Raw genomic sequence first — 551,568 nt, 5'->3', positions numbered from 1 at the left:
TGTTTGTTTGTTGGGGGAGTGCTTGGTTCATTTTGTTTAGATTTTTGGTTTGGTTTGTTTGGGGTTTTTATGAAAGGTTCTGGGGTGAAGGGAATTATTAACGGTTTTATGTAGGTTGGAGGCTGGGGAGTTTTTTTAAACCATTTCTCACCAGTGTCTCCAGCCAGACTTCAATCGGCCCCTCCTCTGTAAACATGCTACCTGGCAGGACAGACCAACCCCCCTGGCTCCAAGCTCCTTTCAGGCAGTTCAGAGATCAGAAGGTCTCCCCTCAGCTCCTGTTCTCCAGCTGAACCCCCCAGGTCCCTCAGCCGCTCCCGTCACACTTATGCTCCAGCCCCTCACCAGCTCCGTTCCCTTCTCTCCGCTCGCTCCAGCACCTCAAGGCCTTTCTTGGTGAGAGGGGCCCAGAACTGCCCCAGGATTCGAGGTTTGGCCTCCCCAGTGCCCAGCACAGGGACGGTCGCTGCCCTGGGCCTGCTGGCCACACCAGTGCTGGGACCAGCCGGGATGCTGGTGGCCTCTTGGCCACCTGGGCACAGTGGGGTGATAGCACATGGAACTCAAAGTGCTCTTGCTTGACATCCAACGTAGAAATTTTTCAAAAACCCCAGTAGTTTCCTGCTAAAGATGATCTTTTTTCTGCCTGTTAATTTCTACGTTTTATTCGTAGATGCCGATCGCTTGGTCGCTGGTTCCTCTGGAAATAATATTAGAATCTCTCACATACGCTCACATACGCCAGTTGAAAAGCTACATTATCTTACTTGTCTACTAATGCTATTTAATAGAAAGATTTAAATCAGCACAGAGAATGCCACATTGTACGTCTAGTGTTGCAAACATCATCACTGAGCATATATTATTCTGATATGATAATAAAGACAGGTGGATTCCTCTTGGAAACTTTTGTTTCTTCCTAGAATGTTTTCCCTTTTCTATTTCTTCCCTTGTCTGGAATGCTCTTCCTATCCCTGTTTCCATTTTTCCCATCCTAGGAGGTGTGAATGCAACTTCTACCATCAGCTCTTTGGGACAGAGACGGAACTCCAGGTGTTTACTTGTTTCTAGCTGGGGGTGAGCAAATCCAGTGGTTTTGGCTTTCGCCGGGATTCAGAGCAGCACGTGGAGGGAGACAGATGTGTCGGGGATGGCTTTTAATGCAATACTTGCAGAATCAAGAGAAAAAAATAATACAAACAAAAGAAAACCACCTTCTCTGGGAGATGAGGAAGCTGTAATGACGGGTTTCTAAAGGGAACATCTTTCAGAGTTTTCCAGTAGCCTACAATTTTTGACTTCAGGGGAGTTTGCTCCTAACACGCATCTTCTACATGGACCTTTGCAAGTGAAAAATGTGGTTCTATCCTGGATAAAACTGGATATCAGAAACACTCCTACGGGAACTGCACTGACGGAAGCTCTGTTTGCCTGGGAGAGTCCAGGAAGCTTCCTTCCAGCTTTAGCCATGAGGTTGAACATCTGCTTACTCCATCAGCTTCTGAAGCCATTTCTACCAAAGAAGAAGTTGCTGGGAGTTTTATGTATATTTACTAGTAGTACAGTAGTATTTTGTTATTTTATTAATCTGTGTTTCTCTCACTCCAAATTTCTCCCTTCACTTTTGATTCTCTCCCCTGTTGGGCGGGGAGGGGCTGAGTGAGCGGCTGCCGTGGTTGTATTGCCAGCTCGGGTTAAACCACGGCACTGGTGAAGGTACAGAGGAGCATCTGTCATGGTGGGGTTAGGGGCACATGAGCTTTGTGGAGCAGCTGAGTCAACTGGGCCTCTTTAGTCTGCTGGGGGGAGGCACAGGGTACTGGAAAAGCAGGCGACACCAGGCGGGTGGTGCTGACCTGCAGCAGGACACCCGGGGACTCTCGGTGATCTCCACCTTTGGAGGTTTTCTGTTGGGACATGGCTAATAGAGAAGGGGCATGGCTCTATTGATCCGTTGTATCAGGAGAATTTTGTTCTAAGTTAGCATGAGTAGGCCTCAGTTAGCATGAGTCTGGTGCAGTATAAGTGGAAAAGTACTGAGCGGTCGCTCTCTGGTTCACCTGAGCGTTTAGATAAACAAGTTGGGGAATTATCTCTAGCAGGGTGAGGAGGTTGCATTCCAGAGAAACCACAAGAAGGTTGAGCTCATTATGTATACTATCCAATCAATAGAAGACGAGTAGGCATAATTATTGTATACTATCCAATTAATAGATGACGAGTATGCATAATTATTGTAAGTCTTATATAAACCAGCTTAGTGCATCAATAAAGTGGAGGTATGCTTATCACTCATATTGGGTCGACCGCATTCCTTCCTCCGTCCGCTCGGGTCTGGAACTCTGATGGAATTTTTCTCTCGGCAATTGGCGCCCGAACCGGCGATCTGAAGCGGCGGATAGAAGCAAAAGGCACCGGGAGAGCAGCGACCGGCGGGCAAGAGCGACCGAACACTTTGCTGCGGTGTGTCGTCTCCGAAGCCTGAACCGACTGAAGTTCGCCAGTGCTGGGCTACAGGAAACAAGGGCTGCAAGAGGTCTCTTAATTTAGCAAGAGGTACCGTACTATAATGATGAATAATGGGGAAATAGATTAAAAATGATGAATAACGGAGAGATAGATAACAGAGAAACGGATTAAAAGTGATAGATAACAGAGAAACGGGTTAAAAGTGATAACAGAGAAACGGGTTAAAAGTGATAAATAACAGAGAAACGGATTAAAAGTGATGAATAACGGAGAAACGGGTTAAAATGATGAATAACAGAGAAATGGATTTAGAAGTAGCCCTAGATTTATTACAAAGCTTTTTAGAAAAGCGAGGTGTTGATCATAGTTACGTTAAACAGCTAGCTGGTCTAGTAACATTGGGAAAAACTAAAGGCTGTTTTCAGGATCCTGATTTATTGTTTGATGAAGGAGAATGGAGGAATTTGGGGGATGTGTTGTGGGATATGATCATAGACGAGGATAAAACAGCTAAGAAACTGATGAAACCGTGGAGGGAAGTAATTAATAATATTAAGCGTCATAAACTGGAGAAGAATTTAGCCGCGGTAGCTTCACAGAAACTCGGCAAAATGGAGCCTTCCGCTCCGCCGATGGAAACAGGCATATCTGCGTTTTCAGGGGGGCCAACGCTGCCACCCTCAGGACAAGACGATTTGTTATTTAGTACATGTAAGGCTCCTGTTTCTCCGTGCTGGCAATCGGTGCGTGTAAAAAAGAAAGCAGAGTTGAGTTCTAGTTGGAATGTAGATCAAGTACAGCAGTCGCAGCAGCAGAAACAAAGTTGTGAGGAGTATAACGATCGGAAAGCTATAAGTGAGTCAGAGATGGAGAAAGTTGTAAAGGATACATCTAAGAGACCAGTCAGGTGTCCAGCACTAGTTAATTGGAAAAAGGTAATGGAGGATGCTGCAGACAATGGAGATTTTGGGCCAGATTCACCTTTTGCGTTCCCCGCACTATTTGAGCGAGATAGATATGGAGATATGCACGGGCACTATAATCCGATTAGTTGGAAATTATTGTCGCAGTTGAGAGCTACAGTTTCGGAATCAGGGTTGCATGGAGAGCCGACTAAACAGCTTTTAAATTATTTGTTTGGGAGTACGTTATTGTGTCCAGAAGATATTAAGGTAATAATGAGAATGATAATGACACAGTCACAGTTGTTATTGTGGCAAGCACATTGGCAGAGATTTTGTGAGGCTTCTGTACAGCAAGCGAGAAATCCTAATGATCCTTTAAGTGATGTAACGGTAGAACAGTTAATGGGGTTAGGACCATTCCTTCAAGTTCGAGCTCAATTAGAAATGGGCCCCGAAAAATGTGCTGAGGCTATGAGAACAGCTCGAGAAGCCATTGAGCATGTTAAAACATCACAGCCATCTCCGTCGTACATGAGTATTAAGCAAGAAAGGGATGAATCATTTGCACAATTTATAGACAGGATTACTTCAGCAATAGAACAATCAGATGTACCAGGCTGGATGAGGGCAGCTTTGTTAAGACAGTGTGCATTGCAGAATGCAAATTCAGTAACTAGAGGTATCTTAGTGACGTTACCTGCAGACGCTACCATAGAAGCTATGTTAGACAGAATGAGCAGAGTTCCGGTAGGGCCACAAGCCATGATGGTAGAGGCTATGGAGAAGCTAGGGAGAGACCTCCTGCAAGCCCAGCAACAGGCATTTGCTGCATTAGCCCCGCTACGTGCTACTGCTGTGGAAGTAGAAAGACGACCACGCCCGAATGAGGGAAGACAGAGTAATAAATGCTTCAGATGTGGAAAAGAAGGTCACTTTCGCCGTGACTGCCGGGTGCCTCGAGTTTGGTGTGAGAACTGTAAATCTAGCGGTCATAATACTGAAGCATGTTTCTTGGGAAACGGGAGAATGAGCGCGCCGAGCCGCCGCGCTCCGACAAAAGTGGCAGCTCCAGCAATCGAAACGTCAGAGGATCTACAGAGAGAGCACCACATGACAGTGACAGCTGCTCCACTGGTACGCTCCAACCTGCAACAGCCGGGAGCCTCGGATTGGACTTGGCAACCTCAGTAGATATCAGTTTGATCGATCAGCGGCCACAAAAGATACCATCCACCTTTAAAGGACATTTAATAATTAATGGACAATCACAAGGGGCATTGTTAATTGGTCGTTCGTCGAGTGGTATGAAAGGCCTTACGATTATCCTGGGACTTATTGATGCCGATTACAAAGGGATTGTACAAATTATGGTTCAGACACTGTTTCCTCCGATTTTCATTCCGAAGGGTAGTCAAATAGCACAATTGATACCACTTCCGCAATTAACAAAGGACATGACGCCAGCATTATCTTCAGAAAGAGGAGGTGGTGGATTTGGATCGACAGGACCTGCTGTGATGCTAACTATGTCAATGAGCCGGCGACCAACTGCGTCAGTTTGAATGGAATCTAGAGGACAATCTATTTTACTTACAATGTTACTGGACACTGGGGCTGATTTGACCATCGTAGATGAGGGCACCTGGCCTCAGGATTGGCCAACAAAACCTATGGACGGGGGCGTTGAAGGAGTAGGAGGTCATTCATCAGTACGTCAAAGTATTGAACGTATTCTGTTCATCATAGACGGGCGAAAAGCCAATTCATTTGTTACAGTGATGACTCTTCCTGCAGGTGTAAATGGACTAATAGGCCGAGATATATTGGATCAGCTAGGAGTCATTTTGACAACTGAAAGGGCTTTTCACTGACGGTCACTGCAAAATGGGCTTTCCCGATCCCTCTTAAATGGACTTCAGATGACCCTGTATGGATCGAGCAGTGGCCGTTGAAAATGGAAAGTCTTGCAGCGGCACATCAGTTGGTACAAGAACAATTTGATCAAGGACATTTGCAACTGTCAACAAGTCCATGGAATATGCCTATTTTTGTGATTAAGAAAAAATCAGGGAAGTTTCGACTGCTTCATGATTTGAGAGCTGTAAATGCACAAATGCAACCGATGGGAGCATTACAACCTGGTCTTCCGAATCCGGCAATGCTTCCTGAACACTGGAAGTTGTTAATTGTGGATTTGAAGGATTGCTTTTTTACTATTTCTTTGCACCACCTCGATACACAGCGATTTGCCTTCACTTTGCCAGCAATAAATAGGGAAGCTCCTGCTCAGCGGTTTGAGTGGACTGTGTTACCGCAAGGAATGAAAAATAGTCCGACATTGTGTCAATTGTTTGTGGACAATGCGTTGCATCCTATTCGTGATGCCTGGCCTACAGCGATGGTGTATCACTACATGGATGATATTCTTATTGCACAAGAACAAGACTTTACTGAGCAACAATTGCAATTTTTACATTGTCAGTTGTATAAGGAGGGTTTAGTAATTGCTAAGGAAAAAATTCAGCGACAAGAACCGTGGTTGTACTTAGGGTGGAAAATTACTGACTCCCAAATTCGACCGCAAAAAACGCATATTACCACAGATATTAGGACACTTCATGATGTTCAGAAACTCATGGGGGATTTACAATGGTTAAGGCCTGTCGTGGGTATTACCAATACGCAGTTAGAGGTGTTACGACCATTGCTGCGTGGAACCTCCACTCCGGTGGATCTCTCTATGGAGCAAAAACAAATGATCCAGAATTTAGCTCACTTAATCACATTGGGTTTTACAAGGAGACGTGACCCTGCAATACCTGTAGATTTTTCTGTTTTTCAAACAGATGGTCATTTAATTGGGGCTCTTACACAGCACAAAGAAAAAAAAGGGGAGCGAGAGGAACTTGGGATACTTGAATGGGTATTTCCAAAGCTACAGCCAAGAAAGTCAATACAGCAAAAGGTCAAAACCTTAGCAGATTTAATAAGGAAGGGTAGGAAGCGTGTAATTCAGATCACAGGGCAAGAGTTGCAGACAATATATGTTCCGATGAAAAAAGAAGCAATAGAGTGGTACCTTCAGAATAGCGAGGAGTTGTGTGAGTGTTTATTCTCATCAGCTACAACTATATCCTTGTCTCCTGTAAAGGCGGCAATAGTGCAGTTTATTGGTCACAATGAATGGATGCAGAAACCTCTCCGCAGTAAATCACCCCTAGAAGATGCCCAGACAGTGTTTACGGATGCAGGAAAAAGGTCCAGAAGAGCTGCAGTTACCTGGATCGCTTGTGGTGAGTGGCACCACCACTTGCTGGAAGCTGTTCCGGGAGATTCCTTGCAGACATTGGAGCTTGCTGCTGTTGTATGGGCCATGGGGAAGTGGAGAGAGGAAACAATTAATATTGTGACCGATTCGCTGTATGTCGCGGGTGTGTTACACAGGATAGAAGATTCTCAGATTAAGGATGTTAAGCAACTGCGCTTGGGAGAACTGTTTAGACAGTTGCGTACATTAATTCAAGGAAGAACAAAACCATATGCAGTGATTCACATCCGTAGTCATATGTGGGATTGTGGCCTTGGGGAAGGGAATGCTAGAGCAGATAGGTTGGTAGCATGTTCTGCCCCTGTTAGTGATTTTGCCAAGGCTAGAGAATCACATAGTGTGTTCCATCAGAACGCGAAAGGATTACATTCACAGTTTAAGATCACCGTAGAGGAAGCTAAAGGAATTGTACGGACTTGCCCTCAGTGTAGTCATCATGGTTCTGGTCTAGGCGTAGGGGTTAATCCTAGGGGGTTGGGTCCTAATGAGATATGGCAAATGGATGTCACGCATGTGCCTTCAATGGGTAGGCTCAAATATGTACATATTACAGTTGATACATATAGTCATTTTGTATGGGCAACGCCACAGGCAGGAGAAAAAGCTAGTCATGTGATTCGTCACTTGACGGCGTGTTTTGCTGTAATGGGGGTACCAGCACAGATTAAAACGGATAATGGGCCAGCTTATTGTAGTGAGAAGATGCGTAAATTCTGTCAATTATGGGGGGTACAACATGTTACAGGGATTCCACATTCTCCAACGGGACAAGCAATTGTAGAGAGAATGAATCAAACGCTGAAGCAATATTTGCAGAAATTTCAAGATATCACGGACAGTCAAGAAAGGGTTATGAAAACATTGTTTGTTTTAAATTACCTCTGTATATTTGGATCAGATGAGGAGCCACCAGTAAAAGTGCATTCAGGTCTCTCAAAGAAAGTAACTGTTCAAATGAAGGTGTTTTATCGAGACCCAGAAACTGGACAGTGGAAAGGGCCTGCGGAAGTTCAATACATTGGCAGAGGATACATGTGTGTACTTACTCCTACAGGGCCAAGATGGGTACCTGCAAAATGGACTAGGCCAACATTAAAGGACTGATGGTGTTTATCTTGACTGTCATTGGTGCAACGGCTGTTCCGCATTTGTTGATGAAGCAACAGAACATTTGGTTAACTTGGGCCAATAAGACGCACAATCCTAATTTCTGTCTGAGTCTCGCTTCAGCTCAAGAGCCATTCAAGACGTGTCTAATTGGAATACCTTTATCAGTCAATGAATCTATTGAGATGCTTACAGGACTGTATAATGTGTCTGTTTGGAACAACTGTAATTGTACGGGGGAACCTGATGCTTGTTTAGCTCATTTACCCTTTAATAATGCATCTTGTCGATTAGCTTTCCAATCGCTAGGTGGTGGGCCTCGCTAGGTTTTCCTTCATGGCTGTTGTCATTCTTTAAACCAGTATTGGTAGGAATTGCTTTTATTTTGCTTATATTGCTTATTGGTATGTGTTGTCTTTCATGTATTAGGCAATTATGCTTAAAGATAATTGATGCTACTTTTCGCAAGGAAGTGTTATTAGCCCAAAGAGAAAAAGGGGGAATTGTTGGGACATGGCTAATAGAGAAGGGGCATGGCTCTATTGATCCGTTGTATCAGGAGAATTTTGTTCTAAGTTAGCATGAGTAGGCCTCAGTTAGCATGAGTCTGGTGCAGTATAAGTGGAAAAGTACTGAGCGGTTGCTCTCTGGTTCAGCTGAGCGTTTAGATAAACAAGTTGGGGAATTATCTCTAGCAGGGTGAGGAGGTTGCATTCCAGAGAAACCACAAGAAGGTTGAGCTCATTATGTATACTATCCAATCAATAGAAGACGAGTAGGCATAATTATTGTATACTATCCAATTAATAGATGACGAGTATGCATAATTATTGTAAGTCTTATATAAACCAGCTTAGTGCATCAATAAAGTGGAGGTATGCTTATCACTCATATTGGGTCGACTGCATTCCTTCCTCCGTCCGCTCGGGTCTGGAACTCTGATGGAATTTTTCTCTCGGCAGTTTTCAGCTCAGCAAAATGTCACCCAGCCTCACCCTGGGGTTGGTGATACCCTACCAGAGAGTGCCCCATCGGTCCCTTTCCCAAAACCCCTTCCCTGCCCCTGTGCCGCAGGAGACAGCTGTAGCTGAGGGTCTCTGCAGCAGAGGCCCATGGGACAAGTCAGGGTGACGTTGTCCTGTGCTTAGGAGGTCTCCAGTCCCACCGTGATTCATCTTGATGTTTCCTGACCAGTGTCATTACCCACGTGGTGCTTTAGGCTGTGAAGAGAATCAAAACGAGGTGACTTTCATTTTCCGTGCTGGAATGCAGGGTAGGAGATCAGAGCTGCCAGGATCTCTGCTGCACAGTTCAGACCTCAGAGATTCTGTCAGGGCACACCAGGGCTCAGGAGCAGCGGGTACCAGTCACAGCACCACGTTCTAAGTTTGCCTTCCTTTGTGCCTTTTCAGAAATCTGGTATCTGTACCTTCTTTGGCTAAAAGAGAAACAACCACCATATTCCACCTCTCAGCCTCTTACCAAAACCAGGGAGAAAATATATTGATCAGGCATCATAAAAAGGCAATTCTGTCTAAGAGGTGTAACCTTTAAATACCCCTGAGATATCATTAAAACAAAGGGATAGCCCTGAGAGCAAAACCGCTGCTCGAAGAACTTGATGCCAGAGGCAAACTACTGAAAAATTACACCTGCTTTGACAAGTGAAAAGAACTGCTGGGAAGGATGTGAAAAGCTTTGGTTTTTCTCCTGAAGAACAGGGAGTTCCCTTACAGCACGGTCCTCTTTCTCCTGTTAGTGACAGTGGCGCTAACTCCAAAACACGCTTGAGAGCTGCTTTATTTTCCCTTCTGTCCAAAGTTCATCCCGCTCAGCCCTGGGAAGGACTCCTGCCAGTCTCTGCAAACCCCATCTCTCCCACCTTCTGTCATCCACAGGTTTCTGTTCGCCCCAGGACACTTCTCCCCGTCCCTTCAGCACACTGACAGCTCTCTGCTTTTCAGCTGCATGAAGTCAGGCTGCTCCCTTCAAAGTCTTCCCTACAAAAGTCTTCTCTCCGTGCTGATTTCAGCTATATGGCCTCATATTATGTGCGGCTCCATGTGGAAACTGATGACTGGATGTTGTTCTGAAGCAATAAACTGCCCCTTATCTGCTGCACAGCAGCCTTAATGTAACTCACTGCAGGCTCGACCTGTCTTCTTTATTTGTTGTGATGGTGCGATTTAAAAATTGTGTTCATGTTTTCATCCTTTACTGATTCACTGTCTGCTTTTGTTTTCGTACCTAATGGCTGGGCAAATGAGGAGCCCTGCTCTCTGGGTCTTTAAATGAAATAAAGAACTTTCCAAGACAATTTTTTTCCCTGAGATCCTTTCTCAACGGCCTTTGTGGAGCTGCAGGGACAGTTCGTGTGCGTGGGTAGAGGGGAACACAGTCGGGGAACGGCAGCAGTGCCAGGGAGCACCAGCGCTTGCTCTTCCAGAGCTGTTCTCGTTCCACTGCCGCACTCTCCTTCTGATCCCTTGTGTTGGTGCCAGGCCTGAGTTGCTCTGGCAGGGCTGGCTGTTCCCTGACACAGGCACCGAGTCCCGCGGGAGGAGGGAGATGGACAGAGAGCAAACCTGACCCAGCACCTGGCGTGCAGTGCCGGAAATGGCGACGGGAGAGACAAATGTCCTGGGCACCCTCCCAGTCTGTCCGTGCACCAAGGGCACAGAGCGGCCTCCTCCCTCCTGCCTTTGCCTGTCCTGGCTCTGCAGTTCACCCCGCTGGAGCGCGTCCTCCCCCTGTATGGTCACGCAGCTCAGCCAGCTGTGTCCTCTGAGTGTCCTCTCCCAGCACTTTCCAGCTCAGCCCAGCCCCTGCCCAGCTCTCCCACAGCCCCGGCTTTCTCTCCAGCCCAGCCCATCAGAGCAGCCCAGGCTGGGCTGGCCCCACAGCTGTGCCCAGCGCAGGGGCTGCAGAGCTCTGGGCACTCAGCCCACAGCCCCAGCCCCTCTGAAGGGCACAGCAGCTGCTGGAGGCACAGACGGGTCTCAGCCTCCCCCACAGCACCAGGGCTGGACCTGGACATGGCACAAGGACATGGAGACCACTGGAAATCCAGGACTGCTGGTGTCAGCTCCAGGAGATGCCCAGCACAGACGGCCTGTGCCCCTCAGTGCCAGCCCCTCTCCCCAGGCCAGAACGAGAGTGCTGGTCCAGCAGCAGAGCAGCCAGCCCCAAATGAGCGTCTGCGGAAACAGGTTTCTCTTTCTCCGGCATTCCAGCCTTCAGACACAGAAACGCTCCCTTGCTCTTCTCCAGGGACATCCCTTTCCCCAGGTGAGGGTGTCCAGGCTGCTCTGGCTGGTCCTGGTTCCCTCCCCGTGCTCCCCGCAGGGCCCTGATCTGGTGATGCTGCTCTGCAGAGCGAGGGGCTGTCGTGCCCTGGGGTCGTGGGGTGACTCTGCACTGGCCACGCTGGTTGGGGTGGGAAGCAGACCCAGCTGGATGAGCATCACCGCTGCTGAGCCCTTTGCGTCTTCCCAGCTGGCTCAGTAGCCAAGGACAGGACCGTGGGGCGTCTCTAATGGCACAAAGGGCAGGACAGGGCTGCACTAGATCCAGCCAGGGCCTTTCCCAGAGGGTGTCCTGAAACACTCTCCAGTCTTATGTTCCTTTGCCTGCTGGCTCCTCACAGCCTCTCTTCTCATTAGCCCATGACCTCCTGAGGTTCACCTTTTTGTCTGGGAGGCTCCTCCTTGGCTGGTCACTCATTTTATGAGATGCCAGTCACTGCCAGTTGGGACTCATATGCTGTCCCTGGAAATCTCCTGACATCACCTGGCAGCTTCTGGTTCTTCTCCAGGATAGCATTTGCCATAAGACCCAAGGCAGGTGCTGTCTGCATGGACATGTGTCACCACAAAGAGAAGCATTTTCCCATCCTTTGGTTCCTAACACATCACCCTGGCACTCTGAGCTTGTTGCTGTGACTCCATTAGGCATCCCAAGAGAGCAAAAGTCCCTCTGAGGGAGCAGCTTCTCGGGTGTATTCCTGACACCAGCTTTGGAAGGGTACCCAGCCTTCTGGCCCTGCCCTGAGGAGCCCCTGTGCTCACGCTGGTGCCAGCAGTGAGGCCAGATCTCACACAGTGCTTCCCATGGCCTGCTCCTGTCCACAGCCACAGGGATGCCACTGTAGCGACAACAGGACTGTCACAAGGTACACAAGACCTTAGCCGCAGCACAAATGCAGGAGCACAAGAGGACAGTGGAAGTGAGGAGAGACCAGCACTGAAGAGGCCATGTCCTGCATGTCCGTGGCTCCAGGGAAGCAGCAGCTCTGATGACAATCAGGCGGCAGAGAGGCAGCACCTGCTTGAGTCAGCAGGATGCAGCCTCTGGGTCCCACGGCAGCTCCTCCATGTGGCAGCTGGGATTTTGGCTCCTTAACCCTTTCTTCCTGATGGGGCTTCCTTATCCCCAGCTCCAGAGAAGATTGGAAGAGATGGGAGCTCAGACAAATTATTTAATTCTGGGTTCTTTATTTATGCACGAAGACTGGTTCTGTACGTACGTGTGCCGGTTTCATCTGCGATAGAGTTAAACTTCTTCATGCTTGTATGATGCTACGGATTGCCCTTGGGATGAGAACAGTGTTAGTAACACACGGATGTTTTAGTCACTGTTGAGCAGAGCTTACAGAGCGCCAAGGCCGTTTCTTTTCCCCACACACCACAGCAGCAAGTGTGCGGGCAGCGGCAGAGGCCAGGAGTGACACTGCTCGGCCCGCTCAGGATGGTCCCCGTGGGAGGGGCACCGTGGGACTGGGCTTTGTCTTCCAGCTTTAGTGAAACAAAAGATATTCAACTATGGCCATTTTGGAGAGAGAATTTATTCTCTTCGGCTCCCACAGATCCAGCAGCCCAGCCACCACCTGCTCCGTTCTGGTCTTCGAAACTCTGTTAGCAGGTTGTAGAGCGTCTGAGTTGCCAAGCACTTGACGCAGGGATCAGGGTCTTCTGTCAAGGGCTGGAGGTCTGCAAGAGAGGGACGCAGAGCAGAGATGAACCCCCACTGCCTGCAGAGACCCCCCAGGAGTCCCCTCCAGACTATGCCAGCCCCACGCGTCTCTTCCCCTGGCCAGGAGGAGCAGATGAGACCAACAGACCAGCTGGAAGCTGCTGCTCCGGGACGCGCCAGGTGCCCCTGACATGTCCTCTGCCCCTGAAGCGTTTTCCTGGAGGAGGACCAGGCATGGCAGCGCCCTGCCCAGGCCCTGTCCCCTGCCCAGCAGCACAGCATGGCCCCCACTCACATCTCCTGATGTCGTCCAGCTTCCGCTCCCTATAGCTGTTGTTCCTCAGGTACCGTGCGCCAAGCCCTGTGCACAGAGCTCCTGTCAGGCCTCTGCTCCCCAGCACGCTCCCGGCAGCACGGCCCCGGCCCTGCCGGCTCGGCTGCACACCCTGCACCCCTGGGCAGGGCTGGCCCAGGGCAGGACGGGACCCGAGGCCGCTGGGGCTGAGCAAGGCTCCCAGCGAACGAGCCCCCTGCGTGCCGGGCCCTCCTGGAGGCAGCCGGGGCTCTGGCAGCCCCAGGGCCCCGGCCCCTTCTGCCCGTGCAGTGGTGGGGACGTGGGCCAGGCTGCCAGCAGAGGGTCCCCGGGGGCTGTGTCTCACCGATGAACCGGACGGCCTCCAGTCGCACGGTGGCCTGAGCGTCCTTCACGTACAGCAGGCTCTGACACAGCTGTAGTTCCGGCCCGTCCCTGTCCTGCTGGAGCTGGCGAGAGCACAAGGGCATGGGTCTGATCCAGACACTGCCCAGCCACCGGGACCAGTCCTTCCTACCAGTGGCCTCTTCCCTCCCAGACTGGAGCCCCGTGGGGCTGAGGTTCAGAGAGAGCAGAGGGCACGGGGGGCCTGGCAGTGCTGAGACCCCTCTGTCCCACTGCCAGGGCCAACATGTGCCAGGGTCTTGTTTAGCACCTGGGGGCAGGGAGGGGAGAGGGGCCTGGAGAAGAGCCCTTGGCGGGTCTGTGCTTCAAGGCAGGGAAGGAGGATGTGGCTGCAGGCTGTGGGCTCCGGGCTGGAACAGGGCAGCTGAGGCTCAGCTGCACAGCCCTCCCCACAGGCACCTGGGGCAGCCCTCGTCCAGCCCGGCGCTGGGGCCGGGGGGGTGTTCTCACCAAACACTCTCCAATGCGATGTGTCTGATGCGTCTGGACCAGGGTGCTGAGCTTCCTCCAGCCCAGGAACTCTGCACAGGCCAGCAGGGTGTCCCTAGAGGCCTGCAGAGAAGCAGAGGCTGGGAGATGGCACCACAGCCCAGGGGAGGACACCTGGCACCCTCCCTCCTCTTGACCCTTCCCAACAACTCTGGTCACTGCACCTTGGCCACGCTCTTGCTCTGGTCCTGCATACGGAGGAACAGCGGGAGCAGGACCAGCTTCACTGTCCTCCTCATCATCTTCTTGTTTCTCCCCACCACAGTCTCCAGCACATCTCTGAAGAGGCTGATGGAGAGCTCCCGCACCAGGCTGGACTCCTGGTAGGGAGGAGGATGGGGAACTTCAGCAACAGCCACTCCCAGCCCACGGTGAGCAAGGGCGTCAGCGTGGCTGATGTGAGGGGTCGGATCCCCACCACAGGAGCCGTGGGCCAGAGCCGCAGCTGAGGCTGAATGGCCCCAGAGCCCTGAAAGGCCACGCAAGAGGAGCACGAGGGGAGCCCTGCCCGAGGGCTGCCCACAGGGCTGGGCTGAGGGGCAGCTGTCTTTGCCGAGTGCCCATCTGTAGGGCTGGGGCAGGGGCTCCCACGGCAGCCTTACATCATCAAAGAGGCGCAGGAGGCTCTCCGCCAGCTGCAGAGTGATGGGGCTCGCCTCCTCCCTGCCCAGGTGACCTGTCATGTTCCTGCAGACTACCAGGGCCTTCCTCTTGACATCAGTGCTGGCATACTGCACGGTGTCCATGATGTCTGGCAGCAGGACCAGTATTTTCCTGGCCTGTAAGAAACACACTTTCCTCATTGTGAAGCGCTGAAAGACCACCCTGCAAAAAAGGCTCTGGCCACTGAGGCCCAGCCTCCCGTCCGGCTTCCCAGCAGCTGGCACAGGAGTCGCTGCAGCAGCCTCCTGACAGGCAGCGGCCACTGATGGGGATGTGGGGAGAGCATGGAGCAGGGAAGGGGGTGCAGGAGAGCAGTGTCCCCTGCTCAGCCCCGTCCTTGCCTGACAAGCCTGAAGGGGCAGAGGGATGGGAAACCCTCGGTGCCTGGAGGGCTCCCCAGGCACCCACCAGCCCCCTCCATAGCACGGAGGGGGACTGGAGCCATTATTCCACATGGGGACTCCCACCAAGGCCAAGCCAACGCATTGCCCGCTGCTCCAGCCCCCAGTTGACAACGTGGCTCCAGCTGATTGTGCCTCACTCACCATCCCAGGTGCCTCTGAAAGCGTGATGAGGCTCTCGAGCACCAGCGAGAGCATCGCCAGCATCGGATGGCTCAGGACACTCTGGCCTTTGTACAGGGCAGCAAACTTCTCTCTTGCAAAGTCCGTGCGCAGCAGCAGCTAAAGTGAAGGCAGCAGTGAGAGACCAGCAGAGCCGGCGGGGCTCCCTCCACTGCGTTGGCACGAAGGAGGCACGACACGGGCAGTGGCAAGTGTCTCCTCTCCCCAGAGCTGAAGGCCCTCAGCCCGTGCAGAGACCATTCCTCTGACCCAGGCCCAGCAACCGGCCTGTCTCTGGCTTCTGCTCCTTTCTCTGGCCCTGGCCCAGGTTTCCAGGGGGCACAGCCGGGCAGGGCAATGCAGGCGGGGGTGAGCACAGCGCTGCCTGGGCAGGGGCAGACTTGCTGTGTTTTCACCAGGGCTGAAACCACACGGGGCAGCCCCAAGCGTCTGGCACAGGGTCTGGTGGTGCTCGGCAGGACCCTGCTGACCCTGAGAGGCCGTGTCCATATGTCCGGGGGGAGCTGGCCACTCGGAGGCCCACAGACGGGGAGGGGGCTGTGCCTCGTTCCTCACGGAGGCAGGCACAGCCCTGAAGATGAGCTGGACACTCACAGCCAAGAGACAGATGCAGGCGTCCTCCGTGGCACAGCTGAACACCTTGCTCAGACGCAGGTCCTGGAGCACGCTGTGCAGCTCCGTCAAGACGCTCCACAAAGTCCCAGGCATGGAGATCATCACCTCCCACATGGCCAGGGCAGCGCTGCAGACCCAGAGCGCCCGTCAGCGGGGCTGCCTCGGCCACGGCAGCATGTCCAAGCCAGGTCCTCCAGAGCCAGGCGGTGCTGCAGCCCTGGCCCTGCACACCATTTTTGCTCGGTGTGTCCGGGGGCCCTCCCCGGGCAGGCAGGAGGGAGCCTGAGGTGGTGTTCCCCTTCGGGAAGGGAGGATCATGGCGGCTTTGGGCTCCAGGTTGGCGGGTTTTGGCTGCTGCGAGCCTGGCTGACCCACTGGGGCTGGGACGCGCGGTGGCATGGAGGCCCTGCTCCTCGGGGATGTCCTGCACTTTTCCATGGGTCTGGCAGCCAGAGAATCCCTGCGCCCTCCTCCCCACAGGGAACAAGCCCCCAAGGCTGTCAGGGCCAGTACCTGTCACATGTTGGAGAGATCTCCAACAGGCTCCTCACCACTTCCCTGGGGCACCGCTCGGTCAGCAGGAGGAGGAGTGAGGCCAGGCTGTGCCGGGCTGGCTCCGTGGACACGCACTCCATGTTTTTGTGGATGTACCTCATGAGCTTTGGCACCTGGATGTGACACGGGTGAGGATGCTGCAGCCCCTGGTGCTGCTGCAGCCATTCCCCAAGCTGCCACTGAAACTGCTGCCCTCCCCATCCTTCTCCGCTGCCTTGAAATGGCTTCAGGTGCCCGAGAGAGCTGCTTTAGGGAAGGAGGGAAGGACAAGGCCTGACAGGGCTCACGGGCAGGACAATCCAGCCACCGGGCACTTACATCCGTCAGCCAGGAGGCCGGGTCTCCCATGGCCCTGTCCAGGACCCTGCTGCCCATCTGCCTGTCACAGATGTCCTGTGCTGTCAAGGCCTCAATGGCCACCATGAGGATGTCTGTCATCTGAGCAGGCTGGTGGTTTTCTGCAAACACCTACAGGAGGAAGCAAGGGAGGGAAGACACGTCGTGCTGGTGCTGCTTGGCTGAGCAGCACGAGCAGCTCTGGCCAGAGATGCCCGGCAGTGCTGTCAGCAGTGCCTGCAGGGAAGCTGGAAACGGGGTGTGCCGTCACTGCAGGGGGCAGGACTAGAGCAGAGGCTCCCCAGGTGGAGGGAGGAGGCTTGGGAGCAGGGGCATCATGTGTTTGCCCTGCAGGGAACCAGGGCTCCCTGGTGTCCAGGACGGCTGGAGCGGCTGCTGGGACACTGCAGTGCCACCCTCGCGCACTCCCTACTTGGGGAGAGCAGGAACCCCCTCACCAGGGACGGTGAGGCCACGCCAGCCACACTGATTCTGGGTCCCTTTGCTCGCACACGTCTCCTGACCATGACAGACAAGAGTCCCTAAAGGGCGGGAGCTCGTTACCCTGGCCATGTTGCTGCTGTCCAGTGAAGAAATCGACCAGGTGCTGGCAGCGTCCCATTCGGGTTGGAGCTCTGGTTTCTCCTCTGGCAGTGTCTCATCTACACAGAGGGGAAACACAGAAGAGTCAGTCGGACACGGCACCTTTGCCAACAAGCTTCCCCAAGCATGAAAAGAGCTTGAAGCTCAGCACGGCTGAGGAGGGCGGCGGTGCTGGGGCCGGCTCCCAGCTGCTCTGGGCAGCCCTGGTGTTCAAGCAGCGCCGTGTCCCCCACCTGCAGGGCTGCGCTGTGCCAAGGAAACGTGATCCCGGCATCGAGCTGGTCGCGCTCACTGGCCCGGACCCTTGCCCAGCCCCGAGGCGGTCCCGCACTCACCGGTCTGCATCGGCTGGACCATGGTGGCCTCGCAGGGATCCAGCAGAGAGCTGCTGTCCTGGGAAGCCTCCACCTCTTCCCAGGCCACCCTGGGGGTGTTGGGGGGGGTCCTCTCTGCCATTGTGTGAAACTGGAAATGGAGGGAAGTGGGGGGGAAGGACGGGAACTCAAGGGAAAGGCCTCTGTGCTGTGGGGCAAGGGGGAACTTCAGGGAAAGGCCTCTGTGCTTTGAAGTGCCGGGGCTGGCAGCGAAAGTCGTGGGCTGTGCTCGGGGTCTCCTCGCCAGCTCCGCGCTCCTGTCCTGTCCCGTCGCTGTCTTGTCAGACAGTGCAGGGCCGCGGCCACGCCGGCTGTATATGGCACCGTGTGGTGTCACAGAGCGGGTCACAAAGGGCCTCCTGTGACCCACCACCCAGGCCGGGAGGGGCAGGGCGTCCACTTGCCTCTTTTATGTGGTATTTAAAATGTCAACCCTCGGCCATCTAAGTGTCAATTAAAAATAAAGCCAGGGGAGCTGGGGGAAGTCTGGCCCGTGACTCTTCAAGTCTCTCCTGGACATCTGCTGGTGGCTCGAGAACCAGACAAACTCTCACAAACAGGGGTCTGAACACGCAAATTTAGGTGCACAAAGCTCGTGCCCATTTGATTGCTGCATGGAGATGAGAATGTATCTGAACCACAACTGCGAGGACAGGAAGGGCAACACCGCACCTGCTGTGACAGAGACAGTCGGTCCAAACCAGAAGGAACGACAGCTCAGCTGCTCCCTGGCCTGGCCCAACACGTACAACCCCCCTCTGCCCTCGCAGCTCCACGGCAGCCGCACAAGGAACATTGAACAGTCACCAACAGACGCTTTACACGTGCAATGTGAATCCACTTCTCCACAATCTTGTCTCTTTGCTGTGTTTCGAGCTCTTTGCTCTCCAGGATGGTGCTGACCACGCGGTTGGTGATGGCGTTGAACGGCAAGATGGTGGCTCTGATGCTCCCTGCCAGGTGCTTGTTCTCCTGCCTGTCCCTTCGGGACCAGACGCAGCCCAGACAGTGGTGGGGCACAACTTCCCTGAAGAGCGTCTAGAGGGAAACAGGTGTCCAAATCAGCCTGGATCTCTGTTGCCCACAGGAAGAAACGCTTGTTTACAGTACAACTTGGATCTAAATCTAATATGGTATTTAAAGGGAAAGATTTGGTTTCTCTTACTTTAAAATACACACTATGGCGTAATTCTTTAGGCTTGATGCCCTACAAGAACTCTCAGCTAAACAGTCCTGGCAACATAAGAGACACCTCTGTATCTCTTGCGTAACCAAGGGGAAAAATTTTTATGTCATGGTATTTTTGAAGGAGATCGATACAAACAACCCAAAAATACTCAAAATACTCAAATACTCAAAACACTTTCAAATGTTTTTCCTGGTAAAAACAGGAGGCAGAGGTGGGAAATGTGCTTCTCAAAGTCTTTAAAATACCAGCCTGGCCACTACACCAAAGCAAGTTCTTATGTTATTGCCTTTGATCCCAAAGAAAGTGTAGAAACATCCTAACACAACGTGGAAGTTCTAAACACCTCCTGCAGAACTGGCTCACACTGCCACAGCTGCACTGATTGCAGCGAAGTCAGGACATTTGAATCAGCTGGGGACTTGGCCTGGCAAAGGTGCCTGTGCATTTCAGCTCTTTCACTGACCACTCAAGCCTTCGTGCTTGGAAATACCTTTGGAAAACAGAACAGAGCTGTAATTGTTGCAGAAATGCAGCCAATTAATTTCTCATTGGGCTGAGAAAGCAAGACGAAAATAAGACCCAAACCTCTGTTCACTGAAGTTTTGTACAAGTTTCTGCTGACATTTCAGAGACCTTTGGTAGTCAAAACACCACAACTACTTGTTTGGGAGACCTGAGGCAGGTTCCTAACAGCAGGAATGAGCCACAGCCCAGTCTGAAATAATTGTCCAATGTTCAGCTTCTCAGGCCATAAGCTAAACCCTTATTTCTGCACTAATTACCATCTGACCCACGGCCGCTACTGGTCAAACCTTTTTTACACATCGAGAAAAGAAGAGGAGTCAATACAAGGAGAGATTATTGCAGATGATCCAGCCACACAACTGTGGTGGTTGGTTGGTTGGTTGATTTTTCTAAACAGGGAGAGCGGTCAGTGATAAAAGTTCACGTGCAAAAGATCCGTGTGGAATTCAGCTCCCTGGAACAGGCTTCCGAGTCCATGAGCAGCCACCCGAAATGCCACCGCGCCAGCTTCACTGACCCCGAGCCGTCTTGCTCCTTTGGTGGCAGCTGTGCATTTAGTTTGTCTGTACAAAGCTGAAGTGATCCAGAACATGCTGGCCCAGATACAGGCTTTAATAACCTGACTAAAATGTGTTGTCATCTTTTTTTCTTCTCTTCATTGGGTTAAAAGGGAAAGAATTGCAGTGATGCAAGAATTCAGCTTATCTACGTGTCTCTTGGTTTTCTTTAACGCTACATTCATTCTATCTGATTTCAACATTTCCATTACTAACAAAAACGTTTCAATGATTTACAGCCTGCAAGTGATGCGTATCACTAGTGATCTATCAATACTCGCTCTCGGTGGGATTCACCTTCATACTTGGCCCCCCCTCCTCCCCATTGCTCACTCTACCCATCTTCGTGTATTTTCCTTTCATTACATTCTTTGAGACAGACTTCTGCCCGTTTGCAAAACTACCAGGACAAGACAATAGAAACCCTGGCTGTGACCTTTGGGCACTATTACAATGCACAAACAGACTGTGCAAGAGAATCATAGGATCATTTTGGTTGAAAAACACCTTTAAGATGATGGAGTCCAACCGTTCCCCACCCCGGCACTGCCCCGTGTCCTGAGACCCTCATCTCAGGTCTGCTCAGCCCTGCAGGGATGGTGACTCCACCACTGCCCTGGGCAGCCTGTTCCAGTGCCCCACAGCCCTTTCCGTGAGGAAATGTTTCCAAGATCCAAGCTGAACCTCCCCGTGTAACGTGAGGCCGTTTCCTCTCCTCCTGTCCCTTGTTCCTCAGGAGAAGTCCCGGGGCAGCCGTTCTCTCGGCACTCTGAGGCGCGACCCCCCGCCCCGTGTCCCCGCAGGCCCGGGGGAGGGCGGGGGCCCAGCCTGGCTCATCCCGTGTGCAGCCAGGCCCGCAGCTGGGCCCGCACACGGCGCTGTCTCCGGGCCGCGGGCAGAGTGTTCAGCTCCTGGGGAGCAGCCGGAGCTGCCGAGTGCTCAGAGTGTTCAATAAAATACATGAAATTAACTGCACAGGCACAGAACTTGTGAAGGGAAGGAGGTGGGGAGGAACTTCAGACTGTTATTACTCGATTCTGTCACAGAAATACGTTTGCGAAATAGCGTGTGCACGTGCACACATGGAGCGCCTAAAAGCAACCAGCTTCTGCAATTTCTGGGATTTTTTTGTTTTTCAAGAGAGAGTGTTTTTGTGTCTGTGTGGTTTTGTTTGTTTGTTTGTTGGGGGAGTGCTTGGTTCATTTTGTTTAGATTTTTGGTTTGGTTTGTTTGGGGTTTTTATGAAAGGTTCTGGGGTGAAGGGAATTATTAACGGTTTTATGTAGGTTGGAGGCTGGGGAGTTTTTTTAAACAATTTCTCACCAGTGTCTCCAGCCAGACTTCAATCGGCCCCTCCTCTGTAAACATGCTACCTGGCAGGACAGACCAACCCCCTGGCTCCAAGCTCCTTTCAGGCAGTTCAGAGATCAGAAGGTCTCCCCTCAGCTCCTCTTCTCCAGCTGAACCCCCCAGGTCCCTCAGCCGCTCCATCACACTTGTGCTCCAGCCCCTCACCAGCTCCGTTCCCTTCTCTCCGCTCGCTCCAGCACCTCAAGGCCTTTCTTGGTGAGAGGGGCCCAGAACTGCCCCAGGATTCGAGGTCTGGCCTCCCCAGTGCCCAGCACAGGGACGGTCGCTGCCCTGGGCCTGCTGGCCACACCAGTGCTGGGACCAGCCGGGATGCTGGTGGCCTCTTGGCCACCTGGGCACAGTGGGGTGATAGCACATGGAACTCAAAGTGCTCTTGCTTGACATCCAACATAGAAATTTTTCAAAAACCCCAGTAGTTTCCTGCTAAACATGACCTTTTTTCTGCCTGTTAATTTCTACGTTTTAATCATAGATGCCGATCGCTTGGTCGCTGGTTCCTCTGGAAACAATCTTAGAATCTCTCACATACGCTCACATACGCCAGTTGAAAAGCTACATTATCTTACTTGTCTACTAATGCTATTTAATAGAGAGATTTAAATCAGCACAGAGAATGCCACATTGTACGTCTAGTGTTGCAAACATCATCACTGAGCATATATTATTCTGATATGATAATAAAGACAGGTGGATTCCTCTTGGAAACTTTTTTTTCTCCTAGAGTGTTTTTCCTTTTCTAATTCTTCCCTTGTCTGGAATGCTCTTCCTATTTCTCTTTCCATTTTTCCCATCCTAGGAGGTGTGAATGCAACTTCTACCATCAGCTCTTTGGGACAGAGACGGAACTCCAGGTGTTTACTTGTTTCTAGCTGGGAGTGAGCAAATCCAGTGGTTTTGGCTTTTGCCGGGATTCAGAGCAGCACGTGGAGGGAGACAGATGTGTCGGGGATGGCTTTTAATGCAATACTTGCAGAATCAAGAGAAAAAAATAATACAAACAAAAGAAAACCACCTTCTCTGGGAGATGAGGAAGCTGTAATAACGGTTTCTGAAGGGAACATCTTTCAGAGTTTTCCAGTAGCCTACAATTTTTCACTTCAGGGGAGTTTGCTCCTAACACGCATCTTCTACATGGACCTTTGCAAGTGAAAAATGTGGTTCTATCCTGGATAAAACTGGATATCAGAAACACTCCTACGGGAACTGCACTGACGGAAGCTCTGTTTGCCTGGGAGAGTCCAGGAAGCTTCCTTCCAGCTTTAGCCGTGAGGTTGAACATCTACTCACTCCATCAGCTTCTGAAGCCATTTCTACCAAAGAAGAAGTTGCTGGGAGTTTCATGTATATTTACTAGTAGTCCAGTAGTATTTTGTTATTTTATTAATCTGTGTTTCTCTCACTCCAAATTTCTCCCTTCACTTTTGATTCTCTCCCCTGTTGGGCGGGGAGGGGGTGAGTGAGCGGCTGCCGTGGTTGTATTGCCAGCTCGGGTTAAACCACGGCACTGGTGAAGGTACAGAGGAACATCTGTCATGGTGGGGTTAGGGGCACATGAGCTCTGTGGAGCAGCTGAGCCAACTGGGCCTCTTTAGTCTGCTGAGGGGAGGCACAGGGTACTGGAAAAGCAGGTGACACCAGGCGGGTGGTGCTGACCTGCAGCAGGACACCCGGGGACTCTCGGTGATCTCCACCTTTGGAGGTTTTCAGCTCAGCAAAATGTCACCCAGCCTCACCCTGGGGTTGGTGATACCCTACCAGAGAGTGCCCCATCGGTCCCTTTCCCAAAACCCCTTCCCTGCCCCTGTGCCGCAGGAGACAGCTGTAGCTGAGGGTCTCTGCAGCAGAGGCCCATGGGACAAGTCAGGGTGACGTTGTCCTGTGCTTAGGAGGTCTCCAGTCCCACCGTGATTCATCTTGATGTTTCCTGACCAGTGTCATTACCCACGTGGTGCTTTAGGCTGTGAAGAGAATCAAAACGAGGTGACTTTCATTTTCCGTGCTGGAATGCAGGGTAGGAGATCAGAGCTGCCAGGATCTCTGCTGCACAGTTCAGACCTCAGAGATTCTGTCAGGGCACACCAGGGCTTAGGAGCAGCGGGTACCAGTCACAGCACCACGTTCTAATTTTGCCTTCCTTTGTGCCTTTTCAGAAATCTGGTATCTGTACCTTCTTTGGCTAAAAGAGAAACAACCACCATATTCCACCTCTCAGCCTCTTACCAAAACCAGGGAGAAAATATATTGATCAGGCATCATAAAAAGGCAATTCTGTCTAAGAGGTGTAACCTTTAAATACCCCTGAGATATCATTAAAACAAAGGGATAGCCCTGAGAGCAAAACCGCTGCTCAAAGAACTTCATGCCAGAGGCAAACTACTGAAAAATTACACCTGCTTTGACAAGTGAAAAGAACTGCTGGGAAGGATGTGAAAAGCTTTGGTTTTTCTCCTGAAGAACAGGGAGTTCCCTTACAGCACGGTCCTCTTTCTCCTGTTAGTGACAGTGGCGCTAACTCCAAAACACGCTTGAGAGCTGCTTTATTTTCCCTTCTGTCCAAAGCTCATCCCGCTCAGCCCTGGGAAGGACTCCTGCCAGTCTCTGCAAACCCCATCTCTCCCACCTTCTGTCATCCACAGGTTTCTGTTCGCCCCAGGACACTTCTCCCCGTCCCTTCAGCACACTGACAGCTCTCTGCTTTTCAGCTGCATGAAGTCAGGCTGCTCCCTTCAAAGTCTTCCCTACAAAAGTCTTCTCTCCGTGCTGATTTCAGCTATATGGCCTCATATTATGTGCGGCTCCATGTGGAAACTGATGACTGGATGTTGTTCTGAAGCAATAAATTGTCCCTTATGTGCTGCACAGCAGTCTTAATGTAACTCACTGCAGGCTCGACCTGTCTTCTTTATTTGTTGTGATGGTGCGATTTTAAAATTGTGTTCATGTTTTCATCCTTTACTGATTCACTGTCTGCTTTTCTTTTCATACCTAATGGCTGGGCAAATGAGGAGCCCTGCTCTCTGGGTCTTTAAATGAAATAAAGGACTTTCCAAGACAATTTTTTTCCCTGAGATCCTTTCTCAAAGGCCTTTGTGGAGCTGCAGGGACAGTTCGTGTGCGTGGGTAGAGGGGAACACAGTCGGGGAACGGCAGCAGTGCCAGGGAGCACCAGCGCTTGCTCTTCCAGAGCTGTTCTCGTTCCACTGCTGCACTCTCCTTCTGATCCCTTGTGTTGGTGCCAGGCCTGAGTTGCTCTGGCAGGGCTGGCTGTTCCCTGACACAGGCACCGAGTCCCGCGGGAGGAGGGAGATGGACAGAGAGCAAACCTGACCCAGCACCTGGCGTGCAGTGCCGGAAATGGCGACGGGAGAGACAAATGTCCTGGGCACCTTCCCAGTCTGCCCGTGCACCAAGGGCACAGAGCGGCCTCCTCCCTCCTGCCTTTGCCTGTCCTGGCTCTGCAGTTCACCCCGCTGGAGCGCGTCCTCCCCCTGTATGGTCACGCAGCTCAGCCAGCTGTGTCCTCTGAGTGTCCTCTCCCAGCACTTTCCAGCTCAGCCCAGCCCCTGCCCAGCTCTCCCACAGCCCCGGCTTTCTCTCCAGCCCAGCCCAGCAGAGCAGCCCAGGCTGGGCTGGCCCCACGGCTGTGCCCAGCGCAGGGGCTGCAGAGCTCTGGGCACTCAGCCCACAGCCCCAGCCCCTCTGAAGGGCACAGCAGCTGCTGGAGGCACAGACGGGTCTCAGCCTCCCCCACAGCACCAGGGCTGGACCTGGACATGGCACAAGGACATGGAGACCACTGGAAATCCAGGACTGTTGGTGTCAGCTCCAGGAGATGCCCAGCACAGACGGCCTGTGCCCCTCAGTGCCAGCCCCTCTCCCCAGGCCAGAACGAGAGTGCTGGTCCAGCAGCAGAGCAGCCAGCCCCAAATGAGCGTCTGCGGAAACAGGTTTCTCTTTCTCCGGCATTCCAGCCTTCAGACACAGAAACGCTCCCTTGCTCTTCTCCAGGGACATCCCTTTCCCCAGGTGAGGGTGTCCAGGCTGCTCTGGCTGGTCCTGGTTCCCTCCCCGTGCTCCCCGCAGGGCCCTGATCTGGCGATGCTGCTCTGCAGAGCGAGGGGCTGTCGTGCCCTGGGGTCGTGGGGTGACTCTGCACTGGCCACGCTGGTTGGGGTGGGAAGCAGACCCAGCTGGATGAGCATCACCGCTGCTGAGCCCTTTGCGTCTTCCCAGCTGGCTCAGTAGCCAAGGACAGGACCGTGGGGCGTCTCTAATGGCACAAAGGGCAGGACAGGGCTGCACTAGATCCAGCCAGGGCCTTTCCCAGAGGGTGTCCTGAAACACTCTCCAGTCTTATGTTCCTTTGCCTGCTGGCTCCTCACAGCCTCTCTTCTCATTAGCCCATGACCTCCTGAGGTTCACCTTTTTGTCTGGGAGGCTCCTCCTTGGCTGGTCACTCATTTTATGAGATGCCAGTCACTGCCAGTTGGGACTCATATGCTGTCCCTGGAAATCTCCTGACATCACCTGGCAGCTTCTGGTTCTTCTCCAGGATAGCATTTGCCATAAGACCCAAGGCAGGTGCTGTCTGCATGGACATGTGTCACCACAAAGAGAAGCATTTTCCCATCCTTTGGTTCCTAACACATCACCCTGGCACTCTGAGCTTGTTGCTGTGACTCCATTAGGCATCCCAAGAGAGCAAAAGTCCCTCTGAGGGAGCAGCTTCTCGGGTGTATTCCTGACACCAGCTTTGGAAGGGTACCCAGCCTTCTGGCCCTGCCCTGAGGAGCCCCTGTGCTCACGCTGGTGCCAGCAGTGAGGCCAGATCTCACACAGTGCTTCCCATGGCCTGCTCCTGTCCACAGCCACAGGGATGCCACTGTAGCGACAACAGGACTGTCACAAGGTACACAAGACCTTAGCCGCAGCACAAATGCAGGAGCACAAGAGGACAGTGGAAGTGAGGAGAGACCAGCACTGAAGAGGCCATGTCCTGCATGTCCGTGGCTCCAGGGAAGCAGCAGCTCTGATGACAGTCAGGCGGCAGAGAGGCAGCACCTGCTTGAGTCAGCAGGATGCAGCCTCTGGGTCCCACGGCAGCTCCTCCACGTGGCAGCTGGGATTTTGGCTCCTTAACCCTTTCTTCCTGATGGGGCTGTATCCCCAGCTCCAGAGAAGATTGGAAGAGATGGGAGCTCAGACAAATTATTTAATTCTGGGTTCTTTATTTATGCACGAAGACTGGTTCTGTACGTACGTGTGCCGGTTTCATCTGCGATAGAGTTAAACTTCTTCATGCTTGTATGATGCTACGGATTGCCCTTGGGATGAGAACAGTGTTAGTAACACACGGATGTTTTAGTCACTGTTGAGCTGAGCTTACAGAGCGCCAAGGCCGTTTCTTTTCCCCACACACCACAGCAGCAAGTGTGCGGGCAGCGGCAGAGGCCAGGAGTGACACTGCTCGGCCCGCTCAGGATGGTCCCCGTGGGAGGGGCACCGTGGGACTGGGCTTTGTCTTCCAGCTTTAGTGAAACAAAAGATATTCAACTATGGCCATTTTGGAGAGAGAATTTATTCTCTTCGGCTCCCACAGATCCAGCAGCCCAGCCACCACCTGCTCCGTTCTGGTCTTCGAAACTCTGTTAGCAGGTTGTAGAGCGTCTGAGTTGCCAAGCACTTGACGCAGGGATCAGGGTCTTCTGTCAAGGGCTGGAGGTCTGCAAGAGAGGGACGCAGAGCAGAGATGAACCCCCACTGCCTGCAGAGACCCCCCAGGAGTCCCCTCCAGACTATGCCAGCCCCACGCGTCTCTTCCCCTGGCCAGGAGGAGCAGATGAGACCAACAGACCAGCTGGAAGCTGCTGCTCCGGGACACGCCAGGTGCCCCTGACATGTCCTCTGCCCCTGAAGCGTTTTCCTGGAGGAGGACCAGGCATGGCAGCGCCCTGCCCAGGCCCTGTCCCCTGCCCAGCAGCACAGCATGGCCCCCACTCACATCTCCTGATGTCGTCCAGCTTCCGCTCCCTATAGCTGTTGTTCCTCAGGTACCGTGCGCCAAGCCCTGTGCACAGAGCTCCTGTCAGGCCTCTGCTCCCCAGCACGCTCCCGGCAGCACGGCCCCGGCCCTGCCGGCTCGGCTGCACACCCTGCACCCCTGGGCAGGGCTGGCCCAGGGCAGGACGGGACCCGAGGCCGCTGGGGCTGAGCAAGGCTCCCAGCGAACGAGCCCCCTGCGTGCCGGGCCCTCCTGGAGGCAGCCGGGGCTCTGGCAGCCCCAGGGCCCCGGCCCCTTCTGCCCGTGCAGTGGTGGGGACGCGGGCCAGGCTGCCAGCAGAGGGTCCCCGGGGGCTGTGTCTCACCGATGAACCTGACGGCCTCCAGTCGCACGGTGGCCTGAGCGTCCTTCACGTACAGCACGCTCTGACACAGCTGTAGTTCCGGCCCGTCCCTGTCCTGCTGGAGCTGGCGAGAGCACAAGGGCATGGGTCTGATCCAGACACTGCCCAGCCACCGGGACCAGTCCTTCCTACCAGTGGCCTCTTCCCTCCCAGACTGGAGCCCCGTGGGGCTGAGGTTCAGAGAGAGCAGAGGGCACGGGGGGCCTGGCAGTGCTGAGACCCCTCTGTCCCACTGCCAGGGCCAACATGTGCCAGGGTCTTGTTTAGCACCTGGGGGCAGGGAGGGGAGAGGGGCCTGGAGAAGAGCCCTTGGCGGGTCTGTGCTTCAAGGCAGGGAAGGAGGATGTGGCTGCAGGCTGTGGGCTCCGGGCTGGAACAGGGCAGCTGAGGCTCAGCTGCACAGCCCTCCCCACAGGCACCTGGGGCAGCCCTCGTCCAGCCTGGCGCTGGGCCCGGGGGGGTGTTCTCACCAAACACTCTCCAATGCGATGTGTCTGATGCGTCTGGACCAGGGTGCTGAGCTTCCTCCAGCCCAGGAACTCTGCACAGGCCAGCAGGGTGTCCCTAGAGGCCTGCAGAGAAGCAGAGGCTGGGAGATGGCACCACAGCCCAGGGGAGGACACCTGGCACCCTCCCTCCTCTTGACCCTTCCCAACAACTCTGGTCACTGCACCTTGGCCACGCTCTTGCTCTGGTCCTGCATACGGAGGAACAGCGGGAGCAGGACCAGCTTCACTGTCCTCCTCATCATCTTCTTGTTTCTCCCCACCACAGTCTCCAGCACATCTCTGAAGAGGCTGATGGAGAGCTCCCGCACCAGGCTGGACTCCTGGTAGGGAGGAGGATGGGGAACTTCAGCAACAGCCACTCCCAGCCCACGGTGAGCAAGGGCGTCAGCGTGGCTGATGTGAGGGGTCGGATCCCCACCACAGGAGCCGTGGGCCAGAGCCGCAGCTGAGGCTGAATGGCCCCAGAGCCCTGAAAGGCCACGCAAGAGGAGCACGAGGGGAGCCCTGCCCGAGGGCTGCCCACAGGGCTGGGCTGAGGGGCAGCTGTCTTTGCCGAGTGCCCATCTGTAGGGCTGGGGCAGGGGCTCCCACGGCAGCCTTACATCATCAAAGAGGCGCAGGAGGCTCTCCGCCAGCTGCAGAGTGATGGGGCTCGCCTCCTCCCTGCCCAGGTGACCCGTCATGTTCCTGCAGACTACCAGGGCCTTCCTCTTGACATCAGTGCTGGCATACTGCACGGTGTCCATGATGTCTGGCAGCAGGACCAGTATTTTCCTGGCCTGTAAGAAACACACTTTCCTCATTGTGAAGCGCTGAAAGACCACCCTGCAAAAAAGGCTCTGGCCACTGAGGCCCAGCCTCCCGTCCGGCTTCCCAGCAGCTGGCACAGGAGTCGCTGCAGCAGCCTCCTGACAGGCAGCGGCCACTGATGGGGATGTGGGGAGAGCATGGAGCAGGGAAGGGGGTGCAGGAGAGCAGTGTCCCCTGCTCAGCCCCGTCCTTGCCTGACAAGCCTGAAGGGGCAGAGGGATGGGAAACCCTCGGTGCCTGGAGGGCTCCCCAGGCACCCACCAGCCCCCTCCATAGCACGGAGGGGGACTGGAGCCATTATTCCACATGGGGACTCCCACCAAGGCCAAGCCAACGCATTGCCCGCTGCTCCAGCCCCCAGTTGACAACGTGGGTCCAGCTGATTGTGCCTCACTCACCATCCCAGGTGCCTCTGAAAGCGTGATGAGGCTCTCGAGCACCAGCGAGAGCATCGCCAGCATCGGATGGCTCAGGACACTCTGGCCTTTGTACAGGGCAGCAAACTTCTCTCTTGCAAAGTCCGTGCGCAGCAGCAGCTAAAGTGAAGGCAGCAGTGAGAGACCAGCAGAGCCGGCGGGGCTCCCTCCACTGCGTTGGCACGAAGGAGGCACGACACGGGCAGTGGCAAGTGTCTCCTCTCCCCAGAGCTGAAGGCCCTCAGCCCGTGCAGAGACCATTCCTCTGACCCAGGCCCAGCAACCGGCCTGTCTCTGGCTTCTGCTCCTTTCTCTGCCCCTGGCCCAGGTTTCCAGGGGGCACAGCCGGGCAGGGCAATGCAGGCGGGGGTGAGCACAGCGCTGCCTGGGCAGGGGCAGACTTGCTGTGTTTTCACCAGGGCTGAAACCACACGGGGCAGCCCCAAGCATCTGGCACAGGGTCTGGTGGTGCTGGGCAGGACCCTGCTGACCCTGAGAGGCCGTGTCCATATGGCCTGGGGGAGCTGGCCACTCGGAGGCCCACAGACGGGGAGGGGGCTGTGCCTGGTTCCCCGCGGAGGCAGGCACAGCCCTGAAGATGAGCTGGACACTCACAGCCAAGAGACAGATGCAGGAGTCCTCCGTGGCACAGCTGAACACCTTGCTCAGACGCAGGTCCTGGAGCACGCTGTGCAGCTCCGTCAAGACGCTCCACAAAGTCCCAGGCATGGAGATCATCACCTCCCACATGGCCAGGGCAGCGCTGCAGACCCAGAGCGCCCGTCAGCGGGGCTGCCTCGGCCACGGCAGCATGTCCAAGCCAGGTCCTCCAGAGCCAGGCGGTGCTGCAGCCCTGGCCCTGCACACCATTTTTGCTCGGTGTGTCCCGGGGCCCTCCCCGGGCAGGCAGGAGGGAGCCTGAGGTGGTGTTCCCCTTCGGGAAGGGAGGATCATGGCGGCTTTGGGCTCCAGGTTGGTGGGTTTTGGCTGCTGCGAGCCTGGCTGACCCACTGGGGCTGGGACGCGCGGTGGCATGGAGGCCCTGCTCCTCGGGGATGTCCTGCACTTTTCCATGGGTCTGGCAGCCAGAGAATCCCTGCGCCCTCCTCCCCACAGGGAACAAGCCCCCAAGGCTGTCAGGGCCAGTACCTGTCACATGTTGGAGAGATCTCCAACAGGCTCCTCACCACTTCCCTGGGGCACCGCTCGGTCAGCAGGAGGAGGAGTGAGGCCAGGCTGTGCCGGGCTGGCTCCGTGGACACGCACTCCATGTTTTTGTGGATGTACCTCATGAGCTTTGGCACCTGGATGTGACACGGGTGAGGATGCTGCAGCCCCTGGTGCTGCTGCAGCCATTCCCCAAGCTGCCACTGAAACTGCTGCCCTCCCCATCCTTCTCCGCTGCCTTGAAATGGCTTCAGGTGCCCGAGAGAGCTGCTTTAGGGAAGGAGGGAAGGACAAGGCCTGACAGGGCTCACGGGCAGGACAATCCAGCCACCGGGCACTTACATCCGTCAGCCAGGAGGCCGGGTCTCCCATGGCCCTGTCCAGGACCCTGCTGCCCATCTGCCTGTCACAGATGTCCTGTGCTGTCAAGGCCTCAATGGCCACCATGAGGATGTCTGTCATCTGAGCAGGCTGGTGGTTTTCTGCAAACACCTACAGGAGGAAGCAAGGGAGGGAAGACACGTCGTGCTGGTGCTGCTTGGCTGAGCAGCACGAGCAGCTCTGGCCAGAGATGCCCGGCAGTGCTGTCAGCAGTGCCTGCAGGGAAGCTGGAAACGGGGTGTGCCGTCACTGCAGGGGGCAGGACTAGAGCAGAGGCTCCCCAGGTGGAGGGAGGAGGGTTGGGAGCAGGGGCATCATGTGTTTGCCCTGCAGGGAACCAGGGCTCCCTGGTGTCCAGGACGGCTGGAGCGGCTGCTGGGACACTGCAGTGCCACCCTCGCGCACTCCCTACTTGGGGAGAGCAGGAACCCCCTCACCAGGGACGGTGAGGCCACGCCAGCCACACTGATTCTGGGTCCCTTTGCTCGCACACGTCTCCTGACCATGACAGACAAGAGTCCCTAAAGGGCGGGAGCTCGTTACCCTGGCCATGTTGCTGCTGTCCAGTGAAGAAATCGACCAGGTGCTGGCAGCGTCCCATTCGGGTTGGAGCTCTGGTTTCTCCTCTGGCAGTGTCTCATCTACACAGAGGGGAAACACAGAAGAGTCAGTCGGACACGGCACCTTTGCCAACAAGCTTCCCCAAGCATGAAAAGAGCTTGAAGCTCAGCACAGCTGAGGAGGGCGGCGGTGCTGGGGCCGGCTCCCAGCTGCTCTGGGCAGCCCTGGTGTTCAAGCAGCGCCGTGTCCCCCACCTGCAGGGCTGCGCTGTGCCAAGGAAACGTGATCCCGGCATCGAGCTGGTCGCGCTCACTGGCCCGGACCCTTGCCCAGCCCCGAGGCGGCCCCGCACTCACCGGTCTGCATCGGCTGGACCATGGTGGCCTCGCAGGGATCCAGCAGAGAGCTGCTTTCCTGGGAAGCCTCCACCTCTTCCCAGGCCACCCTGGGGGTGTTGGGGGGGGTCCTCTCTGCCATTGTGTGAAACTGGAAATGGAGGGAAGTGGGGGGGAAGGACGGGAACTCAAGGGAAAGGCCTCTGTGCTGTGGGGCAAGGGGGAACTTCAGGGAAAGGCCTCTGTGCTTTGAAGTGCCGGGGCTGGCAGCGAAAGTCGTGGGCTGTGCTCGGGGTCTCCTCGCCAGCTCCGCGCTCCTGTCCTGTCCCGTCGCTGTCTTGTCAGACAGTGCAGGGCCGCGGCCACGCCGGCTGTATATGGCACCGTGTGGTGTCACAGAGCGGGTCACAAAGGGCCTCCTGTGACCCACCACCCAGGCCGGGAGGGGCAGGGCGTCCACTTGCCTCTTTTATGTGGTATTTAAAATGTCAACCCTCGGCCATCTAAGTGTCAATTAAAAATAAAGCCAGGGGAGCTGGGGGAAGTCTGGCCCGTGACTCTTCAAGTCTCTCCTGGACATCTGCTGGTGGCTCGAGAACCAGACAAACTCTTACAAACAGGGGTCTGAACACGCAAATTTAGGTGCACAAAGCTCGTGCCCATTTGATTGCTGCATGGAGATGAGAATGTATCTGAACCACAACTGCGAGGACAGGAAGGGCAACACCGCACCTGCTGTGACAGAGACAGTCGGTCCAAACCAGAAGGAACGACAGCTCAGCTGCTCCCTGGCCTGGCCCAACACGTACAACCCGCCTCTGCCCTCGCAGCTCCACGGCAGCCGCACAAGGAACATTGAACAGTCGCCAACAGACGCTTTACACGTGCAATGTGAATCCACTTCTCCACAATCTTGTCTCTTTGCTGTGTTTCGAGCTCTTTGCTCTCCAGGATGGTGCTGACCACGCGGTTGGTGATGGCGTTGAACGGCAAGATGGTGGCTCTGATGCTCCCTGCCAGGTGCTTGTTCTCCTGCCTGTCCCTTCGGGACCAGACGCAGCCCAGACAGTGGTGGGGCACAACTTCCCTGAAGAGCGTCTAGAGGGAAACAGGTGTCCAAATCAGCCTGGATCTCTGTTGCCCACAGGAAGAAACGCTTGTTTACAGTACAACTTGGATCTAAATCTAATATGGTATTTAAAGGGAAAGATTTGGTTTCTCTTACTTTAAAATACACACTATGGCGTAATTCTTTAGGCTTAATGCCCTACAAGAACTCTCAGCTAAACAGTCCTGGCAACATAAGAGACACCTCTGTATCTCTTGCGTAACCAAGGGGAAAAATTTTTATGTCATGGTATTTTTGAAGGAGATCGATACAAACAACCCAAAAATACTCAAAATACTCAAATACTCAAAACACTTTCAAATGTTTTTCCTGGTAAAAACAGGAGGCAGAGGTGGGAAATGTGCTTCTCAAAGTCTTTAAAATACCAGCCTGGCCACTACACCAAAGCAAGTTCTTATGTTATTGCCTTTGATCCCAAAGAAAGTGTAGAAACATCCTAACACAACGTGGAAGTTCTAAACACCTCCTGCAGAACTGGCTCACACTGCCACAGCTGCACTGATTGCAGCGAAGTCAGGACATTTGAATCAGCTGGGGACTTGGCCTGGCAAAGGTGCCTGTGCATTTCAGCTCATTTCACTGACCACTCAAGCCTTCGTGCTTGGAAATACCTTTGGAAAACAGAACAGAGCTGTAATTGTTGCAGAAATGCAGCCAATTAATTTCTCATTGGGCTGAGAAAGCAAGACGAAAATAAAACCCAAACCTCTGTTCACTGAAGTTTTGTACAAGTTTCTGCTGACTTTTCAGAGACCTTTGGTAGTCAAAACACCACAACTACTTGTTTGGGAGACCTGAGGCAGGTTCCTAACAGCAGGAATGAGCCACAGCCCAGTCTGAAATAATTGTCCGATGTTCAGCTTCTCAGGCCATAAGCTAAACCCTTATTTCTGCACTAATTACCATCTGACCCACGGCCGCTACTGGTCAAACCTTTTTTACACATCGAGAAAAGAAGAGGAGTCAATACAAGGAGAGATTATTGCAGATGATCCAGCCACACAACTGTGGTGGTTGGTTGGTTGGTTGATTTTTCTAAACAGGGAGAGCGGTCAGTGATAAAAGTTCACGTGCAAAAGATCCGTGTGGAATTCAGCTCCCTGGAACAGGCTTCCGAGTCCATGAGCAGCCGCCCGAAATGCCACCGCGCCAGCTTCACTGACCCCGAGCCGTCTTGCTCCTTTGGTGGCAGCTGTGCATTTAGTTTGTCTGTACAAAGCTGAAGTGATCCAGAACATGCTGGCCCAGATACAGGCTTTAATAACCTGACTAAAATGTGTTGTCATCTTTTTTTCTTCTCTTCATTGGGTTAAAAGGGAAAGAATTGCAGTGATGCAAGAATTCAGCTTATCTACGTGTCTCTTGGTTTTCTTTAACGCTACATTCATTCTATCTGATTTCAACATTTCCATTACTAACAAAAACGTTTCAATGTTTTACAGCCTGCAAGTGATGCGTATCACTAGTGATCTATCAATACTCGCTCTCGGTGGGATTCACCTTCATACTTGGCCCCCCCTCCTCCCCATTGCTCACTCTACCCATCTTCGTGTATTTTCCTTTCATTACATTCTTTGAGACAGACTTCTGCCCGTTTGCAAAACTACCAGGACAAGACAATAAAAACCCTGGCTGTGACCTTTGGGCACTATTACAATGCACAAACAGACTGTGCAAGAGAATCATAGGATCATTTTGGTTGAAAAACACCTTTAAGATGATGGAGTCCAACCGTTCCCCACCCCGGCACTGCCCCGTGTCCTGAGACCCTCATCTCAGGTCTGCTCAGCCCTGCAGGGATGGTGACTCCACCACTGCCCTGGGCAGCCTGTTCCAGTGCCCCACAGCCCTTTCCGTGAGGAAATGTTTCCAAGATCCAAGCTGAACCTCCCCGTGTAACGTGAGGCCGTTTCCTCTCCTCCTGTCCCTTGTTCCTCAGGAGAAGTCCCGGGGCAGCCGTTCTCTCGGCACTCTGAGGCGCGACCCCCCGCCCCGTGTCCCCGCAGGCCCGGGGGAGGGCGGGGGCCCAGCCTGGCTCATCCCGTGTGCAGCCAGGCCCGCAGCTGGGCCCGCACACGGCGCTGTCTCCGGGCCGCGGGCAGAGTGTTCAGCTCCTGGGGAGCAGCCGGAGCTGCCGAGTGCTCAGAGTGTTCAATAAAATACGTGAAATTAACTGCACAGGCACAGAACTTGTGAAGGGAAGGAGGTGGGGAGGAACTTCAGACTGTTATTACTCGATTCTGTCACAGAAATACGTTCGCGAAATAGCGTGTGCACGTGCACACATGGAGCGCCTAAAAGCAACCAGCTTCTGCAATTTCTGGGATTTTTTTGTTTTTCAAGAGAGAGTGTTTTTGTGTCTGTGTGGTTTTGTTTGTTTGTTTGTTGGGGGAGTGCTTGGTTCATTTTGTTTAGATTTTTGGTTTGGTTTGTTTGGGGTTTTTATGAAAGGTTCTGGGGTGAAGGGAATTATTAAAGGTTTTATGTAGGCTGGAGGCTGGGGAGTTTTTTTAAACCATTTCTCACCAGTGTCTCCAGCCAGACTTCAATCGGCCCCTCCTCTGTAAACATGCTACCTGGCAGGACAGACCAACCCCCTGGCTCCAAGCTCCTTTCAGGCAGTTCAGAGATCAGAAGGTCTCCCCTCAGCTCCTCTTCTCCAGCTGAACCCCCCAGGTCCCTCAGCCGCTCCATCACACTTGTGCTCCAGCCCCTCACCAGCTCCGTTCCCTTCTCTCCGCTCGCTCCAGCACCTCAAGGCCTTTCTTGGTGAGAGGGGCCCAGAACTGCCCCAGGATTCGAGGTTTGGCCTCCCCAGTGCCCAGCACAGGGACGGTCGCTGCCCTGGGCCTGCTGGCCACACCAGTGCTGGGACCAGCCGGGATGCTGGTGGCCTCTTGGCCACCTGGGCACAGTGGGGTGATAGCACATGGAACTCAAAGTGCTCTTGCTTGACATCCAACGTAGAAATTTTTCAAAAACCCCAGTAGTTTCCTGCTAAACATGACCTTTTTTCTGCCTGTTAATTTCTACGTTTTATTCGTAGAAGCCGATCGCTTGGTCGCTGGTTCCTCTGGAAATAATATTAGAATCTCTCACATATGCTCACATACGCCAGTTGAAAAGCTACATTATCTTACTTGTCTACTAATGCTATTTAATAGAGAGATTTAAATCAGCACAGAGAATGCCACATTGTACATCTAGTGTTGCAAACATCATCACTGAGCATATATTATTCTGATATGATAATAAAGACAGGTGGATTCCTCTTGGAAACTTTTGTTTCTTCCTAGAATGTTTTCCCTTTTCTATTTCTTCCATTGTCTGGAATGCTCTTCCTATTTCTCTTTCCATTTTTCCCATCCTAGGAGGTGTGAATGCAACTTCTACCATCAGCTCTTTGGGACAGAGACGGAACTCCAGGTGTTTACTTGTTTCTAGCTGGGAGTGAGCAAATCCAGTGGTTTTGGCTTTTGCCGGGATTCAGAGCAGCACGTGGAGGGAGACAGATGTGTCGGGGATGGCTTTTAATGCAATACTTGCAGAATCAAGAGAAAAAAATAATACAAACAAAAGAAAACCACCTTCTCTGGGAGATGAGGAAGCTGTAATAACGGTTTCTGAAGGGAACATCTTTCAGAGTTTTCCAGTAGCCTACAATTTTTGACTTCAGGGGAGTTTGCTCCTAACACGCATCTTCTACATGGACCTTTGCAAGTGAAAAATGTGGTTCTATCCTGGATAAAACTGGATATCAGAAACACTCCTACGGGAACTGCACTGACGGAAGCTCTGTTTGCCTGGGAGAGTCCAGGAAGCTTCCTTCCAGCTTTAGCCGTGAGGTTGAACATCTACTTACTCCATCAGCTTCTGAAGCCATTTCTACCAAAGAAGAAGTTGCTGGGAGTTTTATGTATATTTACTAGTAGTCCAGTAGTATTTTGTTATTTTATTAATCTGTGTTTCTCTCACTCCAAATTTCTCCCTTCACTTTTGATTCTCTCCCCTGTTGGGCGGGGAGGGGCTGAGTGAGCAGCTGCCGTGGTTGTATTGCCAGCTCGGGTTAAACCACGGCACTGGTGAAGGTACAGAGGAAGATCTGTCATGGTGGGGTTAGGGGCACATGAGCTCTGTGGAGCAGCTGAGCCAACTGGGCCTCTTTAGTCTGCTGGGGGGAGGCACAGGGTACTGGAAAAGCAGGCGACACCAGGCGGGTGGTGCTGACCTGCAGCAGGACACCCAAGGACTCTCAGTGATCTCCACCTTTGGAGGTTTTCAGCTCAGCAAAATGTCACCCAGCCTCACCCTGGGGTTGGTGATACCCTACCAGAGAGTGCCCCATCGGTCCCTTTCCCAAAACCCCTTCCCTGCCCCTGTGCCGCAGGAGACAGCTGTAGCTGAGGGTCTCTGCAGCAGAGGCCCATGGGACAAGTCAGGGTGACGTTGTCCTGTGCTTAGGAGGTCTCCAGTCCCACCGTGATTCATCTTGATGTTTCCTGACCAGTGTCATTACCCACGTGGTGCTTTAGGCTGTGAAGAGAATCAAAACGAGGTGACTTTCATTTTCCGTGCTGGAATGCAGGGTAGGAGATCAGAGCTGCCAGGATCTCTGCTGCACAGTTCAGACCTCAGAGATTCTGTCAGGGCACACCAGGGCTCAGGAGCAGCGGGTACCAGTCACAGCACCACGTTCTAATTTTGCCTTCCTTTGTGCCTTTTCAGAAATCTGGTATCTGTACCTTCTTTGGCTAAAAGAGAAACAACCACCATATTCCACCTCTCAGCCTCTTACCAAAACCAGGGAGAAAATATATTGATCAGGCATCATAAAAAGGCAATTCTGTCTAAGAGGTGTAACCTTTAAATACCCCTGAGATATCATTAAAACAAAGGGATAGCCCTGAGAGCAAAACCGCTGCTCAAAGAACTTCATGCCAGAGGCAAACTACTGAAAAATTACACCTGCTTTGACAAGTGAAAAGAACTGCTGGGAAGGATGTGAAAAGCTTTGGTTTTTCTCCTGAAGAACAGGGAGTTCCCTTACAGCACGGTCCTCTTTCTCTTGTTAGTGACAGTGGCGCTAACTCCAAAACACGCTTGAGAGCTGCTTTATTTTCCCTTCTGTCCAAAGCTCATCCCGCTCAGCCCTGGGAAGGACTCCTGCCAGTCTCTGCAAACCCCATCTCTCCCACCTTCTGTCATCCACAGGTTTCTGTTCGCCCCAGGACACTTCTCCCCGTCCCTTCAGCACACTGACAGCTCTCTGCTTTTCAGCTGCATGAAGTCAGGCTGCTCCCTTCAAAGTCTTCCCTATAAAAGTCTTCTCTCCGTGCTGATTTCAGCTATATGGCCTCATATTATGTGCGGCTCCATGTGGAAACTGATGACTGGATGTTGTTCTGAAGCAATAAACTGCCCCTTATCTGCTGCACAGCAGTCTTAATGTAAATCACTGCAGGCTCGACCTGTCTTCTTTATTTGTTGTGATGGTGCGATTTTAAAATTGTGTTCATGTTTTCATCCTTTACTGATTCACTGTCTGCTTTTCTTTTCGTACCTAATGGCTGGGCAAATGAGGAGCCCTGCTCTCTGGGTCTTTAAATGAAATAAAGGACTTTCCAAGACAATTTTTTTCCCTGAGATCCTTTCTCAAAGGCCTTTGTGGAGCTGCAGGGACAGTTCGTGTGCGTGGGTAGAGGGGAACACAGTCGGGGAACGGCAGCAGTGCCAGGGAGCACCAGCGCTTGCTCTTCCAGAGCTGTTCTCGTTCCACTGCCGCACTCTCCTTCTGATCCCTTGTGTTGGTGCCAGGCCTGAGTTGCTCTGGCAGGGCTGGCTGTTCCCTGACACAGGCACCGAGTCCCGCGGGAGGAGGGAGATGGACAGAGAGCAAACCTGACCCAGCACCTGGCGTGCAGTGCCGGAAATGGCGACGGGAGAGACAAATGTCCTGGGCACCTTCCCAGTCTGCCCGTGCACCAAGGGCACAGAGCGGCCTCCTCCCTCCTGCCTTTGCCTGTCCTGGCTCTGCAGTTCACCCCGCTGGAGCGCGTCCTCCCCCTGTATGGTCACGCAGCTCAGCCAGCTGTGTCCTCTGAGTGTCCTCTCCCAGCACTTTCCAGCTCAGCCCAGCCCCTGCCCAGCTCTCCCACAGCCCCGGCTTTCTCTCCAGCCCAGCCCAGCAGAGCAGCCCAGGCTGGGCTGGCCCCACGGCTGTGCCCAGCGCAGGGGCTGCAGAGCTCTGGGCACTCAGCCCACAGCCCCAGCCCCTCTGAAGGGCACAGCAGCTGCTGGAGGCACAGACGGGTCTCAGCCTCCCCCACAGCACCAGGGCTGGACCTGGACATGGCACAAGGACATGGAGACCACTGGAAATCCAGGACTGTTGGTGTCAGCTCCAGGAGATGCCCAGCACAGACGGCCTGTGCCCCTCAGTGCCAGCCCCTCTCCCCAGGCCAGAACGAGAGTGCTGGTCCAGCAGCAGAGCAGCCAGCCCCAAATGAGCGTCTGCGGAAACAGGTTTCTCTTTCTCCGGCATTCCAGCCTTCAGACACAGAAACGCTCCCTTGCTCTTCTCCAGGGACATCCCTTTCCCCAGGTGAGGGTGTCCAGGCTGCTCTGGCTGGTCCTGGTTCCCTCCCCGTGCTCCCCGCAGGGCCCTGATCTGGCGATGCTGCTCTGCAGAGCGAGGGGCTGTGGTCCCCTGGGGTCGTGGGGTGACTCTGCACTGGCCACGCTGGTTGGGGTGGGAAGCAGACCCAGCTGGATGAGCATCACCGCTGCTGAGCCCTTTGCGTCTTCCCAGCTGGCTCAGTAGCCAAGGACAGGACCGTGGGGCGTCTCTAATGGCACAAAGGGCAGGACAGGGCTGCACTAGATCCAGCCAGGGCCTTTCCCAGAGGGTGTCCTGAAACACTCTCCAGTCTTATGTTCCTTTGCCTGCTGGCTCCTCACAGCCTCTCTTCTCATTAGCCCATGACCTCCTGAGGTTCACCTTTTTGTCTGGGAGGCTCCTCCTTGGCTGGTCACTCATTTTATGAGATGCCAGTCACTGCCAGTTGGGACTCATATGCTGTCCCTGGAAATCTCCTGACATCACCTGGCAGCTTCTGGTTCTTCTCCAGGATAGCATTTGCCATAAGACCCAAGGCAGGTGCTGTCTGCATGGACATGTGTCACCACAAAGAGAAGCATTTTCCCATCCTTTGGTTCCTAACACATCACCCTGGCACTCTGAGCTTGTTGCTGTGACTCCATTAGGCATCCCAAGAGAGCAAAAGTCCCTCTGAGGGAGCAGCTTCTCGGGTGTATTCCTGACACCAGCTTTGGAAGGGTACCCAGCCTTCTGGCCCTGCCCTGAGGAGCCCCTGTGCTCACGCTGGTGCCAGCAGTGAGGCCAGATCTCACACAGTGCTTCCCATGGCCTGCTCCTGTCCACAGCCACAGGGATGCCACTGTAGCGACAACAGGACTGTCACAAGGTACACAAGACCTTAGCCGCAGCACAAATGCAGGAGCACAAGAGGACAGTGGAAGTGAGGAGAGACCAGCACTGAAGAGGCCATGTCCTGCATGTCCGTGGCTCCAGGGAAGCAGCAGCTCTGATGACAATCAGGCGGCAGAGAGGCAGCACCTGCTTGAGTCAGCAGGATGCAGCCTCTGGGTCCCACGGCAGCTCCTCCACGTGGCAGCTGGGATTTTGGCTCCTTAACCCTTTCTTCCTGATGGGGCTGTATCCCCAGCTCCAGAGAAGATTGGAAGAGATGGGAGCTCAGACAAATTATTTAATTCTGGGTTCTTTATTTATGCACGAAGACTGGTTCTGTACGTACGTGTGCCGGTTTCATCTGCGATAGAGTTAAACTTCTTCATGCTTGTATGATGCTACGGATTGCCCTTGGGATGAGAACAGTGTTAGTAACACACGGATGTTTTAGTCACTGTTGAGCAGAGCTTACAGAGCGCCAAGGCCGTTTCTTTTCCCCACACACCACAGCAGCAAGTGTGCGGGCAGCGGCAGAGGCCAGGAGTGACACTGCTCGGCCCGCTCAGGATGGTCCCCGTGGGAGGGGCACCGTGGGACTGGGCTTTGTCTTCCAGCTTTAGTGAAACAAAAGATATTCAACTATGGCCATTTTGGAGAGAGAATTTATTCTCTTCGGCTCCCACAGATCCAGCAGCCCAGCCACCACCTGCTCCGTTCTGGTCTTCGAAACTCTGTTAGCAGGTTGTAGAGCGTCTGAGTTGCCAAGCACTTGACGCAGGGATCAGGGTCTTCTGTCAAGGGCTGGAGGTCTGCAAGAGAGGGACGCAGAGCAGAGATGAACCCCCACTGCCTGCAGAGACCCCCCAGGAGTCCCCTCCAGACTATGCCAGCCCCACGCGTCTCTTCCCCTGGCCAGGAGGAGCAGATGAGACCAACAGACCAGCTGGAAGCTGCTGCTCCGGGACACGCCAGGTGCCCCTGACATGTCCTCTGCCCCTGAAGCGTTTTCCTGGAGGAGGACCAGGCATGGCAGCGCCCTGCCCAGGCCCTGTCCCCTGCCCAGCAGCACAGCATGGCCCCCACTCACATCTCCTGATGTCGTCCAGCTTCCGCTCCCTATAGCTGTTGTTCCTCAGGTACCGTGCGCCAAGCCCTGTGCACAGAGCTCCTGTCAGGCCTCTGCTCCCCAGCACGCTCCCGGCAGCACGGCCCCGGCCCTGCCGGCTCGGCTGCACACCCTGCACCCCTGGGCAGGGCTGGCCCAGGGCAGGACGGGACCCGAGGCCGCTGGGGCTGAGCAAGGCTCCCAGCGAACGAGCCCCCTGCGTGCCGGGCCCTCCTGGAGGCAGCCGGGGCTCTGGCAGCCCCAGGGCCCCGGCCCCTTCTGCCCGTGCAGTGGTGGGGACGTGGGCCAGGCTGCCAGCAGAGGGTCCCCGGGGGCTGTGTCTCACCGATGAACCGGACGGCCTCCAGTCGCACGGTGGCCTGAGCGTCCTTCACGTACAGCAGGCTCTGACACAGCTGTAGTTCCGGCCCGTCCCTGTCCTGCTGGAGCTGGCGAGAGCACAAGGGCATGGGTCTGATCCAGACACTGCCCAGCCACCGGGACCAGTCCTTCCTACCAGTGGCCTCTTCCCTCCCAGACTGGAGCCCCGTGGGGCTGAGGTTCAGAGAGAGCAGAGGGCACGGGGGGCCTGGCAGTGCTGAGACCCCTCTGTCCCACTGCCAGGGCCAACATGTGCCAGGGTCTTGTTTAGCACCTGGGGGCAGGGAGGGGAGAGGGGCCTGGAGAAGAGCCCTTGGCGGGTCTGTGCTTCAAGGCAGGGAAGGAGGATGTGGCTGCAGGCTGTGGGCTCCGGGCTGGAACAGGGCAGCTGAGGCTCAGCTGCACAGCCCTCCCCACAGGCACCTGGGGCAGCCCTCGTCCAGCCCGGCGCTGGGGCCGGGGGGGTGTTCTCACCAAACACTCTCCAATGCGATGTGTCTGATGCGTCTGGACCAGGGTGCTGAGCTTCCTCCAGCCCAGGAACTCTGCACAGGCCAGCAGGGTGTCCCTAGAGGCCTGCAGAGAAGCAGAGGCTGGGAGATGGCACCACAGCCCAGGGGAGGACACCTGGCACCCTCCCTCCTCTTGACCCTTCCCAACAACTCTGGTCACTGCACCTTGGCCACGCTCTTGCTCTGGTCCTGCATACGGAGGAACAGCGGGAGCAGGACCAGCTTCACTGTCCTCCTCATCATCTTCTTGTTTCTCCCCACCACAGTCTCCAGCACATCTCTGAAGAGGCTGATGGAGAGCTCCCGCACCAGGCTGGACTCCTGGTAGGGAGGAGGATGGGGAACTTCAGCAACAGCCACTCCCAGCCCACGGTGAGCAAGGGCGTCAGCGTGGCTGATGTGAGGGGTCGGATCCCCACCACAGGAGCCGTGGGCCAGAGCCGCAGCTGAGGCTGAATGGCCCCAGAGCCCTGAAAGGCCACGCAGGAGGAGCACGAGGGGAGCCCTGCCCGAGGGCTGCCCACAGGGCTGGGCTGAGGGGCAGCTGTCTTTGCCGAGTGCCCATCTGTAGGGCTGGGGCAGGGGCTCCCACGGCAGCCTTACATCATCAAAGAGGCGCAGGAGGCTCTCCGCCAGCTGCAGAGTGATGGGGCTCGCCTCCTCCCTGCCCAGGTGACCCGTCATGTTCCTGCAGACTACCAGGGCCTTCCTCTTGACATCAGTGCTGGCATACTGCACGGTGTCCATGATGTCTGGCAGCAGGACCAGTATTTTCCTGGCCTGTAAGAAACACACTTTCCTCATTGTGAAGCGCTGAAAGACCACCCTGCAAAAAAGGCTCTGGCCACTGAGGCCCAGCCTCCCGTCCGGCTTCCCAGCAGCTGGCACAGGAGTCGCTGCAGCAGCCTCCTGACAGGCAGCGGCCACTGATGGGGATGTGGGGAGAGCATGGAGCAGGGAAGGGGGTGCAGGAGAGCAGTGTCCCCTGCTCAGCCCCGTCCTTGCCTGACAAGCCTGAAGGGGCAGAGGGATGGGAAACCCTCGGTGCCTGGAGGGCTCCCCAGGCACCCACCAGCCCCCTCCATAGCACGGAGGGGGACTGGAGCCATTATTCCACATGGGGACTCCCACCAAGGCCAAGCCAACGCATTGCCCGCTGCTCCAGCCCCCAGTTGACAACGTGGCTCCAGCTGATTGTGCCTCACTCACCATCCCAGGTGCCTCTGAAAGCGTGATGAGGCTCTCGAGCACCAGCGAGAGCATCGCCAGCATCGGATGGCTCAGGACACTCTGGCCTTTGTACAGGGCAGCAAACTTCTCTCTTGCAAAGTCCGTGCGCAGCAGCAGCTAAAGTGAAGGCAGCAGTGAGAGACCAGCAGAGCCGGCGGGGCTCCCTCCACTGCGTTGGCACGAAGGAGGCACGACACGGGCAGTGGCAAGTGTCTCCTCTCCCCAGAGCTGAAGGCCCTCAGCCCGTGCAGAGACCATTCCTCTGCCCCAGGCCCAGCAACCGGCCTGTCTCTGGCTTCTGCTCCTTTCTCTGCCCCTGGCCCAGGTTTCCAGGGGGCACAGCCGGGCAGGGCAATGCAGGCGGGGGTGAGCACAGCGCTGCCTGGGCAGGGGCAGACTTGCTGTGTTTTCACCAGGGCTGAAACCACACGGGGCAGCCCCAAGCATCTGGCACAGGGTCTGGTGGTGCTGGGCAGGACCCTGCTGACCCTGAGAGGCCGTGTCCATATGGCCTGGGGGAGCTGGCCACTCGGAGGCCCACAGACGGGGAGGGGGCTGTGCCTGGTTCCCCGCGGAGGCAGGCACAGCCCTGAAGATGAGCTGGACACTCACAGCCAAGAGACAGATGCAGGAGTCCTCCGTGGCACAGCTGAACACCTTGCTCAGACGCAGGTCCTGGAGCACGCTGTGCAGCTCCGTCAAGACGCTCCACAAAGTCCCAGGCATGGAGATCATCACCTCCCACATGGCCAGGGCAGCGCTGCAGACCCAGAGCGCCCGTCAGCGGGGCTGCCTCGGCCACGGCAGCATGTCCAAGCCAGGTCCTCCAGAGCCAGGCGGTGCTGCAGCCCTGGCCCTGCACACCATTTTTGCTCGGTGTGTCCCGGGGCCCTCCCCGGGCAGGCAGGAGGGAGCCTGAGGTGGTGTTCCCCTTCGGGAAGGGAGGATCATGGCGGCTTTGGGCTCCAGGTTGGTGGGTTTTGGCTGCTGCGAGCCTGGCTGGCCCACTGGGGCTGGGACGCGCGGTGGCATGGAGGCCCTGCTCCTCGGGGATGTCCTGCACTTTTCCATGGGTCTGGCAGCCAGAGAATCCCTGCGCCCTCCTCCCCACAGGGAACAAGCCCCCAAGGCTGTCAGGGCCAGTACCTGTCACATGTTGGAGAGATCTCCAACAGGCTCCTCACCACTTCCCTGGGGCACCGCTCGGTCAGCAGGAGGAGGAGTGAGGCCAGGCTGTGCCGGGCTGGCTCCGTGGACACGCACTCCATGTTTTTGTGGATGTACCTCATGAGCTTTGGCACCTGGATGTGACACGGGTGAGGATGCTGCAGCCCCTGGTGCTGCTGCAGCCATTCCCCAAGCTGCCACTGAAACTGCTGCCCTCCCCATCCTTCTCCGCTGCCTTGAAATGGCTTCAGGTGCCCGAGAGAGCTGCTTTAGGGAAGGAGGGAAGGACAAGGCCTGACAGGGCTCACGGGCAGGACAATCCAGCCACCGGGCACTTACATCCGTCAGCCAGGAGGCCGGGTCTCCCATGGCCCTGTCCAGGACCCTGCTGCCCATCTGCCTGTCACAGATGTCCTGTGCTGTCAAGGCCTCAATGGCCACCATGAGGATGTCTGTCATCTGAGCAGGCTGGTGGTTTTCTGCAAACACCTACAGGAGGAAGCAAGGGAGGGAAGACACGTCGTGCTGGTGCTGCTTGGCTGAGCAGCACGAGCAGCTCTGGCCAGAGATGCCCGGCAGTGCTGTCAGCAGTGCCTGCAGGGAAGCTGGAAACGGGGTGTGCCGTCACTGCAGGGGGCAGGACTAGAGCAGAGGCTCCCCAGGTGGAGGGAGGAGGCTTGGGAGCAGGGGCATCATGTGTTTGCCCTGCAGGGAACCAGGGCTCCCTGGTGTCCAGGACGGCTGGAGCGGCTGCTGGGACACTGCAGTGCCACCCTCGCGCACTCCCTACTTGGGGAGAGCAGGAACCCCCTCACCAGGGACGGTGAGGCCACGCCAGCCACACTGATTCTGGGTCCCTTTGCTCGCACACGTCTCCTGACCATGACAGACAAGAGTCCCTAAAGGGCGGGAGCTCGTTACCCTGGCCATGTTGCTGCTGTCCAGTGAAGAAATCGACCAGGTGCTGGCAGCGTCCCATTCGGGTTGGAGCTCTGGTTTCTCCTCTGGCAGAGTCTCATCTACACAGAGGGGAAACACAGAAGAGTCAGTCGGACACGGCACCTTTGCCAACAAGCTTCCCCAAGCATGAAAAGAGCTTGAAGCTCAGCACGGCTGAGGAGGACGGCGGTGCTGGGGCCGGCTCCCAGCTGCTCTGGGCAGCCCTGGTGTTCAAGCAGCGCCGTGTCCCCCACCTGCAGGGCTGCGCTGTGCCAAGGAAACGTGATCCCGGCATCGAGCTGGTCGCGCTCACTGGCCCGGACCCTTGCCCAGCCCCGAGGCGGCCCCGCACTCACCGGTCTGCATCGGCTGGACCATGGTGGCCTCGCAGGGATCCAGCAGAGAGCTGCTCTCCTGGGAAGCCTCCACCTCTTCCCAGGCCACCCTGGGGGTGTTGGGGGGGGTCCTCTCTGCCATTGTGTGAAACTGGAAATGGAGGGAAGTGGGGGGGAAGGACGGGAACTCAAGGGAAAGGCCGCTGTGCTGTGGGGCAAGGGGGAACTTCAGGGAAAGGCCTCTGTGCTTTGAAGTGCCGGGGCTGGCAGCGAAAGTCGTGGGCTGTGCTCGGGGTCTCCTCGCCAGCTCCGCGCTCCTGTCCTGTCCCGTCGCTGTCTTGTCAGACAGTGCAGGGCCGCGGCCACGCCGGCTGTATATGGCACCGTGTGGTGTCACAGAGCGGGTCACAAAGGGCCTCCTGTGACCCACCACCCAGGCCGGGAGGGGCAGGGCGTCCACTTGCCTCTTTGATATGGTATTTAAAATGTCAACCCTCGGCCATCTAAGTGTCAATTAAAAATTGGACTCTGAAAGTGACTATTTAGGCTCAAAATTGAGGCTCTGGGACCCTTAAATAGGGTTTTGTGCCTTTAAGAATACACAGGTAAAATACGCTAGCTGCACCACAAAAAATCTGTTTACTACAGAAGTAAAATACGGTAAATGCACTGCTAAAAATGTGGTGAATATACAGGTAAAATATGGGACGTGCACCACTAAAAATGTGGTGAATATACAGGTAAAATACGGTACATGCACTGCTAAAAATGTGGTGAATATACAGGTGAAAATGGGACGTGCACTCTAAAAATGTGCCGAACATACAGGTAAAATACGGTACGTGCAATGCAAAAATTTAGAGGACAATAAAAATTGAGTAGTGTTGTGCCCTAAACATGACGGTTGTGACTCAAAAACGAGGATCTGGCTGTTCAGAATTCTGCTGGGTCACCCGAGAGGGTTCATTTCCACAAGCACCTTGGGGTGACGCAGCCGCAACAGCAGCCCCAGAACTAGCCGAGGGCCGTTCGGTACCTGAGTGGGTCGTGGGTCGTGCCGGTGCTGGGGCTGCCCGGGGGGGCTCTCTCGGAGCAGGGGAGTCCGGACGCTCTCGCTCCTCTCTGGCCCGTGTGGTTTGGTGCTGGTTCCAGCACAGGCCGCAGGCAGGAATCCACCTGCAGCTCTGGAGGAGGCAGCGGCAGGATCGCCACGTGGGGAGAGCAAAACGAAGAAATAGACTGAACAGCAGAGTCAGTTACACTGTGAAGCAGCGTTCTTTATTTTGTCAGCGCTGGGGATCATCCTCCATCAGTGCTCCAGCGACTGGATGCTCTTGTATTGCTTATATTCACATAATTATTACATATGCATTACAATTTTTGAAAAATTTGACATACATCTATACTAAGAAATAATTGATGATGTTAGTTATAGTTGTTTTTTCTTAAAATACGTCTATTAATTATTAGTTAAATACAAACTAAGCACTCTGCTTCTAAACAATGAGTCACTTAATCTTCTGTCTCCCTCTTGTCTTGCAGAAGGATCTAAAACTTGAAAAATATCCCCTCGTTTTGCAGGTGGTCAGAAAGCATTGATCTCGTATCAATTGGTTAATGATGGGTACGTTTTTTAATCATAGTATACATGAATTTGGCAGCTTCTCTTCAAGAGGTTGTGCTGTATATCCATTGCTTTGTCTATTCTTTCATCATTGTTGTTGTTACTGTGGTGGGGTTTTTTGTTTGGTGGGTTTGGTTTGGTTTGCTTTGTTTCTTTTTCCGCTGTTCCATTGAACTGTTCTTACCTCAGCCCAGGTTGCCTTTAGTTTCCCGATCCTGCCCCGTCCCGCTGGGGGAGCGTGTGGCTTTTGCTGTGGGCGGGGGTTCCACGGGGTGTAACAGTCGCGCTGGTTTCTCAAGACGAGCTACCCCTGGTGTCCTCTCAGCACGTTGCTGACAGGTGGGCCCCATTCCGCTCGCTCTGTTCACCTGGAGGACTCTCAACCGCATCAATCTACACCTTTGCTTACCAGGCCAGTCCACCACTTTCTCACGTGAATGTGGGCCATCATTTCCCTCCTATTATTCTTAGTCTCCTCAAGCTGGCCAGCTGGTGACTTTGTCAGATGGATTCCACCCCTCCCCACCGGTCCTTGACCCCCTGTGTGGTCCTGCGGTTTTAAAGTCAAACCATGGTCAGTGACACAGCTGCACAACAAGGTGCTGAACTTCAAGACCCAGCCACTCCTCCTTAAGCCTTTCCACTTGGATCAAGGAGAAAACCATCTGGGCCCCCTTGACCTTGACTCTCACCCCCAGAGCCACATGGTCACATTTTATATGCTCGGAGACTTTCCTGGCAGGATTGTCAGTGCCCATGTGGGCTAAATCAAGGGGTAACAGTCTAAGGGTTGAACAGTCCTCAGCAAACTCTCCCCAGGATCCCAGATCTGAGCCCCCCATGAAGCAAAATAACTCCCTAGAGAGCAAGTCCAGTTGCCAAACAGGCCCTGTGTTTCCCACAGGAGGGAATAGTCGTAATGAAGTTTAATAATGGGCAATATTGCTTTTTAAAACATATATGTAGCATTATACAATTAAAATCAATCTGAGGTTCACTGTACTTCTAATTGAAGACATTTACTTAAATACGTAACACACACTACTTTTTGATGGCATTATCATCCTCGAGCCACATGGTATCTTAGGGAGATGCTTTGGGTTTAGTTTCTCAAAACACATCAGATCACTTAACTTCAGCAGAAGTGGAGTACAACACACAAAGTGCAGCGGTATTAAAACCTGTCCTCACAACAGCAGGAGCAACATGAAACAAGTCAGTTGTTCTTCCTGTGCCGCTCTCTTCCTCCAGTCCCAGCTTTACTCTTTGTTCCACCTCTTCTGTCCTCTTTTCCTTCTCTTCCCTTTTCCCCCTTTTTGCCAGTGACATTCTTTTTCAATCCTGCCCTGCTCGCTTCCGGAGCTGCTTGACTTGTACGCTGCTCTGGAAAACAAAATAAAATAAAAGGAACAACAAACATGCCCATATTTCTGTGGGTGACCTTTGCTTTCTCTGGAATAATGAACTGGAAGCCAGTACAAGACTTGAGAAAGTTCCCATTTTGACACAGTTTATCAAATACAGCCTCACCAGACACGACTCTCAGGTAGTTATGGCTCAACTATGAACCTCCTAACGAACAATGACCACACACGGGAGTGCAAATGACACTTGTTTCTTCTAGTAAACATGTCTGAGAATTTATTAATCCCACCAGGGCTCAAACATGGAGAGTTTTGCTCATAAGCTACGAAATAAATGTTAATTGCATTTCCATAGAGTGAAAAGCACAGGAATGAGGAAACAGGGCAGAGGGCACCAGAGGCTCCCAGAGCAACAGACCGAGTTGCTCCAGCTGGTCTGAGTCAGGGGTTTTCGGGTCCTTTTAAATTAACAATAAACATGGCAGAGAAAAGACAAAACGAACCAACCAAGCTACAACAAAAACCACCAAAGCACCTTTCTACCTCAAAACTAACTGGAAAAGAAGACACTACTTAAAAAGAAATGTCTTCATTGCTGAGAAAAAATGTATCTACAGAAAGACATTCACACTTGTTCTGAATTTAATTCACTGAATCTGAATTGAATGAAATTTGGCGTTTGCCATACAGGAAAGGAATTGCTACCAAAATAAGCAGTGACTTAAGTAATTACTAATTAGTACCCTAGTATAACCCACCTGCATCCCTACCCTGTCTTTTTAAAGACAAGATAGTAAAATGCTGCATTCTGAATGAATGTAATTTTTGCATGTTTAAGTCTTCCAGTGTACAGCTGCCATATTACCAACCATTTGTCCTTGTAGTTTTATTTCTAGTACTATTGTATTGTATTGTATTGTATTGTATTGTATTGTATTGTATTGTATTCTATTCTATTCTATTCTATTCTATTCTATTCTAAGTAGCGTGATTCTATTCAGAGCCCCTACCGGTCAGCACGTATGCTTGATATAACTTGTCTCCAGTGGGAGAGACCTCACTGTCCCCAACACACAAGGTTTTACATGTATTCCAATTTAAAAGCTCCAGGCAGCCTGTGCTTTTCAGCAGTTCTGCACCCCTCTCCACATGGGACAGATTTCTCATTCAATCTGTTATAGAATTAAAACTGTATAATTTCTACCACACTAGTCTTCTGCTATGTAGTGTGTTGTGTGTGTAATGTGGCTTCATTTTTAGCAGCACAAGTGTGGTTTCCAAGAATCACAGTAGTGTGTTATCAACAATTTAATGCATAAAAGTCAGAAATCTCATTGATTTATCTTCTAATATACACACAGAGGTGATTAAGGAGTTTGTACAGAAAACTCCACTCTGCCTAGCTTCTGCGATCTCTTGTGATCCTTCGCCCTGCAATGTCATCTATTGATGTCGATGGTAACTAGGCGTGTTTCCTTTGACCTGTATTCACCCCAGAGATTCTTCTCCCTTGAAACTGAGAGTAACGACACAGTAGCATCTCTCCTAAAGCTGGTGGGTTTACAAAAAACACAGCTATTCGAGTGAATGAAATCAACCTTTTCATTTATATTCCTCCATAAAACACCTTTTACTGGTCTGTTACACGGAAGACACATCAGGTCAGTGCACAGACACGAACCACTGCACCCACACAGGAACCACACGGGACTTACCCAGCGACCCCGAGCACTCCTGCCTGTGCCGCTGGCTCCAGGCGTTCCTTCTGCAGGTCTCACTGCAGGTGAAGACTTCGTGACAACGCGTGCACGGCAACAGCTGAACACCGACCGAGCGGCCACACTGGTAGCAGTACTTGAAGAATGGTAGTCTAGAGCAAAGGTGGTTGTAAAATGAAAGCACATTACTGTTTGTTTAGGGTTTTCCTCAAGCATGTTTGCAGATCACGGTAAAACTAAATCAAAATGGTTACAATATATAAATAATATTCAACAATAAAGAAACAGGATGCTGTAGTTTAGCACAGGAGTCCGTGAGGAACGGGCTGCACACCCGCTGCTAAACCAGCCCCAGAAACAGCCCCGGAAAAGCCAAGTGTCCTAGTGAGGAACACAGCCAAACCAACAGCCCCGCGCTGACACCGAGCAGCGACGCTCGCCGTGCTTCAGTGCGCTCCTGACGCTGGGTCTGGACGTGGCCCTTTCAAACTGAGAGGCAGACCAGACTACATACGGCCAGAGACAACAAAGCCATGCTGGTGAACCTAAAAAAGCCCCCACAGAACCCCCTGGAATCCTGCAGAGACAAACAGGGACACCCACAGACCACTGCACTGCAACAGTTATTCCAAAGCTGGAACGTCAAACCCAGTGCTTGGGCTGACGTGTCCAGCAGGTCTGGGAAACTCAATGTCAGAGTGAAGTGCAAGCTGGGCTGTGCATTTACAGCCTTTTAAAAAGCATTTACAAATCCTTTCCCAATAGCTGTCAAGTTTCACCAAGGTTTCATCAGTCTCTCTGCATCATCCCTGAGTTCTATTTGTAAAATCTTTGTGCGTGACTTTAACCATCCAGGTTTTATTTTAGTTCACTTTCTGTTCTTCTGGCTATTTCTGCATCTTATGCTATTATTGATCCATCTCAATTCAGCAAAAATGCTACCTCAAAATTACCGTCTTCAAACGTGCCCCAGTTCCCGACACCTGTGTTAGTTCCTCTGCAGTCGAACACTGAGACCAAGTTCAGAAGCCTGTGAGCATCCCGCAGGACGAGAAACTGATACAGAGCTCAGTATCCTTGAGACAAGTATTCCGTTATTATTGGAACTTTTGTTAATACACAGTTCCAAGAATAACACCCAAATTGTACAAGTTGTTCCTGCAGTTTCTGGAGAATTGTAAGCCACAAAATTTGTGTGGGTCTATTTCTCATCATTTGCACGCTACTCAAAGCTACTGATGTCATTAATTGGTTTAAAGCACAAGGACACACTGCGTCCCACAGGAAGACTGAATATTGTGCAGGCTCTCACGGCAAAGTGCGGAGCTGGAAAGGAGCGATGTGATCAGAGCAGAGAAAGAAGCAAACTGCAGCTGGTGAGTCTGCATAGATGAGAGAGGAAAATGAGAAAGGAGACAAAGGCACAGTGACAATAGTTACAATGAGGAAAAAGAAAAAAACAAAAAAACAACAGGGCATAGTATTTTTGACTAAGAACAGACAATGCATGGTGCAGTATCTTTGCCCTACCTCACTTCTTCCACACAAAGGCTGCCTCCTTTCTTCTTTGAAACACGTGTGTGAACAGCTGAATCCACTACACCAGCACGAGAGGGCAGAGGGAAAACAAAAATCAGTATTCTCCTCCTTCATTAAAAGTCTGCTTGGCTCTGTCCACCGTGTAACATTTGAATCTACAGAATAAAATGCGTCTTCCACCAACAAGCTTCAGAAGCCAAGGAAAAAGGAGACAAGTTGCTACATCACAGCCAAGAGAAAGGAATTATACAGACAATTTACTTCCTGCTCCTGCCAAGCCGCAGAGTCACTGGTGATGTCGAACTGCAAGGGTAACGATCTTATATTCAGGGTTCACTTCCCAAGTGAAACACCTTCTGCCCCAAAGTGTGGTATTCGGGCGCTTGGATGCTGAGCCTGATTCCATCACAGATTTGAACGCCACTGAGAATGTAACTCAAATCATCTTAATTTGTGTATTCATTGTTGCTACTCTAATAGCAGAAGAGCATTGATATTATACAATGGGAGTAAGTTGCCATAAGGAATTAAAATACACTAGATGGCCACAGTCCTGATAGATGTCCTGCTACCCACACCCAACACAAAGATGTAAAGAAAGAGGAGCGAGCTCCTCAATCGCTGTTTAACACATGGTAATGGATCTTGCGCAAGGATTTACCAGGAAGCAGCTGACAGGCACTGATCTCAGATTTTCTTCACAATGTCTTGTTAATGTCTGCAGAACCTCTGCATCCCCTACCACATATGTAGGAGCCAATTTTATCAGGAGTAACCTTTTCAGACAGTAACACTGGAATGACAACAATAAATGCCCCTTCACAGCAGGTGATGGTACACTTAATCTCGAGCTATTCTGAAACTTGAACTCACATTTCTTGGATCTTCTCAACTTTTCTTGATCCCACTCTTTCTCTTTCAGGATGACACACTCACGGAGCTTCACTGTAATGTGTTCCAGCAGCGATCGGCGTGTTTGAAGAACCTCCTGCTCAGATGCTGACAGTACGTGGTACGGTGTGTGAGCAATTCTCGTATCCTGCAACATGCCAGGAGTTAATCCCCCGGTGCATGGGGGCACTAACACACAAGTACTTCCGAGTTAAAGCCAAGCTGTTCTAAAAGCACAGCATCATCCCTGCTGGGTCCTGGCGTGGAGCTCAGTCAGTGACACTGGGCACAGGACGTGTCCACGTCCGACATTCAAGTTGTTCCATTTATCAGTTTGTTGAGCGGTCAACAACTAAACAATTTTCAAGTGTTTGTTCAAGGGGGACCCATAGAACATTTTGGGTTGGAAGAGACCTTTAAAGGTCATCTAGTCCAACCCCTGCAATGGGCAGGGACATCTCAACTAGATCGGGTTGCTCAGAGCCCCGCCCAGCCTGGCCTTGAAAGTCTCCTGGGGATGCTGCCCTCGTTGTGCAGAGCTCCTCCCCAGCACCTCAGGAAGCACCACAGAATTTATTGGAATGAGCAGCCAGAGGGCATGGATTGTGCAGGCTCTGGCCCTCAATGCCCAAACCACTACCCTGTAGCAAGTGCCAGGAAGGAGAGCACAAGCAAGAGTCCGGAGCAAGGCAGGAAGGTAAGTATGGTGGTCAAGTCTGAGCTGTGATTACAGCTATAAATAGCTTAATTTAATTCTTTTCCTGTTTGACGATCAGCTGTGGTTGCAAGCAAAGAAATTGCAATTTAATGTCTACGCAGAAGATCGGTGTGAGATGCAAACCCCCCTCAGCTCTCGCCAGGCCGCTCCATGAACAGGGTGCACCGCTACTTTTGTCCTTTTCAGAACAACTGTTCGTACTCCAGAGGTAAGCGATCTGCTTACCATGTAAGCCTTCTTGTTAATAAGCCAGCTATTAAAAACGACCTTATGTTAGTTCTGATTAGAAGTGTCACACAATCCCAGGCCTTTAAAACGTTTTTTAAACTAACATATCCAGAAAAAAAAATAGAAATTTATTAGTTATACTTCATAGTAAGATTCTTTTTCTAAGGCATTAACAAGTGATTAAGGACGACTTTAGTAAGTCCATTTATTTATTTAGTAAATATATATATATTAGTTATTTTATGTACAATGTATAGCATATATTATATAATTAATATTTTTATACATGTTTACTTAAATATATATTTTATTTAGAAAATCCATTATTTTCAAGTTTGATCAATAGTGTCCTGTCATCGCTTACAACATACCACACAAGCCATAATAACTTCACCTGATTTGATTACAGCCTCACAGAAACACACGTGACTTTTGGCTTTAATGCCTGGGTTTGAGATTACGGTTAACTCTTTCCAATCCAATGATGGATGGAATCTTTCTATAATGTGAGACAGGAAGGATTGTCTTCACAGGCAAAACTGCTAGAGGTGTTCAGACTTAAGTGATTAACGCTGCTCCTGGTGCTGAACCAAGTCTCACAACAAATGAAGGGAAAAAGCAAATTTCCATGAAAGCCTCTGCAGAAGGCTTTAGACAATTAATCAGGACACAACAGGCCATGTATTTGAATGGATGCGAATGCACAGTACTTGCTGAAGTCATACCTGATAATATTTAAAATAGGCATAGTCAACAGCTGTTCCCACAGCTTTGGTCTGTCCTTCCCGAAGAGGAACCGGTGCAAGGATATTGGCGCCAGCTTCAAGCAGTTTATCAACCTGCAGAAAGCAAATCATTGTACATCCAAGTAAAAAGAAAACCTTCCCAAAAAAACTGTGATCACACCAGAGCTAAAGAGACAGGACCGGGCATCAGAGCCTCATCTCTATTTGTGAGACTGTTCTGCGCACTGAACCACACGTTTCTTTGTCCCTTTACGGCTGTTGACAAATTGTCATATCTCTTTTTTAGGTAAAACCTTCTTGCAGGCAGTTGTTTTTTGTTTCGAGACATCTCCCAATCCTGCAGTGACAAATGAAGCCGCGACAACTAGTGAGGAAGGGGGAGAACAGAACCCAGCGGGGGAACCGGCTCCACGCCAGAGCCTCAGCTGCAGCGTCCTGACCCCCGAGATCAGCCCGGGCTGAGGACAGAAACCGGATTGCACGGGCCAAACACGGCCACTGGCCTCACCAGAGAGGAGAAAGTGCATTGTCATCGACCACTCCACAGCAACAACCAAACACAGAGTGTTTCTCTTCACGTGGATGCTGATTGAGTTTTTAAACAAAGCAACAGTCAGATTTGACGGGGTTGTGGGCACTACAAACATTCCATCTGACTTTAATGTAGTTTTTCTTCTTCTAGACACGGAGGTTATCATCCTCTTTACTCAAACATTAAAATGAATTTCCATATGAAACCTCTGCTCCTCAGGACAGAAACAAACAGCATTAGGAACAGACACAAATTCATTGTTCTAGGAAAAAAAACGGCTTACTCATTAAAGAGAACTGGGATTCAGTGCACTGACAAAAATCACTGTTTTCCTGAAGCTTAAAAAACCCCATCAAGCCCCAGAAGTAGTCTCACCAAGGCGATCCTCTGCGCTGCTGTTCTCTGCTGTTCGTACGCTGTGCTCACGGCCGCACACAGGGCACTTCCCACCGCTCTGCTCAACGGCAGGTTGGGGTCAGCCCCGTGTTCGAGGAGCTCGACCACCGCCTGCAAATGTGCACACGCAATGTGACTCATTTCTGACTGGAGAAGCCGCTATTGACAGTTCTACAGCGTGAAAGTGAGATCCTGTTCCAGATCAGCCAAGAACCAAAAGCTTCACGGTTTTCGCACAGCACACATGGGGTATCTGCTGGTGTTTGTCATCATTCAGCAGCACACAAAAGCTTAAACCACCAGACAGCAGCTTTCACTTCGTTTGGTGTGAGCAGCATCAAAGACGTGAGAGAGAAGTATGAAAATCACCTCCTCTGGTTCATAAAGTGTATTTTAAAAAATGCTCTTGCATAAAGATAATTATTAGATAGGTTGATCACTTAGAGTTTATTAGATCATTACTTCATCAGACATGAGCCTCTGAGAAAGTGGGAGAAGCAGGAGAAGTTGTTGGATGTGGGACTTTTGATTTCATTCAAAAACATGACATTGAAACCCTTTGCCCGGAAAAATACCAAAACTGTCTTAAAAATTATGAAGACAGTGTAAGGAAAAAGGTTCGGGTTCAAACACTTGATACAGAATCTATTTTATGTTGTATACAGCTGTAGCCATCTCTACCCTTTTTCCCTGAAAATGAGACCTACACCGAAAAGAAGCCCTGGTCTGATTTTTTGAGATTGTTGAGGATGTTCGAAACACAAGCCCTACTCAAAAAATAAGCCCTGGTTACATTTCATAAAAAAAGTCAATTTAAATAGTGTCCAGGTAGCTACACATGTAAAAAAGTAAAATTAATTGGCAATAGAATGCAGCAGGACAGACAGACCTTCACCAAGAAAAACAGACACCCCCAAAAGAATCGCACTCAGAAGATGCCACAAGAACCAAAACAATACAGGCTGGCGAGCGCCAACACACCCAGATTGGCAAAGGCTTTGGCTGTGTGCAGGGCTGACGCGCAAGAATTTGTCTTTGCAATGGCGCCACAGTTAGAAATATCCCCATAAGAACTCAAAGCATCGCAGCACTGGCCGGACGGTCCCTCCAGCAATGGGAACTGTCTCTAAGCCGATCAGCAACACTGTCTAAGCTGGAAGATGCTGAAGTTACTAAACGTGCACTTGCATTCAAGTTCGTTGTTGATGGCATCGGCTTTTCTAAATACCAACCTTCCACCAGGATTGCTGGGGATGCAACTGCAGAGTTTATGGGCCAAGGATCTCGCACGACAGTCGGCCAGCCGGGTGCCTCCTCAGTCTACATTCCCTCCCCTGGTTATGAAAGTGCACGTGTTACTTGTATTTTGGCAATTCATCTGGACGGAAATAAAGCCCCACCTCTCATCATTACTGAGAGCAAGAAGGACAAGTTGAAAGTGTTTCAGGCATTTATATTCTTGAAACTGAAAAAGGTGCACACAAGCAGTTATAAGGAACCGGGTTGATTTAATGCTGCTGCTTGTTTTGCAAGGTGGCCGAAGAGCTCTGCTAGTCTGGAATCCAGCCAGCACGGACAGCTGAGGACACAAATAACTTCTTCAAAAGAGAAAAACAGCCAAATAAAGGTTCCCGCGGGAATGACTGCCCATCTTCAGTCTCCTGATATTGCAATAAACAAGCTCTTCAAGGACCATGGAAATTATTGACTACATTGAAAATAGAATGGAGGGAAATCAGCGTGGAAACTCTGTGAAGCCGGACTGCGAGAGGTGGTGACCAGGGTGAAGCTCATGGGATAAAATCACGACAGTTGCGCTGTCAATGCGCTATGAGCAGGGTGGTTAGGGAAACCACTATTGATAGACGTGAGAGATTTGGGCCAATGGTTCTAAACGAAACAGAGTCACAAGAAATTCATTATGGAATTCAGGGTTTGGAGAGTTCCAGAATGTGATGATATGACTATATTTGAATAAATGTTGATTATTTGTTCAAGAATAAATGTAGATTGTTGTTCATGGAAAAGAAGACATCCCCTGAAAATAAGCCCTAATGCATCTCTTGGAGCAAAAATCAATACAAGACCCTGTCTTATTTTTTGACAAATAGGGGTATTATAACCCCTTCCATAGTCCCCACTCTAGCTTCATATTATATTGCATCCAGTTTTATTTTTACAGGTATTTCATACCCTTCCAGTGAAAGGAATATAATTAAAAGAATCACAACCACATCATATATATTTTCTGTTTTGTCCTTCCACTTATCCTATGCAAAGTATAAATTTTGTAGTGGTAGATCAAAAGGTAGAACGTTGATTTCATCAAAAATACCGAAAAAGGTTTCACCCTAGCCTTGCTCATGGCTGTGTTTCCAGCAGAATGCTTCTCTGGATTATTTGTGTGCTTTTGTGCCAGAGAAAAGTCAACAGGGAAGCAGAAATCACACCCTACCCTGACCCTTTCAGCTGAACTACAGCCGGTCCCGCTTGCCCCCTTACAGGTGTTTTTGCCGTGGCCCTGAGCGCTGGCTGCACAAGAGCTGAGCCCCGCGGGAGCCAGGGGCCACTCCCAACATCATTCTGTTGCTTTGCTCTCCACAAAGAAGGTGAGAGGAGCCGGGACACACGGAGCTCTGTGCAGAGCACACGTGTGCCTCAGCACCCGCTTTGGCTGCGTACTTGCTCCTGCCCCACGCTGGCTGCTGTGGACCTGCCCGTATGGGCCCAGTGTGGGCAGGAGGGCGTCCTGTCCTTTCCCTGCTCGGGGAGACAGACGCCAGCTTCACCCACCGAATTCTACTGCGTGAACTGCATCTGTGGAGGGCTGAACCTCATTACAGCCAAATGCTTCCTAAGACTGGTCATTAAGCTTTTCATAGAGCAACATACTTACCATCAATGGCTACACTTTTGTCTGACACCCAGAAGCAAGTGTTCTAGTGTTTGGTTGGTTAGCTCTGGGCAGGGAGGCAGCCTGTAAGAATATTCTTGTGATTCATAAAATGAACACAGTTCTCCAAGTGCTAGTCCCTCCTGAGTTCTAACCACATATTTCTGGTTACTTCATACTATAGTCCTTTAGGATTCCTCTAGTCCAGCTCATGAAACATCCATAGGTTTGAAAGAGAATAACTTTATTATTTTTACTGAAAACGTAAGATTGCAAGCACTACTCATTATGCAGTTTGGCTGTCATCAGAGGAGCAGACCTGAGCGGACAAGTACACCCGAAAACATGAAAGTGCTTAAAGATGCTCACCAAGTCATTCCCACTGGCAATTGCTAAGGAAAGTGGTGAATGGCCACTCCATAAGGTGTTTGGATTTGCCTGATGCATTAAAAGGAGGTGGATGACATCTCTGGCATGCTTTGTAGGGAAGTGTGATGGAAAAAGTTGGAATTAGATAATAATAAAGTCAAGTTTTTAATATTAAATATAATTATAATATTTTAATCAATACAATGAGAAGCATAAACCACATTCAAACCTTTCACCCAAACTATGACGTTAGAGTAAAAATATACAACCACTTTCTCATGACTGAGAATGCCAAGCACAGTGGTGTTACACACTAAACCTCTTCGCAACCAGGTCATCAAATCTCACTAATCCTGCCACCAGAGGGAACGGGTAGGTCTGTTCTTTCAAATACGTTTCTCCAACTGTATTCATCCCGAATCTAGAAGAGTCTTACTATAGTACAAAATCAAATGCACAGAGGTCAGTGCATTCTGAGACTGAGACTGTACAACTTCAAATTTGCCTTGTGAATGATTAAGGGCCAATTAACCAATGGAAACTTGACTAAAGGAGTTTCTCTTATCAAGCAGAACTCCAAGGATTCATTTTTCCTCAAGTTCTAATAGCTCATTAAGCAGTACAATGCTAATAATTCAGTAGAAAATAATTCTATTTCTGGTATTCAACCAACTCCATACACAGCGATGAAATGTCTTCACTGCCAAATTATGTCATTTGAGATTAGCTTAGAACTCCTGTCTATGAGCAAAGCCTCAGGTGCTGTGATTTTACCTCACTGTTGTCCTCTCTTTCACAAGCAATGTGCAATGCACTCCTTCCACCTTCTTCAGGGACAGGACCACTATAGGAGGAAAAGTACTCCCGTGGTGGTCCTGCTTCATTTTTCAGTTGCAAAGTGACACCACCTGTCAAGTTGGCTTCTCTGGCTTGAGGCTGAGGAATCAAAGTGAAATGATGTGCGCATTACAACATGGCTTAATGACAAGTTAAGAGAAAACAAACCTGCCTGGTCATGCATTGGTCTGGATCTCAATCACGAACAAGACTTGTTCAGCCCCACAAAAAAATGCAGCCACCCTTTTTCTACTTTGTTCTCTACATTCAGGTCTCATCTGCTAGACTGCTTTTGCAATGCACAGTTTAGTAAAACCACTAAAACCACTGGAGAAGTCTAGGGAAGACAAATTTGAGAGACAGATGTTAATAACTTTTACTGGGCCAAATCACACAGTGTAGGGAGTAGCAGAGAAGCAGCAGCTTTCAGGTACAAAGGGGCTGCCTTGAGTCAAGCTCATTCACGTCATTCGCTTAAGGTCTACGAACATAGGGCCACCAGATCAATACATAAACCAAAAGTGATATTTGGGAAAGTAAATCTTGCCTACACTGTGACCGGGCATTCTGTAATTAAGTAGTGTTGATAAACAGCTATTAAGTTATCCTGTTTACTACTTAAGGAGAAAGTACTAAAACACAAACTGACAAAACCATCTCAATCCCCATCATGCAAACGTTCACCTCCCTCCTTGTCATAACAAATTTTATCAGTCTAGTCACATAAGCCAACTCCTTTTTTAAGTGACTGGGACCTGTTGGGATGACAAGGAGCTGCCAATGCCAGTGCAGGCCACTCTGGTTACCTCTGAATGGTCATGGCAAGCAGGGGAGGTATCTGAAGAACTTTGCATTTCTGGCAAAACAGAAGGAAGAACCAGGGAAGAACAAGCTCAGCCTATGGGAAACTGATGGAAAAATCTCTAAGAAGCCACCTTCAACCACACTACAGTAAGAAGGTGACTGGAAGCAGTCAGTGTGTATTTGCAAAGGAGAACTCATGCAGGGATGGCCGGGCCCAAAGAGTTGTGGTGAATGGAGTCCAGTCCAGTTGGGGGCCAGTCACACGTTTTGTTCCCCAGGCCTCAGTACTGGGGCCAGTTTTAGTCTCTTTATCAATGATCTGGATGAGGGGATCGAGTGCACCCTCAGTAAGTTTGGAGAGGGCACCAAGTTGGGTGGGTGTGTTGATCTGCTGGAGGGTGGGAAGGCCATACAGAGGGGTCTGGACCAGCTGGATCGCTGGGCTGAGGCCAGTTGTCTGAGGTTCCACAAGGCCAAGTGCCGGGTACCGCACCTGGGTCACAACAACCCCATGAACACTGCAGGCTGGGGAAGAGCAGCTGGAAAGTGCCCGGTGGAAAAGGACCTGGGGGTGTTGGTGGCAGTGGCTGAACATGAGCAAGCGTGTGCCCAGGTGGCCAAGAAGGCTGAGAGCATCCTGGCTGGTACCAGGAACACTGTGGCCAGCAGGACTAGGGAAGTGATCATCCCCTTTTACTCGGTGCTGGTGAGGCCTCACCTTGAATACTGTGTTAAGTTTTGGGCCCCTCGCTATAGGAAAGACATTGAGGTACGGAGAGAGTTCAGAGAAGGGAACAGAGCTGGTGAGGGGTCTGGAGCACAAGTGTGATGGAGCGGCTGAGGGACCTGGGGGGTTCAGCTGGAGAACAGGAGCTGAGGGGAGACCTTCTGATCTCTGAACTGCCTGAAAGGAGCTTGGAGCATGGAGGGTGTTGGTCTCTCCTCCCAAGTAGCAAGTGATGGGATGAGAGGAAATGGCCTCCAGTTGCACCAGGGAAGGTTCAGATTGTATTATATATGAGGAAAATTTTCTTCACGGAAAGGGTTGTTCGGCATTGGAACAGGCTGCCCAGGGCAGTGGTGGAGTCACCATCCCTGGAGGTGTCTAAAAGATGTACAGACGAGGCTCTTAGGAACCTGGTTTAGTGCCAGAGTCAGGTTATGGTTGGACTCAATGATCTTAAATGTCTCTTCCAACCAAAATGATTCTATGATTCCATGCCTGACAAGCATGAAAGCCTTCTAAAATAAGATGACCAGCTTAGTGAAAGATGGAAAAGCAGTGACTGTTTTTTTACCTTGACTTTAGCAAGGCTTTCAACACTGTCTCCCATAATATCCTCATGGACAAGCTGAAGAAGTATGGACTAGACAACTGGGCAGTGAGGTGGATGATCAGCAGCACACAATCCAGCTGTGCTGTACCTCAGGGCAGATACAGGCGCCAATACTATTTATCATGGTGTTTACTGACCTCAGTGCTAGGACAGAGTGCACCCTCAGCAAGTACACAGATGATACAAAACTGGTAAGAGGGGTTTAATGCACCATACAGTTGTGTTGCTTTTCAGAGGGACCTGGGCAGGCTGAAGAACAGGGCAGAGAGGATTCTTATTAAATTCAACAAAAGGAAATTGTTGTATTACTCCACTGCACCTAGGGAGGAATAACTCCAGGCACCAGTACCTGTTGGTGGCCAACCAGATGGAAAAAACCTTCTAGAGGAAGTCCTGGTGGACAAGTTGAGCATAAAGCACCTGTGCAACTTCGCAGCAAAGAAGGCCAGCATGGGCTGCATTAGGAGAAGCGTTGCCACTGGAACACATTGTCCAGAGAAGTTGTGGGGTCTCTACCCTTGGAGTTACTCAACACTCAAGTGGACTAGATCCTGAGCAACCTGCTAGAATTGATCCTGCTCTGGGCAGGGCCATTGTACTGCACAACCTTCAGATGTCCCTTCCAATCTTTCAGCTGTTCTGTGACTACATGATCTTGCTAATGCAACTTAATTTCTTAGGTAACAAATGCCAGAAAAAGTAGGTATTGCTGGTATAGCTCCATCATCAGTAGAGAATTATCATTAAAAAATGGTAACTCTAATTCAAAGGTGATACACGAACAAAAGATCTAGAGCTTGTCCTTCTGCAACCTGGAGGCACAGCAAGTGCTGCAGGAACCTGGCCGAGAAAGCCTGGGTTCAGAGAAAAGAGAAATAAGGAAAAAAAAAAAAAAGAAATATTAGGCCAGCTCCACAGAGATGAAACAAGCAAATCCCGTCACAGACAGACCTGTTCCTGCAGTCGTATCTTCAGGCATTTGCACCGGACTACACACAAGAGACTTCTAAACTCTGCCATATAAAAAGCATTATAGCAAAACGCTCTGGAGCATCAGAACATATGTTTACTACAAGCCAATACTATAGACCTCAAGTGGCTTTTTCTTTTTTATTTTTTTTTTTTAAGTTCTTTTGGTGCGATACAGAGATTTCGCTGTGCAATCAAGCAGGCAGGAATCTCAGCTCCCTGCTTGGGTCCTGTGCAATCTGAATTTCAATAGCTGAAGGAAGATGAGCTCAAAAACCAACATACCTTGTCTGGGCCGTATATCTCATTTCCATCTTCTGCCCTCGCATTAGGATCCGGGGCAGAATGCAGGAGGTGCTGTGTTATCTGGACCCCTTCCTGCCCAGGAATTGAGGCGGCTATGTGGAGAGGAGTTAACCCCCCTAACTGAAAACACAAACACTGCATTAAGACTCCTGCTTATCACAAGTGGCACTTAAACAGTGTGACATATTTTTTCAACGAATAGTCCAAGCTCACTCTTCCTGCATGCTGTGTCCCACAAACAGCCACCATAAACACAGAGCCTAGAGTTACAGGACTGTAGGACACTAAAGGTCCCAGACACTACAACAGCTAGTACCAATCTGAGGAGCAGCTTCACAACTATTCCCCAGCCACTCACAAGCCTGGCAGCTATGAAACATAATGAGAAACAAATACTTGGAGAGTAAGGAGCTTTGACTCCTTTCTATTAAAAAAAAAAAATATCTTTGAACTGGATAATTGCTTTAAACAGCTTTCTGGCCATTCTAAAGCTGATTCTGACAAGCAGTATATTTTACAGTAGGGCACTGAAGCTGCAGTACACATCTAGAATCCCATGTTATGAATTATAATCGAGTAAAACCTTGGATGGCAGCCGCACATCACTCCTGGCTCCCCTTTCCAAGAGGAGTTTCACTGCTTCTGCATCTGCAGCTTTAACAGCAAAGAACAGAAGGTGTGGTGGGACCCAGGACGCGTTGGGATCTGCACCTCGGCGAAGCAGCAGTTGGATTGTTTCCCATCTCTTCTGTCATCTAGAATGACATGGAAAATACCAGAGTAACTTATTAGCACCTTCCAAGAACACTCTAACAGCTTGTGGACTGAAATGACCCCCCAGGTTATAGACATGAAAACTGTAACTTAGCAGACGGAAGACACAGCAGCCTCAGGACACATCACTACTGCCCTACAGTCCCCAGGCAACAACGGGATGACCCGGAGAGGGGACAGAACAGCCGCGTATCCCAGCAGTGTATCAGCAGGCCCTGTGGTCATGAAAAGCCCTTGTGCGGAAACAGACAAAGCCAGGCGAGGTTCTCTGCGCCTCCACGAGTCACTCACGTATAAAAATCTAGTCTTAGACTTGCTCAATGAAAGAAACTGACTCCTCCTTCCTTCAAAGACTCCTTGAAGGTTCTTTCCTCAATCATACCTCCTGCATCCATCTCAAGAAAACAAAGGTACCACGTTTCCTTTAAACAAGCGCTGGAACAGGAGCTATGCCAGACTAGAACAGTATCATCTGCATTTCCATGGAGGCAAACTATCCACACAGATCCCAAAAACAGTCTGACACACACAAAACAACACACTCCCCCCCAAAACAACAACAACAAACAACAAAAACAGATGAGCAAAAAAACCAAAACCACCAAAACCCCCACCAAACACAAACAAAAACAAACACAAGAGGCAAAGAGCACTTGGAAATCACCCAAAAACTATCGCAATGTGTTCTCAGCCTAGACTCATCTTTTCAGGCTGTGTACACATATGCAGGCACGTTGCAAGAAGAGCCAGAGGCCACGAATGCATTGCAAAGAGCCAATTTTATTTTAGTTCCCTCTCTACTGGGGGATCTCCGAAGCTGCACCTGAGCTCCCAGGCAGAGGTGACAGCAGTGGGGACGCAGGCGCTGGTCTCCCAGCCTTGCTGGAAGGTCACTGGGCCTGCTGAGCTCGCCTGTATTTCACGGCTTCAGGCAGGCACAGCCTCCCGCTCTTTCTCACAACAAAGCAGGAATCTCAGACATAGTGATAAGGTGCCTAGGGTTTCTCACAGGACTATGTTATCTAACACAGGTTCTACTCATCAAGCACACAAGGCCAGTAAAACAATTAGTGTGATATATGTGCTTTTTCTACAGACAGGTGCAAGTCACTTGAGCGTATTTACATTTAACTAACCTCCTCGCCAAATCTTCCGCTATATCCCCATACACAGGCATTGTGTTAACTCAGCTTTACCTACAAACCCTATTTTAATGGATCTTTACACTCCAATGAACAGCACGCAATACCACAACATTTCAGACAACAGGAGGTGGGAGGTTGTGTCACCGAAGTGAAATGTAATGGTTTAAGGGCAGAAGGCCAACCAGAATTTTCCAGTTTAGGAGTTTTAAGATATAGAAATGACCCGCACTCCATAAAACCGAACACAGAAATTCTGACATCTTTGCTGACTGGTCTGTAAACAAAGCAAAAAGCAAAACTTTCTTTCCAAAGATCCATGAAGGCAAACCAGCTGGACTACATTTCAGTTGGCACTGAACGGACAGCGGCAGAAAACAATGAGCAAGTTCATATGAGTCAAGACTTCAAGAAATAAAGCTAAAGTGTTCCCCTTCCTCACGTCTACACTACGCTGCAGTGTCCATTGCACACCGAGCAGCGTTTCACACTCCGCTAACAAGAATCTTGTCTTGTTCAAGCATCGCGTCCTTTGCTTGAAATACATTTTTCAGCTGCAATCTCTGCCACCGCTGCCATGAATGACGTTTGAGTGTATAAACAGTGAGCGGCTTCTACTGACATGAAAACAAGATTTGCCCAGTTAAACAAACAGATGAATCTTTCCCTGCAGTGGATGCACATTTCTGTGAAATACTGTTACTTTCTGTGTTCAAAAAGGTTTCTGAGAGTTGGTCTCCCATTTGTAGTGCATGAACTTACTCTGAGATCGTGCCTTCAGCCACACTGACTGTTTCAGAGGATTCTGATTGTTCCTTCCGCTTAAAGATTTGAAAAAAAAGAAAGAGGTTACAAAAACTTTTTAAAAATCTTTTTCCAAAGCACAACTCAGCATATTAATACATCAGAACAGTAAAACAGTACAGCTCATAATGATGATGGAATTTTGTTAACAACTGGTAGGGAAATCATTTAGAAATAAATTGTAACTAAGTTCTCGTAACTTAGTTATTCTTGTAACTTAGTAATTGTAACTAAGGTTGGTTTTTGTTTGTTTGTTTGTTTAAAAAACCCTCTTAAAATAATGGAATATTTTTCTTCTTCAGTTTCCATGGTGTCTAAAACGCGTTTAGAACAGTTAAAAGATTCTTCCAGTATACTGAATGCTGAAATGCTGAAATAAAACAAGACAGATTTTCAACCTGCATTAGTTTGCACAAGAATCTGGAACTAGGATTACGAAGCAGATGTTTCCAAATCCAGATGCGTATTCAAAGTGAAAGTGACGTACGTTTACCTTGTGGAATTTCAGAGACTGTGACGGACACAAACCAATGCAGGAAGATCCTCTCTCTACTCCCAGTTACCTCATATTACCAACAACGTGAGAGGCAATAGCTCCACATTGATTTTCGGTGTACTTTGGAGCACCTCCATCTCCCTTTCACATAAAAGCCTCGCAACTTTAGCAATGGGTGACCAACTGAACACGCTCCTGGAACTCAAACAGCAACTTCAGAGCAATCAAGGATGATTTGGTACTTAATTTCCAACAAGTTTCTTCAAGGCATGGGCCACAATCTGTCCAGCCTCATGTGACAGTCTCAGCAGTTCCGTTCCATTTCTAGACTCCACCAAAACATTTCAGAGACCACACAGTTCCTGCCCAGACCCATTTTTTATCAGTGTTCACATGCTGCTTGATGATTTCTGATACTCTTGCTTTAATTTTCTTTCCCATTCCCAGGTCTGTACTACAAAATGTTTATCTTGCTCCTGTACAGGAAATTCAGAGCCTGGTCCTTTGAGCTGGAAGTCAGCAGGGAGAGTACAGATTATTCTGCATCCTCAGAGTGCAACATATACAAAAATTCTGACTTTTACTAGGGAGTATACACAGTAAATTTAAAAAGCAAGTTTACGGTTTACAGGAAACAATATATTATGATTCTGTCATTTTAGATTATAAGTAAATGAACCTTGTAGCTGTGCAAGTTCCTCTCAGCGATATTACCCTTAAAAGACTCTTCTGGATAAAAAAGAATAAAGCACATGGAGAGAGCAGATAATCCTTCATCACTGCACTTATTCACATCAGCTCCACTATCAAGAAGAAGATTGACAATGTCATTGTGGCAGTGAACCTGCAGAGGGGAAAAACATATTGCGCATATAAGCAGACATTTCCAGCTTTTGACATGGAAAGAGTTGACAACACAGTTTTAAAGTGGTGATGCTCTACGCTGGTTAGCTAATTCCAATTTATATTTCCCACAAAATAGAAACACAATACTGAACCATGTCTTACAGGGCTCAAAACATGCATTTTTCAGCTGGATTTCACAGGAATTCAGTGCAGATTCATGCACAAAAAGAGACCAATGTGACTGAGATGGCTACAGAAGGTATTTTCTTTTGGATAGCTTTTCTTATCAAAGAATCTGTTAATGTTAAGCTTTTACTCAGCTTCAATCAGTATCCTCGTGTGTGAGAAGAGGCAGCTCAATCTTTTTTAACCCTTATGCACTCTGGATTTTTGTGTCGCTATGATTAACCCAGCACCCTCGCTCTGCTGGTTCTCTTTGCTATGGAGCAGTAATCTGACAGAATTTGTTCACCAAAGCCCCCTACGTACAAGCAGTTTCAAGGGCCAAATGGAGTCTGAATAGTAAACCTACATCGGAGCCTTAAGGCAAACTCTGGAGTTACAGACTTTGTTGGGGTTTGTGCTGATTTTACACTCTTACATTAAATGTTGTGTAACCGTGTAATTGAAGCAAACAGGCAAACAGACTGAGATGGCTACAGGAGAAAATCAGTGCTCTAAACTAGCATCTAGGTTTTGCTGGCCAGCTACAATGAATGCTGAGTACTGAGGCAGCAGAAAAGGGTGTGAAGGAAAAGGGGAGTTGGGCAGAAATGGAATCCATGCACGCAGTTTCTGGCCACTGCCACTTTCCAGCAAAACCAAAACAATTCTGTCTGACTCTGATGTCGACTAGAAGAAAACAATAATAAAGGCCCAGTCACATCTGAGAACACAGGTCTAGTCCGCTGCATAATCATAACCTGAAATTAAACCTGACACTTGAAATAATCTCTAATATTTACTGAACAGTTTCTTTTAGGTTATTTATTTACTTCGAGGTTTGGCAGGATACCAGTCATTACAGATACTACTCATGCCACATCGCTTTTCTGGTTTTCCTGTTTACTGAACAATGCTTTCATACTATATAATGAAAGGACAAAAATTTAACCCAGCCTACCATACCAGGAGTTTTCTCATAGTGTGGTAAAGAGTCAAGAGTCTTACAGCAGCAGCAGCAAGTGCTGTGTATCCGTGTTTGTCAGCGATGTCTGGGTGAACAAGCCCGTTCCTCAGAATCGCACAGACCCCTTCATAGTCTCCTCTTGCCGCCTTCTTAATTAGTTGCTCTGAGGCGAGTTCCTTGGGGCCTGGAGGCCCGTAAGTACCGCGGACCCCACTGAGAATGAGGTTGACATTTGAAGTGAACTCCACTTGACAGCACCTCGAAAGGAGAAAAACATATGGCACGTTTAAGCAGCCAGGTACTCTCAGACCACTACAGAAGCTAAAGAAAAAACAGATCAAGAATAAAATATGTCGGTTAGCAAGATGGGAAAATAAAGCCAGCTATAATTTTAAGAACTATTTCAGACAGTGTAAGTTGCTTACATCAATGGCAGAAAGGCAAACCAGTGTCTGGGAGGCTGGAAGCAGCACAGAGGTGTTGGCTACACAGCAATTAACGCATTGCCCGGCCATCAGACACCTACTAAAATGACAAAATTTAACTACCACGTGTTTCTATGAACCAATTTATCATGCACGCTCATGACATCTGTTTATGATCTAGTTTACATCATCTGCTTTAAATATGACTATAAAATATGTCTATGTAGCTTGTGTTCCTATCAAAAAAGCGAACGAGGAAATACTCTGTGGGCCCAAAGAGCAGCTCCACATACAAGGACTAAGCTACACAAAAACTGCCGTGCAGCTGGCACTTCTACAGGCTGTAGATTTGCTGCAGTCTGTTTTGCATGGCCTTGAAGGAGAACAAGAGTCAAGACAACCAAAAAAGGTATCATTGGCCATATTTTCAGAGCTTTTGACAATCTGGTACTATGTTTCTCCATATTTCTACCTCTACGCAAGACACTCCACCCTCAGAATAGGGAAGGTCAGAAAGGCCCCTCCAGCCCTCACCTCCCAACTCCTCTCAAAACTGGACTTCCAAAAACTCTGACATGCTAATGAGTAATGAGACTATTTTTATAGGTATAACCAGGATAAAGCTGATGTTTAACTTAAAGGCATAACATTGGTGAACTGAGAGATTAATATGTTGCTTTTTACTTTTTAAAAAAATCCTTATTGGCAACTTGTAAATGTAAAACCATAAAAAACAATCTGGAGTGCAGCTTTTATCCTGCAACGTAAATTTAAAAATAATGAACATCCATAGACAAAAATTTCTAAAAACCCATACATAATAAAAAAATCATCAATAGTTACCTGTGCTTATAAACATGCACTTGCATCCTAACCAGTAGAGGGGTCACATTTGCAACAGGCCAAGGGTCTTCCTCAGGCAGCTTTGGGGTGTTCCGAAAATATCGAGCATCACACTCTTCCAAGAAGGAGTGAGTCAAAGTGAGATGATCTGTGTTACGAGAATATGCAAAGACTCCTTCAGGAAAAATATCCTTATCATCAAAAGGGAGATGTTTATAGCTACGGAGAAACAGGTCTTCCTCAACTGAAATATGCTTCTTTTCAGAATTGTCATCAATGTATCTGTGGTGTGCTGGATAATCCAAGAGAGAAAAATGACCAGGTACTTCAGTACATAGTTTAATTAAATGATCCCTGAGCCACAAGCCAACGTCCTGACAGCCATCGGGATAGCTCTCAATCCCCGGTCCAAATCGCTCATCGGATTTGTACAGCCCCTTAAGAAACAAGTACACTCATTAGTATCAATCAGAGATCAAACAGTTTGTGCAGTTAAAGCCTGGTTTCTATTTAATCTGGCTGGTTCTGGCCTTACTGGTCCAATTCCTACTGAGAGCACCAACAGCTGAAGCCAAACTGAACAGCAAACCCTTCACATTCACTTTGGTCCATTTAATAGCAAACAAGAACAGTGGAAGGCCCTGAACTTAACTGCAGTGGGATGTAATGCTTAGATGAAACTTCCTGATGGTTTCAGGGCACAAGGAAGATTTTATTTTATTATTGGACCAGTTTTAGATTTGTGCTGGGTCAGATGGGATAGAGTTAATCTTCACAGGAAGCTGGAGGGGGCACAGCCAGGACACTGGACCCAAAGTAGCCAAAGGGCTATTCAACACCACAGGACATCGTGCTCAGTGCGGAGCGGGGGAGCTGGCAGGGAGCTCATTGCTCGGCCACTGTTCTGGGCTGGGGCAGTTTTTGTGCTCCAGGATGGGCAGTGCAGCACAACTGTGTTCGGTCTGAGGCTGGTGACAAATCTCTGTTGTTCTGGGACAGGGTCGGGTTCAGCAAATGCGCGTTCAAGCACAAGCTGCAGTCAGTTCATGATCGCTGCCAGAGGGATCACTACTCGGAGACAGACTGTGCACCAGTGCTGCCATGTGGTAAGCAACTACATTGTGTATCCCTCCTTTTGTATATTCTTTCATTGTTGTGATTGTTATTGTTTATCTTTTCCCTTTTGCTTTCTGTTAAACTGGTTTTATGCCAACCCACAAGTTTTGCCTCTGTTTCCCGATTCTCTTCCCCATCCCCTGGGGCAGGGGGAGGGATGAGCCACCAGCACATGGTTTTAGTTGCTGGCTGGGCTAAACCATGGCAGATCATTGAGCCATGCTGCGGCCAGGGCAGATTTTTAGTTAGATTTTCTTGCCTAACAAAACAAACACGTCTGACAAACAACTGCACAAACACAGATTCTGGAAATGATAGTTATTTCTTTTCTTACAATGGTAACAATATTTAGGGTATCTATAGTGTTGCAAACATGACATGCCAACAGAAGAGTCTCAGTATCAAATAAAGCTCTATAGGACAGGAGATTGGGTCTTCCTACAAGGGTATCTAGTTCGGTAGGTAAGGCATGAGCATTACCAAATCTAAGCTGGCTCATGCATATCTGGATCACACATTTGATTCAATACAGGTCCACAAGGAGCTATCACAACCTCAAACCAGCTATTTGAAGCAAAAATTAGCAACTTCACATTGAGCTGTTTAGCTACAAAGGAGAAGGAGAAAAGCACAACCACTGGCAAGAATAAAATTCTGAGCATGATTATGATCTGGACCTTCTCTATTTTTCCCCTAGCTTTAGATTATACATCATATACTCAAATTAAAGCTCTCCTAAATCCATAATTAGTGCCACGTTATCAGCGTTCAGCAAGAATGTTACGTTCTTGTAGATCACCTCCTCAATGCAAAGACTCTTACGTTGTTTCTTTGTATACTCTCTGAATTGCAGAGGTACCCAGGGATCGGTAGGAAGGGGTGGGCAGTGTGCCCCTGTGCTTGGGACTTTTCAAATATACCTTCTAAGGAAACAAAGAAGGACTGCAAGCTCTTAGAAAATAACATTTCTGGCTTCTACAAGCAACATCAGGTCTCAACATGACATAAAACAGACAACTAGCTACCCAGACACTTCAGATTTCTGTCTATCTCCACAGTTTCTTTAATAAATTAAATATTCTTCCAGTTTCATATTGCTGGCATCCTAACATGACTCTTGAGAGTACTGTCTAACTAATAAGCTCTTCATCAAAGATGAAGAATAAATACTTGAATCTTATACATCCGATACCAGGAGAAACTTTTCCAGGCATCATATTTTTCGTTCTGGACAGATGGTGTCACAGCATAGAGCTGGAAGGAGGATCCAGGGCATTCCAGGCCTGTTGGTCTGAGCTCGGTGCTGGGGAAGGTCGTGGAACAGATCATCTCGAGTCCCATCCCGAGGCACACACAGCACAACCCAGCGATCAGGCCCAGCCAGCATGGGTTTGTGAAAGGCAGGTCCTGCTTGACTAACACGATCTCCTTCCATGGTAAGATGACTTCCCTAGTGGATGAAGGAAAGGCTGTGGATGTTGTCTACCTAGATTTTAGTGAAGATTTTACACCATTTCCTTGCTGCTCATGGCTTGGATGCACGCAGTGTTTGCTGGGTAAAAACCTGTCTGGATTACCGGGCCCAAAGGGTTGTGGTAAATGGAGTCTAATCCAGTTGGCACACGGTTACAAGCGGTGTCCCCAAGACTCAGTATCGGGGCCACTTCTGTTTAATACCTGAGGTGAGATGTTATCACTCTCTACATCGACCTTAAAAGAGGTTGTAACGAGGTGGGTGTCAGTCTCTTTTCTCTAGAAACGAACGACGGAACAAGAGGAAACAGCCCAAGCTGCGCCAGGGGAGGTTGAGGTTGGATGTGGGGAACAATTTCTTCCCCAAAGGGCTGTGGGGCCTTGGAACAGGCTGCCCAGGGCAGTGCTGGAGTCACCAGCCCTGGAGGGCTTCAAAAGGTGTGTAGATGTGGTTCTCAGGGACATGGTTTAGTGGTGGCAATGTCAAGTTTACAGTTGGACTTGATGATCTTAGGGGCTTTTTCTAACCTAAATGATTCTATAATACTATGATAATCTCCTGCCATATTTCCCCATGCAAAAGTTGAGTACAGCAGAAACTAAGCCTTTGTGAATAGCACCCTAACTCACTGGAAATTAAAGTACAAGAGTTTTACTCTAAAGAACCAAAACACCATGGGAGCTGCTTGAAAAACACCCACACTCACATTCTCCTGTACCTACGCTGACTTTGAAAGGCAAGGAAATCACAGTATTAGCACAGCATTTTTCCAGTTACCTGAAATTTTCTGCCATCGTTCCATTCCAGGGTCCCATAGCCTTCTACATGGCCAAGATAAAGACCTCCTGTGAATTTTGAACCATCTGGCCAGTAGCAACTTCCCTTCCCATGGCGGTGACCCATAAACAGCTGTCCCACGTATCTCTGTAATCCACAAAAGAACATGATGGTGGTAACAGCAACAGAGGGCGGCACCGGAGCGGGAGGGACGAGGCTCAGCCCCCGGAGCAGCGTTACCTCGCGGGGCTCCGGCCCCCGAGACAGGCCCTGCCCGGGGTAGGGGCCGCAGCCGCCCGCCCTCGCCGCCTCTCCGCCCTCAGCCGCCGGCTGGCTGGACACTCTGCCGGCGCCCACCGCCATGGCAGCCCCGCGGGCGCTGCTCGGGGCCCGGCCGGCGGGACGCGAGGCCCCGTTGCCATGGGCAGCCCGGCGCCCCGCCCGCAGCGGGGCGGGGAGTGCGGCCCCGGGGAGGGCACAGGCTGCCCCGCCGGCCCGCCCCGCACTGCCCCGTTGAACCGCGTCCAGCCCGCTGCTCCCGGGCGCTCCGGTTCCCAGCGCCGCGGGCGGCGGAGGCCGCTCCCACGAGCGGGACCCCCGGGCGGGCGGCGGCTGCACCCGTGCGGCCGGGACAGCGAGGCGGCTCCCGAGCCCGGGCCCGCCCCGCCGCTCCGCCGCTGCTCGTGACGCGCGGAAACAACTTGGCAACCTTTACATTCATGAAACTTGAAACTTTACAACCGGCAAGCTTATGAAGCAACTGTGTTTATTTCCACCATTCATGCGCACCTTCTAACAATAAGAGGTGCGTTTAAAGACAGTACGGTGGTACATATTCATAGTAACCCCAGGAACGCCTATACATATTCATAACCTTTCCCCGAGAAGGTGGTTTCATTAAAATCATTTCCATAGTCTCCTCCCTGGCCCTCTGCTGCGCCTGCCCGGTGCCACCTGGGGCTCCTGAGAAGGGTCTTTGGGGTCTTTGGATGAAGCTCCTTCAGCTTCGTCACAATGAACTTTTTACCTTTGGCTCATTATGCTGAATTAGCTGGAACCCAAACTGCCAAGTCAGTTGAAACCAGATTGGTGTCCCCCCTTTTGCTGAAAATCTTCGTTATCTCGTCTCCTCAAGGATACAGCTGGGTTCTGCAAGACTTCTTATCTTTGCATTCAACGAGGCTCTGTTTTTTCTTATCATAATTGGTTACATAAAGCTCTAAACTAGGCACTCATTATGTGGTTAACCCTTAAAGTATTAGTTCGTTAGTTCCCTCTATCCCTCGCACCCGCTGCCAGCTCCTGTGGCAGGTGCTCAGCCGGCGCTTGTCCCTCTGCTCTGCCCTTCCTGCAGTGCTCCTGGCCACCCTGCTCAACCTCATCCATCGTACCAAACCCAACAACTTTTCTAACTGATTGATGAACCACAAGCCTCCAGCGTTGTGGGAATACGCGGAGTCAATGTCGGCCTGAGTCCCCGGGCAGCCGGCCCAGCATTCTCCTCCACGCTGGGGCTCAGCCCCGGCCCACCATTGGGTGTCATGGGTTGTCTTTGTAAAAAAACCCTCCAAAGTGCCAAATTTTCCACCATTAGGAAAACAACTAGTGAGTTTAAGCCTCCCTTTTCTATGAAAGCACAGTCAATCTAAAGTCAATTCATGGTAAAACAAATGGGAGCTTTTCCCTTTAATCTCCACTGCTTTTTTTTTTTTTTTAATTGTTTATGAGAAACCTACAGTCCCTGGTTTAACTTCCATAATCCCACAATGTCAGAATTAGATGGAAATCTGAAAGCAACAGACCGCACGTGTGGCACCACAGGGTGTGGAAGATGCCGAAGAGCAACTGCTTGGTTCTGATGTTTACAGGTGGAAACGCACTCGCTCCTCACCTGCTATTGAGCATATCCTATGGTGTGAATTTTACATCCGGCAGTGCTCGAACATTCCTTCAAGAAACACAGACTAGTTTCAGTTGTAAGTTGTACTGGAAGGTACATTATTATTAGAATGAAATTAGGGATCATTTATTGTTGAAAGAAAAGGAAGACTGGAAGAGACCTGCTGGAATTTCATCTTCTTTCTTTTTTTACTACATTGTGAAAGCAGTTAGATCTTCTGCACTATTATTCCTTTTAAAAAAGCAATATTCTCACTCTTTAGAGAGAACTACAAGCAGCTTTCATATCCATTTCCTCTTGTGTTAACATCTCTTCCCATCTTGCCTGGTGAAGCTACTACACACTGTTCTGGGTGAGGTCCTCTTCTAGTGCTGAAACTAGAAGTGAACAGTCCCACACTTGATCCTCAAGGGAGTTCACTAATCACCTGTGGCTGGCTACACAGAACCCCTTTGAACACTGGTATTCGTTAATTTGATTTACTCAGTTCCTCACCCCTCCCCGTATCCATCACTTATAGCATTTGTAAAAATGTCCACTTTAAACAGAAGAAATAGTTTTTTCTGTTGCCCTGCACCAAATCTTTGATGAGTTCCAGAGAGATGAGAGACATTGCACCTTGCTTTTCCAGGCAACTATTTACCCTGTCAAAAACAGATACTGGCTTGGCACAAACTCCCGTGATAAATCAAAGTCATATTTGTCACATTTTCAAAATACTCCTCATACACAGAGAAGATCAGGACCCTTACAAAATGCAGCCAGTGCCTGTCCTGTTGGAATCAGACCAGTGGACGGAGCAGTGACGGCTGAATGTGAGGGACAGAAGGATCCCACGAGGAAAACCAAGAATCTGCCTGTCAAGGGTCCCCTTTGCCAGGGCGGCAGCAAGTGCAACCAGTGGAAGTAACCTGATAGTTTCAGAGGGGGGAGACCGAGACCAAACCCTGTCCTTCTAAGGTAAGCTTTAAAACTTACTCCTGGTACTTCTAGGATCAACACACCGTACAAATATGACAATTCATTGCTGTAGTAACCTTTTTTTTTTTACAAATTCTGTTACATAAAATGTGTAAAAGAGTTGACACTTTCATCACAAAATACCTGAGGGATTTCAAAGTGATGTGTCAAACCACATTAATAGTTTGCATTTTTATTTATATCACCATTCTAGAAAACCTCCTGGGCGCCCAAATTATTCAGCCAACAGCCTGAATTACATGATTGGTTTACTTTAATTGTTTTGTAACACACTTGTGTTCAGTTTTGGGCCCCTCGCTATAGGAAAGACATTGAGGTGTGGAGGGAGTTCAGTGAAGGGAACGGAGCTGGTGAGGGGCTGGAGCACAAGTGTGATGGGAGCGGCTGAGGGACCTGGGGGGTTCAGCTGGAGAACAGGAGCTGAGGGGAGACCTTCTGATCTCTGAACTGCCTGAAAGGAGCTTGGAGCCAGGGGGGGTCGGGCTCGGCTCCCAAGTAGTAAGTGATGGGATGAAAGAAAACGGCCTCAAGTTGCACCACGGAAGGTTCAGATTGTGTTATATATGAGGAAAAATTTCTTCCTGGAAAGGGCTGTGGGGCATTGGAACAGGCTGCCCAGGGCAGTGCTGGAGTCACCATCCCTGGAGGTGTTTAAAAGGCATTTAGATGAGGTTTGCATGGATATGGTTTCATGCTAGATGTAGGTTATGATTTGACTCGATGATCTTAAGGATCTCTTCCAACCAAAATTATTCTATGATTCTATGATCTGGGGAAGATGGGCAGAGGGCTTTAAAGAAGACTTTTACCTCACTTGCTGAGCCCATTTGCCAGTCTCATCAGAAAAAGTGCAAGGAAATTTCCCCGTCTCCCCACTATTTTGTTAATAAAGTGGTACCTGGCCAGCAAGATCTCATGCCCTTCCCTCCCCTCATCATCTCTATGAAGTGCCTCATCTCCCAGTCTAGATGGCTTCTGTCTGCCAGTCACAAGCTGGACTTTTGAGCCTGGAGCGAATGAAAGCTAAATCTTACTGATACTCCCAAACTCCGACAAAAGATGCTTCACTGTCATTCCTGTTCTGAGCTGCAGCTCCTACAGAGCACCTATCTTTTCCAGTGAGAGGTCTTGTACCATGTTATTAAGGATGCTGCCTTACACTTTTCAAGACTACCTAGAGTGATTAATTTATCTTTTGGTTTTTGGTTTGTTTTGGGTTTTTTTTGTGGTTTTGTTGTTGTTTTGTTACTCTTGCTGCTGTAGACCACCTCTTTTGGTCATTTCTGAGCATTGTAGTAGAACCAGAGAGTTGGAGAATGTCTGGTTAAGTTTATGTTTCTCCCACCAGCCCCCAGGGTGAGGAATTCAGTAGGGCTGTTGCTAAACAACAGCAGCTTCCATAATAAAAAGTAGAAGGAAAACAAACCATTCCAAAACATACTGCATGCAATAAAAGCTGTCCTCAGAGTACTTCTTTACAATCTGGGGAGGAAATATGTCTTGCAGTTACCCTGAAAGTGAATACTTTGGGAATTTACGTCAGTATAAACCAATAAAATTCGTGATAGTGAGCAGTTCTGGAAATAATTTGGTCTTCTTCTTATTCCTGCAAGGGTGAGCATCTCTTTCTACAGAGCAATAGTGAGCCATGTTGTAATATAAATTAGTTTCTTCTTTCCTGGAAGATGGACACATTTGAACACTATGTGACATTTTCTACACTCTCTGGTAGTTATTTTGGAATAACAATAACTGAATTGCATAGAAAGCTCCAGCAATGAGCTCAGAACATTCTTGTAGTGGATGAGGCCTGCGTGGGAAGAGCAGAAGGCCCTTTTAGAGGCTATCCTGAGCATGCATTACATTAAGAATATTATCTGAACAAGTTTCTTCTTAAGAAATGTTCACAGCTATTACTAATAATGACCTCTTTCCTGCTGAATGAAACTACGATTGTATTGGCTATCAGAACAGCCCATATGCTAAGGAAGGCGACTGCTGTCCTTACCTCTGATCCCTGAAAATGCTGAGGGGTGCAGGTCGCACCCTTCTGGGAAGTTTCAAACAGAAGCAGCTTGTTCCTGAGGAGCCCTTCTTGATGTCCTAGTTGTTCAAGGGCTTCTTCAGGTACATCAGCAGCAAAAGGAAGATTAGGGAAAATGTAGGTCCGCTGCTGAATGAGGTGGGTGCCCTGGTGGTGGAAGATACAGAGATGGTGAAGTTACCACATGCTTTCTTTGCTTCTCTCTTTAGTGCTAAGACCAACCCTCCGGAATCCCAGACCTGGAGTTGAGAGAGGAAGTCTGGAGAAAGGGAGACTTGCCCTTGGTTGAGGAGAATCTGTTCAGAGGTCATTTAGGCAAACTGGGTATCCACAAATCCATGGACCCTGATGGGATGCAGCCACAAGTGCTGAGAGATCTGGCAGATGTGATTGCTGAGCCGCTCTCCATCATCTTTGAAAGGTCATGGAGAACAGGAGAGTTGTTAAGCAGCATTCTTTATTGACAGAGCTGGGGAGCACTGGGGATCATCCTCCATAAGTGCTCCAGCGACTGGATGCTCTTGCATTGCTTATATCGACACAATTATTGCATATTAATTACAATTTTTTTAAAGAATTTTTAACGTACAATACACCTGTACCAGGCAATGATTGCATAAACATAAGAACAAGGTGGAGCTGGTTATTTCACAATCTTTGCTGCCATCTCACGTCCTTTTACCGGTACCACAGTCTCTTTCGGGGGCTTCTGAGGGTCTTCTCAGGTGTCCGCTGATTGACATCTCGACGTTGGCAGCTTTTCGCACAAGCACAATTAGTGCTCACTTACATAAATAACTGATTAGTTTCTTTCTTACAATGCACCTATTAATTTCTAGTTAAACATAAGCTAAGTACTCTGCTTCTAAACAATATAGCACTTAATCTTCTGTCTCTAGCTTGTCATGCAAGAGAATCTAAGACGTGGAAAATATCCGCTTGTTTGGCAGGTAGTTAGAAAGCATTCATCATATGTATTCCTTAATGACGGGTAAGTTCTTCGCAACTTAATCACAGTATACATTAATTTGGCAGTGACTCTACCACTTCCCTGGGCAGCCTGTGCCAGTGCTTGACAACCATTTCCATGGAAATATCTCATCTTTGCAACACGGATTAAGAAGCAGAACTTCTTGGACAAAAGCTTGAGGCAAATAACATTCCCAGGTCTTGCTGAGTGCTATGGAGGCACCCCAAAATGACTCCAAGCAAATATTAAGCTTAAACAAACTTTAATTGAGAATTAAAACCAAATGACAGACCAAAACCAAATAACAGAAACCAATGCAAGCAGTGGGGGGGGATCCAAAATCAGTCAGCACTCCAGCAACATTCAATAAACTTCAGGTTTGATGTACCAGTTGGGGATATTGTTACCACACAACCACACAAGAATAATGAACCTGCACACACCCACTCAGAAGAACAGACCTCTCTCACGCAAGGGTAACCAGAAGAAATAATTGCTTGGTCGCGGAGGGCAAGTGCTCACTCAGGGGTATATCCAGAAGAAATAATCAGTCACCAAGGAGAAGATGAGGGCTATCCATCCTGCAAAAGTCTCCTTAGATGGCGTCCCTGATCTAAGGGGAGGGTCTGTTCGCAGTCCCGCTGCTCCAAGACCACTCCAGGGGGGTCTGTAGCAGGGGCCCCATTTCATAGCCTGGTAAGCGCTGGCTCTGGTCACTACGAGCATGGTCCAGAGGCTTCTCTGGGCCTGGGCACCTCCTTGACTCTATTGACAGGCGGTCTGACCCATCCTGCCACCCCTGCGGGGAAGATGACAGGTGAACATGAGGAGTCACTGTGCCCCAGGGCTGTCACTGCCAGCACTGACCAAGTGTGTACTTCAGGACAGGCACAGTGCTAAAGGACCATCAACTGCCCTATTGAAAGCTCTGGATCTCATTGGGGTGTGTGCAAGATTAGAGTGCTCTGAGACAGAAGTTATGCCAGGAGGACCTCTGGGGGTTGAGACAATGTCAGAGAAACTCCCAGGAAAATGGGCAGGCTGGACACAGCTCCAGCGGGTATCAAATCAGCAAACAAAGTGTTGGACTGAGTGGCCCATGAACCAAATCATTAACACTGAATCTGCACCCTTCCTCTCCAGGCTCAGCTGAACACCATCACTGTAGATACTATGAAACCAGCCTGAAAAGACTTACAATAAAGAAAATACAATAGAGCCCAGCTCTGCAGAAGACGGGGAAGTCTGTCCCTCAGCTCTCCTGAAAATCCAGTTCTCATCCTCCACATTAAGAAGTCCAGCATGTTCTTATGGCTTGTATTGCACAATGTCTAGAGGGAGACTGAAAACCTGGACTGGGCAACTGTGCTTGACACACAGCACGGCAGAGAGCGGTGTCTGCTGAGGGAAAGCTTCCTGCTCTCAGCTTCGCAGCTGCTTAACTCTGTAAAGTCACTGGAGGAAAGTCAGGAGAGCAGGAAAAACCACCAGTGGAGAGGAAGGAAATATCGTTATGCAGCGGTCACTAAAAAATCAGACACTTGAGGCCTGAAATCGGAGTAATAGGAGAAATATATGTAAAACCTTCATCAAGAACCAAATAAGTCATGTCATGCAGGCATAACTTCCAGTTGTGTGACATTCGTCTGGTCCAAAACCAGGCAAATTGTTGGAAAAATTATTCTGCTATTTGGCTTTTGCCGTCCTTGTCTGTCTGGTGTGCACACCCTCAACAGATGTCCCTGCAGTAAGAACCTGCTTTGCCCCTTTCCTGAGCACATTCCTCATCCAACCAGTTGTGCCAGAGCAACCAGTCCCACTTACATCCCACTGCTCTGTACATGGGAAAGTTAATATCAGCAAAGAAAATGCTCTTGGGCATTGCCTTTCCTCTCTTCAGGGTTCATCTGAACAGGGAGGGTGCAGAGCAGCTTCTGCCTGTCCCACAAGTCACATCTCTGCCTGTCTTGTCTGCTCTCAGTGAGGAATAGCTGCCAGCCTCTCACAGAGCAGAAGAGCTGTTAACAGAGATTATAAAATAAGTTAGAAATTAAATGAAGCAGCAAATATCTTGTCAAAGCAGAGGCTGGTAGGGAAGAAACCACTAAAATTAAATACTTTCTGGGTGGGCTGTCTCAATATATCACCATAAAGAGAGTTAAGCAAAGGCTCCAACATCAGCTCCTAGAGGAAACCAAGCAAATGCCAAACCAAATGTTCAGCAAGAGCATGCAGCTGGTGTGCAACAACTGATAGAGACCTGTCCTGATGGCTCTTGAAATTAGCAAATCACTGTGCCAGTGTATGGAAACGTGGCAAAGGAACCACTAGATGCAGCTTCAAAGTGGGTGCTCTGTGTTCATAAATCGCTGCCCTGCCTGGCTGGCCGGTTCTAAGCCATGTGCTGCAGCCAGCACCAGCCATGGCACAGGCTGGCTTTGCTTTGACCAGCAGGAAGGGCCTGTGGGCACCAGTCAAGACCAGTGGAACAAGCAGCTTGAGCTTCTCACAGCCAGGAGTTTCCAGTGAAGCTGCCCTGTGGAGTTGCCTTGTTCAGCAGCACAGCATGAGAAACCCAAGGAATGAGCAGGAGAAAGTCTCCTCCCTCTTCTTCCCCACATTTTTCCCTCCCTGGTGAGGACAACTGTCTTTAGAAACTCTACGAGCTACCTGTGCCTTTTTGGAGCTTTGCTACTTCCTTGGAACTGGTTTTGTAGTAAGGAAATGTGAAGCAGGGCTCTTAGTGCTGAGGGGCTTGGGCACTCAAAGATGCCACATGTTCACAAAACCCATAAATAGAAAGGGAAAAACAAGGGACATCTTTTGAAAAAACTACTATCTTAGCTTGGACAAATGTGCCCAGCACAGACAGTAAGACTGGTTATGGGCTGAAGAAATTCTCCCTTAGATATTCATTTAAAAAAAAAAGAAAAAAGGTTAAAAGCTATAAATAGCACAGCCCACAAAAGGCTAAGCCAGAAGAACACCTTTCCTTGCTGATGTGGATGATAATCTACCCTTGCAGGTTGACATCAAAGTGCATGGAAGCTCTCCTTACGCACCCACACTGCTGCCGACTCCCAAGCAAGCTCCTACCTCACATCACTTAGATCTGTCAGTTTCCTTCCCAGCTCCCCAGCGCCAACTGTCTGCCCTTCTTGCAGCTTTAGGAGTTGCGTGGCAATGTCCTTATGTTGTCCCAAAACCAGGGTTCTGCCACCTGGTGTGCAAAAAAGCCAAATGGTAGCACACAGAGATGATATATTGTTTATAACAGAGTTGTGCAAGCCTGAATGTTGGAATAGAGCCAGCACTCCAGAAAGAAAATAACAGCCTTTATATACAAAATCTTATCACCACTCAGGGCAGTTCTAAAAAGCCAATTGGTTACAAACTTGCATATTGCATTACATAATCCTTTCAGCACACAGTGAGCAGCGTTCAGCTAAAGGACGCTGCATCCAACAGTCTTGAGATGTGTCAGAGCAAAACTCAACTAATTGTGCGGGCTCCAAAATGTCTAAAGCTGCAAGGTCAGTCTCTCTGATAAGGTGTTTTGCAAGTCACCCTTATCTTTGTCAGACTGACCTAAAATTGGAAGGATTTACATATCGTCAGGTTAACAATTGCAGACAGAAGCCATTTGTTTAAGTGGTAATGACAACACTTGGTTTAGTGTAGTGAATGAGGGATGGACTCTCAGTAAGGTGAAATGACAGACATTAATTACAAAGTCAGGCTTGCATTTATACTCGCTATAATGCTTGCTCAAGCATTTTCTGATTTGCTAAGTTAGTCATTACATAAGCATTGTATTTTGTGTTCTCACCAAAGTTACTGCCATAAAAGTATGTTTTGGTCTATCACAAGATACCCCCCTGTCCTTGATGTATCACGTAGCATACAGTACATGCTTTTTGTATTTTTCCACTAATGCTTGTTCTCACGCTGTCGACTCTTGCAGTTTCTCACAGGCCCGATCTTAGCGTGCTGCCACAGGTTAGCACAGATCAGAGGAATGCAATGACTGGGGAAACTGCTTGTTGTTTTAGGTACTTATGGCTTTTGCAGCTTGTCCCATCCTCCCTACAAAGCTCTAGCGTCCCGGTGGCAGCAGAGCCCCAGGACCCCACCAGAAGCCAGGATTTCGCCTACAATTTTGCGTTCTTCAGTGCTAAGTCCCCCATTGCACACAGTTATGGTGCTCCAACATGAACTTCCAGAAGCACTTCTGTCATCTGGTTGTGCCTTCTGGTATGCTAAGCTTCATTTCTTGGGGATTTTCAGATCATTTCAGTTCTGGGGACTTCACTCCGGGCATTTACGTCTCTAGGGGTGAAGTGATGGGTCACGGTGCTCAGAGGTGCTCCCCATTCACCCAGTGTGCTTAACATTCTCATTTTGTCATCCTCAGAGCTTTTAAGCCTCACAGGGGACATTTCCCAGGGCTCAAGGAAGAATCTGCAAAGAAAAAATAATTGCTGATGGTGTAAATGATTGGGCCCCTGTGATCTCCACTGGGCGCTGGGATGAGGAAAAGCAATTAAGGACATATTGATCACTGGGCCAATTTCAAAATCTGCCCCTGGGGGCCTGACCTACTTTGGACTGAGCTTATTCAGTGGCAGTTTCCTCCCTCTTCCCAAAAGCAGCTGCATCCACAGGACACTGCTGCTGTCCTCAGAGGGATCTGGGCTGACATCTCCAGGTGTTCCCCAGGCTGGATGGAGCCCACAGCGGGTAACACCCAAGGGAACGTGTCGGTGCTGGGCAGACTCATCACAGCTGTGCCCACAACGTGCGTTATCAGCTCAGCCCGGTGCTGCCCATCCCATAATGAGCATCTGGAACAGCTGGGCAAACCCATTCTTACTTGTATTTTTTTTCCTTTTTGCATATGGCAGGACAGGTCCAGCCTGGAGCCCTTCAGAGACTGTAACAATGGGGTAATCTGCAAGGCCAGTTTTGCCGCCGCTTTTTGAAGTGATTTACCAAGGGAAACAGCTGAGGACAGCAGCTTTTGTCTCCAGATAGTGGGAACAAGGTATTGCAGCCATTTCCAGGCACAGAGCACAGGGTACAAGGCACTGGTCAGGAGAAGGCTCCTCAGTGCCAGGGACAGGCTCTTTTCATCTCTGCCTGCCCCATGGGGTGAACAAAGGCCCATCCAAATGGGGACGGTGCACAAGTCCCTGGTCACCTTATACCCACCCTCACAGACCTCTCCCTCCCTATCAGCTCAGAGACACGTGGTCATCCTGCTTCTCTTTCCTTCTGAAAGGTGAAAAAAGAAGCTGCTCTCATTTCTCCCCAGGAATTGTGTGCAGAGCGCTTGCCACCAATGGGATACCTTTTCACATGTAAAGCAAAATCCAAACTTGAATGCAACCAGTCTGATCACAATCCCTCTGAATTCCCTTCACTTTTTACAGATGGGAGCAGGAAAGTAAGGTGTGCATTTCTCTGCCAGAGTTGGTTCTCAGGAACAACAATAATAATAACTTCTACTGGTTTATTATTTTATATGCATGTATATATGAATATGTATAAGAATGTGTATACGAGTGTATGTATGGGCTATTTGGGGGACACAGAATATAAATGACAACCAAATGCTTCTCTCTCCCAGGCCTTCTCCCATTGGCTTAGCATTAAAATAGATTGCCATATATCATTGGAATTTCAGATGTTAGAGGGACTTCACGATAGAAGTGAGTGTTTGAGGGAAAGCTGTGTTCTCCCTCTGCTATTCTGATAGCTGGGGAATGCTGCAAGAAATCACCGTCTGCTCTGAACTGGGATGCAACAATAAGGAGAAAGAACAATAAATTCTGCCCTCTGGTAAAACTCATAAATTTTACAGGCTCTGTGCCTGAAGATAACGTGGGGGTTCCACTTGATGAGACAGTTTGGACCTCTAATAATTCTGCCAAAAATGATCAGAGCATGGTGCACAGCAACAGCGAAGCAAAACAGAGGTGTTGCTCCCTGTTACAATGAACAGGGACCGGAGGAAAAAACAGGTGGGAAAAAAATGAAGCACGCTCCACGCCCTTAACCTTGCCTGGATACACGGAGTTTTAATTCTGTGTCAGTCATGGATCACGTACAGACTGAAACCTTTGCGTGAAGGGTTGCAAAGTGACCCTGAGCACTGGAGCATGAGCTGTGCGGCATTCCTGCCAGTGGCCTCAGCTGACCTCGGGCTTTCCATCTCCCAGTGCCTCAGTTTCCCCATCTACACAGTAAGCTCTGCTTTTTGCAAATGGCCACTGGCAAGCAGGATGAGGGGAGCTGTCTGCACTTCGCAAAAACTGAGGTTTTGATGGTTCATTTCCTCTAGAAATACAACATGGGAGGGGAAAGGCATCCAAACTTTGCAGAGTGGAGGTGAGACAGGCTGGGGCAGCTGGGCAATCGCTTTCCATCAGACTGTGGAAAGTGGCTGATCTGGGAAAGAGCTGGAGAAGCAGCCGGAGACTCAGACCTGAGGGCAGGCAGGGAGCGAGCGCAGGGGTGGAGCTGACACTGGGGTTTCTGTTGGGTATAAAAGGCGTACGCGGGTCAATGCCAACCGCAGCGCCTGGGACGTGGCCGAGGGGAGATCAGAGAGCAGAGAGCAGTGCCGGCCATGGGAGCAGCAGCCCCAGCCCTCCTGGTCCTGCTCGGCCTGACAGCAGCTGTTTGTGATGCCCAGAACACCTGCCCAGGTGAGTGCGGCGCAAATCCTGCCACCCTGAGACAGCCCGTTTCATCTCCCCCATAACACAAGGAGCCTGGGGTGGAGGGGGGAGGGAAGAATAGATTATTTTTTCCTTCTGTGCTTTTTAAAATTCAGCTGCATGTGGGAGAAGGGTAAGGGGGGGGTGAAATCTCAGCAGCCGCTTCACAGAAGTGCTGGCTCCAACCAAAGGTGTAGCATCCTCCCCCACTCATCAGTGGGATCTCTAGGAACAGGCTGTCCCAGTTAAGATTTTCCATCTTGGTTGCGGGTTTTTATTCAAGGTGCCTTGGCCCAGTTACTGAAACATGCAGAGCAATACAAAGGATGAGTCAGGTGCTTGCTGGGTGCCAGGCAGCCGACAGCTTGAGGATGCTGCACAGTACAGCTTTCTGTCTGTATTCCTCGGGAAGGCAATAGGAGAGATTTCAAATTGACCTGCTGTCCAGAAATTGGTTGGAACCTTTACTGTCCACAGATCCATCAATGTCACTTACTCTGCTGTCAATACCCCCCAGGGCACCTCTCTGCTTTTGTTTTATGAAGTACATTTGTCATGCATGTAATATCATAAATAACAGCCCTCTCTCCCACTGAACTCCCTGGAAGACACAAAGATTTAGTGACTAGCTCCTTTAGTATGGGAGACCCTCAACGTTATCTGTTAACCCACACACCACCGCCAAACTCCCACTCTCGTTCACTTTGTTTACACTGTTCCTGAACCCCAGAAGGTTTGCTTTCCTCTCCAAGACATTTCAGAGCCCTAATAATCTCCACAAAGTCTGTCTCCATTTCCCTCAGATGTGAAAATAGTGGGGCTGGGTGATGCCGACCGGCTCGCCGTTCTCCAAGGATGCCCAGGGATCCCAGGCACCTCTGGCCCTAAAGGAGAACCAGGTCTGCCGGGGACAAAAGGTGAGGCCACAAAAGCCAGGGGTGAGCACTGCAACGTGAGATGGCTTTGCTGCCTCGGGCGAGGGGAGCAGGCTGAGGAGCAGGCTGAGGCTGAGGCTGGAGCAGCGGCCGGCCCGGCTCTGGCTTCGGTGAGCAGCTGGAAAGTCACATAGGAGTGGAAAACACCCCATCTAGAGATGTGCTGGTACACATGGAGTCGCCGTTTTTTCCCTGAGTTCTGTCACAAGTCTGAAGTTGGTCTTGGGGTGTGAAGTGTCATAACTGATTTGTTTTTTTCTGCAGTAAAAATATCTAGTTATTTTCTGAGTCATTATTTAACAGTCTGGGTGGGAGGTCGTGATGCTCCTGCATGTCTGCTGGGATCAGTATGGGAACTGTGCTGGCACTCACCACAGTAAGCAAAGGAGATGAGGGCTCCTTCAGGGTTTTCATGCCAGCCCATGGAGGAGGGGACTCACATTAGCAGACAGAGCAGATCCACCACCGCAAAATCCATGGACTGGATCCAAACTGTACAAAACTCATAGGAAATCATATGTGAACTGCAAATTAAAACTTAAGACTGGCAGTACCTGTGTAGTGTAGCTTCAATAGAAGAAAAAGACTATGTTGCAAGATAGAACCTGAATAACAAAGCCAAGCATCCTTGTTCCTGTGAAAGCCAAGGCCCAACTGCCTGTGCTTCTGTATCATCTCCCCTCGGGTCAGTTTGAAATGTGTGCACACAAACTGAGTCTTTCCTTGCAGGAGAAATGGGAGCCCAGGGACTCCCTGGAAAAGCAGGACCACCTGGTATAAAAGGTAATGCATGACATATTCAGCCCCAATCCATAAATCTACCCAAGTTCAGGACATGCATTGGGAGACTGGGTCTGCAGAGATGAGCTATAGAGCTGGCCATGGTCCAAGAAACAGCCCTGAAGTAGGAAAGCAAGATTTGGGAGAATGAATCTTGCATGGGGTGAGGACTAGAAACAGTGTCCTTGAGTTGCACCACATCACAGAGAAAGAAATTACTCTTCTTCTCAAAGTGCCCGCTGGCCCTTACTAGCCCCCTAAAATCAGACCCTTCCCCATTCCCCGCTCCCTCCCTAACCTGCCTCCACCACAACAAACCTGCCCAAGTGCCCCCTCTCTGAGGAGCTTTGGTGCTCCAGCCACGATGCTGAGCACTGACACACGGACACGATGCTGAGCGCTGACACATGGACACGATGCTGAGCGCTGCCAGCAGCCCCCGGGCTGGGACTCAACCTGCAGTGGAGCCCGTTTGACCAGAAGAATGGGATCAAACCACCAGGAAACAGCTGGCAGAGGGTGAAGCATGGAGGGGATGTTTGTTTGTTTGTTTGTTTGTTTGTTTGTTTGTTTTTGCAATGGGATAAGCCCCTGAAAAGAACCAGGTGTCTGCTGAGAAATCGGCTTTCACTCCATCCAGGCTGTGCTTAAGGTCTTCAGCAGAATCTGTGTGCTGCAGACCCTGGAAAAGTGTCTCTCTAAATAAAGCAGTTCCCACCACATGGTGGCACCGAGGCACTGAGCACTGGTGCACTGACTGGCTGGGAAAACAGCCCCTTTGCATGCTGCACATACCGCTGTTTCCTGGCCAAAAGCACTTGAGACCTCAGCTGAAACCCCAGCCTGGGATGGATGAACCCACTGAAAAAGCAGCTGTTGCCCAGAATCTCGCAGGTACCTGACTGAAAACAGAAAGGCCCCACAAGATATTACTGAGACAGAGCTGTGAATCCCCCCCGCGCTCCAGCAAGCGGAGCAGTGTTGCAGTATTTCTCTCTCCCCATGTTCTGCTCTTCCTGCTGTTCCCAGAGACGCTGCCGATCCAGAGCAGCCGAGCCGGGACACCCAGCACAGCGCTGGGGCTTCGCTCCACCATCTCCTGTGCATTTGGGTCATATGGAGGCGGCCAGTTGGGGACCCACAGTAATTCATTCATATTGAGTCATCCGTGATGAGCATTTTCCTCTTTTGCAGGAGCAGCTGGAGAGCCTGGCTTCCCAGGGCTAAAAGGTAAATCATGCTGGGCTGAATTTATCATGGGAGCTGGTTTAGACTCTTCCACCCTGTGCTGTCCTGAACAACCCACCAGGTGGGAGCAGCTATGGAGAAATAAAAGTACCAGAGCTGGTACTGGCTGGGGCTGTTTGGTGGCAGTTGTGCCTCATCACAGGCTCAGCCCCAGCCGGGTGGGGTGAACAGCCCGTCTCCAAACCAGCTGCTCAGCAACGGGGCTGCCCCGGGCTGGGGCGCCTGATCTGCTGCCCAGCACCCGCAGCTACAGAAACCGCAGGGCTTCACGTGCCCCAGCCTTAGGGAACGGCCGGATTTGGGCACACCAGAGGAACGTGTCCCTCTACTAGCACCAGCAATATAGTAGGGGGAAAACAAGGTTTGTTTTTTTTTTTCCTGATGCCATCATCCTGCACATGAGGGCCACTGGCACCCGTCACTGAGCACTGCCTGCACTGCGGCTTCCCCCACTGCAGCTGGGGGCCAAGAGCCGCTATCTGGTGTCTATTTTGGCACATTTGCTCCAGCTGTCACAGCTGCTCCCGAATTACTGACTAAAACCCTCTGCCAGCAGCAACCATTTCCATCCTGGGGTTTCTGACCCCGCCTTCCCATGGGTGCATTTCCTCTTCCTTCCCTCACCCTTCTACTCCTGTGCCATGTGTGCCAGCCCAGTGGGACTGACTGGCACTAAACGGTGGTACCCAACTCCGTGGGCTGGCCAGCAGCAGGCGGCCAGGTCCAGAAGAGACACGTCTTTTGTCAGCCTTGCTGTTTGGACCTCCCAGTCAGGGGAAAATATATCATGACATGTCCAGCAGCCCAGGAGAGTCAAGGCTGGTGCTCCCTGTGCATCTCCGATGTGTCCCACTCCTCTGGCAGCCTGTGTGACCCAGAGAGCTGGCCCCAGTGACCGAGGGTGCTGGGTGTCACAGCTCTAATTACAGGAGGCTGAGACTTGAGCTCCCACCTGCACAGACAGGCTTTTGATGGGATGGTGGGTCTCATCTGTCAGGCTCGGGGATGGCCAGAGCAGAACATGTATTGAATTACCCTTTTTGCCAGGTCTCTCTGTGCCTCTGTTGTGCGTGGAGATGAGCTGAACACTCACTCTAACATCACAGCCCTCTACCAGCCAGCAGGATCTGTCTTGAAATGCGAATGATGCCAAGTGCTGGAGGAGGAGAGGGAGGGGTTTAGAAGGGTGAAGAGGAATTGATGGTGTTGTTTGTCCAACAGGAACGAAAGGAGAGCCTGGATTTCCAGAAACATGGGGTGAGTTTCATCCTTGGTCCTTCATGCCACCATTGGCTTTGCAGAGCAGATGGTGGGGTCCCTGCACCAGGAGTCGGGACAGGGCAGCAGTAAAAACAAGTGGAGGAAGGAGTAAGGAAATATCACTGTTAACCCATTTGCTTCTCACAGCCACATGTAGCTTCTGTAAGCTGGGATGTCTGATGGGGACCATTCCAGTCAATCCTTTGGCATTTGTGAATCTGAGCTTCTGTCATCAGGTGTGGGTTTGGGGAAGAAAAATAAATGTATACCTAATACATATGTATATATTCAAAAGTGTCGTCTGTCCAATCCACAGAGGATGATCTGAGCACTGTTTTCTGTACTACAGGTAGGTGTATTTCTGTGTCACCACTCCTTTGCTGCCAACCACCCACACACTGTCTGTGCCCACCACAGAGCCCGGACAAATTCCTGGATCACATATTTGTCGTCTTGCTCAGAGCAGCTCCATTAGCCAGGCCTGCAAAAGAGTCATTGCAGAGGAGTCTGAGCACCTTAGACGCTTGTAGAAGTTTCCCATCTCCCCTGTGACACCTGGATGAGGTGCAGTGGGTTTGGCTCCCAGGAGGTGTGCGCCAGGTCCTGCAGCGCAAAGCGCCGGCAGGAGGATGAACAGCTTAACTCCTCCAGCTCAGGGCGTGAGGCTGCTGCGCTCCCTGGGTGCAGTGAGCACGTTATAACTCTTCCTGCTTGATCTCTTTCCCTGCTTTGCACAGAAGCCAGGAGCTGCCAAGAGCTATCGGGTAAAGGGAAGATCCTGAGCGGCTGGTACACCATCTACCCCCAAGGCTGTAACGCCACTACTGTCTTCTGCGACATGGACACGGATGGTGGAGGATGGATTGTGAGTAGGATGAGGAGAGGGAGGTTTCTATGTCCTTGCAGTTGTTTTTATTAAGACTGCAATGGATGGCATCAGAAACAAAAAGGGAGGAAAACACACACTAAGGGGACAGCTGAGGTTCACGTCAGCAAGCCTGAGAGAATCCCTGTGGATGCAGGGAATGGAACTCTCCTGTGAGCGGTGTCTGGAAGCAGGCTGGGCACCTCGGCCCCACTCCCGGCCTCCATCTGCAAACCATCTCCTCCTCATTTCCACAGTCAGGTGGAGGAGGTCTGTGAGCAAGGGATTCCCCTGGGCTTTGGTCCCCAGAGACCCACAGGAGTGTCCTGACACAGGGGGAGCATTTGCTGTGGCGGGGCTGTGCCTCCTGGGTGCTGCAGGTGCTTTTTTGGGGGTGGGTGGTCTGGCAGGGCTGAGTGTCTCCTTTCCTCAGGTTTTCCAGAGGCGCTGGGATGGGTCAGTGAACTTCTTGCGAGACTGGGATTCATACAAACGAGGCTTCGGCAGCCAGCTGACAGAGTTCTGGCTGGGGAACGACAACATCCACTTCCTCACCTCGCTGGGTAAGGTCTGCCTCTGTCCTGGGACCCTGGGAATCCGACCCCTGTACCACACGCGGTCATTAAAGGACTTTGAACTTGTCGCATCCATCTGAGGCCCCCAACTGTTAATCCTTAATAGCATGCACTTTAAAAAAGGGAAAAACTAGAAGCCAGGGAAGAGAATGAGCTGGCTGCACAACCTGTGCTGGAGATGGACCAACACATCTTCCTACCAGGACTGACTGTGATGGAGCCACCTGTTCACACAGCCTTGCACTCACAGTTGTGTGCAGGACTCCTGGGTGTGTAGCTCTCAGTGCCCGTCAGCACCCAACATTGGATCAGAAAAGGTGCTTCACAACAAAGCTATCAAAGGTACAGGAGATTCTGCAGGAATTTCAAATAAATCATAACATCTCAAGTAGTGGAAGCTCCTCACAAGTTAGCTCAGGGCTCCTTAAACCCTGAAATCCAGGTGAGTACTCACTATCAGCCCCGCACCACCACTGTCCCCCTTCTCTTCTAGGACCCTGTGAACTCCGCATTGACCTGAGAGACTTTGAAAACAACTACTATTTTGCCAAGTATGCTTCATTCAGAGTTTTAGGAGAGTCTGAGAAATACAAACTGGTTCTAGGAGACTTCCTTGGTGGAAATGCCGGTAAGTTAGCAGCAGCTCAATGGGAAAGGCTGTTTTCTAGAGCATGTCAGAAGTGTTCAGCATTTATAGTGCAGAGCTATATCATGCAAACTCCTTGTACCATCTACATTTTTGGTCAAATTGTTAAAACTGGCCATGGTACTCCAGGTGGCAAGTGACCTCTGGGTGCAGGGAAAGACAGGGAAACTCGTCACCCACAGAAATGTGACCCAGAGCATTATCTACAAGCTCAGCCACATGATTTAGCAGCAAATGTGGAGCCTGGTCCTGAGCAGCAGCTCATCCAGGGTAACATTCTCAACAGCTCTGCAGCAGCTGGACCAAGTTCTGCTTTCGCTTACATTACAAGGAAGTACTTGCCCGTGAGGTTGGGCATTTCCAGAGCTGGGGTGCTGTTCAGTACTTGCAGCATCAGCTCTGCGTCCTCTTCATGCCTGATGCTTTGCTCTTCTTTGAAAAGCAAAAAAATCCCCTGCAAAATTCAGTACCCTTCATGCAGGAATGAGTGAAACCAACACCTGAGAGCAGAACTCTGGGTTTATCCGGCTTTGTACATAGCAACTCTGTCTAATAGTCCAGAGCTCAGTTTGTCTGCAGAGAATCTGAGTGGTGCAAGAGGAGCGACACCTGTGTAACCGCAAGGACAACTGCTCAGGGTATTCCTTTTCTCCAGGACCAAGGAAGAAACTGGGGCAGTCAAGAGAATAGCAGGATTTATAAAATCTGCCTTGCAACCAGCAAGGCCTACTGATGCCCTGCAGTGGTGCAAAGACACGTTAGGTTCCCTTTTGTACCCTCTACTGCAGTAACTGTGAACTTGTACTCTCTGCAGGAGACTCCTTATCATACCACAAGGACATGCCATTTTCAACAACAGACCAGGACAACGACATGAGCTCCTTTAACTGTGCCACAGAATACAAGGGAGCGTGGTGGTACAACGACTGCCACTACTCCAACCTGAACGGGATGTACTGGCTGGGTGCTCACGGGAGCTATGCTGATGGCATGAACTGGAAGACCGGCAAAGAATACCATTACTCCTATAAGCGAACAGAAATGAAATTCAGGCCAGTGTAACACGGCAAAAGGGTGTGTGACTAGTACCAACAGGGACCATTCGACAGCCAAGAGACAACAATGTTATTCAAGGGCAAAATTGGACCAGGAAGGATATTACAGGTTGTGCCTTCAGCCTAGAGCAGACTTTTAGAGACCAGAAGAGATAGTTGCTGGTTTGACCTCCTTTTAGCACCAGACTCACCCTGGACTATCTCCAGCAGCCCCACAGATGCTGACTGAACCCGAGCATCTTTTTCTGAAAGTGTGTTACCTTGGCTTGAAGACCAGGTGATGGGGGAGCTACTGCATCTCAGTAAAGCTCTCAGATATTGTTACCTTAAATGGTAATTACTGGTAATTTTCAGTCCAATCCAGGTATTTGAAGCCTGCAGTGTTCTTGCAGCCTCTTTTTCTCTTGGACCCAAGAGCCATCTGAAGGGCACTGAATTCCTGACCGCTGCTCTCTCCCTGCAGGCGGTGATGGAGCCAAAATGTAGACCAGCGTGGAAAGGAGTGAGCTCTCAGTACAGGGCTGTCAGCACTGCCGCCTCCTCACCTTCCCGCTGCCTCACACAACGTGTGCTCCAGGACCTCCGGTGTGACCTCAGCTCCTGGGCCCACAGCAGCACTGCCCAGCACTTCCCACCATGACTCACCTGCAGCTGGACTCAGAGCAGCTCCAGCCAGGGCACACTTCTAGACCTCAGTCTTCAGCTGCTGCAGACAAGGAGCTGGTACAAGGCAATCTGTCCGGCAGCATGTGGGAACAAGACACTACAGCAGTAACAAGTCAAGCCTTGCACAGGTGGACATCGTGTAGCATTTGAAGACAGGCTGTCTGCTGGCAGGTGGAGGCAGTTCATCCACTCTGTATGATGTTTTAGTAGAACTGGTTAAAGGATCTCTTCTTCCTGGACTCTGCTCCTGGACTCCTCCCCACAGCCGACACAGGGGAGTGGAGCCTAATGATAATTCCTCACCGCAGTGACAGACCAGAGTCGGCGGACGCAGAGTATTTATTTGTGTTGTGTTCCTAATGGTCCAGGTTTATCACACTACTTATTGCACAGGTGTGCAGCAAGGGCAGGTCCAGCCCTACAACACTGAATCCAAACCTTGGGGGTTGGAAAAGCAAAGAGGCCACTCACCCAGCACGCCATGGCAGGTCAGCAACATGCTAAGAAATAAATGTGAGGTTTTGCACCTCTCTATTCACTAGGTGCTCACTTCTCCTTTTCAGGTACCTTGAGAAAGTGCGTCTGAGCAGAGAAGTCCCGTAGTCACTCCTCCATCTGCAGGAGCTCTGTGTTGTTTTTATCCTGCTCCCAGTCAGAATGACGTGTCCTCAGCAAGAGCAGGACCAGGGTCCCACAGCATCCAGCTCTGTCTCATCCGATCAGCCGGTCATGCTGTTGTCCACAGCTTCTCAGAGAGGCCCAAGAATGCCACAGACCCACAGACACCTCTGCAGAGACACGCGAGCTGGTGGTGACATCCCCAGCTTTAACCCAGCTAAAAGTGATGAATCTCCTTTCTCTGCTCCCTGCTACCCTCTACTCTTACTACACAGAAGATTTCGACATTTAAATTTCATCTGTGAAGGACACCAATGTTAAAGGGACTCAGAGAACACCAAGAACAGCTTACCCAAGCTCATCTAGTCAACATGCCCAGACATCCACCCGACTCCATAGAGAGAATACTCAGTTATGACAAGCCAACACCAGTGCTAGGTAAGGTGTTTTGGACCTGGCTGCAGATGTAAATTCTCTTGTGTCCCCTAAGGTGGTGCAGTAAGCCACACACCGGCACTGCATCTCATCCAGCACAAATCCCACCCATCTTCTCACTAAGGGTCCCTGGAAAAAAAGCAGAATAGCCCCAGTCAATCAGTGACTGATTCTGGCCACTGCTCAAGGCTTTTCCTCTGTGTCCTGGAAAGCTCAGGGATCAGGTTTGCATTTGTGTTTGAAAACCCTCTCCTACTCATTAGCAAATCCGGAAAGGGCCAACTCTGAAGCCTAAAAATTACAATGTCCCTGGAGTTTCTCCAGACATTTTCCTTGCTGCAAATAACAGCAAGTGAGGCTGGAGGAGTCACCGGAGGAGCAGAGGGCCAGGCTATGGGGCATGGGGAGAGGACCTGGTTTCTGCCATATCAGAGAGCCAGACACATGATGAGAAACTGCCTTGTTGATTCATAGTCATCTGAAAGTAAAAGCAGGGACAAACTCGTCCTCTCTGGCCAGCCTCCTGGCCAGATCAAGGCTTCCTCTGGTGATTCTGCGCCTCTGCAGTCTGGGACATGGAAAGATCAGCAGTCCATACCACCCATGGCATTACTGCCAGCCTCCAAGGGCTGCATGAACGTTCTTTCCAGGGAGGAACACAGGACTTTGGCCACACGCAAGTGCTCAGAGAATTCACAGCCGTAAATCTGAAAGCTGACTGACTTCAAGAAACCGGACTTCAGAAGGAAAGATCTTCTTTGTATCTAACACTGATGACTGTCCTGTGAGGAGCTCAGAGAACTGAGCCTCAGTGTTGCTCTATGATTTGTGTTTGGATGCGGCAGACCCAGTGGTCCCGGCCGAGTGAATGCCTTCCTCCAGTTTCTGAGGTGTCCGTGTGACAGGGTTGCATCTGAAGAGCAACAAATGCCATGTACGAGCCAGCATAAAACAAACTGCAGCTGGGGAAGTGAAATAATTTCACTGCAGTTTGGTCCTTTTGGCTGCTAGGTTGGAAAAGACGAATCCAACACCCTTCACACTGTGCTTGTGCTGCTGCTATTTCCTTGTGCCCACCCAACCAAAGTGAAGGAATCGACTTAAGACACCAGCTGACCCTGACACAAAATGGGGCACAGGGCGGGCAATGGACTCAAAGCACCACTTTTCATAGGTAATACTCTTCTGTAAATTACTTTTGATTAGAGGTTTATTATGCCAGCTATGCTGATAGAGCACAAAGTTGTTCATTTATTGTGTTTAATGCCTATACTTGGAAACAGGGAATTTCAGCAGCACCACTCAGCAGACCCAGGATGATGAACACAGCAGCCAGGGCTGATGTGGAAAAGAACCAATAGACTTTATTTCCAAATGGCATTTATAAAAACAAACAAACAAAGATACAATGGAGGACACAAGAGTGCATGGCCTGTGTGGTGCAGCATGGCCAGGTCCATGCTGTAGGCATCTGCAGAGCAAGTGGTCTACAGAGAGAAGAGAGTCAGACAAAGCAGCTCCTGGTGAGGTCCAGCAAAGGCAAACCTGCTGCACGGCCCAGACCCTCCACCCACCGTCAGAGTTGCTTCAGTTCAGTGCCAGGACTCCAAGACATGAAATCCAACCACTGACCTCAACTTTGCATGAGACTGGTGTTGGGAAGCCCAGCACAGGGGCTCATTCCTGGAGGGCATCTCAGCAGGTTTCCCATGCTTGCCTCTCCCTCCAGCTCTTACCAGTGAAGGGAAACTCTTCACTCATGAGATGTACAAGACAAATTCCCAGACCTCTTCTGTTCTCTGCAGGCTCCCAACATTGGCTTTTCCAGTTCACATGGTGTCTTGCAGATGGTGTCATCTGCCCCTACAGCAGGAACTTCTTGCAAAGATGTGACAGCTTTCATTCTCCTGTGATCCAGCATGTGGCCTCAGCATGAAAGTGGATGGGGCACACAAGCAGCCCAGAAGAAACACAGTTCTGATCCATCACAGCTCAGACCATGCTGGCTAATGCTATTCTCTGTGCAGATGATATCCACCCCCTCTGGATCTGTTTAATCCTTAAGCAGGCTTCTTAGCCCCTGGCAGATAAACAAAACCAAAATATCTTTCTTCATACCACAGCATCACCAAAGTATACACAACTCCACACACATCCTACTGTGTCCCAGCCCCACAGTTGTTGCTCTGCTTGACCAGAGTCAGATGTCCAGCTGGGGAAGGACCAGCCCTGTCTGCAGTGGGGCACCAGCAGTACCAGCCATGCTGCTCCTGGGAACGGGGTGGCCAGGAGAGTAGCAGCCCTGCAGGGAAGTGACCTGGAACAAGACACCTTCGCCCCATACCAGGCTATTTGAGGGATCACTATGTTGAGAGGTCTTCCTTTAGTCTATTCCTGTGCAGGGGAGGCAGAAGAACAAAACCCAGCTTGGCAGACCAGGCAGCACGGGGAAGGCTGGTGAAAGGCTTTGTGAAAGCAATGCATCTAGCCAGGGACTAAGCCAAGGTGGATGGCTTCATCCATAGTGGCCTTTGGAAAAGGCTTCATATCCTTAACGCTCGGGGTGTTTGGACACACTGTTGGATTCCTCGTTCTCAAGACTATTCCTCTATGGATGAAGAGCCCAGAGGAGCCTGGGAAGCCTTGTGAGGTTGCAGTTGGCTCCTCAGGTCCATCTCCTGGGAGCCAAATATATACCCTGTGATTTTTGTCCAACACATCTCTGTGATGCTGGTGGTTGCTGCCTCTCACTGAAGACACACACATATATCAATGCCATTTGTTCAGTTCATTTCACTCCACTGGTCTGAAGTCCACCAACTGGTGCAAGGCAAAAAGTGGCCACTCTCTTTCCTCTGGGTTGAAAATCTTCCCTTATTTTCAGTCTTCTACTTCTCAAGGCGTTGCTTCCCCCATTGGCAGTATCCAGCCAGGATGAAGGTGTCTGCGGAGCAGTTTGCTGTTAAATGGGAGGTTTCTTGTGCAAATAAGTCAGTAACTCACAAATGCGCAATGGCACCTCTGGGGAATGAGGAGCTGCAGATCACAGAATCAGAGACTATGGAAGGGTTTGGGTTGGAAGAGACGTCTGGAGATCATACAGTCCAACCCATCAACCTGCCTGCTAAAGCAGGTTTACCAGAGCAGATTGCATGGGATCACATCCAGGCAGGTCTGAATGTCTCAGAGCAGGAGACTCCACACCCGCTCTGGGCAGCCTGGGCCAGGCTCTGGCACCTCCCAGCAAACAAGTTTCTGCTCATGTTCAGATGGAACCTCCTGTGTTTCAGTCTGTGCCCGTTGCCCCTCACCCTGGCGTTGGGCACCACTGAACAGAGTCTGGTCCATCCTCTGACACCCACCCTGGAGATATTCATCAGCATCAATAAGGTCCCTCAGTCTCTCTTCATCAGAAAGATGTTCCAGACCCCTCAGGATCTTTGATCCTTCCACTGGACTGTCTCCAGTGATTCCTTGTCCTTCCTAAACTGGGGAGCCCAGAACTGGACACAACTCCAGATGTGGCCTCGCCAGGGCAGAGCAGAGGGGGAGGATCAACCTCCCTGACCTGCTGCTCACACTCTTCCTCACGCGCCCCAGGTACCATTGGCCTCCTTGGCCACAAGGCCACATTGCTGACCCATGGTCACCCTCTTGTCCACCAGGACTCCCAGGTCCTTCTCTGCAGAGCTGCTTTCCAGCAGGTCCACCCCTCACCTCTGCTGCTGCCGGGGGTTGTTCCTCCCCAGGTGCAGGACCCTGCACTTGCCTTTGTTGAATCCCACCAGGTTCTTCTCTGCCCACTCCTCCAGCCTGTCCGATCACGCTGAATGGCAGCACAGCCTTCTGGTGCATCAACCATTCCTCCCAGTTTGGGATCACCCACAAACTTGCTGAGGGTGCACTCAGTCTCTTCATCCAAGTCATGGATGAACGGGTTGATCAAGACTGGACCCAGTATGGACCCCTGGGGAACAGCACTAACTACAGACCTCCGACCAGACTCTGCACCGTTGATCACAACCCTCTGAGCTCTGCCGTCCAGCCAGTTCTTGATCCACCTCACTGTCCACTCATCCAACCCACAGTTCCTGAGCTTGCTTGTGAGGATGTTGTGGGACACAGTGTCAAAAGCTTTGCTCAAGTCAAGGCAGACAACACCCACTGCTCTCCCCTCCTCTCCCCAGCCAGCCATGCCACCACAGAAGGCTGTCAGGTCGGTCAAGCATGATTTCCCCTTGGTGAATCCATGCTGACTACTCCTGATAACCATCTCTTTCTCCATGTGCTTGGAGATGACATCCAGAATGAGTTGTTCCACCACCCTTCCAGGGATGGAGGTGAGGCTGACTGGCCTGTAGCTTCCTGGGTCACCCTTCTTGCCCTTTTTGAAGACTGGAGTGACTCTGACTTTCTTCCAGTCCTCAGGCACCTCTCCTGTTCTCCATGACCTTTCAAAGATGATGGAGAGCAGCTCAGTACAGTGCTTCCTAGAGGTGTGCTGAGCTCATTACCATGTTGCCATTTATTGCATTTCATGCCAGGTACCATTTCCTCATGATCCCTGGTGAAAATTCACCATGCTCTTCCACTATGCCTGTGCCCCAGCACACCACTGACATCCCTCTGTGCAGGCACCACAGCACAAAGACGTTGGGCTATATGTGACACCAAATTACAGCTCCAAGAGCTTGAGATGGTGCCCCCAGGCAGGTCTACCCCTGTATGGGAGAAAAGCCATGGACTGAAGGCCCATTGGGCTGAACACTGCACAGATACTTTTCGTTGGACAGATGAACGATCTGTGCTCCAAGAGCTTACAGCCTACAAGAACAAAGCCACAGCCCCACCACTATACAGACATTACATCTATTTACACCCACAAACATTTTGGTCCCAGCAGAAAATGTCTTTCAGACCAATGGTTTAGCAATCAGCTGATCTGGGCGCAGGCACTTGACTCCTCATCTTTTTCTCTTAACTTGCAATGCAGAGCATTTCTAGCTATTATTCTTTCCAGCTCGCGTTTGGATCTGCAGCCCCAGCACCCTCCTCTGGCCCACAGAAGGAAACGCGGTGTCAAAACCAAGTCCTTCCCTGGCAGCCTGAGCCCTGGGGCCGGCATGGGTGTCCCACGTCACTGAGAAGGTGATGGGTGCTGGGTCAGGCAGAGAAGTGTGAGAGATGCTGAATGATGCTGGACCCAGCTCTGCCTCATGTCAGTCTCACAAGCTGCTGGCAGTGTGCTCGTCTTTGAGCCTGGTTGAGCGTGGCAGGGAGAAATCCAGACTGCCGTGATGCTGGGACGTGTGTCTGACAAAGCTTTTTGGAGAGGAAATATTAGTCAGTTAGTTTGCACCACAATAAGGCACACCGACCCATCGTCTCGGCCCGTGCAGGTTGGCACCCCTCGGTGGCCCCAGCGGGCTCTGAAATCTTGCTGGCTGCCTCTGAGCCCGGGTGCACCCAGCGCAATGCCAGGAGACCCCGCCAGAGCCCTCACAGAGCACACCTGCTCCTGAAAGGCTGCCAGACTGTGCCTTAAGGCTTTGAAATATGAGGTGACTCTGAGGCTCACCACGTGCCCCAAAGCCCGTCTCCTTCACACTGCACAGACTCCAGCCCCCCAAGAGGTGATTCCCCTAGGCCATGAGGATGGAGAAGGGAAGACCCTGGGTCTGGGGGGCATGGGGAAGCAGGAGAGCATGATGTTTCTGTCAGGAATTTGGAAAGCATCCGCAAGGGAATTCAGGTGCCTCCAGAGTCATTTGCTTTCAACAAGCAAACAGACAAAGGTTGATCAGTGTCCTAATTACATCGGTTAAAAATCTTACCTAGGAAAAAGATACCCTTGCTAAGTCCCTTTTTCATTTTAACCATGTTTTTCATCCAAGAAATCAAATACCGAGACCATGATTAAATAAACATGAGTGCATGGCTTAGCTTTTCCCTTCCCCGCTTTCCTTCTTCACTCCTGACCCCCCAGGCAGTTCATTTACAGTTTGAGTGATTCTCTGCCCAGCCTCACAGGAGGCAGGCAGCTCAGCCTGAAAGCTGATTGTCCCTCCAAGGCTCCAGGCTCTCCGCCACATCCTCCAGCTCCTCCAGGATTTCGGAGAAAGACGGTCTCTTAAATGCTTCTACCTGGAATGAGAAGGGAAAGCTGAAGAGGACACCCCAGACAGAAGGTGGGTGCTCTGCAACAGCTCTGCTGGGTCCCCAAGGCTGAACAACAATATCCATCCATCTTTATCACTGGTCTGGGTCACACGCTTGCTGGTAGAACCTTCTGCCATCACCCCTTGGTGATCCAGGCCCAGGTTGCGGCAACCGAGCAGCCAGAGGACAGGTCCCATGGTGCAGTACAGCTCAAGCACGGCCAGCGAGATGCTGAAAACAACCCTGACGTACCCAACCTGGACAGAGTGTGGGAACCGCTCATCTGAGAACCCACCCAAATGGTGCAGGGGCAGGTGCTGTGCAGGGAAGGGCTGCAGGTAGGAACCAGCAGGGAGATGTATCAATCCCTGACAGTCAGGATCTAACTGTCTTGCCTCCCTGATGCAGCTCATCCTCAGTGAACTGTGATCCCCCAGCCCTCTCATTGCCATCGGGGTGTACCCAAAATGAGGGACATGGCCCAGGGCATCACCATCCCGCAACCCCACCGTGCCCTCCCGGGGCTGCCCCCAAGGGCCGTTTCTGGCCGAAGCTCGTTATTCTATCAGCTTGCATTAGGAAGCCACCCATCAGATATACAAGACCTGAACACACATAAATGTAAGACAGCTGCTCACATGAATCATTCCTCTGACTCAGGGCAAGTTATTCAGAAATCCTCGAGACCCATGCAAGAATTTAATTCCATTTACTGCCTTGAACAATTAGATGCATTATGATCACCCACCTCCTCCACTCTCTGCCTGATTACTGCCTTTGTTTTCTCTTCCTTTCAGAGATTAACTTGGATCCTCGCTTTCTCTCTGCTTGGCCTCCCAAGGCCTTGGGCAGCATGGGGAGGCCCCCTAGTTTTCATCACTACCTTTCATGCTAAAGCAAGACAGGTTGAAGAGCTGTGCTCTGATGATACCTGTAACAGTGAGGCAGTGCCCTCCAGACAGGATCAGTGGGTGTCCCTGCCTGCACCCTGGCTTAGGGAGGGACTGGACATCACCACTAACCTGCTGCCCACTCTGGGGTTGACATGCAAGGGAACAGGCAGGACCTTGGGATGTTCCAAGCTGTAATACACAAACTAAACACTTCTCCTAGGGGCAAAACAGTTCGGTGGATGGAAGCACACCCAGGAAGTGGCAGAGCCATTCATTTGCAGCTATCATGTCCGTGTGCTTGCACCGAGAGCAGCTCTCCAGGGTTCACAAAAATTTTGGTCTCTGCCACAGAAGTGTGATGCAAATCCAACAAAACAAACAGACACACACACACACAAAACAACAAACAAAAATACAAAAACATTAGCAAGAATCTCACCCGACAGCAGCTGGCAGCGAGGTCCATCAGCCGCTTGGGGCATTCACTGATCATCCCTTGGAAGGCAGCAACATCCAAACCATAATCCTGTGAGGAAGGAGAAAAAATATGTAGGAAAGACTTCAGCTATAAATTCCTTTAAAAGCTTTTCATCCTCTTCAAGGTGTTAAGGCACAAAATGCTCAGTGTTTAAAGCTTTTAGGGTCTCCATCACAGGTGTTTTACACAGATGGTGAACCATCAGCAGAGCTGCGAGACTGCAGCACCTTCTGCTTGCTCCGTGCTCTCCCCGTGGGGCGCCACGTACCCTCCTGAAAAAGCTCAGACTAAGGCAATAAGAGACACAAAGGCAGAAACCAGTAGAGGAACCATCCCCAGGTGCTGAGGACAGGAACTGCAGGTAATCTGGTGTTCCAGCAGCAACTGAGGGTTACAGGGGCCCAGCCAGCAGTTTCCATAACTACAGCTTCATCCCTTCAGACTTCAGAGCCTCTGATATGTAATTCTCCTTCATCTTGTGAACACGCATGGAGAGTTAGCTCCTGTTCAGTCTCACGGGAAAATGGAACGACCTCTGGTCACTGCAGGTTCTTTGCATTGCTCCTTGGAAAACAGCAATTTGCTGTTTTCCTGCTGGATTTTTCATCCCTGTTCAGGATACTTTCCCTTCCCACTTTGTGGAAGGGAAATGTTGCAACTATCAAAACAAAAAAGGCCATGTGTTTAGGGAAGACCACTGTTTCCACATGAACTGTGTATTAACTGCAATGTATTTGAAAATAAGTGTTTGTGATTAAATTGTGTTTAACCCGGAACTTCAATGGAGAAGCTGAAATATCAAAGTGAAATGAAATATTTGGAACTGACGTCTTTAAACAGAAGCACTCCATCTCAAATAGTGTTGAAACTATAGATGCACTGAACTCTTGTGCACTGAAAATCTGGAGATCAGATTTTCCCATGGAAAAACCTTGAGAAACCTGAGTGAGAACATGTACATGTGTACAGGCCTGTCTGGTCCAGAGAGAAGCCACAATCTGGTACCATGGAGAAAACACCATTAGATTTGGCTGCAGGAACTGTTACCTTAGTCCTGGGAAGCACTTCAGGGTCAGCTGGGATCCTGCCCAGGGTTTCACAGAGGACAATGCCAAAGGAAAACACATCCACCTGCATAAGGGGTGGGAGAGCAGGAGGTGGGACAGGGCACACACAGAAGTAAAGCATGAGAAAGGGGAATACCAGTGACAAGGTGTTTCCATTAGTTACGCAAAAGCCCACCTAAAAAGCCCATTGGGGATGGAGGCAGCAAACTCTTAAACTCCTTCTGGGCTCTGAACCCCCTGACAAACACCGCAGCCCCACTTGGACTCCAGCCCCATCTTCAGGAAGTCTGGCCCTGTGCTCTCGTTCAGCGTGTCTGGTGCTGCTACCACAGCTCTGGCACCACCCGCCACAGCCTCACTGGGCTGTAACTCGTCAAACTTCTTCCACAGAGAGACTTCACTGTGTTTGCCCATGGCAGCAATCTATTTTCCTGAAAGTTTAACTTAACAAGGGCACAGAAGGAACTTCTAAGTGGAACACTATTAAGCAAAGTTCTGGCTAGCAGGGCAATGTTTCCTGGGGAATGAGAGAAGACCTCTTCTGCTGTTGGGACATGCCACCAGCAAGCAGAGGAGACATCTCACTCAGTCGGAAGCTCTGAGGCTGAGCAAGGAGCTGAGCAGCAGTGCCATACCTTCCGGTCATAGGGCTCTCCCCGAAGCATCTCAGGAGCCATCCAGAAAGCAGAGCCCACCAGAGACAGCTTCCTCTCCACATCCTTCACAGGCAGCTCCGTCACCTCCCTAGCCAGCCCGAAGTCCGTCACCAGCGCCTCGCGGCTCCGCGGAGTCAGGCGGATGAGGCAGTTCTGAAAGGAGTCCATGGGGCACAGCATGAGGTGCCCGGTGAGGAGGAAAGGGCCTGGACACTTCAGTGAGCAGCATCTCCCCAGCTCTCAGCCCCACCTCGCTGTTACAGCTCTCCCCTGCATCCTGGCAGCACATGGAGTGCACAGGGCACATTAGGGATGGACCAATCACATCTGAAGCCAGGAAAAGTCCTTTGAAGATGCTGTTCAATGAACATGATGATCCACATCCTTTTATCTGAAAGACACTCCAGCGGTGCCTGTCGACTTTGTTCACCCTTCAGCCAAAGGCGGCAGGATCACAGCCACAGCCCTTCTCACTGCCCGTGGCCACACATCTCTAACTTGGTTTTCTGGAGAAATACCCATAAAATTATCTTAAGGTTTCTGAAAACCCCAGCAATTCTAGCCTGTTCAGGTCCCCAGGATTTCATCCTTAGCATCTGTTCCCAGGGAAAGACTTCAAGTGAGCACATACACACTTCTCTATCTTCAGCCATCGTCACTGCAAGCTTCCTAGGTAGCAACTTCATGGCTATTAACTGAGCCAAGTAAACAGTTTGAGATTACAAAGATGAGTTGCATTCTGGTGCTGATGTCTTTCAAGACCGTAATGCTTGAGTGGCTTCCCCACTGTCAACTTTCATCAATATTTCAAGCTTCTCTTAAAAAGCTCACAAAGCACCAGCAAAAAAGGCTTGTAAGAGATACACCATCACCTATCCTGCATCAACTGCAAGGACTTGCAGGCTCCAATTCCACAGATCACCAAGCCAGCCTCCGGTGTCCTCTGATACACACGAGGTCCAGGCTGGTGGCAAACCCCTCTGCTCCCTTTCCCTGTGATATCAGGGACATGCTGCAGCTCCAGCTGAGGTTTGCATAGTTTTGCCCAAGAGAGATCAACAAAGCACAGTCTCACCACGTTCCTTCTGCCACACCAGTGGCAGAGAAAGACCCACGTCAAAGCCTGTCCCCATGGACAAACCTGAGAGTGCCAAAGCCCCAGCTGCTGTTCCTGCCCCATCAAGCAGCAAGAGCGCAGGCTGAGGAAAGCAGCCTCCCAGCCAGAGGGCCAGTACATCAGGAACATGATGTGCCTTTGGGCCTCCAGGTGCCAGTCATCACAGCTGGCACACTAGCAGGATGTGAAACACATGGAGGTGACCATTCTAAAATTGGTGACCCAGACCCTCTGGATCAAGGAGGAACATCTTCCCTGCCCTTGAGTTAGGAGACACACATCTACCGAGCTCTGCTGGTGCTCTGCAAACAGACACGGACCATCTCACACTGCAGCTGCTCCAGAGCCCATGACCAGCTCCTGGTAGCAACAACATCCTTCTTGCTGTGAGCAGGAAAGGAAGCCTCTAAATGTGGCAGAGCTTCTCCTGCAATGATAGGCAAAGAAAACCATGTGCAATACTGCACGCGTTTCCATCTGGTTTCTTTTCTGACAACAACAGCCCTTGAAGCAATAAACTTTTCTCTCTGTCTGAGTTTCCTGCTTGGCAAGTTTCCTTGACTGCACAGGGATTAACATGGAGAAGAGGATCAGTGCGAGGCCTGAGGTCTCCTGGTTACAGCTCTAAGGGGTCCTTGTACAGTCCCATGGCACAGTTGCCTTCAGCAGCATCATGGTTTAAGGTCTGGGGTGCCATCCCCTTTTCAGCTGCCTACCTTGGAGTTGAGATCTCGGTGGTAGATATTCTTGGAGTGCAGGTAGATCATTCCTCTGGTGATGTCCGAAGCTAAGTCCACTTTTTCCTTCCACATCAAAGCAATGTCTTTGCAGGCCAGGAGCTCCTCCAGGCAACCCCCATTCACATACTGTGAAGAGAGACATAAAGCAGGTGGCTGTGCAGCTGGGCACAGGGTCCCCTGCAGCTTCCTGGGTGCTGAACCTCCCTTGCCAACCCTGGAGCCCCTCTGCTGGGATGGAGGTTGGGAATGACACCTCCCACGGGGCCCCTGTGTGCGGTACAGTGCAAATACCCCTCCTGGCGCAGCATGTCACTGCTGGTCTCTGGGCTTTGCCCCGCTGAGGGACAGCGGTATAAGCCAGCGGTGGTCCTCACTCAGAGGCACTGAACTAGAGGCAGAAAGCCTGGCAGCAGCTCAGTGAATGTGTTCTGTCACCAGCAGCGTAGGAGCAAGGTGACACCTTCCCGCTACCAGCCCAGGCTTGTCCATTAGACCACACCACCATTTCAGAACCACCCTGGAGCTCCTGCCGCTCTCCATCTACTGTACTTCTGCACTGGTTTGACTGAAAATGGGTTCATTTTCTTCATGTAGTTAGAAAACTTTATTTTCCATAGTTAGCAAGCTCATTATTTGGACTTAGTTTGAGAAAAGAGATAACAGCCCAGCACAGAGTTAATGTTTTGAATTGCTCTGGTCTGAGATTGGGGATTGGGGATGGGGTCAGTGAGTGATGGTTGTATTGCCAGCTTGGGTTAAACCACAACAACTTTCTACTCCTTGCCCTCCATACCTGGCTCCTCTTCTCCCCGCCAGCTGGCACATTCTGGCACTTTTGTGGTACCAAGCCAACCCGAGACACTTTTTGGCTCTCCTGCCTGAATCTCATGGCCCTGCAGTAACTATGCCCCACTCCAGGTGTGACCAGCTGTGGCTCAGAAAGGACCAGAAGCCCCTCCAAGGCAATCTTGCTAGACGAGAGCCATTCAGTGGTGCAGGAGTCAGAGAGGCGCAGATATGCATTACAGGTTATCATCTGCCTGCAGATGATCTGTCTCCCTGCCTACAGCACACTTACAAGCAAGAAAACCTTTACCTCCAGAATGGGGTACAGCTTGTCATCTTTCACACATATCCCAAGGTACCTAAGCAGAACACATTAAAAAAAAAAAAATAAGAAGCCATCAATGTTCACCTCTATTCTCCATTGAAGAACTGCCTTAGAGACACCAACTCCAGCCCCTGCCAGCCAGTGCCCACTGCTCGTGGCTGAAGGATGTGCCCACCTGACGATGTTGGGGTGGGACAGCTTCTGCAGCAGGCTGATCTCACGCACAATCACCTCTTGGTCCACGTCGTTCTTGTAGATCTTCACCACCATCACTTTACAAGAAGCAGCCTGGGTCACCTGGAGCCAAGGTTGGAGCAGGACATCTCAGGTTCCAGAGGTCTGCCAGCCCCTCTGGACGGCAGCATCCCTTCTCAGTCACATCTGATTTTCTTGCTGCACAGGGCTTTGCACAGTCATTGCACAAGTGCAAAGTGCTGTCCCACATAAGCTCCACTCCAGTGATGCCTGCCTGGGTGGCTGGGCACAGCTAAGTCCCTCCTGTCCCAACACATCACAACACTCTCTGCAAAAATTTGTGTGTTTCTTGGGCTGGTGCAGTTTCTCAAACCACACTGGGTCATCGCAGACCTGACCTTCTCTCCTCCAATGTGTTACATTCAACGTCCCTTTCCAACCATAGCCTTCCCAACGTCTCCATCCCTCCTTCCTGTCTGGGTCTGATGTCCCTGCAAGGCTGTTGGCCTCATTCATCCCCAGTTCCTTCCGCACCCCTGCCCATGGCCAGTTTCCCTCCACCCAGACTCTGCCAGATAGATACAACAAAGAAAGTACAGAGCCAGTTTATCTGTCCCTCACATCCCAGGATGGAGGCCCTGTGTCTGCTACCCAGCTCTGTGCTAAACTGAACCTCTGCTGTGGACATTCCCCTCCTGGGGCTTCCCCTGGGCAGGGGCACCGGAAGCTGAAGAACAAAAAACAGAATTATTTTCTCCATCTTACAACAGTGAACAGACTGAGCAAGCATTTTTAGGAGGAAATTCGCCGGCCTCTGTGGAGGACCTGGGGCTGGGCAGTACAGAACGCAGGGTTCGTGTCGGCCGCAAGGATGTGCGGGGTCCCCGGGCTCTCAGCGCTGACAGGACCATCCAGGGCCCCTGCACTGCAGCTCATGTCACCTGGGTTGACAATCAAATAGCAGTTTCCAGAATACATCACAGAGAATTGTGGTACTTTAATATTTCCACCCTCAATTAATGTCTGTTTTAAGGAGACTCATGTATAAGGTGTGGCCCACACTGATGTCCTGACAGGTCTCCCAAGGCTAGCAGAAAATCCAGACGTGTTTAATTTTATCTCATTTTGAGGTTTGTTGAGTTTAGTTTGGTTTTTTTAAGGCAAAAATAGTTTAGACACGGCATGAGCTGGCTTAATAGAAGCACTGAGTCCCAAAGTCACCCATTGCTCTCTGTGGTAGCCAGTTTACAGAGAAGGTTACTAGCCATGGTGAGAACAAAGAGCTGCATGTAAGACCCAGCCAGGCTGGAAGGAGAGAAAGGTTCGTTATAATCAGAGTCACAGAACAACCTGTCTTGGGAGTAACATGAGCTGCCTTTCTGAAGGAACGCAACCTGATAGTTGATGTTGCCGCTGGAATAACTCTGCCTCTCTACTCGAGCGGGTTGGAAGGAAGCCAGGGCTCCGACACCCTCACCTGATGGGACTTCATAACTACCAGCTGTGGGTCACTCATCAGATATAACTGATTATTATCTGTAATTGCACAGATGTAAATATAAGAGATGCTATCAGTCATCATCGCCCAAAGACTGAGAGTGCCCTTGTGCCCAGGACAGAGTACAGGGTGCATTTGAAAACTGGAAGGGAAGATCTGAAAAACTTTCAGAAGAGCTAATACTGTGTTTCAGTGAGACATCTTTACCAACTCTGGTGGAGCCACTGAGCTACACTGAGCTTCCAGGTGAGGCTACATGTGAACACCAGCAGAGCTCACAAACACTGCCTGGGCCGGTGGAGTCGGTGAGAGCTGACAAGTTATTGTCCACAAAGCAGTGCAAAGTCCAGCCTAGTCTGGCAAAAAAATCACTGAAAAGCAATGACCCACACCCAAGAAATAGTACTGGGAAAGGTGGGCAAAGGCAATGGGCTCAGAAGGCCTCTTCCAAGAACACAGGCCCTCAGACTTTGCTCTGGCCGACATGGAGCAGCCCTTGGTCTGCTCTGAATCACATAAAGTGCCCAGTTTTGTCCTGGATCAGTGTGAGAACCAGGGAGGTGCAGAGGGACCTCCAAGGCATTCTCATTTCATGCTAATGGGTGATGAAGGGCAAAGAGCTTGTGTCAGCCTTAAGTGGAGAAATGTGAAAATTCGGCACTGGAAACTGCAGAAAGACACAGAGTGGGACTGTGCTTCCTAACGTGTGTGCAGCATTTTGAGGGCCAACAGAGAGAGACGTTGCTCAGAGCCTCCTTTGGGCAGTGCCTTAGACCAGCCTCAGAAAAAATGAAGTCACATTGCATTTCTCTCCTGCTTTTGAGCACCTCAGGACCCTACATATGAGACAGCTGCCCATGAAAGCAGCTTTATGCTTTCCCCAGGAGAAACTTGAATAGTTCCTTATCGCACATCAAAAAAATAAGGCAGAAAAAGAGGGAAAATACCTTGTGCCAGGGCATGCAATACAACCCACAGAGCAGAAGGCTGTGCCCAGACCTCTTGAGTCTGAGTCACCAAGTAGAACCATGCAAAACCTCCTTCTTCAGCCTACCCACATTTAACAACTCCTGAAAATGGGCTTAACAGAAGGACAAAGGATGGCAAAAGCAGGCAGCCAGCACTTCAGGGAGTTTGTGTCCTTGCTGTGGGAGTGCACTGGAAGACAGCGTCTGTTGGCAAAGAGCTTCGAAGGACCATCACCAGTGATGCTTCACAGCAGGAGTGCTGCTGTTCAGTACCAGTCCACGGGGCACTGGCTGACCCAAGAGGACCAGGAGTCATCCCAGCACCCGATTACGGTCACGCTCAATTTCTCAGACAGATGTCAAGTCCCCACAGAGGACTGTCCTTGCCCCAAGTCCTCCTCTGCTGTCTTCTTACTATTTGATCCATAGCATTTCATTCAAAGTTCATTTTGATGGCATCTCTTTTTCTGCTTCTACTTCAAGATACTATTTCATTTTCATGCAAGATCTGTGTCTCCAGCCAACTGCTGGAATTTCATTCAGTGCCAGGGCAAGAGAAAACGCCACATATGGAGGAAACAGCAACTGTTACTATGAAAAGCTGCTAGATAAAGGAAAAATAAGGCAATGGCAACAATGTGCTGCATATGCATAGAAAGCACTTACTAGAAGGAAAGCTGAGGTGGGGGGAGGTATTTGTCATATATTGCTCCAGTCTGCAAAGAGATGCCAAAGACCTTTGGCTGGGGATTCCCCCTGAACAGCTTTAGTGCACTGTCCCTGGACCTGAAGTTCACCCAAAGGCTTTATCACAGCACCAAGCCCAGATGCAGGAGAGGAGGAGACAAACTGTTGAGAATGCAATATGCGTTTATCTGTCCAACATGTATGTTTTGTGCAGTTGCATGTTCCAGGAGCAGCATTGGAGGGGAAGCAAAGAGCAGCATCCTGGATCCTGTGCTTGCTCAGAGAGGGTTAAACAAACTCCCACACCAGTGGAGCTTGGTGCAACAAGTGACTCACAACAGTGAGAAAAGCAAGTTTGCTTTGGTGACACACCATCTGCATCATGCACTGGCTCAGAGGGAGCCACAGGTCCCTGGCATTAAGGCAGCAGAGGCAGAAGTGGATGGAGCAGCAGCCTGTCCTAGCAGGACACTGCCCCAGGTCCCCTGCTCTTCTCCAGCATCACTGCAACACAGGGCAGGAGCCAGGGAGGGTGACAGCGCTGGTGTCCCCACAGGGTGTGGGTGGCAGGTATTCTGGGAGACACACGCAGTTTAGATTTACATTCTTTTTCTCTATATATTTTGCTACAGTTTTGACAACAAAACCTGCACAGAGCAGAAATATCCCCTAATCTCATCCAACATCCAGTTTAGCTCCCTGACAAGCCTGTTGTACGGCTAGATGACAGTATCAATGAACACTGGCTGATTGAGTCCTCTCATCTCCTTTTTCACTATGGAAGGGGACATGTACATCAAAGGCTCTGCGCTAGGTGCACAGAGGGGAGCATCCTGTCCCTCCCTCACCCCATCCCACCCGCCAGGGTAAGCTGGGAGGTGTGAAGATGAGGAAATAAGCTCAGGCACAAGCTCCTCAGGTGAGGCACCATCTAAACACCCTGAGTTGCTGTCACACAGGTCACGGGCTGCCTGTGTGTTGGGTTACCTTGTACACTTTGGAGAAGAAGCCGCTGCCTATTAGCTCGGCGTTGAAGTTTTCCCAGAACTCCAGCTTCCTGACAGCCGTGCGCAGCCGCTGCCAGCGGTCCACCTGGTAGTAGGTGTCGGACGACTCGCCGTAGTACTGCGTGGGGCCGGAGGGCTCCGGTGCGATCAGCCCTGTCTCGCACATCATGGGGACAGCAGCTAAAACACAGTGAACCTCATAGTGAGCCAACAGCAGCACTTGGACATCGAACAAATACCTGCACTAGAGACCAGGACTGGACAAAGCCTCAGGAACAGAGGGAGAGAAGACAACGCGACAAGATGGGTCTTATGAGGAGTGGTTGAGGGAACTGAGGCTGTTTACCCTGGAGAACAGGAGCTGAGGGGAGACCTTATCGCTCTCTGAACTGCCTGAAAGGAGCTTGGAGCATGGAGGGTGTTGGTCTCTGCTCCGAAGTAGCAAGTGACAGGACAAGAGGAAATGGCCTCAAGTTGCGCCAGGGGAGGTTTAGATTGGGTATTACGAAAAAATTCTTCCTGGAAAGGGCTGTGGGGCATTGGAACAAGCTGCCCAGGGCAGTGCTGGAGTCACCATCCCTGGAGGGATTTAAAAGGCGTTTAGATGAGGTTCTCAGGGACACGGGTTAATGCTAGAGTGAGTTTATGGTTGGACTCGGTGATCCTGAGGGTCTCTTCCGACTGAAATGATTCCATGAGTCTAAGATGAGGCACCCTGCAGCACACATTGCACTGGAAGCGCCCATGGGTGCTGTCTCCTGGATAAGTCACCCTGGACCTAGGCCTGCCTAACGGAGATTGTATTTGGACTTCTTTAGAATAGGACCTACAAATGTCAAATTAGCACATAGTCACTCCTGTGTTCTAAAGGTTTACAATAGATAGGATGTATTAACTTGAACACATCATAGTGCAGCCCAGGAAAAGCCGAGGGGACCCTGTCTTCCTTAGCCAGCTTATGCTGGGTTAAAAGCCACTGTCTAAATTGGGCTCTTAGCATAGGTCACATGCCATATCCTAATGCCACATCCACTACCCCAGACCTCCAGACAGGGCTCAGCTCCTATTGCTGAGGGTCATGGCTGGAGTGTGCGAGCAAGAAACACTCAACCTTAAAAGGGTCCTCACTTAGCAGATACCTACAGTGCATTACAAACCCCAAAGAATCACAGAACAAGGAAATGCCCCAGCAACCCTCCTCCTGTCTCTGTATCCCAAATTTGACTTCAAGCTCCCTGTATCTCGGCTAAATTGTCTTCTTTTTCCACTGCTCTGATTCTCATACTTCCCCCTCCAGTCCCCTCCCTCTGTTCCCCCCTTTATAGCATCACTTGCCTCCAGTTATTAATATTTCTAAAAATGCAGGGAAAGCAAATCCAGTGGAAAATGAGCCTCTGACACCGAGTGAGGTGAATAAGGCACCAGTTTCTGGATAACTGTACACAGCTGTTGGTACACGACAAGGCTGCCTGAGCACCTTCCTCTCACAACATGTGCTTAGATTCCTGGGGGCTGGTGAGCTGCTTTTCTAGATTGCAACCAGATGAAGTAACAAATATGAGCAAATGTAAGCTCTGTCCTCCCTGGGTTTCTGTCTTAGGTCTTTCACCAAACAAGGAGCTGTACCAGCATCCCCTGATCCCATAGATTATTTCATGGCTGCTTTTATTCTACAGGGTGAGGCAAAATCTGCACTGAGACACATAAAAAACATTTGCACTGGCCACCTCATCACCTACAGTCCAGTCAAGATCCAAAGAGAGAGCAACCAAACATGGGCAGACAGATGTGGTGCAGGGCTGAGCAGGACAGGAGGAGCCAAGGGCTGGGACGTGGGACAGGCAGACGGTGCTGAGCGGGGCAGGATCCCTGACACCAACAGCAGGCAAGCTCCAGGCTGAAACTCAGGGGGCTACAACACAGGGGAACAACAGCATGGACTTGTGAAAGCAGCCAGACCGCAAAGCTGCCACCAGAGGACAGTACCACACAGACTGCAGGAACCATAGGCCTGATTGCACCGCAGACACCTGCAGGACCAAAGCCCCAGAACTGCTCATGAACGCGGGAGCCTGTGGCCACGATCACTCACATGAAAGAGGTGACAGAGTCACAGCTTCACCCCTGCTCTAACCCAAGGACACGCAACCAAGGAACATCACATGATGGGACACAGGTGCAGGGACTTGCCTGGAGGTTTTTGCCCGGGGACAGTCACTGCTCCCAACAGCACCGTCTGAAACGGAGCTGTGCTGGGCACCCTCCCATTGAGCCTGCACCCAGGTGCTGCACACCGGCACAAGGGACAAAGAAGCTCATACAGAAGCAGGGGACAGCACCCACACCAATGACACTGCTGCTAAAGCCACCCCGCTCTGGCTGTGTCACTGGAGGTATCACCTTCCCACAGGGACAATTCATCCAGATTCTGCAAGGGTCTCTCTCTGGTGTGCAGAACGGGCCAGCTCTGGCAGGGCTTGGGGCACCGGTGCAGCAGGGCAGGGGGCAGGGGCAGCAAAGGGCTGTTACTGCCCTAGGCTGTGCTCAGCATGAAGGGCCGAGAAGCAGGAGAGCAGACACAGGAGGTGCAGCAGCTCCAGGCCAAGCAAGTGGTGCTTCACAGTCAGCGAGACACAGAGGAGCTCCTCCACACCCTGCACAACCAGCCAGGACATAAGGGGATGCTGACAGGGTCTTACAGATCCTGCTGATGCCAAGACCCCGATGAAACACGGAGGACTGGCAGGGGGTCACCTTGCGCATTGGACCCGTCTTCGAGGATGCACTCCCAGGGTTTATCTGCTCCTGCCCCCAGTCCTGGGACACAGGTGTGCCCCCTCCTGTTGTGTGGATGGCAAAACCCCAGAGTGCCATTTGCTCACTGGCAGAGCAACCACTGCTCTGGCCACCAGAGATGTGTTTACCCAGCAGGCTCTGAAAGCCGCTCCCTGCACTTCAGCACCCTTCAGTAACAAAAGAAAGAGAAAGGGGAGCCTTTCCCCTTCAGAGCAGCAGGTCTGCAGGTGCCCTGAGGACACCCGGAGCCCCTCCTGCCTGCACAGTGACCTGGGCACCGGTGTGACAGGTCAGCTCGGGCACAGCAGGCTGCCTGGGGCTGCCTCTTCCACAGGGAATGGTTTCCTTTTGAGAGGCCTCTCTGTTCAGTGCTTTTCCCATGTACCATCTCCTCCTGCCATGACCTAGTTCATCAATTGCTGCTTTGTCCAGTGAAGAATCCCTGCAGCACCCCCAGCATGCTGGAAACAGCCCCTCATGTTATGCTGCTGAGTGGGAGTTGAGTCTTTATTTTCTTCTTATAAATGTGGCTGTTTGTCCTCAGATTAATGATGACATGTAGGCTGGAGGAGAAAATGGCCTTTCAAAATGCCAAGAGTTATTTAAAGGTTTCCTAGGAGCCGGGGAGGGAGGGTGGGAGAAGGACGGGAGCGGGAAGGATGGGCTGGGGCACAGCCCACGGCCCTGGGCAGCCGGGCCGGCACATCCTCAGTCACCAGCAAGGTTTGGAGCACCCAAAGCAGCGCTTTTGTCTGACCAGCCAAAGAGCTGGGGCATCTGTCTCTGCCTTCGGTGACCCCAGCTTGAATCCAACTCATTGGTGGGTGACCAGGCTCGAGCACGGGAGGAGGCTCATCCCCTTCAAGGCAGGGAGATGGGAGGCAGAGAGGGGACCATGGTGACACTGGCTTCCACCATCCTCCGGGGAAACTTCCCATGTCCCCAAGCTTCCAGCTGCACCTGCAGTGAGCAAGGAGTTCCCTCTGTACAGAGCAGCCAACACGCACCTCCCGGCTCACCCAGGGCGGCAAGAAGCACCGAGGAAGCAGCCCACAGGCAGCCAAGTAATGTTTGGGTGCTGTGACCTGTCATTGCAGGGAACCCACTCCTTGACAGATTAAAAACATGAACTCAGCAGTCATTTTGAAAAGCAGACCTGGGGCACTGTCTTCCTCTGGGCTTTCCTTGTCTGCAGACAACAGAGGCACCTGCACACCCTCCAGACCAGCTCTACCAGACCCTTGCACAGCCAGATACAGCCCCGAGCACGTACCCAGGCCCAGGCTCTGCTGCAAGGATGCAAACCCCAGGCTTCAAACCCCTCTTCTAGACAGCAATTTTCCTCCCTTCACCCATCAGACATCTCACCTGCCTCCTCTGCCACCATTTCCAGGGCTTCCCATCATCAGGAAGGTCGACGGCTTCTCCCCAGCCTCCTCTGCTGGACCGGCCTTAGGGACCCCCCTGCACCAGGCAGCGCAGCAGGTTGTGAAAGCTCATCTGGTGCTCAGTAACACGGCAGAAAAACCTTCTGTGACTGGGACCACTCTGTAGACAAAACATCTTTGCCAGGACAGCAGGGAACCAGCACTGGGGTGCGCAAATGGGGTAACCCCCCGTTCTGATGGAGAAGGGCTGTGCACTGACTGTGTGTGTGTGTATGTGTGCAGGATTTGGCCTTGGGGGGATCAGGTACAGAAGGATGTTTACAAATCTGTAGGTGCTTATTAACATTTTGTAAGCACCTAGCACTGGCGTTTAACTGCCGTGTTGCTGATCCTGACGCTTCACTGATGGCCTGCTGTTTACACCAATAAATCAGTAAATCACTTCATTCCCCAAATGGTTTAAACCACATGAGTCGAGTGTTTTCTCTTGCAGCACATGCGTGGGGGGCACGGGGGTCCCTGCAGCCCCCCCGACCTGCCCTGCGGCTCTGGGCTCACCCGGCCGAGGGCCGAGCAGCTCCCAGGTGAGAACACAGAGCAAATCCGGATAACAACAGCGACATTAGATGAGATCATCTGTTTAAGCCAGATGAACAAAACACCTCCGTAGAGTTAATCAGCATTTATCTCTGTCAACAGAAAGGGACTTTCTTCCATTCTGGCTTTTTATAACTGACACCAGCAAACCTTCTTGTAGCACGAGGAAAATGTAGCAGGTCAAGCAAAACCAAAATAGTTCTGCTGCCCAGTACTATGTCATTGATCCCTAAAAATATATCGTCAATATTTTTGAGTTCTTGACCCACAAAGAAAAAAATAAAGGAAAAAAATCTTTCCCAAATACTCCCGGCTTGGGAAGGAGGTTGCAGACAGACCACAGCTCCTGCTGCACACCAAAAGGGACGGTTTTGCATGTAGACAGTGACATTCACCACTGCAAGGGTGTCGAAACAGCCCAGCAGCTCCCAGCAGCTCCCAGCATCAACCAGCATCCCCGGGGACCAGCTGGCTGTCCCTGGGTGCGACTGCTGCACAAGTGAGCAATCAGCTTTTTGTGGACATCCTCCCACACAAGAACATCCAGCTAGTCTAAGCTGGGCTGTTTCCCTCAAGCTAATCCAAATATATTTGATCTCTACAGCCAAACAATATCTCTTGAAAAAATAAACAAAAGCAAACCAAACAAAAAAGCCCAACAGAATCAGGAAGGAAAATTCCTCTCGCCACAGGAAGACAAATTAAAGTAAATTACAAAGCAGGGATAAAGGGATACTTGCATTTCACTTGAGCATGAATGCATATTTCATGCAACAAAATACAAACAGCCCAGAAAGTAAGACTTTAAAAGCTCAGGGCAAGCCACTGGCAGGATAAATGATTTTTACTTTGCAAATGCAAGCGCCTGTTATGCTGCTGTCAACAAGGGCACCTGTGAGGCACAGACCCGGGTGGAATCCTGCCCTCCCAGGACGGCATCGTGCTCACACAGCCGAGATCACATCATGGATTGCAGTGCCAGTCTTGACTTAGCTGCTCTGATTTCAAACCTGTCCCTTGCCAGGTAAGAAAGAAACTCCAGGAGAGATCTAAAATCTGGGAAATCTTCTTCCCCGGGAGATTTCAACACAAAGTCATGAGAGAAATTATAGCTAAAATATCCTTTTGTTGAGGGGAAAATGCCAAGTACTAGGTACAAGGGAATGGGAACTCAGATGATCCAAGAGGACAGCAGGTTCTCTGCACAGTATAGTTCTTTGTTACAACTGGCCACTGTGACAATAAATCCCTTTCAAAATCTGAAATAGTTAAACGATTCCACACATTATGCTGAGGAAGGATCTGAGCATTGGAAAATCTGATGAGGACAACAAGATGCACATTATTCAGAAAGCAACCTAGCCAAAAAGCATAAAGTTTCCAGGTGAAGATCTAGGGCTGATGCTACCTGCAACAGGGAGACAAGCTCTTCAGATCTTCTGGCCCTAAAAATCAGTACCTCCCCAAGGTTTTCAAGGAAGAGATTGTCTGTAATTTTAGCTTTAGCAATGCACATTTTTTAAGTGAAGAGGGACCGGCTCCTCCAGCATCTGATCTGCCCCCTCCCACAAGACAAGTCTCCAGGGAAATGAAGACACAGCCAGTCCCCTGCTCAGCCAAGGAGCCCTGACCTCCAGCTCCCTCCTGCCCACACCCTGGAACAGGGTCCCACTTGAAATGGCTTCCACAAAACTGATAAAGACACATCAACCAGGATGCATAAAGACATTTAGGCAGCTTAGACACAGTTTGGCCTCTAGCAGAGTTAAGGACAGTCAGGCACCCAAGTCTTCCAAGAAGAACTGGGCTGTTCTGTACTGTTTCGCACACGTTGAACCCAGCCATGTGTGCAGGTCTGTGCGGGTCCTGCCCGAGAACTCTTCCCGAGCTCAGAAAGTGCCACAGCACTGCCGGGTGGGTGTTCTGAAAGAAGGGAAACAGAACAGCACAAGTAAAGACACGCTCTCCAGGTGTGCTGGTTTGACTGAAAATGGGTTCATTTTCTTCATGCAGACAGAAACCTTGCTTTTCCATAGCGAGCATGGTCAGTATTTGGACTTAGTTTGAGAACAAGAGATAACAGCCCAGCACAGAGTTAATGTTTTGAATTGCTCTGGTCTGAGAGCCAAGGACACTCTGAGCTCTGCCCGCAGGTGTGAGGCAGCGAGGAAGGGGATGGACGGACAGAGCTGGACGGACACCGGACTGAGCAGTGACCGTGTTCCAGCCCATTGGCGTCATGCTAATTATTTAAGGAGAGTTGTGAGCTTCCGGTTTGCTCTTTCGCTTTCTCTCTTCACTCTTTTTGGTGCAGCCAGGGGAGATTTTGGTCAGGACTTTTAGCTTGGCCTTTTGCCATTTTGCAGAGGCCTCTGGGCTTTTCTGCCTTTTTCCTCTTTTCTCTCTTATATATATATGTATATATATATATATATTTACTAGAAGTGTATTAGTATTTCGTTATTTTATCAGACTGTTTATCTCAATCCAAGTTTCTCCCTTCCCTTTCAATCCTCTGCCCTGTTGGGGCTGGGAAGGGGCAGGTGAGCGGCTGTGGTGGCTGCATTGCCAGCGCGGGTTGAACTGTGACCCCAGGGCGGTCGGCAGAGGCTCCAAGTTGGCTCACCTGGCAAAGTGGATGGTGATCAACTGGGCACACAGATTCCTTTAAGATGGAAAGGAGCAGAAAAGAGTAGAAAAAAAATGGTTGTAACAACTCAGCAGTCACAAGCCCAATCCCACACATTTATTGTCTCTCCCTGCTCCCTTTGCTACACTCTTCATGCAATTTCCTGTGATTTTTATTTTAATTCTGGAAACTCATGGTACAGGAGCCCTAATTGATGTCATAAGGCGCTTATTTCACCAGCATATATAAACTTCATTTTCCGCTGATATTTAATTGACGCTATACAAATGAAAGAGCAGAACAGAGCACGTGGGTGTCTCAAAGGATGCTCAGTGTGTGGGAACTGTCAAGCGTGTGAGCTGGTGAGAACATCCCCAGCCCACCCTCTCCATCAAGAACGCATTAGGATAATAAAAGATACCGTGACCTTACTGCTGAAGCACTGAGGCATCATCTCATAGCGATTGCTATCACTTGTTCTCGTTACAGCCCAGAAATGAGGGCTGGAGGCTGTGGAAGGATCAAGGAGGGAGGTGGGGGCTGTGCTGTCAAAGAGCCCACGAAGGGCTGGGCTCTTTGCAAACCCAAATGTGCTCCACAGCAGGTGGAAGCTGAGCCCTTTGTCTTTGGGCTTTCCAACCAACACCTCCAAGATAAATCTCAACCACTCTGGTTTTTTTCCAGAAGTCAAGATTTGTAATTCAAGGATTGTTCTCAGTGCAGATGGGCAGAGCCCTAAGCTGGAAGAAAGGCTCGGGCTGCCTGCCATGACGGCCGGTGATCACCCCAAGGGGAATGAGCCTCTGTGTCCATCTCTCCTCAAATGCCAAAAGGCAGTAACAGCACTTTGCTGGTATTGCAAGACATTCTGATATCTCAGCAAAGAAAATCCCATGTGCAACAACCAGCACTGCTCCTCATCAGGGAGAACATGGTTTCCTGCCCCTTGAATTCTCTCCTGCATGTCTTGCTTGGCCTCCTGAAGCATTTGCCACCTCCTGTCCCTAGCACACCAGGCTGGAGATGGCCGTGTGCTGTGCTGTGAGTGCACCGGCAGCTCACCGCAGCATTAACCACCTGGGCATTAACAATGCTTTAGATGTTCAATAAGCTGCTGGAACTGTACATGGTCTTTGCCAGCTGTTTCTGAGCGATGCCAGAGCTCCTCTGCTGAGCTTCACGCACAAGCCATCACTACACCCGTTAAGCAGCTTTCCTCCTAAACATGGTCTCTCTCTTTTCGAGTCACCGGACACCACTTGGTTGCTGCCAGCTCTTATATCCAATGCATTAAACACCCACAAAAAAACACCGAATATAAACAGCACCAAATCCCCTGAAAGCATTTCATTTGGGAATGCTTAGAGGGCATTGACTGCGCTTTGCACTTTCGGAACCAGGTGGGGAGCAACTTGATTTTACACACAGAAAACCATCAGGAAATGGCTCAATGCCACCGAACTGTCCCAGCACCATTTTGGAGAGGACCCAGCAGACCTGAGACCCATGCTCCAGCCATATCTCCATTCCTTAAAGACATGGGGATGAGTTGGGTGAAGAAGACAGCTAATGGGGACCCAGCTCCTGCTAAACACTGTATCCACAGACCCGCAGTGAACAATGGAAGGAAGAGCCCAGTGGGTCCGTGGGGCATCCTCCAACACTGGTGCTGGCTGCTGTTGGGGACAGGGACAGCCTAGAGGGACCAGGAAACTCTGTCCTTTGAGGCTGTTCCTAGGAAAACACTAACCTGACAAACATTTTAAGGTCTCTGAAATATGTAGGTGGGCAGAGACCAGCGTCACCACTGTGACCATGCTGCTCCATGAGATTATTCATGTAACGGCACAGAAAAATCCTGCAGCAGCGGCACAGCCCAGTGAGTAAAGAGCTGACTCAGGACCCCTGGGCTGCAGCCCCAGCCAGTGTCTCCTCGGCATCACCTTTCCTCCTTCTTCCTCTTCTTGGCTTTTCTCAGCCCTTCAGGACAGGGACCAGCTCTTAACCTGCACAGAGCTGATAAAATGGGACAAGTGCTCCCACAACGCTTCCCACCATTTATCTCAGTGGGAAATCTGGCCTGGGAGCCCCTGCGCACAAGGACTCAGTCCCTGGGCTGGGCATGAAGGGACAGTAACGCCTCAGCTAACAGCACCTGCTTGGTCCCCTTCCCCTGCCACACAGAAGCTGTGCTGGCTGCCATCTCATGCCTGCTTTGATACACTGAATGCTTTCATTAGGCATCAGTTCACTGAAAAACATTTTTGCAGGGCTTGTTCTCAGGTGGATGAGTCCCTGCTGCACCTCAGCACCTCCAGCGCCGTCTCACAGGCAGGATGGACCTTCCCTTCCCTTCCCTTTGCGGCCTGGACTGGTGCTGAGCAAGCACTCGTCTGCTGCAGCGTCAGCCCGGAGCAGAGGCCACAGCTCTGCGGCTGAGGACAGGCGTGTTCCAAGGTGCTCCAGGCTGGGGCAGAGCAGCCTCCAGCACAGCCCCTCGGAGGCTGGATCAGTGCAGAGCCAGCACAGCCCGGCTGCTGGATCTGTCCAGAGCTTCATCTCACACAGAATCCCAGAATGTCAGGGTTGGAAGGGACCTGGAAAGCTCACCCAGTGCAATCCCCCCACGGAGCAGGAACACCCAGATGAGGTTACACAGGAAGGTGTCCTTGTCCTACTGTCATTTGTCACCGAGAAGAGCCTGGCTCCATCCTCCTGACACTCCCCCTTTCCATATTGATCCCCAGGAATGAGTCCCCCCTCAGTCTCCTCTTGTCCAGCTCCAGAGCCCCAGCTCCCTCAGCCTTTCCTCACACGGGAGATGCTCCACTCCCTTCAGCATCTTGGTGGCTGCGCTGGACTCTCTCCAGCAGTTCCCTGTCCTGCTGGAACTGAGGGGCCACAGCCGGACACAATATTCCAGGTGTGGTCTCCCCAGGGCAGAGCAGAGGGGCAGGAGAACCTCTCTGACCTACTGACCACCCCCTTTCTAATCCACCCTCCTCCTGATCAATGCAAAGCACCCTCAGCCAGGGCACTGCATGCTCCCTGGTGCCTGAAAATTGGCCCTTTGCTGACATTCATGCAAAGCCGTATTTGCATCAAGCTGGGGAGGAAGGAAGGGACAGCCCTGTGCGACCTGTTGCCAGACTGTTTCCACAGCAAAGCCACACTCTGCAGCGTCCTGCAGCCAAGGCGGGAGGTGGAAAGCCATGGACACAGCACAGAGCATCCGTGTCTCTGTGATTTGACCAGGGGCTTTTGCACCAGCTGCAGCCAGCCAGGGAAGGAGCATCGGCTGTGCCCCTGCTCTGACTCCAAATGGCCTTTTGGCCCCATATCCACTTACAAATCAACACTTCCCACCACCTCCAGCATGCAGCAATGCAGGAAAAGGTGATACATTTTTCAGACATCTCAGGTACTCCATCAGTTTAAGGGAGTGCAAATAAACCCCTGGCTCATCAAGCATGAAAACCACTCGTTCATCACCTGCATGTCCCATTCACCACTCTCAAGTGAGCAAAGTTTCTAAGTCCAGGGCTGCCCAAAGAGCACAACTGTCATCATGGGCGCTGCTCTCATGCCATGGCACCGAGCACCAGCACAAGGCACTGTGTGACATTTAAATGGAGCACAAATGGGAACCAGAATAAGCTCTTCAAACTGCTCCATGCCATTCTTTGGCAGGTGCATTGACAGAGCAGAGGGTTCAGGTGAAACTGGCACATAAGAAACAACTGCAGCAGCTGTCCTGAAACAGGGCACCTGAAATAAGACATGGCCCATTTGGGATCTTGGGTACTGGGGCTGCCAGGAAGCTTAAAGCTCTAAACAGAAGAGTGAGGGATGCCTGTGTGCCGGGCATTAGAGATCTGATCATTAGGCTAATTGGAGAGGGGACAAGCTGCTCTGCCCCACAGTGCTCTGGGGACGCTCCCAAGGGGCGACCGATGGTGGGAGCGCAGCTGTGTCTCCAGCTGCGGGTTGGGCTGTGCTCCCACTCAGGGACAGCGCCTGCCCACCCGCCCCTGGCACCCAAAAGGACCTGGTCAAGGCGGGATGCACCCTGCACCCTGCCAGCAGTACTGAGGACACAACAGAAAGATACCCCAGGAGGTGGGATCAGTCTTCCTTGGAAAGTGCTGCTCCTTCTCCAGTGACAGTTAAGATGACCAGGGACCCACTTGGACCAGGCCCCCCACTTTCAGAGAATTAAACCTGGTGAGAGGTGACCCTGGGCCCCAAATACCCTCGAGGATCTGAGCCTTAGTTTGCCCTTCTGCTGACAGCAGCTGAGAGAAACGTGAGGGAAACAGCTTGAGAATTAAAACGAAGCAAATCCAGTCTTTAAGGGCCATCCCCATTCTGGCAGGGGACAATCCCTCGGCTGAGGGAGCACAGCTTGGCACAGACACGCCAGCACAAAGCATCAGCATGCAGGGAAACCCAGATGCAACACAATGCTTTAACTCAGGCTCACGCCAATGAACAGCCCACTGGATCTGGTCAGAACAGAGGTGCATTGAACGGCCTCTCTGTGCGGCCCTTCCCTCATCATCATGGCTTCCCACTCTTGCCCTGACGCCCTTTCCCGTTCAGTGACGCTTGGACTCTGCTTCATTTTCCAGGCATGCGACATTTAAGGTAAAACCAAAGCACCATCCTTGTGTTAAGCAGAAATCGTTCATCCTATTCCCTTCCTAAAGAGACCACGTTTCCCCTCTGCACTTTTGCAGGTCGTGGTTCAAGGATAAAGATCAGCCAAAGAGCTGCTGAGAGGACAGAGAAAAGCTGCCCCCAGCAGACACACAGCAGGCAGCCCCCAGCTGAATCCTAAGCCTGCATAATCAGCTGTGAATTTGACTCATGCTTCCTAATCCTGTCTCCAGGGAAAGATGCATGTGCCTCCCTGGGGGGACGGCTCCAGTGTGACTTAATTAACTCTTGATCCACCATGAGAAGAAGCTTCCCCTGGGCTGAGCCATGCCAAAATATCCATATTCCCCAGCCCTTTCAGTCTGGCTGCCTTGGGAGTGAAAAGGTGATCACTCAGAACTGGGACTTCACGTGTCCCAAATTGCCCTCTGGATGTGTTTCTCTGCCTCTGTCATCCATAGGAGCATCTGGGGCACAAATCAGACAACTCACAGCCCAACACAGCATCCCCACAACCCCTCTGCACCTCATTTCCCAGCCTGCACAAGGAGAAGAGCCCAAGACCCCGCACGGCCGCAGTCCCTGCGGCGCCTGCAGATGTGGCACCTCGGACCAAGCCACCCTGAGCTGGGTGACAGGGACCAGGCAGTGGTGGGTCCCCAAGCAAGAGGCGTGTGGGCAACAGACCTGAACCCAGCAGGGGACACAGATGGGCTGGCAAACCTGGCATGAGACCTTGCTGGTTCAGATGGGTCACCCTGAGAGAAATCCTGCCCCTTGGCAGCTTGAGAAGCCCCCAGCACATGCTTGCCCTTGCACATTTTCCACTCTCCAGCCAAAGCAGGATTGTAGTAAATATGCGGCAGATAGAGCTGAAATCCATTTACAGCATCTCAGATATTATTCTTCCCAGCAGTGGAAAATTAATCACAGCAGCCCTATCGACTCCAGCTGCCCCGTCCCCAGCGCTGGAGCTCTGGTCTTCAGCAGCCAAAAAACGGATCTTTCCAGGCAGTTCAAAACAAATTAATGAAAGACAAACAACTTGGAGTAAATTTTCTCAACCTTTCACAGATAAGAGGCAGAAAACCACTTTTCTACTTCTTAGCCCTCTTCCTGCAAAAAGCTACAGCAAAATGATTTCACGGGTTTGGCACAGACTGCTGTTGCTTTGACGCTTTCTCAACACCGGGAACACACATTTTCAGGGCTGCTGTCATTGCACTGTGCGGCACGGGAACCAAGCGCTCCCTCTCCCACTACACAGAGTCGGGAGGTGATTCACCTGCTCGTTTCTCAGTCTCTGCCACCCAAACCTTCCCAGGAGCTGGTGTGACAGCCAAGGCTGTTAGGCGGGTGCAAAAGGAATCGTGGGTTTTGCATTGTTGAAATTTGCCATTTGATATTGGAATGCCTTCTTAAATAAATGGGGTTATGATATACATCACTTTAATATGCTTTTCTCACTTTATGGTTTTTTGCTACTGACTTATTACTAGCTGTTGATTTTATATTTATTTTAAACTATGGAAATTATGTTAGACAAAAAGCAAATCTGAGTGATTTTCTTATTCGAGTTCAGAATGGGTTGTAAAGCAGCGGAGACAACGCGCAACATCAACAACGCATTTGGCCCAGGAACTGCTGAACTGCAGGGGTGGGGCAAGAAGTCGCGCAAAGGAGCCGGGAGCCTTGGACACAAGGAGCATAGTGGTGGCCATCGGAAGGTGACAATGACCAACTGAGAGTGACCATCGCAGCTGATCCTCTGACAGCTACATGAGAAGTTACTGAAGAACTGAACACCGACCATTCTGCAATCATTCGGCATCTGAAGCAAACTGGAAAAGTAAAAAAGCTCAATATGTGGGTGCCTCATGAGGTGACTGAAAATCAAAAAAATCACCATTTTGAAGTGTCGTCTTATCTTATTCTATGCAACAATGAACCATTTCTCAATCAGATTGTGACATGCAATGAAAAGTGGAATTTATACAACAACTGGCGATGACTAACTCAGCAGTTGGACCAAGAAGAACCTCGAAAACATTTCCCAAAGCCAAACCTGCACCAAAAAAAAGGTCACGGTCACTGTTTGGTGGTCTGCTGCCAATCTGATCCACTACAGCTTACTGAACCCCAGCGAAATCTTCACATCTGAGGAATATGCTCAGCAAACCGATGAGATGCACCAAAACCTGCAACGCCTGCAGCCAGCATCGGTCAACAGAAAGGGCCAAATTCTTCCCCACGACAACGCCTGACCGCACATCGCACAACCAGTGCTTCAAAAGTTGAACAAATTGAGCTACGACATTCTGCCTCATCCTCCATATTCACCAGACCTCTTGCCAACCGACTGCCATTTCTTCAAGCATCTTGAGAACTTCTTGTAGGGAAAGTGCTTCCACAATGAGAAGGATGCAGAAAATGCTTTCCAAGAGTTTGTCGAATCCTGAAGCATGGATTTTTACGCTACAGGAATAAATAAGCTTATTTCTCATTGGCAAAAATATGTTGATTGCAATGGTTCCTGCTTTGATTAATAAAGATGTGTTTGAGCCTGATAATAATGATTAAAACTCCACGGTCCAAAACTGCAATTACTTCTGCACCAACCTAACACCTCTGTTCCTCTGGCTGCACCAACAGACACACAAGGAAAACACACCGGCTGCAAGACTCTGTGTTGTAAGAATTGTGACTGAGGCTCTAGGGCTCGGCTGTGGCAGAGATTTATGAACTGTAAAAATAGATATATTAATTAAGCTCTTTTTTTTTTTTTTTTCCTGCAACAGATTACTGCATGCAGAAAAAACCCACTTCAAGAAACAGCTGCTGAGGACAGGAGGCCAGCGAGGGAGCACCCCATGGGCACTGGGCCCCTCCATCCCACCTCTGCACAGGGACTAAATAACCCACCTGCCAGAAGCTGCGTGAGATCGGTAAGTCAGAAATAATTTACAAGCCCCTGCTTTGAGAAGGAGGTAACTGGACCCACCTCAGCAGGGCAGGCGAGTGCTTTCCAGGAGTTCAGCATCTCCACAGCAATTTGCACACCACAACCCGCCCTGCGCTTGGCCCTTGCGCTGGTCCCGGCAGCCGGGCTGAGAGGACACGGGAGAGATGATCCCGGCTCCAAGAGCCCCCAGGACACATCCTGCAGGACAGGAATCCTTCCCAGGCAGTGAAGGAGGGTGAACTCGAATCCTGCCATGTCAGGGCAGGGTTTGTCTGTCTGCCTCAGGGCAGTACCTCACGCTGAGTTTGCCTCAAGCACCCAGGCCTGCTCTCCTGTAACACCCTGCTCTCCTCTTGCCAGCGCCTGCTGTATCTCAGCCACCACTGGCTTATTAAAAACCCGATTTGAACATGAGACAACGGTGTGTCCTCACAGTCAAGAGTGCCCCGTGTCCCGGTGCACCCAGCACAGCACGGCCAGCCGGGCAGGGGGGGGTCGTCCCGCTCTGCTCTGCGCTGGGGCGGCCTCACCTGCAGCATTCACTGTGTGCAGGGCTGGGGACACAGGAGAAAAGGAGATAAAGCTGCTGGAGAGTGTCCAGAGGAGGGACAGCAAGTTGGGGAAGGTTTGGAGGGGAAGCCGGATGAGCAGCGGCTGCAGTCCCTGGTTTGCTCAGCTGGAGCAGAGCAGACTGAGGGCAGAGCTCATGGGCTGCAGGTTCCTCAGCAGGAGCAGGAGGGGCAGGCTGAGCTCTGCTCTGTGACAGTGACAGAGCCCAGGGAACGGCAGAAGATGTGCCAGGGAGGGTCAGTGGGACATGAGGAAAAGGTTCTTCACCCAGAGGTGCTGGACACTGAACAGGCTCCCCAGGGAGGTGTCACGGCCCAACCTGACAGTGTTCAACAAGAGACTGGACACCGTCCTCAGACACACGGGGTGACCTGTGGGGTGTCCTGTGCAGGGACAGGAGTTGGAACCGATGATCCGTGTGAGTCCTTCCAGCTCAGGACATTCTATGGTTCTATGATATGACTTATGGGAAGTTGAACTTCAGCTGGCTGACAAGATACCCAGCTCTCCTGCACACCTCCGAAAGTCAGGTTACCCCTGCTAGGGAAATCAATCAATCACTGACACCCATTACATCAGTTTCTCCATGTAATGGTATATAAACAAGCAGTATTTGCATGAGAACCTGTTATAAGAAGTTTCTCAAGACAAACAAGCTGTTTCCCAAAGCTCCGCACACATCACAGGCAGCCGATGCCAGGGACACTGAACGCAGTGCAGTCTCTCTCCAGGGAACAAGGTGTCACTCAGCGGCTCCTAAAGGGCCAAAGAAAGAGAAATAAATTTGCGCCCAAGATGAACGTTTTCTTACCAATGTAGCACAGCAGACTGAGCCCTAAGGCAATCCCAGCTCTGTACAGGGGTTCTTTCATGCCAGTCCACTATCACAAAGCAGGGCTATTGCTAACAGATGGAAAAACTAAAGCTAAAACATAAGAAAAGCCAGTTAAGTGACTTGCCCGAGGCCACATGATGAGCCAGTGTCAGGGCGGAATGTCAAGTCTGAGCTGTGAGGGGGGAGAAGGGCCTCCCTTCCCCAGAGCTCACAGACCCAGCTTTGCCCATTTGCCTTCCAGGCTCCCACTTGCAGCTCAGCACGGAGGGGACACAGTGATTTGTACTGGATAGCTCTCCGTGTGTGTTTTTGCTCTGTGAATCTGACCAGTAAAGCTTTTGGAGCTACACAAATTTTTAGAATCACAGAATCATTTCAGCTGGAATAGACCCTCAGGATCGAGTCCAACCACAACCTAACTCTAGCACTAAACCATGTCCCTAAGAACCTCATCGAAATGCCTTTTAAACCCCTCCAGGGCTGGTGACTCCAGCACTGCCCTGGGCAGCCTGTTCCAATGCCCCACAGCCCTTTGGGGAAGAAATTGTTCCCCACATCCAACCTCAACCTCCCCTGGCGCAACTTGAGGCCGTTTCCTCTGCTCCTGGCGCTTGTTCCTGGGGAGCAGAGCCCGACCCCCCTGGCTCCAAGCTCCTTTCAGGCAGTTCAGAGATCAGAAGGTCTCCCCTCAGCTCCTGTTCTCCAGCTGAACCCCCCAGGTCCCTCAGCCGCTCCATCACACTTGTGCTCCAGCCCCTCACCAGCTCTGTCACCCCAGAACACACCTCGGCCAGAAGCTGCACGGCTCGGTGGCTCGGTCTGCTGCACGGGGAGCAGGATCAGATCTGCTGAGACTGAACAACCTCTTAAATCGCAGCAACATGACACTTCATGTTCGGTGGCAAAAGCCTTAAGCGCTCATTTTGAAGATCAGATGGGGCAGGAGCCAAAGCATTTGCCATCAATGCTCAAAGTTGAAAGTTGCCTCAGAAACTGTGCTTCAAGTCAAAACCCCGTGGCCTGCTGCTTTACATAAACTTCTCATTGCAAAATGTGCCCTTTGGGGAGAAGATTGTGCAAGACCTGATTTGAACAGTAGGAATGACCCTGACGTGTTTTCTTTAAAGGCCCTGATGTTTTGAACTCTCACTGCAGGAAACCACCACGCTTCAAGTCCTCGGCAGAAGAAAACCTACCTCTGTGCTCACAAGGCAGCACAAGCAGCAGCTTCTCCATACAGCAAGAGGCCAGGAGGGGGCAGAAAAAAGATAATCATTTCTGCCATAAGTGGGCTTTCCCACTTATTCGAAGATACCAAACATACTCCCAAAAGCTTTGCCAGCTGGTGCAGAAAGGCACTTTGTTTACAAGAGGACTTCCAGCTTACACATTGCTTTGGGATCCTCTGAAGCATCACTAGAAAGCACCAAACCTGATGATCACGGGGCTAATTATTTAAAGAAAAAATAATGACAGTGTATCAACAGCAAGCATCAGCAGTGGGGACTACTGAGGGATTTGCTGGACCGTGCCTTGTGGACCGGCACAAGAGAGATGCTGGACACACGGCTGCACCTCACCCCACACAACCAAGTGCAAGTGGTGGCACTCCTGCTAAAGCGCCCATTCCCGGTGAGCAAGATTCAGGGGGACAAAGACGAGCAAAGATGTGCTGGGTACCCCGAGTGCCTCAGCCCTGACTCCTCCTGCCTGCGCAAGGACCGTGGGCCAGGTGAACCCTCCAGCGAGGTCCCCGCAGGGCTCTGGGTGCTCCCCACACCAACGGGCACCCCAGGGTGAACTGATGTCCCATCCCGGTGCATCCTCAGCCTCACTGCCCAGGCCCAGCTTCAGTTTATGTTCTGTTTCTGTTCAGGGACAGGAGCACTTTAACTCTTGCCTTACGATTTATAACCATGCACATGCAGGTAGCTCCATTTTGAACACTTCAGCTCCAGCTGGTACCTCTTTGGCCTCTTGCAGGTTCATTCCAGGCTGTGACTGACCTTGCATGATATGAGCAATTTTTTTCCCTACTCAGTGCGGGCTTTTTACCATTTGTTTACCCCACAGATTTACCTACGCTTTGCACACGGCTTTTACATAGCCTCCAACTCAGTTTTCTGTTTACCTGTTTTCTGTTTGTTTTTTGTTTGCTGTTTTGTTTCTTTAAAGAGGAACAACATACATTTGGGATTGAAGCTGAGGGCAGGATCCTGCAGCTCTAGCGTGCTCTCTCCTGGGGACTGTTTCTGCGCTGGAATTGCTGAACTCGGCTTGGAAATGGAAGCAAGAGACCCTGGAGGTGCTGAGCCACAGAGGTGGGAGAATCCTGCTCGAGCCGATCCTGCGGCAGCACCAGCTCCTCGGGCTGCTCTCGGCAGATCCATATCACCAAGCCAGGTGCACCAAGAAAGGGTGGGGGAAGAGGGACCTTCTCTGCAAAGCAGAAACTGGGCTGAAAGATATATCTTTCCCTCAGCAAACCAACCTAAGTCAGCATGGCTACAGTCTGTGCAAGCAGCATCGGAGCAGCATTGAAGGCAAACTGTTCCATAGAATCAGAGAGTCATCCTGGTTGGAAGAGACCCTCAAGTTCATCGGGTCCAACCATAACCCACCCCTGGCACTGCCCCATATCCTAAGAACCTCATCTCCATCTGTTCAACCCTCCAGGGATGGTGACTCCACCACTGCCCTGGGCAGCCTGTTCCAGTGCCCAACAACCTTTTCCGTGAAGAAATTGTTCCTAATATCCAATCTAAACCTCCCCTGGCACAACCTGAGGCCATTTCCTCTAGTCCTATCACTTGCTACCTGGGAGAAGAGACAAGCACCTTCCATGCCACAATCCCATTTCAGGCAGTTGCAGCGAGCGAGGTCTCCCCTCAGCCCCCTGTTCTCCAGGCTAAACAGTTCACACATAATTTGCTTGGACACAGGGAAAGATGACACAGAGCAACTGCCTAGAAACCCCACACCAAGCACAAATTCTATTCCACACACACTCCCACCCATGGAATCTGCCTTTTCCCTGCAGTCTTCCAAAAAACCCAGAGCCCTTCTCTGAATTAAGCCAAGGGACACTGCTAGAGACATTGGGCTCCACGCACCACTGAGCAGGTCCCAGGAGCAGCAGCTGGGAAACCACGTCTGGCTCTGCTCAGAACCAGCCCAGGCCAGGAGAACCCGGAGCCGCTCGTCCTCGCCATCACCCCAGGAGCAGCAGGTCCCATCCCCGAGCCGCTCCCGCCAGGGCAAAGCACAGAGCCGGCTCTCGGGACTAGAATCAGCTCGGTCTTCATCCACTGAAGGAGGGAGCGGGGCAGCGAGCACAGCTCCATGAACAGAACACTGTCCGCTCGCAGCTCGCTCCCGGCAGGGCCCCAGTGCCGGAGGGACCGCGGCTGCCCGCCCGGGACAGCGGGACCGCGGCTGCGGGTGGTCCCTCTGCCCGGGCCGGTTCCCCCTCCGGCGGCTCCGCTCCTGGAGAACGGAAAGAGTCCGAGGGCGCTTGGGGAGCGAGACGGAGGTCCCGTGTCCCCCGGGGTCAGACCCGCCAGCTCCGAGGCTTCCCGGCGGCGGGACACGGCGGAACACGGCGGGGGGCAGCCCGGGCCCCGGTTCAGCGCTCCCGCCCGGCCCGAGCACCGACTCACCGGCTCCGCTCGGCCCTGCTGGGCCCAGCTCCTGCAGGACGCGCTGCCCCGGCCCGACAGCGGCACGGCACGGCACGGCACGGCACCGGCACGGGCACGGCACAGCACCGGCACGGGCACGGGCACGGCTCGGCTCGGCTCGGCCCCGCCTGCCCCCGGGCGATGCGCCACCCCCCGTGCCGTGCACCTGCCCCCTCCACATCATCTCCTCAGAAACACGCCCTCCCACCCCCCCAGGGCTCTCCCCGTGCCGCAGCCCCCCCGGACAAAGCGCCGCTGCCCCCGCCCAGCACACGGCACCGGCTCCGCTCCCGTCCGGCTCCGCACCCGCTGCCCCGGGGCGTTCCCCGCCCCCAACCTCCTCCGTGGAACAACCAAAGGCGACCCACAGCTGTGCCCCCCCGTGTCCCCCTCCAGGTCAGGAATGTCCCCACGGCCGGCCCGTGGCTGGCCGGGCAGACCCCTTGCCCTGCACGCTGGCTCCTGGACGATGGCTGAGGGCTGCTCAGAGCAAAGCCCATTCGAATTCCAGAAACGCCGCACATGCCTGTCTTGCAAGGGCACCATTGTTAGACCCCAGACTACTAAACGGTGACAGATCCTGGCACTGGGACTCCCCAGTACGTGCACGAAGCCAGAAGAGCTTGTAGGACCCTGGCCTAAGGAAAAAAAGGTATTTTCTATTCCCATCTCAGAGAGCGGGCCAAGTCTCCTCACTTCTCCTGCAGCTCTGCCTCCTCTCACAGCTGCTATCCCATCCCTTTAGCCCCAGGATAAGGGGGCTCGTAGACATAGACACAGCACCCACCACCACGCGCTCCAGCTCTCCAGGGCGGGCAGGAGCAGGATGAGCCCCCTCTCATGTGTAACAGGCACTGTCACATTTCTCCATCAATACAAATGCTGCTGCAACACAAGGTGAAGGTCACAGCAACCCCGCTACGAAAGCACCCGGGACTCATTCAGGTTATTTGATTAGGACAAAACAAACAAAAATGTGGGTCATGCAGGAGGCAGCGGGGACTCGAGGAATGCAGCTGGTGACAAGCGAGGCTGGGCAGCCGCAGCAGAACAGCTGTGCCGCGGCAGTGACCGGTGTGCTCCCAGGCTCAATGGGGCTCCCAGGACTGCAACGTGGGACAAGGAATGAGCTCAGCCCTCTGTCCCCCCAGCACTCCTGTCCCCACTGAGCAGCAGGGGCGGGGAGAGGTGCAGGCAAGAAGGGGCACTCAGCCCCTCTCGCTGGGGACACCCCACGCTGCCGCTGGGGAGGCACACGGAGCCGCGTCAGCGTTGATACTGGGCAGTGACACAGGCTGGAGCAGCCCCACAGGCTCTCCTGGGTGAGGGTCTTCAAATCCCCTCTGCAGGGGGATTAACCCGCCAGGGGAGTTTCCCTCAATAAGAACAAAATCAGGCAGAGCAAAGAAGGCTGGCTGGATATGACAGGAAATCTAATTTTAGGGGTGTCACAGACCCTCTTGCCCAGAAGCACTGTGGATCCCTCCCTCAGAGCTGGTGTGTGGAGAGCAACATCAGCTGTACAGACCACAGGCTAGTTTTGCCCACATCTCCCCAAAGATCAGACATGATGTCTTGAGGCCCTCTGTACTTCTACATGACAACAACCACCAAGAGAAGCAACAAAAATGCCTTCTCTCTGAGATATCCATGGGTCATGTGAAAGGTAAGATTTTGCAGCTCACAACACAAGATGAATTTTTGGAGCCACTTTCTAGTACAGAAAGACAGCACTTAGACACAAATAGCTGTTAAAGTGCTTAATGGCTTGTAGATACCCAACTTTAAGAATATTTACTGCTATCTTGTAAGCACGGTTGCTAAGATGCAGCTGTACAATGAGAAACCATGTTCAGCAGTGTCCTTGCACTGCAGCGCAGGGTCTGGGAGCAGCTGGGGGGCAGTGACCGCCCCCGGGGCCCCGCAGCCGGGGGTGCTCACAGGTCAGGCTACAAACTCCTCCTCAAAGCGGTGACCGTGTCAGGCACATTTTCCTCATGACCAATACCACAGACACAGTGGGAGCAATCAGATTTGAACATGTGGCATGAGGAGCTCGTCAGCCAGGGCTGTGCTCTGGGTACCCATAGCTCTGTGGCTCCATTTTCTTTAGGGGAAACTGGGAAAGGGATTAACAGGGAGTAAAATCAATTCCATTCACAGGGCAGATGTGTCAGCAATCTCAGCAAATCCAACAGGTCAGCCAGGCAAGTCAATTTGCAGGGCGAAGCTTCTATGACCTAAAGCACACGTTCGGACACAAACGCATCTCCAGTCACTTTTGTGGTCAGTTCCGGGCACGTCTCGCTGCAGTGCAGCTGTGGCTGGCACGGCCTGCTGCCCCGGCAGCTCTCCTGCTGTCCCTGCCCTCCCTCCGCCCCATCCTTCTCCAACGTCCATCACAAGCGACATCCTCAGCACTAAGGTGAGGACCCCAGCTCCCTTCTCACCTTTTGCTTTCCTGAGCACAGACATCCCTTCACAGGCCGGGTACCTGTGTGATGCACCCAGCTGTGGTCACAACAGAGCACCCTGCTGCACTGTCCTGCCTCACCTGTGAGCATGGGCCATTCTCCCTGCAACAAGCAGCCCCAGAGCAGCCCTGCCTGCCCGTACAGCTGGCAGGGCAGCAAACATCAGCGGGTGTCCCAGCAGAGAGGTGCTGTGCCCGTGCTCAGCCCCAGTCCAGCTGCACAACACACACGCAGCCCCATCAACACCAGCTGGATGGCTCAGTGGCCCCAGTGTCCACATCATCAAGGTGAACGAACTCCAGACAGACAACCGACCAGGAACATGGATTTCAGGCAGACACAGTGCCAGTAACAGCCTTCGCAGACTCGATGGCTGAGAAGCACCTGCATTACTCTGCAGAAAACTACAAGACCACCCAGGTGTAAGTGCCACTTATGTTGCCTCTTGTAAGAATTTCCTTCTCTTGTCCAGGTGTTTTTCTCCTCTGGCAAGACTTAAACTATCCCATCCCTCCCAGCTCCCCCAGCCCAGCTGGCCCATGGCCCCAGGCACAGCAGGGGCTCCAGCAGCACCCCAGGCAGCAACTCTGCTCTGACAGAGGCTTGAACACCCTCCTCCAGCTCTGTTTTGAGTCACTTCAGGATTATCAGGGAGCCCGGGAGGTTGTCAAGGATGTTCTTTTCTGTGTGCCTGCTGTCACTGAAGTAATTAAGCACAGGTCAAAGGGTGTACTAAGCCTTCCATCTGAAGCCCAGCCCAGGACACCAAGTGGTTCTGGGCATTTCCAAGTCAGCCAGCAGCCAGACTGCCCCATCGGGAACTGGTGGGTGACACCTGCCTGTCCCAAACGCTGGAGGTCTCTGCAGATGGACACTGAAAGATCACTGACAGAGCCATAGGCGTGACAGCCAGAGCCAGGATTTGGTCCCAAAGCATCAGCCTGAAGAGGAATCTCTGTCACTTGCAAAAGAGCACAGCAGAAAGGGTCCAGCATATGAAAATCCCTCTGCTGAGGATGGATGGGGGCCCAGGTGCATTTCGGTGAATGCCCTGATCTTGGGAGAGCCCCTGGGTAAGGGACCTCTGGGACCCCCAGCTGGGCCTGCAGACAAGGGCAAATACAGGAACAGAAAGACACTTGAGATGGGTCTAAGAATCTCCGTTTGCAGACCCAAACTCACGGGAAGGCCACGTCCTCCAAAGCACAGCCTGATCTCACTCTGTAGGTCATTCAATGTAGTGCAAGATATTTCTTCCCTTTGTGCTCATTGCTCTAGGAAAGACTTGTGCAATCAAACTTCTTCCACCTGCTTGTCCTGCCTTGGATGATTTTGGGGCTCACTTGTCATTTCAGACACATTTGACAGAAGAGTTAAGGCCTCAGAGGTGCTTGGTTTTGTGAAAACAGCACATGGGGAAGGGAGACCCTGTTTGTGCTCAGTGCAGGAGGGGCTGCAGCCTGTAGCAGACAGCTGAGAATCCACAGCCCAGAGCAACTGCCTGAAGGTCCAGCGGTGGGAGAGGCACTGGTGGGAGCTTGCACCTTCTTAGACACCAAGAACAGCATAGCAGCTTTCCCAACTGAGAGAAACCCTTGAAGAGAGCCCATAGTCAGCACAGAGACTGCCCAGGTCTGCCAAAAAAATCTGCAGCAGCTCCTCTTGCCAACCTGGAATGACCAGGAGATTGTTGACACTGAGTAAAGCGCCACAGAATTGGATCCTGCCAGAAGGGGGAACTTTATAGCTTGAGAAATTGTGTGTAGAAACCGTTCCCATACCCCAGAGAAGGAAAAATCTGGTTGATGTGTCACCCCACAGGCACCGTGGCTCACTTTGGTCCTCTGAACAAGCCTGAGGTTGCCGCTGAGTCTCGTCCCACACCAGCACCTCCCCCGGTTTGCTGCACAGCTGTACCAGCCACACACACCCCTCAGCAGCTGCCCCAAGACCTTGTCCTTGAGCACCCTTGAGGACTGATAACGTCCCTGCCTGCCAGCCCCAAAACAGGCAGACGTGTGTCCTGGCGTGTTCCCAACCATGGGATCTGTTGCACCCTGTGCAGAAATGGGAGAGGCCTGGACTGCAGGAGGAGCAGCGAGTGCAGGGAGACCCCGGCCTCAGCTCTCCTGCCTGCAGAACGTGGCGCTCAGCAGCTGCTCTGCGTGACGAGCCGCTCGCGGCTGGGACGGCCCTTCTGTCACTGCCAGCCCAGCCACTCTGCCCACGGGCAAGTTCCCGTTCTCTGGCTTGTGAAAATCACTCTTAGCTTTTGGCATCCCTGAACCTTACTCAAGGATGGACCGTGTCCTCCTGCAAACCACAACAGCCAAGTGCCACTGGATCTGTCACACACAGCCCAACCATACCCCATTCCCAACTGGATTGGGAGGCATCGCTTGCAGAATAAGTTCAGAGCAATGAACACCGGCCAGCAGCGCACACACTGCTCTAGGTAAGAAAAGCCAATGGTGAAAGTGCAATTTCTGGTGGCAGAGCCCCTCACAGCGTTCACTGACACAGGCTACACAGCAGCTGGGGGGCCCTTCTAGTTTGTGCCCCCTCTTCCCTGCAGTGTGGAGCTGCAGGTCCCACAGCAGCCTGTCCCCAGGTGCCATTAGCAGATGTGGTTCACCCCAGAACACCAATCATGGCATCTCCTGAGGCCGTGGTGCCCAGCGCCGGGGATCCACCACCCTGCACGGTGCTGCTCTGGACAGCAGAGCCGCCCTGGCCCGGCCATGTGTGCTGCAGCGCCACAGCCGCCTCAGCAACCACCTCATGGAGGCCTTGGTGCCACCAAACCTGGCCTCCTGAAAGCCTTGTCAGAAGGCTGGTGGTGTAACACCATTTCACACAGCACACGCACATCCTGCTTTGGCAAGACTGATGTTAGCACTTGGTCACCCAGCTGTCACAAACCACACAGTGCCTCCTGGATCCGTGGCTCGGCGCCACAACTCCCAGCTCACTGCACTCCTCAGGACACGGATCCTTTATACCTCCAGGGCCGCCACACTGAGCTCTGGCTCAAGTAGCTGCTTGCACGGCCCTGGGAACATCCACCCAGTGCTTTACAGCAAAAGACAAGGCCAAACCTTTCCTCTGACCAACAGGTCAAAAAGAAGATGAGGGTAAGCACAACCACTGCAAGGAGGCCCCCCAGGCAGACACTGCAGCCCTCTGCATCACAGCTACCCCATCACTCCCCCCAAGCGCCCCTCACCAGCACACACAGCAACGGCTGTGCCGGTTCTGCAATCCAGAAGAAATCCAGCTGCCACTGACAGGCACGGCCGCCTCCTCCCCGGCGCTGGCACCAGCCTCTGTGCCATCTCGTGAGCCAGACCTGAACACCGATCCCTCAGAAAGTCAATTCAACAGAAGGAAAGTGAAACTGTTTTTCAACTGTCTCAGCTCCTGCGTCCCACTTGTCACCCAACACCTCAAACCCACACCTGGGAGGGACCGTGACAAGCACCTGATCGGGGAGGGGGTGCCCCCCTCTCTGAGCTCTGACCAAGTCGTCAGGTAACCTCGGCCTTTCTGCCATTACAGGGCCAGCTTCCCACCCACGCTGCCTCTTTGGCCTCAGAAGTACACAGACCGATGTCCAGTGCTCCCCTCTCTCAATACCTGACCATCACCTCCTGTATTTTTCTCCACTGCTCTGCACACTCAAGTGTAGGGATCTCTTCCAAAATGAACCTGCATTTTTTTTTTGTCCCAGGGATGTTCCAAGACTGTCAGCTGTGAGCAAGGGAGGACGCAGTGTCCAAATACACAAGATCCGCACTCTCAGCGAGACTGCTCCAAGTCTTGATGCTGCTCCACACTGTAAGAGAAGCACCGTGGGGAGCACAGGGAGCAGAGCGGGGCAGAGGAGCCAGGACTCTCATCTGGGCACCGCTCCGGAGCCACGGGGCGGGCGCTGATAGCGCTCGCTCTCAGCCGTGGCTCACGGCTCAGCAGGGAGCCGAGCTTCCAGCAGCTCCAGTGCTGCCCACAGCCCCCAGCCCCGCAGCACCGTCCAGCCTGTCACAGGCATTGCTTGATCCAAAGGAGCTCTGGGAATTTTTGTAAGCGAAGATACATAGATCCTGCATCCTCCAAAGAGGGGAACTGAAGTCGCACAGTTACCACGTGCACGGCTGTTTATAACCCACTATATGCTTAACCCCTCTTCCTACTATCAGTGTGTTTCCATCCTGCCCACTAGGACCATCAGACCTTTAGACCGGCTGTTCTTCAGCTGACACAGACAACAGGAACCAACCCATGGCAGCGCAGTGCCACGGGTTATTAGAACAAGACATGCTGCTCAGTTCAGACAGGACAGGTGCCTGATCTCTCTGCTTTCACAGAACAGGACCGTAGGAGCAGTTAACCCAGACAGATGGAGCAAGGATTTACATTATTTTAAATGAACAGACAAAACACAAAGGCAGTCTAGAGATACAGGATGGTGCTGTCTGGGTCCAGAGGTCACTCCAAACACCCCCTGCTCTCTCATACCACCGAGGCCAAGGATCCGACCAAGCAGGGTTGGAAGGAACATGTCCAGCTGGAGCTGCCGACAGTCAGAAAGTGCCACCAGGGAAGGACTCGCCTTCTTGGTTTAGTGTCTTTGGATGAGTTTAATATTATTGACAGGAGAGGGACAAAACCAGACTATTTCTTTCTCTTCAGATCTTGGCAAGGCTTCGGCTCTTTGTCCTATCCAGCAGCAAGTATTTTCACTTCTGAAGATACTAACAGCCTTCTAAAAGGCATTATTTTATTAGGATCGGTTAACACAAAAGGCTTTGGTGAAAAAACCTTTTCCTCAGCCCAGGACGAATGTCTTTGCCCGTATCACCTCACGGATTTCCCTAACCTCTTCGTACAGCTTGGCAATGAGTACAAATCCTTTCTTCTTCCCCTAAGCCCTGGATTACACACCTCACAGCCATTTCTAGGAGCCTAAATCTGCAAAGCTCTTTGGGACCAAATTTAGATAAGCAGTAGTCTAAAAATAAGATCTTAATCCTGGTCCATGCAGCACAACCCTGAGTCCACACAGGACCCGCTCCAAGGAGCAGTTACAGCCTTTCCTCTCCACTGCAACATCAAATAATTTCCTGTTAGTATGTTTAGTTTCCTTTGTATCAGTTCACATTTTAAACCAACACAAGTCTGCCAGCTCTCCAGTGGTTTATAAAGCGAAGAGCCTCCTGTGTCACAGCCGCCTTCTCTCTGGGGAGACGGGAAGAAAGTTGCTTGAGCCTCATTCTTTGCAGAAATAAACCTGTTCAGGAGCATCAAGCTGAAACTGTTTTTAAAACAACAGCTCTTAAAAAATCTGGGACTTCAAAGTCTTAATTATAAAGCTACTTGACTGAAAGCACAAACCTGGGAGTGCAAGAAATAGATTTTTTAAAAAATAACATAATTGAAATACTGCTCAGAAATCCTCTGAGTATAATATTTTAATTCTATTAAATTCATAAAGCATAAATCTTACACAAGTTTCAGACAAGAAATAGGCAGGATCTCTGTATCTCCTCAGGTGGGAACCCAAGTACACAAATCAGCCCTCAAGAAGCCCTGGCCAGACATTCGTGTGTCCTGGGAGTCTGGCGCTGTCCCTACATCACGTCCTGCTGCTGTCCCTTCACCATGTCCTGCTGCTGTCCCTTCACCATGTCCTGGTACTGTCCCTTCATCATGCCCTGCTGCTGTCCCTACATCATGTCCTGCTGCTGTCCCTACATCATGTCCTGCTGCTGTCCCTACATCACGTCCTGGTACTGTCCCTACATCACGTCCTGCTGCTGTCCCTACATCATGTCCTGGTACTGTCCCTACATCATGTCCTGGTATTGTCCCTACATCACGTCCTGCTGCTGTCCCTTCACCATGTCCTGGTACTGTCCTCCCATCATGTCCTGGTGCTGTCCCTACATCATGTCCTGGTGCTGTCCCTACGTCATGTCCTGGTACTGTCCCTACATCATGTCCTGGTGCTGTCCCTACATCACGTCCTGCTGCTGTCCCTACATCATGTCCTGGTGCTGTCCCTACGTCATGTCCTGGTACTGTCCCTACATCATGTCCTGCTGCTGTCCCTACATCACGTCCTGCTGCTGTCCCTACATCACGTCCTGCTGCTGTCCCTACATCATGTCCTGGTGCTGTCCCTACACCATGTCCTGACGCTGTCCTTCCATCATGTCCTGCTGCTGTCCTCCCATCATGTCAGACAGGCCAGATCTGACTTCTGCCTGGTTTTCAGTCCTGTGCCCGCCTGGCCCAGGCTGATCTCTCACGCTGCTGTTGCCTCTGTGTGGCTGCAGACGGTAACACAGATGTGAAAATGCTCCTGCGGCATCCCGCCCAGGACCAGATCCTTTAAATCCTCCCGTAACAGCTCCTTTGGCCTTCAGGGAGCTAAAACCCTTCCTTGTGAAATATAAACTTCGGGGATATTCACAGACATCTTATAAATTGTCTGCAACATTTTGAATAAGCTGACAATGTACTGACCCTTTGAGGTAAAACCAGACCCTTTTTTGCACGTTTACACAGAACTTGGCATCACAAGATCAAGCCAGATCCCAGGTCCTGCTGAGTCAGCTCAGCTGCGCTGTCAGGTCCAGCCCTGCACAGTGTGAAGTGTGACCTTCTCCATCCCGCTTTTCCTTCAGGGCCACAGGCTCTTTGGGGTAATTGCTGAGGAACCAGCAGCATCTCTGGAACCAAAAACCTAGAGAAATCACCCATTAAACAACTTCATGCTGCTCTCAGAGCAGCCTAAGATTCTCTCTCTCCCCAGTCTGCCCAACCCGAGGGCCACCAGTGCGTCACCACCAGTGCTTCACCGCCAGTGCATCACCACCAGTGCTTCACCGCCAGTGCTTCACCGCCAGTGCTTCACCGCCAGTGTGTCACCGCCAGTGCGTCACCGCCAGTGTGTCACCGCCAGTGCGTCACCGCCAGTGTGTCACCGCCAGTGCGTCACCACCAGTGCGTCACCACCAGTGCGTCACCGCCAGTGCGTCACCACCAGTGCGTCACCACCAGTGCGTCACCACCAGTGCGTCACCGCCAGTGTGTCACCGACAGTGCATCACCGCCAGTGCTTCACCGCCAGTGCTTCACCGCCAGTGTGTCACCGCCAGTGCTTCACCGCCAGTGCGTCACCACCAGTGTGTCACCACCAGTGCGTCACCGCCAGTGTGTCACCGACAGTGCTTCACCGCCAGTGTGTCACCACCAGTGTGTCACCACCAGTGCGTCACCGCCAGTGTGTCACCACCAGTGCGTCACCGCCAGTGCGTCACCGCCAGCGTGTCACCACCCGTGCTTCACCGCCATGGGGGTGGGATCTGCTCTCACCACACACTTTCTGCCCAGAGTGAGGAGCATCCCCCAGCCCTCAGCTGCTCCCCCACCCACCGCTCCTCACCAGAGGGGTGGACACACGAGCCGACAAGCCCCCGGTGGATCCCCCCGTTTCCTCCTGCGCTCCGCCGGGTGCTGAGCCCAGCAGCCGTGGCCCCGCGCTGTCTGGGCTCTCACACCTCCACAGCTCTTCCTTCTCACTCAAGAACATCACGGAGCACACCTGAGGTGCCACCACCTGTCCTTGCAAAGGTGAAATAAACAGACTGAGCAGCAGAGTCAGTTCTACTGTTAGGCGGCATTCTTTACTTTATCAGCCTGGGGAACTCTGGGGATCATCCTCCATCAGCGCCCCCAAGACTGAACGCTCTTGCATTGCTTATATTCACATAATTATTACATATGCATCACAAATTTTGAAAATGTTGACGAACATCTATACTAAAAATAATTTATTATAATTGTTTAGTTTCTTACTCACAATACACCTACTAATTATTAGTTAAATATAAACTACGCACTCCACTTCTAGACCATGTGTTCACCTTGTCTCCCTCTTGTCATGCAGAAGGATCTAGAACTTGAAAAACAGCCCCTCGTTTTGCAGGTGGTCAGAAAGCACTGATCTCGTATCGCCTGGTTCACGACGGGCACGTCTTTTGTAACCCGATCACGGAGCACACGAACCCCGCGCCTTCTCCCCAGGGGGCTGCGCCCGTTGAGCCCCGGGCGGCCGGCGCTGCAGAGGTTTGCGGAGCAGAACCGCAGCGAGAACCGGGAACACCCGGCAGCTCCGCGGGACAGCGCGGTACCCAGGGCCAGCACTGAGCCCGCGGCTGCCCCCGCAGCCCCGCTGCCGGCCGGTCCCGCACCGCGCCGCGCCGGGCCGGGCAGCGGGAGGAGCCGCGGGCACCGCCCGGCTCTGCCGCGGACACACGGACCCGCGGACACACGGACCCGCGGACACACGGCCCCAGCTCTGCCGCAGCCCCGATCCCCTGCACCGCCAGGGGCCCAGGAGGCGACGTCCGGGCCGGCCGGTGCGGAGGAGCCGCCCGTCCGCTGCCGCATTAGACGACATAGCGGTGCCTCGGTGGACATGGCGCTCACGTAGTCACGTGACGGGGAGGCAGGTCGCCACGTGATGCCGCCGCTCCGGAGATCATGTGACCAGCTGCCCGGAGTTCCCACGCGGGAGCACGGTCCGCGCGCTGGCAGTTGCCATGGGAACGCGGTGGCCGCTGCTGCTGCTCCTCCCGCCGCTGCTGCTGCCGGCGGCCGCTGCCGGTGGGTGCCCCGAACCGCCCCGGCCCTGCCACGGGACTCACGGGCCGCCCGGGGCCGAGCCCGGATGGGGACCCTCCAACCGGCCTCCCTGGGCCCCCGACGGGGCCTCGAACCGGCCTCCCTGGGCGGGAACCCCCAGCCAGCCGGGGAGCGCTGGGCGGGTGCCCCGGGCTCCCCCGGGCCCGGTTACCGGGGCTGGGCCGGGCCGGTTGCCGGTTTCCGTGTGGTGACTGTTCCGCTCCAGCTGCCGGGCCGGCGGGGCCCGGCCTGCAGGAGCAGTTCTTCCCGCAGGTGCGGGACCACTTCAGCTTCGAGCCCGACGGCAGCGAGACCTTCCCGCAGCGGTTCCTGCTCTCAGGTGGGTCCTGGGCTCGTGCTGCCCGAGCCGCCCCAGCCCCGCACGGTGTGCCGGGGCCTTGTGGCGGCCCGGGTTGAGTTTGTGTGTCAGCCGCTCCTGCACCGGGCAGAGAACCCCTCGGCTGTGTGCTCAGAGCTGCCAGGAGTCGCTGTGAGCCGAGCGCCTGTCACTCGGTGTCACCCGCGCCCTCCCGCCAGTCTGTCGCTGGGTGCGGGGCTGACCTCTCTGCAGCAAGAACACGCCAAAAGCAGCAGCTGTGTGAGGCCCCCGCCAGGGCCGGCTCTGAGCGAGTGTGTCTTCAGGTGGCCATGGCACTGACACGGAGAAACAGACTGAGCAGCAGAGTCAGTTCTACTGTTAGGCGGCATTCTTTACTTTATCAGCGCTGGGGAGCGCTGGGGATCATCCTCCATCAGTGCCCCCAAGACTGAACGTTCTTGCATTGCTTATATTCACATAATTATTACATATGCATTACAATTTTTGAAAATTTTGACATACAGTACATCTATACCAAGAAACAATTAATGATGTTAGTTGTAATTGTTTCGTTTCTTACTTACAATACGTCTATTAATTATTAGTTAAATACAAACTAAGCACTCTGCTTCCAAACAATGTATCACTTAATCTTCTGTCTCCCTCTTGTCATGCAGAAGGATCTAAAACTTGAAAAATATCCCCTCGTTTTGCAGGTGGTCAGAAAGCACTGATCTCATATCAATTGGTTCATGATGGGTACGTCTTTTGTAACTTAATCACAGCGTACATTAATTTAGCAGCTTCAATTCAGCATCTAAGTGCAGCTCAGTGCTCTTAATGCTGCAGGAAAAACAAATAGTGCTGAAATGTCACTTATTAAGTGGCCGTTTTTGAACAGAACTTCAGGATCACCTAGTTGTGCCGCATTTCACGACTTTTGTTTTCTTTTTAAAGTGTTTTGTCTGTGTGTCCTGGGCAGAGCCCAGTGATATTTCTGAGAAACAAAACATTAAGATCGCATTTCTGCTGGTTTGCAAATAATTTCTTGCTCAAAAATCCTGTGAGAAGTTCCATTCACCTCTACTGCTTCTTGTGCAATATGAGACTTTTCACGTTATCAGTGGGAACTTGAAGGAGACTGTTATTGCACAACCAGGCATCTGACTGTCTGGAGGTTAGCTGGCAGTTCCCCAGGATTTCAGTATAAAAATAGACACCTTTTTAAGCAACCCATATAGTTTGGTTTTGGCTCCTACAAATGGTTGTTTACTGCAGGAGCCACGAAGCATTTCAGACAAAAAGCCAGAGTAAAGACAGCACTTGAGTTTCCTCCCTGGTACCCGGAGCAAATGCAACACAGGCAGGATCTTTGTTAACAAAGAGCAGCAGTTTTGCTCACTAAAGGTTTCAAACCCATTTCCAAGCCAGATTCTGCTTTGGCAAGTCAGTGTTGGGAGTACCAAGAAGTAAATTCACATATCTCTGTTAATAGCAATAGCCTTGTGTGACATGTCCATAGGGCAACCACTGTTGGAGGGTCCCTGCGGATGATGTGGCAATGCGTTGAAATCAGCATTTAACTGATGGTCTGGGGTCTGTTGGTGAACAAAGCTATTTATTATCCCCCTTAATTCCTATGCAGTTTAAGATAAGCTAAAATCAAATGTTTGTTAAAGTCAGCAAGCATTAAAGCAACTATTTGTTAGATAAGCAAGTGCTCGTATCATCGGGCAGCTTGTCCTGCCAGGCACAATTTCCCTTCAGTTATAAACAAATCAGAGGGTGAAGCACATCATATGTCATCATGTATATATGTGTTATGTCATATGATAAATATATATGTGTGTGTTACATATATAACATATATCAGCAGCAGCATATCCTGGGCTGCAACCCCAGCCCTGTGAGCAGCAGGTTTGGGGGATTCTGCCCCTCTGCCCCGCTCTGTGAGACCCCCTGCAGTGCTGGTCCAGCTCTGGGTGCTCAGCACAGGACACACATGGAGCTGCTGCAGAGGGGCCAGAGGAGCCCCAGGAATGAACAGGGGCTGGAACAGCTCTGCTGGGGACAGGTGAGAGAGCTGGGGGGTTCAGTCTGGCCTTTCCGGACTTAAAGGAGAAAGATGGAGAGGTATGTTTTACCAAGGCCAGTGGTCACAGGACAAGGGGTGATGGTTTTAAACTGAGGGTGGATTTGGATTGGATGTAAAGAAGACATTTTTTATGATGAGGATGATGAGACACTGCCCAGAGAAGCTGTGGATGCCTCCTTGTGGAAGCGTTTGAAGTCAGGCTGGATGGGGAAGGTGTCCCCGTGGGAAGGGGCTTGAGCTGGATGATCTTTGAAGGCCCTTTCCAACCCAAACCATTCTGCCATCTGTGGTCTGCAGCTCGGCTCTGCGTTACACATCAGAGCAGGGGCAGCGGGGAGATGCAGGCGATTCCCTGACATCCGTTCTGTGGGAAAAGTGGTTTGGGATGAGTTGGGCTGAAAAGCGTATATAAGTAGGAAATTGTTCTTTTGGGGGGCAACTGTTTCCAAATGCCTTGCAGAACCTGAGGCAATTTTAAGGCAGAAGTGGAAGTTCCTGGCCATGTGCTGATCTCATGGAAGCTCTTATTTACCCCACTCAAATGAGAGATTTCTCTTGCCTGGCCTTTCTGACACCTTCGTGCCCTGGCTCGGGTCTTAGGGATGAGCCTGTTCACAATTAAGCTCTTGTTAAGCTCCTGCCCAACCTCACCAAAAGTAGCCTCATTCCATGATCACGTGTGGTTTTGTTTTGGTGGTGGGTTTTTTGCTTGATTGGGTTTGGGTTTAACTTTCTTCTGTCTGTTATCTCAGCAAAGTTTTGGAAGAAAGGATTTGGACCCATCTTTTTCTATACTGGCAATGAAGGTGACATCTGGAATTTTGCTCAGAACTCCGACTTCATATTTGAATTAGCAGAGGAACAGCAAGCGCTTGTGATTTTTGCTGAGCATGTGAGTATTTTAGTCATGCATACTATAGAGTCTTGTCATGTTCAGTATTACCAAATTCAGCTTTCTGTAGGTCTGGAAAAATACTAACACCTCTTGCTGAGAAGCCGAAGTACAGCTGCTGTCACGGTAGCAGCTTTGTACGTAACCGTGGCTTCTGAAGTTTTTTCCTGTGCCTGCCAGCAGTGCAGGACACAGACTGCTGTTCCAGTACAACCTACACCACCGTGTATTTCCTTTAGAACAGCGCTTTTGTTGGGAGTTTCCATAGGCCTTGAACTCCACACTGGGCTAGAAAGCTATTTTGTTTGGATAATATTTAGTCTCTCTAGCCTGCAAAGTCCCAAGGCAACTTTCCCACACCACTCTATTAAATCTGCTATTCCATAACTTATGCATGAAGAGATTACCCTGCTCCCTTTTCTAGCTGGGGGTTTCAGGAGAGAGACACATGAGGGAGACATACGCCAAGGGCCCACTTGGCACCCACTGAACTTGTCATGGAGTGTCCGTCCTCTCCAGGGTATGACTTGAAAGTCTCTGTTTATCAGACACAGGAGACAAGGCACTTCCTCAGTTGCAAACTGGAGGACACCGTGTGTTCTGTTATCGTTCCGGTCTGTGCACACTTATCCCAGTTCTGTAGTGAGAACAGAGAAGACCCAGACCTGGACAGCAGCGTTTCCGCAGCATCTCTCTTTCCTTTCAGAGGTACTATGGGAAGTCTCTTCCATTTGGACTTGAGTCAATGCAGCCGAAGAACACTGGTCTGCTCACCGTGGAACAAGCCCTCGCTGACTATGCAGTGCTAATTACTGAGCTTAAGCAGCAGTACGGTGCTGCAGACTGTCCTGTCATTGCTTTTGGAGGCAGGTAAGGGTTGTGCGCTCCTTCCCATCTCTGTTCTCATAGATCTGTTTGGCTCTCAAGCAAGTTGTAAAGGCTGAGCTTTACACTCTGGGATAGAGAGCAGATCCACCTGTGCGTGAGCTCCCCAGAGCTCATCACCAGGTCCCAGTCAGCTCTCCTGTGAAGAATTAGTGTTGGTTGTGATTGCTTTGGGGAAGCACCGCTGACTGGATGTTTCTGGGCATCTTCAGTGTGTGTCAGCCAGATCTTCAGAAAACGAGAAATTTCTCCTGCACAATAAGAACATTTTACAATGGAAATAGAGAAAACTAAAAATTGGTGGAATATTCTTTCCAGGGGCTACCCAGCTTTTTACTAAACACAGCTTCTTTAGCAACATCCACCCATTTTCCTCGCAGGCTTCTTTATAATTCTGCTCTCTAACCTGCTGCTTGGTTGCTCCTGGCTTCCCAGCAGAAATCCTTCCCTAAAGTGCTTGCTGTGCTGCAGCTCCGAGCTGCGCTGATGCCATGTCCTTGTCCCTTGAGTGGCTCCCCACACTTAGAGCAGAGCAGAGAGCAGCACTTCCCTTTAAAAGGCTTCCACTGAGTGCAGGGCTTCTACCTGGGCTGCAGTGAGCGAACAAAGCGCTGGAGCTGACACTTGTCGTTAAGCTTCCAGCTCACGGTGCTGGTGCTGGGCCTGTTGATCTCGGGGGTGTCTGTGCTGTGGCTGCTGGGCCAGCAGCGGTGTCAGCAGGGCCGGAGCTGTCCTGGGCAGGGGCTCAGACAGCCTGCGTCGTGTAAATCAGCATACAGTCCACAGCAGCCCCAAACAGCACTAAACCCACGTGAAGAACACGGCCATACAGCCGTGCCGGAGCAGCACAGCATTCCCCATGGCAGGAATAAGAGCACTCTTCTGTTGCTTATAACTTGGCCAAACTTTAACCTGAAATTACTTGTAATAGGCTTCAACTAATGCCTGTTTCCAAGACCAGGGTTAGAGAAATGCATATTTCTTTACATGTGGGTGATATGGAAATGATATTTACTGCAACCACTGGAGGTGGGGGGGAGGGAGACTTGAATACCTGGAAGCTTGAAGTCAGACTGGGTGTTACCTGTGTTTTGGGGATGTCATTTGCCACCCCCAGGAGTGACCATAGAGTAACTCCACAAACATGAGCATATCACAGAGTCACAGAATGTCAGGGGTTGGAAGGGCCCTGGAAAGCTCATGCAGTGCAATCCCCCCATGGAGCAGGAACACCCAGATGAGGTTACACAGGAAGGTGTCCAGGCGGGTTGGGATGTCTGCACAGAAGGAGACTCCACAACCCCCCTGGGCAGCCTGGGCCAGGCTCTGCCACCCTCACCAGGAACAAGTTTCTTCTCATATTTAAATGGAACCTCCTGTGTTCCAGTTTGCACCCATTGCCCCTTGTCCTATCGGTTGTCACCGAGAAGAGCCTGGCTCCATCCTCCTGACACTCACCATTTATATATTTATAAATATTAATGAGGTGTTCATATGAATGAATTTTGTCCCTTTGCCTTTTTCTAGCAACCCTTAATATACCTGCACATTGTGACACCAAGGTGTCTTTGAGGTTTTTTTGTGGTATATCTTAATGTCTTCCCTTCCCTTCACTAGTGCTGATCATCTATGCAGCTGTTATTTGGGGGATACTCTCCCCTTCGCAGCACTAGGGAGGGCTGCATGTTCTGTAGTGTTTGGGCACTCTATGCTAAGAGCCTGGCTACTCTTTATAATCCTGTCTGCAAAACGCGTCTCGTTCCCGCATTGAAGAGCTTCACTTGAGCCGCACTGGGTTCTGCGCTGGAGCTCTCAGGGCACACTCCGATGGGGCAGAGTTAGATCCTCAGGCAGGATTTGTGTTTGGCTGCAGAAGAAAACGGAGCTGCTGCGTTCCCACCGGCGCTGGGTTGAGCAAAGGCCAGTAAGAACACATTGTGTGCTGCCCGCTGCCCAGAACTGGATCTTTTCACGTGAGGATGGCATCGGCTAGCTATGCATAAACTTGTTGTTGCCTTGGGTTAGGTGAGCCTGTGAATGCTGGCCTGAACTTTCGAGTTACCATGTTATAAGGTGGCTGTTAGAGGAAATATTAATAAGTCTCTTGTCTCTCCTGTGGCAGCTACGGAGGAATGCTGAGTGCTTACATGAGGATGAAGTACCCAAACATCGTGTCGGGAGCATTAGCTGCCAGTGCCCCGCTGCTGTCTGTGGCTGGGCTTGGAGACCCCACGCAGTTCTTCAGAGATGTAACAGCAGTAAGTAGTATCTCTTTTGAGGAGCATTGTTTTTTTCCTTTAAGGAGGCTGGGTGTTGTTCCTTTTCCATGTGTTTAAACATATTTCTTCACAGCGTCAGTGCTGGGCAGAGAATGCAGCTGAATGGGAAGCTGGAAGGAGCAGCAGCAGCTGCAGCAGTGATGCTGAGCTCTGCCGTAGCTGTGGCACCGGGCCCAAAGGTGCTGGTCTGTTGAGCAGCACAACTTGGTTCCAGCATTTCAGTACCACTAAGGATTCACTTCCCCATTTCTAGTGACTTGATCGTATTACAGCCTGCAAGTTTTCCTTTGTGCCTGGCTGAACCCCCTTTGGGTAACTTATTCTTCAGATTCTCTCCCCAGATGCTGTATTTTGCACTGATGTCAATACCAGAGGAAGGTGATATTGCTTAGAACTGACTTGGTTTATAAGGAAATGTACTACCTGGTAGTACTGAAATCTTGTGATAGTATCTGTTTTGCTTCTTTTCAACACGAGTTTCTAGATTGGGCTGACATGGGTGGCTTTGCATGAACTACCTGTGTATGAAACTTGTGGTCTTTTAGCTCTTATTTACATATATTAAAACCTTATTTCAATGCAGAGACTTACAAGACAGATAGCATTACCAGTAAGTGTAAAGAAGATACTGTCGTATGAAAACAAACACAATAGCATTAGAAACTCTAACTGTATAAGAGAATAAAAGACATCTAATCTTAAAATTACATGTTTTAAAACAAAAAATGTGATAATACTTAATCGTCTAACTGGTCCTGCAGTGGGAATGCTTCCCTGGTTGAAGCAGATTCCTTCTCAGAAGCCCTTTCCAGCTGAGAGCTCTGTCTTGCTTCAGATGTGAATATACTGTGAGTCATTAACACACCCCTGAAATTAGGGCTTTGACCTTTACACGTGAAAAATACTTTGCAGTTGATTTTAAAATATGCTCTGGCTGCAGTGCTAAGCCGACCTCTGTGCTGGGAAAGCGAGCACTTTGTGTTGTTGTCAAAGTAGTTCCTTCCACATTCAGTGTGTTCACATAAATCTGAATTCAGTTGTTCCTCTTGGTGAGACAACCCCTGGGAGCTGTTAAAACTAATGAAGACACAAACCCTTCATGAGTCATTGCAGGAGCTCTCTCTTCTCTGAGTCACAGTGCGTTGTCTCAAAGCAGCTTTCTCTGTGACTTCTGCTGACCTTTTCCAGCTCACTTCATAAGCCTCCAGGTCACAGGGCAAGTGAGCAAAGGGCAGAAACCCAATATTGCATAAGGCATTTGTGTAAGACCAGGTTATATATGCCCACAGCCCTACCTGCTGCAGGCAGAAAGCCCCTGTGTGAATACAACACATAGAATCATAGAATCATTTCAGCTGGAAGAGACCCTCGGGATCATCGAGTCCAACCATAACCTAACCTGACTCTGGCACTAACCCCTGTCCCTAATAACCTCGTCTAAATGCCTTTTAAACCCCTCCAGGGATGGTGACTCCAGCACTGCCCTGGGCAGCCTGTTCCAATGCCCCACAGCCCTTTGGGGAAGAATTTTTTCCTAATATCCAACCTCAACCTCCCCTGGCGCAACTTGAGGCCGTTTCCTCTGCTCCTGGCGCTTGTTCCTGGGGAGCAGAGCCCGACCCCCCTGGCTCCAAGCTCCTTTCAGGCAGTTCAGAGATCAGAAGGTCTCCCCTCAGCTCCTGTTCTCCAGCTGAACCCCCCAGGTCCCTCAGCCGCTCCATCACACTTGTGCTCCAGCCCCTCACCAGCTCCGTTCCCTCCTCTGCACTCTCTCCAGTATTTCAATGTCTTTCTTATGATTTGGGGCCCAAACTGACCCCAGGATTCAAGGTTTGGCCTCACCAGCACCGAGTACAGTGACACAATCACTTCCCTAGTCCTGCTGGCTGTACTGTTCCTGGTACCAGCCAGGATGCTGGTGGCCTCTTGGCCACCTGGGCACACACTGGCTCATGTTCAGCCACTGTCACCAACACCCCCAGGTCCTTTTCCACCGGGCACTTTCCAGCCGCTCTTCCCCAGCCTGCAGCGTTCATGGGGTTGTTGTGACCCAGGTGCAGGACCCAGCACTTGGCCTTGTTGAACCTCAGAAGATTGGCCTCAGCCCAGCGATCCAGCTGGTGCTTCCCATAAGGCAGGAGCTGCTCAGGCCATTACCTTCAGATCAGTTCAGACATCTGGATGAGGTGGGATTCAAAAGAGTAAAGCTGGCAGTCTGGAGGGAGAACAGTTTTCCTTGGAACGGCTGTAATGCCTCCTGCCTCTGCTTCTGCAATAGCTCCACTGAACTGGTCCTGGTTCTGCAGGGGAGACTGGGGTGGGTGGTGGTTCCGCAGCAGGTGAGAACGGAACGGGTGGTGGTTCCTGGGGGGGCAGGCAGGGCAGCAGCCCAGCGCTGCCTCGTGGGGAGCTCAGCTGTTGCAGTAGCCAGGGCAGACCTGCTCCTCTGCCCCAGGCTGATCCATCTCCACACTCCAATTAGAGCCATTAGTAGATGAAGATCAGTAAGTGCATCCAGAAGGAGATATGGAACTCCCTAAATGGATGGCCAGGTAAAGAGGCTGGGTCTTTGTAAGAAAAAGGCTTAACTAGTGATTTGTCATTACTTAACCATTGCTCTAGCAATAACAAAGCATGGGTTGCCAGCAGATCTGAAGCTGACTTGTGATCTGACAGAAAAGAAACAGTTTGGGTTGCTAGACCCCTTAGTGACAGGAGCAACTTGTTCTCCAGCATAACCAGCCGTAGCTCTTCAAACACACCGTAACTGCTTTTTCAGGATCAGTGATGTTTTTCCCAAGAAAAAGGACGTGGCCTTCTTGGCCAGCTGGCAGGTCACCGGCAAGCCTAGGGAAAGCAGGTCTGGGTTCCCAAGCCGGCTCTCTACCCTCCGTGTATAAGTGACCTCTCCACAGCTCCTTCCCACAGGCAGAGTGCAGATGGAAGGACGCTGTTGTGTGTTGAAAAATAAAAAATAATAATTATAAAAATAAAAAACCAATCTTTTGGGCGTAGCAGCCTGGTGTGCTCTTCCCACGTCCCGGCTGATGTGTCTGCTTGCTGCTTCATGTTCAGTCTAATGGCTGCACCAAATGCACAGTGTTGTGCCCACCAGCTCATCCCATGGCCTGGTGACACAGCTGCTGCCGGTGTGAGCAGTGCAGACTGCTGGCGTCTGCTGGGACATGCGGGTTGTCAGCGCTGGTGTCACTGCTGGGACGTGCTGGTTGCCTGGAGGACAAGGCAGAAGCGCTGGTGTCACTGCTCCTGGAGATGCAGATGAGGTTCTGACCATGGGCAGTAACCTGTGTCACCTCCTGGCACTTCAGGCAGATCCGTTGCACGCGGATCTCTGTGCAACCCTGATCCTGTGTCTTTTCTGTCCCTTTAGGATTTCGACAAGTCCAGCCCAGGCTGCGTCCCAGCTGTCCGCAAAGCCTTCCAGCAGATCAAGGATCTGTTCCTGCGTGGAGGTGAGGAGAACCAGCCCTGAGACGGCTTCCCAAGGGCAGCCAGCGGGCAGGCCCGGCCGTCTGGAGAAACACTGGTTTGGTTTTACTTCAGCTGGGTTTTCAGTTGGTTCAGCTAAATCAATGCAAATGCCCACCTGGCTGCCTTTTTCTGCTTGCATGATTGATTTTTCATTTAGTGAGCAGTTTCAGTTAGCATTAAAATCAGTAACTGACACCAAAATGAATGCATCTCTGTGGAAGCTTGTACAGTGTTAATGAAACCACGTTTTCTGCACAAGTGCAAAAACACCTGCAGGTGCAAACTGCTGCCATTTTATGCTGGCAAAGCCTCGTGTTTCACCAGATATTTGTCCTCAACACCCACACCATTGACAACTCTTCAGGTGGGTGTGACAGCTGCATGGCTCAGCTCACTGGACATATCTGAGAAATATTTGGAAAGCAGTGTAGGTCTCAAAGCAGCCATCACGGTCTCCTTCGTCCCCACCTGTGGACAGTGAGGTGATGTCAAGGACAGGGACCGATGAAAACCTCTGTGATGTCTCCCAGGTAGGCCAGACTAGATATTGCAGCATCTCCTGGGAGCCCTGCGTGGTGTTGGGACCGTCGCGGTGGGTTCGTGGTCCGTCTCCAGGCCTGGTTTGTGCTGTGGTGCTGCGGGGCAGGGTCTGTGTGCTTGCGACAGCCGCTGTGGCTGCCTTGCTGCAGGGGCTGCTCCTGCCATTGCCCAGAGAAGCCAGGGGTCCAAAACCTCATTTAGCTTTGGGTCAAAGCAAGAAATACGTTACCGTTAAATAGCCAGCATCTTCAAGGTCTGTCTGGGGCCACACTGTCTGCAAGGGGATGGATAAGGTGGGATTATTTAAAGCTTAGGCCCTCGAGTGAGCGCAGGTCCCAGACCTTGCGTTTCCAAGTACAGACAGCCGGGCTGTGATGGGAGCTTGTAGGGTCGCACCGGGACAGACCTGAACTGCAACTCCAAAACGTGGGGTATGGAGATGGAGTGTGTTTCCCCAGCAGAAATTCAAAGGTATATGAGTGCAGCTTGAAGGAATCTCTTGTAAGATAAATTTCCTGACTCGAGCTGACCTGAAGTTTCAGGAGTTTTTTGTGACTTTGTGAGGACTGTTCTTACTTGGCAATTCTTACTGCAAATGCACCCATCTCCCAGGGAGCTCGTTTTGTTTTCCTGGCAGTTCTTCCAGCTGTTGAATCGCACTGGGACCTGTGTGCTGTACCCTGCTCTCCAGTGTAGGAGCTCGGCTGGGGACGCGGCCCTGCAGGGCGCAGCGGAGCAGGGAGGCAGCCGCGGGACACCGAGCTGCTCTTGTTGCTGTGCCAGCAGGACTGCTGCTCTCTGGGGTGCTGACTCCTCCGGGCACGCCTGGGGGTGTCGGTGGCTCTGGGAGGGGCAGCCCCTGGGCCACCGGCCACGTCAGGCCCTGAGGCTGCACCGGGAGCTGTGCCTGAATAACCACGTGTGTGCAAATTCAGATGTAACGTGTCCTTCCCACTAGAAACCTTATCTGTGTGTTACAGCATCTCCTTATGCCTGAGTGAAACAAGGTGCTGAAGCCTGGTTTTACTTTCCTCTGTTGAAGTTTGTGCCTTTTTGTTTTCCTTCCTTCTGCAGCCTATGATGAAATCAGCAGCAAAATGGCCACGTGCAATAAGATCTCTACCAAGGAGGATGTTTACCAGCTTTTTGGGTTTGCTAGAAACGCCTTCACCATGATGGCCATGATGGACTACCCGTACAAAACCGATTTCATGGGCCACCTCCCTGCCAACCCAGTGAAGGTGAGTACCAGGACACGAGCGAGTCTCCGTTTCAGATGTGCACCTCGGTGGGGGCTGCGCAGGCCGGGTACAGCCAGACACACATGGTGATGGCGACACGGGGTTAGTGGTGGATGTTCAGCACTTCCACTCTAACAGTGAATCTACACCTTTTAAACTCCTCTGTGACGGTGACTGCTGTGTTTGCAGTGCGTTCCTGTGGGGCTCGTCAGGAGGGTTTGCTGGAGCCGCTCCTGCCCTGCTCTGCCTTTACTTTAGACACAAACGCCTGTGCAAACTTGTTGACTTCAGCTTTGAAACACTAAAAACCTATAGCTTTTAAAAAAATGTAGTTTTGTTGTAGCCCACCTCAACACTATTTCATAAATGTCTTTTTCTTAGTTGGTAGGGATAGAGATCTAAAAATTAGGATGCTTTCTAAGTATTGCCTAGGAAGAATGTAATGCAGAGAAATGTCTGCTGCTGTGGGACTGGAAAACCTGTAAACTTTCAAGAAAGACGGAGATGGCAAATTGTGGGAAGGGACCTGGTTCTTCATGGTGACAAAGATTTCTCAGACAGCAGCTGCTTTTGGAGGTCCCAGCTCTGAACCCAGATCAGCAGCTGCTGTTGCAATTCTCTACCCTGGAGCGCGGTCAGGCTGGTGCTGCCGCTCACCACACCGATGGGACGCGACCTGCCTCTGGCCTTGTGGCATTTATGGTTTGAGTCCTACCCGGAGCAAAATGCATCCTGTGCAGGAGTTCGTACGGGCTGCGCTGGGAGCCAGGAGCTGCTGTCCCTGGCTCCACTGGGCATGCAGCTTAACAACCTGTAAGATGGAAATCATTATTCTACCCTCCCTTGAGGAGGGCATTGAAATGTTCTGACTGTACAAAGTAGGAACTGTTGTGTATCACTGTGGCCTCTCCACAGCTGCTTAACTTGGTAAGGGAACTGTTTGTCCTGGCCCTGTCTCCTTGTCTCTATGTATTTTGTTGCTAAAAGGGAGGAAAACAAACAGACAATCAAAAAAACCTCTTGCATTAGGCCCTTGGAAAGCTGCCGAACCACAAAATGTGTGATAATTTGAATGAATCTTCCAGCTTAGCCCTTCTGTGGCGTCGAGACTGTTAACTGTCTGCAATTTACTTGTTATGTGTCCCATCCAGGTCGGCTGTGATCAAATCCTTACCCACGCAGACCCAATCCGAGGCCTGGCTGCTCTTGTTGGTGAGTCAGTAGTATCAGTTTTGTCTTTTATCTCACGCGCTCTATCCCAGAAGCACCCGTAAGCAGAGCCATTGCCCTGTGGTGCCTTGGCTGTCCTGGGAGCTGCTGTGACTCCATCTCCCACGGGGACGTTTTGCTCTGTATTGGCTTTGTCTGCTGGGATGTCCTGAGGTGGCCCGTGGGTTCATTTTCACCTTTCCAGACTTACCCTCATCAGGTTTTTCAGCCGTTGCAGCCCCTTAGCCCGTTTATTGTCTGTGAGATGTGGGCTTCTAAGGTACCTGCTTCTCTAGAAGTTCGTCCGTACTCCGGTTCGAGCAGTGCAGGTTCAGTGCACACCCACTGCAGGAGATCTGCTCTGCTTGTTGAGGACAAGGTTGGCACCACAGTGCCCTACAGTCTTAAACCAGTGGCAAGACAGACTTAAATACATTGTGTATGTTTATTTCTGTGAGTCCTTAATTTGCCAGCCAGCAGTGTTTGTACGGAAATTATTAGAGACAGAATCCAAAGCTCTTTTGAGGACTTCCTCATAAAATCTCTCAAGTCGCTCATTAAAAGTAAGTTCTATATTGATCATTATTCAGAAAAACAGGTTCTGAATGACAAAAAATTGATTTAAGGAATTCTTAAGGGTTTAATGCAGCTTAGTAGGATGGGGAACTAATGCTTTTTTTTTGCAAATTATACATGTCACCATGACAGCACCCAGTGCAACATTCCAGCTCAAGTCACTGCTAAGGGTGTTTGGCCGGCAGCTCCGAGAGTTGTTAAAATACTAATACCTTGGTAAACGCTGTAAGATCTGCTTGACATATTCACATCCTACTGCTTTTCTGAGGCAGAGTGGGATTCTTGTTCCTTTGTGCTGAACAAGCTGAGGGCAGATTCCTTTGTCCTGCCTTCAGGGGAGCACTTGGTGCCTCTGCCCGTCTCCGCAGCCACATTCCCGTGGGACAGTTTAATCACGCAAGAGGCGTGATCCACCAGAGCCTTGGGCAGGGGACTGGCTTTCTGCCAAACCCGCCGCTCCGTGTCGTACAGGAACACGCTGTCTGCTTTCTGCATGTGCTGCAGCGACGCGCCCCCCGTGAGGTAGAGCACGGGCCCCAAGGCCGCGACGCTGAACTGGCAGCAGCTGAACGGGGACAGCGTGAGCGTTGTCCACTGGTTGCTTCCAGGGCAATAATACTCGGTCTCGTTGACTTGGATCCATTCCTCCACCTGCAAAGAACCAGAGCAGTGCTCATCCACTGTACCGCGCCCTCAGTGGGCATCACTGGCACATCAGGCTCACTTGGTTCATGAGAAAGGAAGCCAGTGTCTCAACAGCGATTTGAATACCGTGGGGCTCAAGGTGCCTGATTTTTGATCCACACCCAGCACTCAGAGCCTCAAAAGAAACTGAACAAAGTACCAGAATGGCCTTAAAGAAGCATTCTTGGTAAATCAGAGCAGTGAGCTGAGCAAGGAGCCACAGCAACCTGTGGGAACTGGAATAGCCCAAGTCCCGCCTGCTGTCCAGACTTTTAACACATGATGAAGGAAACAATCGCATTGCATTGAGTTGTGGACAGTAACTGAGTTTGTGTCACCTGGAGGAAGTTGATGTCAGCCTTGATGTGCAGTTTTTCCTTATAGATTTATATCCCTTCCTCAGCAAGCAGTTAAGTGCTGTAATGTGCCCGCCCTCCATCAAAAGAAACCCTACCTGTCGTTGTAAAATCAGGCCAGGCCTGGAGTCTTTATGCTTTCAAATGGGAATTACTGAATGATCTTTGAAAACTCGGTTCTCTTGGCTTCAGGGAATGGGATTCTCGAGTGAGTCTTTTAGTGGCTGTCAGGCCCCCTCCCAGCAGGCTGGGCACTGCGTTCCTCTTCAGAGACGGGAAATACAGCTTTGAAGAGACTGCATTTGCATTCCAGGACTTAAGCCCATCTTTCCTTTAGGAAAGAGTTTTAGTCTAAGCTCCTGTGGTCAGTGCAATTCATTCCTCTTCCCGTCTGCTGGTGTTTTGCGCCCGCTCAGCTCAAACAAAGGAAATCAGGTGCTCACTGTGTTTGGGGCAGGTACGTGACCAGTTTTACACTTGGGTTTGCCTGTGTTAGCAGGCTGGGCCTCCACCATATGTTTTCTCTGCTTAAAAAAGCACTTTGAATAGCCTTTGTGCTCTAGAAGATAGAGTGTGACAACAAGGCAGCTGCTAATGTGCGTGACTGTAATGACAGAAATGCTTATAAGCAAACTGTCCTGACTTGTGACTGTGCCAGTCCCCTGAGAGCCCAAAAACAATCGAGTTACCGGTCAACCTGTTGGAATAAACCAGTCATAGCCTAGCGATACAGAGACCCCATTTTAGATCAGATTGGGGATCACAAGAGCAAACAAACTTACTCCTTTCAGTGTCCTTCCTCCAATGCAGAAGATCCCGTCCCTGACCGCGGCCATCCCGTGGTCACAGCGGGCAAACGCCATGGGGCTGCTGCCAACCCAGCGTCGGAGCCGAGGGAGGTAGCTGTGAGTGTCTCGTAAGGTTTTGCCCCCAGAGAAGCCCCCTGGAAGGAAAGGAGGAGTCTTGACAATGTGTCCATCATCCTCTCTGACATCCAGCAAACGTTCTGCAAGCACCAGCAGAGCTGATTGGATTTTTTTCTTTAAAACAGCTAAGCAGCTCAGGTTTAAAATTTCACACATTATGCAGAGCTGACACAGTGTGAAATTTAAAACCTGAGCTGCATAGGTATTTTAAAGAGGGGAAAAAAACCCAAACCCACACAGTCCAGCTCTTTGTGTGAATAGTCTTCCACAACAGATTTTTCAGTAAAGTTCTTGGGGTATTTCGGGTGTAACCGGAACAGCTTTACTCAGGGAATCTGCTTCCAGCACCCGCAGTCACAAAATGGTGCTTTGAAAGAAAAGTGTTCAGAGCTTTTTTCAGAGCCAACCTGTGAGTGCTGTTGTTATCTACTGTGCACTCACCCCTGTATTTCAGGGGTGCAATGTGAAAAGCTCCGTGCAGAAGGAAGGTGCTGCTGTGGGAAGCGTCTCCAGCTGCCCCTTCCTGTGTGTGAACACTGTCTGCGTGGAGCTCGTGTTTAGATCTTGTACCAAAGGAATGCTCTGAACTGTTGGGTTTGCTTGGGCAGGGCTGTAGGCGGGCCAGGTCACATCTGCAGTCACCCCACTAGTGGAGAAGGAAACGCGCACTATAGGTATGTCAGATATTATACCTGAGGGGTTTAGTGTTATCCAGCCTAGATCACTATGGTATGTTTGAAGCTCTGTGAGGCAATTTTGTCCTTGCTCTCTGGTAGGAATTGAGACCAACGAGGGCTGGCACTGTGGGCCAGCTGGGTCCAAGCAGAGACTTGACCCTGAGCCTCAGCCATTCCCCATCTGGACCGTTACCTGTGGGCGCTGCCCCTGTGGGACCCATGGGGCTCACCCTGGGCAGTGTCACCCTGTGCTGCTGTCACCGAATCCCAGAATGTCAGGGGTGGAAGGGCCCTGGAAAGCTCATGCAGTGCAATCCCCCCATGGAGCAGGAACACCCAGATGAGGTTACACAGGAAGGTGTCCAGGCGGGTTGGAATGTCTGCACAGAAGGAGACTCCACAACCCCCTGGGCAGCCTGGGCCAGGCTCTGACACCCTCACCAGGAACAAGTTTCTTCTCATATTTAAGTGGAACCTCCTGTGTTCCAGTTTGAACCCATTGCCCCTTGTCCTGTCACTGGTTGTCACCCAGAAGAGCCTGGCTCCATCCTCCTGACACTCCCCCTTTATATATTTATAAACATTAGCGAGGGGCCTCAGGAGGACAGTGCAGAACTTCATTGCAACTGCGCAACTGATGTTGACCTGCACTAGACCAGTCCAGTGATCCCAGCTGGTCATGACTGGTTTATGATCGGGGAGCCCACGGCAATGGCAGCCTGGCCCAGGAAGTGCAGAGGCAACAACACAAACAGCACGGTGCTGTTCCTAGGAGAAACCAAACATTATCTCTCAAGTCCAAATTAGTAGCTACAAAAGCTAAACATCCCACAGCAATTTCCTGAAGTGTTCAAACCCATGCAGCTTGATTGTTCAACATCCTGCACCATCTACCAACGGTCACTGTAAAGACTGAGGATCCCTCGTGCAGCAGGAGCTGTGCTGGCTCAGTGGGTAAGAGCCTGCATTGCACTTCCTTTTGTACAGCACAGTAGGGCTAGTCCCACATCTCACATTCAGATTAATACCAGGGTTCAATCCCATCCCCAGCACTGTGGCAGCCTGCTTGCACTGTACCTTTTCAGACCGCCAAGCTTTGGGATTTGGCCAGGATTGCAGGGTCAAGGCGAGCAGGGGCATGTGGACGGCAAACAGGTGATGCCACCTGTAGCGTCTTGGAAAGAACTGGTGAAGACTGGGGAAGGGACTTGAACACAAGCCCTATGGGGAGAGGCTGAGGGAGCTGGGCTTGTTTAGTCTGGAGAAGAGGAGGCTTAGAGCTGAGCTCAGCACTCTCTAGAACTACCTGAAGGGCAGTTCTAGCCAGGTGGGGATTGGTCTCTTCTCCCAGGCATCAGCAATAGGACAAGGGGCCATGGGCTTCAACTCTGCCAGGGGAAATTGAGGCTGGAGATCAGAAAGCAATTCTGTGCAGAGAGAGTGGTCAGGATTGGAATGGCTGCCCAGGGAGGTGCTGGACTCACCGGCCCTGGAGGTTTTTAAACTGAGCTTGGCCATGGCACTTAGTGCCATGATCTAGTGAATGGACTGGAGTTGGACCAAGGGCTGGACTGGATGATCTCTGAGGGCTTTTCCAACCCAGCCCATTCTGTGATTCTGTGAAAACAATTCCTGACATTCAGGGCAGTGAGGCTGTGCTGACACAGCAGGAAAGGGACACTGGAGCTCTGAGAGCAGGCTTAGACTGTGACATTGAGATGTCAGAGACCTGTAGGAAAACATGCTGCTTTCTACAAGCTCTATCACCTGAAATATAGAGGATTCCCTTGTGGGTTGTGCCTGCGTGATCAGCAACAGGCGTGGGGAGAGGAGTTGCGAACTGCCACTTGTTGTCCGCGGGCTGGTACCACTCCACAGTGCGCGTGAGGGTCCCCAGCAGCGTCCCGCCGCCCACAGCGAAGATGCGATCGGACAAGACACCCGCGTGGAAGCGTGTCCGCCTCTCCAGCATGCTGGCGACCTGCAGCCAGGACGTGTTGCGGGGATCGAATCGGAAGACCTAGGGTGGCGGCAGACGGGTGATAGTTAGCAGAAGGAGGGCACCTGCTTGTGTCTCCTGTGGCTTCAAGAACTGATTGATAAGCATTTTCCCCAGGCTGAGGAAGGTTTTATATTCAGACCTGGACAGGCTGACCCAGCAGTACCTCCCAGTGGAGCTGGATGCTCAGTTACAGCCTTTCTGGAGGTCTGGAGGGTCTGGGAACAGGTGGTGCTCTCAGTTTGCAGCAAGCAGGAGGCGAAACACATTGGCTTAGTGAAATACCTGTTTCATACACCAGCTATAATAGCACATGTCAGCTGAAAACTGTTCCAGTGGGATTTCAACAAGCACGTTTTGCATCTCTGCTACTGTTTGAATGCGTAGTAAAGAGAGCAACTGAGCTTTGCCTGCTGCTCTTGCCCAGGGGAGGGCAGGAGTTGCCTCCCCCCGTTCCTGGTGGCATCAAGGCAGGGGCACAGCCCCCCTGGTCGGGCTGGGCTTCCAATTGTGTCTTGTTCAGCAGTAAATACCTCCCCAGCCTTGCTTTGTCAGCTGTGGTTAGAAAGCCCAGGTCCCCGAGCAAGGGCAGCGTGTGCAGAACCACACGCAGTGGGTGCTGAGCCCGGCGGCAGCACCGCCCGCTCCGCTGAGCGCCTCCCAGCCGCGGGCAGAGCTGCTGCGTGCGCGGACGTGGCCGCACGGGGGTGATGCTGAAACAGCCCCTGGGAGCACGGGAAAGAAAAACACAAAATCCTGCACAAGTCTTTTCAGTCTCCAGGCATAAAGGGAAGGTCCTGAGAGCTAAAGCAGATGTGCCTTTCAAGGGCAAAAGGAAGGAAGGAGCAGTTCCCAAGGGCAAGGGTAGGATTTAACCATGCCCCGCGCCCCCTGGGCAAGTACCGGGAACAGGGGTGGCACTCATGGGATTGGTTGATGGACTGACGTGGACCTGGCTGAACGGACACTGTGGAGGTGCATACAGATTAGGGTGACAATCTACAGCAGGAGCGAGGTGACACCGGAGCAGAACCTGATTGCTTCCCAGAGAGTTTGGCAGCTCTGTTCCTGAGGGCTCTGTAATGCACAGAGCGTTGGGAAATCTGTAGATGTGGGAGATCTGTGATGGGCAAGAGGAACGATTCCCTCCCTCCTCCCTTCCTCACTCAGCCATTTTTCCAAGGCTGAAGGTTTCTCACGACTCACCTCGTTTGACGGCTGCTTTCCAGTGGGATCAAATTTACACTGTCCCCCGATGATGAAGAGAAAGTCGTTGATGATGGCGACGCAGTGGTTGTACACGGGCACACAGAGCTCCCCAACCTTGTGCCAGGTGCTGCAGCTCTGGTCTGCAGCCCACATCTCCCTGCACACACCGTTGTCAGCGGTTCTGCCACCGGCAACGAGCAGCACGGTGGAAGCGCCGCGGAGGCTCGTGCTCGGGGTCTGCAGCACCGGCTGAGCGAACAGCTGGGAGTGGTAATTCAGAGCCTCCCGCAGGTACTGGTGGCAGCCTGACCCCAGCCTCATCAGAGGCACCTCCTGGACGTAGCTCTGCAGATCCTGTAAAGGAATGAGAGGGAATCTTATGCGCCTTAAAACGTCTGTCGCGTGTTGCAGCCGCGCGCAGTCGTGCTGCAGCCAGCCCATGGCGGCTCTGAGCAGCTCCAGCTCGCTGCATCCCGCCACGTCGGTCCTGTCTAAAATTTCACAGAGGGTTCCTCGGTCCAGGTCTTTCAAGCACTGGGGGTCAGCCAGGATCTGTTTGTAATGCTGCCCTACGTAGCACATTGCTTTCCGTCTCAACTCCGCTGGGCCGAGTTTCTTAGCAATGTTAAGAACATCCGTGCAGTTCTCACAGTTCAAGCAACCCTCCAGAAAGCGAAAGCACAGCTTGATCACCTCCCGAACCAGGAGGGTTTCTGCGGCTTTGAAAGTCTCCTCAATGTTCTGCAATGAGAGATCTAGTTTGTTGGAGTAAATGAAGTTGAGAACATTCCTCAGCCCAGCAGCACTGACGCCTTTCAGCCGGACGTGCCCATCCGGGCTCCCTGCTCTTGTCAAGTTTCCAACAAATAGGATCTTGCAGTAATTACTTGCTGACGCTAAAACAACCTTGTGGGCTGGAAAGCAAACCCCCTCAGCCTCCAGTGTCACGTCGCACAGCGCGTTCTGCGAGCGGAGGCTGCCGAGCCCCTCCAGCAGTTTCTCCAGGTAGGTGTCCGACACGAGCCCCGTCGCGCCGGCCGAGCTGAGCAGCATCGCTCTGGCGGGTGCGCAGCGCTGGAGCGGCCCCAGGACTCCCCGCTGTGCACTCTCAGTGCATCTCCTGGCCAGTCGCCTGCAGCCAAACCAGTGGCTTCGTGCTTTGTGGAGCTGGGGCTGCGCTGCCCCCGCCACGGAGCCTCCAAAAGGCAGCGGCTGCAGCTTCCACCCGTCTCGGTGGCAGAGCCACAGGGGCAGTTTGCAAGTGGAGCTCTTGCTGCTGGTTGTCACACAAACCCGGTGTCTGCGGGTTTTCCTGTGGGCTGTGGCGCTGGCAGCAGCAGACGCCCCGCAGAGCCACATTCCTCCTCCTCACTATCTGGTAACTACCCATCTGCACAAAAAAGCAGCTCCCCAGCTATGCTTCGCCGGGCCCACTGGTCAGGAGCTCTTTCATCTGGGCAAGCCCGCACATGCTGCCTTTCCCTTCCTGAACAACAGGCAAACAAAATCCTGTCTGTGACGTGACACCCTTGGCCCTCTGAGTAAATGCGATGGATTCAGACAACATCTCCTTTCCTTTCAGGGAGGGGGTGGGCAAGTCTCAGCAGCCGTGGCCCATTCAGTTTGGGGTGTTCATGTACTGTGCCGTGCACAGCCGGCTCCTGCGTGCACCTGGGCTTGGAAGTTCGGGCTCTCACAAGGACATTGGCGCTTGGCAGAGAGCAGCGAGCGAGCACTGGGTGGGTCCTGAGCTGTGGACACAGCACAAGTAAAGGGGATCACACAATGGGCTTGAGGCCATTGAAAAGCTTTGGCATAAAGTTGGGATGGTGAACCAGCACTGGTGCAGCCCCTGCCAGCTCTGCCCCGGCACTGCCAGGAGAAGAGGAGACTGAGGGGGGACTCATTCCTGGGGATCAATATGGAAAGGGGAGTGTCAGGAGGATGGAGCCAGGCTCTTCTGGGTGACAACCAGTGACAGGACAAGGGGCAATGGGTGCAAACTGGCACGCAGGAGGTTCCGCTTGAATTTGAGAAGAAACTTGTTCCCGGTGAGGGTGGCAGAGCCTGGCCCAGGCTGCCCAGGGGGTTGTGGAGTCTCCTTCTCTGCAGACATTCCAACCCGCCTGGACACCTTCCTGTGTAACCTCATCTGGGTGTTCCTGCTCCATGGGGGGATTGCACTGCATGAGCTTTCCAGGGCCCTTCAACCCCTGACATTCTGTGACTCTGTGACAGCTGCTCCTTGGCTCGGTCCGGGCTGTGAGGCTGGTGCGGGATCGGTGGGTGAGCAGCACTGACCGGCTTTGTGCTGTGTTCTCCCTCACAGGGGTGCTGTACAACTCCTCCAGCTCGGCGCAGTGTTACGACATATACCAGCTGTACCAGTCCTGCGCTGACCCCACGGGCTGCGGCATCGGCTCGGACGCCGAGGCCTGGGACTACCAGGTATGTGTACCAACAGCTTTCACTGCTGCCCTGGTTATCCCCACACCCCATGACAGTTCTTGTACCTCTCTTAGGTTTGCACCGAGATCAACTTAACTTTCAACAGCAACAACGTGACCGACATGTTCCCCGAGATGCCGTTCACAGAGGCCATGCGAGAGCAGTACTGCTGGAGCAGGTGGCGCGTCAGGCCCCGAGCACGCTGGCTGCACATAAACTTTTGGGGCGGAGGTGAGTTGTGCCATCTGCTCATCCCTTGGCCACCCTGTGCCCGTCCAGCCATGCCCCCTGTGCCCAGCAGAGCTCGAGGAGGACGGCCCAGCGAGCCCCGGCACAGCTCGGAGCCTTGTGCTGCAGCCAGACAGACCCTTCTGTGCCTCCTAGAGCAGAAGGGGCAAACCTAGAAACTGCCAGCACTTTGATTCATTCTCCCATGTTTTCTGTTCTTGGCCATGTTTGCTGCAGTAGCCAAATAGATTTGGGTAAATGGGCAGGAAGGGCACCTCTCAAACATCACCTTTCTGAATTTCAGACCTGAAAAGTGCAAGCAACATTATTTTTTCAAATGGAGACTTGGACCCGTGGGCTGGAGGTGGGGTAAGCACGTGCACTCCTGACACCGAGCAGCTTTTCCAGGTGACACACCGCCCCCCTCTCCCTTTCAAAGCAGCACTGGTGACTCATCTTCACCATTTTGAGTTTCTGTAAGTGGTTGTTTTCTGCTGAACCATTCAGGAGCCTCAGGACACATTTGAATGAGTCCATGAGCCAGGAACACTGACACAGCAAAGGTGGCTTTGCTAGTTCAGACACAGCAGGAGCCTCCTGAACCAGCACCCGGATCTGAAGCAGAACCTGTCGTGTTTGTGTGCAGACGTGGGCTTGGTGCCGACAGCTCCGTGCTCCTCGCAGCCTCCATGCTCCACGCTGTGAGACCAAACAGCTGCTGCAGGCAGCACCTCGAACCAGGGCGGATTTTGGTTTAGGTTCAACAAGGGGTGGCAGAGCTGTAGTCTAAAATTTAAAACCAAAAATGAACCAGAGTCGGATTTTTGAGTTAGCTGAGCTCCTGCTTGCAATGCACAAGTACCTGGTTTTAGGCTGGCTTGGCAACCCCAGCTGCAGGAGGAATGGGCTGCTTAGGGTGCACCAGCCAAAGGAGCCTGTTAACTGCAAACTGCCTGTACTGGAGTAGGCTGAGTTTTCCTCTTGGGGGAAGACGGATCATTTGGCTCGTTAGGACTGTAAGTCACACACACAATATCGGCCGTACCAAGGATCCTGAGCTTTCCCTTGCCTGCCCAGCTCATCTTCCAGTTTTAAGAACTGATGCCCAGTTCTGCCCAGCCACGTGGTGAGAGTTTGTCTTTACTCCTTCTCCTTCCAGATAAACAGCAGCCTCAGTTCTTCGCTGATTGCACTGACCATTAAAGGAGGCGCTCATCACCTAGATCTGCGGTAAGTACTGACAAAACATCCTGCCCTGGTGTTTGATCTTAGCTGGGCACAGTCCAAAGAACCAGGACATACCATACCTAGAGCCGGCTGGGTACCAGACTTGCAGCATAACCGTAGAGCAGCACATCTTCCCCCGTACAGCGCTCTTAAGCCATCACGGGAGCGGGCTCTGCAGAGCTCAGCACTAAGCTGAGAACTTTCATTACTGAGCACTTTGATTAGAACATGTTCTTGCACAGGGATTGGCACCAGTGTGTGGCAGCCTGTAGTGATCGGTCATGTCAAGTAGTCCAGCATTTCTTGGCATTAGCCAACAGCCTTCAGGCCCAGAGCAGAGAGGGCAGCAGGCACTGATGCAAGGGAGCGCTCAGGACTCTCAAGGCTGCCTCCAACCTCCTGGGGGGTGCGATGCTGTCACTTGTTTTCCAGGGGATGAATATGAAGAACTGCCCACTCCCAGCTGACATTGCTCTGCTCTCTCTAGAGGACACAATCCAGCTGACCCCCCGTCCGTCACAGAGGTGCGCAAGCTCGAAGCGAGTATCATCAATCACTGGGTGAAATCCGCACGGATGGAAAGAACATCAGAGAAACACTGGGGAGCTTTAGCAGGCGGATGGGTGTGAATACAACACATAGAATCACTTTGGTTGGAAGACACCCTCAAGACAGTCCAGTTCAACCATAACCTACTCTGGCACTACCCCATGTCCCATGTACCTCATCTCAGGTCTGTCCAACCCTCCAGGGCTGGTGACTCCAGCACTGCCCTGGGCAGCCTGTTCCAATGCCCCACAGCCCTTTCCATAAATAAATTGTTCCCCAGATCCAACCTCAACCTCCCCTGGCGCAACTTGAGGCCGTTTCCTCTGCTCCTGGCGCTTGTTCCTGGGGAGCAGAGCCCGACCCCCCCTGGCTCCAAGCTCCTTTCAGGCAGTTCAGAGATCAGAAGGTCTCCCCTCAGCTCCTGTTCTCCAGCTGAACCCCCCAGGTCCCTCAGCCGCTCCATCACACTTGTGCTCCAGCCCCTCACCAGCTCCATTCCCTCCTCTGCACTTGCTCCAGCACCTCAAGGCCTTTCTTGGCGTGAGGGGCCAAAACTGACCCCAGGATTCGAGGTTTGGCCTCCCCAGTGCCCAGCACAGGGATGGTCGCTGCCCTGGGCCTGCTGGCTGCACTATTCCTGGTACCAGCCAGGATGCTGGTGGCCTCTTGGCCACCTGGGCACACACTGGCTCATGTTCAGCCGCTGTCACCAACACCCCCAGGTCCTTTTCCACCGGGCACTTTCCAGCCGCTCTTCCCCAGCCTGCAGCGTTCATGGGGTTGTTGTGACCCAGGTGCAGTACCCGGCACTTGGCCTTGTTGAACCTCAGACAACTGGCCTCAGCCCAGCGATCCAGCTGGTCCAGACCCCTCTGTATGGCCTTCCCACCCTCCAGCAGATCAACACTCCCACCCAGTTTGGTGTATTTGCAAACTGACTGAGGGTGCACTCGATCCCCTCCTCCAGATCATTGATAAAGAGATTAAACAGAACTGGCCCCAGTACTGAGCCCTGGGGACACCACTCATGACCAGTCGCCAACTGGATTTGCCTCTGTTCACCACAACTCTTTGGGCCTGTCCCTCCACCAGTTCTTTATCCATCGCAGATACACCATCCAGGCCGTGAGCTGCAGCTTCTCCAGGAGATGCTGTGGGATGTGGTGTCAAAGGTTTTACTGAAGTCTAAGTACACAACACCCACAGCCTTTCCCTCATCTACTGCGTGGGTCACATTGTAGGAGGAGATCAGGTTGGTCAAGCAGGACCTGCCTTTCACAAACCCATGGTGACTGGGCCTGATCGCTGGGTTGTGCTGTGTGTGCCTCGGGATGGGACTTGAGATGATCTGTTCCACGACCTTCCCCAGCACCGAGCTCAGACCGACAGGCCTGCAATTCTGCAGATTCTCCTTCTAGCCCTTCCTGTAGACAGGTGCCACATTTGCCAGCTTCCTGGGACCTCCCCAGTTAGCCAGGACTGCCGATAGATAACTGAAAGTGGCTCGGTGAGCACCTCTGCCAGCTCCCTCAGCACCCTCGCGTGGATCCCATCTGGCCCCTTAGACTCGTGTGTGTCTAAATTCTGTAGCAGGTCACCAACCATTTCCCCTTGGATTATGGGGGCTTCATTCTGCTCCCTGTCCCTGGGTACCTGCAGCACCACTGGTCTCACGTTTAAAGACTCAGCCATTGCCTTGTCCTCTGTCACTCCGTTTCCCCCGCGCCCATCAGGGAATGGAGATTCTCCTTAGCCCTTCTTTTGTTGCTGATGTATTTATAGCAACATTTCTTGTTCCCTTTTACAGCCTAGCCAGGCTCAGCTCTAGTGGAGCTTTGGCCCTTCTGATTTTCTTCCTGCACAACTTCACAGCATCCTTGTATTCCTGTAGAGCACCTGCCCCGTCTTCCAGAGGTTAGAAATTCCCCTTGTATTCCCGAGTTCCAGCCCAGCTCCGTTCAGCCCGGCCGGGCTCCCCGCCTTCCCGCGCACGGGGCGTCCCGGCGCCTCCAGCGGGGCTGCGAGGCTCCCACCAGGACACACAAGTGTCCCACCTGTCCCTAAGAACACCATAAAAGCAAAAGGCCAAATCACTGACTGGAGCGCAAACGCCACCGTGTGGGTTTCACACTCGCTCAGAACGAGAAGGCATCGTAACTGGTGGAAATCAGAGCGTGCCTTAAGACCCAAGATTGATCGTTGTTCTGAAAAGCACGCGTGCCAGAGGCACCTGAAGGCTGAAGCAAAGTTATTTTTAGATAAAACGTAAATACTAGATAAGCAGCGGAGCAGCAGAGGTGTGGTCGTTACTTACCGGGCTTCCCCGGGGACTTTCCAGTGACCAGTTGTATCAGCCTCACCCAGTGCTGCGGGTTTGGGTTGGTTGGTCGTGTTTTCACCTTGTACCAGAGATGCCCAGTTGTTGGGCTGGACATTTACAGCAAGTAATCGTGCGTGCTGCTGTCACTCAAGGTCTCCATGTGGGTGACCAGTAGAGCACACTTCACTTGAGAAATCTGCAGGTCTTCTTAAAATAAATCACAAGTTTATCAAAGCGTATGATGTAATTTCTTTGCTTGGCAATATAACCAGAGAAAATAAAAAAGGATATTTCTCACCTTTCCAGGTGGGGTAAACTCATCTTTGCACATAAACAGGTGGATTCTTACCTACTGGAATTTCTATGCTCCAATAAATAGTAGCGTAATTGCAAAAATATTAAATCCTGGTAATCAATTTCATGCCTCAGGTGACCTATTTATAATGATTTTATGAGTTTGCGGAGGAGCCCCCCAGGGCTTACGGTACTTACACGGCAGTCTCAGCGTTGTTTGGTTCCCGGTCCGTTGCTCAAACACGCGGCTTTGTGCTGAGTATTTGCAGCGCGGGGTCCTCGCTGCCACGGCGGAGCAGCTGCTCCCCAGAGCCGCCGCCTCAGCCACCCGTGGTATTTCACAATAGTCAGGTGGACAAAAGGGGCTTTTTCGCATACGATCCACTCGCCTCTTCCCTGTTAAGTACAAAAGGCCAAAGCGCCTGGTCCCCAGCCCCGCTGAGGAGTGCGGGGAAGAGCAGGAACAGGTGGAGCCGCTCGTCAGATCTCTCAGGTGTGTACAAATGAAGGACAACACAGGGAAGACCCGATTAGTCAAACTCCAGCCCCCAAAGAAAAACGCTTTAAGGCTGTTAGTGGAACTACATCCTCACTAAGACCCACGTCGTCTCCGTTTGTGCTGATGAAAACCTCCACACCTCTGCTAAGAGCTCTCAACGTCCCCTTTTCTCAGACTCAAGTCCGGCTTTCTGCTGAACTGCAGCTTATCCAGCGCTGCCCCTCGCGGCCTTACAGAGACACCAGAGCCTGGTATTCACCCTCCATGCCCACAGGGACCCGGCCTTCCTGAGTTTAAACCTGCTGTACCCCAGCAATTCGTCAGGACTGGCACCGCATTAAAAAGCAGACAGCACTGGATGTGTCTGCAGACAGAGACGATTACATCTTGGTTTTATCACCTTTCTAACAGCATCCTTAGCTCCCAGCAAGCAGGCAGCCTAACTAAAGCAAGCCAGCAGTGCATTAGAGCAGACAAGTTCATTATGAGTCTTTTGGAAAGTAACCGGCAAGTCACCGCGTCTGGCCAGCGGGTTGTTTTGTGCCTTTTGACCTTCCCGAAGGATTAGAGTTCTTTAATCCTCTTATAATGCACTGTACCGATCTCTCATTTTCCTCTTGCAGATAGTACTTGCCTCAAAGGAATCCACATAGTGCAAGGGACACAAATGGTTTGATTTATATGGAAGAATGAACTAAAAGCTTTTAGATGCCATGGCAAAGGGATACATAAGATATACATCGACTTCCATGCAGATGATAGATGAGCAGCACTAAAAACGATGACAAAAACTGGCTTCAGAAACTACAGGGGATGTCTGAAGCCACTGCTACAAACATCTGTAACGTCTGGAAGCTCTGGCAAGGGAGAACGGGAGGTAAGTGGAAAGCCCTGGGCGTGCGGTGCCCTCTGGGCTGAAGGGCCCCGAGCAGCAGCCGCAGGTCCCGGCCGGAGGACGCGGAGTCCGCGACCCAGAGCACCAGCCACGGGTGGAGCCCCACGCGGGGTCAGCGCCGCACCGGGGTGGGTGCTGAGAAAAGCCTCGTCCACCCGATCGATCATCACCAGCGGGAGGAGCAGGACCGAGACAGCGCACACAACAGCGAGAAGCGTGTGTCTGGTCACACGCCTTTAGGTCAGAGCTTCACAACTGATGGTGCAACCAGCAGGTTTTCCCGGCAAGCACAAGTCATCCATTCCTGAGCAGGGGTGGGTTTTAGCGGCAGCCAAGGCCTCCAGACTTCGATGGAGACAAAAAAGCAAGCCTTTCTCCCTGAATCCAAAGTTGGGAAACTCTTAACCCTTCTGTTGAAGCACCAAGCGTGCCAGCCAGTACAGAGCTGCCCTGTTAAATACACGGAGCGTGGCACTGGAAATCGGTCCTGAAGGGCACGAGGAGGACACAAAACTGTGCAAACAAACCCTGTCATGTCTGCATCCGACACTGCAACGTCACACTGGTGTAGAGCAGGAAACAAAGTGGATTCTTTGCTACTATTAGGAGGAGTAAATACAGCTGGATCTGAGCAATGTCAGAATCCTTGTTAACGGGAAGCCCTGTGAAACTGGGCCGCTGTCGGCCAACACTACGGACCTTGAAAGCTTCCAGTTTTAAGACCTGTGGTGAGATCTCAGTTCTCAAAAAGCTCAGAGATTAGATGCTAAGTGTGCCCCTATCGCCCACAGAATTTGCTTTGAGCAAACAGGTCTAGTTTTTTCTAAGCTGTGGTTTAAAGCCCCACGTGTGAGACCCGCACGTCCTGCGCTGCGCAGCCCCCGCAGCCGTGCCCGTCGGGGACAGTGTCGGACGGGACACTGGCTGGGGCGGGGGTTTGGGCTGTGTTATTTTAATTAGGGAAGGCACTCACGCTCTCAGAGGGAAACCAAGACAGCTCTTTGTGCAAAAGCACAGAACCACCGGTAAAGAGGTGACCTTTCCGTACCAGAACAGTGGAACACAACACGGGGACAGAGCCCGCGGTCCAGGCCTCGGGTAAAGAACCAGAGTACTCGAGAAAACTCTTCACAGACGTGCGATCCTCCGTTGTGCCGGGGAGCACGTGGTGGAAGTGAGATGGGCTGTGAAGCTCAGAGACTCACCTGACGCAACGTGTTCAGTAAAAATAAACATGCAATTGAAGTGACCTTTGCAAAAGAGCAGGAAAAAGCAATCTTTTATCAGATTATTTAGGTTTGTGCCATCTCACGTGATATAGAATTTAAAGGACAAGGACAGTAAAGCCACACTTGGCAAAGAGACTCAGTTTCCCAGGAGCAATTGGGTAGAAAAGAAGTCAGCTGGACCAGCACACTCAGAATTGTGTTTGGGAAAGTGATGATTTATTCTTTCTTTCAACTCATTATGAAATGGATTATTACTCTCAACCCAATCATAAGGCAAAAAAATTACAACACAGACTCCCGCAGTCCCATTTGTAGAGTCAATTATATTAAGACTTCAACAACAGAAGATTTTTGGTGAGCGTTGGTATGTGTTCCACTGCCTAAGAAATCTACAAAAAACTCTGGGAGTTTTACAAACCATAGCAAACTCATTAATGAAATGATTAACTAATTAATCAACACGAGCTTCAATTGAGGGCAGAAGGCCCAAGCAACACAAGTCAGTAGGGCCTGGGGAGCTTCACTGATTTTGTCTTTGTTTTGTTTAACCTCGTTTTAAGCCTCCGGCTTTCAGGCAGCGCCCAGCTCCTCAGTAACACAAACCTCCACAAACAAACCCACTGCAGGTGTTTCCTCCCACGTTTCTACAGCATTTTCCTTCTTGGCTGTTATGTCAAACAAAACAAAAGCCTTACGAGCAGATCGGTTGTGCAGACAAGGCAACCGCCCCGGGGCTCCGTGGCACGTGTACGGGAGACATCAGCGTCCAGGGCTGCTGGTGGCACGTGAACCTTCTGCACAAACCTGTCATGCTTTGCAAATCCCAGAGTTCTCTGATGACACAAACCCGTGCGTTTAAAGAACCTGTGGCATTTCTCCATTTCCATAAGCCATCATTAGTACAGGGAATGATAAATACTCTTTAGAAGACTTAAATAGTGGTCCCAAGGGTAACTTCTGACTCCAGCAAACAGAATTGATCAGCATAAAACAAGGAGATGCATCTGACTTTACAAATACTATAAAATACACACACCCCCCTCAGCCACCGGCAAGTTAATCATTACAATCAGATTTAATTAGTTCCGTCTATCAGCCCCAGGTTCGGAGGGGACTGTCCACCACAAACCAGCCCCTTCCCGCCACTCCCGCTGGTGACGGGAAGGGACGTTCTGGTGAGAACCTCTGTAAGAAATACGAACAAGTACACTTCTGAGAACTCATCTGTGAATACAGGACTGTCCAAGCAGCCACAAAACCAAAAGGAAAAGCACTACAGAAAGCTGACTGCCAAATTCATGGTTTGTAACCTATTTGCACATATAAAAATGAAAGATCCCAGGGCTGACAGAAGATTCTGAAAAAACACCTGGGTCTGTTTTGTCTTCAAGCAACCGAAGAGATGTCACTAATTCTATTTGGACCAGGAATTGTAATACACTCAGACTGTCTGCTTTTCATACTAATGAAAATAGTTCTACCCAAAGTGTTTCTAAGGAGAAAAAAGAAGAAAACTTCTCCACAGTTCAAAAAACGATGAATGTCTGTGGTACAGGTGTAGGTCTGTTTGCAATGGTGGATGCGAAGGGACGAGGGAGGCGGACGACAATGACACCCAATGTGCTCACAAGCCTTCCCGGTGCCCAGCCTCAGAAAGCAGCTTTCAGTCAGAATACCTGAGTCTAACTGACGCAAATAACACAGAAAATGCATGTGTAGTTTCACTTGCGTTTCACATTATCTCCTGCATTCCTGCAGATAAGTTAAAAAACCGCAACAGCTCTACAAAATTAGACACCACTTTGAGCCAAACCAGCAGCAAATTCTCTTCCATCATTCGTTTCAGCCACGGCTTGAACTGACGGTTCAAAGTGCTCTATAAAACTAAGACACTGTTCAACGGACGCTTTGCTGCTCCCAATGTGCTGCAGCAGAGCTCGGTCACAACGACACCAGAGCGTGGGCAGCAATGCTGACAGCTCAGCGCTGCCCGGACAACGCGACGGTTCTTTAGTTTATCCCACTTACCACCTGAAACACCGGGCGCTCTTCCGGCGGAACGGCGCAGTAACCAAGTGTTTCGGTGAATCCAGAATAAACCAGGAACCTGTGGGCTTGTTCTTTCTCTCCGGGGACAGTCCTGTGCTGTCAGACAACTTGCTGCATTCCTGATATTTAATGAGCGTTTAGTAAGACTGACACATGCGAGTTCTGGTTCACCAGAGCCCCATGAACGTCGTGGTCCGCGCTACAATTATTCTCTGGACCTCATCATCAATACGAGGAAAACCAGCTCAGTATGGCACAGCTTGTCCATCCCCGAACCAGGGATTAGATTTAAGACTGACATGATTTCTCCAAACCAGAGATGCTTTCCCAAAGGTTGTTTTGTTTTAAGCCAAAAGAAAAGGTGCACTATAGCATCTCTCCTCAAACCCTGAACAGTAAAGTGACTTGAAGATAAAAACGCCACCATTGGAAGGTCAACTGACCCCCAGTCTACGCCGGCACCCAGATAGGGAGCGGATGAGCTTCTGTGTTAAATACGTATTTGTCGAGGTTGATCAAGTCTATGTCATCTGAGAACAGTAGAAACATGTATTTGAGTGTTTCCCCGAGGAAGAAGCTCTCCATCTTATCTCGTGGCTCTGGGTTGCTGGGGTTCTGGACATTGTTAATGGAGGTGTAACCGCCTGTAGGAACCTGCGCCAAAAAGAGAAAAAGAAATTGTGTATATTTTGATAATCTAAAATAGGTTCTTTTCACTTGTTAACATCCAGATGCACTTTGAGAAAGTGCCAAGAAACAAATCAGCATGTTTGTCATTTGCATATAAAACTTCAGTTAAGAAAAAAATCTCATTGCATTTTAAAAGAAACCACAAAGATAAAATGAAGCAACATGTCCATTTAGGCTTAATTTAAAGAGGTTTCACAAAGAACACGCCCTTGAAGTTTCTGGACAAATGTACAGAAAGTAACCAGTGCAATTCCTGCACCAGAGTTGCTCAAAGTACCATGTCTATCCTCTTAAGAGACCACGGATATTTCATGCCCATGGGCGTCTGGGCCACGTCTCACAGCACAGAGTGATGCCTCTGTAGTCAGCAGGAAAACAAAATCCCTCTATTAAAACATTAACACCATTTCGTGGCTATATTTTTTCTTTGCACCATGACCCGGAGGGTTCTTCCAAACCAGCCACGTCCTCCGGGCGCTGAACTCTAAAAAAGACGACAGCAGAGATTCCAGCAGCTTCCGAGAAGACGCAGAGACCCCTGCGCAGTCTGCGTTCGGCTTCTGCATCAGCGTAACACCAGCTCTTTCCATGACTGCGCTAAGTAGTGTACGTCAAACTGAACGGCACTGCGGGAACTCAATTCCTGTCTGTGTTCTTATCAATTTCCCCACAGGTATTTGATGAATCTTGAAAGAGAGCAGGTTTCCAAAGCCCTTGTTAGAGAGCAGGTGAGTGAAGTGAACACAGTCCTGACAGAACAAGGTTGTGATAAGCTGACCTTACCCGCGTGTATTTATTGAAGTTCTGCAGGATTTCCCAGCCCCAGTCTTGGTATTTCTTATCACCCGTGAAGCGGTACATATAGAAAAGGCTTTCCACAGTCTCTGGCCGCAGTAAGTTGTGCCTGTCTGCAGGCTGCGAGCGAGAAAAGGCAAGGACCGTTCAGACAAGGAACTTCCTCAAGGACACGTGCAGGGAGAAAAGCAGTGATTCCCATCTCCATCTACCGCAAAGAGTTCATTATGTATCACTCAGATTCTAAGCACACTACAGAGTTAACTAAAAGCAAATTAAATAAAAAGCCTAGAATAATAAAATTAATTAAACAATACAATTAAAAACCCACAAAGTGAGGCAGCAAAAGAACAAGCTGCCCCATAAAAGAGCACTTTGCCAATACCCAGATGGGAGTTTGGACAGCAGAACAGATACAGAAAAATCATCAAATTACAGTTCAGGCCAGTCAGCTGCTTACCTTGATTTCCACATCTTTGTGGCCCTTTTCTGCATGAAGATTGAAGTGTACGATCTCTGGACTCAGGCCCGTCTCCACCTGAGCGTACATCTGGTAACAGGTTTCTATAAGAGCTTCGGCCAGCTGCATATGATCAGCCGTCAACCCGTTGTGAGCCCCCAGCGCCAAAGTACCGGGCAAAAAGCAAACCAGGTGATCCTGCAAGACAAGACAACTCTTACCGGGAGAAAATAACACAGCAGACATGTGTGTGTGTGCACCTCTCTGTCCCCCATCTGTGTGTCTTCTGTTTGTTTGGGGTTTTTTGGGGGTTTAGTTTCACGTTTCAGGTACCAATAACTTTTTAAACAATCTGACTTAACAGGGTGTGAGGCAGGCAGGATCATTACAGAGACATCGCTCACTGGATAAATGGACGAGATGGTGTGGTTTTCTGTCAAGTTTCCGAAAGGGCTGAGGCCAGAGCAAGGGGGAGAGCGTGTCTTTCGGTTTCCCAGAAGTGGACATTCCATACCGGCCCATGAAGGGGCGTGGGCAGAATCCTCCCAAGATTTCTCAGTAGACACAACTCAAGGGACAAACTGATCACCTGAATTTGATTTTAAACCTAAAATGGAACAGAGATGGGAGCTGGCCACAGAAAACGGAGCTTTGGAAAAGGGGGAGAGGTCAGCTGAGGGAGATTTTAATAATTCTGAAATAATCACTTCAGCATCGCTATAGAAGAGGCAAGAGCTGCAGATCGTTAGATCCACTGACAGAACTGGAAAACACTGGTGAGCTTTCGAGCGCATTTCTGTCCAAAGGCTCAGCCCTTGCGGCAACGTTATTTGGGGTATAGAAGCTGTTACGGCCCAGGTCTAAAGGCACCGAAGGTGCACAAGCACCGTTTTCCTGGAGCCGGGGGTCCGGCTGGTCCACGCGCAGCCCCCGCTCTGCCGCCTGTCCTGCTCACAGCACAGACCCCTCAACAAACCGCCTCAGCTCTGTGTCTGCAGGGCCCAGGGGCAGCTGGGGCGGCGCTGCGAAGAGCGTTCCTGCCGCCTTCCCCAGGCCAAGCGGCCACAATGAAAGGGCTCTGAGGCCGTTTCTTTCTTAGCTTTCACTTGCCACAGCAAACAACTTGTTCAAAGGCCAAGAAGAGTGGTATTGCTGCAAGAACTGTGCAACATTTTTAAACAACCGAGATCATTTAGTTAGCTTTCCAACAACACATCAAAAAAAAGATTGTATGAAATGCCCAATACTCACACCCAGCAAAATTCAATTTACAATACGAGGCTGATTGTCCTCATTGAGGAGCTAATCCAGCACTGACGTTGCGAACGTAACCATTACAGATGGACATCACATGGAATTTCAAATGATTCTTACAGTTCAGAATGAAAAGCTGGGTTTCATCACCCAAAACCACAGTACAAACACTGCACAAGCACCTGGATGGACCTTTAAAAGCTTTGTCCAGTCCTAAAGGAAACGGTTGAGGGTGGGGAAGGTCAACACGGACACAGGGGATGAACATCCCTCGTTTTTCCAGTTGGTCAGGGTGCAACACCTGGGGAGCCTTTCAGCCAGTAATAAACACCAAACCCCCAGAACAGAGCCGGGTGCACTGACACATGCAGAAACCCGAGCCAGATCTGAATTGTGTCACCGCGTGGGATGGGGGTGCCCCCTCCACCCAGACCAAACCAGACTCTGCCCTCGCAGCACGTCTGGACAGACTGGGGGAAATCACCCGAAAACCAGAACTGACCATCTCAGAAACACTCCAGCAAGAAACCAGACAAGTCAAAGAACTCACTGAAGCTCACTTCAGGTATGGAAACACGACGTGCAAGGCTACACATACATGAGTAACACATAACTTAAAGAGCCACACACACATACAACACTTGTGTGAGACCTTTAACCAAAAGACCTGGCACAGATTAAGAGAAGGGGGTTAAGCTCAATCAACTTTCCCTACAGCTAACATGTGTTTTACTAGCCCTACATATAGAAAAACAACTTAATGTTATGAATGGACAGAACCCTCCAATATTATAACACTTTTCCTCTAACCCAGTAGCACAGCATTAGATCACCTGCTGCTTTTGATGCTAACTCTGAAAAGCCAAGTGTGCAAGTGTCCACATATATTTTTGAACTATGGAAAATAAAAAGATATATAAAATAGGCACTGCCTCAACAGTTTCAGATGCTGGAATTTTATGACCGAAACAGAAAAAGAAATAAGATTTGTCTCTAGCACCAAAATGTTCCATCTTATAGGAACACAACTGCATTTACTGCAGTAACTCAAGGTGAAGGCCCCTGGTTTGCACAGGTGACTGGTGTCTACAAACTACTCAGCACTGCCATCACACTGACTAGATATATAGTCCTGGCTTCTTCACGGCTTTTTTTGTTGGTTTTCTTCGGTTGTTTCGTTGTTTGTTTGTCTGTTTATTTTCATGGGAGGGGGAGGGGGGAAAGACAGCACAGCAGCTTTGCATCTGCCCGTCCATACGTTTGGGGTCCCTTTTTGGTGGCAGTTTTTCGGTTTTGTTGATTTTCTTTTTTTTAAATGCAGTTGTACTTCTTACCATCTTGGCACTGAAGTGGCCATGGGCGAGCTCTCCCACGAAAGTGAGCTGCTTGGGCTGTGACCTCTGCACAAGATGCTTTTTCACCCCTTCTATGGCTCTCATATAGTCTTCCAACAGCCTGTGGAGTGAAATCATTCCCAGTTAGCCCACATAGATGCTGTAAGAACACGTTTAATCACAGCTGACGTTCAGCACAATCCTTCTGGAGACTGCTATTTCAGTCTAAAAACCAATATTTAACCAAATGTGAAAACTGACAAAAAACCCTCAAAGTCACCATCAACAGGACATTAATTAGTTCCCCCTTGCAATGTGGCAACACAGGGTTTACTTTTCAAGTAAAACCTTTATTTAAGTATTAATCAATCACAGACTCCCAGCCTGGTTGGGTTGCAGGACCTCTGCAGATCCCCAGCCCAGCCCTGCTCACGCAGGGTCACAGAGCAGATCACACAGGTGGGTCCAGGGGGTTTGAATGTCTCAGAGCAGGAGACTCCACACCCGCTCTGGGCAGCCTGGGCCAGGCTCTGGCACCTCCCAGCAAACAAGTTTCTGCTCATGTTCACATGGAGCCTCCTGTGTTTCAGTCTGTGCCCGTTGCCCCTCACCCTGGCGTTGGGCACCACTGAACAGAGTCTGGTCCATCCTCTGACACCCACCCTGAGATACTGATCCCATTGATCAGATCCCTCTCAGCTTCTCTTCTCCAGCTCAACAGCCCCAGCTCTCTCAGTGTCTCCTCATCACAAAGGTGCTCCAGACCCTCAGCATCTTACAAACATGGCTCCAAGGGCTCTCCATTGGACTCTCTCCAATAATTCCTGGTCCTTCTTCAACTGGGGAGCCCAGAACTGGACACAACTCCAGATGTGGCCTCGCCAGGGCAGAGCAGAGGGGGAGGATCAACCTCCCTGACCTGCTGCTCACACTCTTCCTCACTCGCCCCAGGTACCATTGGCCTCCTTGGCCACAAGGCCACATTGCTGACCCATGGTCGCCCTCTTGTCCACCAGGACTCCCAGGTCCTTCTCTGCAGAGCTGCTTTCCAGCAGGTCCACCCCTCACCTCTGCTGCTGCCGGGGGTTGTTCCTCCCCAGGTGCAGGACCCTGCACTTGCCTTTGTTGAATCCCACCAGGTTCTTCTCTGCCCACTCCTCCAGCCTGTCCGATCACGCTGAATGGCAGCACAGCCTTCTGGTGCATCAACCATTCCTCCCAGTTTGGGATCATCCACAAACTTGCTGAGGGTGCACTCAGTCTCTTCATCCAAGTCATGGATGAACGGGTTGATCAAGACTGGACCCAGTATGGACCCCTGGGGAACAGCACTAACTACAGACCTCCAACCAGACTCTGCACCGTTGATCACAACCCTCTGAGCTCTGCCGTCCAGCCAGTTCTTGATCCACCTCACTGTCCACTCATCCAACCCACAGTTCCTGAGCTTGCTTGTGAGGATGTTGTGGGACACAGTGTCAAAAGCCTTGCTCAAGTCAAGGCAGACAACACCCACTGCTCTCCCCTCCTCCCCCCAGCCAGCCATGCCACCACAGAAGGCTGTCAGGTCAGTCAAGCATGATTTCCCCTTGGTGAATCCATGCTGACTACTGATAATCACCTCTTCCTGCATGTGCTTGGAGATGACATCCAAATGAGTTGTTCCACCACCTTTCCAGGGATGGAGGTGAGGCTGACCGGCCCTTTTTGAAGACTGGAGTGACATTGACTTTCTTCCAGTCCTCAGGCACCTCTCCTGTTCTCCATGACCTTTCAAAGACGATGGAGAGCAGCTCAGCAATCACATCTGCCAGCTCTCTCAGTACTCATGGCTGCCTCCCATCGGGGCCCATGGATTTGTGGATGTCCAGTTTGCCCAAATGCTCTCTGAACGAACCCTCCTCAACCAAGGGTAAGTTCCCCTTTTTCCAGACTTTCTCTTCTGTCTCTAGCATTTGAGATTCTGGAGTGCTGGTCTTCGCAGTAAAGATGGAGGCAAAGCAGTCATTCAGTAACTCTGCCTTCTCTGTATCATCCGTCACAAGGGCACCCTCCTCATTCAGCAGCAGACCTACATTTTCCCAAACCTTCTTTTTGCTGCTGATGTACTGGGAGAAGCCCTTCTTATTGTCCTTCACACACCCGGCCAGATTTAATTCCAAGTGGAGCTTGGCCTTGCTCACCACATCCCTGCACACTCCAACAGCCTCCTTGTATTCCTCCCAGGTGGTCTGTCCCCTTTTCCACATTACATAAACATCCTTCTCCCACCTGAGTTTTGAATGGAGCTCCTTACCCATCCATGCTGGCCTCTTAGTCCCTTTACTTGATTTCTTGCTCATAGGGATGCATCGGTCTGGAGCTTGGAAGAGATATTTGAATATTAGCCAGCTCTCTTGGACCTCCCTGCCTTCTAGAGCCCTATCCCATGGGATCTTTCCAAGTATGACCTTGAAGAGGCCAAAGTTCGCCCTTCTGAAATCTATGCTTCTTCCACACCAGATCTCGTGGCCGCTGCAGCCGAGGCTGCCCCCAACCCTCACATCTCCAGCCAGTCCCTCTTGGTTTGTTAGAACGAGGTCCAGCATCACCCCTCTCCGTATCGGCTCCTCCATCACCTGCGTCACGACGTTGTCACCTGTGGGAACTTCCTGGGCTGTGCGTGCTCAGCTGTGTTGTCTTCCCAGCAGATGTGACTGAAGTCTCCCGTGAGAACCAGCGCTGCTGTGAGGCTGCTCCAGCTGTCTGTAGAAAGCCTCATCAACCTCCCCATCCTGATCGGTTGGCCTGGGGTCAACACCCATGACTGTGTCACCCTTGTTAGCCTGTCCCTTAATTTTTACCCATAAAGACTCAACTTGATTTTTCGTGCCCTCCTAGACAGAGCTCGATACGATCCAGCTGCTCTCTCACATCAAGTACAACTCCTCCAGCTCGCCTTGCTGGCCGGGCCTTCCTAAAGAGTCCAGAGCCCTCCAGGACAACACTCCGCTCGGGTGAGCTGTCCCAGCACGGCTCTGTAGTTGTAATGAGATGATGTCCCTGTGACTGCACCTCTTGGAGGTCTCCACTTCAGCCCTCTGCTCTGAAGCAGATTCAGTTACATCAGGTTGCCTAAGGGCTTATCCACTCATTTTTTTAGTAATTCCATCCCAAGATGTAGTCGTATGTCCATCCAAAGATGAAAATTCAACGACATTGAGCAAACTTCTCCAATGTTTAACCACTCTTGTTGTGAAATATCGCTTTACAGTATTTAATTGGAATTTCCCTTGTTTCAAAGTACTTTTATGTGGGACAAAAACCCCGTCAAATAATTCCATTTTGAGGCTCACAAAAAGCCATCGTTCACGCTCCCAGGGACAACGGTTCTCCATTTACAGTGAAGTATGGCTTGGAAAAGGCAGTGACACCAATTTCCTTTGTAGAGACGCATCCGCTCTGATGTAAAGGACTGGCTCAGAGAGGCACACTGTCACTCTGCAGGCATTAAACCCCTCAACATGAACAAGTCCAATATAATTCGCTTATAAGCAACACAAACTGCTTAGATTTTGTGTCTTGTTTTGAAGGAAACCTTTTCCGACATCTCTAATTCCTCTGCTCTTTGCAAACATTTTCTTCCACTTGACCGGTGTAGGTAAGAGAAGCATAAGAGACCTAAACCAAAACTTACACAGACATCAACCTTCAGTCTCTTCTGTCTAAGAAAAGTTATTCCCTCTGGACCAAGCCTCCCACCTCGACCATCTTTTGGGATTCACCTTTCTCCAACAAACCCAGAGAAAACACAGACATTGCTGATGAAATAAAGTATCATAAGTATTCCAGAAGCATCTAATTATGCTCCTCACGTCTGATGCTGCTGAAGAAGCAAAGCTTTCTGAGAAGTTATTTTTGAGACTAAGCCTAACTCTCATGTTGAAGTTACCACAGGGCCACTTGCTTGCTTAGCTTCCTTTAAAATATATATATATATTTTCAGTTGACTGTTGGGCACATACATTATTTTTCTTCAAGCAGCAAACTAGGACAGAAGGTTTTACAGCTCACGCCGCTATGAGAAGTGGAAAGAACTTACTCGTTTTCCTTCTTCCCTCCCTGAATCCATTGCTTGAGCAAATACTCGTAGTAGCTGTCAGCTCTGGCTCCCAGGGTGTAGACACCCAAGTGAGTGAACTGCCCGCTGTTGGTGTTTATGAACATAGGCACTAGTCCATCATTTTTCCCTGAGAGGGTGTGAACGTGCTTCATCACCTCATCTACAGCTTTCTAGAAGAAAGAAAACAGCACACAGAAGTTACAGCTATTGATGACGTACAAAACTGTGGGTAGTAACTTCATATCGATAACAAATCTTTAACTATTCTTCCTTGAATCTGCATCAGGGACATCATGTTCAGCTCGTTCAATCTATTGAATACAGCATTTCAAACTGACTCTCAAAACATAACGTTCTGGGTACAATTCAGTACTGTGAAATAACTGTAGTTATTTCCCTCCAGTAAGGCCACTCGAACGCCAGTGCTATGGCACGGGACCATAACCTGACTTAACACACTCACAAAGTAGATGTCCAGCTAAAATAACAGCTACATGAATCATGCAATAGCTCAATCTTCAGCTGTGGATACAGTTTAAAACAATAAAACAACATCACCAAACAAAAGAAGAGTGGGAAACATTATTTCCCCTGGAATTCTTTTCATTTCAACTGACTTTATCTTATGCTGTGACCTGCTGTTGGACCCTTATCTAGGGAGTCACGGTTTAGTTCCCTGCATGGAAACACCAAGGTTTTGTTCTTTGCATTTAGATAATGGTGTTAAGGAACCACGTTACACAAGGCGCAGTCTCACACTCTGCTGTTCAGCTTCCTATTTTTTCAAAATCTGATAACCTATCGTCAAACGAGAATGTCAGTGATAAAAACAGGGAGCCTGGGGGAGGTGGTGCTTGCTTTGGTTTTGTTGTGGCTTGGGTTTCCTCTTTGCATTTTTGTTTCACTTGTTTTTAAATCAAAAACTGTTTCTGAGGGAGGAAAAAAAATATTCCCCTCTGCTTTTGAGATTTCAGAAAATAATTTAAATTACTTTTGTTTCTTTTCCTTCCCCCAGGGTTTCAGAACTCAACGTCATTTTGAGACTACAGAGACCAAGTGTGTTGATGGAGAGTCAGTGGTGGAGCTGTGGAGAGGTGAACAAAGAGAAAACCATCGACTGGTACTTCCATACCTGGAATTTCTCATCTCCAGTAAGACGAGAGAGTTCCCTGAACTCCAGCTGAATGCTGGTCACCTCGGCCACAGTGCTGTCGGACGTCCAGCGGGGCGGGTGCGCGGTGCCCCGGCCGATGTTCACATCCGAATACGGGATCTTGGACGGGGTCTTGAACGCTGGCATGAGCCTGTTCCCAATGTCTTTCTAAAGAAAACCCAAGAACACAGGACAAAACAACAAACAAAACCAAAAATGATTATACACACACATGCACATCCCTTTAGACTTCATTTCACCAAGCAGACGGAAAAAGAAAGAACAGCAGCTTAGCTTTAGACGTCGCAAGAAAGCCGAGATTTAAAAAGGGTCCTGGATTTATTGATAGCAATGAGTACAGAGTTTTAATTTGGTCCCAGCATCCCAAGCTACAGCTGAGTCTGCAATCCCCGTGCAACATGATATAATCCTGACACCAGTGACTGCACCCAGCTAATCTACAGAGGCGGCTGATGCTGTTAAAAAGCACAGAAAGGGCAACAAAACACAACTATTACTCTTTTCCTACCATTTCTTTCCTTTTTTGCTTCACAAACTTTATAACGTTCAGCTCCTCACCAACAGAAGAACAGGCATATTAGAACACCTGATAAAGCGCAGCGCGGCTCTGAGGTTACCCAGAGAGCAAACAGAACCGCAGGCTTAAAAGATTAATGGTAAATCCCTTTCCCTTCACTTTAAACATGAAGCTGTTAAAACCCAGCAACATTTAACTCGCTGGTGAATCTTCCCTCAGCTTTGCCCGGTGTGGAACACGCTCCGGCCCATCAGACAGGTCACTCACGGCTTTCTCCAAGAAGAGGCTGTCTCCAGAGAGGTGGTAGGTGCTCAGCAAGCCCCCCAGGATACGGATCGTGCTCTCAAACAGGTTCACATCCACATTTTTATCAAATACTAAATCGTTTGCTACCCATTTTCTTGCTTCTTCAAACTCTGCAAGGTATAAAAAGTAGTTCAGTTACGAACTTGTGGAATGTTCCAACAACCAGACTAAAGACATTAGTGCTCCATATACCCATGGCAGTTACTGAGAGCTGTCTACAGACATCCTAATGATAGGTGGAAATTAAAATGAATAGCACATGCTGGGAGAAGCTTGACTGCCATCAGCTTCCTTCTCATCCAGCACCCACTGCAGACGCGTACAGACAGAAACAGCCAGCAAAAAGTTTCTAATAGTCTAAAAATACAAGAAATTGGGGAATTCTTCATTAAAATAGTTCAGAAATTGAGATCTTTTAAGTCCATCTATTTGACTTGTCAGACAATTTATTACACTTGCACAAGAGCCTTCTGAAGTTCATTTTTTGCAAACCAGAGCCGTTATCTCCCAAGACACCAGGTGTCACTTTTCAGTTAACAGCCATCGGTCCAGCAGCGCGCTGCCGCCTGCTCCAGAACCTGACCCACGAAACCCCGACAGCCTGGAATTGTTTCCCCAGAAACACAACCGGTTGTTTACCGCACTACTGATGCCAAATGGAATGTAAAAAATCCATTTTAGATTCAACAGTTGGTTTATCAGCAGCATCAGCCAGTGATTGATTTGTCCAGGGTCCAACAGGAGGGAGCTCACGCGTCACCGTGCAGGACGAGAACCTCCGACCTCCAACAGAACCTTCATTTACACTGCATTTTGTATCCAGAAGGAACCCCAGGAGCTTTCCCGGCCATCAGCAAAAGAACTGCTATCAAATATGAAGCATTCACCAAGAACCCATGTGCAACACTTCTAAATTACTAATATTTATTGGAAAAGCTCCATGTAGTTCGCAATGCATTTTTTATCAAGAAAAGAAAAGCAGCACGCTGTCAACAGGATGAAAGTTCGAGACGGGCTGTTCAGCCCTAGAGCTGCAAACTCATGATACGGAGTTCTCATTCGATTTACTATTTTACACAAACTCCAAAGGCAGATGAGATAAAACCATGGAAAACATTCACTGTTTATTATCGCTTTACTAGTAGCTCTGTTCTTCCTGTCCTGACACCAAAATTGTGCATGACTGCTGAGTTTACAAAGGTGGCTCAATCTACCAAGGTCAAATAGATCCAAGTTCCAGAAATCTTTAAATACCACTAAAAAAACCCAACCAATAACACAGGCACCAATACTCTTACATACTGGTTAAGCACTTTTTTTGCAACAGAATTGCAGAATTTTTGGCTTAGTTTTCACAACGTTACAAAGTTTTCTAACATAGTCACTTCTAGAATAAATGTGAAAAAAAATCCAGGTAGCAGAGCAGCTTGGGAAGGAGGAACTGAACAGTGCCCTTCTCCATCCATTCATTCCTTACAGAAACAACCTTCCGAAATCCAGATATGAAATACTGGTGTTAGGAGGACTGGGGGATTGGACTAGATGATCTTTTGAGGTCCCTTCCAATCCCAAACGCACTGTGATACTGTGAGTGATAAAACACAGCCTGGGGATGGTCAGCTAACGACCTACGAGCAGTGGGCAGCAACTCCAGAGTGGCTGTTCAATGGCACAAAGAGAGCACTTGGGTCTCAGCACAGTGTCCTGGTTTTGTTAAGAACAAGTTTCTCTGTTAGTGAATGTGCCTGCCAGCTAAAGCTTCATATGAGCTGCATTTGCCTGGAGAACCAGATGCATGTTTTGGTGAGCACAGCAATGGAATGTGAGGTTATTGATAAGGACAGATTCACATCTCACGACAGGGGCAACGAGAAACAGGTGACCAGAAACTGACCAACGGAGTATAACATCCCATTCACGTGAACACTTCATATAACAGTGGGAGATCATGATGATCTCGTCCCTTTTCCTTATGGCGACATTAGGAGAGGACCTTGAGTCATCCTTGTGAACTGAGGCCAGTGACAGACTGAATCCAGCTCCGGTTGGCTGCAGAGTCCAGTCCAGGACTTCGGCTGCCGGCTCTGCAGTTGCCGGGACTTTCCAGATTGGTTTTGTATATTTTGTATTATTTTCTCTATTCTTATTTGTGGCATTAGTAAAACATTTTTAATGTTTCCAGCTCTCTTCTCTCTGTCCTTCTTTCCCTCCCGATCCCTGTGCTGAGTGGGAAGCGGGAGAGGGGGTTAACAATACACCTGACAGGGTTTTATTGTCACCCCGCAATATAAACCCTTGACACACAGGAACAAAAGTCAGGAGGCTTACTAATCCATTCCACACCTTCTCGGACATGCCCGTTGTTGTATGCAATGGTGGAATATTTTTTCTGGCTCAAAATTAAGTCCTTTAATATAGTTGTTTTTTTAAAAAATATTTCTTTTTATACATAAACATATATGTACGCATTTATCCTCACAGGAAAGCTAAACTTATTGGCCACAGGTAATAAGCGTTCCCCTCAAAGCATTTTGAATATGCGCTGCCTCAACAGAAAACAAGGAATTTGGAGGAAAAAAATACTACCTTCTTTTAAGCCTAAAATCCACATGGTATCCAAGGCGTCAATTAAGGTAAGGCCAAGTCCAAACCACTCGCTGTAGGACTTGGACAAAGGCTTCAGCTCATCGTGGCCCCAGGAAAACTCCTTGTATCCCTTCCAGGCGTGGCGGAACGCCTCGATCACGGCCAGCTGGCGGTCATTGATGGGCACTGCAAAGGGAAAACAGCACCTGGCTCAGGACTTCACCTTGAATTGAGTCAGGCATTTGACACAGTCCCCACAGCATCCTCACACTGAACTGAGGGAGTGCGGTCTGGATGAGCGGGGAGTGAGGTGGAGTGTGAACTGGCTGAAGGGAAGAAGCCAGAGAGTCGTGGTCAATGGGGCAGAGTCCAGTTGAGGCCTGTATCTAGTGCAGTGCCTCAGGGGGCAGTGCTGGGACCTGTATTATTCAATATATTCATCAATGACTTGGATGAGGGAATAGAGTGACTGTCAGCAAGTTTGCTGATGACACCAAGCTGGGAGGAGTGGATGACACTGGAAGCTGTGCTGCCATCAGAGACCTGGACAGGCTGGAGAGCTGGGGGGGGAAAATTGAATGAAACAGAACAAGGGTGAGTGTAGAGTCTTGAATCTGGGCAGGAACAACCCCAGGTTCCAGTGTAAGTTGGGGAATGACCTGTTGGAGAGCAGTGTAGGGGAAAGGGACCTGGGGGTCCGGGGGACAGCAGGGTGACCATGAGCCAGCACTGGGCCCGTGTGGCCAGGAAGCCAATGGTACCTGGGGTGGGTTAGAAGGGGGTGGTCAGTAGGTCAGAGAGGTTCTCCTGCCCCTCTGCTCTGCCCTGGGGAGACCACACCTGGAATATTGTGTCCAGCTGTGGCCCCTCAGTTCCAGCAGGACAGGGAACTGCTGGAGAGAGTCCAGCGCAGCCACCAAGATGCTGAAGGGAGTGGAGCATCTCCCGTGTGAGGAAAGGCTGAGGGAGCTGGGGCTCTGGAGCTGGACAAGAGGACACTGAGGGGGGACTCATTCCTGGGGATCAATATGGAAAGGGGGAGTGTCAGGAGGATGGAGCCAGGCTCTTCTGGTGACAACCAGTGACAGGACAAGGGGCAATGGGTGCAAACTGGAACACAGGAGGTTCCACTTAAATATGAGAAGAAACTTGTTGGGGGTGAGGGTGGCAGAGCCTGGCCCAGGCTGCCCAGGGGGGTTGTGGAGTCTCCTTCTGTGCAGACATTCCAACCCGCCTGGACACCTTCCTGTGTAACCTCATCTGGGTGTTCCTGCTCCATGGGGCGATTGCACTGGATGGGCTTTCCAGGGCCCTTCAACCCCTGACGTTCTGGGATTCTGTGACTTCTGCAGGGGAGTTACGCAGCTGTACCAAACACATTCTGCTGCACCCTACCCAAAATAAACCTGTTTCCAAACTAAATGATCAGTGTAATGGAAAAACCACCCTCAGATTATGCTTTTCCTCTGCAGAATCACCAGGCAGGGTTTCAGGTCAGCCATTTGCCAGGTGGAAATAGTGATCTCTCCCTGGCAAAAAAACAAGTCACTTTTGCACATAAAACATTAAAATAATCACAGGCAGTCCAGGCAGTCGTTAGATGAGTATCAGTAAAGCTCAAAGACCTGAGAGTCGGGAAATACCAGAATTCAGACTGATTAAATCAGCTGCAATTCAGCTGATGAATACATACGCTTAACAATACGATTCTAGGCTCAATTACCACATACCATTTTCTCTTCCTCTGCCCAGTCTCATTAAGTGCTTTCTTCTAAATTTAAATCCAGTTATACAAAACCATTTCTCTTGAACTTTTCATTTAACACAAAAAAGAAAGAAAATTTGCATTTTCCGTCTTGGACAAAGCTTTGTCCTTTTCCATGGTTCTACTGAAATTTTTGCTTACATTTTCTCATAAAGCTGAGCTTATGTTACACACCCAACATGAACAATTTCAAGCCCATTAGCTGCCATTTTTCAAAGCTACGAAGACTGACTTCTGGAGTCAGAAACACCAAGCAGCACAACTAACACCAGATATATGAAGCCAGCACAAGCCAAATGTATCACATTGCAATGTGCCACGTTCATTATATCAGAACTTCCTTGTGTGAACCCAGAAAGCAGAACAACAGCTTCTCCACTCCACGAGGACGGCAACTGCAGGACGACTGCTGCGGCTTCCTGGGGCCTTAAAAATAGCTCCGCTTAATTTGGGGAGGAAGGAGCTTCCCCTGTGTTTGCAGAACAAAAGTCAAAGCGCTGCTGAGAGGGAAACTGCCCCTTCCCAGCCCTCGCGCGCCAAACCGTCCTTTCCTGCAGGGAATGGGGTCTCTGCCTCCTCCCAAAGGCTGATTTCAAAGATTTGTCACGACAACTGATTTTCAAATTCTGAAAGCCAGTAAGGCTGTCACGGGCAATAAGGACACTGAAAGACTTGCATGTTCTATGTAAATAATCTGACATTTTTTGTTTAAAATGAATAAATAAATATGGTAGAGGTGTGTGGGGAAGAATTGCACAATTTCAATCATAAAAGGGAACAGAAATAAAAGGATCGTTAACTGCACTATTTACCTGGTTCCTTCTGGTCTTCGGCTTCCACTGACGAAGGTTTTTCTGGTTCCTTTATTTTACTCGAGGGAGGTTCAGTGCTTTGGTCGGTCTCTATCACTGCTCCTCTCCAGCTGCAAACACAAGGGATTGTCATTAAGACTTTATCTGATCACAGGTCAATGCAAATGAATAAGACTTATTTCTGTATTTCCCTTCGCTCATCACACTTCAATAAAACAGGAGCTGGATTTTGTGTCAAGGATCAAAATAACTATGTTGTCCACAAGACATTTCTTCTGTTCAAAGAAACTCATTTGCACCAGAGAAATTTCACTGGATTAAGAAATGTGTCTTACGGGCTCTTGGAATTTCATTAAATAACTTGGCAATGGAATTTTTAAAAGACCTTCTAAATAGAATGACAACATCTGAAAACGCTGCATTAGATTTATTATGTCTCCTATCAGTTCTCAAATGATCACAAGAGCCAATAACACTAAATAGTACCACATGATGATGATCATCAAAAATTCAGGAACGAGCACAAAGGACGGGCCATTTAAAGTACTTGCTTTACTATTAAGGGGTTCCCAAGCCTTCCCTTCCGCCACAGAGGCATAAATCAGTTTTCAGAGGGTTTTATTAAGAATCTCCTGAAGGCAAAGACTTTCAGAATGGACTTCAAGTCAAGCCAAGTTCATATTAAGATCAATCGATCTTGACCATGCTGTTTAATACACAGATATGTTGCCTTTGAGTTCATGATGTGCGTCCTGAGGGAACCAGGCTTACAGGCCTTAAAGTTTACAGTTCACAGTCAGCGTACCTTGTAACTTACATAAACCACATCATTTCATTTCCTACTTTTATTCTTCGAACTGGAAACAAGTCTCCCCTACGCTTTCATTGCTCTCCTGAGTTTGCTTGTTACCACCTGTTGAACTCTACGAGTTATAGTGGAAGTGGAAGCACACGACTAAAACACTTCCAGTCATTCTGAGGGATTTCTGGATCATACCAACAGCCGAAACGCTGATGCAGGCAGAGTTCTGCTGCCACGATCAGCTCAGCTGCCAGCGCTGAAAAGAACACGAACATTAAAATAAACCCCTAGTGTTCCAAATCTTAAGAACCTTTGCTGAACTTGTCATAGTCTGTTCCACACCCAAGTTACAGCCCTTCACGTATTCCCAAATCAAAATATTTCAGTCAATAATATCTTACGGAATAACTCCATATAAATGTAATCACAGCAGCACAGACCCTCTGTAACAGATATTACTGTATCTGCGTAAGGGGTCTTTGAATTGTATGATTTTTGTTTCATAAGGAACAAGTGTATCTTGTACAGCTCCCCGCACACGATTACATCCACACACATACTGAAAACCCTCACAATTTTCACTCCAACATCCGCTAGATTTGGGGGTCTGGCAGAGCACTGGAACGTGCTGGGGACTTTTCTACCTGATGACAGATTTCTCTGTTTTCTCATTCTGAGCAGCGTGGACCGGCTCTTGTCCAACGCTGCTGGTGTCATGGCGGGTCCTCGGCCCCGCGTCCCTCCGCGGTGGTTTGATCTGAAGGTTGGAAGGACCGCGCCGAACATGAGGCGGCTTTGGAGGCTTCTGGAAATAAAGAAAAAAATACATGCTTGGTATGTTGCAGAGATGGTAAAATTTCAAACTATAAATCACCAGCATACCAGTGTTAAACATAACTCCAGATAAATCTTATTTTGGTATCTGCCCTGAGTGGAAAATACACTAAAGACCTTGCTTTGTCACTTCCCTTTGGTAAAATTATCCAGTTCATAAGTTTATACAGAGAAATTACTTTTAAACTACCTCTAGTGCTACCAGATACTAATTTAACACAAGGCACTGCCAAAGGATTGTGAAGATACTTGGTTCCATTTTATTAATACTAGGCACAGTAAACACAAAAAGCACGCAAAAGAAAATCCCACCCAATGCCCATGTTAGATAATACCAAGAATTACTATACAGTATTACGTGTACATTTGTGCATGGTGAGGGAAAGATTTAATACAAAATTTCGTATTCATTAAATGGAAATCCCCAAATTCGTGAGGTAAATACATGAAGAGCAACCAGTATTTCCAGCATTCCTCAGCTCCACTAATCCACACCGTGCTTCTTTCCCATCGCATCCCCCCCAAACGGAACCCTTCACAACCCACTAACACTGGTTCTGTCTGCAGTCATTTTTCAAGCCCCCGGAACAGCCGTTCCCGCTCAGTGTGATGCCGACGGTTTCCCACATCTCATGCTCCATCCCGGCTCCTCGCAGCAGCCAGACTGCTGTCCAGTGCGCTCCCAGCCCAAACTAACCAATCACAGCAGGAAACTGAAGCCTCAGGAAAGAGGTGACCATGACCTATAGCCCTGGCACTGCTGGGTGCACCAGTGATCGAGAAATAATACACTGAACACTTAAATAAGAAAAGGTAGAGCCAGGAAATACCACACCAAAGGCCTTTCTGAGAGGAGAGCATTCCACCCAGAGCAGATTTTTATTGCGAGTCCCTTTTCCTCAACACCTGTTGGAAACAAGCGCGATTTGCAGCTTTCACAAACTCTTTGGCAGGTTTATAAAACTCATTTCTCCCCGTAGTACCTGTGGTGAAAGCTGCGGGTAGTCTCCACGGTTGGCTTCTGCTTTCTGTGGTGCTGGGAGAACAGCTGGATTCGCCAGCTTTAATCCGGGGATTTCTGGTTCTGTTTTCTGCTCATCCAATGGTTTGTTTGTTAGACCTGGGCACACAAACACTGCTCAGCACAAGGACCCAACAGGTCAGGCTCCGGCTGCACATGTCTAACAGTCTGCTGCACTCACACACCAGATGTACCTCCAGAAAGCGTTTCCATTCACACAACGTGGATAAACACTAATCGTTAGATAAAAAAGTGTCATTTGGTATTAACACTCTCCCCAATATACACGGAGGCTGCTAAGAGGCACAGGGGTTTTTTTAAACTACTATTATTTTAGCTTCTCAGTAGATGGTATCAAAGGTAAATGTGCCTTCACATTATAGAAAAGCATGGAATTTCTAATGTGATGGACAATCAAAACCAAGAGAGGATGACCTTATCCTACTGTTTACCAATATCTACATGCAAACATAAAGAAAAAACACTCACAGCCTCCGAATCTTTATCAATTAAAATAAAATGTTGCTCTAGTCAAGATAAACAAAAAGGCGCACGAAAAATATTTCTGATGAAGTAGAAACAAGTCATTGAAACTCGTCACATAAACTCATCTCACAACTGCACTTTAACGGATATACCCAGTCATTGCCAATAGAAATCAAAACTACTTATAAGAACTATAAATTAAAACTAATTATCATAACTACAACAATCTCTTTAATGTAACAGCAATTCCAGTAATTCGGAGCCCCATGGAACACATACTTTTCCACGGTTCCCCCATGCTTGTGTAGGAAATGACTCCACAGACAGCCAAGAAGGCAAACACAAAGAGAATGACGCTCCGCTGTAGTCGAGACAGCTGCTTCCATTTCTTTAGGAGAGAAATGAGAGTTAGAATATTTAGCATGATGGCAAGAACCTACTCAGTGCAAAAATAGATTCTTTATCAGTTCATTCAGAGTAAGAAAGAAACCAAGCAGGTTTAATTTTACCCTCTGTTTCCAACTGCAGACATCCATTGGTTATTTTCTTTGACGACAGAGAAAACAGAAACATAACCCGCTAGCACAGGGCACGGCAGGTTCCGAGAAACATCAGAGCCACCTGCTGCAAAACCTCGGAGATGGGCGAGTGCCGAGAGCCCCACAGCATCACCTGCAGTGACCGGCCTGCACAGCTGCCCAGATGTTATCTGCAAAACAAGCCCAAAGCCTCTTTCCTCCCTTCTGGCTGGGGAGGTGCTGCAGAACACACACGCAAAACAAGAAACAGAAGGTGGTAGGAAAACTCTAAACGTTACTGCAGCAAAGAAGGCTCAAAATAAGCTAAAGACTGGCCAGCAGACAAGAAAAGTCTCCAGCAAACGTGTATGGAACTGTCACACCAAACTGCCCTGCCACCCCAAATAAAATCACCGACGCGCAGCAACACAAAAATGAAGTAAGCCGGCCAGAGCAAGCCACGATATTTTCAAATTTATTCCTGGGCAAAAATGTGTTTTTAAAACTGAAGTATATACAACAAAATTATTAAAAGTCAGTCAGCAAATGCTACACTAGTCTGAGACAGACATTTCCTCCATTTAGAGAGGGAGCAGTTGGAGTTAAACATTAACTGCTAAGTTACTATTTTGTTAGATTCCTGACAGTCCTATCAAAATTCCCCAGAGCAGCATTTTGCTCCTCATCACTGGTTTTTGCATACAGAGGATGCCTTAGTGCCACTGCTACACTGGAGAACAACCTGCAGCTTCCTGCGAAGCACCTACACCCCACAGCACCCCCCGTGCTTCTCACCCTCTGAATAACAACCAGCGGCTGCAAGTGTTCCAGTGAAGCACCGTCCATGCGCCCACATTGCCCAGCCCCACAGCACACGTCCTGTTTTCCTCCCGTGTTGCTGGCAGGACACCAATCCTGCCCACTCTTCCCACGCATACAAGATGCTGATCCCAGTCCTTCACCTTTGACTCTGTCTCATCACCCCCGGCTGCAGGGGACACCTGGAACCAGCAGCCCCGTGTCTCCTCAGGGCAGGATGGGAGAAGAGGCACTGACTGCAGTGTCCTGAGACGGCACGAATGAGGCACAAGAACATACAAGGACATTCAACACCATTTGGCCTTTTTTTTTTTCGTTCTGACAAAGAATAAGGACAAAAGGGTAAAACATCCCCACATGTCCTCAGCTGCCACGCTGCCTCCCTGAAGGAGTTCCTCATATGCTTCATGTAACCACCTATGAAGCCCCTATAGGTAGCAACACCTTATCCCCTATCGCAAGGAGGGTCATCATGTCCTTTTGACTCAGAGTTTCCCACCTGCCCCCTCAGCCCAAGACTCCTGCCCCAGGCAGACAAAGTCACATCCGCACAGACCCCTCTCCCCACATTTCAGCCTTCCCACAGAAACCAGAACTGTCCCGTTTACTTTCCCAGGGCAGAGGATGGGGCTCCCCCTTCAAGCCCTAAACCAGGGGCAAAGGCACCAAGACCAAATCTCACCCCCGTCCACTCCTGCCCAGAGAGCACAATGTTGCCCCCCCAGATGTCTCCAGCAGAGAGCAGGACTCCCCAAAGCGCATCCTGTTCACAAAAAATAAAGCACGACTTGGAGCGTCAACCAGCCTGCGCTGCACAAAACCCCCAGCCGGGGAGAGCTGCCCCGAACACGCGTGAACAGAGCGCCGGCCTGGAGCCGCCTCCCCAGAGCACGGGGCGGCCCCACTGCCCGGGCGGCCCCACTGCCACTGCCCACTGCCCGGGGAGGCCCCAATGCCCGGGGAGGCCCCACTGCCCGGGCGGCCCCAGCGCAGGTCCCGCAGCTCCGGGTCCGTCCCCAGCTCGGAACGGCGGCCCCAGGGCAGGACCCAGAATACAGTCCAGCTGCACCCAAGGCCAGGGACAGTTCTCCCAGCCCCAGAGCGCTCCCTCGGTGCCCGGTGCCCCAGCACCAGCCGCGGCACCGGTCATCACCGCCCGGCTTCCCCCGCTGGGCCGGGTCCCCTCTCGGTCTGGAGCCGCCCTCACCCGCCAGCAGGAGCGCCGCCTCCAGGCCTTGCTGTTGTTATAGCCGCCGACGCCCACCGCCTCCTCCGGGCTGAGGGTGACGGAGATGAAGTCCCGTCGCGGCGGAGAGGAGGAGGCGGCGGCGGCGGCGGCAGCCGAGTACATGGCGGCGCCTCAGGGCCCGCAGCCCGCCCGCCCGGCGCCCGCCATGATGCCGCTCCCAGCACAGAGCGCGACGGAGCGCCCACTTCCGGGGGTTGCCCAAGCTGCAGAGCACTTCCGGAACTCTATGGCGCCCCTAGCAACGGCCGCTGCGCGCCCTGGCAACGGCGGGTCCGGCCTCTCCGCGGGCGGGAGGCGGCTGGCGCGGCCCGCACCGCCTCACGCCGCGCTGCTGCCGCGGGGTCGCTGCTCCCGGCCTGGGCTCGTTCCGGGCAGCTCTTTCGGGCGGAGCGGTGGTGCCATTCGAGGCTGAAGTTCTTTCCCTCCTCCCCTGGCTGGCCTCGCCTGAGCCGCCCTCACCAGAGCCAGACCCTGCCCAGCGAGGACTTCAGCTTCCCCAGGTGGGAAATGAGACCTAAAGACAGGCTGGGAGTCCTCACTTTTCCTATGTGTTGTGAGATTATAATATAGAGACCAGTCACAGAAATATTAACGTGAAAGAAATTGAAATAATGCACATGGGAGATCATCAGGAAAAACAACTGGACAACAATTAACAGAAGGGCCCACCCATGACCCGAGCTCAGGAAGGTGGGAGATCCCCCCTCTGGTGCGGCCACAGCAGCGACACTGCGCCCGGAGGCGGCTGAATGCAGACCCATTGCTCCACAAACCCACCGCTCCACAGCCCCATTGCTCCACAAACCCATTGCTCCACTAACCCACCGCTCCTGCGGACCCATCGCTCCACAGCCCCATTGCTCCACAGCCCCATTGCTCCACAGCCCCACCGCCCCACAGCCCCATCGCTCCACAGCCCCATCGCTCCACAGCCCCATCGCTCCACAGCCCCATCGCTCCACAGCCCCATTGCTCCACAAACCCATTGCTCCACAAACCCACCACTCCTGCGGACCCATCGCTCCACAGCCCCATTGCTCCGAGACCCATCGCTCCACAGCCCCATCGCTCCACAGCCCCATTGCTCCACAGCCCCATCGCTCCACAGCCCCATCGCTCCACAGCCCCATTGCTCCTCTGACTAGGAAGGCGAGCCTGGCAAAGGAAAACCCGAAACACTTGTTGGCTCCCAAAGACAGAGAAGAGCGGTCTCATGTCACTGTCACCTGCCAGAGCCAGGTCTGCCAGCCAGCGTCCCTTATCCTCTGCATCACACACACACAGTCCCGGGCAGACGATCTGGGAACACAGGCCTGAGAGCAGAGAACTGAAATCAGTGAGAGGATGTGTGAAAACAACTTAAATGGTTGCCTAAATGAACCTGTAAGATCTGGCACTGCGCTTTGGTACGTAGCAGGATCCACTTGTCCCACACAATTCCCTCCCTCACCTGTTTCTCCACAAACCCCCAGCAAATAGTGCAAATGGTTCTCTGCATCTTCACAGGGCAGAGGTGGGACATGATCGCTGTGCACAGGAACAGGGAAGGGCGCTGGTCAGTGATGTGCCTGTTCAGCCCCACACCACGACCGCTTTTCTAACAACCATTACTTCTAGATCGGGTTTGTAGTCCAACGGGAAAAAGAAGAGCATTGAAGCAGCTGCTTTAAGACTCCTGCTTCAAATACTGGCACTGAATTCCCCTTCAGCTGTGCCTGACGATGCAATTATCATGCATCATTTGAACCTTTACATTCAGAATCTACCTCACGCTAGATTTCCAGATAAAACTGATAAAATTGGGTGTTTTTCTGAGCACTTCATGATTTAAAAAAAAACTAAGCAAGCAAATAATTCTGGAAGATATAAACACTTGGAGGAACAATTTAACAGAAACCTGAAGCATTCATGCATTTTTAATATTTATTTTCCTATCATAGGAAACTACTGATTCATGTAACTTAAAACCACCTTAAAAACCCCAGCAGCCTTCACATGGGCACGAAGAGAGAAACATGGCATCATATAGGTAAGGAAAGAAGAATATGCTGGGATCAAAACTAAATGCCCAGAAGAGGACAATCTGTCATTTGTGAAAAATGACCAACTGCCCCAACTGATTGTTCTTTAAACACAGCCCTGATTAGAAATCGCCTGTCACAAGAAGCCGAGCAGAAGTTGCATTACAGTGAGTACCCGTTACCTGCACAACAGCTGTAAAAGCCTGACTCAGACCCAGCTCCTGCAAATCTTCTTTAAACAAAGGGAAAACACACACCACCCACAATCAAACTGCCCACAGTAAAGTGAGCGGAAAAGCTCGAAAGTAAAGAAAAAAGAAACACCACACAAACCCAAGGTTGCAGGCAAGAACACAGTCTGCTGGGTTGTGATGGAAAAATACATCCCACACTGCCAAACCCCGTCAGGAATGACCCCCAGTTCCATCCCCCCTGGGCCATGAGTGACACTGTCCCAGTGGGGACAGCACCCGGGACGTGTGGGGACAAAGGTCATGGACAAGAAACACAGACAGACACAGAGAAATCACAGTAACATCTTTATTAGAAAAATGCTTAGGTGTCCAAAAGTTTCTGGAGTACTACGAGACCTCCCTTTGTTTCAGGTACTTTTTAAATTTCATAATGCATACTTGAATTACTTTTTTAAAACAAAAAATCTGTCCTGTATGTAACAAAGTTCTCTCAAAATTCTATGTTCCAGTTTAAAATGTGAAGAGTCCTAGAAAAAACAAAACAAAACACAAACCCAACAGACATTCAGCATTCTAATTCAGGTTCTCCTTGAAACCAGCTTTTAAAAACCATGCCAGCAGCTCAGTGTACAGATGGTTAAAGCACAAGGGGACTGAAGTTTCAAAAGAAATATCCTTTCTCTATAGCACAGTGAAAACGAGCACGTGCCTGAATCGACAAGCAATACTCACAAAGATACAACACAATTTGTTCTCAGATGTGAAACTTGACTAACAGGAATGAAATGACCCACAAACACTGCGGAAAAAAATACAGAATTGAGTGTCAAGGAAAAATGTTTCATTTGTGCTCTAACTGCGAATGGCTGGCTGCACGTGCAAAGCGACGCGAGCAGAGCTGTTGTTACCTGGTTGCGTATGCAAAAGGCTCATTACTTACGTGCACACAGATACACTTTGCGCTTGAAAACTCTGCCACTGACATTCAGATGCTTTCTTTGGAAAACACGAGCCTACTCACAAACTGTATTTCCTCTCAAAGCCATTTTTATACCTCCTCAACGTTTTGAATACAGCTTCACATCAAGAACTACAGAAAGCCACGCAAGTTATTTATGCTTAATAAAAATAGCACCAGCAATTCCTCAGTGGAAGCGGATGCTCGGAATAACAAAATTCCAGAAGAGGCATCTTCCTGGACAGCTGATGGAGGGGACAAGCAGCAAGTGCCGTCCCGGCCGCCCCATGTCCTCACCAGTGCGACGCGACCCTGGTGTGTTCAGCGCTGGTTCAGCGGCCAAAGGCCGAGCAGGAACAGTCATTTCTGCACCATGGCCACCCCAGGATCCCTCAGCCAGGGCTGAGTTCACATGCAACATATGTTCTGGCAATTAGCGTCCTTAATTAGCTGACACTTAGCATTACATTATGGTTAGTAATATATTTAAAAGCAAGGCATCTAAAGAATTATTTCATAAGTGAAAGTGCTGGAAAACTACCTGGCCAGAAACTAGAAGCAGAGGCTGTTGGTTTATTGTCTGCACTGGTTATGCTGGGATTAAGTCTCTTGTTTTGGTTAAACAATAAATTCTACCATCAGGATTTGTTCCTCTTAGTACTTTCAGGTACTTTAAGAGAGTCCCCTTTGAGGAATACGGTATATATTAAACAGAAAAATGAACAGTAAAATAAATGGCATCAGCCAGCCTGGACAGGCAAACTAGCCGGTGGTGCTGTGGAGTCCGAACCCGGAGCGGTGCTCACACGCAGCGGGAGCCCTGCCCCCTGCCCGCGGCACTGTGGAGAGACGATGCAACTGCTGAACTCCATCTTCTAACCAGCACGGGATTAGGGAAGAAAGAGATCCAACAATTTCTTCAGCTGTGCGCACAAAATTACAAACAAAAAAAACCCCAATCCCACCAGCACAAACAAGATACCTAACAAGGCACTGAAGAGATTTAACCTTCCCGAATGCAGAGCTAATTTATTAGGCCCTAACCGGCTCTTTTATGTATTCATATGCACAGCAATTAAGAAATATAAAATCTGTTTGGTACCCAGAAGGTCCTAATCTTCATCTGCATTCAAGTCTACAAAACAGATTGAGGTAAAAGGCACAGCCCTCCAAGTGACCAGCCAGAACTGCTGAGCACACGTGTGTGTAAACACAACTGCTGCGGGGATTTGGTATCGATCTCATATTGCAAAGCAGGTTTGGTTTTTTATAACACACTTCATAGCTGACATTGGAGTAACGTCAGTTCTTAGAGAGGATCTGACAGACGGATATCTGATTTAGGGGGGAAAGGCCTCCCTCCTTTTCAAGAATTTCCTAGGATTCCCGCTTTGTTTTCATCGAGCACAAAGGGAGAAGGGAAGTCTTTGTTCTTCATGTGCACCTCCAGCCCCTGAGAACGGGTGAGAACAGCACCGTTAGGTTGAAAACGCATCAGACTGCTTCATTTTAATATTCTCAAAGAACGACTGACTACTCAAAGCTAAAAGGCTGGGGAAGGACAGACACCAGCACCAATTTCCCCAGTATCAGAGGTGGATCAGCCCCACACCTGGGGTTCAGGAAGGAGGGACCCATGAACCGTAAAACAACGGAGCTCAGAAACCACCCCCCTGAAGAGGAGCAGGCACGGGAGGCTGTCCCCTTAACTCACAACAATCCTAGCAAACAAAACTCAACTTAAACTGCCTTGTTTTCATTTTGTTCTTACAGTGCACTGATTGTGATGACTTTGCTGCCTGCACATGGAAACCTCGCATGGAAAGTCTGATGAATTCCACTTGCCCAGAGTGGCCAACAATCCACTCTCATCCCATCCGCCCAGCACAGGGAAGCTCCTCAGTACTAAATGGAAGAAGCTTTCCCAGGATCAATTCTTTTCAGGAAGACAAGCTGGAGAAATCTATTCTAAGACACGGTTTCTCCTAAGCCAATGCACATAGCACACTTGGGTGGTCACTCACGGTGGGAGATGGGCACAAACTGGCACAGAACCACACACAGTGACCTCATGGGGTTTGTAATTTGAATATTCTGCACTTTTCATTCAGAAGATCTCAAAGTACTTGTGAGTCTTAATGAAGCTGCGCAGACTCGTTGCAAATCTCATTTTACAGATGGCTACAACTGGGAGGGAACAAACTGCTGAGGAGTAACCATAGTGGAACCACAAACATAACACAGAACCCAGGTCCGAGTTCCCTGGATCTTACCATTGCTCAGCAAGCCCAGACTAAAGAAATTCCCTGTATTTGGAAGCAAATCAGACACAAACCTGCCCACTCTTAAAAATACCTCCATAGAGAGTTATTCTCACCTCTCCAAAGTAAGACACTAATGGAGAAATCTCGCACACAGCTGGAGGATCTTCAGTTCCTGAGAGACTAGAGAAGAAAACACAGGATTAACTTCTTGCTATGTTTAAAAAACCAGTGCATCTTCTTCAAAACATCATCAGAACAGGAAATCCAGAAGAATTAGGCAATCGTTATACTAACATTCAGCAGACATTACTTGAACACAAAGTGTGAAAACAGAAGGGAATTAGCAAGGTCCCAAATATTTGTCATCCGAACAAGAACACCACTACTATAGAGGTGCTTTTCAAGTCAAATTAACAGCTTGTGGGTTTATTAAACTAGGAGTTGATGCAATAGCCCCATGGAGTAAAAGCAGCTTCCCATCCACCATGATGCAGAAGGATCTGAGTTGGTAATTGCTGTAACAGCTGATCTTTAAGCCCACCTGAGAATATTGCTGAGCTTTAGCACTGGGGCCATAGTCAGAAAAACTGGTGAGGACTAGAAACTACAATTGCTTGGGCTGGCTAAATCCAGACTGATGGAAAAGGTTGCCCCTGCCTAATGAGTTCCTATATGAGGAGTCAACTCATGACCCCGAGGGCAGGAATCTCTGCCAGAGGCAAAGCCCAGAGCACTGTGAGTTACTGTCGAGAGCAAATCACAGTCAGTAACAGAGCAGGAGCCGTGACAGACATTACTCTGCATGTGCAGAAAAGACCAGCTGAACGAAAATGATGCCAAGTCACCCAGTGATCAAACTAAGCCCAGTTTTGTAGAACACGGTGCCTGCCAGCAGCCACACACAGAGGAGCTGCAGAGGTCATGGAGGTTCCTACCTGAGTTTCTCTGGTATCCTGCAACCATTTTCATCCAGAAATGTGGCCCCGGCCCTGAGAGCCCAGCGGTAATGCTGGGCCAGGAGGGCTTGCCGAGCGGTGGTAGGAGTGTCCTTGTCAGCTGTGTCTGCGTTTTTTAGTGGCGAGAACTCCTCTTCTCTCAAAACTTCAAATGCCACAAAATTCCTACCAGCAAAGGGGAGAAAACAACGATAATGATCAATAAAGCTAGTTATCAGCCCTCTTGGTGCAACAACAACTTTCATGGGGAAAGGCTCATATACATTTTAGGGAGCAGCGATATATGCAGCCTGGGAAAGCCCATCTCCCATCTGAAAAGCAAAGAATCACAGAATCACAGCCTGGTTTGGGCTCAAGGGATCTCTGGAGATCATCTTGTCCAACCCACCTGGAGTAGATTGCACAGTAATGTGTCCAGGGGGGTTTGAATGTCTCAGAGCAGGAGACTCCACACCCGCTCTGGGCAGCCTGGGCCAGGCTCTGGCACCTCCCAGCAAACAAGTTTCTGCTCATGTGCACATGGAGCCTCCTGTGTTTCAGTCTGTGCCCGCTGCCCCTCACCCTGGCGTTGGGCACCACTGAACAGAGTCTGGTCCATCCTCTGACACCCACCCTGAGATACTGATCCCATTGATCAGATCCCTCCCAGCTTCTCCAGCTGAACAGCCCCAGCTCTCTCAGTGCCTCCTCATGTGAAAGGTGCTCCAGACCCCTCAGCATCTTTGTGTCCCTCCACTGGACTCTCTCCAGTAATTCCTGGTCCTTCTTCAGCTGGGGAGCCCAGAACTGGACACAATTCCAGATGTGGCCTCGCCAGGGCAGAGCAGAGGGGGAGGAACAACCTCCCTGACCTGCTGCTCACACTCTTCCTCAGGCACCCCAGGTACCATTGGCCTCCTTGGCCACAAGGCCACATTGCTGACCCATGGTCGCCCTCTTGTCCACCAGGACTCCCAGGTCCTTCTCTGCAGAGCTGCTTTCCAGCAGGTCCACCCCTCACCTCTGCTGCTGCCGGGGGTTGTTCCTCCCCAGGTGCAGGACCCTACACTTGCCTTTGCTGAAGAAGCACCAGCGCCGTATGATGGAAAAACACCACAAGAAGGCCAGTTGCTTTGGGAACATAACGGCCTCACAACCCTCCAGAGCTGTGCACAGGTAAGAGGAAGAGCAAGAGTTCTGCAGAAACAGCTCTGCAGCCACGAGGAAACTTGTGGACAAAAAGCCTCAGCTGTGAGCGCGGCAGGACGGACAGAGCAGCAACGCCCGGAGGTCGGACACAGCGCCGAGCTGCGCGGCTCATGTCAGAGCACTGACCGCTGCGCCAAGAACTGCGCCCTGCAGGCACGGAGCAACCGAGTCCACCAGCTCCCAGGGATGAATAAGCAATATGGGAGGATTCACGGCTGAGTGGTAAGTACAGCTGTTTACCAGAAATGGGAATGCAAATTCAAAAAATCCCACAGCAGCATCTGTGCATTTCTGCATTTCACGTGTGAAGAACAGCTGCCAAGCTGGCTCTGCAAGTAGTATTAAAAAAGCACGAGGTTTCACTGCTTGCAAATGAGTCCTTTCAAAGCTCAGAACTCAGCACTGTTTCCCCCACACTGGTTTTGCCTTTGGTGAGATATTTCTGAATGCCTGTCAGGAAATGGAGACCCATTCAAACCTTGAGCTCTCTATCCTAAAGTAAATCCTCTAAAAAGAAAAATACAATCCCCAAACAACGATAATTCAGTTTGCCGAGGTCTCTTTTTTGCCATTTATTTAAGCTTAAAATGGAGACTTTACTGCTGAATTTGAAACTTTGGAAAGTAGGTTTTGTAAGAACACATGCTAAATTCCTAAATTATTAAACTCCCACATTCCCTAAATACAAAGCACTCCCGACTGTACTCACACTACGGCACAGCACTCTCAGCTCTGGTTTAGAGCTTGGCATGTCAACACTGACAGTTCCCACAGCCCCACGGTGCTTAAGCAACTTGTTTTCTGAGCACAGAGGGTGTGAGCTGAGCCCTGGCGTGACACACCAACACGTAACCAGAGCTGCAGTTGCCATGGGAGCCACAATCCTGAAAGACTCGATTTCTGTGAGTCTGAATAGTGCAACTTGGGTTTGTATTAAAAGTTGGCTTTGTGCTCCATTTCCCTTTCTAACAATACACCCCCAAACCATTCGCTCCAGGCAAGACCTGTTACAACCTACAGTCATTCAAACAAACATTGAGAAGGGAAGGAAAAAAGAAATCATATCTGCCACTAACTTAGAGAACTGGAACACATCAAACACAAACTTCTCCAGCTTTATCCCGTTTGGTTTTAGCGGTTTTACCAGATTTCCCTCCTCGTCAATGTAAGGCACCTTCTTTATGGCTACATGATGCCTCAGCTGCGGCTCATATTTCCTGCAAAAGAAGAAGAAACAAGTTCATTTAGTTCATGCCCACTCCGAAAAGCATAGCACAGTGCTGGGAAGCAGCTGGTTTATCACTGCTCCGGCTCAGCTCCCAGCTGTTCTCTCCAAATCGATCTAAGTCCCATACAGGGAACACTTCACTGCGCAGAGCGGCCCGGCCAGCAGCACCGCCGGCCCTGCTGGGACAGGATGGGGCAAAGCAAGAGGAAGGACCTCGAGTCAGGCTGAGATTGCAGGCAGAGAGAAAAAAGGTAACCTAAATTCTTATCTGACCGGGATAGCAGTGGAGCAGAGCAGATCCCTCACACACGGGTGGACTGAGCTCTTCAGGAAGGTCACAGGGCTGCTCACCCACTGCCCCATCACAGCCCCATCACCCAACACCGAGGTGCAGAGACCTCCCCCAGCTTCAGCCCCTGCCCCCAGCTCTGCTGTCCCAGGGGGCGGCACGGGTGACAGTCCCACTGGAAACGCTCAGTGCGGGGCTGCGCTGCTGCCACACCGCAGCCCACGCTGCTCACCCCTGCAGGCCCAGGAATGTCATGTCCTGGTGTGTGTCAGTCGATGCAGCTACAGCAAAGCATCCAAGCTCTTCACTGGGTAAGGCCTGAATAGCACACTGAGGCTGTCACAAAAGGGGATACAGCTGTTTTGAACTGTTTGGAGGAGAGAGGAGGTGAAGAGCAGAGCAGGAGGTACCCAAAACTGAAATTACAGCAACACCCACTCTTGGAGGCATTTCTGGGCTGCACAGCTGCCTAGCGGGTCTGCTGGAACTTACTGGGCCACCATCTCCAGGAACTCAACCGTGAAGAAGTGATTGCAGATATTGCCAGCGCTGTACACCAGTCCCCCATCGGAGCCGCGCTGCTGTGCAGTCTCCAGGCTGATCTCGCTGTATTCCACCACCTGGTAGAGCCCGTCCACACAGCACACCACCCCCACGGGCTCGGTGGGGTACGCCTTCTCCACCACCTACAGCCACAGGACAGAGGGCTGTGACGAGGAGGAAGAACATCCCAGCACTATTCCAGCTCTCGCATACACGCGATCCTACAGCTGATCATCAGGCACCTCAGCTGCACGGGCAAGGCAGTGCTGGGGGTACAGAGGAGGCTGGAGACACGTTTTGCCCAACAAGTGGGGTGGAGCGAGTTCAGAGAAGGGAACGGAGCTGGGGAAGGAGCACAAGTGTGATGGGAGTGGCTGAGGGACCTGGGGGGTTCAGCTGGAGAACAGGAGATGAGGGAAGACCTTCTGATCTCTGAACTGCCTGAAAGGAGCTTGGAGCCAGGGGGGGTCGGGCTCTGCTCCCCAGGAACAAGCGCCAGGAGCAGAGGAAACGGCCTCAAGTTGCGCCAGGGGAGGTTGAGGTTGGATCTGGGAACAATTTCTTCCCCAAAGGGCTGTGGGGCATTGGAACAGGCTGCCCAGGGCAGTGCTGGAGTCACCATCCCTGGAGGGTTGGACAGACGGCATGAGGTTCTCAGGGACACAGGTTGGTGCTGGTGCTGGGTTAACAGTTGGACTCGAGGATCTTTTCCAACCAAATTATTCTATTCCATGATTCACAAATCCAGTACTTGACTGCTTAATTGCACAGCTGCTCAGAAGACAAACTAGTTAAAAGAAACTGGCATACTGTGGGGCACTGTTCTTACCAAGGTCTGGGACCTGGCGTTAAATGAAAAACGTTTGCGCTACCAGCCTTCAGCTCCCTGTTTGCATGAACAGTGTTCATGATTAAAGCAATATATATTTCTCCTCAGTCTCCTGCTGCTTTAGGGTGACAAAACCAGGCTAGTTTGGCTTTCCTCATCTTCCACACTGGGGGATAAGGAATGCCATTAGACTTAAAGGTGCGTTTATATTAATAAAACACAACCCAGTCCAATATGGCTTCTAGATACCCATGTGCCTTCGCAGAAAGGGCACGGCATAAAGGGGAAGCAATTTACAGTTTGTAGTTTCCTGTGCAGTTACAGTCCCTGCTCTAAATGAAGCTTATTTTCCACAATATTGCAGGAGGAGGGGAGGACGACACCCGCAGGTTGGGATTCTGAAGGCAACGCAGGCAGCAAGCAGCCTCTGCTTGGAGCGAGCCACTGCCGGACCAACCGAACACCCGTTCATCTGCTCTCACCCTCGCCAGCAGCTTCCAAATGTAACCAGACCACAACTCCCTGGGCGAGAATGGCCCTGCATTAGCACCGCCTCACCTTGGCACCGCAATCTGCCCCTTTGGACACACAGAAGCCTATGAAGACCGGATCTGCCATTTTCACGAGGATATTATCCACACAGTATACATGGACGTACTGGATTCCACGCCGCTTCATGTCATCCAAGATCTTATTATCCACCAAAGCACGGTATAAGCCACCATTGCCATCTATAACACAAGAGAAAAGAGAAAGCCCTGGTTAATGAGTGATTTAGTAGGGGTTTTGTAGCTAACGGAGAAAAAGCTGAAAGTCCTGAACAAACTTTCTTCACCAGCAGAGGATGGAATGCTTCCTAGCTAAGTCAGTGCCACCAGATCTTATTTCCAGCTCTGCCGCATGGCTCAGCACAGGCCTGTTCCCCGCACAGCCCAGCACCCTCACCCGCAGAGCGGGACCACAGGGACCAGCCTCACGGGAAAGGGTTTTCAGACTTCATGGAGCCCTGTAAGATCCTCAGAGGGAAAACACTAAAGGGAAAAACGTTATCAGAGGATGGGAAAAGCCTGTTACATTTCTTCTCTTCCAGTGCAGAGCAAAAGCACATTTCAAAATCAGCTTGAAGAAAAACACTAAAATAAACTTTATTCTCTGTTCATCTTCCCCCCACAGCTTTCCAGTGCCTTTTTAAAGGTTTGAACTGCAGCCCTACAAAAGACATCTGCACATTTGTTCATCACAGATCACCCTTTCACAGTTCCTCCTTTGACACCCCGTCAGCTCAGGAAAACTCCTCTGCAGCTGCAAAACCGCATCCCTGCCCGGCCCGAGCAGGCTGCCTTCACCCAGCCTCCTAACACGCCCGGGTTAACAGAAGATAAGAACTTTACAAGGTGAGATATTGCAATCACTTTGGAAAGAGTTAATCTTCTTGCTGCTTTTTTACCCATTTCCAGCTATCAGCCTTGAATGGGAGCCCAGCTCCCAACAGCTTCACCCCGGGACCTCCCGCACAGCCCTGTGATGCACGTTGCTCCTAATCTGCAGTTGCACCACTCCTAATCCTGACAGTACTCCCCGGCTTTTATAAAACCCATGTGCTGTGGGCAAATCTCCAGCAACAACTAGACAGAGATTGCTACACTCTTGATTACCAGCCTGAAACAATTAACTGATCTCTCACACTAATCAGAAGCATTAACACTGACCTCCAACGACTGCTCTGTGCACCAAGGCTGGCTGATGGAGAGTAGCAACTACTAACACAGTTACATCACTGTACCGTGTAAGAGTGACCAGCAGGGTACCTGGAGCCATAGCAATTTTCCCCTTCTCCTCCAAGATGGCCTTCCCATCAAAGGTGACAGCGGGCAGCATCCTCTGTTCAAACATGACCACGTTGGATCGATCCAGGTTGAAGTAGTTGTGTTCTACAAAGAACTCCTCCGTTGGCCCCAGAGTGAACTCACTTGTCATGATGTACCTGGGTAGAAATGGGTGCTGAGCAATGAGTAAGAAAACCACAAGCAAAAGACAAAAGTACAAACAGAATACAAAAGGGAGGAAACCCAAGAGCATTAAATGAGAGACACTACGGCATCCTGCGGCGTGCAGGAGAGTTCTCCAGAACTCATGATGATACCTACAGGCTCAGTGCCAGCCAGGGCAGAAGAGCCCTTCCCTAAATGTGAATATCTGGATATCCAGATGAGCTGGAAAACAAGGAAAAGGACAATACAACAGCCTTATTCAGCTTAGATTCAAACTGATGTTAAGTGTCTAAAGAAGCACTGAGGAGCACAAGGTGCTGAGAATGAGCTGTGAATCCCCAGCAGCTCAGTCTGCCAGCAGAGGCCATCGGCAGCATTTTCAAATGTTGGTTGCATGATTAGTTTTTCTCTTAAGTTTCTCTATTTCCTCCTCTCCTCCCAGCTCCACTTTGCTGCTGTCTCTCCCTCCAGTATCTTCCTCCTTCCACAGTGGCCAAGAGCCATCTTCATTATCTACCTGTCAAGCACTTCAACAACTCCTGGCACAGGTATGCCGGTTCCTCTGCCAGCACACCAGGGGAATCAAGGCCTTGCACAGGACAGCCTGGACCTCACACCCCCCGATTTACATCCTTGCAGAACAGTGCACTGCAGCAGCCAACTGTAACCATCCTGCACACAACCCGTCCCGCTCCCAGCAGCACCAGGGGTGGTGCATTAGCAATTCAGGTAACGCATGCACAGCGTCACAAAGAAACACCGTATGGACTCAAATCACCTTTGATCTCCAATTTGTACAACAATGTGCTACCCTGAAGACCTCAGACACCTGCTCTTTCCCTCTTCCCAAATCCTGATTCAGACCAGTGATTTCATAAATGTATCTCCCTGCAGTCTAATGAACAACACTTAGCAGAAAACGTTTGCAGAAGTGAGCTGCAGCACCTTCCTCGCTCTCACCCACCACATCCCACAGGCAATTCACATTTTGCACCTTGCACAGATATAGTCTCTTTTGAAACCTTTTGAAGGCTCTTGAAAGCCAGGAGAGACAGCAGCCAGCTGTAAACAACGACAGCAGGAGGTGGCTGAAAATGAGACACCACGAGCACTTATTACTGCGAGGGAAGGAGGTTTTTTGCTGTGGCAGAAATTGCAGGCCAGGGGAGGCAGGGGCTCGGAAGGTGAGCTCTAGGCAATCTCCCTCTATGCAGGCACCTGAGAAAGCACAGCAGAAATGGATGAAATCTCTTGTAAAGTATCAGAAACAATCACTCAAAAGTTTTGTTTATAGTGTTGTCAGGGACTGTGCTTGAAAAGGCAGCATGGTACAGCAGTTAGGGTGGTGGCCAGTGAGTCATGGTCACTGACATCTACAGACATGGACCTGCCACTTCCCACCCCTGTGCACCCTCCTCCAGCTGCTGGCATCGCAAATCCTGCCGACAAAAAGCTCTGCCCGACGTGTCTCTGTACCGCACCCGGCAAAGTGCTTCTAGAAGACAATGCAGGCAAGCTGCAACACAAAGAGCCCCTGCACAGCAGGTCTACAGCTCCATATCACCTACCAGGGGACGGCACACTTGCAGTGGTGTCTCTGGCCAGCCAGCTGCTCCACTTTGCGGATTCTTTCTGCCTGGATCTGATACAAGGTCTTGCCGCTGGGCAGCCCCACGTTGTACATGCCCTTGGGATAACTCACGCCCAGGCGGGTTCCTTGTCCTCCAGCCAGGAGCAGCACTGCCACCTTGTTCTGCGAGATCTGATGCAAGCCTGAACAGGAGAAAGAACCCCGAGGGAACGTAAGAATCAACACCCCATGCTCTTCTCCTGAGCCTTTCTGCAGAACTCAGGCAACAACCAGAAGCTGACAGTCCAATGCCCAGGGCTGGCAGTGTAGAGACAAATACAATGCTGCGTGCACCAGGAAAATAAATCATTTCACCTCTTTGATGCAGCAGTTTCCTCACCTAAAGCAGCAGATGGTGTAACAACAGAAACAGCCATGACTTGCACCTTAAGAGGATTACATTAGGATACATTAGGACAAAAACTCTTTACTGGGAAGATGGTGCAGATGTGGAAAAGATATCCAGAGAGGTGGGGATGTCCCTTAAGGTGTTCAGGGCTTACTTTGATAAAGCCATAGCTGGCCTGACCTAGGGCTGGGTATGGTCCTGTTCCAAACAGGGGCTGGACTAGAGACTCCAGAGCACCCTTATCACCAACACTTCCACATCTCAAAGAAGCAAAGTCTCATAATCTCCAGTAAAGTACAGGCACTTCTGGTATCTGCCCTAACCAACTATCTCTGCTTGTGCTCCAGCTTCTGTTCGGCTGCTATCAGTACTAATAACAAAGCTCAGCCTGCAGAAGCGCAACTCCCACAATCTAATTAAAACCAGTATCATTTTTCCTGACAAACCAGGGAAGTCCAGAACTTGGGGAAGAACGAGACCACAGAATAAACACCCAGCTCATTGACAGTCTTTGTTCCCCGCCTCTCTGAAGCCAGCATCACAGTAACAACAACCCAGAGAAAGATTTTTCCTCAGGGCACACTGTCCACATCAGCAGCCTCAGCTCTGCCGGGCGGCAGCTCTCAGAGCCTGTGCCACCCCACGCAAGGAGCCTCCCGGACACCGCCCAGCCTGGTGCTGCTCCCCGCGGCCCCGGACAGCACGTGCTCCACCCCAGCCTTTGAAGAGAAGACAAACATGCAACTTTAACTGTAACTGGGACTAAAAAATTCCTAACTTGGACTGAAAGACACAGGGACCGAAAATATTGAATTAGAAGAAAAACAGGGTTGTTTTTATGCTCATCTTGAAATAATTGGCTGTTTAAATGAGCAACAGAGGGACAATCACAGAATCACAGACTAGTTGGGGTGGGGTTGCAGGGACCTCTGCAGATCCCCAGCCCAGCCCTGCTCACGCAGGGTCACAGAGCAGATCACACAGGTGGGTCCAGGGGGTTTGAATGTCTCAGAGCAGGAGATTCCACACCCGCTCTGGGCAGCCTGGGCCAGGCTCTGGCACCTCCCAGCAAACAAGTTTCTGCTCATGTTCAGATGGACCCTCCTGTGTTTCAGTCTGTGCCCGCTGCCCCTCACCCTGGCGTTGGGCACCATGAACAGAGTCTGGTCCATCCTCTGACACCCACCCGGAGATATTGATCCCATTGAGCAGATCCCTCTCAGCTTCTCTTCTCCAGCTCAACAGCCCCAGCTCTCTCAGTGTCTCCTCATCACAAAGATGCTCCAGACCCCTCAGCATCTTACAAACATGGCTCCAAGGGCTCTCCATTGGACTCTCCCCAATAATTCCTGGTCCTTCTTCAACTGGGGAGCCCAGAACTGGACACAACTCCAGATGTGGCCTCGCCAGGGCAGAGCAGAGGGGGAGGATCAACCTCCCTGACCTGCTGCTCACACTCTTCCTCACTCGCCCCAGGTACCATTGGCCTCCTTGGCCACAAGGCCACATTGCTGACCCATGGTCGCCCTCTTGTCCACCAGGACTCCCAGGTCCTTCTCTGCAGAGCTGCTTTCCAGCAGGTCCACCCCTCACCTCTGCTGCTGCCGGGGGTTGTTCCTCCCCAGGTGCAGGACCCTGCACTTGCCTTTGTTGAATCCCACCAGGTTCTTCTCTGCCCACTCCTCCAGCCTGTCCGATCACGCTGAATGGCAGCACAGCCTTCTGGTGCATCAACCATTCCTCCCAGTTTGGGATCACCCACAAACTTGCTGAGGGTGCACTCAGTCTCTTCATCCAAGTCATGGATGAACGGGTTGATCAAGACTGGACCCAGTATGGACCCCTGGGGAACAGCACTAACTACAGACCTCCGACCAGACTCTGCACCGTTGATCACAACCCTCTGAGCTCTGCCGTCCAGCCAGTTCTTGATCCACCTCACTGTCCACTCATCCAACCCACAGCTCCTGAGCTTGCTTGTGAGGATGTTGTGGGACACAGTGTCAAAAGCCTTGCTCAAGTCAAGGCAGACAACACCCACTGCTCTCCCCTCCTCTCCCCAGCCAGCCATGCCACCACAGAAGGCTGTCAGGTCAGTCAAGCATGATTTCCCCTTGGTGAATCCATGCTGCCTACTCCTGATAACCATCTCTTTCTCCATGTGCTTGGAGATGATGCCTGCAACTGGAAGAAGAGAGAAGGAAATAACCTGTGCTCCCGATTCCCTCACCAACCATCCCAAGGCCCTGAAGTCTCTTTTAATTGCCCTTGGACTATGGGTCACAACTTCATTGCCACCCACATAAAAAACCAGTAATGGGCAGTAGTCTGAGGGCCACGCCAGGCTGGGAAGTTTCCTGGTGTTGTCCTCATCCCTGGCCCCAGGAAGGCAGCAGACCTCCTGAAGAGGGTCCATCTGGCACACCAACTGCTGCTCTAACAACCTGGCTTCATTTTAATTCTGTTCAAAAATCTAGCTTTCAGCCATAAAACCAGACATAAGTCATCAATGACACTGGGGTACTACCATTGACCTCCCCATGCTTACAAGTGTCAGTCCCATCACAGCAGTAGCACAGTGTTTCTGCCTAAACACATCCTTTCCAAAAAGGCTGGTAATGCCGGTTCAGGCCCAGGGAGAGAAGCACCGCTGCCACTGGTTTGCTGCACGATGAGCCGTGGGTTCACAGGCCCACAGAAGTGCTGGCTGGAAGTCACCTCTGGCCATCTGTAGTCCACCCTCCTGCTCAAGAGGGGATCAGGAGATCTCTCTAGAGGGAGACCTGTGCAGAAGATGCAAGTCTCGGGATTTCAAAGCTTTGGGAGGTCCTTGGATGGAGAGGAAAGCTTGGATGGGTATAAACTTAAAATTTAAAAAGCTCAGATGATAGCACTGGGTGAGCTGTATGACAACCCAAATAAAATAAGCATAATTTTACACAACAAACCACAAGCAGTTAACAGCTCCTTTGCACCTCTACTGAATTTCCCATTGCAAAACACTTAAAGCCCAGAGCAGGGGGTCTCAGGTATGAGTGATGCTGCTGTTACCTGCTCCGGTCCCCCCCCACGGTTTGCAGGCACGTGCTCCGCAGGCCGATTGTCAGTGCACAGCACATGGCAGGAGAAGGGAAGGACCCAAGCGAAGGGCGGCAGGGGACAGGATGGCTCCAGGCCTCCCAGCACCCCGCTCAGGGGTGGCCGTCCCCTCACTGGGACCCCGCACAGAGGCAGCAAACCCACACGGGAGGGACGTGTGCAGATGAGACCTGCACTTCACACACCCGCCCAGCTCGCTGCAGCCACACAGCCCTGAGGAACACAAACCTGGGTAAAACCCGCTTCCCTGCCAGCCCACTCCCCTTTCCCTTCTCTTACTCCCCTCACGGAGGTTCAGCAAACCCAGAGCCAGCTCAGCACCAGCCTGGGGTGCTCAGCTCCCAGCTGGCCCTTGTGTGCACAGCCCTGCAGGACCAGCCCCCCCGTCACCTCTGCCTGTGACTGTCTTGGAGCAACAGTCGCGGGACGGAGCGGGGGGGAATTACAGACCAGAGGAGGGGTCAGCAGCAACGACAAAACTACCAGTGGGGAGAGGAAGGGAAAATGCTTGCAGTGAGAAACCAAAGCGAAAATCTTTGGTTCAGGTCACTGCTGTGGCAGCCACCCCCTGTCTCGGCAGAGTGCTGCCATGAGCAAGATCCTGCTCATTTGCTTCCCCTGCTCCATCCCAGAAAAAGGAACAACAACTGTCACGGTCCTGCTGAGCTCAACCAGTGCAGGGAGCTGATTAACCACTCTGCAAGGAAACGCCTCTTGCTGGGCCAATCTATCCCCGAGCAACCTTATCATAGAATCACAGGATGTTTTGGGTTGAAGGGACCTTCCCAGCTCCCCAGTGCCCCCCCTGCCATGAGCAGGGACATCTTCACCAGCTCAGGTTGCTCAGAGCCCCGTCCAGCCTGGCCTGGGATGTCTCCAGGGATGGTTCAGCCACCACCTCTCTGGCCAACCTGGGCCAGGCTCTCACCACCCTCAGGGCAACAATTTCTTCCTCATGTCCAGCCTGAATCTCCCTCCTTTAGTTTAAACCATCACCCCTTGTCCTGTCACAACAGGCCCTGCTCAAGTCTGTCTCCCCGGAGCCTTGTCTTCTGGCTGAACACCCCAGCTCTCTCAGCCTTATGCTTCACCTTGGCCTCTTCACAGTAACGATGAGCCTCTCATAAAGCAAGATAAATAGTGGTGTCTGAGCAAAGAAAAGCCCTTGCCTATGAACACTGGCGAGATTGTACTTGCCATCATTGCCATGGCCAAGAACAAAACTGGATGAGTCACCCTCCAGTGATTCCAAATTGCATTTAAAACCCACAGCAGATGGACAAGGGCCCGGAGAGCCAGCGATGTGAAGTGCTCTGAATGTCACCACACTACAGCCACCCAGGGCTGAACGAGTACCAGCCAGCAGCACGAATCCACCACAGGCAGCTGCACAGGGCTGGCAACCCGGTCAGCACATCCGACCGGGCAGAGGAGCCAAGATGGTGAGATAGACAGACAGACACGTTACCATCCAGTTGGCTCCATCTACTTGCTCCTCAGGATGCAAACAAACAGCTTGTTCACAGCTGCACCAGTTGTGCCACACCAGTGTCCCACTGCTCTAGTTAGGAGGGTCACAAGGGCAACAGCGTGAAAGGAAACACACAACCTTCTTCTGGCATCAAGAACACCAGTAGTCCACCAAGAAAGCAAATCTGCAGCTCTCTAAAGATCTGAGCAGCCTTGGGCTGAAGTTGAAGGCTGAGGCACACGGTGAGTGAAATCAAAGTACCCGCCACAACACACTCGGGACCGCTCCAGGCAGGTGGAGCGTGGAGAACAACCAGGAGAACAGCTCTGTGGAGAACAACAACCAGGAGAACAGCTCCGTGGAGAACAACAACCAGGAGAACAGCTCCGTGGAGAACAACAACCAGGAGAACAGCTCTGTGGAGAACAACAACCAGGAGAACAGCTCCGTGGAGAACAACAACCAGGAGAACAGCTCCGTGGAGAGCAACAACCAGGAGAACAGCTCCGTGGAGAGCAACAACCAGGAGAACAGCTCCGTGGAGAGCAACAACCAGGAGAACAGCTCCGTGGAGAACAACAACCAGGCAGAGTGAGGCACCAAGCCACGGTGCAGCTGCAGCACGTGTCCATTGCCCGCCCCACAGACACGGCACTCCTCTGTGCTCCAGAGCCCCGTACTCACTAGTGCTCATCCTTACTTAGGCCTTGCCTTACTGAGCTCTGAACTCATCACCTGCTGGTCTCAGGGGCTGCAGCACAGCGGGTGTTGCTTTGGGGTGCAACTGAGATTGATCCACCAGTGGACCGAGCCAGGTGTTTGCTCCACTCCACCCCCACCTCGGCACCGCTGGGCTCACACCCACATGCACACTCTGGTCCTGATGCGACAGATCACATCCCACTGATCTCAAATTAGAGGTTTATGCACAGCAACAGGCTGCAACCATGGAGCGTCACTCACATGAAGCTCTGGAGCAAATGCTGTACGGAAAAAGCCTGCGAGGTCTCACTTTGTCATGCGGCATCCAGCACAAGCAGCTACGATCCTTGGCCACGACCAGGGGTACCAGGACTGGCATCACCCCACTGAAGTGGGGATGTCCCGGAGGACACGGCAGCTCTCAGATGTTTTCCACGCAGTGATGAGATGACGGAATCTGCCCAAGGATGATTTGGCACCTCACACCCGCCTCCTGGAGGGGCCTCTCGCTGCAGGGACCGGCACCGCGACCTAAGTGGGACGAACCCAAATCCAAAGCGAAGCCAGTGATAACATCAATGGTGTTGGTCACCTTTTCTCTTCCCAAACCCAGCAGACTGACGGGGCCGTATTCCGGGGAGGTGGCAGACCAGGCACACACGAACAACCAGCAAGGGGACTGTCCTTCCCATCGATTGTGGCACTCCCAGTTTTTGGGGTGCAACCCTACAACTACAGCAGAGTTTTTCCAAGTTTCTGATCTTGGTTGCCATGAAAACCAATACCCCCAAAATTTGAATAAGTAGGTCTGCTCCGACTTCCCAACTGTAAAACTGCTAATACTCACGACTAAAATTCATAACAACTGACTCATCTCGCTGCACACTCCTGCACTAAATGAAATATTTATTCCTCTTAAAAAAAAAATCCATCTTATTTTCTGCAGCATATGAAATATGAACAGCTCAACCAAACAAAAACAGGAAGATGAGCTGCTGTTAGATACACACCAATGCTGCTCTAAGTCTTATTCTGCACAGAAAATAAAAAAGGCAAAACAGTTTTGCAGGAAGAACAGATTGATCTTGTAAGAACAGACTGGATTCTCCTGCTGGACAGGCACATCAGCCCGATTACAACAGCACTCAGCCAGAGAATAAAGCAAAACACCCCAAATCCTAAATTCTGCAGAGCAGTAAAATAACCTGAACGAATGATCAAACCTCCTGATGAAAGGGGAGCTGCACTGTGGCCCATGCCAAAGACTCAGATTTCATTAATAAAACATTCACAGAATGTAAAAGCTTGGTTTGTATCATCATCCCTGAGGCTGCCTAGAAAATGTGATCACTTCATGTTTGTGTTTAGGATCTGAAAGCAAATCTGCCCAGGCTAAGTTTTATCATCTCAAAGACAATAACAATGATATATACTTTTTTTAACTATTAAAAAGTACCTTGGGTGTTCCCAAGACTAAGTTTTGAGTGGCCTGGTTCTTTCAACCACCATTTTCTACCGCAAAAAAGGGGGAAGGGGAAAGAAGGAGACACCATTTCAGCTGTTGTCTTCACAGAGGACACACTGCAGGCGGGAGCTGCTGGGACTTGGAGCCCCCTGGGCAGATGAGCTCAGCTCAGCGCTGAGCCCGACCCAGAGCCACGGCCTGCATCAGCCCGACCCACAGCCACGGTTGTATCAGCTCCGCAGCTTCGGGGACGTGGAGCAGCAGCTCAGGACAGCTCAGGACAGCTCGGGACAGCTCGGGACAGCTCAGGATGGCTCAATCTGCTCCCGGCCAGCCCAACACCACAGCAGTGCACGGAAACAAGAGCCTTTCAGAGCCCGTGTCCCCTCAGGGACCACAACCCCTGCAAAGCCTGTGCCGTGACACTGGGCTCCACTGGGAAACGCCACGCAGGGGAACAGGACCCCACGGGGACGAGACCACGTCCACAGGGACACATGGCCCACCAAGTGCTGCATAGGTTTAGCAGCACAAAGTGTTGCTCCTGATTACCCTCCTCTGACAGCTGATTCCCATCTCCAGCATTAAACTGGATCATAAAAACAAACCAAAAGGAAACAGAAGAACCACGTCCCCCTCTCCTGGCAGAAATCACAAAAATCTGCCTGCAGGACGGATGTGGCTCGGGGACTGGACTTCAGGACTAGCTGAGTTGTGCATGATGCTGGTGGTCCCAAACACAGCAGCCGTTCTGGACCCCTTTGAGCTCTGCTCACAGCACAGTGTGCTGCCCTACCTGCTGCCGACGGCGGCACGAGGCTCCCCGCTGGCCCGGCAGGGCGAACACAAAGGACCCAGTTTGGTAAAACTGTTAATTTAACTGTGCGGCCCTGACCTAGACCCATGTGCCTCTAGAATTCATGGGTTCCCTTCCTCCTGATCGCAACACCCTCAGGTAAGAGGCAGCGACCACCACCAGAGTGGGTTCCCATCAAACCCCAGCAGTGTCTGGGTGGCCACCGTGGTGCCAGGGGTGCTGACTCCCTCCTCTGCCAGGCTGGAGATGTCACCATGGTTGGTGGAAACCGTGGCTGGATCAAGTACACGTGGCCTCGGGTCACCAGTTTCCTCCATCACCGCTCAGCCCGTCAGCCAAGTCTGACGTGACAGAACAGTCCTCTGCCCTGTGACTCTGCCACTTCTGGTTTTGTTCTTGTTTGGAAGCCTTTACTCCCCTGCCCACACATCCCAACCTCTGCTGGCAGGTTTAGGTCAAGGCTGTGCAGACACTTGCAAGTGTCTCTCTGACCACAGCTGGTTTTCCTGGCTTCCTTTTTTTATTACAGTTATTTTTAACAGTGCTGTTACATTTTATAAAGAAGGAGGGAAGACAAAGCTGAATCTTTGTAAATAAATGCAAGAGAGCACCCAGGATGTCTGTGTAAGATGTATGTCCTGTGGGGGGCACAGCACCCACATCCAGCCACTGCCTCGCCCATCGCCCCCACCCCTCACACATCCACGGGGTGACCAGGGAAAGCTGCCAGCATCTACTGGGCTACAAAAATCAGCAACGCTGGGCTTTGCTGGGCTTCTTCCACACTACCCATTCTGCTCTCATACGCCGTCTCCCCGTCCCATGCCAGCCCCTGCACCGCCACGAGATCTGCTCTGCACCCGCAGCGGCCTGGGAGACCAGCGAGTGTCCAGAGCAGCTCCCCAGGGCAGCGGCAACGCGAACCCTCCCCTCACACCCTCCTCGGGGTCTCGGGCTCCACCTGTGAGCCACGGCCCCACCCGAGTCCTGCCGACCACGCGCTCTCCAGCCTCAGCCGCTGCGGAGTGAAAATTCCACGTCTCAGCCCCAAAGTGTCCCCACAGCCCTGCCCGTGTTCACGGCCCGGAGCTACAGCCGCAACCCCAAACCTCTCCCGCTCTGCCTGCCTCGCATCCCCCATGCCTGACACCAAAACACCCTGAAAGCCCACGGTGCTGGCCCAGAGCTGCCCCCGCAGGACAAGACTCTGCCGCGGGGATCCCTTCAGGCACAGCCCCGGGCCCCGCGGGATGGACGTGCCCGCCGAGTCCCCGCACCGGGGCAGGGCCGGGCCCCGCTGTCGGTTTTAGCACAGCCCCGGCTGGTTTGCAGGACAAGCCTCAGTATTTTTGGCACCGAGTGGCGGGAGGGCCACGCTGGGGAGCCCGCCGGGAGCAGCGGCGACGCTGGGACAGACGCTCCCGTGTCCCCGTCTCAGCCCGCAGCGCCCCAGAGCCCGCCCCGAGCCGACGGGCGGCCCCGCGCCCGCTCACCTTCCGCCTCCCAGCGCTCCAGCGCGGCGGGGCCGCTGCGGCGGGCGCTGCCCAGCAGCCAGGCGGGGAGCGGCTCCATCCGGCCGTCCAGGCGCTCCGGCGGCCCCCGCTGCCGGGCCCCGGCCGCCGCCGCCAGCCGGCAGTGCTCGCCCAGGCCCGGCGGCAGCGCCGCCAGCAGCGCCCCGCGCTGAGCCGGGCCCAGCTCGGCCCAGAAGCGCAGCAGGTGGCTCTGCCCGCACCGCGCCAGCCGCGCCCGCGCCTCCTCGGGCGGCCCCATCGCCCCGCGGCCGCCGGGCCCGCACCGCGGCCACCTCTGCCCGGAGCGGGACCGCGCGGGGCGGGGAATCGGCTGGACGGGGCGGGGAAGGGCGGGATCCGCGGGTCGCTGCTCGGCCCCCGGCTCTGCGCGGTTCCCGGGACCCGCCCGGGCTCCCGGGGGTCGGGTTCTCGGGTTCGCAGGACCCTCTGGGTCTGCGCCACCGCGGGGTCTCGCAGCGTCTCCCCCTTCCCGCGCTGGGCTGTGCCAGCTGAGGCGAGGTGTGTTTGGGGGCTCAGGTGTACCTGACCAGGGTACCAAATGTACCCCCCAGGGGTTCTGGGATCTTTGTACCTGGGAAAGTCTCAGACCCTTTCTTGCACCCGCACTTGCAAACGTGTCAAAAAGCTCTTGGGGTGACTTCAGCCCCCAGCCGCGATGGCTGCTGCGGGGCCAGGCCCCCCGGCTCACGAGTCTGGCTCCTCATCAGAGACGCAGCACTGGCAGCACTGAACTGACTGGACACAAAAACCGAAAGCCCGAGGCTGTGCCAGCCATGCGGTGTCAGAAGGCACACAGCGAGGCAGCCCCCGCTGCGGCCAGCGCCAGGGTCACAGGCTGCCCAGTGCAGACAGTGCGATGTCCTGTGCTTGAACCCCCCGTATATTCACTCCACTCCTGCCACTGGGCAGCCTGGCACCAACTCCCTGTCCCAGCCACCGGCCTGTCCCCGTGGCATCCTGCCTGCAGTTGAAACTCGGCTACGCAGGAGACAAGAAGACAGACAGACAGACAGCTGCTCAGAGACACCCACCTCCCTGCATGTGACCAGAGTCAGGGGTGCTGAACCCCATCCGCATGTGACAGTCAGGTCAGGAAGAATCCCTGATAGCTGTCAGAGCTTCTGTCACACCATTTCCTATGTTATGTGACTCAACACAGCTACTGCTGGGCAGAGCCCAAACGTTTCCAAAGCTCCTCGCTCTGCTCCCGTTTACACATTCCTGCTGTGGTTGCATTTGCTGCCTTCCTGCTGTGTGAACGGGTGCAGGCCCTTCCACACACGTTCTGCCTGCATAACCATCGACCCTATTCATCAGAAAAGCCTCTGTCAGATCCAACTTGTAAATCCAGCCCTGTCTTTTCCTGCAGAACTTGCACAGCCTTTGCTGCCTCGGCTTGAAGGAACCTCAGCATGCAGCTGTGGGATCTCGTAGCCATGGGATCTCAGCTCTTCTAGAACAACCACAGCAAACCATGCTGGTGAATGTGCTTCCACCCCCACATCCAGCCATCCACCAGAACACGTTTGTCCTGCTGCCGTCTCCTGGGCTGATTCCACAACCCATAGCACCCGTGAGGGTAGAAATTTAACCTGGAAAGCAATAAAACAGTGGCAGGTTGGATCAGATATACCAGGCAGGACAACCTGAGAGAGCAGGAAGGAGGTCACTGGGGCCAAACAAAACACAAACGTGCAGGAGTAACAGGAAATTTGTCATTAAAAAAGCTCCAGCACTCTGAAAGCAGACGGAGGGCAAACACTGCTCCTCGGGGTGAGGTATCCCACCAAGAGAGAGGCAGAGCTGCTTCAGGCATTGGTATGTAAGTATCTACCAATACATTCCCCAAATAAATGTGAGTTTACAGTCGTTCCCTGAATAAGATGAAAGGCTGGGTAGTTAATGGCTGTGGCACGAATGCTATGTGCTGTCCTTAGGCACTCCCGGCTTCATTGGCAGCAGCAGAGCAGAATTCATAATATGACAGAGCAATTGCTGCATGGATTCTAGTCGCAGGCCTTGCAGCATCTATCACGCTTTCATTTAAGCCCCAGACAATGCCCTATATTTAAACTCATTGTGCTGAGACCCATCGGCTGGAGGGGTGGGGGTGAGGCTGGACACGAGTGACTGCTGTTTGCCTGCCAGCACAAAGTCTTGCCTTGCAGAGCCAGGCTTGTCGCAGGGTGAGCAAACAAACCCACCCCCCGGCAGCTCATTTTCTCTTCCCACCGGCCGCCCAGCTCCCAGCCCTCGTGACAGCCCACGGGCCTCGGGCAGCCACAGGCTTCCTGCTCCAACCCCCCCGGAAAAAACAGTCTGGAGGAAAGAAAAGTCACTTTGTGGGAAGCACCCAGCCCCTCCAAAGCAAACAGAGCACGTCCTCAAGAGGCCCCGTGAGCAGCAAGATGAAAAACACGATGACACCTCGGAGCTGGGAAGATGAAAGAAGACAGCCCTCCCCAAGGGAAAATCTGCTGCCTCTCCCCAGCTGCGCTCCCCTCGCCTTTCAGCCTCTGTCCAGAGGTTTCCTGGGGACAGATGCATTTCTGAGTTGACACTTCGGTACCCCGTTGGAAGTGATTCCCTGCACACCCTCAGCTTTGGGGCTGAAAGAAAGTGTTAACACCAATTGCGCTTAATGAATTGAACAGTGATGGGGGCACCAGAACTTGGTATCTGGACTGTTGCTTGCACAGCTCTTTCTCTGTTTTTAACCCAGCCCAAACCAACCCTTCCTGGGTATGGTCTGGTAACCTGTGCTGGCCAGGAACCAGCACGCTTTGTCTGCAGCGCTGTTTTGGCTGGCAGCGCAACCCGTGGAGGCCGTGCTGTGCTCTGTCCCTGTGCCGGGCAGCAGCACGCACTGAGCCCACAGACATGTGGCTGCTTCCCCACCGAACCTCGCTGTCCCCCAGGAGAACACAGCAGAGGCTCACAGCAACTGCTTGGACATGGTGATCTGGAGATCACCTCAAGGCTGCAGTCACCGTGTGGTCCTCTGCAGAGTCAAGAATCACATGTGAACGCCTACATGCTGCTGCAGTAGCTTACCCTACCGCCACAGCCGCCCGGCATCACCCGTGGGTGGTCAGTGTCCTGTAGGTGCCCCAGTCTCCACCAGCAGCACCCAGTTCCCCCAGCACTCTGCTGGGGTTTGGCAGCTGTGACCTCTCCTCCCATGGGAAGCAACGCTGTTTGGCGGGACACCCCGGCCTGCCACCAGCCTTCTGGGGACAACAGACGCCCCGTGTCCTCCCCAGAGAGGAGCACTGGGGTGCTGGGTGCCCCCACATGTGAGCCCGGGGTGTTCCCACCAGTGCCTGCGGGGGGGGCTGGGCCAGGTTTGAATGGCAGCTGGTGCTTCCCAGTAGCTTGGAGGAAGAACTGAATGACTACTTTGTTTATGTTAAATATATATATATATATAAAATAAAATAAAATAAAATAAAATAAAATAAAATAAAATAAAATAAAATAAAATAAAATAATATTTTAAAAAATAGTAAAGATGACTCTGTCAACCAGAAGAGGCTGGGCTGGCCCCAAGGGAAACTATTAAGTGACAGAGAAAACAAAACAAAACAAACAAACAAACAAACAAACAAACAAACAAACCAACACAAAAAGACCCAAACTAACACCACCACCAACCAAAGAAACACAATCTTCCCCAAGAATTTTCAAAATCTCCCTAACCTCATTCACAGAACCACGTCAAGGATGGAAACGCTGAGTGCCGCTTGAGGGCACTTTGGTGCGGGACGCGCGGGGAGAGCGGAGCGGCAGGGGCTGTGCGTGTGTGTCCCGGCCCTGGGAGCAGAGCAGGAAACTCCGCATGGAGGAGACAGAGTGTTTCAGCTGAACCACCAGACATAATCAACACCAGGAATTGTTTCTGGTATCTCCAGATTGCACAGACCTGCCAGACAGGGAAATTGGACAAGAGACATTATGGTCACTTTGAATTCCCCCTGTTATTCTTGTCTCTTCTGGCAAGCCCAGAGGTGTGGGGGGAACCTGGGGAAAAACTCATTTTGGTGCTGATGTAGCCTTCGCTGACGCTACCAGAGCAGAGCAGCGTCACTCACTGCCTTGTTTCTGGAGCAGGAAGGGGAGGGATGCTGCACGGGTTCCTTCTCCCTGTATCCTACCCAGCTGTGAACCTGCTCAGTCAAACATGGCTAAGCCAGCAGAGATCTCAAAACAGGTAGGACAAGTCTGGGAAAATCATGAAAATAAATGGTTTCAAGTCAAGCAGGCTGTGAGCAGTCTGGCTGAGACAGAGACCAGCCAGAGCAGGACCTTGGTAGGGAACAGTCCAGTGCGGGTCTCCAGAGCCGCTGTGATTACCTGGCAGCCTGGGCCTGGCAGGGCTGGAAAACTCCGTGGAGAAGAGGAGTGGTAAGAACAGGCTGAGAAGCCAGGAGCAGGACCAAGGTGCTGAAGGCACCCGGGGATGGAGTCCCAGCACCTGGCCTGGACAGGGAAACTGATCCGAGGGAAGCACAGCGAGGGCCGCAAGGATGTGCGGGCTTGAGGGCCAAACATCTTCCACCCCTCCGCTTTGAAGCCAACTCAGAGCTAAAGGAAATCATGCTGGCACATGGCACAGGGAGGTGTCCATGGCACATGAAGGTGTCCATGGCGCAGGCAGCATCACAACCTGACCACACAGCCAGTGGCTAATCACCCTTTCTGGCCATCACCCTCCTCTAGCATGCTTGCTCCCTGACACTCCTTCTCTCAGCATCATGAGCATCAATCCAGTATGAGGGCTCTGGAGGTGCTGTCCAGGGCCCCTCGAGCATGTCGTGGTGCACGTGACACAGGCATCGTGACACCAGGGCTCTGCAGTCTGCTTTGTTGCAACACAGAGTGAGTTTGCAGAGGAGGGTAGCACCTTTCACTAGGACTGACATGCTGTTAAGTCTAACAGATGGAGTGAATTTCAGTACAAATTAGAGAAACCCATTCTCTAAACAAAGCCAGTTCATAAGATACATGATCCAGATCCTGTTTCTCTTACATTTGCCAACATTGACAGATTTTTTCTCCATGTGCATGGCTCGTTTGGGCCCCTACCCCAGCTCCTACTGGCCAGTGGCCACTGTTGTTGCAGTCACAGCACTGGGACGCCCAGGCTCAATTCCCGCTATGAGCACTCGCTCCTCCGCAGCACCCGGCGAGTCAAGCACACAGCAGCTCTCTGTGCTGCTGCAGAAGAGCCGTACACCCCTCTCCTGCGGGGACTCTGCCAAAGTGAGAACCTGCACTGAAACTTCTTGGCTGTGTTTGCAAAGCTATCAGTGAAAGTAAACACCACGTTTGGGCTTTTTGGGTTTCCCTAATCACATTTCCTCTGGAGTGGGATGTAAGGTCTTCAGGTATCTCTGCTTAAAGCTGCTTTCCTTTCTGACAGGTTACAGTGTGTCTGAGGTGCAAAAATGCAACTGTCCAAAAGTATTTATTACACCGGCACCAGGAGTACCCAGCGCATTCCGGCACAGGCAGCGATTCCCTCAGTTCTGCCGGTAAATAAGGAGATGTGCAGCCGCCGGGGTGGCGGGGGCGGGTCTGCGCTGCGAGAAATGCGGATTCGTGCCCGGTGGCTGGACAAGGGCCGGGGCGGGGGTCACCGACCCGTTCTCTCTGCAGGGTCTCGGGCGGCGGTGGGATGCAGGAGGGGCCGGTGGGATGGAGGAGGGGCGGTGGGATGGCGGAGGGGCCGGTGGGATGCAGGCGGGGCCGGTGGGATGGAGGAGGGCCGGTGGGATGGAGGAGGGCCGGTGGGATGCAGGCGGGGCCGGTGGGATGGAGGAGGGCCGGTGGGATGCAGGAGGTGACACCGCCGCGACCCCCGCCTCCCGGCCAGGAGCGGGGCGGGCGCCGCCTGGAACTCAAACCTTCGTCCTCCCCCTCAGCCAATGGCCAGAGCGACCGTCCGTCGCCAACCAATGAGAGCGCGGGATCCCCGTCACCAACCAATAGGAGCGTGGGGGCGGCACTGGCGAGTAACGCTCGGGAGCGGCGGCGGTGATGGCACCGGAGCGCGGTGATCGGTCGCTCCCCGCCGGTACCGAGGGGCTTCCCCGGGTGTTCCTGCAGAGCCTACGGACTCTTTTCGATATCCTGGATGACCGGCGGCGGGGTTACGTGCACCTACGGGAGATCGAGTCCCGCTGGCGGGGAGCGGAAGCCCGAGAGCTGCCCGCCGGGGTGCTGGAGGGGCTGCGGCGGGCGGCCCCGGCCAGCGGGTACCTGACCTTCGAGCGGTTCGTCCTGGGGCTGCGCGCTGCCCTGCCCGGTGCCGACCCCCCGGGGGAGAGCGGCGGCGGGCGGCGGAGCGCGGGGAAGCCGCCGAGCCCCCGCGGTGCAGAGGAGCGGCGTGGGAAGAGCGGCGGGCAGCGGGAACCGGGGCACGGGCAGCCCCGGGGCCGGGGTGAGCCAGCGGGCCGCGGCGGGACCGGAGGCGCACGGCGCGGGCTGCGGGGCAGCACCGCTACCGGAGATGGGAGCCGGGCGGGCGGGCTGGGACCTGCGGCTCCCTCCGGTCCTCGGGCAGCGCAGCCCTGGTGCCTCCTATGGGCTTAAACTAGCAGCAAGCAAGTTAGTGCTGGGTTTAATTTTAGCTTTGATCCGAGCTGCGGGTAAACCGGGCTGGTGAGCGTGTTGCTCCCCTGACCGTGTCAGGTTTGTGCTTTCCTTCACATCTCTCCTCGCGTGGGTGCTTCTCTGTTCATAGCGGTGACAGGAAGAATTAAGGGCTTTACCGTAACGTGTCTGTGGTTGTCCCCTGACACAAAGTCTGCAGGTGACCTTCCTCGGGGGCGGGTGTGGCAGCTGAGTGGCTTGGAGAGTCCCTGGGGTCTCTGAGAACCGAGCAGCTTCGCTGGAGAGTGGGCCGTCAGGTGCTCGGGTTGGCTCCAGGCTGTGGATGTGCCCTCGGAAAGGCTTTGTTCACGATTTCATCCACGTTTTGGACCAAAAAAAAACACAGAGAAATCCAATCCAACTTTCTTATTTGCATAATTCCGCAACACTACTTACAATAAGAAATGGTTAAGCAATAATTAAATGGGAAAATGGCATCAGGGAGATGTGCTTTGCTGTCCCCAGGCACTGGGGCTGAGCTCACTGGCAGGTCCCTGCGGACCCTGCCCCTTCCTCAGGACCTGTGGTTCCCGTGCTGGGTCTGCCAGGACCCCCAGCCCTGGTGACACACTGACCTTGGCAACAGGGAGACTATGGCAGTAGGAGACATTATAAGGAAACCAGACTTCTGGATTTATCTGGCATAGGTAATAATGCTTTGTCTAGATTTGTGAAGTGCTTTGAGATCTATGGACACAAAGGTTTGTGTGAGGAGCTGGTGTTTTTATCACAACCCTTGAGCACCATGGCTTCCTCCACCTTGGGAAAGTTGTCTGGGCTGGTTTGACTTCCCTTCCCACTCGTTCCCTCCCTGTCCCATCGTCTGCTGGGTGGAGAGGAAACTTTAACCATGGCTGAGGTTCTCTACTTTCCATTTTGCCTGCAGACTAATCACTGGAGCTTCATCTGGGTGAATATTATTAAGCAGGCTGGTTCTTCTGTCACCAAGAGTGTAAATCTGGAAAAACCTGAAGAAAAATCCTGCTTGGTAAAACCCAGCAATTTGAAAGATCTGCCCTGGGAAGGAGTGAGCAGGTGACTGCAGCAGCTTTCTGGTTGCTGAGGATCTTTTCATGGTAGGCTGATGTTACAGTGATGTCCTGAGCCTGTGGGCAGGGTTAGTGCCTCAGCCCTTGCTGCTGGCTTCCCACAATGCAGGGCCATATTCTGGCAACAGGCCTGAATTTCGTGTTGATTCAGCAGATTAGCAAATGTTATAACTCAGAGCTATTGTACCTGTTCTAGCTCCAGGCCCTGCGCAGCTGCTCAGCGCTCCCTCCCATCACCGAGGGTTCCCCGGCTGCGGTTGAACAGGTCGATGTTCTCACCTGGCTGGGTGGGAGTTGGGCTCTGCCGTGGGGGGACACGGTTCTTTCTTGCTGCAGAGAGGTGTGCTGGGCACTCAGAGCTGCCTGTGGGCCCAGGAAGCCCTGTCTCCATTGATATTATATCATTTGGGCTGTGATGCTCCAGCTTCACGAGGTAGCTTCAGTAAGAGCCCAACCAACTGCAGCAAGGTGGTGTATCAGTGCTCATTAACCACAAAGAGTCTGAGGAGACTCTCCCTGTCTGTGTTTTGCGGGGAGGAGGTGCTCCCAGGATGCCACCCTAGCTCTGCTTTCTGCTCCAGAGGGCATCTGCATACATCAGAGCTGCTCTGGATGCAGATCATGGCAAGACGGCAGAGGCTGGGACCAGGTGATCTGGTGCATCCAGGGGTGCAATGAGCCAGTGGGGCGGTGATTCTGTCCCCTCTTTCCCATCAGCATATGGGCAGAAGTGCTTCTGAAGAAGTCCCTGCCCAGAGCCGGCTTCCAGCTCCTCAGGAGCTCTCCCCATCCCGGCTGTGCCAGCAGCCCATGAGCTGCCGCCGACAGCGTCTGCCGGGCAGCAGGATGGTGAGGCTGGTATTGGAGAAGTCACTGGGCGTGGGAGTCATTGTGATGGCTTCCCTGCCGCTGGTGCCTGGGTGGCCTGTCACAGCACTGCCCGAGCATCTCGCTGGTGGAGGACTTTACCCTTGGGGTTCCCCTGAGAGCTGAGACCTGGGAAAGTTAAGACACGGAGCAGCAAGTGCCTTGGCCGGGAGCTCTGTGGTGGCTCTGGGCGCTGCCGCCTCCCAGCACAGCGCTTACCTCGGCTGCTGGGCTGGCCTGGAGAGCTGGTGGCCTGGTCAGAAGGAGATGGCTTGTGGTGGCTGTTACTGTCTGGGCTGTTGCCAAGGTCAGGTCTGTAAGTGTGTAAAATGCCCCTGGGGTGTCTGCTCCATGCTCTGGCTGGGGAACGCTGGGCTTGTGCCCTGTGGGGCAGAGGGGCTCTCGGGGAGCAGGCCACCCCACATCTCATGGCAGGGTCTCCTCCACCTCTGGTGAGCTGGTCCTGCTCTTTGCCTAAGAAGAGCGGATCCCAGCTTGTTACCGGGTCCTGTTTTAGCCACTGTATTGTCAGCTCAGCTGCACAGAGCTCAGTTGTTTGAGCAGGGAGCACACATCACAGGGTTAGCTCAGCTCAACCTGGCGCTTCCCAGGACCAGCAGTGAAAACCTTTTTAACATGTCTCTACCCTGCAGCTCTTCCCAGAGGTGCTCCTGACTTTGCTTTGGGATTGTGCCTATTGAAGCTACCTTTGGTTTTGGGGCTGTTCCTCAGCTTCCCAAGCAGGATGTGCTACAGGTTTGCCAGGAGAACACGAGTGTGGTTGCACCGGTCTTGCTGGGTTCCTCCCAGGTAGATCACAGTGCACAAAACCAAGACAGTTGGCAAACCAGATGTGTGATATCACAGACTGTGTTTATTGACACGCTGGAGACCTGTCTGTGCCGGAGCACTTACTGGTAGGAGCAGGATATCATGATGGATCAGAGGAGGATTTTTCCTGTGCCGCAGTGGCTTCTTTCCCCAGTGACACAAAGTGACAGGCTGAGCAAGGTAGCATTGCCTGCAGCCGCCTGAGCCCGGCTCTGGTTGCTAAACTGGTGCAAACGTGGCAGCACAGGCAGCCCCAGGATGGTGCAGCTCCCCAGACCTCGCTGCCTTTATGGTGACGGGTGGCTGCTGTGGCCACAGCTGCCCTCTCTTGCCCCATATCGCTCTTCCATCGTGTCCATGTGCCTGGCTCAGGACACTTGTGGGGCAGCAGGCAGCGATATGCCAGCCCAGGCAATGCCACGTGCCCTGTCCCGGCACTCGCAGCCCTTCGTGCCAGCGTAGCCGGGAACACACTGGATCCATGCCCGGCAGCTCTGGCGCCGGGGAGCCTGCACGTGCCCAGCCCGCAGGAGAAGGACACGGTGATGGGCGGGGGCGCCCGGCAGACGCGTGGGGAGCTGTCCCAAGGAGGAGATGTTCTCCTCACTGCCCACCTTCACTTGCCTGCCTCCACACTGCTCTGGTTTGAAAGCCAGGCTGGGAACGAAGCTCTTGAGGAACGCGGTGTGCGGAGGGCAGGGTGAGCTGCAAGAGCCCAGGGGGAGCACCAGGCAGGGTCTGCAGGGGAGCGGGGCGAGAAGGGGCTGCAGCAGGGCTGCTGCTCGGGCACCGGCTGCCCCCTTGGCCATCCTTGCTCAGCCAGAAGGGGCTCTGAGCTGGCTTGGCTGTGGCCACAAGGCTGTTTCTAGAGTGTTCGCCAGGGCAGGCGGTGTGGGGCTTGTACTGACTTTTCTGCAGGTGCTCAGCCAATACCTGCTTCAGCTGACAGGCAGCTCAGTCAGGATTGAGCCTAAAACCTGCCAGTACTAACTTAATCTGCAAAAATAGGTTATGCGTGGATTTGCACCAGCATCATGCGTTTGTAGTAAATCAGTCTTTTGCAAGCTAGGATGTTGGGATTTTAATAAAATTTTGGAAAACCTACAGCCTGATTTACCCTATGTTTAAACCACAGGCACAGGGTCTTGCGGGACATCTTGCACAGGCGAGCTCATCACCAGGCAGAGGAGTTGGGGTCTTGGCAGAGCCTGTGCCACCCGAGTGGGAGTTGGGGGTCCTGTGGGGACAGGACGAGGGTGGGCAGTATCACTAATGGTTCAATTGCCTGTGCTGGGACTGAAACAGCAGTGCCTGGGAGCCGCCTGCTTTTTGCAGAAGATGACCACTGAGGTCTGTTGCCCGCCTGGCGCAGCCACATGGGTCGTTGCTGAAGCCTGCTCTGCCCGTACAAGGACACCAACAGGCGCCTGGGCCAGCGCTTTGCTCAGCTGCTCCCTGCCATGTCCATTTGCAAGACCACCCTGCAGATGGTCTCACAGAAGTAGCCGCAAGTTTTTGTTGCAAGCGGCTGGTGGCCTCATGCTGTCCTCTGTCCTCTGTCACAGGTGGTGATGCTAAGGCTGCTGGGCAGGCCCAGGGAGATGGCAGCCACGCAGGGGCTGGGGACACTCGGAGGCATCAGCGGGGACGTGCAGAACACCGGAGACACACCATCACCAATGGCGTGGACTTCAGCATGGTAAGGGGACAGGCCTGTCGTGGTCCGGGGGCGGGTGGGCTGCAGGTGTCCCTCGGTGCTGACATCAGCTCTGTTTGGGCTGTGGCTCCCCCTGCCCATCCTGTGTGTGTGTGAGCCACGGGCTGCCGGGCAGATCCTGATATTTCAGATACAAAGCTCTGTTGATGTACGTGGAGGTCCTGCCATTACTTTCAAGGTGCTTTCTGTCCCGAATCGTGCTGGGCTGGCAGGAGGCACATGTTCCCCTGGGCTCTGCCCACCGAGCCTGTGTTTGACTGCACAGGTGCCATCCCCATGGGCAAAAACTTAGGCAGGGAAAGGCAAACGTGTAGGTGTAGGAGCAGGTGGGTCTCTGGGCCTTTCAAGTGCCCCAGAGAAGGTCGCGTACACCGCGCTGGTGAGCAGTGGTGCTGGGCTGTGTCCCCTTTCAGCTGTTCTCTGTAGGTCAGAGCTCAAGCACATTGATCCTCCTGGCTCTGGAGAAATGTTTATCGGTAATGCAAAGAAATCAGTATTGGATTTAGCCGGGGTGGCTGAGTCAGATTGCCGGGATGGAGGGATCTGTGCTGCTCCCAAGTGGGATGGAAAAGCTGCCTGGGCACGTTGCTCACAAGCTCAAGCTACATTTTTTGGGAAGAGAGCCAGGACCCAGCCTGCGGGATGAGTGATGGCGGGACAAGCTCTGGCCAGTGTCGGAGCTGCTGCTGAGGCTGCCACTGTCACCTCTGCACTTCCAGTCCTTGCACCCTGGTGTCACCCGGCTCCCCAGCGCAGCGGGGCTGGCCGGTGGCGCAGGCAGCGTGGATCACAGCCTGCCACCGCCTTTGGGGCACAGAACAGGCTTTGCTGGGCTTGCGGCCATGCCAGAGGTTCGGGTGCTCTTGGGCCGAGGGGCTCTCTGCTGGGAAGGGCTGGCAAGGAGTAATAAATGTAAATGTGTGCGTCTGGGGGTCTCTGGTTCTCAGGGTTTGGTGGCTGGGAATTGCTGTTTCAGAGAGGGGAAGGTCCTTCCCTGGCAGGGCTCTTCCCTGTGTGTGCCGCTGGAGCCGTCGCTGCTGTGAGCTCGGGGTCCTGTCTGGTGCTGATGAGGGGGCGCTGGTGGCCAGCGGGTCTTGCCGAGGTCTGGGATTTGTTCCCAGCACTGCCGCAAGCACTCTTGCTCTGAGCCTGTGCTGCCCTTGCCTCTGTCTCGCCAGCTTGGTGTGGGGTGGTGGGAGGAGGATCCTCTGCCTTTCTTCCTGCCTGCCCATGTACCCGAGTGCTGCGCTGCCTCTGGCATGCTCCTGTCCCTGGAGAAGGGCTGTCTGTCCCTGTTCCCTTCCCTGGCACCCTGGCACGATCCTTTGGGTACTAATCCCACTTCTGAGCATACAGAGACAGTCAGAAGAGGTTTGAGTCCAGCAAGGACCAAATCCCTGTGCAGGGTGGTGCTGCCGCCTCCCCTCTGATGCTGAGAGGATGCTGAGCTCCCACAGAGACAAGGCACTCAGCTGTGATTAGGCTGATTTGCCTAAAGCCCATGGGGGACTGGGAGCACTGGTGTCCATCCTGCATCCCCGGGTGAGCTGGAACCGATTCATCCTGAGCAGGGAAGCAGAGGGCTGGGGGCTGTGCTGCAGCCCCGGGACCCTCGGCACCACTGCAGCTCCTGTCTGCTCAGCTGGTGTTTTTCAGCTGGTCCATCATCGATCGGCCTGATTTCCCCATGGCCACAGGGGGTAGCTGGGATGAGACCTTCTGTGAGAGGCTGAGCGCTGCCATTCGTGAGCAGCCCAGTCTGTGGCACTGTCCCCTCCCCTGCTACCCCAGGTGGCACCAGCCAAGTCCAGTGCTCTGTCTTCCTCCTGCCCCAGAAGCTGCCGCTGCCCCCAGAGCATCCCACCCCCAGTGAGATGCCGTCTGTCCCCGCGCGTGGCAGAGAGGGTGACGTCCCCCTGCTCTGTGGGATGCTGCCTCTCCTTCCGGCTGCCGTGCTGGCCAGCAAGCCTGGCGGCACCAGGGCGGGCCAGGCGGTCGCAGGCTGCAGCCCGAGCTGGGTGGGAGTCCTTGCCACGTACAGCATCTTCTTCATGCCCCTCAGCAACAGCCGGCATAGCACCAAGGCTCTGCGCTTCTTCCTGTGGGTATGTCCCCTTTGGTCCATCTGTCCATCCAAGCATGTGGAACGGGGGGCTGTCCCGTGGCAAAGAGCATTTCCAGGAGCAGTGGGGACAAGAGCAGCCCTGGTGTAAAGGGTGGCTGGTGTGGGGTGGGTGGGAGGCTTTGGGGCTGGCAGTGGGGATGGGGAGGTGCTGGTGGCCTGAAAAAGGTCTTGGTATGGTCTCAATTGTCCCAGGGGGTGGGGATCTGTCCACAATCACTTTTGAGCTGAATTGTCGCCTTCCAGGTGTTCTCCAAAGCAGCAGGAGATATTCCTGAGCATCCAGCAGCTTCTGGGTGTTCCAAGTCCTACTGGTGCCTGGAGGAGACTCTCCTGGAGCCCAGTCTGGCCATGGGCGGTGGGGTCCAGGCTGTGTCGTGGCAGAGAAGGCAGAGGCAGCAGGGCAGGCAGCTCCCTGTGCTCCTGGCATGGAGACACAGGCACAGGAGCCGGGGGAGCCGCCTGGTGTGGCTCAGGACAGCGGGAGCCCTGGGTTCTCTGTGTGAGGGCTGATGAAAGGGTCACTGGGTTGCTCTATTCCTCAGGGCTGTCCCCTCTTCTCTCGCCACCTCTGTGACTGCTGGTGGCAGCACAGTGCCAGGGGCTGCAGGAGAAGAAGGTGGGAGTGGAGCAGGGGACCCCCTTGTCCCCTGGGGCACAGGGCGCTGCTCCAGCCTCACTGCCGGTCCGGGGGCTGGGGGGGCTGTGCTGCAGTGGCCTTGGCTGTGCTGTGACACAGGGTCCTGCTCTGCTGGCCCCAAGGGGCTGCTCTGGGGACAGGAGCTGCAGGAACCATTGTACCAGCCCTCCAGGTGCATAAACATGTCCCATCCCTGGAGACATCCCAGGCCAGGCTGGACGGGGCTCTGAGCAATCTGAGCTGGTGAAGATGTCCCTGCTCACGGCAGGGGTGGCAGTGGGGGAGCTTTGAAGGGTCCTTCCACCCAAACTATTCTGTGATTCTATAAATGTCTCCAGGTGATGCTGGTGCTAGAACCTGAAATACCAGCAGAGACTCAGCAGAAAGGTGTGCTGTGCTCTGCTCTGCTCGGAGGTGCCTTGGTGGTAAAGCAGAGAGGGGAGCAGAGTGCTGGAGAAACAAGGCTGCAGGTTTTCTCCAGCTCCCAGTGTGCACACTTAGCTCAGCTCCTTGCTGCCCGGGAGAGCCGCGTGTGTTCATGCTGCCGGCCGATGCTTGCAGCCTTGGGGGGATCTGGGGAGCAGCTGCAGGCCCTGCTCTCGCTGCATCCTGGATAAGTACGAGGCAGAGAAACCCGCTTCTGCAGTGGGGAGCAGGAGGGCGGAGGTGGCCTGACTGTCCCATACCTGCTTCTGTTGTTCTCCCAAACCAGAGAACTCTTCCCCCAAAGCAGCAACAGGCAGCAGCCATCATCCTGCTCCTCAACGGTTTTTTGTGGGGAGAGGGGCTGTCCCCCCTGCCTGTATCCATATTCCTCTGTGCTTCGTGAAGAAACCATCTGCTGGGGCTTGACAGGGTCTTGGTGGGGAGGGGGTGACACCTCTGCGTGCTCTGTCCCGCAGCTGAAGCACATGAAGGAGCTGGAACAGGAGAAGGATTTCCTGCTGCAGGGTCTGGAGCTGGTCGAGCGCGCCCGGGAGTGGTACCACCAGCACATCCAGCTCATGCAGGAGCGCCAGAGGCTGCTGGGGAAGAACAAAACCAGTGCTGTGAGTCTGGGGCTTGTTCTTGGGGTGCCTGTCTGCTTGGGAGGGTCTGGAGCTGCTGTCTGGGTTTGGAGAAGTGGGCTGGACCTGGACTTGGCCCCATGGTAACCCCCAGCCTCTTCTTCCCCCCATCCCGCAGGAATTCCTCCCTGAGGGCACCCAGAGCCACCTGGGGCGCCTGGTCCCCAAGCTGCAGGAGGTGAACCGCTGCCTGGGTGACCTTCTTTCCACCACTGGCAAGGTGAGAGCAGCAGATAAGCAGCTTGTGGTTGCTTGTGTGAGGACCCATCCTGTCCCTCCGCTTACACTGGTAGTTGGGCTGACATCAGAACTGTCACAGCTTCCCTGGGCTCTGGGGAGGTGACTCGGGTCTGTGGGCAGCAAGGCAGGGGATGGGGGACAGCCGAAAGGACAGCACAGGTAGTCCCGAGCTGGGTTGGAGGATGCTCAAGGCATTTGAGGAACTAAAGGACATCCCCAAAAACGTGCAGCCATTGTCAGGTGAATAAGGAAACCACCCTGCTGAGCTGCTGAGTCAGCCCTCTGGGAGCTGGCTGTCCCACCAGGCTCCTGGGCACGCAGGCAGGAGCGCTGCCCACCTCTGCCTGCCTTTCTGGAGTCCCTGTGCTGGGTCTTAATCCTATGCTGGGCTTCTCTTAGTTCCCCATGTGCCACAGAAACGGCTTCTGGCCCTGGGAAGGGCTGGAGAGGCCACTGGGAAGGAGGGTCAGTGCCTCATCCCTTCCCTTCACCTTCTCTGCAGCCAATGCACCCCTCCTCAGCTCTGAGCAGGCTGGGCCCCGCGACGTCCCCAGCCCCAGCAGGCTCCCAGCAAGCCATCAACATGCTGAAGGAGCAAAACCGGCTTCTCACCAAGGTGAGTGGGTTACAGGGGGAGAAAATCCCCTTCGCAGGCTGGGAGACGAGGCAGGGTGGGAATCCGAGGCAGTGGAAAGTGTTCCTTCAGCTTGGCCAACCTTGGTCGTGGCAAAGAAGGGCGTGCAGGATGCAGCTGGAGAGCCCATGTCATGCAGCTGTTTGAGTGTCCACGGGCAGGGACGGGGCATCCTCCCCTGAGGGAAGAGGCTGTGACAAACGCAGGTCAGGAGAGGGCGCGGGCGCTGCGGCTGGGTCTGTGCGCAGGGCTGCGGGGGAAGGGTCAGCCGCGATGCCCCTGCCAGGGCCGGGCTCACCGCTGGGTTCACGTCCCAGCACCCACAGTGCAGCGAACACCAGCATTTTCCTCCTTTAAGCAGCGTTTTCCTCCTCTGTCCCGTGCAGGAGGTGACCGACAAGAGCGAACGCATCACCCAGTTGGAGCAGGAGAAATCCGCCCTGATCAAGCAGCTCTTTGAGGCTCGTGCCCGCAATAACCATGAAACGAGCCAGCTGGACTCCACCTTCATCTAGTGCCTGTCTCCCCACTCCACATCCTCGAGCTTCCTCGGGGGTTTTGTGGGACTCTTGCCCAGAACCCATTGCACCCGTTGCTCCAGGTGTCGGATCTCGAGGTCTGGAGCTGCAGGAGGAAGCCAGGAGGGTGTTTCCCTGCCCTGCCTGGGGAGCATCCCCGCACTGCTCTGCTGCTGGGCTCTCCAGCTGTGCTGCTCTCAGCTGCTCCTTTTCTCTCTCTAAAGGGACTGCAGGGACTGCACCCCCAGCCTCACGAGCCCCCGCGTGCTGGGAATGGCCTTTGCCCGCGCAGGACGCGCTCCTGTGCCCTTGGCCTGACTCAGGCTGAACTTTGGCTGCTCTCAGAAATAGATGATGCATCTTCAACACTCCAGCCGGCATCTCCAGCAAGCCAGGCCGTGCAAGGGTGGCCGATCCCCTGCTTGTCCCACTGTCGGAAGACAAGACTGAAAATCTGATGAGCTGTGCCTGGCCCCCCTCTGCTGCCTGAGTTCTTCCTGCCAGAGACACGATACTGGGCCAGAGCAGTGCCCGAGCTGGTGCTCCTCCCTGCGTAATCCCTCTTTCCAGTTTGCGGTAGCGATGCCATAGTCACTGTTTACATGTCTGCAGGCTCCCGTAGTTGATGAGCCATAGACCCAAACGAGGTAGTCCATACCTCTGAGCTGCTGTTCCAGGCTGTTTGCAGATTGAGGCAGACACCTTTACATCCCTTTATTTGGGTTGACCTGGCAAATGTTTCCTTGTGACTGCCAGGCTTATATTTTTTTTTTTGATGACTTTAAAAGGAGAAGTGATGTCCTCCAGCATGAGGATACTAACGCAAGCCTGACTCCACAGAAGGACGAAGGTTTGTATTTGACTGAACGTGGGTGATGGATCGATGCTGATGGGCTCTTTCCTTTGCACATCTCCAAGTGAAGGAGTGGCAGCTTTGCCTATGCTGATGGTGTACGCCGGCTCCCCAGGGTGACATCCAAGTGTGAACTGCGCCCCTCTCCAGGTCTCTTGGGGGGCAGGTCTAAGCGTGGGTCTTGTTAGGCTGGTGTATCTCAGGATACCTTCTCCTTCCCACCCAGCTCAGTGACGATGCTTGAGCTGGACAATATTTTCTACTGTGGCTTGGTACTTGGTACTTCTGGTGCTTCCATGGGAGATCCTTGTGAATCCATGTAGCGCAGGCCTGGCCCTCTGTAGCTCCCAGACCAGGACCTTTCTCTCCAGGGTAGTTTCGTGCTCTGACTCCTGGCACAATGCACTGAGCTGGGCTGAAGGTGCTGGACCTGCCCTGCCATGGGCTGGGTACCGTGCAGACCAATTCCCTTCTCACTCCTGTTTTTCTCTGTCCAGCACTGTCTGTCCCATGCAGCTTCTCTCTTTGAGGTTCATCTTGACCTGAGGCTCGGTGCAAGGCATGAATCCCTGCTCTACCCTGTACTTGCTGCCCTGTGCCAGAGTGGGGATCAGCATTGTGCCAGGGACAGGGAGGAGGAGCAGCAAGGCCATGGCGAGTCGGGTCGCCTATCTGCAGGAGTAGGGTGTTAGTTGTCCCCTGGACATCGGTGTCTTCCCTCTCTTTCATAATGCCACCTCTGGTGTCCAGAGCCTGTTTTGCCTGAGGTTTAATTAAAAGTGACCCTCTTTATAAGGAGGATCTGTAGAGATAATAAAGTGGGCTGAACTATTTAATTTAGCCTTTTGTCTCTGCCTAAATCAGCCCATACATATACTGCTGTGAGCCTTGCAATTCCTCCCGCTCCTGTCCCATGGGCTCTGGGGGGAGCTGAGGTTGCACAATCACAGCCTGAGCAGGAGGAGCCCAGCGGGTCTCTGCTCCAGCCCATGTTCCCATGCCCTTCCAGTCCCATCTGGGCTTCTCTGGGGCTGGGGACTCCCCGGTCTCTCCTCACTGCTGTGAGATGGGGTCATGAAGCCACCTGCACCCCTTCCAGTGCTCATAGCTTCACCTGGCAGCTCCTCCGGAACCTGTGCTGGGGGGTCGTACTCCTCAGGTACTGCTGGTGCAGTTTACAACCTGTTATTTCTTTTTAAGCCCCCTCCCTCGGAGCTGGCCCCTGTGGCTGTGGGCACAGTGACCCTGGTGCCCTGCAGTGAGTCCCTTCCAGTGACTGTGCTGGCAGGGCACGCTGCGCCGTGCACCCCCTGCCCTGGTCCAAGGCTGGCAGCACCCGCCGGGGTGAATGAGGGTTCTGTGCTGCCCAGAGTCACCTCCCTTTGCCCCTTGGGGTGGTGGGGTGAACTGGGACCCCGTGCACCCTGCAGACCCCTCAGGGTTGAGCCTCCCCTGCTGGGAGCAGAGCTGGGAGGAGGGGATGTGAGCCAGCTCACCCACGGCTGAGAGCAGGATCTTTGCAGGGGCATCTGTCAAGTGGTGCTTAGGGCAGCCGCAAATCCTGGACAGGGCAAAGAGGAGCAATGCAAAGCCTGTGAGGTCTTTCAAGGGACAGAGGATCATGGTGCCCATTGAGTGCTGCTCTGGGCAGAGCCAGGGCCGCTCCCCGCTGCCATGGCCCAGCAGCACTTGGGGTGTTCCAGGGGTGCGATGGGCCTGCGGGGACCAGGGTCCTCTGGGAGGTGCAAGGCTGAACTTGCGCTGTCACCCTGGCTTGGTCACACTGTTTCTGCGTCCCTGATGGGTCTGGCCTGTGCTGACCCTCACCCAGGTGTCTGGGCTGTGTCTGCTCCGGCAGCCTTAATTGCAGGGGCTGACACCACTGCTGTGCTGGTCCAGGCTTCCCTTCTCTTCAGGCTCTGCTCCCACTAAGGCTGGGTCTGCAGATATCTGTGAATGCACCTGCAGGGCTCTGATCACATCTGGAAACCGCTGTGTGAAGCTGTGGTCCACACTGGGAACAGCTGGAGCAGGTCTCTGCTGTCCCCAACCAGGACAGCTCCTGCCAACCCACCTTGACTCAGCCTTTCCATGCCTGAGCTTGTCAAACCCAGGTGCAGCACCACATAGTCGATCCTCATGTCACCGGAGGTTTAACACAGACACCAGGGTGATACGCACAAGGGTTCCCACCGCCGGAGCCTGGCGATGGGGGCTGGTGTCAGGAACGTGCTGTACTCGGCCCTTGTCTGGGCTCAACCCGTAGACATGACCGGCCCCGAGCTGCCCCGGGCGTTGCAGGATCTCATCCTCCGTGTCCTCGGCAATGCGGTTTGGGAAGGATCCAGTCACTCAGGTCTATTTGCAGTTTCTCTTTCTTCTCCTGCCCAGCTCCATGCCCTTCTCACGCCCTTGGAGGCTGGGCTGCGTGCCCAGCTACTCCCCCTTAGAGAAGGGCTGCTCTCCCAGCAGAGCAATTATCCCAAATGCCAGCAGGAAAACTGCATCTTGGGCCCTCAGCCTGTACATTTTGTGCTTTTTTCTTCCCTGCCGCACAGTCAGAAACTGCTCAGCCCATCAAAGGCTCGTACTGCCCTGGGTGGTTTGCAGCAGCCCCATGCCCAGCGTGCTGTCAGCCCAGTGCTCTGCACCGCCTGTCCTGAGCTTGCCAGTGCGAATCTCTGGGAGATGAGCTGTGGATGTGGTGATCTGGAGAAGCTTCTGGGTCCTGGGGCTGGTCCTCACCGGTATGGGGGGACAGACTGTGCAGGGCTGTCTTGGCTAAGGGGCTGCCTGGCGCATCTCAGACCCGCAGGCTGGCACCATGGCAGCTGCCATGAGAGGATGCTGTTTTCCGCTCATATGATGGTGGAGCAAAGACCCCTGCCCAGATGGCGAGGGACCGGGTCTGCCCTCCCCTCTGTGGGGAACGGCAGGGGCAGCAGCCGGTGAGCCTCTGGTGCACCGTCCCTGGTACCCCCAGCATCTCCACCTCAGGGGAATCGAGCACAGCACCCGGCAAGCACAGGTTGTCCCGCTCTGCTCTACTTGGCGTCACCTGCAGCATTCACTGTGTGCAGGGCTGGGGACACAGGAGAAAAGGAGATAAAGCTGCTGGAGAGTGTCCAGAGGAGGGACAGCAAGTTGGGGAAGGTTTGGAGGGGAAGCCGGATGAGCAGCGGCTGCAGTCCCTGGTTTGCTCAGCTGGAGCAGAGCAGACTGAGGGCAGAGCTCATGGGCTGCAGGTTCCTCAGCAGGAGCAGGAGGGGCAGGGTGAGCTCTGCTCTGTGACAGTGACAGAGCCCAGGGAACGGCAGGAGATGTGCCAGGGAGGGTCAGTGGGACATGAGGAAAAGGTTCTTCACCCAGAGGTGCTGGACACTGAACAGGCTCCCCAGGGAGGGGTCACGGCCCCAACCTGACAGTGTTCAAGAAGAGACTGGACACCGTCCTCAGACACACGGGGTGACCTGTGGGGTGTCCTGTGCAGGGACAGCAGTTGGAATCGATGATCCGTGTGAGTCCTTCCAGCTCAGGACACTCTACGATTCTGTGATCCTGCCAGGTCCGATGTGTCCCCATGGCCGTGACCCCAGCCCGGCGCGGGTGCTCAGCGCTGCCTGCGCCGCCAGCCGAGCCCCGTCCAAGGTACAGCTGATTGAAGCCATATGGTCCCTCCCAGGGACACCCGCTGCGGGAGGAGGGGTGGGGCTCCCAAAATTCCTGCTTTGCTCAGCAGCTGCACGCCATGGGGACCGTGGCTTTTCTCCCCGCATTACATAAAGAGGCAGCTGTGCATGGCGGATATCCGCCCTGTTTCCTCACCCTCGGTGACCAGCCATCGGGGACCAGAGCAGGGGCTGGGGGCCTGGCCAGCACCCTGGAGGGGCCACACTCACCGTATGGGTGTCCTTAGACTGAAAGCATCCCCTTGCAGGACACCACTGCAGCAGTGGGTGCAGACATGGTGGACATGACCCCCTCGCCCTTCCCTGCCATCGGGACACCCTTCCTATGAGATGGGATCATGGCAAGTAGGGCCGAGCCCTGGGCAGGGACAGGCAGCTGCAGGGGCAGAAAAGGCTGTATGGGCAGGGAGCCTGTGCGGGAGGCCGGGCTGAAGCCGTGGCCCAGGAACAATTAAAACCCATCCACATGGCACCGTTTAACTGCTCTGCCTCGGTTTCCCCAGCTGTAGACAGGGCATGTGGAACAGCACATGCCCACAGCAGGACACCTGGGCTGCCGTGTGCCCGCACCATTTCAATGATTGAGCATTTTTCCTCCATTCCTTCCCAAGACCTGCTGGAGCCTGGACCCGTGGAGACCGAGCAGGGAGGACACGCAGCTCCCGCTTACCCTGCAGCTGTGGCCGGGCCTGGGGGCCAGTGCTGGAGGCAGCGAATCCTGTTGCCCCAGAGCCTCTCCTGGAGGCATGTCCCCCATTTTCCCCAAGGGCATCCCTGAAAGGGTCCGAGGGACCCCACAGATTTGCTGTCCCTTGCTGCTGGCAGCCAGGAACACCCTGTCCTCAGACAGGTCCAGGCAGGCAGGTTTCGTTTCTTTTGGCTGCTGAAAACAATCTCCTGCCCATGAAGGATGCCTGAGGGGTGTCTACAAGCCCAGGAAGATACCAAGTAGGGACGTGGTGGCTGTAGGAAGGTCCCCCGGCCCTTTTCCTTCGGGAGAAGAAAAAGCAACCATTATCAAATCTTCCTGTCAAGAACCTGACGACGGGCAGGGCTGCCTGCGCATCCTGCAGCTGCCCCCAGGCAAGGGTCACAGCCGTGGCCACGGTTGGTGTCCTGCAGATGGGGACCCACAGGGCAGAGCTCAGGTACAGTGGTGTCAGCCCGATGCAAACAGGACATCCCAGCCCCGTGTCCCCAGGCACAGCCTGGCAGCTCCTGGCTGGTGAGGACAGAGCTGCGGTGCAGGGACTGGTGCTGGCCAGGCCCTGCCAGACCCCGCACAGGTGCCATGATCACCGTGCCTGTGAGGAGGGTGTCACAAGTGACACGAGTTTGTTGTGTCTCAGCCCTGGGCTCCTCCACACCGCTGTGGTCCTGGCAGACACCTGAACCAGGCGGCAGATTCACGGGTGGGCAACCCGGTGTCCTGGTTTTGTTAAAAACAAGCTTCTCTTTCAGTGAATTTTGCCTGTCAGCTAAAGCTTCATATTAACTGCATTTTCCTGGAGAACCAGACACATGTTTTGGTAAACCTAGCAATGGAATGCAAACTTATTGATAAGCACAGATGGACATCTCGCGAGAGGGGCAACGAGAAACAAGAGACCAAGAAACTGACCAACTGTGTATAACATTCCATTTACGTGAACACTTCATATAAAGTGGGAGATCACGAGGATCTCGTCCCTTTTCCCTTTTGCCTTTGCTTTTTCCCTTTTCCTTATGGCGACATTAGGAGAGGACCTTGTGAGTCGTCCCTGCGAACTGAGGCCAGTGACAGACTGAATCCAGCTCCGATTGGCTGCAGAGTCCAGTCCAGGACTTCGTCTGCCGGCTCTGCAGTTGCTGAGACTTTCAAGATTGGTTTTGTATATTTTGTATTATTTTCTCTATTCTTATTAGTACCATTAGTAAAACATTGTTAATTTTCCCAACTCTCTTCTCTCTGTCCTTCTTTCCCTCCCGATCACCTGTCCTGAGTGGGAAGGGGGGAGAGGGAGGGGCAAAAAGGGGGAAGTTGGAGGGGAGAGGGGGTTAACAATACATCTGCCAGGGTTTTATTGTCACCCCGCAATCTTAACCCTCGACACCCGGACAGGTCTGCAATGGAGGGGAAAAAGGGAGGCACTGGGAGCCCGCACCAGCTGCACAGGCTGGCATTGTCCCTCATGCTGTCGTATACACATGCATGGCAAAATATTTATCTGCATTTACCCCTCAGGGTCCCCAGGAGTGAGGTGATAGGCTCTGAGCAACCTGATCTGGGTGGAGATGTCCCTGCTCATGGCAAGGGGGTTGGCAGGGATGAGCTTTCGTGGTCACCTCCAACTCAAACTGTTCTATGTGCCCCGTGGAGATGGGGGTGCGGAGAAGCTCCAGACGGGCTGTGCCGCGCATGGCGCCGGGCTCGGTGGTGCGGGGCCGGACGTGGCGGGTGCAGCTCGGCCTGCAGCGGTGACATTCCCATCCAGAGCCTTGCGTGCGTTTTTGTGTTGCTTCATTTCTACAAAAGCGCTGAGCGGCTCGCAAACCACAACGGCTTTTTCCATCCCTGCTGAAGATGAACAGCTCCCATGTGGTGCTGGTCAAACTGGGAAAGAACCAGTCTTTGTCCTATTGACTAAACAATGAAACCCAAAAGATATCACCTCAGCCCCCAAGGTTTTGTTTAGCCCAAAACAAAAAGATTTTTTATTGTTCTGAGTTCAGTTCAGGCTTTTTAAACACCCTTTTGTTTTGCCTTCTGCTGTATTTAGGGCCAGTTGAAGCGGAAAAACCACACGGACAAATGGCCCTCTCCTGCTACTCCTGGCATGAGCTCTGACGTGAAGAGAGCATCCACTTGTTTGGAATGTTTCCAAAATCTTCATTAGATATTAAAAGATTTCAGAATCTCCATTTGCCCTCAGGCTGAAACACTTTGCAAGGGAGACCCAGGGACGATGGGACATCCCCCTGCGCTGGGAGCTGCGCTGGGGTCTGGGTTCTGTGCCACATCCCCCGCCAGGGACGAGCTCTGGCCGGCCTGCAGAGAGCTCAGCTGGGTGGGCCAGGAAGATAACAACCAAATCACGGAACAATTCCGTCATTAAATATTTATTATCGATGGCTCAGGAAGAGAATAATTTGTGCTTGTGAGAGACATCCTGATTCTGATGTTCCTGCACAGATGCAAACGCCTTCTGACCGGTGGCCACGTGGCTGGTCAGTGCCAGCGGCCACAGCTCCCTGCTGGGCTGCGGGCTTGTCCCGCGGGGACGGGTGAGCCCAGCACCCTGGCAGTGTCCCTGGCACCCCGTGCGCTGCCCCTCCCGGGACACCTGGACGTGTCAGCTCTCATTGTGCTTCCCTGCCCAAAATCCTGGGGAGTTTTTACAGCCCAGCCTTTTTTTTCACATTTTCCTCCGATGAATAGGCTGTTGCAGAGCTGCCAACTCCAAGAAAGTCATAAACCTCCTTGGCCCTTCTGAAAGCATGAAATTAGGGGAAAAAAAAAAAAAAAAGAAGAAGACAGTTCTTGTAAACAATACTTTTAGGAGAGAGCGTTTATTCCTCTCCAGGGGCCTCAACCTTCATCACTCCCATCACTGAGCTTTCCCTTGCAACACCCACCTTGAGCGGGAGCCCAGTCTTATGAAACCAAAGGAGCTATGAAAACCTAAACGTTGCAAAACATGTTGGTTAAGAGGAAAGACAAAGCCGTTGGGACTGTTAGAGCTGTAAGGCTGCGAGCAGCTCACCCAGCAGGATCCCACACCGACAGGAACGCCCCCGTTGTTCCATGTCCCACAGGACAGCTCTGCCGGCGAGTCTGCGGGGGTGTGCAGCTCTCACCATGGCCCTGCCATGTCCTGGGGACAGAGGGAGCTCAAGGACACCCACCCGTGCTGCCCTGGGACCCATCTCCACTCCCTGTGGCTTTTCCAGGGATTTTCACCGTTCTCCCACAGCCGTGAGCTGCTTTTCCTCCTCCTGTGTCCCGGTGGGGTTGGTGCCTCTCCCTGCTCACAGAACGTTTGCATGGCAAACCCTCGGGATGTGGGTCTGCAGGACAGGATCTGTTCTCCTGGGTCTCCATCCCCGCAGGCTGGCAGTGCCAGGGCAGCTTTTGCCATCGTTCCAGCTGCCAGCCCAGCTGCAGGGCTGCGAGGTGGCTTCCCCTGTCCTGGCTGTGGGACAGCGTCAGGCTGTGACAGCCACCACAGCCCAACCACGGGCACGGCACTGCAGAGCCCTGCTGCAGCTCAAGAGCTGCGGAGATGCTCCTGCTCAGCCCGTGAGCCTTCGAACTCCCCCAAATGACAGGCAGGTGGGGGCTGCCAGGGGAGACACTGTGCTGGTTTGACTGAAAATGATGTTCATTCAGTTCTTCATGCAGTTAGAAACCTTTCTTTTCCATAGCCAGCACAGTCAGTATTTGGACTTAGTTTGAGAACAAGAGGTAACAGCCCAGCACAGAGTTAATGTTTTGAATTGCTCTGGTCTGAGAGCCAAGGACACTCTGAGCTCTGCCCGCAGGTGTGAGGCAGCGAGGAAGGGGATGGACGGACAGAGCTGGACTGACACCCAGACTGAGCAATGAGACCGTACCAGCCCATTGGCGTTGTGCTTCATGTATAAGGAGAGCTGGGCCTTCCACTCTTTGCCCTCTCTTGGGCACTTTCTCTTGCATGCGTTGGATATTTTTCATCTCTCTTCTTTTTTGTTGTTGGAGCCAGGGGACTTTTGGTCAGGACGTTTAGTTTGGTTTCTGCCATTTTGCAGAGGCCTCTGAGCCTTTCTGCCTTTTTCCTCTCTTTTCTCTCTCTGGGATCAGCTTTAGGTGCAGCTTGCTGGGACTGGCTGCTCTGTTGTGGACAGAGCTTGAGTATCTTTTATTTCTATTTTTATATATATTTACTAGTAACGTATTATATATAATATATATATGCACATATACATATATACATATATACATATATACATATATACATATATACATATATACATATATACATATATACATATATACGTATATACGTATATACACATATACATATATACATATATACACATACATATATATTATAGTGTATAATATTATAATATATATATTGTGTATATTTACTAGTAGTGTGTTAATATTTTGTTGTTTTACCAAACTGTGTTTATCTCAATCCAAGTTTCTCCCTTCCCCTTCGATTCTCTCCCCTGTTGCGGGTTGGGTGGAGCGGGGGTCAGTGAGCGGCTGTGGTGGTTGTATTGCCAGCGCGGGTTGAACCACGACAGACACCTGCACAGACACCCGAGTGCCAGCGTTCACAGCACTGCTCCGGGATTCAAGTACCGCTGGAGAAACCCCCTGCCACGGGTACACAAGTACGAGCACGGGCACAGCAGCACACCTGTGGGTGTGCACACTCATTGTGTGCCCAGCTGTCCTGGGACCATGCGCACTGTGTCCATGGTCACACCATGTCCATGGTCACACTGTGTCTGTGCTCACACCGTGTCCATGCTCACACCGTGTCCATGGTCACACTGTGTCTGTGTTCACACCGTGCCCATGGTCACACCCTGTCCATAGTCACACTGTGTCTGTGCTCACACCATGTCCATGGTCACACTGTGTCTGTGCTCACACTGTGTCCATGGTCACACTGTGTGCTCACACCGTGCCCATGGTCACATCGTGTCCATGCTCACACCATGTCTATGCTCACACCATGTCTGTGGTCATATGATGCCCATGTTTACATCTTATCTCTGCCCACACCATTTCCGTGGTCACACTCTGTCATGCTAACACCATGGCCGTGCTCACATGGTATCTGTGCTCACACTGTGTCCATGGCCACACCGTGTCTGTGCTCACGCCATGGCCGTGGACACATCACACCAAACTGTGCTCCCAGCTCCGCACATGGAGACCTCAGCTTTCTTGGTTCCCAGCAAGGCAAAGAGGAAGGATCTGCTCCATGGGCAACAAGCTCTGTCATAGCTCAACATCCTGTGCTCCAACCCACCCACACATCCTACATCCACCCCGCACCCTGTCCACGTGCGACACCAGCACGGCTGTGTGAGCACCGTCCGTGCCGCAGGACGGACCTGCACTGCGGGGCTGCGGGAGGCAGCTCGTCCTGCGGGACCCTGGGAAAAACAGCCCGGGTATAAAATTAGCCAGAGCTTTTATTGCTGGGATTTTATTTTTAAATGCAGTGGAAACTACATCGCTGGAGGGAAAATCCAGGAGGTCAGGGCCAGCCTGCGGGATAACGGCGTACCTCTGTCCCATGGTGAATGTGCCACTGGCCCCAGGTGGGACCTGGCTGCGGGGTACAGCCAGCGCAGAGCAAGGGGCTGATCCTGCCCCTGGGATGCTCCCCGGGTGCTGTGTGAGGAGTGGGGCCCACAAGGGGCAGCAGGGATGGATGGGCCCTGCCTGCAGACACTGTGGCGACCAAAAGGTTCCTGAGAAACTCTGGTGGGAAGGACCTTCCTATCTGAGCAGGAACCTCCCGCCAGGAAAGATACAGATGGGATGTGAAAACTCAGGATCGTCCTGGAGAGAGACAGAGGCACCAGCTCTGGCTGTGCATGAATGAGCCGGCGGTGGGTTCAACCCCACCTGGAGCAGGCGGCTCTCCATGCTGGGATGGCAGGAGCTCCCTGTCAAGGGATGGTGCTGATGCAGGTGTTGCCTGCACCCAAAGGGAATTTTTTTGACAAGTCCAGAGAGGAAGGATCTACTGAAGGGTGTAAATACAGAGAAATCAGGAAATCACATCTGGCTCAGGAAATCCCCCTAACTGAAGATAGCTGGAGACTGGGAGAGGCCTCAAGGAAAGTATCATGTATGTTTGTTGTCATCTTACTCATCCATGGACAACACTGGGTGGTAGGAGGGGTTGGTAGGAACATCACAGCTGTGTAAATGCCACTTGCTCCCAGCTTTGTTTGCTCAAAGAGGCATGTGGCAGCAATGAACACAGCTGGCACGGGCTCTGGCTCGACCCTGAAATGGTTATTTGTGAAATTTGTGCCTGTAAAGATGTTACTTGAAAGCTTGAAGCAAGTGTCCAGGTGAGCGCCTGGTTCCCCAGTGAGCTCCTCACCACGAGCTGCCCAGGGACCGCGGTTATTCCAGGCACTGCAGATGTGGCTCCTCGCACACACACCCGCTGCTGAAGCCACAGGACCGGGTTTCCATCCTCTCCCCTTCGAGCTGCCCTCCCGCCCCGCAGGTGTGACAGTCCTGGTGAGGTGACGAGAGGAGCCTGAGCTGCACCTGCAGCCTGGGACAGGGCTCGGCTCCTCTGTTTCACACTCACTTGCCTCTGGCTGGCAGCGGTCGGGACGCAGCAGCTGCTTGGCAGCTGCCCTTGGCCTCAGTTTGTGGAAGTCCTGCTGCGGTCGGGCACTCATGCAACCACAGGAGAACTGAAAGTGCCGATCCCAGGGCTCACTTCCAAAGAGGGGCATGTGTGGGATGTCAAAAAGGGAAGCCAAATCATTTAGCAAGGCATGTGCAAACCTTCCTATAAGATTAGTGGGAGAAGGATGTGGTGGGAGCCAGGCAGGGTCCTGGCAGCAGTTTGGTGCTCAAACCAACCCTCAGAGGCTGAGCAGCTCCTGCTGTGGGAAGGCAGAGGAGTGGGGGCTTCCCCAGGCTGCAGGTGGCTCTCTGATCCACCACGGACCTCCATGGACTGCAGATGGCTCTCTGCTCCACCATGGACCTGCATGGGCTGCAGATGGCTCTCTGCTCCACCATGGACCTGCATGGGCTGCAGATGGCTCTTTGCTCCACCATGGACCTCCATGGACTGCAGATGGCTCTCTGCTCCACCATGGACCTGCATGGGCTGCAGGTGGCTCTCTGCTCCACCATGGACCTGCATGGGCTGCAGATGGCTCTCTGCTCCACCATGGACCTGCATGGGCTGCAGATGGCTCTTTGCTCCACCATGGACCTGCACGGGCTGTGGGAGACATCCAGCCTCACCGTGGTCTGCACCACGGGCTGCAGGGAATCTCTGCTCCAGTGCCTGGAGCACCTCCTTCTCTCTCACATCTTTTCACTGCTCTCTCCCAGCTGCTCCACAGCATTTTTTCTCTTTCTTAACTGCATTATCACCAGAGAACCATCATCTTTCCTGATGGGCACAGCTTTAGGCAGTAGTGGGTCTATCTTGGAGCCAGCTGGAGCTGACTGGGTCCAACATGGGTGCAACTCCTGGTACCTTCTCACAGAAACCACCCCTGCAGCCACCTGCCACCAAAACCTCCCCACATAAACCCATTGACAAGGACCTGATGTCTCCCCGGCAGAGTGGGGGATCCAGCTGGAGCAGAGGGGGATGTGTTGGGAGCGGGACGTGGTCGCTCATCCACAGCAGCCTCTGCCCAGCTCCAGTCTGGTCAGCACACACTGAGCAGGATCATTCCTTCCCTGGCAGCACCTTCCCACACGCCTGGGCTAGTTTCAGCTCTCCAGAGGACTCACCGGGCTGAGCAGCTCCTCTGACACCCAGCACAGGGCATGTTTCAGGAGCTGGACCTCGCCGGCCGCTTCTTGGGAAGCAGACGGGCGGCTGCTGCACTCGGTTCTGGCGAGCTGTTCGCACCCCTGGTCTCTGCCAAATTTCACACTCACGCAAAATGCTATTTTCTTGCACCAAGGGTTTAACTTCAGCCCTGCTCAGGGACATTGGGCTTAAAGTATCATTCGAGCAAGGAAAGCCTTTCCCCGCGGCAGGGCAGTGTCTCCCTGTGGCTCCCGCCAGAGGCACATGAAGCAATGATTGTTCTTCCACCCCACACAAAGGCACGACCCAGCTGAAGCTGGAAAAATTGCACTCAGCAGTTTCATCCAAGTCACCTGCTGAAACCTGAGAGCAGGAACAAACCTGAAGGCAGGACAAGCATCCTTCCCATGCCCTTCCCAGGCACAGCCCCATCCCCACGCACAGGGGATCACCTGGATGTCACACTGCCAGCTTCCCACAAATGAACCTGGGTGGGGTTTTTTTTCCCTTTTGTCCCAGTTACAAAGCACAAACCTATCTTAAAAGGTCAGGATGGTGGCTCTGAGTGAAGCATTAGCAGCCCTGAAAGCCCCAGAGATCATCCCAGGACACAGCTATTCTCCTTCTCCTTCCTCCACCGCCTCTGCAACCCGCTCCATCCTCAGGGAGAATGTTCAACTGTGACACTCCAGGCGGGGGTCCTGCTTGCTCTTCTGTCCTGCAGCATTGTAACACCCTTCGCAGGACCACGTTTCTTCAGATTCTTTTGCACACATTAGTGCAGAAGGGAGGCTGAGCGGCCAACCCGGGTGCCGCGCAGAGGCCGGGCAGGGGACACCCGGCAGTCCCTGTGCTGCTTCATGCTGAAGCAACACTCTTCATTTCTCAGGGGTTTGCATCCAAGATCTTCCTGACGTGGCCTGAAGAAAACCCGCAGAGATGTCTCCGTTCTGGGGCAGGAGCAGGTGACCTGCAGCACTGGAGTGCGTTGAGGATGCCCATCTGCAACTGGAGAGATGCTGTTCCATCCTCGGGAGCATGCAGCTGTTCATAAATCACACTGTTTTGTAGTGTATGGAGGAAGAGGAAATGAATGAGGCTCTCAAGGGTTTTTGAGAGCTTCACAACACATGATTTTCTGGAATTGCAGCTGGTGATATCCCATGATGAGCTCAGAAAATCCAGTTCTCCCTGAAAGACAAAAGTCCACTTTTGCAGTTATGTTCAAAAACTGAAAAGTCTAACCGTGAAAATCTCCACAACTCACAAACTTTCTTTTTTGAAATTTCAGGATTTCGGGCTGATCAACTCCGATTTTTGAGTCAATTGAGAAAAAACCTTAAAGGAAGATGTGGAAGCTGGAGGGGCACCAGGAACTCAGCAGGAAGGTTTGTACAAAAGGCCCCAGGTGGGAAACAGTGGTGAAGTGGGAGGGTTAAATATGGAAGAAAACCGGTTTAATAAATTGCTCAAAGCTGGCCTGGTCGTGGATCTGTTGAACCTGGTAGTAACAGGTGATTTCATGGTGGCTCTATGAAACTCATCTTTGCCCCCTGGGCACTGCACTGGGCTTGCCTGGGTACTGTGGAGCATGTGCAAAGGGAGCGTCCCCAGGAAAGAAAACTCTCAGCAGCGCTTGCCCAACGCAGCAATGCCAGCGTGATGGCACATACAGGACAGATGATGATGGCACAGGCAGGACAGATGATGGCACAGGCAGGACAGATGATGGCACACACAGGACAGACTTCATTTCCCACTGCCACGGCAGGGAGGGCAGCACGAGGCGCCTGGTGCAGCCTGGGACATGCCTGGATGTCCCCTGCCTCATGGGGAGGCCACCAGGGAGCCTCAGCCTGCATTGGGAATATGGTTTTCATTTACGTCCTGCCAAAGAAGAGGAGAAACGCCTCCTTTCCCTCGGGTTGAGTTCCCAGTGTGAGATCTTGCATCACGCAAGCATAGTTTGATGCCAAAGACGTGAAAGAACAGTTGCCCTGGGACAGGACGGCTTCTCCAGCTGCAGCACCACGCAATAACGCTGAGAGACGCATTTACACCTCTGCGAGCGGGAACCCTCTTGCATTGCTGGTCCTCAAAACCGACTGCAAGTATCAGAGAGAAGCAAAATGGTCTTGCTCAGTGCAAAATGGGATTGGGCTGAACTGACACCCTCCCACATTCCTTCCCAGGGCTCAGGAAAGGAGTGCTGGAGCAACGTCACCTCACGGGGCTGGAGCATCCTGCCACATAGCTGCAGGATGCTGATGGGAAGGTGGCTTAGCATAGAATCATAGAATCCTTTTAGTTAGAAGACACCCGTAGGATCATGGAATCCCAGAATCCCAGAATGTGAGGGGCTGAAGGGCCCTGGAAAGCTCACCCAGTGCAATCCCCCCATGGAGCAGGAACACCCAGATGAGGTTACACAGGAAGGTGTCCAGGCGGGTTGGAATGTCTGCACAGAAGGAGACTCCACAACCTCCCTGGGCAGCCTGGGCCAGGCTCTGACACCCTAATCGGGAACAAGTTTCTTCTCAATTTTAAGTGGAACCTCTCATTGAGTCCATTGAAAGCTATGCCCTAACAGAAATGCTTCTACCTCTGAGCCCTCCTGGTTCCCAAGTCCTCCTAAAATGTTAGTTTTATGCCTAACCCCACTAGGAACTTGAGGGAACCTGGAAAAAGAGAGTTTCTCCATGCAATAGAAATGGGAAAAGAGCAAATTCACTGCACAGGAGAGCTAATGGAGATATACTAACCAAACCGCACCCCTCTGGGTTACTTGAATTCTCTTTGTGGACCAATGCGATAGCTGAGAATGGAGAAACAGGTCCTGTTTGGACCTTCAAGGGGCAAAATCCCTCATCTATTAATAACTGAGTTAAATGTAGATAAATGGGTAATAGGAGACCAGGTCAGAAAGCATTGTGAGTCTGTTGGAAAGGTGGGTTGCAGTGTTTGCACCCATTCCAGGCAGAGGAGTCATGGCCACAGGCACTCCCATGCCCTGCTGCCGGTCCCGCTGCCTGCTGCTGCTCACAGGGGAACGATGGCAGTGTCCCCATGGTCCTGCTCACCTCCAGGCCTGGGGAAGCCAAGCAGCAGCCCTGCCAGGACTGACACACAGCTGCCCCCAAAAGCCCCCTGCTTGTTCAGAGCCCCTCGGGTGCTCTGGTGAGGACTCCGCAGGGGTAGCCTGAGTGTTTCGGCATCCCGCAGGGGAGCCCCTTTTTGCAGCAGCTCTGTGTGGGGCCGCAGTGGTGGCCACGGGCCGCACGGAGCTGCTGCAGCGAGGGTGCTGCCCCGGGAGCCGGGACAAGGGCTCAGCCCCGGCATCACCTGGCTGCTCACCCTGCTGCCCTGGGGCTGGCGCTTGTGGTCGAGAGCCCAGGTCATGCAAAGTGTGATTTCTCATTTATGACTGGGGCCCCCAGGTAGCACTGGCCATTTCTAAGAAGAGTGACAAACAGTTCCCTGCTTTATTCCAAGCAAGAACATTTCTCCCTCCATCCTGCCAGCTCTGCTCCCACCCCACCACCATCCCTCCCTCACTCTGAGGATGAGGATCAGCCCTGTGGGCAAGGCTGTCCACGTAGCTCTGCACATCGTGCTCTTTTCCTTTATGTTGTGCGCTCCCTCCTGTCCACACACCCCAACCCACAGGTTTAGGGACAGGTGAACCCGCGGCGGCTGCACGGAGCCAGTGGGATGAAGCCACAGCCCTGCGGCTCTGCACACCAGCACAGCTCTGCCCTGGGGGAAGGATGCTCTGCCGGCAGGTCCTGTGTCCCATGCCAGGACCCACAGCCTCGTACCACAAGCTTGGGGAAACAGCTCGCCAGGCACCGTTGCCACAGCCATGGAGCTGACAGCAGGGGATGTCTGCCAGCCCATGAGGGCTCCTGCCCCACTAGGTGTGAGCACCCTGTGGCCAGACACCTCCCTGCCCTCTCCCCGTTACCAGGGGGCTCCCAGCGAGGCAGCCAGGAGAAAAGGCTGGGGCTTTTCCGGAGAAACCGCCTATTTCCTGGTCACTTCAGTGCCCGGGCAACAGGGAGCAGAGCCCTGTCCATGGGAACCCCACTGGACTGGCATCACAGAGATGCAGTCCTGGGAAATGGGAGAGAGAAAAGGTTTTAGAGAGTAAGGCAAGAATTGAAACTTGTGTTTGGGTTTGATCTTCGTCCCAGGCCAGCGGCTTTGCCAGGAGGTGGATTATGGCCCTGGATACACTGGGGTCCTTCCAGTTCTTCAGTGCCTGTGAGTGAAAAGCTCCGGGCTGGAAGCCAAGGCTTGGGTGATCATGGTACCTCATATCCACCCGGTGTAGATACAAAGCCACCGGTTCAGCGGGAGCTGCCCTCAGTCATACTTGGGCTTGCTGAACTCTGTTCTTTTTCTCTGGCTGGACACACCTCTGCTGGGCTGAGGGATGCATCCCCCCCGAGGACAGGCTGATGGGAGACTTTCTAGTACCCCACACAATTTTGGGAGCCCTTAATGCAAGGCAACACAGGGGAGAGAGTCAGCAGCAGCTGTTTGGGAAGCCCGGATGCCCAGGTTCTTTGGTTGGGACTCAGCCTGCCTAGAGGTCCATGGGGAAGGGATGGCTCTGGGCTTGAGCCAGGGCTTGGCCTGCGCTGGCCATGATCTCCAAAAAATACAGCTGATTTCTCAGTCAAGTCCCCATGACCGGGTCAGTCCAGCTCCTGACTCCAATGAGTGCTGCAGAGCTCAGCCAGGCTGCACATGGCCCTGGGGACTGGGAACAGGTCACGGCTTGTCCACCCAGCCATGGGTCCAGTGCTGCTCACAGGCAGGGCTGAGACTGGGATTGGGATTGGGATTGGGATTGGAATTAAGATTGGGATTGGGATTGGGGTTAGGGTTGGGACTGGGGCTAGAGTTGGGACTGAGAGCAGGGCTGGTGGATTTCCCCTCCCATGGATGACAGCGTGTGGCCCTGTGAGCAGTCCCAGCCCAGCCTGTGACCGAGGAGCAAGTTCCTGTCTTTGTCCCTCATTCACACACTGCTCAAGAGCTGCCTGTGGAGCAGACGGGAGCTGTGCTCATGTTGGTGACATCTCCGCAGCCTCCTGCCATCCCAAGTGTGCTGCCGGCTGTCACAGGGACCGTGCTGCTCTCCGCCCAGTCCCGCTTTCTGTCTGCTGTTCCTTGCCCTGGGTGTCTGTGCAGAGCAACCATGGCACCCACTGCCATCCTGTGCTCCTTTGGGAGCAGGTTGGGACCACCCTGGGGCTCCCATCAGGGCTGAGATCAGTGTTTTGTTCTAGCAGCTCTCGAGTGCATTGTGGGACTGCTTGTGCATTGTTCATGGTTGGCCCATGCTCATCCCAGTCCCAAGATTATTGAATGTTCCTGAATCCATCTCCCCTGCACTTGTTGTTGGCCAAGGAGCCTGCAGATGGGAGCAGAAAACCCTGTCCCTAATCCCTCCCTTTGGACCTCGGCCCATTGCAATGTCTCCAGGCTCATTCTGCTCTTCCTGTTATTTCCCAGCCACATATGGAGCTACTGTGCCGCCCACCAGTGTTCCCAGATGATCTCATCCATGGTTAACAAAGACATTATGAAGCCCTGAGCCCCAACCACCAGCAAACCCCTCCATCCCTAGGTATGTCCTCCCAGGACCAGCCAGCGAGTCTCTTCTCTGGCTCCACTTTCTCCACTAGTCCTTTGTTAACCCAGGCGGCCCTCGCCCAGGTGGCACCACGTCAGATGCTTTTGTTGGAAGAAGTGGATTAGAAAAACCACTCTCCTTTGTTTGGGAAGGTGGCTGTTCCACACTGCTGGGTGTAACACACTCCCTACCTTCTTGTCTTTGTTCCCCAACCACCACTTTGTCCCCAGTGAATATTCACCTGCAAGTGCCCCAGGGTAGGGACAGGCTTTGTCGCCCATCTGGGGATCTGTCCTGGGGAGCCTGTGCCGGTGCATCTCCCCAGCACGGAGTGGGGAAAGCCCTGTTTTCCTGTGCTGCTGAGCTGAAGTCAGTGTCCACATCAGTTGCAGGTGATGCAGAAATACATGCCAAGCGCCTGCAGATGCCTCAGGCATGCTGGTGGAACATCTTCACTTGGCTTTACCTGGGACCTAGGTCTCTGTGTTTACCCAGTTACAGGGCGAGTGAAGACACCAGCGTGGTTGGGAGTTGGGGCTCTGGATTTGCACCCCCCTGTCTGGGACATCCACAGGCTACTCTGGGCCCCTTACTGTACCTGGTCTTTCTCTGCCTTGGCCCCATAAAGGAGGTAACACCGCATACACAGACTCTAAGCACACAAAATTGGCATTAATTCATGGGGAGCATATTGCTGGCTCACAGCAAACCCTGGCCCTGCATCTGATTGATTATATGGTTATTTAAGGTTATCATGTCTGGTCATGTTGAGGGTCTCTGTCCCTCCTGCTGTCCAAGTGGACCCCCAAAATTTCACCGTGTCCCTGGGGATGCTCAAGGCAGGATGAATGGATGGAGAACAGCCCTGCAACTGCACTGCTGAGGGCAAAGAGCAGCCCTGGCACTGGGGACAGGAGGACAGTGGGACACCGGAGGTGCTGGGCAGCTTTGCTGGGGCCACCCTTGCTGCCCACTGGGGCACAGGGCCCTGAGACCTGGCGTTGTGCTCCATCCAGCCCTGCCTTGCTGTGCAATACAAGGACGTGTCAGGGTGCAGGAAGGTGGCAGGGTGGCACAGGTGACAGTGCAGCAGGACAACCGGGCTGTGCTGGGCTGGCTCCCCATGCAGCTGCTTGTGCATTGAACCTACTTGTTCAGGCACATCTTTTGCTTTAGAAATTGGGGTCCCACAGAGGTGACATTTGTGCCAGCCTTGCATTGCTGTAGTTGAAAATGCACATGTTCCTGGTTTCCTCAGACAAACAAGATAGCACTCTCCTTCCCACGGCATCGGGAGATCACAGAATCACAGAATCCCAGAATGTCAGGGGTTGGAAGGGCCCTGGAAAGCTCATCCAGTGCAATCCCCCCATGGAGCAGGAACACCCAGATGAGGTTACACAGGAAGGTGTCCAGGCGGGTTGGAATGTCTGCACAGAAGGAGACTCCACAACCCCCTGGGCAGCCTGGGCCAGGCTCTGCCACCCTCACCCCCAACAAGTTTCTTCTCATATTTAAGTGGAACCTCCTGTGTTCCAGTTTGCACCCATTGCCCCTTGTCCTGTCCCTGGTTGTCACCAGAAGAGCCTGGCTCCATCCTCCTGACACTCCCCCTTCCCATATTGATCCCCAGGAATGAGTCCCCCCTCAGTCTCCTCTTGTCCAGCTCCAGAGCCCCAGCTCCCTCAGCCTTTCCTCACACGGGAGATGCTCCACTCCCTTCAGCATCTTGGTGGCTGCGCTGGACTCTCTCCAGCAGTTCCCTGTCCTGCTGGAACTGAGGGGCCACAACTGGACACAATATTCCAGGTGTGGTCTCCCCAGGGCAGAGCAGAGGGGCAGGAGAACCTCTCTGACCTACTGACCACCCCCTTCTAACCCACCCCAGGTACCATTGGCTTCCTGGCCACAAGGGCCCAGTGCTGGCTCATGGTCACCCTGCTGTCCCCAGGACTCCCAGGTCCCTTTCCCCTACACTGCTCTCCAACAGGTCGTTCCCAGCTTACACTGGAACCTGGGGTTGTTCCTGCCCAGATTCAAGACTCTACACTTGCTCTTGTTATATTTCATTAAATTTTTCCCTGCCCGACTCTCCAGTCTGCTCCACTCTGCATCCTGGAGAAAGCCCTCCCTGCCCCTCACTTTCTTTCTCCCACTGAATTTGTTCATTCCTGGAGGTGATTTCATGCTCCTTGCCAGGCACTGCCCACCTGGGGCGGCCACTTCAGCACAGGCACCTGCTCCATGCCCGGGGATGTGGCTGGGTTGTCCCTGCGAGGGGCCCGGTCTGTTGTCGCCGCGTGGGCAGCAGGGCTGCCGCCCTCCCTCGCTGCTCTCCTTGCCAGTGGTGCCACCTGCAAACAGGGCATGACGAGAAATGGTCGCTCACAGCCAGCACTTGATCCCGGCCAGGCTGAACTCAGGACAGTGGTGTCGGTGTCCTCGATGCCTGAATGCACCATCATGGAGATATTTCTTGGCTGTACATGGCTTCATGTGGCTGTCATTCCCTTTGCATGGCTGGGAGCATTTCCAGCCCAGCATGTCTCAGCTCTTTGTGCCATCCTGTTTGTGCTGGAGGTTGAGTCTCCTGGGACACCAGTGATCAGCCAGGGCTGGGCACACTCTCCCTTGGACCTCAGCTCAACCCTCCCTGCCCCTTGGGGCTGGGCAGAGACTGGCAGATGGGACCCTGAGCACAGAAGGAGGAACAGCCCCTCTTGCAATGGGAAGGGTTGCTAACCCCCCACCCCATGCCATGCACGGGCAACCTGGGAGCAAGGTGGCCAAGTCTGTGCAAGATCGAGGTATGGAAGACACTCACACTTCCACTCCAGTCCCAGGAGGGTCCCACCACACTGAGTAACCACCTGCCAGAAAGGGACTTGTTCCAAAGTCACTGAAAGCAAAATAAGGATGAGGAGCAAGGGACCATCCCCACCTCCTACCTACCTACATCCCTACCATCCCTACCCTGTGGGCTCTCCCAACCCCATCTCTGCTCGCCACCATTCAGAAAAGAGACTTTTAGTTCCTTCTCAGTCTCCGAAGACCTGTTCTCATTGCTTGTCCAGTCAAAAGGAGACACCAGAGGCTTGGCAGCTATTAAGAAAGGGTTTTAAGTGCAATCCAGAGATATTTCTGCTGCTGTGTTAATCCCTGGTGTAGTTATACCCATGAGGGCTGCAGATATGTGCCTCAGAAATACTGGACAGGTGAGGAGGGTGGTGAGAAGAGTTCGGAATACGCAGGTATTTCCCTATGGAAGCTTGAGAAGCGTCCTCAAGTCAGCAGTAATGCAGGAGAGCAGTGGAAACGATGCTCTGCTAATCCTCAGAGACAAGACTATGGTCTCTTGTGGTATTAGCAGCAGCAGCAAAGGGGAATAATTTTTTCACATTAATCTGATGTTAACCTCTTGGAGTTGATTGACACAGGTTTTCCAGAGGTTAAATGCTTAATGAATTAAAATGAGGAGGTAGACTCATCCTCAGACACTCACAGGCTGAACACAGCGGTGCTGCGGAGAAGCCCTACGCTGCGATGATGGGCACCGGCTGGGTGACGGTCACTCTCTGTGGCCCTGTTTAGCCATTTTCTTCCCCAGACTCCACTACCAGTCACTACTCCGGGGAACAAAACCAGAGCTCGTCCCCAGCTGCCACCCCCAGCAGCAGAACTCCAGAGCGCAGCGGCACGTTGGGACCACAAGCCCTTGGCAGAGGCTGCGCCCCCGAACGCCTCCACACCAGGTACCACCGCCATGGGCCCGGAGCTCTGCAGGATCCCCAGCGTGGATGCAGCACCTGCTATGGGGGAGCAGCTCTGAGCAGCAGAAAAAGTGGCTTGTTTCAAAAAAATTCAGAAGCGAGGCGGGCTGAGAGGAGCCGGAGTGTGACCCTCCAGCAAGCGCCCGCCTGGGCTGGAAGCCACGTCCTCCTTCAGCCTCCTCTCCTTGGTGATATCTTCTTGTTTATTATTTTGTTCACTGTTTTATCCCTCTGTGTAAGCAAGCTCAAAATGTCCTTCTCAGAGCCAGGGGCCAAACCTTCCTTGGCTCATTGCTCCCTGTGGAAACGCATTACATTATTCACTTGTGACTGTATTAAAAACAATCTCTATATACATCTGGGCTCCTCAGGGCTGTCACAAACTCCTTGTGATGATTAAAAGCAGAGATATATTCATAGTTGTTAATCTTTGTAGGTGAGACATTTTCTTAGAACTCAGGGCATGCTCACATCCCACCAAACCCGTCTCTGGGCTGAGCCCCGGGGCAGGGGAGATGCCTTGGTGGGGGCAGGATGGGACTGGTCAAGGGCAATGCCTGGTGGGGGTAGGAAGCTGAGACCGATCCCGGGGACAGAGGACTTGCCCGGGGAGGAGGGACAAGCTGGGGCTGAGCCCCGAAGTAACAGTGATGCCGGAGCGGGGAGCAAGGCAGGACACGGCTGATCCCAGGGCAAGGGTGATACCTGGGGGCCTGGGATGGGGCTGAGTCCCCGGGTCAAGTACTGTGCTCGGGAAGGGAGATGGGGCCGATCTCTGGCACCAGGGGTGATGCCCAGGGCAGGAGATGGGGCTGAGCCCGGGGCATGGGCGATGCCTGGGGCGGGGGGACAGGACGCAGCCGAGCCCGGGCCAGGGGCAGAGGCGGGACCCGCAGCCGGGCCGGCCCCCCGCAGCCCCACGGAGCCCGGTGTCCCGCCCGGGGGGGCCGGGGCGGCGGTGACTCAGCCGGGAGAGGCGGGCGAGGAGAAGGAGGAGGAGGAGGCGGGGGAGGAGGAGCAGCAGGAGCCGCCGCAGCCGCCGCGGAGCCGCTCACCTGCCCCGCTCCGGCCCCGCCATGGCCCGCCGGGTCGCCGCCGTCCTCCTGCTGCTGGCCCTGGGCTGCCTGCTGGGCATCCTGCTGCTCTGCCTCGGCTCCGGGGACACGCGGGGACCGCCGGGCTTCAAGGTGAGCGGAGCCGGCACCGGGGACAACGGGCACCGGAGGGACCTGGGCTGTTGAGGCTGGGGGAGCCGCAGCGGACACCCCCATCTGCGGGATGGCCGGGGCGGGACAGACTCCTGCAGCCCGGGGATCCCCAGCGGCGGAGACACGGGGCTGGGGGTCCCCGCACTGCTGCCTGAGCTGGGGGTGCAGGGAGCAGCCCCCCGGCTGCAGGGACACCCAGCGCCGCCACCTCAGACCTACGTTCGAGAGAGGAATCTTTTGGGCACACTGTACCAGAGCAGTGGCGTGTCCGGATGTGTCCCCTCCAGGCCTGAGCAGCCGTGTCAGCATCTGCTCCCGTGTGTCTGGGGATGGGGCACCCTTGGCACCCAGCATCGCCCAGCACGCCGGGTTCCAGCTGCGCTGCCCCAGCCAGCACTGCCAGACGAGAAATGCACTTCCCTATGAAAATAAGCTGCTTTTTATTTCTTTGTCATTGTAAATTCAATGCTGCAAGAAGTTCCTGACCAGTTTCTTTTTGGCCAAGTCCCCCAGTTGACATTTTACAGCCCAAGTCTTTTGTTTTAAAAAAGTCTTCTTTTTCCTTTTCTTTTCTGATAGACCGAGCTGTTCCGTGGGGAATATATTCTTGTCCTGAAAAATGGTTCATCCAAAATCCCCTTTTTCTCATCCCAAGCAATTTGCTTTGGAACTTTCTGAGCCAGCCCAAATGCCAGATGTGTTGCTTTCTCTCTGGTGTATCAGATGTAGTGAAGACGAGCTGGCTTAGCCACGATGATACTCGCTGCTGTTGGTATAACTAGCAACTCTTTCCCTGTGGCACCTTTTTTACCAGCCCTTGCCACGTGCTGGGGCACATTGAGCAGTGCCCATAGCTGGTTCCAAAACGGATTTTTGACTCTTTTGACACAGGGGAATTAGACGGATCAGCACTGAGGCCTGTGTGCAGCACTCGGGTCAGTCTGGAAAGCCTTTTTTCCTCCTGGTTCCAAGCTTAGGTTTTAAGCCAGATGCATTACCAGATATTTCATTTTTGAGCTTTTTTTGTGCCTTTTCTCTCTGGGTGCTGGCAGCTTCCAGTCTGCAGGCAGCACTGCCGCTTGGGGCTGAGCATCCCCAAACACCCACATGGGTCCTGGCCTGCTCCACCACCCGGCCCGGGGATTTGGGGTCTTGCCCCGTTCCAAGCAGGCGTGAGGTCCAGCCCATTGTGCGCGGTGCGGCACAGAGCTCGGCACAGAGCTCGGCACCAGCGTCACGGCAGCGCCGGTTCCCGTGGGGCAGCCGGGCAGGCACTGAGGGGCTGTGCTTTTGCAAAGAGCTCGTGGCTGTTTTGGGGATGTAAAGCTTTGTCTTAGTGTAATTCAGCCCCAAATGTGCAGATACGATTTAGAGGAGGTTGGTGCTGCTGTGGGGGACCCCAGGCTTGTCCCCACCCTCCTGGGCAAGACATGGTCTGTGCCGGCTCACTCCCATTACAGCAGCTGCTGAGCTGTTCACTGCTGAGCTACGGCTCCATGTCTTTACTTTACATCTCCTTTGCTTGCAATATAGCCCTAAAAATATCCTGGATTAGTTATCCTGCTGCCAGGATATCCTGCTGCAAGTCCCGGGAGCGCGGTGTTCCCCGTCCCGCGTGGCCCGCGGCAGGGCTTACGGCTCCGCTGGGAGCTCTTGCCTTCTTGTGACAAATCTCTTCAATGGCTCTTACAAAGGCAGCTGGGCTCTTCCCTGGCTCTGTGGTGGGAAGGAAACCCATCACAACCACCGCAAACCTGGGGGCCCCCCAGGTCTCAATGCCCCTGGGAGAAGTGGGGTGTTGTGGGGCTGGGCTGAGCCCCTGCTGAGTTGTGGGGGATCCCGCAGAGTCTGCGGGGTGGCGGCTGCAGGTCCGGGCATGGCCATTGGGCCTGGTGTGGGGCTGCAGCAGGTCAGGTAGCTCTCAGTGCCCCACTGTTCCTTCTCCCCTGGGGAGTGGGATGTTTCTGGGCAGAGCCGCGTATTCACGGGGGAACCTGAGCCTTGCTCATGTCTTCACTGCACCATGGCCTTTGGGGCTGTCCCTGCCCTTTGTGGCCTCTCTGCAGGGGCTGCAGGGCTGAGCAGCCCTGGCTTGGGCTGCCCTGAGGGACTTGCCAATGGGGCAGAGCCTGTGGGGCCACAGGTGACCCAGGTGGCAGGGAGGCCAGGGGTGGCACCGGGACACTGTCTCAATGCAAGGCCACACTGGGGATCCCTGTGTCCTCTGGCCCTGTGGCATCACCAGGGTCTGGTCAGGGTGTCCTGCTGTTAGAAAGATCCATCACCCCTGTGCCACCAGGAGGTGGGGGACTGTCCCAGGGGCTGGGGCCAGGGCCACGAACACGTGTGAGGCCCCACCAAGCCCCAGGGTTCCGGCAGCTGAGCATGCCGGGGCGGATGAGAGCCAGGCGCCGCCGCAGGAGTGTGCCAGGGCATCCTTGTTTCCAGCCCATTCATTGGCAGGCGCAGGACACCTCTTCTGGAAGAGCTGAGGGCAGTGCTTATGCTGCAAATCACTAATGAGATGAAGCTTTCAGCCAGCTTTCTCCCTCCTGGAGCTTCCCATCTGCGGGGCCCCTGCAAACGAGCTGCCAGAGCTCCCTGCGACCCCACAGCTCAGCCACAGCTCGAGCCCGCACTGGGGACTTGCTCTGCACTGGGTGATGCAGCAGCTCCAGTGTCAGGCACAGGCGCTGGGAGAGGAGCTGGGACAGGGCCTGGCACCATCACAGCCCCACTGTGGGTGCCTCTGTCCCCAATTCCTGTGTGGGTGCTGCAGGCGTGTGTGTACCCTTGGGTCTGACGGAGGGAGCGGGACATCTCCTTCATCCTTCTTGGCCATCCAGGTCTGCCTCAGCCCCTTTGTGCACGCACACCTGTGCATGTGGCTTCCACCCTGCTCACCGCTGCCTCTGCCCCTGGGGAGGATGACTCCCCCATGGAGACAGGCTGGGGTGCGAAATCCTGTGCTCCCCAGGAGTGGGGCAGAGGGGGCTGGGGCGGGCGGTGAGTGAGCCCCGGCGGCTGGCTGGGCGCTGGGCGCTCCCTGCACTGGCAGTGGCCACTGCACTGCAGCAGTTCGTGTTGCCACATGTCATTACCTTGGCCAAGCCCAAGTGCTGCCTTTGCTGCTGGGGCTGGGCCGCCACTGGTCAGGGAGTCCCGCGGACTGTCTCTCACCCACAAGCCCTGGAGCTGCTGCCCATCATTGCCACCCCACACTCAGGAGCATCGGACTCTGCTCACCCAGACACCGGGACCTGAGAGGAGAGACCAGCCCTGCCAACCCACACACGTTGGCAGCAAAGGGCACCAGGATGCACCTCCACGGGGCAGCTGGTTCTGCAGCCTGCCCCAGCGGTGTCCCTGTCACCCCAAACATGACACCTCCCCACAGGACTTCCCCCAGGCGTGGGGTCTGTGCCGCATCTCACTGCCACCACATGTGCTCCAGTTCCCTGGGCCTGAGCGGGCAGCGTGGCTGCCCCGACACGTGTGCCCACACTGGCGCATGCTCACGCACACCCACACCCACCTGAGCACATGTATGACAGACACACATCTACCCGTGTGCACACAAATGTTGGCACACCTGTGCGTGCACGTTCACATGCACCTCCACACCTAAGTTTGCACACACTTGCATGTCTGTGCACACGCACCCCGAAGTGCACACCTGCAGGCACACACAGCACGTGCACATATCCACGTGTGCACATGTGCACCTACATGTGTGCAACTGCCCCGTGCACAGCTCCACAATGTGTGCAACCCCATGTGTGCGCCCGTGCCAGCTCTCTGTGGGGCTGACAGCAGCGCCAGCCGAGCCAGCCCTGGCAAAGGCAGGAGGAAATCTGAACCACGCTTCCCCCACCACAGGCGTGTGGGACATCCCCCGCCCATCCTGGGCCCGGCCGTGTGTCCAAGCCCGCGTGGCCACGTCCGTTCCTGCCGCAGGGTCAGTCTGGCATCCCCAGCGCTGCTCCCGCCATGCTGGCCCCGTCCCTGGTGTGGCAGCGGGTGGCCCCTGTGCTGCGAGTCAGCCTCGCTGCCTCCCACCCACCATTTCTTAGCCCCTGCCAACCCATAGGTATCCCCATCCCCAGCCTCATCCCCCTCTGGGCGCTGCAGCCCATCCATATAATCCTGGGGCTGGAAACTGCTCCTGGGGTCCTGGCTGTTCCCAGCCTCAAGTTTGGGGTGACTTGGCGATGCTTTGCCTTTGGGGACAACATTGTCACCCTGTTAACACTAATGTCACACCAGGTGATGTCTGGGGTGGTGCAGATGTGGTGTGGTGCCCTGCGAGGACACCAAGGACATCTGCATGGTGGCCGCAGGGCGCATGGGCACATGCGTGGCAGAGGCGGGCAGGGGGTGTTTTGGGATTGGAGCCTCCCCAGGCACCCCTCTCAGGGATGCCAGCACCCACTCGTGAGGGCTGGGATAGTGAAGGGGAAGTGCTGAGAAGGCCGCGGGATGGGAGCTGGTGGTGACATGCCAGCAGGCTTCCTCTGGGACAGGCAGCTTTGCTGGGGCAGGCTCAGCATCCTTTATGGCTTGTGCAGGGGGTGCCCTGGGGTGGGCAGGTGAGGCAGAAGGTGCTGTGGCCATGAGGGACTGGGAGGACACTCAGCGCCAGGGGGTGCATGGCCCATGGGGTGCTGGGCAGAGGAGGCGGCTGAGAGCCCCCCGAGGCTGCTCAGGGCCTGAGCACCCTGCCCTGAGCACCCAGCCCAGAAATGGCCCAGACTGGAGGTGCCGCTCCCCAGCTTTGTGCTTTGGAGCAGCAGCTGAGTGGGGGAGGCTGTCTGAGTCCCCATCCTCCTCTCTGCAGCGTTCATCATGGCCGGGGGCTGCTCCCCCACACCAGTGCGTGGCACACTGGCCCTTGTCTGGCTGCAGAGGAAGATTCTGTGCAGGCTCATGGCTTTTGGCTCAGAGCATTTGACAAGACAGTTAACGGGAGCCGGGAGAGGCTGGGGAGAGTGACCCATTGGAAATGGTTCCCTGGGGGAGCAGGGGGTACTGCTGGTGTGGGGCCACAGCTTCACATGGAAACGCAGGTTCCCTCTAAGTGGGGAGCCCAGGTGTCCCTGCCTGTGCTCTGACACTTCATTCCTGCTGCCTGAGCTGGCCAAAACCCAGCCCTGCAGCCACTTGGGCTGGAGCCCACTCTGCAGCTGGTGGGAACAGAGACACAGATGGGGACAGGGATGGGGATGGAGACGGGGATGGAGACGGGGATGGGACGGCAATGGGACCGGGGCACCCACCAGGCAGGGCTGGTGTGGCCCCAGGGCACTGGGCAGGGAGAGGCGCTGCCTGCAGGCAGCAGACAGAGCCTTTGGAGAGCCAGGTTTAAGCCTCAAGTGATTTCACCCCAGAGATGCTGAGCTGCTTTCCCCCCACGCACACTCGCAGGCTCCTCTCTGGCAGGGAAGCAGCTCTGGCTGGGGGCACAGAGGGGTGCAGGGGGTGAGGCAGAGGGGTCCGACCGGCAGGGCTGAAGGCAACACGGGGCAGCCCCTCCCTGGGAGCTGGGAAACCTAGTTTGGCAGGAGGGAGCAGGGTTATTTATAGCCAGAGAATGGCCAAGCCATACAAGGGCAGGAGGGACGAGGTGCCCTTCTTTGGTGAGCTGCATCCCCGAGGGGCTGCTCCCAGGTGTCCCCCCTCTGCTGGCCCCAGGGACCCCCAGCACCGCTCAGCACAGACGCCCACTGGCCAGGAGAGATGCTGTGGGGAGCAAGCAGGGGAAGTGGGGGGAGAGCCTGCTGGTCTGTGCTCAAGGGGGCAAGGGGTTCCCCATGCCCAAAAATCCAGATTGCCGGTGCTGCACCCCCAGCAGGCCCCATGCAGACAGCTGTGGGCAAGGGCTGAGCGGCGCTTGCCTCTGCCGGACGATGCTCCTGGAGCTGCCGTGCAGGGCACTGCCAGGGCAGGACCGGCCGGGCACGGTGGGTCCTTGAGCCCCAGTGCCTTCCCTCGGGATGGCCTGCGGCAGCTGGGGGGTCGCTGGCCTTCGGCCTGACCCCCTGTCTCCCCCCACACAGTATGGCATTGTGCTGGACGCCGGGTCCTCGCACACGGCCATGTTTGTCTACAAGTGGCCTGCAGACAAGGAGAACGACACCGGGGTGGTCGGCGAGCACAGCATGTGCGATGTGGAGGGTAAGAGCTGTCCCAGTCCCCCGGGGCCGGTGCTGGTGGCAGGGTCTGTCACATCCCCCGCAGGCACGCACCGTGATGGGTGAATGCCCCTGCCATGCCCAGCTGCCTCCCTTTGTATTCACTAGTACAGTGAGGTGTTATAAGTGGTCCAGCCCTCTTCCCCAAACCTCCCTCATCTCCCCTCAGTGCCTGCAGCCGTGCCCATCTGTGGTTTATGTTTTCCTGGCATGCACTGCACTATCAGGAAACAATTTAGCTACTGCCTAGCCCAGTGCGGAGCAAGGGATGATTTTCCACTCTCCATTTAAGCAACCTTTCCCCAGCTGTCAGCTGATGGGGGATGTGGCGTGGGCATGGAGATGTGGCTGAATTCTGGGCAGCTCCATGCCCATAGAAACCCGCAGCACCTGCCTTTTGAACAGCCTGGGAGGGGCAAAGCTGCCCACCGAGCATCTTCACCCATAAGGAGCAATGCTGTTCCCTCTCCTCAGGTCCCGGCATCTCCAGCTACAGCTCCAGCCCTCCGACTGCTGGGACGAGCTTGGTGCACTGCCTGAACCAGGCTCTGAGAGACGTGCCCAAGGAGAAGCACGCGGGCACCCCGCTCTACCTGGGTGCCACGGCCGGCATGCGCCTGCTCAAGTGAGTGCTTGCTCTGGCCATGCCAGCTGCCTGGGGGGCCCTGCCGTGCCGCCCTGCCATCTCACCACCCGCCGCAGGGATGGAGATGGTGACGGACAACTGTGATGTGTCCCCTTTGACAGGTGAAGCTCCTAACCCTCCCAGCTGCCCAGCAAAGTATCCCTTGCAGAGGTGCTCCTGCCTTTCAGGGCAGGAGATGCTCTGCAGGCCACGGCCTGAGAAGAGGCTAGTATGCGGCCAGCACTGGCATAACCCACCCAGTCTTTTTGGCTAGCCAGGAGCAAAGCCCCCTGTACGCATTGCTAAGCCTGATGGGACACAGTGACAATAACTACCCCCCAAAAGGCACACAGAGGAGGGAGCCGTGCCCCCTCGCCCAGCCATGGGGTATGGCTCAGGAGGAGGGAGCACACCATCCCTGCCACCTGCTTCCTTCTCCAGCACAGACATGGGGCTATAGGGGTTTTTCAAGGGACATTCCTACAGGTACCCAGGCGAGGACCCACCTGCCTCTCACCCCGTGTGCCACAGGGGGCCGAGCCCCAAGGGCAGTGCGGGCCGTGGGGGCTCCACGCGCAGCACCCGGCGCGGCCCCGTCACTGCCCTCTCGCCTGGCCCGCAGCATCGCAGACCCGCAGGCCTCGGACGCCGTCCTCCGCGCCGTGGCAGCCACGCTGAGGTCGTACCCTTTTGATTTCCGGGGGGCAAAGATTCTGTCGGGGGAAGAAGAAGGGGTCTTCGGCTGGGTGACCGCAAACTACCTCCTGGAGAACTTCATCAAGGTGGGCAGGGGAGCGAGGCACCTGCTGGGGATGGCTGTGGTGGCCTGGCTGTCCTGCAGCTCCTCACATCCCTGTGCCCCCTCTTGTCTTCCTTGCTCAGCGTGGGTGGCTCGGGGAATGGATCCAGCCTCAGAAGAAGACACTGGGAGCCATGGACTTTGGGGGCGCTTCCACACAGATCACCTTTGAAACCAGGGACACCATCGAAGACCCCAGAAATGAGGTGATGCTGAAGCTGTACGGCCAGGCGTACAAAGTGTACACCCACAGCTTCCTCTGCTACGGAAGGGACCAGGTCCTCAAGAGGCTGCTCTCAAAGCTTCTCCAGGTACCAGCAGGTGCTCAGCGGGGTGCTGGCTGTCACAGTGCAGGTGCCTCCTCACCCTGGTGTTTATACAGGGGTGTCCCCCAGCCCTGGCTCTAGGACAGCCCCGAAGGGCTGCTTGCACACCCTTCCCAGACAGCTCTTGGGTTTTGTCCCCTCACCCTCTCCCATGGTCCCCAGGCTTCCTCTCACCCTCTCCATAATGTGTTGCACCCCTCTGTCAGAGTCAAGAGGTCCCAAGTCACCTCAAGATGCCAAAGCTCCTCTGCACCTCCCAGCAGGGAAATGGAGGCAGGCAGGCAGCACCGGGGAAGCTGGGCCTACGGAACAACTCATCTGTCTCTTCTGCAGCAGGCTCAGAGCTACCAAGCAACTGTCCCCCACCCCTGCTGGCCCACAGGCTACCAAAAGAGCCTGTCGCTGAGCAGTGTCTACGACAGCCCCTGCACAGAGAAGGAGAGGCCCGGCCTTGCCCTCGACACCACTGTCACTGTGACGGGCACCGGGAACGGGAGCCTCTGTGCTCTGCTCGTCAGCAAGCTCTTCGACTTCACCACCTGCTCCTTCTCCCAGTGCTCCTTCGATGGCATCTTCCAGCCGGAGGTGTCAGGAAACTTCATCGTAAGTCTTGGCGTGGAGCAGGGTGGTGGCACGGGTGATAGATGAGCAGGTGTCCCCAGACCCCCGGGCAGCACACGGTGGCAAAGCAAGACCCCCAGCTCTGCAAGGGCAGGCGCTTGTGCCCACCATGCTGGTCAGAGCGGCTGTTCATGAGAAGAGGGTTTGCTCCCAGCCTGTCTCACAACTGCCTCCTTTCCTCTCTCAGGCCTTCTCTGCTTTCTTCTACACGGTTGACTTCATCCAGACAGTGATGGGGAAAGCTGTGCATTTGCCCAGTGACCTGAAGGATGCTGCTGAGACCATCTGTGCCACCAGCTGGAGTGAGGTGGGCTCCTCGGGCATGGCGGGGAGGAGAGGGCTGCTTCATGTGGGGCATCGCCTGGGCTCCGAGCGCAGCCCTTGGAGGGGGCTGTGTGTCCTGGTACCCCTGGAGTTGGGGAAGGGTGGGGGCTGGCTCTTACATGAGACCAGGGGAGGCTCCGATGGGTATGAGGAGCACCTTGGCCAGCCAGATGCAACAATGCAGAGCTTCAGGCCACAGAAACAAAGCCTGGGCCCTGCTGGCCTGACCCCTTTGTCCCTCCCTGCTTCTCACCAGCTGCTCCAGAAAGCCCCTAAGCTGGAGAAGAGACTGCCAGATTACTGCCCCATCAGCATGTTTGTTTATTTGCTCACCACCAAAGGCTACAACTTCAACAACCATTCCTTCCCCAACATCGCCTTCCAGAAGAAGGTAAGTAACACCACAGCACATACTCATGTCACGATATCTGTTTGGCATTAGGCCAAAAGGCCCTGCAGGAGAGATGATCCCTCACCAACAAAGTGCCAAACAATGTGAGGCAACATCTCAGGGAACAGGGGAAGGATGGGACTCCCAGGTTTTGGGTGGATCTTCTGGGAGATGGCAAAAGCACAAGCTGAGCTGACTGTAGGGCAGTCATAGAGTCAGGTCCTCCAGTCCTTTGATCCTCAAGGCACCAGCCATCTCAAACAACTCTTTGCTCAGGCTTGTTGCGAAGTTATCTCAGGGCAAGATCCCACCTTTGCCGAGTGCTCTCACCCACACAAGCCATGCAATGGGCAGCAAGACCAGGACTGGCCTGAGCAGACGAGATCCTTCTCCCATAAGATGAGCCCAGCTGCTCCGTCCCTGAGCTGGCCAGACCAGTGGGCAAGTGAGGGCTCAAGGTGCTGTGGACTCCCCGACACTCCTCTCCTCCATTGGGCTGGCAGTGAGGTGGTCCCTGCAAGGTCTCTTGAGGGCCATGGAGCTGGTTGACCAGGGTGGTGATCATGCCATGTTGTTTCCACAGGCAGGAGAAACCTCCATTGGCTGGGCCCTGGGCTACATGCTGAACCTCACCAACATGATCCCAGCAGAGAAGCCCTCTTCCCACAAGAGCATGCTGTACAACTACTGGGTCATCCTCATCCTGCTCTTTGTGGTCACCGCCCTGATGTCCCTGGTGACTGCCGTCTGCCTGCTCCGGCGCAGCAAGTCCAGCGCAATCTAACAGCTGGAACAGGGTGGGCCTTGTCTGCAGGACCCGGCACCATCCTTCCTTCTGGAGCTTCCATGGCCTGAATACTTGGGATGCAGCAAGTGCTCAGAAGTGTCTTCCTCCAGTACCCGACACTGCCTGTCCCAGAGGAATGCTGTCCCTTTTGCCTTCCCCTTGCTCTCAACCTGCAGAAAGTGGAGGACAGAAGAGGATTGCTGGCCCTGCAGGAGAGTGACTTCAGGGTTTCCTGGTGCTACTCAGGGATGGACCCTAAAGCAGGCTTGGGATTTGGATGTTTAGACCTGGGGCATCTTTCTGCCACCAGAGCCGGGCTGGACTGGGCCAGCGAGTGCGGACAACAGCAGCATTTATTCTCATGTGCATGGGGTGAGCCGGGAGTATTACTTACGCTGGTCCTTATAGCTGACCTCTCTAGCCTGCCCCTGGAGCACCAGCCCTGCCTCCCGGGAGCTCTGGGCATCACCCAGAGCCCATGCCATCTTTCTGGTCAATGCACAAACCCCACCGACCTTCCTGAGGGCCAGATCTTGGCCTGGACTTCCACCAGCCTCGCCACAGGGGCTTTGGCCAGGGGCTTAGCAACACCCAGATGTGGCGAGCGGCAGCTTTCCAGGTCCCTCTTCAGGGACCAGACATGGTGCCTTCCCCAGTCATGTGGTTCCTAAGCCAGACTTGCTTTGCCACATCCAGAGCCTCCTCTGCCCCCCCAGAAATGGCACAAAAAGCCCCTGTGCCTCCCAGTGCGTGGCCACACCAGCACAGGGGCAACAGGCTCGCTGTGGGAGGAGGCTTTGCACTGCTTTAGGGTTTGAGCCCTGCATCACCCCACGCCAGGCAGCTGGGAGGATGCACCTTCATTTCCAAACGAGTAAAACCAGGGACATGCAAGCATGCAGAAGGTTTTGGTTTATTTGGTTGGGATTTTTTTTATAATCAGAAATAAATCTTTGTAACCACTCCTGTGGCTCTGTGGGTCTTGATGAGAAACGGGCTGATCAAGCTTTGCTGTCCACTTGGACACAGCAGCAGGTCAGGCTGTGCCTGCAGGTCTCAGTCCTTCGCAGCCTGCCCAGAGCTGAGACACCATCACGGCTCCGTGTGCTCTACCGGCCCAGAGAACTCTCCAGGATGGACCAAGGTTGGCTTGAAAGGCCCACCTGGAGGTGAAGTTTCAACCAGTCCTGGTTGCGAGGCTGAGGTTTCCCAAGCACTAGTGGTCCAGTCACCCCAAAGGCATGAGCAGGCAGTACTCAACCTGACTCTGTCCCACGCATTCACTGCTGTGCTCACAGCCACAGCCTCCATGAAAGGAATGCACATAGAGAGCCTCTGCTCCCAGGGAACCAGGTCTGGTACCAAGCAGGGCACGAGAGCAGCCCGCAGGGTTGGCAATTTGTTTGTGCAGTTGCTGGCAGCTCAGAGCCACCACGGCATGCACGCAGCTGTGCCGGGCCAGTCCTGACTCGTCAAGCCCATCTTTAAAGAGCCTCCTGCCCACCGTGCTCCTCCTCACGCCTCCAGAGAGGAGCGGCTTTAGCAAGGGTTGTGGTTTCCCAATGCCCCCCTTGCTCTTCCAGGCGGCACAAGCTCCGCTCCCTGCTCTGGCCGAGCTCCCAGTACACTGTGCTCATCTTAACCTGCCCGTTCCCTGCAGCCACTCTGTTTTTAGCTGCTCCGCTGGCTGCCCCCCGTCTCTCTGCACAGATCAAGTGTGATGCCAGTTCAGATGATGTTCTGAGTGCTCAAACCCAGTTTCCTCCCAGGCCCCTCGTCTCCCCAGCACAGGGATTCCATCCTCTGGCATGGCTCAAGGACCAGCTCCAGCTCTCACACAGAAAGGTGCATTTCTGGTCTCTGGAGCTGAGACACTGCTGCTCTGCTCTAAGAAACCAGTTATAATAGCTTCCAGAATGCAGGCTGGGCTTCCCCTTCTAAGAAATTCGGCTGCTGCTAAATCAGAGCTGGACATCCACCAAGAGCAGCCCATTTGCCCTAGTCATGACTTGGAGTTTGTTATGAAGAGGCTTCTTAATCCTCCTTCTGGTGTGTGGGATTCAAGACAGCACCATGCCCTTGCTGGCTGGTTAATGGATCTGGATGGAGAGTCTGGGGCACTGAGGGGCTCTGGGCACATGTGCACCCCCTTTGCAGGAACAGAGAAGACACCCCCAGAGGCCATGCAGCTGCAGGGCTCAGCTCAGCCACTTTCGGGCAGGTGAGAACAGCCTTGTCGCTGTGGGGACAGGGGCACAGTGACTGACCAGGCTCAAGAAACAGAGCAAAGGGCAACAGCTTTGTCCTCACAACTTCGCCTGGAGTCGTCTGTGCCTGCAGTCATTCCATAGGCCTGCATTGTCAGATTGCGAGTGCCGCAGCCTCAGAGGGACCAGAGCTCTCCGCTCCAACATTTACTGCAGAGGTCGCCTCAGAGTGGTGACGTTTACCACCTGCACCCCAGCTCTTCCTGTCACACCACCAGCCCAGCTTTCGCTTCATCCACAACGAGTGTTTTCAGCTCTCAGCTTTTATTGCACCCCCCATGTGTGATGCTCAGAGGCCACCCAGGAGGCAGAAATCCCTGCGGTGTCTCCACCACACTCTCACTGCAGGATCAACTCATCCAAGCTCCTGGGCAGCGCCGCAGAGCTCACCAGTCCCACAGGCAAGCACAAGCAGGCTGGGCAGGCAGGAAGGGGTGAAGCAGAACACAGGCATGGTGCACTGTGCTCCGGCAGCTATTCCACAACATCTCCATACTTGTTCCTCCTCACCGGTGGTGCCACGTTCTCTCTGTCCTCCAGGTTGGGCAGATTTTCTGCAACAAAAAGAACACGCTCCCTGGACCCTCAGCTATCCTGGTGTGTTTACCAGGGCTGGGCAGAAAACCACAGAGCCCTGGTGAAGCATGTAACGCCTCCTCAGCTAGGCCTGACTTTGGGAGCTCAAGGTAAGAAAGAAGCAAGCAGCTGTGGGAACCTTCAAGTAGCTGCTGTCCTGGTGCCTCTCCAGCTCTGCCCACCATACAGAGTGACCAAGGTGTGCAGGGGTTTACTGCCTCCCTCCATTCCCTTGGCCTCTTCCAGCAAACAAGCCCTTTGCTCTGGCTCTCGTGAATCCACAAAGCAGGAGGGGCAGCAGGCAGAAGCAAGTGCTCCCGCACCATCAGCCCCATTCAGAGGGACACACGAGCCATGAGAGCAGGCAGGGAGCTCGGGGCACACCGGCACCCTGGCGCCTTCTCCCATCCCTCAGCTGCGGGGTGTCAACGTGGGACTTAGATGTGGATTTTGGCAATGACACAGTTACCAGCTTAATTATGAGGCAGGACCAGTAAATTGTTGCAGCAGGGAAGAACCAGGCATGACAAGCCCAGGGAAAGCAGCGGGGGGAGATGTGAACATACCTGTGGGCTGAGACACCCTACCAGCCATGGCGAGCTCCTGTGGGGACTTGTCTGTCTCCAGGTAAATCCAGAAGTCGGAGCATTTCTGCGTCTCAGCTCTGGTTACCATGTAGCTGGCGAGGGACCCTGTGGCTGGAGAGACCACGATGCTCCCAACATTTGCCAAAGGCAGCAGTGGGGAAGCACCTGCCAGCTGCTGGGCTGGGCTGCAGCCGACACAGAGCTCCCCAGGGCCACGGGAAGCGGGGATGTGACAGCAGCCAGGGCAGAAAGTCCCCGGGGAAAGGACAAACAGCCGCTCTGCCCGGGCAGGGCGCTCACCCGCGGCCAGCAGCAGGCTCCACTGCGGGCCGTGCGGCAGCTTCGTGCTCACCAGCTTCTGCAGGGCGAAGGCGGCTCCGCTCCCTGCCGAAAACCGGGACCGGGCGCCGTTACCGGCTGCAGCCCCGCCCGGGCCACCGCCCCCGCAGCCCCCGGGGAGCCGGGCCGGGCCGTACCTGCCAGGAAGGTGCCGATGCCCTTCACGAAGGCGTGGGACTGGCAGGCCGCGTACTGCTGCAGCGCCTGCGGGGACACACACTCAGCGCGGCAGCCCCGCGTCCGCCCCCCGGCCCTCAGTCCCGGCCCCGGCCCCGGCCCCTGCGCGCACCGGGTGCTTGGCGGCCACGCTGTCCTCCACCCGCCGCAGCCCCAGCTGCACCATGGCGGGGCCGGCGGCGCCAGTGCCGGGGAGGACCCGCGGCGCTCGCCCGCCCCTTCCGGCTCTGCCGCCATGGCGGAGCCGGCCGGGCCGTTCCACCTGCTGCGGGCCGGGCCGGGCCGGTTCCTCTGCTACTGCCGGCCCGGGCCCGGCCCCGGCGGCACCGTCTAGTGAGTGAGGGGCCGGGCCGGGCTGGGCCGGGGGCCGAGCAGCTCCGGCACAGCCTGAGCCGCCGCCTCCCGCAGTGTGACCGACGCGCTGGAGGTCTGGGCCGGGGAGCTCGGCGCCCGCCCGCCGCTCGGCTGCGTATGTACCGGGGCGGCGGGAAGGGCCGGGGCTGGGCCGGGAAAGGCTGGCTCGGGACGTGCCCGCTCTCTCTCTCCGCAGCGCTGCCCGCCGGGGGAGCACGGCACGAAGCTCAGGTGGGTGCTGCCCCGCGGGGACCCGGCCCCTCCGCCCGGCCCCGCTCACCCGGCTCCCCGCGCAGGGACGCCTTGGGCCGGGGAACCGCCGCGCTGAGCCTGGGCGAGGGGCCGGCCGTGCTGCAGCTGCGGGGCGAGAGCCAGTGCTCGGAGCTGCGTCTCTTCAAGCTGCCCATCGCCGAGGCGAGGAGCCAGCTCCAGGCGCTGCTGTTCGGCATGGCGGGGCACGTCCAGAGCCTGGAGCGACGCCTGGAAGGTCTGCAGGGGGTGAAGGCAGCGGGAGGGTGGGCAGCCCTTGGCACCTTCGGGGAACTGTCCCCCTCACCCCAAGGTGCCCCGGGTGACCCAGCAGCAGGCTGTGCCTCCCTGGTGGTCTCTCCTCGCTGGTCCTGGGGGAACTGGCCAGGAGCACTGGGCAGCAGAGGTGCTGCCTTCTGTTTCCCCTTGGCCTGGCCAGGGTCTGCACCTGCTCCGCTTGGCCAGGAGACATCCCGTGTGGGATCAGAGGATTCAGTGTTCTGTCTCTGTGCAGAAACACAACCTTGTCCCCATGGCTAGCACCGCACATGCATCTCTGTGTGTAGGAGATGCCTTACAGAAGTATCTGTTTTAGGGGTGTAGGAAGATCCTGGGGCAGCAGCAGCCTGGGTGGGAGTGGGTCAGTTTGGCTATGGAGGGATGGAGCTTGCTGGGGAGGCTTGGGGTGCAATGCATGCTGCATTGGGGTGCGTTGTCACAAGCTTTGGCTCCGATTCCTGTCTCAGCAGTGGTGGAGACAGCGGTATCTTCCTGCAGCCCTGAGAAGAGCGCTGCCCGCAGCCAGCAGCTCTTCCTACCAGGTAGGCAGTTGCCAGGGGGCACCTCCCCTAGTCCCACTGTTTGTTTGCCTTCTCTTACCCAGGGGCTGCTGGTGCTGTGTCCATGTGTTCTCCAGGGCACTCTGAGTCCCCTCAGCTGTGGCTGCTGTCAGCCACCCCACTGTCCTGGTGCCATTCCTGGCACAGAAGGGGCCGGGGCTCAGCATGGTGCCTCTTGGAGTGTCCAGGATGCCCTGTGTGCAGGTCAGATGCCGGGTATCACCAGGCAGGTTGCTCACTAAGCCTCCAGGATGGGGTCAGGCTTTGCTGCTCTTCCAGACTGGAGGCTGTGGCAGGTCCATGGCTCCCCGCTCCTTTGGGAGAGGAGACCAGGCTTGGCCCTTCCTTACCCGCCACGGACGCTGGGCCGGGCTGGTGGGCTGCTGGGTGCTCCCCCTGGGTGCGCAGGGGCGTGCAGGGCTGCCCGGGCCACTAGCTGACCTTTTGCAATCCCTGTCCTGACTGAGGCAGACCCCAGCCCAAGGAAGAACAGGGGTGCTGTCTCGGCTTTGCCGGCCAAGAGGAAGATCCCGGGGGAGTCTCTAATTAACCCTGGTTTCAAAAGGTAAGTGCTGCTCCCAGACGTGGTGCTGGGGCTGTGCTGCACAGAGCAGGCTCCATGGTGTGGGGCTTTAGGCTGTGACGTTTCCTCCATCTCCTCCTAGCAAGAAGGCTCCGTCTGGAGTGGACTTCGAGGACTCCTGATCTGTCCTGTCCCATCTCCTGATGACAGCCCTGATGAAGCCTTGTCAAACACCTGTGTGGCTGGTGGAAGAGGATTCACTGCCCCCTGGGCCTGCTGAGCCCCTTGTGCCCAGGACGGGGAAGCAGCACCTGGAGGGCTGGAGCCAGCGCCGGGCAGGCCTGAGCGGGCAGCAGATCCCGGCCGGTGCGCTGGCGGGGCCTGGGGGGGACGGGGCGGGCAGGGCTGGCAGGAGCGGTGGCTTTGGCCTTGCAGCTCTTCCCTGCTGGCGGGGGCCACCTCTCTACCTCACTTGGCATGAATTGGTGGGGTTTTTAAAGAACTTTTATACCATTATGTAACAAAAAGATTGCCTGTGCTTAACTTATTGCCAGTAAAGCTGTTTTTAGCTAGACGGTCTCTGGGGATGGGGACAGTACAGATCTGTCTATCCATTCTGCGTTTTCTTTGCTCAATAGCCCTGTGGCAAATTTCAAGTGAACCTGGAGGGTCGGGGGCTCACTTTCCTGCTATCTTTGTGCCAGTGCGTTGGTGGGTGAGTGGTTAAAGCCCCCCCAGTCTCCTGGAGAGCTGGGGGAATGGGCCCCGTCCTTGCAAGGCACTGGGAAAGGACTGGGAGGCTGCTGAGAGGTCCTGTGAGGGAGGAGAGCCCCTGGGGCTGGTCACTCTAGCTTGTCTCACTTGCAAAGCCTTTATTGATTTTGGGGAGCTCTGGTACATGGCTTAGACTTGCCCCACTTCACCCCCCTCCCTCTCCCAAATGTGCCTCTGAGAGCTTCCTGCCGGTGGGTTCTTTGGGGATGTCCCTCCCACTCCCCTCACCCAGGGCGGTGGGGGCCGAGCTGTGTCCATCCCCCAGCTCCGTTCCCAGGGCTCTGCCGGGCTGTGCCGGTTCCCCTCTCCGGTGTGAGGGGCCATCCTGCCCTGGCACAGCCCTGCCCGGGTCCCTCAGCTGCCGGGTGCCGCGGTGTCCCCGCAGGAGGCTGGGGGTGCCCCTGCCGTGTGCTGCCCGCTGTGCCCGCAGCCTCTGCTCTGGCAGCCTTTCCTCCCGGCTCCTGCCTTCCCCGCAGCGTTGCCCAGCTTTGGTACCAACAGTGACGTGACTCTGGCACCCCTGCACCCATCCTGATTCTTGAGGGACCACAGGGCATGTCGAGAGGCTCCTGGCCGGACAGGGAGGGTGGTACAAGAGGTGAGGATGCATCTGTGGGCTCAGTGCGGGGCAGATTGCTGCCGGCACCTCAGCAGGGGTGCCAGCTGGGGGAATTTGGGTGCCAGGGGCACAGCTCATGCTCTCTGCCCTCCCGAGTGCATGCAGGCAGGGCTGTGGTGGTCGTGGCAGGACCAGGGTGGGCACTGGGCTGCTGCCCAACCCCAGCCCTGCACACACCTGAGTGTGTGCCCGGCTCACTGCGGTGACCGGACCACGGAGCGATAGGCTTGGATGATCTCCTCGCTGTTGGGGCAGGTGTACTTGAACTCCTTGGTTTCGCTGGCAGCATTGAGGTAGCGCCACACGCCCCGCAGGTCCTTGGGGATCCCGAAGCGGCGGTAATGCTGGCACACGACCTGCGGGCGGGAATGGGGTGACCCCTTGCCCAGCCCTGAGCTGTGCCAAGGGGTGCCCTGCGGCTGGACGGTGGCATTTGTGTGCAGGAGCCAGCCTGGGAGGGTGGCAGGGGGCCAGGGGCCATCCCTGGCACTGCACAAGGGGTGGCACCTGGCAGGGGATGTGGAGGGGAGTGACATCTGTGGGAAGGCACCGTGCTGGGCATGGGGAGAGGGGACAGGACACGGGGTGACATGGGGCTTGGCAGAGGAGCAGGGGGGTTCCTGCAGGCACCCAGGGGGAGGTGAGAGAGTGGGGCCAACAGCACCGAGAAGCCAGAGCAAAGGGAAGGGCACAGCGGCGGGATGCCCGCGCTCACCTGAACGATATTGAGTTTGGGCAGCAGGTTGCAGTCGGCCAGCGTGAGCTGGTCCCCATCCAGGAATCGACGGTGGGAGGTGCGGAGCTGGGGCTCGTGGGCCAGCTCGTAGGCCAGGGGAGCGCTCAGGTACTCGTCCAGCTTCAGCAGGGCCCGCAGGAGGCTCCGCTGCAGCGCTGTGGGGGGTGGCAGCACTGCTCATCAGGGCATGGGCCCCTCTGTGCCCACAGCCCTGCGCCAGCAGTGCCGGCCCGCGCCCTCCCGCCCTGCCCGCATCCTCCCGCCCTGCCCGTGTCCTCCCGCCCTGCCTGCGCTGGCGCCAGCCCCTGCCCTGATGAGGGGGCAGTGCCTGAAGAGACCCAGGGAGGGCTGGAAAGGCCCAGGGAGACCTGAGTGGGCTTCAGGTGGTGGCACCTGAGAGGTTGCATAGGGTGACCCCCACCCAGCTCCTCACCCTCATCCTGGGCAGGCACTGGATTCTTGATGAAAGTGGAGAACTTGTGGAAGATGTCGTTCCCAGCCAGACTCGACTCCCTGTACTGCGGGACCAGGCTGGGGAACCTGCAGGGACGTGGGCATGGCTGAGGAGGGCGGCAGGGCTGGCAGGCTCGTGTGCTGCCTGCCCGCAGCACACCCAGCCTGTCCGGCCCCTCTTTGGCCCCTTGCCCTCTGTCTCAGGGCAGCGCTGGCCACTGACCTGGGGGGGCCCAGCCTGTCCTCCAGGAAGTCCTCGATGGTGACGGTGTCAGTCTTGGAATCACCATTGTAGAGCAGGACAGGCAGCTGGGCACCTGGCGCAAAGTCCTTTAGCACGTCCAGTGCCCTGCGGGAGATGGGGATGGGTGCTGATGCCCGGCAGTGCCCAGGGCTCTGCAGGGCTCTGCGTGTGTACATGTGTGTTTACATGCAGATGTGTCCTGTGCAAAGGACATGGTGATGCCCCACACTGCTCCTGCCTCCATGTGTGCCCATGGCAGCTCTGCCCTGGAAAATGCCCACCAACCTCCTTCAGGCAGCATGGGCAGCTAGGGGGGGTTACAACAGGCTCCATGTGTCCCACACTGCTCCCTTCATGCCCCTTCCCAAGGTGCTGGGGACCTCCCACCTCCCCCCTCAGTGTGCCATGGCAAGCCTGACCCACAGCCCTGACCCATGGCTGGCATCCCCCATGGCCCCAGCGTGAGTGCGAGAGCATGACTCACCTCTTGGCATCCACGGTGGTGAGGGTGAAGGGCACCCCTTTGAGCAGCAGCACCATGAAGATCCGCTGGCAGAAGGGGCAGTGGCCCACGCTCTCCCCGTCCTCACTCGCCTGTGGGCAGAGGGAGAGCTCAGCTGCCCCTTTGCCCCAGGGCGGCTGCAGTGGGGGCAGCGCAGGCCGGGCAGCACCGGTGGGTGCAGGTGAGGGTGGCGGGTGCGTGGCACTGCCCTGGCTGAGCCTGGGCTGGCCACAGGCCAGCGGGCAGTGCTGGCCGCCCGTGGCACCCGCTACACTGGGCAGGGTGCCCGGCCCCAGCCCCCGCCTGCTCCAGGGCCTCCACACCCCATGGCAGAGCAGCCCACGTGGCACAGCTGGTGCTGGCCCTGGCACCCCTGGGAGACCAGGGGGCCACAGGCTGCCCCAGCCCCACAGTGCCAAGGGGGCCAGGACTTGAGCACAGCGATAGCGGTGGCAGCTATGGCAGGGGACAGCCCAGCACGGCAGGGACTGTGCTGGAGGAAGGTGACAGCGATGCTGGTGGCTCCGTCACCCCCCAGGTGCGATCCCAGACAGTTGTTGTCCTGCCCGGTGCAGCCAGATAAACTGCCTGGCGGGCGCTGGCTGGGACAGGCTGGCAGGTGCAGGCAGGCGCTGCACTGCTGGGCAAGGGGCCCTGGATTGGGGGACAAACCCAGCCCAGCACCCCAGTCTGAGCACCCACAGCCCCCTGCGTCCATGGGGCAAGCAGCAGCATGCCGTGCCCTGGAGAAGTGCCCCAAGCTGCCCATCCAATGCCCCCCATCCAGCGCCACATATCTGGGCACCGCAGTGGGCTGGGACACCCCAGCCCGGTTAACACTGGGTGGCAGCCAGAGGTGCCCACTCACCAGGGACACCCAGGCGCCCAGGACCCCCCTCACCTTGACAAAGAGCTGGATTTGGGGTTTCTCGGCCATGCTGGGTGGTGGCTGCTGGCTGAGTGGTGGCCGTGGCAAGTGCCGGAGCTGTGGCCCCTCCCAGCCCACATTCCTCCCCGGGGTGCACCCGCTCCCACCCACACCTGCCCCACGCCCTGCCGTGGGGCCCTGCTGTGGGGCCCCGGCCGCCGCTGCTGCTCTGCACGGACAGCTCACAGCAGCGCCAGCTGTGGCAGCTCCTGCCTGTGCCCTGGGGGTGTCACACCAGCGCTACCCCGCAGCAGACGGCAGGAGCCAGGTGCCGCCCTGTGTTGTGCCCAGCTCCCTCTGCCCATGGCGGGCTCCTGCACGCCCTCAGCCCGGTCCCTTCCCAGACACCCAGCCCCGGCCCTCGCACCCACCAGCGCCCACCAGCCTGACTGGCTCCAGTTATTATTTTTTTATTTAAAACGATCATTATTTTCACATTTCATTGTTTTGTTTCTTTTGCTTGCAATGTACAGGCTCCTCCAAGGCGTCCCCACCCCTGGGGGTGCCCCGTGCCCAGGGCCGTGCGTGGCGCCAGCATTGTGCCTGCAGCTGGTGGCCGAGGACGTGGAGCGGGAGATGAGGAGGAAAGCGGGGCCAGACTCAACGAAGCGAATAGTGTTAAGGCAACAGCCACCCCCGCGCTGGGGCAATGCCCTCCCGCCCACTCCCCACTGCCACCCCCAGCGGGGTCTGTGCCTGCGGGAGGCCACCATGGGCACCCCAGCTGCGTGGGCACTAAAGCATCTCCATTGACCATGGAAAGCCATGGGGCATGGGGGCGGTGGCACAGCAGCGGGTGGGGGCAGCTCTGTGGAGGGGTGGAGCCCCGAGCAGGACGGCAGTGAGGACATGGGGTGAGGACACAGCCCTGGCCAGAGCACAGCGCAGGGCACCCTGCCCACCCGGGGGTGCCCTAAGGGTGTCACCACTGAGGTCACAACTGGGCACCCAAAGCTGACACCATCCCCTCTCTCCCTGGGGGCAAAGGGCTCACTCCGTGCTGGCTCGTCTACCAGTGCCCACCCGGAAAAGCAGAGTGTGCGCAGCAAGGGACCAAGGGGCACCCGGGGGGGCTGCCCACCTGCGCCATCCGCCCACCCCAGGACCAGCCAGTTTCCGGTATGCCATTAAAAAAAATATGGTCTGAAAAATCTGAAAATAGAGCTTATCTCCCCCCCAGTTTTTCCCCTATTGAAAATACTGTATATTGTATCACAATCTATACCAGGTGGCATACAGGGCTGGTGAGAGTGGGGGGCATGGGCACAGCGCAGGGTCAGCTGCCACCTGGGTCTGCCCCTGCTTCCAGGCCTGGCCCTGACCCCCCTTCCCCTGCCACACGCTGCCCCGTGGCAGCAAACTGGGGTGCCCAGGGCTGCCCGCCAAACCCGGGCCAGGATGGCAGAAAGGACACACGGGCTGGGCTGGGGGTGCTGGGCACGGCCCCCGCGGATGGCAAAGCTGCAGGACCCTCTGCAGAAAGGAGGAGCACTGCTGGCCCAGGGAGCACCTGCTGCCGACTCGGTGACACTGCCAGCCCCAGGGGACACTGCTGTCCCCAGTGACAGTGCCAGCCTCACCACGCTGGGCCAGGCTGTGCTGCACCCAAGCGGGCTGTATCATCCTTGTACCTCAAGGCCAGTCACTCCCATCCTGGGGTGCAGCATCCCCTCTCCCAGTACCACGAGGGACCCAACAAGAAGAAACCAGTGCCAGTGGCTCCTGCAGAGGGCCAGAGGCTGAACAATGAGTGCCAGGGCAAGGGGGCAAAAGAGGGGACGGAGCAGAAAGGTGGCACAGCTGCAGCAATGCCCTGTGGCGGGGGAAGCGGGCAGGGAGGGCGCAGGAGGCAGGTAAGGGGCTCTGCAGGAGGGATGTGGTTGGGGACAGAGGGGAGAAAGAGCTGGTGCCAGCATGTGAAATACCCTGTGAAATATCCCCCTGCCCCGGAAGGTGTCCCCTGCCTGGGCGATGGTGCTGAGTGCCCAGCCCACGCCTGGCACAGCATGGACAGGCAGGACAGCCAGGGGGCTGAGGCCCCTCTCTTGGACAGGCTGGAGGGTGCAGTGACATCCTCTTGGTGATAGGAGTCAATTGCAGGTGAAGAACCGGAGCTCCTGGGCCCTGAGCCCCCCACAGTGCCAAGGGCTAAGCCAGGGGTGCTGGAACGAGGAGCAAGCAGCCATCCTTCCTCCGGCCCTGCCATGGCCAGGCCTGGCGTGCTGCTGCTGCCAGGTGTCCCCGCTGCCAGGAGTCCTGGGGGGTGCAGGATGGGTGTCCCAAGCGAAGGCACCGCTCACAGGTCTCATCCCCACCACGAGGCACACAGGGCTGGCAGCACCAGCCCCAAGCTGCGTCCTTCTCCTTGCAGTCTCTGTCCGTGGCAGGCGCTGGCCGGGCGAGCCCACAGCACCACGCAGTGACACTGAACGGGACAAAGGTGAGCTGGTGGGCAGTGGCTCATGAGGTCCATCGAGGCTGGCACCACACCTGCCATGTCCTCCCTGGCACTCGCCTCTGGCCGTGGCGGCTCCGCTCGATGGGGCAAAGAGAGGGGAGAGGCCAAAAGGGGCTGGTGGCTTCAGAGCTGGGGGACGTGGCTGCCCCCAGGGCCTCAGCACAGCGTGTCCGTGTTGAACGAGAGCTGAGCCTGCGGGCACAGACACAGGGCTCAGGGCTGGGCAGGGGCTGCCCAGGGCTGCTGGGGCCAGGATCCAGCCTGGGGGGAGCAGCCACCCCTCCCCTACTCCACCCCTGGACCCACCATGTCCCCTTCCCTGGGTGAGAGCTGGTGCCATGGCACCCAGTCCCGGTGCCCCATGGCAGGGACACAGCTGGGACTAGGGACACCCAGATCTGGGGACAACCTCTCACCCTCTCCTCCTCAAAGCTGATGAGACCTTCATCGTCCGTCTCCAGGTCCTCCTGCTCCTCCACCACCAGGGCCCGCAGCTCCGTGGGGGCGGCCCGGGGGCGCAGCAGGCTCAGCACGCGCTCCAGGGGCGACTGCAGCGCGCAGCTGGGGCTCGTCTCCTGCTGCTCCAGGTTGTCACTTTGCTTCTTGGCAAAATTCACAAACACCTGGGGGGGAAGAGGCAGGAGGCTGCGAGGGCTCCCTGTGAGCACCCCCACCCCCTGGTCACCCTTCACCTGCCAGCTGTGCCACTGGGGCCACCACTTGCCCCACACCTCCCTCCACCTCCCATCCTAAAGGTGGGTGCTGCCAGGCACTTTGGCACAGCCACCCTCCCGGGGACAAGCATCCAGCTGCCTGCACCATCCCTGCTCTCACGTTGTCCAGCGTGGTCTGGCTGACCGAGTAGTCTTCAATACCCAGCACATCCACCACCTGCTCCATCTTGCTGAAGACCTGTGCCAGCGAGATCTGGTCCGACTTCAGCTGGTACTGGGCTTTCGTGTGGTGCCGCTCCTGCAAGGGACATGGAGGTGACACCCACGTCCTCACTCCCAGAGCCCCAGCCATCACACCACAGGGGTCTCACAGAGCTATGCCCTGGGGGATGAAGGCTGCTTGTGCCTCCAGGAGGGGACAGCACTGCCGCCACCCGGAGCTCACCTTGAGGACGGCCTCAGGGAAGTTGCGGTTGAAGAACCTCACCACCTCCTTGATGTTGAGACTGGACTTGGTGCGCACTGTAATCATGTAGCCATCTCCGAACCTGCACGGTGACAAGGCGTCCCATGAGGACCTGCCCCCCCAGCGTGCACCTTTGTGGGGAAGGACTGACCCCACAGAAGGTGACAATGCTGTCTTGCAGCCAACATATCCACCCGAGCAAGCACGGCCCCTGCTCACTCTCCAAAGCAGCACCCACATGAAGGGCTGACATCTCGCCATGGGTGCCACACTGTCACCATGCTGTGGGGGCCCAGGCTGCTCCCGCCTTACAGTGCACACCGAGTGCTGGACCCCCACCGGGCTCTTACCGGTTCTTCAGGTGCTGGATGCTGCCAAGACACTTGAGCCGCCCGTTCACCATGATGGCCAGGCGGGTGCAGAGCGCCTCGCACTCCTCCATGCTGGAAAGACAGGGCTGGCTTTCAGCAGGGGCACAGGGCTGCGGTGGGGGCAGCTGGGGAGCCAAGCAGCCATGGCCACACCACCAGGGGTGAGAGAAGGCAACAGAGGGTGTCTCAGGTTCCCTCTGCTCCCTGTGCCCCAGCCAAATGCCATCCCCTGGGGACCAAGGAGCCCCCTCCCACCCACACACCATCCCAGGTGCATCACAGGTGCAGTGAGAACATCCCCCGGACCTGTGGGACGTGAGCACCACGGAGCGACCCGTTTTGATGACATCCAGGATGAGGTTCCAGAGGAAGCGCCGTGCCTTGGGGTCCATCCCTGTGGTGGGCTCATCCTGAGGGACAGACAGCACCCTCAGACACGCCAGCACCCGGGGAGACCTGCCACCCCCTTCCTGTCCCGAGCCTGGATCAGGACACCATCCCACCCCAACGGTGCTCATGGTGGAGCCGGGAACAGGCAGCTCCCACCCAGGGTCATTTCTCCACCCTTGCCCGGCACCAGCCCCGGGGTTGTGGGTGGGAGAAGGACTCCAGAGGCAGGGTGCTGGAGCCAGAGCCGCACCAGGAAGATGAAGGCTGGGTATCCGATCAGCGCGATGGCCGTGGACAGCTTCCTCTTGTTTCCTCCGCTATAGGTGCTGGCAGGCTTGTCCGCATACTTGGTCAGCTCCAGCTTCTTCAGCGCCCACTTGACCACCTGCAAGGCATGGGGGGGCTGACACCACCCTGCCACGGCCACAGAGCTGGCAGCAGGCAGTGCCGAGGGGACCACAAGCCATGTGCCAGTCAGGGGAGCCCCGTGGCAGCCCCTGGCACAGCCAGGAGAGCCGGTGGGAGCCCGCCAGAGCATGTGCCCAGCCCCAGCACCCTGTGTGGGCGCACAACCGTGCTGGCACTGCCACAAGGGTAGCAGCACTGGCTCAAGTCCCCACTGGTGCCTGGTGAGATGCCATTTGTACAGCACAGCAACAACCTATGGGTGCCAGCAATCGCCTGTCCACATCCCTACCCGTTCCTCATCCTTCCAGGGGATGCCCCGCAGGCGCGTGTAGAGCTCCAGGTGCTCCTGTGCCGTCAGCTCATCGAAGAGTGCGTCGAACTGGGGGCAGTAGCCCAAGCTCTGCTGGACCTGCAGGAGTTCCTTCAGGATGCTGTAGAAGAGGAGAGAGGGGCCGCGGGGAGAAGGAATTGAGTGAATTGCTTTTCAGGAGTACCCCGTTGATCAACCCTCTTTCTCACGCCTTCATATTGGAGCGTCTTCTACCAGGTAACACGCAACAGGCAGCCTTGGCAGAGCACTGGTGTCACCTGCTGCCCCCCAAATGACAGTCAGCCCAGCAGGATGAAGGGCTGCGGAGTCCCGCAGAGCCACACGAGCAGACTCATGCTGCTTCATCCTGGGAGACCCGCAAGCAGACCCTGTCCCATCCCCAGGGCAGCGGGCAGTCCCCAACTCCCACCCAGCCTGTGCCCCTGACCTGTGCCCGTTAACGAAGGCCTCTCCACCCGTGGTGCTCTCATCCCCCGTCAGCATCTTGAAGGTGGTTGTCTTGCCCGCGCCATTGACGCCCAGCAGCCCAAAGCACTCCCCGGGCCGCACGCCCACGCACAGCCGGTCCACGGCCAGGATGCGCCCAATCTTGCGGGATTTGTACACCTGGTGGGGCAGGGGATGGGGCTCAGCCCATCGGAAGAAACCCAGACCCACAGCCCCGACCCCCATCCCTTGATGAGACGGCTCCAAAGTGTCTCCTTGCAGCCCTGGAGCATCGTCCCCTGCCACCACCGCCCCACTGCTGCACCTTGGTGAGGTTTTCGATCTTCAGCATGTCGTTGTCAGCATCACCACGCAGGACACGGTGCCGCTCATTGGCCACATCGATGTCGTCCTCGATGGGTTTGGTGGACACGGGCAGACGCCTGCGGGAGGGCGCAGGGGCAGGGTGGGGATGTGGGCAGGGGAGCTCTTGCCTGCATCCCTGCCGGGCACGGGCAGCTCCCCAGTTCGCACCCACTGGAGGGGCACCCTCGGGTAAGGGGTCCTGACAGCAAAGCTTTTCGCCGCAGCCAGCTCCCCACACCCCTGCTCCCCAGTCACACTCACTGGGGCTTCCGGAAGAAGTTGTACTGGCACATGATGGTGATGAAGAAGCCCACGAAGCCTTCAATTGTCATGGCAACGAGCCCCCGTGTCACGATATCCCATTCAAAGGGCGATTTCATTTTATCAAATTGCCCTGAGTGGGAGGAAGAGGAGGAGAGTGGCTGGGGACACCTTCCCAGAAAGATAACCTGGTTGTACATCTTGGGCTGGCCTGTGACAATGACACTGTCCTGCCCCCTTGTCCCTGTCCCTGGGCTGGCTGGTGCTGCCAGCAACAGAGCTCGTCACAACAAGGCTTTGCATTCAGTGCTTATGCTGCTGAAATAATCTTTTAACTTTTCAACCTGAGCAGGATGAATCAACCCAACTGACAGTGGGTATTGGACGGATTTGTCAGATCCTGCCTCTAAATCACCCCTCATGACACCAGCAACACCTGGGTTATATACAGAAGCTGCTTGAGAAGCAGAGAGCAGTGAGAGCTTTCAGAGGCAAAGCTGAAGGCAAACAGCAAAAGGCTCATTTTGGCTGAGCAGTGCAGCCCTGCAAGCCGGGGACACGTCTGGAAGAGCCCCTGCAGTCCCCATCCCTCATCACAGTGTGGCCCCACACCATGGGCAATGTGCAACAGCAGCAGAGATGCGTGACCCTGCCAGCGCTCAAAACCTTCCCTCCCCATGGGGCTGCTATTCGGGATGGCCCAAAGAACCATTTCCAGCACCAGTGGCACCACACCATGGCTGACCCTCAACAGTGTCTCTTCCTGCACCCCAGTCTAGTTCCCGTCCCCGGCTTTTTGCTCCAGGTTGCTCTGGGCCCCAGGAAGCCCCACAGGGCAGGCGGAGGGGCTGTGCCAGCACCATGGTCCCCCAACAGCCCCACATGCCCTGGAGCAAGGGAGGGAGGGAACAAGAGGCCATACCAATCTTGGCATAGTATTCATTGATGTACTCATTGTAGGCCATCTCCATCAAGCCATGGCCCAGGTTGTAGTTAGGGAACACAAGGAAGCAGCTCTTCAGGTAGCTGTTCACCACCTTCAGATCCTGTGGGGAGATGCAGAGAGGACATGACCATCAGAAACACCCCTGAGGACTGTGAGTGCATGGTGGGATCAGGTTCCCCACCAAGATACAGCCCGGTCAGCTCTCAAAGCTGATCCCGCTGGGCACAGGAGTTTGGAGCAGAGATCGCCCGAAGTCCCTCCCAGCCCAAGCTGTCCCAAGATGCGATGGCAGCTGCTCCCTTCCTGGCAGCCCCAGGCAGAGCTGTGAATCCCGTACCTTGTCATGCTCAAAGAGCTGCAACAGGAACGTGGCAACGGTGGCTGTGATGCCGATGAAGAGGTTGATGACGATGAGGAAGACGTAGGCAGAGCTGGGCACCTCAAACCAGAAGGACGCAGGGTACATGATGGGGGTGATGGACCAGCTGGGAAGGTAAGCAGCAGGAGCGCACGTCAGCGTGGCAGGAGAGGGACCAGGCAGTGACAACCACGGAGCCTCGGGATCGCCCACCTCCCAGTCCCACCCTCCCCAGCCCAGCCCTCGCAGCCCACCAGCTACGGGAGCTGCAGAACATCAGCCAGATGTGCAGCACCAGGGCCAGATCCTGCCTGTGTTGTCACAGTGCAGATGGGACATCAGAGGGACCCACCAGTGCATCCTGGCCCACCCAGGCACCGTACCCATAGAGCAGGAAGAGGGAAAGCACAGCGGGGAAGTTGGTAGGAGAGGTGTACGCCGGGAGGTCGAACACGAACAGGATGATGATGCAGCATGTGGCCGGCACCAGGTAGTTCAGCTGGAGAAAACAGAAACTTCTGTGACTGCCCACCCTCCCATCCGGCCCTGGGGGCTCAGCCAGTGGGGCCGTGCACCCTGCTCACCATGTCCCACACGTAGTTGGCCAACCAGTAGATGACAGGGTCACAACCACTCACGAACTGCAGGTGTTTGGCCTTGGTGGCCTTTTCAGCCACCAGGAACACAACAAAGCTGGCTGGCACAAAGGACATGGCCACGATGATGAAGATGGCAATCACCACGTCCGTCCCTTGCAGGCTGCATGGGGAGCAAGGAGGAGAACAGGGACCTCATCAGCCTCGGTTACCCAGGGAAGGGCCACCCGTCCTGGTGTGGGACAGTCACTGTGCACAGGGCTGGGCACAAGGACCAGCACACCACAGCCACCTGGTCCCCTGCCACGCAGCCTGCGGGCAGAAGCCTCGGCACCACCCCACAAAACCACAGTGAGGAGCTCCCTCCCCACCCCAGAACAGCCACCCTCCCTCAGACCCGCTCCCTGGACCTACAGGTAATCCAGGGACAGGCTGGCGCTCGTCTTGTTCATGGGGTGGTTGGTGACTGTGATGCCTGCAGGAAGGCCCAAGAGAAAACACGGGAGTGTGAAAGCGAGCTCAGGACAGAAAATCTTGCCCCAAACTTGCATGGTCCTGGCTCTGCGTGGGAGTAAGGGTTTCCAACCTGCAGCTTGGTGGGACCTGCACTGTCCGAAGCAACCAAGCACCTCAAGGTCAAACCTTCCCTCACCGGCCGGCAGACACATCACAAGCCCAGATGCCTTCAGGCAGCACTTTGGGACATTCTGCCCCAGCCCAGATCTCACAGCCAAGCTGTGTGGACCCCTGCCCCAGCTGGGCACTGGCCTGCTTGGTCCAATGAGGGACGCTGCACTTTAGAGCCTGGTTGGACTGTGCCCTAAATCTGTTCCTGAGGTGCTTCTGCCCTTGAACGTCTCTAAGTTCTCACCGTAGGCAGCAGGGTTGCCTTTGCTCTTGGGCAAGTTGGCTCGCAGGATGGCATTGTTGAGAGCGTTGAGGTAGGTGGGCATGCTGTGGTAGCCCTTGTTGTTGTAGAAGACCTGGAGGGGCAGAGAGGTGTGGTGGGAGCTGGCAAAAGAGCTGGGCCCATGGCAGGTATACTGGAAGGGAGGGATGGGATGGGATGGGATGGGATGGGATGGGATGGGATGGGATGGGATGGGATGGGATGGGATGGGGCAGGACAGCCCCAGGGCTGTGGGGACAGCAGGTCACTGAGGTGGCAGCTGCAGAGCGCCCATGGGGCAAGAGCCCCCCAGACTCCTCCGTGGAGAGCACTGCTGCGGTGGGCGAGGTGTCCCCGCCACACCTGCCCCCTTCTCCCGCCCCACGCCACGGCTGCCGCTGCCCACCCGTCTCCCGCAGCGCAGTCCCACCTGGGCTGTTCTCCGGACAGCGATCTTGCGCACCGTGGCAGGAGCCCTGGCCCCGAAGGAGGCTGGGATGGATTTCTGGACGTTGCCGAAGGTGAGTGCCCCATACCTGTGGAACAAGGCAGCACCAAGAAGCTGTGACCACTGTCCCCCACCTCTGGGAGCAGGGCCATCCTTGAGCATGCTCCTGGCTCCTGTCAGCACCCCAGGCAGGTGTCCCCAAATCCCTCCTTCTCCACAGCACAGAGCAGACCCTGCCAGCCTCCCCCCTTGCCTGTGCAGCCGGAAGCGGTCTGAGGTGTAGAGCAGATACTCTGAGACGTTGCGCCCTGTGATGTCTGCGAGGATGTCCCCTGTCACCACCTTCATCTGCGGGGGGTGGCCCCCCACGCCGCTGGGGCAGGAGAAGCCGGTCCCCTGCATGGAGCACGTGCACTTGATGGGCTCGTGGATGACGTGGGGCAGGGCGGGGGCCGAGGTGACGGTCTCTGAGGAGCAGAGAGGACAGGTCACAGCCAGGCTCCAGCCTGTCCTGGCTGCCTGGGACAACATGGGCCGAGAGGCTGAACCAAGTGGTCCCAGCCAGGTAGGGAGGGAGCACTCTGCCCCACGGCCAGAGCCCAGGCTGCGAGAAAGCTTTTGTGTCCTGGTGACCAAGAGGGACCAAGAAATGGACATGGGGAACAGCTTCAGGGGGACACAAAAGGTTCAGAGAGGGGGCATGAAGTGTGGCTGGAGAAGGCAATGGCTGGGGACAGCAGCCCACCAAGGGTGACACAAGGTTGGCCAAAGGGCACTCAATGGTGTCACTATCCCAGGGAACTCCACTGGCACTGCCAGAGCTGAACGGGGAGTGGTGCTCCAGGACAGCACCAGCCCTGAGCCAGAAGTTCAGCCCAGAGATGTGATGCTCTGCTGTGGCCAGGCCAAACTGACGGGCACTTCCAGGGGTCCCTGGGACTGCTTCTGCGGGGCAGATACTTCATCTCCCTGCTGGAGATGGATCCCAAGCCTGGACGCACTCAAGCATCAAACACAGGTGATACCTTTGATGGCAGAGGAAAAGGTTGAGGAGTTCCAGGCACGGAGCAGGTCCTCATCCACTGAGATGGGGTAGTCGGAGGGAGCTGGGGATGGAGGCGGCGGCACAAAGTTGGAGAGCGGCAGGCCCTGGGTGAAGGAGTCAATACACATGGCATCAAAGTACTTGGCCGCCAGCATCTTGGACTCGTTGCTGTTGAGGTTGAGGGTCTGCATGGGCTGGTCCAGCGTGTTGTTGAAGGCCGTCTTGAGCACACAGGTGGCCCCCACGCCGGAGGGCAGGTGGAAGGTGTTCACCAGCTGCTGGGGGCTGGCATCAGGAGACAGCCTGATGCTGCAGGGAGACGAGTGGGTGAGGAGGAGCAAGGAGCAGGACACATAGGAATTACCACCCTGGCCATTTTCTGGTGGGACCTCCCTTAGGCCTTGGCACTTATCACGGCTGAATAGGCACGCACAGCCCATGGCACGAGCTAGGCTGCCGATGGCAGCCGGTGTCAGGGCTGGCACCTCTCCCAGAGACACCCTGGGCAGGATGGAGGCTGCTTTCTGCGAGGGGACATGGCAATGGCCAGGCTGCGCTCCAAGCCTGAGCCAGCCCCAGCCCCATTGCAAGCTGCCCTCCTTGCTGTCCCCATCGCAGTCCCTGGGATAGGGACAGGGCACGGGACACTGGTCATCAGCAAGTGGCAGCTCTCACCGGTACTCACGACGCTCCTCATTGGCGTACGGAATGAAGTTGCCCTTGGGCTGGGTGTAGTTGTGGTACTGCGATGGTGAGAGAATGAGGGGCGGCAGGTCACCTGCAGGGACAAGGACAAGAACCCGCTCACACCCACAGCACTGCCACGCACAAGCAGACTGGCCAAGCACCCACAGGCCTTGCCCTTGTCCTCCCTGCAGCCAGTGTTCCCAACGACCACAGCAGAGCCAGCAAAAACGGCCACCAGTAGCCCCCAGTGTGCAGGTGGGTGGCTCGCACGCACCTATTTCGGGCACAGAGAGCGCCACGGTCATGGCCACGCAGACGAAGAAAGCAGGCAGGAGGATCTGCGAGAAGAGTGCCTTGGTGTTGCGCTTGGCGCAGTGGAAGCGTTTGACGATCAGCCCGTGGAACTGGCGCAGCTTCAGCCATGAGCCCTCCAGCTTGAAGCTCCCCTGCCCAGCCAGGTCACCGTCCTCTGCCTCCACCTCTTGGTCTGGGAGGGGAAAGCATGTCAGCCCCTGGTACAGCTGCTCCCGTGCCCACCTTGGCCCCGGGGAAGTGAGCTGGGCATTGAGCCAGGCGCAGCCACCCCCAGGGACAGGGCAGTCCCCAACCCTGACGGCCACCACACCATGGCAGCACCGCGGCATGAAGCGAGGCAGCTGGCTCGCCGGGTTCCTCTTGGCCCAAAATGGGAAACTGAGTCAATAGTTTTAAAAAGACAACCTAAGCTGGTGCTTTTTGGCAGAACCTCCCATTTTCTTATCAGCTCTCCCAGGCGGTGAGAGCTCAGTGCAGGCAGAAAGGGGGACAAGACACGGGTGGGGGGACCTGGCGAGGCAGCAGGTACAGAGCAGGGCCTCACAGAGCTCTGCCGCCTGCAGCCCAAATCACAAGGCTCAGAGCGTCCCTGGCTAGCGAGGCAGGGTTGAGCATGCCTGAATTAATCATGACAAGAGCTGCTGGCATAGTGCAGAAAAGGATTTGTAAATAAAACAGCAGCCCCAGGGCGCCAGCCTGCAGCCTCTGTCCTCTGGCAACCCCGGCATCTGGGCAGGGACAGCCCGGAGCCCAGGTCAGGGTTCAGAGGGTGAAGCCACCAGCTGGAACATGACTCTGTGCCCAAGGGCCAAGAGGAGATGACCCGATGGGCAGGTGTTAGTGGGGTGAGTCTGCGGGTGGCACCGGCAGGATCCGAGGGAGGTCAGGGCAGAGCTACCGCCGCTGCCCCCCTGGCTCCGTGTCGCAGCAGGGGGCCTTCCCACGCACATGCTGCCAGTTTGGGGGTGCAAACTGATAGAAGCCCCCATTCCCAGGCCCCCACCCAGGCTGCGGTTCTCCAGGCGCAGCATTAGTGGATGCATCACCAGACGCCCTGCGGGGTCCTGTGCCTGCAGGCACAGCCCCGTTCTGGCACAGCCCGGAGCAGGGATGGGCGCTGGCACAGCCACTGCCCCGGCCACCCTCCACATCCCAGCCAAACGCCTCCCCTGGCCCCTGCCGCTGGCACGAACCTTGCAGGCTGATGTTATCGGGGTCCTGACGGTTATCAAACAGGGGTGCGTAATCCCCAAAGAATTCGGAATAAGCCCCACCTTCATCACCCCGCACGGAGCCCACCGAGGAGGCTGAGCGCAGGGACGCCTGCGACTGCGCCAGCTTGGAGCAGGTCACCAGGTTGCTGAGCTCCACCTCGGGTTTCTCCGGCACGGCCGCTTCAGCCAAGGGCTCCCCATTGGCCTCAGGCTTCGGGCCCAGCTCAGGAGCGGGTGACTGCGGGGTGTCCTTCTTGGACTCCTTCATGTCTGGAAGAAGAGGGATTGCCACCAGCCATACCACCCTTCATGGCAACATGGCAGAGAGCAGGGACAGATCTGCTCTGCAAACCCAGCGTGGAGCAGAGGCCGCTGCCCTTGGCTGGGCTCCGCTAGAGACCTCTACTCCCCTTGGGAGAGGAGGCTCCTGCAGCCACAGGCAAGGGGAGAAGAGCCACCAAGCCCAGGCACAGGCACACAGCCGCTCGCCAGCCCCAGCAGCACCGTGTGACCCCACTGCCCGTACCCACGTCGCTGTTTTCCAGAGACTGGTCCTCCTCAGACACCTTCAGGAAGACCTCCTCCAGCGTGGTGTCCATCAGCCCAAAACTGGTGAGGTCCAGCTCCTCCAGGCTGTGCTCCAAGTGCTGTGGAGGCAAAATCCTGCATGAGGAGGGCAGGAGGTGCCCACAGCATCATGGCCCCCGTGCCCGCCTGCCCCGCCAGCCCCCACAGGTACCTGGAAGAGCCTCTCAAAACAGCCTTTCTTGACGGCCTCGCTGGGCAGGATGTAGGAGAGCTCAGTGTTGGTATCCGAGATGAGGAGGCAGGAGGCCACATATTTCTTGATGAACTGGGAGACACGAGGCTCGGAGCAGGGGCTGATGGAGGAGTGGGCCAGTGGGCTGTGCGGCTGGCCGGGCTCTGCAAAAGAGGGGCAGCATCGCTCAGTCACTTCTCACCCCACCTCCCACCAGCACCCACCATGTCCACAATATAGCCCACTGTGGGGTGCTGGAGGCTCCCAGCCACCCTTCCTGGCCTGGGGATGGGGTCTGCACTGCAGCCCACACTGGACATCTTGCTGGGCAGCCCAGGGGCCACAGAGAACCAGCACTTGGAGGCAAATGCCACCATGTGGGGTCTAACCTGGGACGCAGGTAGGAGAAATCAAGGCTGAGTGACGCCACCTCCTACACCCCTGCCCCGTCCCCCTTCACCCTCTGTGTGGCCTAAGGAGATTCAAGCTAGGAGCACATGAGTGTTGGCCTCTTGTTCCTTTCCTGGGCTGAAGAAGGGCTTGTCCCATCTACTCCTCTAAATATGAGGTCCTGCTGCCCACAGACCTGTGCTGTTCCTGGTGTCTGACTGCTTCTTCACCACTGTCAGCTTGTAGCCATCACCATAGGTGCTCTTGAGGAAGAGTGGAGAGCCGCAGCACTTGAGTTTGCCGTGGGAGATAATGGCGATGCGGTCACCCAGCAGGTCAGCCTCGTCCATGTGGTGTGTGGAGAGCAGGATGGTCCTCCCTGATGGTGGCACAGAGCCTCATCAGAGAGGCCAGAGCCACCGCGGTCAGAGGAGCACCGCTGGGCTCTGCCTGCCTCCGCTCACCTGGCTTGTACTTGAGGATCAGGTCCCAGATGGCCCTGCGTGCATACGGGTCCACGCCAGCCGTGGGCTCATCCAAGATCACAGCCCGTGACCCACCCACAAAAGCAATGGCCACCGACAGCTTCCTCTTCATGCCCCCTGAGAGGGTCTGCACCAGGGAGTGGCGTTTGTTGGAGAGCTCCAGGTCCTCAATCATCCTGGGGACAGGGGAGAAGCACCGGGGATGCGGGGGGACTGTACCAGCACCCCGTGTCTGCAGGGAGCACGCGAGGCCTCTCCCCTGCATGGTGCCCTCAACTCTCAGCTGCCGGGACAGCCCAGCTGCAGCCAGGCTACAGAAACATCTGCTGCTGCTTCCACAGCCTGATACCCCAAGTTTTGGAAAACACTTGGTGGAGATGCTTCAGGGACAGGGACATCTCTGCTCCCAGATCACCCACCACAGCACAGCCAGCAGGAAGGGAACCCACTCACGCGAAACGCACAGATGGGGCAAAAGGAGCTGGGGGGAGTGCCTACTTGTCCATCTCCCTGCGGATCTCCTCCTCCGCCATGCTCTTGAGCTGCGAGTAGAACCAGAGGTGCTCCTCCACTGTCAGCCTGTCGAAGAGCACGTTGTGCTGGGGACACATGCCCAGGTTCTTCCGGATCTCATCCATCTCTGTCCGGATATCATGGCCATAGATGGTAGCAGAACCCGAGGTGGGAGGGAACAAGCCGGTGAGGATGGACCTGGACAGACAGAGAAAGGCAACAATGTGAGGGACCTCATACTCCATCTAGTCCCAATCCAAACTACCACCTCCAGGAGCATCTGTTGGGCCCCAGGCAGAGCAATGCCAGTGCAGGGCCATGTACCCACTGCCTGTCCCCTTTTGTGTCACCCCTACATCCACACCACTGCACTCTGGGCACGGCACCAGTTGCCACAGGGCCCTGCGAGGACATCATGCAGCACCTTCCCCAGCCACTGCGGCTGCCCAGAAGGACACATCCCACACTTGCCCCAACGGCACTCACATGGTGGTGGTTTTGCCTGCACCATTGTGCCCCAGGAAAGACACCACCTGGTTCTCATAGAGGTTGAGGCTCAGCTTGTTCAGCGCCAGCTTCTTGTCTGTCTTGTAAACCTTGGTGAGCTTGTCAATGCAGACGACCAAGGGGAGGTGGGTTGGCTCCTCCTCGATGCCCCGAGTCTCCTCTGCCACGAGAGCAGGATGGTGAGGAGTTGGGGGGTGACAGGAGGATGGAGCGGGGCTCCCCGGGGGATGAACCTCCCCACCCCCATCCTGCAGTGGCTGTGGTGGCTCATGGCCCCTGGACCCTCGGCTTCTCACCAGCGTCCCCCACCTCCCGCACCACAGGCAGCAGTGCCTGGCCCAGGACCCTGCCCTGCCAAGGCCACAGGGGCACACAGGGGTCCACGCAGGACCCTGCAGCAGAGCCAGGGCCACCCCACACAACCCATCTGCCCTCACCCAGCCGCCGGCTCTCCATGGCGCAGGCCTGATCCTCCTCCATGATGCTGAGGCGCGTGGTGTGGGACCAGGGCCAGGTCCACTCCCAGGTCTCCACTCGCCCGTTGCCCAGCCAGTAGGACTTCTGGAAGGGGAAGTACCAGGGCCGCGGCAAGCCGAACATGCCTGCAAGCACAGCCCCGGGGTCAGGGCCAAGCCTACAGCCATGGCCACGCAGTAGCCAGCCAAGGGCTGGGGCAGAGCTTGGCACAGGGGTGGGCATGGGCCTGGAAGATTCCCCAGCTCAGGGATGTCACTGCAGGGTGTGGGCTGCAAGCACCCTGGGCTGCTGGGCTCAGGGTGACACTGCTGGGCTGTGCAAGGAAGCAAAGTCCTTTGGGCTTTGGGTTGGGCCTGGCTCACACTTTGGTTTTACTAGGAAAGCAAAGGAAGCAGGTGAGACTCCTCCTCAAGTGGGAGATAAGGGGGACCAGTGTTCCAGCTGTGGACACCTGGCTTTGCTATGGTTGGCCACTGAACCAAGGCACAAGACTGAAGATCTTCAAGGAACCTGCTGGTATCACCAGTGGGTCAGGGCATATGGAAAAGTGTCCCCAACAGGACACATGTATGGGACCCTAAAGGTACACTGTGCCAAATTCACCATGTCAGGACTGAGGAACCAGCAGTATCCCCAGCCAAGAGGCTCCCGTAAGATCAGAGATGCCCTCATGCCCCACTGCCCACACGTACCCGGGTGCACAGCCTCAATGTACCACGTGAGCACCCCATACACCACAGCATCCACAATCAGCATCATCATGGACAGGAGGAGGTTGAAGTCGTCTCCTTCCACAGGCGACTGGCTGAAGGTGTGCCACTGGATGCCCACACCGGCCACCTCGTACAGTGCAAAGTACTTGGAGCCCAACCCAAAGGCTGTGGTGGACATGAGGGACTATGGAGAGGTGGAGGAAAGCGAAGGGAAGGGGATGTCAGCAGGAATCCCAGGCCAGCTCCAGTGCTGCCCCACCCAGCCCTGTAGAGATGGCCCCTGCCCTGGGAGGCACCAAACCTTCTGGAGATGCCTCCAAAGCACCATGGGGAGGTGCTTCATACAGGCAGAAGTTTGTGCAGGCCTTGGTGACAGCTTGGTGGCCTATGAACTGGACCTGGGGTGCCTGGGGCAAACCTGGGGCCAAGCAGCTGCAGCCAACTCACCGCAATGCACTTCTCAAAGGCTGTGATCTTGTCATGCGCCACCTCCTCCCGGATGGCGACGTACATGTAGGGCACGTAGCTAAGGAAATAGATGATGCCACCGCAGGCAGAGGCCAGCTTGGCCTTGGAGTACAGCACCGACACCAAGAAGCTGCAGGGAGGACAGTGTCACCTTGGAGCCCACACCAGGGCTTTCCCCACACCGTCTGGTTTTGGTGGCATGGAGATGATAAATTGTCCCTCAAATCAGCTGGCTGAGGAGATGCGTGCCCCTCCACCAGCCCTTTCCCACACCATTCCCAGCACCCTCGCCCCACGGCACAGGGACCCTGGTGCTGCCTGTGCCCCCTCACCCCACAGAGTGGACCGGGCAGCTCACCAGAACATGATGGTAGCCACTGCATAGATGGCAAGAAAGAGCCAAATGATGAGGACATCACTGTGCATCAGGACCTTGCCGTACTTCAGGATGGCGGTGAGTGCTGTGACCGAGATGGAGAGCTGGACGAAGCCTGTGATGAACCACGCTACCCAATGCACTGCGTTGTTCAAGCCCATCATCTTCATCACCTATGAGGCCAACACGGGTCAGCAGGGCTGTCCCCTACCCTGCAGATCCCCACTGCCTCAGGCGCTGGGGCTGGGAGAGCAATGGGCAGCACTGAGGGCCCCCCAGGGAGTGGGCAGGACACAGCACCTCATGCCAGGGTGCCAAGGGGCTCAGCTCCCTCTGGTGCTGGGGACACTGAGAAGGACCAGCTCAGCTCAGCCCAGCGATGTGGGGCCTGGGGACAGCCCAGGGACACAGGGAAGGTGCCCATGGATGCAGCACAGGACTTGGAGACACCAGCTCCTCCCCAGGGATCTCTCCCACCATCCCCACCTCTTTCAGGCGATGCTCCTTCTCCGTCACAATGTGCTGGATCATCATGGCCACTGAGTAGACCCAGGAGATCACCATGCACAGGGGCATCATATGCTCGATGACAAAGAGAAAGCTGGTGGGGTAGAGGGAGAGAAGGGAGAGCTGGACTGTGGCACCACTACAGAGACCTCTGGAGACTACACGGCAATGGAAGGGCTCTCCCACCACACGGACACAACCAGCCATCCAGTCCAGGGCCTCCTTAGTGCCCTGAAAGAGCTTCTCCAATGAGCCCACAGAGCAACCTGGTGTCCTGGCTGCCAGGTCCTGGCAGGCAGGCAGCAGCCATGTGCTCAGCCCACTGCCCTGCCCACCCTGGTGGGGTTGGGACCCTATCGACCCCCCTGTCCTGGAGAGCTGGTGGATCTGGGACTTTTCCAGGTTCAATAACCACTGACAGACCCACATGCCATCCATTTACCACACTGCTTGTGTTCTCTCCAGTCTTTCAGCCTACAAGGCACCCCACAGCCATGAGTTCCTCACTTCAGCTGTGAACTGGGCACAAAATCCTTCCCCTGCTTGCTTCACCTCTGGTCCAAGGAACTTAACTGGTTGGTCATCACTCCCAATGTCACCAACCTCTCTCAGGCCCCCAGATTTGTCCCATCTCCCCAGCTAAAGTGTTCTGGTCTGCAAAGGGGAAGAGGGAAGGTTCTGCCCCTGCCCACACAGGTGCTACTCACTCATCCCGGGTATAACACGGGTATGGGAACATCTGCACATAGTTGCCGGGCTCCACCACGTCATGGCCAACGAACGTGTTGATGAGAGCACGCTCCATCATGTCTGGGGAGGAGAGGCCAGGCTGAGCGGGCAGTGCAGCCAGGGGCCGGGGACGTGGGCAGCTGCGGTGAGGGGCTGGCACTCACCCTGGATCCAGACAAAGCCATAAAGGAAGTAGAAGCGGCCACCAGTGTTGGGGCCAGGCCGCCAGTACGCCCGTCGGATCTCATTGGTCTTCTCCGTGAAGCTGGAGTTCTGTCGGATCTTGTACATGACGTGGGGCGGCAATGAGCCGTCCTTGTTGGTCTGGAAGATGACACCTGTGGGCAGGGAGCCTGCTGGCACCACGGGAGATGGCCACGCCAGCCGGCCCGCACAGGTGCGGAGGGGTTCAGCGTGTCCCAGCCAAGCGCACCATGAGGGCTGCTGTGGATGGGGAAGGTGGCCATGGCCCTGGTATGGGATGTGAGGGCACGTGGGCAGCAGGCAGTGGTGGTGGGAGAGCCAGGACAGCAGCAGGGTGCTGCGCCCAGCACGGCTTGGCCAGGGGCAGAGGATGGGCAATGTGAGATGCTCAGTCTGCTCTTCCACCCAACACACACACCAGGGGAGCCATGTCCAAAGCCAGGGGCCCCAGCCCAGGACATGGCTGGAGGACATGGCTTCAAGGACCCCCAGGAAGGGGCCGGGTCATGAGGACATACTGGCAAAGACTGTGACGTTGTCCTGGTAGGCCTGGTTCAGTGTGTAGTTGACAATGCTCTCCTCATCTGGGAAGCCTTTGAAGATGTCCACACTGACCTAGTGGAGGAGGCCAGTGAGACTTCACTGCCCTGATGGATCTAGCACACAGACCCTGCACACCGTGTGTCACCCTCAGGCACCCCATGAGCCTCCAAACCCAACGCCAGGTGGGCACCTCAACTGCTGACATCTACCCCAAAGCTCCTCACACTGAAGAAGCCCCTGTGTCCTCCAGGACTCCCATCCCATGGCCTTAAGGGGGCCTGGGCAGACCTAACCTCTGCCCTTGGCCCTGCAGAGCCTGGCTGTGGGCAGCGGTTGCCGCACCAGCATCCACGTTCCTACAGGAGGGTACAACCTCACCTTGGCCATGAAGTGGACCCAGCCACAGGCGGCATTGTCGATGGTGTCCAGCTGCTGGAGCAGGATGCTGGCATTGGGCAGGGAGAAGTTGCCGTTGAGGAAGTTGTGGAGAACATCGCTGTCAGAGACATTCAGGATCTCTGGGTGCTTGTGGAGGTCAGCGGTGAACTGGGCCAGAGAGGGAGACACAGGAGGGAGAAGCTGGGATGTGTGTCCTGCCTCTCAGCCCCTGTCCTCTCCACAGACACAAACAGGACCCATCGCTTCTCCTGGGGCCAGGAGAACATCATCCACCTTGCACAGGGAACCAGCCTGGTCCTCACAACACCAGGGTGAGCACCTAGGAGCACCTGAGAGCTCCATATGAAGAAGCCAAGAGGTGCCTCAGGGCAGGACACCCCTTTCCACCTGGCCTGGAGTAGCAAAGTCCAGGCCGGCTCAGTCCCCACTGCACCATCCTACCTGCTGGAGCCAGCGGATGCGTCTCTGCAGCCTGCCCTCCTCCAGGTAGGCACGGATCTCAGGGGAGATGTTCAGCCACACCTTGGCATAGTGGGTGACATTGCCCACAAAGGCAAAGGTCTCATTGGCCTGAGGGGAAGGAAGGTCACACAGCACGTGAAGAGGCAGGGCCACCCCGCTCTCTGGGATGGCTAGCAGCCACAGAGGCATCTGCTCACCCATCACCGACAAGGGCCAGTGCAGCCGCAGGCTCCTGGCAGCTGGGCCATGCCTCCCTGCTCGGCCTGCCTGGGCAAGGAAGTCCCTGCAGAGCAGGGCAGGTGGGAGAGGAAGGATGGGGTTCCCAGTCTCTGCACCCTCACCTTCAGGATGACTTTGTCCACTTCGGTGCCCACGGGTGCATACAGGATTTTGGGGTTGCTGGTCATCAGATGCACGAGAAGGCCTAGGTTCCGCTGCTCCTTGCTGGTGAAGCCCAGCGAGCTCATGTTGCCCTGCTTCAGCGCCTCAGGTTCAATCGTCCTGCAAAGGGGGCTCAGGCTGCCAATTCCACTCCAGCCCCAGCAGCCCTTGCTGCAAGCAGCCCCCACCCCTGCCCAGGAGGGGATTTCACACTGACACCTGTGCCAGCATGGTGCTGCCCAGCATGAGAAGCTGCCCCTGGCCACGGCACAAGGATGCGGCACAGCACCCATCTCCCACGTGCTCATCAAGGGATGACCGCAGCCCCCCGCTGGGATGGCAGAGGCAGGGTGGGCTCTCCCACAGCCCTGCCTGACCAGAGACCACCTCGATCCAGTCCTCTCCAACCCCCGGGGCTCCTACCGGTTGTTGCCGCAGAGGATGGGCTGCAGCCCGGCCCAGAGCTGCACAAATGCCGAGAACTGCCCCTGAGGGTTGTCGCTGCCGGCTGGGCCACCCCCAGCTCCCTCCTCCTCTGCTGTGGTGTTGCCAGCCGTGGCATTGGCACTGGCCCAGCCAGTGCTATTGGCAGTGGGCAGCGGGGCCTTGCTGACACAGGCTCCCCTGGGCAGCAGCTTGGCCAGCGCCGACAGGATGTCCACATCACGGAGAACCTTCTCCATCTCTGCTAGGTCCTCCAGGAGGGCGCGGAGGCGGTGCTGGGCGGCCGTGCTGTTCACCTCATCCAGCTTCAGCTGCAAAGACAAGCGTGCAAGGGGTTACCTGTGGCTGAGGTGACAGGGCCCTGCTCTGCAGCAGAGGGGACCAAGGAGGACCCCAAGCAGGGGCATGTCCACTTTCTTGGTTAAAAGGTTGAAGCTATGACCAGCTGGGGCCCTGGACTCATTGCCATGCATCCGTGGCTATCAGGCAGCAGGAGTGCAGGCAAATGCTGGCAGGGTCTTGTTGAGGAACACAAGATGTCCCTCAGGCAGGAAGGGTGGTCCCCTGTGACCACAACGGACAGATCAGACTCAGGCAGGAGGACACGGAGCAGGAGACCTCAGAGCCAGCCTTGAGGAGCTGTGCCACCAGGGACACCACCAGTCCTGGGGAGAGGAGCCTGTGGGGATGTGCTTGGAGGATGCTGGGGACACACAGCCCCATCCCATGGGCAGTGTCTGAGGAGGTGCCAGGAGGGGGAATCATCCAGAGTCCCACTGTGGGACTCAGCAGAGGTGCCCATGTGGGGTAAGTGGGTGATCAGGAGGGACTGTGCCATGTAACAGAGCCCTCCACCCCCACACATCCCCGGTGAGCAGGGAGACCCTGCCCAGGACTTGTCCCTGTCCTTGCCCCACAGCCCACCCCACACTGGTGGGAGGCATGTCCCGCAGCCCCGCTCTCACTCTGCTGACAATCCTGGGGGTGTCCAGCTGCTCCCGGAGCTCGGTGGCCAGCTGGGCAAAGCGCTCCCGGCGGGCGGCCCGGCTGCCGTTGCAGGCCAGCGCCCGGTACGTCTGCAGCAGCGGCTGCTGCGCGGGGGCCACGCGAAGGAGGCGGCGCAGTCCCCCTGGGCTCTGCTCACACGTCAGCTGCTCCAGCACCGGCCCGGTGAAGAGGACGCCCTATGGGGCAGGGAGCTGTCATGGCACAGCACCAGGTGCAGGGGCACATGGCGGTGCCCGCCCTGGCAGAGCGGCTGCCCGCACCCTGGTTGGCCCTGCCAGGCACTCACCTCCATCTCGGTGACAAAGGCCTGGGGGCTGTCGGAGGCGGTGGGCGCTGCAGTGGTGCTGGCAAGGCCCAGGGCCTGGGAGAGCAGGCGGAGCAGTGCTGGCCGGCGCGGGGCTGCCGCAGGGTCCCGCAGCGCCCGGTGGACCAGCCCTTCCCGCAGGCTCCTCCAGCCACTGGGGAGGCTCTTCTGCAAGACGACCAAGGAGGAGGCTGGTGGTGTGGGGGATCACAGGGTCTCCCTCCATGCGTCCCCACCAAGCACATGTGAATGGCCCCACAGCACCCACGCCCATGGTCTCCGCAAGGAGGGGTAGAAAAGGGGACATGCAGATGGGGGGAGCACAGGTCGTCTGCACCCCAGTCACAGGACAGAATACAATCTTCCCCCTCCCTTCACAGCCATCATTCACGTGGTGCCATCACCCACTGCAATGGGAAACTGAGGACCCAGCCATCCCTGCTGCTGCTCTGGCCACCTGACAGCAACCTGTCACATCCCCTCTGCCAGGATGGACACCCCAGGTCACCCTGGGGTGTGACACTGAGGAGAGAATGAGCTCTGCCCCACCAAGTCTCCCGCACATGGCACCACTCCTCACCTCCAGCTGTGTCATCTTCTCACCAGGGCCAAACCCATCCCACAGGTCTCGTTCATGGGTCTCATCGGGTACCAAAGGAAAGGAACCGAAGAACAGGCGGTACACCTGCACCGGGGACAGGAGTGGGGCTGCCGAGCGTGCCAGGAGCAGAGGCACCCGTGTGCCCAGCAGCACCCTGGCGTGGGGTGGTGGGATGAGCCCTGGCCAGGTGTTCACCAACTCCCACCTGAGTCTGGTGCCCCATTCCCTGGGGCAGTGCAGACCCCTGCAAAGCCCAGCCCTGCAGCACTGTGCTGTCACCCACCTTCCAGAGGCCACCACCCACCTCCCAAAAGCTGTCACCAAGTACCAAAGGCTGTCACCCACCTCATGCAGGTCAATGCTGGAGCCCAGGAGCAGCTCAGCTGTGCTGTTGGGCAGGGACAGGTTCCGCGTCAGGAAGCGCTGCAGCTCGCCCCGGTCCTTGGCTGCCCACGCCAATGTGAAGCCGGATCCTGGCAAGAGCAAGGCAGGGGTTCAGAGCAGCCCGCCAGAATGTGGCACATGGCACGGCCCCACGCAGGGATGCATCACAGCTGGCCCTGCCCGGCACGCAGTGATGTGGGCCAGCGGCAAGGCACTGCCACGTGCCATCGCACCACCGGGTGCTTGGCAGGTGGGCACCCCAGCCCTGCCCGCGCAGGCAGCGGGGGGGCAGGCAGGGCACAGCCTACCTGCTGGGTTCCTGAAGTGGGTCTCCATGGAGCTGGGCTCGCTGCTGCTCAGTGCCTCCAGGCGCCGGCGCAGCGACTCCAGCTCCTCCTCCAGCCCCGGGTGCTGCGGGTCGAAGAGGCTGCTCTGCTCCACAGCTTCACTGAGGTGCTCCAGGAGCTGTGTCACCCTGCAAGAGCCCAGCACCACCACGGCTTCAGGGACAGGGACGGAGGGATGGGGACGCCTCCCACAGAGCCCTGGGCGGGAACAAGCCCCTCCGGTGCATGGGCCAGCAGTGCTGCATGCCTCGGGCACTCCTGCCCCAGGACCTGCCCTTGCCAGCACACTGAATCCACCATGCCAGGGGTACACAGGAGAGCCCCAGCGCCTTGAGGTGCCCCTGGGGGCCACCTCTGCCCTCCTCCCAGCACCGGGCACCTGAGCGCCCACAGGGGAACAGGCTGAGATGTCCCCTGCACCCTGGGGACATGGCGCTCTGCACCCAAACGCTTTGGGGGACAGGGGCTTGTGTCTTGTCCCCAGTGGGGTGGTGACAGCATGGGAAGAGGCAGGCTGGACGGGAGGAGGACACTCTGCGAGGGCACAACTCACGTGGAGTTGGAGTACTGCAGGAAGCCGAACTCGTCGCGCTGGCCATCAGGGCACAGGGACTGCATGACGGGCAGGATCCCGGCCGACGTGAGCGGGGCCGCCGTGTAGAAAGCTGGAGCCAGCAAGAGAGCGCAGAACAGGCCAAGGAAGGTGCAGAGGCGGGGGAGGCAGGGGGGAGGCAGGGGGCCACCGGAGAGACAGACACTCAGTTCAGAGAAGCGTGCGCTGGGCCCTGTGAGCCCCGTGGGAGGCTGGCGGCCAAGGACAGAAGTCTGCAGCTTTCCAACCAAGGCTGTCCCCGGTTGGTGGCCCCTTGGGGCTGTGGGCAGCTCCTGCCACCCTGGCTCCTGCCTGTTCCCTCTGGGTGACAGGTCCCTCCCACCCCAGGACAATGTCGACTTCTGCAGCTTGCCGGGACAGCCACCAACCTCCCCGGCCTCTCAGCCCCTCTTGTTAGTAACCTCAGAGGCACTGCCGGATCTCCAGAGGAAGAGGAGGAGGAAGAATACGACAGGGAAGAAAGTTGTCACCACCGCTCCCCGAGCCCTGGCCTCCCCCCTGCCCGGCTGCCCCGACGAGCGGCTGCTGGAGGTGGATGGAGATGGAGACACAGTGGGGGGAGATGGAAGAAATAAAGAGCAGTGAGAGGACAACAAACCTTCCCCCCTCAGCCGGCACTGAGCCATCGTCCCTGCCAGGGTCTTTCCACATCCTTCCCTGGGACAGGGCAAGCGCAGGAGGGCCCTGCCCAAAGGGGACCAGAGGCTGTCACCTGGCAGCGCCAGGCAGGGGCCCTGCGCGCAGCGGCCCGGCCGGCGGCTCTGTGGTTAGAGGCAGGTCAGTGCTGTTAGCACAGCCGCAACAGGCAGCGGCTGGTGAAGATGGGCTTCTGGCAGGGACAAGGGACAGCCCAGGGCAGGGAAGCACCGGATGGGTCAGCAGCTTGGCAGGGCAGATGGTGGTGGCCGTAAGCCAGAACATCGGTGGCATCAAATGGCCTCCGGGCTCCTAGTAGTGCCATGTCCTGGCCATCCCAGCTGCAAGGGGCCAGAACAGGGACCTGGTGGTGGTGCCGGGCTGGAAGCCATCTCTAGCCCCTTGAGGACCAGACTTGAGGGAGCATAGGCAAGACCAGGGTGACCACAGGCTACCACATGGGTGCCACCACTCAGCAGGGTCTGCCCCAGGAGGGAGGTTAGAAGGGGTAGGACAAGCTACCCCTGGCCTGGAGAGCCCTCTGCAGTCCTGGGGGGGACAGGGACATCGCCACCAGCGGCCCCTGCACCTGGGGAACCCGGCACCAACCCAGTGGGGACACCACCATGGCTGGTCCTGTCTGGGCAGCCCCAGGGAGGAGCAGGCAAGGACCACACTGTGCTGCCCAAGCTCATCTTCACCAGCCACAGAGGAAGGTGACAGGGTTACACAGATGTGGATTAGACCAGAATGAGTTGATCCAAACCGGACTCTTTCTCCCCAAAACATGTGGCTGGCACAGGCAGGGGAAGGGGGGAGGCACCCACCCACCCCACCAACTTACAGACTGGCGCATGCAGTAGAGACATGGAGGGCAGGCAGGCAGGGGAGGTGGTGGGAAAGAAAAAGAAAACGTGAGCAAAAAGAAAAACCAAACCAAAACCACACAACACAGAGCGCACATCAGCGCCGGGGCAGGGACCGGGACAGCACCCGCTACCGCCCACAGCTGGACCCCACAGCTGGGCTCTCCCTCGCCGGCACGTGCTGAAACACAGGCTTGGACCACAGTTACACCAAGTTGCTGGCTCCCGGCACCTCCTCCCCGCCCCACCGGCACCTGCAGCGCAGCCCGCAGGCACCAGCACCTGCAGCCCTGGCTGCACATCACCAGGAGCCCCCAGCTCCGGTCCCATCAGTTTGTCACCCTGCCAGGGCCCCAGAATCCCGGACCCCCCCCATAACTGGTATGGAGCTCCATGTGGTGAATTTCCACCCCCGGCACAATGAGGAGCCTGGCTGCTCCTTAAACACTCAGGGTGACCGTGGCTGTCCCAGCACCATCCAGCTCCATTTCCCCCACCGTCCCTGCTGATGGCAGCCACAGGCTGGTTGGCACTGCCACCCCCAGCGGATCCCCCCATGTTGGGACTGACCCTGGCTCTCTGCCGCGCTGCGTATGCCCCACCAGCCACCAGCTGCAGCCCCTGCCCAGCACCATGTCCCCCAAAAGGCCCTTCTGGGTTCCCACCAGCTGCTACAACCCCTCTGCCCCACCCAGGCTGTCCCCAGGGGGCTGGAGTAGCTCCCCAGAGCCTGGGGTGGCCCCAGACACCACCCACCAGCACTCACCTTCCTTCACAGGGATGGTCGGCTTCTTCTGCCGCAGCCCCAGGAGGATGAAGAAAAGCACCAGGGGGATGAAGATCTCAAAGGCCAACACCCACTGGGGATGACACAAAGCAGAGGGATCGTGACACCAGGACCCAGCTGCCAAGGAGGAGTGTGGGCAGGACGTGGCTCCCGAGGCACGGTGTAGTGCAGTGCCCGTGTCTTGGGTGGCATCATCACAGCTGAGCCTGAGGCAAACGGGTCCCTGGGCACCCAAGGATCTCCTGCTCAGCCCTGCCTGCACCATCCTGCCCAGGGCACCTGGGGACAGGAGGGGGCACCACAGAGGGGATGGGCCCCTATTCCAGCAATGCACACAGGATGCTGGGCTGGAGCCCAGCCTGATGAGCCACTGCAGTTTGGCCTGCCCAGAGGAATAGAATAGAATCATTTCAGCTGGAAGAGACCCTCAGGATCATCGAGGCCAACCATAACCTAATCTAACTCTAGCGCGAAACCATGTCCCTAAGAACCTGGTCTAAATGCCTTTTAAACCCCTCCAGGGACGGTGACTCCAGCACTGCCCTGGGCAGCCTGTTCCAATGCCCCACAGCCCTTTGGGGAAGAAATTGTTCCCCACATCCAACCTCAGCCTCCCCTGGCGCAACTTGAGGCCGTTTCCTCTGCTCCTGACGCTTGTTCCTGGGGAGCAGAGCCCGACCCCCCTGGCTCCAAGCTCCTTTCAGGCAGTTCAGAGATCAGAAGGTCTCCCCTCAGCTCCTGTTCTCCAGCTGAACCCCCAGGTCCCTCAGCCGCTCCCATCACACTTGTGCTCCAGCCCCTCACCAGCTCCGTTCCCTTCTCTGCACTCTCTCAATGTCCTTCTTACGATGAGGGGCCCAAAACTGACCCCAGGATTCAAGGTCTGGCCTCACCAGTACCGAGTACAGTGACACAATCACTTCTCCAGTCCTGCTGGCCACACTATTGCTGACACAAGCCAGGATGCTGGTGGCCGTTTTGGCCACCTGTACACACACTGGGTCATGTTCAGCCAGCTGTAAACCCCAAGTTTGACATAACCCCAAGTCCCCATGACCGGCAAAGAGCCACAGGTCCCCAGCCTGGTAGTGCCCTCACAGCTGGCAGCTGCCTGGCACGACACCCCCTGCCGTCTGTGCCACTGCCGGGTCCCACACATTGGGCTATGCAGAGCGCAGACCCCAGTGCTGCCGGGGCAGGTTCAGACCCTGGCACTGGCCCCAGGTGCAACTGGGGGCAGCGTGGGGGGTCCTGGCACCCCCTCTGTGCCCTCCCAGAAGGCTACGGCTGCACAGGATTTCCACCAGTGGCATATGGTATATCACAGCAAATCCTCAGGAATCCCTGACCCCAATTGCGCAGGCCGCCCAGGCTGGGCTCTGTGCCCAGAGGCCCTGGGGATGGGCATCAGTGCCCTCAGACACGGGCAGGAGCCGGACCCGGCACGCTGCCAGCACAGCTGCTGCTGGTTTGCACTGGGAGCGCCCAGGACACGTCATGGCCCTGTTGCCCTTGCTGCTGAGTGGACAGAAACTACCGTGGGTGGGGAAACTGAGGCACAGGGTGAGGTGAGGCACACTCAGCTCACGCCAGGGACAGAGCAGACCCCAGGTTGGCACCCGGAACCAGCTGCCACCAAGCGCAGGGCAGACCCAGCTCCGCTGCCAGGAAGGTTCCCGCTGTGGCACCAACACCTCCCACCAGCCTCTCGCACCGGTCCTGTCACCCGTGGTGACCAGTTGCCAGAGGGGCTCACCAGCAGGGCTTTAACACCACAGGGGCTGCCTGGAACGACACAACCAGCAGCAAGTGACAGGGATAGGCCCTCCTGTCCCCAAAAGCATCACCTCCGTGATGGCCTCACCCAGGGCCTGCAAATGCTCTGCCAAAAAGTCACCACAGCCCAGCAAACAGCAGCAAGCACAGGGACCCCACCCCCTGGCCCCCAGCACACGTGGCTGCAGCTCTCCTGCGGGCACAAGGGTTGGCAGGTTGGTGGGACGGGCATGGCTGCACCCAGGGGTACCCCCCATGCTGTCCTCTCCACCCCCAGAGCTGATGTGGGGGGAGGCAGAGACTGGAGGAAGAAGGTCTGGAGGGGATGGCAAACACCCCAGGAGCAGTGCCAGGGGATCCCCATTTGTCCCACTGGTCCCAGGCACAGCCCCTGGTGTCACCATCCTTGTACTGGGGGGTGACAAGGAACACCCCGACCCGTTCTGCCTGCCCCATGGCTCCCGCCCTGCCACTCACTGCCTGTTTACCAGGCACACAAAGGGGCCTCTGTGCCCTGGCGCCTGTGGGACCGTCCCCCCACACCCACGCCGGGCTGTACCAGGCTCCTTTGGGGACTGTCGGGTCCTTGGTGGTGACAAGAGGGACCTGCTTGTTGTTATTTATTTTTTTAGAGTGGGTCATTGACCTTTTGCTCATCTCATTCCCCAGAGACATCCTCTGTCCTCGACCCCTCCTGTGACCCCCCATCCCCCAGTGTCAGGGCAGGCTGTGCCCCACCACCAGCACCCAGGGTGACGTGGCAATGGGCAGAACTGGTGGCAGAGTGGGGGTCACCAGTCTGCACCTCCAGGACTGATCTTGCCCCTTTGGTCCCCAGGGCTGCCCCTAAGGGGCTTTCCAGGTGTGAGGGGGACAGGGCTGCCCCACACTCATAATGGGGCAGAGGTGGTGGGGGGAAGGGGAAAGGATGCTGTCCCAAGGGAGCCTCAGCCCTCCCTGGGGGGCACCCAGCAGGGGCACCCAAAGCTGGCACCCAAGTGTGGCACAACCTGGGGACTGCAGGGTCCCTGCCTGCAGGTGCAGGACTCTGGGGGACATTTTGGGATTGTGTGAGGAAGCAAGGGGGCAAAAAGGCCAGGATCCAGAGAAGGAAACGCTGGAAGGAGAGAGACAAGGAGAGGAGAAGGGCCAGTGCCTGCCAGCAGCTGGCCAGCCCTGCACCCACCAGCACGCTCTGTCCTGTCTCCTCACCCTTCTCACCCTTCCTCCCATGGTGAGGGCTCTCACATGTATGCCTGGAGGGGGGTGCAGGGTGGGACATGGGACTCAGGGGCCCTTGTGCCCAGGTGACAGTGGCTGGGAGGGCCCAGGGGCAGCTCCTGGGCTGTGGCAGAGCTCAGCAGCCAGAGGGATCCAGCCCATACGCGTGTGCATACATCCCCCCGGGACAAGTTCACCTGGACCTGCCAGAGAGGTGAGCAGGGTGAGGCCACGAGTGCCGTCTATGTGTTCCTGCCGCCCCCACGGAGCGGGGGTACACCCGTGCCTGGTGGGATCCCACGTTCAGCCTCACACCGGCTGGATGCAGGGGCAGCGGGATCCTGCCCGAGTCCCCTGTGAGGGAGGCAGAGGGTGGTGGTGCTGAGGGCAGGGTGCTGGCCCCAGGCAGGCAGCTCCCTGCCCAGGTGGTGCTCAGCTCCACGGAGCACAAGGCCAACGACTCCACACCAGCAGATGGGAGCAGGGGCCTGCGAGGAGGACAAGCACGAAGCAGCAGCACCAGCCGGGTGCCAGGCCAAAAGCACCAACCAGCCCCATGGGACGCAGCAAGAGACAACAGCCCAGCCTGGCGCAGCGGTTCCACCGTGCCCGCCCTGCAGCAAGGGGCAGCCGGGACAGCACACCCATGGACTTTGAACAGGACAACTCCACCGGTGTACACAGCAGCGTGCGTGCCCCAACGGCTGAGCCGGCACTCCCCGCGGGAGCAGCCAGGCCAGGCACACACAGCTCTCCATGTCCACTGGCACCACCCGGAACTCCGCTCCGTCCCTCCTGCCCACTCGCAGCCGTTTCCCTCAGCCAGCGCCGTGCAGCACAGGGACAGCCAGGGGCTGGGAGATCCCATCCAGAGACCCACAAGCTGGTCACCTCAATAATAGCCCTGCAGCCCAACCCAGCCTCTCCCCACGCCTGGCACCTGCGAGGGGATTTCCTGGTCCCAACGCAGGTGAAGCAGCACTGTGCACAGCCCAAGGCAAGCCTGGTCTCCAAAACCCCCGTCCTGCACCCACCGGAGGACAGGGCAGGGTCTGCCTGAGCCCGTCCCTGGAGGAAGGAGAGCTGCTGCCCGCTCCCTGCCAGCATCCCTGCCCTCCCAGCAGGTGCTGGCCCACAGGAGCCCCAAGTGATGGGGCTCAGCTCCTGGAGAACAAGCACCCCAACGTTTCCAACAAGCATTTTAGGTCTGGTGGAAATATCTTAAACTTTTTGATGGCTCCAGATTTTAATCGTCATTAAATATCCACTTACTTGCCCACAGCTGGGAAGCACAGGTGGGTGAAGCTGCGGTCACTGCTAAAGAAGCACCAGAGCTGGTGGGTAAGCCAGGCCCCACAGCCAAGCAGACCCAGGGGGCCAAGCTAACCCCACAACCCCAGGCCAGCTCTGCCCCGCCACAGGCACCCACTGATGGTCACCACCCAGCTGGACACCTGCCAGGTCTCCTCGAGGTCACCTGCCTGTGCCCTCACCCATGGGGACAGCCAAGGCCAGGCTGCCATCACCCCTGCCGCCAGTCACAGCCTTGCTCGGTGCAAATTGTGCCTGTCACCTGCCCCAGCAAGGGCTCGAACCAACCCCTCACACGCTGGTGTGGCAGCCTGGGGACATGCCTCGGGGGAGCTGGAGGAGGAAGAAATCCCCACAGGGTTTGCCAACACCTCACCTGAGCCCGTCACACAGTGCCAGAACCCAGAGCCCAGGGAGAGCCCAGCATGGTTCTCCCCCATGTCAGCCCCATGGTGCTGTGCCAGCTGGGCACCAGTGTGCCCGGCTGAGCGGGACACCATTGGCAGCTCCCTGTCCCAGGGCCACACCAACACACGGCACTGGGACACAGCCACCCCGCACCGGCACAAGGTGCCCGGCCTCAGAGCAGTGGGACCGTGCTGGCAGCCGTGGTGTGGAGGAAGGCGCTGGCTGCCCACAGCCGCTCCCCACAGACGGTGTGAGGCAGAGCCCTGCAGGCTCAGTGGCTCATGGCCACCTGCCTTGTGGGCCACTGTGGCCACCAATCGCCCTGCCCTGCGTGCCCCCCCGCCTCCCCCACACCAGCTGCAAACAGCCAGGGGGCAAAGAGCACCCGGAGCTGGGGCAGCACCAGCCCATCGATTCCTGCTGCAGGATCGGGCACCAGCCCCACCTGGCCCCAGCAGCAAGGCCTGGCAGCGGCTCTACAGGCATGGGGTGCCCTGTTCCCCAGGGATGCTGCGCCCCAGCACAGATGCTGCTGCACCAGGGCCCTGCTGGCTGGGTGAGCACCCCCTGTGCCCCAGTTTCAGCCTTTCTTACTTTGTAGGCACCAAGATCCCCACAGCTCTGCTCCCACTGGCCAGGGATGAAAGGGCAGGCCTGCCAGGACAACTCCTTTGTATGGTGGAAGCTTCCTGGCTCTTGACCAAGGAGCCAAAGGCACAAACCCTGCACAGGGCAAAGCAGCCACACCACTGTCCGGCTCTCCCCTGCCCCACGTGCATCCTCCCCGCACCCCAGGGCCCACGCCACAGGAATGCCACCAACATGCTGTGACACTGAAGCTGCACCCAGAGCCTCAACTGCTCCTCTGCAAGAGCCCCAAACCACCAACCCTTCCCAGGCCAAACAAAACCCGGCAGCACGCTCCTGGCACCGGAATTTCAGGGCCAGGAGCTCCCGCTGCGGTCGCCTTCCTGTCCCAAACATGTGGGCACACAGGGCAACGGAGAAGTGCCAAACACCCTCAGCTGTGCCTGCGGTAACCTTTGAGAGATCACCTGTTAGTTTTACACCCAACGTAGCTTTAAACCAGCTACCAATAGTCATCAGGGATCCCAGCCCGCAAGATACACAAAGCTAAGTTCACCCCTGTCCCAGCAAGAGCCAAGGTGACATAGATGATGGCACAGCCTGTCCTCAGACACCCACAGCCCTGCCTTCCCTCCAAGAGCCGCTGACGCGGTTCTGCTCAGACCCCCATTGCTCCAGGGCTCCTGCCTGAATTTCTGCCCTGGGAAGAATAAAAATCCCAGCCAAACCCCAGAACAACCCCAAAACAGCTCAGCTGGGCCAGGCAAATTCCATTGCTCCCAAGGGCTGGACATGAGACCTTCACCCTTGCCAGGCTGCAGGCGAGCCCGCCTGGTGACAAAGCGGTTATGGAAGCAGGTGACGTGGTGCCGTGGGTCAGAAGCACACCTCTCTCAAAGCCTCCCTGTACTCACCACCACTGCAGCCTCAAGTGCCCAGTGAGAGCCTCACCAAGTGCCCGTGGACAAAGTCTGTCCCAAAACCACTGCTGTGCCTCGCTGCAATGCTGCTCCCCAAAGAGCCACGGTGTCAGGTACAATGGGAACTCCCAGGGCCACCAGCACGCAGGGGCAGCACAGAGGACTGGCTCCAGCTCTCTCCAGTCCCAGCCCAGCACCCTCAGCTGAAGATGAGGTGTCTGCTCCCCATCCCATCCCACACCACCAGGGCCACCGCTCTGCGCGTTGCCCGGAGGAAAGCACGCCGTGGGAGGCACCTACCCCAGGGGAGCACGCTGTGGCACGGAGCTGTGCCCACGGGCAGCTGCTGGCAGGGCAAGCACAGGGCACACACCACACTGCGAGACCAGGAGAAGCCCAGCAACCCCCAACTTCGATCCCTCGGGGTGAACCCCCAGCAAGGAAGGGGTCCCGTGCTTACCCCTCCCTGCTGCGATCCCCCCAGCCTCCACCTGCCAGATATGGAGCTTGTTTTGCGTGGTGAAACATGCAACTCTGGATGAGGCCAGGGCAGACCTGGGCTGGGGGACCAACCCAGGGAGAGCAAGGCACGGGCTGAGGAGGCTGGGCTCTGGTACGGGGCAGGATGATGTCCCCTGCGCAGATGGGGAGCACGAGGTGACTGTGGGACTTGTACACAACAGGACCATGATGAAATCAGTGACACATACAGGGCACACATCCTCAGGGCATGACAGTCCCTGGGGCTGCACTAAATCCATCCATGAGCACCCACAGCACTGGGGGCAGCTCTTGTCCCAGCACATGGCTGGTCCTACACACACCCCACCCACATACGGCATCACTGGGTGGGAGAGGAGGTGTTGATCCTTCCCCTGCCACCCTGCCTACAGCAAGCAGGGCACTCCAGCGACAGTCCTCACATATGGCGGTGACCAGGCCTGAGCTCCTCATCCTCCTCCTCCAGCTGCAGCATCCTGCGCTGCACTCCCTGCTGCACACAGGGCCGGGGACGGTCAGGGAGAAACAGGTCCCCAAAAGACATGTGCAACCCCAGCCTGTAACCACACCAGCCCCAGCAGCCAGGTCCAGGTCAGTTGCCAAGGGCCAACAGATAGCAGGGTGCAGCTGTGCCAGCCGGCTCAGCCTTGCAGGCAGGGGCCTGCGGCACACAGTGCCGGGCAGCCCCTCGCCATGGCCACGCAGCTCTGCCCGGGGCACGGAGCAGAGATGACCCAGCCGAAGAGCATCATCCCCCTCACCCATTTTGCGGGCACCGGGGCTGCCCATGCAGCAGGCACCTGCCTGCACCGCGGGCCTCAGCCCTGCGCACGCCCTGCCCTGCCTGCCCCGTCCCGGGCAGTCCCCGCTGCCCCGGCCGCCGGGAAGGACGCAAGGCGCGATGCTCACAAGCTGCTGGCGATGGAAAGCAGGCAGGATCAGGCCTGCAGGATATTTGGGAGAGGGAAGAGGAGCGAGCATTGCCAGCTCGGGAGCAGCAGTTCGCTACCCTCCCCCACCCTCTAAAAATAACCGGCTCCCTCGGCGCCCAGCACACCCATCCCCCTGCTGCACCGCTGCCCGGGTCCCTGCGGCCGGGGTCCCTCCCGGGGTCCCTGTGCCCGTCCCCCAGGTTTGGCAGGGCAGCCCTGCGAAGGAGCAGGAAGGGCCGGGACAGGTTACACCTGTGTGACCCCAGCGGTGAAGGTGCCATCCTGCCTCCTCTGCCAGCCCGGGGGGACCAGGCCCCGGGAACCCCACCTGCCTCAGCCCCACGCCCAGATCACGGGAGCAGCTCCTGTCCAGCCCACGGAGGAGAGGCGACTCTGACCCACATATCACTTGGAAGCCTATTTATAGCCTGCAGATCCCTCGGGCCTGGGGAGAGCTCTCCCACCCGGAGGAGCAGCCCTGGGGACCAGGGACAGGGTTGGCATGTACCCGAGGCATTTGGGACACGAGCACGGGCCGTGGCGGGGAGGGAGATGCTGCCCAGGCCCGAGGGTTGGGTGGGAGGTGGCACTGAGCCCACGGCCCTGGGCTCCTCCATCTGCCACAGGGCCCGGGCACCTCCCACGGACACGGGTGGGAGCGGGGCAGGGGAGACCCAACTGTTGCTGCCCCTCCGGGCTGGGCTCACACCGGGGCCGACGTGCCGACAGCCAGGGCATCCCGTGGGTTCGCACACAGACGGCACCCACGGCTCGTTCCCTGCAGCCCCACGCGAGCGGACACGCCAGGTCCGCATCCCCACGTATCGCGCGTCCTCCGGGCCCGGCCGGCGGGGGGAGCAGGGAGAGCTCGGCCCGGGGGTGGCTCCGCACCCCCCCGCGGCCCCCGGGCTCCCCCCGTCCCACGCAGCGGCCCCGCGGAGCCGGCCCCACGCGGGAGTCTCGCCTCGGCCGCCCCCGCGCCGCCCAGGGCTGCAGGGGAGCTCCCACCCGCAGCACCCCCGCCGCCCCCCCGCGCTCACCGGGCTGCGCCGTTTCAGCGTCACGTTCTTCCAGAGCAAGAGATGGAGCTGGTGCAGGAACCCCATGGCCGGGCCCACCCCCCGCAGGGGCTCCCCCGCTCAGCTCGCGGATCACCCGTCGCCCACCGCCATAGCCAGCAGGCCGCCGCCGTTCTCCGCAGCAGGCTGGGAGGGAGCGGACCGGCCTCAGCCCCGGCCCGGCCCTGCGCAGCGCCGCCCCCGAGGCGCCCGCCCGCCACCGCCCATTAAAGGCACCGCCGGCCGGTGCAGGGCCCGGGGGCACCCTGCGACCCAGCCCGGCCCAGGGGAGCCCGGACCCCGCGAGGGCTGGAGCCCCGGCGGGCACCGTCACTCCGGGCGCCCGGGGATTTGCTGCCAGGCAGGCACCTGCTGGTGGATCCTGTGCCGCCCGGGGAAACTGAGGCACGGAGCCCCCGGGGCACGGAGTGGGGGCGGCCGCTGCAGCACTCGTGCCTCCCCGGTGCGGGCTGTCTGGGAGCCAGGCTCCTGCCCCAGGGAGCTGCCGGGCCAGAGAAACCCTCAGTCCCTAGGAGCTGCCTCTGGAGGTGCCCCTGCGCCTCTCCAGGCCAGAGACAAAACGAGGTTACCCCCAGCTGAGCGTCTCCTCCATCTTTGCCCCTCCAGGACAGACTTGCTTGGGTGGCATTGCTGTTCCCCACACACTGGCCGCTGCTGGCCCTGCTCAGGTCCAGTTGCCCGCAGCTCCTGCCCAACCAATCCCATGGACGAGTGCTGGTGTGTCCATGTGTGTTCTTGGCTGGGACCACCTTGCCTGCTCCAAGCTGCACTCCCAGCCCAGCTGTGACTCCAAGACAGGGAATGACACCCTCAACAGCAGTCAGCATTGAACCAGGCCAGCTCTCTGTCTGTCTTTCTTTCCTTCCATTCTTCCACACCATCAGCCATCCTTCTATTCACTCTTCCTTCCATCCTTCCTTCTTTCTATCCTTCTTCCCATCCAGCCATCCTTGCTTTCATCCATCCATCTATCCATCCATCCACCCATCCTTCTTTTCCTCCCTCCTGCTCCCTCTGGTTCTCTTAATTTCAGGACCTGTCCCTCCGTCTCCTCCCAGCCATCCATAGCCACCTCTCTCCTTCCCCCCTCTCCTCTCCCGCAACTGTCTTTAACTATCTCGCCTGCCATGCTGCTTTCAGGGCCAAGTGCAGCTGGGAGCTGCGAATAACGCGTTTGGCTGCCCCAGCCCTGAGTGGTGTTGCTAAGGGCGACTGTGTTTTGGGCAGGCTCTACAACAGCTGCCCAGGCACTGACAAAAGCTCTGCTTGTCCTGCCACAGAGTGCCATTATTCAAAAAAACTTCTGGGTGAAACATTGTGCCGAGGTGAGAGAGGACAAGGGCTGCCCGAGGGGACACGGTGGCGCAGAGGCACCGCGCTGCCCCGGCTCTGTGCCCTGCGCGGCGGCTGTTTTGGGAGGGCTGGGTGTGTGGGCAGGTGTGCGGGCAGCAGAGCTGCCTGGCATTGAGAGCACCCTTCCACCTGCACCCTGCCAACACGAGTAACTGCCGGGATGACCCCGAGCTTTGCTGGCATTTCTCTGGCTTTGAAATACCAGAGATATCTGGTGTGAAGGTTAGCTGGGCCGTGGGGGTTCAGCCCAAGGGCTGCCCGGCCCCAGACCTCACTGCAGCAGTGGGTGTTAGTTGGTCCTTGGGGAAGGATGGGTGCATGCACCTTGGCTTCTCCCAGGGGACTGCATATGGTTTGTCCCCAGCCCACACTAGAAACACCTCAGAAAAGCCCTGCCCTGCAGCAGAGTGGGTCCCCAGCTCAGAGGGATGCAGCAGAATGAGTCATGGGTGGGACTGTGGGTGACATGGGCTCAAAGCCCTGACCTGGGTCTCCCACATCCCTCCCTCCCGCTGCCCCTTGGTGCATCTCAGTGAGCTGCACGGCCCCTCTTCTGCTTGGCACGACCACAAAACCCCACGAGGGGCCAGCAAGAGACAGGCCCAGCAGCAGCGTCCCATGGGGCAGCACAGTGCCAAGGACCTGCTGCCCCATCTCCTCCGTGGACATGGGGCAGTTCTTGTGGGTTGGCCAAGCTTCTCCATCTGTGTAGGGCCATCTGCAGGTGGCAGCACCCACCCACACAAAGCTCCCTGCGCTGTGCTGGTGCCATCTGGCGTTACCCAATGGTCCCTTGGTCTGGCCCCAGAGGCACCTGAGCAGAGCTGGCCCTGGTGCCAGTCTGGCTCGGAGCCTCTGGCCACTGCTGCCACGTCCCTGCGCCACGGGGGTCAGGGTGCCTGGATCCACAAGATGCAAGTATCCCTCAGGTCATCATCCCTGCTGCCAGAGTGTCCTGGGGCAGCACCTGGGGGTGATGGCTACAAGTGCCAGGTAAAAGCTCCTCCTGGTCCACCACCCATCCTGTATCCCCTGTAGAAACCTCATGGTGGATGCTGTACCCCGTGCTGTCCTCTGTGGAGGGGAATGGCCCTGTCCCGTGGCGAGGGGGGTGGGGCAGCAGCGGGGAGCGCCGCCTGCAGCCAGCGGGGCCGGGAACAGTGCAGTGCCCGCTGTCTGCGCTACCAATCATGCAGCAGAAGAAATGCAGAAAGGGGGTGAGAAAAGATAACAGGAAACAGGGGACATGGCTGGGGAGGAAAAAACACCCAATCTGAGCTGTAGTTGGCCTCCAAGGGCTCCCAGGGCGGCACCGAAACCTCTGAGCCTTGCTGCACGCCAGAGCAGTGGCACGGTGCTGTGCCCAGCTGCTGCCTAGTCCCTCGCCTCACCGGCAGCGCTGTGGCCGTCCTCACACCCAGGATCCAGGCAGCTGATGGGAGCAACGTGAAATGGGGGGTGCAGACGCCCGGGATGCTTGAGCAGCCCAAGGACCCCCAGGGAGCAGTGTGGGGCCCTGCTCCCAGCTGTGTGCCACTGCCAGCTCTGGGACAGCGCTGCACGCCTCGGGGCTCCCCTCCTTACCCTCAGTTTCCCCATCTCTCTTCACCTGGCAGGGCTGTCAGGGAGATTGGTGCTCGGACAGCAAGGGCAGCAAAGAAAACAACCATGTGCATGAGCAGGCTGGGCACGGGAGGCAGCTCTCAGTGCAGACGCAGCCGAGGCACACGTGTGCCTGTTCCCCTTTCGGCAGCAAGCATCCTGGCCAGGGCAGGGGCCTGGGGCCTGGCAGCACTGAGGAGCTGCTGGTGCCACTTTAGCTGACAGTTTCAAGATGAGTCAGTGGCACTCAGAGTCAGGCTGGCATCCTGTTTTCAACCAGGCTGTGGGTGGCATATGGGAGGCACCTGGTCTGGGCTGAGGGCACGGCCCTGCCTGCACCCGTGTCAGCACAAGCAGGGTGTTCAGAGCCCGGCACACACACCTGGGCAAGGCACCAGCTCCTTCCCACTGCCCGCCAGGAGGGAATCACCCATGGCCCTGGGTGGCAGTGCCAGGCTGAGGGTCTGGGGCTGATGTCCCCATCCATCCCCACCAGCTCTGCCACAGCAGCAGCAAACACAGAGGAAGCACCTGGTTCGAGCCCAAGCCGAATGAGCATCTCACCATTAAGCTGTTCCCAGGTGGTCTCAGAAGGAGCTGCATATACCAGGGGCGTGCAGCTGGACCCAACAATCCTGCTTTTGAGAAAAATAGTGATGATGTATTAGTGGTCTCAGCAGAAGAGTGTTTGTGGGGTGTGCTTTGGCATGAAGCTGACAGCTAACAGAGCTGTCCCATGGGCTCGGCACAGCCCCATCGGGCAGCTTTCCCCACAGCACAGCCATGGCTCTGGCAGGCAGCGGTGCAGGCAGCAGGGCAGGCAGCAGGGCAGGCAGAGCAGTCCACTGGGGCACCAGACCATGCTGCCATCCTGCCCCGCAGGGCTGGGTACCCAGGGACAGCGTGGGGTGGCAGGCTTCAGCGTGGATTGGGGATCTCTACCCGCTGTCCCCTACTCTGTGCCACCCTGTGCCTGCTCCCTATCCCCTGGCACTCCTCTGCCCTGGAAGCAGGGATCTGGGAATGCGGCTGGGGACAGTGACTGGTGTGGGCATGGGCTCAGTCCCTGCCAGCTTGCATGGGGACCCTTCCACACCATGGGCGGTGCTGGAGAGCCCCAGTGCAGTGGGGGGACACGGGGCCACCTCACAAACCCCAAACCAGGGGTGGGTACCTTGGAAAACCACAGCTCAGCTGGGACATCAGGGTTCTGGCTGCCGGCTGGGACAGAAGAGATGCTTGTCAGATGGGAGCCACACTTTGGGCTCAGTTTCAAGCCTGGCACCTGGGAAACCCCTTTAGGGAACTGAAATCCCATGTGGGGCCACATGCACCTTCTCCAAGTAGCCACAGCGTAGCTGGGGGGTGGCAGGGGAAGCACAGAGGGGTGGACAGGTGCAGATCTGTGAGCAGCACCTGCACCAGGAGCCTTTCCCGGGGGTGCCAGGGCACTGCTGTGAGGCAGTAGCACCCCCCCCCCCGGCATGGGGCACGCACCCAGTGACGGGCACCACCCAGCCATGGGGCAGTCACAGGGCATGCACCCAGCCGTGGGTCACTCACACAGCCATGGGGCTCAGCCACAGGGCACCCACCTTGCTACGGGACATGCACGCAGCCGTTGGGCACCCTCTCAGATATAGGTCATGCATGAACCACAAGACACACGCCCAGCCATGGGCACACACCCGCCCTTGGGGCACACACTAGCTGTGGGTCCCACACTGCCCACGCAGCACAGGGGCGGTGCCGGGAGCCGCTGTGCCAGCACTGCACCCAGCAGGAAGGACCCACTGTGGGGCCAGGACGAGGCAAAACCACAGAAAAGAGGAAGCCCTAGAGTGCCCCAGCGCAGTGGCACAGCTGCCCGGGCAGACGCAGGCACCTCGCACGCCACCGCGCCAGCGCTTCCCCGGTAAGTCTGAGCTCAGCTCCACCACCCGTCACAGGGACAGAGGCTGAGAAACGAGTCAGCTACCAGCGCTGCCGGAGCAGGGTGTCCCCTCCCAGAGCATCCTCAAAACGGGGGCAGCATCCCCACTGCTGGAGACGGGCGGGCAGAGGGACCTGAGGCACTGGTGCTGCCGTGTGCGGTGCAGGGAGCCGGCAGAGCTTTCCCAGCCCTCCCTGCTTCGCATGCCAGCGTTTTCTGGAGCATAAATTTAGCTCGTGTGTTTTAGCAGGACAGGCAGAGCAAGCCAGTGCAGGGAAGGGATTTTTCACAGCAAAGCTGCAACAGCTGAGGTGGGAAAGCAGGGCCCTGCTTTCTAGGAGGTTCCAAAATCACAGAGGAACAGGCACAGCCCTGGCTGGCAGCGGGGCTCAGGCAGCCAACGTGTTTATAGAGGTTACTGCAAAAGGGGAACTGCCTTTGGTGCTGAACTCTCTGGGTGCCCATGGGCACTGAGCACTGCTGGGTGGGCTCGAGCTGGTGACCAGTCCCCAGCCCAGCCGAGCGTCCCCTTCACCATCCCTGCCACTGTTCTCTGGTCCCCTCCATGGCACAGGTTATAGTACAGCATTGCCAGCAGAGGCCTGAGACCGGCAGCTGGGCACCGTGGCAGGGCGAGCATCTTGCAGCCAGGTTCCTGTGCGCCTGTGGACTGAGCCCTGTCAGCAGCAGCCACACACGGCCCCTGCCTCCCCTGCCCTCCCCACGGGGCTCCGGCCATCGGTGACACCCTCAAAATAAAATATCGGTGTTTGGGCACGGAGGCTGCGAGCTCCCAGGCTGATGGGGCTGCCGTGACCTTGGTGGCCAGGAAGAGCACCCCAAGCCCAAGGGGAGCACCCTAAGCACCGGGGGAGCACCCCAAGCCCAGGGGGAGCACGCTGAGCCTGGGGGAAGCCCTGTGGTCACTGCAGGAGGGTGCTGGGGTGGGGGCATTTCTTGGTCAGGACATTCCAATCTGGCCATGTGTAGGGTTTTGGAGTTCCCAGTCACTCCCAGGGACACCCCAGTTTGCAGCTGGGGCCTCACCGTGAGGTGTTGGGACAGGGCTCAGGGTGTTACCCCTTGCCCTTTGGTATGTGGTCCCTGGCTGCAGCAAGGCTGGCTGCTTTTTGGGCCCAGCCTGCCCTGGGCAAAGCTGGAAGGGTGGAGTGGGACTGTGACTATTTGTTAAGTGGGGAAACTGGGGCACAGAACAAGTGTCAAGACCACATCCCTTGTGCGTGTAATGGGGAGCGGTGCCAGGCAGTTGGGGTGGGGGGACAGGTGGCTGCTGCTCATCAGCTCCGTGCCCAACTTCAGCAGCATCCCTGCTCACCCCAGAGCTGGGGACACCAGGGACACAAAAGCCACCCGGGGTCACACCAGGTGCATGGGGGACCCGGGGGAGGGACGGGAGGCAGCAGAGGGGTCAGGGGTGATACTGGGGCCTCAGTTTCATGTAGAAGCCCTTTCTCCATCCCCTCTGGCCCCAGCACCTCCCCACTGCCCTCACCTCTGGCAAGACGAGCTGACACTCCTCAGTGGCCTCTCCTCTCTCCCAGGTGCGGGTCTGTCACCCAAGAAGGTGACAGCCAGCTCAGCAGCATGCTCCGGGCATTGCCACGGCTGCCCTGGGGCTGGCCCGGCGTGAAGGTGGCGGTCACTGCCGGGGTGTTTGTAACCACCCTCTGGAACCTGAGGTGCTTCCTCGACCCCTCTGAGGTCTCCAGAGAAGCCCCCAAGCACACTAAGCCGCTGGTGGTCCTGGTGTGGGCATGGCCCTCAAAGCAGGTCCCCAACATCAGTGGGGACGTTTGCCGTGAGCTGTACGGCATCGCGGGCTGCTTGCTCACCACGGAGCGGCAGCTCCTGCACCGGGCAGACGTGGTGGTGTTTCCCCACACCAGGCTGCAGCCCGGCAGGGACAGGCTGCCCAAGGAGAGGCCGCCAGGGCAGAACTGGGTGTGGGTCTCGCTGGAGTCCCCTTCCAACACTAAAGCTCTAGCGGGATGGAACCAGACCTTCAACTGGGTGATGACATACAGGCGGGACTCAGACATCTTCATCCCCTACGGCAAGCTTGTGCCCAACCGGTCAGCTACCGTGAATATCCCCACAAAGACCAATTTGGTGTCCTGGGTTATCAGCAACTACCATAGGACTCAGAAAAGAGCTGAAGTCTACAAAAACCTCTCTAGGTACCTCCATGTTAACATATACGGGAAAGCAAACAAAAAGCCGCTTTGCAAGGACTGCCTCTTGCCAACAACATCCAAGTCCAAGTTCTACCTGGCCTTTGAGAACTCCATTCACCAGGACTACATCACTGAGAAGCTCTGGAGGAACTCGCTGCTGGCTGGCACCGTGCCCGTGGTGCTGGGCCCTCCAAGGGCCAACTACGAGCAGTTTGTCCCTGCAGACTCTTTCATTCACATCGATGACTTTGGTTCCCTGGCAGAGCTGGCCACCTTCCTGAAGACCATGAACTCCAGCCGCTACCGGCAGTTCTTTGCCTGGCAGAAGAGGTACAGCGTGAAGCTCTATGCTGACTGGAGGGAGCGCATCTGCACCATCTGCACCACCTACCCCAGCCTGCCCCGTGGCCACGTCTATCCCGACCTGGAGAGCTGGTTCAACGCCTAGCACAGGGCGATGTGTGCTGTAACCATCAGGGACGCTTCTGGGGTGAGGGGAGCCTGGGACACCCTCCTACAGAGCAGGACATGGGGCATGGAGGGACACGGAAGCCCTGACCTCTCTTCCCAGTCCAGCTGTTGCCACACTGGGACCTTGAGCAACTCTACGTGACTTAATTTCTTGCAAAACAGGACTAACCCCCCACCCCCAGACCCAACACTGACCTACCTCGCCAGGGTGCTGGCAGGACAAGAGGGTGCTTTGGAAGTAAATGATACAGTGCTGCAGAGGCTCTGTCTGTGGTGCACAGGGTGGGCAGCGTGGGGGGCCGGCTGTGGGCTCAGGGCTCCCCAGCCTCTCCCCTCCATTGCTCTGTGTCCCCCCAGCACCTTCTGCTGGGTAATGACATTTCTGGCTAGGATGGAGGAGTTTACCTCGGGGAAGCCCAGGTGTCCCCAGCACCCTGGCACACAGATGGCGGGCACAGCCTCTGCTCCGCTGCTTCTCAGCACACCCATTTCTCTCACCCACCCCCACCTCAAACCGTGGGTGTCACCATGCCAGGAAGGACTGGCAGGACACCAGATGCTCCTGAGTGCAATCTCAGCTTGCTCAGTGCAGGGCCGAGTCAGAGAGGGATGCTGTGGTTTCTCACCCCCCTGCTGTGGCAGGAAGCCAGCGAAGCGGTGGCGTCCAGAGCATTACAACAAGCACAGAGCAAAGCTGCTCCCATGGGGACCCTGCGGCACCGGCAGCCTGCTCCGTGTGCCCTGGGTACTGCAGAGCCCCTGCACACCCTGCACTGTGCACCCACCAGCACCCCAGGCACCTGCGCAGCCAGCACCCTGTGCCACACACAGCACTGTGGGCACCCAGCAGCACGCACGCACCCTGGGCACAGGCACTGCCCAAGCACCCTGAGGGGAAACACCTATCTGGGATCGGCAGCAATGTCAGGGTCAGGTGACAGGACCATGGGGTGGGACATGACTGCTCCATCCATGTCTTCTTCATACCCTTCCCCATGTGCCCCTCGACTTGGTGCCAACAGCCCACCCCAGTATAAACAACTCACAGATGTCCCTCACTGCAGCCCCGAAGTCGCAACCCCACTGCTGGCACCCCACGAGCTGCTCCCTGTGCTTGGGATGCAGCAAGGCCCAGGTCTGCAGTGTCACCCCTCAGCAGAGGGGACATTCCTGCCCCAGGCTGGTGCTTCACTGTGTCCCAGCTCACCCAGCCCAGCCCTTGCTGGGTTACCATTTGACAGGCACGTCACCCTCTTCCGATTTCTGTGGCTTCCAATTTCCGTCTTGTGTCTTCTGGGTCAACCGAAAACAGAGCAGGAGCGGCTCCGAGCACCCCTGGGCAGGGCGCTGGGGCAGGGGGTCTGGGGGTCCTGCCTGCCTGGCCTTTTGCTGGAGCAGAAAATCAGACGGTGGAAACGTGGAGAGAAACACCTCAGGGAGGTGACACTGTTCGCAGAGTTTCTGCTACCAACCCTGCCCATCGCCAGCCTCCAACACCCTCAGAGCACACAGCAGCGAAAGGCAGCAGCGCTGGGGGAGCTGCTTCCAGTGGGTGCCGTGTCTGGCTGTGCTCCCATCCTGCGGGGCACCCAGGAGCAAGCAGGGACACAGGGCAAGAGCAGGGGACCCCTCTGCACAGGGACACCCAGCCGGGTGTGCATCCCAGCCCTTTGCAGGGTGCCAGCAGTCACCCCACTCCTGCCCGCCCCACGGGAGCAGGGCCAGCCCCAGAGAGCAAACCCATTGTTTACTGGCAGATGAGCTGAAAAAGCGGCTTTTCAGAGGCTTCATTACAGGCTTGGTCATTTCATTGCTTCTGCTCAGGAGAAAAATCATTTTGGGGTGCAGGCTGGTGGCAAACCAGGTTTCAGAGGCCACAGAGTTGACAAGTGAAGGTGTCAGCCCCCAGCCCTTTGCTTCTCCTGGCTGGGCTGGCAGCCCTGACCCCCAGCAGCTCAGTCCCTGCTGCCCACCCTGACCTACCTGGGCTGGCACAGGCACCGCCAGGCTGCTCGGCTGGACCGTGCAGCATTCCTCATGCACGGTCCCACAGCCCTGGCTTCCCAGATGTCTCCACTGCCCACCCAACCGCTGGGAGCTCGGCAGATCCTGCTACATCCCCACACGGTCCTTCCTTGTCTGTGGCATCTGCTCAAACAGCCTGAACATCCAACTGTGCTTCCACCCTTCCCAAAAGAAGCTACAGCAAAAACAGCAGCTCCAATCGGGTGGAAGGTGACCCTAACATGCTCATTACTGTCTCTGCTTTGGGGAGCGGTGCCTGGACAAACTGGTGTCCACCCAGGGCCAGCTGTTGCTGGCTGATGGGGACACATCCACCCGATTTGGATGCACCAATGCAGCCCCACCATGGCCCTGCATGCAGCCAAACCCGTGGCGCTGGGCTGGCCAGCACCACACAGAAATACAAGGGAAGCAAGAAACGGGTTAACTCGCATTCATGCCCCAAAGAACTGAGATTTATTTCATCACCAGAGGGAATATGATTAAGAAAAAAAATATATAAATCATCAACTACAGCAGGCTCAAAGGCACGGGGTGCTAGCAGCATGGACAGGACGGTGTTGGCCCCCCTGGGCTGGGACCCCCAGGGAAAGATGGTCCCTGGGCAGCTGGGCTGGGGCAGAGGGACCAGGGCTGGCGAGCGGGCAGAGGGACCAGGGGACCCATGGTGTTGCTGGGCACAAAGCCTCCAAAACACGCCCTGCCACGTGCCCGGGGATGGGGGAAGCTCTTGTGTGCCACAGGACGAGGGAAGGCGGGGCTGCCAGGGCTCAGCTCCAGCTCCACACCGCAGCCCCTGGCCCGGCCGCCCAGGCAGAGCCACCTGGGACCCCAGCCCTGGGCCCAGCGCCCCAGCCCAGCACTACGTGACAGGGAGAGGACTCTGGGAAACTAGCAATCGCTACAAAGATTTTTGCTTTATAAAAACTACAACCAAAACCATTGGAAAAAAAAAAAAAATACATAAAACCATCCCCCCCACCCCCCTCCCCCAACCCACCCCTCAAAAAAAAAAAAAACAAACCAAACAACAAAATACTTTTTCTCTGGGTCTTGCAGGAGCGGCTCAGGTGGGGCCGGGTGCAGGCAGCTCTGTGCAGCGACATGGAGACTCATGGGTGCAGTGGGGCAGAAGCAGCCACCCCCCAGGACAGGTTGGAGTGGGGAGCCAACACTGCTGGGACCAGTAAATTCACATAACGGGGAAGGGCTGGGAGCAACCGCAGAGAGCAGAGGCACCATCCCCATACCGGGCTACCAGCCCTTCCCCTGCCCCTCACGCCCCAAAAGCCCCAAGGCAGCGCAGCAAGTGGCCGTGCCCTCCCAGGGTGAAGGGGGGAGCTGCCCAGCTGTCCCCCACAAGAACCAGCCCAGCCACGGTGTCGGGGCGGCACCACCGCCAGCCCCGCAGCCCCCGGTTCAGTGGCTGCTGTTGCTCATGGAGAGCCCAGGCTGCAGCGCTTGAGGGAACATCTCAGCTTTGTGGAAGGGCGGCATGTAGACAGGAGGGGAGGGAGCCAGGCTGTAGCCCTGGGACGTCACCGGGATGGGCAGGCCGGGGGGCACCAGGGGCTGGTTCATGTCATACATCACCCCCTCCGCCTCGTTGCCAAAGGGCAGCAGCAGCCGTTTGCCTTTCTGGCGCCGGTTGCAAAACCAGACCCGGACCACCTGTGAGGGAGAGATGGGGAAGGGTGAGGAGGGCGAGCCCAGGCGCTGAGTGGGTGACAGGGAGACCCTTCTGCTGATGACACCTCCACAGCACCCTGACCTGTCAGCACAGCCCCCTCCCTGCCACAGCTCCTCCTGGGGCTGGGCTCACACAGGCAGATGGTGGCTACCAGCCCCAGCCACTCTGCCACAGCTTCCAGTATCAAACTGGCCTGATGTGGGTGCTCAGGAACAGCAGCAATTTGGGCATCCACCCTGCAAACCCTCCCAACCTACATCTTTGTCCAGGTTGAGGTCCTCAGCGATCTGGGAGATCTCCTGGGGACTGGGCTTCACGCACTTGCGGAAGAAACTCTCCAGCGTCCCCTTCACGTTGGTCTCGATGCTGGTCCTGCGTTTTCTCTTCCGGGCTTGGGCCAACACTTGCTCCGCATTGCACATCTGGAAATGAGAAAGAGGCCACACGTTTAGTCACAGGGCCGGCAATGTCCCCAGCAGGCTCTAGGCACACGTGGCTGGCTGTAGAGGTCTGGGGATAGTTTTGTGCACAAAGTGTCATTCCACTGCAGCCGGGGTCATTCTCAGTGTCCCAGTAGTGCCTGCAGCTGGTGCAGGGGAGATGGACACATCTGCCTGCACCCCCCAGCTCCCCAGGGAGCAGCAAGCTGCACCTGCAGCTTATCTGAGATTCCAGCAGGATCTGGTTGCTCTGAGACAGGAGCTGCCAGACTTGTCACAAGGTGTCTGCCAGGGCATTTGGGCTCCCCCAGCCTGGCAGGTGACAGCAGCAGTTCCCCCCACAACCAGACTGAAGCCATGGCAGTGAGATGTTCTCTCCCAAAAAGCACATCTAAAAGAGAGAAGCTGCAGCTTGAGGGCTCGGCATGTGGGTGCCCCTGGCTCCCGGTGCTCCCCAGCTCCGTACCTCTTGCATGTTGTCCGTGTTCTCCGCCTCGTTGAGCCAACGCTGTAGCAGCGGCTTCAGCTTGCACATGTTCTTGAAGCTGAGCTGGAGCGCTTCGAAGCGGCAGATGGTCGTCTGGCTGAACATCTTCCCTGTGCAGGCAGGCACGGTGTCACAGACTCCTGCCCCATGCTGGGGGTGTCCCACCGCTTGCCCTCCAGGACACCCCCCACATGGAATGGGGAACCAAGAAAGGCATTCTTCCTGCTGCTTCAGCAGGGATTTAAAGCACTGAAACACTCTTCAAGAAGCAGCTGTAGCTATTTTAAACCAGTTCCTTGTTATCAAATCCTTCCACCTTGAGCAAGTACTTAACAGGGTGAGGAAGCCCCAGGAGGCCTGGGGCTGGTGCTCACCGCCTTCTTTGCAGGTCGTTAAGGAGCAGAAATCTCCATTGCCCAGGTGCTCCATCCCCCTCCTCGGACTCTCCCTTTCCCCCGGGTGTGGGGGCAAACAGGACCCTTCCCAAACCCTTACCATAGAGGGTGCCCAGAGCCAGCCCCACGTCAGCCTGGGTGAAGCCCAGCATGATGCGCTTGTGCTTGAGGTCCTTGGCAAACTGCTCCAGCTCTTCCGAGGTTGGCGCTTCCTGGCAGGGGCAGAATTCAACTGAGACGGGACAATTCACACCCAAAGGCTGCCAAGAGTGGGGTCTGTCGGTGTGATGTGGTCGGCATGGAACAGGGACAGGAAAGGGCTCAGCTGAGCCCTTGGCAGCACCCACACCCACCCGTCGCTGCCACCTCTGAGCGATGGGGTGGGTGGCAAATGAGTTTTCCCCAACCGCTGCACAAACGACCTCTGACCTCTGCCCAGAGACCCTAACGTGCCCCCACCCCACCCTGCCCCAACGCAGGACCCACTAGACAGCCCCCAACCGTGTACATGGCCCAGCTCACACCATGCTCCAGGGTGGCACAAGGACCTGGGGACAAAAAGCAGGTCCCGGGAGCAGCCAGAGCTCCTCCTCTGCCCCAACATGTCCGGGGAATGTCCCCTCTGCCCCCAGGCTCAGACCCTCGTGGCCTGACCAGAGGCAGCACTGATGGGCGCATTTACTCGTGGCCCCACTCCAAGCATCCCGCGACACGTCCCCACGGCTCTGGGGCGCGGGGCAGCCCCTCGCCAGCCCTTCTGCTTGCGCCCGGGGCAGGTGAAACGGCTCAGATTAAGTGAACGATGAAAGCGCCCAAGACTCGGGTGGGATTCAAACACCACTTTGCCACAATCAAGCTCTTCGCTTCTGCAACACTGCTTACCCAGGTGCTTCCCTTCTTCCCTGCAGCGCAGCCTTTAAACTGCTGCGGGGCCCTTGGCAATCTTTTACCAGATTTCCACATTTGCAGCAGTTTCGGAATTTGCAGACGTCCGTCCTAACACCGAATCTCGGCTCCTAATGCCTCGGCAGCAAGAAGCTCGGAGCGTCCTGCCTCGGGCAATCCTCACCCCACTCAGCCGGGAAAAAACGCCCCTCGTAACCCCCACCCAGCTCGGTAGGTTGCGAACCCGGGGACTCGCATCCCTCCAGCTCCCGTCGTGGAAACTCCTGAATCCCCGCGGCGCGTACCCGGCGGCAGCTCCGCACAAACCCAACCAACGCACCCACAGCAAACCCCGGTATCATCTGCCGCTGCCGTCCCCGCGGCGCGCTTGCCGGGGCCGGACGGGCTTATGTTACGTCCAGACTTCAAAATATTGAAAATAAGCCCAAACCACAGCTACCAGTCTTACTGATATGTACCGCGCTAGCATCCCCCCGAGGTCTCCCCGCGCCTCCGGGCTGGCTCTGCCCGCACTCCGGCAGCCGTCGGAGCCGCGGCGGGAGCGGCCGGGGAAGCAGCCGCAGTCCCCGCGGGAGCCGGACAGAGCCCGGGGTGACCGCGCCGCGCTGCCCCGAGCTGGAGTATCGCGCACCAGGGATGGTCACCGGGCACCGTGTGTATGGGGCGGCCATGCGGCATTGCGTGTGAGTGATGGTCGGCAAAAGTGACAGCTGCTCACCAAATCCCCGAAAACACCCTTCTCAGCCCAAAGCGGCCTTCCCGAGGCGCTCCCCTCGCGGAGCGCCTGACCCGGCCGGGACGAGCCCCGGCTCCGAGCCACGACTGGCCGCGGCAGGACGGCACCGGCGGGGCGCCCGGTTGCCGCTGCCCGGGCAGAGCCGGCGATAGCCGGGGTGGCCAGAGAGGCTCCCCTCCCCGACGGGGCGGCACGGCAGCGAGCCCGACCCCTGCTCCCGCCTCCGCAGCGGCACCGGGGCACGGAGGGAAGCGCTGTACCTCCGAGGGGTGCCGGGCACCTGGGTTGCCCGGGCGGAGGGCAGGAGAGCAGCCGGTTCCCGTCCCGTCGGATCTCACCTCGTCGCCGCTGTCGCTGGAGTGGCCGCCCTCGCTGGCGGCACCGCTGGAGCTGCCGCTACTGCCCAGCCCCGAGAGCCCGCCGGAGCCCGGCTGCAGGGCAGCGGGGCAGAGCTGGGGGCCGGGGAAGGCGGCGGCGGGGCCGGGGAAGGGTGGGCCGGGCAGGGCGGCGTTGGCGGCGTTGGGGGCCGCGGGCCCGGCCCAGGGCGGGGCGGGCCAGGCCGGGCCGCAGCAGCCCGCGGCGCGGGGCTCGGGCGAGGGCTGACGGCAGGGCCGGCCCGGGCGCGCCTCCGCCTTGGCGGGCGGCCCAGCGGGCGGGGGCAGCCAGGCGCGGGCCGGCGCAGGGTCGCGGGCGGCCTCGGGCTCGGCGGAGAAGGGGAAGAAGAGCGGCTGGGCGGCCGCCCCGTCGAAGCCGCTGCGGGGGAAGGGCGGCCCGGCGTCAGGCAGGAGGCCGAAGGGGGCGGCCGGCAGCCCCCCGTCCGGGCTGAACATGCTGCCCGCAGCCCTAGGGCTCCATGCGGGGCTCGGCCCGGCCGCCCGCCGGCCGCTGCCTCCCTGCTGCGGCGCCGCCGGGGCCTCTGAGGGCGGCGGGGCCGAGCCGGGCCGGGCCGGGTTGTATGGAAATGGGCCCCGGTCCCATTGGCCCCGCACCGGTGGGTCGGGCGTGAACTTGATCCCCGAGGGGGGACGGGGCGGGGGGGCACCGAGGGGAAGGTGCGATGGAGAGTGGGCTGTGGCCGGCCCGCACCCTGGCCCTAGGGGGCGGGAGGAGTGGGCCGGGGCGGCCCCGGGGTGCGAGGGACCCCGCTGCGGGGTCTCGCACCGCTCTGGCGCCGATCACCCCGTATGACACAGAGGACAGAGCCCCCCGCACAGCTCTGGGATGCTCGTGGGCCCACGTCTCCAAATGTGACAGTACCAGCCCCTGCGTCTCCCCAGCTGGGAACTTCCCTGTGCCGCAGGGTCTGTGCACGGGCAGGGAACCGGCATCTCTCTGGGAACGGGGGCAGCTGCCCTGGTGAGCCGGGGCTGAGGGGCAGGGATGGCAGCCTGCCCGGGGCTGCAGCAGCCCCTTGTCCGCAGGACGAGCCCCGGGGAGGCTGGTGCCCTTGTGCAGCGGGAGAGCTGGACAAGGGCTCGGCCATCGCCACTTGCTGCTCTGATCCCAGCGGCAGAGCCTCACGGCTTCGTGGGGTGCCCTGCAAACTGATTAATGTGCAAAAGTGGGGCTCCTCAGCTCCCTCACACTCCCACAGTCCCTCTGCTCTCCGTCACCCCGCAGAGGAAGGCCGTGGCTCGCAGGGAGCATGTCCTTCTACAAAGCCTGTGCAGGCAGAGAGTCCCCGGCGCTCTGGGCGTGTCGATGTGGAGCTAATTGCAGCCCCAGCTATCAGGCCCATCTGCTCCACAATGGAGCGCGCTGGATATTTTCTCTATCTTAAGGGCTTTCCTCTCACACCGCCCTTCACAATGGTGCTATCGGTGCCGGCTCCAGGCATTTCCCCTTTCCCTGCCTCCTGCCCCGCCACCTGGAGCTTCCCCGACCCCGATGCTGCCGCCCGGGTGGGCTCTGCTGGACCCGCCTGCCCGATGCCGGCTGCCGGGTACGGGCAGCACCGGCAGCCCTGAGCCCAGCCAGGGCAGGGCTGGGCCCGACCCCTCTGCCAGGACCGCTCCCTGTTGATTAACACGGATTACCCGGAGCCTGCTGCCGTCTCGCACTGGAGATATGCCGAAGAGATAGGCTGGAGGAGCCTCCCCCATGGTGGTGGGATGGAGATGGGGCTGCTGGCTGGCCTGGGGGAAGGTGCTTGGTGCTGGTTATGAAGCGTTTGCTTTGGGTCCCCTGACACCGAGGGACTGGTGGCTGCAGTGTGAGCAGCAGCCCTTGGCCCAGCACATGGTACTCCACACATCAGGAGAGCTGGAACAGCCCCCCTGTTGTAGTTATATTCCTATAAGGAAAAAAAAAATAACCGAGAGGGTGAGGTGGAATTAAAGGCCATCCCTGACTCCGGGCTGAGCGTGCCAGCTGTGCCAGGTGGCTCTGGGGTGGAAGGGCAGCCACAGAAAAATTACCTGAGGGTGCAAAAAGCCCATCAGCGGGGATGTGGGCAACCCCCAAAGAGCCATGGGCTGTGGGACCTGCCTGGGGGAACCACAGCCCAGACCTGCCCTGGGATGTGCTGCCAGGGATGCCGGCACCTGCCTTGCAGGCAGGGTTGCCCCATTGCCTGCCACATTGCCTGCTCCTCTGCCTGCCCCACTGCCTGCCCCATTGCCTGCCCCTCTGCCTGCCACTCTGCCTGCCCCATTCCCTGCCCCTCTGCCCATCCCTCTGCCTGCCCCATTCCCTGCCCCTCTGCCCATCCCTCTGCCTGCCCCATTGCCTGCCACATTGCCTGCTCCTCTGCCTGCCCCACTGCCTGCTCCACTGCCTGCCCCACTGCCTGCCCCTCTGACTGCCCCATTCCCTGCCCCTCTGCCTGCCCCTCTGACTGCCCCATTCCCTGCCCCTCTGCCCATCCCTCTGCCTGCCCCTCTGCCTGCCCCATTCCCTGCCCCTCTGCCTGCCCCATTCCCTGCCCCATTCCCTGCCCCTCTGCCTGCCCCATTCCCTGCCCCATGCCAGCGGGCAGAGGAAGTGTCTCTGCAGGACTCCAATCGCAGCCATCAGCCCTGCTCCTCCCGGGCTCCCGCTGTGGCCCAGGTTTCAGAAGATCCTTGGCCGGGCAGTAACTCCCCTTCCCTTTGATTTATTGTTCCCGGGCCGGACCCCCCCCTCCTGCCAACCTGCTCTTTCTCTCCATCCCCCCAGGAAGCCCCCCAGCCCCCTCAGCCCGCCGAGGCCTCAAACACATTCCTGCTCCCTTTCATATACAGGCAGAGGGGAAGGGAGACGTTGACTTTGAACCGACCCTTTGTAGGAGTGGGGGCCCATTGTGGCAGTGATGGTTTTAGCTGGGGGATGTGGAGGGAGTCAGTGGGGTTTCTTGGTGTGTGCCTCCCCATACATTTCAATGGGACGATTTTGGGGGGCCTGTGTGAGGTGCCCGGTTATTGTGTTGGGTCATTGTGCACCGATGGCCAGGGCTTGGCCATGCGTATCCTTTTGGGCAGAGCATCTTGCCTACTGCAGGAAGATGAAGGATGTGTCCCTCCATCGCCCCATGGCTGGACCCTGCTCACGCTCCAGGCTCAGCCCGGCTCTGAGGTCTGTAACCCAGCCAGGGATGTATGGGATCCTGCTAGGAAAAGGGGAGCAGCAATCAATGTGTCTGTCCTCCCCAGCTCACTGAGATAGCATCAGGTTGTGGGGGACAGAGATGCACATCTGCTTGTCCTCCCTTTGCTGACTGTGCTGTTTTGGCATTGGTTTTGCTCGGAGACAAGATTTGAAGCGAGTGTATGACCACAGATGAAGTTTTACTCACTGTCAGCCCACCCTCTCTCCTAGGGCAGGTGATGGAGGAGCCACCGGGGCTGTGCTGGATCCCCCTGAGTTTCATGCCTGGGGCAGCCACACCACAGTGAGTCGGGGGCCCAACGTCAGAATTTGGCCAGAGCCTTCACTCCAGGTCTGTCCGAGTGGGGCTGGGAACCGTGTCCAGCTGTAGCAGCCCCATCCCTGGGAGGGACACCAAAGCTCTTCCATGGCACTGCAGCTTGCTTGGCTGCTGGCCTGGGTGGATGGGATGGAGGGGTGGTACTTCCAAACCCGGCCAAAATTCCTGGAGGATGGTTTGGTCAAGATCTGCCCCTTAGTTAAAAAGACCTCTGCCTTACAGAGCCTGGGGCGTGATCTGGGTATTGCCCACATCACTGCAGTGCCTGAACCTGCCGGCTGATCCTCCCTGCTGTTTTACAGCAGGGGAAACTGAGGCATGGGCAGGTTGGGGCTGAGCACAGACCCTGCACGCTGGGCTGTTCCAGGATGTCTGTGTCACAGACATACTGTCCAGGACAAATGATTTTTCTGTGCCCAGACGTGCGATGGGGACAGGGCTTCCCAGGGGTGCCTTGAGCGAGGTCTTCCCGGCAGGAACAGCTGGGTTCTCCTCACAGCTCAAGCTTCCCCAAGCCCCTGGGTGTGCTCTGAGAGGCTGCTGGGCTCTGAGCACAAGGAAAGGGCGAACTTGGGGACCTTGGAGATGAGGATGCATGGCTGGGTTTCCCCAGCGGGGAGCCTTGGGGTGGTCCTGGGTGATTTGGGGTGCGATGCTGCCTTCCCGGGGCTGCAGCTGGAGACCCCAGGGCCACCCATGAGTGGGTCCAAGCGAAGCGTCCCCGAGGGTGCCCGGGCGCTTGGGCGATGAGTCAGCACCCACCCTGCGGGCTGCCGAAACCAGGAGGAGACGAGATTGTATCAGCCTGATGGGGGGGCTGGTGTGATCAAAGGGCCGGAGAGGAGCTCAGGCTCCACACAATGGGGGGACACGATAGCCCTTATCTGCCGGCCCCGCCGAGGTGCGAAGGGCCCGGCCCCGGGGCTGCGGGCGCTGCGGGGCTGGGTGAGGGCAGGCACGGCCCGGGGCTCCCACCCAGCCCTGGGAAAACCTCTCCTGGCAAACACTGAGAACCGAAAAAATAAACTCTGGTTCTTCCTGGGTCTGGGAAACCCCCAGGGAAGGGTTTGGAGGCTACTCCAGCTGCAGGAGCAGGACAGCTGCTCTTGCTAATCCCTGAAGAAGGTTTTGGGATGGGGGACCCCCAGCATCCTCCCTCCCTCTCCCCCATCCCACCCTGCTCCCGAGAGGAGCACCCTGAGCCGAGGACCTGCAGGAGGGAGCTGGCCCCACACCACACACTCGCATGGGTCTCAAACACGGTTGTTTAATAAAATCTCCTTTTAAAAGAACTACAGTCTGTACAACAGCAAGGTGCATGGGGAGAAGGGCGGCAGCCCGTGGGTGAGGGAGTAGGGAAAGGGGCTGTGGAGGGAAAGGCTCTGCCAGCCACCCCGCTGGGTCCAGTCCCACCCCACAGCACCCGCTGGCGCGGGGCCCTGCTGCTGCCTGCCCTGCCCGTGCCTGCCTGCACCTGCAGCAACTCTTGAGCGTGCAACGGCTCCCATGCGTGCAACGGCTCCCATGCGTGCAAGAGGCCACCCGTGCACAAAAGGTCATCCCCGTGCAAGACGCCACCTGTGTGCAAAATATCACCTGTGGCCGTCAAAGTCCACATCAGGGTCTGGACATGAAGCCACATCTGTAAAAACCCACCCACAACTCATCGCAGGCCTTGCACTGGAGTGGTCACAGCCAATGCACCGGGAAGGCTTTGGGGAACAGTGCTGGGCTCCGAGCAAGGGCTTGTCGGTGGGCACTGGTGAGCCCGGACGCAGACGTGGGCAGCGGCAGGGTGGAGGGCATGTCTGGAGCCTGGGAGGTGCCTGGGATGGATGTGCAGGGGGACTGTCCCCTGCCACGGAGGGATACCTGGAAAAGTGCTGGGGTGGGCTCCACCGGGATGCTACAAAGGGCATGGGCTCCATGGGGCAGAGCAGCAGCACAGCGAAGCCCCCACAGCTTGGCCACCCCTCCTGGCCTCCTGAGCCTCCACCAGTCTTGCTCCTTCCTCCCCCATGGCCACACAGGCTTAAAACCAAAACCCTGAGGCTTTTCTGAGCTTTCACCCCATGAAGGCCTAGCGGGGGAGCCCAGCTGGTACCCAGGGCTTCCTGAGGAATCCTCTGCCCGCACAGCCCGGCACGGGGTCCCAGGCCACAGTGGCACTGGGACTGTCAGTGCCCTGGGGCCACCGAGGCCCAACACCCCAGAAGGGGATGGAGGAGGTGCAGGGGCCAGGGCGAGCAGGGCAGGGCAGGGCAGGGCTCCTGGCCGAGTGTCTGAAGGTGCATCCCCGGGAGCGACGCCTGAGCCCGCTCCCGCCCTCGGCTCACAGAGCTGGGGGCTGCTGGGGAAGAGGGGCAGGCCAGGCATCCCAGCCTTTACCCATATTGCCCTCAGACACGGTGTGAACTGTGGGGTGTCCTGTGCAGGGACAGGAGCTGGACTTGATGATCCTTGTGGGTCCCTTCCAACTCACAACATTCTATGACATCACCTGCTCTGGGGAAAGTCCCCATGCCCGAGAGAGGGGCTCTGGGCAGCCTGGCAGCCCTGATGCCTTCCCCTGCAGCCACGAGCACACCTGGACCCCTTGGCCCCTCTCCCACGCTCTGGCCCCCACTCCAGCCCTTTCCCAGCTGCTGTCACATCAGCCCAGCAGCAGCCAGGGTAGCAGCCCCTCCGCAAAGCCAAATACGAGACAGCACTGCAGCCTCCCCAGTTCCTGCGCCAAGGCGGTGGCTGCCCCTCCACGGGGCTGGCACGAGCGAAGGGCAAGGCAGGGACGCGATCACAGCAGCAAAGAGGACAAGGATGCTGGAAATGGGGGCGATCCCCCCCTCCCATAGCTGTTAGTGGGTGTTTATTGGGCAGGCGTCAAACAGTCTGGCAGAGCGGGGTCTGTGCCCCTCGGCCTGGCCGCGGGTGCCCCTCTGGCGTGGCCGTCCCACCGGGCTTCGGCGTTGGGCGTACAGTCCGTAGCGAGCTCGTGCGGAGGACAGGAGGGGTGTTACTGCTGCGACTTGGGGTTGGAGGGGTGTAAGGAGGAGTCATCAAACAGCGGGTTCCTCACTTCCATTTCTCCGGTCTGAGGCAGCAGAGGGAGCGGGGATGGTGGGAAGGAAAAGGCAGGAGGTCAGAAACCAGCTGGGGGTTGAGCCGCCCTGTCCCAGAGGGTTTGAGCCTGAACCCCAGCCCGGCAGGGAGGAGGGGGGGCCTTGTGCGCTGGGGTGACACATACCAGGACCCTGCCATCACCCCTGGAAAGGCGCTGCCTCCCTGCAGGAGTGGCTGAGGACGCTGGGATGGGATGATGGCGCCTCAGACCCATGGTGCAGGATGGGAATGGGACCCCACAGCCTGGCTGGGGACTCCAGCACAGCAACCCCCAGCCTGGCTGGCAGGAATTGGGGCTCCTTGCCCAGACTGCCTGCCTGCCATCAAGTGCCCTTTAATGGGCCTGTAAAGACCTAATGATGACCCTTAATCTAGGCCCTGATGGCCGGGCTCCGCAGCCATTACCATGTGAAAGGTTCCTTTCGGGTCTCTTTGTGCTCTTTGTACCCAGGGCTGTTAGGAGCTGCCCTTCCCCGGGGTCCTCTGCCAGCCACCAGAGTCCCCCCTGGCTCTGAAGGGTCACAGGTGCTGGGGAGGCAGCAGGACAAGCTCCCCAGTCCTGGTGCCCAAGAGCCGAGGTCACCATGTCCCTGGCATGGCAGGGGTGGCAGGTTGAGTCTGACAAGGGCTGCTCTGCTCTCTGCTCCCGGGGCAGCGCACTCCGGTAAGAAGCCACATGCCGGGACACCCAGGCCAGGGCACCCACTCCTGCCCACCGGAGAGCCAGTGGGACCTGGCCAGGGTACACGGGGAAGCACAGGGGTTACATCATCTCAGGGCTTGATGAGGGACATGTTGAAAAGGCTCCGTGTAAGGAACTGCACATCCCAGCCATGTGTCAGATCCTGTCCCGCACCCCCAGCCGCCCTGTGCCCGCCGTACCGGAGCCAGCCCGGGGCACTCGTACACAGTGAAGTCACCATCTTCATTCTCCTCATCGGATGATGCTGAGTCTGGCAGCTTGGGCTCTTCTTTATGCCTAGGGAGAGAAAATGCAGACAGGGCGTGAAGCCCAGAGGGATGATTAACAGCACCCCAGTTAATGGCAGAGCACAGATGAGTAACTGCATCTGCTCTCTGCTCCCAGGGCTGCCTACTTCTCCATGGAGAGCATCTGCTGCTTTTGGTGCTGGTAGTGGTACATCTGGGCGCTCTGAGCCAGCGTCTTGTCCCCGGGCTGTGGAGAGAGCAAGGACAGCGGTGGGGCTGGGCTGCAGAGCCCCCCAGCCTGGCTGGAGCGTCCCCCGCCAGGCTGAAATCCCCTCAAGCAGAGAACACGCCTGAACCCAGCACCAAACCCCCTGCAGGGAGGGACACGGGCACCTTACCGAGATCTTGTCATAGGGCAGGGGGCTGGCTGCTCGCTGTGCCAAGTAGTCTGCTTTCTGTGCCAGCTTGACCTCCTTCTGCAGCCTGATCGGGGAGAGGAGAGAGGTCATAAGGAGCAGACGACTCCATATAGGAGCCAGTGACCTGCCGGGGGGCTCAGCCCTTGCACCCACATCCCCATTCCCTGTGATGACACCCATGATGGGTGGCATGTCCAGACCAGGTGGCCCTGCCTGTGCGCAGGGACCTCATCATGGCCACCTCCATCCCACAGAGCCTGGGAACAAGGCACCAACATCCCGGGGTGTCAGCACCCAGTGATGTCCAAACCAGGAGTCACGGCTTGTGCCTGGCACAGGGGGTCCCACTGCCATCCTCCAGCCCCGGTCAGCTGATGCCGTACCCCAGTGGCTGTGGCACATCTGCAGCAGGACTGGGAAGGGCGGCTATTGCCTCTCCTCCAAACCCCACCAGACAGCCAGGAAGCACAGGAACAAGCTCCCGTGGGCACAAGGATGCTGAGGGACCAGCTGGCACCAGCAGCGCCCGGCTCACCTGCACCAGCAGACCACAGCCACGATCAACGCCGAGATCCCGGCCAGCGTGCACACCACGATCAGCCCTGCAGAGGTGGGGGACACACAGAGGGACAGCGGCTGAGCCTGGTAGCATGGTGCCACCAGCCCACGCTTTCCTGATGAGGATCTGAAACCCCCTCCCACGAGCTGCCTGTCCCTGGGGTCTCACCGAGCACCATGTCGTCATTTGAAGGGACAGGGGACACCTCCACCGGGTGCTTCTGGCCCGCAGGGGTGGTGGAGGTGGGGAGGGTGGCAGAGGCCTGGCTGCTGGCAGGACCCCGCTGCAGAAGCCCCTCTCTCAGCCCGCTGGCCATGCGCTGTCTGCTGCCGCTGGGGACCAGGGTGGCTACGGGAGAAGGCAGAGCTGTGAGCAGAGAATGTCCGTGCAGCTCCAGAGGGCGAACCAGCCGGGGGTGCAGGGTCTGGCTGCCAATGGGTTTCTGGCACCGCTGCAGAGAGCGGTGGGAACCAGGGAGCGGGCACTTACTCCTGGGCTTACCATCCCGCAGCGGGTGGGCACGAGGAGCCTCTTGCCTGGCCAGCATGTCCGCCAGAAAATCGATTTGTTTCTCCAGGTTGTGAACAGACGTCCTCCCTGCGTCAGGAGAGAGCGGGTGTCAGACGGGCACCCAGGGACACGGCTGTGTGCCCAGCCCGGCACCGGACCCAGCGTCCACCCCCGAGGGGGCTCATGTCCCAGCACGAGCAGATGTGGGCAGTTTGGGGTCCCACCGCCCTGGTGGTCCCAAATCCGAGACGGATGCTTTTCACCCCACAAACATTGGAGGCTGCATGAGCAGCAGTGGCCACGGCTGCCTCTGTGCCAGAGCCAGTGGGTCGTGCAGAGCCCCGTGGGAGCAGGCAGGCTGCCAGCACCAGGACTGCCAGTGTCCCCACCGCTGGGGCCACACAACTGCCCTGATCGAGGAGGGACACAAGCTGGACCAGGGGAGAAGCCACCGCTGCCCCGCAGCCTCTGGCAGGGTGAACCGCAGACCCACGATGGGCAGGGGGCCATTTCGACAGCAGGCAAGGGACACCTGAATGGGCACGGGCACCCGCACCCCGGCCCGGGGGTGCTCACCCCCAGGGTGACAGTATGGGACAAGAATGGAGCTGCTGTCCCCAGGCTTGCCGAGCAGAGCCAAGCTCTGCCGCTCACTCCTCTGCTTTTAACAGGATTAAACTCAACTTCAAAGGCAGGAGACAGGAGAGTCCCTGTATCCATCCCCGCTCCCTCAGCCCCCGCGCTGCCACACTCAGGCTGTTCCCAGCGGGAAGCCCTGCAGGGTAAATCAAGACATACAAAGGCGAGGTGGCGCTGACAGCTTGGTTCCTGGATAATTCAAGGTTATAACAATTACAGTTCCTCTGGAATCTGTCCTCATTCCCAATGTTTGGAAACAAACCCCAATTCCCTCCTGAGCTGGGCACAAAAGCCGTTCAGTCACCTGTGACTCAGAGCCACACAAGCCAAAAACTGTTTAAAAGGAGACATTTGCTTTAAACAAGTGCATGAAGAGCCAAGGTACCCAGCCTTGTGTCCCCATCTCCCCAGAACCCCCAACCTCCTGTCCTTGGGAGGAGCTGGAGTGCCGCACACATCCCGTGCACTCCATGTTTCCCTGTCTCTTTGCACCCTGTTATTTCCGTCCCCAAAATGGTTTGCAAAGCAGCGCTATGGCCACGTAGTGCCAGGTTTGGGGCTGTGCACCTCAGGTGTCGTGGTGCCGGCCCAGTCTGTGCCCAGGTGTCACGTCAGGCCTGAGGGATCCAGGCGGCCCCTGTGGGTACAGCCCATCTCTGCCCCACACCCATCAGCCTTGAGCGGATGCAACTGCAACAGCAAATGCTTCAGGAGGATGAACGTGAGGTGTCTGGAAAAGGGAAAAAAAGCTGGAAAACTAGTGAGAGCAGCTGCAAGCCTCTCGAGGAACCGTGAGGCAGCTGTGCCATTTGGCCAGCAGCACCTGGGCCACCTGCTCACCTGCATTAACCAGCTTCATTGCCACGTTTCCTTCCAGTGGCTAAAACCCCCACACCTCTGTTCTGTTTGGCAGCTGAGATGTTCCGCAGTGCCGTGATATCTGCCACCCCACAACGTTCGGGGGCAGGAGCCGCCTGGCACTGATGGCCCGTCCCTGCCGGGCACCACGGCAGCTGAAGCATCAGCTCAGGGAACAGGGGGCTGGGGCTGAGCCCCCAATTCCTGCCTGGCTGCCCCAGGCCCTGGCTCTTGCTGCAAGAGAAGCAGAGATGGGGGTGCTCCCAGAGACCTCCCAGCCTGCTGCAGGGAGTTGGGAATGCTGGGCAGGCACAGGGTGCATGCAAGGTATGCAGAGGGCTCGCAGGGCACAGCCAGGCACGCACGAGAACACGGTGCACGCACAGGGCATGCACAGGGTGCAGCAGGGCATGCACAAGGCATGCAGAAGGCTCACAGGGTGCAGCAGGCCATGCACAAGGCATGCAGGGTATGCACAAAGCATGCACAAGGTATGCACAGGGCATGCAGGGTATGCAGAGGGCATGCTCAGGGCTTGCAGGGCTCGCAGAGGGCACGGCTGCCCTCTCATGGCAGGTCCCAGCACCTGCCTGCAGCAGGGAGGGCACGGCCAGGCTGGCACCCAGCAGCCCAGCCCCTCGTCCCCCTGCACCCTCTTGGAGTTTTTCCCTCCCCACGGTCTCCAGTGCTCAAGCCTTCCACGCACACAGGGGTCTTGCCAGTTAACCACAATGGGTTTGGGGACAGCAGGGAGCAAGAAGGGACATATGTGGCTTCTGCTGCAGGTGGAGAAAGCCTGATGGTGACAGTCTCCACAAGAGGGCACAAAATTCCTACGAATCCACTTATTTCTATAGTCCTGCCCCAGGATGGCTGATGCCCTCCTGGCTGCTGGCAGCACAGCAAGCGGGGAGGGGGAACCCCCAGGTCCAGAAGCCAGGACCCCCTCTTCTCCTCTTCCCAAAGCGCTTCCCACAGCCCCCTGGCACTCAGCCCTGGCTCCGTGCTGGCGAGAACAAGCGGGAGCAGGGGTGGGACCCATCATCCCAAACCACATCCCTCAAATCCATCGCGGCACGTTCCAACGGCACGCAGCACCGTGGTGCTGGCCGCGTTCCGGGGCTCGGAGCCCTGCGCAGGCAGGGCAGTGCGGCTGCGGGATGCACCACGTCCCGAGGTCCCGCACATCCCGTCTCACCTCTGTGCTGGTGCTGCGCCGGGTACGTCGAGACACCCACGCACGCCGTCACCAATGGCAGGAGGACTCCACTCACGTGCATTGCCCTCCTAAGGCCCCGAACTGCCACTTTACACCCCAAAAAGCTGCTCTCAGTGCCTGTCTGCACGAGTACGCTGGAGGAGAGGAGCCCCAGCTCCTGCCCACGCTCCTGCCAAGAGCTGCAACCAATTGCGGGGACAGCACGGCAGCCGGGATCCCAGGCTCAGCGTCACTGGCAGTCGCAAGCGGCTCAAGGATGCCTAACCCTTTAAAGGGGCTGCCCACGCACAGAGCAGCAGAGCCGCGTGGGCAGCCCTTTAAAGGGTTAGGCTTCCTTGAGCTGTGCCAGCCCCCGTTTGCATTGCATCCCTCCCCAAATGCAGCAATCGCAGCCCCTCTGTGTCCTCGCAGGCTCCCCCGGTTGCAGCAGGCAGCTGGGTGCTGCTGCCAGACCAGGTACAGCTCCTGTCGAGAAAAACAGTGCCTCGCTGTTAAAAGGAGCTGGGCATCCTCGGGATGCTACCATTCCTCAGCATGCAAAAATAGAGGATTTGGGAGGGGATCCACTTTTTTTTTTCCCCCTGGACCCACACTTTTGCTGCCAAAAGCTGGTGGCATTGCTTGAGACAACAGGAAGGGGCTGGGAGAGACCCTGGGATGGTCTCCATCCTCCTGGCATCCTCTCTGAGGATGTTACTGTGGCCCTGTATCTCTCTGCTGAAGCCAGGCGAAGATGCTACCATGGCCACGTCTCCCTGCCGAAGCCGGCACTGAGCGGGGTTGCTATGGAGATGCCAGCGTATGTGCAGCCTTTCTGAAAGGGGAATTTGCTCCCAAGATTTCACATTAAAAAAGCCCGAAACTCTTAAAGCTGTTCGGTACCCGTGGATGTAGAAGCCAGCTCAGAGGGCATCTGCCCCTTGGACCCCTGCTCGCTGCTGAACACCAAGCCTGGACTCCAACCCTGTTCCATCCCGTCTTGACCCCCCAGCCATTGTCCCCATTCCAGCACAGCGTGGCCGCTCTAACAGCCGAAGGGCTGTGCAGAACCCGCTTTGGGGGTCTCCCCTCTGATTTACAAGGGGATCCTCCTGCCAGGAAGCTGATGGCACCAAGGGCATGATGGCTCTGCCATCCCCATGTGCCCACCAGCTGCAGAGCACAGGCTGAGTCACAGGCAAAGGGCAGCTCTGGCTGCACCCCATGGGACACCCAGTCATGCTCAAGACATGGGAACCAGAACACAAAGCAACCCTCCCAAAAACCCGGAGAAGCCTCCACACAGGCAGCAGCTCGGGTCGAGGGGAGCTGCCTCTCTGGGTCCTGCTGTGGCCAGTGCTTGTGCTCCCGCCCACACTGCCTGCCATGGGACAAGCCACCCAGGAGCTCCCCAGGCCTTGGGGTGGGGGCGAGGGGCTGTGCTGGGGGCTGCTGCTGTGCTGCGGCCTGGCAATGCTGCAGGGTGCCAGGAGGGACCACGGGCTCTGCCCATTGGTGAAAAAACAGCGAGAGGGTTCTGGGGGCAGCAGGAGCAACGAGCGGGCAGAGGAGCGGGCTGGAGGAAGATGCTGGTCGATGCCCATTGGAGCAGGGGGAGGTCCAGAGGCGCTCAAGAGCCCCCACCCTGCACCCAGGTGGTCCCAGGGGAAACCCCCAGTGTGTGAGGGCACGGTTGGGTCCCGGTTCCTTCCCCACATCCAGAGGCCGCTCCACTTTAGTTAAAGCAAAAATAATTGGGTGGAGCCATAATTACAGTCTTAATTCTGGTTGAATCTGCCAGAAAAACCACAAGGGGGGTGCAGAGAAACAGCTCTGTCTACAGCTTTCCAAACCTCACGAAGAGTTGAGGGCCACCCTAAAATATGCCCATGCCTGGCTCCCAGCACCAGCTGATCACTCCTCCACCCACCGCAGCATGGGGCGGCGCAGCCCTGTGAGGGGTGACACGGGTGACCACAGGCTCTGCCCGTCTGTCCCACTGGAACAGCGCAGCTCCCCGGCTGCCACAGCCCCACAGCTCCCTCAGAAAGGAGCCGGGATGACACCGGTTGCAGCCCTCGGTGCCCTTGGGCCAGGCTGTGCTGTTCACTCAAACCCTCCCAGTGTGGATGCTGGACACCGCCAGAGAAGGAGATGGCACCTCCAAAGCACAGCTCAGTGTCTCGAACCGATGGAACCAGGTATTGAAATCCGAAACACCGGCATGGCTCAGCCATGGGACAGCAAGGCCGTGGGCACCCATTTGCCTCGGCCACAGGGTCTGCACGGGTCATGGCTCCATGCCCTGCTCTGCAACACTTGGGGCTCTGTGCAGCCACATCCTCTCCTGTGAAAAGCTCCCACCCCAGACAGACCCCAGAGCACCCCAGCAGCCACCCAGGCACCCTCCCGTGCCAGGCTCTGACACTCCTGGGTGCTGGCAGGGCGCAGCAGTACACACAGTCACCGGTGTGGCTGCAGGATGATGCACGAGGAGTGGGGTCAGGCCCACGTGCTTCCCACCAGCCCCAAAACCACCCCACAGCTGGGGAGAGCTGAGGCTTGGGTGAGAGGGAACAGAGCTGCCGTCCCCACAGGGATACAGCTGCCACGGAGAGGAGAAGCCAGGGGATGGGGAGCAAGGGAGCTGCAAGGGCAGGGAGCTGCTCCAAGGCATGGGACCTCCTGGAGCTGCAGAGGTGTGGGTCAGGTTTGCTGGGAGGGGGTTGCAGAAGAGGCCGCAGCAGGGTGGGTGCACATACCACTGGGTGAGAGCTGCTTCTGGACACATCGCCCATGGTCATCCTCCTGGTAGGAGGCCAGGCAGGGCCCGCAGGCGCCCGACCCCGGCGGGCAGAACTCCCGGCGCTGCAGGGCACAGTCCAGGCTCCGCGGACACGAAGCTGCTGCAGGGACAGGAGAACACAGGTCAGGAGGAGGAGAAGGGTCAAACACAGTCCTGGGTCTGCCTGCAGCCTCTTGGCGTGGGGCCCAGCCACCCCAGCCCCGTTTGCAGAGGGCAGGTCCCACCACAGTTAGCGGGTGCAGGTGTGTTTCACCAGAGCTGCCCCTCAGCCCCTCTTTGCCTTCACAAAGCCCTTACTGACTGCAATTAAGCACAGGTTCTAATCACCTGAGAGTTGGCTTTGATAATCCGTATGAGTCCCTTCCAACTTGAGATATTCTATGATTTTATGACCTGCGGAAGGCTGTTTGCCACCTGCAGGGCAGAGCAGGCAATGTCCATCCTCCTGCACAGGACCACAAGTCTCAGGATGCCACCGTCCCAAGGACACCTCAAGTCCTAGGGTACTGCCATCCTGCAGGACACCATGAGCCCTAGCATGTCACCGTCCCCAAACCCCAGAGTGCTGCAGGACACCCAGAGTCCTGCAGATCTGGCAGGAGCCAGGGTCTCCAGCCCTGCATGCACCAGGCAGGCAGTGGCTGAGCAGGGTGGCAGCTGAAATCCAACCATCAAACGGACAATCGCGTGGTAGCTGTCAAACAAACAAACAAAAAACACCAAACCCAAACCAACCCCCTGAAAAGCGTCATCGCCCTGGGATAAGTCATCACAGACAGCAGCTGCTTCGGTTTTCATCCCTTTGGCATCGTAGCAGGGCAAAGCGGAGGGACGCACCCTCCCTGGTGTCACGCCACAGCCCAAACCTCCCACGTGGATTTACAGGGCATCTTGTTTCCATGTCAGAGCTGGGGACCTCTCTGGTACCCGGGTACAGGCACAAGGCCCTCACACTCTGACCTCATCCGGAGCCAACACGCTCGTGAGCAGCCCTGGGCCTCCCCCAGCCTGGCTCTGGCCAGTGTGACCTCCTGGGGGTGCAAAGTCCCTGGGGCCAACTCAAAGCTGAATCCTGAGACCGGTGATGGTGACAAACCACATTTGGAAATGGAGAGAGGAACCACGACCAGCCAGGACAAGGCCGGTGCCAGCAGGGCTGGTGCACAGGTCTCACCTGCAGCGTGGGGCTGCAGGGACCCTCTAGGGTCCCAGCTTCCAGTGACAGTAGCAGGAGCCGCTGCCAGGGACAGTGACAATGCTTGCCACCGGACGAGCACAGACATCCCTCCCTCACCAGCTGGTGGCAGTGCGGACCCAGGTTCCGCTCAATGTGCCAGGGTCCTGGGCTGGCACAGCTGGATGGGGGCACACAGCTGGGTGGTGGTCACAGCTGGATGAGGTGCACAGCTGGGTGGGGTGCAGCACACAGCTGCCCTGGCCCTGCTCTTCACCTCGCAGGCATGGCCGTGCCCACATGATTCCCGCAGGCAGGCGCAGGCAGGAGAGCACGGCCGGGGCCCACACCGGGAGCACGGCCAGGCCTGGCCGCCCCCGGCCCGGCGATGACTCACGGCAGGAGCTGCTCCCAGCACCGTCCCACGCTCCCCGAGCTGTCCCCGTCCCTGCCTGCCCTCGCCCACCCACGCCAACACCGTGAGCAAAGTGCCCGCCATCTGCCCGTCCCTGTGCCCTGGGGGACACGGCAGCAGGGACATCCCTGGCACATCACAGAGCACCCCTCCAAAAAGGGGCACCCCAACTTTGGGAGTTTTCCTGAGCATCCCCATCCCTGCAGCAGACCGGGGCGAGCAGGGCAGCTGGTGCTGTGCCCAGGCACAGTGCGGTGGAGAGTCCTGGCGCAGGATGGAGCTATCAGGACACGAAGCTCCAAGGCCACCACGGCAACTCTGCTGCCCCAGCAAGGGCACCAAATGGGACGCCACCCCAAAACAACACGTGGGGGACACTGAGCAGGATGTCACCAACCACAAATCCCCCTTCGCATAGCCCTTTTTCACCTTTAAGCTGCTCACTGGAGGATGCAACCGCTACCAACAGCCCCTGACTGTGCCGGAGCCCCCCCACTGCACCCCATGGACACGGCATTCATCACCCTCCGGCTGCTGGTGCCAAAGAAGGGCAGAGCTGCCTTTGCTGCAGTAGTTTCTCTTGTGGGCACGATCTTCTCAGCAGCTGCAATTAAGGGGGTAATTGGGATTGGCCAAACCCCATAACAGGCAGAGCAGCCTGGGGGATCTGCTGAGGTTGGGGGGCAGAGACCACCATGCCACAAGAGCCGTGTTTGCTCCCTGGGGACAGCACAGGGTTTGGCCAGGCAGCTGGGGGAGAATTAATGCTTAATGGGAAAATAATCGGGTGTTTAAACACAGAAATTGGACTCAGCCGCCTGCTTCCCCCGCCCCAGGCTCACTCTCAGGGCTGCTTTGTTTAAAAACCACAAAACAGCCAAAACACGTGGCCACCCAGGGCCAGGAGGAGGTTTTGGCACTGGGCAGCCCCAGAGTGGGGACACACCACACACCTGAGAGGCGCTGAGGGGACACCAGACCTGGGGTACCAGTGGACCCACACAAACATGTGTCCCCAAAACAGGTGCTGGAAAGCTGTTCACTGGTGGGGGGGAAGACACCCAGCATTGTGAGACCCCGACACAACCCTCGGAGCCACATCGGGGCACTGGGGAGGCTGCCCTGAGCTGGTGCCCAGCAACCAGTTAAATAAACCCCAGCCTGGAATCTATAAAAGGTCGTTATCTCTGTTTGAGGAACGAGTTGTGCTTGCCCAGCTGTCACGGGCTGGGATTAGGAGTGAAACAGGCGGGCAGGGATCTAATTAAGCTCCCCATGTGTAATCAATCGACGTTAGTAAGCAGATATCGCTGTGTGGGCACCCCACAGAGTGGGTGGTTTTGTAGGGGCTGTTCTTTGAGCCCACCCCACAACCCAGTGTCTGCTCCTTGGCGGGGCTGGCAAGGGTGGGCACCTCTGTGCCATGCTGGGCACTGTGCCTGCCGGCACCCAGGAGTCACGGGGACATGTCTGGTCCCAACTGCTGCCACCCTGGGGACTGGGCTTTGGGCAGGGACAAGCTGCCAGTGCTGGGAAGGGCTGGGTGACTCCTGCAGGTAGGGCTGAGCCCAAGGCCAGTGGGTGAGCGGGACACCGTGCAGCCAGCACGGAAAGACAAACAGCACGTGAGCGTGAGCCGGGGACACGCAGGAGCAGCCCGTGCACAGAAGGAACTCACAGCGTGTGAGCTCTGAGGAGCACACGCACAGCCCCAAGTGAGTTATCAGAGGGTGAAGCTCTGCACAACACCCCCAGCCCCACGGACCCACCCAGGGAGAACCATGCTGGGGACCTGGGGCAGCCCCCAAGGTGAGCAGAGCCCCAGCAATAGGGGTGCTCGCTGCACCCCTCCAAATGACAGAGGGTATCTCGCCATGGCTGGGCAGGGCATGGAGCTGCTGGCAGTCACAGCCCTGGGCAAAGCAGTTTTTCAACACTCGTGCCAAAACATACAGGTGAAAAAGAAACAAAAATAAAGCTGAGGAGGACATCCGGGTGGCTGGGAAAGCAGAAACTGCCCCTGCTGTGTCACTGCTGCAGATAGAGAGATAAAAGTTAACGTAAGAGCGTAATTAATTAATGCTGAGCACTGGTCTGAGTGCTTACGCTCCCTACACCGGCAACGCCAACACCCACACCCTGCCTGCGGCTGACAGGCCCCAGTGCCAGCGGCATGAGCTGGCAGAGCCTCTTGGGCATCAGCCACAACAGAGTAACGGGCACGGAGGTGCTGCCTGCCCGGGGCCGCGCAGTCCGGCCCTGCATGGGGATCCAGCCCTGCATGGTGGTGAGACGGCCCCTGGCGGAAAAGTCACAGGACGATGCCAGGCATGGGGGATACCAGGGTCCCCGCTCTCATGTTGAACCTCCGCACGCCGGCACTCGGCTGCAGCCCAGGGCCAGGTACACAGCCCATCGCCCGCAGTGGCAGCGCAGGGCCTGTGGCAGCGCAGCCTCCACCAGCTGCACTCCAAGGTCATTCCTCCTCCTCTGGCCGGGGGCTGTGGGACCTGCCTGCCCTCCCGGGGCTTCTGCTGCGGGCTGGCACTGCCCGTGGCTCTCCGGGCTCCGCACATTGCTCCTGGCTCAGAAGGGCTGGAGCCAGCCCCGGGCAGGCAGACACGCTGCCCCACGGCCCAGCTGCTGAGGTCTCACTTCCCTCTGCCCGCAGCATCCCTGGCAGTGCTCCTGCCCAGCAGCAGGTGTGAGCAGTGGGGCTGAGGCACACGGAAGTCCCAGTCCCACTCCTGCCATGCCCAGGGACACGTCCTCGGGGTGAGCTGGGCAGTGACCGCCTTGACTGCCAGCGGCCACAATAACACGGGAAAAGCCGGGCTGGATGGTTGGGCCTGTGAGTGACACTCACTGATGACAGACCCAACAGTGAGCCCTGCCGGGCTCCCCGAGCCAGCTGCATCCCCTGCCTGCTGCTTCTTGCACCCGGGCGCAGGCAGAGGGGAGCTGGGCTGCAGGCAGGGCCGGACTCCAGCAGCAATCCCCGTCCTGGGCCCAGCTGCTGGCACCGTGGCCCTGGCCAGCGGCTCTGCCACCGCTCCGCAGCCCCCGCGGGAGCCTCGCCACTGCCGGCAGCTGCTCACGTCACCGCCATGCTCCTGCCCCTGAAAATGCAGCAGACAGAGACCCCTCCTGCGCACAGAGGTGGCAGAGTGGGGATCAGCACAAACATCAACCCAACCCAGCGGGGCAGGGGGACGCTGGCCACGTCACATTGCTCTTGGGGACAGAGGACCCGGCACAGTCACAGCCAGGCAGCCTGGCCCCCCCATCATCCCTACCGCAGCAGCACGGGCACATGTTGGCCCACTGGAGAGCACTTTGCAGCTGAAAGTGTTTGTTTGCTTTTTGCTTCAGCAGGTTTGTTCAGGCAAAGGCCACGTGCCACCAGGCTTCCCGTCCCCAAGGCCACCGGGACACGTGTCGCAGCTGCCAGCTTTTCAGGTTCAGCCAGAACACTGGGCGCTGAGGTCTGGCCCAGCTGACAGGTCAGAGATGGTCCAAGGGACAGTGCCAGCTGGCCTGTGCCAGAAGCTGGGGACAGGGGTGTCCCTGCAGGGACCCCCCGGCAGCATCCCCCTGCCTGCCCTTCAAACACATCGGCTGCACCGTGCTCCCGCAGAGGGGACGTTCTCATCAGCAGCGTCCCCGCCCAGGAAGGATGGCAAATGATGATGGAAAATGCCACCATGGGCAGTCACCCCATTGAAACGCCACTGTGGGCTGCTGCTAAGAGCCCAGCACAGGCAGGCGCTGCCCGCTGGAGCCCCGCTGTGCCGGCAGGACCAGCAGCGCGGTGTGCGGGGCTGCATGGCACAGGAGATGCTGCCACGCCAAGGGCAGTGACTGCTGCAGCCCTGAGGCCGTCACGATTGGCTCCCAGAACCTTGCCCCCCAGTTTCAATGCCAAGAGGGAAAGGGAGGGCCAGGAGGGGCTGAGCCAGGCTTCCCCAGAGATGCAGGGATGCCAAACCCTCGGCAACCCCAAACAATTCACCTTCCCAACCGCCAGTGTCACCCCAGAGCCCATCTCCACCTTAGAGCAGACCCCATCTACAAGCACCCCAAAGACTCAAGTTGCTCCAGTGATCCCAGGCTGGAAGAAGGGAGGTCCTGCCAGGCCAAGGGAGCAGGATTTTGTGTCATTGCTACTCAAACCCCTTAACTGACCCAAAAACCTCCTGATCCCTGCCCTGGCAACCCATTTGGCACACCATGGGAAGAGGAGCTGACTGATGGGGGCTGTGGGAAGGGGAGACAGCACCCGGACAGAGGGATGGAAACAGCTCTGGGAAACTGCAGCTCAAGATCCCGGCAGAGACTGGACAGAGCCGAGAGGCAGAAGAGGACAGGGCCACCTTCCCTGCGGGAGGTGAGGGGAGCACGGAGCTGAGGGAGCCCCCTGTTCCCCCAGCCTGGGCGCTGCCAGCTCCAGCCCCGCTCGCTGTCCCCTCCAGCTGCTCAGGGCAGCTCCAGCCCCGCAGAGGCCGTGCGGTGGCCGGGAGGGTGACATGCTGCACCCCCCGCCGTGCCAGTGTGACCCCACGGTGCCAGGGCTGTCTCCAGCCACAAATGCTTTGCTTCAGATATTCAGGAATAGAATAAATGATTCAAAAAAGGAAACCCAGATGCCGTACGCCATTTCGCTGGTGCTGCCTGCCCAAAGCTGCCACTGGCTCTGCACCACCAGCCCCAGCCTGGCTGGGTGTGCAGCCACCCGTACCAGGGACCCCAGGCTGTCCCCAATGCCACCCCATGCCGAAAAGCACCTTGCTGCTCTTCACAGCTCGAACCACCCACTTTCAGTCTTGTTTATCAGGTTCTGCTCAAGCAAATACCAACGGGCTTCATACCTGCCCAGAACCCACTGGGGCGGAGGCAGGTGCTGGGCTTTTATAAATTCCTCTTTTACTGGCTTGGCTCTGGGCACAATGCGACAGCACAGCTGTGGTCAGGGCCACAGTGCAGAGTGCTGCCACAGGTGGGTTAGTGGGGCTGGCCTGCATGGGCACAGAGCGCCAACGCCGGCACAAAGTACCAACATGGGCACACAGTACCAACACCAGCACACAGTGCCAATGCCGGGTTTGCAGCACGGCAGCTCCACTGGAGAGAGGGACCCCTCCTCACACCCCTGCGGTGCTCTGACCCCCTGATGGGCAGCGCGGCACAGTGCCAGACCCTCGCGGTGCTGCATCGCAGGGGACGGGCAGTGCCGTGCGGTGCGGGGGGTTTTACAGCTCTGCTCCAAGCACAGACCCGCCTGAAGCCCTGAGCAGCCTGGAGGGAAGGGCTCGCGTCCAGGCTCTCTCCTGGCACCAACCGACCAGCAGGACAGCACCCACAGAGCCTGGTCTGCCCGGTGAGACCAGCAGAGCCACAGCCACGGGTGAGCTCGCCCTGCAAACCCGTTGCTGCTGGTGGGGAGGCGAGAGTTGTGAGCCCACCTCACCCAGCCGAGCACCCAAGGAGCTGCCAGGCCAAGGGCTGGCACAGCCACGCTGGCACAGCCGCACTGGCACAGCTTGGCCATCTGTGAGCAGCTCCTGCTCACTCCTGGTGCTGGGCTGGGAGTGAAACTCCGGAGCTGCAGCTCCTCGGCAAAGCACCGCTGCGCCCACCAGGGCCAGATGCTCTTTGGCAAAGCCGAAGCCCTCCCACACCTCGCTGCTATCCCACGCTGCCGGGAGACATTTTACAGCCTTTGGTAACCACGCACCAGCACGATTTCGCTGATGGAACACCCTTGGGCAGCGTGGAGGTGGCTGCACCAGCACAGGCAGCTTTGTTCAGGTTGGGGAGTCTGTCCATCTGTCCTGCTCTCAGCTGGTACCGCTCTTGGTGCTCCCACCAGCCCCACTAGCCAGGTGATGGAGTTTGGGGGCACAGGCACTTATTGCCAGGGCCAGGGGGCTTTAAGGGGCAACACTTATGGCTTTCCAACAGCTCATGAGTGGGGACCCCAGGCAGGCAGCCCATGTCCCCACGGACACACAAGGTGACAAGCAGGTGGAAAAGCAGGGGCCACATCACCCCACCCTGCTCAGGCTGCGCCCACACTGACTCAGCTGCCACCAGCGATAAAGACCTGCGGGACACCACATCCTGCTGGGGCAGAGCCCATGGGGGCACCCCCTGTAAGCCCAGAAAATGGGGGTCCCATAGGATGCACAGCTGCATCCCAGGGGTGCTCACGAATGCAGCATCCTAGGGCTCCTGGAAAAGGGCTGCAGATGGTGCTGAAACAGCTGGATCCAGAGATTTATTTTGGCTTTTATCCCTCACAGGAGGCGGCCGGCTCAGGGAAACCTTCTCCCTTCCAGTCAGGAATTACGGCTGCAGGATGGGCCACATTACAGGCAGTTTAACAGGGCTGCCCCCCCTCCCGGCTTAGTGGGTGACTGGGATAATCCCTGACAGATGCGAGACGATGAGCTCCCCGAGGCAGAGCTGCTCCTCCCGCACGCGAGAGCCACAGTGTCCCCAGGAGCGCTCCTCTGCAGAGCCCAGGCAGCACCCATGGGTGCTACAGGTGCACAGCAAGAGCGGCGCCTTCCCCTCCTTTTGCCCTCCACCTCTGTCACCATGCCCTTTCTACAGGAAGAGGACAGTGGCCAAGAGCCTGGGTGACCCCTGTGCCGTGACAAGGCAACGGTCCCCTCCAGCACGCCAGCTGACATGTCACCTCTCATGTCACCTGCCTCAAGCAACGGATCCCCCTGCCAAAGTGCAGCCTCCCTCTTGCCAAGGCCTTGCCCGCCTCCCTTGGTGCAGGACAGACCCCAGCACGTGTCACCGGGTGCGCTGGTTGGGTGGACAGCTGCCAACCCAGCGCTCCAGAGCGGGAAGAGGCCGGGACGGGGACCTGCTCCGTCTGCGCTTCCTTCCTCCAATTCAAAATGCACTCCAGGCACTTAACGGCCAGTTTCTTCCCATTGCAATTATCGTTAGCTCATGAAGCGGCTAATTAGAGGCCTGCTGCCGCCATTCGATGCTCTGGTCACCCCTGTGGCAGTGGCGGTCAGTAAAGCCCAGACATGAGACATGGGAGGGAGATGCTCCAGCACTGGCAGCAGCACTGGGGCCATGCCCTGGGCTTTTTGGGGGTCAGCCGGCCTGTGGGAGCCACTGCACCCATTTGGGACCAGACCCACAGCCCCCCATTAGGATGAAGCACTGAGACACTGTGTTCAAGGAATTAATGCAAAGATGGGACCGACGGCAGCTCCTGTCTCCACTGCCTTGAACCTGGGGAGAGGCCACCCCATCACCCCTCCTGTCCCTGGCACCTCCATAACCCTTCCCATCTACAACATCCCCACCACCTATCAACCCTCTTGTCCCCAGCACCACCATCCTCCCTGTGCCCAGTGCCCCACCATGCTGTCACCCCTCCTGTTCCCAGCACCCCCCCATAAGCGTGCGGCAGCACTAAGCCGATTTCCTCCCTTAATACCCCCGTGGCCCAGAACAGCCGTCTCAGGCAAACGTCCCGGACTCGTCTTCCCTTTGCACTGTGGGAAGGGCCCAGGACCCTGGGGAGGGGTTGGCTTCTCAGGGCCACGGTGGCCCCAGGGAGTCCCCAGCAGAAAGTGCAGCCCTGCGGTTAGGCCAGGGTCCCACTCCAGACCCTCCAGAGCACCTGCAGACCCCAAACCAGGAGCAGCCAGGGCAACTGCAGATCCAAAAGACCTGACCCTGCACAGCGTAACCGCAGCATCTTCCAAGCTTTGGGACCCTATTTCCTACACCTCAGGATCCAGCTCTATCCTCACCAGAGGCCAGAGGGCACGGCTGGGGCACACGCGTTCGTGGGTCCCCAGCAAACTGCAGCACCTCTCTTCCATAAACCATAAACTCTTCCTTGATGCTGACCATGTCCGGAACTAGGATGATGGAGATCAGGGGACTCTTTCCACCCATTCCCCTCCCCACGCCTGTGGACAGAGCCCTGCCCAGAGCCCCACGGGATGCTCATGCACCGCATCCCCAGTTTCCCCACACCTCACGTACCCACGAGGGCTCTTTTCTCATGGTAGGAACCAGCCCAACAAACACAACCCCAGAGAACACAAGGGGGAACTTTAACTCCAAGAATAAAAATCGCACAGAAAACTAAACTCGGCACCCCGGCTGCTGTGTGGGAAATGCCTGGTTGGCACTGGTGTGGCAAAGGACACCCCAACGTGCAGCAGCTGTGGGGGCTCAAAGGGACGGGGGGCTGCACGCCATCGGGCAGGACCATTGCCCAGCACCACCAAGGGGACTCACACAACCTTCTCTGCACCTCAAGAAAATGCCAAGGCTGGAAATATCTAGTTTCCCCAGATTGACCAGCGTGATGTCAGGGGGCTCGGAGACGCCCTGCTCACCCGTGGGCAGAGCCCTGGGCAGCTCTGCAGGGCAGCCTGTTCACGGCAAGTGCCGGGGCACAGCACCAGCATCGCCAAGATGCTCCCAAGAGGGACTGGGAGGTGTCCCAGCTTCGGTGCTTGGGAAGATGGTCCCCAAGGTCGGCCCGCTGCCCCCCAACCCCACCGCAGCTCCCTCCCCAGCGTGACAGTTGCAAAGCAGGCAAATTAAAAAGCCAAGAGAGGACAATCCCACCACAGACCAAGCCATGAGGACTCCATGGGGACAGCTCCAGCCTTGCCATGCCCAGCTCTGGACCTTGAGAAGTCTCTGCACCAGCACAGAGCTGGGGCAGCCATCATCAGCACCAGCATCTGCACTCCCACCTGCATCCCTGAGCAGCAGCGTGAGGAGGAAAGGCAGCGAGGAGCCGGCAGGTCACACGTGGCCAAATGGGTCACTTGGACTGGAAAGGACCACTCCGTTTTTGCTGAACAGCTTCTCCGGGTGTGTCTGACACAAAGTGCTGGCTGTGGCAGCAGGGCCGTGGTTTTCAGGCTTATTAAAAAAAGAGGTTCTTGCCTGTTATCCCATTTGGAAAATTTTTTTTGTTTGTTTATAATAATAATAATATATGAAAGCTGGCAATCAAATTACTCAAGAGGGGTGAGAAGTCCAGCTCCCACTAATGGTCCAGGAAATGCAGCCAGAAAACAAGGTGAGGAAGCATTTCTGCCTGAAGCTGGATGCGCTGGATAGAGACACGTGGGGAAAAAAACCCACAACAACTGAGGAGCACCTGCCAAAACTAAACCACTGACTGCGCCACCTCCAGAGCCAGCTGCTGCCCTTCAACAGCTCGACCAGGCCCTTGGCAAGACAAGGATGTCACTGTGCCATGTGCTGGCTGCGTCCGGGAGATGCCACCTATTGCAAGGGCCTCTGGGTTGCAGCACCGGCAGATGAAGATGGGGAGGACGAGATGCCAGCCCCTGTCTGAACAAGCTTTGCTGAAGCTCCTGCAGAGGCAGGAGGATGCAGGTATGGTGGGCTGGGACCTTCTCACCTGGCTCTCGCCTGGCCAGGAGCAGCTTCACCGGCTTGCCCAGAGCTGGAGCTGCCCCGGCCCTGCCATCTGCACTTTGCCGCTGTCCCCAGAGAAAGCCAAGCTCTGCCCCATCCGCTCAGGAAGGGAAATTATATTTCCCCTGCCCCACTGTGCTGGGGGAGGACAGCTGCAGGGACAGGACAGAGACTCCTTTCCCTGCCCAGCACCCCAGGGATGCTCCTCCAGGTACCTCCAGGAGAAGCCAGCCCAGAGCCCCCACTGCTGTGTGCCAAACAAACCCGACCTCCCAGCACTGGGATGCTGCTGTTGGCGTTTCCAGGTAGTACAACGACGTGGTTGGAAACAGTGCAAAGGAACCATCCCCAGCCTTCGCTTGGGGGAAGGAGGTTGAGCCGTCCATCCCAACCTCACTTGTGCCAAGCATGTGTGATAACCCAACTGCTGGAGCAGGCTGCTGCCAGCGGAGCGAGGACCCCAGCGCTTGCCGGGTCTTCAGCAGCCCCCTGGGGCTGGGAAGGGAGAGGGTTGGGGAGACTGCTGCCCCCCTCCCACAACAGCAGCCCCTCGAGCGGTCCCACCCCAGCAGCACTGCCAGGCCAGCTTATCCCCCTCAATCTCTTAAATTCTGAGGCAGCGGAGATTATGCCGGATCACCAGTGGCTGCATCAGAGCCACCCGGATTTCCTTCTTCCCATCCCAGCCTGTGTCACTGGTACCCCTGGCCAGGCCACGCTGGCCTGGACACATGGGAAGAGGGAGAGTGCAGGAGCACCTCCACCTCCGCCTCCAGCCCCTGGCACAGAAACACACGGATGTTTTGAACCTTTGGGAAATTTAAAAAAATACTGCACCTTCTTGCCCTGCCACAAAGCCGGCAGCACCGTCCCCGGCTCTCAGCTGCTGCCTGCCCGGCGTCCCCCCTCCGGCGAGCCAGAGCAGGCAGAACAATATGAGATCTCCAAACAATGCTGAGAGCCAGGAGGCCTCCCTGGCTGAAGCAGGCAGCGGGGCAGAAAGCACCTGCCCGAGACAGGCTGTGCCGCCGGCAGGGCACCCCAGACCCTGCACGGGCAGAGGGGGGAGCCCCCAGTTTTGCTGTGGGCAGGAATGCCCAAGGCTGGCTGGGGTTTTTGGAAGGGTGGTGTTTATGCCCATGGTAGCCCCGCGCACCCCAGCAGCGGGCACAGAGCGAGGGTCCACAGTGCCCATCCAGTGTCAGACCCACCAGGAGGGGAAAGGCAGTAATTTAGACCCCAAAACTAAAAAAAAAACAACCAAAAAGAAAAACCCCAAAATAATAACAAACCCTAAACCCCCTAAACAACCCTTAAAAAAACAGAAAGAAGTCCAAAGGTGGTGCTGCTGGGAGGGAAATGAAAGCCATGCATTTTTTCTGCCCCAGGAGAGAGGAGAAATGCCTCCGTCACCAGTTCAGCCCCATGGCGCAATGATGCTGCTGCTGCTCCCCTCGAGGGAGCGGCTCCAGGCAGGTGAGCAAACGGGGCACCCCAGCCTGGCCCAGCCTCCCGGCGGCCCCCTGACATGGCTTGGTCACCTCAGCAGCTGTGTTTGCTTTGGGGTTCTTTGTTGGCTTTTTCCCCATAATAAAGATGTGTAGGGCTGGTCCCGCAAATCCCTGCTCTCTCCCCGCTCCAAGATCAGGCCCCACATCTGTGGGCACCTCCTGCCACCCCACAGCGCTGCTGGGGAGCAGCCCTGCGCCGATGCCCCCGGCTGCCAGGGCCGTGTCTGCAGCTGCGGGCAGGAGGGCGATGGCGCCGCGCTGCCCGGCCCTGGGAGCGATCCGGGGCCTGGCTGGGCTGCGAGAAGCCCTGTGGGGCTGCGTGGGGGGCGGCCCACGGGCCATTTCCCACCCGTGGGGGCCGTGGGGATGCGCGGACCGCGCTGCCCGGGAGAAGGATGCGGAGCGGCCCCTCCCCCGCGGTAGCGCCCCGGCCGCCGGCTGGAGGGGACACGGGGGCCGCGGTGCCGGGAGGGACCCGCTCACCCGCCCAGGGGCTGCGAGCTTCAGCACCCACGGACGCTGAGCCCGCGTGGGGGTGGGGATGGTGGGAGCAACCGCACCGGGGTCGCCGTGGGAGGGGCCACGCGGGTCCCTTGGGATCCTGGAACACCCGCGGGGGAGGAAGGACACACAGACACGGGGGGACACGGAGACGCACTGACCGGCACGGGCGAGGCGCAGGCGGCAGGTGCCGAGGGCGGCGAGCAGCAGCAGCAGCGCTCCGCGGCGGGCAGCGCCCCGGGCCGCCACCATCCTCCCGGGCACGGCGGGCGCGGGGCCGCGGCGGCTGCGGGAGCGGCGGGGCGGGGCTGGGGGGCGGGGCAGCTGCTCCCCGCGGGGGGGCCACCCCCCCAGCCCCGCCCCTCCTGCAGCATCGCGGCCGGAGCGCTGGAGCCTCCGCTCCATCCCTCGCAGCGGCCCCGCATCATCCCCGCCCACGCACCCCCCGCGGGCCTGCGGGGGGAACCTCTCCGAGGGCTCTGTGGGCGATGGCCGCGCCCCCGCTGATGGTCGAGCTGCGGGGCGGATTGTGCTCCTGGGACACCTAAACCGGGCTTATCCCGCCCCCCAAACCACTCTCCTTTAAACACGAGCGTTTTCCAAAGCGCTGGCGTGGGACTGCTGCTCTGAGCTTTCATTAGCTGGGCGGCGGCACTTTTTTGTGTGTCACTTTTTGGTGTGGGGGTGTCTCTGTGTGCTGAGTTAAATCTCGTAACCAGAAAACCCACCTGAGTGCGCAGAGGGAGGAGCACGGGGCGGTGGAGATGCTGGTTCTGCCCGGCTCCAGGAACTGGAGCTGGTGGGGAGCTGGTGGATGTTGGGACCGGGTTCCTTCGCCAGTCCCGCAGGAGCGGCATGAACCGGGGATGAGGGGCTGGGAAATCCCGCACAGGGGTCGAGTTGCTGCTGGGGCAATGGCCAGGGTGACGGCAGGAGGTGACATGTGGGGCAGCTGCAGCACCCGATTGCAAGCACTGAGTTTGTCAGAGCTCAGCTGCAGCCACTGGCCATGGGCAGAGCTGTGCGTGGCCGAAACATGCCCTCCCTTCCCCGTCAACAGCCACCTGCCCAGGTCCCTGGGGGTGAGCTCCCTTCCAAACCCTCTTCACAGACATTGACTCAGGCTCATGACTCTACGGTTTCCTTCCCAACACTTGGGTCCCCCTCAGAGCACGAACATCCCAGCTGGCTGCAGGACAGCAGGTGTTTGGGGAGACATGACCCCGCAGCCTGGGAATGCCCCATGGACACCCCAGTCACAACAACCGCTGTGTCCAGCAGGGTCCCCTGTTATTGTCTCCAGAGAGTCCATGCACTGTAGAGCTGCTAGGGGCTGCACAAAGGATTGCCCCACAGAGGCAGAGGATGCTGAGACAGGCAGCTTTGCAAAATCTGGGCATCTGATCTCCAGCCCCATGCTCCCGGCACAGACCCGAGACCTTGGCACAAGCAAGACGACGTGGGGCTCGCCGGGACACGCTGTCCGGGATCCCGCTGGCCGACATGTGCTGCCATTTCAGGCTCTAATTCTCGGTGTGGGGATTCCCAAACCGGTGTCCTGCCACGCGGCTGGGCTCAGCCCCAGCCCATGGTGCTCACGGCGGGAGCCCCGTTAGAGCGTCAGCGGTGCCCTGGCAGGCTGTCAGCCGGCTCTGTGGCTTTCCAAGGTTTGCCGAGAGAAAGCGGCTGGGGGTGCGGCCTGGCCGGGACTCCAGGCTGGGCTTTGGCAGGAGCTGCCACCAGCCCATGTCTCTTGCTGTCACCAGGCGCAGGCAGAGATGGGTGACAGCACAGCGTGGGGCTGGCCATAGGGACAATGCTCTTAGCCACCTTGTCATCTGCCTCCAGCAGAATAGATCTCTCTTAAAATTTTATTTCTTCCTGAATTTCCTTGGCCTTTTGCCAGCCCTCTGGACAAGCTCAGGATTTTACTTTCAAAGGAAAGACCCTACATTTCTTTTGCTCTCTAATTGACCGGAGCTCTGTGCTCATTAATTGCCTCTCTGTTTTAACACACGTCTCTGGGACCAGTGAGTGCACCAGGTGATGGTGCCAGGACCATGCAGGCAAGTGCCCACGCCTGGGCCAGTAACCACATCTTTAACCTGCTGCTTTTTGACTTGCGTGAGGGTGTGGTTGAAGGGTGATTGGGATGGATACTGGCCCAGACCAAAGGGTTACAGGGACAAACTGGTCTCATTTATGCTGATGTAAATCCTTAATAAACTCAGTGATTTCAATATGGTCTGAAAGAGACAAGCTTCTCTTCTGCCCTGTGTTGTCCCTGTTTCCAAGTGACAGGGAGGCCAATCTCAGTCGGTGGGCAAAGTCCCTGCCAGGTCCTGTCCCCATGTGTCACCAGACCCATTACCTCCATCCTCACCTGGGTGACTGGTGCTCCTGGCCCTTGTGCAGTGTGATGGTGCCATCGCATGGCCAGGGTTTGGCACTTCCAGGACATGGTCTGACCAGGACCTGTCACCCACAGGGCTGGGGAAGGTCCCTGGGCACCATAGATGATCTGTGCTGTGCACCCTCGATGGGGTAGCTGGTGCTCCTGCCCCACCATGGGCTCTTCAGGGCCCCAGAGCTGCTGGGGGGTCCTCCTCTCCGTGTCAGGGCCATGGTTTCACTTCTGGGGGAGGTGAGGACGTGGGGACCAGATCTGCAGCACTGAGGAGATGTGAAGTTGACCTGGACCATGGGTCCGCAGCATGGCTGTGTCCAGGAGCCGCCAAAAGCCACCCATGGCAAATGGCTGGGAACCAGCTGTGGGTCTGTACAGGGGCAAACCCGGTGAGCACTGGGGCTGTGCCGGCAGCTGGGGCCAGGGCAGCCCTGAGCGGGGTCATTTGGCCCAGGGGATCTGTGGGGAGGCAGGAGGGAATGGTGGTGCAACCGCTTCCCTGTGTGCACATCGAGCCTGCGGCCACCCAGCTGGGCAAGAGCAGTGGGAGCAGATGGGAGGTAACTGGGGGGAGTATAGAAGTGCCTGTCCAAGGGAGACTGTGAGTCATGGCAAAGAGAGGAGGAGACCCCTACCCCATGCTGCCTGCCCAGACAGGGCATGTCTGAGAACCCAAAGCACCTCTGTGAGGATCCCAGCACTCCCCAGCATCACAGCCAGCTGCGAGGTGGGTCACCATCTCCATTTCAGAGCAGGAGGCAGGTGAGGAGGCGGAGGGGCCACAGGAGCCAGCCCTGAGCAGAGCAGGGCTGGGGGCTGCAGAGCAGGGAGCTGAGCTGGATCCTCCAGCACTGACCCATCAGAGGTGGGACCTGGTGTCCTAGAGATGGCAGAGACGAACTGGCCAAAGCCACAGCGTCCCCATCCTTGGGGTTTGTGAAACCCCGCTTGAAGAAAGCCTGAGTAGCCTGGGCCTTGCTGAGGAAAGGGGTAGGTGTACAGACCTCCCAAGGACCCCCAGCGTGAGTTTTCCTGGCGTGTCCTGCTCCCATTCCCCTCTCTGGAGCAATGTTTGCTGCTCCCCACAAGCCCAGCCCCAGCACCAAGGGTCTGGGCCATTGCAGACAGCTGCTGGTTCCCAGTTTCCCAAGACGCAGGCTGAGGCCATGTCTCTTGCTAATGCCAAGTTTCAGATCTTGCAATTTACTTTGTAGAAATGAAAAAAAGACAAAGTGTCTTTTCTTTTGTCTGGTGCTCAGCATCTTCCCAGAACAGTGGTTCAGGCTGGGTGTCACTTTTGGGCAGTTGTACCAGGAGTCCTTGTGCCCAAAGCTCTGGCTGGGAGGGTGGGAAGATGCTGTGGGCTTGTCCCAACTCCAGATGGCAGAGCTGGAGCTCTGGCTCACCTGCTCCAATGGCGGGTGCATTCCTCTGCAAAGACAACGAGGGATGAGGCTCATCTCCTGACCCGCAGAGGAGCCTGAGGAGTAATGCAGCACTGTGGAGAGCTGCTCAGCACCTACCCAGAGGGATGTGCCAGTTAAAATCCACCATGGACTCCAGCCAGTAGCAACGTTTGTGCCTCACACCCCATGCAGCACCCGCAAGGGCTGAGCCCGCTCCAGCTCAGTGCATTCCATGGCATCAGCACCCTGGTTGTTGGGCCGTGCTCCACGTGGTCCCCAGTGCAGCAGCCACAGGAAGGTGCCAAGGTCACCCTCTACATGTCACCACCTCTGCCAGCACAATGGTTTCCTCCTTGGAGAGCCCCATCTGGCTCATGGTGTCTCTGTATTTCTCCAACACATGGGGTTTCACTTCAGTGTCTCTGCCTGCAGGGACAGAGACATGGCTGCAGCCCGGCTGAATGTCCCCAGACCTCCTCCTGCTCCCATGGCGGTGTCACCAGGAGCACTTTGGGGGTCTCATGCAGCCCTGACAGAGCAGCCAGACCCCATGACACCCCTAGAGCAGTGAGACAAACAGTCCAGCAGCTCCCATCCCACTGGTGGGGGCTGTTGGAGGGTCTGCCCCTCACACCCCCCAATTCCCTGGACATCACTGTGCCTTTTTGTGCTTCCTCTGGCACTGCAGAGCCTGGTATGGGGAGCTCAGAGAGCACAGCCTGGAATCCCCTAGCTCCCCATGCTACACTTTGTGGTAGCACATGAAGCTGCCACTGACATGATGGGCAGTAGCTCAAATCGATGTCCGTGCTATGGAGGGGTCCTATTCTGGGGGTGGCTTAAGCCCCGCTGCTGGGTCGGGTCCCATCTCCTCACTGGTGCTCCCCTGGTACTCTCGTCTGTGTATTGATCGGGTTGATCAGGGTTTTTTTGGGACCATCATCCTCCACTCACATCCTACGGGGCTGGAGAGCAAACAAAGGCCATTGTACTCCAGCTGCTGGCACACAAAGCCCTCAGCTTCCAGTGGGCTCCTCAAAAAGCACCTTGAGAGGCTGTTTGGTTGCCCAAGCAGATCCTGGGAGAGGCGTGAAGCTGCACCTGGGACTTGAGCTCAGGCAGTTCCCATTGGAGACAAGGCATAATTAGCAATGTCAGGGGTGGCTGGGAAGAAGCTGTCAAGGGAATGCTAAGATTTCTGTCTCTCATCTTCTAACTAAGACTGGAAGCCTTTCCAGGAGGAACAGGGTCATCACCCAACTGTTTGGGCTGAATGCAGAGGTAATGGCAGGGATCCTTTAGCCAGTGCTAGAGGAAAGAAACTTATTTTTTATTGGGTTTTTAAAGCATCTGAAGCCATCAGTCATCTCCACTGAGAAGAAGCTTGGTTGATTTTGGCCTCTCTTCTCAGATACACTCCCAGAATGGGGCTTGAAGACAGACCTGCACTGGTAAAGGTAGATTAATATGAAGGTATGTCTGTCTAATTTCTGTGATTTAGTGATGATTATCCAGTCCCCGATGCTGCCCGCTCAAAGGGGCTTTTCAAACACCCGGGGGTGAACTAATTGTCTGACTCCACCTGCAACTCGGCCGAGCAAACCCCCCACAGCTGGAGGGGTTCCAGACACAGCCCTCTGCTCTGTTTTTGCCAAACAAGGCTGTACCTCAGTGCGAATCAGCAGCAGAGCAGCCCCTGGAGATCCCCCGCCTGGGCACCGAGCTCTGGCACAGCAGCCGCTCTGGTACAGCAGCCACTCTGGTGTCACCTCCTGAAGTCTTGGCTGCGTGGCAGGTGTTCCCATGTCCTCTGTGTTGTTCTGCAGCTGGTTAATTGCCATTCCAGGTTGGAGGCAAAAGGCCGGCTCTTGACAGCTCTGCTCCATAGACACCATCAGCACACGTGTCACCAGGACAGGAACCAACCACCTCCCAGGGACACGTGTAGCTCTTTCTTTGTGTGTTTTATGAAGAACTCAAGGACTAGCCGAGGTGAAGGGCAAGGAGATGAGCCCTGGGTGACAGCCAGAGTGAATGAGAAGATTTGCGCTGACAATCATAAATTAATTTTTATGAGATCAGAAAAAGGTTTTGATTATTATTTCACCATTGCAGTGAAATATGGCCCTCACAGACATCTTGCCATCTTTCTTGAGGTCTTCAATCCAGCTGCAGTGGGGAGCTATGGCGATGGTACCCCGCTTCCCAGCGAGCTAGAGACAGTGGCTCTGCACTGGTAAATACGGAGAACAACAAGAGATTCAGGGGCAGAGCGGGAAGCCTCCACTCACGCCCTCCTCTGCCCAGGCTGCTGATGGGTGGACAAGCGTCTCTTCATCCAGGCAGAGCAGTGGTCAGCCATGAAGAGCTAACCCAGCACTAACCCAACATGAGATCCACTTGGCCAAGCCCAGGTGCTCCGTGACTCCCCCACTGAGGCGTCCAAGCACCCAAACTTTGTGCTGTTGGATGCCAGGGGGCCTGAGGGACTTTGGGACCTTGGAAAAACAGGCAGGTGGGTTTTGTCCAACCTCTGTCTCCTTGGGGAGACAGTGTCCAAGCCAAGCATCTTCTCCGTTCTCCACCATGGGCAATCCCCCTCCAGCGGCATTAACTTCTCTCCAGTAAAATATTCTTTCAGAGGGGTTGTTTGCCCAGACTTGAACCACCAACAGAAGTGTCAGCTGCAGGAGCAAGAAAATGACCTTCATCTTCAGCACGTCTGCGAGAAAGACGATCTCTGTGCTGTTGTCACCGGCACGGATCCATGAACCCTCCTCGTCCCCCGCTGTGTGATGGCCGGTGCCGCTGCTGAGGGGACATCGTTAGCTGGGTTTCCCCCTCCCAAAGCCAAGCAGCATGTTCTGAGACAGAGCGATGGCCCCAGGTCCTCGCAAGAGGAGGGAGAAAGGGCAAGGAACTCCTGCCAGCCTCAGCCCCACTGGTGCTTTCTGTGGGGCCCAAGCAAGAGGCTCGGGGTGATGAGAGTCCCAGATGAGCTCCCGGCACCCCGGGGTGCGTCCCGCCTGGTCCCAGGGGCTGGGTAGGTCCTGTTTGCACAAGTGATCCTCATTCCATCCCCAAGTCTTCCTTCGCTGTGGGTAAAGCTTCACTCCCTCAGATTCCTTTTTGCTCAGATGAGGTGTTGTAGAGCAGCTTTCTTCAAAGTTTTCTGGTCACACACCCTTATCAGTGAAAAACCTTTGAGTGTGGATACCCAATATCTATACTTTTAAACAAATTTTATACATGTTCAGTATAAAACACAAATCACAATAGAAATTTAAAAATTAAAACAGAAAGATTAAATAAATGCTAGTTTAAAAATACTATTTTATTTTAAATTCATTTATTAATGGTACCAAAAGTACTTTCTTCCTGCACCACAGTGGATTGCCTTGCACACCCCCGGGGCGCATGCAGCCCACTTCAGAGACGGCTGCTCCAGGGAAAGCAGTGACCTTCCCTGACGGACAAGCCTGATAAAAGGGATATATGTTTATTTTACCCCTGGTGACGCTTCCAGTCTTTACACCAAGCTCTGTCATTCCATGTCATGGTGTGGTCTTGCCCGTCGGTGGGACAAGTTGGTGAAGGGTGAGCACAGAGAACACTCAGGACTCTTGGTGCCAGACCCTTCCTTGTAACAGGGGTTCCCCATCCTCCCCCCTGCCTGTCACCTCCAGAGGTGCACATCTGGCCAGGTACCAAAGCAGCTACACCTGGCAGGAGGAGTCGTGAAGCCGCAGGTTTCCCTGTGAGCAGGGACAGCAGAGGAGTGGCACACGGCTCTGGATCACCCCGTCCTGGGGACCATGGGTGGGAAGGGATGTGAAATTCTTCCTTATTTCCAAAGGAGCTGCTGATTTTGTAGGTATCCTGAAAGCTGGGCTCCTCAACTAGCCCTGCCTTGTCTGCATGCTCTGGGAGGATGTGTTGCTGAGTGGGATAAAGCACGTTGAATTCCTACTGGGAAATCCTTGGTCCAGCAGGGTCAGGGGTGTTTCCAGTCGCAGGAAAACAGTTCCCATAATTTCTGCTAAGCAGGAGTCTTACAGAGTCTTATTGTAAAGAAACCCCAACCTAACAACCGGTTGAGGTCCGAGGGGGATGTGTTTGGCTGTGCCTGTAGAGGTATCTTCTTGCACATGCTGAGCACCTGCCACAGCGTCCTTTAACACCCCTTTATTTATGACCACCAGGTAACACCCTCCCAGCTCCTTGTGCTGCTGGTTGCTCCCGAACCCTTCCCGAAGGCACGTCGCGAAACAGACTGATCTGCTCTCCCACCCACACTCCCGCCTTATCGCCACCATTGTGCATGTGGAAGCAGCTCTCCGTTTCCAGGGTTAACTTTGACTCCTGAAAATACAAAGATCAATTCCCTGACAATGGTTTTCCTACTTATACATATTTTATTGTATTAAGGGAAAGACATCCGGCTCTGCAGTGTCTGCAAGTCCAGTCCAGACAAGATTATCCACCGTTTAAGAGGAGATGCAAACAGCCGAGCATTACTGCTGTGCTTTGCCCGGTGTTTCACCTCAGAAAGGGCTCTGCTTTGGCATTAAAGCTCTTTCCAGAAAGCCTGGCAAAGCCCTGATCTAGATAAAAGATTAAAAAAATTAAGGCTTACCAAGGGCACTGTCCCATCAGGGGCAGCGTGCAGATGGCCACTACAGCTCCTCTACCTGGGCAATACCTATTTCCTAGGAAAAAAAGTTCCCAGAACTACTTACTGGGACAGGTCCTGTGGCCAAGCAATTAGCAATTTTACAAAATCCACTCCTAGTCTATTCAGGTCTCCAGAGGATGTTGTGTGCCATCCTTCTGCCACCAGTTCCAGAGGTGGAAGACCTCAGCAGTGCTCTGCATTGTCTCATCCTCTCCTGGGATGACACACAGCGCATGTCCCTGGGGTCACACCTGTGTGAGCTGGGTTTTCTGCAGCTGGTGGTGTGAACTGACGCCAGCTGTGCCAGAGGCTTCCAGACACAAAGGGAGACCCTGCTGTGAGGTAGATACCCAGCCTCCACGTCCCCCTGGCGATAACGGGCCTGAGCACTGATGTGTTGGTGAGGAAGAGCGAGGAGCCACCGAACGGTGCACCAGCACCACACGGCACCACCCAACCCGGAGCCCCAGAGCCCTTGTGTGTTGTGTCTCCAAGAGCTGCATCCCTGGCATGGGGAGGGGTGTCACTCCACAGTGATGCCCGAACCCTTAGTGCACACCCGTGACACCCCTGTGCACAGGGCTTTCCTGATGGCCCCTTTGACCTCGCTGTTTCTCAAGCTGTAGATGATGGGGTTGAGCATGGGGGTCACAACAGCGTACAGCAGGGCAAGGACCTCATCCGTCTCCCTGGAGTCGCTGGAGTGAGGTGCCAGGTATGCGACAGCCCCGGTGCTGAAGAACAGGGACACCACGATGAGGTGGGAGGTGCAGGTGGTAAATGCCCTGTGCGTCCCTGCACCCCTCCGGAGGACAGTGCCGATGATGTGAACGTACGACACCACGGTCAGGAGAAAAGAGCCCATTGCAATAGTCCCAGCAAAAACATATAAGGCAGCCTTGTTGAGAGGAGCATTAGGGCTGCAGGACACCTTCAGCAAGAATGGTATCTCACAAAACAAGTGGTCAATCCTGTTGGACCTGCAGAAGGGCAAGCGGGATGTGAGGAAGGCCTGGGTCAGAGATGAGATGGAACCGCTCAACCACGAAACAGCCACTAAGCAGCAGCACATCTTCCTGTTCATGAGTGCTGGGTAGTGGAGGGGGTGGCAGATGGCCAGGTACCGATCATAGGCCATGGCAGCCAGGAGCATGCACTCAGAGCCACCAAAGCAAAGGAAGAAGTAGATCTGCGTGATGCAGCCCACAAAGGAGATGGTCTTCTGTGGTGAGAAGGCGTCTCTGAGGATCTTGGGGAGGGTGACAGAGGAGTAGCAGATGTCCAGGAAGGAGAGGTGGCCCAGGAAGAAATACATGGGGGAGTGCAGGTGGGTGTCCAGCCAGACAAGGGTCAGGATGAGCAGGTTTCCCAGCACCGTCACCAGGTAGATGAGCGAGAAGCAGAGGCAGAGGGTCACCCATGCTCTGTAAGCACTGGAGAACCCCAGGAGAAGGAACATGGTGGGGCTGCTGAGATTTCCCTGATGCAGGGGTTCAGGGCTCATCTGCAAGGAGAGCAGGAGGAGACAAGGACAGGTAGACAAAGAGTGAAGTGCTCAACCCTGCTGTAGAGATCACCAGCCCTTGGCTCTGCTGTGCAGGGGCTGGTGCTGTGTCCCCGGCACTCCTCACACCCAGGGGACACATCTGTGGGGCAGGCGGTGAGCCTCAGCCCATAGGGTTTTGAGCCTCAGGGCAACCCCCAACTCTGTGTCACCTGAAGGACATCAGAGAGAGCTGGGACCTCACCTCTGTGGTCAGTAAAGACTCCAAGGACTGTCAAATGAGAGTGGAGCAGAGCAGCTCCTCGCCCTGCTCCAGGTTTCCTGGGCTTCAACTGGAGTGTGGTCTGAAGATCCCATAAACGTGGCAGGTTGGACCCTGCCTTGCTGAACAGCTGCTGCCCTTCATGGAAGAAAAATATGTTTACACCATCACCGAGGATACAGAAAGATCTCTTGCTTCCCCTCTCCAACACTGATTGTAGGAACAGACCTTATCCCCCTCCAAAGAAAAATGTTTGATAAGAGTTAGAGACAAAGGTGTCTGCTTGCAAATATTGCAATGTAGATGTTAGCTTCATGCTCACACATAGAAAGCAAAGTAAGGGAGGGACCTCTGAGAGATCACAGGAGGACCAGAAAGGCACCTGAAGGTGACAGTGTGATTCAAAGGCTTGAGGGTGACAAGGAAAAGCAGAGCCACTACCTTTAAGGAAAAAGGAAAGACTCTGAAACTAACAAGAAACTGGAGCTCAGGAATAAATGAAGATGAGATACAGAAGATTCTGAGCGTGAACCTACAAGTACTGAATCCGCAGGAAGACCAATAAGGAGATGATCGGAGGTTCATACAAGCAGCTGCCAGAGCTGTCACCAGGTCCTTCCAGGGACAGGTGTGAGAGCATCTACCAGGTGTGAAGAGGAGGTGGGTGCCAGGCTGAGGGGAACAGAGCACCATCAAATGACAAGGTTCTTAGAGTCGCGGTTTAGTGCCAGAGTTAGGTTATGGTTGGACTCGATGATCTTAAGGGTCTCTTCCAACCAACATGGTTGTCTGACTGACTCTCTGATTCCATGACATTGCAGGCTCCTCCCAAGAGGGAACAAGGACAATCCCGCCATGCTGGGCATGTGCTCCACAGCCCAAAGGCGCAGGGATGGGCTGTGGGTTTGTCCTGGTGCCCAGCAGTCAGGGGGGGCATGTGAGGGGTGAGGGGGACCAGCCAGCCCAAGGCTCTGTGCCACGAGAAGGGCTGGGGTGCTGGAGCCACCGGGAGCCCCCACGGACACCTCCTTCCATGCAGGGACCCACGCCAGTGGGAGCAGAGAGACCTTTGGGGACCTGATTCCAGGAAGAGAGTGGAGGCTGGAGCAGAGGCATGTGCCCTCCATGTTGGTTTGGGGTATGTTGGAAGGGTAGGAGCTGGGACACAAGGGCAAAACCATAGAGGGATGGGAAGCACCTGTGGTGCTTAGAGCAGCTGGGAAAGCGGTGTGGGCAGCAAAAGGCTGGTGTCTTCTCTGGCTCAGGAAGAGCAGGTGGTCCATGGGAAATCACAGAACCAGAGAATCATTTTGGTTGCAAGAGACCCTCAAGATCACGGAGTGCAACCATTAACCTGAGTCATTTCAGAGCAATGAGAAGAGTCCACATTTCCCTCTGCAGCAGGACAGGATCCCACCCGGGGAGCGTGTGCTGGAGAGCAGGACACGGGCCCATGCTCTGGATGCTTGGGCAGATGTTTTTCAAATATGTCCTTCCCAGGGCTTTCCTGTAGCACCTGGAGGGCAGTGGCCGTGCTGACACTGCTGTCACACAGCTTTGCACAAGCTCGAAGAGTAGCAAAACCTCTTTGGTGGGAATGAGGTTCTCATGACCAGCCTACCTCTCCACCAGCACCCCTGATCAACCTTCTGGGGGGAGACGGAGGAAAGCTGGGTCCCCACTGCCCAAGCACCAGTGAGATGCATTTTTGGCTCTGTCAGCTTTGCTTGACTTCATAGAATCATAGAACAGCCTGGGCTGGAAGGGACCCCCAAAGCTCACCCAGTCCAAATAACACAAACAAGTGTGGCCTCATTCAAAGCTGGTACGGAGGAACAACTCAAACTACTACATGGAGCCATCCGTGGCAGCAGATGTTCCCCGAGGTCAGACAAACAGCTCGTGTGACCAGAGCAGTGGCCATGGAGATCACAGGAGGAGAAGGCAAGCAAGGGAGTCAAGGAGGAAAGGCAGCACAGCACCAGACAGTAAAAGACACCATCAAAAGATCTTCCTGGATCCAAGTTGCCCTGGGAAGGAGGGAAAGGAAGGTCTGCCCGGACCATGCTGCGATCCCCCAGCTAGAATGGGGTGAGGACAAAGCCCCAGGAGAAAAATTGTTCCAGGAAGAGTATCTTTTTGTGGGGGAGGAGGGTTATAAATCACAGCTTTGTCTGCAATGGTCAGTCCAGATACCCTTGGATATGACAATTCACATATGTCTTCACTAGGTTACAGCATGATGTGAGCTGGTGGGTTTTTTTGTACCCGTTCCTGAAAAGTAGGCTGTTTTTAGAAGAGTTATCTGAGAAAATAGCTTCAGCTAGGGTAGACATGAGTCAGAGCCATTTTGCATAAATGGGAAGATTGGCGGCTGTGACTGTGAACAAGCACAAATCAGGACAAGTGAGGAGAGCTGGTGACTGCAGCTGGGCACATTTGGGAAGTCAAGCATGCAAAAGTAGAAAAGAGCTGGAATTTTGTGAAAGCAAAGGTGTAAAACCTAACTAAGAACTCCCTCTCAAGAGTAAGGAAGAGGCTGGTGGAGCAGGGATTCTCCCCTAGCAAACGAACAATGTATGTACACCAAGAAGGATATTGGGAAAGAATGGAAAGTCTTTGAGGAAAGAAAAGAGCCTGAAAAGTAGTAAGCAAAGTCTGCACTGAAAGGTGAAGGGAGACTTCGAAAATCGCTTATAGTATTATATATGCCATGCTGAAGGACAGGCAGCCCCGCAGTGCTTCTCAGTTTGGTGCCCTGGAGCTCAGATATCGCCCACTCCCAGTTTTCCAGGAGGACAATGACAATTTCTGGTAAAGGTAGTATGTCTGGTGACAACACGAGGGCATGGGGACAGCAGCATCAAGGGGGGAGGAGGGTCTTGAGAGGTCTGCTCCATGTCAGCAGGGCTGCGGGAGGGGAGGGTGGCTGCACCCGAATTCTGCAGGAATGAGCGATGCTGCTCCGGCAGTGAGTGGGCAAAGTGTCTTTGTGGTGGGCTAGGTTGGATGGGAGAAGAGGAATCAGCATCGGGTGTTTGCAAGGCTTGAGAGCAAAGAAAGAGAAAGGAAACTGGGTGTGCACAGGAGCCCTGGGACTGCAGAGCAGTCTGCCTGCCTACAGGGTCCTCATGGAGACACGGTGGCTGGGTCAGCCCAGAGCAGTCACAAGTCATGAATGTGGCACAGGATGCCAAACTGGTCTTGGGGACAGCAGGAAAGGTTTCCAGTCCACGTGGAAAAATACTGATTCTGTGACATGTACTTTAGTGAGTCCTCGCAGGGTGGTGCGCAGGGGCGGGAAGTCCACTGGGGGAGAAGAGAGCTGAGCCAGGCTGGCCGGAGAGGGGAGAGGCCATTGGGGAGGACATGGCACGATGTGCTCAGCCTGGAGAAGCAAAGTCAAGCAGGGAGACGACTGCAGCACCAGGAGCAGAGCGCTTTGCTCGGGCATGCTGCTGTGGGTAACCCCGGCATGGACACACCTGCAGAGCTGGCAGCTCAAACCCCAGGTCAAAAATGACTTGGACCCAGGGATCATCCCCTTAGATCTAGTGCACCAGGGTTTGCACAAGGAGTCAAGGTCTCACACGGTGAGTTCTCAGAGGTTTGGGGCTCAAAGTGCTCTTTTCATGGGGCAAAGGCAGGAGGGATTTTGGTTCCTAAATTTTTTTGTCACTGTTTAAAACTTCCCTTTACCTAAAATGAATCTCTTCTAAGTATACATAGGTGTCCACAGAGCCTTGATGTAATGAAGCAGAGGTGGAAAACTACCTGCTGGTTCACCTGGAAGATGGAACACAGACAAATGCAGCACGAGACCCCTGGGGAGGGCACCCACCCCAGCCCCCTCCCTGCACCCCGTGGCCTCCCCAGAGCTGCGGGCACACCCAGGATCTGCTCTCCCCAGGGCAGCACAGCAGTCTGGTCTACCTGAAAACCAGGTTGGCTTCTGTGGCACCAGTTTCCTCACTGGAGGCTGGAGGGGCGGGAGGGATGAGGCTCAGCAGACTCCATGTGTCCCCGCAGTGCCCTGCAGCCCAGGAGCCAGTGCAGAGGACATCTCCAAGATGGTGTGTAACTGGGGTGCAAGTGGGGTCTTCACTTCATTTGCTGATAACTGTAGGGGTTTGCAATTAAATCTGTTGATCTGATAGTCACTAGCTGGGTGATCAGCCAGTCATTGGAAGTGCCTGTTTGCCTTTTTGCTAATTAAATTGCATTTGATTCGCAATCCAATCTAATATGAGAAAAGTGAGCCCAAGGTGGACCCGGGAGCAGCTGATGGGTGCTGCTGCGTGCAGAGCGCAAGCCAGAGCCGCGGTCTCGCTGTGTTCGCAGAGCCGCACGCTGGGCCGAGCGGGAATGCTGCCGGGAAGGATGCTGCGGCACCGGCGGAGAGGGGCAGTCTGCAGCCGGGCAGAGCGTGTCTGCAGGAGCGCAGGGCTCCTGCCGTGCTGCGAGCAGCAGAGTGGCGGTGCTGTGCACTTTGAGACCCGTACCAGGCACCCAGGTCCTCATCTGGCTGCTGGGACACGAGAGGGACTGCAAGGACACCCATGTCTGCTGGTTTTGGAGGGGACACAGGGCAGAGCTGGGCAGAGCTGACCTCGCAGGACCCTGGCATGGGGCTGACTCACTAATGTTTACAGATATATAAAGGGTGAGTGTCAGGAGGATGGAGCCAGGCTCTTCTTGGTGACAACCAGTGATAGGACAAAGGACAATGGGTACAAACTGGAACACAGGAGGTTCCACTTCAATACGAGAAGAAACTTCTTCCTTCTGAGGGTGGCAGAGCCTGGCCCAGGCTGCCCAGGGGGGTTGTGGAGTCTCCTTCTCTGCAGACATTCCAACCCGCCTGGACACCTTCCTGTGTAACCTCATCTGGGTGTTCCTGCTCCATGGGGGGATTGCACTGGGTGAGCTTTCCAGGGCCCTTCCAACCCCTGACATGCTGGGATCCTGTGATTCTGTGATCCTCCAGCTGTCCTGCCCTTAAACACTCACCTGCACAGCCGTTGGGGACACCAGTGACCCAGTGCCTGCACAGCTTACCTTGAAGATGCTTTCTCTCTTCACACCAGGTGTGTCTGGCAGCACCAGCTGTTTGGGACATGGGGGTGATTTCAATATACTCCTGGCAGGCACCTGGGAACAGATCCCCTGTTACAGCAGACTCCATAATTGCTCCACACAGGCACAGTGCTGTGGGATGCTGTGGGATGCTGCGGGATGCTGCGGGAGCCGAGAAGCACACTGGAGGGAACACGATGTGACAGTGACCATGGACATACCCCTGAGGGCCTCAAACCTCCAGCGGCCAGGGCTGGGGGGCAGGTCTGGAGTTGTCTTTGAACTTCTTAGCAGTTAAAGACACCTAGAGTTGTGGTCCTGTGGTGGGCTCTACAGATAAAGTGGTTCAGAAACATCTTTAAGCAAGAGCCTTAGTCCGGGAATATGTCAGAGTTTGGCTCTTCAGCCTGTGCTTTGCTCTTCTAGCTTGTTTTCTCCACTTCTGCAACATCCTGGCTTTGCTGGATAACCTTGGTTTCTTCTGGATGAGCTGATCTAGACTCGAGTGACTCAAGGAGTTCTAGCAATGTAAAGTGTATTGTTTCTCTGAACAGCTGCTCTGAGACCTTCCACCTCTGAGAAATCTGGGAACCTGCAAGGAAGTTTTCCTTCAGATGGACCAATCTGTAAGGGTCAGCGTAGGGCGGGAGGACATCCATGTCTTTGTGGAGGTGACAGCAATGGGAATGCTGGCCAGAACCAGGAGCGCAGCCCCCTGATGTGGCACTTCTCCCTGCCCCTCCAACCCAACCCCTCCTCCCATTTCCACTGCACACAAGTGTGTTTTGGAGCCCACAGTCTCTCTCCTATTTCACCACAGCAGCCTCAGCCTCTCCCAGCTCTGCCTGCGGGTGTCTGGCACGGGGGGTGGCCACAGGGGCAGGGGAGGGCGAGCTGAGAGCACATTGAGAGCACATGTGTTTGGAGGAGGCATCTTCCCTGGTAATGGCCAAAATTATAGTTAATTTACGGGTGGTCAATAATGAATAAATAATTTCTATGAGCACCGGGTGCTCAGCTGTCTGTGTTCAGCTGGGTTCCTCGTTATCCATCTTGTTTGCACATCTCCATGGCCTGGCGAGCCACAGGAGGATTTTGGCTGGAGGGCACCTCAGGGTTCTCTGGTCCGGCTCCTGCTCAGAGCAGGACCAGCTTTAAAGTTAGAGCAGGCTGCTCAGGGACTTGTCCACCTCAGTTTGATACCCCCAAGGATGGAGATTCCACCACATTTCTGGGCACCTGCTGTAGTGCAGGATCACCTTCATGATGAAGAACTTCCTCCTTTTGTCTCACTGGAGTTTGCTGTGTCAGAACTCGTGCCTGTTGCCCTTCATCCTACCACTCTGAGAAGAGCATGGCTGCATCTTCTCCAGATCCTTCGAGGCAGCTGAAGACAGCAGCCAGATGTCTTCTTTGCCTTCTCTTCTGCAGCCCAGCCCCCTTGCTCAGCCTCTCTGGTACCTGTTGTGCTCCAGGACCCGACCAGCTCTGTGTCGTCCACGGGGCTCTCTGTGGTTTGCCAGGGCTGTTCCTGTGCTGGGGAGCCCTAAACTGGATCCAGCTCTCCCAGCGCGGTCTCACAAGTGCTCTGTCGGGTGATGTCTGCCCTTTGCTAACCAAGACCTGGGTGTTTCTGCTTCTTTTCCTGCAAAGGCACTCTGTTGGCTCAGCTTGTTACCTGCCAGATACATAGGGCTCTTCCTGCAATGCTGCCCTCGCCCTGCAGGCCCAGTTTGCCCAGTTGCACGGGATAAGCCCAGCCCAGCAGCAGGACTTCGCATTTGCCTTGGCTGAACATCAGGAGGGCTGTGCTGCTCCATTCTGGGGGCTGCTCAGGCCTCTCTCAATGTCCGCTCTGATGTAACAGCCCCAAAGCTTGCACATTGTCACTGACATTGGGCATTGTGGGGACTGATGCACCTTCACACATTTCTGGAGATGCTGACCCTGGCAGCTTGGGAAGTCCCAGCCACATTGCTTCCCACCTTCAGGGCACCTGACGGTTCCCATCAGCCACATTGGATCAGCCATGGAGCCATGGGATCAGCCAGCCATGGGATGACATCCACCAGGTGACACTCGGGAACCCCGTGGTCTCACTCTACACCATCTAAACCATGTCCTGAGGTTATCCAGGGTGAAAATAGGCACATGTTTTCAACAGCTTCCAACACCTGGAAGAAGTGGGAATATTTGGAGCCAGTTGTGTTTTGGGTGCCAGTGCCTCATTAAGCTGTGGCCACAAGGGCACCTTGCTGCCCCACAGCACCAAGTTCTTTCCTTCACTTCTAATGGGTCTCAGCTGGTGTCATTAAAAGTTTCTAAACTTTTGCAGTCTTAACATCTGAAAAGGCCCCAGAGAGCTTGTGCCACTGGAGACAGGACCTGTATTTTCCCCTTCCAGGGGCTTCTAGTCCCAGGGAGAAAAAACAGTGTTTATTCCTCTGTGGTGCTCAGAGCAGAACAGAGGTGTCTATGAGTAGTAATTGGCAATTTATAGGTGACTCGCTCCTGACCGGTGGGAATTCGAATCATTTATGCCTGTGCTGTCGAGAGCCAATGCCCATCACCCAGATCCCAAAGGGTCAGGGAGGCTCAGCTGGCATGACGTCCACCAGGTGACACTCGGGAACCCCGTGGTCTCACGCTACACCATCTGAGATGGATGACAAGACCTGATGTTATTGGAGCAACTCCCGCTGTGGTGACCAGACCACCAGCTGGTGCCGGCAGTGCTGTCGGCCGCCACACACACAGGGACCTTCACGAGGCTCTTACATCTGGTTGCTCTGGGCAGGTTGGATGTGCACTGGTGGGCTCATGTTTCTGGGGTGGCCAAGACCCCCCCCAGGTCCTGAGCAGTGAGCGGGACCTGCCTGTGGCTGAAATCAAAACGCGGTTCTCGTGACAGGCGGAACCAGAGACGATCCGATACAGTCTCATTTAAAAGGGGAAAAATTGGAAAGTCAAGAGGATTAAATATCACATATGGCACAGAGATTGTCTGCAAAGACCAGCTTAGCTTCTCTCTGAGCACTTAAGCTGACGTTAGCAAATACAAACCTTAAACAACTTTGCAAAGGGAATGCCTAAATGGAAGCCAGCACGATTAAATCAATTTAAAGGAGCTGATCAGAAATACGATAGATGTTCTTAAACTTGCTGAAGCTGCATCCACGTGAAGACAGTAAAACGACCCTGGTAATGTAACTAACAACAACATTGCAGTTAGCAATAGGACAAGGGGGCATGGGCTTAAACTCTGCCAGGGGAAATTTAGGCCGGATATTAGAAAGCAATTCTTTACAGAGAGAGTGGTCAGGCATTGGAATGGCTGCCCAGGGAGGTGCTGGACTCGCTGTCCCTGGAGGTTTTTAAACTGAGATTGGACATGGCACTTAGTGCCATGATATAGTAAACAGACTAGAGTTGGACCAAGGGTTGGACTGGATGATCTCTGAGGTCTTTTCCAACCCAGTCGACTCTGTGATTCTGATTCTGTGATAAGACAAACAATGAAGATACCACAATTTGTCCCGTTACTCCTCCACTGAGGAATGACATCTGCATTTATATATGTTCCTTTCTTCAAAAGCACCAGGGTGAAGAATTTTAACTTTAGGCATGTTTGTCCTGTAGCGAGTCAAATTCAAAGTGAGTGTTCCAAGAAAAAAAGCTGATAGGAAAAGTGAAGAAACTCTGGACCTGCCTTGGCTGCGGAGGAGCTTTGGTGGGTCCCAGGCAGAGCATCTCTTTTGCAAACACTTGGAAAGGTCTGTGCTGCCAGCGCAGCAGTGTAAGTGAGCAGTAAGGCAGAGGAGATGACATTCAGTCATTTAGTAAATCAGGTGTGAAACTCAAGCTTTTCACTGCTGCTCAGACTCACCTTTGCCAACTCTAGTTTTCACCAGAGCATCAGAAGAAGCAAATATGCTGCCTTTTAAAGTGGTCATCAGAGGTAAAGAGACAACAGACAACTAGATCTTCTATGCAGTGTGGGCAGATACTCACAAATGCTGTAATAAATGGCAGACATGGGTGGTGTATGGAGAAATTAAAAGTGGATGAGTTCAGAGAAGGGAACGGAGCTGGTGAGGGGCTGGAGCACAAGTGTGATGGAGCGGCTGAGGGGCCTGGGGGGTTCAGCTGGAGAACAGGAGCTGAGGGGAGACCTTCTGATCTCTGAACTGCCTGAAAGGAGCTTGGAGCCAGGGGGGGTCGGGCTCTGCTCCCCAGGAACAAGCGCCAGGAGCAGAGGAAACGGCCTCAAGTTGCGCCAGGGGAGGTTGAGGTTGGATTTAGGAACAATTTCTTCCCCAAAGGGCTGTGGGGCATTGGAACAGGCTGCCCAGGGCAGTGCTGGAGTCACCGTCCCTGGAGGGTTGGACAGACGGACATGAGGTTCTCAGGACATGGGGTAGTGGTGGACTTGGCAGCGTTGGGTTAACGGCTGGACTCAATGATCTTAAAGATATTTTCCAACAAAAACAATTCTATGATTCTATGAGAGGAGACTGAATTGAACTTTCACATGGGAAAATCACACCTCAGATATGCTGTTTCTGGAAGAGTCAACAAAATATGGGTGTTGATCAGCTGGTCTTTGATGAAAACCCTTGTAGGGGACAAACTGCCACAGGCTGGGGAGGAAGATCCTCACTTGGATGAATGAAAGGCTGAGGGACAGAAAGAGGGAGGAAGATCACTCAGGGAGCTGACATCTCTTAAACCATCTCATCCGCATGCAGCAGGTGGCAGCATGAGGAGAAGACTGAGGAACAGGACAAGGCACCATGTAAATGTGAGCTGTACCCAATGCCTCTCAGTTGGGCGGAGGTCCAGGTCTGGTCACCCAACCCCAGCAGGGACATTGGCCTGAGCAGGGGGGGAGAGAGGATGAAAGACACAACTGGGAGAGCAAAGAGACTTGTTAAAGATTTCAGGTCTAGAATAGAGACAATAGTTTCACATGACCAGCAAGCACCACAACCATCAGCTGCATGTCTCCAAATTGCTCCTCACACACAAAGGCTGGTCCAGCACCTCCCTTGCTCCAACACCCCTCTGCTCTCTCCACCAGCCCGCTGGAACACAGGTTATCCCGCTGCACCAGCCTGGTCCTGGCCAGCCCGTCTCACCCGCGCTCCCGTGGCAGCAGCAAAGGAGCTGCAGGTGGGAAAGAAAAGGGATTGTAGAGACGGTGGTGAAGCTCCTTGCTGCAGGAGAGAATCACAGAATCACAGCCTGGTTTGGGCTGAAGGGACCTCTGGAGATCATCTCCTCCAACCCACCTGGTAACGCAGGTACACCTGGAGTAGATTGCACAGGAATGTGACTGCCTGGATTTGAATGTCTCAGAGCAGGAGACTCCACACCCGCTCTGGGCAGCCTGGGCCAGGCTCTGGCACCTCCCAGCAAACAAGTTTCTCCTCATGTTCACATGGAGCCTCCTGTGTTTCAGTCTGTGCCCGTTGACCCTCACCCTGGCGTTGGGCACCACTGAACAGAGTCTGGTCCATCCTGTGACACCCACCCTGAGATCACATTGATCACATTGATCAGATCCCTCTCAGCTTCTCTTCTCCAGCTCAACAGCCCCAGCTCTCTCAGTGTCTCCTCATCACAAACCCTTAGAAACATTCCAGGAAAAAAAGTCCCATGTCTTTAAATATACAATGTTGTCTGTCCTGGTTTGCTGGGGGACAAAGGTTTGCTGGGGGAATGCCCTGTTCCTGTGTGCTTCTCTCTGCCCCTGTACCCGCCAGCTGCTGAAGGCTGGTGCTGGCAGAGGAGCACAGCGTCCGGGGAGCTTTGGCTGAGCAGCAGGTACAGGGACAGGCTTGATGGGACCGCTGAGGGGCCATGGGGGCTGAGGTGGGGACCCCCCGCCTGCTCTGCATGGAGGAGACTCACACCCAAAAAAGATCTGAAGCTGCAGCCTGTGAGCATCCTGCTCTGGGGCACGGGGAGAAAACAGGTGGACAAAAGGAGGAGCAGAAAATGCTGGTGGCAAAGAGAAACGATCTCACGCTGTCTGGCAGGGTGGTGCCTGCACATGGCAGGAAGGAAATATTTGGCTGGAACATGATGTGGAGACACCAGGACTCCCTGTCACACAAAGACCTTGGCGAAGGGTGTTGCTGGCAGCAGGATGTTTTCATCTACATCGATACATGTACCAAAAACAAGCCTTGAGGCAAACCTGTGTGTGAGACCAGTGCTCTTGGGAGCACAGCAAATATCGAACTGTTCAGTCCAAACGGCTGGGGAGAATCACAGAATCACAGCCTGGTTTGGGCTGAAGGGACCTCTGGAGATCATCTCCTCCAACCCACCTGGTAATGCAGGTACACCTGGAGTAGATTGCACAGGAATGTGTCTGCCTGGATTTGAATGTCTCAGAGCAGGAGACTCCACACCCGCTCTGGGCAGCCTGGGCCAGGCTCTGGCACCTCCCAGCAAACAAGTTTCTCCTCATGTTCACATGGAGCCTCCTGTGTTTCAGTCTGTGCCCGTTGACCCTCACCCTGGCGTTGGGCACCACTGAACAGAGTCTGGTCCATCCTGTGACACCCACCCTGAGATCACATTGATCACATTGATCAGATCCCTCTCAGCTTCTCTTCTCCAGCTCAACAGCCCCAGCTCTCTCAGTGTCTCCTCATCACAAAGATGCTCCAGACCCCTCAGCATCTTTGTGTCCCTCCACTGGACTCTCTCCAATAATTCCTGGTCCTTCTTCAACTGGGGAGCCCAGAACTGGACACAACTCCAGATGTGGCCTCGCCAGGGCAGAGCAGAGGGGGAGGATCAACCTCCCTGACCTGCTGCTCACACTCTTCCTCAGGCACCCCAGGTACCATTGGCCTCCTTGGCCACAAGGCCACATTGCTGACCCATGGTCACCCTCTTGTCCACCAGGACTCCCAGGTCCTTCTCTGCAGAGCTGCTTTCCAGCAGGTCCACCCCTCACCTCTGCTGCTGCCGGGGGTTGTTCCTCCCCAGGTGCAGGACCCTACACTTGCCTTTGTTAAACACCATCATGTTAAACTTCTGCCCACACCTCCAGCCTGTCCAGGTCTCGAGGAACAGTAGTACAGCAACACAGAATTCCTGCTGGAAGTCCTGGGCTCCTTCCAAAGAGGCCGGAGATGACACTGGGTTGAGAAGTCCCAGTGAGGTCCCTTGCTGCACTGCTGCTGGGACACACTGATCTCCCATCCCCACTCAGTACCAAGATCAGGAGAGGCAGTTTCCCAAATATATTTCCCAGTGCCTGGGAGGAGGCAGGAGCACCTGGGAACATCACGAGGCACTCAGCTGCTGGGACAGCTTCCCTTGGTCCCTGCCACTGTCACACGGCAGCGGGGCAGGTCCCAGGCTGAAACAAACACCCGGGTGACTGACCAGGGATGGACAAGGCGGGAAGGTCAGCGGAGAGGAATTTGGAGTAACTTCCTTTCCCAGGAGAAGAACAAGGGGCTTCATACCCTGACAGACCTCCGTGCCTGTGAGCACTGCCCTGGCCCTGGAGATGAGCATGCAGGAGGGGCTGGAGCTTTGCTGTGGTCACTGTTTACCCTGGGCAGGTTGTGGCTTTTCTCCTAGGTGGATTTGAGGAGCTGAAGAGAGAAGGAAGGGAAGGATGGAGTGCAACTTCAGAAATACAAATTCACAGCAGACAATCTGACTCCAGGGTGGGCTTTCTCTGTGTGATGCCCGGGGGTAGAGACCACGTGCAGCCCCACACCAGCTCTCCAGGTTTTGGTCCAGAGGATTCAGACATTCGCATCCCACCTCCCACCAGCCCTGCAGCACCATGGGCTGAGAGAGTCCCACGGCAGAGTCTTGCCCCTGCCCAGGCCCAGCCTGAGCCGCTGCGTGATGGGTCTCCAGGGGGCTGCGATCACAGCAGGGTGAGCAGACAGGAGCTGAGTTGGACGGTGGTGGTCACAGCCCTCCAAACTCCAACCTCAGTCTCTGTGACCAAGTCCCACAGCCTTTCTCCACCCAGCCCCTCGTACGGGCAGGATTTCCAGCCTCAATGCGCCCCTTGGCTCACCTCTGCCGGGCCATGGGCATCCCCGCTGGAGACACCCAGGAGGAAAAGTCTCAGTGGGCTCCAGAAATGCCCTCATTTGGGTGAGCTCAGCCCTGGCTATTCACCATCCACAGACCCCAGGAGGACAACAGAGGAGCCACATGCCCAAGCACCCCAGGTTCTCTTCAGATAGTTACATGAAGCTCCAAGATGAGTTTCTGTTTATTTGGCAACAAGCAGGGTCTCTATGCTGGAGGAGCAGGAGGTGTATCAGAGCCTTGGCCATTGAGCTCAGGAGATGATAGCAGAGCAGCAGGCTGGAGCATCAGGCCATGGGTCTTGCATTGCTCAACAAAAGCATCCACTACCTCCTAGAAAAGAGCCGGGAGAGGTGGGCTGAGTACTGGAGGTGACAAGGCCAACTGAGAGGACTCAGGAGGTCTCTCCACCATAACCAGTGCTTTCTTCTCCCAGATCTGCAGGTTGAGCCACTTCCAGTGATGGATTTCTAGCTAACACCTACAACGGAATATGTGCCGGTGTGGTGGAAGATCATGTGCCAGTGTGGGCCAACAACAAGTGTGTTTTGCATGGTGAGACACCAATCCAACCTCTGGCCAGTTTTGTGGGTCTACAACCCCAAGGTCACTTTGGCAAGAGCTGGTGTCCCAGTCTGTGCTTCTGGATGAGCTCTGCAGCCATTTCTCCACTGAACCAATGGTTTTGGTGCAAATGCCATTGCTCACCACCAAGCAACTGCACCCTGGGGGTCCCCACTGAGGGGCAGTTCCAAAGCGTCCTACCTGGGTGCAAGCTCCAGCACAGGTTCAAACCACTCGGCCCCCAGAGTAGTTCAAGGAGTTCATGGTGACCCTTGCTGGTGCACCAAGGGGGACAATTTCCAGGTGAGGACATTGCAAACACCATGTTGCTCTGCAGCAACTCACCTATGCTCCATCGACGCTGCATTCCTCTGTGAAAACAAAGGCCAAGGCTGAGTACAGGGCTGTGGTCTGGCTGGTCCCATTTAGCACCCAAAATAGACAACCCAGGAATGAACTTGAGCAAGGTGAAAGCCACACTGTGCCAAGCCAGAGCACTTTCTCCTGCCAGCTCAGACCACAAAGTGGCAGCAGTGATGGGCTGAGCTGGTCCCAGCTGGCAGCCCCAACTGGGGCTGTTCAGCCTGGAGAAGAGGAGCTGAGGGGAGACCTTCTGATCTCTGAACTGCCTGAAAGGAGCTTGGAGCATGGAGGGTGTTGGTCTCTTCTCCCAAGTAGCAAGTGATAGCACGAGAGGAAATGGCCTCAAGTTGCACCAGGGGCGGTTTAAACTGGATATTAGGAAAAATTTTTTCCCCAAAGGGCTGTGGGGCATTGGAACAGGCTGTCCAGGGCAGTGGTGGAGTCACCATCCCTGGAGGGGTTTAAAAGGCATTTAGATAAGGGTCTTAGGGACATGGTCAGGTTAGGTTACGGTTGGACTCGATGATCCTGAGGGCCTCCTCCAACTGAAATGATTCTATTCTATTCTGTTCTGTTCTATTCTATTCTATTCTATTCTATTCTATTCTATTCTATTCTATTCTATTCTATTCTACTTTACTCTACTCTACCCTACTCTACTCTGCCCTACTCTACTCTGCCCTACTCTACTCTATGTCCTGACCCCCCCACGTCAACCAAGCCAGCCCAACACGGTGCTGGGCAATGCTCACCCTGTCTGGGCAGCATCTTGATCATCTCATCGGTGAAGCCCTTCTCCCTCGCAATCGTCTTGAACAGCGTTGTGATTTCGGGGCTCACCTCCTGGGTTCTGCCTAAGGGCAAAGACAAGAGTTAGCTCCAGGATGTGGCCTGTCCCTGTATTTGCTGGGTGAGGATGGGATGGACGATGGTCCATGGGAGAAGGCTGGAGGCAGTGGTGCAGGTCCTGAAGGGCAGTGGTGACCAGGCACAGGAGACACCGCTCCCAGGGGACAACATGAAGCAGAGGACCTGGCATCAGCACAGTGTCTCCTCTCTTTGTTCCCACCCCTACCATTGCTGTCCCCCTTGCAGCAGGACCCCATACTCCTCATGGTATTTCACCAAGAGACTTACCCAAGGCCAGGGACTCCCAGCACAGTGCAGAAGTCTGAGCCCTGCCAGCCCTCCCCTGCCAGCCCCAAATCACTGCCCCTTCCCCTGCCCCACTCCTGCCCCACACAAGAGGTCTCGGCAGGAGGGTGGTGGTGAGGAGGGGTCTGTCGCATGGGGCCCTGACTCCTCGGGACACGGTGAAGCACCCGGCACCTCTGAGCTGTTCCCCAGTCAGACTGTCACTGGTTACGCACTGTAGAGCCTCAGCATGTGCAAGGTCTTCCCATCCTCCACTCTGGAGGCAAAGATCACTGCGTACGTCTTGCCATCGGTATCCACCACCTGCACCGTTTTATTGCCTCTGTCTGCAAAAGAACATGGAGGAAAGCAAAAACTTAATTATGTGCTCCTGAGAACTCCCACACTGCAAAAGGGCTGTAAGAGTGTGAATCAGGATGCCAGGGCCAGTCCACCCAGTCCTGTTTGTCCTCATCCTATTTTAACTCTTGCTAAGGCTCCTCTGAAGGCTGGGGGGAGCCCACAGACCACAGCGGGGCAGAGAAACGAGAACAGGAACACAGGAGGGTCAGGAATGGTCACTGCAGACAGTGGAGTAGCCCAGCCAGTATCAGATCAACACTTGAGCTGGAGCTGGTGGGAAATCAGTCTTGCTTCATCTCTTGGGAACATTCATCCACAGCCCCATTTCGGAATGACCCTGCTTTTCCCCAGGGTTTAAGATCAGTCTGAATGTGTCCGTCTTAGAGCAGCTTCCCAGAGGTAAGGAGCAGGGGGTCCACCATGCTGGAGGGTCACCCGCCCTGGGCTGCTGCTGGTGACCAGCCACAAAGGGATGTCCCACCCCAGGACCTCCGACAGGCACCCCTGAGGGCCATATCCCCAGGGACAACTGCTGCTTCACACAGGGATGATGAGCTGTGTCCCAGTCCCGTCACAGGGCCTGGGCACCCCCCACTCACCAGAGCTGTGGTATTCACCCGGGACGCCTGTTGGCTTGTAGATTGACTCTCTTTTCTTACATCCCCCTGGGCTGCAAAACAGTGAAGGGAACTCCAGCTGGGGCGATGTGACCCCCCTTCCGCTCCTTGGGTCACTGCCCCAAACGTGGGACTCGCTGTTCAGGAATGAGATGGTGTTGCCAGGGTGGGGGGGACAGATGAGACCCTTGGAGTAATGGGTGCCTGTGTTGGCAGTGCTGGCACCCAGGCATCCCCGTGGGGTGACGTGCTCTGAGCTGGTGGGATGAGGCTGGAAAAGGTTTGACCGTAGGGTGCCTCGTCATCCTGCTGCATCCCTGCTGGGAGCAGCATGATGCCTCAGCCCCCATGGTGGGGCCACTCCTGGCTGGTGCTGCCCTGAAGAAGTGATCTCCATGCTGCAGCTCTCCCAAGCCCCTGTTTCAAACCATAGGGCTGGTGGCCTTGCCTCACCCCCTGCCCAGGGCTTTGGTGGGTGCTGGGTGGAGGCACCCAGGTGGAGACCCACCGGTGAAGGTCCACAGAGGAGGTCAGTTGGTGAAGCCCATGAAGAACAGAACTTGGCACTTACCTGGGAATAGCAAAGGAGACCTTCAGGTCACCCTCCCCCAGGATTGCGATAGTGGCCATTGCCATCTTCAGCTCGTCCTTCTTTTGGAGGTAGCTCTCGGAGTCGGAGGCCAGAGCGACGATGTGCCATTTCCCTGCAATCTGGCAGTGAGGGTGGGCTGTGAGTCCGGAGGAGCAGGCAGGGGCTGTCCCCACTTGGGGACTGAGCCAGGACACCCTCAGGCCATGGGACAGTTTAATCCCCTCTGGGCACTAAAATCCCTGCTGAGGCAGCTGCGCTGGAGCTGGGTCACTGCCCCCACCTGGGTGTGACAGCAGTCGCTGCGGCTTCCCCAGTTACCAAAACACCTCTCCAGTTCCCACACTGTTGATCAGAGACCCCGCTTCAGCCTCCCCTTCCCCAGGGATCACCTCGCTCTTGTCCAGCCCCGCAGCCCCGAGCTCCTCAGCCTCTGCATGCAGGTAGCAGAGCAGGGCCAGCCCCAGGCTCAGCACCGCGGTCCTCATCTCCCCACAGCCTCCTCCGGCTCCACCGGCGGGATGGGGAGCAGCGTCAGCGCTGCCGGCTTTATAGCCGTGCCCTCCTCCCCTCCACCCGCCCGGCGCTGCCTGCCGAGCCGCACGGGCAGAGCACCGGCGCGGCTGGGACAAGGTGGTGTCTTCAAAGGGCTGAAGTCACCCCAGGGTAAACAGTGTCCAGTCTTACAGAAGAAGGGAAGTTCCTGCAAGATCTGGGAAAGGGCTGAGAAGTGAAGTTGCAAAAGCTCTTGCACCAGCACTGAAATTCGGGACTTTCCCAATCTCTTGAGTTGTTTGTGAAAGAACAAAGAGAGCTTTTGTTTCCTGGCTTGCTGACAGGGTGCTGCCGGGAGGAGTGGGGACGTCCTTCCCGGTAAGGGCCACATCAGCACTGTCACCAGTGGCCCGTCCCTCTGGCCAGGCTGCCATCTGCCCCGAGGCTGCCGCTGGGACGGTGCCTGTACCCAGGTGCCCACGCGCTGCCAGCATGACCCTGTGGTCCCCGCACAGGGTCACCCACCTGCTCTGGGGCACCCAGGCTCTGCAGAGTGGGATGCACCTGGAGTGGGGCAGGCAGGAAAAGGCATTTGTGTCACTTTGGGAGTGACACCCTCCTTCCCAGGGATGACATCCCCTGTGCCTTGGCTCTTGGCAGGGTCCTGGGGTCACAGTCCTGAAAGCTCCGTGCTGCTTCTTCCCAGCCCCATGCCTGGCTGGGCACCCAGGGAGCCCCTGCTCCCGGGCAGGGGACAGCTGAGGGGACCAGAGGCTGCGTCTGCTGTCGGCTCCGCAGGAACTGGGGGGGGATGGAGAAAGGGCTCTGGCTGTCTTGGGGGCATTGCAGCATGGTCCTACCTTGGGCAGCGGGGGCACAGAGGGGGCCGGGAGACAGGCGTGAGGGTCCCAGCCCTGCCGTGCATCTACCCCGGGCAGCCGCAGCACAGCCCCGCTCCCACCTGGGCAGCCCCGGGGCGGACAGGGCAGGGAATGGGGTGTCCTGTGTATGAACCAGAGCCACTGTTGGCAGGGCTGGGCAGCCTGACACCTTCCCCCTGCCCGCCCAGCCCTGCTGCTGCCCAGCCCAGCTCAGTCCTCCCCTGCCCGCATCTCCAGCAGCTGCACCTTCCCCATCCTCCGCTCCCTGTCTTCCCCATGCAGCAAACAACACAGCCAAAGGAGCCCCCAACACCCCTGGGGTGCTGAGACGAGGGGTCACAGCCAGGACCACTGGGCCTGGAGACCATGGCAGCAACCCTGCTCCCATCAGCAAAATCACCGAGCACTGGGGCAGCTTCTGCACCTATTTATTTAGGAAGATGAGGTGTGATCCTGGCATGGGGCAGCAGGTCTGGCAGGGCCTGGCAGGGGAGGACGGGAAGGGGCACCATGGAGGGGGGAGCAGAGCCCCATTTCCACCAGGTCTGGAGGGCACACAGCCCTGGCGTCGGCCCTTTCAGCTGCAGGGAGGGAGGACAGACGGAGGAGCCGTTAGAGCAGGGCAAAGCTGATGTGGTGCAGAGTCCCAAGGCAGGCGGGGGCTCCCCAGGGGGCTGCTCACCTGATGGCCTCAGAGCACTGATCTGTGGACAAGCACAAAGGGTGAGTGCGCCCTGAGCCCCCGCACAGCGTCCCCACGCAGAGGGGCCGTGCATCCCGCCCCGCGCCTCCCTGGCACTCACCCGACTTGGGCAGGACGACCAGCATGTCCTTGTTCAGGCCCGCAACGGGGATGAGCTCTTTGAACTTCTGCAGGAGCTGGGGGCTCATGTCCTGCTCCCGCACTGCAGCCAGACACCCAAAGAGGGGGGTGGTCAGCACGGGGGGCCCAGCAGTGAGACCCACACTGCGGGTCTGGCTCCCATGAGCAGTGATGGGACCCCAGGGAAGGGCAAAAGCCAGGGCACAGAGGTATAGGGTGGACGCTGCACACCCCACGGCTGCCCTGAGCTGGCAGCGAAGGGGCACAAGCCCCGTGGGACGGGCGATCCACCTGCTTGGGGTGGTTTGGGGCAGCTGGTGGGGCTGGGGGTGCACAGCCAGACTGGCACCCTGCTGGGGTGGTTCAAACTGCAGACAACCAGGGGTATTTTTGGTACAAGGTTTCATTCACCCCAAATTGAATTCCTTGGCTGCCGGCATGTTGGGTGCCAATGTGGTGACCCAAGCGGTGGTGGAGACCCCAGCCCCTGTCCCGCCAGTGGTTCCCTCCCCACCGTAGCCCTGGGTGCCTGTCCCCACTCGTGACACCCACTGAGGAGCTGCAGTGCGGCGTTGAGCTCCTGCCCGCTATGGTGGAGCTCGCGCACGATGGCGTAGCTGCTGTAGTCCGTCTCCACCACTCGCAGATCCTTCTTCTCTTGTGCCTCTAAAGGACTCCAAAAAGTGCCCAGTCAGACCATGTGGCACAGCCAAGCCACCTCTGCAGCCCCCGCCAGGGTTCGGGGCCCAAGGCCTGAGCCCCAGATTTGCCCAAGGGGGATATGAGAAGGGAACCCCTGTGTGATCTGGCAGAGCCGGGTACCCCCTGCAGCACAACCTCTCACCAAGAGATGGAGGCAGAGCCCAAACCCCCCTCCCACGGCTCCCTGGGCACAGGGACCAGTGTTGCCCACCCTCCGTTTCAGGGTGTCCCTGGCTCTGATCCCCCTGCCCACACGTACCCACATAGTGCCCTGCCTGCCCTGTTTGCTGGAAGAGCAGCTCAAACTTCTGGCATTTGTCCAGCCTGGAAAGGGAAAATGGAAACAGCAAATGTGGCTGGGCACTGCGTGGGAGAGCAGTGGGGTGGTGGGCATGGGGAGCTCAGCCTGCCCGGGGATGCGCCAGGGCACGGGCAGGACCAGCCGACACAGGGCAGCGGGATGATGCTCCTCACCCAGCGGCTTTGCGGGGAGGATTGTCCCCTGCCCTGCGTGGGACACTGAGCAGGATGGGCACTCACGTGGGCATGGCGAGCTTCATAAGCAGGTCTCCCTCCGGCGTGAAGCTGAAGGTGGCAATGGACGACTTCATCTGATCCTTCATCTTCATGAACACGGAGCAGTTGGCAACGACAGCTGTAACATGCCACGTCCCTGCAAACTGCGGCAGAATGTCACCAGTGGAGTGACACCATGACATTCAGCCACGGGGACCTGTCACCTGACAGGGGGACCTGCCACCAAATACGCGGGACCCAACAGCCCATTGTAGGAACCTGCCAGCCTGTGGTGGGGTAACTGCCACCGTCTGTGGGGACCTGCCAGACTAATATGGGGACCTGCCCACACCTTGCCCTGCCCTGTGCCGGGCAGGCGGGCGCAGCATCTGGTCCACGTTTCCTGGGGAAGTGTTGCACACTCAGGCTCATAAGAGCCCTGAGTATTTGTGTCCCTGCAGCAAGGCCATCGCTGAGTCTGGCCACAGTGGGCAGGAGCTGGCCGGGACTAACCCTGTTTTGCACAGGCATCTGCATCCTGGCAGTTGCCCTGGTGCGGACCCAGTGCCCGGAGCTGGGACCCTGCCCCAGGCAGCCCCTCCAGCTGGGTGGGCTCTTTGTACCGTTACCTTGTCAGCGTTGAAGCCCGGCTGCACGGGGACCTCAGCCCCTGCCCGTAACAGGCAGAGCAGGGCCAGCGCCAGGCTGGGCAGCATCACCGCCATCCTTGCTCTGGGGGCTGGACGTGGGCAGGAGAGGCTGCGTGGATCTGCCACTTCCCAACCCACCTTTATAGTCCCTGACGCTGGCAGCACCCCCTGCCCGCCCCCGCTTTATGCAACAGGTTACACAAGAGTAGGGATAACTTGTACCCGTGTTGGGTGTCAGTGTTGGCCCCTTCCCTCTCTAATCACCCAGCCCTGAATGAATGCAGCCTTGTGTGAGACCCAGCCCAGAGCACGGCAGGGACCGGGTGATGCCCCGTGCCCTGTACCGTGTCTGAGGAGGGCGTGAGGGTGACCCCAGTGCCCCACTCTTGATTGTTGCCCACTGGCTGCAGGGTCTGGCAGTGCCAGGATGGATCCTGTCCCAAGGAGCAGGATGGCTGGACTGGTGTTTTAGCCTGGGGTTGAGGCACAGCCCGGTGACCTCAGTGGTTTTTGTGGCTTCCCAGGCACAGACCCTGCTCCGGAGAGGGTCTGGGCTCATGGCATGGAGAGCAAGTGGGTGTCTGGGGCTGAGCCACATCCAGTGCCCACAACCATTGCTCTGGCTCAGGCCCATCCTGCCCTCACATTTTTGGATAAACTCCCCCTGCGACTGGCCTATGCTGACACTGCCAGCCTGCTCTGCAGCAGGGAAACTGAGGCAGTGAGGCTGGGGTAGTGGATGTCCCCCATGGGTCCCAGCCCCGGGGGCTCCCTCTCCCTGGACCAGGCAGGTTTGTTGACCGGGCAGCACCACGGCACCAGGGTCCCACCCCGACAGCCCCCTGCCAGGAGCCTGGACCATCCCAACACTCGGCACCAGCCCAGCTCACAGCCACTGGCTCTGCTTCCCCCTTCCCACCGCCCCACCGGGGCTTCCCCCGCGACAACCCAGCAGACAAGGGCGGGGGGCTGGTTTTAAAAGGGTTTTAATGGGGATGGAGGTACAGATGTGGGGTGTGAAGTCAGGGAGCGGAGGCTGCTGCGGTGCTGGGGGTGCGCTGGGCTGGGACAGGACAGGGCGGCCGCCGGCTCATGGTGCTCCCGGGGCTCCAGCCGGCAGCAGCGGGTGGATCTGCCTGGAACAGATGGGGGGGTCAAGCGTGGCTCAGCTGGGGGAGACAGGGACACACATGGAGGGACATCGGCCCTGCCAGCCCCACACCGAGTGGTTGGGCACCCACCACCCATAGCCTGGGGCAACAAAAGAGCCATCCCATGGAGACAGGGTGGGGGATCCCCAGCAGGGTTAGGGAGCAGCCGGGGGGGCTGGAAAGGGGATGGCAGCTCTGCAGGGTGGAGCGGCTCTGAGCATCCCCTGTACCCCCAAACAGGGCTGGTCTGAGCACAGAGAAGGCAGCACTCACCTAGGCAGCATCTGCCATGCATTGGTCTGCAGGAGGAAGAAAAGCAAAGATCAGCTTCTCCAGGGACTGGGGGATGGCTGAACCCCCCAAGGGTCCCTGCACAGGGCTCTGCCCAGCACCAGCCCCTGGCTGTCCTGTGCCGGCCCCGCAGGGCAGTGGGGAGAAGGCAGGAGGGTCTCCTCCTTCTCAACCCCCCGGTACCTCAGCCCCTGCTCCCCAGCACCCCCACGCCCTCCAGCCTCTCACCTGTGGGCGGCAGGATGAGGATCTCTTCATCCATCAGGCCCTGCTCCCTGGAGAACTGTGTGAACCTCTCCAGGCGCTCAGGACTGAGCTCCTTGGTCCGGCCTGCAGCCGAGAGCAGCGTGAGGGGCAGCCCCTGCCCCCGAGGGGGGTCCCGCTGCCCCGGGGTGCGGACAGCCCAGCAAGGGACAGATTCCCCAGGAGGGGGACCCAACCCAGCCACCCCATGGTCACCCCAGCTTGGAAGATGACGCTGCCCTCCTCCTCCCACTGAAGACATCCCAGGGCTGGGGGCAGGGGGGCAGCAGAGGCTCTAGGGCAGACGTACTGTAGAGCAGCACCATGTTGGAGGAGCCGGTGCTCTTGGAGATCTGGGTGAACACCATGGCGTACTCCTTGTAGTTGGTCTCCACGACACGGATGTTGTGCTCGCTGCCCCAGCCTGCAAGGACATGGAGGGCACTGCTCAGACCTGGTGCTCCAGCCAGGGCAGGAGCACCGACAGGTGACTGTGGGGCTGGGAGCTGGGGGCACATCAGGGCCCCTGCAGGAGCCCGGGCTGGGAGCCAGGCACTCACGTGGGCTGGTGTAGCTGAACCGTCCCGGCTGCTCCGTCTTGATGTAAAGGCTGTTCCTCTTCTCACACTGGTCACCCCTGGGGAGCACAGCACGAGGACGTCAGAGGGGCCCTGGGGGCTGCTCCAGCCTGCACAGAGCCCCAGGCACCACAGGGGAGCACCCCCTGCTTGCCCACCTGCTCCCCATGCCCATACTTGGGGTAGGTGGAGGTGACTTCCAGGTTCCCATCTGCAGTGGTGGAGATGTCTGTGGTGCACATCTTCATCAGGTGCTTCTTGTTCTTGAACCAGTTGGAGTTGGAGGCCAGACCGATGGTGTACCACCTCCCCGTGATCTGCACACAACTTCCACTCAGCCGCCGGCCGGGTGGGACGGGGGTCTCTGCCCACCAGCCCCAGCCCAGATCACGTCCTCTCCACCAGCCCCAGCCCTGCAGCAGGATGGAGTCCTGGGGCCTCATCCCCCAGGGAGCTGCTACAGCTCTCGGCATCCACAAAACCCAGCGGCCAGGAGAGCCCTTGTTTACAACGTGCCCTTCGCTGCCCAGTCCTCGTGGTGTCGCTTCCCTCAGAGAGGGCTGACAGGACTGCCTGGCTCTGAGATGCCATTTGCATCCGTCCAAGGGCATGAGGAGGAGTCCCAGGGCCCCAGGCCAGCACAGCTCATCCGAGCCTGGTCCTCAGGGCCAGCAGCTCAGCGCACCCGGAGGGAGCTGTTAGCCTTGGAGACGGGCTGTGCCAGAACCAACCGTGCAGGACACGCCAGACCCCCATCCTTGTAGGAAGTGCCTCCCTCCCCATCGCCCCCCGGAGCGGCTGTGTCCCCCAGGACCCCTTGGGCTCCCTGCAGGAGTGGGCAGTGCAGCCCCTCCCCAGCTCAGTGGGATGGCTGTGGGGCCAGGACCCCACCGTGCAGCTGGCTGGGACTGTCCTGCTCTGGATCCTGTCCTGGGAGAGCAAGGGGAGCAAAGCACCCTGAGCACAGCAGCACCCAGGGGCTGGGAGGGCAGCGGGGTGTGTGGGACCCCCCACAGTACAGCAGCCCTGGGGTTTTGGGGATCCTGGGTTGCGGCTGTATGGGGTCCGAGTTGGGGAGAGGGGTCCACGGCCCATCTCGGTGCTGCCTGTCAAACTGAGCTTGTGTTCTCAGTCCCCTCTGTAAAATCCCTGTGGATCTACAGCCTCCCCACAGCACAGCAGGTGGCTTGGCCCCACACCTGCTTGGTCCTGCCCCACAGGCCGCAGCCTGGATCCTGCGTCCCCTCCGGAGCAACCGAACCCAGGCCCTGGGGGTTCCCCAGCAACGGGGCTGCGGATGCCCCGGGCACGCTGCCCGTCCCTCCTGGCCCTGAATCCACCTGCAGCACCATCTCTGCACATTTCAGGGTGAGGATCCCCCAAAACACCCCATTCCCCCGCACAGGCGATGCCGGCCGGGCTGGGTCACCTTGTCCTGCTGGAAGTCGCTCTGCACGGGAACGCTGTCCTGCGCGTGCAGTGTCCCCAGCAGGGCCAGCCCCAGGACGCCGAGCAGCGTGGGGTGCATGTCTCCCACCGAGCCGAGCTGAGCCGAGCCGAGCTGAGCGAGAGGAGCCGACAGAGCCGCAGTGCCCCAGCGTCCGGCAAGCCCCTATTTATGGGCTGGCTGTGTGGCGGCCCCGGGGGGCCCAGCCCTGCCTCCCCCCCCCGCCGTTATGCAAGCAAGAGCAGGGGGGAGCGCCAAAGCCAAAGGGCAGGCAGGGAACTTCCAAATGTTTCCCTCCTGTTGATACGACATGTTTGCTTCGGGGTGCCAAACTGCTCCACAGCAAAGCTGCAGGTTGCAGCCAGCACGGCGGCCATCCCAGCGCTAACGGTCCGCAGGCAGGGGGCCAGGGCTCGCCAGCTGCCCTGTCCCTGCAGGACGGCCTCATCTGGGGTCAGAGAGGGACCCGGGCGAGGTGGAGGGAACATCAAGTGCCTGCCATGTCCTGGTCCAGACATGAGACTCATGGGCACTTTCGGGTGCTCCAGCAGGACCCCCAGCTTTGCCCTGGGCCAAATCCCTGCGTCACCCGAAGAAGCACCTTGGCTGCCCCACCACCCGCCGGCGTGCGCCCCACCACCGGTGCATGCTGGTTGCAAGCTGGGGGTCTGAGGCTGTTGCGGGGGAGCCAGACCCCTGCCTCAGTCAGCCCCGGTGCCCAACTCCCTGGGGACCAGCGCACAGCCAGACAGAGCCCCAGTGCTTCATCCCCCCGTGCCACCCTGCACCCTTTGCCAAGAGGGGCTGGGGGACCTCCCCCTTGGTTTGGGGTCACCAGCTGCCCCCTTTAACTTGGGGACACGCAGGGCACCTGCAGGGTGAGGGCTGGGGATGAACACAGGGTGTCAGCAGCAGCACCCATGGGTCTGGCACAGTTTGGGCAGGGCTGGCCGTGCAGGGCAGAGCACCAGCCTGGCGGCTCCCCCCGCGGCGCGGCCCTGCCAAGGTGCTTTACGTAAGGACTGTGTTTCCACAACAGCTGGTTTTGCCTCTGGCAGCCCCCCCAGCACATTCCCTTCCCCGCGCCCAGCTGCGAGCCCGGCCTGCCCCGCACACCACGCGCCAGGGGCCCGGCCAGCCCCAGAGCCGCAGATTTATCAAAACAAAACAAAAGCTGAGCTGGGCAGAACTGAGCATCACGAGAGCCTGGCTGGGCCCCCCCGTGCTGGGCTGGAGTTCAGACAGGGGCTGAGCCCACCCTTGGGTGCAGGGTGGAGCTCTCTCCATTGAGCACCAGGGGCATGGAGCACCCGTGGGTGTCCCTGTGGGTCTGCACTGGGGCAGGGACACAAAGCCCCCTGAGTGCCCAGGCATCCCCGGACCCTCCGGCCCCACAAAAGGATGGGGTGCCCAGAAGGTCCCCGTTCTCCTGGCATTCCTGGGGGGAAGCAGGGAACCAGCCCGAGGAGCTGGGTGGTAAAACTGGGTGCAAGCTCAGGAGAAGGGGGCACATGGGGGCACTCGGCAGTGTGGGGCAGGCTGAGCCGGGCTGGGGGCACAGGCAGGATCAGGGGCTCGGGCTGTGGGTCACAGCAGTGCCTGCACACAGACCCTCAGGCACTACCCAGGCGTTTGCACCCCAGAAATGGGTTCATGCCCGATGAATGCGGGCTGGGTTGAGCTGGGGTGCAGGGGGGTTCTTGGGGAGCAGCGCAGCTCCCCAGGGCAGGAGGACAAAACTCTCCCCAAAGCTCCATCACCTGCCACGGCTCCACCACAGCACAGCCACTTCTGGGGTGCGGGGCGGACAGTGAGCTGGATCTGGGACACCCCGACTCTGCCGGGCCCAACCGGCCAGCCTGGGGGACCCGCGAGCATGGCCAGACATGCCTGCCCCCCCGGCTGCAGGCGAGTCACGTGTGGCCCTTACATAAATCCTGATAAACAACATGTGGTACCAGTTTGTGCTACGATTGCAAAACTCCGGCGCTGGGGGCAGGGGGCTGTTCCCCCCCTGGGGCTGCGGGGTGACCAGAGACTGCACCAGCCCACTGCGGGGGCTGCTCCCGGCCCTCCCAGCACCCAGCCTGTGCCGGGGAACTGGCACCCCTTGCCCAAAACGCCCCGGCCCGCAGGCAGGGCAGAGCAGCCCTGGCCAGGCTGGACATGCAGCAGGTGGAGTCCTGCAAGGGTTGACACTGCAGCCCCTCTGCTGTGCCTGCACCCAGCCCGAGCCCCCGCAGCCCCCAGTGTGCTCAGGACATGCAAGGGACACCGTGCGCTGGCTGTGCAGGTGTGGGGACGCTGGCAGGGTCCAGCCCAGCAGCAGACCCTTGGGGAAGGTCGTCACAGGGAATGGGGCATTTCGCTGCCCCCAAGGTCCTGGGGATGGGAAGCAGGATGACCGCAGGGCTGAGGTTTCTTCCTCTGGGATCACCTGGCTCGTCCCAGGTGAAGGGCTGATCCTGTGCTGGTCTCCAGTGCCCCCCAAGCTTACACAGCCCCACAACTCCAAGCACAGGGTGTTCCCCACACTGTGCTGGGCACTCAGGGCTCCCTCTCGCTCCCCAGGCAGACTCACCAGCACTGCGACACCTGAGAGTAAACTGGGAACCACCACAACCCCATGGCTGGGGGGAGGCTCAGGGAGAGGACAATGGAGCTGCGGGGAGGGGGCTGCATGTCCCCCAGCACCCCCAGTGCCAGGGCACCAGCAGCACTGGCCTGGCTGGGACAGAGCGAGGGTGACACCTGGACACAGCCCCCTCTCCTAAGCGTGTATTGCAGCACATCAGGGCACAGAGCAGAGGGGTGACACAGAGAGGAGGGGTGACACAGAGAGGAGGGGTGACACAGAGAGGAGGGGTGACACAGAGCGGAGGGGTGACAGAACATGGATGGGCACAGCTGCCAGGGCAGCTGGAGGAGCTGGGGAGCCACAGGGCTCGCTCCAGGGTGAGGTCTGGCCAGCCCCTGCCTCAGTCCTGCATGGCTGTGGGTGGCTGGATGAGGTGAGGACCGAGCCCTGGGGACCTCCTGGAAACGTCACCTGCACCTATGGCTTCGTTTCTGGAAGGGAACGAGAAGCACTGAGTGGCTGGGGAGATGTCTGAGCCCAGTGCCAGGGCTGGAGACACACCTCTGCCTCCCCAAGCACCAACAAGTGATGGAGCTGTCCCCAGGGACCTGAGATGTCACCACAGACTGTCCCTGTCCCAGGAAACCCCATCCCAGACCAGCCCTCACCTCAGGAAACTCCAATAAAGACCCCATTAAGCCCAGTCCGACCCATGTGGGGGTTGGACTGGGCTTTGCCTTGCCAGGGTGCACGTGACACCCATTCTGGGGCATGGTCTGTCACCTCCTGTCACCACACAAAGGCACAGAGGGACCTAGTCCTGGGGGATGGTCTGGTATGGGCGCCCACGTGCCAGCCCAGCCCCCCTGAGCTCCTGGGGCAGGACCACACGGCCATGGTGTGGGTCATGTCCAGTGTGCCCAGCCCACACCTGGGGGGAGAACCCACGCGGTGCCAAGCCTGGCACATGAGGGGACCCAGTACATCGCCCGGGATCCGCAGCTCACCGTCGAGGATGTGAAACTCGTCTGCAGAGTCACAGAACCCTGCAAGAGACAGAGCCCAGGGTGGTCACCCTGCCTGGGCACCCAGGACCCCTGGCTGTGCACCCCAGGGACACTGGGCACAGCCCAGTCCTTGCAGCTTTGTCCTTGGGGTGGTCGCAAAACGGGGACGGACCCCACGCATGGCCCTGCTGTCATGCTGTGAGTGACACAGGGTGACGTGCTGCTCAAACCTGTGTGGATGTGCCTCCCCTCCCCACGCTGGAGGGGCCAGACCCCAACACCTGATGCTGGGTCGTGGTCCTGGGTGCAGCCCTCGCTGCGCATGTCCTCTGCTGCCAGGGGACCGTGTGTCACCCACCGTATGTGGGGAAGTAGTAGGTCACGTCTTCGCTCAGGCCCACAGCCCTGACGTGCTGCTCAAACTTGTCCACGACGGCATCGCTGACTCGGCTGCTCCGTCCTGCGCAGGGAGGGAGCTGCTGTCAGCAGCCTCGAGCCAGTCTGTCCCTGCCCCAAAGCTCCCTGTGCCCCCCACGGCAACCCCTGGGGCCACAGGGTCCTACAGCTCAGAGAGGCTGGTTACTGGTTCCCCCCTTACCAGCTCCCCCTTGCAGCATTTGGGGACAATCCTCCATCTGGGGACTGGGACCCTCGGGGAGACCCCATTCCTGTGTCTGGGTCCTGTGGGGCTGTGGCCGGAGTCCCCTGAGCCCAGCCAGGTCCCTACCGCTCTGCCACCCCTGTCCTTCCTCTGCCGTGAGCCCCCGAGCACCGACACACACACCGTAGAGTTTGACAGAGACGCTCCGGCCCTTCTGGTAATAAAGGACGGCGTAGCTGCTGTGGTCCGTCTCACCCACCACCACGTCCACCTTGCTGCCGTAGCCACGGCCTGGGAAAGGCAGACGGCAGCCCCAGTTGGTCCCAGTTAACCCTGGTTACCCCCAGCACCACCCAGGGGCCTCGTTTCACCACGGGCAGGGTGTACAAGGGTGAGAATCAGGGCTGGAGCGGGTGCAGCCCCACCGGGTGCTGATCCCCACCAGCCTGCAGCACTGCCCAGCCAGCACTGTGGCACTTTGAGAACCCAGAGAGGAGATACTGGGAGGGAGGACACAGGTACCAAAGCCCTGCTGAGAGCAGTAGTGTGGGGCTCCAGCCCCACGGTCCCCGCAGCCCCGTGCCCCCCAGCCTGGGCTGTCTCACCCTTCAGGAGGAAGCGTCCGCGGGCCTGGGCAGGGAGGTAGCGCTGCCTGATTTCCCAGCACATCCCGTCCCTGCACGGGGAGAGGAGGAGGTTGTTGATGCAGGCCGGGGAGGATCTGACCCCCAACCCTGCCCACCCCCTGCCCAGGGCACACACCGGGCCCGTCTTCTTGGGACTCGTTTTTCTCCACAGGGCACATGCAGTGAAGGGATGTCCCAGAGCCCCGTGGAGACACAGCGAGAGATACAGAACCTGAAAACCTGCTGCACCCGAGGTTGTCCCTGTCCCCTCCCTGCAGCTCTGAGCCTGGCTCAGCCCCTCACACCCCCCCGGGCTGGGGGGAGCACCCACAGATGTGCTGAAGGCCTCCCACCTCAGCCGTGCTGCTCCTGGGGAGGCCCTGAGAGCTGGTCCCTGGCTCGGTGGTCATGGAGTGAACATGTGCCCAAGCCCACTGTGAGCTGGTGGCCGTGCAGATGGCAGGTGCCAGCCCACCACAGCCAGGGCTTCTGCCATCAAACACCCAGAGGAGATCCCACCCCCGCTGTGCTCCAGGGCAGCTCTCCCCTCCTTGGAGCACATGGCCAGGGCGCTGGTCTGGCTCTGACCTGCCTGCAGCGTCCCTGTCCCGCCCAGCATCCCCTGTACTCATCCCAGATGACCGGCTCTGCTCTGACCTGCCTGCAGCTTCCCTGTCCCATCCAGCGTCCCCTGTCCTCATCGCAGATCACCAGCTCTGCTCTGACCTGCCTGCAGCGTCCCTGTCCCATCCAGCGTCCCCCATCCCCATCCCAGATCACTGCCCTTGCTCTGACCTGCCTGCAGCATCCCTGTCCCTGCCTGCCCTGGGCCCGGTGTCACTCACAGCTTCCTGAAGGTGCTGATGACCAGGCTCTGCCCATCCAGGACTGTCACGGTCACTGCCGTGGGCTCCAGCCGGTGACTGTGCTCCGCCAGGTAGCTGCAGCGGGAGGCCATGCCGACCAGGAACCACCTCCCTGCCAGCTGCACGGCACAGGGGTGGCACCGTATACAGAGCCACGGGCCTGGAGTGCCACCACCCATCCTCCCTGAGCACCCCCACCCCAAGCACTCTTCTTCTATGCTATGTCCCCTCGCCTGTCCCCTCAGTGTGCCCCAACAATGACTGCCCGTGTTTGGGAGCCGGCAGGTGTCACAGAGCAGGACTGACAGGAGCCCCCATGGGGTCAAGGGGCTGTGGGGAGGGGGTGTCTGAGGCTTCCCCCCCGCCCCACACCGCCAGGGGGGCTGCGAGCACCCCCGTGCAGCTCAGCCCCTGTGCTCCGGGGCCCCGACCCTGCAGCCCCAGCCCGGACCCACTGCAGAGCCCGAGTCCGGCCCCAGCCCGGCCGGAGCCGGCCCAGCGCCGGGGGAACCGAGCGCCAAAGGAAAAAACAACCCAGAGGGGCCGCACCGGCCCGGGGCTGAGACCAGAGGTGGCTGCGGGGGCCGGGCCGGGGTCCCTGCTGGTGCTGCAGCCCCGCACTGGCCCCTGCGGCAGCTCTGGGCTCCCGCCGGCCCTGAATGCTCGAGGGAGCCCGGGCTGGGGACGGGCTGCAGGGGGGACACGCGGGGTCACGCCTGGAGGGGCACTCGGGAGGACGGGCCGCAGCCCCCCGGCTCCCCGCGGCGCAGGCAGGGCTGTTGGGGGGTCCCCGCGGCCCGGCCCGGCCCTCACCTGGGACAGGCTGAGCTCCGCCTGCGCCGCCACCTGCTCCAGCGGGCTCCGCGGAGGCGGTGGCCGGCGCCGCCGCCCCGGGCCCTGCCCCAGCCCCGGCGGGGCCGCGAGAAGCAGGCCGAGGAGCAGGACGGTGCCCAGCGCTGCCATGGTGCCGCTCCGGCGGGGCCGCGCTGCCGGGAAGCGGCGGGGCCGGAGGGCACCTGGAGCCCGGCCAGAGGGGACCTGCGGGAGCTTGCGAGGTCAGGGCCGGGGTCAGGCTGGGGCTGGGGATCCCCATGAGCCGGGCAGAGCCGGGGGGCAGCGGGACCCGATCCCGGGGGAGCGGGAAGTAACTGACCCGCCACGAGCCCGGGGGTCCCGGCCATCCCGACCCCTCGGGTGAGGCGTGGCCTGTCCGAATGAAGGCGTGGCCTGTCCGAATGAGGGCGTGGCCTGTCCGAATGAGGGCGTGGCCTGTCCGAATGGGGACGAAGCCCGACAGGATGGGGGCGTGGCCTGATGGGCTCGAGGCGTGGCTTGTTTGGGCGGGGCGGGGTCTGAGCAAGGTGGGCGGGGCGGAGCAGAGCTGCCTCTGTAAGGGCGGTCGTGAGCGAGCGTGCTGCGCTCGGCTAGCTGCGTCTGGCGCGCTCTGGCTTTCTTTGCGTTCGAGATCTCCGCCCTGCGGCACGAAGCGGCGCGGTGATTGGAGAAGGGGCATCACCGAGACGGGCGGCCAGAGCGGCCCGCGGAAGTGCGGGGCGGAGAGGCCGGAAGCGCCGCGCGAGGGAGGCGGGGGCAGCGGAGCCGCCGAGGGGCCGGGGGAGCCGGGCGGGCCCGGGGGTGCCGGGGGTCCCGGGGGTCCGGGCCTCACTCCCGTTCGCTTGCAGCGCGGCGGCAGGATGACACGATGGCGGCGGGCGGCGTCCCCCTGGTCCCCGACAGCGTCCTGCTGGAGATCTTCCTGTACCTGGAGCCCGCGGACGTGCTCTCGGCCGGGCGGGCCTGCCGGCAGTGGCACGATGTGGCCCGCGACGAGTTCCTCTGGAAGGAGCTTTTCTACCGCTACTACGGCGTGTCCCGGGACGTGCCGCGGCACCCAGGTGCGCGGGGGCTGCTCGGGGTGGGGAACCCGCCCCCCGCTGCCCGGGTGTGTCCCCGGGGTGGCGGAGCCGCCCCGCGGTGACGGGGGTGGGGGGCGATGTGCGTGCGAAGGGCCCTGGAGCTGCCCGACCCCTTCGGTAGGGGAAACAGATGGATCGAAACGCTTCGACTTTCCCTCTGTGTCACCGAGAGCTGCTTTCCCCGCTCCCGCAGCCGCTGCTCAGCGCGCCCGGTGCTGCCGCGATGCCGAGGAGCCGCGGTGAGCCGGCGCGCTGCTCCCTGCTCCCCGGCCACGGTGGTCGCCGCTGGCGCTTCCTGCTCGGGCCCTCCCAGCCGGGCTCTGCTTCGGGCTCCGTCCCTTTTCATCCGCGCTGGGAAGAGCTGCAAGTGCACGTTAGCTGATCAGACTATTTCCATAAGCCGTAGGCAGCAGCTGCAGCCTGGCTGCAGGGGAGAGCGCGTGTCCCCGCTGCCTGGAGAGCAGGTGGGTGTGCGGCCGTGTAATTGTACGGTGGGTAAATGCCAAGGCAGGAACTGACCCACTTTGCAGGGGCAGGTTGGACTTGATCTCGTCCTCAGCTTGCAGTAGGGAAATGACCCATCAACAGTCGCATCGACTGAGCCAGGCAGGGCCATGGGTACAGGTGGCAGGAGCTGTGCAATCACAGGGCTGTTCGGTGCTGGGTGTCTGGTGCTGGAAGTGGTTTGGTGTGCTCTGGGTCGCCCGGCACTGTTGCACCAGCTTAGACAATGCCAGGACCCCTTGCTGCCAGGACCCCTTGCTGCCAGGACCCCTTGCTGCCAGGACCCCTTGCTGCCAGGACCCCTTGCTGCCAGGGGTGTCTCTTGGAGGCTGAAAAGCCCATTCCCAGCACACTGCAGGGGTTTGGGCTCCGTCCTCCTCCCCGAGGATGTGCACAGGGCTCCTAGCAGCGGCTGTGCTGGAGGGAATTGGCTTCTTGATCCTGCGTTGCAGTTGCTACAGAAGCACAAGGAGAAACGTGGAGGATGAAGCAGCAGGAGCTGCTCCCCACCCCACAGTGCGGAACACCAGTGCAAAAGAGCTCTGAGAAAAGATGCGGATGGGATGACTTGGGCTGTGCAACTTTGCCTGCGCAGACCTTGGGAGCTCCCTGGGGCTGGGGACGTTCCCGTCAGGTTTTACCTGTGGCTGTTTGACCAGGCGGCTTCACTCCCAGCCCCGCCAGCCTGCCTGCCCTGGGCAGCTCTGTGCTTTGGGGAATAGTATCCAGGTCTTGGAAGTGGAAATGTTGGGATTGCTTGGCTTGGTGGGGTCTGTCCAGACCCCTCCCCAGCTGGATGGGCCAGGACCACGAGCCCGGCGGGGCTGTGTCAGCTGCTCCCTGCCTGCAGGTGCCTCCTGGGCTGCACTGAGTTCCAAAAACCCTTCAGTCCTGTTCAGTGTAATGAGGGAAATTGGCCCTTATCCATATACATGTCTAATCCTCTTTGCTTCCTCAGGATTTGCTGCTGCAAGAAGTCTGTAGGCTGCCTTGCCAGGCACTTCATTAAAAATCCTCTTTATTTGTCTCCTTATTGGCCGCTGGTGACTTCCCTGAGCGAGCTCCAGGCTCTTCTGCTGCCCGGCTCCTCTTCTGCCCTGGCACGCTGCAGCCAGCTCTCCTTCTCTCTTGTTTTCTCTAGTCTCTTATCTCATGGAGACATTTTTCCTGGTCTCACAGCCTTTCTGGAACATTCTTGATTCTGTGTTGGACAAGATAAAGATAATCAGAGCAGAGCCCAGTAACCTGGAGCTGCAGCTTCCCTCTCGTCACATGATAGATGTGTTTGCGTTGTGCTGGAGCACGTCTGCAGCGCTGACAGCTGCTCTGTCCTGAGCAAGGCTTTTCTTAGGTGGCAGCACTCTGCCCTGGGTGTTTCTTGCAGTGCCTGAGCTGCTTTAGGAAGCAGTAACGCGGTGGGGAGTTGTGTGTGTACCGAAAGAAAAGATTTTCTGTGTTTGGGGTTTGGGAGGCTGCTGAGAAAAACACGCAGCTCTGCTGGCCGGACTGCAGCTGCAGGACCTTGGCGCCAGCGCTGCTCCCGGCATTGCCAGCAGCAGCCCAGACTGCGCTTCGTTAAAGGCTGATTCTGCGGCTGATGCGTTTAGCTCAGGTCTGTCGCGTCGTTCCACTGACACTCTTGTCTCGCGTCCCCACTCGTGTTCCAGCTGCCGTCTCCTGGTATGACGAGTTCCAGAGGCTCTACGACACCATCCCCTGCGTGGAAGTGCAGGCCCTGAAGGAGCACAACGACCAGGTCTTGCACCTCAGCTTCTCCCACTCTGGCTGTTTGTTTGCGTCCTGTTCCAAAGACTGTACCGTGAAGGTAAAGCGGCAGCACAACCCTTCAGCTTGGCTTTAGTGGGGCTGAGCACGAGAGCGGCCTCTGGGGAGTCTGTGGAGAGGTTTGAGCAGGTGGCCCTGGACTTGAGCTGGTTCCTGCAGACACCGAGTTGTTCTCAAAGCCGCAGTACTAGTGACTCTTGCAAACGTAGCGCTGAGGGCTGTGGGTTCCAGCTACAGCCCTTGTGACGGTGGCCAAGGCTCTGGCTGCTTTCTAGGTGCAAATCGCTCCCCTGCTGTGGCTCTAACAAAGAGCGTGGAGATCATGATCCACTGCTGAAGGTGTCTTGCATGAGTGGTTGTCCTGGGAGAAATCCCTCTGAACATGTTGAAGAATCCAGCTGTGACAGTGTCATCTCCTCGGCTGATGGAGCAGCCACGTATTGAGCTGCTCCCCAGAGCCATGTGCTGTCAGGGGAGCTGGCAGGGGAATCGGGACTGGGAAGCAGTTAAATAGGGTCTTTGATATTTTTTCTTGTGCTGGTGAGCGCTGGCAGAACAGATAAAGTGGTATCACCCTCAGGCTTCTCAACAGCTTCCTCACTGTTTGTGCATCTGTCTGTAGATCTGGAGCAATGAGTTGGACATCTCCCTGCAGCACAGCTCCAACATGCGGCCCTACAACTGGAGCTACACGCAGTTCTCCCAGTTCAACTCGGATGACTCTCTCCTCCTGGTGTCAGGAGTCTTTGTGGGGCCTCACAACTCCTCGTCAGGAGAGATTGCTGTGATCAGCATGGGTAAATACCGCTCTTGCCTCCACGGGGCTTCCTGAGAGATGTGAAATGGTGGGTGCTGGGGTTCCCTTCCCCTTCAGGTGTGCGGTGGCCTTGACCTCTGCTTGTCCCGCCCTCCACCGTCTGTGCAAAAGGGTCCCGATCGCAGTTTTGTAGGGTAAACCTTTCAGATAGCCCAAACCCTGCTCAGGTCACACATCATCGTCTAAAGGCAGTGTGGCCTGTATTTATTCTCACTTCTGTCCTAAGTGAAGCTCTGGGCACGCCATGAGTAATCCCGGTACCTGTTCTCCTGAAGGCACCGTTTTGGCTTGAGTGGCGCTCGGCCCACCCGAGCTCTCCCGTGGCTTTCTGTGGCAGGTTCATCTGCGGCTGTGTCGCCTCTTCTGTGAAACTCCGTAGTCCCAACTGTCATCTCCCCCTGTCTCTGTGCTGCAGTCCCACTGTGCCCAAAAGCCAGGAGTGCTGCCAAGGGCACAGCTGTCTTCAGAAAGGCCCCGAGCCTCAGGGGAGGGAGGGAAGAACTTCTGTTCATGTTTGGCTTGTTCTTGTCCTTGGGGTGTCTGCTTTGGGCCACACTTGGAGAAGGGCCACAAGGCGAGATTGCTCTCTGGTCTGCCCCTTCTATTTTGGTTTCCCGTGTGCGTGCTCTCCCCACACATCTCCATAGAAAAGAGAAATAATCTCTCTCCATAGTAGTGTTTGGGACTGGGTGGTGGTTGGGCAGTGTCCGCTCAGCCTCTCCTGCAGTGACCTGAACCCACTTCCACATCGGCCTCAGTTTCCCCAGAGCCCTTGTCGGGAGCCATCATCTCACGCTTGTGTTTCCTCTCCCTTCCAGAAAACTTCACGCTGCTTTCCAGGGTGAGGAATAAACCCTATGATGTGTTTGGCTGCTGGCTGAATGAAACCAACCTGATATCAGGCAATCTGCATCGGATTGGGCGGATCACCTCCTGCTCGGTGCTGTGGCTGAACAACGCTTTCCAGGTGAGGAGCCGTTGTTGCAGCGCCACAGGCTTCCCGCTGGCTCCTGGGGAGGAGAAGCTGCAGAGGAGCCGTGAACCCCGTCCTCCCTGTTTGTCTCCTCTGACTTGCCCTCAGGATGCTGAGCTCGAGGCAGCCTGGCGTGTGGTTTCTCCATGCTCAGTGCTATGGTGCCTGTTGCAATATTCCAACTCTACTCTCAGATTCCATTAACTCCTGCCACATTAATTGGGACGAGGACTCTCCTGCAGCGCCCTGGAGCGTGCATTGCTCCGCAGGACAGCGGGTGAACCACAGCCGGGTTGCTGAGGTCCTTGCTGGGGTGAAGCTGGGCCTGGGAGGGCTGCGGTCTGGTGTGTGTCTGAGCCGTGGCCGCTCTCCCGCTCGGCAGCTCGGTGCCTTGTTCCTGGGAGCCAGAGGCAGCGGTGAGGCTGGGCCCAGCCCTGCCTGTCCTTGCTGACGTTTCTGTGGGCCAGGTGCTGCCTCTGCTGCTGCGATGGGACCTGGAGATCGGTGTGTGCTGGCCTTAGGCTGCTTGTTCATTCTGTGGCACTTGTGCTGCTCAGACTTGTTCCTTTTGCATGTTTTGCCTCTGTGTCAACGTCACAGCTGCGCATCCTGGCATTTTGTGCTTTTTAATGTTATTGATGCTGGCCTCAGGTGAAATCCTCTGCTAGCAGAGACCCTTCCCATAACCACATCTCGGTGCTGTGCTGACACTGCAGTGTTCACTCTGACACCTTTACCAGGCGAAGAAGGACCTTGCCCGCTCTGACGGGGTGCGTTGCAGCCACAGGCTACCAGAGAAGTTGGGCACCAGGGACCTGCTGCCCGTGCCAGGTAGCGGTGACCAGGCTGCTCCTGCCAGGGACACGGGCAGATCCCAGTGCGCAGAGGTCCCTGCTGCCTGCAGGCCGGGGGACGGCGCTTCACACTCCACCTGTGTTGATCAGAGACCTGTTCCCCAAATTCTTACCGTGCCAGTGATGACCTCTGGTGGGAAGCAGCAGCAAGGCTGCCCAGCCGCTGTGCTCCCAGCTCCACTGTCCTCTCCCCCAGGAGCTTTTTGTCTCTGTATGCCCACCTCCGGGGTGAGAAGGAGCGTAGTCCAGCTGGGCAGCTGCTTGGGCTGGTTCTGTTGGTCGGTGCACACGGAGCAGCGTGAGGAGAGGTTGCTGTGTGGCTGGTGGCTGCTGTGCAGGCTCAAGGTCTGTGCAGGTGGCTCTTGGTTTGGGCTGTAGGATGACATTCCAGTGAGGTGGTTCCTGCTTACTTGTCCCTTCTGCTTGCAGGGCATAGAGTCTGAGAATGTGAATGTAGTGAAGAGACTGTTCAAAATCCAGAACCTGAATGCCAGCAGCATCCGGACCGTGATGGTGGCTGACTGCAGCCGCTACGATTGCCCAGACCTGCTCCTGGACTACGAGGAGCAGCTGGCTGCTTCCTCCACCTGCCCAGTCTTTGATCTCGGCAGTGACAGCGAGGAAGAGGAGACCAAGCCCAAGCAGACTCTGGAGCCAGACGTGCAGGAAATGCCGGATGACGGGGCTGTGACGGCAGAGGACGGGCTGCAGCAGTTCTTTGATGATATCATGGAGGGCCGGGTGAAGCCGGCCATGACCGAGACAGAGTTGGAGACAAAGGTGGCTGAGCTGTTTGTGCGCACCAGAACTAAACCGCCAGAGCTGAACCTGCTCCCCACGGACAGTGACAGCAACACAAAATACTTAATCTTCACCACAGGATGCCTCACCTACTCCCCACACCAGATAGGTAAGGCTGTGTGTGAGCCCGGTGCATGCAGCCTCCCCGGGGTGTGCGCTGCAGCTGTGCTCTGAGTCTGGCAAAGACCTGGTTTATTGGCTGCCCATTTGTGGTGAGAGCTGCAGTTTTGCTCAGGCTCTCCATACAGGAGGCTTTTGAGACGCCCTGGTCACTGAAGGGGGTTCCACCCTGCAAGCGCTTGCTTCAAGGTTGTTTTGTTGCTACCAGGCTTGACACAAGGCCATAAAAAAAAGTTGTGGTGAGGGCTGAGCAAAAGATCAAGAGGAACTCCTGACTGAAGGATGTCAGCCGGGAATTGCAGGTGGGTGGGTGCGAAGAGCAGTGGCTGCCCTGGTGGGGCACGTGGAAGGGCCTCAGTCCTGGTGCCTTGTCGGGGGTGGAGAGGCCATCAGGGCAAGAGCTTGAGCAGCCTGGAGCTCCCGTGCATGTCACTTGTGCCTTGTCCCTCAGCTCTGGGAGACACAGCCCCATCTGTCTCCTTGCCTGCTGTGGGTCACCCTGTGGCATGGACCATTCAGCCTCAGTGGGACACTTGTCTGCCCTGATTTGGTGCTCAGGAGGCCCTGGGGGGGGCTTCTGAGCTGCCCCACGAGGGTTCTGAGCTGCCTGGGGGTGTTTCCGTGCTGAGCTGCAGCCGCTGGTGCTCGGCCTCCCTGTCAGCGGGGACAAGGGACAGTCGCTGCAGCGGGAGATGAGCAGTGGCGCTGCCGTGACCTTTATCTGGATTAGGGACTCTCGCTCATCCAGGGCTCTCTAGTTGAGGCGTCGGGACTGGCAGAGTCTGGGTTTCCAGGAAATCGGTGCAGTGATGAGCAGAAGTGGGTGCTCTGGCTGTTTCTCTGAAAGCCCCTCAAGCCAGCAGGCGAGTTCAGTGGAAGGACCAAACACATCAGTAGAAAGGTGGGGAGGGAAGGAGAGCTGCTTCCAGGCAAGACTTCTGGAAAGCCAGACACTTTCAGTTCCTTTTGCTGCTTGCACAATTACAGCCTTGCTTTCCTGCTGCGGGCTCCTCCAACCTTCCTGTTAGTTAATCCCACACCAGTACAGCCCAGTATGGCAGGGAGAGGCAGGTTCCAGCGCTGTAGGCAACTTGGAGAAGAGTCACTTGGTCTTTCCCTGCCTAAACTAGGAATGCGACCCAGGCTGAGGGGAGCTCTGTCCGTGGCCCTGTCCACAGCCGGCTCTGCAGACAGACATCGTGGCCCTCGGCCCGTCCCCGGCGCGCAGCAGCTGCTCTGCCCCGACACAGACGCTGCGTCGTGATCTGCCGGGCTGGGCAGACGCTGCTTTGCAGGCTGGGCCCCGCGGCGAGCGGGGGCGAAGCGTGGTGCTGAGGGAGCGCCCGCCTTTGGACTCGCCGACTTCCAGCGCGGCTCCCAGGGCCGTGGGTTTTGGTGCCTTTGAACTGCAGTGACTCCCTTGGCCGTCAGCCAGGGCCTGCGGCACAGCCTGGCTCTCCGGAGGGACAAACCTGGCTCGGCTCTTCTCCATGAGTCACTGCAAAATGTTGTGTTTGCCCATCGGTTTGTGTGTGGAGCGGCCTTTGTGCGTCTGCTGTCTGGCCCCGAGGAACTGATACTTGAAAGAGCTGGTCGCTGTGCTCGTTCTCGCCAGCTGCTGGTAGGAGCTGTGCTCCTGGGCACCGGCACTGCCTGGCTTGATCTGCAGCACGTAAGCCCTTCTGCAGGAGTTGCCTCAGGAGTTTCCTTCCAGCTCCTTGTCCCTTGTGCTGGTGACAGGCTTGAGCCAGGGCAAACCGCCTGTTCTGCTGGCTCGTGTGTGCGGGGCCACCTATCTGAGAGCTCAGTGCTGCGGCAATGCAGAGGGTGCTGGTGAGCCACGTCAGGCAGGTGGGAGAGCGAAGGTCTGAGCTGCCCGGGCGCAGGCGCGGTGATGTTGTGAAGGGCCTCGGACATGAGCTGCAGCCGCGTCACCCCCACCTTGTTGGTTTGCCGGACAGGGCTGAGATCGAGGGTGCAGCAGTGATTCCCTCAGAGGGGTGATGGGATGTGCCGTGTTCCAGCTGCTCTTGGACTTGCTGAGGATTAATCCCACATGTGCCCAGGAGCTGCTGAGGCTCGCGGGATGTGATGTGGATGGTTTGTATGTGGAACCTCTGTCTAGAGCTGACAGGGGAGGGGCCTTGACCCACAGCTTGTCTCCCTTCGGGAGTTCAAAAGCTGTAAAGCCCTTGAGCCCAGTTTGGGTTTAAGACCTGTTCCTGGAGCTTTCTGGGGCTGACCCCCACCTACACTTGACAGTGACAGGGAAGATGCTGCCACAGCCAGTGAGTCTGCGGGGCCTTTCCCAGGCTGGATGTTGGGGGGATGGGCACAGCCCAAGGGTTCGTTTAGGAGAAAAGCCTTTCTGCAGCCAGAGCGTGTCCTGCGCCGGTGCAGCTTCTCTCTGCCCCCAAGCGCCGCGGGCATGTGGCGCAGAGCGGCTGCACCGCCGGGCTGACAGCCGGCGCTGGGCAACTCCCTGTCTGCACCTGAACCTGCCAGCGTGTCCCTGCGGGGCGGTGTCCCGGTGTCCCGGCCAAAAGCACCACCTGTGAGAGCTCGGAGGAGCCCAGCGGGGACAGCAGTCCTGTCCCGGCCCTCAGCTGTGGGTGAGCTGCATCTCCTTCCTCAGCAGCAACAGGGGAGCCCGTTGTTGAAGCCCAGCAGCCGGCAGAACCCCCTGACTCTGCTTTCTGTCCCCAAGGGATTAAAAGGATCCTGCCTCATCAGATGACGACCGCCGGGCCGGTGCTGGGGGACGAGAGGCGCTCGGTTGAGTTCTTTGACTCGCTGGATCACGTCATTGACGTCCACGGGCACATCATCGGCATGGGCCTCTCCCCGGACCACAGGTGAGTGTGGCGGGCGCAGGGCTGCGCTCGGGGGCCTTGTGGGCTGAACGGGAGGAATGACTGTTGTGGATGGAGCAGGGAGCCTGCACAGCCCGCTCTGTTCTTTCATGTCCCGTTTGTGTCCTAGCGCTCATGGTGTGTGTGTGCGGCCCCAGGAATGCTGCCCCAGCTCAGGGCAGGGCCAGACGAGGAGCCTTGTGAGAGCTGCAGAGCTGCCTGCACAGTGGGTCTTGTTCCCGAGGCCGATCAGCACACCACCATCTTTAAAGCTGATTTTAATGGGGTCTAAACCTTGTTAGATGCTTGACCTTGCCCCTAGGGCCCACCTTCCCAATTGTGCTGGCCCTTTCCTTCCCAAACACAGCAAGAGGGGTTTCAGCAGCGTGTTTCAGCCTGATTGTAGCGAGCTGAGATGCAGGTTTGCTGAGGACCTGCGTGGTCCCTGGAAACCGTGTTTCCAGCTGGGGCTGGTGAGCTCGGCTGCGTGCGCTGGGGCGCGGGGTGACCCCTCTGCTCCCCCCAAGGTACCTGTACGTGAACAGCCGTGCCTGGCCCCGGGACTGCGTCATCTCGGACCCGATGCAGCCGCCCCCCATCGCCGAGGAGATCGATCTGCATGTGTTCGACCTGAAGACGATGAAGGAGGTGAAAAGACCCCTCCGCGCCCATCGGGCCTACACGCCCAACGAGGAATGCTTCTTCATCTTCCTGGACGTCAGCAGGGACTTCGTAGCGAGGTGTGTGGCCACGGGGGTGGGCAGGATCCTGAGGGCCTTGGGGCCGGCACTGCAGGACGGCTCGTGCAGACTGAGCTGGGAACGTGTGCTGGGAACGGCCGCGTGTTGTGAGCAGAGCAGGAAACGGGAGGTTGTAAAGAGCAGAGGGACTGAGCTGGAGGGCGCAGCTAGAGGCTGTCCGCCCTGGTCCTGCTGCGAAATCAGTGAGGAAAGGTGAAATTTGGGGCTGTGGCTTGTTTGGTAGCAGGGGCTATGGGGTGGGTCAAAGGGACTCTGCAAACAGCCTCTGGATCCCAAAAGGAGCTGAAGCCCGTGGGCTGCAGGTGGAGGCCGGGGCCTCTGGGCACCCTCTGCCCCGCCTGCGTGGAAGGACAGGTTGGGAGCAGCAGGTTATCGGGGCTTCTGAAGCGACGTCCTTACCGGTGTCTTGTCCGCCGCAGTGGGGCAGAGGATCGTCACGGCTACATCTGGGACCGGCACTACAACATCTGCCTGGCCAAACTGCAGCACGACAACGTGGTCAACTCGGTGGCGTTCAGCCCGGTGGAGCAGGAGCTGCTGCTGACAGCCAGCGACGACAGCACCATCAAGGTGTGGCGCTCCCCTCGCGTGGTGCGCGTCCAGCAGGCCAGGAAGCTCCGGCCCAGGAAGCTGCTCTTCTCCTGGCTCATGAACCAGAAAAGCTGAACCCAGGTACACCTGCTCCTGCAGCTTCCTCACTGCAGCCACCTCCTCTGGAGCTTGCAGAGCTTTGAGCGCTGCACGACAGAGACGAGCTCTGGGCACACGAATCCCATCCGCCGAGTCGGGAGGGACCCCGATAGCGGGAATTGCTTCCCCCTTGGAGCAGCTGCTTCGAAGACAGAATGTAAGAGCCGAGGGCAGTTCCTGGGCCCGGCGGGCAGCAGCCCGAGCTGGTCCCTGCAGGGTGGGCTCTCCACAGCTTCTCACAAACGCTGCTACTTGGTCACAGCTCTCTCTGGGTGAGCTTTGGTCTCTGAGAACAGACTGAGACTCGTCTCCAGCGTTTGTACCGCGTGAGCTGGGGACGTGGCTGATCCCACCAGAGCTGCTGGCTGCACAGCACTTGGCAGAAGCTGCAGTGCAGGGCTGTGCTGCCTTACCCCAGGACTCTTTTAATACACTAGTTTTATTAATGTTTGTTTGTCCCAGACCTCCACAGGCAACTCATCTGGCTGTGCTGAGAGCCCCGGAGGGTGGGGGCAGCAGGGAGGCCGGGCTGGGGTCTCGTGAGGCCCTTGGGGTGCAGTCAGGGCCCTGCCCTTGTGTTCTGTGAGGAACTATGTGCTGATGGTGCCAGTTTCCAAACTCGAGGGGGAAAAGCCCAGTTGTAACGTGCTGGCTTTGCCTCCGTCGTCCTTGGCAAAGCAGCACTTCCATAAGCTATGGCATGGGTAATGTATTTATTTAAAGTGATCTGCTGTCCGTTCCCCAGGGGCAGCTGTGGGAACGGCTGCTGAGTCTCGTCGTCACTTCCCTCCCATACTGTTCAAGTTGTGGCACTTTAGGTTCTCTTGGTATGTTCTCCAGGGGTAGGTGTGGGCACCCGGGGGTGGCTGGAGGTGTTTGCCCACAGGTGACGGGGGTGACACGGCCCCTCCTCGGCCTGAAGCGACAGGTGAATGAGCTTCCCTCAGCCTGGGCTGATATGCTGGGGCTTTGGTGATCAGCTCCCCCGGGCTGCTCTGAGGGTGAAGCGATTACCAACTCCGTGTTTATTCTGCGTCTGTCCCTGAAGCTTTTCTCCCTGCAGCAGGTACCCAAGTGTCAGAGCCTAAAATTAAGTTCCTAATCTTGACTTGGCCTGGGCCGGGGGTGACCCCAGGAGCCGCTGTCACTCCCGGGAGCACCAGGGCAGTTGTCGGTGCCACTCACAGCCTGGGGTTGCAAATAGACTTACTGGAGGCAGCAGATACTGTCCTGCTGGACCCTGGTGGCTTTAACAGCTCCCCTGGCCCTCGGCAGGAGGGTTTGTACCCTCATTCTGCTGTGCCTCAACCGGTGCCCGTGGCTTTATCCAAACCCTCCTACTCAGGTTTTCTGTCATCATGGGACTTCCAGAACTGAGAGTCCTTTGTGTGTGTGCTCACAGGATCCACATCCAGCTCTGTCCGGTCACACAGCGAAGGAACGGCCTCCCCCTTCCTGCTGCCCCCAGACTGTGAAAGCTCTTCTCCTTGGCTCGGTGCAGTAGTGAGCGAGGCACTGAGGGTTTATGTTTGTACTGAGTTTTGCTCTTCACTATGGCATTGAATAAATACTCTGCTAAAGCATCTCTGCAATGCGAGGTTGTTTTTGAGTCCTGTTCTAGTGAAGCAGAACTGAAGCCAGAAGTGTCCTGCGGCTGTGCCTGCAGCAAGCGGTGGGACAGCCCGAGAGGCAGAGAGGTGCCCAGCTCTGCTTTGCCCAGAGGAAGGAGGGGGGACAGCCCCGGGGACGGGGAGCAGCAGCTCCGGCAGCCTCTTCTCGGCCAGGGCTGCAGTGCAGGGCCTGGAGCGCTCTGGCTCTGTGGTTTCCAGCTTTTTCGAGCGCTCACACACGCTGCCCGGGCGAGCGGGGATCGGGCGCTGCAGCCGGCCCTGCGGGGCGGAGGATTCCTGTGCAGCACCATGGGCTGCAACTGGTGTCCCCTCAGAGCAGGGCTGTCACACTCACTTCCAGCAGGTGCCACATCAGCCTTGTGGTTGCCTTTATCAGGCTGAACATAATTTTAGGACCATATAAATGTAGGAGTAGTTACATTTATACAGTCTTAAAAATTACATTCAGCCCTTCGGAGGCAACCACGGGGCCCTCAGTGAAAAGGAGTCTGACAGCCCTGCCATAGAGCCTTTCACCACCCAGGTGCATCACACAGCAGCTGCACCTGTAAGATGTGGGTCTGGCTGCTCCGGGGAGGGACACAAGCCGCTCGGGTACCCTCAGCCGTCTCACTGAGGCAGCTGCACTGATTTAGGGGCAGCACGGATTTAGGGGCAGAACTGGGGCTCCTGGGAGCAGCACGGGCACTTGGCTCCCAGTAAGAGCTGAGAAGAACCAGCTCATCCTGGAGAAGTTCGGCAGCCGCTTTATTATCCAGTCACCCAGGAACAGGAGCATTGCTGTGAATTTGTCCCCTCTGCTGCTGCCGGTGACACTGGCCCAGCACCACTGTGCCTGTTCCCAGCAGCCGGGCTGGGGCCAGGTCACCTCTGAGTGGTTCTGTCATGTCCCGCCCCACCCCGCTCCCACAGCCCCATTTTGGAGCCCCAGGGAGGCAGCAGCAGGGTGAAACTCCCAGCACAGAACTAAACCCCCACCCGGGTGCTCCTGCCCCACTTCACCCCAGCACCACATGGATCATACCGCAATGACGCTCTTCCCGCTTTTATTAGTGGGGTTTGACCTCAAGGTACAAAAAACAGACAAAAGGTACCTCCCAGTGCCGGGCTGAGACAGGTGTTCTCTGACAGGGGACGTCAAAGGGGAAACCAAAAAACCCAGTGCTGGCCTGTGCCACATGCCCGTGTGCCAGCCAGGCTGGCAGAGCCGTGCCCAGGGAGGCGCCGTCCCCCCAGGAGCTGCTGCAGCCAACGCTGCGCGCTCCGAGCTGCTAGAAAATGAAACAAGGCTGAGGTGACACTGGCAGCACCGGATCTGCCTCAGCGATGTGGCGCAGGAACACCATGGCACCAGGTCCTGTCCCAGGGCTGGCTCGCTGTGCCAGCACCTGCCCTGTGCCCCCGGACAGCAGCGCAGCCCCGTGTCCCCCCGCAGGCTGGAAGGGGCGCCTGATCTCTGCTCACAGCACAGACTCTTCCCCTGCAACCTTCACGGCACCTGCTGCGGCGGGAGGACCCGCGCCCACCCCCAAAAGCCACCCAGACCCCCAGCTGAGCCCGTGTCTCCGCAGGAATGGGCCCGGCTGCAGTGTCCAGCACCCCGAGAGCAAAGACATTCACAACAGCTCTGACCGAGCTTCCCCTCCCTCCCCCAGGCTGAATTCCCAGCTGTTACACGAGCAGAGCTGATTTTCCTGCCCCTTTCCAGGGCTCTCCCGGGCCTGGCCCCACAGAGCTGCTGCTCAGGCTTTCTGTTTCCTCCTAAGGCCCGAGGGCAAGCGCGGCAGCACCGGGCTGGCTCCATCCTCTGCTGGGGCTGCTCCGCGCAGACACGCACCCGCTGCCCCGGTGAGAACCGGGCAGGCCCTGTCCGCACTGCAGCCCTCACCTTTGCGTTTGCAGCACACGTGCCAAGAGGTTTCCCAGCCCAGCTGGTACCCCCATCTCAGCCACCCCCATCCCAGGCACCCCCAGCCCCACTGGCACAGCCCCCGGCCTCTATCTGCCCCCAGCCATGGCCTCTGCACACAACAGGTACCACAGGACCCACACAGAGACTTGGAAGGGACTCATCCACAGGCAGGGAGAGCCCCTGGCCAGCACAGCACCCTTGGGGGCAGGAGGGCCACTCGGGTCAGGGTCCAGCTCAGCTGCCCGCCAGCCGGAAGGACATCAGGCACCCCTGAGCTCCCCTGGCAGCAGCGGGGACACCAGAACCACCCAGGAGTCAGCGGTCAGGGCAGCGTCACCGCGAGGATCAGGGACAGCCAGACTTGGCAGGGCTCCCCGAGCACCAGCTCATCTCCACTGACAGTGTCCCTGTCCCCACCAAGGTGGCCACGCAGCCGTGCCGGAGCAGAGCAGGAGCAGACGGGCTCTGCGTCCAGCGGCTGGGGCTGGGAGCTGCCGACAGAAAGGGCGTCCAGGCCTTGCTCTCCCAGGCCCAGCAACTGCTGCTCCCGGCTGAGGGCGACCCAGGGCAGCCAGGAGCACAAGGAAGGTGACCCACGGCCAGGAGGAAGGTGACTGCGCTCCAGCCTCGCTGCCCATTCTCCCACAGCCGGACTGGGCCCTGGACTGTTAGTGCAAGGTGGGGGCAGCAACCGGCTCCTGTGACCAACAAAACCTCCCTGTGGCACGGTTGGTGAGGGAGGCACAGGCAGAGAAGGCGGCAAAGCCCGGAGAGTCCAGCCTGGCAAATCGCCCATCCAGCCACTCACGGCCACGATGAAACAACTCCCGAGGGACCAGCCGCCCATGACACAGGGACAGGGCAGCAGTTTCTTCTCCACAGAGACCCCACGGCTGCTGAACACTTGCTACCCCAAACGGAGCAGTGCCAGCAGCCCAGGGACAGAAGGGACAGCAAGCTTCACTCAGGGACTTCTCCAGCCAGCCCAGGTCCTACCTCAGTGTCTGAGCAGAGCGAGCACTCCGGTTTGCCACGGCTGGGAACCGGCTGCTCCCCGAGCCCAGGGAGGACGGGGAGGCTGCCGCTGCGGGGGGCAGCTCGGGAGCGGCAGGGCCCGCCAGCAGCAGGGACTGGTGCTGCGTCCCGCGGTGCCACAGCCGCAGGTGAGAGGGCCCGTGCAGGCGGCCGGCGCAGCAGAGCCGTGTACGCGTTCAGTGGCCGGGAGGGCCCGGGAAGGCCCGTGTGCCTGCACTGCTGCAGCCGCCCCAGACGGGGCTGAACGCCAGCTCAGGAGCATCTGTGTGAGAGCACCGGCAGCTTCCAGCACCGCCACCATCCTGCCCGCGGCGACTCGGGCACTGGCAGGCAGAGAACGGCAGCACCTGGATAACACCCGCCTGGGGCTCCCCGGGCTCAGGGGCTGAAGTCCTCACCGAGCCCTGTGCCGCCTCCTGTCCCGGGACAGGACGGGCGCTCCGCAGGGACAGTCACTCCCTCGCAGGCAGCTGCACCGCCCGCCTCCACACAGCTCAGCACCCTCTGCAGACACTGATGCCATTGAATCAACAACAAACCACTCAGCACCGTGTCTGCCATGCACCCTTCCCATCCACCAAGGCACTGGCCAGCCAGTGACAGCAGCCCTGTGGCACACACAGAGATCTCTGAGGAAAATCCTGCCAGCTGAGCCAGGTGTCCACACGAGGTGGCGCTGGGACAGACCAAACCCTTGTTTTACTACAGAGCACTGAGGACGTGCACTAAACTGGTAGAGCGAAAGCTGATCTGGTTTCCACTGGCGGCCCAGACAGCAGCAGTTCAGACACCCAAGTCCCTGCAGATCTTGCTCCCTGCAGACTGTGAACGTCCACCCAAACCTCTTCTCAGGGAAGGTCTCTGACACCAGGGAAGAGGGTTCCTTTCCCATCAGACACCTCGTTTCCACTCAGAGCGAAGGTCCCTTTTTGGGAAGGGCTTTTCCCCTTCTGCTTTTTGCCCCCTCCTCGCTCCGAGACCTGCCTGAAGTGCAGCACAAGAGGGGATGTCCCGCTCGGGGCTGGCTCCGCGTTCGCTGCTCCCGGCGGCGAGCAGGGTTAGAGGCCCGTGAGATCCACGATGGCTTTAATAAAGATGGCGTCATCACGCACGTAGGAGTTCTTGGCTTCCATCACGGAGACGGGGCAGAACAGCGGGCAGCCGCTGGCAATGTTCATTTCTGTGACGGGTCGCTGGAAGGAGGAGGATGTCACATCGGGCCGGAAGGCATCGATGATGTGCTCGCGGTTGTTCTGATCCAGGAGCATCAGGGTTACCTGTGGGCAAACGTGAAAATGTACCAGAGCAGCTGGATATAAAGCACGTGGAAACCCAGCCGGTGACCCTCCGGCTTGAAGCCTGTGACACACGCAGGTATCGATGCAGCTGCAGCCACACACACGCTTGCAAATCTGAGAAATGCCTCCAAGTCGGGTCAGCAGAGGATGGCACCTCGGCGACATTCTGCATGGAGCTTCCCACACCCTGCCCTGGCAGGGGAGGCTTCCGTGTGGCAGCACAGGGTGTCAGACTGACGGAAAACCAACAGCTGGCCGGCGAGGTGTTCGACCCCGCACCGATACCCCACACAGCTGTGTCACTAAGGCGCAGCTACTGTCCTGCTGTGAAATAAGGCAGCGCCTCTCCCTGCATCAGCGCTTTGCCCGCTCAGCCCCGAAGCGTTTCATAAACCCGCAACATCTCGAAACTGCAGTCCGAGCTTCTGAGAGCGAGTGAGGAGCAGCTGCACCCCCAGTGCTGAGGCCATGACAACCTTCCCTCACGCCGAATTCAGGCAGAGGCTCCGCTCACTTTCCCAACACGCTGCTGCTCTCCTGCCGCAGCCTCTGCCGTCCCCCCGCCCTGTCACACACCGGGGACTCGACTGGGGAATCCCCCGGGCGGCTGACACATCAAAGTCCTTCCTTCTTCCGCCTGCTAAGCGGGCAGATTAACGGCATCTAGAAGCTCCAGTGGGTGCGAAACCAGAGGGGCACACTGCTGGGCACAGCGGGCTTTGTCCCGAACCTACCTTCTGGTTGAAGGGCCACCGCAGAAGGGCATCGTTGGGTCCTTTCATCACCACAAAGAACAGGGACAGGTGGGTCCCGCGCCCGGTGCCGTCCCCGTTCAGGTAAACGCGCAGACACATCTTGTAGCCGTACTTGCTCGTGTAGAAAGCTACCAAAGAGTTGCAAAACAAACAGTGAGTGTCAACCCTGGCAAAGCCTGGCACCAACGGGTTCCTTTGAACGCTGAGGAGGCTAAAGTCTGGATCCTGGAAGAAGCCAGGTAGGCAGGTCTGGGTCTAAGAACACCTGCACCACGGAGCTGGGCTGGGAAGCCAACAGGTCCCAACACCAGCCAGACGCCAGAGACAGCGCCGGCTCGGGCCGTTACCAGCCCCTGCTCTCGCTGGGCGCCGGGACAGAGCAGGACAGGCCGGTCCCCGGCTTTCCCACCGCAGAGCCCGGAGCTGCAGCTCTGCCCGGAGCCGCGTCCCACCGCGTCCAACACCAGCTGTGCTGCAGGTCCCGGCAGTGCCGCTGGCAAGCACCAACAAAACCACCCCAGAAAGGGCCTGTCTAGGGGCAGAGCACCCACTGGAACCCGCTGGCTCTGACACGGCACAGCCTCAAGCCAGCTACTCCGGTCTCCATCGGGATCCAGCAGCTCAGCACAGCCGGGCTCCGGGTCTCTCACGTCCAGCAATTCTGGGAATTGTGATTCCAGACCCATGCGGTGCACAGAGACGTGTCTCTGAAGGGACCTGTCGCGGCAGCACGGAGCTCCGAGCCTCAGCCCCGGCCGCCGCGGCACAGGGCGGCAGATCAGAGACGTGTCTTCCTGCGGGACTCAGCACGCTCACCAGCAGGCAGCGCAGCACCCGCAGGCACCGGCGCCCGTCCTGCACCCACCGGCCCAGCGACCGCGAAGCGCACGGGACGCAAAGCAAGAGCCTGGCAAGCTGCCCTGCACCCGGGGCTTCCAGCAGGAGCTGCACTTGGGACCGTCCTGGATCATGCCCCTGATGAACCTTTCTGAGCTCTTATGATTTTGCCCTTCGCAAAATCCTGTGGCACATTGTGTCCTCACAACGCGAGTGAGTGGTAACTCTACTTCCTTCTCCTTAACACTGATTTCATTGGATATTTCCTCATCTTTACATTTAAATACAAACCAGTTATACCCATTTCCCTTTTACATGCTATTCTCAACCTAGACTTCTCTCCTCCCGGACAGAACAGCACTAGTCTATTGGCTTCACTTTCTAATATTAAAAAAACCAACACCTCCACAAGAAACATTTGTTTCTCAGGACTGATCTTCTCTTAAAGCAGCCGCAGGAATGAGGATCTCTGGTCTAAATGACACAATCAACTACTGTAGGAAACCAGGCCTTGTACCTTGCACTTGTGAGACAAAAATGAAGAAGTCCTGCCTGTTGCAGAGCAGCCCGTGTCGGGCAGGGGCCCTTCCAATCCCTCCAGCACAGCCCTTCATTAGCAGATTGCAGAGACCAACCAGCAGCACAGAAGAGCGGCTGGCAGCCCCAGAGCAGCTTCCCGCAGCGAGGAGCCAGGGGGCACAGCCCACGCTGGGAAAGGAGACAACAGGACACAAGGGTCAAGGTTCCCTTCTCTAGGCCAAACAAACGAGATTTGCAGCAGATTTGTTCGCTTTGGGAAAAGGAAACACTGCCCTTCCCGCGGGGTTTTTCCAGGGCTGCTGATGACTTTTAGAAGGCGATGCTATTGCACGCGCATGGCTTCGGTACCAGTTTGGTTCCCCTCAAGAAGGGTAATAGTTTTTTCTTCCAGTTTTTCAGCAGAAAACGGACTCTGAACAGCCTCATCCAGCAAACAGATTGAAAAACAGTCTGAGAAATCCAATTGCTTTTATCTGGCGGCCCGGCCAGGGTCTGGTTCTCCACAGCGCCGGGAAGCGGGCGCTGGGTATGGGCTCCAGGTTTGCACGCAGCTGCTCGGCCGCCCCGATGCAAGGCGAGCTCCCCCGAGCGAGGACACCGACGAGATGGTTTCACCTCAGAGCCGCGAGCCTGGGAAGCGCCCTCATAAGCAAACAAGCCCGATCACAACCTACTGCTCACTGCCCAAGGTTTTCTTCTTGCAGAAGAGGAAGAGCGGTGCTGGGCTGCGGCAGCTCTGCAAGGAGAGCCCCTTCCTCTAACAGATACTCGAGCACTTCCCTAGGTACGGTTTGGGCTTTATTTAGACATTGCCTCTTGCACCGTCATGGTTTAGGCACTAAAATGTATTTCTGGGGCTCTAATATATATTTCCTCCTTTCTTTAACTATTTTATTGCTGGTTTTATGGTCTTTGAGTATTTTACTTCTATGCAGGGCTATTCCAGAGCTAAGATGGTTGCATTCTCCATTATGAGCAATTAGAAAGGTCTTCCGCAATCTAAAAAGCACCTCTGTCAGCAGAGCAGTTTCATTTAGCCCAATGGGACAAAAACTGTTGCAGGCTCCACAGGAAAGGAGGACACAACAGGGACATCTGAACAACCAGCACCTCCCTTGCTAACGGTACCACTGCACATCCCCCACCCAGCTGAGACACAAAAGGCTTTTGCAATTTTGCAAATTTGTGGGCAATAACCTGGAGAGAAGATGGCAGGAGAGCGGCCTGTTATTGCCTCCTGACGCTTCCTGGCAAACTCCGTTATCTTCCAGATGAAAACACCGTCGTAGGTGGATGCTTCCATGTTGCGGATCTTCTCCTCCATCTCGGCCATGGCCAGATCTTTGAGGCCGATGCTCCGTTCCAGCTGCCGGACCTGCTCAGTGGGACACACGGTGCAGCCTGGTTAGAAACACGCACTGTTGTGAGCCCCGAGGAGACACCAGAGTCCTCACAGGACAACTTGTTAGCGAGAAACGTTCTCCAGAACGCAGAGGGGTCACGGGAGGGAGAAATGGAGCATCGTACAGCAATTCGCTACAGATTCCATTTGAACCCTGTCGTTCTGGAGAAGATCACAGAAGATCACAGAAGAATCCCAGAATGTGAGGGGTTGGAAGGACCTGGAAAGCTCATGCAGTGCAATCCCCCCATGGAGCAGGAACACCCAGATGAGGTTACACAGGAAGGTGTCCAGGCGGGTTGGAATGTCTGCACAGAAGGAGACTCCACAACCCCCTGGGCAGCCTGGGCCAGGCTCTGCCACCCTCACCAGGAACAAGTTTCTTCTCAAATTCAAGTGGAACCTCCTGTGTTCCAGTTTGCACCCATTGCCCCTTGTCCTGTCACTGGTTGTCACCAGAAGAGCCTGGCTCCATCCTCCTGACACTCCCCCTTTCCATATTGATCCCCAGGAATGAGTCCCCCCTCAGTCTCCTCTTGTCCAGCTCCAGAGCCCCAGCTCCCTCAGCCTTTCCTCACACGGGAGATGCTCCACTCCCTTCAGCATCTTGGTGGCTGCGCTGGACTCTCTGCAGCAGTTCCCTGTCCTGCTGGAACTGAGGGGCCACAACTGGACACAATATTCCAGGTGTGGTCTCCCCAGGGCAGAGCAGAGGGGCAGGAGAACCTCTCTGACCTACCGACCACCCCCTTCTAACCCACCCCAGGTACCATTGGCTTCCTGGCCACAAGGGCCCAGTGCTGGCTCATGGTCACCCTGCTGTCCCCAGGACCCCCAGGTCCCTTTCCCCAGGGGTGTCGAACTCATTTTCACCGGGGGCCACATCAGCCCAGTGGTTACAACTGCGGTTGCAACTGCCGGGCTGACGCGGCCCCCGGTGAAAATGAGTTCAACACCCCCCCATGTGTCAAGCCAAATGACTCCGCGGCCACGCTGGTACAATGCTGGGCACAGCATCAACGACCACGTTCTTTTGGAAAGATCTAGAAGGCGAGCAGCCCCGCAGGATCAGAGTGATCCAGTGAAACGCTGGGTGCTCTCTGTCAAAACTTCAGCCAGGAACAACACCCAGGTGTCTGCATAAGTTGATCACTAATAGAGATCTGAACACTTCATGCAGGTCAGTTTAATTACTGTATTTTCCAGGATGCTTTAGAGGGCTGCGCACAGCTAGGCAGTGAAGCTTTGCCAGCTGGTAACATGGAAAGGACACTTGTCCTGGTTTTGTTAAGAACAAGTTTCTCTGTTAGTGAATGTGCCTGCCAGCTAAAGCTTCATATGAGCTGCATTTTCCTGGAGAACCAGATGCATGTTTTGGTGAGCACAGCAATGGAATGTGAGGTTATTGATAAGGACAGATTCACATCTCGCAAGAGGGGCAACGAGAAACAGGTGACCAGAAACTGACCAACGGAGTATAACATCCCATTCACGTGAACACTTCATATAACAGTGGGAGATCACAAGGATCTCGTCCCTTTTCCTTATGGTGACATTAGGAGAGGACCTTGCGAGTTGTCCCTGCGAACTGAGGCCAGTGACAAACTGAATCCAGTTCCATTGGCTGCAGAGTCCAGTCCAGGACTTCGGCTGCCGGCTCTGCAGTTGCTGGGACTTTAAAGATTGGTTTTGTATATTTTGTAATATTTTCTCTATTCTTATTTGTGGCATTAGTAAAACATTTTTAATGTTTCCAGCTCTCTTCTCTCTGTCCTTCTTTCCCTCCCGATCCCTGTGCTGAGTGGGAAGGGGGAGAGGGGGTTAACAATACACCTGACAGGGTTTTATTGTCACCCCGCAATCAAACCCTCGACAATACTCAATATTCCAAGTCTCTGCTCATAGTGCTGGAAAGCCCAAGCCAGCGGTTACACACCTTGTTACTGAGCGTTTCGATTTTCTCCTGGTCCAGCCGATGTTGCCGACTGTAGGCTTCGGCTGTCAGAGACACTCTTTCCACTTCCCGATTGAGCACGCAGACGATGTTCTCGAAGGTCACCGTCTTCCTCTCGAGGGCCTCGCACCTCCCCAAGAGCTCCAGGGACCTGGAGAGCTCAGACTCCGAGCACAGAGAGTTTGCTGCCAGTAACGGGGAGCTGGTTTGTGATGAGGAAAGGGCAGGGAGGGGCTTTAGGTCTCCAGAACCAGCCTTGAGGCTGAGCACAAAACTCAGCAGCATGTACAGATGCTCCGCCAAGCACTTGCTTTCGTGTTCTGGTAGCTTTTCATTTTCCACCTGGGTGAAGAGAAATACATCCCACGTTCAGCAAGCTCAATCTGTGCTGTCACCATCCACAGAACAAATTCCTCCTCTTGATACCACAACACCAGCTTTAAATTATAAAGGGGAAAAACCAAAGAGAGTTAAAACCCCATTGGTTGGGGTTTTTTTTTGGGGGGGTGTTGTTTTGTTTCAGAAATTTTGTGAATCCCATACAAAGATACAGACTGTTCATCCCTGTCTCCAGCACTTCCCAAAAGGGCTCTGTCAGATGTACTTAACAACACCAAATCCTCCCGTAACCCCCCACGGAGGGATTTACACAAACGTCGACGGTAGGAGCTGGGAAAACTAAAAATAAGGCCTGGCCCAAGCTCTGAGAGGACAGGAAGACACCAGCCGCCCAGCTCTGTGCTTACAGCTGAAAGCAGCTTAACCACCAGTCTCAGGGCACCCAGAGTGTTCCTCGAGAGGAGGCTTCCTTCCACATTACGTTTCCTTCCACATTACGCTTCCTTCCACATTACGCTTCCTTCCACATTACGTTTCCTTCCACATTACGTTTCCTTCCACCTTACGTCTCCTTCCACCTTACGTTCATTCTCTGGATACCCAAACTCTGGACAGCAGATGATGTTCAGCTCCATTTGCAAAGGGTTTGAAACACCACTTTGCTCAAACGTCTGATTGCAAACATCTGTAATGCTTTGGGCAACAGCAGCTTGCAGGTGAACTCTAACCCCAGAACTGAGAACAAGTCCCGAGATAAACATCAACAGATGAGCACTTACCACCTCGGCACATCCGACAACCTCAAATCTGCAAGGCACTTTAGATCTGCCACAAGTCTTCACATGGTCCCGAAACTAGAAAGGAAGGAAGGCAATGTTAGACCTGATGTGTCCCCGGTAGCTCCCCTTCCACCTTGCTGACATCTAGGGAGCTGAAGACGATCTCAGGAACACCGTCGCTGATCACCAGCTGCCAAAGTGTGTGGTTAAACCTGGACACTGCCTATCGTATTGTGTTCAGTTCTGGGCCCCTCAGCTCAGGAAAGAGATTGAAGTGCTGGAGCGGGTCCAGAGAAGAGCAACACGACTGGGGAAGGGACTTGAGCACAAGCCCTATGGGGAGAGGCTGAGGGAGCTGGGCTTGTTTAGTCTGGAGAAGAGGAGGCTTAGAGGTGAGCTCAGCACTCTCTAGAACTACCTGAAGGCCAGGGGAAATTGAGGCTGGAGATCAGAAAGCAATTCTTTGCAGAGAGAGTGGTCAGGATTGGAATGGCTGCCCAGGGAGGTGCTGGACTCACCGGCCCTGGAGGTTTGTAAACTGAGATTGGACATGGCACTTAGTGCCATGATCTAGTGAATGGACTGGAGTTGGACCAAGGGTTGGACGGGATGATCTCTGAGGGCTTTTCTAACCCAGCCCATTCTGTGATTCTGTTAGGTGTGACTTTCACTTTAGCACTGACACCTGGAAGTTTTACTTCTCTGTCTCCTGACAGCTGGGAGGTCACACTTCTCACCTGCACATGCGAGAAGGAAAAAGCAACCAGCACAGGTACATGAGGAACCAGCTGCACTGAGGGCAGAGGAAGGGGAGGCGCGAGGAACAACCCCATGACCTGCCAGATGTTTAATTCTGTGCACCTCAGGTAACCCTCGCTGGGACCTGCCACAGCGCGGTATTTGTATTTCCAGCTAAGCATTATAAATCTAAGAAGGAAAAGCTTCCTGGTGGTCCTGCCTGAGCATTTTCGGCAATTGCCGCAGGGCCGCCCGTGCCAGGCCGGTGCGGCGTCCCCTCCACACGCACCTCGGCTGCTCAAGTGGACATTTCTACAGAGAACTGCACTAGCCCCCCAGCTGCCAGGATGACTCGTTTGGGTTCCCACACAGTGCATGATTAATGCTAACAAGCACTGGCACATCATCATCTTGACTGTGATGTACCTCCCATCATCAGATATCAACGCTCTGTTCTGAACAACAACCATATTCCACATTTAGTGCCTGCAGCTGCTACAACAGATGTCGATTAAAACTGGTTTTAAACCACTTTTTTAAAAAGCTCCTAGGTCCATCTGGCTTGCTGGATGAGTCAGGCTGCAACGGTCGCAGCTGATCAACTAAAGTTTGGAGAGTGATAAAAGAGGGAGTAAATATTTAAACACAGGATAGATCACCTATGGGAACCCATGAGCCTGGTCTCTGCTGGGCTCCAGCTCCAGCCTGCACACAGGCAGAGCCGTGGCCCAAGAGCCCAGCGCAAAGCACGGAACAGGCTCCCCAGGGAGGTGTCACACCTGACAGTGTTCAACAAGAGACCGGACAACGTCCTCAGACACACGGGGTGACCTGTGGGGTGTCCTGTGCAGGGACAGCAGTTGGAACCGATGATCCGTGTGGGTCCTTCCAGCTCAGGACATTCTATGGTTCTATGCTGCCCAGTTTGAAGAATGTTTTGCTCATTGTTTTGACATTTCTGTCCCCCTTGCCCTGCTTCAAGGGCGACAGCGCTGCTAAGAACATTTGCCCATAGCAGGCAAGATGTTTTGAAATTAATGTGATTTTAAGATGTTTCCCAAAACTAGAGCCCTAGAGACATAGATTCCATTGCATCATTAATTAGAATTAATTTAGCTGGAGATGGGCTCCTTGTCTCTAAGCGCAGCTGTGGTTGACATAACTGCATTACACAGGACGCAAAGACCCTGTAAACCCAGGAGTGTGCATTTCCCACAGCAGCTCTGCCCCCAAACCCCACCCGTGCCGCTGAGTCCAACCACTCGCGCCCAGCAGCGTGCTGACCCTCATGGAATGGTCACCCAGTACTAACACATGGTCACACAGTACTAATGGTCACACAGTACTAACAGGTGCCGCTTAACTGTTCTCCCCACTCCACTTCCTAATGATCCCGATTTTCCTCCCCGCCCCGAGGACACGGTGTTGGCCCATCGGGACCCCAAAGGCCACCATGGTGGCACGCAAGTCACACTCGGTACCTTCTCCCTTGGAACCTTCTTCCCGCAGCCTTCGCACGTCAGTGGAAATTCAGGGCAGACCTCGTCGTGAGCCTGTAAAACAACCGACAGTAGAACATTTGGTCCTCTAAGTAAAAGCTGCACTGAGGTTAGACGATGAGTACAACTCAACAGGGGCAGTTCTACACTTTTATTACTGAAGAGTGTGGTGTCCTACCAACCTCAACTCCAATCTTGGTCACGCTGATAATTCTGCGTGCTGACTCATACGTGTCATCTCCAGGCTACCAGAATTTTGGGTGCCTAAGTAGCCTCAGCATCAACATAAAAGCTGCTATAATTCTTGACAAAACCAAATTACTGCTTTGATGGGCGAGATGATCAACAGGAAGCTCCATGTATGGCTGTGCCAGGAAAACACACGTTTGCGCAGGCTGAGTCAAGTAAGCCACGATCTCAGGGAGATAATCGCTACGATTTTTCCACTGTAATGGTTATCAGTGGCTGAAGCGTGAACCCGCGGCCTCCTCCCCACACGCTGGGCTGAGCTGCCTCATCGATTCTTCACGTTCGAATCAGAAAACCATTTTTCAACCAGAAAGAAGAATAGTTTTAACTGTTTCATTTAATAGGCGCTACACAGCCCTGCAGCAAGGCTCACGCTGTTCGGCGGCCGGAGGAGCTAAGAAACGCTCAGGGCAATGTGATACTCTGTCCTCAGCAGATACTGGGGCCAGCAATACAGCTAAATTGGGAATGCTAGAACACGCCTCTTTCTGTGTCATTTCCACATTGCTTAAACCTTCCCTTTACACACCAACCAGCCGAAACAAGGCACTGCAAACACCTTGAATACGCAGTTCAAAACTCAGGTTAAAAGATAAGCACGCTGAAGCATCCTGATAAAAAACCAGAAGCATTTATAACGCAGTCGCGTGAAACCAGGTGCCCCAAAAACTTGGTCATGTTTATTCCTTATTAAAACAATGGCGGGCGCGGGGAAACATGCACAATTTAAACAGTCACCACATCAGAAACTAGAAAGCGAAACCTATTAGCGGCTCAGCTTTGGTTTCGGAGTTACTCTCTCCTTTTTATACTTTACATGAGCAATGAGACCCAAAAGCCTCAGGGCACTGTCCCTGCAGGGTGACCGGGCAGAGGAGGAGGAGGCAGAGCACCCTTCATCCCACTCGCTCAGAGCAGCTCAATCCTTCCTTCTACCCCCTATTGCTCTCATGTTCCAGCCCAGGGCTGTCAAATTCATTTTCAGCGGGGGATGCATCGGCCTCGCAGGTGCCTTCGAAGGGCTGAGCGGCCCTTTGAAAACACCCGCGAGGCCGATGCATCCCCCGGTGAAAATGAGTTTTGACAGCCCTGCTCTAGGCGCACCAAGGAGCATCTTCCCCACGAACAAAACCAGCAGAGGGTCTGGCTGAAGGAAGGAAACTTCCCTGCAGAGACAGCTATTTAAAAAGGGAGCATTCAAAGCTTACGCTTACACCCCCCCTGCACCACCAGAAGGGCAACCAGCCCCGCACAGCCGAGCTGCAAGCACGACCAGTCCATATGGAAATCAAGATGCGCAGAAGCGTGAGCTTTAACCAGTGCGGCTCCAGCCATCTAGTTTGTGTAGAAGCGGTTTCAGGCTCTTCTGGAATCCCCTGTTCCGTCCCCCTCCACGCGGGTGTCTCAGCACACACGGACGGCATCGCCACCGGCAGAAATCCGCCCACCCGAGGCTGGCATTCCAGCCTGACCTGCCCGCTCCACTCCCCCAGGAATGGGGCAATCCTCCTGTTTACACCTGTCCCAAACCCACGCATCTTCTTCTGCAGCAAGGACGAGCATCTCTGAGATTCCGGCATTCGCCGTGAAGGTTTTCGGCAGCTTTGGAAAGTCATGGCTGTGAACAGGGGAGGTGAGAGCAGAGTCCCCTCCCAGAGTGAACCTGTCATGGAAACCAAGGCAGATGGGGTCGGAGAGAGGGGGTGGCAATGGGAGGGTTAAGCGGATCTGGAACACAAGGGTCTGGCTCAGACCCTTCAGGACTGCCCTCCAGGTACCTCAGCGCTGACTTTGCACACACCAGCAGCAAACTGAGGCACAGACCAACCCATGGATCCTGCACCCAACAGCACGAGGAGAAAATCAAACCGGGCAGAGTTAAGAGCCCGCACAGCAACACCTCGCTCTGCCCTCTCCATCAAACCCAAACCCGCCGATCGATCCGCACATCCATTCGCTCCCTAAAAATAAACAGCGAGACAACGCGGTGGCAGCCTGGATGTCACACGGTGCTATCAGAACAGGAGGTTCTCTGGGAGCCCGCCCAGGAGACTAGAAAATCAGACACCACCGCTGCCGGGGCAGCCCACGAGCTTGGGTGTCCCCACTGAGGCTGCTTGGTCCCCCAGCCCTGGCCATGCTGCGCCCCCATTCCTGCAGGCCAGCGGCCAAGGGAGCTGCCTGGGACACGCTGTGACTCCCCTACCTCGGTATCAGGGAAGGAGAAACGTGATTTGCAGTTGAGGTTCATCTCGGGGCGCCCTCAGGGTCATCCCCTCACACCAAGAACTCAAGCAGTGGGAACGGCAGCTCCCCTCTCGGAGCTCTGCGGCAGCACGGGCAGCACGTTTCGACACCGCTGCGCTGCAAAGGGCAGGGAAAAGCGGGATTTGGTAAGAGCAGCTGATCTGTCTGTGGAGGACACAACGATAATTTCCTAAGGAATGCCAGGATGAGCTGCTCTGCTGTGCTTGCATACGTAAGGCAAAAGGGAAAACTGCAGTTTAATCTGATTCCTGCTTTGCCAAACTTGACCTGAACTCCAGAAGAGGCTACTGCTGAAAATCACTATCCCCATATAGTGGCTGCAGAGCAGGAGGTGCCCCCGCTCCCCCGCTCAGGACCTGCCACACCAGCACGAGTCACTTTTTAATGGAGGTCTTGCAACCATGTTGGGAAATCCAGCAGCGTGACACAACGCTCCAGCTCAGGGACAAGGCAGCTGAGAAATGCACCGTGGAACCAGCTGCTGCCAGAGGCCAAGTGCCAGGTCCTGCACTTGGGTCACAACAACCCCCTGAACGCTGCAGCTGGGGAAGAACAGCTGGAAAAGGACCTGGGGGTGTTGGTGACAGCTGCTGAACATGAGCCACCGTGTGCCCAGGTGGCCAAGAGGCCATCAGCATCCTGGCTGGTACCAGCACTGGTGTGGCCAGCAGGACTGTCCCCCTGTGCTGGGCTCTGGGGAGGCCAAACCTCAAATCCTGGGCTCAGTTTTGGCCCCTCACTACAGGAAAGACCTTGAGGTGCTGGAGCGAGTGGAGAGGAGGGAACGGAGCTGGTGAGGGGCTGGAGCACAAGTGTGATGGAGCGGCTGAGGGACCTGGGGGGCTCAGCTGGAGTGGGCTGGGAACACACATGGAGCCCAGTAACCCAGGGCTGGAAGCAGGAACCAGTCTGCACCCCGCAGTGCCAACTGGGAGCAGAAGCTTTCCCACACACACCGCTCCCGTTGCCAGGACACACTGCTGACAGAGACCCGAGCTAGTCCACTTGGCATCACCAACAACTAAAGCTTCAAGAAAATGTCAAAAACAAAGATTAACTTCCCATCGGTAAGTGCGTGTGGCTCTAGTGGGCACGTGTATGGCAGCGACGGTGCCCGAGGCCACGGCGCCCGTCTGAGCTGAGGACACAACTGGCGGATGAGATGTCAGGGGTCCCAGGGGCCTCGCTCACGCCTCCTTCCAGAACCAGCAGATCAACCTTTGCTTTCAGCTCTCTGTGGTTTTGTTCACCGGCTTTTAGGGCCGATTAGACAGACATTTGATTTGGGGTTTACGGTAGAGAAACTTCAAGGCAACATTTCTTGTATTGAGGACAGATGTGGAAGCGAGAGCTGGTTTTGAAGAAGGCTGAAGGCACAAGAAATATTGTGAAAGCAGCAGGGGGTTTCCTAATATTTCCTAAACCAGACTCTGCCTCTCCTTGTTTGCTTTGAAGTACAGGAGCCTGAGGTGGTGGGACACTCCAGGACGCTTCTTCCAAACTCCTCCATCATCCCAGAGGAATAATTTTCCTAGGGAGACTCCAGTCTGAAACAGAATGGGGCCAGACCCCCAGGGCAGTTTAGATAAGCCTGAGTCTGAACCTGAGCTGGCGCCACGGCCAGCGGAGCCCCCGCTGTTCCTCAGACACAGCTGCAGTGCAAAACAGAAACACTAAAGCCGCTTGCCAAGGAAATGAAAAGTTACCGCGTTGGGCTGCACGGAGTGCCTGCAAACAGCTGGCTGACACGTGAGGGAGGTTCAAAGCGATCGCGAACGCCTGATCAGAGATAACTCCGCAGGTCTTCTAGGCTGCAATTAACAGTTATGGTTCCCTGAAAAATGCCCAAGATGTGCTGTTCACATCTAACGAGGTCACTTCTTGAGAACAACCTGTCACCGGGGAGTGAGCACCAATCGCACTAACCAGAGCATCCGTAACATCCCCCTCCAGGAGCTACTTCTGACAGCGACCGCTGACAATGGCGCAGCAGCTGCCGCAGCGCTGAGAGCGCGGCCCATGCCAACCAGGCCCCGGGACAACATTCCCAGGGAGGGGACAGGACAACACGCCCTTCCACCAGCACGTGGGGCTTCACCCGAGTCACAGAGATGATGAGGGACAGCCTGGGGATGAAGGCTCCGGGTGCTCTGCCTGACGGGGGAGCTGCCGCACTCTGGAGCTGCAGAGAGGAGCAGGGACAAGGTCGGCTCCTCTGCCCCACAGCCAGCGAGGTGCGGGCTGGGAACAGAGGGGCTGCCACAGCACAAGGCTGAAGCGTCTCCAGAAAAGGGGACATGAGACAAATATTGCACCTGGGACAGGTGTCTTTCACGTGCTGGAGAAGTGGAGCCTGCAGTGAGTGATGCCATTTCAAACCTGCTTCCTCTGGCCCTTCCCAAACGCTGGAGGTGCCCAGGGGCACGTGTGACGGTGGCTTTGGCTCCAGCCAGACACCTGGAGCCCCAGGAACATCTCCCTGGGTGTGAAGTGCTGCCCCCATCACCCCAAATCCGTGCTCACGCTGCGGGTTTCACCACGGCTTAGACAGGACACACAGCACTCAGCTTCAAAGCTCAGGACTTGCAGCTTTCTGCTTCCCAAGGGACAGATGCCAAAACTGTGCACGAGGAGGGTCGCCACAGAAGGCGTTTGTAGCAGCTGAGAGCAGACCCTCTGCAGCCGGGGCTTTCCAAGGCCCCCATACACACTGCCCCCGGGGCTTCACCTCCCAGCATGGGCTCGGACGGGAACCTGCTCCGGTTTGGGAGCCAGATGCACAAACTCTACTCCAGGGACTGTAAGGGAGGCCAGGGTTTGTGTGGGGACCCCAGCGCTGGAAAGTAAAGGTGTGTCAGATCCCTTCTTCCAAAGGGAGGCCCTCTTGGTCACCTGCAGATGTAAGTCAGGGATCCTCCCACGGGACAGTAGTTTGGTCCCGGGGGAAACTGCTGGTCAGGCCAGAGGCGGCTTCAAGCTGCACTTCAACACCACGCCGTAACTTGAGCCAAAACCTTCAGAAAAAGACACCACATGCTGAACCTGCTTTTAAAGAGAAGGCTGGCTGCCCTGCCACAGTGCTCAAAACGTGGTATCCCACGCAGGCAACGTGGCTATAAAACCCTCAGAAGTACATTTGGGAGGCAACAAGAAGAAGGGCAAGTCGGTTCCAAGGCCAGCAGCTCTGTTCTAACCCATGTGCAAAAGCCTGAAGCTGAAGTTTTCAGCCTAAGCTGAGAATCACAACCAAGGACAGCTTTCTCTACACGATGCACAGCGGGGCTTCCCAGCACCTCCCAGTAGGAGCACTGGGCAAGAAGAGACTGCCCGGTTACTTGGACCTGGCCCCAGGAAGCCACGCAGCCGAGAAGGGGACACAGAAACTCCCCCCAACACCACATACTTTGAAATAATATCACTTAAGTACTGAAGCTTGCACTTTCCACAGCCTTCCAGGCTTCAATTCAAGTGAATGCTTCAAAGCCAACTGATTACAGGGCAAACACATCCCCTGCAGTGTGGATGAGGAGAGGTTGTCACCGCAGCTGACAGCCACCCGACCGCGCTGGCTCAGCTCATCTGTCTGCCTAGAAACACCCCCTCCCAACTTCGTTTAAATACCGGTGTCAGGATTAAGCTTAAAACTCAGTTCTCCTTTCAAAATTTGGTTACATTTCCTTATGTTTCAAATAATTCTGTGTCTCCCGAGATGAACAGGGCAGTGAAAGCCTCTGTGTGGGTAACAAACGGAGAAGCCAGGGCTGACCTGTGGACACCTCTCTGCAGCCCCTTCCTGGCGGGGGGCAAAGCAGCTGGCGAGGAGAAACACACTAACAAAAGTTACAGAACTGAAGATACTAATGAAACAGAAGAGGGACGTAGGCAATTGGAGGTACTGCGAGGCAAGAAAATAAATGCTCCAGTGCTGAGGAACCACAAACCCCTCCACCTGGATATCACAGGACGCGCCTTCTCGGTCTTTCCTTTAGCTCTAAGGCGCTAACTTTAGTTTCTGCAGCCCTCCTCGGACTTTCCACCTCAATCTAAAGGCTCCTGCCCACAGCCTGCTTTTCTCTATGTGTGTTCAAGGCAGACTCATTGGGAAACCTACATATGGAAAGAAGTTACTGATTAAAAGGAAAAACCCTGCAGGCCCACCGCAAACTGCTTTATCCAAATGCCACTGAGTGTTTACAATATGTACAGTCTGAAAAATGCATTTATAAACCCAGACATGTGCTAAGCACCGAAATATTTCATATGCTTCAAACAGCTTTAAGCAGAGGTGCAAGTCACGTCCAAGCAGATTGCACTCTCTGTTTTATACGTCCCTGTAGACCTGAAACTTGGTCTGTCTGAACAGAAAGTAAAACTGAAATCGGTTCCATTTTTTTTGAAGTTGAAGAGCTACAGCTTCAGCTGCAGAACATTTCTTTCCCTGTTCATGCCCTGATAAGATTAGCAAACCAGAAGTGACGGTATCCTTTGATTTGTAAGCGGATAGCAGCCATAGCAGCCGAGTGAGTCTCTCTCGGTACGAGCACACGATTTTTAAATTAGCAAACAATGAATTCACCCTTAGGGACTTTCCACGTCCTGTCGGAAATAGCGCAGCGAGGGACTTTCCGCAGCGGGAGCCGCCGCGGGACGTTACACACGTTGCTGGCTGCAGACGCGCCCGCGCTGCGCCAGCTGAGCTCTGCGGCTCCGCACCAACCGGCCTGGGCGCGGGGCAGGGTTTAATGCCAGTCCAGGGTACCACGAGAGCCCCTGGGCTGCCATGGTGTTTGATGCCTCCTTCCATCAGCCCGAGGAAGAGCCGCAGCCGCGGGGCAGGAGACACAGCCAGATCTTGCCTATTCGCACCAGTTCCCAGGAAAGGATCGGCTTTTCCTGAAAGGGCACAGAATATCCGGAGCCCACCGGGCTGAATGGCACCCGAGGCGGCCAGAAGGGGCAAACTCAACCCGAGACTGAATCCTGCTCCCCTTTCATCACCCCAGAGCAACCAAAACCGAGATAGGGCTGCAGCACAAGCACAGAGCCACAGCTCTAGGACACATACTGTGTTCTAGCGAAACATCCACCAGGAGATTCGGAAGATTAGGTGGAGCGTAAAATAAGAGGCACAGCCTTATCAGTTCAGACATCCCAGAGCATCGCACGCAGCGCAGCCCCCAGGGAGACAGGCTCACCCCATTGCCCTTTCCAACTCCAAGGGCAAGTCCTGGCCGGACTCCAGCGCGTTCGCACACTTGTGGGACCACACAGGGAGGACCTGGGGCAGCTGATGACTTTTTGCTGAGCTCTGCAGGAACTCTTTAAGATTTGTTTTTAAACCCGGGAGAATAAGTTCACAAGAGCTCATCAGTCCCAGCACAATCAAGAGCACTGAAAGCTGCTGACAAATACAATTTGGTTTGGTCTAACAGAGACAAGCTCACTTACTACAATCACCGTTTTCAACACTGCAGTGACTTTGAGTCACTGGTCAGCAGTAGAAATTACAGCGTGGGTCACGCAATCTGCAGACACCAGCAGCACAGCTTGAGACTGGAACCGCAGTAAAACACACCGTACTCCGAAATGGAACTCCCTAACTCTCATTGCTGCGCCGCTGCTTTTAACCGGACACGTTTTCAGTCACACTGTGAGCCACTTGCGAGTGAGGTTTTCACGGCAGGAGAACCTGTTAGTACCATATTTCCCCTCATCGTTTGGACGGAACTCTTAGCACAAAGCAGCGGAAGGTTCTAGAGAGCAGGACAGGGAAGCAGCGGCGCAGAAGCATCTTTGTGTAGAACAGGCTCAGCAAGCTCGGCAGAAAGCTCAGGCACGACCCACAGCTGTTGTTTCTTTCTGCCGCCTTGCAGCAGCATGGCAGAGAACCCAAACATCAGCCTAGATAAACCAAACTTAAACCTTTCCTGACACACGTCTTGGTCACTCCATGGCCCACAGGGTCTTTACCTAGGGCAAGAGCGAGACAGAAACAGAATTTACTCCTATCTCAGGCCCTCCATGTGTCGGTTCTTCCGCTCCAAAAGGGATGACAAAACTGTCCGTCGGGAGCACCAAAGCTTCTCGGTGAATGTACCTTCACCACTACCTGCCAGCGCACTTTAACGACGCAGATCACCACAGCGGAGTTGAGGGGTTGGAGAGCACGGGGCAGCATGTGGCCCTGCCACCCTCAGCAAGAACACGGCTCTGAGGAGCGCTACCTGTGCGCAGGCTGGGGACCAAAGGCCCACACTCCCGAGGAAAGCCAGCGTTAAAAAGCTGGTGGGCTGCTCAAGAAGAGCAGGAGTGGAAAAGCCAAATTGCGCAGCAGGCTCGTGCGGCCACTGCCCACTGCCCTGGTGGCTACGGGGGTGCTGGCTGGAAACAGGATCATGGCCAGGCCGCTTTCCCCAAGTTTTAGGTTCACATTTCTTGACAGTTCACTTGCCTTTTATAGCAGAAAGGAGGTGGAGATCGAGTGAGTGGTTCCCACCACGCCTGGTGCCTGCGATCACGTGCAAATCCGAAATGGTTTCGGTCCAGCCTGTGCCCTCAGCAGGGCACACAAACCTACCGCAGCCAAGAAACCCCTCCAGCGCCCACTGAAATCCAGGGAGGCAAACGCTCAGGCCGCCACTGCCAGCGGACACGCACAACCACGGGAGCCTTCCCCAACACAGGGGGAAGGAAAGGATGCAGCCGCGAAGGCCTCGCTTTGGTCTTTACCTCGTATTCTTTAATCGTCCCCTTCCACGTGCAGCCACTGTTAATGCAGACAGCGGGCAGACTTTCCACCTCCCGACGGGCTGCGTTGTCTGGGAAAGCCTGAAACGGAAAAAACAAGCAAACCACAAAAATTACTGAGGGGTTGCAGTTTTAGTCCGGACTCTTAATGCTTTATTAAGGCTCCTCCAAGTCACCACATCACATCCTCAGAGGTTGCCAATGGCAAACAAATGGTTGTTACAGCGTTTAATTAGGACACTGCTACATCAACGTGACCTGGATTTTAGGAGCTGGGGAGTCCAGCACATTAATCATAACTCTCACTACTGAAGAAAACGTTTCCTAGGAACAAGGGATTCTCAGAACTTGCGTTTAAAACAACAAAAAGAAATGCAAGTGGTATTAACGGTATCAGTGACCTTTATTTTTTAAAATGCATTTTTACTTACCGAGCTTGTTTCCAAAATAGAAATTCCTTCTTCGTATATTCCCTCCTGAATGCAGCTGGCACACTTCTGAGGTCCAGCGCTGGCAGACAGAAAAACAACCATCATACACAGCAAAGAGAGACCGATTGATGACTTAATGATAAAGCATTTTCTTTTTTTCAAAACACCACATTGAGCCTTTGCTCATATGTGTTTTTTATGCCTGTTTCTGACTCTAATATATTTTCTTTTCCCGATTACCCACTTTATTCAACCGCCCTCACGTACGGTCAGGAGACAGAACAGCAGGAAACTTTCCTGCAAGCCAGTGTGTACTTAAATTTCTCCCATTTTGGCACAAGCACAGGATGATTTTTAGGAGCAAGTCCCTTCAGTGATGAATGGCAAAAATAATGCGGGAGATTCTGGAAAAGGGAACACTGAAGCAACCACACAAAAATAAAAGCAAGTCAGAGATGACGCGTTCCCTTAAAGATGGTCTGACACAGGTCATGGAAATCAGATTTTACTTTTTCGCTTGAAAATGCCTCTTCAAGCATTTTGTCTTTAGACTGAAGGCACAAAAGTTACCTTATAATTTTCTTCAGGCAATAGGAACAGTAACGATGTCCACACTGAGCTTGAAACGGCCTCCTCAATATATTCTTGCAATCGGAGCAGAGATATTTGACCTCTAGTTTAGTTCCCAGGATCTCCTTTGCAAATCCAGGCTGGTTTAGATCCAAAGAGCCAGGTGGAGTGGAGTTTGCTGCTGCCATGTGAACAAACAACCCTGGCTGGATCTCCAGAGCCTGAAAATAACAATACGTTCCCTGTTTCAGTATAACTGGATGGTGGTCATTTTTCACATATACTCGCACATACATTGGCACCCAAAACCCAACACCACAGGTAAACACACCGACATCAGGCACAAGCCCGCCTCCACCTAGCTAATAATACAGAGAAAAACTTAACAGTTAATTTTGGGATTAAAAGCAGAACAAAGAGACCATGTGAACAGACCTCACTAAAATCCCCATCCAAGCTACCTGAAACGCAGCCTGAGCAGAGAAACCAAGGTTTCTGACCCAAAACAAGAACCACAGAACAGTTTGTGTTGGAGGGACCTTCCCAGCTCCCCAGTGCCCCCCTGCCATGAGCAGGGACATCTTCACCAGCTCAGGTTGCTCAGAGCCCCGTCCAGCCTGGCCTGGGATGTCTCCAGGGATGGTTCAGCCACCACCTCTCTGGCCAACCTGGGCCAGGCTCTCACCACCCTCAGGGACAACAATTCCTTCCTCATATCCAGCCTGAATCTCCCTCCTTTAGTTTAAACCATCACCCCTTGTCCTGTCACAACAGGCCCTGCTCAAAAGTCTGTCCCCGTGTTTTTAAGTACGGAAAGGCCGCACTAAGGTCCCCCTGGAGTCCTGTCTTCTGGCTCAACACCCCAGCTCCCTCGGGCTGCAGAGAGATCAAAAACCGTCCTACAGCTGATCAGTAACACAAATAAATCACCTCGGTCCTCCACACACCCGTAGGCACTGTGAGGTGCCCACAGCCTCCCACCGCTTGTTTTCAGTTGTCCAAAATCCCGGGAATCCCGCCCAGAGCCCGGACCGACCGGCCGCTTCCAGAGGGCTGGAGAACGCAGGTGTGAGGGGCACAAGCAAACCAGCGAGGAGGGAAAGAACCGGCCCGCCCACGGAACCGCCGGTACCGGGGGTGTCCCCACCGGGGCGGCTGCTCCGCCATGCGACCGGGCCGGGCGGCGTCATTCCGGTGCTGCGGGTACTTAACCGGCTCTTCAACACAAATTCTGTTCTTCCGCTGCATCGCGACTGCCCGTTCTCGCCAGGCTGTTTCCACAGTCCCGGACACACGCACCGCCCCGGGATCACACGGGAGAACCGGGCACCGCCGGCAACAGCCGCGCACTCGGGACAGGCCGAGGAGCCGGGCCGGCTCTCCCGGGGCTCGGGCAGCCCGCACCAGCGCAGCCCCCACCGTCCCCGGCTGCCACCACCGCCCGGTGCGCCCCGGCCTGCCCGCCGCCAGGAGGGGCCGGGCCGAGCTCAAGGCGGAGCGAGGCCCGGGGCGCCGCCGCACGGGGCAGGGCCCGTCCGCCCGTCCTCCGCCTCCTGCCTGTCCGCCCGCCGGCCCGGCCGCGGCCCCCGGCCCCGCCGCCCCTCGCCCGTCCCGCACCGGCCGGTACCGGGCTGCGCGCTCACCGGCCGCCTCCGTCCGCTTCGCACCGGAAGCCGCCCCAGGCCCCGCCCACCGGACACGTGTAGCGACGCCCCGCCCGCCGGGCCCGCTCGCGCGGGGCCATCCCGGGAGCGCCGGGGAGGAGCCAGCAGCTCTGACGTCACCGCCACGCCACGCCCCCACCCCGTCACCCCCACACTGTCATCTGCCCGTCACCCCCGCTACCATCCCCCAGCACGCCCCGCCAGCCCCCGCAGTGTCACCCCCAGGACCCCTGTCCTCCGTCGCTGCTCCCCCCACCGTCCCCTGTCCCACCCCTCCCCGGACCCATCCACCCGCACCTTGTGCCGGCCAGGGGTACCCAGGGGGACAGCAGTGCTCGGCACAGGGGCACACTGACCCCCACCCGGGGTCCCAACCTCCAGGGACACCCACCTTCCCGCCACGACCGCCCCCCCCCCGCCCAGAGCCGGTCTGGGCACCCAGGAACGCTTCTGAGAGGCCTCTGGTGTGCCGGGTGGGGCTGGTGCTGCTCACCTGGGCACAGAGCGCCATGGCTGCGCCACCGCAGGGACAGCACGGGCCGGGGCGCCGCGCAGGTGGCGGCCGACGGGCTTCGGTGTGACCGAGAAACAGTGACGTTGGGGGAAGCGCAGCCGCTGGTCCCGCAGCAGTGAGGTCAGCGGGAGGTGCTTTTTGCAGGGGAATTCGCTCTGCGAAAGGTCACAGTGGCCAGTTTTGTCACTCAGGGTCCCCAGCCGGATCATGATGAGGCAGCGCGGGGGCTTTGGGGCTTTACAGCTGCCCCACGAGCAGGCAGGGGAGGGCTTGTTCTTATCACACGGGGAATTCATCTGCTGCTGGGGAAATCCTTCCCATCAGAGCCGGTTCGGTGCTGCCCCTGACGGTGCAGCCAAAGGGTCTGTCCCAGTAGCCCCAGCTGCGGGGACAGTGCGGGAGCGGAGCAGCACAACAAGGAAGCAAACGGGGGCAGCTCCCCGGGGCCCAGGGCAGCACCATGGGCTGAGCCGGCTGCAGCCAAGCCCAGGGAGGCCCTGAGACCTTCGCACGGGACCAAAGGCTGCGCCGATGCCCTTTGAGGTGAGATGCTCCCGCAGAGCTGGGACCAGCACCTGAGGGCGCTCGGGATGACGCGTGTCCCCGCGCACGTGTTGGCACCGGGACGCGCACAACGCAGCTCCCCTGGGACTGGCACCACCGCTCGCCCATGCTGGCGCCGCTTCACTCGCTCCACCGCAACGTTGTTCTTCCCAGCGCATCTGCGCTAGTCTGGGAAAGCAACTGTGGAAACCTTTACATCACCAAAGTTCTTGGCTGGCTGACGTGATTCAGGGAAGGAAAACCCCTCCTGCGTTTCCGAGCGAGCTGTGACCCCGGCCGCGGCGCTGGGAGCAGGACGCGCTGTTCCCGGAGAGGCAGGAACCGCCAACAACGTCTCACCTGCAGCTCCAGCCGCGGGACGGAGCCACCCGGGGCTGCTCTGAACAAACCCGCTGCTGCAACACCCTGGCTGCCACCGCAGACACTGAGTATCGCACAGCGTTAGCCTTCCACCTCTGCACACCAACACCACTCTCCCGAGGCTCCTGGGCAGCTGCAGCCCAGCAGGTCGTGCTGACAAAGCCACAGACCGACTGTGCAGAGGGAACCCCCCTCGCTCTCCCGGTGCCCCGTTTCTGCGCAAAGCCTGACTCCCCGTAACCTGGAACCAAGCGGCTCCCCTGCGCTTTGCTGTGAGCACCTGCAAAACGCCGCCAAGGGTTCCGAACTCCCGTCCCCCCTCCCACGCCCCGAGTTCAGAAACCAGAGAGAGGGCCGGGTTCTCCTGCCTTTACTGCGGAGCTTTTCGGGTGACTCAGACCAGAGCTGAGCGGGTTCACCCCCTCCCGGAGGAGCGCGCCGGGCCGCTGCTGCCGCTGAGGCAGCGCCTCCCTCTCTCGCGGCCTCACGCGGGTTTCCTGCGAACCGGACGCAAACGGGTGGATTTTTCCGCCGAGCGGCCGAAGCGCCGCGCCCGCCGCGGGGGCAGCTTGCCCGGTCACCGGCACCGAGCGGCCGCCCCCGCGGGGAGCAGAAACCCCCCGCCCCCGCCGCAAGGCCGCGCTGCGGGACGGGCGGGCGGGAAGGCCCCACGCCGCTATCCCGTCCGCCGCCGCCCGGGTGAGCCCTCAGCCCCCAGGGCCGTGCGGGAACCGGAGCCGAGGACGCCGGGGGCGCCGGCCCGCGCTGACGTCACCACCGCGGCACCGCTTACCGCCGCCACGGCGCGTGCCTTGCTCCGCCCAGCTGAGCGCGGCCATTAGTCACCGATTACGACAGCACCGAAAGATAAGCCAATCCCTTCTTGGCCGGGGGTTATTGGCACGGACAGCAGCCTCTCAGTGCGCACAGAGGCGTGCCCGCCCGCCTCCAGCCTGCCGTGTACACTGGCCAATCGGAGAGCGAGCCATCTTGATTGCTCTGTTTCTGCGCCTATTCCGAACAAGTGCGTCACGCCTGGAGCGCTATTATGCAGAAGCCCACTGAGCAACCCGAGGCCCCGCCCTGTAAGAGCGCTCCCAGCTAATGAGAGGCCATTTTTCCTGAAGGGCGTGAGTGCTACCCTATCGGAGGGCGCGGCGGTGGGCCCCGCCTCCCGCGGACCGGGCGCTGGGCTACGCCCCCCTGAGCGGCGGGCGCGGCCCCGGGCAGAGGCGCGCGGCGGGCGGGGCCGGTGCGGGGCCATGGCGGAGAGCGACTGGGACACGGTCACGGTGCTGCGCAAGAAGGGCCCGAGCGCGGCCCAGGCCAAGTCCAAGCAGGTCAGCGTGTGATTCGCGGCGGCGAGCGGCGCGGAGGCTCGGGCCTGGCGTGGCCGAGGCCCGGGCGAGCTCTGCGGCCGAGGCCCGGGCGAGCCCGTGGCCAGGGCCCGGTGCTGCTGACGGGGCGGCTCCGGGGAGCGCAGCGCTCACGTTGGCCCCTTTCCTCCCCCAGGCGATCTTGGCGGCCCAGCGGCGCGGAGAGGACGTGGAGACCTCCAAGAAGTGTGGGTATCCCCGGCCGGGCCGCGGCGGGGCGGGGGGGCGAGGCCTGGGCAGCTCGGCCCGGCGGCACCGTTCCTCGGGGGGGCTCCCAGCCCGGCCCCGGGCCGCCCCCGGGCCGCTCCTGCAGGCGGCCGCCGGGTGCTGGGGGCAGGAGGCAGCACCCCCGGCCAAGCCGAAGGTCGCTCTGAGCGGGGCTGCGTGAAGCCGAGCACCGGCAGGTGCCGCGGGCCGAGGGGAGCGGCCGGGGCCGGGGGAGCGCTCCCCTGTAACCGGCTCTGAGCTCCCGGTTGCCCGGAGCTGAACTTTAGCTGGTGCCAGAGCAAACAGAAAGAAAAACATCAACGAGAACATGCGTGTTCTTGAGGCCGCAAAGCTCTTAGAAGAGCCTTCACCATCACAACACTCTAAATCCTGATTTTTGCAGCTTATTTCTCTTGTTGGTAGCATGCTTAGGGATTTCTGGGGCTGCTTCCTGTGACGTTGCTCTTTGCTTCCTGTCTGATGTAAGTTCTCGGGTTCTCTCACCATAGGAATGAGATTATGACGGTTGGAAATAAATAAATAGATGATCTTTGAACAACCTTAGTCAGCTTTATCAAGAGAGTGGATGTCAGAGGCCAATGTGAGAGGAAGAATTCAAACTAGGGCTTAAATACTGCAACTAAAATGAGACAAAACAAATAGCATGTTTTTGAACCACGGGCTTTCCGCAAAGCTAAGTACAGTTAGAGTTTACTTATAAAATGCATCAGAAAATTGATTAAAAGCCGTTTATTCGTGCTGCCTTATACCTGAGCAAACAAGATAGAGGTTCAGATATTAACCCCCCCACGCTGTAGCACAAATGTGTGTCTGGAGGGAAGTTTAAATATGAAATCCCCAAGCAATAGCAACGTCTTGCCTATCCGGAGTGAAGTTCAGGTGAGAAGCGAGGGGAGGGGAGGGGAGAGCTCTGCGTGGCTGTGTTTACACAGCAGCATTAAGAGCGTTAATGCGTTCTCTGATGTGCTTGCGATCAGCGCTGGTGTTGGCACGTTGAAATCTTGAACGCTCCCTGGGATCCTGGGCAGCTGAGTGCTTAGAAAAAGCACTTTGATACATTTTGGCACAGCTCTGAGCCTGGTTTTGTTTGTCTTTGTTTTTTTGTTCTTGCTTTGAATGATAGGGGCAGCAGGCCAGAACAAACAACACTTTATTACAAAGAACACGGCCAAGCTCGACCGAGAAACAGAGGAGCTGCACCATGACAGGGTTCCGCTGGAGGTGGGCAAAGTGATCCAGCAGGGCCGGCAGAGCAAGGGCATGACGCAGAAGGACTTGGCCACGGTGAGTACGGCCCGCTGGCCGCTGCGCTCCCCTCCTGAGCAGGCTCAGGCGCCTCCAGCGAAGGTGGAAACCCTTGCTGGCCCCTCGTGGGCAACTGCGGTGGGACGGTGTCATGAGCAGGGAGTTTGGTGAACTCTGATCTCCGGGCAGCGTTAGCTATGTAGGAAGTGTTTTAGGGGTTTATCTGTACAGCTCTTGAACACCTGCTTGGAGACAGCGTTGCTGCAGCTGGTGAGCTGGTAGGAGGCTGTTTTGGTTTTGTTTTTCCCTCTCCTCCCATCAGCTCAGCACTGATATGAGGGTCTTTGTACCCCTGGGCCTGCCGCGGTGTTCAGAATCTTGCTGCTGTCTTAAACAACAGCAATCCAGAGCATTACTGCTCCTCCTGGGGGGCCGAGGAAAGCAGACGCCTGTCCAGGGTGGTGTCACCTTCACTGCAGCACTCACATAGCCAAGGGAGGCGATGGTGGTGGTGGAGTAAGCCTGGAAGTAGCACTTTGTCTTCTGATTCTGTCATAATTAGGTGCTGTTAATTATCTGTGTGAGTACTTTGCAGTGTATGGAGCCGATGTTTGAGATGCCTTCTCTCTTTTTAGAAAATCAATGAAAAACCACAAGTTATTGCTGACTACGAATCAGGAAGAGCAATCCCCAATAACCAGGTTATGGGCAAGATCGAAAGAGCCATTGGTAAGTTCAGAAAGGAGACTTCAAAAATACCGTCAGTGCTTTCAGGAGGGACGTTTTGGTTTAAGTTACATTTTCCACATCAGGAGGAGTTGCTGGCTGTAGCTTATCCTGGGTGCGGTGTCATTAAGCCATCTTCTGATAAAACTTGGATCTGCTGACTGAAACCAGAGCTCGGAGCTCTTGTTCTCCTTTGGTTTTCATCTTCTTGCTCTGGGCCGTGCGCGGGGGCCCAGCCCTGCGCGCTGCCCTCAAAATCAGTGAGATACTGAGACCCACGAACACCTGGTTGTACTTGGGGAGGTGTCTTGCAGCCGCTGGTGTTGATGTTACTCTCCCAGGCCGGTTCGGATGCCCTTTTCTAGGAAGACAGTGCACAAGCAAGAATTGGATCTTTTCTGAAATTAGTCTGATGCTCCTAGAAACTAAAGCAGGATTTTCCCCAGCTCCAGTTCCCCTGCCCTCTTTTTTGGATGTTCTCTTCCTTGTAGCAAAAACTTGTGGAAATAAAGTTATCGGGTGAATGATTGGGCGCAGATGGCAGCTGATGGTGGTTGTCTCCTTTGTCTTAATCCAGGCCTTAAACTGCGTGGGAAGGACATTGGGAAACCGCTGGAAACCGGCCCCAAAGGGAAATGACAACAAAGCCTCGAAATCAGTTTGTTCAGACTGATGTCCCCTGGCTGGTTCTCCTTGACCACCGGAGTCTCTCTTCATATTGCCAAGCTGAACAAGAGGGTTTCAGACTTGCTTTGGGGGGGAAATCTGCCGAATCTGTACCTGCTGTAAAAAGGCAACCTTAAAGAAGCAATTTTCCTGATTTTTGTTTTTCCTTCCTCCTTCCCAGAGATTGAAGAACTAAATCCCCCAGAATACCGCGTCTGATTTGCCAGAAAACATGTGTGTCTTGGTGTTTAGAATCTAAGCAGCTAATTTGAAGACACTTGGGCTGGTCTGAAATGTGGTCATTTAATTGGAGCAATTCTGGGGACGGATGGGAAATATTATATATAAATAATTAGGGAGAGTTGGGGGTTGGTCAGCGTCTGCATTTGAAATGGTGACTCAGTCACTGCACCACGGTGACATTTTTGTTTGTTCCTTCCAGCCTGTTTTAAAGAGATCTATAATAAAGTTTGATACCCTTCAGTTGCACGGGGTAGTTGCTACACGTTCACCATGGCAGTAAACGTTTGTGGTTGGGCACGACTGGAGCTGCCGCAGCGGGACTGCCCGGAGCGCTGGGCAAGGGCCCCGCTCTGCTCCGTGCTGGCGCTCAGGGCTGCAGCTCGGGCTTGCAGCCCCGAAATGAAATCAATACTGTGTGTTTATGTTCTGCAGAGGCGAGTGGAGTCTCTGGGGAGCTCTACAGAGCACGAGGGATGTGGAGACGCTGGGGTGTTTGGACGAAGCCGCAGCCCTGCGGGAGCGCAGCGGTGCTGGGGGCGGTTCCTGCTGGGCACTGCCAGCTGGGCCATGGGGACGGTGCTCGACGGATTGTGGTGTAGCCGAAGTGGGACAGAGCTGATGGGAGTTCTCTGCGGCAGAGGGAGGACTGGCAGGCCCAGGGAGCAGGAGGGGCGAGCCCCTGGGGACAGGCAGGGCACAGGCTGGACCGGCCGCCTTGGCCCGGGGCTGCTGAGCGGTTGCCTGGTTTTAAATGCAGCTAAGAGAGGGTCCTGGGCTCAGGCTGGCGCTGGGTGCAGTGTGGGTGCCTGAGCTTGGCTTGCACTTCAGGAACATTTTCATTTTCCCAATAACATCTAAATGCAAATTATGCCCTTGCAATGCGTGGGCACAGTCCTGCAGCGGGTGGGTGCCTCTGCAGTGGGGTTCGGGCTGCTCCCTGCCCTGGGATGTGCTGTGTAGTGCACCCTGCCCTCCCAGCCACCCCCAAACCCCACCTGGGTGTCCTCCCCAGGGGACACTGTTCCCTGGGAGCTCCTGTGCTTCATCCTGCACTTGGGAAGGCGCTCATGCTCCATGTGGCACCCGCTGATCTGCAGCCCAGGACCCAGGACTGCGCCCTTCGCCTCCTAGAGCCAGCGGGGTGCCCGCTGCAAAGAACTCCTGTCAAAGCACAGGCACACCACTGTGGCTCGGTGCAGAAAGTTCATGTTACAAAAGACAACGTTGCTTTTCCCGAGCGCTTGGAGGCAGCAGGACCAGCGGCACGTCCCTCGGGGCGAGCACCCGCGGCTGCTCCCCGATGCCGAGAGCCGGAGAGGCTGCTGGAGTGTGAGTGCTGCTGATGTGATGATCTCTGCCCTGTGCGCCTTGCGGGGGTCGGCACGCAGCACCTTAGGATTTCAGTTCTCATCCCCGTCTTTTGTCACTGGAGATATAATGACCTTGTCCTGTAAAGAAAGGGTGACCGGGAATTGGTTACAGCGAACAGAGGCTGTGTCTAATTTGAAATACGAGGAATCCTTCCAAGCTGCAGAGGGAAGAACCCGTGTGCTGGTGCTCCGTGACCCCGGCAGAGGAACCAACCCCCCGCACACCCGGGGAGCTCTACGGCCCCTTGTGGGTCAGTCCTGGGGCTGGTGGCTCTGCTGGGGACAACGTGGCACCAAACCTGCCAAAGGAAACGGAAACCGCAGCTGGAGCTGCCTCTCAGGGTTTTGAGTTGCTGGCGGAGGACGAGCAATGTTTGTGTGACCTGCTCCCTGCGGGCCTCTGGGGAGGAGGATCGCAGCCTCAGCTCTTTCTGGAGCAGCTGCCTGATGGCACCAGCAGCATTTCTAGGTCAGTCCTACAGCTCCAGGTCACTCGTTCGCTGGCAACCAGATAAGAGGCTGAGCCCTTTGCACCTCCCTGACTTGTTGCCAAAGTGTGAGCTCCGGGGGGGAAGCTGCTGGGATTTGCTGAGCTTTTAGGAACATGCTGTTCTGACGTGGTTGGGGGCAAGCAGGAGCCCTTAACCCCTGTCCTTACATCTCGAAAAGTGATGTTGTCGAAGCCCTGGGGAGCGTTGCTCTCTGCTGGCTGCCCACTCGCCAGCACTCGCTGCTTCAGCCAGTACCAGCTGCCGGTGGCCACCAGTGCCAGGACGACGATGGCCAGGAGAAGGCTGAGCACCACCTCTGCCACGAAGCTGCCAGAGGGTTTCTCTGCAGGGAGAGGAGATGCTGCCAGGCCCAGGAGAACTGGCTCCAGCCGCAGCACCAACACCTCGAGCAGCACCGAATTGACCTTTCTGAGGTCACAGCCAGAATCGGCCACACACCTTCTACCAGCATGTCCAGTCTGGAATGGCAGCTCCCTCCGGTGCTGTAAATTATGTCATCCAGTGCCACTGTCCCCTCCATTGGCCACCTCCGTGTGGTGACTTCAAAGATGATCTGTGGGGGAACATGGGATGTGGGGGGTGATGCACATGGAGGGCACCCCACACTCCTGAAGGACACCCTGCACCCCAAGCCACCCCACTCACCTGGAACTCGCTGGGGCTCTGCACAGGTACCACGCCACTGTGCCAGCCCCGGCTCTGATGCCCTGCCATGCTCCACACCGTTCGCTGCCCTGCCGCGCTCTGCAGCATCACCCGCAGCTCCCCGCAAGCTGCCAGGTGGAGGGGGACAGGTGTACGGCATCAACAGCCACCCACAGTCCCCCAGGAGCCAGAGGAGGGGGGTGGCAGCTCCTGACCAAGCCCCCGTTCCCGTTCTGGGCTCATGATGTCCTTCCCCGGACAGCACCTCCTCCCTGCTGCTATTACCGAGGTGCTCTGGGATGTCCATGTGGTACCAGAACCGCAGGCAGGCATCGGCAGCAGCAGGCAGGTGCTGGCTCTCCAGCCGGGCAGTGGTGCCCCCAGTGCCCAGCACACCAGTGTCGAAGTGCACATAGCGACCTGGATGGGTAGGGACAGAGCACAGGGTGTCCCCCCGTCCTGCAGCCCGGCCCATGTGTCTTGCTCCCCCACAAACTGCCCAGAGCAATGCCCTGAGGGTTGCAACCCTGGCTCCGCTTCTCACTGCCTTTGGGACTGAGTTGTCCCTCTAGGGCAAGGAGGGAATGGGGACACTGTGGAGCCAGGCCCCCCGGGACGCACTGAGCAGGGGACACATTCATGGGGGATCTCCTCCTCCTTGTCCTCCCAGCCACGCCAGGGTGCTGTGGGAGGGGATGGTGTCTCCTACCATCTCTTGTGCCCAGGGTGTGATCCTGCTCGGGGCCAGGGTACTTGGCAAGGGGGATCCCATTCTTCCAGCCCCAGGCGAAGCTGTGCAGGCGGGGGTCCGCAGGGCTGCTCCAGCCACACGTGTCCTGCTCGAAGTCACAGGACGCTGGGAGGAAAGGGGGGCCTGTGATACACCCGGAGCTGCAGGCACCCGCTGCCCTGCCCCACCTGGTGGGAGACAGGGCATCCAGGGGGGAACCCTCAGCCCCCTCCCCACTGCACCCAGATTTTGGCCAGGCCAAGCTCAGGGCAGGAGCTCGGTGCCCAGCGGCCATGGCAGAGCCGTGATGGATGGGACAGGCTGTCCTCACCCCCATGGCCAGGTGCCTCCATGGGTGCCCTGTCCCTCCCAGCCAGTCCGCAGCACCCCTGTGGCGTCAGCTCTCACCCGGCTCGGGGCAGACTCCATCCGACACGTGCAGATCGTCCAGCGCCATGTACCCATGGTCACTCCCAGCTCCTACTGCCTCAAATATCACCTGCCGGACGATATTCAGGGTGGCACGCTGAGGCTGGTGGCTGCCACGCTCCCCTCGGCACCCCCAGCCTGATCCCACCCTGATGGTTTTGGCTGCTTTTCCTTTTATTCGGTTTTGGGCCCCTCATCGTAATAAGGACATTGAAATGCTAGAGAGAGTGCAGAGAAGGGAACGGAGCTGGTGAGGGGCTGGAGCACAAGTGTGATGGGAGCGGCTGAGGGACCTGGGGGGTTCAGCTGGAGAACAGGAGCTGAGGGGAGACCTTCTGATCTCTGAACTGCCTGAAAGGAGCTTGGAGCCAGGGGGGGTCGGGCTCTGCTCCCCAGGAACAAGCGCCAGGAGCAGAGGAAACGGCCTCAAGTTGTGCCAGGCCTGGTTCAGATTATATATTAGAAAAAATTCTTCCTGGAAAGGGCTATTGGGCATTGGAACAGGCTGCCCAGGGCAGTGCTGGAGTCACCATTCCCGGAGAGCCCCTCCATCGAAAGGTGTTTCAATGAGGTTCTCAGGGACACGGGTTAGTGCTGGAGTTAGGTTATGGTTGGACTTGATGATCCCTAGGGTCTCTTCCAACTGAAATTATTCTATGATTCTATGATGTGAGGTCCCTGGCGCCCTGTCCTGTCTCACCTTCCAGTCCCCATCCGGCTGGACAGTGAAGTGGCTGCGGTGCCAGGCGTCCCCCTCCATGGCTCTCACACTCATCACCTTCCTCCGCACCCCGCTCTGCTCCACAAAGACGTCGAGGGAGCCTGCCCAGAACACCCGCCATGGAGAGGGGTCCTGGGCCAATGCAGTGGGGGACTCCCACCCGCCCAGAGGTGCCCTGGGGCCTCACGGGGGGTGGTGGCACTCACCTGGGGTCCCGGCACTCACCTGGGGTCCCGGCGCTCAGCTGGTACCAGAAGGCCAGGCACTGGGCGGGCGCAGAGGGCTGGTACGGCTGGGACGTGAGTGCGGCCGTGTGCCCGGCCGGCAGGGAGGCCCTGCCCGTGCTCACCACCATGTAATGGCCTGGGGGGAGAGAAGCCCCCGTGCTGTGACCCCCACCCAGCCCTGCTGGGGGCAGCCAGACACCGCTGGGGCTGGGTAGCCCCCCAAGATTGGGAAAACCTGGGTTTTGGGAGCCCCAGGGGTGGGGAACCCCATACAGGGGTGCCCTGTGCACATCATGGCAGGGCAGGCAGGGAGAGCAGGCAGACCCCTCGGGGCAGGCAGGCAGGGCAGTGTGCAGGCAGGGCAGTTTGCAGGCAGGGCAGGGAGGACAGGCAGACCCCTCAGGGCAGGCAGGGCTCTCCCAGAGCTGCCCGTACCTGTGGCGGTGCCCGTGGTGTGGTCGACGGGGGGGCCAGCGGTGGTGCCAGTGCCATTGCTCTGCCGCAGCCAGGAGTGCTGCCCGCTGGCTGCCAGCCCGCAGGCGTCTGCCTCGAAGGAGCAGGAGAGATCGGCCCCACAGGGCCCCGCTGTCAGCGCCACATCATCCAGCGCCATGTCACCCAGGAACCCGTCACGCAGGGCCTCGAAGGCCACCTGCCACCAAGACAGAGGCGTCAAACAGCCTCACTGGCACCTGGTGGCACAGGGGCGACCTGGCCCTCACCCGGTACTGCCGCTGGCCCGTGGCGGGCAGTGTCGCCTGTCCCCGGTGCCAGATGCTGCCCCGGGTGCCACGCTGGGTCCACAGCACTGTCTCCTCCTCTCCCTCCAGCCGCAGCTTGAGATTCAGGGTCCCTGAGCAAAAGGGAGCATTGGGCAACATCCTGAGCCACTCGGGGACCCACTGGCCCAGGGGATCAGAGCCAGGCTGGGGCGTTCCCAGGAGGGTGCCATGGGGCTGTGTACCAATCTGCGGGCCGGCCAGGCGGTACCAGAAGGAGAGGCAGCGTGGAGTGGCCATGGGCTCCTGCCAGTAGGTGACGAGCTGTGCCCGCTGCCCGTGGCTCCACAGCGCAGAGGGATCCACGGCCAAGAAGTAGCCTGAGTGTTGGGGACAGCCAGGGTGGAGGGGACATGGATACCGGTGCCCCCAGCTGCACTTGGGCCCGGATCCAGGTGCCTCTGGGCTGCCCCAGCTGAGCTCACCCCACAGGCATGGGGCTGCTTGGAGTGCGCAGGGACGTCCGGGCCCTGGGGACAGGAGGCTGCGGGGTCCCCGGGGCTGCCTGAGGTCCGCGGGTGGGGAGCCAGCTCCTTACCTGAGCCAGTGGTGTGGTCGGAGCCCTGCCCCTGCCCTGTGCTGCGCACCCATTGGAAGTCACTGGATGGATCCTGGTACCAGCCGCACATGCCTTTCTCGAAGTTGCAGGACAGCTCTGATGGGAGAGTGGCAGCCGCAGCCAGGGAGAGGGATAAGGCACTCCAAAAGCAAGCAGATTCTCAAAATGGCCCTTTCTCTCTGCTCCCCCACCCCACTCCCCAATATCATGCCATGCAGCTTCCCCAGGCCAGGATGTGTGCTTGGCCCCAGCCTCGGGGCTTCTGCACCGTGGTCCTGTCCCTGGGCTGAGGACAGGGTGACAGTCACCAGGCAGCCCCTGTGGGAGCAGCATCCACCTCTGCGGGCAGGGGGCTGGGGTCCCGTCCTGCCTGTGCCTGCCCTCCCTGCCCACAGGTCCCTGGTCATACCTGCAGCCCCTGGGGGCACCACATCGGGGTGGCACTGTACGAACGTCACATTGTCAATGCCAGCAGTCGCCGAGTCCTGTAAATCCACCAGCCCCAGCAGCTCGACCTGGGGACAGCGTGGTGGCAGTGAGCTCTGGGGTGCCTGGCAGCGCCAGCACTGACCCTCCAGCAGCCAGCCAGGCTGGTCCCTGTGCGCCTGGGTGCACCTGGAAGGGACGGGTTCTCTCCCCCAGCGGGACATGGACGTGTCCCCTGGCCATGCCGTCGTGCCCTTGTGTGTGCCAGGCCAGGTGTTTGGTGCCAGTGCTGTGATCTGTGATGCTGACAGCGAGGAAGCCTGGGCAGGAGAGGCGGTGCGGAGGCTGTGTGGACCAGCAGTCCCCAGCCACAGGATGAGAGCCCCCTGGGGCCCGTCCCCCACCCAACCCACAGAACCCACAGCCACAGGGGACAGGGATGGGGACAGCTGTGGGTACAGGGACACCCCAGCTCCAGGATGGTGTGATGGGACAGAGCAGGGCTGGGAGGTGCTGTGAAGCCGGGAAGGCATGGGGGCTCTGTCCGGGGCTGGGCAGGGGGTACCTTGGGGGCCGCTGTGGATGTGGTAGCTCATCTCCATGGCGCAGGCAGGGCCGGAGGGGCCCAGGAGAGGCGTGCGTGCCTTTGCAGGAGCCACCATTTGTCCTTCTCCTGCCTGGATGATCAGGAAATCCCCTGGGCACAGAAACACCCTGAGAGGTCAGGGCAGAGGTCTTGCACCCCTGGCAGCACCCCAGCCCAGCACCCTGCCTGGGCATCACCCCCACCCTTCCCTTGGTGCCACCCACCCACCCTGGCTGGGCAGGAGCAGGGGTTCACTGCACACTGGGAGCCCCCATGGGGCTGGGGACCAAAGAGCATCTTCTTGGTGCAGGGAATGGCCTCACCGGTGAGGACGGTGTTGGTGGGCTCGGTGGCCCTCTGCACAGCCCAGCGCAGCTGCCCCACGCTGACATCATGCCAGCCCTCGGCCCCCGCCTCGGAGGTGGTTGCTCCTGCAAAAGCCCAGGCTCAGCCCCGCTGGGCCAGCACACGGCCCGGGGACTGCACGGGCACCCACCTCCCCCGGCCGTGCCAGCCAAGGGGTGCGTGAGTCACCCTGTCCCAGACCCCTCTGCCGCCTGGCTCCTGGGGAGCCGGCTGCCTGCCCGTGGCTCTCACCGCAGCGCTTCTCATCAGAGCCGTCAGCACACGTCTCGGCGAAGTCACAGGCCAGCTCCGCATTGATGCAGCTCCCGCTGTCACAGGGCACCTCCCCAGCTGCACAGGGGCCAGCACCCGCCCGGCTCGGCAGTGTAGTTGAAGCCTCCTCCTCTGATGGCGAAACACCCCAGGGTGGAGAGCGGTGGTGAGAGGGCCCAGCAGTGTCACCCCTTGTAGCCACAGCCCCTCCTGATGTCCCCTGTCCCTTACCATCTCCCTAGCGGTCATGTCCCCCAGCCCTGCCCACTGCCACCAGATGAAGGGGACCAAGGGGGCGGTGGGAGCTGCCCTGTGTGATATGGCTCAGGGCAGAAGGTTTTGGGGTGGAGGGGTGGGGGGTGTCACAGCTACAGGATGAGGACACGAGGCAACCCGGGCAAGTGCTTGCCATGCTGTGCCCCTGATGGTCATCACGATGAGCAGAGGGACAGGCAGACCCTGCAGTGGGTCCTTTAGAGACGTGACATGGGCACAGGACACCTGGGGAGCTCTGCCTGTGCAGGAGCAGGGATGGGGAATGGCTGCCCCCCCGCTCACCCTGATGCCACACGCAGCCTGGAGACAGGAACAGGTCATCGATGGCAACGGTCCCTGTGCCACTGGCCACCCCCTCGATCAGCACCTGCAGGGAAGCACCACACCAGCTATGTCAACATGGGGGGACACAGGGGAGCCGCAGGACCAGGGAAGCCCAGCTGCCATGATCGGCCAACACGGTCCCCAAGGCAGGGGCCTGGGGGGACAGGGGCGACACTGCGGCTGGCAGGGGTGCGTGGGGGGGCTGACAGGTTCATGGGGGCTTCGGGTGACGGTGCTGCCCCTGTACACATCCATGCAGCTGCCCAGGGTGCTGTGTGCCCTCAGGAGGCCACCGGGTGCCATTGGGGTGTCCTCCAAGGCCAGCTGGGAGGGGATTGGGTTGTGTGGGTGGCCATGGGAGACAGCAGACAGGACAGTGGGAAGGCATGGGGTGACATGGGATGGATGACGGCACCTCTCCCCTGCCCTTTCCAGTGGGGTGGTCCCCGGGCCGGAGGGCTGGTAGAGGGATTGGAGGTGTGGGCACAGGGACATGAAGGTGACACATGCCAGCACTAGGAGGCTCAGCTCTGGCATCTGGTTCCCAGTTCAACCCCTACCCCTGGTCTCATGGGTGCATACTGGGGGTAGCCCTGTGCCCTCCGTGGGGTGGCCCAGTGACCCTTGCCCCAGCACAGTGCCAGCCACCTTGAAGCTCTCCGTCACATTGAAGTCCACTCTCTCCCGGACCCAGCAGTTGCCCAGGTCTCCTGTCCTCTCCCTCACCAGGTGCTTGGTGGAGTTGGTCACGTAGGAGATGCTGAGGCTGCTGGTGGCTGAGCCATGGAGGTGGCAGTACAGCACGAGCTGGGGATGGGGGAAGCGGGGTGAGTGAGACCTGAAGCCTCAGGGCAGAGGCACACAGTGCCCTGAACCCCACAGCTTGGCTGCCACCCCACGGGATGCTCACAGTGGTGGGGCTGGAGGAGCTCAGAAGTCCCAGCTGGCACTGAAGGTGCCACCAAATCTCTCCCCAAAACATGTTGCCCATGTCTAGCAAAGGGCCAAACACAACCCCAGTCCCATGCAGGGCTCCCCACAGCCCCCCATTACCGCCATTCCCACAGGGGCTGTGACATGGGGTCCTGGCCGTGACTCACAGAGCAGGATTTGTTGGCCTTCAAAGTGGAGCTGCTGAGCCGGGCAGTGCTGCCAGCCCCTGTGGCCGAGGTGCTGCCCACGTGGAGGAAGAAACCTACAGGAGATGCCGGCAAGGGGCTGAGTGGGGCCGGGTTGGGTGTGTGGACGCAAGTTGCTGTTTTCTCAGCACAGCGATAAGCCGAGCCCAGGGCTGTGTTGCCCCAGGGGCTGGAGGGTACAACCAGCCAGGACCCCGTGGTGCCCTGGGACCAGTTCCGGGGCCCCCTGGCTGGTGCTTGGCAACGTACCTGCCCTGCTGTTACTGCTGTGGTCCCGGGTGGGGATGCCGTAGCTGGTCCCCAGGTTCAGGCTCGTGTTCCTCTCCCACATCGGCTGCGCGACCTCCACCTCCCAGCTGCAGAGCCCTTCCTCAAAGGAGCAGTGCCTGAAGGAATCTGCAGGGAGGCAGGGACGGCAGAGTGACCCAGGGAGGCTCCTGTGATGGGCTGACCCCACCACAAAGCCCTCAGGTTGATTTTGCCCCTCTGGCTGCAGAGCTATGGGGCAGAGCTGGGGTGGCCCCTACCAGGGCAGACCCTCAGCCCATTCATACAGTTGGGGGCCACTGGGCAGAACCGCCCTAGGGCCAGGGATGCTCACTGCACCGCTCTGCGTCCTCATCTGAGCCGTCCCCGCAGTCGTCGGTGCCGTCACAGAAGCGGTGCTGTGCCAGGCAGGAGCCCCGGCGGCAGCGGCTCTCCTCCACACAGACCTGCTGCCCAGGCTCTGCGGCGGTGGGACACACCATCAGCACCTGGCCAGCCTGTGGGGACCCCAGCACGTGCTGGGCTCCCCCCACAGCCTTCCCTGGGTTGCTCGAGGGAAAAGGCTTTTGCTACCCGCCCTGTGCCCTGGCCAGGCAGGTGCACCCAAGACACAGCGGGCAGCAGCAGCGTTCCCCCGGCTTCAATGCCCAGACCAGTTTCCCTGGGAATCCTGGCTCACATCTCATCCCAGCGATGAGGAACTCACCCTGCAAGCCACAGTTCCTGAAGACAATGTCGTCGAGTGCCAGCTCTGCCCCGCAGGCCGGGGCTTGTGTCAGGGAGAAGATGAGCTGCCGACAAGATGCCACAGATGGCACAAGCTCAGCATCTGCCAGAGCCTCCCGGGTGTCCCGGGCTTCTGCTGCATCGCATGGCTCCTCTGGCCTCAGATCACGGGGGGGTGTCCAGGTACTAACACGGTCCTGTCTCACCTGGAACTGCTCCGCAATCCGGCCTGGGTAGGCAACCAGCTGGTGCCAGCCCTCGCCTCCGCGCTCGGGGCTCTGCCACAGCTCCACCACCTCGTCCCCGTGTGCCATGGCCAGGCGCAGCACCGGCTGCTCCAGCTGGGTGAGCCCTGTGGGGAGCCCCAAAATGTGGCCCTCAGCACTGGGCACCCCCCACAGGGACAAGCTGAGCCCCACCAGCTCTGGGGACTGGACCTGAGACCCCTGGGTCCCACCAGCTCTGCCTGTGGAGCCTGGAAGAGGTAAGCGGGATGGCAAGGACCTGTCTGGCAGTGCCGGTGACTCTGTCCCTGCTGTGGGGGCAGACGGCCAAGTCCCTCCCCACTGACCCCATTGTTGCTTCCCTGTGCCCCAAAGTCCGGCCATGGGAGCCCTCACCGCTTCCCGAGAGGTGGTACCAGGCCCTGATCTCGCAGGTGGCAGCTGCATCCCGCATCACCGGTGACCTGAGCCAGGCCGTGGCTTTGGTCTTTGCTGGGGGCGACACCGTCACCATGAACCACCCTGGGGAGGACAGAGAGCGGGGCAGGGGCTGCAGCCCTGTGGGATGGCACCAGAGCTGCAGCCGGCACTGCGCCTGCCCTGCCGTGGGACTGCTTCAGCCCCCGCACCCCAAAGCGATGGCTGTGCCAGCACCCACAGCCCAGAGGTACAGTGCTGTGGATGTCCAGAGCCCACTCACCAGCCAAGCAGCTCCCACTTACCCAGGTCGGTGCCCACGGTGTGGTCTGAGTAGGGCCCCGTGCCCCAGGTGGCCAGGCTGGCTCGACCCCGCACCCATCTGAACACCGAGGTGCTCACATCCTGCCAGCCACAGTCACCCTCCTCGAAATCACAGGTGAAAGGGGTGCCCAGCACCTCCGAGCCCCGCAGGTACCCTGAGGATGGGCAGACGGGGTGTCAGGGCAGGGCTGGGTCCACCCCGGGGACCAGCACCCACCTTGGGGACCTGCACCCCTGTGCCTGCAGCCCCATCACCGCTCTCCCCCAGGTGCAGGGCTGGTGAGCGGGGCAGGGCCGGGCACTCACCGCACTGGTTCTCGTCTGAGCAGTCGCTGCAGTCACAGACGAAGTTGCAGAGCTGCTCAGCCATGCTGCTGCAGCTGTTGACAACCAAGGACTCAGCGGGGAGGACAGCGCTAGCTATGGGAGAGACAACGAGGCTGAAAACCCTGCAAGGATCTGGGCATGGTGCCCACAGCAGGTGACAGAGGGCACATGTGGCCTGCAGGTGACATTTGTCTGGTCTTCCCAGTTTGGGACCCTGCTAGGGGGAGTGCTGAGCTCTCAGTGGCATTGTCCCTTGGACAGGATCCCCCGCACTGCCCCGGCACCCCACACCTCTCAAAGCCATTGGTGATACCCAGCCCGGGTTCTGACAGCTCCAGCACTCACTGATTCCAGGTGATCCCATCTGACCTTCACCAGTGGAGCCCAGAGGAGGGTTTTGCTGGGCTGGATCTGCCCCGATCCCCCTGAGCAGTGCAGCCCCTGAGGTGGGGGGGGACCAGTGATTCCCATGGGACCCCACACTGGGGAGGGACAAATGAAGCAGCCAGCACCGTGTCCCTTCCCTCCCCGCAGCATGACCCCCACGTAGGCAGAGAGCTCACCCAGCAGCACGAGGACCAGCACCGTCTGCTCGGCCATCCCAGCCTCTGGCGACGGCAAAACGGAGCTGGGAGAGGCACGGGGCTGGTGGGGGAGGCCACGCCGCCAGCCTGGGGCTGGAATCTGCTCCCCGGGACCTGCCTCGTGTTGGACTTCAGCCCCGCTGTTATCGGCTTCCCAGCCCCACAGCAGGGTTTATGGCAGAGCTGGGACAGGTCACCCATGGTCCTGCTGCCTGGCACCACCACCAGCATCACAGGCGTCGAGCTGGCAGCTGTGTGTCCCCAGGAGACCTTCTGTTGCTTTTGCCCGCTGAAACCCCTTCTTCAATGCCCTTTTCCAGCCATGGCAAGATGCTGGGTGCCACCCTGACTGGATTGGGGCCAGCTCACATGGGCCAGTGGCACACATTGGCTGGGCAAGGGAAAGGCCACTTTTTCTGCCGAACTGGTGATATTGCCAGTCTTTGGGGAGAGGGTGGCACCTGTGCCAGGGGTGCTGTGCCAGCTGCCCAGGCTGTGTCACGTCTAACCACAGGGAGAAACAGTTCCTGAGCATAAGGAGCAGTGGGAGAGCCTTTGGGTGCACAGCCTGGGCTGGCAGCAGGGTGCACCCTGGCCAGGGAGGGCAGCTGTCTTGGGGAGCAGTGAAAATGGGATGGAAAGAGCAAACCTCAAGGCAGGAAAGGTATAAATAGGTCGTGATGCACCCAGGCAATGGCGAGCTGCAGCAGGCAGGGATCCATAGGACTGCAGGCATCTAGCCATAAAACTGTTGAGGCTTCAAATTCAGAACAAAATTCTGGCTGCCTGGAGACTTGGGACAGGCTGGGAGAGGAGACAGGGACGGGCAGGAGTACATACAGGACAGCCTGGCCCCGCAGCTGGCTGAGCTGCCTTTGCCAAAAGCTGGGGCTCCAGCCCAGCCGCAGGGACCTGGCGGGGCAGTCCCCAGGGCCGTGCCGATGGCAGGAGCGGGGACTCAGCCTGCCCAGCAGCCTGGCAGCCCTGTGCTCTCGCTGCCATGTGCGGTCTGTGCGGTCGCTGCCTTGGGAGCGTGCCCAGGCCAGCACAGAGCCGGGCTGCTTCCCTGAGCTCGCAGCTGCCTCTACCCAGCCCTTCCCCAGCCGGCCCTGGGGACCCGGAGGCGCCACCAGTGGGAGCCAGCACTCACCCCTGCCCGCACTGCCCTGGCTCGCAGGAGCATCTCAGCACCCAGCTCATGGGGGAAGGACATGTGGCTATAGGTCATTCCTGGGGGGAACAACCACAGCAGAGCCCCAGGAAGGGCCATTCAGCCTGGAAGGAGCGTGGCTCAGCAATCAGAGCCCCACACAGCATCACCAGAGCTCCTTGGTGATGGCAACCACGGCCCCTGTGCCCCAGTTTCCCACCAGGGCAGGGGGAGCTGCTGCCTGGCTCTGCTGCCGGCAGCCCCCATGCCCAGAGCTGGGGCCCCGCTGCTCACAGGTGAGCGTGGAGGTTTGTCCCCTCCTTGCCGATGGCCTTGGACAACAGATTGCAGCACGATTGCATCAGGTGCAGTAAAATGCAGGGTTCAGCTCCTTGTCCCTGCAGGAGCCAGGACAGGCAGGGGCCGGCAGCCCTGCGCCCTCCCCACCTGGGCAGGCTGGGGCTGGCAGCGCCTGTGGGCAGGAGCCCTGCTTGTCCCTGCCTGCTCGGAAACCTGGCAGGCACTGAGCTGACCATGAACCAGCACTGTGGCCTCCGGCAAAGCGGCCACCAGGCTCCCAGGTGCTGTAGGCAGAGCATCTACCGCAGGTCTGATCCCTCCTCTCTGCACTGGGGATGCTCAGCCCCCAGTATGAGAGCAATGTGGGCATACTGGAGCAAGAGCCAGCCAGGGACTGTGACTGTGATGAAGGGACCGAACTTCCCAGGAGGAGCGGCCAAGAGAGCTGGAGCTGCTCAGTCTGGAGAAGGCACAGGGGGATGTCACCCATGTGGATAAAGCTCTGACAGGAGGGGTGGTGGGACAGAGCCAGCGAGTGCCCCATGAAGGGACAAGAGGTGACAAGAACAGAGCAAGAACATTAAATGCCACTTTAATGGAAAAAACCTTGTTTTCTCTGAGGGTCATTGAAACCAGAGCAGGCTGCCCAGGCTGCTGTGGGGTCTCCATCTATGGAGATGCCAAAAACCCACCTGGCCACAGCCCTGAGCAACTTGCTGGAGCTGGCACTGCCGAGCAGGGGTGGACAGGACAGGACATCTCCAGAGCTGCCCCAAGCTCTGCGAGTCAGTGACTTGGGAAGCTGTGCTCCCCCATGCGACTAGGGCAAGGCAGTCAGCCCCCACCCACCCACTTTGTCACCTAATGGCCACCACTGTCCAATGCACACGTTGGCTGACGCTCACCCTAGCAAAGGGGAGATGGCCAACAGCTCGCAGAGACAAGGTCCAGACACAGCAGAGCTGTTTTTCTAGCGTGGGCCAAGAGCAACCTTGTGCATGTCCTGGGCACAGCACTCAGCTTTTTTCCTCCCTCCACCAGCTTGCAGGGCTGGAGACAGCTCTGGGCACCATCCTCTGCAGGAGACACAGCTCCAGCCCTGCACGCCCAGCTTGGCCCACGCAGCTCATCCCCATCTGTCATCACCTGCCTTTGGAGTCTGGGGCAGAACACAGCACGGGCTGAACTTCATCAGGTTCTGTCAACCCTGCACAGCCCGGGATACAGAGGAACCAGCTCCTGTCTGGGTAACCCGCATCCCTGAGTGCGAGGGGCCAGGCAGGGAGGCAGCATCAGGAGCTGTGAGCGCACAGGCAGGAGCTGTGAGCACACAGGATCGCAGCCTGACAGTGCTGTGACCAGGGGAGGGGATGTTCCTCCAGCCCCAACCTTGCACGGGATGGCAAAGCCCGGCCAGCCTCACCCACACGTCTCCCTCCAGCTCTCCTGCAGCTTTTTCCAGTCTCCCTCCGCTGCTCCTTGCTGGAAGTGCAAGCAGAGTCTCCCTGGGAAATACTGAAGGGCAGGAGCGGGTCCTGACATGCAGACGGCCGAGGTCAAGGCCGATGCTCTGCCTCAAGGTGACACCACCTGCTGTAAGAGTCGGTCTGAAGAATAGTATTTGCCTTAACATCTGCATCAGGGACTTGGGGAACAGATGCCCTGATAGGAAGGAGAACAGACGTCCTGATAGCCTGACTGGACATTGTTGAGATCTCCCCACCAAAAGATCACAGATCACGACGGAGGCCCAACAGGACGCTGCTTCAGGACCTGAAACCATAGGGACGCCTTGGGACTCATTGGTGGTAGCTAATCCTCTTTATCCCTTTTTCTTTCCTTTTTCTCCACTTTCTCTATCGCGTGCCGCTTTACAGGCAAAATAATAAAGTAACACTGTTTGATTGAATTATAACCCTTTGGCATTTTGGTTGCCTTGATTTTGCGTTTCAAGATCAAGGTAAACGAACCATCACGAGTCCATCACCAAATGGACTGTGACACCTGCCAGGGTGGGAACGGGTCCGTTCTGCCAAGCCACACTCCAGGCAGCTCGGCCCCAGCAGAGGATGAACCCGGTCCTGCCCACCAGACCACCCTGCCCGTCCCTCTGCCAGCCCTGGGGACCTGTCACTTTCTTCTCATCTTCCTCAGCCCTTCCCAAGACAAATCCTCATGCACCCTCTGCTGTCCCCACCCCAGACCCTGCCAGCTCTGGGCTCAGCCAGGGAGTCATTCCTGCTGTGAGGGGTACAACCCAGACATGGGGGAAGGAACCTGCTGAGCCAAGAATGCCCGACCACGCAAGCAGCTGCACTCCCCAATGTGTTTAATTTTCACATACACACGTGGGACAAACCCGCTCGCCACCGGGGAGGCTGGGGCAGAGTGCCCACCGGCTTCACCAAGGGCTTGTTGTGCTGTGCCAGGGAGGTGGGAAGCATGTGGAAAGTCCGGTGATGGTGGAGAACGGGTGAGTTCAACACAAAGGAAAACCAGGAAAGCCCAGTGAGCTGCCCAGCACAGGAAGCCTGCGGCTCCCACCCTGACTCCAGATCCAACCGCACCAGCTCCACGCTGGTGCCGCTGCCCCGCCAGAGCCAGTCAGTAACCTTCATCTGCCCAGGTGACCTCGTAGTCCGGATACTTGGCTTTCAGCTTCTCCGTAGTCACAGAGTGGTCCGCTCGGCCAAAGCCCTGGCAGAGGAGAGAGGGTCCTGAAGTAGAGACAGTCCACAGGGGAGCTCGGCAAACCCCTGGGGTGCCTCACCGCAACCAGACGCTCTGGCAACAGCCTCTGGCAGACGCTGCTGAGCCCATGCCTATGAAACTCCACAGTATGTTTGGGATTGGAAGGGACCTCAAAAGATCATCTAGTCCAGTCCCCCTGCTGGAGCAGGAACGCCCAGGTGAGGTCGCACAGGAACATGTCCAGGTGGGTTTTGAATGTCTCCAGAGAAGGAGACTCCACAACCCCCTGGGCAGCCTGGGCCAGGCTCTGCCACCCTCACTGAGAAGAAGTTTCTTCTCAAATTTAAGCGGAACCTCTTGTGTTCCAGCTTGATCCCATTACCCCTTGTCCTATCATTGTTGGCCACCGAGAAGAGCCTGGCTCCATCCTCATGGCACTCACCCTTTATATATTTATAAACATTAATGAGGTCCCCCCTTAGTCTCCGATTGGTTCCAGTCCCTCTGTGGCAATGGCTCGGCGTGCACAACTCAGCGTGGGGACAGTGCCCCCCTGGAGCTGTTAAAACCAGCACCGGCATCACTGACACGCACCCCGGGGCACTCAGAGGGACGCGGGCGGCACGCGTCCCCCCAGCAGCGCCGCTGCCGCTCGGCTCGGCCTCTCTGCTCCCGAGGGGATGCGGTGCGGGTTTGGCCACGAGCAGCGGGACCAGCACGGGCACTCGTGCCGCCGTCGGGAGCAGCTGCACCCAGGGGTGGGTCCCCCCGCCCCAGCCCCTCGCTTACCACCGAGTACCCGTAGACGTGGATCTTCCGCTCCTGGGGGCGGTGGGAGAGGCGGCCGCCCCCCAGGCACTCGCAGTCCAGGCCCTGCTGCGCCAGCTCCTGCGCCGTCTGCGCGTAGATGTCGGCTGCGGGGGGAGGGAGCCGTGGGGCGGGGGCACGCGTGGGGCGGGAGAGGGAGCGAGGGGACCCGCCGCCTGACCCACCGCCCGCGGTGGGGTCCCGGGGCCGGGCTGCTGCCCGCGGAGCGACTGCTCCCCTCGGAGTCCCCGGGTGGGCGGGATGGGGCCCCACGCGCGGCCCCACCGGGGACCCCGCCCCCCCGGGGCCCGCGCCCCTCACCGTGGTACTCGGCCCAGCCGTGGCCGCGCACGACGTCCTTCCCGGGCCCGTCGGCCGCGCGCACGCGCAGCAGCACGTACTTGAAGACGCCGTCGCCATCGATCTCCACGTCCGGGACCCGCGACAGCGCCTCGGCCGCCGCCGCCATCGCGCCCGCCGCGCGCCGCGCCGCGCCCCGCCCCTTCCGCCCGGCCCGGGCCCGCCCCGGGGCCCCGCCCCCAGCGGGTGGAGCCCGGGCCGGTGATCCCGGGCAGCGCGGGGGCGGGGGAGACAGGGACCGCCGGGGACACCGGGACCACCGGGACCTTCTCTCTAGGCCTCTCAGCGGGACGCGGAGCCGCGCTCATGGTGGAAGCAACGGCGGGGAGAGGGGCCTGGCCGGGAACTGGGGGCGGGCACGGCGGGCAGTGGGCGGGCAGGGCCGGGCGGCAGCCTAGGGTGGGCGGTCCCGGTGCCGGTGTTGCCCGTGGCCCCAGCGCTGCCCCCCGTCCCCGAACCCCTCTGGCCCGGCCGCCGGCGCTCCCGGCACGCAGACCCGCAGTGCGGCGGGTGGGTGTCCCCGCTGCTCCCGCCACGGCGAGACCCCTGCCGGCTCCTGCCCGCCCTGCCAGCCCCATGGCATCCCGAGCCCGTGGAAGTGTGGCCGGGCTCCCCGGTGGCCACCACTGTCCCCTGGGCCAGGCCTGGCTCGGCACCCAGCACCGGGCACGGCCCCACACTGGTGTCAGCACCAAGAGGGCCCCCACAAACCTGCCCCATGTGCAGGGACCGTGCCCTGTACCCAGAGACCTCATGGGGCCCCGGGGGTCACTCAGGGGTGCCTTACAGACACCCTTATAGGTGTGTCCCCCTTATAGACACCCTGCAGTACCTAAGGATCAGAACAGTGACATGCTCAGGACACAGAGACGCTATAGGAACACAGACCTTGTGCATCCCAGCTCCCACCTGCCAACCGTACAGGGACCCTGCCACAGAGCCTATAGGGCCGCCACCAGTGCCCATGGACTTGTACAGCCTCGGCAGCGTGCGGTGCTCCGCAGGGCGCTGGGGACGTGACCGGGGGGGGCTGGGCAGGGCCCCGGGTGCGGGCAGGGTGCGTGGGCAGGTGTGGGGCCACGGGGTGTGCAGGCAACTGGGCTGTCCAGTGGGCAGAGGCTGGGGTGTCCCTGGGGTGCCCCCACCCTCGCCAAGCGCTGCTCACCCCAGGAGGGCTCTGCAGGGTCTTGCCTGGACACTGGCTGGGACCTGCACCCCACAGCAAACCTTGGCCCATGCTCCCGTCACCCCATGGCCGCCCCCAGCCTGGCTCCCCGCTGCTGTGGCTGCATGCCCCCGCCAACACCAGCAGCCCACAGCCCATCACAGCCCCCTCCCCTGGTCCCCATCCCACCGCACCGACAGAGCAACATGTATCTACAAAGGGGAGGGACTCGGGGGTGCCGGGGGGTCCCCACCCCGTGTTCACATGATGTCGTCCAGGAGGTTGGGGCTGGCCACCCAGTCGAGGGTGCGAGGCTCGGAGGCTGCCATGATCATGCACATGAACTGTTTGCCCGTCCTCTTGTCAATGGGGTAGATGGTGGTGGGGGTGAATCGCTTGTTGCTCTCCACGAAGTCGCAGAGCTGCTCATAGACGGCGGGGAACTCGTGCCGCAGGAAGACGCCGCGGATGCGCAGCTCCCGCTGGATGTTGATGAAGCAGACCTCCCGTGCCTTGCGGCCCTCCTCCCCCTCCTTGTCGATGTCCGCCGTGCCAGGCGGAGGCGTCAGGATCAGCGTCTCCATGTCCCGCTCCTTCTTCAAGATCTTCTTCTCAGGGCTGGAGGAGGCTAAGGCCACCTTGGCGTATTTCCTGACTGTTGGCACCTGCGTCTTTGGCGATGGCCTCTCTGGCACTTTTTGGGTGACGGCCACGGTTACATTCAGGAGGAAACATTCGTCAGGGTCGTACTGGTTGCCTGTCTCCCGCAGCTCCCGGGCGTACTCCCCCAGGTTGTCTGAGTAGCTCTCCAGTTCCCGCAAGGACAGGTAGGTGGGGGACATCAGCAGGCTCTCCAGCCCGAACTGGAGGAAGTTCTCAGCCGAGCCAGCGTTGGGGAAGCCCAAGAAGAGGACGCCACGGCCACGGGAGAGGTAGCCCACCTTGGCGATGCGCGAGAAGGCCTTGTGCACCTCGGCGTTCTCCCGGCAGAACTGCAGGACGTGGCGGCAGACGCTGCCCACCCGCCCGTAGACGCAGCTCTCCTTGTGCGTGTCCCAGTCCTCGCGGCGGCAGTGCCGGGAGCAGTAGTATGTGTAGCAGCTGTGGCATGACTTGAAGTAGAGGCAGGCGTTAAACATGGTCTCTGTCCGCCGGCACTTGGCGTTGGAGCACATCATCATGTCGTCCTCCTCTGCGCTCAGGTCAGGCGAGCAGTTCTCTGGTGACTTCTCAAAGGGGCCGACGGACACTGGGGCAGGCGGGGGGCGCGGGGCACTGGAGCGGGAGCTGGGACCCGGCTGCTCCTTCATGGGTCGGGGTCCCTCGGGCACGCCGGGGGGGACCCTCCTGCTTTCACCCCGTCGGGAGGGCCCTGGGGTGTTGCTGCTCAGGAGCTGCTTGAGCTGCTCGGCGAGGCTGTCCCTGTCCCCGGCGCGGTGGCCTGGTGCCGGCTTGTAGTCGATGACGAGGTCAGTGATGAGCTCATCCAGCTGCTCCAGGCTGCGCTGGCGCCCAGAGCCGCTCTCCCTGGGGACAGGCTGTGGGGCACAGGGCACAGCATAGGGACCGGGCTCCCGTCCCCCGTCCAGCACGTCCCAGCTGGCCGAGCGCCTCTCGCTCCTGCCCAGCCCGTCTGCACGGATGTCGTTGTCAGTGATGGTGATCTCGGGTGTGACGTACCAGGAGCGGCCCGGGAGGCCACGGCCACCATCAGCATGCATCCTCTCGAGGATGGAGCTCTCCGAGAGGGACAGGGCGGCGTAGCGCTTGGGTGAGCTCGACAGATTGATCACCACGGGCTGCCGGCGCTCCTCGGGGGATAAGGCACGGTGCTGCTCCTGGGCGAGCAGGTTCTCATAGCTGCGCCCGCGCTGCAGGACCTCATCCCTGCGCACCGCCGGCGCCAGGATGTTGTCCCAGGATTTGGAATAGTGCTGGCTCTCCCGGCCCAGCCGCGGGGGGGTTACGGCGTAGCCGCCATGCCAGGAGGAGAGCATGGCCTCGCGCCCGGCTGGCTGCGGGGCGAAGCGCGAAACCTGCAAGGTCTGGTAGGGCAGTGCAGCCCGCTCGGGGCAGTACCAGTCGCCAAAGTGCAAGGGCTGGGCGCTGCGGGGCGGGGGGCACGTTCGCGACAGCACCTCCCGCTCCCGGTACTTCCCGTAGTCCTCGGCGTAGAAGACCCGGGCAGAGGAGCCGAGGGCCGGGTACGTCCTGGTGTCCTCAGCGTAGAGGGTTTTGAGAGGGGTGCCGCGAGGGGCGTAAAACCGGGGCTCGTCCCCATAGAAGGCACGGGTGGGCGCCTCCTGCACCGGGTAGCCCCGCGCCTCCTCCACATACAACGTCCGGGGTGGCATTGTGTGGACGGCAGCTTTGGCTGGGTCCTCGGTGTAAAAGTGCTGGGGGATGCTGTGGCGGGTGGGGTAGGGATAGCTGGCGTAGCCGGAGCTGCGGAGGGGCATGGCGGGGCTGGGGCACCGCGCCGACTCCTCCGCATAGAAGAACTTGGTGGGGATGCCGGGGGCCGAGAAGGTCATGCAGCCCCTCTCGGGGTACTCCCTGAACTCCCGCGAGGCCGGCACCGGCACTGTTTGGTATGCCAGCGCCCGGGGGTCTGCCTCGTAGTACTCGCCAGGGTAGGGCAGGAGTGGGGGGTCCCCGCTGTAGGAGTCGCTGGGGGTGGGTGTGCGGGATGCAGATGCCTGCCTGCTCCCCGGCACTGCCAGGCTGCGGGCAGCCCCGGGTGCGCGGGGCCAGCGCGGCGGTTCCTGCCGGCTCTGGGCAGCCCGCAGGCTGCGCGCTGCATGCATCAGCACCGCCTCATCCGGCTTGATGTCCATCCGGCACTTGACATGGGGGCTGGCGCCCACCTTGGCGCCCGGCCCCTCCTCGAAGCAGTTGCTGCCCAGGCAGACCGGGGAGATGCGGCTGACGCTGCTGCGCTGTGGCTGCAGCTTGATGGGATGCACTTCGTTCGCCAGCGCCCGCAGCGGGACCTGGCTCTCGCGGCGCGGGGAGGGCTCAGGGCGTGGGGGCTCCCGCGCCACCCGCAGCACCTCCCGCCCACGCCGCACTGGTGGCGGCGATGCCGAGACGGCAATGGGCACTGGCGTGAAGGTGGACTTCACCCGCGGCGCGCTCTTGGAGCGGGCGCGTCTCTTCGGCTCGCTCCTTGGCTGGGGGGCTCTGCTGGCGTAAGGGTCCGGCTTCGGCAGGGCCCGCCTGCCCGGCGGCCCCGGCGTGAGCTCTGGGGTGCCGGGGTGCGGGCCCGGGCGCTCCATGGCCGGGGGGGTGCCCAGCGGCTCGTCCAGTGACTCGAGGAAGTCGAAGCTCCTGCAATGGCGCTTGTTGAAGGGCTGCGGCTCACGGGGCAGGGACGAGGACATGGAGGCATCACATTGTGCCAGGGGCTGGCAGACAATGGAATCCCCGGGGGCTGCAGTGGCCACCTTTATGTCTTGGTACACCGTAGACACCAGGATGTCAGGTGGGTCTGTTCGTGTCATCTTAAAAGCGACTCTTCTCCTGCCAGCTTCCCTTCAGACAGCCTCAGAGGAAGGCAGCCGGCCCTGCAAGAGAACAGATGAGGCACCTAAAGAGCTGCAATAGCACCGAGTAAACCCCCACAGCTCCTGGCTCAGGGGGTGTTTTGGCCACCTCTTCAGAAATGAGGGTTTGGGGCATCCCAGCCTCTTCTGCTTCTGTTAATAATCAGATCCTGAGTGGGGGAAGAAGCTGGAAGGAGGCTCTAAATCCGGGGTGCCAAAAAGGGAGCGGTTGGCAGGGCACCCATGGGTGCAGCAGGAACCGCAGGGCAGCCGGGGGTGGTGCCAGCTCACCACGGGCAGAGAAGGCCACTGACCACCCTGCCTCTGTTCGGGGGGTGCATGACATGGGGACCCCTTGCAGCATCATGGCTGAATGGCCCTGGGGAGACTCAACACCAGGGTTTCCATGTGCCCAGGCTCCCACTGTGATCACCCGAGCAGCTGCAGGGTCTCCTGGGACCATGTGCACCCACACCACAGCACACGCTGTGCCCAGCACCGGCAGGAGCATCACCCAGGGGTGGGCACCATGAGCAACCACCGTAGTGGCTGGACAGCCCATGCAGCTCTGGGGTACTGCGGGGCATGAGCTGTACACCCTCCTGTGGCGGCTGCACCCACCGTGCCCCACAAATGCCCCTGCAGGTGCCAACTGTCCTGGCTGCTGCAGCCGCGTCGCTCCTCGCGGCTCCTCCGGAGCAGCACGGGCAGCACCGGGGGCTGGCAGAGCGGTGCTGGGGTGGGCGCCCCAACCCCGCGTGTCAGCAGCGACTCTGCCATCGCTTCGCACAGCTCCGAGCAGGACAGACCCTGGTTGCTCCACAGTAACCCCATGCCAGAGGTGCTGTGCTGACTCAGCACCTACTGGCTTTGTCCCCTCCCATGTCCTGTGGCCACAACGCATCTCCTGGGCTGGAGAGCGAGCAGGACGGCGGCGGCAGCTCCTGAGCGACACAGGGTTTGGCACCAGCACAGTGCACCCCACCTGCTCCAGAATGAGACTGCAGGAGTGGCCAGGGCAGGCAGCGTCCCCAGCCACATGCATGACACAGCTGTGTGACGAGGTGGGACATCAGCACAAGCCCCCCCCGAGTGACCAGGGAAGCAGATGAAGTGGTTTGCCCGCAGGACCTGGTGGGTTGTGGTGCTGATCTTCACCAACAGCCCATCGAGAGCTGGCTGCCAGCTGCCATCGGCACCAAATGACTGTACAACCAGCTTTGCCCACAACGGGGTCACCTGCCCGGCGTTGAGACTCATCACATCTTCTGGGTGCTTGTTTTTATGGCCACCTGGCCAAGGGCCCCAGGAGCACAGGAGGGGCCAGCTGCTCCATGAAACACTAAAGGTGCGCAGCAAAGGCCAGCAGAAGGCTTTTGGCTTTAAACAGCAGCAGGAGACCACAGGGGAGGTACTTGTGGGAGGAAAGGAATCGACTTTATTTGGCAAGATGCAGTATTGACTATGCAGAAATGGAGAGGGTCCTCCCTTTTTGCCCAGAAAAAGCCCCTGAAGCCAGGAGGGACAGACATGGGAGCTGAGGTGAAGCCTGTGGGGCTGGGGTGTCTGTCTTTAGGTGGGCTGGGGGCAGCCTGATGCTGGGAGGAGATGGGGACCCCGGTGCCTCCAACGCCTGGGAGCTGGGCCAGGTCCGGGAAGCAGCACCCACGCTGCAGTGATGCCGACAGCAGTGCTGGGAAGCCCATCTCCGTGGTGTCGGGGTGGCTGGGGGGCAGGGAACCACAGCCCAGGGTCCTACCTGGTCCGGCGGCAGCAGGGAGGAGGTGGTGGGGCTGAGCTGGCCGAGGGCCCCGCGGTGGCTCCATCCCAGCACTGCAAAATAACAGAGGCACATGAGGGTCCTGGGAGACCCCCAGCCAGGGCAGAGAGGCGGCTGGGGCCATGGGGTGCCTTGGGGGGACATTGAGACCCCCTGCAGCTGCAGCCCTGCTGAGCCAAACCGAACTGCAGCCCAGCGAGGTCGCTGGGTGCATCCCTGTGCCCTGGTGACATGGGCACTGCATCCCACGGGCACTGGCACATCCCCCCACCCACCTGGCAGTGCCCCTCACCCACAGAGCCCCGTGAGGCCGTGGTGTGGGGGAACCTGAGGACAGCGTGCTGCCGGCATCCCCAGCACCGCCTGGGGTTGCCATGGTTTCTCCAAATTATTCCTCCTCTGCAAGGACAGCGTGGGTGCGTGGGGAGGCTGCCAGGGCGGCGGTACTGGGGACTGGGAAGACGGGGGCTTTGCGGCACCACAGTGAGAGCAGAGCACCTGCAGAGCTACGGGCATCCTCTGCCCATGGTGGAGGCAGCGCGGTGACAGCCCCACCAAGGCTGCTGGTACCACCGCGGTCCCACACCCCACCTGTCCCCGACAGCGAGTTCCCTCCACAGGGAGAGGATTCCACATCCCCTCTGCTCTCCCAGCCCCTGGCTGGCAGGTGCTGGGTGCTCTCAGCAGGCACTGGTCTCCCTGCCTGGGGTCTCCATGCTGTGTCACCCCCGGGATGCTGGCACCACCTGGCAGTGGATTCAGCACTGCCAGTGCCCACGGAGCTGCCAGCACAGGAGCCACTCCTGGGGACACACAGCCCTTGGGGACACAGATAGCCCTGTCCCTACATCCCACCTCAGTCAGGGCCCAGGTGGTTTGTTGCAGAGTCCCCTATGCCCCCATTGCTTCCAGGCCTGTATCCTCCGGCATGTCTGCAGTGCTGCTGAGTGGCTCCCAGCAGGACCCCTGTGCCAGCCCCCAGGACCACCCCACAGCTTGGCCTGGTACCCCCACAGAGCCCAGGGTCACCCATGAGCCTGTCTCCACCCAGCACCCAGCCCTGCGCCCACTGCTGCCCTGGGTGCTGGGCGCGACCCTGGGCTGCCGGAGCCCATGGAGGCTGCCAGGACCTGGGGCACTGCTGGCATGGAGCACGTGCAGCCTGCGCTGGGGGGTGCACGGTGATCTGCCAGTGCACACTGTGCTGCCCACCCACTGCCTGCACACGCTGCGCCAAGCACACTGCCCACACTGCATGAGCACTGCCAGGGCACTGGCCCCAGCCTGCACCCGCTGCCATGCGCTACCAGAGTGCCACGTGCTGCCAGCTCATGGCCCTCATGCTGCCTGCGCGCTGGACGGAGCACAGTGCCAGGCACTGCCCCGTGCCTGGGCAGCCGCTGTCCCTGCTGTGCCTGTGCATTGCCCCAAGCTGCCTGCATGCAGCCCCCTGCCCGTGTGCTGCCCCACAGCCCGCCTGTGCCATGCACATAGCAAGGGTGCTGCCTGCACAGTGTGCCCTGAGCACACAGCCAGTGCACTGCCCCGTGCATGCTGCCTGGGCATCGCTGCACACCCTGCCTGCACACTGCCTGCACGCGTCCCACTGAGCAGACAAGCAGTGCGCTACCTGCCTGCACGCTGCCTGGGCACACCGCACTGGGGATGCTGCCGGCACTGCCTACACATGCAGTGCACCGAGCATGCTGCCAGCACGCTGCGCTGAGCTCCTGCCTGTGCGTGGCCCTGTGGGCACTGCCGGTACACTGGCGGCACCTGAGCTGCCCTGAGCGTGCCAGTGGTGCCCACATCTGGAAATCCGGCCAGAGCAGCATCTCCTGTGCACTGTGAGCGCTGTGCTGGCGCAGACAACACCAGCGGCACTGCCAGTGCACTGCTGCGGGTGCAGTGCCTGCGTACACTGTGCCGTAGGCACTGCCAGCCCTCAGCCTGCTGTGCACGGGCCTGTCACTCCGTGTGTGCACCGGGAGGACGCTGACAGCCAGCGCTGCCTGTGACACGCTGCCTGGGCACTGCCTGCACAGGCACTGCCCACAGCGACAGAACCCACTGCCCCCGGCCTCTGCTCTGTGTATGTGACAAATAGACATTCCCCCCCGTGCCACCCCCAGGGCCCCCCCCAACACACAGTGTCCTGTGCCACGTGTCCCTCCAGCACTGCCCCCATCATGAACATGGCACTGCTCCTCCACACACCCCCTGTGCCCCCCCAGCCCTGACCATGCAGCCCTGTGCCCCTGCCCATGCATCCCAGCTGTGTGCCCCTGGCACCCCTGCACCCCCTCCACCCCTGTCCTGAGCCCCCAGGCTCCCTGCACACAGGCCTGCACGGCCACAGCCCCCCTGGGTGCCCCAGCACCCCCTGCTCTGCCTGCACCCCTGGAGGGGTTCATCCTGCCGGGGGGAAGCAGCACCCAGCCCCAGCCCAGCAGGTTCCCCCCAGTGCTGGCACCCAGGTGAGGGGTGAGCAGCACCCCAAGGGCAGCAAGGGACACCCCGCCCCCAGCCAGCCCCCGCCCCCCACCCTGGGCAAGGAGGGGGCCCGGGGCGCTGGGGGACCGCGGGTGGGTTTGCAAAGCCCGGGCCGGTTGGGGGGTGCGTGGGGTGGCCCCCGGGAAGGCGCCGGGGGGAGCGGGGCTGCTCCGGAGCTGCCGCCGCCGCGCCCGCGGAGCCCAGGTTGGTAGCCCCGGGCACCCCCCGCGCTGCGCACCGGCACCGAGCGGTACCGGGCGGCACCGGGCCCGCTGGGCCGCGCAGGGCCCTGAGCCTGCCCCGGGACCGGCATCGTCGGAACCGGGGAGAAATGGCCCGGGCCGGGGACTGCGGCGGGATGGGATCGGGATGGGATGGGAATGAGGATGAGAACGACGATGGGAATGAGAATGAGGGTGGGGACGGGGATGTGGGACACGGGAGATGGAGTGCGGTGGGTTGCGATGACTCGGCCCCAGGGCGCAGGATGAGGGTGGCCCCAGGAGGGCTGGAAGGATGGGATGGGGAGGGCACAGGGGGATGGGGTGGGTTCGGGGATGTGGGGCACTGGGGGGATGGGATAGGGGGCATGGGGGGCGCATGGGGGTTGGGATGGAATGACCCAGGAGGGTCTCAGGGGGATGAGATGGGGATGTGAAACACGGGGGCATGAGATGGGAGCTCAGGGGGGGCATGGGGGGAATGGGATGTGATGCGATGATCCGGGGGGTCGCGGGGGGATGGCCCGGTCGGTGTCCCCCGGCAGTGCGACAGGCCCCAGCCCCCAGCTCCCTGCCCGGCCCCCTTACCTGCTCCGCGCCCGCCGCCCCCGCGGCCCCCACGCCGCATCCCCGCCGCGCTAGGCTGGGGCTGCCGCCAACCGGGGGGCCATGGCCCGGCCCGGCTCCGCCCGATCCGGCTCGGCTCGGCTCGGCTCGGCTCGGCTTGGCTCGGCTCGGCTCGGCCCGACGCTCCGCCGCGGCCCCGGCTCCGCCGCCGCTTGTTTTCACATAAATACGGCAGGCGGAGTTACCGGCCGGGGCCGGGACCGGGAGCCACCCACCGGCACCGCCCCCGGCCCCGGTCCCCATCACCGGCCCACGGTCCCCGCTCCGGCTCCGCTCGGCCCCGGTCCCCATCCCCACCCCGCGCACTGCGGGACCCCCGGGCAGGTCTGGGGAACCCCCGGCACACCTGATGCCGTCCCTCAGTGGGGTCGCCCAGCACCCCAGGTATGGGCACCCACGGGACCCCTGGTGCCCCAGACAAGGCACCAGTATCTCCCGTGCAGGTGCCAGATGGTTCAGCGCCACTCGTGCACCATGAGCCCACCAGCCCTGTCTCCATGGGCACCTGCCCTCCTGCCAATAGCCCCCTAGTGCCAGCACCCCCTGGACTTGTCCCCATGGGCACCACGTCCTGCCTGACCTTGGCACATCACCGTGGCCCTGCCCAGCCATGGCCAACCGGGCAGCAAAATCCCCCGATAAGCTCCTCCATGGAGTGGCCTCTTTTTCCCAGAGGCGCTGGGGCTGTCTCTGCCTGCGGCGGCCAGAGCCCTGTGGGGGGATGGATGCTCAGCAATGCAACGGGCAACATGCCGAGATTGGCAAAGGCAGCATCCAATGGCTCTCAGCACACAACAGCCCCAACGCTGGAGCTCTGCCTCAATTTCCCCATCTCCCACCTCCTTGAGCCAGCCCCCCGTGCCCACAGCCCCGCAGGCACCACTGCTGCAGCCCGGGGTCCCTACACCTGTGTGTGCCCCAGCCCTGGCACTGGGGTCCTGTCAACGGCTCCGAGCCCAGAGCTGAGCTCAACCGTGCACCCCGTGTCTCTGCATGGTGGGTGCGTACCGGGATTTGCTTGTTTCCAAACCCCTCCATAGCCAAGACCTCTCTCTGCTGTGGCACTGGGAACACCCTTCCACAGTCTCCTGTGGCTGCGCTGGGCAGAGGAGCACTGGGGTGAGCGTGGGGGCAGCAGCACACGGGTGTTGCTGTGACTCCTGCAGGAATGCAGCCCGGGCTGGTACATTTTGCCCCCAAATGCCCCCTGTTCTCCCAGAGATGCTGTGGACACAGCCGAGCCCACCAGGCGCAGCAGCGGGTTGAACCCCATGAACTCATTGCACAGATGAGTGGGGAGCAATAGCCAGGCGGGGGGGAATGGGGAGCCAGGTCAGCTCTCCCCGCTGCACAGATGGGGCCAAGCAGGCCCCGAGCCCTGGGGACTCACTCGGTCAGGTCCCACTGACCCCCCAGCGCTTCCATTTTCCTCCCTGCAGGATGCGGCACTCAGGCTGCTGGTTCGGCTGCTCCTGCTGTCCCCGGCTTCCTACCCCTGCAGCCCCCACGGCCCCAGCCGCGCTGCTCCATCTGCTCCCCGCCTGCTGCCGGCCCCGCGCCAGCCAGCCCCGCGCCGGAGCTGAGCACTGGCGAGGCTCGTGACATGGGCGCTGATGCACACAGGAGCGTGGGTCAGGTCAGCGTGCTACCCAGGGGGTGCCAGGGCTCAGCATCCCCCATGGGTGCAGCCACCCAAACGAGGCAGGAGCCCAAATCCTATGGGAGTGCACAGAGTCCCAGCATGAGGGTGCTGCTGCCAGGTGGGCACAGAGATGCCCACCCCGGGGGCATCCCCTGCAGTGCCACCCTCTGTGCAGCTGTGGTCTTGGGTGATGCCTGCACAGATCAAGGTAACCCATCCAGAGCTCTGCGCCTTGGGACGGCCACGGGACCTCTGCTGCCTGGGGGACAGGGACGAGCGGGCTGCACCACGTGTCCCAGGCCCTGTGGCGAGGGGCGGTGGGACCATCTGCTCCTGCCGTGCGGCTGCTATTTTAGGCTCAGGGATCCAACAGGACCATGGGCACATCTCCGCGCCACCGGAGATGGCAGCGCCATGGCATGTGCTGAGGTCAGTGGGGCTGTGGACACCCCCTCTACCACCTCCTCCTCCTTCTCTTCTTCCTCCTTCTCCTTGTCCTCCTTCTCCTTTTCTTCCTCCTCCTCCTCCTCCTCCTCCTCCTCCTCCTCATCTTCCTCTTCCTCTTCTTCCTCCTCCTCCTCCTCCTCCTTCTCCTCCTCCTCGAGCCAAGAACAGCCTGGGGAAGAGGAGGAGGAGGAGGAGACCCCAAGGAGGAGGATGAAGCTGAAGGCTGCCACTGCTCAGAAGCCCAGGGGTGGCCCTAGGGCACAAGGTAGCTGCTCCCCGGCCTTGTGCCTGCTGCCCGCAGGGGTGGCAGCCCCTGGGATGGGGGGGACCCCCTTGGCACACCCCCCGCAGCAGCCCCACATGAGCAGCAGGGCTCTGTGGGGAGGGACAGGGCCGTCCCCTACCCCTGCGCAGAGGACGGTGGTGTTGGGTCCCCGCCATGGCTGTGCAGGTCCAGGCTTGTTCCAGGCTGAACTGCCAGGGCCCTGTCCTGCTGGCAGGGAACACGTGAGCAGCCAAAGGGATGACATGAGCTGGGGCTCATTGCGGGAGCCCTGCAAGAAAAAGGCCAGCCCAGTGCTTGTCCCCAAGCTGGAGCAGCTTCTGTCCCCATGTCTGGGGTGCGTGGTGCCATGACTTGCCATCAGGGCCAGGAGCAGGTGGACTGTGCTGGTGCGGGGGCAAACCCATCTTTCTGCATTCTCAGGGCTAGGTTCTCCCCAAACCCAACAGGGAGCGGGGCCGAGATGTGCGCTGCATCCCCGTGACTCAGCTTCCCCAGCAGCAGCACACTCCTGCCCTGGGCTCTGCTGACAGTGGCGATGGCAGCTGTAGCTGCTCATGCTTGTCGTTCACCGACTGCGGGCACGCATGGTGCCAGCTCTGCCGGGGAGGACACTGAGCAGCACAGGCTGGGGCTGGGGGCTTGGATTGTGCACATCACCACATGCAGCGTGTCTGCGTGTGACAGTTCTGCCGTGCCCTGGACAAGGGGGAAACTGAGGCACAAAGGGACAACGTGCCCACAGGTCACACTGCTGGGCACTTGGCCAGCCCCAAAGCAGGACAGACCTCGGCCTGGGGGGCACGTGGGAGCTCACGCCTGCTCCACACAGGCTGCGAGGCTGAGGGGTGACTTGCCAGGTGTCCCCAAGGAGCAGCCAGCGGGGCCGTGCAGAGCTGGGACCGCAGGGCTGGGGGATCGTGCAGAGGGGCAGCACCTGCGGGGCACCTACCACTGTCCTCAAATGCCACCCATCCCGCCATGGCCACAAAGGAGCTGGGCGCCTCTTTGCCGCCATCATGCCGGTCCTGGTGCCAGAGTCACCAAGAGCCCCGCTCCGTCCCCAGCTGTCCCGCACATCGTCGCCGGTGCCTTCCTCCCACCAGCCCACCCCCGCAGGTGCCGCCGGTGAGCGGCCGTGGGGAGAGCTGGCCAAGCCGGCCCCAGCGCCGCGGCGCAGGAAAGCAGAAAAAACCCCAAAGGTTTCAGGGTGGATGGTTTCACCAGCCGCCCGCCAGCCCGAAGCCAGCAACCCGCTCGCTCAGGAGATTCAGCACCCACCTGCGTCAGGATATTGAGTCTCCTGAGCACCAGCCCCCGTGGCCCTCAGAGCCTCCCAAAGCGCGTCCCTGGGGCTGCTGCCCCTGCTGGGGCTCACAGGACAGTCCCCAAAACTGCCGAGCCAAGGGCTGCCACACCGAGAGTGGGGACTTGCAGAGCCAGAGCAACGTGGCGAGGGACAGGGGAGGCTGGTGGGGACCATGCGGCCATGGGTGCAGGAGGACAGTGCTGGCCGTGCCAGTACTGGGCAGTTTTGAAGCTAGAAAGACATTTCTGGACATTTGCAAAATGCTGCATCACTGCCAGAAGGGTCAGAGCCTCATCGGGGAGGCGGGTCCAGGCAGGACACAGCAGCGGGACTGGGACACTGGTGTGCTGGTGCCAGGGGAACCCGGCATGGCCCACTCTGACAGCAAAAGGATTTGAGTCCTCAGAAAAGCTCAGAAATCAACCCAGGAAAAGTAATTCCAAGGATGTTAAACACCAAGAACTGATGTTCACGTCTGCCATGTGCGCTGGGCTCGTTGGTGAGAGGTGGCACATCCTCACCCAGATGGCCCTTTGTGCTGAGCTGCAAACCCACTGGCTCACCTTGAGGGACCGGGCAGCCAGGCCAGTGCCAGACACACTCCGGGACCTGCTCAGTGGGATGTGACAGGCTGGCAGATGCCAAGCAGGCAGCAGGTCCCGAAAACGCCCAGCCTAGGGTGATGAGGGACAAGCTCCCCTCCCATGGGTGCCCTTGCTCAGCTCATCCCGGCCCACAGGTGCTCGGGGCAGCAGGTGTGCGGTGTGGCAGGTCCCCACCAGCAGCTCAGGACCCGCCGCTGCCTGGCAGGGAGATTCCCAGGTGGGTTTTGGCAGCAAAGGGCTGGGCGGTCCCGGTGGCACAGCCGTGAGTTGAGGGAGCCGAGCAGCCCCTGCGCAGGATGGGCAGCTCAGCACGGGGACCGTGATGGGACATGACAGCGCGGCACAGGCACCGCCAGCCTGCCCTTGGGGCCACCCGTGTGACGGAGCCCGGCGTCAGAGCGATTGCAGCCCTGGGGTGACGGCTTGGCCAGAAATGGGGCCGGGGCACTGCTCAAGTCACATGTGAACAGCTCTGGTGGGGCAGGCGAGGAGACAGCTCCTGGGTCACTTGGCTTCCCGAGCGAGGCAGAAACACCCGCACGACCCCAGTGAGCTGTAGGGGCCAGTCGGGTCCTGTCCCAAGTGTTGAGAGGGGACACAGGATCCGTGCTGCCCCAGCGCGGCCTGTGACACTGTGGGATGGGCCGGCAGAGCCCCGGCGGGCGGCCTGGGGTGGCTGCCGGCCCCAGGCTCAGCATGTCGCTGGGTCCCTGCACGGCTGCTGTGGCCACTGAAGCACCATTCAACAGCATGAGGGCTCCAGCACCAGGGGAACAGTGCAGGGCACCCCAAAACGGTACAGGGGGCTGTGGCACCCACCTATGGCCACCCTATGGGCAGTGGGGGTGATGGACGCCCAGCACCTTGGCGTGCTGCCAGGACCCTGGGGAGAGCTCGTCCAGGGACCTGTGTGCCACTTGGGGGTGGCACTGGGAAGGTGCAGGGGGTGCTGCACATTGTTCTATTCCCTCCCATGCTGCTGAATGTGGAGCAGGAATTAATATCTGACCCTTCCCTTCACCCTGGGCTCATCAGTCCCTGGTTGCGGTCCTCACTGCACAGGCAGGTGAGGTGGGTGCACAGGACAGAGCAAAATCCTGTTTCCAAGGCAATGTGGGGATCCCACAGATGTAAGCAGAGCTGGGATGGGGTGGGATGGATGGATGGATGGATGGATGGATAGATGGATGGATGGATAGATGGATGGGACGGATGAGATGGATGGATGGGATGGATGGGATAGATGGGATAGGATGGATGGGATGGAAGGGATAGACGGATGGGGTGGGATGGGATAGATGGGATGGAGGGCATAGATGGGGTAGGATGGATGAGATGGATGGGATAGATGGGGTAGGATAGATGGATGGGATGGATGGATAGGATGGATGGGATGGGATGGGATGGGATGGGATGGATGGATGGGATGCATGGATGGATGGGATAGATGGGATGGGATGGATGGATGGGATGGCATGAGATGGGATGAATGGGATGGATGGATGGGATGGATGGGATGGATGGGATAGATGGGATAGGATGGATGGGATGGAAGGGATAGACGGATGGGGTGGGATGGGATAGATGGGATGGAGGGCATAGATGGGGTAGGATGGATGAGATGGATGGGATAGGATGGATGGGATAGATGGGGTAGGATAGATGGATGGGATGGATGGATAGGATGGATGGGATGGGATGGGATGGGATGGGATGGGATGGGATGGGATGGGATGGGATGGATGGATGGATGGGATGCATGGATGCATGGGATAGATGGGATGGGATGGGATGGATGGATGGGATGGGATGAGATGGGATGAATGGGATGGATGGATGGGATGGATGGGATGGATGGGATGGATGGGATAGATGGGACGGATGGATGGGATGCATGGATGGATGGGATAGATGGGATGGGATGGATGGATGGGATAGGATGAGATGGGATGGATGGATGGGATGGCATGGGATGGGATGGGATGGGATGGGATGGGATGGGATGGGATGGGATGGGACGGGATGGATGGGATGGATGGGACAGACAGGATGGGAAGGATGGGATGCTTGCTGTTGCTTTGCCTGCTCACATACCCCTGGCTGCTCCCCTGGGCACCCCGCAGCTCCTGTCCTGGGGCGATGCTCAAGCACTTTCCCCAGGCGAGCAGCAGCCGAGCTGGCTGGCCTCAGCGTGACGCCCGGGCTGGGTGCAGCAGGGCTCTGCCCTCCCTCTCTTCTCCTTTTTCCCCCAAATCACCTCCCCTCAGCTCCGAACCAAGGGAGAAGCCAGGCCCTGCTGCCCACCCAGGGGCTCGGGAGCGAGCTGGCCCTGCCCTGCACCCCCAGCACTTTCCTGGCAGAAAAGGGTGAGCGTGAAGCCTGTAAAGCAGCTGAAGGCTTTGGGGTCCCTGTAAAGAGGGTCATGACTCCTGCCCTCCTGTCTGCCTCCTTGGAATGAGTCCATCCCCAAAGACTGGCAGGCAATGAGACCTGAACCTGAGCACAGGGGATCCCTCTGCTGCCTCACAGCAGTGTGGGGGGCAGGGGGACGCTGGTTGGGGTGCCTCCAAAGAGGGATCTCGGCGTTGCCCGGCCAGCGGGATGCAGCACCCGCGTGCGGTGGGAGCCGTGTCCCGGCAGCACCAGTACGGGCAGGGTTTGCACCGCTCCAGCCTCCCCAGTGGTGCACGTGGCAGCATCAATCGCTAACGACGCCTCGAAGCTGTCAGCCCCGCAATGACACACGAACCGACCTCCCCGTGCTGGGCCGGTGTCCCCGACACTGCGCAGCGCTGGGGGCGGTGAGGCCGGGGCAGGAGCCCACAGCCTCGCGCCCTCCAGGAGCCGCTCCCTGCCAATGGCGCAATCAGGGGTGTTTCTCCTACCAGCTCCAGGGAAACGGCTGCTCTTTTCCCAGCCTGTTGGCTCCTTCCCGCAGACAGGCTGCAGACGCCAGCACGGTCTCCGTCTGCAGCTGCCACCCAGACCAAACCTCGGGTGCAGGCAGAGCTCCCCCCGCCCACACGCGCTGTCCTGGAGCAGGGAGAGCGTGCGGAAGAGGGGACAGCAGCATCTCTCAGGTGTCCCCTGCTGCCAGGGGACACAGTACCCCCTCCTCCTGCCCTCATCTCACCTCTGCACTGCCACGAAGCCACACCACTGCTTCCCCTCCTCACTCCTGCCTTAAGGCAGAGCCTGCCAACAATCTACAGATAACAAGGAGTTTTAGGGGTTCCCAGGCTGGCTGGTGCCCCATGGCAGCATCCCACATCCAGCTGCGAGCAGAGCACACGTGCGCACAGCAAACTCCTCCCGCTTTCACCTGTCACGCTGCTCTGGTTTCCCACAGGCTGCCTGAACCCGCAGCTTTCACCGACTGCGCCGCATCCGCCGGACCAAAGGCTGCCCGGGCCCGCGGGACCCGCTGGGCTCAGCCGCGGCTCTCCGGAGGTGCCAGGGAGTTACTGCCCTTCGTTCAGCAACTTCCCTGCAAACCAATGGAAAGACCAAGACTGGATACTCACCGTGAGCTGCCCCAGGGCCTGGAGCACGTGTGACACATCTGAGGTGCTGAAGGCTCGTTTTGGAGGCAAACACACAAGTTAAAAAGACTCAACCACTTGCCCTGGTATCTTGAAGCAGCAGACTGAGCCAACACTGGATTAATTACACTATGCCATGATTGAGACTGTTGCTAGGATACAGCAAGGCTCCCTAAGCCCATCCTACTGCGGGATTTCCCCAGCATCACTCATTTGTGAGCTCGGGGGCATCCCAGAGGGACAGGTAAGCAGCACATCTCTCAGAGAGGCAGGACCCTGGGCTGCAGGGGCTTTCAGGCAGCAAACCCATCAGACATCTGGCACCTGCATGCTCGCTGCCCTCCCTGCAGCTCTGCCTGCCCCGTTCCGTGCCGGGTTGTCACAGCCCGGGGGTTTGACGGCCCCGCAGCACAGGGCTCCTCCCAGAGCACCCGCCAGCTCCCACATTCATTCTGTGTCCTGCTAAAACTGAGTTTCAATGACCTTTTCACATTCACTGCTGGAGAGAAGGAAGCAAATCCTCACACCGGGCCTTGGCAAGCCAGGGAAAAGTGGTTATGACCTTACAGGAGCAACAGAAAGAGGGTGAAGCTGAATCCATTAAAGGGCGGGATCATTGCATGTGGCCCTTGTCATAAACGATGGGAAATGATGATGAGCTGGTGTGCTGGTGAGGCCGGTGCAGGATAAGGCTGTGGAAAAGGGCGGCCCCAGCACAGGGCGCAGCGGGAGACGGATTGTGTGGGAATCATTAAGTACCAGCCCTGGCACGATCTCATCTGGCCTGGCACAGCCACAGAGGATGAACTGCAAGGGGAGCCGGTGCCAAGGACGGCTGGTGGCACAGCCGGGGACAGCCTGGCCAGCAGAACAAGAGCAGAGCAGGGAAACGAGCCCGTCGCACAGGGCTCGGGGCGGGGAGCAGGATTTCAACAACAGCGCTGGCAAAGGAACAAATAAGCACAAACTGGCCAGGAATAAATCTGGCTGGCAATTATCAGACAGCTCCCGAGCCTCAAGCGAGGTGCCTGATGGACACACTTCCCGCAGGGACGCCAGAACTCGAGCTGCTTTGGGGACAGCGGGAGCTGCAAGGACCGGTCAGGCTGGCATTGTGCTGGTTTTCTACCTGGTATTTTGTCAAGGGGGGGCAAGAAGCCACAGGCTGGGTATGAAGAGACACGGTCGTTTTGGCACTGGCTGTGCCATGCAGGGCTGGGGTGCCCGTCTCAGCAGCAGTGCTGAACAGTTGGACTCTCTTGCAGGGATGAGTTTTGTGACGGCCACAAATACGTGAGCAAGAGCTTTAGCGACCAGGGATGGCCACCTGTGCTAGGAAGACTTGGGCCATCAGGAGGAAGACGCTGTGAACATGCTGCTCCTGTGCAGGAGGAGCCCACGGGGAGGGACAGACCAGCACAGAGCGGTCAGCACCAGGACACTGGGGTGCTAAAATCAGCTCCCGGCTGGGGAGCCCCAGGGATGGCAGCACAGACGGCACGGTGCGAAGCCTGCGGGGATCACAGCGTCAGTCTGCCCTGGGAGTGTGACTGCAGCCACGGCTGGTCACAGCAGCTGCATAAAGTCACACGCCAGGGGTTGCCAAGAGTGACAGGAGCTGCTAATGCTGGATCGTCCCATTGCAGGGATGGGTACGGCAAGGAACACTTCCCAAAATAAACGCTGGGTGCGCAGCTCCCATTCACATCTCGGGTTAGCGGCACAGCCAGGATAGAACCACAGAACATTTTGGTTGGCAGAGACCCTCAAGATCATAGAGTCCAACCATAACCCACCCCTGCCATTAACCCATGTCCTGAGAACCTCATGTCCGTCTGTCCAGCCCTCCAGGGATGGTGACTCCAGCACTGCCCTGGGCAGCCTGTTCCAATGCCCCACAGCCCTCTGGGGAAGAAATTGTTCCCACATCCAACCTCAACCTCCCCTGGCGCAACTTGAGGCCGTTTCCTCTGCTCCTGGCGCTTGTTCCTGGGGAGCAGAGCCCGACCCCCCTGGCTCCAAGCTCCTTTCAGGCAGTTCAGAGATCAGAAGGTCTCCCCTCAGCTCCTGTTCTCCAGCTGAACCCCCAGGTCCCTCAGCCGCCTGTCACAGCAGACCTGCTGCCCCCAGACACGCAGACCCTGCACCGTCCCCTCTCGTCCCAGGTTCTGCTCCTTGGGCAGCTCCGGCAGCTGCAGAGCCGGGGCAGCAGCCAAGTGATCCCGGCTGGGAGGAGAAAGCGGGAACAAGGGACCTTGGAGATACCTCTCATGCCGTATTGTGGACACTCCGGCTTCAAGCGGGCGCAGGGGAAGCCCGGCTGCAGCGGTACCGCGGCTGAGGGCCCTGCGGCTCCCTGGTGCGGAGCAGGTGCCGCAGCCGGTGCTGGGTCGGGCGGCTCCAGCAGCCCAGGACGGGCTGCCCATGCTGCAGCCGGGAGCCGGGCCGAGCTGGCAGGCTGCAAATGCGGCGATAAATCTGCACCTCTCCCTCCTGCTGCACTAAACTAACCGAGCCCTTGTGGAGCATGCGGCTCCGGGCAGCGCTAACTGCAAGGAACTGCAGCTCCTGAGCCTCAAGCTCTTGATTTCTTTTTGGATGACTGAAAAACCCAGAAGCAAATACGCTGGTACCTCTAGAGATGCTCAGAGGAACTATTTATATCAATGTGATCCTGCAGAAGCTTCCCCATAATGACACGCACGTACACATAATTGTTATATTTAGCTTATTTGAAAGACTGGGCGCGGGAGAGCCCAGCTCAGACAAGCTCTGTTTCTTTCTCCCCTCTTGCTGGCGCTGGGTTACACCTCATGCTGCGGCTCTGCCCAGTTCAACATTCCCTGAAAAAGGGAGATGTTTAAGTCTAAAAAGCACCTTTTTGCTACTTTCTTCCATGCTCCCACTTCACCCACAGGGTGGGATTTCTCTGGCCTTGCTGCCAAAGCCAAAACGTGCCGCACACCCTCCTGGGGCTCCGGTGTGAGCTCCCGCATCTGCTTTTCTCTTTTAGAGGAGTATTTTGGACACAATGACTCATCCTCACTTGTTTTTGCCTCAGCTCCTTGCTCTGACAAGGAACACGAGCCGCAGGCTCCCACAGTGGCCAAATCTGGTCCAGGTGACAGACGAACCAACGCCAGCACCGGTGTCTGCAGGGGCCTCGGTGCCTGTGCAGCCTCCTGCTAACCCAGAGCGGAGTTTGCAAGGGAGCAGAGCTGAGCAAAACCACCATGTGTGTGAAACAACAGCTCTCCCAGGACAGCTCTCAGATTTGGGGAAAGAACTCATGGGTTTTATGTTCAACTTTTGTTTTTTTGGGAGGGATTTTTAATCCAGCACGCTGTTCCACGAAGCGTAAGAATGCAGCAGCACCAGGAGGGGGCAAGCGGGCCATCCCTCTGCGAAACAGCCCACGGGACACGCCGCTCCTGCGCCCGGGCAGACGCTGCGGTGGAGAAGAAGATGTGCAGAGGCAGTTGTACAACAGAGCTTTATAGTCAGAGTGGATTGTACCAGGTTTTTTCGATGCAAAATGGAACATGACCCAAAATCTTGCCGGAACAGAAGCGCTCTCAGGAACGCAGCCAGCTGAAGCTCCAGCGCCTTCTCACGAGAGGCCGCAAACCCGTCGCATCCCCATCCGCTTGGTCCTTCCCCAAAGCGCAGTCTGAACTGTCCCATGCGGTTTCCCTACAGTCTTATGTGAAATGTAGTAATGCGCAGTAGGCAAATGCTAATGGCAAACAGACCTCAACAATGTACTGCTCATGCAGCAAAAAAATCAGTTTGTTTTACAGGGAAACAGTTACAAGTGCATTTTGGGGGCTGGGGAAAAGAAAAATGGACTAGATAACCACCTGCTGTCCAAGGCAGCTCTGGAGTGGCTGACGGATCAAAAGAACATCTTGCTTTATAGGGATGGAGAAGGAAACCCCAGTTCACATTTCATGGTTGACATTTTACAACAAAAAGGGGAGAGTGAGAACAAAACCAAACCTCAAATCAACCTGCAAGCAACAGGATAACGTAACACACACAGCCTGGAGGGAGCTTCACCATCTGAGCTGCGAAACGGACACCAGCACCAGAACAGAACAGGGTATGGAGAAGGAACAAGCTCCATCAAGCACAGGGACACTGAGACACGGGTACGCGTGATGGGCTGCCCGGTGGTGCCCATCCAACGGCCGCTGGCGCTGCAGAGCCAGCACCAGCCATCCACGGCTCTAAGTTCAAAGCACAACTGTCAAGGTTTCCCCCAGCGCTGGGACAGGGGGGCTCTGCGCCGGGGCAGGGAGGGCAGCGTGCTGGCTGCCGGGGCGCTCGGCCCGGGAAACGCGGCTGCGGCAGCTGCAGAAGCCGGGCTGGAACGGCGCTGCCAGAGCCACGGTGCTTGTCCCCCCCAGTGCAGAGGGGCGGCCGGTGCTCTGCAGCCTGACTGTAAAATGCCTGAGAAGCAAACGCCTTGCCATGCTAACACTTCCCTGTAGACAGTTCTGAAGCTCTGGATATCTTCATTTCCACGTGAGAGTCATGTCCCTGAGAGGTATTGAAGGGAGGGGATTCTAGTATATGCAAATTCAAGGGTGGGAAATGCAGAAAAGCACTGATTTTCCTTTCTCTTTTTCAGGTTAGCTTTGCACTTTGCATTGTTTTCCCAAACTGCATAGCAGCTTACGTGTAGTGTCTGAGACACTGGGGCCACGGAAATCAATGGGGCTTCATGAATTCCAACAGCAGCACCAGTGAGTGCTAATTAAGCTGCTGTGCAGGAAGGTCCCATTCAAAGGACCCCAAAATCACACGCACTCTCTCTCACTCTGGCCCTGCAGCTGCTGTTTTAGAGAACTGTACCACAGCATGATCCGCTTGATTTAACGCTCATCAGCTGCTGGGTGGAGCAACGGCCAATACCACCTTTCTCATTAAAAAAATAGGAAGGATAAAAAGTTAAAGACTTGAGACAGGCGAGCACGATGCGTTCATGCAGCATGTTTTGTTGCACTCCTTTAGCAAGACAGGAATTTCAGGTGTGCAGGAGTGGAATACAGCGGAGGGGAGCGGGAGGCAGGTCCCCTTGGCCCCCACGCCCCACCAGCTGCCCCGTGGGGCATCCTGGAAGGAGAAAAACCAACAGCCTGGAAACCGTGTCCTAAACATTCCCCTTACTCAAGTACATCTCAGCTGGATTTGCCTTGCAAATGCACCAGAGCAGCACACACAGATGTGAAGCTTTCGTTTTGCCAGCTCCGTTTTGACAGAATATATGGCAAATGGGCAAAGCTTTACACATCTGTACCTGCCCTGGTGTGACTCGTAAGAAAAGATGGAGACAGCCACAGAGAAGAGTCCGCCGCGCACACAGGCGCCAGCCTACAGCTCCTCATAGTCCCCACCTCCCCGCGGCTTGCTCATGCTGGCTCCTCCTCCGAGAAAAGCCTCCAGTTCATCTATTTCGTTGTTTTTCTCCTTGCTCTTCTTCTTTTTTTTCTTCTTCTCCTCTTTGCTCTCCTCCTTCTCTTTGCTCTTCTTGTGTTTGCTCTTCTTTTTCACAGACTTCTCCTCTTCCTGCAAAATGAGAAAAACATTATGAGTAACTCCTCAGAGCGCGCCAGTAACCCCGCACATACCACCCGAAACTGAGCACCTCGCTTCGGGTGAAGCATCTCCTACCAAGGCGGCTTGGAGTTAATTCCTGAAGACCCTTCTGTGCGTTTGGACAGAGAGAAAGGACCATCTGGTTCATCCGTGGCTGACAATGCCACAGTACTGGACAGGCAGAAATGTCAAAGCCCAAGCCTCCCGCAGGCTGGGGGGAGGGCTGCTGGGGACACCCCTCTGCGTGCAAAAAGTCACGGTGATACCAACAGGCTCAGCCCGGCAGAGACGCACTGCTCTCTTTAGTCCTGCATTTTACAAATTCACACGCCGCCTTTCCAAAATTCAACTGTTCTCCAGGCGTGATGCTCTGCAGAGCCCGGGAGAGGCTCCCGGTACACAGTGCACCGCACACAGCCGCCCTCTCCTCGGCCGGCAGATTATACGGCAGAACAGCTCTAAGGAATTAAATAGTACCTCTTTGCTTTTCTTTTTCTTCTTCTTTTTCTCCTTAGAAGCCTGTTTATCTGTTCAAACAAAAACAACAACAACAACATTGTTTTTAAACAATCGAACCTGTGAGAGATGCAATTCTGCCCTGTTCTGATTTCTGAGAGCAAAATGCTCCATCCTGGAGCCCCGTGCAAAGGCAACCGCGACTGCTCCGGCCAAACTGCGTCCTTCGGAAACCAACACGGGCCCCAGCACCCACACCCTTGCTTCACCATATACATCTAATTTAATTATGAGCATGGTATTATCTATATCATACTGTGTTGTCAACGCTGACCTGGGTGGTGACTGTACCACAGCTACTAAGAAACAAATCCAGACTGGGTCCAAAGGCCAAACTGGGGACCAGGTTATTATCTCCAGAAGTGAAGAAATGCTCCTAGGAACCGTCTCCCTCTGAGCACTAACTATTCAAAGGCAGTGAAATCCTAGCGGGCATGGTTTGTGTTTCGGCAAGCGGAGCTGGGGATGGCAGAACCACTCGGGACACGGGAGTGACCCAGACGCCGCTGCTCACACTGGGATGGGAATGAGATCCCCACAGGGGGAAGGCTCAGTGCTGCAGTCCTGCTCTACGGGGCGGCTGCTTCCGCTGGATCAAATGAGTCCCAGAGTGCGGCACTGTCAAATCATTTGTCCCAGGTTGGTGGATGACTCTGCTGCTAATTAGACTGCCAAATGTCCACTGCCTTCGCACAAAACCTCCATTTGAGCAGGAGAGGATCTACGTGGCTCCTTCACAGGAGGGTTTAAAACTGCACCGTGCTTCACTTGTGGAATTTGATTGTCAGTCTTACCTACACATTCTTCTCCTTGGTTGGTCTGTAAATAGAAGTCAGCCATGGAGAAGTCTAATTGCTGGTCAAGTTCCAACTGACTGACTACCAAGACGTTTTTATATTTATTGCAGAAAGAGATAGGAAGAACCCACATTGAATTATTAAAGCCACTAAACTGAAGTTAAATTATTGACCTGGGCCTCTGCAGATGCACTTCTGCTATTTCAAGCTGTGCTGTTCAGCAGCTCAAAGCGACAAGCCGATGAAGCCATTGCAGCCTGTGACATCTTGCTTACACTTTTGGAACAGCTATTCAAAGAGATCTCTCCCTGGTGCTGCTTACAGCTTTTCCTCCCCTTAAGTCTTTTAACTTCTCATCTTTCACAGTGACATCAGGGGCAGATCTATAGGAAGTCACTTTGCAGTAATGCCAAAGTGGCAGAAATTATTTGAGTGGGTATGATTTGTTCCATCAGCAGACAGGGAAAAAAAACAGAAAAGCCCGAGGAACGCTGAGGTTGTGATCAGAACCCCGCCCCACCCTTCCCAAAAATAGAAGAGCAAACTGGCAGGGTATGTTGGAGCATTTTGCTCAAATTGATCCAAATTCTTGAGGGGGTGGACATGGCAGTGCTGAGCTGGAAGCCTTATAGGGAAGCAGCTTGTGAAAGATGTTCTGCTGCTTCCAGGTGGGACAGCGAGAGAACATGGCTGATGTGACAGGTAAGTCCTATCCCCCCTTCCTCATGAGGGAAAAGCTTAAAAAAAGTTAGTTATGTTGTGTTAAACCTCATTGAAGACTCACACAGGGCACTGCATGAAGTTACAGGGTATTATATTTAATGCAAATTGGTCTGCTTGCACTCTGGAACCATTCTGGACAAAACAGATGCCTGACAATCAAAATCAGCAAGAGTGGGAATACGGTGTGACCTTTACCTTCCTCGCTGCTCTCCTTGGGACCAGTTTCTTCCAAACCCAAACCAAAGAGATCCGAGTCATTTTTCAGTTTAAAGGAGTGGACTGTTGGTTTCACAGGCTGGGGTGGCTTTGCCAATGAGGTATCGTCATCAGATATTTCAGAGAGATCTTCCCGGACTGGGAATTCATCCTAGAGACAAGAAAAGGCAGACAACACAGCCAGGGCTTTCAACCAAAGCTCGAAGCATTTTGTACACAAAGATGCCAGATGTCAGCAGGCAGGGAGGAGGAAAGGCTGAACCGAGCTGTTGCTGCCTGGAAATCAATGCCCTTGATCTTATAAGCTCTATCTATTTCTTGCCCTGGTAACATGTCTCAGCAGCATTGGCACTGGAAAATGTGCTCTGATAACCGAGCATTTGGGCTACCAAAATCAAATTTCTGACGTAAAGGGATGAAACAAGACCTTCAACTGCGTTAGCTCAACAGCATCAGCTGCTAACTGCCCTAGAGAGGCACCGCTGCTTTGGGCAAATCAAATCATTAGGAAACTGAAGCTGAAAACTCAGCTCCAGAGCTGACGGACAAAACCCTTTTCCTGGGGAGCTGCGCGAGGTCCCGCGTGCCAGAGGCAACAGGCAGCAGGGCCAAGGAAACCATCTGTGTTTGCAGAATAAGCCCTTCATAGAGTCAAAAGGGAACGTGCTCCCAGGACACATTTGCACCGTCAATGTGGCCCAAAAACCAGGGTGCTGGGTATCACCCCAAAAATCCTCTGTCTCTGCATGATGGGAATGGAAATGAAGTTTCATGATGTTCTGATACCTGCCAGCTGATCCTCTTCACAACTTGTTAACCACTCTTTCTTCATACGCTCCCCACTGCCCAAACCCGGCCCCGCTCTGCACTCGAGCCCGGCAATGCCCCCTCCTTGCTCGTGCTGCTGCTTTGCTTGACTGGTAACCTTGAACTTGAAAAGCGTCCACAAGCCATGGGGCAGCCCCCCGGCACTGTCGCAATGGCGAGTTCCTTCACAAATCCTGGTTCTCATCCTTGCATGCTAAGACAAGTAAACTTGCTGCAAATACTTTTGCTTTTGTATTAAAAGTGCCAGGAAAAGCAGGCACTGAAACTGCTACACAAATGGAAAATTCCCCAATAAACAGCGTGACATCCAGGCAAGGTCAAAGAAACTGGGACAACTGTCCTTCCTGCAGGATTCTGGAATGATGCAAACACATAAACCAGAGCAGAATAGCGGCTAACCCAGACACCGGTTGAACCCCTGAAATCAGGGACATCTAAAGCCAGAGCAGCAAGTTCCTACCAGCCCAGAGAAGGTGCTTGTGTTTTCTTTAACGCACGAGGGGCACGGAGGGACAGACCCGCAGGTGGCACCGGGATGTACAGCTGCCCTGGCAGCGCTGGAACAGCCTTTGCAGGCAGATCTGCCTATGTCAGTAAGGACATTTGCCAAGCAAATTTTGTTACGGCCTTTTGACTGCTGGATTGACTGTAGGGAGCTCACTTGTTCTCTCTCTCTGGCATGCACATGCTTCTACACACTAATCTTTGGGTGAAAAACCACTAGACTTGTATTTCATACCTTCCACACCACTGGACTGGCTGTGCTCTGGACTTACCGAGAATAAAGAGCACATCAAACCCGTAAGCACAAACCTTGTTGCCATGTGGCTTCACCAATGACAGCACTAGTGCGTTAGTGCCTGTCTCAATCTCCCGGGGTTGCTCAGCGCCTGCCTTGCCGCAGCCGCCACCGGGAGATGGGGGAGCCGGCGAACGCTCTGCGCAGTCACATGTCTCAGCACCTCACGCTCAGCTTCGCAGCAGCGCACAGCGATTCATGCATGTTATTTACCATTTTCTTCTTCTGGCTGTCAGAATCCTCGCTTTCGAAGTCTGGGTCGTCCATAACAAATGAGAGCATCTGAGTGGCTATTGGTCCCTCTTGGTCACTGTCAGACTCCTCAGGCTTTTCCTCTTTGACCACTTTCTGCTTGAGAGCGTGTCCTTTGCTTTGGGAAGTGGCCTTTGGGGCCTGGGCTGCTGCTGGGCTGGTGGCAGCAGCCGGCAGGCCAGTGTTGAGCTTGCTGCTGCTGTTTCTATCGGAGCCAGAACGCGGAGGTAAACTGTCAGGAGGCTTCGGGTCGGTTGCTTTGGTCAAAATTGTTTCACTCTGTGGTTTCAGAGAATTTCTGGAAGACCTGAGAAGAAAGAAACAAATTGTCAGAGGCTGTCCACACCACCACTCTGTGAAGCAACGCACAAACACCAATTAACAGCTGAGCCCGCCTCAAGGGCTGCAACGTGCACCTGGACAGGAGAGGCGGTTCATCCCAGGTGGATGTGTGGTCAAACACATACCCCTCCGAAGCCGAAGATGGTCCTGGGCCCTGGGGATGCTGCTGCACAGGTGGCTGAGCCAGTGGGCCACACCTGGCTGTTACCCACCAGATACGGTGTGTGGAGAACCACGATCCAGTGCATCGTTCCCCAGCATAGGGTGTGGTGAATGACTGACGCTTCCTCACCACAAGATTTCGCTTCTCTGTCCTCCTCACACAGCTACGAGCAGACATTCAGGAGCTTACAGCCTCTTGTTTGAACTTGAGAAAAACCATGGGCCATTCCCGAGCAAAAACATCCCAGAGAGCACGGTGCTCGGGGGCAACACTGCCGAGGTGCGGTGCAGAGAATGCTGCACAAAGCACTCCCACCTAAAGAAAACCTGGCCCCAGGTGAAGGAGCAGGCTGACAGAAACACCAAGGTCTCCCAGAGGTCACACACAAGCCAGCGGCAGGACCGAGCGAGGCCCAGGTTTGCCAGCACAACCCCACGCTTCAGGCTGTGCTTGGTACCTTTTTTTCCCCTGCTCTGTGTCGATGTCTTCATCAGGTATGAGTACGATCTTAGAGTCCTTCACCTCCTCTTCTTCCTCACTGGAGAGGGTGATGTTCTTGCTGGGCACCCGTTCTGCTGCCAGCACGGGTCTGCTGGGGATTTTGTCATCCAAATCCAGGTCATCTTGGAAACTCGCCACCATGGGGTTCCCCCCGGGTGCGTCTCCGTCACTGCCAAACAGACAATGATCAGACACGGCACCACGGGCTGTGCTGGGACAGACGTGTGTCCCCACTGTCGCTCATCCGGCTTTTCTGGCCAACTGCAGGGTCAGTGTCCCCGTGGCTGGACACCCACACCGCCCCATCTCCTCACCCTGCACTGCCCCATCCCCTCACTGCCCCATCCCCTCACTGCCCCATCCCCTGCACCGCCCCATCCCCTCACCGCCCCATCCCCTCACTGCCCCATCCCCTCACTGCCCCATCCCCTCACTGCCCCATCCCCTGCACCGCCCCATCCCCTGCACCGCCCCATCCCCTGCACTGCCCCATCCCCTCACCGCCCCATCCCCTCACTGCCCCATCCCCTGCACTGCCCCATCCCCTCACTGCCCCATCCCCTGCACTGCCCCATCCCCTCACTGCCCCATCCCCTGCACTGCCCCATCCCCTCACTGCCCCATCCCCTCACTGCCCCATCCCCTCACCGCCCCATCCCCTCACTGCCCCATCCCCTGCACCGTCCCATCCCCTGCACTGCCCCATCCCCTCACTGCCCCATCCCCTGCACCACCCCATCCCCTCACTGCCCCATCCCCTCACTGCCCCATCCCCTTACTGCCCCATCCCCTGCACGCTGCCCCGGCTGCCGGGGGCCATGAGCCCTGGACAAAACAGGCCCCAGAAGGACATGGCACAGAAAATAAATGGCTGGCAAAGGTGAGCTGCAGTGCTCCAGAGCAGCCCGTTGCTCCAGCTCTATCAGAACATCTCTTGTCCAACACGTGAGGATCAGACAGTTAAACCATGGGAACTGCTCCCTTAATCCCCACAGCCTGTAATTAAACCTGATCATACACTGCTGCTGCTACAGGAATTCACTTGCAGATATCAGCTTCCTGGAATGATCTGTTTCCTTGGTGCTCCCTGAAGAAGGCAGGTACCCATACACCACACACCGTGCTTTAACATCCCCCAAATTAAATTAACCTGAGGACACACGTTCAGAGCTAGGAGTCTGCCAGACTCCCTGGACTAACACAGTTACATGTTCAGAGGCATCTGAAATTACCAGCTGAGGATTTTTGTCTGGGACTCACCCATTTTAACACTTGCTGAAGGATTTGCTCATGTCAGGAATAAAGAGATTTCCCCAGTCTCAGCTGATGAGCCTTTGCATTACCTTTCCTCATTCTATTTGCTTTATCTGCAACATATATCCAGTTCCTTCTTGAAAACATATCATATGGAATATTCACTGTCCTTTTAATGACTCAATACAGATTGTATTGTATTGCCTTTATTATCAAGTAGAGACAAAGAAAATGATTATAGCTTGGAACAGATCAGATTTCAGAGGCACAAAAGGAATCACAAACCCACAAAATCCTTAATCAGAAGAAGGTGGTGTTGCCAGCCCCCAGCACACGGGCAGCACTGGCGGAGGCAGTGGAGGATGCTGTGCTGATGGGAAGGGAGATGCCGAGGCCCCGATACAGTCCAGCTGACTGTACTACTCACTCTGGCTCTTCTCAGGGCTAGTTACTGCCTTACAAATTCTGAAGAACTAATGCACCTTCCCACCCATGATGGGGTTACGTGTGACATACGGGACACCACGTGTATCACACCGGGTGCAGCACATCGAGAGCGATTCGATCAGCGCTTGTGTGGGTCAGTGCTGAGCCCAGCGCGAGTGTCCAGTCCCTCCTCCCGCTGTCGGTGGGGACTCCTCTGCCTCCAGGCCCCAGCGCGCAGCTCCCAGCTAAAGAGGCAGGATGCTGAAGAGCCTCTTCACCACAACACTGCTGCTCCCAGGCCGAGCCAGAACGCAGCCACACAGCCCGTTCCACACAAAGGAGAACAAAACTGGTGCCCAGAACAGCCTCCAAGGCTGGAGGAATTACAAGTGAGTGATTTCTGAGCTCTGCAAAGCACTGGCAGGGTTTCCTCTTGTGATGCACTGAAAGGAAAATGGAGTTGCATCCTAAAAACGGCAGGATGTTATTCTGAAGTAGTGACACTGCATTTCTTTAACACATCACTGCTCTATTAAGCACAGGGACTATTCAGAGGTTGCTGCCACTGGCACTGTCCTCCTCCTGCACACCACACGAGACCTGCAGCCTTTAAAGCCATCCGAACAGACCATCCGTGTGCACACACACCACACAAAGTGGGTCATCTCCCTTTGCAGCAAATACACTGCCTCCATCTACAGCTTCCACACAAATTGTTGAGCGACAGCTTAAGAGCAAAGCAATGGAGTGAATACACGTCAGGAAAATCACTGCTGCAATATAAACAAGGTCTGACAATGCAAAATTAATATCAGCTTGTGGTCCTGAGGTTCCAGCTGGAAGGAATTCAGAGCATGCAAAAACAAGCACATTGCAGCACTCTCTCCAACACTTGACGCGCTGCCAAGCCTGTGCTAGTGATGAGCCAACAGGCGCAGGTACCCACCAAAAATGACGACGCTTGCCGGGGTCTGCGTCTGAGCTACTGAGCAAAGAGCTTGCCGGGGTTTCCTCAGTGAGCTGTCTGTCGAGGACACAGAACGGCTGCTGGTGATGAAACAAATCCTGCTGCAACAGGAGCACCCGGTCTGAAACCCGGACTGACCGTGCTGCACCAGCCCTGCCCCACGGGCAGCCAGCAGAGTCCTCTGGCCACATCAGTTTTTGGGGCTAGAGAAAGAGGAAAAACCCAAACTCTAACAAAGCAGATAAGCTGAGGGACTCATATCCACAGGATGAGCCTGCACGACTATATTCAAGAAGATGGGGGTCTTCTAGTGCAAACCAGTGTCCTCAGCTTCCCTCTCTGGGTCTAGTGCAGCTGGGGAATGCGACATAAATCACAGAAGCCACCAAACTAGAGAACCAGTTCAGAGCCATTCAGATAGAAGGACAAGGAAATCTAATCAACGTTAAAGACAAATGTCTAGTGATGCTGGGAAGACAGAGCAGGAGCACTGCTGGGTACAGCACGGCTGGGTTTCAGACACCTGCAGCCACCGGGCCGGCCGCCCATGCGGAGCCCGAGCAGCTCCTGCAGGGTGGTCCCACACACACCGGCTCAGGGCACCCGGCTACAGAGCAGCAAATTAAGCTCTGAAACAGCGAACTGAGAGACTGAACTGCCTTCGTAATTAACCAGTAAGGAAACTGATTTGGGGAGTTCTCTTTATTGCAAGCTAGAGAACCATAACGTGTCATTAACCAAAACCCAAGACTCCATTAATCTCTGCAGATCTGTGCTGGGATTTAGCTGCAGCAACACCAAGAGACGTCAGTAAGCGCCAAAAGTCTCGGCAGCTGTCTGATCTTTGGGCAAGCGCGGCCTTGTTCCACGGCACGAGCGCATTCCTCACCGCTAGCACGCGTCAGAGAAAAGCGGGTTTTTCTGACACTACTGCTCCATGTCAACTCCTGCTCCATTGCTCAGAGATTTTCTGGAGAAGGGAGTGGGAGCTCACACAACGTCACCGCAAAAACATTCAGAATTCCCTACGTCACTAAAACACACAATGAAATACCAGACTTCGCAACCTCTTTCTGAAGCTCAGGAAAGAAAAGCAAACAAGTTCTTACAAATGGAAGCAAATACAGCCCTGGGTTCAGGAAGCAGCTCAGTTACACAGCACATCACCCTGCTTCCAACAACGGGAACGAGACCTTCCCCTCCTCCCCAGGAGTCATCCTTATGCGAGAGCTGGGAGCTCCGACCGCAGATGGATGAGCCAACCGAGAGCTACCGGGAGAGGATTCGAGAGGCCAGGTAAAGGTGACACCAGTGTGTGTCTGCTGCAGGCTCCCAGCCGGGAAAACAAGTGGATCCGGCCTTCTATAAAAAGACAGGAGCAGCCTCATGTTCACAGGCCCTGGTCCTCATTACTTCAGCCACCCCCATGTCTGCCGGAGGGACCTGAGAGCAAGACGTAAGCGATCCAGGATGGTCCTGGAGCGCACTGGTGATAACTTCTGAGGGATACAGGAGCCAATAAGGAGAGGCGCTCTGCTGGACCTCCTGCTCACACAGAGCGAGGGGCTGCTTGGGAGGGTGAAGGTCAAAGGAAATCTTGGTGGAGTTGAGGATCCTGAGGGCGGGGAGGAGGGTAAAAAGCAAGCTGGACTTCAGGAGAGGAGACTGTTGCCTCTTCAAAGATTTGCCTGGAAGAATCCTGTGAGATAAGGCCATGGAGGGAAGAAGATCTCAAGAAATCTGGTTAATATTCAAGGATCACCTCCTCCAAGCTTAACAGCAGTCCATCCGATGTGTAAGGAGTCAGGCAAAAATGGATGGATGGTCTGCATGATGAACAAGGAACTCCTGGACAAACTCCAACAAGGAAAGGAAGCATAGAGGGAATGGATGCAAGGACGGGCAAGCTGGGAGGAATACAGAGACATTGTCTGAGCAGCCAGGGATGAAATTAGGAGAGCTAAAGCCCAAAGGGAATTGAATGTGGCCAGGGATGTCAAGGACAATGAGAAGGGCGACTATACATACATATGTGACAAAAGCAAGACTAAGGAAAATGTGGGCACATCGCTCAATGAGAACGGGGACCATGGAAAAAGCTGAACTAAGTGCCTTCTTTGCCTCAGTCCTCACTAGCAAGAGTGGTCTTCAGGAATCCCAGACACCAGAGGAATAATACAGAGTAAGGATGTGCCCTTGGTGGAAGAGGATCAGGTCAGGGAACCTGGACAAAGCAAAACTGGACATGCATAAGTCCGTGAGCCCTGATGGTGATGCACCCGTAAGCACTGGTGGAGCTGGCCGGTGCCACTGCAATGCCACCCTTGATAACCTTTGATCAATCACAGCGAATGGGAGATGTGCCTGGAGACTTTCCCGAAGAGGAAAGCAAATGTCACTCCTGTCTTCAAAAGAGGCAAGAAGAAGGACCCAGAGAACTACAGTCCAGTCACCTTGACTCCTGAGAAGGTGGTGGAGCAAACTATCTCCAGGCACATGCGTGACAGGACAATCATCAGGAGTAGTCTGCATGGATTTACCAAGGGCAAGTCATGCTTGATCAACTTGGTAAAAGTCTATGGTGTGATAACTGGCCTGGTAGACGAGGGGAGAACAGCGGATACCCCATTCAGTAAGGTCTTCGGCACTGTCTCCCTAAGATCCTCGCAGGGAAGCTGTTGAGGTACAGGCTGGATGAGCAGTGAGGTGGATTGAAAACTGGTTGAATTGTCTGGGCCCAGAGCGCGATGAACAGCAGCACAAAGTCGAGTTGGAGGTCAGTACCCAGCGGTGTGCCCAGCCACAGGATCATAGAACACAGAACCCCTTTGGCTGGAAAAGACCCTTAAGATCATCGAGTCTGTTAACCCAACACTGTCCTGTTTATCAGCTTCACTGATGACCCGACGATGGGACAGGTTGTACCCTCAGCAGGTCTGCAGATGACACCAAGAGGGAGGAGGACTGATGCCCCAGAGGGTCAGGCTGGAGAAATGGCCTGACAGGAACCTCCCAAAGTTCAGCAAGGGCAAAGTCCTGCACCCGGGGAGGAACAACCCCAGTGCTGGGGCCACCCAGCTGGAACACAAGTGGAACATGAGTCAGCAAGGTGCCTGTGCTGCAAAGAAGACAAATGGTACCCGGGGCTGCATTAGGCAGAGCATCGCCAGCAGGTCAAGGGGGGGATCCTTCCCCTCTGCTCAGCACTGGGGAGGCCACAGCTGGAGTGCTGGGTCCAGTTCTGGGCTTCCCAGTACAAGAGAGACATGGGTACACTGGAGAGAGTCCAGTGATGGGCAAATAAGGTGATAAAGGGACTGGAGCATCTCTCACATGAGGGAAGGCCCGCTCACGAGAGCTGGGGCTGCGTACCCTAGAGAAGACAAGGCCTGGGGGGATGTATCAGTGAGTTTAAATACCTGAAGGGTGCAAAGGAGATGCAGCCAGGCCCTCTCCAGTGCTGCCCGGTGACAGGACAAGACACAATGGGCACAAACTGAAACACAGGAGGACCCCTATGAACATCAAAACCCACTTTTTGCATGGAGAACTGCCATAGGTTGCCTGGGAACTTGTGAATTCTGCATCCATGGAGATATTCAAAAGCTACCTGGACATGGTCCTGGGCAACCAGCTCTGGGTGGCCGGGTGGGAGTAGATGACCTCCAGAGGTGCCTCCGACCCCAGCCATTCTGTGGTTCTGTGGATGCCACTGTCTCTGCTCCACACACGAAATGCACTGTGCACTAGGGCATTCTCACATGAGCTAAGTGCAAGACCCTTGACAGCCAGGTGATTCCTCCTGTTTGAGTAAGAGAAGTATCTTCACAAGTTCTCAATACACATCCCAGTCTTCTGCCACATCTCCAATGGCTCTTCAGTTTCTGAGCTTACACTTGGTTGCAGCACAAGCAGAAGAAATGCTGGCAAGCTGTGTAAGATTAGCACTCAGATGTCTGCTTAAAAATGCTCAGGAGAGCTGAACACATCTTTCTAGTATGTTCTCAAGCTTTGTTCCTCACTCAGATGCAAGGGGAAAATAGCTTCCAGTATTTCGTTGTTTAAAGCCAATAAAATCTCCATTAGGTTTCAGTGGTTTCATTGAACATTTTTGTTCTTTAGGTCAGAGACAAATTTCTGTAGCAGTAGATTCTGTTGCGCTACAACCACCTACTCACTGCAGTAGAAGCTGATTATTAGGGATGGTGCTTATACAAGTCTTGTGTTGCTCCTGGGTATCATGGGGTTGTAACTGGCACCTTGAAGGAAATCAGTTATCGCAGGTGATGGTCAGAACCATATCTACATCTCTCAAATTCAGCACTTCTGGTTTATTGTGGTAGGGCCTTTTTGGCAAGAAACAGAAGGTAAATTTGCCAGACCACTGAGAGAACTGTGTGAAGTACATAAAAACCAGAGCAAGACATGGATGCCAAGCTGCAGAGAAATAATGAGCACCTGAATTTGCAGGGATGTGCTGCAAGGTCTTCTCCTAGGGAAACAGAGCTGGTCAACCTGCAGATGGTCCCCACTGTCAGCAAAGGACGATGCTGTGAACAAGTGTCCTCTCAGCCCTGTGAAAGCCCAAAGGTCCCTCCTCATCCTGCCCCCACCAGCTCATGTGCACTGGGAGGCCACAAAGCCAGCAGGGCACACAGGACCAAGAACAGGACAACCCTACAACCAAGGAGCAAGGCCCTTGCACACCACTGTTTGAGATGTTTAACACTCATTTGCTTCCAACAACTGATGTTCTGGAGAAGAGAAGCCTTTTCAAAGCATCCAGCGCTGTACCCACAGGGAGAGCTGCAGCTGAAGAGCTCTAAGGGCGCTCCAGGACCCAGCAAACCCAGCAGGTCAGGTTTGGCTCTCCTGACATTTGCTTGTTAAACACAGAACAATATCCCAGCTCAGCCACAGCCACGAGCAAGCAGCTTTGTAGGCTGGGGTGCTTATAACAACCCCCACTTTTTTCCCTTCTTCTTCTTTTTTTTTTTTAATAAAACATCCACGTGTTCTACCATCACAAGGGATGATGATTCAGGCTGACCTGCATTAGACAGGCATCAAGCCTCACATACAGCACTGACTTAAAGTTGTGGTTGAAATAGAGAACACTGAATCATGACAAAGATGTCAAAAGATGCAGAATCCACCACATTCACAGATGAGCTGTATCAGCGTTTCATTACTCTCCCGGTTAATCCAGTGTTGATGACAAGAGGCAGCAGCAAGGACTGCTCTAAGCAGAGGGATGCCTGGGAGCAAGCTCGGGTCACCTCCCCAGTGATGGTGACAGTCTGCTCTCAGACAGCTGGCTGCACGTCCCCTTGTCTGAGCTGCTCAGTGTACACAATCCTTTTTCCCTTTTTTTGGTTAAAAAACATCAAAGCCACGAAAAGAAAGAAAAAGAAAAGAAAAAGAAAATCCAGCCTAGAACACAAGCACAGCTCTCTGCCTTTTGCAGGACAGAATCACAGAGTCACAGGATGGTTTGGGTTGGAAGGACCTTCCCAGCTCCCCAGTGCCCCCCCTGCCATGAGCAGGGACATCTTCACCAGCTCAGGTTGCTCAGAGCCCCGTCCAGCCTGGCCTGGGATGTCTCCAGGGATGGTTCATCCACCACCTCTCTGGCCAACCTGGGCCAGGCTCTCACCACCCTCAGGGCAACAATTTCTTCGTCATGTCCGGCCTGAATCTCCCTCCTTTAGTTTAAAACCATCACCCCTTGTCGTGTCACAACAGGCCCTGCTCAAAAGTCTGTCCCCATCTTTATTCCCAGCCCCTTTTAAGTCCGGAAAGGCCACACTAAGGTCTCCCAGAGCTTCTCTTCTCCAGCTGAACACCCCAACTCTCTCATCCTGTCCCCCAGCAGAGCTGTTCCAGCCTCGGGTCATTCCTGTGGCTCCTCTGGTCCCTCTCCAGCAGGTCCATGTGTGTCCTGTGCTGAGGACCCAGAGCTGGACCAGCACTGCAGGGGGGTCTCACAGAGTGGGGCAGAATCCCCCCCAAATCTGCTGCCCACGGGGCTGGAGATGCAGCCCAGGACACGGGTGGATTTCTGGGCTACAAGCACACATTGCTGGCTCATGGCCAAACTCTCGTCTCCCAGCACCCCAAGTCCTTCTCTGCAGGGCTGCTCCATCCATCCATCCATCCATCCATCCATCCATCCATCCCCAGCCTGGACTGACACCGGGGATTGCCCCGATCCAGGTGCAGGACCTTGCACTTGGCCTTGTTGAAGCTCATGAGGTTCACAAGGAAACACTTCTCGAGGCTGTCCAGGACCATCTGGATGGATCCCGTCCCTCAGATGTGTCACCTGCACCTCTCAACTTGGTGTCACCTGCAAACTCGCTGAGGGTGCACTTGATTCCTCTGCCTGTGTCACTGATGAAGATATTAAACAGTACTGGTCCCAGTACGGACCCCTGAGGGACACCACGCACCCCTGATCTCCATCCAGACATTTAACCATTGATCACCACCCTCTGGGTATGACCATCCAACCAATTCCTCATCCATGGAAAAGTCCATCCATCATATCTGTATCTCTCCAGTTTAGAGAGAAAATGTTCGGAAGGAACGGGAGAAACGGACAGAGAAGAAGAAAGGTCTCCCCTAAGACTCTCTGAAATCTGCAGGCAAGCATGCGGGGACACTGCCAAGGGAGCGTGATCCTCTCCATCCTTCCTTCCAGAATCCCAGTGAGCCACGGAGTGCCTCCAGGACTCCTCCAACAAACACAAACCCCTTTATAATGACTCATGAACGGCATTACCAGGCCACATGTCAACCGTGGCCATAGTCTGGCCGTGCTTTAGGCCTCTGCAACAGGAAAGTATTTACTAGGCAAAGCATAATATCCATGCAAAGTGCACTGAGTTCCAGAAGGAAAATATCTCAAAAGTTTCAGCACGTTTGGCCAGAAGTGAAATCCCTTCTTGACCCAAAACAACAGAACGGTCTAACACTGAGCATGAAAGCAAGAATGCACAACCAGGAAGGTGATAACCAGCTTTTACTGCTGTTCCTCGTTCCCAGGGAGCAGAGTGTAACATTAAACAGGAGACAGTGAACACTACAACTGGCTATACCACAGCCTGAAGGGCTCAGGGGCAGCTAATTGCTCTGCAATTGCCTCCTGGACAGCTGCGACAGGTCAGCCAGGCCCGACTCACCGCTCAGACTGCATGTGCAGGTGTGTCCCTGCCTCACCCTCCCTCCACCCTCCTCTCCTTACCTTTCACTATCGACACGGTGTTTAGTCTGTGGTTTCCCTTTGTCCTTCTGTGGGGCTGGGTCTTCTAGAAAGCTGTGGTCCAGGTTGTCATCAGGAACAAAGTCCTCCACGCTCTGCACTTTCGCAGGGGCTTCAGGGTGGGGAGGAGGAGCGGCAGCAGCAGGATCTGCATGACCAACAGTAGCTGTAAACCACAGGGTTCACCACAAGCAGGTCAGAAATTCGCTTTGGACAGCTCTATCCTGCGCGGGGTGGCAGCAGCCATGGACCCTCGTACCCAGCAGGGGAAGAGGAAGGTTATGAACAGGATACCCAAACCAGGCTGGAATCCCACACGAAGGTGCTCGCAGACCACGCACGGCCGCTGCGGTTTGAAATGCACCAGGTTGACCCAGGCTGCTAAATACTCTAAAAACTCTCCAACCTGGAACCGACTGCTCTACAGCAAAGGCTACAACTGCCTGCACCACAGCCAGGCTCTGCAGCTCTGCTGGCCGCGCTGCTCCCGTCTGATGGCCCTTCGCTATTCTCTTACCTCTTCCAGACTGTTCGGTTCACCCACTCACCTCCTCTCGCTTTTTCAACTCTAACTCAAAGGCAGGATTTTCCACACTCTGCTCTACATGCCCTGTGTAACTAAAAGCTCGAGCAAATAGAGACTCGTTTCAATACATCGTATTTGTACAGACACCGTTACCCATCTTCACGGTATCAGGATGAAATCTCATAAAATTAGCATAACCAAGAAGCTTAAAGCAATTAACCTTTTTGGAATTCGCAATGTTCAACCTTTTCCTTCTGCCCAGACAGCACGTCACCTCTGGGCTCTTTTCTTCTGGCTGAACATGTTTTGTATGGATTTTTTTTAGGTTTTTCTCTACTAGTACAGCTTCCCAATCACTTTTGCACACAAATAACACTATTGCTAATGCCACAGAGTAGCGTTGGTGTAAGAAAACACACAGCCAAAAGAATTCCTACTGCAAGACTTCAAGGAAAAGCTTAAATAGCAGCTCCCATAAAACATAAGGATTCCTTTGTGACTGTGATTTTTCAACCGCTTTCCAATTAGCGAATCCCCAGCTATGCTCCAGGAGAGGTGCAGGCACTTGGCACGCTACATAAACCCAATAACACTGACAGATCGGCTTTTCCTTGCGGCCTTTTGTAATCCTCCTAAAAAGCCCCCTTGAGATAGCAGAACTGCAGGTCACAAGCCTGAAACAGCTCTCTAGGTGTTTTATTTTAAAAAAAAAGAACATAAAGAAAACAAACCAACCCCAAAGATTGTAACACTGGTAGCAGACCACATCTTTTTTCTACATACCAATACCACAAAGGGTTTTTTATCGACAAGGGATTTCTATCATTTGCTCTTCTTTGTTTGTTTGTTTGTTTGTTTCTGGGTGGAAAGAGCCACCCAAAACGGCAATGGGTGTACTGTGTCATACCTGGAAACGGATTCAGGACGCAGAACATTGTGTGCAGATCTAAAACAGAAAGATTTCAACATCTGAAACTGCAAACTGTGTTCCCGGCACCTCCTCCTTTCTTTCTGTGGGTGTCTCAACAGCCCTGTGAGCTTGAGGGATGGAGGGCTGAGAGGGAAGGTATTTCCAACGGGTGATTCAAACCATGTCACGCTAATGATTTTTAGGCAGTGCCAGCTCTGCAGCTCCAGCCGGCTTTGCAAACAAAGCAAATGCGACAGGCAAATTAAGGTCCAGATCAGTAAAAGTGCATGCAGCAAAACCCCCGATGCCCCTGCCCTGCAAACCGGCGGGCAGCGGTTCGGCCCGAGCGCCGCTCTGCTCCGTGTGCTCTCCTCTGCCCCAACAGCGAGCGCTCCGAAGGAGCACACGCTGCCCCGGGGGGACTCTGCTGCACGGCCTGGACTTACGTGATCATTTCTGGCTGAATAACCTTCAAAACCAGCACTGCGCTGTCCTCCGCTAACACACCGGAGCCCCTTTGAGCTGTCAGACTTTTGTGAAGACAGAGCTTCAAATAGGTTCTCTAACAATTCTTCTTGCTATTTGAGAGGTATATGTGCTCCTGGTAAGAAGCTGACAGTTCTTTTATTAGTGTCCCCTGCATGTCCAGTACGTTTCTCCTGAACCACCCTACAGGCAGCACGCAGCTGGCTGGACACCGTCCTCATCCGAGCAGAGAGACAAACCGCAATGAGAGAAACAGAGAGTGACAGCACAGCTCTCCTTGCACACACACAGGGCCCGTGTTCCTCAGACACCTGTCTGCTCAGCCTCTCACAGGAAAAACAATGCAGGCAAAGCAGAGAAACACCCACAGATGACCCTGCACCCCAACACCCACCTGGCTGCGGAGGAGCGGGGTCCGACGCAGGAGATGTCCCAAACAGGCGGGAAATAATGCTGCGCTTTGGCGGTGGGACGGCAGCCGGAGGTGCTGGGGAGGCTGTAGCTGGTGGAGGCGCGTGTGGCTGCTGGGCTTCAGGTGCAGGCACTGGTGAAAACGATGGGGGCGGCTCAGGAGAGACGGCGGAGCCTGCGGCAAGCGGCTGCTGCGGGGTGCCGGGGCTGGAGCTGCCCGTGGACGTGGAGCTCGGAGGTACTATGGGGGACTGCGAGCCAGAGGAAGGGCTCTGCCCGTTAGTTGTTAGAGGCGATGTGTGACCTCGACTTCGGGCTTCCATCATTTCAAGGAAGCTGCAGGAAGATAAATTGCAATATAAGGAATGGAGAAAGCGTGCTCAAGAGAGCACCGAGCGCAGCGCTGGGCTGCTCGGGGTACGTGCTGAGCTGGGAGGGGACGGGTCTGCTTTGGGTGACGCTGTGACTCCCTGGGCCACAGTCAGTCTGGTTCACCCATGTGAGTTAAATTCACCCCATCTGCATCGAGGTGTGGAGAATCCCAACCTCCTTTGCACTGCAGGATGAAACCTCTATTTGCAGAGATGCTGGGAACTCCCTGGGTAGACAGACTATAAAAACGTGCCAGGGCTTGAAACACAACCTTAAGTGAGTTCTTGGGCATATGTCTCGAAGGGAGTAAGTGCTAGAGGAACGGCACGCTTTTAGATTCTGCAGAAGAGATCTGAGCACTCAAAAAAACCCAAATGCTATAGAAACCTCTTTCAGCCAAGAATGGATTTGAGAAGAGAATTCTTGGATGTCAGAAGGAAGGAGCTACGCAGAGGGCTCGCAGGCTGCACCGTGATTATCCCTGTTGTGCTGTGCAGACACACAGGCTCTCCCTGCACGCACTGGGCTCTGCGGGCGGGCAGGGACGCTGAGCAGCAGCAGCTCTGAAGCGAGTTGTGGTCCTGGCTGGATTCCTGACTAGAAGAGCATTAAAGCCTGTGCCACTACAGAGGGTGAAACGCTCTGTTTCAGAAATGAAGCCCAGCCTGCTCCGCCGCAGCCTCCTTCTGCAGCCTGTGTGGTTCGCAGCCTTTTCACAAGCTGTATGCAAAGAAATGCTAACAGAAAGACAGGCTGTTACTCTGAAATGGGCTCAAAATAAGATTTGCTCCGTGCAGCCCATCTGAGAGATATAGAGAACGCTCAAAATGAAGTGTCATGTATAAAATCTAGCAAATGCTGTGGTCTTGCCTCTTATTTCATTAAGCCTAACAAGCTTGTGCACAGACTCTGGGTTCAACCGCAAGACAGACAGACTTGGTTGTGCTCCAGTGTGTCCAAACGGAGACACAACCCGTCCTTCAGGGACCTGTGCCACACAGACACCTCCAGCGGAACGGCTGCTAAGCAGAAAGCAAACAGCAGGGGCTAGAAGACTCGAAACCCCCTTGAGATATCATTTCCTATTTTAAGAAGAAACCTGATACACTTTTAAGGAACAAACTCACGTACTTTGTGACCAGCAACGTCTGAAGCCCTAGAAAACAACATCTCCAGGAAGCTGTTACTTGAACTGGAAAACAAGGAGTCCTTCCTAACTAAGGAACTGGGTAAGGTGGAGATAAAGGGTAGCACCAAAAAGCAGTAGTAGCTAGGAGAGAAATCCTTGGCAGAGTTCCTCAAGGATTAGCCTAGAGATATAATTCGGCCTTTCAATGAAGCAGCACAGAGACCAGGGAAATGCTCATGAGGCTGCAAGTTGAGAGGCAGCATCGACAGAGAAGAGGACAGGGACAAGAAACAGAAAGAACTGGATAATCCTGAAAAACAGAAATGGGAAAAAATTCAACAGTCCAAAGCAAACAGTCATCTGCTCAAGGGCTGGGGAACAATTACTCTTGCTCCAAGTTCACCCTGCAAGAACGGTCAAGAAGGACTCGCCTCACTCATTCCAGATCGGACTAAAGGCTGCAGACACGGCGCTGCCTGGGACGAGCGGCAAAGGAGCCTGGTTGTCACACGGTCACCCAGCGCCTGTCCCGAGACCGCTGCCAAGGCACCTAAATCAGAGCCGTGCTGTGGTAGCCTCACCGGAGCTTCCAGCAGGACTGGGGCAAGGCTTAGGGGCTTATTCCACCCACCAGACCGGCTACAACAAAACCAGCTCTCAGCAGAGCTGAGATCAGAGCGTGTGACGCAGCATCATCCATTCCAGCATCCTCCCTCTCAGGGGACTGGTAGCTGGGGTGAGCTGCGCGACAACACGCTCCGCTGCAAATGATGCGTGGATTTGTCATGCACCAAAGAGAAAACATAAAGGGGTTTAACTCTTGCACTGAGCTCTGTGGAGGCTGCGCTAGGTTAGTCTGGAAGGTGTTCGATGTGTCACGCACGCCGCAAGAACACAACCACGCGTTTTCAGCACAGGGCCCAGCAATTGCCCATCACTGCTACTCGAGGAGGGGGTCACCATATGTGCAGTTCGGCATCGCTCAAGGTAGATTACACAGACATCCGTGGAGAGGCAAAGATAAACCAAGGTACCTGCAATCCAGCCCAACAAAGCAAATGCTCTGAATCCACGAAGCCATGTGAATTGCTGTGCCCCGAAATGCCGTCCACGAGACCTGCTGGCACGGGCCGCGCGGCCCTGCGGATCCGCGCCAGGAGCACCGAGTGCTCCATTCCGTCATCCCTCCCCTCCGAGCTCTATTCAGGGCTCCTGGCGAGGATGGCTGAGCAGCTCTGCTTTGTGGTACTCGCTCCTCCTCCCTGCTCAGGGTTAAAGCCTCCTGCCTCCCAACTGGGAAGAGGGATTAATCCCAGCTGATCTACATGCACCCCTGCTCCTGTTCATAGCAACAGCAACCCTGGCTGAACGGCCGGCAAGCTCGGCTAGTGCCGCATCCAGCACCATGGTACTGATGCCAGCGCTGCCCGCTCTCCTGGGCTGGGCTCTAACTGCCTCTGCGAGCACCAAATCACCAACGTCACAGGAAAACAGACCCGAACAACCTCTGAGCTGAGATCAGGATGCCCAGACCCACCATCACGGCAACTGGGGGGATTCGGGTAGGGTAAGATGCGCGTACACCGAAGACTAAGAAACAAGGATCCTATATGAAGTACATACACAGTCATTTTAGGATACAGAATATGAAGCTCAAAGAGTGCTTAAAGCTGGACCCAACAAAGCACAGGACACTCTTTACAATACCAGGGTATTTGAAGATTTACTGCACTTTGTACTACCAAGGCTGCCCATTTTGGAAACAACCTGGTTTGTTCTGGGCAAGCAGCCACCTCCAGAGGGAGGGAGGGCTGCGACTACCACCTGTTTCTCCTGCAGAAACACATGAATTTTAAGAGCTGGAGGAAAAAAATGCTAAATAACTGAACTATAAAGAGTGTCATCCTTCCCTCCAGCTCAGCTAGTCTGGAGAATAACACACATGCGGGCTTCTTCTGCACCTGCTCCTATGCCTTGTTCACCTACATGATGTGAAGGGCGTAAGAACAAGTTATTTTTAGGAGAAAGATGCAATTGTTATTTGGGGACAGCACGACACAGGCTCTTCACCCAGCACAGCACCATGGAGAACTGCGACACGTGTGCTCCGCGGCACCTTCCTCATCCCCAACCAGCCACGTGGGCCACGCTCTGTGCCGTGTGCCGGGACACCGCGGGGATAAGGATGGGCTGATACTGGTTTTACACGGGCTGCACAAACAGCTCTGCTGAGCTCTCACATTCGTATCTTCTTCCGTGAAAGAGGTGGGTGGAAAAACAGCATCTACGAAAACGCTGCCAGCAAGCTCTCAGTAATTTCCAGGGTGGAGGTGTCTAAAGCATCCTCCACACTTCAAAAATACTACATAATGCATGAATGCTTTCTCTGGCTTTACACACACTCCTCAGAAGCACAAGCGTGGCTGTTTTGGGAAGACACCGGGCCAAACCTGCCACGTGTCTGTTTTTTCTCATATTCTACACAATCTGGCCGCTGTGTTCCTTGTTCTATGGTTCTGCCAGCCCTCCGCAAAACGACTCGCTCAAAATCTGACTGTGAAACAAGCAGCTTCACGTCCACTCTAGGTGTAGCAGAGCAGGTCTATTAAAACACAGGACGAACTCACGCCGTGACCTCAGTACACTTGTTTTGGTCGGGAATTGGAGGCGGCGAACGTGCCACACCGGTCCAGAGGGGTCACCTGCCCTCACCGCACGGGCTCCGTGTTTGCCTTCCAACCCTTCCGTTCACACCGCGACAAACCCACATCCACAAAACCCCTGAATAATTCACCGTCAGTTGGAGCTGCTCGCAAGAGGAGACTTCATGCAATTTTCAAGATGAACATGCTCTGTGGGAACAAAAATTAAGCAGGGCCTGAGGTTACTGTTGCTCTGCTCCCCGAGCAAACAAAAGGGAGCACAAAAGGACTTGTTAGCCTCACAGCTCCTAAAATTGTCAGTGCTCATGTTCATTTACTATTGAAGACAGGAGCAGCCTGAAGCTTTTTGGCTCCTGGTTCTAACGTGCTGCAATCAATTTTCCAAATGTATTTTGTGTGGCAAGAAATGTTTGGTGTTATTTTATTAATGGTGAAAATGAAGATTAATAGGGCGTGTGACATCAATTTAACTGTGGTTATTGAGGGCTGGATTTCTACATGTTTGTTATGGGCTCATTAAAGGTACTGAACCTGATTCCCCCCTAAGCTCAGGTCCCCGAATGTGACATTAATTGCCGAGCGGGTTCAGCCCCGCTGCCCAGGATCCCAGGGAGCTGCTCTGCTTTTCCCCCGACACAAAACGGATACAGCAGATAAACCCCCTTCACAACATCCGAGACACACTCCATGTTCTCCGCTTCTCTAGCAAGATCAATGACGATAGGGTTAGTTGCAATTAATTCTTAATGCAGTCCCACACAAAAACCCATGAGCTAGAGCCCCATCTAGTACACGCTGGCTCGTGATCTGTGTGATGGCAACAGTGACTCACAGCAAGTGGAAACGATAAAGGTGGGGTGAGAGAGCAAAAGTGGTTTTGCTCTCCTAACTGGTAATTCAGCCTTTGGCGGGTGCAATTCTGGCCCTGTGCTCCAAAAGAACTGAAGATAAGGGAGAACGGCTGGAGCAGCAGGTGCTGCTGCCACGGTGCTGCTGTTACTCAGCTAAACCGCTGGCTGTGCTCAATGCGGAAAAACAGACACGCAAATCAAACCCCCAAACCCAGTCTAGGAATCACAGAATCACCGAATCCCAGAATGTGAGGGGTTGGAAGGACCTGGAAAGCTCATCCAGTGCAATCCCCCCATGGAGCAGGAACACCCAGATGAGGTTACACAGGAAGGTGTCCAGGCGGGTTGGAATGTCTGCACAGAAGGAGACTCCACAACCCCCTGGGCAGCCTGGGCCAGGCTCTGACACCCTCACCACAAAGAAGTTCTCATATTCAAGTGGAACCTCCTGTGTTCCAGTTTGCACCCATTGCCCCTTGTCCTGTCACTGGTTGTCACCAGAAGAGCCTGGCTCCATCCTCCTGACACTCCCCCTTTCCATATTGATCCCCAGGAATGAGTCCCCCCTCAGTCTCCTCTTGTCCAGCTCCAGCCCCAGCTCCGTCAGCCTTTCCTCACACGGGAGATGCTCCACTCCCTTCAGCATCTTGGTGGCTGCGCTGGACTCTCTCCAGCAGTTCCCTGTCCTGCTGGAACTGAGGGGCCACAGCTGGACACAATATTCCAGGTGTGGTCTCCCCAGGGCAGAGCAGAGGGGCAGGAGAACCTCTCTGACCTACTGACCACCCCCTTCTAACCCACCCCAGGTACCATTGGCTTCCTGGCCACAAGGGCCCAGTGCTGGCTCATGGTCACCCTGCTGTCCCCGGGACCCCCAGGTCCCTTTCCCCTACGCTGCTCTCTAATAGCTCATTCCCCAACTTATACTGCAACCGGGGGTTGTTCATACCCCTGACTTTGTAGTGAACGGAGCTGTGTGATGCAGGGAGTGTGTCTCCCAGAAGCAGAGTCCTCGTGAGGAGAGCACGACACCTTCCTGCAGTCCCCGCTCTGCATCTGCCCGGCCTGGCTGGGCAGGATCCCCAATGGGCCGGTGACAGCGGTGGCACCGCCGGGAAGGACCCAGGGGCACCCGGCACTGCTGGGACAGGTCCTGCTGCTGCATGGGCTGCACCTGGGATCACACACCATCTCAGGTTATCTCAAGTTCAACTGCTTTGAATGTATTTGTACAAAGTCTGACTAAGTTTGTGTAAGAGCTCTTACACACAGAGAGTAACTGATCCAAGAACTGATTTCCTACGAACAATTCCTTTTGATGAAGTTGGACTTCGAGTGCTCACAGACCAAACAGTCGCACAGTGGTCTATAGGTGACCATTTCCCAAAGCTTCTCAAAACGGAGTGGGATATCTCACAAACAAGAAGGTAAGTATTCCTCTTGACTAATTCATCTTAATCTCTGGAGGAGGAAAAAGTTAATTACTTAACCCTTGAAAATAAATTTTGTCTTTCAATATTAAAAAAAAAAAGCATAATACTAGAAAAAATGCAACCGAACATAAAAGCTCATGTAAACCATACATTAAATCTCCTTCTTATTAATTGTTGCAAATGTTTCCACCAACAGCATAGTCCTGAAAAAAAGGAATATGCAGGAAGAGTTGCTACAATTTCCCAAAAACTATTTCTCTGTGTGCACCACTCAGTGAGGGAACAGGCACACTGAACACAGTCATGTAGTTTTCCTTGTGACAGAAGATAAGCCGTGTAGGGGAAAGGGACCTGGGGGTCCTGGTGGACAACAGGGTGACCATGAGCCAGCACTGGGCCCTTGTGGCCAGGAAGCCAATGGTACCTGGGGTGTGTTACAAGGGGGGTGGTTAGTAGATCGAGAGAGGTTCTCCTTCCCCTCTGCTCTGCCCTGGTGAGACCACATCTGGAATATTGTGTCCAGTTGTGGGCCCCTCAGTTCCAGAAGGACAGGGAACTGCTGGAGAGAGTCCAGCGTAGGGCAACGAAGATGATGAAGGGAGTGGAGCATCTCCCTTATGAAGAAAGGCTGAGGGAGCTGGGGCTCTTTAGTTTGGAGAAGAGGAGACTAAGGGGGGACCTTATTAATGTTTATAAATATATAAAGGGTGAGTGCCATGAGGATGGAGCCAGGCTCTTCTCGGTGGCAAACAATGATAGGACAAGGGGTAATGGGATCAAGCTGGAACACAAGAGGTTCAACTTAAATTTGAGAAAAAACTTCTCAGTGGGGGTGTCAGAGCCTGGCCCAGGCTGCCCAGGGGGGTTGTGGAGTCTCCTTCTCTGCAGACATTCCAACCCGCCTGGACATGTTCCTGTGCGACCTCACCTGGGCGTTCCTGCTCCATGGGGGATTGGACTGGATGATCTTTTGAGGTCCCTTCCAATCCCAAACATACTGTGATACTGTGATACTGTGTGTCCAATGAAAGATGGCAATACTGAGCGAATTAAGTACAAATTCAGAACAGTAAAACCACTGCTGTTTGTTTACTAAGAATTCAGCATCTCAAAAAGGACTGAAATATGTTTTTAGCAGCACTGAAAATGTGAAATCTGACAAACCGGAGGGAAAGCAGCAGAGCAAGAGCTGCGGCAGGCAGAGGAGGCTCAGCAGAGGGACAGAGCTGGAAGCGCCTCAGTGCGTCTCCCAGGGCAGAGCCCAGCGAGGGACGACTTACATAACGCGGCGGAGGCAGCGTCGTGTGCCACCTCGTGTCTTCTCGGGGATCCACATTTGGAGCTGTGACATTCTGTCCTCGGGTGCCCAGTGGCAGCTGGAGGAAGAGTTCTCGGGCTCTTTCTGTTCTCTGATCCAAATTTAGCATCGGTCATTGTGACAGAGCAGCTACTAGAAGTGCACAGGGGTGAATGAAGGAACTGAGATGTCCTGGCCTGTCACCGTGCCTTACTCCATGGCCTGATTTTCTGGCAGGAGAGCAGGAACTGCCTTGGAGGAGGAGCTGCAGCAGCCACCCCAGGGGCCAATGGACACCTCCACTGTCTGTGTAATTGATGGTTACCAACTGCAGAACTGCCAGTAAAGACACTGGGGACAGGAGGTGCTGGGGCGAGTGGAGAGAAGGGAACGGAGCTGGTGAGGGGCTGGAGCACAAGTGTGATGGGAGCGGCTGAGGGACCTGGGGGGTTCAGCTGGAGAACAGGAGCTGAGGGGAGACCTTCTGATCTCTGAACTGCCTGAAAGGAGCTTGGAGCCAGGGGGGTCGGGCTCTGCTCCCCAGGAACAAGCGCCAGGAGCAGAGGAAACGGCCTCAAGTTGCGCCAGGGGAGGTTGAGGTTGGATGTGGGAACAATTTCTTCCCCAAAGGGCTGTGGGGCATTGGAACAGGCTGCCCAGGGCAGTGCTGGAGTCACCATCCCTGGGGGGTTGGACAGACGGACATGAGGTTCTCAGGACATGGGGCAGTGCCAGGGGTGGGTTATGGTTGGACTCAATGATCTTGAGGGGCTTTTCCAAGCAAACTGATTCTGTGATTCTATGAACCAACATAAGGGCTTCGCATCTGCCAAGGGTCAACAAGTCACCCTGCACCAATGCACAAGCTGTAAGAAGGGGAGTGTCAGAGGACACTCCAGGTGCTCATTTTGACAACGACCCCAGTAGCATGTTAAATATGATAATCCCAAAATTATGGGCACCTGACTAGCATGAATGCAAGGACCTTCCCAGGCCCTAGTACGGAGCACTGCAGCCCTGCCTCCCAACTGCCAGCAGCTGCTGTCACTGTGTCCACAGACACTGTCACTGTGTCCACAGATGTGTTCACCAGCCTGAACTATTCATTAAGTACTGGAACTTTACCCAAACCTGAGTTCCGTGCTATAGGAGAGTGCTTATTTCTTTAAATTGGGACTTTGGGTGAAGAGCCAAGCCTGAAAAGCTCTTGCAGGGATAAAAAAATGAGTGTATGAAGAGTATACTTTCCAACTCTAGGGCTGAACTAACCCCTCTGCAGTTCATCCGCTTCAGACAGATGTTGCTGAAGCAAATGGACTCTTTGTTTCTGCGTGGGATGTGGAGAAAAACCTAAAAAAACCCTAAAATAGCACTCTATTTTAGTTGTGTGATCAAAGCACTCAGATGTGACACAGCCTGGTCCTTTTCTTTTGGGATCAGAGGCTCAAGCCAGGAAGCATTCAGGGATATTTTAATGACCTTTCTATAAAGAAGCGCTATTTTGTGAAAGCAATGATCACTGGTCCCAGTGCACAGACATATATGTGCAGTAGCTGAAGTGAAAGCAGAAGGTGGCCAGCTGCATAAAAATATGGGTTTATTTGCTAAAGCAGAACCCTAGGGAAAATTCTTGCTTTCAAAACTTCTGTCAGGTACCACGGCTTAGGTATTTCATGTTCGGCCCATTACGCAGCACAATGGTGCAATGAGCCCTCCCCAGCAGCCACCACCGATGGCACCACAAGCTCCTCTGAGTTCGCAAAAGGCAAGAATGAGCTGTTTGAGTTGTCAGTGCGCAGAGCCCAGAGCAACGGGACCGGGCTGGCCCCGGGGTCTGGATGCTGCAAACGATACTCTTTAGTAACGATGGGATTTCTGCAATGCTCTCTGGCATGGAAGCACACCAGTACTGCCAATGGTATACGCTGGTGTGGTTACACTGGAGGGAATAATCCAGCCCATGTCCATTGCTGAAACCAGGTCTTGCTATCACCACACTGCTGCTGCTCCCTTTGAGCTCCAGTTGTAAGCAGATGCTCCTCAGCCCAGCTCAGATCGACCCAGAGGCAGAAGAGAGTTTTCTGCTGGTTTTGTGAACTGAATTGGCTCATGTGAGTGTCCAGAAAATGCTAAAGCTGAAGTGTGAGAGGTGACTGCGCAGCAAGATCTGCTGGTGTGAGTCCAGAACAGCTCTGCCAGCCCTTGATTCCTTTTACTGATGCAGGGAAAACAAAAATATCAGAAAAGAGTCTGAGAGCACAGCCCAGTCCTTTGAGTAGGGACACCAAGAGAACTGCTGAAGGCACAAGAAGACTAAGGAAAGGAATGAGGTGAACGCTCTGGTAACAGTACTGCTTTGTGAGTATATGGGCTATTACAATGCTCTCACGAAGGAAAACACACTAAGCTTATACAACCTGAAACTGCGTCTCAAAAATGCTTCTCAAAATGGCTGTGCATGAATATTTCATAACCATCTACTCCAACTTCCAAATAAAGCTGCCTGTAAAGCATTTTTGTCCAATTCATTCTGGGATTGCACATCACTACAATAAAGCCTTTGCAATGGGAATTCATGGGACACATTTGTTAACAACGTCCTAATCTGAAGGGATTCCTGTTCGCTGTGCTGCAGATGTGCTGGCTGTGCAGGGCCAAACCTGCCAAAACGTCCTTCCCGGCAGCAAGCAAACACACGGGCACTGAGCAACCCCAGGGCAGCAGGAACCAGCCGCTACTCCAAACCAGCAATGCACCGAGGAATCGAGCAGTGTTCAAAGAGAATAGAAGACAACTGTGTTGTTGCTATTACTTTCTGCTTATCATAAGACACACAATGCACAGGACCAGCCAGGAATCAGCTGAGCAGTGGAGAGGTGGAAAATACCCCCTTCCAGCATCAGAGGCTGCAAGGTTCTTATCTATTAATACAACCGCTCCAGTGTGTGCAGCTCAGCTCCACCTGCACCGCCCACGTGCCTGCAGGAACCAGACCCTTCCCAGGGATCCCCAAGCACACGCTTTACTCCAGGTGACGCCACTTCTAAGTGACATTTTACAAGATCCAAAGAAATACTAAACGTCACTCCCCGGACCCTTCCGTCCGGCCACACGCCACAGGTGGGGCTGCCCACAGATGTCACACCTCGACTGCAGGAAAACAGTTAGAAAAGACGGCTCAATGACATACAGTTCGTAGTTTTGATCTTCGGTCTCTTGCTGCACTGACAGCTCCTCCAAAGTTGCATCGATATCCAGCTGATTCGTCTCCAGCTGCCGTAGCAAGGTCTCCCTCTGGGGAAAGGAAAACAAGCCGGTGTGAGCAGGAAGGGTCACTGTAACAGATCTCTGTGCTCACGGGGCGCAGCGAGACCTCGTGTCACCGCTCTGCCCGCTCCCATGAATTAAACAGGAGCTTTGGGCCCTCGCGTGGTGTTCAGTTCAAATACAGAAGCACAAAGGGAAGCTGAAGCGGTAGCAAAAGTACATTCATCCAGAAAGTCTGTGTGTAAGAAAGTAATTTGTTCCGCGAGCTATACTTAATCATAAATCAATAAGGTATGACTTTCAGACACAGCATCGACGGTTGCATTTGGAGAACAGTATCAACTCCTCTGGAGAACAGTTGTGCAACGCGTTCGTTCTGGTTTTGCATTCTTCCCTGTGCTAAAGCAGCCGCCCTGGAGCCGGAGCTGATGCAAAACCTCACAATCATTTTCTTTTTATTGTCAAGGTAGGTAAGTGAGCACAACCTGTCAACCCAGTGACGCTTCAGAAGTCACTGCCCTCTGCCTTCAGTTGCTGCCCCGCAGATGCAGAACAGACACTCCAGCCCATTTCAAACGTGCAATAAAGTGAGTTTGCTTCACTAATGTAACACAGGGCAGCTTAATTCAGTCCTTCCCCTTCCACATTTCCAACAGAACCCAAGCAAAAACCTCAGCTGAGGGGAAGTAAAGGCTTAAAAGGCTCAAAATCAATTGCAAATGCTTGTGGGACACTCCACAATAGCCTGGATGGGAACAAGAAGAGAACAATAACCACAAACGTTACAGAGATGGCACGGGCACGGCCAGCAGCGCCAGCGCCGGCTCCGCACCGCAACAGCCCCAGGCACAGCGCTGGCACAGCCTCCACGGCTGCAGAAACACCATTTGGGATCCTCTGGCCAAGAGCAGAGCTGGGAGCACGGCCCCTCCTGTGTTCCAGTTTGCACCCATTGCCCCTTGTCCTGTCACTGGTTGTCACCAGAAGAGCCTGGCTCCATCCCCCTGACACTCCTCCTTTCCATATTGATCCCCAGGAATGAGTCCCCCCCCAGTCTCCTCTTGTCCAGCTCCAGAGCCCCAGCTCCCTCAGCCTTTCCTCACACGGGAGATGCTCCACTCCCTCCAGCATCTTGGTGGCTGCACTGGACTCTCTCCAGCAGTTCCCTGTCCTGCTGGAACTGAGGGGCCACAACTGGACACAAGATTCCAGGTGTGGTCTCCCCAGGGCAGAGCAGAGGGGCAGGAGAACCTCTCTGACCTACTGACCACCCCCTTCTAACCCACCCCAGGTACCATTGGCTTCCTGGCCACAAGGGCCCAGTGCTGGCTCATGGTCACCCTGCTGTCCCCAGGACACCCAGGTCCCTTTCCCCTACACTGCTCTCTAATAGGTCATTCCCCAACTTACACTGAACCTGGGGTTGTTCCTGCCCAGATTCAAGACTCTACACTTGCCCTTGTTCTATTTCATTAAATTTTTCCCCCCCCAGCTCTCCAGCCTGTCCAGGTCTCTGATGGCAGCACAGCTTCCAGTGTCACCACTCCTCCCAGCTTGGTGTCACCAGCAAACTTGCTGACAGTCACTCTATTCCCTCATCCAAGTCATTGATGAATATATTGAATAATACCGGCCCCAGCACTGACCCCTGAGGCACTGCACTAGATCCAGGCCTCAACTGGACTGTGCCCCATTGACCACAATGTCACCGTGCCCAGTGCCTGAAGGTGTCATGGCTCCCTCTCCCAGGGCCTACACAGAGTGGCACAGGGACAGGGACGTGCGGAGCAGCCCAGGTGACCTGTCACAGCAGGTGCAGGTGCCACCGGCTCCCACACTGCTCCACCGCCCAGCCAGCAGACAGAGGAGCCCCAGCCTTCCTCCAAACTGCAGAGGATTTTGGTTTTATAACAGCCTGTGGAAGACGAACATTTCTGCAAAGCAATGGCGTTCAGGCTCTACGTGTGTGTACTGCTGCCAGCACAGCCCCGTGGCCGGCAGGGCTGCGCACGGTGCACACTGCGGGGGCAAGTGGCTCATCGGAGCACAGCGCCCGGCCGGGCACGGCGCGAGCCCCGGCGAGCGCGCTGGTCTACAGCACATTCTACCGTCAGTAAGCAAGCTTTAAGTCACTTTCATTTCATATTACAACACCAGGTGATTCACAGCGCCTGATAACCTTTAAACATGCTAATTTACTGGAAGATGCAGTCCTGAAATTTAAGAGCTTCTATGACCATTTAAGCTAATTTATTGCTTCGCAGACATTTAGATTCTCCATTTTTACCTTCGCTGTTAAGAGCTCCAACTGATGCATATTTCCTTTGCCAGGTAATTTTTATCCATCATATTCATAAGCTCTATGCAGATGGAAACTTGACTTCAATTAGCACGTATACAAAGAATTATGAAGACATCAGTTAACTCAAATTCCCTTTTTTATGGTGTACAGTCAACAAAACTTCAGCAAACACACTGCACATATTGAAACTTGCTCCACTAAACAGAAGCACTAACCAGATTTTAGAAGTTATTCTAGATTTTAGAATTCCAATTCTAGATTTAGAATTCAAAGTTCAAGAAGTGTAAAATTTTACAAGTAAAAGCTTTCATTCTTTTATGTTATTCATACAGAGTCAGCAAAAATGAGACAAAAAAGAGCAGTTTTTCTCCTCAGTTTCCTAAAATGAGTGAAATAAATGCTGAGCAAATTAGCTCAATAAACACACAGAAGGGACAGTGCTCTCCAACGCTCACCTTAGGCACTTAGATAATGATTTTATTAAACAAGCGGTTTGCCTTTTCTCATACTTGGGCAGTAAGACATACACCAGAGTTTCATTTATTTCAATTTTCACAGATCGCAGTAAATGAAGAACTTAGATTTAATTACGAGAGAGTTGCGTTTAATTTTGTAAAAATTCATGGCTAATAATGGACTTCCAAATACTTCAATTCTATCTTCCCAGGCTGCTATTAAAATACTAAAGGAACAGCTTATTTGTAGCCACGACCCGAAGGGCGGGAACGAGCGGTGCCGCAGAGCGGTGCTTTGGCTGAGCGCCACTACCAAGAGCTTCCTGGGAAAAGGCCATTTCGGCTGCCTGCACAATCCCGGCTCCGTCAGCGCAGCAGCGACGGCCCCGTTGACCCGACCGCATCTGCACATTCTATGGGCCACCCGCAATACCTACAGCTAAACCGCATTGTCGGGCTTGACGTCCTTCCCCTGGAAAGGAACCCATAAATAATTAAAGAGCCTGGGCTGCTCGAGGGAACGCGCTGTGTACTGGGGGTATGAATTTCAGCCACCGCTTGCTTCATGAAAGATGCATGACTGGGAGCTGGGCACAGAAATGCGGAATTTAAAACCAATGCGTTCCACACCAGCTCCGCTGAAGCACAGCACGGAATCTCGCGTACAGCTCAACAACTCCTGATCCCCGCGAGCTGCGGGGCTGAGGGACAGGGAGACACAGAGAGGTCACTGAGACTGGCTGAATCACAAGTGCATTTAGTGCCTCCTAGCATTCCTCCTCCTTTAATCCTGCTCTGCACCAAAGCACCAGGAAAATGATTCCCTTATGGAGCCTGTTACTGGCCATGCTCTCTGAGGGCATAAGCAGAACCTTCAGGAAATAGGGCTGACTTTGATTTCATGGAACCACAGAATATCAGGGATTGGAAGGGCCCTGGAAAGCTCATCCAGTGCAATCCCCCCATGGAGCAGGAACACCCAGATGAGGTTACACAGGAAGGTGTCCAGGCGGGTTGGAATGTCTGCACAGAAGGAGACTCCACAACCCCCTGGGCAGCCTGGGCCAGGCTCTGCCACCCTCACCAGGAACAAGTTTCTTCTCATATTCCAGTGAAACCTCCTGTGTTCCAGTTTGCACCCATTGCCCCTTGTCCTGTCACTGGATGTCACCCAGAAGAGCCTGGCTCCATCCTCCTGACACTCCCCCTTTCCATCTTGATCCCCAGGAATGAGTCGCCCCTCAGTCTCCTCTTGTCCAGCTCCAGAGCCCCAGCTCCCTCAGCCTTTCCTCACACGGGAGATGCTCCACTCCCTTCAGCATCTTGGTGGCTGCGCTGGACTCTCTGCAGCAGTTCCCTGTCCTGCTGGAACTGAGGGGCCACAGCTGGACACAATATTCCAGGTGTGGTCTCCCCAGAGCAGAGCAGAGGGGCAGGAGAACCTCTCTGACCTACTGACCACCCCCTTCTAACCCACCCCAGGTACCATTGGCTTCCTGGCCACAAGGGCCCAGTGCTGGCTCATGGTCACCCTGCTGTCCCCAGGACCCCCAGGTCCCTTTCCCCTGCACTGCTCTCCAACAGCTCATTCCCCAACTTATACTGCTACCTGCAAACATCACCCTATAAACGCTCCCATCCCGCTGGCTGTTGATCAGCCCAAGCTCCCCAGGCACCCAAAGCCGATGCTCCCGGGGTCTCCAGGAGCAGCGAAACACCCGGAGCCACCAGCAGCCGGTTCCGTGGGGCAGCACCAAACTCCTCCAGCAAACCTGTGGTACAAATGCCAGCGGTGCTGGAAAAACTAAGTGCAGTGTGTCTTGGCTGAAGTTTGCAAAGCGTGTCACTTTTGTAAAGATGTAATTTTGCACAAAGTGACTTTTCTTTTACTAAGGTAACTCCCTTGAACCCTGAGCTCTGGTCAGAGATTCTGGAGGATTTCCTGTCTCTGCACCATTAATACAGTTGTTTAAGCTGCTAACATTACTCAGAGGTATTTATTCAATATTTTGTGCAGCGTGTTTTAGATTTTTCTCTCCTGTTTTGCTACCAATCTTATGGTTTAAGGAATTAAGAGCCATTTAAATATCTACGAATGTCATTTGAACAGCACACCAATAACAGGTTTTAAAACTAGAGGCAAGAACCTCATCAGTGCAGGACCCGGTGGAACCAGCGAGGGGGACAGGACCTGGGTCTGTGCTGTGGGAGCCTTGTAAAGAACTTCAAACCCAACAACAACCCCACCACCACACAGACCAAAACCAAACGGTTGGACTCAGTCATCTTAAAGGATTTTTTCCAACCCAAATGTTTCTGCGATTTTGTGAAGTTTGACATCAACTGGGTGCAAACTGATTTATAAACACTGTGAGTTGTTCACTTATACACAGCACATGAAATGAAAGGTCCTGTTACACTCACATCCTAAAGCTGCTTCCAAGCAAACCTGATGCTACAAATGCTTCTGTATTTCCTGCTTATATCCATGGCTAGAAAAATCACTGCATACACTGACTGTGAGCAGTATCATTATGAGCATTCCAGAAACAAATCAGGCAGCAAACCTGTTCTAATGACTTTTTCTCTTATCACCATCTATTTGAGAAGAAAAGGACAAATCTACAAATCTGACAAAAGTAACCTGGGAACTCATTATTCTGCGTGGTTTCCACAACCCATCGCTTCACCATAGGAGCTGAGGTTACAAAACCAAATGTTTAACCAATGCCACGCTGGCAGATTCCATTCTTTTCCACTGAACAGCAAGCTGGGTTTATATCTCAGGTTTCTACATCTTCCTCCTCAAAAATGTACTGTTTGACCTGTTTTCCTAGGTTTTTATGCATTCAGTTTTCTTATCCTGGTTCTTTCCTTTGCAGCCTGGGGCTGTGGTAACACCCACTAATATCTGAACTTCTGAATTAGCATTTCAGTAGGGATTATTTGTATTGAAAGAAAACCACAGACATCCCAATTACTGGTGACAGATAACTAAGATCAACTGCCTGTTTTTTCCATCTAATAGACAAGAATGACACACCATCATATGTACCCCCAGAGCATAGGATGTTGATCCCAAAAGACCCCCATATGATCCCCCCCTGCTAAAGGGTCACAGCTGTGAATTCCACCATTCAGCCTTTGCCTTTCCACTCAGTCCATCCACACACGAAGTCTCAATTACGAAGGAAATATGAGACTTGGATCTCTGTGCACAGGACCCAAACACATCAGTTATCGTCAGGGCAAAGATTTTCAGCAAACAGTTGTCCCTGAACTGTTCAGTTCAGACCAAATCTCTTCCCATTGGAGTTTTCATTGAACAGAACTGAAATACAAAGTTTAATGAATGTGCATACGTGACATTGTTGACTTGGTAACTACAGCGCAGGACGCAGCTCTCCTGCCAGTGTTATTCATCACCTTGGTAAACTTCTGGGAATACAGCAGAGTCCTCTCGCAAGCAGACACATGTTTAAACCACAGGCACCAATGTACTAACATAACTTTGTTAACAACTCTTACAGAAACAAAAATCTACTCAGGATCCTTTAACAACAAATGAAACCAGAAGTGTCAAATTCCCTCCTCAGAGATGGAAAAACAAAGTCTGTGCCACCCACCCAGCACATCAGCACATCAGCACATCAGCCTCTCTCTTACCTGCAGCTGCAAGAAGGGGATGTTGAAGAACTTGTGCAGGTACTTGAGGCCAAAGCTGTTCTTCATGGAAGACTCAGCATAGCGAAAATACGAGGAGCCGGGAGGCCTGTCTCAACCAGAGAGGTAGAGAGAACAGCACTGTACAAAGGATGCAGACTGTGTACTCACTTGCTGAATTACACACCATGAACTGTCCTCATTTCCAAGCCAACCCTCGGTCCCCAAATGTAGGTGAGCAGGTCATCCTGCCAGGGCCTCCTTGTTTGTTTACAGACAACATTCACACTTTGTTCCTCTTGAAGGATGGTAGAACACGGCTGTTGTGGTTGTGTGAGAAGGGAAATGAAGCTGGGAAAGGGGCTGGAGCACAAGTGTGATGGAGCGGCTGAGGGACCTGGGGGTTCAGCTGGAGAACAGGAGCTGAGGGGAGACCTTCTGATCTCTGAACTGCCTGAAAGGAGCTTGGAGCCAGGGGGGTCGGGCTCTGCTCCCCAGGAACAAGCGCCAGGAGCAGAGGAAACGGCCTCAAGTTGCGCCAGGGGAGGGTGAGGTTGGATGTGGGAACAATTTCTTCCCCAAAGGGCTGTGGGGCATTGGAACAGGCTGCCCAGGGCAGTGCTGGAGTCACCATCCCTGGAGGGTTGGACAGACAGACATGAGGTTCTCAGGACATGGGTCAGACGTGGACTTGGCAGCGTTGGGTTAACGGTTGGACTCAATGACCTTAAAGGTCTTCTCCAACCCACATTATTCTGTTCTGTGATTCTAATCTAAGGTGCTGCAGCGTCACGCGGCTGCCAGCCTGAGAAATACCATGTCAGGACACCGGGCTGTTGTTTTACTAAACTGAGGGTTTTACAGCTGTACAAGCTGTTCACTTCTCAGTGACGGTTTTGTTTCAAAACCACAAACAGACCCACATTAAGTCACAAGCATCAGCAGTGGGCACTAAACTCAGCTAAGTCACCTATAAACTTGTAAAGAAATGATATACATCATAGAATCAAGCCTTAAAACTGATAGCATTGCTGTGTGCCTGACACAGGCACAAACAGAGATCAGGAAAATGAAAAAATGACTTAAAAACATAAAACCACACGAAAATGTAAAATCTATTGAACCCTGACCAACAAATAGCATTTTCTGCTAACAGAGAGCCTCAGATGTGTGCATAAGGGAAACTCTGGCTGGCAAGGGAGGTGTATGACTTGGAGGTGCCCAGTAACTGCTGGGGATGCTCTTGGAGGAAAAGGAGCTGCTGTACAGTCTGAGCTAGGAAAGCTCGGCAGAGGGTCCCAGGGTGAATGTGATGTACATCTGAAGCACAGCAGCAGTATCTACAGCTGGTGGGAGAGCACAGCCAACTTCTGCTCCCCTGGCCGGGACCCGGGTGCCGTCTCACCTGTTCAGGTTGTCGATGAGGTCCCGCACGTCCCCAGGCAGAATGACCCGGTGCTCCCCCATGTCGCGGTAATTCCCCAGCACGCATACCGGAACGTGGGTCGGCACTTTAGGAAGCTCCCTCAGAATATAGTTGAATGTCCTTCACCATAGGAGAGAAAGATACAGGCAGCTGAGTGGGAAACATCATCCTGTGAGAAGTTTCATGCACAAATCACAGAAAAATAAAGTAAGAATGTTCTTCCCCAAATCCTTCCAAGACTGTGGCTTCTTTGCCCTCCTCAGAGAATTACATTAACTGTAAATATGTCTGTATCATTCTTTATACAAAAACAACTTGACAAGTTCAGTAATCCGCTTCCACCAGCAACCTCACATCTCCTACAGCAATATCTCCCTCAGTGGTACAAAACTGTGAGGGGTCAGCAGAAGAGGAGGATTCCCTCCGTTCAGCTGTCAGCGAGCTCGCTGACTCACATCAAACCTATAAAACAGCTTAAATAGAAAGCAGGAACTCTCACCACCTCCTCTTTCCGCTCTGGCTTCCATATGTCTCTCACCCTCCTCAGACGTGCAAAATGAACCGTTCATGATTCCTGTACACTAACCCAGCCTAAGGCCGCCAGATAATCCTTACTAATACCAGCCTTCCTGGGAACTTCTCACCACCATTCACCTTTCCCTTGTGTTCTCGAGGGCAGGGATTTGTCACATGCCTGCGTACTCCGCACCTGCGATAGCGCTAATTATGAAGCCTCAGCCAGCGGTGTATCAGAAACGGCAGAACGCGAGCCCACGGGGACACTGCTTGCTCGAAACAAGCGCAGGAGAGGAGATTTTAACAGACATGTTGGCAGATAAAGCTGTTATTTTAAGGGACACAAACTTGCTTCAACTCATTAGGCTGGTTATCAGCTCCAGGGTCCATCTGGGAATCAAGAGGTCTAGAAGTTTTCACTAAACCAGGAGCACCGTGTGCTGCACGGGGCTGGAGACGACTCACCACTGCTTGGTGATGTCAAACATCATCACCACGCCATTGCAGTTCTTATAGACATCCAGGAACTCTGCATCCAGAGCCATTTCTGACTCTGCCTGAGGAAATAAAGGCAAAAGAAGCAGTAAATAACATGATTCAACCTCAGGCTTGTACAGAACACTGCAATAGGCAAACTTTCTGAAGTGACAGTCCCTATAAGAACTATCTGTGGATTTCACATCACCATCATTTAAGCAAGATACCTGGTGGTTCAGAGCTTCCCTTGCCCATAGGAGCAGGATGTGAAGCACCCCATAGTCTCTGAAAAACCCATATCTGACAGCAAACGCTAAACCCCAGCCCCTCCCCTTCCCAAATGCTGCGCTGACAAGATAACGCCATATAAGCAACAGGATGGAGGACAGAGGACACGGCTCCCATCCCATCTCTTTGTTGACCCAAAGATTGACTGGGCTACTAATGCTCCTGGTGTATAAAGCCAGGATGTAGTTTCTACTGAGTTTCTCCCATTCAGGGCTGAACATATTTATTAGCACCGGATTTGCTTTTCATTAACTGGAATGTGCACACTGCACAGTTCTGGTCATAATTCAACATCCAAGGCTCCTGCTGCCATTTGGTGCCCATGGAACAATTCTCACTCATTTCCCAGGAGTGGAAAATGCACCCGTGTTTGTGAAGGAAGCGGCAGCTGTGATCTCTGTTCTCACAGAGGCTTTTTTCCCACAGGAGAACATTTTCTAAGGAAATTCTCCTCATCTGACCGCACAGATGGAGCAGGACCAGCGCCCCGGTGAAAGAGGTAACTCTTCCCTGCCCATCCCAGAGCCGCGTGCTCAGCTCTCTGTGCGTTCGTGACACTGCCTTTCCCACCAATTCCAACAAAGCGGTTATTGAGCGAGTACCAGAGCACCGCCTGTGCACTGAGCCCGAGGGGCACTGACACAGCCACACGAGACGTAAAGCTCCTTAAGAGCCGCAGCAGCGATCACGGGATCAAGGGCCCTTACACTGAATCTTTCCTGAGGGTTCAATCATACATCTTTTGAAAGAGACGCCACGGAATTCCACTGGCAGACCCAATGCGCTTTGGGGAATGTGTGGTCTCTCATAGAGCACTTTGTTCTGCAGCAGAACGTCCAAAGGAGACACATTCGTGCAAAAGCCTTGAGGAAGCTGCTCTCTTTACTTTGACATACCAGGTAACACTCCTATTGCCCCTTCCTCCTCTGTATTTCCAAGGGTGTTAAAAGGTAATTGTTAACCCAGTTTTAAGGGGCAGCCAGAGAGCATCAAGTGACTCCTACAGCTCTCTCAAGAAGTCCATGACAAAAGGCCTCCCTGTCACTGCCCACGTGCACACAGGTCCAAAGCCACATGAAAACATCTGGGGTGCAGCTGTTCCCAAAAGACAGAATGGGAAACAGCAGGAAAGTTGTGGGGAGGGCACGAACAAGGCTGAAGTGCACAGGCAAAAGAATGAAGAGCATCAGGGATCACGCTGCCCCTCATCCGCCTGCCAGGCCAGCATTGCAGCAAAAACAAATACAGAACTTACTGTCCATGGACCAAAGGTGGAACACAGGCAGACATCTGCGTTCAAGGTGACTCACCTCCTGAGGGTCATTTTCCAGTTTCAAACCATCTCCTCGCTTTTTGCATTTTCCTTAAAAAGAAATGTGAAAAAACAAACGCATTACACTGGGCAGAGAACTCCAGGGTGAGTCTAGGCAGGAGTACAGCTTTCTGAACACGACCTTAAAGCAGATCCAACCTGTATAAGCACGGGGAACGAGGAGGGGTGGGACAGGCATGCCTTGCTGAGGAATGCCGGCCGCCCTGGTCAAGATTACCAGCTAGTCTAACTCAAAGAGAAATGGGAAGAAAATCTGGGGCAGCTTAAACCACGCTCTGCACAGCATAAAGTCCCAGTGACTGAAGAGCACAGGCTTTGGTGCACTCTCTGACCACAAAGTGAAGCTGCTTTGTTGCACTTTTTGTTGCATTAGTGTTAAAGAGGCAAAAGATGGTGGGGCTGCTCTGGCTGAACAGCACAAGGGCGGGCACGGCCTTCCCGAGGGACGACATGACGCTGCTGTGCGATGTCGCTGAGCTGACGCGAGCAGTCGGGTACACCACCGCGACCTCGGAGCCCGTCGGGTGTTTGCGCTGACTTGACCAGGGAAAAAAAAGGGGGGGGGGGGCGTGGCAAGGAGACTGTGAGAATTGAACAGGCAAAAGGCAGGACGTATACAAGGGGAAATCAAGCAAAATCACAGACACTGTGGTAAGGGGGCTGTGGAACAGACAGACGACTACATGTGTGTGAAGGGGCAGGTCCGGGCCCCGCCAGCGAAGGCGCGGAAAGGAAATCCTTCAGATGCACCATCCAGAGACACACACAGAAAACAGAGGACAGGTAAACTCTGATGGAGTTTCTCACAGGAAAGTGTGAGAGCCAACAGGTTAAACACTTGGAGAAGACACTAAAAGCCCCTACACACACTTGCCCTGCAGTCCCGCAGCCACAACCTCTTCTGGAGGAACGCACAGGTTTCTCTGTAGCTCATACAGAATCACAGCCACAGAATGTGAGGGGTTGGAAGGGACCTGGAAAGCTCATCCCCATGGAGCAGGAACACCCAGATGAGGTTACACAGGAAGGTGTCCAGGCGGGTTGGAATGTCTGCACAGAAGGAGACTCCACAACCCCCCTGGGCAGCCTGGGCCAGGCTCTGCCACCCTCACCAGGAACAAGTTTCTTGTCAGATTCAAGTGGAACCTCCTGTGTTCCAGTTTGCACCCATTGCCCCTTGTCCTGTCCCTGGTTGTCACCAGAAGAGCCTGGCTTCATCCTCCTGACACTCCCCCTTTCCATATTGATCCCCAGGAACGAGTCCCCCCTCAGTGTCCTCTTGTCCAGCTCCAGAGCCCCAGCTCCCTCAGCCTTTCCTCACATGGGAGATGCTCCACTCCCTTCAGCATCTTCGTTGCTCTACTCCTCTGCTTCCCCTGGGGCACACGCTGAACTACAGCCCTTATTCCTGAAGGGCAGAACCCCTGAGACTTCTCTCTTTTCTTACAGCTTCAACAGGCACTGGATAAGTTCACAAGCTGCCTTTTAAAAGCACCATTGGCATTTGACTCAGCACCACCAGAAAAAGTCTGTGTTTTGAAACTCAAGGCTTTCTGAAGGTTTTGTGTTACATCAGTTGCACTGTGATCACGTTTCCAAATCTTAAGGCCTGCAGCCACAGCAGATGGATGAGGAGACACGGCGGTGTGCTGGGAGGATCGGTGAGTGGCGATCAGCTAATGGGGTTTCCTGGTGTAGCCACCCAGCGCTAAGAACTGCCGGAGTCTCAACATGCAAAGGGAGCACAGCTCTCACCTCCCGCCGAACAAGGATAGGGGGTCATGCCATGAGAAATCTGTCCCTGCGCCCCAGATACTGTTCACACTCCACGTACAGCCATTTCCAGAATTGTATCAAACGATGAGCACTGCGCAACAAATAACCCTACAAGATCTGGAGTATGCAGATATCAAATATCTGCCAGATGTTACTGACAGCAATTAAAAACTACTTCTGAATTAACTTTGTTCTGTGTTTTCCTGGTCTAAATAATGATGAGTTAACTAAATCGCCATGGTAGAGACTTGGAATTCCTTCTCGTAATTTCTAGAAATTCCCCATGTCACTGACAGCAGGAGGGGTTGGCAGCTCAGATCTACCTGCAAAAACATCTCCCACTGACTCTTTAAAAGACTCTGCAACAGCGGGGACCAAACCAGCTCCTGCCAAGTGTTCAAAATGGAGCAAGTCCTTGTAAAATTCATGGTTCTGTCAGATACTGCATGTGCAACACAGTGTTTCATTCTTCCTGCATGCAGGTCAAGGCCTAATTGTTATAAAATAGAGTTATTCACGGAAGTTTGACTGCTGCAGGATACGGCGGGAGATTCCAGCCCCCTGACAGTGTGTCTGCTGGTGCTTCTGCGCATCCCCGACAAACGTTCGCTGCCCTCGTGCCATCTGACCTTCAACATCCGAAAGCAGCAGAATTATGAATCCCGGTCCTTGCCCATTCACATGTTGTGTTTCCCTGGAGGATCCACGTACGGGCTCTGATTTTTCCCAGCACCACAAAGGTGTGGGATGTCTAGGACGTTCACGTCTTTTCCCACTTCAATTACATTCATTTCAAGTCAGCGGCGTTCATGTGGCTTGTCTGAATGTCAAAATATCGCTATATCTGCAGTTACTGCTAAATTGTGCTTGGCAAGACCTGAATTTCGAGGTATTAAAAGAGAAGCCCAAGCAACCACAAATACTCTTCATAGTCCCTCTCGTCCTGAGCAATCGAGGTGTAAGCTGGACACATTACAACCAACGCTTTGAGACTGGATGTACGACTCGCACGCCTCCCCCCGCTTCTGGCTCGATGTGTGCATCAAGAGGAATGGGTAATATTGTTAGATGATGCTCACGGCTGCTGTAAAGGAGGTCACCCAGACAGGAGTAACAGAGCTGGAAAGCGCATGTGTGCACATATTCATGTACAGTGTCTATTTCTGGAACAAAAACTGCAGGATGAGCCAGATAAAGGCAAGATGTGCATAGTGAAAAGATGCGATTCAGCCTGTATAGGCAAGTGCACAATGAAGACTGAGTTATTGTATGAACGATGTGTTTAAGGTTGCGCTGATGTGTAATCTCGGAGCCTCAGTTAGAAAGCATGGCTCTTCATGTTGCAATCGCTCAACTTCTCTACCTAGAATGACAACTGCTCCTTATTTGCAGGCATAATAGTGACACTGAAATCAAATAACCTTCCAGCAGCGCCCCAAAGTCTCCAGAACAGTTTGGAACAGGAGGAGATGGGGCCCAGGGCAGCACCCGGAGCCACCGCAGCTCCGGCACCAGCAGGACCCAGTGCCACCCGCCCACAAACGCTGCCCGCAGCGCGAGGGAGATGTTCTGTCCACCACGCGAACACACACGTTAGAATATCTGCATCCCCAGTGTTACGTAGCTTATAACACCTCAACGTAAGAGAAATCCTAATTCTGATCTTTCCTCCCTCTTGCGGCATGTCTCAGGGAGGGAGAAGGTGAAGGGGCAGGGAGAGGAATCTCCAAATGAGGGAAAGAGTTGATACTATTTTGGGGGCCACAGGAAAAAAAATGTGATTTGATCCCTTCAGTTAGTGTATGGGAATAAATGCAGGAACCAAACTGTTCTGGAATCACCTGCATTCCAGCAGCTCCTTTGCATTCAGGATCTGTTAGAGCTTTACGACCTGCAGCAGCCACACAACTTGCTGCAAAGCCAGAAAGATGAGTCAGGCCTGTGACTTTTGCTGAGAGGTCTTTCCTGTGTTCTGTCAGTCCCAAGGGCAGCAAAGGAGATGGTATTTACTAGACACAGCACACAACATTAAATACAATCCGTAGCTGGGGGCAAGCTCTACTTGTTCAGATTCCAACAAACGGTGTCATCGCACAAACGGGCCCAGCGCTCTGAGCAGGCCCAAGGAGAGGACAGCGGCTGCAGGAGAGTCCGCAGGCCACTCAGTCTGCACATTAAAACCAAAAATCTCAAAGACTCAAGGACAAGGGCAGAGGAACAGCACAGTGTGGGGTTGCCATCCCCCCACCCTAAGCTTTCATAACAAATCTTCTCCCCACACCCTCAAATTAACATCGATAAGCTAAACAAACAGCATCAAGGCCCGAGCGGGGCAGGGCCTGCACAGCTGCCTCCCACACCGGCTGGAGGGAACAGGGGCTGCCCAGAGCAGCGGTGCAGTCACCATCCCTGGAGGGGTTTGAAGGCGTTTAGATGAGGTTCTCAGGAACATGGGTCAGTGCTGGAGTTGGGTTACGGTTGGACTTGATCCGGAGGGATCTTCCAGTGGGAATGATTCTATGATTCTACCAAGCGAAGCGCGTGCTGAGCTGCTGAGGACAGGGAGGCACGCGCTGCGGGTGGCGCCAGGAGAAACACCACCGAGTACAACCACGTCTAACTCCAGTGCCAAAACGTACAGGGAGCTCGGCAGGGTGCGAGTTCTGAGCTGCACACTGGCTGGGAATGGCAGCGCCGCGGAGGGGAGCCCGGAGCTGCTCTACGAGACTGGAGTTGAACACTGCAGGTTACGGGTACGTTGTTTGGACAGTCTGGCTACATCGGGCTTTTAATACATTTTCAAACATGTTAATTTAAATAGAGGTCTCTTAATTTCCTCTAACAAGGAATAATTCTTCCAAAATGAGGGAACACTGGCAAAAAAATTTGCCTTAGCAAACAATGTATGTTCCAATGTATGTTCAGAAACGCAGTTTTTGGCAGTTTCAAATCCAGCCTGATAAGCGCAGCGTTCTGCACAACTCTAGATGTGCACATAGCTGGGATCTCGCAGGAAAGGAAACGAGGAGGATCGGGTCGTGTGAGCGCTGTGCCACTCTATGGCTACGGTCTACATTGGAGTTGCTCTCACCAAAAGCATCACGCAGGAGGATTTTTTGTCCTAAGCATGCAAGAGGAAGAACAGAAACGTCATGAGATAACATTAAGATGAAAGGTAGATATGAGCAAGTTCCTAATGGTTAACTTGCACATTTTCCTAAAGCTGTAATTATTGAGGATCCACAGTGCTATGGCAATGGGAAATTATTTGATTTTGTTACATCGTGATTATCTGAATTTTAAACTGCATTGAGTACATTTGATTACATAAAAATACATATTGGTGGTGCCTAAGTGGGGATCTTAACAGAACAAGTTTTATTTCAAAAGAATATAAAGAGGAGGGAAGAGAGTCCCTTGAGATTTCCAATACATGCTCCACTGTCAGAAATGAAAGCAGCATCAGAAGAGCTGTTAGCAACATCTGCACTTGTCAAACACAATCCATTTTGCCAAAAAAAACCAAAAGACAAGTCTCTAGTTGAGAAGACAGCTCTGCTCAGAGAAGCTATTCACAGAAATAAATGCTGGGACCACATGATTCCCAAATTAACTGCCTATCTATTCACACCAAAGTTGCAAGGCAGCGAGAAAACAGATGTTTTTTCCGGTTCCAGCCTTGCAGATGTTATCCCGGGTCTGAGAGCCAGGCTGTGATCAGACTGACTTCAGTGGGGACTTGGCCTACATAAGGTTTTGTCTACACTGTGAAACTGGCCTTTGAAAGAATAAAAACGTAAAGTCCCCAGGATTTTCAATTCAAGTCACTGGCTCATGTTTAACCCAAAGGCTCTATTATGCAGCTGAACCAGTGCGGCTGTCTTAGTGACTTTTTGACTATTTTAAATCCAATTTAGCTAACAGGAAGAATTACATTTGTCCTTTTCCCACTTCCTATTGTACTTATCTCCTTATTTTTCGGTGTTAATGCCCGTGAAGCCGCACGGGTGGAACAGCACAGATTGCAGCCGCGGCTGCAGGAAAAGCAGCAGCAGCCAAACCAGGGAAGTCTGAAGTTTCAATGACTGTGGTCACGGTTTCTGACCAACAGAAACACACAAGCAAGGAGCAGAACCCACAGAGCAAGAGACGCTCACTTGTAAAATGGGTTTCCTGATCATACTCGTACTTTAAAGCAGGAGCGTAGCTGGTACCAAACGCCTCAGAAAAGCCAAACGGTGTTTGAATCTGGGGCTGCTGAGATTTACACCTGAACCCCAACAGGTTCCGCCCCATTCAGATCCTGCCCTCACATACGCTCCTGGGGTTTGTTTTGACTTTTTATGAAATAGAACTTTATACTCTGACAAAAATGGAAAACTAACAACAAAAGTATTTACACATCATAACACTTTCCTTGGCTAAACATTGAAAAAGATTTTGGATTTAACATATTGCATCTTCTGTGCGAGGTGAATGTAAGTAACTGGCTTCTCTTTTATCCCTCCGTCCTGCATAGGTTATTCACTGCAGATAACATTTTATCAATTTAACACCAGCATTCCTTCACAAACACAGCTCGGCAAGAGCTTTTATAAACAGAATAAAGAGCTCAGTAGCTGTCTAAACATATATAAAACTATAACGGTGAAGTTTAGAATAAAGCTCAGAGAATCTTAATACGCTAAGCAGCAGATTATTTCATCTGTCCCAGAGCACATGGAACAATGGTTTCTGAACACTGGATTTGATCTGAAGTGCAGATTCCAAATAACGGGCTCCAGCACAGGACACTCCTCTCTTCTTTGCACATTTTCTCAGAAAGTAACATCCATGCACTTGACAAAACTAAACACGGACATTTGTCTAAAGTGGACACTTGAGAAAGATTAAACTTGAGAAAGAACAACGAATCTCCATGAGAAAGTGATAAATCTTACCTTTGTCAACTACATCCCACACTTCGACTTTAACAATATCGTCAGTGGCTGAAAGCAGAACAAGAACACGACGTGTTAGAAAAGGGTTTCAGTGGAATGACCAACAGCCAGCAGAGCCAAAGGCAACATTGCCACAGCAGCAGGTGAACGTCGAAAGAGAAGTCATCCTGGAGTGAAAAACCCCAAACACAACAAGAAGGCTGCTGAAGGTCCAAATTGTGCACTAAAACTCCCTCTTAAAGACTCTTATTCACACAAGTGACAGCGAGATTTCCTTGATCTTTTATGTCAGATTTGAAACACGTTATAAGTATTTTGTGTAGATTCTTCTCACAACACACAAAGGTTCCCATATTCTTTCAAAACTATATATACATTAAATTCAGATAGTGAAGTCTGGCCTACAAGCAAGGCACACACCTGCAAAAAAATGAATATACACATTTAAGAAAGATCAACCTTACTACCAGCATCTTCATGTCAATGTGACGAACAGCGCAGGCTGTGGATACAGAAATCCATTCTCTTTCCAAATTTCCAGTCACGTTTTGTGAAAAGTAAGAAATTACCAGCGATTTCGCCTCCTGACAAGCTGCAGCATCAGTAAATTGTAAGCAGCGACATATACTTGAGTTGCTAAAACCCGAAGCAAGACAATCCAAATTGTAGCTCCAGAGACACCGCTGCTGGCAGCTTCACCCTCCAATGGCACGACTGGGCAGCTCAATGTTGCTACTGAATCCAAATCAGTCTGGTCTTCATGAATTTGCTCCAAGAAACAGCTGCTTTTTGGAAATGCCATAGACTACAAAGCAAAAGCTTGTGTTTGGAGCAGCTCTGAACATAAAGCAATGGAACAGGAGGATAATGTCTCATGAGAATTCAGCTAAGCAGTATTGTCCAGCCAGGAAACATTTCCTCTGCAGAATTCACTGCTGGCTTAACATAAATGGTTCAAAATATTGCAAAGACTGATTATGAATAAAGGAAAACTTTGATCCTCTGCTTCTGGAGAATGATCCTTTTTTATATTTATGCATGAAGCAAAATCAGCCTCCCAGAGACTCCCGCTTATCTTCCCCCTTGCCAGCAGGGCCCTGGGCAAATGGGCCTTGTGCACCCAGGCTGGGACGGGCTGGAAGCACAGCAGGTGTACCGCAGACAGACAATGCTGATCTTTGGACTGGGTCGAACTTCAGAAACGTTCCTTTGCTCCCAGATATCTGGGGCTGGACAAGCCCATCCTCCCCGCTCCCTTCCCTCTGCATTAGCTGACTTTCCCAAGTTTAATCCCCCGTTGTCATGTTATAGGTTGGGATTTCCTCTCCTCTGCTTTTAATCTCCCTTGAGCCTTGTCTCATTTTCCTGTTCACTGTGCTGCTTGGCGTGTGCTGCCATGCGAGGTTTGCTTCCATGTTCCCCACATGCCCACATTGCCCCAACAGCCCATCCCTTCCCACAGGAGCTCTGGACCCATCAGTGGGTCTGTGGCTTCTCCCGGGTTTGTGGTCCATGCTGGGAAAGAGCATCCTGCTGGTCCCAAACCTTCTCTGGAGTCTCTGTCTGCTCTGGTCGTTTGCACAGCAGTTGGACCAGCTTGGGGAAGAAGTCCTGTTATTTCCGGGCTGGACATGAGGAAGAAACTGCTCACAAGAAGAGTAGTGAAACACTGGCCCGGGTTGCTCAGAGAGGTAAGAGACACCCCAGACTACAGACAGTGATTTCCAGTGACCAATGGACTAAGTTATTAAGTGTGTCCCTAATGTGCAATAGTCCCCCCATGACACAGGAATGGGTGAGGATACACGGAAAGCATTCTAAAGGGATGCGACGTAGCAGGATCACTCCCTCTGACACAAAATTTTAGAACAAGAAAGGTGAATGCAGGAGTCACAGCCACGCCAGGCTGAACAAGAAAGTGTCCAATGTAGGGCTATGAACTGGGATTTGTAGTTGCAATAAAGAATTGCAGGGGGACTTGTGCACCCCAGGCTCAGATGGGACGGAAAGCACAGCAGATGTACAGCAGCCCCAAGTCCTTAAAACTCTGCTCAAACCACCAAGCCAGACCGAAGTCCAACCGCTCCCCATGACTCACCCGCCTGGCATTGAGCTTACGGCCGGCCAGGTGAACGGCTGGACTCGATGATTGTAAAGGTCTTTTCCAAATGAAGTGGTTCTGTGACTGTGCTGACACCAGGCCCTGGCACAGCCGGCACTGCTGCTCCAGTCCACGGTCCGTTCAGGGTGCGCCGGGACCAGCTGCAGTGGGTCTGCCCCAAATCCACACCTGCAGCTGGGACCAGCACTGCTGCTGCTGCCCCCGAGGGACAAGCAAAGTCAGTCCTGGCGCTTTCAACAGTCAAGACTTTCTGCAAAAGGACAGGAGATTTTCCTCTCTCAGATGGCAACCTCTGCAGAGGCACAGGAGCAGCCCCGAAGGCTGCTGGTTCTTCCCAGCATTAACAAGGGGCTTCTGCAGAGATCACAAAATATCATAGAAAGTCCTGAGCTGGAAGGGAACCAAGCAGATCATCGGTTCCAACTGCTGTCCCTGCACAGGACACCCCACAGGTCACCCCGTGTGTCTGAGGACGGTGTCCAGTCTCTTCTTGAACACTGTCAGGTTGGGCCGTGACACCTCCCTGGGGAGCCTGTTCCGTGTCCAGCACCTCTGGGTGAAGAACCTTTTCCTCATGTCCCACTGACCCTCCCTGGCACATCTCCTGCCGTTCCCTGGGCTCTGTCACTGTCACAGAGCAGAGCTCAGCCTGCCCCTCCTGCTCCTGCTGAGGAACCTGCAGCCCATGAGCTCTGCCCTCAGTCTGCTCTGCTCCAGCTGAGCAAACCAGGGACTGCAGCCGCTGCTCATCCGGCTTCCCCTCCAAACCTTCCCCAACTTGCTGTCCCTCCTCTGGACACTCTCCAGCAGCTTTATCTCCTTTTCTCCTGTGTCCCCAGCCCTGCACACAGTGAATGCTGCAGGTGAGGCCGCCCCAGCGCAGAGCAGAGCGGGACGACCCCCCCCTGCCCGGCTGGCCGTGCTGTGCTGGGTGCACCGGGACACGGGGCACTCTTGGCTACAGGGACCAAGGAGTTGAGGAGTTGAGCCATTGCCCCAGACAGACCCGCTCTACACCGACCCGTCTGAGGGAAAGCACAGAATTTCACAATTAGTTGACCAATGAGATCCAAGAAAACCATTTTTCCATGTGTTTTTATTCCTGTTAGCACCAATGCTCCTGCTGGCTCGTAGCCAGCAAGTTCTCCCTTTTCATCACCAGCTTCATTCCTGATTATCCTGAACACACAAGAGGATAATTACTTTAGTGCTGCTGTGCTGGCTTTGGTATGACTCACACACAGCCGTGTTTCACCTTAACAGCTTTGGAAGGCGCATCGCAGCAAAAAGAGTGCCAACTCATCCCTTTAACTCTCACTTGGATTAGCACAAACCAAGCTTTAAACCACTCAAAAGATCTGCGCTCAGCTGCAGTTTGGCTGAGCGCTCTGCAGCCGGTGCCACACTAGGACGTTGCTTTCCCAGGGGTGTGAGAAGACTCCAACCGCAAGAAAGCTCATTTAAATAAAGAATCGTTGCTTTACGGGTGGGTTCATCACCAGGGACTCACAGGCCCTCAGACATATTTACTCTCATGCGGCTCAGATCCCAGGTCCTGCAGAGCAGCTCTGCCATTCCTCACACCTGGCTACAAACCATCCAAAGGATTTGAACAAAGGGATTTGCCAGTTTTTATTCCAGACTCTCCTTCTGAGACTGCCAAACAGAATTAAACTGGTGACTAGCATAACCTAAAAGAACATTCTTTAGGGTCAGGAATGGTAACTCCTTACTTGGACTCCAAAATTACAGATATCCATTACAGAGACAATTGACACAGAGAAGTAATTTTGTTCATTCTGAAGTACAAAGAATTCCTCTACCTTTATTAATTCCTCCAGAATAAAATTTCTGAACATATGACAAGGTGGTATATTCCACATTTAAAATGTGACTCTTCCAATACCAAACACTGTAAGAATCCCTCAATATTTGACAGCGATTTCATTAACATCTGTAAATATTTGCTGCCAGCTACCTCATAATGTTTATTCAAGGTGGCTTGAGAGCATCGTCACAGGAAGAACAAACTTCATTCTTCCTCTGCAGATGAGCCCAGCCAGCAGGGCGGTGACCAGACCCGAGCCAGCCTCCCGGCGCGCCCACAGCACCCACCGCCATGGGACGTTTCACAGCAGGAAGCGTTCCTTACCATGTGTTTAAACAGGAGGTTACTTTTTAAAACAAGTTTTAATAAGGCCAACGGAGAATCTCCTATACTGATGGAAATTATTACTAAGGAAATAATACAGTGTTTTACAACGTAAAAGAAACACAACTGAAAGGCATTCGATGTGTAGCTTTCCAGATATTTCGACTAGCTTGGCAAGACTTCCCCTCGAGGAAAGTCTATCACCACATGCACACATTGCTGTCAACTCTAACCAGCAAGCCCTACAAAAATGGATCACAGAAGTGTTAGAACTAAGCACCAGAAATAACAAATGCACCTGTAGTTACCCCATCAGCAAAAGCCAGGCTGATGTGTAGCTGTTTTCCATCCACGTTGAAAAAGCCAGTGCCTAAGCCTCAGCTCAGTAAGAGAAAACACAGTCCCTACAATACACGGAAACACAGCAGGGCACTGCATCTTTCTCCAAACAACTTTCTGCACGTATACAAAAGCCTGTATACATGCAGTTTGTATACCTGGCCACGTACACGAAAGCGACAGGTACAGATAAGCCTGTTAGAAATCAAACGCCAGGATCCCAGGCTGAATTTACAAACAGCACTTGTATTACCTACATTGACTGGAGAGGAAACAAACTCTGATGTTTTTACCCATGATATTGCAGAAAGCCACAATGCACATTAAGGGCACTCTTTGAACTTGGATATCTAAGAAAGAGGTATTTAATTTCTTATTCTGATCTAAGTCTGTCCAGGCTGAAGCATTCAAGTTTCATTTTGGAGATAGTTTCCATCATCCGAACAACTTGTATGCTCCACGTTGACACATGAATGACCGATGTGTTATATTCTGAAACAGAGGAAGAGGAGTGTGGGGGAAGAACGCCACAGCTGTAATAGACATGCTGGAGGTTTTGCTGCAGATGGGGATCAGCACTGCATGAATACTGCAGATCTGTCAACACCTTGTGCCACTTGAAGGGCAGAACATCAGGAAGACGGTACCCAAAATAAAGATACTTTATGAAGATATGCAGAAGCCAACAGGTGCCCCTTTGCATGGAGAGTCCCCGTGAAAGAATCGGAGAAGCTGTAACACCAAGCTTAGCTCAACGTCAGATGCTGAATTAGAGAAAACCTCTAGTCACACTGAGCAAGGACGACCTGTTTGTCTCGCACATCCCAGGCAAATCACAACCATCCAGCCTTATAAACCTTATCAACGTTTGCCAAGAGAGAGCTGGCTCATGGGGCCGCCTGTCCAGAGCTGGAGGGTGAGAGGACACGGGCCCAAGGCAGACGCTGCTGAACTCACCCCGCGGCTCCACATCGGCAGCAGAGACTTGAGCATCACAGGATCATCCAGCAATACAAATGCAAATGGTGAATTAGATGAAGCACCCGATTTTGGTGTTTACCCAAACTGTCTGGGTTTTTTTTCCAGCTGCGAGGAGGCAGAGGGGACCTGATTCAACAGGAGGTCAGAGTGGTGCAGACGGGCAACGTCTGACAATGGCAAACTAACCGCTGACCTTTTCTTAAAGCAAAATCAGTCTTACAGAGTGAGTTAATACTGAATTAGTAGTTCAACCCACGAGACTGCTGCATTTTTTATCAGGAACCTGAAAGCTGGACTTATTGAACTGTTGAATCGTAGCCTTATGCAATTTCAAGGCCTGCAGTGTCTTTTCCAAGTGATATCCAGGGCTTTCACAGCCCCTTTGCACGTCAGAGCAGACAGGGAACATACAAAACCTCGCACCTCATCTCTCAGACTCCAACAAGCACTAAAGAAACCCACTGATAGCACACTTCTGTGCTTCAGTAAGAGTTATTAGTACTACAATCATTTTGAAAACGTCACCTTCACCAGTTACAGGATGCTCTTTATATTCTAACCAGTGAAAAACTAGTTACCTTCACGCTGTTCACTTCTTTGCACCACAGTAACCGCAAAAGCAGGGTTAGCCTCGGAGACAGATTTCTATAAGAAACCCGTGTTCATTAACAAGTCAAGCATATCACAAATATTTCAAATCTTTTGGATCACCTATCAAACACATTCCTTGAATTGCGGCTTCCAAAACATATCCTTTAGCACTTCTATAGTTTCTGAGTGAAGTTATTCAGAACACGACTGAGAAACTATACATAATAAATTACAATAACAAGAGTGATGAGAGACTGTTTTCTCTCCCAAGCAGACAACAGAATAAAGAAGCAAATGAGGCCGCAGTGGAATTTCTGTCCCCAAGGCACCATCCCATGACTGTCACTCCCTCCACCCTCTTCCATCTTACTTTTATAATTCCAGTGGATGCTGGTGACTTGGATCTCCTGAGTTGGAATATACTCCTCAATGAATTTCTTTCCCTGCAGCCGGTGCCAGAGTGTGGTTTTCCCGGTGTTCCTGTCCCCTCGGATGACAATTTTCACTGGGGAAAAGAGCAAGCAGACAAATAAAGCTGATTAAAAACAAACTGAAGAATGCTCTGAAAAGCATGGTAACTTTTTGAAAGCATTACTCAGATGCAATTAGCTCTCCCATATAACACAGGCATGATGGGGTTTGTTAAAAATCATGAGCCTCAGTCATTACAATTAGTTTTTATTCAGCTACTCACACAGCTCAGCAGAAAGAACCAACACCAAGACTGAATCTTCAGAATCTGCACAACTTCAGCCGCCAAGGCTCTGCTCCTGCACCTCCCGCCTCTGCTCCCTCCCGCCCTGCCCCCTACTTTCCTTGCCTCTTCGCCAGGCTTCTCCTTCCATCGCCTCCTTTATCACCCCCATTTCTCCTTGAACACACCTCATTCCTTGAGAAAACAGAATCGTAGAATCGTTTATGTTGGAAAGTACCTTTCAGATCATCAAGTCCAACACACTGCCAAGTCTATCACTGCTCCATGTCCCTGAGAACCTCATCTCCGTCTGTCCAACCCTCCAGGGCTGGTGACTCCAGCACTGCCCTGGGCAGCCTGTTCCAATGCCCCACAGCCCTTTGGGGAAGAAATTGTTCCCACATCCAACCTCAACCTCCCCTGGCGCAACTTGAGGCCGTTTCCTCTGCTCCTGGCGCTTGTTCCTGGGGAGCAGAGCCCGACCCCCCTGGCTCCAAGCTCCTTTCAGGCAGCTCAGAGATCAGAAGGTCTCCCCTCAGCCTCACTCCCCATACCCCTGCCCCCCACGCTCTCAGCCCAGCCCATGGGGCAGGTCCTGTGTTCAGAGCTGCTGCTCCTGCGTCCCACAGCGGGGTGACTCTGATGGTGAACTGGTGAAACTGTTCTCTGGGATGGTGCTGGGAGAGCCAAGAGGCAGCTTCTGCTGAACAGCACCGCAGGGTTAAGAACAGAACAGCACCGCAGGGTTAAGAACAGAACAGCACCGCAGGGTTAAGCTCTCCGTTATTCCCAGCTTTCTTACACTGGGGCAGCATCCCCTTTCCCAGGGGAAGCACAGGACAGCGTGCTGCTCTTCAGCTGCTCCAGCTCACAGCGCAGATGGTGGTGGGGAGGAGACAACCCTTGGCAGGGAAAAGGTAGTTTATGTTCACACAGGTCTATCATAAAGCGACTCCAATAAATTAACCAAACTGCCCCTGTTGATGGCCACGGTTTGATTCAAATTAAGTACAAATCAGTCTATCTTACACACATTAGAAACAAGCTAAACTGAACCAAAACAAGCACCTCCCTTGGCGGAGATAAATCCACTTAAACAAGAGAGAAACTGAGTCTCTGTGAGTCCTGCACGTGTTGGAGGGACAGTGCCAGCCCTGGGCTGGGTTTAGGCAGCGCGGTGCATTCTCAGCAACCACAGCCTGGGATGAGGGCACAAGAGCTTCACCGCGACCGGCAGCGCCAGCCGGGCCAGCAGCACCCACCTACGCTCGTGTGCACCCACAGCAAGGACCGGCAAGGTAGAAATCCACCCAAACCCTCCCAAGAAGTGTCCAAAATACTATAAACTGTACACGCCCCGGCGAAGTAATTTCTGTAGTAATTAATATAATGAACTTCCCCAAGTCTACCCTAATGTTAACTCGTTCTTTCTGAAAACACTTATTTAAATTTTGTTACATTATGGGATTTTTTTTTTTATTCCACAAGGTTATTGGGAAACATAAGCTGACTCGAACAGAATTTTTATGCTTGCATTTCGAATAGGAGCTATTATCCCCTAGAAAATGGGCCACTCAGGGACACCTAATGGCAGATTCAGGTGATTAGCGTTACATTGTGCATCATCATTTGGACAAGGAAACCCGAGACTGAGGGCTGCATTCTGCTGTACATCAGAGGGTATTGCAGGCACCTCAGAGAAAGGTTTAAGAGGTAAGCTTGAAGGTAAAACAGACAACATACACGTATTCCATGGGAGAGTTTTGCCTGGTGAAACTTCGTGCTGCAGTTCCACTGTGCATTCGTTGTTGCACACTGAGAGGTACTGCTGCTTGTTCTTCTACAAAGTTACTTATTAAAACAGCAAAAGAATAACAAAGGCAAAAATGAACAGAGTATGTACAGGCTGACTGCACTTACAGGTCCCAGAGCATCTCTGCAGAGACAACAAACGGTTTCCCATGTTTCCTGTCGCTCTGTGTGTGATTCTGTTTCCTGCTTACAGATGATGAAATAATCAACGGAGAATTCCTTTGATATTTCCGAATTAATGCAGCGAGCCCATGGCACAGCCAGAATGACATTCCGTTTGTCCCCGGCAAAACCCAAACCCTTCTCAACGGTCCCCCTGCCTACCACAGAAAGCCCTTTTAAAATTCATATTCCCCCATGAAGTGCAGCACGGGAGACCGAAACAGTGAGTTTTGAGGGACGAACAGACCTGCCTTAGTTAGGCTGCTCTCAAGGTGCAGCTCAGGATCACTCCCAGAAAACTGGACTGTGAGCTCTCCCCAGAAGGGGCAAATCTTAACTCTCTTTGGACTTTCCTAGTGCCAACAGCATTATTTGTGCAGCTACATATTGAGTGGGATCAAGGAACAGAACGGGCTGAAAAATAACCCCAAAATTCTGCATTTTCAGATTTCTTCTCTATCTGCAGTGCCCAGCTGCATGAGCTGTAGGAGCAGCACACGGGGGGCACGGCTGGAGCGGAACCTGATCCCCCCCACACCAGCAGCTCTGGTTTAACCAGTGGAGCGTCCTTGTGGCACCACGTGCTCAGTCTGAACAGGCCCAACGGCCCTTTCCAGCTCCAGCGCTCTCCACGGCAGGATCTCCTTCCTCCTACACAGCGCATGAATTTTCACTGGCTTTTTTCCCTGAAGAAAGAAAAAGTCTTTAAAAACAGAACAGGAAGAAGGCAGGTGCTGTGAGTCATTTTTAGCAAAACAAAATCTGTATTTGGGCCTCTGGCTGGGGCAGGTCTGCTTGGTGACAGGAGGAGCCGAGCGAGATCCAGCACGGGCAGGGCGCGCAGCACAGGCCGCGCTGCGGCTGAACGGGAAACGGGACAGTAACTACAGGGGAGGTTTGTGCTGGTACCCACGGCACTGGAACAACTGCCGCCTTACTTTGATTCCAAGCTGAATCGGTACTGACTGCACACAGGCAGAGGTCTGTAGCAAAGACAGGAGAATCACCTGTGGGAAGGGCAGGGATGGGGACAGATCAAGATGCGAGGAAAAAGCTAACAAACCACTTTATTCATAGTGCCACTGCATCAGGAAAAACAGAGTGACTTCCATTCTCCAGATGAGGAAATGGAAGCAGCGCAGTGAAGAAACAGGCCCAGAGAGCAGCACTCAGACCAACGCAGAACTAGAAACCTGAAACTTCCAGCTCTGCACGTGTTCCCCCAGAACACGGCAGCAACGAAGAACTCAAACGGCAGCAAAGGTGCTTATAAACCAGACATGAAGGGTCACAACCTCGTCCTCATTAAGGTCTTCGGGACTGTGACTATAAGGCTGCAACTCAAATGCTTTAAGATGGTTCTGCTGCCAAAGGCAGCGCACTGGATCTGCAGACACCCCGGCACGGGACAGACAGCAGCCAGAGCAGCTTCCCACACGTTGCACAAACACCCGTGTCAGCCCGAGGAGAAAACGAGCGAAGGCGGGAAGCAGCATGAAGAGGGGAAGCCTTTCTTTTGGGAGCAGTGCGGAATGAAAATACTTAACAGGACTACATCAGAGTCAGGGAACTACTACTCCAAAACAACTCAAAGGAAGGACTACAATACTTACCAAAAGGATACATGGTATTCACTAAGTTTCATCTTTTAAATCACATTTTAGACAGAAAAGTAATAATGGGAGGGACTGAGGGGAATTCTTGGACCTACTGACTTTGGTATTTGAGCTCTGGGAGGTTCGGGGCAGCTCGCGGGAGCACAGCCCGTGTCCATGCGCAGCGCTGGGGCTGCCGGCTGTGGGTACGCTGGACGTGGCGCTGGGAGCCGAGTCCAGAGCAGAAGCTGCACCATGTTCTGGGAAACAGGACGGATGGATCCAGACCTACAGCACTTCCACGTCTTCTGCTCCTGTCACCAGTGGATAACTCCCAGGGACTCTTGCCAGGGTAACCCCACCAGAACTGTCTGGCCAACATCGCCTCACACACTTTCACGTTTGAATCAGCTGGTGCTGGTAACTCCTGGAATTTGTGGCACCGCTTCCCAAGGAATGAGATCCACCTCCCCCTCTCTGGTCTGTGCTAGCCGGGGGTGCAGCAGGCCTGCTCCACGTTAAAGCTATCGCAAGCAGGAAAAAGCAAAACACAGAAAAACCCAAGCAAGTAAGTTTTTCCAAAGTTTGGTTTCCCATCCAGGGAACCATGAGCTCTCGTAATCACAAACATGGTACAGACTGACACATCTTTATCTCTGTGCCTTCCACAGCGCTTGGTGAATGCTGGTGTTATTTGGGCTGTGGTACGTAAAACAGAAGAGCTCCGTATGGATGAGAAAGAGAGCAAATAAGGGGGGTTTGCTGGGAATGCAGTAAGAAAATGCTTTTGTTTAGAAGGAAGGTGTCCCCGCAGAGGAAGCGGCTGCTGCTGAGGGCTAACACCAGCCTTTGCTCTCACCAGAAACCTAAACCTGCCCACCCTGCAATGCTCTTCCTTTCCAAAGCTGAACCGAGTGGGAGCCACACTGTCAGTGCGAATAATTTTGGTTCAACTCAGAGGTGGATGCTACCCAGTGCTTGTAATGTTCAGTGCCATTCAAACACATGATCTTCAATATCACCTCAAACCGGGGGGCTGTTTGGGTACAAAACGTACGTGAGGGCTGTGAAGGCCGGGGCAGCACAGCAGGTCCTGGGCCCCGCGGAGGCACCCAGAGCCAGGCGATAAGGCCCGTGTCCCAGCCACGTGCTGCCCGCTTTATCAGCCAGCAACCTGAGGCATTCTCACTCACTAAATATGTATCTGGGAACGAAACAAGCTTCAGCTCACGATTGGTAATGGCCTGTGAAAGCAAGGAAACATTTCTGTAAAACCAGTCATCACAACACCCTTTGGTTTAGGTTTAGGCAACTCCAGAGGAACACACAAGCTTGAAAGATCTGTGAGTGTAAAGGCGGCTACCAAACACACTCGGCATTCCTCTGCTGAATGGTATGTGTTTGCTAAGAAAGGCGCACAGGCAATGCGCAGGATCTGCAGCTCCCCTTCCTGAGCAATGGCCCTTGTAATGACATTCCTTCACACCCCCCTTCCACCAAGACCATTATAACCACTGTGCTGGAACCCAGCCCATCCACCCAGCGCCGGGGCTGTGCAGGGCACTTCGAAGCCCTTTGTCAGCCTGCCTGTATCTCCTATAAATATTATCTCACAGCAATCCTGGGAAGAGTTACTATGGAGATTGGAAAGCTTCCCTTAAGGCAGAGACAGAAAGCTGCAGTTCTGTTCCAGATATGAAAGCAGTAACTAGAACACAAATCCTGGTAAAAGAGGGACAAACCAAAAAGCCTTCCCAAGGCTTTCAGCAACAAGACAAAAAGCAGCAAAGCTACAGCTGGTGGCCTTGCTGCGTGAATGGGAGCAGGTACACATCCACACAGGTTTGTCAACGACGCAGTTAGTCAACACGTAACAGAGCCGTCCCTGTCGACCGCCGTGCCAGCAGGACGCAGCCGATCCGCTGCTGCCCGCAGCACAAACGTCCGCTGTCTGAGCAGTCAGCTCCTTTCTCTTACATAATTCACAGGCTGGCATTAGGTACCTGCTCTCAGCCGTGTAGCAGGGGAGTGGGTGGATGTGTTCTGGTCTGCGGGCTGCACGAAGCCTCTGCACAGATCCGCGGTCCCTCCCCAGATCTCCAGGTGGTGTTTAAGGATGCAGAGCTGCATTCCCAGGCACAACAGGCCCATCCTCACCCCGCTTGTCACTGGAAGTCTCTCAACAATAGCACTGTGCTTCTGTTCACATTCATGACTGCTTGCTAAGACGCTGATTTTTTAAATTAAGCACTACTGGCATATCTAACAGATGTGCTGTGGATAAAGGCACCAAATGTTCTCCCTAGTAAAACAGAGAGCTTCAAAACATCCGTTCAAAAGCACTGTCAACAGTGATAATCCTACACAAAGCAAAAAAAGCCTCAGACCCCAGAGTGTGAACCTCTGCCTTCACCTTCTGCTTCAGAGGAAGATCCACTATGAGCTCTATTTCCACAGTATGTGTGTCCTCACAGACATTGTCCAGTGCCACATATACCAACCAGTCTCTTTCCAAACTGCCAGCCCCTTGGCCTGCTGCAATGCGACCTCCCCGCCTGCCCGGGCCCACGCAGACGAGCTGGTCCTCCCAGCGCTCTCTGGTACCATAATTACCGTCCCCATCTCACAACTGTTACTTTGGGATGTATTTCACATACGTGTGATGTCCTCCTGAAACATTACATTAGAAATGACCTTTACTGAGCTTCAAGGGAAGGACGTGATCCTAAGCCTCAACATCAAAAGGAAATAAATTTTGAAAATGTTCCCTGAGAAAAGAGCAAACGTATCAGTTGCAGAAACATAAGGTCTGAATGAAATTATGTACCAAGGGCACATCACTCACCTTTTATTAAAGCCTGACAGGGCAGAGCTTTTCAAAAGACCCTTATCATATAACCACTAAAGCTTAATTACAAATACCATTATCCTGGGCTGCGGGAAGGTCGCCCCCACACCCAGGGGAGTTACTCTCTTGATGCTTCGACTGACAAAAGTTGATTTACAAGGAACCCTGTCTAGTGCCCCGTCAGCAGAAAGCCGCAGCCGTCTGGGACATGTGCCGAACCACAGGTTCCCGAGTCCCGCACGGAACGATAAAAGTTTCCCAGCCCTCACTCCTCCCACGCTTCCCCAAGCTCTAACATTTAATTGCAAACTTGGCGTTGGGGAACACTGTCAAAGGCACCGCCACGCACAACGAAAGCGCTTCCATCTCCATTTCCATCTCCATCCCCCGGTCCCGCCCGGTCCCCGGGCAGTGCACGGACAGACGGACGCGGCTCAGCCCCCGCGGCCCCGGACTCACTGTTGTACTGCACTCCCTTGGCGAAGCGCCGCTGCAGAGCCTGGTTCATGGACTGCAGCCCCGCGGGGATGTTCTTGTCTCTGCCCGGGGGCTGCTCCGAGCCCACCAGCTTCTTCAGGGCCGAGAACATCTTGGTGGTCCCGCTCGGCTCCACCGCCGGGCGACGGGCTGCGGGGGCACAGGGCGGGCAGGGCTCGGGTCAGTCAGGGCAGGGCCGGGGCTGCTCCGGCCATGAGGGGCGGCCCGGGCTGGGCAGGGCAGGATGCGCGGGCTCGGCCTGGCCCGCCACGGCAGGGAGGGGGCTCAGCCGGGGCCCGCCGTGTGCCGGGAGCGCTAACCGGGCATGGCCCGGGCGGTGCGGGGTCCTGCCGGCAGCGGACCGGGTTGGCTCGGCGGGCCGGGGTTGGCTCGGCGGGCCCGGGTTGGCTCGGCGGGCCCGGTTCGCTCAGCCCCGCCGGGCGGCCCGCGGGCCGCACGGGGCTCCCGCCGCCGCCGCCATCTTGCCTCTTCCGCCGCCGCCGGGGGCCGGGCCGCGCGTGGCGCCGCTACGGCGGCCGACAGGGGCCAGCGCGGCCGGAACGCGACCCCAGCGCCGCTCGTGACCCCCCGGCGGGTGACCCCGTGACCCCCGACAGCCCCCCGTGGGACCCCAGGGCTCTGTGACGCCCCCAAGACCCCTGCAGTCGCCTCCTGTGAGCTTCGTAGCCCCCAAGCCGTGACCCCCATAACCCTTGTAATCCCCTCCTGGGACCCCCCAGCATCCCCAACACTCCCAGTCCTCTCCTGGGACCCCCACAGCCCACCTGTGCCCCCACAACCCTTGTGATCCCTTCCTGGAACGCTTATACCCACCCCCCCAAGCACTGCATTCCTCTTCTGGGACCCTCACAGCCCCCCTGGGATCCCCATAACCTCTGTAACCCCGTCCTGTGATGTCCCCAATTTCCCCCTGTGATCCTCACAGCCCCATAATTCCCTCCTGTGATGCCCAATAATCGCCCTGAGACCCACTGTAACATCCCTAATTCCCTGCTGTGACCCACCATAGACCCTACAACCCCAAAACCCCACAGCCCCGCCCTGTGACCCCTCAGGCTCCCCTCTGACACCCCATAACCCCCTCCTGTAACCCCCTGTGGTCGTCATCCCTCCCCATTATCCTTGTCCATGACTGGGTTCCCCAGTACAACCTTGATGCAGCAAATGTTCACCTTTAGGAAGATGCAGGCACACATTTCCCCCTGCTGTCACCCTTCCGGCTGCCCCACACCAACCCCTGGGAAATGGAGGCCCAAACCCCATCCCTCGGGACGCCCTGAGCCCCCCTTGGCCACCCCAGTCCTATGTGGGCAGTGGGGCTGGGGCAGGGACAGAGACTCAGTGGGAAGCAGCTGGTAGCCCCACAAAGGGGGGCGGACATCGCATCAAGGAGGCCAGTGAGGACCCCACAGCATCCCCTGCCCCTCCTGGACACCCACCCCACTCCCCACCAGCTTGAGGATGGACACTGGGCTCATTGGTCACATCAGAGACATTTACTGCTGGAGGCATCTCCTGTGTTGCCACCAGCAGCTGCCGGCAGCCTCCGGCCAGGCCCCGGTGCCGGGTGCTGGCAGCTCGTCCTCCGCCCACGTCAGTTTGACAGATGCAGAAACTGCTCATCCTCTGCAAGCAGAGAGGCACAGGGTGACGGACAGACCTCCTCCTCGCCCCACAGACAGACGGCGATGGCTGATGCTTCCCACTTTGTCCCAGCTGTCAGCGCTGGGGGAAGCTGTCTGGACCTTCCACACACCCCATGCTGTCCTGGGATGTCACTTCATGTCCCACCACCCACCGTGGTGGCATTAATGCACTTTATATTGGTGATGGGATACTAAAAGATGAGCTTTGCCTTAAGACACATGACTCTAGCCCCATCTCCCATCTCTGGGGGCATGATGAACCCCCGGTTCCGACCCCCCAGGACCAGGCTCGCCCTGGGCTGGCTGTAGCTGAAGACCCCCGAGCTCGACCCTCTATATGGAGAGATTTCCCCTGCCACACTCCAGAAAACCTTCTTGTCCATCTGTCCCAAGGGCAAAGTGTGCTTCCCACAGAGGTTCAATATGGAAACCCCTGCACTGACTAGAGCTGGAGGGTCTGGCAGGTGTCACACAGAGAGTACCCCCATTGTGGGGACCCCAGTTTGGTCCTTATTCATTGTCAGGGTCCTCCACCCCCCCGCCATCTTTCCACACTGGCATCCCCTGCCTGGGTGCTGTCACACCCACTGGGCCCCACTGCCCCCCAGTCTGCTCGGGGCCGTTCCCCCTTTTATCAAGAGGGACTTTGAAGCTGACTCCTGGCCTCAGTACATCTGCAGCCTGTGCAGATGGTGATACTGGTGATACTCTGGGTGATACTCTGGGTGATACTGTCTGCAGATTAATGACCATACTCCTCAGTCCATCCCAGCACCTGACCCAGGACAGACTCATCCCAAGCAAAGCCCAAACCCATCCCAGACCCCTCCTGGACCCAGGACAAACCCATTCCAGGCTTATCGTAGACCCAGAATAGACCCATCCTGGACCCATTCACACCCAGGACAGACCCATCCCAGGGACATTCCAGACCCGAGACAGGACTAGCCCAGACTTATCCCGCATCCAGAACAGACCCATTCCAGAGCCATTCCAGACCTGGGACAGACATATACAAGACTTATCCTAGACCCAGGATAGGCCTGTCCTGGACTCTCCAGATTCGGGACTGACCCAAAACCATTCAGACTCAGGACAGACCTATCCAAGACTTATCCTGGACCCAGAACAGACCCATCCTAAACTCACCCCAGACCCAGGACAGCCCAGTCTCAGCCCCAGGCAGACCCAGCACATCCAGCCCCAGCCTGGAGCAGGACAGGAGATGGTGCAGGCTGCAATCCCGGCTGCCCCGGCACAGCACGGTGTGGGCAGGGTGTGGGTACCTGCTAGTGGAGGAGCCCCGCAGTACTCCTTGCACTCCTTCTCTGAATAGAACTGGTTCCCGTTGCCCTTGCAGCCTCCGTAGCTGAACGTGATGCACTTGCCCTGGGCAGCGTCGAAGGCCCAGCGCGTCACTGGTTTCTGGCAGGGACCCGGGACAATGGGCAGCCTGCAGGCAGCTGCAGAGAGAGGGGCTGCTCTGAGGACAGGGGTTTCAGAGCCCTCCACTACCCACGGGGATGCTGGACACGTGGGGTTCGAGGCCACTGTCAGATCTGCTCTGATGCCTCGGCAAAGGCACCCCCTGTGCCCTGGAGGGACGTCTCCTGGTGGCCCCGCTCACCCTCTGTCCGGCACGCCTGCAGGCACTCCTTCTCTGAGTAGAAGTTGTTGCCGTTGCCCAGACAGCCGCCATAGAGGAAGGTTTCACAGGCCATGGAGGAGGAGTTGTAGAAGAAGCGGGAGAGCATCCCACTGCAGGGCCCGGGGTCCCGTCTCAGCCAACACGAGTCTGCAGGCGAGCGAGACGCGGGCTGTCGCAGGCAAAGAGGGATGCGGCGCAGGGGAGCACCCATGCAGCGCCCCCCTCGGACCTACCTTCCTTATTGCCCACGTAAGTGGGCAGGGGTCCCGCGGCCGAGCCCTCCTCAGTGGGCAGGACTGCTCTCCGCGCCCTCTGCACAGGGAAGAAAGCACCGAGCTGCCCCCAGCCCCTGCCTGTGGGACCTGCCGCTAGCCCCATCACTCCCCACCATGGTGCTGAGCTCCCCTTGAGCCCCTGCTGCCCCCAGGACGGGCTATGTCGGGGGCAGCGCTGTTGGGTGCTGCAGCCCATGCAGGTTCCAACCCTCCTTGGTGCTCCCGGCACATCTCCAGCCATTGCTCTTGGATCAACAGGCTGTGATCCCTCCCCAGCCCTGTGCTCATCCCGGGTGGGTGACAGGATCATGTGCGTTGGATAAAGACACCCACAGTTCCCCAGTCATGGCCTGTGCTGGGGACATGTCTCTGCCATTGCTGATGCAATGTGGTGTGTTACCTGCTCTCAAGTCAACCGGGTTGTTTCTCCTATGAAAGTCCCATTCCCTATTGAAAATCCTTCTAAACTCAACCCTGTGAGATCAGGAGGTACTGGGTGACTGCAGCTGAAGGGGCAGTGGGGTGCTGAGCTGCCTCCCCATCCCTGAAGGAGGGGTCCATGTGCTAGCTGGGGTACACACAGGCGGGGAGCAAGGAGACACCAGACTCCACATGTGGCAACTTTTACCCCATGAAAAAATCTGAGTAGGAAAAGTCTGCTGCCTTCCACTTGGGAATGAGCCCTGGTGCGCACCTGGCCCTTGGGACACTCATCCTGCAGCCTGCACCCGCCTGTGCCCCCATCCTTGCAGGCAAAGCCCATTGATGGAGATGAAAGAGCATCTCCCTGGACAGCCAGTGCACCTCCACGGACTCTGTGTCCTGCCCACAGATCCTGGTCCCCAGATACCAGTCTCCAGTAGGTTTGGTTTGGATGGGATGTCCCCAGCCTTGAGTCATCTCAGGAGTTCCCAGCTGGACCACTCACCGGGGGGGCAGTTGCCGTCTCCTGGGGGATGCATTCACCTGGCCCAGATGACAGGAGAGAAAACCAGCAACATGAGAAGGGAGGTGTCCTGACAGACTCATGTCACCGTGGTCCTGCACCATGCACACATGGGACCTTGGGGAAGGGGACACCCTCCCAGTTTCACCCCAACGTTCTTTCCCTCTTGCTGCTTTCCACCTCCCACTTGCAGGAGCACCACCCTAAAATCCCCACACCCACATCCATCACATTAGCACCTTCTGAACCCCAGGCTGAGCAAGGAGCTCCTCAGCTCCTGGGAGCACCCAGTCATGGGTGCCCTGCACCCTCATCCCAGCACAGTGTTCTGGGGTGCGCTGACCTGGCAGACAGGTAAGGATCCCACCATCTGGAAGCTGGTGGAAACCTGACTGATACATGGCCTTGTCTCTTTCCCATCCCATCCTAGCAAAGTCTTTGCCTCTCCTCCATCCATCCTGATTGTCTCACTTTCTCCACAGCCTCGCACACCAGGATGGAACAGCCCCAGTGCCAGGGGGATAAGCAGCGGGAGGGGTGTGTGCGTTACCTCTGTTGGCCAGGACGAAGATGGAGTCTTCAGGGATGCCCAGCTCTAGAGCCAGTTGCTGGAAAGACTCGATGAGGTCCTCCCGCAGCTCCGGACTCCTCCCTGGGCGAGGGAATGGGCTGTGAGCAGGGTTGGTGTGGGAGGGGGTCTGCATGCAGCCCCCCAAACACCCGCCAGCCTGCAGAGTTCAGGCAACTGCAGCCTCCTGGTCCTACCCAACCTCTCCTCTGGTATTCCTGACCAGCCTTGACCAAGGGCTTGGACAAAGTGGTTTTAATGTTTCTCAATTTTGAAAGACAGCACCTCCTGCCACTTCAGGGCCTGGGGTTCTTCCAGGCAGATCTTGCCACCTTCACCCCAAACAATGGGCTGGTTTGGATGTTCATTGTGTGACATGGCTCTAGGCTGAGCCATACAACTCACCCACTGCAGTGCCCAAGATGAACTGGTCCAAAGCACCATGGTCAGGTCCCTCAAGGCCAAGGGATCCTTGGGGGGTGTTTCTGAGCCACACTGGCCCGCACCAGAGCCTGCTCACCCACAAGTGCCGTAGCCAGACATACCGTACAGCTTCAGAGTGGTGCTCGGGCCAAAACTGCTTTTCTTCTTCATCAGAATGACAGCATATTCTTCATAATTGGTGCGGAGCACGTAGGACTGGATAGATACATCCCATTCTGGGTGAGACAGAGACACAGGGGACATCATTCCTGCCCCCAGGGAGAAGCGGGGCAGTGTAAGGCAGCCCGAGCTGGGGGCTGAAATCAGGCAGCTAATTGAAGAAAACAGCTGATTTTTGGGAAGGAGACTGATATAATTCCTACTGCCTTTAGGCTCACCAGCTTATTCTTAGTCAAGGGAACTGGAAACTTAGAGTCGTGGGCAACTGAGATACCACCAATGCTCTGGAAATGTGGCTGGTGGGTCCCAGACCCCGCTTGGGACTTTGGGAACAGGAGAGATCTGCTGGACCAACACATAGTCCTGTGTGTATGCAGGGCCAGTGCTGAAACAGCCCCTTTCCCCCAGCTTAACTCCAGACTTTAACTGGAAGTGACCCAAACTGTGGAGCGGCTTCTGAACCTTGCTTTCCTGAACCCTTCCCCAGCCTCAGCTGCGCCCAGCACTGGTTCCCGTCACTCGGCCACATCGCAGCTCTCGGGGCCAAGCAGGTTGGCAGCGAGCCCAACTTACTGGGGTTATAGTAGGTGTATTTGCCAGGGGTGCTGGTTTTCTGGTACTCTCCTGCAATGAGCTTGCAGTCACCTTGCCTGGAGGGAGGAGAAAAACAGCTGCTTGGAGTGATCATGAAAATCACCTCAGGGGCACCGGGGCCGTGGCACGGGACCCCCGAAATTCTCTGCCCAGCGCATTGGGTATTTAAGCCAAATCCAGCCCCTCCTCATGGCTCTGATGCCAGACAGAGCAAGCAACCCCCACATCTTGTCCCAGCCTTGGGGACACAGAGCAGCCCTGGCTAGGATGGCTTTGGGGCAGGCTCGAGCATCCGCGGCAGCACCCGTACCGCAGCCTGGTGCTGGCAGTGCTGATCTGGTCAGCGCTGGGGCCAGGGCCCAGCACCAACGTGCCCATGCTGAACTTCTCCTTGTAGTTCTTCATCCATTTGCAGGTTGTGCCAACGGCGATGTCGTACCACTTCCCATACATCTGGGGGGAGAAGAAAGGACTGTCTCCACCATGAGCCCTCTCCACCAAAGTGGGACAGCTGGTTTTCTGCAGAGCTGCAATATTCATGGCCAAGAGAGCAACTGCGGGGTGGTGGTGCAGAGTGCCAGGGTCAGAGCTGCTGCGGGCTTTGGGAAGCGGATCAACATTGAGCAGGGTTTTCCTGGGTCCCCCGACCACCAGGCAGGGCTGGGGTTGTCAGACTGACATCCCCCCATGTGTTCCAGGAGAGCCCAGGCCCAAACACAAGTGTGGGGCTGTGCAGAGCCTGGCAGGGACAGGGCTGCCTGCGGGAGATCCCTCAGGCACTCTGCATCCCACAGAAATCCTTCTTTGTGGGGATGCCTGCAGGCCCTGCCCGCACCTCTTAGGCTGCGCAGATCAATAGATGTCTCGTGGGATTCATCTGCCCAGCTGCTCAGGCTGCAGCTGCCCTGCCAAGGTGTGGGGTGAAGCCACCCCCCAACCAGCGCCCAGAAAGGGCCATGCTGTCAATGCTTGTCCTGCACAGCCTGACGTGGGCAGGAGTAATGAATTAAACCCTTCCCCCATCCCTTCTGCCCCCAGAGTGAAGGAACCGCAAGCCGCTGTTACCCGCTCAGCCTCAAAATTCTCCTGCACTTGGATATCCTCATCCTGGTCCCCAATGGGGGTTCCGCTGGCCACAGTGAAGAGGAGGAGCGCAAAGAGACCCCGCATCATCCTGGCTGGTGGCTCTGGAGTGCTGCTGAGCACCAGCGCACCCGTGGGATCTCGGACTCTGCGCTGTCCCCACACTGCGCAGCAGCGTGACCTTCAGACCGCGGCCAGCGGGGCAGCCGGCCTGGCCGGGGGGTGTCGGGGGGTGTGGGCAGCTTGTCACCCTGTGTGGTCACAGCCGTGTGGCCCCGGGGCTTGCCACTGCCCTCAGCCCTGGGGATCTGCAGAGAGCTGATGTGGGGTGCAGAAAGGGAGACGAGCATCTCCCTGCAGTGCCAGGCTGAACTCCTTGCCCTCACCTGTTTCTACACCACGGCTTGGCCCAGACGTGGGGCCAGCACCTGCCTATTCTTCTTTATTCTACCTTGAGGTTCATATTCCCGCCCTGGTGTCCTGCAAAGAGCCCTGATGGTGCCCCCAGCCCCAGCAGACCAGCCTGACCCTGCAGAGAGAAGAGGACCTGGGGGCTCCACAGTGCTGCCTAATCCTGACCAGTGTCTGCAAGGAGCAGAGCTTGTGCTGCCTGCTCCCCCGTCCTGGGGCTTCCAAGCTGGTGTGAATACTCTGGAGCCATCTGGGTGTCACCCGGACCTGGCAGGCGTGGGAGGCGTGGGGCACACCGCCCTTCCCCACCACTGTTTGCCTTCACAGGATGATTAACAGAAACCAAACAGCCCGAGGGAAACGGCAAACAGAGCAAAGGGCAGGAGCCCCTCTCCGGCCTGCCCCCAGCCCAATATTTGCAGAGAAGGGCCAGAGCCGCGGCACGCTTGCAGGAGCCAGCCGGACCTTCACCTCTCCTCGCCACCGGTGGCCACCAACCGGCCCTTCGCACAGGACCGATGGATGCGCTGCCCGGGCAGCACAGGCTGCTGGGGAGGCCTGAGCATCTCGTCACACACACGTCTTAGTGCACATCTGGGGTGTCCTTGGGAGCACAGGGGAAATTCGGGCGTGGGGCAGAGACCCCTTTAATGAGTCCACCTCTTTAACCCGCCCTGTGCTTCCCTGTCTCCGGAGGAGCCCACCTCGGTCCAGCCCCAGCCCTGGGCTCCAGTCCCCCGAGCTGGGGCTGCGGGACGCCGGGGCTGCCCGGCCGGACCTTCCCGCGCCCCGCCAGCACTAGGTGGCAGCCGGCGGCAAGGAATGGCAGCGCGGCCCCGCTCCCGCTCCGGCCCCGCTCCGGCCCCGCTCCAGCCGCGCTGCAGTGGGCGGGGGAGCCCCGCTGTGCCCCGGGGGGCCCTTCCCTAGGCGGCAGGGCCGGGCAGGTCCCCGGGCAGTACCAGAGTACCGGCCCCGGGAGCTTTGCGGAGCCGGACCGGTGTCCAGCGGCAGGCAGGTCAGCCGTGCAGCGGCAGCTGCCACGGCCATGGCATCAGGTACAGAAATGCCCCGTGGGGCAAAAGTCCCCGGGTGTGACCAATACAGGACACGTTCCTACATATCGTCTTTGGGGACCAGTCTGCTTTACTGGGAGCATATGCCCCCCTTGCTGGGACCTGGCAGGGGAGGCAGGAGGATGCGTGACCCTCAGCTGCTTTTGGCTCCCCTCCTCCGCAGCCGGGAGCGCAGGGAGCTGTGCCCTTCTAAAGGACAACAGCTGGGGAAGCTGCAGGCATGGGCCACATCCAGCCCAGTCCTCTCCTCTTCTGTACACAAGAACACGGTGTGTGGCTGTGACTGTGGACCTGTGGGCACCATCCTCAGTGAGAACACTGGGGAGCAGCTGTACTGGCTGCAAAAAACTCATGCACGTTGACTGTGCTGAGAAAGACCATAGAAGTGGTGCAGCCCCTCCATCCCCCTGTTCACTGTCCTCATTCCCTCAGGCTGCGGTGGCTGGGATCGCTGGGCAGGGATGGAGAAACTCCCCATGACGCCAGAGCACAGGGTGGTGGAGCCTCTGCAGGGAGGGGGGTTGGCCCCCCAGCTGGGCTCTGGGCATCATCTTCATTTCTCTACACCAAAGCTCACCGGCTATGTCTTTGCCTCTTGCTTTTGAGATCCTTCTAAACTCCTTGCCATCAACA

The 551,568-nt window shown here is 55.6% G+C and overlaps 29 protein-coding genes across 54 annotated transcripts; 8 read left to right on the top strand and 21 right to left on the bottom strand.

Annotated features, from left to right (window-relative positions):
- Positions 1-47,809: 47,809 nt before the first annotated feature.
- LOC102084347 (ankyrin repeat and MYND domain-containing protein 1) lies at positions 47,810-82,516 on the bottom strand. The gene is given in 17 exon segments (XM_065036249.1): positions 47,810-49,236; positions 50,933-51,087; positions 52,466-52,532; positions 53,348-53,513; positions 55,037-55,150; positions 55,965-56,096; positions 59,248-59,355; positions 60,022-60,183; positions 63,480-63,620; positions 64,084-64,255; positions 66,179-66,237; positions 67,396-67,560; positions 68,733-68,949; positions 69,960-70,396; positions 73,327-73,473; positions 73,567-78,398; positions 82,318-82,516. Coding segments are annotated over 16 exon segments (2,532 nt in total). The 5' UTR covers positions 73,690-78,398; positions 82,318-82,516; the 3' UTR covers positions 47,810-49,069.
- A 3,244-nt stretch (positions 82,517-85,760) lies between these two features.
- LOC102084156 (ficolin-2) lies at positions 85,761-93,666 on the top strand. Its single transcript, XM_065036248.1, has 9 exons — positions 85,761-85,931; positions 86,747-86,860; positions 87,608-87,661; positions 88,853-88,888; positions 90,128-90,163; positions 90,904-91,031; positions 91,465-91,594; positions 92,100-92,234; positions 93,067-93,666. Exons 1-9 carry the CDS (start codon positions 85,853-85,855, stop codon positions 93,312-93,314), a joined length of 960 nt encoding a protein of 319 aa, XP_064892320.1. The 5' UTR covers positions 85,761-85,852; the 3' UTR covers positions 93,315-93,666.
- A 2,699-nt stretch (positions 93,667-96,365) lies between these two features.
- Positions 96,366-131,917, bottom strand: LOC102098707 (dual specificity testis-specific protein kinase 2). Of its 6 annotated transcripts, none has more exons than XM_065036242.1 (10): positions 131,698-131,837; positions 127,829-127,959; positions 115,767-115,946; positions 111,583-111,782; positions 107,332-107,544; positions 106,113-106,262; positions 104,259-104,432; positions 103,604-103,687; positions 102,518-102,604; positions 96,366-101,170 (listed from the first exon to the last, which is right to left on the bottom strand). In XM_065036242.1, exons 3-10 carry the CDS (start codon positions 115,783-115,785, stop codon positions 101,069-101,071), a joined length of 1,029 nt encoding a protein of 342 aa, XP_064892314.1. In that variant the 5' UTR covers positions 115,786-115,946; positions 127,829-127,959; positions 131,698-131,837; the 3' UTR covers positions 96,366-101,068. The 6 variants fall into 6 exon arrangements, with proteins under 6 accessions (XP_064892314.1, XP_064892319.1, XP_064892315.1 ...); XM_065036247.1 differs by lacking the exon at positions 115,767-115,946 and adding an exon at positions 107,233-107,281 and having other exon boundaries at positions 107,423-107,544; XM_065036243.1 differs by lacking the exon at positions 131,698-131,837 and adding an exon at positions 128,824-130,313.
- Positions 131,918-142,696: 10,779 nt separating this feature from the next.
- DPP7 (dipeptidyl peptidase 7) lies at positions 142,697-169,265 on the top strand. Of its 2 annotated transcripts, none has more exons than XM_065036239.1 (13): positions 142,697-142,862; positions 143,107-143,220; positions 146,047-146,186; positions 146,893-147,056; positions 149,194-149,329; positions 152,742-152,823; positions 154,457-154,623; positions 155,775-155,835; positions 164,589-164,707; positions 164,782-164,938; positions 165,240-165,304; positions 166,095-166,165; positions 166,650-169,265. In XM_065036239.1, the coding sequence occupies exons 1-13, from the start codon at positions 142,799-142,801 to the stop codon at positions 166,789-166,791; spliced, it is 1,482 nt and encodes a 493-aa protein (XP_064892311.1). In that variant the 5' UTR covers positions 142,697-142,798; the 3' UTR covers positions 166,792-169,265. The 2 variants fall into 2 exon arrangements, with proteins under 2 accessions (XP_064892311.1, XP_064892312.1); XM_065036240.1 differs by having other exon boundaries at positions 166,595-167,003.
- LOC110359843 (kelch-like protein 9) lies at positions 156,259-163,776 on the bottom strand. The gene is made up of 4 exons (XM_021289695.2): positions 162,257-163,776; positions 160,819-161,071; positions 158,231-158,391; positions 156,259-157,059 (listed from the first exon to the last, which is right to left on the bottom strand). Exons 1-4 carry the CDS (start codon positions 163,616-163,618, stop codon positions 156,661-156,663), a joined length of 2,175 nt encoding a protein of 724 aa, XP_021145370.2. The 5' UTR covers positions 163,619-163,776; the 3' UTR covers positions 156,259-156,660.
- A 2,877-nt stretch (positions 169,266-172,142) lies between the features above and the next one.
- MAN1B1 (mannosidase alpha class 1B member 1) lies at positions 172,143-195,704 on the bottom strand. 2 transcript variants are annotated; one of them, XM_065036235.1, is made up of 13 exons: positions 195,480-195,704; positions 193,215-193,323; positions 192,412-192,548; positions 191,239-191,399; positions 189,793-189,902; positions 187,216-187,401; positions 184,591-184,739; positions 183,765-183,953; positions 182,612-182,802; positions 178,531-178,651; positions 175,943-176,140; positions 175,471-175,602; positions 172,143-174,651 (listed from the first exon to the last, which is right to left on the bottom strand). In XM_065036235.1, the coding sequence occupies exons 1-13, from the start codon at positions 195,621-195,623 to the stop codon at positions 174,448-174,450; spliced, it is 2,031 nt and encodes a 676-aa protein (XP_064892307.1). In that variant the 5' UTR covers positions 195,624-195,704; the 3' UTR covers positions 172,143-174,447. The 2 variants fall into 2 exon arrangements, with proteins under 2 accessions (XP_064892307.1, XP_064892308.1); XM_065036236.1 differs by lacking the exon at positions 195,480-195,704 and adding an exon at positions 193,445-193,586.
- Positions 195,705-199,303: 3,599 nt separating this feature from the next.
- UAP1L1 (UDP-N-acetylglucosamine pyrophosphorylase 1 like 1) lies at positions 199,304-219,337 on the bottom strand. The gene is made up of 9 exons (XM_065036238.1): positions 219,009-219,337; positions 209,551-209,755; positions 207,800-207,975; positions 206,550-206,722; positions 205,112-205,305; positions 204,179-204,319; positions 201,894-202,079; positions 201,072-201,138; positions 199,304-200,147 (listed from the first exon to the last, which is right to left on the bottom strand). Exons 1-9 carry the CDS (start codon positions 219,283-219,285, stop codon positions 200,061-200,063), a joined length of 1,506 nt encoding a protein of 501 aa, XP_064892310.1. The 5' UTR covers positions 219,286-219,337; the 3' UTR covers positions 199,304-200,060.
- Positions 219,338-225,048: 5,711 nt separating this feature from the next.
- Positions 225,049-237,075, top strand: SAPCD2 (suppressor APC domain containing 2). Its single transcript, XM_065036234.1, has 6 exons — positions 225,049-225,489; positions 230,014-230,147; positions 233,830-233,976; positions 234,113-234,214; positions 234,737-234,850; positions 235,255-237,075. The coding sequence occupies exons 1-6, from the start codon at positions 225,087-225,089 to the stop codon at positions 235,381-235,383; spliced, it is 1,029 nt and encodes a 342-aa protein (XP_064892306.1). The 5' UTR covers positions 225,049-225,086; the 3' UTR covers positions 235,384-237,075.
- A 21,716-nt stretch (positions 237,076-258,791) lies between these two features.
- ENTPD2 (ectonucleoside triphosphate diphosphohydrolase 2) lies at positions 258,792-270,091 on the top strand. Of its 2 annotated transcripts, none has more exons than XM_065036230.1 (9): positions 258,792-259,042; positions 265,120-265,237; positions 265,729-265,879; positions 266,502-266,661; positions 266,762-266,989; positions 267,341-267,607; positions 267,813-267,932; positions 268,206-268,340; positions 268,924-270,091. In XM_065036230.1, exons 1-9 carry the CDS (start codon positions 258,932-258,934, stop codon positions 269,122-269,124), a joined length of 1,491 nt encoding a protein of 496 aa, XP_064892302.1. In that variant the 5' UTR covers positions 258,792-258,931; the 3' UTR covers positions 269,125-270,091. The 2 variants fall into 2 exon arrangements, with proteins under 2 accessions (XP_064892302.1, XP_064892301.1); XM_065036229.1 differs by having other exon boundaries at positions 258,793-259,042; positions 267,338-267,607.
- A 1,550-nt stretch (positions 270,092-271,641) lies between these two features.
- Positions 271,642-273,372, bottom strand: TMEM141 (transmembrane protein 141). Of its 2 annotated transcripts, XM_065036232.1 has the most exons (5): positions 273,186-273,372; positions 273,034-273,100; positions 272,858-272,941; positions 272,537-272,668; positions 271,642-271,948 (listed from the first exon to the last, which is right to left on the bottom strand). In XM_065036232.1, exons 1-5 carry the CDS (start codon positions 273,237-273,239, stop codon positions 271,869-271,871), a joined length of 417 nt encoding a protein of 138 aa, XP_064892304.1. In that variant the 5' UTR covers positions 273,240-273,372; the 3' UTR covers positions 271,642-271,868. The 2 variants fall into 2 exon arrangements, with proteins under 2 accessions (XP_064892304.1, XP_064892303.1); XM_065036231.1 differs by having other exon boundaries at positions 273,034-273,310.
- On the top strand, positions 273,298-275,652 carry PAXX (PAXX non-homologous end joining factor). Its single transcript, XM_065036233.1, has 6 exons — positions 273,298-273,406; positions 273,624-273,658; positions 273,724-273,914; positions 274,423-274,497; positions 274,593-275,080; positions 275,181-275,652. The coding sequence occupies exons 3-5, from the start codon at positions 273,875-273,877 to the stop codon at positions 274,949-274,951; spliced, it is 474 nt and encodes a 157-aa protein (XP_064892305.1). The 5' UTR covers positions 273,298-273,406; positions 273,624-273,658; positions 273,724-273,874; the 3' UTR covers positions 274,952-275,080; positions 275,181-275,652.
- A 238-nt stretch (positions 275,653-275,890) lies between these two features.
- On the bottom strand, positions 275,891-279,350 carry CLIC3 (chloride intracellular channel 3). Its single transcript, XM_005513670.3, has 6 exons — positions 279,268-279,350; positions 278,349-278,458; positions 277,844-277,969; positions 277,601-277,707; positions 277,147-277,322; positions 275,891-276,787 (listed from the first exon to the last, which is right to left on the bottom strand). Exons 1-6 carry the CDS (start codon positions 279,301-279,303, stop codon positions 276,626-276,628), a joined length of 717 nt encoding a protein of 238 aa, XP_005513727.1. The 5' UTR covers positions 279,304-279,350; the 3' UTR covers positions 275,891-276,625.
- A 338-nt stretch (positions 279,351-279,688) lies between these two features.
- Positions 279,689-314,751, bottom strand: ABCA2 (ATP binding cassette subfamily A member 2). Of its 3 annotated transcripts, none has more exons than XM_065036227.1 (49): positions 314,545-314,751; positions 305,827-305,920; positions 303,499-303,610; positions 302,907-303,073; positions 302,560-302,687; positions 302,194-302,298; positions 301,596-301,781; positions 301,267-301,485; positions 300,281-300,612; positions 299,818-299,977; positions 299,456-299,584; positions 298,994-299,161; positions 298,591-298,687; positions 298,033-298,206; positions 297,847-297,949; positions 297,119-297,233; positions 296,615-296,805; positions 296,236-296,386; positions 295,768-295,972; positions 295,036-295,200; positions 294,578-294,758; positions 294,077-294,289; positions 293,558-293,754; positions 293,290-293,472; positions 292,683-292,867; positions 292,470-292,590; positions 292,004-292,213; positions 290,689-290,901; positions 290,403-290,505; positions 289,708-290,036; positions 288,936-289,149; positions 288,665-288,770; positions 288,217-288,328; positions 287,760-287,820; positions 287,334-287,508; positions 287,133-287,248; positions 286,729-286,876; positions 286,368-286,491; positions 285,446-285,578; positions 285,144-285,261; positions 284,820-284,998; positions 284,351-284,492; positions 283,904-284,038; positions 283,570-283,673; positions 283,243-283,335; positions 282,872-282,974; positions 282,587-282,724; positions 282,169-282,375; positions 279,689-281,944 (listed from the first exon to the last, which is right to left on the bottom strand). In XM_065036227.1, exons 1-49 carry the CDS (start codon positions 314,608-314,610, stop codon positions 281,909-281,911), a joined length of 7,446 nt encoding a protein of 2,481 aa, XP_064892299.1. In that variant the 5' UTR covers positions 314,611-314,751; the 3' UTR covers positions 279,689-281,908. The 3 variants fall into 3 exon arrangements, with proteins under 3 accessions (XP_064892299.1, XP_064892298.1, XP_064892300.1); XM_065036226.1 differs by having other exon boundaries at positions 291,923-292,213; positions 314,545-314,750; XM_065036228.1 differs by lacking the exons at positions 305,827-305,920; positions 314,545-314,751 and adding an exon at positions 304,157-304,920 and having other exon boundaries at positions 291,923-292,213.
- Positions 314,752-319,296: 4,545 nt separating this feature from the next.
- Positions 319,297-322,397, top strand: FUT7 (fucosyltransferase 7). 2 transcript variants are annotated; one of them, XM_005513671.3, is made up of 2 exons: positions 319,297-319,453; positions 321,034-322,397. In XM_005513671.3, exon 2 carries the CDS (start codon positions 321,077-321,079, stop codon positions 322,112-322,114), a length of 1,038 nt encoding a protein of 345 aa, XP_005513728.3. In that variant the 5' UTR covers positions 319,297-319,453; positions 321,034-321,076; the 3' UTR covers positions 322,115-322,397. The 2 variants fall into 2 exon arrangements, with proteins under 2 accessions (XP_005513728.3, XP_064892297.1); XM_065036225.1 differs by having other exon boundaries at positions 319,340-319,453; positions 321,014-322,397.
- Positions 322,398-324,595: 2,198 nt separating this feature from the next.
- LOC102093772 (POU domain, class 5, transcription factor 3) lies at positions 324,596-329,698 on the bottom strand. 2 transcript variants are annotated; one of them, XM_065036224.1, is made up of 5 exons: positions 329,155-329,698; positions 327,275-327,386; positions 326,759-326,889; positions 326,110-326,274; positions 324,596-325,833 (listed from the first exon to the last, which is right to left on the bottom strand). In XM_065036224.1, exons 1-5 carry the CDS (start codon positions 329,644-329,646, stop codon positions 325,582-325,584), a joined length of 1,152 nt encoding a protein of 383 aa, XP_064892296.1. In that variant the 5' UTR covers positions 329,647-329,698; the 3' UTR covers positions 324,596-325,581. The 2 variants fall into 2 exon arrangements, with proteins under 2 accessions (XP_064892296.1, XP_064892295.1); XM_065036223.1 differs by having other exon boundaries at positions 329,077-329,440.
- Positions 329,699-333,971: 4,273 nt separating this feature from the next.
- On the bottom strand, positions 333,972-357,134 carry NPDC1 (neural proliferation, differentiation and control 1). The gene is given in 10 exon segments (XM_065036222.1): positions 333,972-335,811; positions 336,723-336,819; positions 336,938-337,046; positions 337,049-337,097; positions 337,100-337,253; positions 337,725-337,791; positions 337,917-338,096; positions 338,238-338,345; positions 343,716-343,859; positions 356,972-357,134. Coding segments are annotated over 10 exon segments (1,077 nt in total). The 5' UTR covers positions 357,063-357,134; the 3' UTR covers positions 333,972-335,733.
- A 6,883-nt stretch (positions 357,135-364,017) lies between these two features.
- On the bottom strand, positions 364,018-368,474 carry LOC102094142 (olfactory receptor 10A7). Its single transcript, XM_065035294.1, has one exon. It carries the CDS (start codon positions 366,800-366,802, stop codon positions 365,822-365,824), a length of 981 nt encoding a protein of 326 aa, XP_064891366.1. The 5' UTR covers positions 366,803-368,474; the 3' UTR covers positions 364,018-365,821.
- An 11,911-nt stretch (positions 368,475-380,385) lies between these two features.
- On the bottom strand, positions 380,386-384,521 carry LOC102092317 (extracellular fatty acid-binding protein). The gene is made up of 7 exons (XM_005513672.3): positions 384,242-384,521; positions 383,832-383,971; positions 383,243-383,313; positions 382,517-382,627; positions 381,899-382,000; positions 381,129-381,154; positions 380,386-380,552 (listed from the first exon to the last, which is right to left on the bottom strand). The coding sequence occupies exons 1-6, from the start codon at positions 384,335-384,337 to the stop codon at positions 381,129-381,131; spliced, it is 546 nt and encodes a 181-aa protein (XP_005513729.1). The 5' UTR covers positions 384,338-384,521; the 3' UTR covers positions 380,386-380,552.
- A 1,115-nt stretch (positions 384,522-385,636) lies between these two features.
- Positions 385,637-388,737, bottom strand: LOC102092501 (lipocalin-15). The gene is made up of 7 exons (XM_005513674.3): positions 387,896-388,737; positions 387,291-387,430; positions 387,010-387,074; positions 386,601-386,714; positions 386,029-386,130; positions 385,908-385,929; positions 385,637-385,806 (listed from the first exon to the last, which is right to left on the bottom strand). The coding sequence occupies exons 1-7, from the start codon at positions 387,989-387,991 to the stop codon at positions 385,803-385,805; spliced, it is 543 nt and encodes a 180-aa protein (XP_005513731.3). The 5' UTR covers positions 387,992-388,737; the 3' UTR covers positions 385,637-385,802.
- A 149-nt stretch (positions 388,738-388,886) lies between these two features.
- Positions 388,887-391,840, bottom strand: LOC102092980 (lipocalin). Its single transcript, XM_005513676.3, has 7 exons — positions 391,609-391,840; positions 390,357-390,496; positions 390,162-390,238; positions 389,912-390,025; positions 389,587-389,688; positions 389,341-389,366; positions 388,887-389,052 (listed from the first exon to the last, which is right to left on the bottom strand). The coding sequence occupies exons 1-6, from the start codon at positions 391,705-391,707 to the stop codon at positions 389,341-389,343; spliced, it is 558 nt and encodes a 185-aa protein (XP_005513733.2). The 5' UTR covers positions 391,708-391,840; the 3' UTR covers positions 388,887-389,052.
- Positions 391,841-391,992: 152 nt separating this feature from the next.
- Positions 391,993-398,817, bottom strand: C8G (complement C8 gamma chain). Of its 2 annotated transcripts, XM_065036216.1 has the most exons (8): positions 398,458-398,817; positions 398,118-398,342; positions 397,284-397,423; positions 396,418-396,488; positions 395,996-396,103; positions 395,570-395,671; positions 395,212-395,250; positions 391,993-394,695 (listed from the first exon to the last, which is right to left on the bottom strand). In XM_065036216.1, exons 1-8 carry the CDS (start codon positions 398,815-398,817, stop codon positions 394,682-394,684), a joined length of 1,059 nt encoding a protein of 352 aa, XP_064892288.1. In that variant the 3' UTR covers positions 391,993-394,681. The 2 variants fall into 2 exon arrangements, with proteins under 2 accessions (XP_064892288.1, XP_064892289.1); XM_065036217.1 differs by lacking the exon at positions 398,118-398,342.
- A 185-nt stretch (positions 398,818-399,002) lies between these two features.
- FBXW5 (F-box and WD repeat domain containing 5) lies at positions 399,003-410,960 on the top strand. The gene is made up of 8 exons (XM_065036209.1): positions 399,003-399,199; positions 401,392-401,549; positions 402,132-402,306; positions 403,145-403,293; positions 404,583-405,063; positions 407,782-407,929; positions 408,454-408,666; positions 409,107-410,960. Exons 1-8 carry the CDS (start codon positions 399,007-399,009, stop codon positions 409,351-409,353), a joined length of 1,764 nt encoding a protein of 587 aa, XP_064892281.1. The 5' UTR covers positions 399,003-399,006; the 3' UTR covers positions 409,354-410,960.
- A 1,077-nt stretch (positions 410,961-412,037) lies between these two features.
- Positions 412,038-438,278, bottom strand: TRAF2 (TNF receptor associated factor 2). Of its 6 annotated transcripts, none has more exons than XM_065036214.1 (10): positions 438,257-438,278; positions 434,362-434,582; positions 433,792-433,870; positions 433,343-433,441; positions 424,079-424,150; positions 421,860-421,934; positions 420,724-421,083; positions 418,583-418,760; positions 415,988-416,136; positions 412,038-415,232 (listed from the first exon to the last, which is right to left on the bottom strand). In XM_065036214.1, exons 2-10 carry the CDS (start codon positions 434,547-434,549, stop codon positions 415,014-415,016), a joined length of 1,419 nt encoding a protein of 472 aa, XP_064892286.1. In that variant the 5' UTR covers positions 434,550-434,582; positions 438,257-438,278; the 3' UTR covers positions 412,038-415,013. The 6 variants fall into 6 exon arrangements, with proteins under 6 accessions (XP_064892286.1, XP_064892282.1, XP_064892287.1 ...); XM_065036210.1 differs by lacking the exon at positions 438,257-438,278 and adding an exon at positions 436,519-438,230; XM_065036215.1 differs by lacking the exon at positions 438,257-438,278 and adding an exon at positions 436,005-436,148.
- Positions 438,279-438,596: 318 nt separating this feature from the next.
- Positions 438,597-442,187, top strand: EDF1 (endothelial differentiation related factor 1). The gene is made up of 5 exons (XM_065036218.1): positions 438,597-438,803; positions 438,976-439,027; positions 440,191-440,351; positions 440,948-441,041; positions 441,616-442,187. Exons 1-5 carry the CDS (start codon positions 438,726-438,728, stop codon positions 441,675-441,677), a joined length of 447 nt encoding a protein of 148 aa, XP_064892290.1. The 5' UTR covers positions 438,597-438,725; the 3' UTR covers positions 441,678-442,187.
- Positions 442,188-443,057: 870 nt separating this feature from the next.
- On the bottom strand, positions 443,058-454,320 carry MAMDC4 (MAM domain containing 4; the record flags this gene model as incomplete). Its single annotated transcript, XM_065036266.1, has 29 exons — positions 443,058-443,395; positions 443,976-444,151; positions 444,268-444,382; positions 444,475-444,602; positions 444,760-444,894; positions 445,184-445,330; positions 445,613-445,703; positions 446,334-446,455; positions 446,580-446,717; positions 447,017-447,233; positions 447,304-447,434; positions 447,546-447,680; positions 447,899-448,015; positions 448,329-448,434; positions 448,535-448,665; positions 448,911-449,042; positions 449,255-449,362; positions 449,529-449,681; positions 450,108-450,192; positions 450,798-450,956; positions 451,250-451,344; positions 451,538-451,684; positions 451,890-452,015; positions 452,262-452,346; positions 452,488-452,633; positions 452,902-453,027; positions 453,228-453,401; positions 453,553-453,666; positions 454,137-454,320. Coding segments are annotated over 29 exons (3,771 nt in total), but the record flags the coding sequence as incomplete, so codon positions are not given.
- A 3,599-nt stretch (positions 454,321-457,919) lies between these two features.
- On the bottom strand, positions 457,920-460,109 carry PHPT1 (phosphohistidine phosphatase 1). 3 transcript variants are annotated; one of them, XM_065036219.1, is made up of 4 exons: positions 459,507-460,109; positions 459,088-459,212; positions 458,741-458,857; positions 457,920-458,304 (listed from the first exon to the last, which is right to left on the bottom strand). In XM_065036219.1, exons 1-4 carry the CDS (start codon positions 459,572-459,574, stop codon positions 458,222-458,224), a joined length of 393 nt encoding a protein of 130 aa, XP_064892291.1. In that variant the 5' UTR covers positions 459,575-460,109; the 3' UTR covers positions 457,920-458,221. The 3 variants fall into 3 exon arrangements, with proteins under 3 accessions (XP_064892291.1, XP_064892293.1, XP_064892292.1); XM_065036221.1 differs by having other exon boundaries at positions 459,427-459,649; XM_065036220.1 differs by lacking the exon at positions 458,741-458,857 and having other exon boundaries at positions 459,427-459,626.
- Positions 460,110-460,337: 228 nt separating this feature from the next.
- AJM1 (apical junction component 1 homolog) lies at positions 460,338-480,410 on the bottom strand. Of its 3 annotated transcripts, none has more exons than XM_065036207.1 (3): positions 477,107-480,410; positions 465,935-466,008; positions 460,338-464,196 (listed from the first exon to the last, which is right to left on the bottom strand). In XM_065036207.1, exon 3 carries the CDS (start codon positions 464,131-464,133, stop codon positions 460,891-460,893), a length of 3,243 nt encoding a protein of 1,080 aa, XP_064892279.1. In that variant the 5' UTR covers positions 464,134-464,196; positions 465,935-466,008; positions 477,107-480,410; the 3' UTR covers positions 460,338-460,890. The 3 variants fall into 3 exon arrangements, with proteins under 3 accessions (XP_064892279.1, XP_064892278.1, XP_064892280.1); XM_065036206.1 differs by lacking the exon at positions 477,107-480,410 and adding an exon at positions 469,258-469,517; XM_065036208.1 differs by lacking the exons at positions 465,935-466,008; positions 477,107-480,410 and adding an exon at positions 469,258-469,518.
- A 191-nt stretch (positions 480,411-480,601) lies between these two features.
- RABL6 (RAB, member RAS oncogene family like 6) lies at positions 480,602-542,578 on the bottom strand. 3 transcript variants are annotated; one of them, XM_013370706.3, is made up of 15 exons: positions 542,050-542,578; positions 534,850-534,984; positions 528,295-528,342; positions 521,556-521,608; positions 519,946-520,037; positions 518,944-519,084; positions 517,542-517,647; positions 511,042-511,145; positions 500,090-500,442; positions 497,756-497,939; positions 487,819-488,031; positions 486,818-487,163; positions 484,957-485,128; positions 483,203-483,252; positions 480,602-482,695 (listed from the first exon to the last, which is right to left on the bottom strand). In XM_013370706.3, the coding sequence occupies exons 1-15, from the start codon at positions 542,177-542,179 to the stop codon at positions 482,501-482,503; spliced, it is 2,322 nt and encodes a 773-aa protein (XP_013226160.3). In that variant the 5' UTR covers positions 542,180-542,578; the 3' UTR covers positions 480,602-482,500. The 3 variants fall into 3 exon arrangements, with proteins under 3 accessions (XP_013226160.3, XP_005513256.3, XP_021136162.2); XM_005513199.4 differs by having other exon boundaries at positions 497,756-497,921; positions 542,050-542,577; XM_021280487.2 differs by lacking the exon at positions 528,295-528,342.
- Positions 542,579-543,562: 984 nt separating this feature from the next.
- Positions 543,563-549,625, bottom strand: AMBP (alpha-1-microglobulin/bikunin precursor). The gene is made up of 10 exons (XM_065036205.1): positions 549,434-549,625; positions 548,679-548,821; positions 548,348-548,424; positions 547,717-547,830; positions 547,154-547,255; positions 546,586-546,623; positions 545,616-545,694; positions 545,362-545,529; positions 545,021-545,197; positions 543,563-543,714 (listed from the first exon to the last, which is right to left on the bottom strand). The coding sequence occupies exons 1-10, from the start codon at positions 549,539-549,541 to the stop codon at positions 543,683-543,685; spliced, it is 1,038 nt and encodes a 345-aa protein (XP_064892277.1). The 5' UTR covers positions 549,542-549,625; the 3' UTR covers positions 543,563-543,682.
- Positions 549,626-551,568: the final 1,943 nt, after the last annotated feature.

This window comes from Columba livia, chromosome 19, assembly GCF_036013475.1.
Source record: "Columba livia isolate bColLiv1 breed racing homer chromosome 19, bColLiv1.pat.W.v2, whole genome shotgun sequence".
NCBI classification, from domain to species: domain Eukaryota; kingdom Metazoa; phylum Chordata; class Aves; order Columbiformes; family Columbidae; genus Columba; species Columba livia.
Note: the sequence above shows the minus strand (reverse complement) of the source record. Positions and strands in the feature narration are given on the sequence as shown.

Excerpts from the sequence above, each read along its gene's own strand:
- LOC102084156 (XM_065036248.1), top strand. The coding sequence starts at position 85,853 with ATGGGAGCAGCAGCCCCAGCCCTCCTGGTCCTGCTCGGCCTGACAGCA. Across the intron at positions 85,932-86,746 it reads TGCCCAGAACACCTGCCCAG|ATGTGAAAATAGTGGGGCTG; the intron begins GTGAGTGCGGCG and ends CATTTCCCTCAG. Across the intron at positions 91,595-92,099 it reads CCACTTCCTCACCTCGCTGG|GACCCTGTGAACTCCGCATT; the intron begins GTAAGGTCTGCC and ends CTTCTCTTCTAG.
- LOC102098707 (XM_065036241.1), bottom strand. The coding sequence starts at position 131,902 with ATGATGTGGAGGGGGCAGGTGCACGGCACGGGGGGTGGCGCATCGCCC. Across the intron at positions 107,282-107,422 it reads TCCCACCCCAACATCGTCAG|GTACCTTGGGATATGTGTGA; the intron begins GTGGGCACATCC and ends TGTTCTGCTTAG. Across the intron at positions 103,688-104,258 it reads GAGAGCCCTATGACCGGAAG|GTGGATGTGTTTTCCTTTGG; the intron begins GTATGGCACTGC and ends CCCCTTATGCAG.
- DPP7 (XM_065036239.1), top strand. The coding sequence starts at position 142,799 with ATGGGAACGCGGTGGCCGCTGCTGCTGCTCCTCCCGCCGCTGCTGCTG. Across the intron at positions 147,057-149,193 it reads GTCATTGCTTTTGGAGGCAG|CTACGGAGGAATGCTGAGTG; the intron begins GTAAGGGTTGTG and ends CTCCTGTGGCAG. Across the intron at positions 166,166-166,649 it reads GCTCATCACCTAGATCTGCG|AGGACACAATCCAGCTGACC; the intron begins GTAAGTACTGAC and ends TGCTCTCTCTAG.
- LOC110359843 (XM_021289695.2), bottom strand. The coding sequence starts at position 163,618 with ATGTGGCTCTGCGGGGCGTCTGCTGCTGCCAGCGCCACAGCCCACAGG. Across the intron at positions 161,072-162,256 it reads GAAAGCAGCCGTCAAACGAG|GTCTTCCGATTCGATCCCCG; the intron begins GTGAGTCGTGAG and ends CCGCCACCCTAG. Across the intron at positions 157,060-158,230 it reads GAGGAAGGACACTGAAAGGA|GTGGAGGAATGGATCCAAGT; the intron begins GTAAGTTTGTTT and ends GGTTCTTTGCAG.
- MAN1B1 (XM_065036235.1), bottom strand. The coding sequence starts at position 195,623 with ATGTACTCGGCTGCCGCCGCCGCCGCCGCCTCCTCCTCTCCGCCGCGA. Across the intron at positions 192,549-193,214 it reads CATGGGGGAACCGTGGAAAA|GTCTAACAAACAAACCATTG; the intron begins GTATGTGTTCCA and ends TTGTGTGCCCAG. Across the intron at positions 187,402-189,792 it reads CGAAGACCAGAAGGAACCAG|TGCCCATCAATGACCGCCAG; the intron begins GTAAATAGTGCA and ends TTCCCTTTGCAG.
- UAP1L1 (XM_065036238.1), bottom strand. The coding sequence starts at position 219,285 with ATGGGGCCGCCCGAGGAGGCGCGGGCGCGGCTGGCGCGGTGCGGGCAG. Across the intron at positions 204,320-205,111 it reads TTCCTGGAGATGGTGGCCCA|GAAATATGAGCCGCAGCTGA; the intron begins GTAAGTTCCAGC and ends CTTCTTTTGCAG. Across the intron at positions 200,148-201,071 it reads TAGTGTCTTACTTTGGAGAG|GGGCTGGAGGTGCACATGAA; the intron begins GTGAGAATAACT and ends ACCCGTTCTCAG.
- SAPCD2 (XM_065036234.1), top strand. The coding sequence starts at position 225,087 with ATGGCACCGGAGCGCGGTGATCGGTCGCTCCCCGCCGGTACCGAGGGG. Across the intron at positions 230,148-233,829 it reads ATGGCGTGGACTTCAGCATG|CTGAAGCACATGAAGGAGCT; the intron begins GTAAGGGGACAG and ends TCTGTCCCGCAG. Across the intron at positions 234,215-234,736 it reads TTCTTTCCACCACTGGCAAG|CCAATGCACCCCTCCTCAGC; the intron begins GTGAGAGCAGCA and ends CCTTCTCTGCAG.
- ENTPD2 (XM_065036229.1), top strand. The coding sequence starts at position 258,932 with ATGGCCCGCCGGGTCGCCGCCGTCCTCCTGCTGCTGGCCCTGGGCTGC. Across the intron at positions 265,880-266,501 it reads GCCGGCATGCGCCTGCTCAA|CATCGCAGACCCGCAGGCCT; the intron begins GTGAGTGCTTGC and ends CCTGGCCCGCAG. Across the intron at positions 267,933-268,205 it reads GTGCCACCAGCTGGAGTGAG|CTGCTCCAGAAAGCCCCTAA; the intron begins GTGGGCTCCTCG and ends GCTTCTCACCAG.
- TMEM141 (XM_065036231.1), bottom strand. The coding sequence starts at position 273,310 with ATGGCGGCAGAGCCGGAAGGGGCGGGCGAGCGCCGCGGGTCCTCCCCG. Across the intron at positions 272,669-272,857 it reads GAGCCTGCTGCTGGCCGCGG|CCACAGGGTCCCTCGCCAGC; the intron begins GTGAGCGCCCTG and ends TGGTCTCTCCAG. Across the intron at positions 271,949-272,536 it reads TAGGGTGTCTCAGCCCACAG|AAAATCTGCCCAACCTGGAG; the intron begins GTATGTTCACAT and ends TTTTTGTTGCAG.
- PAXX (XM_065036233.1), top strand. The coding sequence starts at position 273,875 with ATGGCGGGGCACGTCCAGAGCCTGGAGCGACGCCTGGAAG. Across the intron at positions 273,915-274,422 it reads CCTGGAGCGACGCCTGGAAG|CAGTGGTGGAGACAGCGGTA; the intron begins GTCTGCAGGGGG and ends TTCCTGTCTCAG. Across the intron at positions 274,498-274,592 it reads CCAGCAGCTCTTCCTACCAG|GGCACTCTGAGTCCCCTCAG; the intron begins GTAGGCAGTTGC and ends TGTGTTCTCCAG.
- CLIC3 (XM_005513670.3), bottom strand. The coding sequence starts at position 279,303 with ATGGCCGAGAAACCCCAAATCCAGCTCTTTGTCAAG. Across the intron at positions 278,459-279,267 it reads AAATCCAGCTCTTTGTCAAG|GCGAGTGAGGACGGGGAGAG; the intron begins GTGAGGGGGGTC and ends CTCTGCCCACAG. Across the intron at positions 277,323-277,600 it reads AGTGCCTGCCCAGGATGAGG|CGCTGCAGCGGAGCCTCCTG; the intron begins GTGAGGAGCTGG and ends CACCCCCCACAG.
- ABCA2 (XM_065036226.1), bottom strand. The coding sequence starts at position 314,610 with ATGGGGTTCCTGCACCAGCTCCATCTCTTGCTCTGGAAGAACGTGACG. Across the intron at positions 295,973-296,235 it reads CCTTTGAGAAGTGCATTGCG|TCCCTCATGTCCACCACAGC; the intron begins GTGAGTTGGCTG and ends ACCTCTCCATAG. Across the intron at positions 285,579-286,367 it reads TGAATACTATGCCAAGATTG|GGCAATTTGATAAAATGAAA; the intron begins GTATGGCCTCTT and ends CCTCCCACTCAG.
- FUT7 (XM_005513671.3), top strand. The coding sequence starts at position 321,077 with ATGCTCCGGGCATTGCCACGGCTGCCCTGGGGCTGGCCCGGCGTGAAG.
- LOC102093772 (XM_065036224.1), bottom strand. The coding sequence starts at position 329,646 with ATGTTCAGCCCGGACGGGGGGCTGCCGGCCGCCCCCTTCGGCCTCCTG. Across the intron at positions 327,387-329,154 it reads CCAGCGACAGCGGCGACGAG|GAAGCGCCAACCTCGGAAGA; the intron begins GTGAGATCCGAC and ends TGCCCCTGCCAG. Across the intron at positions 325,834-326,109 it reads ACCTCAACCTGGACAAAGAT|GTGGTCCGGGTCTGGTTTTG; the intron begins GTAGGTTGGGAG and ends TCTCCCTCACAG.
- LOC102094142 (XM_065035294.1), bottom strand. The coding sequence starts at position 366,802 with ATGAGCCCTGAACCCCTGCATCAGGGAAATCTCAGCAGCCCCACCATG.
- LOC102092317 (XM_005513672.3), bottom strand. The coding sequence starts at position 384,337 with ATGAGGACCGCGGTGCTGAGCCTGGGGCTGGCCCTGCTCTGCTACCTG. Across the intron at positions 382,628-383,242 it reads GGGTGAATACCACAGCTCTG|ACAGAGGCAATAAAACGGTG; the intron begins GTGAGTGGGGGG and ends GTTCTTTTGCAG. Across the intron at positions 381,155-381,898 it reads CAAGATGCTGCCCAGACAGG|AGGAATGCAGCGTCGATGGA; the intron begins GTGAGCATTGCC and ends TTGTTTTCACAG.
- LOC102092501 (XM_005513674.3), bottom strand. The coding sequence starts at position 387,991 with ATGGCGGTGATGCTGCCCAGCCTGGCGCTGGCCCTGCTCTGCCTGTTA. Across the intron at positions 386,715-387,009 it reads GCAGGCAGGGCACTATGTGG|AGGCACAAGAGAAGAAGGAT; the intron begins GTACGTGTGGGC and ends GGAGTCCTTTAG. Across the intron at positions 386,131-386,600 it reads CGCCGCACTGCAGCTCCTCA|TGCGGGAGCAGGACATGAGC; the intron begins GTGGGTGTCACG and ends GTCTGGCTGCAG.
- LOC102092980 (XM_005513676.3), bottom strand. The coding sequence starts at position 391,707 with ATGCACCCCACGCTGCTCGGCGTCCTGGGGCTGGCCCTGCTGGGGACA. Across the intron at positions 390,497-391,608 it reads GCGACTTCCAGCAGGACAAG|ATCACGGGGAGGTGGTACAC; the intron begins GTGACCCAGCCC and ends AGTTGTGTGCAG. Across the intron at positions 390,026-390,161 it reads GTTCAGCTACACCAGCCCAC|GCTGGGGCAGCGAGCACAAC; the intron begins GTGAGTGCCTGG and ends ATGTCCTTGCAG.
- C8G (XM_065036216.1), bottom strand. The coding sequence starts at position 398,817 with ATGCCCCTTCTCCAATCACCGCGCCGCTTCGTGCCGCAGGGCGGAGAT. Across the intron at positions 396,489-397,283 it reads ATCAGCACCTTCAGGAAGCT|GGACGGGATGTGCTGGGAAA; the intron begins GTGAGTGACACC and ends CTCCCCGTGCAG. Across the intron at positions 396,104-396,417 it reads CGGACGCTTCCTCCTGAAGG|GCCGTGGCTACGGCAGCAAG; the intron begins GTGAGACAGCCC and ends TGCCTTTCCCAG.
- FBXW5 (XM_065036209.1), top strand. The coding sequence starts at position 399,007 with ATGGCGGCGGGCGGCGTCCCCCTGGTCCCCGACAGCGTCCTGCTGGAG. Across the intron at positions 402,307-403,144 it reads GATTGCTGTGATCAGCATGG|AAAACTTCACGCTGCTTTCC; the intron begins GTAAATACCGCT and ends TCTCCCTTCCAG. Across the intron at positions 403,294-404,582 it reads GGCTGAACAACGCTTTCCAG|GGCATAGAGTCTGAGAATGT; the intron begins GTGAGGAGCCGT and ends TTCTGCTTGCAG.
- TRAF2 (XM_065036210.1), bottom strand. Across the intron at positions 424,151-433,342 it reads GGACGATTAAAGAATACGAG|GCTCACGACGAGGTCTGCCC; the intron begins GTAAAGACCAAA and ends GTTGTTTTACAG. Across the intron at positions 415,233-415,987 it reads GGTGGCCCTTCAACCAGAAG|GTAACCCTGATGCTCCTGGA; the intron begins GTAGGTTCGGGA and ends GTTTGCCCACAG.
- EDF1 (XM_065036218.1), top strand. The coding sequence starts at position 438,726 with ATGGCGGAGAGCGACTGGGACACGGTCACGGTGCTGCGCAAGAAGGGC. Across the intron at positions 438,804-438,975 it reads CCCAGGCCAAGTCCAAGCAG|GCGATCTTGGCGGCCCAGCG; the intron begins GTCAGCGTGTGA and ends TTCCTCCCCCAG. Across the intron at positions 440,352-440,947 it reads CGCAGAAGGACTTGGCCACG|AAAATCAATGAAAAACCACA; the intron begins GTGAGTACGGCC and ends CTCTCTTTTTAG.
- PHPT1 (XM_065036219.1), bottom strand. The coding sequence starts at position 459,574 with ATGGCGGCGGCGGCCGAGGCGCTGTCGCGGGTCCCGGACGTGGAGATC. Across the intron at positions 459,213-459,506 it reads GATGGCGACGGCGTCTTCAA|CCGACATCTACGCGCAGACG; the intron begins GTACGTGCTGCT and ends CTCCCCCCGCAG. Across the intron at positions 458,858-459,087 it reads ACGTCTACGGGTACTCGGTG|CTCCAGGGGGGCACTGTCCC; the intron begins GTAAGCGAGGGG and ends TGGTTTTAACAG.
- AJM1 (XM_065036207.1), bottom strand. The coding sequence starts at position 464,133 with ATGACACGAACAGACCCACCTGACATCCTGGTGTCTACGGTGTACCAA.
- RABL6 (XM_013370706.3), bottom strand. The coding sequence starts at position 542,179 with ATGTTCTCGGCCCTGAAGAAGCTGGTGGGCTCGGAGCAGCCCCCGGGC. Across the intron at positions 500,443-511,041 it reads GAAGATCAAAACTACGAACT|CTTCCTTGAAATGATGGAAG; the intron begins GTATGTCATTGA and ends ATCTTCCTGCAG. Across the intron at positions 487,164-487,818 it reads ACAGAGCAGGGGAAAAAAAG|GTCTTCCAGAAATTCTCTGA; the intron begins GTACCAAGCACA and ends CTTTCTTCTCAG.
- AMBP (XM_065036205.1), bottom strand. The coding sequence starts at position 549,541 with ATGATGCGGGGTCTCTTTGCGCTCCTCCTCTTCACTGTGGCCAGCGGA. Across the intron at positions 546,624-547,153 it reads CTTCGTCCTGGCCAACAGAG|GTGAATGCATCCCCCAGGAG; the intron begins GTAACGCACACA and ends CATCTGGGCCAG. Across the intron at positions 545,695-546,585 it reads AGACGGCAACTGCCCCCCCG|AGGGCGCGGAGAGCAGTCCT; the intron begins GTGAGTGGTCCA and ends TTCCCTGTGCAG.